This window comes from Falco cherrug, chromosome 2 (genome assembly GCF_023634085.1).
Source record: "Falco cherrug isolate bFalChe1 chromosome 2, bFalChe1.pri, whole genome shotgun sequence".
Taxonomy (NCBI): Eukaryota; Metazoa; Chordata; class Aves; order Falconiformes; family Falconidae; genus Falco; species Falco cherrug.
In genome coordinates, this window is record NC_073698.1 from 79,855,903 (window position 1) to 80,428,583 (window position 572,681).

At 44.7% G+C, this 572,681-nt stretch overlaps 13 protein-coding genes and 1 long non-coding RNA gene across 50 annotated transcripts; 6 read left to right on the plus strand and 8 right to left on the minus strand.

Annotated features, from left to right (window-relative positions):
• Nucleotides 1-218: 218 nt before the first annotated feature.
• TMPRSS3 (transmembrane serine protease 3) lies at nt 219-20,734 on the minus strand. Its single transcript, XM_005438516.3, has 13 exons — nt 20,547-20,734; nt 19,012-19,156; nt 16,989-17,099; nt 15,982-16,098; nt 14,067-14,190; nt 12,890-13,015; nt 12,113-12,156; nt 11,193-11,358; nt 9,568-9,737; nt 7,825-7,920; nt 6,532-6,674; nt 4,902-5,054; nt 219-3,410 (listed from the first exon to the last, which is right to left on the minus strand). The coding sequence occupies exons 1-13, from the start codon at nt 20,562-20,564 to the stop codon at nt 3,390-3,392; spliced, it is 1,434 nt and encodes a 477-aa protein (XP_005438573.1). The 5' UTR covers nt 20,565-20,734; the 3' UTR covers nt 219-3,389.
• Nucleotides 20,735-22,291: 1,557 nt separating this feature from the next.
• On the plus strand, nt 22,292-45,454 carry UBASH3A (ubiquitin associated and SH3 domain containing A). The gene is made up of 14 exons (XM_027804505.2): nt 22,292-22,468; nt 25,903-25,956; nt 27,568-27,754; nt 30,009-30,207; nt 30,845-31,014; nt 31,884-32,092; nt 32,900-33,026; nt 34,964-35,072; nt 36,545-36,667; nt 37,466-37,558; nt 38,629-38,773; nt 42,610-42,716; nt 43,235-43,341; nt 44,247-45,454. The coding sequence occupies exons 1-14, from the start codon at nt 22,356-22,358 to the stop codon at nt 44,382-44,384; spliced, it is 1,881 nt and encodes a 626-aa protein (XP_027660306.2). The 5' UTR covers nt 22,292-22,355; the 3' UTR covers nt 44,385-45,454.
• A 6,354-nt stretch (nt 45,455-51,808) lies between these two features.
• On the minus strand, nt 51,809-69,988 carry RSPH1 (radial spoke head component 1). Of its 3 annotated transcripts, none has more exons than XM_055701560.1 (10): nt 69,855-69,988; nt 59,692-62,493; nt 59,023-59,136; nt 58,796-58,901; nt 57,523-57,613; nt 57,151-57,286; nt 56,777-56,848; nt 54,626-54,824; nt 54,033-54,173; nt 51,809-52,198 (listed from the first exon to the last, which is right to left on the minus strand). In XM_055701560.1, the coding sequence occupies exons 2-10, from the start codon at nt 59,740-59,742 to the stop codon at nt 52,149-52,151; spliced, it is 960 nt and encodes a 319-aa protein (XP_055557535.1). In that variant the 5' UTR covers nt 59,743-62,493; nt 69,855-69,988; the 3' UTR covers nt 51,809-52,148. The 3 variants fall into 3 exon arrangements, with proteins under 3 accessions (XP_055557535.1, XP_055557534.1, XP_027660269.1); XM_055701559.1 differs by having other exon boundaries at nt 59,692-60,244; nt 62,401-69,979; XM_027804468.2 differs by lacking the exons at nt 59,692-62,493; nt 69,855-69,988 and having other exon boundaries at nt 51,812-52,198; nt 59,023-59,672.
• Nucleotides 69,989-70,226: 238 nt separating this feature from the next.
• Nucleotides 70,227-113,598, plus strand: SLC37A1 (solute carrier family 37 member 1). Of its 12 annotated transcripts, none has more exons than XM_055701553.1 (23): nt 70,227-70,484; nt 71,587-71,665; nt 74,535-74,601; nt 74,680-74,832; nt 76,437-76,518; nt 77,328-77,454; nt 79,284-79,362; nt 80,209-80,344; nt 81,861-81,937; nt 84,881-85,047; nt 85,797-85,834; nt 89,491-89,529; nt 91,556-91,639; nt 95,284-95,412; nt 98,727-98,817; nt 102,143-102,205; nt 103,904-103,989; nt 104,646-104,694; nt 105,525-105,598; nt 107,153-107,231; nt 107,807-107,904; nt 110,234-110,286; nt 110,914-113,598. In XM_055701553.1, the coding sequence occupies exons 4-23, from the start codon at nt 74,777-74,779 to the stop codon at nt 110,927-110,929; spliced, it is 1,623 nt and encodes a 540-aa protein (XP_055557528.1). In that variant the 5' UTR covers nt 70,227-70,484; nt 71,587-71,665; nt 74,535-74,601; nt 74,680-74,776; the 3' UTR covers nt 110,930-113,598. The 12 variants fall into 12 exon arrangements, with proteins under 12 accessions (XP_055557528.1, XP_055557531.1, XP_055557524.1 ...); XM_055701556.1 differs by having other exon boundaries at nt 71,587-71,648; XM_055701549.1 differs by having other exon boundaries at nt 74,551-74,832.
• A 12,851-nt stretch (nt 113,599-126,449) lies between these two features.
• On the plus strand, nt 126,450-179,725 carry PDE9A (phosphodiesterase 9A). Of its 4 annotated transcripts, XM_005438512.3 has the most exons (18): nt 126,450-129,566; nt 141,893-141,963; nt 143,785-143,862; nt 144,830-144,873; nt 152,176-152,230; nt 153,063-153,133; nt 157,826-157,910; nt 161,892-161,973; nt 164,320-164,394; nt 167,485-167,571; nt 170,697-170,801; nt 171,946-172,028; nt 172,891-173,047; nt 174,221-174,334; nt 174,997-175,101; nt 176,562-176,690; nt 176,880-176,975; nt 178,671-179,725. In XM_005438512.3, exons 1-18 carry the CDS (start codon nt 129,498-129,500, stop codon nt 178,719-178,721), a joined length of 1,557 nt encoding a protein of 518 aa, XP_005438569.1. In that variant the 5' UTR covers nt 126,450-129,497; the 3' UTR covers nt 178,722-179,725. The 4 variants fall into 4 exon arrangements, with proteins under 4 accessions (XP_005438569.1, XP_055558999.1, XP_027660248.1 ...); XM_027804447.2 differs by lacking the exons at nt 126,450-129,566; nt 141,893-141,963; nt 143,785-143,862; nt 144,830-144,873 and adding an exon at nt 149,794-150,523 and having other exon boundaries at nt 178,671-179,718; XM_055703024.1 differs by lacking the exons at nt 126,450-129,566; nt 141,893-141,963; nt 143,785-143,862; nt 144,830-144,873; nt 153,063-153,133 and adding an exon at nt 149,793-150,523 and having other exon boundaries at nt 178,671-179,718.
• On the minus strand, nt 172,044-191,210 carry LOC114015685 (uncharacterized). The gene is made up of 3 exons (XR_003559743.2): nt 190,235-191,210; nt 174,649-174,787; nt 172,044-172,283 (listed from the first exon to the last, which is right to left on the minus strand). It is a non-coding gene; the product is annotated as an uncharacterized LOC114015685 (long non-coding RNA).
• Nucleotides 191,211-200,969: 9,759 nt separating this feature from the next.
• WDR4 (WD repeat domain 4) lies at nt 200,970-222,061 on the minus strand. Its single transcript, XM_055701263.1, has 11 exons — nt 221,890-222,061; nt 221,236-221,298; nt 220,356-220,502; nt 218,090-218,246; nt 217,397-217,509; nt 214,190-214,250; nt 212,755-212,853; nt 206,935-206,999; nt 205,212-205,395; nt 204,245-204,314; nt 200,970-201,776 (listed from the first exon to the last, which is right to left on the minus strand). The coding sequence occupies exons 1-11, from the start codon at nt 222,015-222,017 to the stop codon at nt 201,598-201,600; spliced, it is 1,266 nt and encodes a 421-aa protein (XP_055557238.1). The 5' UTR covers nt 222,018-222,061; the 3' UTR covers nt 200,970-201,597.
• Nucleotides 222,062-222,163: 102 nt separating this feature from the next.
• NDUFV3 (NADH:ubiquinone oxidoreductase subunit V3) lies at nt 222,164-232,361 on the plus strand. Of its 2 annotated transcripts, XM_055701261.1 has the most exons (4): nt 222,164-223,060; nt 223,426-223,516; nt 226,899-227,864; nt 232,092-232,361. In XM_055701261.1, the coding sequence occupies exons 1-4, from the start codon at nt 222,854-222,856 to the stop codon at nt 232,256-232,258; spliced, it is 1,431 nt and encodes a 476-aa protein (XP_055557236.1). In that variant the 5' UTR covers nt 222,164-222,853; the 3' UTR covers nt 232,259-232,361. The 2 variants fall into 2 exon arrangements, with proteins under 2 accessions (XP_055557236.1, XP_055557237.1); XM_055701262.1 differs by lacking the exon at nt 226,899-227,864 and having other exon boundaries at nt 222,177-223,060.
• Nucleotides 232,362-250,400: 18,039 nt separating this feature from the next.
• On the plus strand, nt 250,401-301,414 carry PKNOX1 (PBX/knotted 1 homeobox 1). Of its 4 annotated transcripts, XM_055701244.1 has the most exons (13): nt 250,416-250,547; nt 261,388-261,448; nt 261,996-262,078; nt 266,590-266,691; nt 269,343-269,470; nt 270,651-270,822; nt 282,121-282,291; nt 283,375-283,474; nt 284,532-284,629; nt 286,869-286,997; nt 288,009-288,085; nt 289,696-289,868; nt 290,855-301,414. In XM_055701244.1, exons 4-13 carry the CDS (start codon nt 266,641-266,643, stop codon nt 291,064-291,066), a joined length of 1,311 nt encoding a protein of 436 aa, XP_055557219.1. In that variant the 5' UTR covers nt 250,416-250,547; nt 261,388-261,448; nt 261,996-262,078; nt 266,590-266,640; the 3' UTR covers nt 291,067-301,414. The 4 variants fall into 4 exon arrangements, with proteins under 4 accessions (XP_055557218.1, XP_055557219.1, XP_005438568.1 ...); XM_055701243.1 differs by lacking the exon at nt 261,388-261,448 and having other exon boundaries at nt 250,401-250,547; XM_005438511.4 differs by lacking the exon at nt 250,416-250,547 and having other exon boundaries at nt 254,280-261,448.
• A 2,131-nt stretch (nt 301,415-303,545) lies between these two features.
• LOC129735415 (fibulin-2-like) lies at nt 303,546-306,920 on the minus strand. Its single transcript, XM_055702855.1, has 2 exons — nt 306,819-306,920; nt 303,546-305,103 (listed from the first exon to the last, which is right to left on the minus strand). The coding sequence occupies exon 2, from the start codon at nt 305,097-305,099 to the stop codon at nt 304,593-304,595; it is 507 nt and encodes a 168-aa protein (XP_055558830.1). The 5' UTR covers nt 305,100-305,103; nt 306,819-306,920; the 3' UTR covers nt 303,546-304,592.
• A 4,139-nt stretch (nt 306,921-311,059) lies between these two features.
• On the minus strand, nt 311,060-335,281 carry LOC102048888 (cystathionine beta-synthase-like). The gene is made up of 16 exons (XM_014279456.2): nt 335,270-335,281; nt 333,399-333,553; nt 329,411-329,517; nt 326,945-327,079; nt 325,433-325,512; nt 324,052-324,183; nt 322,718-322,787; nt 321,361-321,452; nt 320,124-320,249; nt 319,000-319,084; nt 317,262-317,367; nt 316,591-316,662; nt 315,218-315,352; nt 314,544-314,652; nt 313,722-313,806; nt 311,060-311,211 (listed from the first exon to the last, which is right to left on the minus strand). The coding sequence occupies exons 1-16, from the start codon at nt 335,279-335,281 to the stop codon at nt 311,114-311,116; spliced, it is 1,599 nt and encodes a 532-aa protein (XP_014134931.1). The 3' UTR covers nt 311,060-311,113.
• Nucleotides 335,282-344,568: 9,287 nt separating this feature from the next.
• Nucleotides 344,569-380,525, minus strand: LOC102052943 (cystathionine beta-synthase-like protein). Of its 10 annotated transcripts, XM_055702791.1 has the most exons (20): nt 379,545-380,525; nt 376,328-376,475; nt 375,263-375,330; nt 367,284-367,414; nt 366,020-366,228; nt 365,332-365,438; nt 364,287-364,421; nt 361,645-361,724; nt 360,230-360,364; nt 359,607-359,676; nt 357,932-358,023; nt 356,928-357,053; nt 356,203-356,287; nt 355,900-356,005; nt 355,001-355,078; nt 354,165-354,299; nt 353,169-353,277; nt 352,386-352,415; nt 350,358-350,442; nt 344,569-348,965 (listed from the first exon to the last, which is right to left on the minus strand). In XM_055702791.1, the coding sequence occupies exons 4-20, from the start codon at nt 367,323-367,325 to the stop codon at nt 348,856-348,858; spliced, it is 1,734 nt and encodes a 577-aa protein (XP_055558766.1). In that variant the 5' UTR covers nt 367,326-367,414; nt 375,263-375,330; nt 376,328-376,475; nt 379,545-380,525; the 3' UTR covers nt 344,569-348,855. The 10 variants fall into 10 exon arrangements, 9 of the variants coding, with proteins under 9 accessions (XP_055558766.1, XP_055558767.1, XP_055558765.1 ...); XM_055702792.1 differs by lacking the exon at nt 375,263-375,330; XM_055702790.1 differs by lacking the exons at nt 375,263-375,330; nt 376,328-376,475; nt 379,545-380,525 and adding an exon at nt 373,818-373,956.
• Nucleotides 380,526-384,099: 3,574 nt separating this feature from the next.
• On the minus strand, nt 384,100-399,128 carry U2AF1 (U2 small nuclear RNA auxiliary factor 1). 8 transcript variants are annotated; one of them, XM_055702796.1, is made up of 11 exons: nt 398,969-399,117; nt 397,618-398,151; nt 396,452-396,539; nt 396,160-396,216; nt 394,190-394,220; nt 393,532-393,598; nt 389,236-389,285; nt 388,542-388,640; nt 387,227-387,360; nt 386,816-386,908; nt 384,100-384,352 (listed from the first exon to the last, which is right to left on the minus strand). In XM_055702796.1, the coding sequence occupies exons 3-11, from the start codon at nt 396,496-396,498 to the stop codon at nt 384,217-384,219; spliced, it is 714 nt and encodes a 237-aa protein (XP_055558771.1). In that variant the 5' UTR covers nt 396,499-396,539; nt 397,618-398,151; nt 398,969-399,117; the 3' UTR covers nt 384,100-384,216. The 8 variants fall into 8 exon arrangements, with proteins under 8 accessions (XP_055558771.1, XP_055558774.1, XP_055558772.1 ...); XM_055702799.1 differs by lacking the exons at nt 393,532-393,598; nt 394,190-394,220; nt 396,160-396,216 and adding an exon at nt 392,663-392,729 and having other exon boundaries at nt 398,969-399,113; XM_055702797.1 differs by lacking the exons at nt 393,532-393,598; nt 394,190-394,220; nt 396,160-396,216; nt 397,618-398,151 and adding an exon at nt 392,663-392,729 and having other exon boundaries at nt 398,969-399,128.
• Nucleotides 399,129-428,827: 29,699 nt separating this feature from the next.
• On the plus strand, nt 428,828-431,481 carry CRYAA (crystallin alpha A). Its single transcript, XM_005438506.3, has 3 exons — nt 428,828-429,041; nt 429,990-430,112; nt 431,194-431,481. The coding sequence occupies exons 1-3, from the start codon at nt 428,853-428,855 to the stop codon at nt 431,401-431,403; spliced, it is 522 nt and encodes a 173-aa protein (XP_005438563.1). The 5' UTR covers nt 428,828-428,852; the 3' UTR covers nt 431,404-431,481.
• The last annotated feature ends 141,200 nt before the right edge of the window (nt 431,482-572,681 follow it).

A 572,681-nucleotide genomic window follows, 5' to 3' on the forward strand; every position in this document is an offset into this window, starting at 1 on the left:
ATTTGTTGAAGAAAAGAAATATGATCTGCCTATCTTAAAATGGTACTACACTAACAGAGATACTGGAAAGTGTGTACTGTTCAGGGATCAACCAAGTCTGTCAGCAAAACCAGCACGATTTACAATGCAGCACTTAGAACATAAGATCTCAGTCTGCTTTGTTTGAACGTTGAAGACAGTCAAAAAATTGGACAAGGTAGATCTGTTGAGGGTTTTTTTAAGTTTAATGTACAGTTCTTGAATTTGCATTTACAGACCTATATGAATTTTGCCTGTGAGACAGTCCCTACGAGCAGAGCTGCGTGGCATCCCCACCTCTGCGCAGTGATTGCTTCCTGGTGCAGGACGCATTAACATATCAGCAACATGCCACCTCTCAGAAAACACTCTGGCTTTCTCAGACACCAAATTTAAACTTTTTTTTTTTATGCTTATCTCTGTATCTTTGCAGAAATCACCTTCTTATTTGTACATCTCAAGTGGAAAAAAATGAATTTCAGATTGGCCAAAGGAGAGTTTATCCATCTGATGCTTTTCAGAGTGTCTGGGGAAACTGCATATTGAGTAAGTCACATCTGATTCATTCAAACTTATTTGTCTCAGTTTCCAGACTTAACTATCGTGATAACAGGAACAGGTGACGAACAGCAAAGGACTTTTTCTTCACATGCTGGACATCTCTTGTGAAGTTATACATTGGATTCGTTTTCTGAGAGTCTGTTACATGTTGATGCGAGTTTTCTCCACAAGCTGTGCATACAAGCAGGTTGTATTTCTAAGGGATACTATGGCTGTAACATAATCCTTTGTTAAAGCAACCATTATTGACTAGCGATCTGAGTTCACAGGCTAGAAGCTGTTTCATCAGCCTTTTTAATAATGCAGTAGATATGCACTCCTCTGTATAAAGATCTTAAATTCTTCCAAGGTGTTTATCATGAAACGCCTAATCAGGATTAGCTAAACTAGAGCTGCCTTCAGCCCCACCTAGTTTGGTGGGCCTCTGTACGTGCATATGGAGTGTAGCCAATTATTTTCCTTGAATAGAGAGAAGAAAATCCAAGGAAAAGGAAAAGCTTGGTAACCTGTCATATAGACTCTTTGAAAAGCTTCTTTACTGTCTACCAGTTCATTCCAGCTGTAATACTGAGTACCAGTAAAGACCAGCTCATCAATTCCACCTCTCTGAATAAAGCAAAAAAGCAATGCTCATTCTGTACAAAAACCTTCCCACAGCAAATTTCTCAAAACCTCATGTACCTTCACCTGAGTTAACACAAAGAAATCTGCTAATATTGTACTTAGATTTCCTTTAAAACTCCTGGCATGCATATTAATGGCATAAGTTGAGGGAGGAAAATCCAGCTTTAGAGAGTGACTCTTGTATTCTGCCTGTACCTAAGACACCACAGCAAGAGGCATAAAAGAAATCAGAAGAAAGATTTGACTGAGCTAGGTCTGCCCATAAGTGACTGTCATTGACCTGGGGGTCAAAGTGACTTCTTGTTGGGAAGACTTTGCTAGCTTTCTACATTTTACATCAAATTTGTCTTTAATATAAAGGCAGACAACAATGGATACTTATTGTACAGTCTTTTTATGAAAATAGGAGTTCAAAAGGAAATTTCATGGATCCTTTCTGAAATACCAAATAACTCCATAAGCTCAGAGAGCAGTGCTCTCATCTCCAGACTGCTGATAATACTAAAACATGAGCCATGCTGGGGATGTGAAAATGTTATGATAACAAACAGTGAACATTAGAACTCTTCTGAAATTGTCCTAGTTACACAAGGGTTCAACATACTTTGTTTTAATTTTGTCAAGGTTCTGTCAAGTTGAAATTTTCCATTTCATTTCAGCTTTCGTGTCATCTTTGCAATAATCCTTCCCTCTTCTTTTTAACAACATGATATTTTTGGAAGTGCTGTTTCCACTGCACTGCAGTTTCTTTAGCTAGGGTGAAAGGTATTGATGCAATGTCCTCTGAGATCAAAGTTTGTGTCCACAGAGCAACGTGGAGGTTGACAGTTCATGCAGGTTTGCTGTCCTGCTGTCCAGGTTTTGACCCGACACATTGCAGCGAGAATGCAATTCCAGTTCCACTAGCGCTTTCTTGTGGCAGTGGTAGATAACAGTGGTGATGCAGATACTGATGTAGAAGCATACAGACTGCATCCAGAACCATATTTCAAGCAGATCAGCAGCACTTGATCAGATTATAAGATCAATTTGGGCTGATATCAAAAAGTTCTGACAATATTATCCATTATTCACCCTACCTAGTTCCTGGCAATCAATCTAAAAGAAACAACTTTCATTCCAGGATTTTTAATAAGGGCAAGTGCAAAATGATCAGGTGTTTTCCAACCTAACAACACAAGGCTGTTATGTTAAAATGGCTTGTAAAACAGGAAACCACAGCGGCACCTCAGATGTTTTGCCCCTTGCCTGGCTGGCATCTGTTCATCAACACCACTGATGCCACTAATAGATGCAAAGAGGGCAGATTCTGTATTGCCCTGTCTGCAGAGAAAGGGAGGGAAAACAGGGAAGGTGACTGAGCACGAGTGCCTTGGTGAACTGCACTACATGATGTGAGCTTGGGGATATTCAATGGCTGTTGCGCCGCATGGTGCATCATAGATACAGCAATGATTTTGACTCTCTAGCTTATTGAAAGGCAGTAAAGAAGCTCCTTTTCGCTTTCAGACTGTTCAGTAATCTCAGAATTTTTCAGTAAAGTTACAACCTGTGTGTAGCTCATTTCAGAGCTATTTACCACAAGAACAGACCTAAGAATTCAGTTTTTAAGGACTTTGTTCACAGCCACACGATTTGAATCCAGAGATTTTTCCTAACAAGAATTGAACATACTTGCCAAATGCTTGCCAAAATTGCCAACTGCTTGCTTCCTGCCTGCTTTATGACTTCAAAGCAAGCTGCTTCTGGTGGTGCAACAGAGCATGGACTTTATATATGAATACTTTCAGGAAAAAAGTCTTTTTGTCTCTGGTTCTTGGAAGGTAAGTACTAAAATATTAGCTAGCAACCTGATCTGAAGTTGCTTTAGTCTTTTACTCATGGTGCCTGCAAAACTTCATTGTGATAGCTTCCCACGTTATCAGTCTTAGCACTTTTTCTACACATGTAGCTGACAGTAAATACACATGCCCATCATCCTGCACCCAGCTGCCTCTTCCATCCAAAAGAGGCTAAATGTGCAACAGTTTTCAGTAAGTACAGTTACCAATACCAATAGGAAATAGTAAAAAGTAGTCTGTGAAGGTACAAAGCTCAGAGCAGGTGTCCGGAAGAGTGTGGTGGGTCCTTCTATGGGGCCAAAGCATGATGTGGGTTTTCAGAAGCCCAGCACGCTGCCATTCTCCTCAGGTCTGCAGTTCTTCTCTCTGGGAAGCAAAACCAGTTATGCATCTATTCAAATGCTCATGTTGCTGCCTACTGAACTCTGAAAGGGTTCAATACAATCAGAACTCTGATTTTTTTTCTCCCTCTTGTACTAGGGTCGCCAAAGGAATCGCAGGGCTGCTGAAGCCAGTTCTGCCAGCTGAAGTTCTTCAGAATATCAGACCACCTCAACAAAAGAGCTGTGGTCCTATTCCCATTGTGTGCACTGTGAACTTGAGCAAATGCCATCAGCTTCTCTCAGCACTCCACTGGTTCTCAGCCTTGCATGAGCTGATACAGGCATGTAAGACTCATCAAGGAATATGGTTACAGGGGATGGAGGAATACGTTAGTAACAGTGGTAGATACTGCATGCATGGAACACATGTATGCAGGGAGATGAGTACGCTTTGAAATGGGTTATTTTGTTTCCTCTTGGTTTTTCCCTTGCTGTTTTTTTGGGTTTTTTTGTTTGGGTTTGTTTTTTTTTTCCCCCAGGGGTGGGAACCTTTTATTTCTATTCAGATTTAATAGTTGAAGTATTAATACTTCTCATACAGTAATGTATGTAGGTCACTGGTACTCCCCCTAGTGCTATAAACTTTTTGCTTCCTCCCTAGTGGGAGAGCTGGCCAAAATGGAGGCAGCAGAAATTCTGTTCACAATGTTCAAGAAACATCTTGGGAAAGGACATCGACTAATTTTCACCACGTAGTGGAAAGCAATAAAAAACTTTTCTTTGCACTCACAGGAGACAACCTTTAGCAAAACATTTGTATCCTCCTGAAAGTCTTTACCCTTCTGCAGGGACACCAGTGAGCCAGTGGGACAGCCTGGGGTCTCTAAAATGTCTCTAGATGGCTCTGCTTAGGCAACAAACCCCTGCCTGGGAGTCCGCCTGAAACACAACGACTCGCTCTGCTCAGCTGACTGAACCCAGCACCTCCCTGGCAGCACTGGAGGGGTGCCGGCAGCAGAGGGCCTGGCCTCTGGAGAACGAGTGGGCCATTGTCGGTCAGGTGAAGGTGGCTGCAGCATCCCCCCACCTCCTTGCCTCCGCTCTCCTCTCCTTCAAGCCAATGCTGTCTCCCCCCGTCACCAATTTCTTTGGCCCCCTCAGCTTCCACTCTCCAGGCTTTTTTGTAGCAGCCTCATGGCTTCAGGTAAAGTCCCCTAGCATCTCTTCCCTTGCTCCCCATCTCCTTACTCAGCCCTTTCACACCTCCCTGCTCCCTGCTCTGTGCCTCCAGGCCCCCTCCCCAGTCACTCCCATGCTCCTCTCCCCTCTCTACCCCTGCTCCAGTGCCCCCTGCATCTCTCTAAGACCCCTGCACTCTGCTCTGCCCGCAGACCTGCACTGGTCCCCAGACATGTCCTTGGGTCAAATGTGTTCATATGACATGACTCAGCTGTGACAAATATGAGCTAAACCCTGCGTGGCACAGGTGGAGCAAAGCAACAACCCGAGATGGAGAGACAGGGCAAAACCAGACCTCCATCTGTTCATGGATCCAGTCCAGGAAGGAGGTGGTTCGGCTGTAGACGCCTGGCTTGTTCTTTTCTGCACAGCCCACTCCAAAGCTGGTGGTCCCCACCAACTTCCAGATGCTCATATCTTCACATGCTAAAGGGCCCCCACTATCTCCCTGGAGGACAAAGAATTAAAACAAATGTCAGCGCCCCAGAAAAGGAGGCGAACATCTATTTAGGGGGGCAGGGAGAAAGGCATAGTCCAGTAATTCAGCATCTCCTGTTTCTGCTCTCTTTTGGGTCTGGGAAAAGCATATGCTATGGCAGAAGTTGGAGGCTTCTTGGAGGCATGTATTGGTCATATTTTTCTTTCCCCAGGTAGCAGCACAGTACAACAGAAGCAACTTTGAAGCCCGCTATTAAACAACATTTAGGTGCTGGGGAGTGTGCCTGTCCTGCAGGCAGGGCATCGCTAACCTGCAGTCTCCATGCCGTTGTCTTGGTCTCTCCCCACTGCTCCTGGCTGCTGAGCTGAGCTGAGCCAAGCCCAGGGTCACAACAAGAAGCTTGTACCCCACCCTCTTTCCTGCCTGCTCCTGCCTGCAGTCTCGCACACTGCTTTTCTGCCCCTTCCCAGACACTTTGCTAAGCAGATTTGAGACTCAGCTGACTCACATCAAAGTACTGGAAACTCTCAATTTAATTTGCTGGGGCAGTTCCCTGCCCTATGAGCATCAGAGGGAGCACAATGAAAAAAGGGGGAATTTGGAACAAGCCTCTGCCTTTGGTGAGTAGGGCTCGTTTTGTCACTTGGAGCAGTATGCTGAGCATGCTGCCTTTGGGCAGCTCTCCCAGGCATACTGACATACTGGGTACATTGCTGAGTACATGTGCAAACAGGGGCTTAAATGAAGATCTGTGTAACTAATGCCTTTGCTTTGTCTTGTCCCATGCATAATAGGGACTAAGCAAACATGAAGCTCCTCCTCAGCCCTTGCTCCATTACTAGCTAGGTGAGTTCACATCAGTGCGTTTGTGGATGAGACCTTGCACAAAGTGGGCACCATCATGACTCTGGGAGTGATTTTGAATCATCACCACTGCACATTGCAAAGGATCCTCTGATCCATCACTGCTATGAACCCCTCTCCCCCAGAGTCATTACCAGTCCTCTGAGTTACTCAGACACCTCTCCCTTTCTTTCTTCCCCTGCCTCACTCTACTGTCTCCAAAATCACATGCTTCTGCTTCTTTCTTGATATATGCTTTGCCTGCTTTTCACCATAAAGTTTCTACACCTTGCAAGTCTCCAGAGCTGCTCACCGTGCAGTGCCATTCAGTGCAGTGCAGAGGCCACAGCCAGGGCAAAGAAAGGATGGCACTGTGCTCTAGCACATGCAAGAAATTTAAAAATGACTTAAGTAAATTTGGCTTCAGAAATAGTAGATATGGTCCACAGAAGAAATATAAGAAGGGAATTGTAGCATATGAATGCATACACAGTCAGTGATCGATACTCATGGTAAACAGGAAATGGCACAAACCCAAATGTTTGCCCAAGAAAAGCCTGGGAGTGCCTTCTGATAACTTATTACTCATGTTTTTCCATTGCTGCTGTTAATGAGCACAGCTGAAGTTTGGAAACTTCCATACCTGGCAGGTGTCTACCCCTCCCTTTAGGAAACCAGCACAAAGCATTGAAGAAGTTATGATTCCACCGTAGACATCCCTGTGATTGCAAATTGCATTAGAAATCAGAGGAACACCTGCATAATTCATGGTGTCAGATGTATCACCTGTTAAAAAAACAACCAACAACAACCAAAAAAAAAAGAAGAAAAAAAACTCTACATCCTTGAAACTAATTTCTAATTATAAACATAAAATGTTTCAGTATGTGAAGAATCGGCAAGCAAGGGCAAAAGAAATACAGTTAAAATGACAATAAAGTAAAGCAACTGTCTCATCGCTTCTGGAATCCAGTAACTGGTATCTCTGTAGAGCTCTGGATTATCACAGTATATATATAGTATAAAGCTGTACATTATACGTTTCTACTTCAAACTAGACAATTAATGACACTAATGAACTTAAAACTAGTAGGACACTATCTTCAATACTAGTGCCAAAATTTGTTTCTAATTTATTGCCTGTTCTGTTAGTCAACACATGATCTGCAAAGATCTGATTTATTTTATAAATATTTATTTTATCTTATTTGGAATCTGAATGGATCATTTCTACAAATGGGAGTATGTGCACAGTCCATTGTCAATATATAGCTGACACTTTATGCAGTAAATCTTACTTTCATTTTTTCCCCACCTTTTGCTAAAACTAGCTGTAGGTCAGATAACATGCTGTTCTTGTTCTTTGAACAAGAACATGTTGAGTGAGATGAAGGAAGAATAATTAAAAACAATGACATGACAATTCAAGCATTTTGTCATGAAAGTGATTCAGTATATATTATTGATTAACACGACCTGTGAGTAATGGTAAATATATATATATATAAATGACCTTTTCTTTGTGACATTATTCACAGATGCAATTTCTACATCATCCAACCTGACTGAAAATGCATACATGCTTTCTCTGGAAAAATGGAGGATTGATTCTTGCAATCATGCTGTGCTTTCTACGCTCAAAGTCATAAAGGACACAGCCTGTTTAACTGAGGCTGAGTACAACATTGTGAACAGTGTTGCTGTCTACATGTCATTTTCAGCCTTTTCACAGGGTGTACCTATCCATTCCTTGTGAAGCGGGTTTGTATAGCACTTTTGCAGTTCAGAGTGAGCATAATACTTAGGAATATGTCTTCTTTCCTCCCCAAGATATTCCAGAAAATTTAATGTTGAACAATGCTCCAGCCAAATCCTGTATTTCCTGTATGTGAGATGTTTTCATGTAGTGTAATCAACAGGAGACCAGTTTAAATACCTCCTTCTACAGTTGCTCCCCATCCTGATATCCAACACATTTTCCCTGCTGGGAAGTGTTCGCCAAAGTTAGGCAGACAAATTGGCTCTATGTGACCTATTAAAAAAAAAAAAAGACAAACAAACCAAAAATAAAAGAGAGGGAAGAAAGAATCACTTTTCAAATTTAGCAAAAAATGGTATGCCTCAGTAAAGCCTGAGGACTTGTCTTGCAGTGGACTTGTTCTGAACACGACCCAGTCCCCACATAAATAGCCTGGCAGGTCTGCAGGTCTTTTGCCTTGTGGCAAATACCTTGGGTTTGAAACGGTACCTACACTAGGGCTCGTTAGTTTCAAGTGTGAAGCAACAGAAGGAGGTGTTGGCAGGTCAATGAATTGAAGAATGAGCAACAAGCAATGCACCGCATATGCAGCTGATGGGCAGATCAGAGGCCCCACAACACCCTGCCTGGGCAAAGAAACGGCACAACTGTATGGCACCTCCTAACAGATGGTGTGGAATGGCATGTACAAAGAGCCGTGTGTGCACATCCCTGCGCTCTTCTGAAAGGGCAACAAGAGGTCTGGGCTGCTTTTTGCTTCCAACCCACTGGCTCATAGACTTTCAGTGCCTTTGCGCTCTGGGGCACTGAATACCGTGCAATACGGTCAGTGTTTGATGCTTGCAGGGACAAACCGTGACGTGTCAAGATGAGCTGGCACTGAGCAAAGGGAGGGAAGATGCAAGGTATTACTGGGTAATTCCTAGCAGTTCAGTTCTCCACAGTGCAATGACCCCAGCTCAAAGCATCAAGCCCCCAGCCTGGAACCTCCAAGGCCCCTGGGCTGCCCCAGCCTCCCAGGCATAGCAGGTGTCTCGCTCAGGGATGGAGCCATTACTGTTCTTGACAACCTCCCAAACTTATCCCTGAGCAAAAGAAAACAGCTCTAGCTGAGACATAAAACAAAGCAAGACCAAGCTTAATGCTAATTCAAAGTGGAAGTTTGAAGTGTTTCAAGAGAATTTATTTAGGAACTGACAATCTAGATTCACAGAGAGCACCAGCTCCCCCTTGCAAAGAGCTCACAGTCATTAGAAGGTATTGGCAGGTGGTCATTTAAATTCATACTATTATACGCCATTTCAATTCACTAACTGTGTCAGCTGTAGGTAGCATTCTGCTGAGAAAATAAAAGTCATTTTCATTTAAAAGCATAATTATATTTTAATTACCTTTTCTTCTCTTTGAAATTTAAGCTTGATTTTCAGCTTTGGACACTGCTGGATCTCCCCCATACCCACAGAAAGGGCACAATAAAAATCTCTGTGACCTCCAAGTAAAATGAGGTGGGGTATTTATTTTAGATAGGGAAAATATTTAGAAATGATAATGTTAATGTTTGCCTATTATTAAATTCTTTCAGTAAGTGAATGGACTGGGAATACTTTGCAGAGCCCTACGACCAAATTGTTGTTCTCTGTGCTCGGGTATAGAGTACAGAGGAGTTCCTGATACTGAGGCTGAGGGGTTTCTGCTGATGCGGTCTGAACAGGCATCACTGCCTTGCCATCACAACTGCAGACTGGCTACATCTGTGCTGCACATCTCTCATTGCTTTTAGAGGCAGTGGGGATCCACTCGACAGTTCTAGGTCAGGCGTAGGGTGCCAACAGAAATTTCCCTGTCTGTACTAGGAAAGACCCTTCCCACTTTTAGCTAGAAAGATGAGAAAGTCAATTGAAAGCTAACAGAAAGATTTACCATTGAGAGCAAGTGGTGCTGCCAGTTTCATCAGTGCTATATCATTTCCCATTGTCTTGGGTTTGTAATTTCGATGGTATATAATTTTTTCCACTGAATATGGGTGAACCTGGGTGTCTTGATGAGTCACAAAACCAACCTGCACACTCCACGAGCTCGGCAAGTAAAGGCTGAAACGAAGAGGTAGGAGAGAGTGAAAAATCTTAAAGAAAAATCTCAGGTTTTCTAGTTGTCCTCTGAGCTTATGAGCCTTGTAAGGCTCCACAGGCAAATGCCTACAGTCTGCTGTACTTGCTTACCTATGTTAATATTGGCTATGTTTTGCATCTATTGCAAAAAATGTAGAATGAGTGACTGATCTTAGTAACACACTGGGTCACTTGTATTTTACCTCTGTAGTTTTCTACAAATATACGAGTTTTGCACTGGCCTACCTGTCTGTCCTCCTGGGTGACCCCACAGCAGTCAGTGCTGCTGCTTGGCACCCTTGTGCTCAGCCATCTGGCTAGATCAGCAGCACTTATGGAAGGTGCTTCTGCCCCCAGTTCATAAGCAGCCACATCTTTCAGCCTGCGGCACATGAGCAGCTCCTCTTCTGGCCTCACCCCACAGGGCTAGCAATGGGCTGGCAGCAGTGCTGGGAAAAGGCTTCAGACATGTGGGTTGTGTTGCCAGCTCCCATCCTGCATCAGCCTTTGAACACACCACAGCCAACTGGGTTGTGGGGATGGAGCTAAGGACAAAAGTCCTAAAATGCTTAATTCCCCGAGTAATTGTTTTTGTGGCAAGACTGGAATCTGCATAGGATCTAGGGGTGGGATTCATCTGTCCCATCTCTTCTTGCTACTGGGTATAAAAGCATCCTACAGGACTTGCTCAGAAGCAGGCGGGTATTGTGGGTGCCTAGAAGTGGTCAGAAAAATCCCATTTTAGCTGTCTAAATGTCTTTGGTGAAAGTGAGCTCGAGTTTGTAAGAGTGAGAAGAGCTGTCCTGCACTATTGGCCATAAACAGACAACTCATTATAAATAAGAGAGAAGGCTGTGTTTATAACAACGCAAAGGATAGGAGTGGAAATAACTGTTTTAGCATCTACTTACAACTCAAAGACTGCTTCAACAGCATAAAAAGGAACAGTATGTGGTAAAGGGCACTAAGCACGGCACAATTCACTACCTACCACAACTGGAAAAGGATTAGTGTAATTTATTTTGGAGCTCCAAATTACCAGAGCAGCCAAGCCCAAATTCCTCCTGAGCTGTTAACTCACACACAATGTACAGAAATTGCAGATTGGGATACCTAAAATCTGGTGCTTAAATATTTTAAGCTGCTTTCCCAGGAAGCTGGGAGTGCCCAGGTTATCTGAAAACTGGGGGCCCTGATTTGGATCACTTCTTGGGGAGACTTTTTTTTCAGTAAAGACTTGCACTCATGCAAGGAGAGAGAGAGATGGCTTAAATGTTATTGAGCAAGCCCATGAAATAAGGATAACCCGATCTCTCCTTCAGTTCATTTTGAAGAGAAATCACAGTGCATTAGCCCTCCACTGCAGTGGCCCCCCATACAGACCCGCTGCAAGCAGGGCCAGTGGGACACCCCGAGCAAGATGACTTAGGGACTTACTCGTAGACGCAGTGGGCAGCTGTGATGATCCAGCGTGGGGTGATGACGGACCCTCCGCAGAGGTGGTGTCCGTGAAACTGCAGGCTGACCTGCCAGGGCCATTGCCGGGGGGAGGATGCATTGCCCCCCACAATCCGTGGTCCATAGCTGGCCCGTGTCCCGCACGCTGCCAGAAAGCAAAGGTTACAGTCCACGGAGGAAACATCTTCATGTGTTTGGTCACCTTCAGCCCCTCTGCTCCCAGACTTGCTGAGGCTGGGAGGTCTCTGCAGCAGAACCAACCCCATCCCCATGGCCCACATCTGGGGCTGCTCCCAGAGGTTTCTCCTCCTCCCTGCCATCCCTGCAGCATCGTGCCTGGCAGCCTGTATGGGGGCTGCAAGGTTCACGTTTTCTCCCCTGCAGATGTAGTGCTCAGCTGAGCTGTAAACTCCACCATTCCGCCCTTCTTAAACATACAGGGTCCCAGGGGCCCACATAGGCAACCTGAAGCATCTCCTATCCCCAGTGATTATTTTGATGCTGGTTTTTGACCTTTTCATATCCCAATCTGAAAACTAGCTGATACGGAGAGGTGTGGGGTGAAAGCTCAAATGTTAAGACAGAATTTCCTATTCACCGCTGAGATGGCAGAGTTGGAATTACACTATCAGTCCATGGGTTCAACTCCCGATCCTTAAACATCTACTTCCTACTACATTCTCACCAAAACGCTCCTGATACCTGATGTTCCCAGTCTGCCCTTTCAGCCTATGCTCACTTTCTGAAATATTTTAATCTTTATATAATAAATATTGTTTTTCTTTTGTGTGATAAACCGGTGTTATAGTATGCCCTGAGTACACAATTTCACTCAACTCTTGCCATGCAGTGGATGAAGGACAGTTTCTGATTTTATTTTCGTTTTTCTTGATTCTTACCCAAACACTTTAAGATGATCACATTCCCAGAAGTACATTCCTCTCTAAGACAAAAAGACAGTGCAGTATTAGCTTCAATTCACAAATACTGGGACATTTTTCAGTATTGTGTCATCTTCCTGTACAGCTATGTGCACATAAATATAAGTAACTCACATACTGAAATAGGTACAAAGTCAGGTACTCATCCAATCTACTCAGGGCATTTAGCTGAAATACTTAAGTTAGGAGCTTAAATACCATCAGGAGCCCGCAGACCATATGCTGCCCTGCTGAAGAGCGGTTCACTCTTCGGCAAGGGGAGGCTTATCAGTGATTTTCAACATGTGATCTGTAGTCTCCTTGGATCCATAGCTTGCTTCTCAGTGAAAGGTAACTAAGAAAAACAAGCAATTGTCAGGAGGAAGAAATGGACCATAAAGGGTTCATAAACCCACTGGGAAATATCTGGGAATCTGTAAACTGAAACAAACCGCTTCACAGTGGGAAAAGATAAGCGCCTGGTGCCTATCCATTTGCAAAAAAAGGAATCACGGGACAAACAGGCTTTTCAAATAGCTCATTTTAAAGCCTTTGTTGACTTTAATGGGCCTTGGATCAGGCTCTTAATTTGTACTCCAGCAAGACTGCTACTGAACCTTGGTTTATGACACATAACACCATCAACCACTTATGAAGTACTACATGCCTGAAAAACAGGCAACAGTCTTAGACCGTTACTAATTCTCCTTCTATTGATTGCTTGCTTTCTGTCAGGATGAGCACGCTGAGGCATACCTGAGGTTTGTTGCATTGTGCAGGGATGTCACTTGATCAGCTGATAACCAGTGGCTGAGGGATACAAAATGTCTTTGAAACTGTTTTTCAACTGCAGCCACGGGCAGGTAACCTGAACTCACGTAACTGCAAATAAACCATAAACACAGCTTCCTCAGACAGCATTTCAGTAATCTGTTTAAATAATTCAGTGGTTCTGCTAATGAAAACCCACTGTAGCAACCACAATAATTGAATTCTGATACTTGATAAAGCAATCCTATCCTCCCCAAGTAATGCTTCTTATCACGTGCATGTATTTTTGCCATAATCATGCATGGAAGTCACACATGCTGAAAGGAATTTAACTGGCAGAGAAAGCAAATTTTAATTCTAGTATTCCAATAAAGCTTTTATTGTAACTGGTTGGCACATTTCCTGAAGTACTAACAAGCTCATTGTATCCTTTTTCTAGAGTTATGTTTTGAAGCAGGGAGGATGAATAATTTGTAATTTTTTCTTTTCTTTTTTTTATTGAACAATTGAGATGTATTTTGTACTAAAGGCCACAAGAATTTCTTCAAAAGAAGCTTTATACTGTTAACTATAAAGCGCAGAAATCAGAATGATGCCATTGTAAGAAATAACATAGCATCATTGCAAGCCACAACTTCAAATTCTTTCTTAATTGTGTGAAAGTTTGTGAAACAAATGGTCCTTTTTCAGGAAGGGGATCAATCCAGTAAGAACCACCTTACTAGGTTATTCTCTAATTGTGAGGTGGTTCTTAACTCATAACAGATGTCATCACATGTATTATATATACAATTTTCCTACAGATAAAGTAAAAGAAATGAGAATAAAAAACATCTGAGCATTTTTCATATGTTTACAGCCTTTCTGACAGGCTGTAAGCTACTAGAGAGACGAGTAGGATTCAGGCACCTGCACCCCATAGGGAAGATTTAACCAAACCACTGTATTTGGCCATCACTGAGGATTCATAACAGTGCACAAGTATTCAGGACTATTTCCCACATCATCCCAAATCTCCTGAACCATATAATTCACAAAGGTGTATTGATAAGTCTTTCTTTCTTTTAAAGCACAGACTAATACAAGGTTTCTTTAGAAAGACTGAAAACTTCAGAGTTTGTTCAAAATGCCAAATAAAGTTTCTTCCATTTTGTGTTCATACCTTGAGAAACCCAGGTGTTTGCAGGTAGTATTTCCATACTCTTCTTTCCAGTCATCAGAGCAGACCGTTCGCCAGGACCCAGAAGTGAACACCTGCAGCACTGCTTTCTTGCCACTCAACCTGACTTTGAGATCCAGAAGAACAACATGAGTTGTGAAGAACTATTGGGTACACAACAGGTGCACAACAGTGTCCATGCAGCATGTGGATAAATGTGGCATACACATTTCTTGGCTCACTGAGTTTTTACTGCTTGACTTTTTCATTACTTCGATGCTTTGACAGATTTTTTTCTGTGCTTCCCCCTCCCCCTCCCCGCCCCCCCCCCCCCCCCCCCTTAAGGAAGGGAACCAAGGCACACCAAGCTAAAAGAGCCAGGAGGAAAAAGTCCGTGCTCATGGGAATGGATGGGGGATGCTAGCTCCATCTGTATTAAAGAAGGCTGCCTTGCCCTCCGACAAGCCAAAGCAAGTTTTGCTCATTGCAGTGAGTTGGAGCTTCAGATGCTTGGCACCAAGGAAACCTACAATCAAGAAAACTGATGAAAGGTGGTTGGCACCTCCTACACTGCACAGTGCAATCAGAGAGGTGGGTGCACTTGCATGCAGACATCTCCAAGCTTCCATAGAGTTTCCTATCTGCTTCCCTTTTCTGAAATGGGGCTGGCATGTCTGGGCTGATGAGCATGTAAAGACTGGGGAGAAGAGGGGTGCACAGGTCAGGAGCTCAGGTCCCAAGGATTCCTTCCCTGTGCCAGCCAGGCTTTGCTCAGCACAGCCCTTCCCCTGCAAGCTGGGTGGCCCCTGGCCAAGAGACCGATGGAGAAATACTGCAGGAGGCCCAGGTACAGAGCCACCACCCACCACCCTTTGTCCTGCATGTCGCCATGTCCTCCTCACCCCTGTGCCCCACACCACAGCTGCTGCCAGCGTGCAGAGCCCTGGATGAGCAGGAGGCACCTGGACCTGGAAAACGGCACATCTACATGGTCTGCCCAGAGAGAAGGGAGGTCACTGCTGGACAGGGATTTCCTACAGGCCCATAGGCCAGTGTTATGGCAGCACAGAGGCAGACAAGAAAAGCAGACATATTGCCCACAAGCTCCACAGAGGCCTGAAGACTCCCTGGGGAAAACACACAAAAGGTTGAAAGCATTGTGCAGGGTTAGCTGGGGCCAAAAGCTCATTCCTCATATGGCACAGATGGAGACTTGTGCTGCCTCCTTACCTGTAGGTACAGGAGTCAGAATTACAAGTGCACTGATCTAAAAATCAGTTACTTTGTTTACTAATACTAGTACAGTCCTTTCCCTCCAGTGGCTGCAAACACTATAGTCATCTTCGATAGCACAGGACAGGAAGGGACCATTTAAAACGTCCCTGTGATGCCTGAAACCATTACAGAGAGAAACTCAGACATGGGGCCATACATTCTATACACGAAGCAGCAGACTCCACAATACTCAATGCACAAAAGGCAGTGCTGATCTCTCCTGTTCCCACATCCCTTAAGATAATATTAGGCTTTTGCAATCTTCAGAACCAACACAGTGCAACTGTGTGCTGGTGAATACAGAGAGTGCTGTATACACACACTTTAACGCAGTGATGGTGTATGTTGCAGGCAGAGGAAACGCTAGCAGTCATAAAGCATCTAGACTTCTAATGGAGAAACATGCCCAATACGGCAGTAACAATATTCAGCAGTCATCACATTTGTCCTAAGAGCAGTTTAATTTCTCACAAGCTGTAAATCAATACCTCAGAGAGATTGCCCCTCTGAAGTGGTGATTTAGATAATACATTAGTCTCGATCTTTCTTGTCTCACCCGAAGTCTTTACAGCATGCATTTCTTGATAACGTGCCAGATGCTACAGGAGGAGGTAGGAGGGATTTATAATCAAATTTAAATTACCACATCCGTACTCATCCTCCCCTTCTTTACAGTTGAAGACACCGTTGCACCTGGCTGATTTCTGGATACACTTAAAGGATGATCGGCAGCGAAACTTCCCAATGCAGTTGTATTGGACTAACAAGAATGAGAGAAAACAGGGTGATGAAAACACACTTTGATATTAAATTAACACTTCTGACTTCCATTATCTGGCCAGATTTCTCTCTTACTAAGGAAAAGAAAACTCCTGTACTCTAGGAACTTTTGAAATGCAACCTGGAGGTTGCTACTCGGTGCTGCTAAACTCATCCATTAGTAATGACTCGTAGGATTGGCCAGCCTTGCTGTCTGTGCTGACTCCTTCTCAGCTCCCTCTACCAAATTAATGTTTCACTCCAGGACAAGTTTCTGCCTGGTGCCTCAGCCCAGCAGCAGCAAAGCAAGTAGACCCTTGCAAAATATGGTCAGTGCGCTCTCTTCCTGAGGGGATGCCTCAACCTCCCACAAGCTTATCCCTGTTGCAGGTGTGGAGGTACTGCTCTAGCATCAACATATTTGGCACCTAGACCTGGACAGGTCACACTTCCCAGTCACAACTAAACTCATTCTGCCTTTTCTTTTCCTTTGCAGAAATTGTTCATGATAGGGGAAAGTTCTTTAATTCTCTGACAACTAACTTAAAGTGAATTACAGGACAAAAATAGGGTGTGCACTACCTGAAGCCTCCCTCAGTTTCTAAACTCTTAGCTCACCACCCGAGAGGAATCGGTGAAGTTTTACTGGAGAAAGGTTTCATGGAGCTGCAGGTTCCCACGTTGTAAATATTACACCAATCCTCTTATGAGTGCCAGATCTGTTTTATCCCTACATGTAAATAAAATTTAAAGCCATCACATCAACAAGATTTTTTATTTCATCAAACAAGCCGCAGCAGTAGTTTAATTCCATTCTAAGTAAAAGGCTCATGAAAAATTAAGCATTTGAATGGTTAAGCGAGAACTTAATGAATAACTAATTGTACTCACCACCCAGGCCAATGGCAACTGCTAGGATTACTGCAAGGAATAAGCCACAGATATATGGGAAGTATTTTAGAGAGAGAAGAACATGGCACACAGAAGGTGGTTCGATATCTCCTAGAAACCAAACAGAGAGGATAGCTTCTGTGAAGTTAAATCAGCTTGAGTTTGCAATGAAAAAGATTTATCTAACATTAAACTAGATGGCAGTATATACATTTCATGAGCTGACCTGACCCGGAGGGGTTCAGATCCCTTGACTCAGGGGCTGAGAACACTCCAAGTGCTTTGGGGCTGGCTGATGCTCTCAGACATCCCTTCAGCATTTGCCCCACAAGTGGTCTGAGTCACATTCTTACAAAGCACCTGGTGTGGCCTCAATGCAATGAAGGATATGAGCTCTACATTTTATTTTCATGGGTTACATCACACTGTGAGCTTTAGAAGTATACAAACACCTTTCCTGAAAACATGAGTCCCAGAATAAAAATTAAATTCAGACCTGGTTTGTTTGTGTAATCAAACCTGTGTGCAGGATACAGGTATAATCTTTGAGGACTTCAGAACACTCAAATGGACTAATAAATTCTTTCAGTGGAAGTACAGAAGAATAAGCTAGTTTGAGTCTCCTCCATATGACCGTTCCTATCTGTGATGCCTCCTGACTCTTGCCGGTACCAAGCCCACAGTCCCTGTGCTCCCTCCAGCTGTTAGCACCAGCTGGATGCTGCTCTGAGTGATGAGCCTGGGACAACAAAAATCCTGGGATGAGGCCAGAGGCCACATAGCTCTGTCTCATGCACCAGGGAGCTAAGTCACATGCACAGTGCATTCCGGCACAGTTGGGGTAGCAAAGGCATGGAAACAGAGCCTAAAGATTTGAACAGGAGCAGGGATATTAGAGAAAGGCAGGACTAGCTAGTAAATAGGTGTTCAAGACAAAAAGGAGGAAAGTGACTGGTCCTTTTGGACTTGGAAGTAAGGTTAACTGAAAGTGATAGAAAGCTAAATTTGCAAAAAACAGGACCCCCAAACTGGTACTGGAAAACAGCGATCTGTTCCAAATTTTGCTATAAAGACAAGGAGAGGTCTGAGCAATGGCTCAAGGCTGAGCATTGAGTTCTCAATGAAAAAATACGATTCTGAAGTTAAAATATTCATCATTAGTAATTGCTGAATATATTTCATGAACTGGACTAGTCCTGCGAACAAGCCACCTCCATAGCTGACCCCAACATAGTGGTATTGTCAACAGTTCACTTGTTTCATACGTATTCTGATATACAAAGAGCAAACTATGAGAAAATGGCATACACAGCTCGGTCTTGGGTACACACTGGAACTGACAGAATCTTGTCTTCAATTTTAATTCATGCTGCTCTTCACTCTCATCATTCTTTAAGCTTTGAATTTGAGATTGCCAGACACTTATAATCAGTCAAGAATGAGGAGTGTCTCCCAGGGCTTATAGACTCATAAGAAAATCCCAGCCTACACAGACTGTCAGCAACAGCTGAGTAGCTGGTTTTGGCAATGGAGTATAGACCAGAAAATAGACAGCTGTAGTAGCTAATGGACTAGAAAATTAAATTGCTCTATCTTCATCCTTGATGCTCAGCCTGCCTCTGTTGAAGCTATTTTTGCCATGAAACCTATGGGAAACAGCAAACGTGCATGCTATCCCTCCAAGGCTGTATTGTATATTTGGTTTTTTAGTGGACCAAATGCCAGGTTGGTAAAATTTCAAGTAAGCCATTCAAAAACGTGTCTGGGAAGTGTGAGCAAATATTTGCTATGTGGCTGAAGTGTGTGAATAATCTGGCTATGAAAAATGCTTACATATGCAAGCCAGCCAAGGTGTCACCACCTCTTAATATGCTGGCAAACCTCATGGCTGGGGAGTAAGGTTGTGTTTCTTCTCCAGGTGATTCCTTTCTCTGACTGAGTGGGCAAGCATAATTTTGCAGGGCTAAAGACCTACATTATCCATTTACATTACAAAGATCAAAAAGCTCTGCAGTGTCCCTACCAGATCCATCTGCAGTGGGGTCCACTTTTGCTTGTGGTATGCAAAAAAATCTTTTGAAGGAAAACTCAATTTCTGACACTGGTGGTTCGTCGTCTGTAACAGAGATGATTTCAAGACTTCCAGTAGTGGGACTTGTCTCTTGTACCTGTCTCAACAGGAGAAAAAAAAGAAGAAAAAAAGAAGATAATCACCTTGCAAAATGTTATCATAGAATCATAGAATAGTTTGGGTTGGAAGGGACCTTTAAAGGTCATTCTAGTCTAACCCTCCCTGCAATGAGCCCCATCCAACCTGACTTTGAATGTTTCCAGGGATGGGGCATCTGCTACATCTCTGGGCGACCTGTTCCAGTGTTTCACCACCCTCACTTAAAAAATGTCTTTCTTATACCTAGTCTAAATCTACCCCCTTTTAGTTTAAAGCCATTACCCCTCATCCTATTGCAACAGGCCCTATTTAGAAAGTCTGTCCCCATCTTTCTTATAAGCCCCCTTTAAGCGTTGAAGGGCCGCAATTAGGTCTCTGCAGAGCCCTCTCTTCTCCAGGCTGAACAACCCCAACTCTCTCAGCCTGTCCTCATAGCAGAGGTGCTCCAGCCCTGGAATCATTTTTGTGGCCCAACTCTGGACCTACTCCAACAGGTTCATGTCTTTCCTGTGCTGAGGACTCCAGAGCTGGACACAGTGCATTATGTATCTAATGTTCATGAGAGGAGCTCTTGTAATAAACTTACCAGCAAACTAGTGAAGTTAATTTTTGTTTAAATTTGTCTAAGCACCATAGCTACTTTTAATAACTCACACTGGGGGTGTGAATCCATCCCCTGTTCTTTAATTGCAATAGGAAACAAGAGAAAGACTAAACAGTGTATGACATCCACACAGCACCTGACAGGATCCTCATGCAGGGGCCACTGAATTTTACTTCATAAAACCTTTGATCGCTTTCTACACAGTGAAAAAGAATCAAAATGGGCTATGCTAGAATTCAAGGTTAATAGATTTGAAATGCTAATTTCTGACTCCAGTTCTGCACACTGGCACTGGCAAAAGGAATCAGACATTTGAACTCACAGGGGTGTGAAATAGGTCCAGGTTTGTTAAAGACAGTGGAGCTGGTAAGCTGTAGAAGTGGTGGGTTTGTAAAGTCAGTCCCAGAAAATGCTTACAATGACACATCTTAGGTGAAGAATACATGTTTTGTCTACGACACTATATCTTTAAGTCACCTGGAATATCTTTTCATTTTTCATCAAACAACTGCAATAGGGTTTCTACTCCTTCATTTGATAAAAATTTAACATACATTTCAATGAACATAAATTAAATTTTACATAGAATCTGCTAGCTTTAAGGCAGAGAAAAGGACAACTTACTGTGCATGATTTTTAAATATTAAAAAAAAAAAGCCTTCTAACTGGTGCATAAGTTGTCCACCAGGAAACAAAACAGCATTGTGAAGTACACTACACAAAAGCTAAACACTGATGTGGCATTTATTTAGAGGATATCACATGCTCCCAAAGTTTCACTCACCTCTTCCTGAGAAGTCATAGTTAAAAGCAAAACTATTTTCCTTCTTCATTATCAAAAGAAACCAAAAAGAAATTCTGAGGTTGCTAAGCCAGTCTGCTCTGGAAAGGTTTTCACTGAGCTGCCCGTTCAGTCATCTGTCGCATGCGGCATTACGGCAGCATCCCGTGTAACTCAACCTGGTGAGGGTATCAGGTAGCCCCTGATGGCATGGCTACGGAAAGGGGAAGATAAAAATTCAGCACGCTTTTTAATTAGCCTAAGAGCATCAGGTAATATTGTAGCATTTGCAAACCTTTCTGTAACCTCCCAGCAAAGGAGCAGCACAAATTGCACAGCCTCATGCTTGCTCGTCTTTTATCAAAACTCGTGCAGCTGAGGAGTCTGCAGGCAGCTGTGGGTGGTGGAAGGCAGAAGCCCCAGGTGCTTCATCTCTTTGGCACACAAGGCCCACAGGCTCACCTTGTCTTCATTCACTTGATTTAGCCTTCACTGTGTGCTTGCAGCAAAGAGCATGCTTAAAGACCCATGTTATAGTTATGGATAACTTTTATAATTCAATATTGCACAATATTTTGGAAGTGCTTCTAAAGCAGTATCTCTTCTTTCTGAAGTATCAACTTATTCATACTCTGGGATTTAGAAAATTAAAATATATGCTTAGCTTCATAAAATGCTCAAGAGTAGTAAGAATTTGGCTTGGCTTTTTTTTACTAAGAAGAGAGAAAGAGGACAGAGGGGAGGCTGTAGGGAACAAGGAGAAGGAGAGATGAAGCAAAAAACCATAGCAGTGTAAGTGAAACAAGGCTCCTGAAAGGCCAGGGAAGAAATGAAGGTTTTCCCTGACAAAATCCATGTTCCTGGAACATGGCTGTGATGAGGGAAGCTGTTCAGTTCCTCTGCTGTGCATAATGGAAACTGGCACTTCCAGAGGAGAGGACGCCACATCATGATCCTGTTAACTGTTCACATCTAGTCCATGACATCAAGAGTTCATGATCTCTTATGACACTCCTTCAGCAGCCTTCCATGGAAATGGGGAACACAGGGGAACACCTTCAGTGAGGACAGCCCAGAGCAGAGAATATTGTCTCCATTTTGTCTGCTCTGTCCATGCTGGAAACCCTGGGGACTAGCTAGTGCAGCTCTGCAAAGGCTCCCATGGTGGGACTGGCACCACCAGAAAGGACAGGCTTGTCCCTGGTGCCACCCTGAGCTGCTCCAAGCCCAGCCTCAGGGCATGATGTCTAGATGGCACATTGGATTTGGCCTTGCACAGCTCATCACCTTAGGCTGAGAAGACCAAAGCAGGATCTATGTATGATAGGGTCAGGAGGACAGGAAAATCAAGCCAAACAAGGAAAGCATTTGGCCTACAAACTAACTTCTTACATGCTGCAGGACATCCCTGTCGCCTCTCTCACACTGCAATAGCAACCCAGGTAGATTTCTCAGCTTTCAGAAGACAATTTAAAGTGAAAGGATAAAAGACCCCATCTCAGACCCTTCAGCAAGTCCACCCTGACTATGGTGTTTACCTTTGGACTACTAGTCTTGTTCTTCTGGGGTGGATGGGAAAGCCTGTAGGTACCTTTTGCTTTTTTAGCCACCTTAAAACAAAAATTCAGAGGTGTAGATGCTACAAAAACAGGATGTCAGCTTTTGTCAGAAAAGATCACAAGAGGTTTGAGGTTTTTTATTTTAGCTGCCTCTTTCTCTCTCATTTTCTTACTCCCTCCCTCCCTCGCACCCTCCTCCCACCTCCCACTTTCTGTCAGCACTGAGCACACAGTCAGGGGAACAGCAGAGGAGATGGCGGTGGCTGAGACACAGCTGTATGCAAAGGTGTCCAACAAGCACAGGAGCAAAAGCACCTCTGCGCTCCTCGAGTCTCTCCTTGCCAAAGGATTCCCAGCTCATATCGCGTGAGTAATGTGTTCAGCTGCCTTTGCACAGTAAGAAGTATTCAAGATATAAGAGGTATTTCTCACCAGATCCTGGCAGCAGCAGCTTGCTGTTTTTTATAAAGAGAGCATGCTGCTTCCTGGGAGCGATGTCCCTGCAGGGATCAGACCTATCTTGCTTTGAATTTCTTATAGAGCAGTGTGTGTTGCTCACATTGCAAAAACAACCTGCCCTGTATCCATTTTTATAAATACTGTGTATATCTGAAGACACATGCCCTCGCGTGTCTTCAGATTGAGAGGCTTCACAATGTGTTAAGAAATTGACGTCCATAGTTTGTTCCTGGGATTTAGCCTCTTTCCACTTTTTCTGCCTATCACTGTTACTCTAAGGGAGTTAAATGTGGATGTAACTTCTTTCCAAAGATTTTTTCAGGCTTGGCAAAGATCTCCTGCTGGATTTTGCCACTGGAAACTGTTTTAAGAGAGCAAGCTTTCCTTAACAGGATACCACATAAGTCTGTCAATTATTCTTCCTTTCTTGAATCAGGATCTTGTTCCAAAAGCATGTCCTACCTGGAAAACATAATATTAAAGAATGAGGCACTATTCTTGGCAACCTCAGTGGATTAGAGATTAACTGGTGGCAACTAACCAAGTTAATAAGAAAGAAATGTGGTGGTCACTCCTCCCCCAAACATTGCTCTGGTTGGACAGGGAAACTTTGGGGAGGATTTTCCAACATCTGAAGGGCAAGTATGGACACTTAGTTCAAACTACTCAAAAAATATTTTTTTTATTTAAATGTCAAAGAACCTCCCCTACAAATATTTTAGAAAGTAGAGCAATATCTCTCCCTTTTGACTAAAACTTGAGCAAGTTGAAAAGGCTTCATTTGTAAGTGCTGTGTTACTTTTTTAGGAACAGCTGTGTTTAGAGGATCAACTTTAGACACAATGGGCACAGCTTACAAGGAAACTGTGGGTTCCTTGTTCCCAGTTATGCACTGTAGAATTTTAGCTGTGCAGCTGAAAACCTGGCTCATCATTTCTCTAGTAATACTATAAGTTAGGTCACCCCAAAGTGATGTCTAGTTTTCAATTTTTTTGTCCTGCATTTGATGTTCTTCAAATCCACTTTGAAACACTTTCTGCTATTAATGAGATGGCTTTGTGCTTCCCAGGTCAAAATCAAGAAGCAGTGGCAGAAGTACTATGCAAACCAGCATAAAATGATAAAATGTCCAGAAGCACTTTATGTTTTAATCTATTTGCTTTCATTGACTTTAAGACCTTCAAAATTTTGACTGTGTTTTTATAAAACCTTTTAGCTGTTTCTGTAGTTTCTGGATTGAACTGTACATGAAAGCACTGAAAAGTTGTTATTTTCAGATGTCCTGGCCTAAGAAAAATGAGGCTGGGTGGAAATATTACAAAATCTTTCATAATGTAGGACCAGCATGCCAAAGCAACATTTCCCCAACAAAAGAAAACCACGTATGTGAGGATCAAGACCAGCATCAGATCAATAAAATGGGCCTCCCCAGTGCTTTCACAGAACTGAACAGTGTCAGCAGTTTCTGCTTTAGGGAAGAGCCAGTTTATTCTCACTGTAAAGACACTGTTTTTAATAAAGATTTTCAATGGTTGATTCCTAGTCTTTATCTGAGAGAAACTGGTATATGCAGAATTTATTCTGTGCATTATCTTTCAGTATTCACTTTCAATCTTTGAAGCTCAGGATTTCTAGTCACAGCCTAATGCTCTCCTGACCCTAAGGGCTCTACAAACCCTGCTGGGAAGCATCCTACAGCCAATGCATATGACAAAACCAAAGGTGGGAACAGGCACAGAAAGGAGCACAAGGGAGCAAAAGACAGTACTTAGCAGCGTGACAGTCCATGGTTTCAGGTCTCTCTTGTCTTACTACATTTATGATTTTACAGGCCCTGTGGTAAGCAAAAGCTGAAGTCAAGCTCTGTTTGCCCAGAGCTTCTTTCCAAGTGGGAGAGGCAGCATGGCATGAAGCAGTAAAACACTCACTTTGAGGTGTAACAAGTGGTTAACAAAGTCTGGCATCATTAGCTGAGCAGTGGCAGGCACTGACATTTCAACAGGATATGGCAGGAAGGGCTGCATGGGGAGAATGACAAAAACACAGGTTGTTCGTGTTTGATGTGATGGAGAAGGGGAAGCCAGCAGAGGCATGGAAAGAAAATGTGTAGTATTCAGTCACAGAGGACACAGGCTAGTTTTAGACCAGCTAGTTCATGGGTTTGCATTGATTTGGCCATGGTAGTTGATTTACTTTACAAAGAAGAAAGGTAGAAGATAAAGCTTGAGTAGAAAGACTCACGTTAGCCCTCATCCATGTTAAGCCCCTACTAAAGAGCCAGACATGGTTGCACGTACACATTTAAATGTTTTTAACTAGCCCATGTGTAGGTTTTGCATTAGAGAGAAGACAGAAGGCTAGGAGAAAGCACCAAGGATGAACCTGAGTCCTCCTCTTAATGCTGTCATTGCACTGCTGGTGCATGCTCGGGTGTCACAGGGATGGAGGGAGGATAAAAATGTGAGAAGACTAAATGAATCAATGCCCTCAGGACCCAGTGTCCAGGAAGGATGGCCTCATGAGAGAAAGAAAGAGGTGAACAAATGCCAAGTAATTTAGCAGGTTCTCCTCCATGTCCACTGTCTCTATTACCCCTTCATTTCTCTTCTGAGAAGTTTGTAGGTGGATGACAGGGATGGAAATGGGGTTCATGCATGCAGGTGCTATTTAAACACTGGAGTCCTTCACCCATCACCTAGCATTTAGCCACAGAGACTTATTCATGTGAAGTACATAGTTGGCATTTTCACAGCTCTAGTGAGAAAAGGAAATGTTAATCAAATCCGATCCCAGAGAATGACAGTTGCATTAACAGAGAGAAACATGAGATATTGTCTCTCTTCTTGGACTGAACTGGTGGCTTAGGTGTGGCTCTCTGCTAGCCTATGGGAGATCCTCAATCCACATTTTCAAACTCCAATATAAGTTTGTTTTGCTTTGTTTACATGTATGGGCTTGGGCCTGGCATCTTGAACCAAAACATTACCCCACGAACCGAGCAAACCCTGCTCTTTCAGTGGGTGGATGTATGGTTTACCCAACCCTAAGGAAATCCATATAGCCAGCTGGGCTGTTAAGGAAACACCTACAGAACACAAAAAGAAGACATCCAGTGGGGAGAACAAGTTACCAGTCCTGAAAGAAAGAACTAAAGACTTGCAGTGGAAAAAAATATCTGGAGGGCTTCAAGAACGTTAATATTTGCCAGGAATAACCTAGTTGTTAAAGGTTCTGTCACTGCTGGAAAATAAGACTCAATGACCACAGCAAGCCTGTTCTTTACTTTCTAGGAGTTTTCTTTCTGTTAGTCTGAGGAATCCATTTTGTGGTTTTTTTTCTAGGCAAAAAGCCTTGGCTGCTACTGGACAAAAGACAATAGAAGATGCTGCAAAATGGTAAGTACCTGTGATTTCTAAGGAGTATTTTATTAAACCTGCCTAAAAATCCTTGTTTCTGTGCTGATTCTGTCACTCAGTTTTGAAGATAGCTACCATAAAAACTCCTGCATCTGAGTTAATTTTTTTTCATTTCAGTTCACACTGAGAAAGAAATAATTGCATTTTTATTTATTCTGGCAAGCGAGGCAATTAGCAGAAGGTCCAGGGTAAATCAGAAAGGCTGGGGAGGAAAGGGCAGTCTTGGGGGCAGAAGCAGCTACTTTCACCACAGTGATGTTAGTCAGTTCATGGGACCTGCTGTTTGGGGCAGACCCTTCTCCTCAGTTTCAAGCCTCCTGATTTTTATGGCCATGGCCACCAAGATCTGGTCACTGCCTCTGCAAGGGATTCTCAAACCCTGAGCCAGGATGGTGAGCACATACCAAGGCATGTCCAGGAAGGTGCTCGGAGGCACCCATGGGGTAAATGTCCTCCCTGCCTTGGCACAGCAGTCACACCTCATGGTGTGCACCCACGGGCAATGGGCACAGGGCCCGAGGGGGGAACCTGGACTCTCCTTCCCAGAGGAAAGGAGGAAGGAAGTGGAAATATCTGTAACCCATGGCTGCAGTTACAAACATGCAGTAACAACATGGGGTTGAACAGCAGTGGCTGAAGGCAAACAGTCCACCTTCTTCCCTTGAGAAAGACTCATTATAAAATAAGCTGAAAGGCTGATGGTCAGACGGAGGTACAATTAGAATCAAAATTACTTCTTAGTCTTGATCCCTGTATCAAGACTCTCACACAGCATTCATGTTATTCATGTGCTGATAATTGATTTCTTTGTTTAATCCACCTTCAAATTAAAACCCGTCTTTTCTTGCACTTTCTTCTCTTTTTGGGTGTTTTGGGTGGGGTTTTTTTTGTTTGTTTGATTGATTGGTTTTTTCTTTTTTATTGTTTTGTGAAAAGCCAGAGGAGGCATTTCAGAATGGCATGTTCTTCCCAAATAATTTTTTTTGCCAGGGATGCTACCACACTTTCCAAGAATCCAACTCCCAATCCAACAGCTGCAAAGTCAAACATACAGCACGTGAAGAAGAAGAAGGTGAAGGATATCATCATATGGGATACAAGTTTCTGACCTGTGCTTGTGCATTTCCTGATTTGCCTTACTTGGTTTTATTAGGTCTGAATCAAAAGGCTAGCTCATTCTAGGTATTTTTTTAATCTTCAGTTAGTTTTCATTTTGTCATTCTTCAACATTTTCTACCCATTGATTCTCTTTCTTCCCCCAATCCTCTGTTTCCAGTCATGAAAAAGGAAAAATAACTCCAAAAAACCTAAAAAAATATTTTTTGCTGACTTTCATTTTCAGACATTGGAAGAAGTGAAGGCACATAATAAAATGTAAAGTACACAAAAAATAAGCAGGAAAAAAAATCTCCATTCCCCATTAGTTAGTACTTTAGAGAGGAAATTTGTAAGGAGCTTTTATTTTAGCTTTTCATTTGTAAGAAAATAACAATCTTGTATTTCCTTGTTTTGGTCTCTACTATGGATGCCTTCAGCCACAAGACTAAGTGGTGCACACACTTAGTCTCTGTGATATGCTCTTGATTTCAGGTTGCACTCCCACTGCAACGATCCCTCTTTGGATGACCCGATCCCTCAGGAGTATGCTCTTTACTTGTGTCCCACTGGCCATTTGCATAACCACCTGCAAGAGTTTTGGAAGGAGAGCAAGCGCCAGTGTGGGAAAAACAGAGCCCATGAGATTTTTCCACACGTCACTCTCTGCGATTTCTTCACGGTAAGAAATAAAAGATGTGCAAGGCTCAGATATCAATTACTGGTGAAACTGGGCCACCTGCCATTGTCTTACACCAGAACTTCTCCTTGGTGATCAAACTGACACGACCCAGGTCCACACATACTTAATATTTGAGCATTCAGCCCCTGCATAGGCACTGGAGGCTTTCTTCCCACCACCCACTTTAGCTACCCAACTTGGGCCTTTGCATACCTAAAAATTGGATGCTGGGGACAGTGGGATGCTTCGAGGTAGCTGAGTGACACATGTCCAGCATCCATCCAGCAGGAATCACTGCTCCCCACAAGCAGCTATTGGCAGGCTTCAGAGATCGTGGCCATTTCTGCATTGATCTAGGGTGTTAAACCTTCCTGGCCAGGGCAGCAGTGGCTGCCTTCAGCCAGCTGTGCGCTGGTGACAGAGCTATCATAGGATATGGTCAACCTTGGTATCACCCCTATGGGAATCTCAAGGAAACCCCTGCCTTCCCCAGAGAGCCCCAGCCAGTAGGTCACCACTATGGTGGTATGTCCCAGTCTTTACATTTTCTATTGAATCTTGGATGTTGTGAAAAAGAGAGAAGGGGAATGCACAGGGATTCAAGGAGCAAGGAAAGCCGAACTGGTGTCCGGCAATGCCATTGAGTCACTTTGTCAATAATTTAATATTGAAGTTAGGCTCCTGAGCTGGACTCCTGGTGGGCTGTGTTCTGGTTCTAGAGATGTTACTGCCCTCCTAGGTGACCTTCTGAATGTTGGGTAACCCTCTAGAGAACTTCCCAGCTGAGCTGCTTCTCCTGCATAGATGCCACTACCAGCAAAGACCACCAAAGAGCCACTGATCTGGAAAAACTCTGGACCCACCTGGAATCCAGTTTTCCATGTTGATGGTGCAGCACATGAACATGCTGCCGCTGAAATGCACTGAAACAGACGTGAGCTACAGCAGCTGGACAAAAATTACTCTGTTAATCATACTTCTATGCTAAACCATGCCACTAAGTATAAACAGTGAAAATAAGAGTGTTTTGTTGCAAAATATTGAATGGTACCCTGTGGCTATTAATCACAATTATACAGAACAGAAAGTCATTTATTGGTAATGAATGCCATGCTCTTGGAAGGTGCCAAGTTATAAAGACCTGCCCCGGGAAGAGACAACTGAATGGGAACCCTCACATTGCACATCTCAGCCCCATTTCAGGTACCATATTTCTAGTGATAAATGCACCCTCTGGTGCTCTTTGCTGTTCCTTGGCTGGCAGCAAGACTTGACCTGGCTGCCCCCCCGGCAGAAAGCCAGACTCACTGACCTGGCTCCCACCTCCTTCTCCTGACCTGGCCCTCTCCTGTTTCCTGACTCCCCACACCTTTTGCAGCTGCTGGACCTGTCAGCCCTGGAGGAGCCTGCTGTACGGCACTTGCCCTGGTGCAGGATCCCACCTCCAGCCCAGCCCAGCCCAGTCTGCCCAGTGTCCCCTTGGTGCATCCATCCTCCCTGTGGCTTGAGAAATGCTTGAGAGAGAAAGACTGTCTAAGAAGAAGAAGGAGGAGGAGCTCCTTTCTTCTCTTTTGCTCTTCCCCTTCAGCAACTTGGCCCAGTATAAAGGCTGAAAGGAGCAAATAGCTCTGTGGAAGAGAACAAGGCAGGGCAGAAATGGAGCATCAATAATGTTCCTGTCTTTGGCTGAATGGCACAAATTCCATCTTTGTCTCTTCACTTCTTAAATTGCTTAATTGTCACTCTTTTGTGGAAGCATGGCTCTGTTCAATCCTTTAATTTGCTGTGATTAGAGCATTAAGGATCATAATGACAAAGATGCCTTATGAATTTCGCTGGGTATGTTGCTCATCATCTGAGATCTTGAACTTTTACCAGGAGCAATTTCAGCTAAGGACTGTAGGATAATAAGAACACAGATTCTTACTTAGAAGAGGAAAATCATGATCCCTGCCTCGTTTCAGATAGGTTACTGCACACCTGTCAGATGGTAAAATCTTTTGGCTCTTTCCCACCCAGAGTAGATAACACCTCCTGGTAGAATGCTCCATCTCCTCGTACAGCACCAGGATACTGTGCAGATCGGACTGCCCAACAGTACAGATTTTAATACCAGGAGTCCCAGACAAGTTAGCAGGTCTTTCTCAGGAATTCTAATGCCCGCACTGTTTTCTAGTGCTGCTGTGTAACACAGGCTATGGTAGTGGCTGTTGAGCCGGTGGGTAAAGCCTGCTCCTCCTCTGTTTTCTTTCAGTGTGAAGACCAGAAAGTGGAATTATTGTATGACATCTTAAAGCGAGTTGGTAACAGCTTTTTACAGCGCTTTCCACCAGCCATTTCCCTTTCACTACATTCATCCACCAGCTACCTTGGCTTCTTCATTGGTGACAGCCATGCAAATATCCTCAAAGAATTTGCTCTGGCATTCTCGTCAGAGGCTTCAGCCCTGGCAGGTAGGACCAACATCAGGGAAGATGGGTAGGCTGTAGCACAAATGCTTAGGCATGCTACTGAAAACATTTCCTGTGTCTCCAGGGAAGCTTAGCTGATGTTTTACTGCCAGAAAGCACCCTTTCCTCCTACAGGTTTGAAAACAATGTGGCTAGGGGAGCATGTTTTAGACTTCAAAGAGACAGTGCTTTTGTCTAGAAGCTGAAATGGTTGACTGTGTAACTTTATAGGCCATCGATCAGAATATCCAAGATGGGCAAGGATATAATATTCCCTATTCCCAGACGTCCATTCCCACCATCCTATGGCCCAACTGCATCCCTGAGAAATATGCCCTAATTCCCACTCCAGTGACAGCGAAGGAAAACTGCATCACCAGTAGAGACTGAAGGGACACAGCCCCAGCATAGCTTCATCTGGCAGAACTAAGTTCAATACATCTCAGACTGGGAGAGGAGTTCAAGCTCTGCTCATTTTTTTCTGGCATGATCAAAACCATGACATTCTGCAAAACTATCATCTACTCTGGTACTAATTACTATGAGTTTTTCCTGCATCATGCAAAACATGTAGGATAAAGCAAGAAGAGCTTTAAATTACCTTTTCTTCTATGTTGTGATATGATTGTTTCATTCCTAGATTGCCATGTGAAGCCCTGCCAAAAGCAGCTCCACCTTACCTTGGCTCACAAGTTTTATCCTCACCATCAGAAGACTTTGGAACAACTGGCCAAATGCATTAACCCAGGGGAGACCTGCCAGTGGGTAGCTGCTCTCTACTCACGGGACATGCGTTTTGTGCATTACCAGGTACTGTCATCAGATTTATTTCTTGAACCCATGGTGAGACTTTTTGCTAGTCATCTTGCCTTTTATTTCCTGAAGAAAATCAGTGCATGCACAGTACAGTGTTTCAAAAAGCATTGTTGTTTCAAGCACCTCTTTCGGTTGAAAAACTGTTCTCATCAATCAGTAGAAGATACCTTTATGGATGGCTGTTTGACCTGCATGTCAGCAAGGTGTAATTCCAAACTTCAGCAGAAAAAAATCTTACCATGACTTGAGAAAATAAAAGAGACAGGAAATAATGATGCTTGAATATTTGCTAAGAGTTGTCAGATCACAGCTTTGCAGTAAAGTTCCATTATGTAAAATTAGTTTTCTTGATTGTCCCAGCCATGATGAAAACTGTCCAGGTTAAATATCAGTGAGCAGGGCACAGTTCTTGCTGATGATTAACAGACTCTTACTTAAACCAGTAAACACTTTCGCAGTTCTCATTTCCAAATTTAAATTATGGAATGATCAACATCTTTTAGCCAGTTCAGTATATCACTTTGTCACAAGTCTCATATTGGATTTTGGTCACACGCAGGAGAGCTGCAAGTAAGCACAAAAATAGCTGATAGCACTTCTGCCACGTTTGCTTTCAAGTAAGCCTGTACTAGTTACAGGAAAAAAGTATTTTTATGAAAACCAAGTGCCTATTTTTACACATACTGCAAATGCGGTAGCGTCTTCCTTTTTCTCTGCCGAAGTGCCACTAAACAGCACATCACAGACTGGAAAATAGTACTGGTCACTGTGTTCAGTAGTTGAAGAAGCATCCCCTGAACTGTCATGTCATGTCCACAGTGGACTCTGGGCAGCAGCCTGACCTTGCTGTGTGTTCCCCCCAGACACTGAGAGCCCTATTCCAGTACAAGCCCCAGAACATTGATGAACTCATGATCAATGCCGGGGACTTTATCTATGTTGACCCGACGCAGCAGTCTGACGTGAGTGAAGGCTGGGTGATCGGGACCTCACATCGGACTGGCTGCAGGGGTTTTCTTCCCGAAAACTACACTGAGAGGGCCAATGAGTCGGACACGTGGGTTAAGCACAGGTGAGTTGGGGTTTCATGGGCGTTGCTTTGTATCAGTCACTTTTTCTGCTGCGGAGCTATGGCAGTGTTCCTCCTTGTGTGAGCTGTGGGCTGCCAGCCGGGAGCCGAGGCATGGGCAGAGGAGAGGATCCTGTGTGTCTGGGTGGAATGCTGAGACTTCTGAAAGAAAAGAGATAGGGGACATACCCACAGACACCCAGAGTTCATTAGTTCAGCTGCTCAAGGGATGACCCCTGTTTGCTCTTGAACAACCTAGACATCCTAATGAATTTTAAAAGACCACGCTCTGCTGGGCAGGCTGAGCCTTCAGCCTGGCTCACTGCTTTCTTCTTCTTTCAAGAGCCTCCAAAGTGAACTTAAAATGAAACCACACAAAGGTTACTCCACCACCTTGAGCCCACCCTCATCTTGTTGATTTACCCTGTATCAGCAGGCATCTGCCTGGCTTCCTGCACTTTGCTCTGCAGCTGACAGCACAGCTGATGCTACTTGTAGATTAGAGCTGATTTTTCTAAGAAGGGAGGTGTAGGGGCACTTGCTGAGTTTTCAGAGGCAGACAGGAGGCAACCAACTAGTATTTCCTGCTTGAACATGCCATCAGTTCATAGTATTTCAAACTTAGTTTTACTGGGCATATTTTAACTCAAGAGCAAAGTGATGAAGTGGATTGCAAGCGTGCAAAAAATCCCTGAATGGAATATGAATCCTGACTTGCATGTGCCTGTAGACAAAATCATGACTTAAAATCCCTTTTATTTTGTGTGTCCATCTGTCTGTGTGTGTGTATTGCTTCTGCTCTGTCTATAGGGAATATGTTTTTGCAACAGCTTCGAGATTCCTCACCCAAACTGAAAGTGAACCTAATGTGAAGCTGAATGGAGAAGTCCATAATCCTAGTACATCAAGGAGTGTAAGCAATGTACTTTCTCTTCAGGTAACAGGGTTTTTTTTCCGTTTCTTATCATTGCCATGTGCTTGTGTAGATATATTGTTACCTAAAAGCATTTAGTAAATTTAATAGTATCTTCCTTTTTCTCCCTCACATTTTTATGCTATGTTGTAATGCACATATATATTCTACACACATGCTCGTATCGTATGGTATAATATCTCATAAATATTTTGTAATGTATATGATGTACATTACTCTTGCTTTCTTTCATAAAACCCTTTTCGTTCCTGTCATAACAGCACAACGTATGAGCTCTCTGCTTGGGTTTCTCTGTGCAAAACCTTACTGGGCAAGCTGTGCAGAGATACGGTAACATGTCTGACAAGTGACGCAGAGGCACAACTTCCTCTGACTTTCATATGGGTTCACAGCAGAGTAACTAGAGCAGAATTAGGCTTGTTGTTCATTGTTACTTTATGCCCGGATTCTGTGGATGTCACCTTGGTGGTTTACGTGGTCCCATGTCTTAGCACATTTAAATGGTTCATCTTCTTTTGTATTTTTAGATACATAGCTAATGCAACTAACTGCATAGAAATGCAGCAAGAGAACAGCTCACTTGAAAGGTTGGCAGCACTGATGGGATTACATTTTTGTCCCAGTTTCAAAATCAACACGTATCATTTTTTTACCAGGTTTTCCACTAGTATTCTGTTAGGACTGGCCAGACAAATGACTTAGTTTTTTCTACCTATGGCACGTTTGCACGTGCATTGCCTTATTGGCTTTGACTGTCAGGGATGCCAAGACAGTCCTTTCTGGCACACTGACATGCTGCAGAAACGCCTTTGGGCTTGCTGGCCCCACAGCCTCTCTTCTTGCTGTGCTGGGAGATAACCCCAGGTTCATTTGTATTAACATCAGAGAAACATGAGGGCACCTTGAGGGAACTTCCACCCTGGGGCCTCCCAGGATGCTGCGTGTGTGATTGTAAGACAGAAACTTCTGTCAAAGCCACACATTCTTCCACTGGCTCTTTATTGCTCTTGTCTAGCTCAGTTCTGTGGCAGAGACACTAAGTGGCCTGAAGAAAATGTTTTGCAGATGTGCAGGTCTCCAGTCTAGAGCTTCCCCAGCCTCTGGATTCCTCCAAAGCAGAAGAGCAAGACCACGAAACCTTAGTCTTAAACTCTGATCTTGTGGCAGTTGATTCATGTTTCATGGCAGAAATGCTACAGCGTTTAGTAGAATACATGAATACAAATCTCATACCACTTCTGAAGAATTCCCTTCTCTGCTGCTGCAGATACACATCGCTAACCTCAGGGTTGCCACAGTAATGTTGCAATGGGTTACTGCTGAAAAAATTTTAAAGTCTTTAACCTGTTCCTCCTTATCTTCTCATCTGTATTTAACGTGCATTGTATACTAAGCCCAAACTACTTCAAACTTATTTATAATTCCGTGCAGTCTGAATAAAAATGTGGCCTCTGATTTGGGTTCACTTTTGACTCAGCCATATAGCTATGAAAATGTTGAAGTAGTGTTTTCATTAGGAAAAGAAGAACAAGCTTGGTGTTAGTCTTGGTGTAGGAAAGAACATTACCATTTAAATTTTAGCTAGTTTCCCTCCTCTGTTTATATCAACCATATGATATACCTTAAAATTATAATTCTTTCCCACGCTGGAATTAAAAGATCCGTTATCAACATTACCTTTCACTAGCGTAAACGCAGAATTAAAATCTAATCTGTAGCCCATGAAGGTCAGAGATCTCTTTCCTATGTCTTCAGTTGAAAGCCAGTCAGGCTTCCTGTTGTCCTGAAGACAGATATCTATTACAGCAGCTTTTTTTCCCACTCTGTGCTTGTTATAAACCTCCCAGGCACTGTTCCTTCCTCCATCAGGCAGCATCCAGGAATCGAAACTTCTCATGCAGGTTACACTTAATATCATAATGAAACCCCTTTTTACACAGCTGTCTCAGAATGCCACTCTGCGAAGAGGCGTGCTGGTGATGCGCCACGGGGAAGGAGTTGATCAAGTCTTTGGCAAATCTTGGCTTCAGCAGTGCTTGACTGCAGATGGTAAGTAAGATAATGGGAGGATCTTAGCAAATCAGAACCAAAACCAATTAACCCCAGTAATGCGTACAAGAAAATCCATTTCCTATGTGTAAATGTAAACACTGACACAAAAGAGTGAGTAACGTAGCCAGTCAGATGCAGCACTGCTTAGACCTGCATATAACTAGCTCGCAATGGTCTAAAGTCCTCCTTGTTTATGTTGGATAAACGCTGTGGAACAGGCAAAGATCTTGTCATACTGATGGATGTGTGTCTCGCTGACAGATGTACAAAACACAAGATCTCTACTGCTCGTTACACAAGGTGGTGGTGGTTGTCAGACCCCTCCACGTTTCTGTGCTTGAGTCAGAATCATGGTCTGTTCATCAGTCACAGTATGTCACCAGTCAAACCTGGGGAAGAGCAGCAAGAGCAATCCATGGAGAAAATGAGATGTCAGCACTGAGCTAAATTAAAAGCTGAATTTGTTGGCCCTCTCTCTCAAAAAAAGGATGTTTTCAGGTGAAGAAAACAGACCCAGAAGAGGGAAATATGTGTCAGGAGGAAGGAGGGCAACAAGAAGATGGGAGTTCAGAAGGGAGCGCTTTATGCTGAAAGTCTCCTTTGTTACGCTGGAGATCTCCTATATTAAGTGTGCTAAATTCACACTGGATGATGAGGGTGGTACCTTCTGGCTGCATAACCTATTCATTGCTTTCATTTTTCTTCAGTGGAAATGTTTTTTGTTATTTTGGCAATGGTAAAAGAATATCCATAAGGAGTAGATTTTTGTTTCATGTGAGCCCCACAAAGCTGAATTTGCACACTTTCCTGCCCTCTCTCCCCCACGTTTGCTCGTTCAGAGCTTGCAGAAAAGGTGCTGTTTTATTAGGACAGGTGATTTCCCAAGCCAGTGTTGTGACTTTAAAATGTGATCTCTTTAAGATAATAGCAGTCACTGCAGATTTTTTTCATCAGAGAGACACTGACTGTGTCTGCAGTACTGAAGTGATCCTGTAGGCAGATTTTTTTCATCAGAGAGACACTGACTGTGTCTGCAGTACTGAAGTGATCCTGTAGGCATCTGAGTTCAGGCAGTGCCCCGCAATCCCCCGAACTGCTTAGTTATTCGCTGTCTCCTTGGCGTGGTCTCAGCTGATGGCGGTGCCCCTTTGCCCAGGTGGCTTCCAGGTGAGGTTTGCGGAGAGCACAGATCACTGTCCATCCCCAGTGGACAGACAGTGTGGGTGTCTCAGGTGGAGCGAAGAGAGACTGGCTCCTTGGGCAGGTGCCCTGCTTCATCACTTGCCCTCATGGCCAGAGAACGAGATTTGACCTGTTCCATTTGCCAGCCAAGATGCTGCTCTGAGCTGAGTTTTCAGAACCGGCCATCCAACCATTCAGTTGAAGTGAAGTCATTATAACAAAATGCCATCTGTGTGTTCAGCTGCTGCTTCCCTTGTGCTGTGGCAAAATGTCCAACCTCATTTCAGGAAAATACTACAGAGCAGATCTGAACTTCCCTTCCACCCTGCCGAAGCGGAAAGATAGTGTGAAGCAGTTTGAAAATGATCCTCCTATATCTTGCTGTGGTATTTTCCAGTCAAGGCTTATAGGTAAGCTGGATAATATACTACTGCAAATTTAAGGGTTTGGGAAGCAAGCTTTCATCATCTGCAAAAGCTCATACTGGTTTTGCAGTAGAAAAACTTTTTAGCAGCACTCATTGTGGTAACACCTCTATGGGCAACCACTGCAAGATCTTCTTAAACAGAAAAACAGAGAGCATGGCTGGTTGCTCATCTTTGGGACCCATTCTGCCAGTTCCTGGCAAAGAAAGTTGAAAAAAATAAGCTGCAACACTACCCATGCCCTGCTGCTTGTCTGCAGATTAGTGTCGTATGCAGTTGTTGCTGAATGGGCAGTGAGGAGCGAAGGGGCTGGCCAGAGGAAACAGCTTCATGGTCAGCAGTGTGGTCACCTCATCACAGGTACCTGGCAGCTGAGCTGTATGGGTTAGTCTGACTCATTTCATTCACCAAACGACGTCGTTTCTGCTCCCTGAGCAAGCGTGCCTGACTGTGACAGTGCAAGGCTGGTGCGAATGCTTGTGTCTGATGATTCAGGTAGGTGGAGACGGCCAAACGCCTAATTGCTGTTTGCAGATTTGGAGTGAATCTTCTATAATTATCTCTCCAACACTCATTTTAAACTTCCTATTGCCACCAGAGTGAGCTTTTTAGTGAACTCAGTCAGCCAACAGTGTGAAAAAACGAATAGAAAGGAACTGTCAATGTATCCCATGTCAATGAAACTGAAAAGCTCCAAGCTGTTTTTTGCAGAAAGTATTTCGTACTAGTTTCTCACCTGTCATGATTGATAAAAGAGTAACTCATTTTGCTGTTCCCATCCAGGGGAAGCTCTGCTGGACCAGGAGGTGACAGTCAGCTACGTGTACTCATCACCCTCTCTCCGCTGCATACAGACAGCTCAACACGTACTGCAGGGTAAGGCAGCAAAACCGACCAGGTGCTTTTGCCACAGTGAAAACATCTTTGTGAAACTTCTGTGAAGTCTCTGAGATGAGCAATTAAAATGTACGACTTTGTGGTTATTTGTTGCTATATTTAAGCAGGGAAGACAAGATGGTTTTGTCTAGTTGGTAATACAGGCAGTAATAAACCTACTGCCACATGTATGGTCTGCAGAGTGCGATCCCACTAACTCTAGTAGGCACTAGTTAAAATGGAATCTGATGTTGTATGAAACAGAGACGTTTCACATCCAGTTGAATTCAAGATTAGTAGCTGCTCATCACCACTGCCACCTTTACCAGAAAACATTCTGAGCCAAAAAGCAGATGTTTCCAGTGCTCCAAAGGATAGGTATGTGAATCAGGGAAGACAACTTTCTCCTGAAAGCATTTGCCTTTGCAAGCCAAACTATTGTAATTCCTTCATATTGCAGAAAATCTTTCCTTTTTCTCCCTCTCCCTTTCTTTTTTTTTTTTCCCCTCTCCTGTCTGCTCGGACAGGTCTGTCATAGGCTCACAGTTCATTACCATGTTTACCTCAGAATTACGATGGGAGTGCATTTCTTCTGGGAACTAGTGACACTCAGTAATCTCTCTTGAGAATTATCAACAAAATAATGTATCTCTTGACAAGATAATTCCATTTCTAACTCTGTAGGGCAATATATTGCCCCACCGAGGACCACTGAGAAAAATGTTATATAAAAATGGTAAAAACTTTTCCTGTCTAAAGTTTACTCAGACTGCAACATTACTGAGGTCTTTTCTTCTGTCCCTTGCAGATCATCACAAGAGAGCTCCAGAAATAATAATAATGATGGTGATAATAATAAAAGTGATGTAATAATTTGTAGTGCCTTAGTATTAATCAGACAAGAATATAATGGTGGCTTCATTTAATCAACATGATCCTCTTTTGCTTGACAATAAGTTATTTATTTTCATTAATGAAAGCATTACAGCAAACAAGGCAAAATGTATAGCCTGAATGTAACACTTTGAATGTACTTTTCTCTCCTTAAGAAATATTCCTTGTTCTTGCAGGGCTTAAATTAGATCAAAAAATCAAAATCAGGGTGGAACCAGGACTGTTTGAATGGACTAAGTGGGAAACAAGCAAAGTAATTCCTAACTTCATGACTGTGACAGAACTGGCAGAGGCATCTTACAGAATAGATACAAATTACAGGTAATTGCTCCATATCTAGCTGTTGAAGTTTTGGTGGGGTTTTTTTTCCCCAAAGTATCTCCTCACCTTTTTAAATGTCATAAACCATTACAAACATTGCAAAAATGGGGTGATTCTGATCAAAGTCAAGCCTGCATGATCTGTTCCGAAAATATGTTATGTTGTCAGCTGTCTTGTGACAGGAGTCAACTTTGCTGCTCTGACACAGAGACACATGTGCACGCTTGGCAGTATGTGCCTATATAGCACATGGGTGCACCTGCACATGCACAAACATCTGATACTTGTGCGCAGGACCAGCCATGCTTTGGTGCTGTCTTCATCTGCTGGCTCCGACCCACGATTTGTCATGCATGAGCATAGTTGTGTTACAGCCATTTGTTTTTTACTTTTGGCTCATGTGAAGCACAGTTTAGAAATGGGAAGAATAACCTGTCCGGTAAATGACGTGCTGGTTTTCAGCGATGAAAAGTTGTGGCTTCAGAGAAGTCAGTGAGCCCTTTGTTGAGGGTCTGCAGGGCAGCAGCAAGAGGTCTGCCTGGCGTCAGGGGGTGAGCACAGGCTGGGAGATGGCAAGGAGCACAGCTCCACACTGAAATGTCACGGGTTTGTGTCGCTGAAACAACAGCTACAAGAGGAAGGGAAAGTGAGGGGCCACCCCTGTGCACCCCAGGACAGAGCCACGCAGGGTCTGGGAAGAGAGAGGTGAGCCTGACACGCACCAGCTGCCCTTCTGGTTTTGGAGGCAGGCAGGGTGACAGCCTTTTACTATCATTGATGTTCATGATAAATTTGGTCAGGGATGCGGGAGGGGGTTTGTTTTGAACTGCTTAAAGTTCTATGCTCAGCAAGGACTTTTTGGGGCCCTCATAACTTGGGGAGGGGTGTGTGGGGTGTGTGATGCCCTTTCTGAGCACTTGCAAACCACAGCAGGGCAGGAAATCAGCCTCCCATTCAATCTAGCTCCTCATCTTGCTCACAAGCCAGGCTGCTCTGTGTTCACAGTGCACAGCCAGATCCAGGATATTACTCAGCTAATAAAAGTGCGTATCTCTGGGGTTTCCCATATATACAAGAAAGGGGGAAAGGAAACTGTTCACGTCTCAATGCATTTCTTACAGCCAAGCAAGTGTCTTCATTTGAAATTGTATGAAGGAATGAAATCCTTCATTTTCTTGGATCATAGTGCTTTCTGCTGTGTTTTCCCACCAACAAACTGTTTTTCCTAGGTGTTTTGGTACAAAATCACTTGCCTAAAAAAAAAAAAAAAAAGTGTGCAAATGCAGAGCAGTGGGAAGTACAAAGAGGAAGCTCTGAAGCAATGGTAACTACTGGATTTAGACCCCTCACAGGTCAATCAGGTCCAGGCAAAAATAGGGTGGATGAGCTATAAACTTGCACATATGATGCCAGTTTCTTCCTGTTGCATGCAGGGTTCAAAATCCTTAGGTCCCAGGGACTGATTTTTACCATACTGACCCACTGCAAATGACAACCTTCAACTAGGTTAAGTCCCTGATCATTGCCTGCCATCAGTGGACCTGACCCAAATTCTCCTGTTGCCAGTGCCACTAAGAGGTAATGTGAGTGGTGCTGAAACATTTGCTGCCCATGCATTGTGTGCTGAGATGAAATCACCTTGAGGTTAGCTGCAACCACTTGCAGACATCTAAGAGCTGGGTGCCTAGGCTGTGATTCTTTGCTGGCAGCCTTGTCATTGGTGGAAAGAAGGGGCTCCCAAGACTGATTTTCCCATCTTAGATAGACTACGTCTGACATTTAAGATAGCATGAATTGCCTTCTGAAGGGGTTTACTTGTCTCCGTTGACCTAGCCAGACACTTGAGTAGTAGGCAGCTACATCTGGGTGAGATTAACTCTGCCTCTCCCTCCTTTCACGCTTTCACAGAAGCAGAGTTGGTATGTGCTCCCTGTCCCAAAGCAGGATACACTCTGCCTTTCCCATTCCTGCTGCTAAAAACTGGCAGCCATGTGTAAGCCACTTATTTCTTTCCTCTTCATCCTCTGCATGGAGGACAGACCCTTCTTCACAACAACTTTTTTCAGACTGCTATCGTGTCCTTCTTCAGTCTCCCCTGAGCTGAACTCCTCCCATCCTCCCTCGCTGGCTGTGCTTTCTGGACCCCTGCTCGCGGCTCCTTTCTGGATTTTTCGCTTGTTGGTCCTCAGCTCACTTGCCCTGTAGCACTCACACCTGGACACAGCACTCCCACCAAGACCTTGGCCTGGGCTGAGCACTCCTGTTGCTACTTAGCCTGGAAACCACCTGGGCCAGTGCTGGGGATGCTTAGTTCTGCTGCAGGATGGCTGGTTAGTAAAAGGGTCAATACTGAAGAGACTGAGGTACCAACAGGACAGTGCATTAAAAAAAATTTGCAGCTCTGCCAAAAAGCAGACTAGTTTTGAATACCCCAGTCTAGACTTGTCCAACCTAGCCAGGACTAATTTGAGCTATGATTAACGATCCACCGTGAGCCTTTCACACGGTTTTACCACCTGTTTTCTACTTCTGCCCTTTGTGCTGACATAATGCACTGAAGACTCACCTGTGAAAGTACACTGTGATACCATACCTTACTACAATTTATTAATCTAATCTCATCCTGCCTATTCACTGAACAATGAGACAATCAAATCAGGGCAAGGGGGGGGCAGTTACTTGAAGAAAATAAATTAAGACCGTGTATTGTATCACAACACATGGCTAACTATTTGCCAGCTATAGCAGTAAACGCTTCCCATCCCCAGAGATTAAGAGGATCACATAAAAAATAGAAAGTGAGTTTGGGGAGGTTTTAATCTGTTGCCAAGAAGGCCTGATTCAAGCATCAGCTAAGAGGGTTGGTATCAAAGACAGGAGCCTGCTGAGAGGCAGCAAATTACTATGGTCCCTGCTGCCTGTTTTGCCTGTCCCACAGCTCTAGGAAAGTTGTTAGGGTCTCCCACCATCAGAAATCTGGTGTTCCCAGCTGCCCACACTTGGCACCACGAGCCCCCGCACATGAGGGCTCTGCAGGTTCTTCCCCACTGCTACTGGGCTGGGGCAGCCCCCAGTCCCCTTCCCACGGCTGGACTGAGCTGGTGTCCTGGAAGCTGCTGCAGAGCCTTGGGATGGGTTTGAGCAGGGTGCATGGCGTCCCTCAACCCAGGCCCTACTGGTCTTGTGGGGCTGCCCGGGTTTGCAGCAGTTTGAAGGTCTGGCTCTTACTGCTTCAGGAAAATACTTATTCAGCTCCTGAAGAGCCCTAGTATATAAAAGCAGAAGAATGCCTGGACTCTGTGGAAGTGCTCAGATACTTAGGATTGGTGTATTGCGATTGCCTCGTCTGTTGTAGATTTTGATTTGCTTTGTTAAAGACCCTATCAATGAGATGCCAGATCTTGAGAGCATTCAAATCATCAGTGTCTCACATTGGTTTGAACTTGGTGAGAACTGCAGAGCTGGGCAGCTCTGCAAATCTGCAATCCATAGCTGGGCAGCGGTCCCTGCTGACAGAATTGCTTAAAGCTTAAGCTTTTCTTAGGCATGAATCCTACTTTAAATAATCTCCACTGTAAACTACAAGTTTTATTAAAGCATGGTTTTCCCTGCATCTGGTGCTTTATGAGCTATGAGATTTAGCCATAAGATTTAATGGCAATGACTGTGGGGGAAGCTAATGCTCCATGCAAGCTGAGGTAGCAGTATGTCAGCCAAGCCAGTAAATAAAGCTATATCCCTTTAATGAAGTGCCTTTTCTCTGGTGTAGTCATTCAGTGGTGCCAAGTGTCTCAGTTTTTATCTAGATTAACATATATTTGTGATTTTATTGCCAGGGGTAACTTCCCACTCTCTTCTCTGGTGCCGTCGGAAAGTTACGAAGAATTTGTAAGCAGAAGCTCTGCGGTTATAAAACAGATCATCGCTGCCTGCACCAGCAAAGGTAGAAGTTTCAGATCTTTGTGTGTCCTGTCAGACACTTTCAGTAACAGCAACTGGCAGAGATTTGCCAACAGAAACACATTTAACGGAAGTTGTTGGTACTGCACAGAGCTTAAGTTAGACTCTTAGTCCTTGTCCTGGGCTATGCTAAATTAAAATACATGCAATTTATGGGATAGAAATGAAAAAGCAAAATTAAATAGGAGACAGTAGAGTACTAAAATGCAAGAGTACACTCTTTGCTTGGTCTTTGTACATTGGGATGTAGCTCAGCATAAGACAATTTACTTTTCTGGGAAGCTTTTTTTTCTCTTTTCCTAGCAAATGCTTTCTCTCACTAGCTGGCACACGTACAACACACCAGATTTTTTCTGACCAGCACAATACACACTTCCACATTATCAAAGAGGTCTGCAAAAATGAACAGCACCAAAAGAGCCTTATACCCATCTGCTGATGGGTAACCTGACATTGCTGCAGCTCCCTTACTAATTTTCTTTGCTTTTTCTGGTGTGTCAGGTATCATCCTCATTGTGGGCCATGGTTCTTCCTTAGTATCTTTCATCCGACCTCTGATAGGGCTTCCCACCAGAGACAGCAGTGACTTTGCCCAGGTGGTACGAAAGGTAAGGGGTTTTTTATCAGCAGGAAGCTTTCTTTTTGTTTTATTATACTTTTAGTGAGGAGCCTGCTTACACAGCAAGATATGCATGTAACTGCGTGCCAATACCAATGACATTAGCTTTCTCATTACAAATGGCATGGTCTCATGTAGTTTTAGCAAAGCACTGGAGGTCAAGAGAAGGATTTTCTCCTGTCGAACAGTATGTGACTAGCAGCTAAGCCTTTGGAGAAGGTTTCTGTCCAGCTCCCCTGGAAAGTCAATGCCAGGTGACACCTACAGACAAGACAAACCTCTCTACCTGAGGCTAGCCTCCTTCCTTTAGAAACATGGCTAAGAGCCTTTCCTCCCCTCCCCATGGTGGTGTGAGTGTAACCTGCAGCTACATCCAGTGAGTCGCTCCTTAACAAGCGGTGTGGGTTTTGAGTCACTGTAAATTCACAACTTCGGTGCTCAGCCACAGAATGAAGTGGAGAAGGGTTTTCTTGCCAGCTTCACAAGTGGGGCTTGTGTTTGAGATTAGGTCACCATGGGGGTTTTGGCTTACTTTGTTGGTGTATTATCACCAGTGGCAGAATTCTTCACCCCCGTTTTCCTTACCATCTGATCTGGTATGACTGACCAGAAAATTCAGCCTTTAGATATATTTTTACTACCACTGTCAATGCGTAAGAAGGAGCGAACGTATTTTGATCATCAAATCCAAGTATGAATGTGGGGTGGTGACACAAGTTCAGCTTTCACCCCACAGGCCTCCAGTCTGTTTTTAGTTCATTTCAGAAGTGGTAAAATGTTCCAGTCTCTCTTTCCAGAACAGTCTCAGGGTGTGCTCTCTTCTGTAGCAAAGCCCTCTCTTCCGTGTCAAAGCAATGACCCTGCTAATAATACTACTGGTAACTTCTTTCCTAGATCCCTTCGCTGGGCATGTGTTTCTGCGAAGAGCTGAAAGAGGAGAACAAATGGCAGATGGTCAACCCACCAGTGAAGACGTTAACTCATGGAGCAAATGCAGCATTTAACTGGAGAAATGGTATCGTGGAAGATTAGAAGGCCGGCTCTGCCTTTGCCGTTGTCAAAAATGAGCCCAAGACAGGTTATGGTTCAGCACAGTCCAGTGATTCATTCAGAAGATTTACAGAGGATGTAAATCAAAACCTCTGAGTTGTCAAAGCACAGAAAAACTCTTCTGAGTTTGGTACCTGAATTTTGTTTTTATTTCAGTGGCTGAGAAGAAGTAATCTAGGAACGGGCATGCGAGTAAGAAATAACTCTTCTGGTGGTGAAGAACCTTCTACCCTTTCCTGAGAGTAACAATGTTTGATAAATACAGAACTACCTGATTACAAATGCCACTGCTAAAGGCACTAAAGTAGACACTGTGGCATTTTCAAAGACCAAAATGTATCCAGTAAGAATTGGTTTTTTTCATGCACTTGAATATTTTCAGACAAGCAGTGAAACTGGGAGTGAAAAAAGGTCATCTCTTACCCAAAGAGGAGACCAGCTCCACCTAAAGCCACTGGGTTTCCTGTTCACTCTGTCAGTTCTGTGAGATCAAATACCACATTAACTATTTATTTACCTCTTCTGCAAAGGGAATCCTTTTTCTATCACAACAGCTCCCCATTCAGTGATTCTCGAGTGACCTATATTGCAAAGGGGACTAAATGGTTCCTTTTTGAAGAAAACTGAACTGATTGCTTTACTGTTACTGGGGCAAAGAAAGATGTCCTGTGTTACTGTACTGGTGACAAAACCATGATGTAAGCAACTCTAACTGCTGAACACTTCCTGAGATGGCACTCACAGGACAACAGCTTTGCTTTGTGCAGTTCTGTGCTGAATTCTACAAATGGTGACATATCTATTAGGTGGGTCACCCAAAAGGTCTCTGTAGCTCTTCCCTTGGTGATTTGTTTGATTAAGGGAATGTAGCCCTGACATTTCATGCATAAATACGAACATGCCTTCCCAGTCTGTTTTCCTTTCTAATTTTCCTTTCTAGTTATTCTCTCAGATAACCACCTCCTGGAAAAGACAAGTGTTTCTTTCAGTGAAAAGAAAAAATGGAGGTTTCTCTTTCTTTCTTAGCGTGACTAAAAACGTTTTCATTTTCACTTTTCATCTCTCTGCGCTTTCTTGACGCATCTCTGCATGCATGCAGTACAGCCCAGCCGACATTCAGGCTTTGGGGCTGAGAGGTGTCTGACAAGCACCCTTATCTGTGCATGTGGAAACTTTGTATCTCAGTCTTGCACCCAAAATGATTCATTTTGACTTCCCAGCTCTGGTGAACTCTTGCTTTTCTGACAAGAGCTGTAATTTTAAAGTGAAAATCAAATGCCCCAGGGCCAAGACAGCAGCACTTTAGCTAGCAAGAGATGCAAGGAAGGGTGTAGGACTGCATTGCTGGTTGCAGGTTGAGCGCATGAGATGGGTGGCTACAGATGCAGCACTGGAAAAAAGACAAAACCCCCAGGTGTCATCACAGCCTCTTCTTGCTCTGGGGGAGAAGGATGCTGCTACAGCACTGAGAAGGCTGTGGCTTGGTTACTTCTCCACAGCTTGCCCCAGCACACACGTGTCAGCTGAGAGGGGCAGGTGTGGTGAGGGACAATTTTGCACTGAGCCCCAAAGGCAGTGGGCAAGTCTCCTCTGTGGTCTTCAGGGAGGGCTGCGAGTCAGAGGTCTAGCTGAGAAAAGGCCTTATGATACAAGAAAATGAGCATGCAGGGGAAGAGCAAGGTGATGAGGGAGGGAGCAAGATCTCTGCCTTGCAATCAGCCAAGCTAACAGCAGCCAGCAAGGGTCTCCCATCACACCGCCTGCTCCCTTAGGTTGGGCTCAGCCCCAGATGCAGGGGCAAGCCCAACCTTCTGTGGGTGAAAAGCAGCCCCTTTGGGCACTGCTTCCTCACCAAGGAACCTGTCCAAGTGGGAAGGGAGGGGCAAATGGGGACAGTGGAGCAATGAGGGTGGCATGGGGCGAGGACCTGGCCCTGGCACCTGACACCTCCAGTCACTCCCAGGAGGTTCAAGCTCAATGTCCACAGAGAAGTCAGCTCCCACCTCACAGTGCACCCATGGGGCTTTCCTCTCTATGAAAGCTGATGCTTTTGGTGTGATTTGCTCTGATTTCATCAAGCAATTTCAAGCCACAGGACAGGTGTCATCTGAGAAGCTGTCACTCCAGACTGAAACCTGCATGTGAGAGATGGTCCCAGCTCTGACCAGGGCCTGGGGTTGTGTGGCACCAGGATTGTGTAAGTGTTGGTGTGTCTTTCTGGGTTGAGCTTTTGCTAGGGATAAAGCCTCTGGATAGAGACCTGGCTCTGTTTTAACATCTGGTAGCCGCTGTACTTGATATGGTCCATGCTACCATTGTCCCTCACCTCTGAAAAGCCACCTTCTGAGACAGCTTTTGCAGGCTGTGTCCCAGGCTTCAGCCTACCTGCTTTCGGCTTTTTATGTTCCTCCAGCATTGGGTCTGATCCCTCCTTTCTGTGTAAGAAGAAACACAGGCAAGTCGTTGAGATTGCCTTTCTTCTCCAGTGGGGCACGTGTGTGTGCAATGCATAAGGGGAGGTCTCGACCTTGGTGGCCCAGGCACAGAGGCTGGTTCAAGTGAAACAAAACCCCAGATGAAAATAAGGATGGGTGGGAGTGACAATGATGCTCCAGGTTTACACGGGAAGGGAAAATGCCTGCTGCTCAAATGATACTCCATGAGAGCAGGGCATGGTGGCACACTGCCTGCCTGGGGATGGAGCCAGAGGCAGGTGAGACCTGTGCTCTCCTTGTTACACAACGTACCTGCCTGTGCGGTATGGAGTTGGCACTGACAAGGAAGAGAAAAAGGAAACTCCCTTCAGGAACAGGAGTCTTCAAAGCCACTTAAAAGATTGGTCATTTTTAAAGAATTAGTGACATAAATTTTCAAGTGCTTTAATGAGAAACTTTCCTCTACCTTTTTACATATAATGTGGAATATTAGAAATATAGAAAAAAAATTGTAGGCAATTTTTTTCTGTAATTATTTTATAAATTAATCCTAGATTGTGCCACAAATACCAGTTTGGGTTAAGAATCTGGGCCTTATTTTAAAACACCAAAATAAAATACCAAATTATATCTCTTCTTTCACCCAATGACATCAGAATTCTTGTCAGGATGGGTCTGTTGTGAAAAGTAACCTGCAAGAACAGCATCATCTCCTTTCTTTGAACAGCTTTCCTATGCTGCTGCCACTGTGTACAACACAGCAACGAAATACTTCTCATTGCTTTTCAATCCTTTTGCTATGCAGAAATCAGGTTACTAAAATCCAGTTTATGGCACTGCAATCCTGTTATTATGCATCAAGTTCCTATCTCAAACTAGTGCATGCAGGCTGCTCTAGAGGCAGTGCCAAGAGAAGAGAAGGACACAGCTGGGCAAAGTGCCTCTCTGTCTGGTAGGGTCTTTCTTACAGGAAAGGACCAAGGCATGGAGGAAGGATGCAACCAATTCACCCTATCTTGGCATCTAATCAAATGTCCAAAGAGCATGAACAACACTATTTGCAAAATAAATATACTTAACAGGCAGATTGCTAAGATGCTTGGACCAAAATCACACTACGCTTTCCCCCACCCCAATAAAGATGTGTTCCAATGAATTTTACTGCAGTGAATGCAATTAATTAAACTTCAGAGCATGTGGGAAAGAGCGTTTGGGGGATTTAAATGTTTGTCTTATGATGGTTTCTAATCCAGACACCACAGTGCTAAGCAGGTGAGGACAAATGCTTAGTCGCAAAATACTGTCTGTAACTTATAAAGACTTCTCTGCTTCTACTGTCCAAATCAATTGAACAGAAACAACAGGTAACAGAAATATGAAGTCATTCAAACCGTACCTCAGCCTTAATATTGAAAGGGCAAGGGCAAGCTCTTTTATTCACAAGGACCCTGCATTTGGCTTTCCTGGGACCCCATGCGAGCACAGATTCACCTCTAAAGAACACTTTAGAAGATCAGAGCTGAAATTGTACCTTTAACATACAAGGGTTATTACTTGCAAAATCCAACGCTTAGGAAAGAGAGAGAATTACTGATGTGGTGCGTTCATAATACGAAACTGATCACTGAACATGGGTGAAATGAAGAAAATTCCCTTGGAAGCTTCAAAGTTGTTTTTCTAGTAAGCAAAAGAAATAGGAAATTATTTTCTTGATTTTTTGTGACTTCAAAAAATAGCTGTTGCTTTACTCCATTGCAATTTTCTTTAATGGTATCTATTTCATTATAAAATTATGTACTTTAATAAATGTTTCTAGTACTACCTAGAGAATCTGAATGGGTTTTTTATATCTTAAAAACTGAAAATATAAATTCTTTTGGTAAAGACCTACAGTGAAGTTAATATATGGTGACACCTTGTGGGAAAATACAACTTCAGATTTACATGACTAAATAAGATTCGGTGTGATTGAGGGATGGGGAGGAGGAGCAGCATTTTTTTGAACAAGAATGCTCCTTCCATACGCTTTGGAAGGATAGTAACATTGAAATCTCCATTTGTGACTACTTTTAGGCAGAACTGCTTGGATAGAGACTTGGATCCCATTCTTCTGAAAAGCAAGATTAAAAAAAATCCTATGGCTGTTTTGTTCCTTATTTTTCTAAATCTTTTTCCTTGTGTCAGCATTGAAGTTGGTGCAAGGCGAATGTGCAATTCTGCTGACTCAGAAGCATAGTTATTTCTATTCACTTTACACAATTTTAAATCATCAGGCAGAGATTAAAGCAGTCGAGTAGATTTTTGTCTGTCTCCTGAGAGGTTTGTTATTGCAGTGCTCTGAAACAAAAGGAAATTTTTAAAAAGACTGTATGCAGCTGTTTATTGTGAGTTTAGAAGAATGTGTGAGTCTGGTCTTGACCTTTTAGTGCTTTCTTTAAAGGGTGATTAAAAATTAAAATGTTCATTACTCTTCAAACTTTAGAAAAGCACAAAAGCTTTGAACAAATGAAAGATTGTACTATGGGGAACATGAAGGATTTAGTGAATCATTGGGGTTTGCGGTCCATTTTTTTGTGGAGATCACAGTGTCTGGAGAACACTTCAGGTGTCTTGATTCTAACACCCAGTTAGAAGAAAAACTTGGAGAAAAACTGTGCAAAGCTTCCAAATAGGATCTCCCTGAGCTTCCTGGGTTCTCAGTGAGGATACCCAGGAGGCAGTGTCACCTACCTCTACAGATGCAAAGAACAAAACCAAACCCATATTGTTAAAAGCATTCAACACAATCCACCTGAAAGTGCCTCCTTAATGGAACCACTTGCGTAATTAAGTGTTTTGAAAACCAGGACCTAAACTTGTAGCATTTCAGTATTCTGATGCTGCTTGGGCCTAGGAATGAGGAGCAGAGAGAGATGCTACTAATACATGTATGCTTTCTAATTCACAACAGGAATTTCTATTGCAAATCTGTTTATGAAAATTGATTAATCCAATTTTGACAGAACACATTTAAAATATAATGGCCTTATTTCTGTCTTTTAAAGCTCAATTGTCCCTAAATTTGTCTGATCCTAAGATATCATTTCCCAGGTGTTCTGCCAGGTTTCTCTTGCCAACTGTGGGCTAGAAAGCTGAATAAATAATACACAGATTGGAAAAATGCCATGTGCAATGTAACCTATTATCTAAAACAAATGTATTCAAAAAAATCTTGCCCAAGCATCAATTTTTATAAAAAATACCAAGCTAGATGTACTCAAGAAATAGGGTTTTGTGGTCCCACAGAACTTGGGTCAGAAAGTTGCTAATTTACTAAACGCTGTGATGTTTAGTTTAAAATCACTGTACTTGAGGATGGTTCAGAAACTGCTCCAGTACATGACAGTAACTGTGCTACTTAAAAGCCTCTTAAGAGTAAATTGTGGATATACCTCTGCCGGTGAAAACCTCTGTGATTGTGTGGGTTGACAAATGACTCACCAACATTTGCTCACCTTCAGGAATGGAACCAAGCTGTGTATTCTGAGCAGAAAAATAAGGTGTAAACCTCTTTTATGGCTTTGTTTCCCACCTCATGTACACAATAAAGCTTCAGATTCTGCAGTTCTCTGTGTTCTTCTGCAGGACTGAAATGCAGAGACACCTGCATCTGCGCTGTAGTTCCTTGCTTCATTTGCCCACATGGCTCAGCAGCACTTCATGCAAAGACCTGTGTCCATGCCACACCTGGAGAGATGCTCTCAGCACAGAGCAACATTGATGTTTTTCACCTTAAGTGCTAATGGTGTCTGTTAGCTCAGACACAGCACTGTGCCAATGTGGCTACAGCTTTGGGACCCCAAGCCTGTGAAGGACTCTGCTGGGTGAAGAGTTAGCACAGGAATGTGAGTTGGTGCAGGGTTGTGAGCGCTGCATGACTTTACAGAGTCTAGTCATGTCTTCTTATGTCTCTTACAGAAGCAGATTACAGATAACCTTTTTGCTGGGCTTACAGGCTGAACAAGGCATGTCACCAAAGACCCTTTCAAGGAATATCACCTTTTGGGATACTGTGCTGGTTTTGGCTGGGATGGAGTTAATTTTCTTCATAGTATCTTGTACTAAACTGTCTTTCTTCATTACTGAAGAGTTAAGAGGCAGAAGGATGAGAGGGGCTTAACACACCTTTGTGCAATAAGTTTTGGCAGGGGGTCCTTCCTCTCCAAGATAGGAATGAAGGAACTACTATTAACTAGTTTCCAAATTATCCTTAAGGTATTTCTGGAAAATACAGTGAAATGTCTCCTCCAACTAAAGCACTGGTGGTAAGCCAATTTCTAAGGGAGCACTTTGTAATACATTAGAGACTTCCAGACCTTTTTCCTTGATTGTACTCCAGACAGGATGCATTTTTTTACAGGTATACCACTGGAGGTCACTCACGTACTAATAAACAGTACAGTGCTGCAGGGGAAAAGGTAATCTAAATCATCCAAGAATTAATTCAGCTTGACCTGAAGATTACTTTAAAAAGGCAATGAGTTGAGAAATACGTTGTCCAGGTATTTCTCAAATTTACAATATAATATATTAAAACTAGCAAGTAAACTAATCATTTTTAGTTGTTTATAAAAAGACAAAGCCCCCAACATTAGCAAGCCAAGTATGCTTTGATCTAGCTACAGCAATAACAGAAATGCAGTAGTTTGCCAAAGCAAGCAAAAAGAGGAAAAGATAACCACCTCTAAAAATGTTCACTGAAGTCACACCAGTGTGATAAGAAACTGTGAACAAAATGACATGTAAGATAGGAGGGGAAAGACTGCATAGGAATTTTCTCACTATGACATTTTTGATAGGAGAAAAATTGCACAGAAGGAATAATAAACTCTATTTATTTAATGTGGCTCGTTTCCTTATCTGTTTCAGCAATATCAGTACAACATCTCTTACCCCTACCGGGCCAAAACCAGTTATTTTGCTTCAAAAGCAAATTCTACCTGCTGGCACCTCTCTACCTCATGCTCCAGGCCTGTAAATTTGTTACAGATCTGCTTCCTCACCCTGATCAGTAGAGAGTCTCCTCTGAACAACTTCAGGAAGGCTATATGGTAAATAAGAAACATGTGACTGAGCTGCAACACACACACACATACACGTGATACTGCACACGCTTGAGATCATAAAAGTTGCAGAGATATATATTCCAGACAGAACAGTGACAGAAATGTTTATTCAAAGCATCTTAACTCAGCCTTTTATGAACAAAACTAATGCAGGTTTACCATAATAAAAGGCTTACTCTTGGCTCTTTGTCTTTAGTTCTGTCCAATTACTCTGCTTCCTTTGATTCATCTTCCTTATCCTCTAAACCAGTAGTTCCTACGGAGGCAAAGGAAAGACAGGGTGTAGGGATGCATTTTATTATAAAATACTGGAAACATAATTCTAGGACTATTCTGTCTACCTCAGTCCTTCTTCCCTACTGCCTTTCACTGCCAATACTTGAATTTCATTGTCATACATTGTTTGTCAGCTGCCAGACAGACTCAGTACACACAGTCTGCCAGCCGGCCCATATGTAACTCTGGAATAGCCAAAGAATGTCTCCTACTTAGACAGTATCATAAGAAATGTGGAACAAGGAGAATGGAATTCCTCTGTGGAAAAAAATGACAGTAATAGGACAAAGAATATAAGGCTGCATGAAAACAGATTTTGTTACATCTGCTCTTTACAGTATGCATATTTTCTTCAAATCATTTCCTCTTACTATAACTTAATCTTACTAAACATAAAGACAAAAGGAAAATATGTTGCCTAATTAATAAAGGATGTAGACCTATGATGAAAAATGTATAATGGATGATATTATACATCTCTTTGATTCTAGAAATAAAGAGCTGGAAGGAACTTTGAGAACATTTATCCCATTTCTGTTTTCATGCATTGGTATCTGCATCTATGCTGTCTCTGACAAATACTTGGGTCCATTTGTTCTTTAAAAAAACACAACAAACATTTAAAAACCCACAAAAAACAATGGGGATACCAGAACTGCTTCATTGTGGTAGGCCAGAAAATTTACTAGAATCAAGTTCAGCCAAAATAGTTATTTGAGTCCAAGAGACTTTGAGACAAACCAGGCTCAATGAACTTTTGCCAAATCCAAAGCAGAGGTATGCAGGAAACCTGCTGAGATTTCTGCTGAATCTGACCCCAAAAAAAAAACCCAAAAAAAACCCCACAGGGACCTTTTAAGAAGTCAGTCCTACACAGCAGATCAATCAGCTATCTGGCTAGTCTGTCCTGAAGCAGGAAAGCACCTTCAGAGGTGATGGGTAAAAAATGAGAGCAAATAAACTATAAAAATTCCAAGGGCTGACCGAAATGTTTAGTGTATACCTCCAGGCATTTTCACATGTCTTAATAGTCTTTCTGATCCCTGTGGATAGTGCTTTGCTTTGACTTATTGTAAAATGGACTGACTACAAATGGATAAATTTATGTTATATTTTCGTACCTCAAATATGTAAAAGTTAACAATAAATATAAACACCACAGTTGGGTGGAGGCCTATAGGCTAAATATGAGTAAACAAAGCAATAAAAGACACAACCTTTTGTTGCTTCTTAGTAATTTTGTATTTAAAACAAGCTTCTGAACTGCCTGAAAGAAAATGTGAGCATCTGAATTCCAAATCTCTTTGGTTTGTAGGAGAAACAAATCAGCCAGAGACTGTTCAAACCATAATGCATAACAACATCTAAAATTTGTTTCTTCAGATTTGTTTTGCCTGCTTTCTAACTTCAGTTGAGAGAATAAGAATACACAATTCCATTCATGACAGAAAAGTGGATTGCTGAAAACCTCATGAATTTTGCAGTTTCTCTCTCATTTTTGTATTAAAAAAAAAGTTGGTAAATGCAATCACTTATAAAGTCAGCTGTGCAAGTGCTGTCAACTGTACATGCATAGATAATGCTGCACAGGATTGTCACTTCTCATTTGTACTGTTACAGTATATAAACTTGACTACTTAAAAGCAGTTTACATCTTTAGAGGACTGCCCCCCTCATGAAAGGTCTAGGTTCCCATGGTCTCTTCACCTTGATAATGGACCTCTCAGCAGCAGCATCTCTTCAGCTGATTGAAATACATAATTTCAAACCCTGATTGTTAATTGAAGAATGAGCATCTGTGCCCCATTCCTCACCGTGATCCTCCTGATCTTTGTTTTCTTCTTCTCTGCTTCCCTCATCTTCCTCTCCTGCATACTTTACTGGGCTAAAAACTTCCCTGGATGCTTCATGAAGGGAAGGCTCATCATCACTACCCTCAGCAGACCCATCAGTGACTGAAATACAAGAAATTAGAAATGGCAAAGCAAATTAATTTTACAAAATTGCACTCAGCCATTGTTTTCATGCAGTAGCTAATAACTCCTACTGAGGTCTGTAGTCTTTACTCACATGAGAAATCCCACAAAATCTTCTGTGACTGTTTATAATTAAGTGTATAACAAGCCATGATACAGACTAAAATGATTTACAGGCTTCCCATGACAGTTTTATCTCATTATGCTGTGTGAGATAAAACAGACAGATATATATATATTGTGCAGTTCATGAACAGACTTGGAAGTTCCTAACATTCAATATGTGGTAAATTATAGGGGAAAGAAAACAAACAAACAAACAAACGATAAAAAAACCCAAAACGCTAATACCACTTGATATTAAACCTGAAGAACACAGTTTTGGAGGATAGTCCAAGCACGGAGTTTCCAGCTGTTCTAGCAGAACAAACCTGTAGTTGCTGGCATTTTCTCCTCTTCAGTTACTGCTGCTGCTGCTCTTTCTTCCACTGCCTCTGCTTCTGCTGCTACCACTAAGGAGGTTTTTCTGGGAAAAGGTGTGTTTTCCCCTTGAGGAGTTAATTTGGTAATTTCTGATGCTTTCCATTTTGGTGTGACAAGTAATGAGGGTTCCTCCTCTTCTCCTTTATCCTAGAAGAAACTCATGAAATCCAACATCTCATCTTACAGGCTATTAAGGGAGTAACTAAGATTTCCTCCAGTTGCACCAGGGGAGGTTTAAACTGGATATTAGGAAAAATTTCTTCACCAAAAGGGTTGTCAAGCACTGGAACAGGCTGCCCAGGTAAGTTGTTGAGTCACCATCCCTGGAGGTTTTTAAAAGACCTGTAGATGTGCCACCTGGGGACATGGTTCTGTGGTGGACTTGGCAGTGCTAGATTAATGGTTGGACTCCGTGTTCTTTTCCAGCCTAAATGATTCTATGATTCTATGATCGTTTTTTGTACTAAAACCTTTATCTGGCCTCAAAATGGCAATGACATGGCCTTTTAAAGTATTTACAGGTGGAAGAACTTCAGCAGCCACAAATTTTGAAAGAGAACTACACTTTGAACCTTGATGAAGTCAGTTGACTATTACTAATGATCAATGCTTGCCAGCTTGTTTTATTTAAGCTAATTTTTTTTCTCTTTCTTAAACAGAATGGCTGTGAGGGGCCTATTAACTACATCTCCTCCTCTGTGCCTACCTACAGTATAACAGAGGTGGATAAGACCTGATGCTCTGTCCAGTAGATGCTATGCTGTCTATGTTACACAGGAACAGAGTGGCAAAACAGCTCTTTCTGCCTCAGTCTTTGCTTAGGGAAGACCTTGGAAAGGATCTAGGAAGCAGTAAGATTCTGCACAAAGCGTATGTTTTTGAAATTTGAAGATTATTATTTTATTTTTAAAATCATGCTTTATTTTATCCAAATATGAAGGAGCCTTAGTAATGGAATCATCACCTGTATTGCAAGCTACTTTCTTTTAATTTTTTTTAAATGGGCCTTGTTCTGCAATTACTTCAATTAAAGCAAAGAGGCAAAATTTAATCTTACTTTAGTGAGACAAAGCACTGTCCATTGCTTTGCACAGTCACTACAGCATTCACATGAGAAGAAATTACTGTTTCTGAGAGTAACGATTTTCAGAAGCTGAGTGCTTGGGTTCCTAAGTTCATGTTTAAACTCCTACATCAATGGCCTAATATTCCAAAATCAGCACATCTAACAATTCCCAACTGAACTGAGGATACTAGATACACACTGCTTTGGATACTCATATGAATCTGACAATTTGAGGATATCTTGCTTTTATCCAAGAAAGCAAAACAGTCCCCATGTTTTGCAAATCTCTATCACTAATGATAGGAATTTTTTTCAATTATGGTTTTGTCCTTGTCTTAAGAAACAATTGCTGCATTGGAGAACTGAGTGTGTAATGGGAACTAATGTGTCAGACGACAGAAGTAGCAAACTCTAAGCTAAAATTTAGCATATTTTCTTGAAAACAAAACAATAACATTAAGATATATTACTTATTTCTATAGCTGTTTTGCACCATATTAATCAGAAATGTTTTAAAACATTCATGCATAAAGGAGAAGGAAAAGCAGGCTCTGATCACAGCGGCTCCCTATAGTTATTAGGAGCTGTGGCTATTAAGCTCCTAACAGGACCAGAACAACAATGGGACATATTTCCAAAACATGAATCTTCTGGAAATTACCATTTGTACACATAGCATCAAGCAATCCAGAAATATAAGAAGAAATACTTTTCATTGTTTTCTAGTCTTCAGAACAAAGTAGAATACAGGTTAAATATATAATTACATCTACATTATTCTGTGGTTTGAAACTTTTGCAAGTAGTGCAAAAATCACACCTTGTACTTGTCAAAGCTCACACAGTAGAGAAGCTAAAGAAAAAAGCAAAATGAAACCTCATTAATTCTTAAGCAGCATGAGTTTCTACCCTTTTTTGACTGGTTAGATCTACTTTAACATCAGTGTCTGTAAGGCATTTTATAGATTACTCAACAAAAGATTTGATTTACTGAGTTCTCTGATATTCAGTATAATTCGCACTATTTCTTTTACCTGTTCTGCTTCTATGTATTCACCATGCTGTTCACACCCAATATCAAAGACATATTTGCCATGACCTAAAGGCTGCACAAAGATAGGAAGAAGTCAGCAGAACTATAAAGTTAGTAAATTCTAAGCATATAAATGTAAAATACACTTTACTACAAAATTCGTACTATAGTGAATAACAGCATAGTTTGAAAGCAAAGTTGCAGAGAAACTTGGCATTGTGACCTACAGACACAGACACATATGTTACACTTATGGTACAAGAAATACTGCAAAAGATCAAGAGCCTAGCTTCTTATTTTAAGTGGAAACAGATCAAATTAAGACAATTTCATGCTTACTGTTCAGATGAATAGAGAGCTTTTCAGCACACTTACATTTCCATTCAAAAACTTGCCCTTAAATCTATGGTTTAGGTGGATAAGTTCAGCTTCTCCTTCCTGGTTTCCATTTACCCAACCACCAACATACTTAGATCCTGTGTCTTTATAGACATATGTACCTTGCCCATGCCTAAGGAGAAAATAATAATTTTGCTTTCTATTACTGAATATTAAGAATTCAGGATGTGTTATACTTAAGGTATTAAAACTGTATTATTTAAGTAGCTGAAATGGCTCAAGTTGGACTAAATTGCCAAGGTCATCCAGTAGCACTTGATTTACTGCAGTCAGCTGTGCCTTGAGAATAAACTTTACATTTTAATGCCATTGGGTGACTTGAAACATAACTGTAAGAATGAAACAAACCTATTGTTGTTAAACCATTCTCCAATATAGGTGTCTCCATTTGCATACATATACTTTCCGTAGCCGTGTCTCTGATCATTCACCCAGTCTCCTTTAATAAAAATGCGATAAAAACAGAGTGAGATGTGGTTTGTTTCATTGTGTGATATAGTGGTCAGCTTGTAAAGTTATCATACGTGAATTATTAGGGAAGGAAAAGAAAACTATGACACCACTGTGATTCCTTACACCATTCCTTATTCTAAACCCTTGCTCTTTTTTCCCTTCTCCGTCACTTTCCACATATATTTATGCAGCTGCTTGACCACTCTTTCATTTTGTCCATCACAGTCTGTCTTCATTATCACTTTCCATTATCATTATGAACACAAGAAGCCATGTAACATCCTGCTCCTGTCTTTAAATTTGGTCATGTATGGCAGTGCCATTAGGTAATGTGACATTTCCACTCAAATAAAAAGAGGCACTACTTTAGTTTCACACATTTGCTAAAACTTTCCTGTTTGTCAGGAGCAATATATACTCAAAAGGATGCTAGATTGAGTGTCTTAACTACTTTTCTATTCAAACTTAAAAGAAATTAAAAAAATAATTTAAATGACACATGCATATGCTCCCATAAGGCACGATTGGGCTGCTCTTGTTGCTTTCTTTTTCAAGCCCTCACAATGCAAATATTCTTTCTTGTCTAGAATTTCCCTATTCCAGGGAAATGTTGTCCATGGAAACCTAACTGATATTCAGAATCCTTCAGGTACTCTTCTGGAAGAGGGGAAATAGTGTGACTTTCAATTTCTTCAAACTTCAGAGGCATCCCACTCCCTGAGTAAGTGCTCTAATCAGTAGACAATGTTTTAAGAATAGACCTAATAAAGTCCTGAAATATTTTATCCTGAACACATCTGTGGTTCTAATCTTTATTCAGAAATAAGTAACTATACTGTCTTCTACTGATTGCACTGATTTGTAAAAGATATTTAATATTTTTCAGAACTTGGAACACCCTACTTGAGACAAGGACATGACAAGAAGAATAAACTGCTACTAAATACTACATTCCGCACAATAATCAACATAAATTCCCACAAGTAAAACACATACTTCTTAGACCTTGCAGTAAAAAAACCAAAAAACAAACAAACCAATTTCATAGCAAATTCATCTTCTTAAAATAATACATTCTCCAGTTCACTATCATCTCCTTTCATTTGGGGTTGGGGGGGAAGTCTCATTTCAGTTATAGAAATCCTTGGAACTCTCTTCAGTGTGTTACCTTCGTATTTGGATCCATCTGGATAAAAAAAAGTTCCCTGGCCATGCTTTTTGTTTTGAAGATATCCTCCAGTGTAGCAAGCACCATTTCTAAATCTGTAGGTCCCCTGAAATGTATTGGGTATAGATAAAATATTTGTCAGTTCTCACTCTTGTTTCAGTACAGTGCCCAAACTAACAGAACTGCTGAAACATAAGCACGACGGCTGCCTTCTGTCATTGTCTTACCTGTCCACTTCTGAGACCATGTTCATATTCTCCATCATATGTATCACCATTGGGGAGACGTGCTTTTCCATGTCCATGTCGCTCACCTTCTGAATTGCGTTCACCATCATACTCCTGATCAAGTGTGGAAAAAAATTGTTTAAGAGGCCTAGACCTGACTGACTCTAACCTCATTAGAGAGAGGAAACAGGTGTTTGCTCAAGAAGCTCCGGTGTGGCTTGAATCAGAGACTGCAGGAGCACCTGGCCAACAGATGTACTGCTTATGCAGACATTTTCACCAGATCCTGGCACCCAGAGGCTTTCCTCCCGCCCTGACACACCGCTGGGCAGTACGGGTGACTTGTCATCCGCTGGAGAAAGTCAGGAAGGCCCCAACCGAAACGGCACAGCCCCGCTTGCGAGAGGCTGGTGCCCAGGGAAGCAGCGCCCCGGGAGCTCCCCGGGCTGGGCACGGCCGGCACACAGTACCCGAGCCCCCGTGGCCGGTCACGTTGGCTCTTCCCTTCCCCGCTGGCGCTCCCCCCGGCCGCCCGAGGTGCCCGTGGCGGTGGGCCGCTGCCTGCCCCGCTCCCCCCCTCGCCCTCGGCGGCGGATGCTCCCAGCGGGGACGGGGCAGGGCCGCCCCCGCCCGTGCTGCTCAGCGGCCCCCCAGACCGCCCCGGCGGACCCCCAGATCGGCCTCGGCCTCCTCGGTCAGCTCCGAGCTCAGGTCCGACATGACCGCGACGTCGCCGTCACCGCGGCAACCGAGGCGCGCGGGGGAGGGCGGGGTCCGCCGCCGCCGTGGCTGCCATGGCAACAGCCGCCGGGGCGCGCGCTGCTGTCCCGGGTGCTGAGAGCAACGGGCCGGCCCCGCCCCTCTCCGCGGTGGCGGGGCGGGAGGGGCGCGCGGGGCCGCCGTCTGGCCGCTGAGGAGAAGCGGCGGCGGCCGGCGGGAGCGGGGAGCTGCCCCCTCCCCAGGCGGGCTACCGGGCTGCCGAGCTGCCGGGTGGCTCTCGGCGCCGAAGGCCCGGGAGGGGTGCGGCAGCCGCCAGGAGACTGACGTGTTAATAAGCGCTCGGGGTGCGGGACGCCACCTTTCCCAGTCACTGGTCTCCCTCCTGCGGCTTGTGCTTAGCTTTTCCCACCCTCACGGTCGTGGAACAGGCTGGTGACGTTTGAGATGTGACCTCAGAGCCCTCAGTCTTCAGAGAGCTCCCAGTAGAGCTGGCTGGTTTGGCCTGTAAACAACGTCTTAGATTTAAAAACCATTCCTGCATTCTTTCTTTTCTGTCACGTTTAATGATGTTCAAAAATTCCTGTTCATGGATCTTATCTTTTTGTTTCACATCTTACGTTTTCAGCCTGATGATAACTCTCATTCATCTGCTCAACAGACCAGACGTGTTCCCCACACACAGCCTGGAGAATCCCACTGGAAATTCAATACACTCCCTAAATTCCAGCCAGAAAGCCTTCGGCATTCAGCTCGAGCCACTGAAATCCCACAGGATTTCCACAGCTGGCTTGGTGCACACCCGATGGCACGGTTGGAAACAGAGGACCCACATGTGCTCAAGAGGCATCACAGAAGCACGTTTGGGCTGCCACTGGCATGCCTGGGGCACTGGCATACCATTAGCAGTCAGGCCCTGCATTTCAGGGCACTCTGAAGAGATTTCTTTCTTTTCTATATGCAAAGAGCATCTGAATGGTCTGTATGGGTAATTCAGGGGTCAGCACACAGGGAGGGAAATGCTCTGGCACTAATCACTTCTGGAGCTTAGGCACTGGAAGTCACCAAACCGCTGTGTGATCTGGCCTGGAAATTCCCATGTTTCTGCATAAACGAATGGACTGTGCGTTAATTTCTCCTGTTATTTTTTCTAAATTGCACCAAACTGTGGTGGTGGCCGTTCTAACAGTGTTACTAGTGAGATATTAGAATGATGAGTCAGTCAGGTTTTTACATCATTTAAGCATCTTCTGCTTTCACACATACAACTGCTTTAATGTCACTTTTTTTTTTCTTCTCCTTTTAGTTACAATAATTCTCAATGACCTTAATATGTAGGGAATCCTCTGTATTCTGACTTTTCTCCAAACACCTCTACTCAGTTAGCCTCAGCAGTGATCTACATAACTCAGATGGCAGGTTCAGTTACCTCAGCCAGGCAAGAGCCTCCTGAACTAATATGGTTACAGCTAAATCAATGCAGGGGAGCATGAGGAGAGCTCTCCTTTCTCAAAAGGCCAAGAGGAGTAGAAGGGAGTAGCTCACAAGGAAAAAGAGGAGGTAAAGTACATCATAGACACCCTCAGTCCATTAATATGTATCAATAATACCCCAAATGGAAAAGACCTGCTTTATATTTTTTGTTGCATTAATGTTTCATATATGAGCTGCAGTACTCAAAACCAATCTCTCTTTAAAAAGATCTTATTTGCCTTGATACGAGGTAGTGCTTTCTTACTTTCTACAGAGGAAAAAGCCCTAAAAATCTACCTTGGCTAAGGGAGTTGATGATGATTGCATTACAGCTCATGCTCCCCTCCTGCAGATGTTGAGGGTGGGTTGTCTTGCTGAATGTGAATGGTACTTCACTCCTCTGCACAGCAGCAGCTTCACAGCGCTTGCAGGAGCTTGGCAGGACTTGGGGCCTGTCAGTGATACAGGAGGCAGGCAGATCACCTCACTATCACTTTGCAAAATAATTGAATGGCCAAGGTTTCACAAGGGGAGCCATGTGAGGATATGGGTGGTGAAAAGCAGTCGGCTAACTAAGCACAGGGAAGAGGAGGTGATGCTTCTGAGATAGGCAGCAAAAGGAGTGGCAAGTGGCTGGAAAACATGGAGGTCACTTTAGACTGTAGGTCAAAGCTTTACCACCCAAACCACAGGAAAAACAGGGTCATCTCTATACAAAGATATACTACATATTCAGGTAATTTTCTTAGTTTTCATAGGTAGGAATCTAAGTAGTCAGTATTTAGATAATAAATACATAGTATTTATTTATTAAGATGTGTCACTTATGTGGCATATGTGCCTTTTTGTTTTCAGTTGGGCAAAGATGAAAAAGGAAGAGAACTATTGCTAAATACCACCGCTTTCTTAAGTCACAGGAACCATTTGGGCTTCTGAGTTAATACCCAGTTACTAATTAGGAGTGCTTTCCATTTGGAACATTTAAAACCACTGAAATTAAACTTTGTTAGCTGGCAGAGCATTAAGAAGCTATGCATTTATTAACTCAAAACTGTATGGTTATCCCCACATAGATGTGTTATCTGCACAACCCCAGCATTTGACTAGGGAAGCCTAATTTGCATAATGACTGTTCTGTTAAGTTAATAAGTAACTGCAGAGTATGTAACTACTGCTTTGATTGCTTACCTTCTGCAGAACAGGATATGAGTGTTATCTGAAGCACAGTCCGTGCATTTCCTCCTTTCTCACTCCTGATGATGCCTCAGTTTCTTCTTTCACCTAAGGATGGCTGAATTATTTTATCTATGGTAAGGTAATGTCTCTATAAAACTGGTTACTTAGTCTGAGTGGCATATTAATTCTAAGCAGACATTGCAGCTTAGAGTTGTAAGGGAGAATATGTTTGGGATGCATTAGAGGTGCACCCTGTTAAACTCCATGACAAAAATAACTGGCTATTCTTTTGGCTTCAAATTTGATGTAGCCCAGAGAACAGCTGTGGCACAAACAGGAAGCAGTGACAAGCCGTTGGAGACACTCCCCCTAATGATCTTTAACTGCTCTTGCTCGATGTATTGTTTCAAAGTCCTAAAGGAGGAAAGGGTCTGAAGGAGGAAGAGTTCACTTTTCTTGGGAAACAGCCAAGAACGATTTCTTCATAAGATTTACACTGCTCTGAACCTAGAAGTGGCAGATTGCACAAACCTCTGTATGTCAGGATCACATTGTTTGACCTAAATGAGGGAAGCATCATTTAAAGTTTTATATACCCAGTTACAGTCTTGTGAGGACAACTACAGCTTATACAGATGCATATAATTAATGACAAGGAGCATATGTTTTGTAGGTTCTGGTCTTCCAGTTGCATTTGGGTTTGTTTCAATGTCAGATTAAAGTTAAGATTTAAGTATGTTATTATTGAAAGAAAGGTTGCTATCATCCTCATTTTCTTGTTCTTTTTCCTTTTCCGTCAAAGGACCAACATAATAACATAAATATTCTTAAGGTCACTCTGATCTTGCATATAAACTTCATTCAGCAAGAGGCCTGAGAGAGTCAGTGGATGTGCTGATCATCTGCTCTGCTCTTACTGCTGGCTCAGCTGGCAGCTGCTGGCACCGACTGTCATTCACCCTGGCAGGAGAGGGCAGCAGCTGCTGCAGCTGCAAGCTACCCTGGAGAAGCTCCTGGTTTGCCATTTGAGCAGAAGTCCTGGAGGGACAGAAAACTTCAGAGAAACCCAAAGCTGTTGCTGCTAGAGGTGTCTACAAACAGAGGCAGACAGTGATACAGCAAAGAAAAAGACTGCTAGGCACAGGACCCTGTAAGTTTACTCCTGCAGGAAAGGACAGCCCTGGACAGCCCTTTATCCTGCTTTGCAGGTCCTCACTTTGAATTTAGCCAGAGTGCTCCTCCATAGGGAGGAATGGCCAAAAGGCACTTTTAAGGCCTGCTACACTCCTGGCTCTCTTTGGACTTTACCTTGTGTTAGGAAATGGGAGACTTTTGGCAGTGCAGAGGTTTTGCAAGAAAAATGCTGTGCCAGGCCTGGCCTTGGGGGCTCCTTCCAGCACTGATTAAGCTTTGAAAACACACGTTGCACAGTGAACATTAGAAACAACAGTACTATTTGTTTGCCTTTATATTGCAATCAGTCTCTTGCTTCAAAGGGGTGATAAAAATACAGCAGGGTGCACACATCACCACTGATGTGGTAAAGGCAGCATGCTTCTTAATTGATGCAGGGTGCACTCCAGCATTCCTGCCCTCTAGGAGCCCCCTGCTCTATGCCCCTGTTCTACCATGCATCCTTCTTCCAGGGGCAATGCCCCTGTGAACCAGCTTCTCTCCACCCTGCCAGAAATGTGGCTCTAGGGAGCCGCCTTTTCAAATTAAAAAATTAACAAATTCAGAATTAATAGGAAGAGTGAAGGTAATTTGCCTGATTCGCAGTGTGGTTTCCTCACTTCACATACTGTTCAGTGATTACTGACAGCACTTTGTGAGGGCCAGTCCTTGGGCACTCAAGTCAGTTTGAGTTTTGCTCTGGGCTAAATTAGAGATGCAAATGACCATTTATGGCTTTTGGTAGGGCAGACCCGGGCAAGATTATGTCTTTTGACAGGAATTTAAAGAACAGGAATCTGTAGGGAAATATTTTGTTATCTCTTAGAAGACAGTCATTTACATCTTTCTCCTTATAAAAGCTAAAACCACAGTCTAGAGTACTCCATGGTCAGTATCAGATACTAGCAAAGTGTAAACTGGAGTTCTCAGGAAAAAACATGAAACCAGCTCTCTTCCTCCTGAAACTTGAATAGAAACCAGGGTGATTTCACCAGCCTTTTGGAAGAAAACTGGGATTAGGAATTAAAGTAATATCTAAAAGAGACTTCTTATTTGGGAATAAACATTTCAGGCCTTTTTATTATTCTGCAATATATACTACCAGACACACTTTTAAGAATTCAAAATATTTTTTTAGCTCATGGGAGCAAACCGTGGACAAAGTGGAATTTACTGTCACTAACTTCCATATATTGGGGTATTTTTCCTCCAGTTCAGAATGAAAACAGATTCTAAAATGTCAAAACCCTTTGCAAAATGGGAACTTCTCTCCACACAGCTCTTTTTAAGCCCTTTACAGGCAAAATGAAAGCTGTTCAGTATGTTTGTATACTGAGTAAAGAAAGCCTCTTTTTGTGCTCATAACCAAGCCAGGAAAACAAGTAAATGACCTTTCTAGGCATCCAGTTTACGCTGCCTCCTCCAAGTACAATTAACATTGGGATATCCTGAAGGTGGGATGATTAGAAAAGAAATGTTTGTATGAAAGCCATTCTTGAAATACCAATAATACTTTTTTGCATCTTGGCTAAATATAAAGTTTCAGTTCCCTCCTGCAAAATATCCAAGGGAAAGTGTTCTGCTGTATTTATACCCTGCCTCCCATTTCTCTGACCTAACTGCTCATTTTGAAGTACAGAGTGCATTCCGTTCTTCAGAAATAAGGGAAAATTGTCAAGTATTTTCTTTTACCTAAGGGATCTCCCGTTCCACTAAAGTGCTTGGTCACTTCTATTCCATTTAGGAAATTGTTGCTAATGTCTCTTCTCAAGACTTACAACAGTCAGCGTTACTACTGCTAACAAGAAAGCAGTTGATATTCATGAGATAAAAAAATACTTTATAGTCAGTATAAGAATAAAGCAGTGTTAATACTACATTTTTCTCTACTTTCCTCTGGAAATGGGTTTTGTTTCATTAAAAGAACAAAACCTCAAACCTAAGCTTACTTATTTAGTCATAGCTGTGACATACAGCTTAAGAAGTCCAGTCCTTTTGTCCATACTATCTGAAATCCTTAGCTGGTAACTCAGAATGGATTCAATAGAGAAGGAAATGACTGAGGTAGATGGGACTAATTTGCTGCCTCCCCATTCCTGTCAGCTTGAATACCTTTAAAGGTACTTCATCTTCTTAGACATGACTTGCAAGGCAACTGCTTTAGTATAAGCTTTCTGTTCTGGTCTACTGTGTTTTACCACGGTATTTGTAACTGTTCAGGTATTTGATTTCTATTAAAATAATGCCTTAGTCCTCCTTTCTCGTTTAACTGCCCTCCAGTGATCAAGTCCACAAACATGGAGAAATTAAATCGATTGGTAGTCTACTCGCTTGTTTCCATCTGTTTAATCCTCAGCAATTGTTTCTGTAGCCATTTCTTCACTTCCACTCAGCTCTCCAGGAAATTTAAGAAAAGTAGAAATAAGGGCAAAGTAACAAGAGAAAGTCTCCCATTTTCTGCTGGAAGCAGAATTAAATTATTCAAGATAAGTTCCTCAAAATAGATGTTCTTCTTTTGTAATGAAAAATTATCTATATATTGTTTTACAGATTCCGTTTAAAATAATACAGCTTGGTGTTTGTTTGGTTTTTTTTTAATTCTGCACTCTCAGTACATTCTTGTTCATTTTTCTGTGAACAGGTGGCTGAAGGTATGAGAATTGATCTAAGTCTCCACCCAGGGAACCTCCATCCTACCTAAAGGGGCCACTGATTGCTGTAGCAACAGGTCACGTGCAGCAGCTCTGCCCAGGACTCCTTCCAGCAGATCCTACCCCAACAGACACCCCTGCTGCCACAACTGCTTTTTTATAGATCTTTCCTTAGACGGTGGGAGGTGATTTAACAGTCCCACTGCCCACCCCTCTGGAAAACCCTGGGGTGAGTCAGAGTAGCATACGGTCAGCACCACTGATCTCATTTTTCTGGATGGAACCAGAGACCTGCTAAGCAACACACAGGGCTCAAATAAATGCCATTATTCCTAAATGTCCCCTGCAGTCATAGCAGTATCTATCTTTATGTAGGAGGCCTGGAGGGAGTTTTACTGCCCCTCCCTCTCAATGTTCCACTTGCTATAGGAATTTTTCTTCATAAGTAGCCTTTAGTACTCAGGTACCATCCTGGTCTGGCTGGGGAAAAGGCTGTGCTGGCACAGTGGTCTTGTCCATTGGTTTCTTCCTAAAGCTACTCACTGGTGATTCTCACTAGCTTCCTGGCAAGCTAGATGCGATGAAAGTAGCAGTCTGGAAACTATGCAGTCACATTAATGTGGCTCTGTGCCGACTCCAAAATTTCTCAACAGGCAGGATAGCTGTCTCAGCTAGATAGCTTCCAGACCACAGCTGGCTTACCTCCAGCCATTTCTAAGTGCGGCCACTGCTATACCTGTCTACTTCCATATATACAGGCATAGCTTTTGAAGTCTCTTTCTATTTTGGCTCTTTTGGACATTTTTTTTTTTGTCTGCCAAGGCTTGATGGCAGGTCATATTTGGATTGCTGCCAGTGTTAATGTGAATTGCTTATACAATATCCCAGCTGCTCTGTTGGGAAAACAAAGCATGTAAAACTAATAATGGCAACTAAAAGCTGTGATTATATCAGTCTTGAGAATCCTGCTACTTGTGTGGAATAAAGCCTAAGTAAATATCGATTTTTATATAGTAAAATACTATTTAACAACCCAGTATTATATAAAGAAGTTATGAACTTTTCTGATCCCCTAAGACATAGAGATCACTCAGTGGCAAAACAGATTAGCCTTTTCCATCTGTGCAATTATGAATACTAAAATATACTTGTGCAATCTACTGGAAAGAAAATGAATACATTAATCAGCTAAAGGTTACCATAGTCTGCATTCAGACCTCTGTGCAACCAGCATCACCTGTTCAGCAAAGGAAAGACTATGCTGACATCCACTAACTTCAGTATGTTTTGCTACTTCAGGACTTAAGAGCACTAACCACTCTTGTTCAGCAGACATAAAATTTAACTGTCAACCAGGAAATTAGGGTACCTTTTCTGAGAGAAGCACCAGGAGAGGCATGCTAAGCATCTGTCAACTCATACATCTTTACTTCTGTTTGGTTTTGCAGACAAGAACATGCCCTTTTCTATTTCCTCTAGTGTGAACATTGCTAGAGGCTTAGGAAGCCAAACCACTGCCACGCTTGCTACTCAATACAGCCATTTACTGGACTGTATCTTTCATTTGTACTTCCTTCTGCAAAGGAACTGGCAAAATGACTTTTTTATTTTTTTCTGTGAGGCTCTAGATCGAATATGTTATTTAAAATGTGTTTGTGTGTGTGTGTTCTGTGTTTTTTTAACCATTTATTCCTGGCTGTAGACCTCCTTTTATCTCCGAGGAACCTCTGGCCCTCCTTTGATACTCTATACCAGCAGGCTGTTTTGCAACCAACAGCACAAGCTCATGCTGCCACTTCCCTCTGCATTTGTACTTACTTGACAGCTTCTGGCAACTGTAGTAGCTGCTGGTGACCAGCACCGGCATAGCAGAGAGAGCAGCTGCTCAGCTGCCAAGTGTGACAGCCAGCAGGTTTCCATGATGTTAGAGGAATGGGTTATGAGGGACGTTTATTTTAATGGGAGATGCAGTTTCTACTTTTAAGTATGAAAAAATATCAGAGATTTCTGCGGCTGTTTAGGTCACGCTTTTTGCAAGTCGCTTGTAACTGAAGATAGAAGGATACTCAAGCAAGTTTAAATTATTAAAGGAACTTAAAAAGGGCCAAGCTGACATCCATTTTAAAAATATCAGGATCCCACATGATGATGATAGTCGTTGTGATAATTTGGGATGGCTAATCATATATACAAACAAATGCACTGTGGTGGGTCTGACCTTTTCTGTTGTAAAGAGACAAATCTTCATTTTTCTGTGTTCGTGCCAGTCAGAAAAGACAGTGCCTGGGTGCCTCCCTGTGCTGGTACAAAAGTGCAGCAACATGATTCATGCAATTCACTGTTTTTGGAGGAGCATTCCCTGACTAGTTTTACCTCTGCTAAATGGTTGTTACAGCAGAAAAGATAAATATCAACATACAGAGATGCTTCATTCTGGCTGTAACTCCACCATCTATATCTGATGTTACCATGTGCTTTTCCACCCCAGAGAACTAATGCCCTCTTGGTAAAACAAGGGCACTTCCACAACTTGCCTGCTCAGAAGAACAAAGGAGGCTAGAAGTATTTCCTCCTCCAGTTCACACACCATCATCATACAGGGGACAGGACATGCGGAGAGCTAAAGCAGTGCTGGGACATGCATGTTTGTGCTCCACCTCCAAATGTTAAGAGCCCTCCAAGAGTTAACTAAGCCCTGTTGCCCAGGGCATCAGCCATTTCAGCTGAGCTGCTGAGGGTTTGGGGCAGATGATTTTTCTTTTGGATTCATAAAAGACATGGAGCTGTACTGTCAAAAAGCAACTATGCACTGTCCTTTCCCTGAGACACTGGATGACTGTCGGTTGTCTTATACTGCAACATGGTTCTGTAAAAGCTGTGCTAACGTGAGACCTTCTGATGCCAAGCAGTGGCTTTTGCTTTTATCTGTGAACCAAAACAGTCTCCTTAAAAGGTAAGATAGATGAAAATCAAAAGCAGTGTATTAGCTTTTCAAGTAGGAGCTTTCTAGCATTTGGGGACGTGTTATGAAGACTTTTTTAACCTCTGACAAACTGCTTGCAAATCTCAGCTAGAAGGATGTGAGCCTGAGCAGGAATCAACAACTGCCAGTGACAAGTTTAAAAGCAGCAGGTTGTGTAACACCCATCTGCATTTGCAATGGTCCAGGTGTAGCACCGAGACCCTGGTTCTGCAAACATTGTCATAAGGGAGGAGGGCTTGTTTATTGACTGGGAGAAAGTGAAGGAAAGGTGCCAGTGGGATGGCAGAGCCAAGCTAACCAATGTGTCTGCAGCGTTTGAAATATGGGGCCTAAGTAATATCACACTGGGAGTCAAAATTTCTTTTATTGGTATTACCAGGGCAGGCAGTGCAGGATGAGAGGGAAGAAACAAAATAAAACTGAACATTTTAGTGAGCATCTTAAGTGGGTTTCTTGTGCCAGGCAGGTGATACTTTACAAGGCATAAACAGTTATACAGAGAAATCAAAACCTGCACAAGGTGACTGTAGGCAGCTGTTCAGTTTGGATGAACTAACCAGCGCAGGGTTATCTGCACTGGTGAGGTGGTCGCTATAAAGAAATACAGCTGCAGCTGCAAGTACACGTTTATATAAATAACTAAGTTTTGAAATACGTACGGTTGCTGCAAACGGAAACGCCCTGCTGGGATGAGGGAACCAGAGGCAAAAGCAGAGGGCGTCGGGCCGCCGCTCCGGAGCGCCCGGGGTGGGAGAGGCCGCCGGGGTGACAGGTGGGTCGGCGGGGATGGCGGGCGGCACCGGCCCACGGAGCGGCTCCGCTCCCCGCGGCGGGCCGGGGCCAGGCCGAGGACTCGCCACCGCCCCCTCAGCCCCGCGGCGGCCGAGGCCCGGGGAACCGCGGGAGGCCGGGAGAGGGCAGCGGTTCCCCCCGGAGGCTTCGCCCACCGTCACAGAGGCGGCCCGCAGCCTCCGCGGGGCGCGCTGCCGGCACGGCCCGGCCCACGGCGCAGCTCTAGGCAGCCGCCGGCCCGGCCCGGCCCGCCGCCGCCGGGGTGCCCGGCTGCCCGCCGAGCCGCCCGGAACCCCGCCGTGGCGTGGCGCAGCCCGCCCCGCCGCCGCGGGGCGCCCTCCTCATCCACGGCACGGTGGGGAGGGGCCCAGGCAGACCGGTCCCGCCGCGCAGCTCCCGCGGCCGGGCGGCGACCCGCAGCCGCGCCCGGCCGCTCGGCTCGGCTCGGCGCAGGCCAGGCAGGAAGAAGGAAGCACCGGCGGCAGCGGCGGCAGCGGGTAGGCTCGGCGGGCGGGGGGCGGCCGTGCACCTGCCGTGCTCGCGGCGGGGGCGGGGCGGGGGCGTCGCCGCCGCTTCCCGCCTGTGCGGCGGCGGCCCCTTCCGCCGCGGGGCTGCTCGGGAGCGGTGGCCGGGCGGGGGGTGCGGCGGGCGCGGCGGCCCCGGCTCCCCGCCGGTAGGCGCTGGGAAGGCGGCTGCGGTGCGGCCGGGGCTCGGGCGGTCACCTCCCCGGCCGCCGCCGCCTTCGGCTCTCCGCTTGTTTTGCTTCACCTTTTGTCTTGCTTTCCTCCTTTGATTTCTTCATGGTCTTGGGTTGCTACGAGACCCCCTTCCTCCGCCCCCGCCGGCGGGGTCAGGCCCCGGGCCCGGGGGCGTTGTTCTGGGGGCGCCCCTGCGTGTCGCGGGCAGCGCCGGGGGTTGCGCGGCTGCCGCTGGGCGGCTGTAACCCGGGGGCAGGGGCCGGCCCGCGGCTGGCGCTGAGGTGCCTGAACCCTCCCCGTGGGGGGCGAGCGGCTCCTGAGGCCACCGGCACCTGGTAGCGCTGGGGAAGGCCCGCCAGGGGAGGCGTGTGCTTGTCGTGAGAGTGTGCTGCCCTCGGCCCAGGCTCGGCTCTGAAGGAGCTGGGTGGCAGCCCGGGCTGCGGCTGGGCCACCCGTCCCGTGTGGCGGCGGCTCCCGGCGCGGCGCGGCTGGCGGCGCAGGGTCCCGGGACGCTGCCGCGGGTTCGCTGTGCGTTCGCAAGGACTCTCCCCCCCTGTTGTTGAGCCAGGAATATGGCCGTTTAAGGTCCAAAGCTGATGGATTTGGCAGTTTATGGCTCAGGTGCAGAGCTGCTGGGCATTCGAGCACAGTATGCATTTGATCTGCGTGTGTCTAAAGGCCATTTCGAGTCCTTAAGGGCATCCTGATGAGCAGCACTTGCATTACCCGCTGTCTCTGCATACGCAGAATTAATGTCTGCCCTCCAGGGGGACCGTGCGTGATGGGGCAGGGGCCAGGCAGCCTCGCGCTGTCTCTCCAGCGTGCAGCACAGCTGAGCCAGGCTTCGCAGTATTTGCAGTGGTAAAGGCCAGTCACAAATTACTGTATTTTACTGAAACAGGGAGGGAGCTGTATTTCAGCCAGTGCAGCGGGAGCCTGAAGAAGCAATACAAAGTTTGGAAGGTATATATGGATTCAGAGTAAGTACCAGGATATTGCTTTATACGTTGTAGCACAACAAGGAGGAAGCAAAGTATTTGTTTTCACTGTCAGGTAAGATAGTTGCCAAAAATGAAAGAACATAAGACCAGTTCAAGTGATTGAGTTGGAGTTTGATCTTGGGCTTCAATAATAAAATGGAAATATAAAGGATGTGTTTATAAATTACCGTTTGTGTGTGGCAGCCTGTTAATGTCATTTCTGAAGAATAGCTTAGTTTTAAAATCTGGTTTAATCTGCAGCAGGATGTGATCTTTATAATCTGCTACCACAAGTTTTATTGCCACAAGTTTCTTTGCTTTTCTGGAAGGAGTTTTGTTTGTTTATTAAAGGCACGTGAATGTCAGAGGAACTTACACATATATGGGGACAGAGGCAATGTTGACAAGTAAATGAGACCTCTGGTTGCTGTCTGCAGTAGAGAAAATTAAATCAGCCCCTGAAATAGAATTAGGGTGCAGTTCTCTAAGCACTGCTGCTAGTCCAGTCATCTTTGCTGGGGTATTGTGGCTTTGTGACTCTGGATTTATGTCAAGGATACACTGTTAAAGAGGTGCTGTGAATATGATCAGTGGGGCATGTGCAATTAGCATTGAAATCTCTTGTAAGATGGGTGAAGTCCTTTTCTGTTTATATTAAAGCTGTTAAATAGTAACCTGTTAAGCAATTACTTTACTATGATGACAATTGCCTTGTCCCATTATATTTTAAGGGAACTGTTTAAAGAGGTTTATGACCTCGGATTTTTGCTGGCCTCTCGGTTTTTTCCCAGTAGATTTTTCTGTCCTCTCACTTAGTGTGATCAGTTAAATAACAGTTTCAGTGTTTGGGATAACTGTGAGAGAGGGGAAACGGGGTTTGGGATCACCCTGAAATAGGTCTGTTACTGGTGGAAGAAAAATTCACTCCTACTCTGTGCTGCTTGTGCCCACCTCTCTTCTTACCTTTCTTCTCCCACTGGAGAAGCTATCCACAGCTCATTTCAGCCGAACACAAAATTACTGACAAGCAGTTGTTGATTTGAAATTAAGAGTTCAGCTGGCCTAACTAGCTAGTCATGGCTGTAAGGGGCAGTCCTGCTTGTAGTCCCTGCCTTTATGTTCCTGCTGCTTTGGATTCGTCCTGCCTAGCAGCTTTTTGGTCACAGAGTGAGTTAATGTTCTATTTTCTTATGGATCAAGCACTTGAACTATAGCAGTATGACTGCAAGGTCTGACACAGAGGGAGGCAGGGACCTGCCGCTGGGAGTGGGAGAGGGGAGGAGAGTGTAGGGTTGCACTTCCTTTAACCTGCAACCCCATGATTATGGGTTTTGCTGATTAATTGCGCCAACAGTTATCTGATTTAGGGCAGGGGGAGGTGGAATGTGCCGAACGAGATTAGCAAGTCAATTCACTTTTAGGGGAGGGAGGTGTCAAGCTGAACCAGGATGCTGTGAAAAAAATAAAGGTATGACAAAAATGTGTTAGCATAAAGGAGCAGACTTGATGTTTTGGTGGGATACCCTGTTACGTGAAGAGGTGGTAGTTTTCCTTCCATTCCTGGGGAAAAAGCTTACGTGGGTAGTGAAGCTTTCAAGTTCTGGCTTTGACGCAGCAGGTTCTGTTTGGTATTGTCATTCAGCTGGCTGAGGAGTAGTAGTTTTGATTTCTGTAGTAAGATGAGGCAATAAACATGAGGGAGGCTCACACCTTTGCCTACCCGGTGGCAGCCTCTAAAATTCCCAGGTTAAGACAAACCCTTGGTCTTGGCAGGTATGTTTTCTTCAGAAGTGATTTTGCTTTAGCTCACCTCCTGCTGTTTACCAGGAGAGCTAGTCCTGAATGCTACCAGCTTCCATCAGGAGCGTTGCAGCAGCTGGTGCTAGTGCTAAGCCCAGTAGCTGGGCTCTGGGGAGGGTAGGGGTTATGGTGCAGACAGTGGTGTGTTATTTGTCAGGCTGCTGGGGTGTCTCTAGTGTTAGCATGCAGGGAGGCTGGGTTTGCACGCATGAGTTGCAGTCACACCTCTTGCCTGGAGTGGCTTTTCTCATTTTACTCAACCATTGGCTCAGATTTGCTGCGAAGTAACAATGCAGCTAGTTCCTGTTGCAGTACCTGTAATAAAGGGTACCGTGTGTCTTTATCTGTTAAGGGGCTTCCGCCCAAATTTGAACAAACAGGAGGGACTCTACAAGATTTTAAACCAAAGTGGATTGATGCTGCCACAGTCTCTCTTCCCTGAATGTCTTGTAGGTGCATGAGCCTGCCTTCTCCCTTGTGCTGGATGAGCAGGTGTAGGGAGCTCAAGTGGTGAAAAAGCTTTTTTTCTTTTCTAAGTTTTCTGATCATGTGGTGCTTTATGCAGTAGTGATACTGGGACAGGGAAGTTGGGCTGGAAAAGGGCGTGCTGGCCAAGTCTTGCTGGCAGTATTGTTAAGCAGCACCTACTCTCTAGCTGGAAGAGTCTCTGGGCTGAAAACGCTACAGTAATTTTTTTAACAAATTTCAACCTCATGAATGTTTCAGATGTGTTAAGATGTCTTTGTAAGCTGGGGGATTGCCTATTTGTAGTCTTTCAGGGACAAAAGCAGAGTGTTTTGATGTCAGTCAGCTGGCTTTGGATCATGTTCTAAGTGCATCTTTCCCTTGTGTCCCCACTCTTTATACTATGCTGACTTCTCAAAATAGAGTATATGTAATCAAATTGAGAAAAGGCTGCAATTTATATTGGCTTAAGATTCTCCATTACATTTTTGATGTCTAGAAGATTAGTTGTGGTAATTACTTGTCTCTGAAATAGATAATTGCTGATTCAAATGTTATGATTAGAAAATATTACACTAACTCAATAAGAATATTTACTTGTCAGCTTCTCTTATTTGAAGATCAGCAGTTAACAAAGGCAGAGTGAAGAATTCGCCACGTCACAACTGAAGGTATATAAAAAAAAAGGTACAGGGAGATCTACTCAGCAGCATATCTTCCACATTCGTTAACAGCCTATCATCACACAGCTTTGGGAGGATCTTTGTTACACATTCTGGAGAACAGTTAATGTTGTCATAAGTACATAATTGTGTCGCCTAAAATTTGATACCAGCTGTAGAGTAGATGGCTCAGCTTCCTCCGGGCATTCGCTTCATCACTTCATTTTCACGAGATCAGTGGTAAGTCTTGAAGTATGGTGGTGATCTTTGTTTTGGACAATGTGAGTTTGTGCTCTGTTTTTACTTTTTTGTTTTTTAATATATACAGCAAGTAAATGTAGCCAGTTGTATAATAAATAAATATTGCTGACACCTAAAAAGTGAGATACTTTGTTAGGGGAACACAGACCCTTGCAAGTCAGGTGTGCTAGAGAATAAAACCTTTTGTCCTTTTCTTTGTGAGATATATATTTGAAGGGATATATTTCAGATTTTAATTTACAAACTCTTTAGGTGGGAGGGGTGCTTGAGGTTAGCTTTCTTAACCAGAAGTATGTTTTCTCCCCCATAATTTGATGTGTAATACAGACTTGCAGCATGACAGTTCTAGTTCTTGCTACTGTAGTATTTAAAAAACTAAATCCCAAAACAAACCCAAAACCTCTGCTTTAGGAAAACCAATTCAGGAAGTTGAATGAGATGGAATACTGAGTCAGTTGTGTGTGGATAATAAAATAACAAATGAAAGACCAAGCACTTCCCATTTGAGCAATTTTATCATATGGTTTCTCTAGTAGAGCAGCAAGGACAAAGTAATTTAAGTTTTATCACTGGTGAGGCGTTTTCAGTTACCTAAGTGAATAAGTCAACTCACAGGATATTTTTTTTTAATGTCTCTGTGAATATACCAGAACTATAAAACAAGACCCTTGTTAGTAAAAGTTTATAAGGCAGAAAATTATTGAAAAAGGTTAATGAAAAATTAGAGACCATAGTAGGCTGTGTGACATCAGATCTTTATACGTATATATGTACTTTTATTTACAGATGTTTAATTTTAAGATCAGGCTAGAAGGAAGTGGTAGATACACTTTGCATATTGTTAAAAGCACAATCTGAAATGTGCTGTAGTGGAAAATGGACTAGATCAGATTGTTATCTTTGTTTAACGCTTGCAGTGACAGGGAGATTGAGATGCCCTTTTAATTCAGATGAACTGCAGAGAAAGATCCAAGGATCTCAGGGGAAAATTCCTTCCTAGTCCCAAAGCTGGTTAATTACATTCATGTGCTTTAGCTGACAGTATGCACAGTCAGTGTCTGTCTCCCTGTCCATCTCTAGAAATGGCTGATTTCTGTTGCTACCAGCAAAAGTAAAGCAACATCCTAAAAGCAGTAAGGAAAGAAAAAACCCATAGTAGCCAAACTGGCAATTCACAGAGCCATCATTTATGTCCTAATTGTACCAGAAAACTGGATGAGACAGTGAAATGTGAAATCTCATTATCAGTATGTTTAATGTTGAACTGCCTTTAAAATAGCCCCCAAAGGAAGATTGTAAACAAGGCAGATCAGCTCCGTGGACACCAGAGTACTGCATGCTGTCCTGCCTATATCTGGGTGTTACCAAACTCCCTTCCAAAGACAGATCTGAGCAGATTTTGCAAAACAACGTAACTGCTAGGGTAGTTCTACAGACTGTTAGAGAACATGAAAAAAAAAGTTGGGTTTCACTATTCCAAGATTACCAATGACTTCTGTAATGTTTTTATGTAACTTAGTGCTAAAATTAAATCTGAATAAAATAATTTTCAAATACTGTTGTTTGGTTTTTTTATATTGTAGGTATAGAGCCTTCATTTTCTCTCTCACTTTCTTCTTGTATGCCAGCTTCCATTTATCAAGGAAACCTATTAGTATAGTTAAGGTAAGCAAGGTTGCATCCTTGTTAAACATCCTTCTGTTCCTGTCAAACACGGAAGTAGTTGCGGTTTTTTGGTATTTCCTTTTGTGAAAGGCAGTGTTAAACTTTAACTTGGAATGGTTCAAAAGCTGAAAAACTGATAAAGCTAGTACATAGTGACGTTTACTTGATAAACTTCGGTGAGACCACACCTAGAATATTGCATATACCTCTAATCTTTGGGTTTAAGACTTGAAACAGCCATGCCTACACATAATTCATGTGAATTTATCTAATTAATTATAGATTTTAGGAGTTTACAGATTTACACTCATATGTTTGAGAAAAATTGCTTGTAACTGATAAAATTCTACTGGCATTTGCAAGACTGTTCGAGTATTGTTGAGCATTATAGTCATAGTTGTCTGTACACTTGGGACTCTGTTTCCAGTGAAGCTGGTGGCAAAATATTATCTAATCCTAGATTTGTTAATCTTCAACCTATATAATTTGTCAAACACAAATTAAATTCTTGAGGTCTGTATTGTATATTGATAAATAACAATGGGCAAAGTAGCTTGGCGTTAGTGAAGACTTTTGAAATTCTGCATCATTAGAAGCACCAGTTCACTATAGCATGTGGTTTTGACCCACATAATTACATTTTCGTGTAATGGTGGTTTCGCCAAGCAATTAATAATGGATAAGAATTCTACTGATTTCAGTGAGTTTGACACAGGTTTATGTAAAGCAAGAATTGTTAAACTTGTTGCTGTATGGAGTTTAACAATCAGAAGTGAATTTTCCATTTTCAAATTTCCTTTCTGTATCAGGGAGAGCTACATAAGCATTGCGCTGCTTCACATGAAGTTGAACACGATTCTTACAAAGAATATGCTGCGCAGATTCAGCCTGTCAAAAAGCCATCTAATGTATCTCAGTGTGGTTGGGAGCCATTTGGTAAGAGATTATATGCCTCTTGCTATTTCTTCCTCGTGTGTGGAGGGATTCAGGAGGTGAGGAGATATGTATGGGAGGCGTGTTTTGTTTTCCGTGTTCTCACTGATTTTTCCAAAGAAAGTTAAGTTGTGACTAACTGTATGATGTCTTTTCTACTTAGTCACTGACATTATTTTACGTGTTACAGCTATGAGATGGTTTTAAGAGATCAGTTTTCAGTCAGAAAATGGAATTTGTCTTTAGAATGTCTATTAAGGAAAAAACAGTGAAGAATTAAATAAGTCATAATTTTCTGCTGGTTTAATTCAAGGTTCAGCAACCATTTAAATGAAGTTACTTGGTGTTTATCTAAACTGGAACTTTTCAGAGTCCTTACCTACCAGAAAAAATACTTTTCTTGCTTTTTGGGTGACTATTGCAGAATAGAGCTGACAACTTACTGAATAGCTTATGAACCTGGCCTTTCACTTACATAGAAAAAAATATTTGCCTACTTACAATTAAATTTAAATTTAACTGTATTTGAATTTAATAGAGATTTTTGAATCATTCCTTGATGCTTTTGTCACTACCAAGAACATCAGCAAAGTAGAATAGTCCATTCTGTCAGTGTGCCGTTCCACTCTGGTCTATCTAGCCACCCATTCTAATTATTATTTAATTAGCAATTAAAAAAAAGTTCTACTCTGTTCAAAGGTAATTAAAGGCCTGAGCTCTGGGTTTTCTGTGGACGAAATTCTGTGTATTAACTGCATGCTGCAAGGTAATCGGTCTACTGAAATTTAGTCCAACAGGTTTCCAAATGTATCAGGATGCAGTTAAGCTTCGTTTCTGTTTCTCGTCCCTGGACCAAGGGGAAACGGTTTGCTTGTCTAAAACACTAGTTAGCTTTCTTAATGGAGACTTCTGAGCTCCAGTGTCCTCCTTTTTCCATGAATACACTGCACAGGTTGTTGCAAAGCTACCCCTTTGGAATGGCACTCTAGACTTGTTCTTTCAGCTCTGTTTTTCAGGCGACATAGCTGGCAAGCTGGGAGTAACACTGGAAGAAGGAATGCTTTCATAACTGTGACTTTATTCTCAAAGTCAATGGGAATTGTGGCTCCTTGCAAATACACAAACTGTCTTTCTTCGTATGAGCTCAGGTCCCTTGAGACTAAACTTGGTGTTTCTATCCGGGTGGAGTCCCTGCTCCCTCCATCCTGACTGCAAGTCCTATTTAGCTGTGATTATGGTAATTTGCTGTACAGAGCAGAATCCTGTTTTTTCATTAAACAAGACTTCTATCTCTATGCCTTATGAGTAGTTAGTTGGAAAATGAAATTCAAAAGGCTGCAACCATTTAAAAAAGATATATTAAGTTGATTCCTTAAAAGCCTATATGATGATGGGTTTTTTTAGCCATTTCAACAGTTAGGACCTCACACTTTTGCAACACATCTTTCCACTTCTAATAAAAAGACCGTTAAAGTTTGGGTCTTCTTTTCTCTAAGGACCTATAAGAAAAGGCTATTTTTTATTAATTATTAAATTTAACAACAAAAAGTTGCTAATAACTGATGTTCTTTCAAATGATATTTTAAATAAGGTAGACTTTCAAATGGGTCTACGAAGATTTTACTAATATGTTACAGGCAGAAGAGTCAGTTGTAGTGGTTGTTGTTTTGATTAAATAAAATATTTTGCAAAATGCATGCTTGTGTCTAAAAGTGCCTATTGAAAATTAAATGTCAGTGTACCTTCACTAACATTTTTCTTGTCATATGCAAAAATGGTTGGGAAGTTATTGGTACCTTTAACTGATAATTTGTTTTGAAAATTATTCTTAGATAAGAACAACTACAAACAGTTACTGGGAGCACTGGATTACTCATTTTTGTGTGCATATGCAGTTGGAATGTATTTAAGGTAAACTGCGCTCTTGGAAACCTGCTTTGTCTTTTCCTGTTAATTTGTGGAGCTGCACTGCTTCTAAGATAATGTCCTTTCCTACTGCAGTTTCTGGTGAAGAGAGTAAGAACTTGGTTATTGAGGAAAAAACATCATCATCCTGAGTCCCCAGTGGTACCCTTCCTGTTGGTGTATAGAAAGCTTCTTAGCTGCACTCATCCTGACTGCTTTGTGCAAGAATGCTTTCTGACTTGCAATCTAGTCAGTCTTTTCTTCATATGGAATGTGAAGGAATATATTCTGCAAGTTGGATGATAAAGTTTGAGGACAGATATATTCCAGAAGTAGACTAAAGTGATTGTCCTGGCTTTCCCTATAGTCAAAGGACAGAAGCAGACACCTCCTAAAAAAAATAATACCAAACCAATCTTAAAATGCACAATATTAGCTGCTCTTTGGAGATGCTTCTTTTTACTGACTAAAACCAGAACCTTCATAACTAGAATCATTAGCAAGGGACACAAGTCTCACTTTAAATGGCTGGAGACTTGTCCCACCTTATGGATCATTTAGAAAATGACTCTGTAAGTAAATGACTTCCAATGCACTTCAGGTGAGTATCTCCCTGGAAGATAGCTGTGCAGATGTTGGCATTTGGCAATTAGTGAACATGAAATGTTTGCTGGTTTTTTTCTGTTGAGTGCTAAAAATTGCTCATTTGCTGCTGTGAAGAACAACAGCGTTTACCAGTATAAGTTTCTCCTCAGCCAGAAGTAAACACAAAATATTCTTTATTTGTGAAGGCTGGGGTATGATGTAATTTTTAATTACTGCTTTTCTTTTTATTTTCTTCCACGTTCCAAGTGGAATAATAGGAGAACGGCTACCTATCCGGTACTATCTGACAGTTGGGATGCTTGCTAGCGGACTCTTCACTGCGATGTTTGGATTGGGTTATTTCTATAATATACATAATCTGTGGTTTTACATAATGGCCCAGGTAGGCATGATGTTATTTAGATACTCTTGAATTTCTGTGGTGCTGTTTAGTGTTTTATTGGAGTTTTTCAGTTGTGAACAGTGATTAGTGGTTGGATGGGAGGCTGTAAATGCTGGCATACATTGTTGTTGATGACAGGCAGAAATGATAGAGTGGATAGCCCCAGGCTTATTTTTGAAAAATGTTCTTTCTAGTGGAAGAAATCTTTGAAAGCAAATTAAAGTGTTTCAGTCTGTGTCAAGTCAGTGATCAAATCCTTGCAAGCTTAAATGTGGGCAAGTTTTAAAACAAATTATTTACTTTTGTCAGTCTGCCAAGACCTGAGTGATGCATCCTGACTTTCTCTGCAGGAAAATTACATTTATACTGCTAACGATGAACAGTCTCCCACGTTGGTGTGGCTGAGAACAGGCAGCTTCTGTAACAAGATTCATTGTGTGGGATTTTTCAGAGCACTTGTAGATCTAATCAGGTGTCACAAGAATATTTACTGTTGACCTAAAATGGAATTTAGGTCAGAACCAAGATATTGTTAGCACTTCTGAGTCATTTTGGACAGGTCTGCACCTTGCACTGCTCCTTTGTGTTACTGCAGTAGCGCTTTCACTGCTGGCACATTTGATTGGCATTGTGCAACATGGCATGCAGTGATACTAACTTGGGTACTGCAAGCATTTATAACCATTTCACCACATCATCCACTTAACTATGTCACTGCTGCAGTGCTCTTGGCTTCTTACCTGTTTCTAAGACAGGAGCCGGCTCCTGTAGGGATAAGCTATCTATCTCTACCAGTGCTGCACTGCGTTGTGTGGTCAGTGGGTCCTGTAGTACTGAGGGTGGTCTCACGCCACAAGCCTGATTGGTTTTTGCTGGGTAGAGCGAGGTTGTTTCATTTTATGTTCAAATGCTCATTGTACATGTGAATTATTTTATTGTGATCTTTGTGTAAATATGTAGTTCTAGCTAGGGAGCGTTTTAGGAGTTGAGATGAGTTAGCATTGTGGTCCGTGCAACATGAAGGGTGAAATAGTTCTTACTTCAGCCTGAATACAATAAGTTAAGTTTCTCCTCTCAGTTTATTTACAGGTGTCTGTTAAGCATTTTAAAGTTAATGTTCAAACTTACCCAGTCTCCTAATTTTTTTTTCTGCTTTGTTTGATTGCAAACATGCTTTGCTGTATGTTCCAATATGCTTCTGTTTAAGTGTAGGCGGTTAATTTCTCTGTTCAGTTCAGTGCCATGTGATTTTGGTAAGCATGTGATTGAATTACAATCTTTTGTGGTTTAAGTCATAAAATAATTAGAGAGATGTAGGCAGAGGGAAGAATCTCCACAAAACATCATCAATTGTTTATTCTTGAAAAATAACGCTTTCAAAACCCCCTGCTCAATTTCTAGATTCAAAGCATTTGTGTAGGCTTCCTCTTCCCTATGCAGCACTTGGCAGGAATTGTGTAGGAACCTGATTTATTATAGGGTATGGTTATTTATTATTATTTTTATATACTTTCAGATAGCTAATGGGTTGGTGCAAACTACTGGCTGGCCGAGTGTCGTTACATGTATTGGCAACTGGTTTGGAAAAGGAAGGTAAATAATATGCAATCCAAAGTTTTGGAAGTACAAATCAATACATTCTGGGCTGTAATATGATATAGTCAATGTAAATATCTTTTTTTTTTTTTCTTCAGTATTTTTGGGGGGATGAAACAAGCAGTTAGGTAGATCTTTGAGACGAGTTCCATTTGTTACACTGATTAGTAGTTTATACATCGGTTTGAAATATTCTCCCTCATGTCAAAACAGTGTTCTGTGGTAGCTCTTTAGTGTGATGCTTAATTTTTCAGATGAAAAATTTCAGAATTGAATTAAGAATAATTCTTGCAAATGCTAACAATCTAAACCCACTTTTAATAAAGGCTGTTGTTATGCCATTTTAATATGGAATTTCCTTTGTTTTCATTTGTGTTTCAAAGCAGTTGTCTGGGTGTAACTCTAAAAGTATCTTTTTGTCTATTGTCTTTTTTCTAACACACACAAAAAAATTTAAAAATTTGAAAATGTAATTAAAAAAGAAAATACATCTGCCAACTGATTTAATCTTTCTCTTTGTCACTTTAAATCATCTTTTTTTTTTTTTTCCCCTTAATCCTGCATAGAGATCACTCATAACATTTATTTTGTCATACCATACAGGATTTTCCATGAATTTTGCAAGAGTTGCATGCTAAATCCATTTGCTTTAATAATGGTTGGTGCATGTAGCATATAGTAATGCTACTGTAGTGCCATCCATTCTAGATACATACCATTGAATGAACTTTATTGTCAATCAGTTCAAAAGAAGGACATATAAAAATTATGTATATGCTTTCTGTATAAAATCACAGGATAGCTAAGAAGTAATAGGCTCAAACTAGTTTTCCATAGTTGCTGCCACCTTTTAGGTGAATGTTGCAAAATGGAACATTCAGCAGCATTTCTGGCTGCTTATGGTGTATTTTACACTATGTAAAAAGCTGACTGGACAGCTGAGCCCAAGCAGTGGTGGTGAATGGAGTTTTGTCCAACTGGTGACTGGTCACACATGGTGTTCCCCTGGGCTCAGTACTGGGGGCTCGTCCTGTTTATTATCTTTATTGACAATCTGGATAAGGGGATCGAGTGCACCCTCAGTAAATTTGCAGACACCACCAAGTTGAGGGGGAGTGTTGGTCTGCTTGAGTGTATGAAGGCCCTGCAGGGGGATCTGGCCAGGCTAGACCAGTGGGCCAAGGCCAACTGTATGAGTTTCAACAGGGAGAAGTGCTGGGTCCTGCACTTGGGTCACAACAACCCCACGCAGTGCTACAGGCTTGGGGAAGAGTGGCTGGAAAGCTGCCCAAGTGGAAAAGGACCTGGGGATGTTGGTTGATGACCTGCTGAACGTGAGGCATCAGTGTGCTCAGGTGGCCAAAAAGGCCAACAGCATCCTGGCTTGTGTCTAAAAGTGTGGCCAGCAGGACAAGGGAAGTGATTGTCCCCCTGTACACAGCACTGGTGAGGCTGCACCTTGAATACTGTGTGCAGTTTTGGGCCCCTCACTGCAAGAGGGGCATTGAGGTGCTGGAACAGGTGCGGAGAAGGGTAGTGAAGCTGCTGAAGGGTCTGGAGCAGAAGCCTTGTGAGGATAATCTGAAGGAAATGGGCGTAGTTGAGCCTGGAGAGGAGAAGACTCAGGGGAGGACATTACTGGTCTCTACAACTATCTGAAAGGATGTTGTAGCAAGGTGGGTGTCAGTCTCCTCTCCCAAGTAACAAGCAACAGAATAAGAGGAGATGGCTTCAAGTTACACCAGGGGAGGTTTAGATTGGGTATTACAAAAAATTTCTTCACTGAAAGGGCTGTCAAGCATTGGAATGGGCTGCTCAGGGAGGTGGTGGAATCGCCATGCCTGGAGGTGGTTAAAAAATGCATAGATGTGTCACTTAGGGACATGGTTTAGTGGTGGACTTGGCAGTCCAGGGTTAATTGTTGGACTTGATAATCTAAAGGTCTTTTCCAAACTAAATGATTCTATGGTTCTATGCAGAGAATGATAACAGTCATACAATACTGAACAAAATTGGCAAGTGTGTGCAAAACAGATACGTTTATTCAGATTTTGCTTTGTGCAAAAGCAACAGCCTTTAGTTTTTAGGAGGCTGCATAGTGGACCGGTGGACAGGACTCTGGTTTGAATGTCAGTGATCCAGTTCTTGAAGGTTTTTTGCTACAAATTCTTTGAAACATGAACAGACCCTTTAGATCTTGTCTTCAGCCAAAGGAAGATTTGATTTAGTTCAAATTAGGTTGCTTCAGGTAAACCCCTGCTGAAGGCAAAGCAGTTTTCCTATGACTTACAAGGAAAAAACCCAAATCTGCTAATTGTCATGACTTCAGTAGGACTTTTGTGGTTTACAGTGGCTCAGCTGGAGCTATTCTGCAGCAGCTCTAATCTGGGATTTCCAGGAAGACAGCAGTTTGATGTAGCCTTCAGCAAAGCTTGTGCAGGTGTTACCTTCTACTAGTGCCTAGCAAATCCAGAATGTAATCAGAAAATACTGAATTTGCTCTACCTGTCCTGTACAGATTGTTTTCTTCTGCATGATAAGTCTCACATACCCTGAAAGCGTTACCTTATGGGTGCAGCATGTCTGCAGGAGGACTTGCATTCCCAGAAGTGTCAGACTTGGCATACACATACTACTCAATATCTGCATACTTCTTTTTATCGAACAAACTCTTACCTGGAAATAGGCAAGCCCTAGTGATACCATTAAATGCAGGATGAGTTCTGTCACACAGAGAGAAGTATTTAGAACATTTCTATTAATATTTAGGTGCCTTGAAATTGCCAGATGAAAGACTAGCATAAAAAGTTGTCATTTAAAGAACAGTAAATATTTCATGAACATCACAGGTGAACAGTCATTTTTGATACAGTTTTCTCAAGATAGTAATGCTTATAGTTGGAGTAGTAAGAAATGTTTGTGTGTTTGTTTTAAATGCAGGAGAGGTTTGATCATGGGAATCTGGAATTCACACACTTCAGTGGGAAATATCTTGGGATCCTTAATTGCTGCTTATTGGGTGTCTACATGCTGGGGTCTGTCCTTCGTGATGCCTGGTGTTATCATTGCTGTGATGGGGATTGTTTGTTTCCTGTTTCTTATTGAACGTAAGTGCTTTAATGAGATAGAACCATTATGGGTGAGATAGTTCATTATGGGTGAGGAACACCAGCTGTTTAAGCAAAATGACCCAGTGTGAAGTATATTCCTCAAGCTGTGCCAATAGTTAAAGAACTTCTTCCTAGAACACTAGATAGAGAAGAACCTGTGTATGTCTAAAGAGTTTATACACTCAGACTCTGGCATACCTGGGAGAGTAAAACTACAGAATTCAGCCCACTGCACTGTTGTTAGTTCCCTGTCTTTGTAAATTGTTCAAGTCTATCTTGGCCCACCTGGCTGCAGTGTATATGTCTGTGCTACTGTTCAACCCATGCTATTCATATTCAGTGCTATGAAATACAGAAGTCAGCTGATAGAGCAAGTTTTGTACTTTAAATTAGAAATAAAACAGGAATGCCCCATCTTGTCCCTGTGTAGACTCAGAAATATTAGGATAAATGCTTATTTTACTGTACCTGTCCCATCTCAGGAAGTAAAAAGTTCTGCAGATGTGACTAGAATGCTGTAGTGGGCTGGACTGCCAGAATAGCACTTAATGTGGCCATGGGATGGGAAGGGTACCATGGAGCACCCTTTCGTTTTTCTCTGAAGCTACAGTTACACATGTCTACCAGGACTACTTCTGTGTTAGTTGTTCTGTTGGTTTATTGTTGGTAAATTACACTACTGGTGTTTTAAATTATGTTCATTATGTTTGTTTTCACTATTAACTATGTGTGGTATTGTATTTCAGATCCTAAAGATGTAAGTTGCTCCTGCACACCATCCAGCGTAAGTGAATGCTTTTTCTATTTTGGTTTTTGCCTCCTAATACACATTTATTATGATCTGTGTGGCCCTTTCATGTCAGGCTGTTGTAACTGACCTTGTACTTGAGGGAAAGATTGGTCTTCTGTGCTTCACTGGTGGACTAGTAGCTTACTTTCTATCAAAGCAATGTGAATCAAGAGGTGAATGAGTTTGTTTTAACTAAAGTTTTGGAATAGTTGCTCTTACTACAGCAAATCAAGTAAAAACTTGTTCATCTTTTTTTTGAGTTTTCTTGCTTTCCTTCAGTCTTCCTGGGGATCTTCAGAGCATTTTGACTTATCTCCTGCCTGTTACCTTCCTTGCTTAGGTATGGTATAATGAGATAGCTGCAAACCATGTCCTGTGAATGGTGTCACTGTTTGAGAACCCTGTATTAGGCACTGCAGAAAGAGCGAACAGCCTTTTTGGTGATGTAGTGTCAACGAACCATTCATCTATGGGCTTGGGGATGGAAGGTGGGATGTTTCTTTTGATAGAGGGAAGGACAATAGGAGCACATGGCTAGGGAAGAGAGGAAGCATGGGACGGATATAAACCTGAGGTGAAGAGATTGTAACAAACAGTCAGTCTGTGATCGTGAGTTTAATCATGATATAATACGGCCTTTATTTAACCAAAACTGACATTAAAGAGCTGCGAAAAGGAGAGAGAAATAATCTGTGCTTAGAGGTATGGGTCACATGATGAATCAACACTTCAGTTTTTGTGGCATCGTAGAATAATTTAAGTTGAAAGGGGCGGGACCTCTGGACATTGTATGGTCCTACACTCTGTAGCAGGTCTAAGTTTGACAGAGAATCAAATTGCTTAGGGTTTGCCTGTCAAATTTTCAAGTCTTCAGGGATGGAGGTGCTGATTATACATAGATGATTTTTTTTAATATACAGTGAGTTTTTAGAATGCATGGATCACATTTTACTGGCATCAAGGCAGTGGATCTTGCTATTTTATCAAGTGAACTTCACTTTAGCTGTAAACATGCTATCACACACAAACTGTGGGACACTGCCTGGATCACAAGGGAAAATCTGACTTGACTCGAGTTTGAAAATCCATCAGCAGAGATTGACTGCTTAAGGCATTGTTGAAACAGGGTTGAAGTGTTTGTGTGTGCAAATGTCTAAGCTTTCTTTGAGCTGCTGAGCTTTGCATATATACTTCCTTGTGCCATTGTGGCAGCAAAACTCATAAATTTAAATTTTAAAATTGTTTCTATAAGGAAAGTTTTGTGTTATTTGTATAGAGTTGTTCAAACACTACTTTAAAAGTAGGTTAGAAGTCCTTAAGCTCAGGTATCAAGATGTTTGCCCAGCACTTCTGAAACAAAAATTCATAAGACATTTTATGTACTCAGAATTAAGTAAAGTAGAAAGCCATGTCAGTGGTAAAAAGATATGCCTTAGAAAGCTTTAGCTACTATGTGAGAAAATGATTCCATTTTTGCCTCATGTAGCTATGACCCAAAAGGAGGAAGGCAATCCAAACAGAAGGAGAGAAAAAGAAAAAGCAAGGAAAGGGAAAAAAATAAAGAACATTAGGAAGACTAGATGTGGATGTGTAGAACTTCTTGTAACAGAATGTCATTTGTAGCCCAGTTTTGTTTAGGAGTGTGTTTGCAGGTTCCTCTCTGTTTCGTGTTCTGTAAGACTCTGGTACCTGTTTGTCTCTAACCAAAACCTGGATCAGCATGTTGCTCTTGGCTCTTTCCCCTTTGGTTCCCATGGACCTGTGGGCAATCAGGTTCACCACATTTTCAACTAGTTCTGTGGAAGAGTAGTAGGATTTGGTTGGTCTTTAAGGTTTCCTGTATGTGAGGGCAAATCAGAGCTATTGCAGAAAGTGTCAGAGGGAAGGTCCCAAGGGAATCCCACATATATTTTCCAGTGCTAGGGGGTTATACCTGGAGATGTCTGCACATGTAGGTGTACATGAACTATAAATTTTAGTTGCAAGTCTCACAGGTAGATTGTATGGGGTTGATTGCTGTTTTTTTACCACCCACCCAATAGTTTCAGATAGATGGCTTCTTAAAATTTTAAATGCTCTCTTTTTCTTGAATAGTAACTGAAGACAGCTTTTCTGGTCTGTTTTATCTCTTCTTTACCAGTTAATGGATTTTTTTCTCCTCATATGAAGTATTCCTGATGAAGCTACTGAATGCTTTTAATGGTCTGTGGAATTCCTGTTCTAGTCTGTTATTGTGAGATAAGGTGTGCTTACAACGTGCTCTGTATTTTTCACTTAATCCTCTTTCATTTCTTAAAGGTAACTTCTGTCAAGTATGAGAATATTTTGACTCTTAGAGACTCCTAACAGGAGGTATTTTTTTCCCGTAGATTTTACTTAGTTCAGAAATGCTCCCATGAACATTTCAGCTGCTGTTTATAATACCTAGAGCATAATGTTTACAGAATTTGCTGTTAAGCTTTATGGAAGTAAAATGTTTGTTATTTGTTTCAAACACTTACTGGAAAGCATAACTAAAGAGTTCTGCACAGTATGTTGCTCATGTCTTTCAAGGAGCCAGTATGGAAAAATTTGACATTCAATATCTACTTGCCATGATATTGTTAACAAAAATTTAGTATTTTCGGAGCTGTTTTCCCCTTCCATTCAACACCCTTTCCCCCAGTCCAGAAAAAGGCTAGTATTTGGCCTAATCTTCTCTAGGGTACGAACAAGATCACTGCTCCAGGTGTAGTCTCGTTGTGTAGGGATGCATTTGACCTTCTCTTGCTCTGGAAATCTTGCTCTCCATGGCAAAAGGCATCACTTCTTAGTTCCCTATTCCATATACCCACATCTGCTTGTGGAAGGGAGAAGGTTTGTCTTGCAGGAGGTTTATAGACGGGCTTCCCACCCTCCTCAGATCAAGATTTGCCATTGTCTTGGGAAGCCATATGCCATTTGGGTTGCTCAAATACCTCTCTTCAGACCTGTGTGGTCTGCAAAGTACAATGGATTCTAAATCCTTAGTGAATAAGTCTCACAGCTGCTGTTCACTGTGGGGAGGGTGGTTTTAGAAGTTAAGGAAATTAGTAAGTTAAAAATAGAAGTTCAAGAAGATCTTCTACAAATGCAGATGTGGTACTGACAATGTTTGACTTTAAAGTAAAATGATTGCAAATCGAGGAAAGGTTTATAGACCTTTCATAACACAATAGACAATCATAACACAAGTAGACTGTGTTATTACCGGGAACAAAACATTTCAGCCATGTTGTACAAGGGGTGTAGAATTTGCCGGCAGGCATAAAATACTAGTTGTCTTTTTTTGCTCAGTCATTTCAATGACAACCTGAACAACCTGTGTGTGTTTTCAAATAATTAGAAATGTTTTTTCTAAGACACTAAAAAACCATACACGCTTGCTTTGCTCGTAAGGCTGTAGTAGGTCACTTTGGGCAGGTGTCTTGGTGCAGGCAGCTCTGCTAGCTGGTGCCAAAAGCCAAACCTCATCGTGGAAAAATGAGGCCAGTTAAATTTAAGCACGACTAAAATAAATGCTGAACGTGAGGGAAGGACTTAGGGTAGATTTATGTTAAGATTTATAGATCAGATTAATCTCTGTGTGCTATCACTATCTTGGATGAATGCAGTCTACTGTTTATTTGCAGCATGATCGTGAGCCCAGTATTTCTACAGAGTTTGTAGTGGTGAGTAATCTGATTTAAATGAGTTGTCCAGAAGCCCAGACAGAGGGAAAGATGCAGAGCCTTGAATGTGTAGGTTTTATTCTTTATTCACCAACTTCTTGGGCTGTGCTTCATTTTCTTGTTTTCACCTTGGCTCTGATTTATGAATCTGAAATTTTTTTCAAAACAAATATTTGAGTACAATAAAGTACTTGTAAATGCTAGCATTGGAGGCTTAATCTGTGACTTTCAAAAAGGCTATACCCATGACAAACACAAGTGAGAAGTCAGTGTGCTTTATTAAGCAATAGTGCACTTTCATGATGAAAGTTAGAGTAGATTTAAAGGTGTTTGTGAAATGTGATGATTTAGAACTGGTTTTATTGCTTCTCATCTTTTCTCCCTGTACCTTTTTTTGCTATAGCTAAACACGTTAGTTGCAGCATGTTCACACAGACCTGTCTTTATGTTCTAGGAACTTTCTGTAACCTGACTTTGCATTTCCAGGAAACTTGGTTCTGTTAAACTCCTGTGGCAAAGTGCTTGTGCACTTAAAAGATACCAGGCTGCAGTTTTTATCTTCAGAAAAGGAGAAAGAAGTCTAAGTATTAAATGTGCAGCCTCTCAGTCTAGTCCTTTTCCCCAGACATTTCCTCCTTACCACAGCAGATCTTATTTTTGACACTGAAATGGAAAAGTCTTTCGTTTTTTTCTCTGCTGAGCTGCTGAATAGAGATACAGATAATTTGTCTCTGCATAATGGATTTTCTTCCCCATAGGTTATCGTAAAACACTTTTTTGACAAGACCCTAATTTTCTGTAAGATAAAATTTAAAAATCTGTTTTATTAGACCCTGGGGCTTTCAGTGTTTTTTGTTTATTTTGGGGAATGCATGCCCAAGACTGCTTGTGCCTCAGCTCTGCACTGAGCAGCAGAAATACTTTAGTTTATCCTCAGAAGTTTTTTGCCTTCTTTAGAAGGATTTGGCTGATATATGGCAGTTTGTCTAAAGAATACTGCAATACATACCCTTGTATTTTCGTTGGGGAAGAATTACCTAGAGATTAATTTTGAATTAAAATGTTCAGTGAGGATGAACATTCTTTTTTTATTTGTGGTGGTGGGTTTGGGACGGGGGACGGGGGGCGGCGGTTTATTTGGGGCAAGGTTTGGGGGTTTTAGTTTTATTTTGTTTTCTTAATGTCGTGTCTGGAGTACAATTAGACACTTAAACATCTCATCCCTGAGGAGTGCATTGTGCCTCTTGTGGTATTAACAATAGTTTGTCGGTACCTAGCTGCAAACCTGCTTCAAAGCTGTATGTTTGATTTGGTGGACAAACCTTAATATCCTTGGTAAATCATTTTAGACAAAGATCTCACAATGATGTTTTCCAATGAATGCCATTTTGGATACACTAATGCACTCATAAGTACGTGTAAAAAGCAGGTCTGTCTGGGGCCTGAAGATACAGCTTGTCACCTCACTTTTTGTACTGGGCATGCTGGAGATGCTCAGACTCTTCATTAACCCTCCTGCTCACGAGAGCGTAGTCTATCTCTGGGTTAGAAGAATATAGTGAGAATAAGCTAAAGGGAAAAACTTTTATCTTAAAGAGACAGGGAAATGAAGAATCAAAGTTTTCCTGAAACAAATAAACATCTGTAGTTGCTATTAGGATTATCTGCTTATGAAAAAAATTGTTTGCAATGTCAGTGAAAGTTCAGTAAAGGAAAAAACAGCTAAAGATTTTAAGAATGGCATGACTGCTCTGAATTCAGTGTGCTGCTTCTATATAAAACCAGTGTGAAGTTAGCCTCCAAATAAATTTGTGACTGCGTGTTATGTATGTTGCCATAGGTCTGCATAAGAACTTTAGAAACCCAAAATACAGTCATTAAATTAAAGATGCTCCATTTGGGGTTATGTTATGTTTATGTTACAATACACAAAGACTTCTATTGCAGAGAAATGACCGACACTAACGTAATCCTTTAAAAAACAAGCAACAGAAGTATGGGGGTTTTTTTGTTTTGTGTTTTTCAGAGTTCTAAAACCTTTCTGAATGGTGCATCTCGATTCAGAGTCCAGATGACAACTTTAAATGCTAAGGAAACCAGCAAACCTCAGGTAAAATGTAACATATTATTGTAAAATTGTATAGAAAACTTCCTAAAGCTCACATGGAATAATTATAGTAGATTTGTTATTGGTAAAGATTGCTCTTCCTTTTATGGTGCTGAAATCTACTTCCATCTTCATGCACAAATGAAAAATTCAAATGAGGGAGCTAAGCAGTATCTAACATAAATACTGCAAACTGAGGTGAGTAGGAGAGCATGCTTACTCAGTTGGTCTTATCTTGTGATATTCATACAATTCCAGCAAAAGTAATGCACTGCGCAATATTTTAAAAATAGCCCATTTGAAGTCTTTAAACTACTCATATTGTGTTTGTCCTGACCTTGCAGTCTCCCTTCTCTTCCTTTTTAATGTAATAGGTGTATGTACTTACAAGAGTATACATGGAGATGGAGAGTTCTAAATATGAGCAGTTGTTCACAAAAATCTTGCTTAAAACTTGTAACTGTAAGTGCTGGTAATTCTCACTGGAAACTGAATTCTGGATTCGTTCATTTGTGAACAGAAAGACATTTTATCTTGTGATGGACATTAACTGAAAATATCCATTTGAAATTTTTTATTTGTATTCAGTATACTTGTCACGTCATATCCTGAGATGATAACGTCTTCTTTTTAACTTCTTTCAGACTTTTACAGGAAAATAGAAACTTCCTGTTCTTTTCAGCCTTTGCCTATAAAATAATAATCAGCATTCACAGGGTATAATAATCAATGTTGTTGAAGAGATTTTGACATTTTTGATAATTTAATATAGATATTTTGATTGAAATATTGATAATTTGATAAGAAAACTTTTAACTCTTTCTTTCGATCAGTCCAGCCTAAACCCCCTCAGAACTGAGTTTATTAATGTTCATTTTGAGCTGCCCAAGAGCATTCTCCGGCCCAGAAACCTTTTGGCAATATTGTTTCACAACCGGCTGGAAGATAAGGAGAGAAGATACAAGAATTATCAGCAGTTCTCTTTAGACAAGTCCTGAGGACAGCTAAAAATATAGTCAGCAAATTAGTAGCCAAAATTTCTCTCCTGGCTCTGCTAGTACCTCTACTGTCAGCCTGTGCAAAGAGTCTGCATAGCAAGTGGGCAAGGAAAATGGACCCCCTCTCACACTGGCTGGTGGTCCCTTGTGAGCAGGGAAGAGGCACAACACGGACAACAAAGCATGAGGGCACTTGCTGGTGATGCTGTCAGTGTTCTCCCCCTGCCTCCACCCTGCCAGCTGGCTTATATGTTTGTAATATGGAGTCCTAAAAAGGGTTAAAAAGAAATTAATAAAAAATTAAAAATCCTTGTCTGTCACTATCTGAGACCCCCTGATTTTCTGACAGTGACAGAAGATAATCTTTTTCCTGTCAAAGTGGGGTTGAGTATCTTTCCTTTTTACAGTGGTTTTGTTACAGTTGTGCTGAGCTGGTTATTGCAGTCAGCTTTTGTGCCTGTACAAACAGCAGATGTTTTGCATTTATGAGCTGGTCTCCAACCACACTGGAATGGCAGCTTTTACTGATTTTTTTTCCATGACCTCTTCAATGAATGTAAAAAGAAAGCAAATATTCAGGATATGCAGTGATTGAAAGCAGAATGTGGTTTTTGCTGTGTGACCTGAATACCTCTGTGTGTTCATTACTGCTTATGTAAGGTTGGCCTCTTAAAAATTACACAAAATTGAGGGATAATGAATCCCTCCCCAGAGATCAAGAGTGTGCCATATGCCTAATCACAGTGTGACAAGCTGGCAAGGCTGAACAATATTATTTCTGCCAAGCACAAACTGCTGTGTTTATTTATCATTCAGCTATGTGCAGCATAAAAATCCCATATTGTTGAGAAAAGTTTCCAGCATGAGTTGCTAAATAAGTTATTTGGACTTTGGTCACTTCCACTTCAATGTTTAACCCACTCTTCTTAAATAGGCCTAAAGCTAACTGTCTTAGAAATGAGCAGCATTACCTCAGACAATCCTGGTTAATTTTGCTGTGCAAATTGTGCAGGAGATACTCACTTAAGATGCACTGTTTAAGCCCTTCTTTTCCACCACCACCACCACCCCCTTTTTTTCTTAAAGTTTTAATAGCTGATGGTTTAAATTGTTACTGTTAAAATCATTGAAATCTGGAAGTTGCCCCAGTAATTCAGAAGATGAGTACTTAAGATGGAGTGACTCATGTGCCATAACATAGGTTTATGGTGCCATGTCAGACGTTTCTAGATGTTTTTCCTGTCTTCTAGTTGATGTTTCATCAGGGTGCAGGGTCTCCTGTAAATCCTGCATCCTATCTACCAATCCTGTACAAATATTTTGGATGCTGCATGGTAGTTTCTAAAATTATGCTAAATGTCTGGGCTCAGGTGCCCACATTATTCCCTAGTGTCTTCTCCTAAATGAAGGTTTTTAAGAACAGAATTTATTTAGAATCACTGAGTATAAAATAGCAGAAATTAATTTGTCCAGCACTTGATTTTTTTTTTCTTTCTTCCTCTGTCAGCTTACCAAATATTAATCAGAAAGTTTTCATCTTTGTAATAACTACTGGAAACAGAGTGGCCTGGTATAATATCCTTACTGACCTACAGACAAATATGTATTTGAGGCTTAATTCTTCACTAAGTCTTTATTCAAATGAATGCAAATTGGGAGAAAGACAACAGTATGTAAAATAGATCTATAGCTAGTAAAAGTATGCAGCTAAATAAGCTTCTCAGTGAGCAGGTGAAAGTGAGGATACATACATCCCATACTTTTTCCGAGTTGGAAAAGAAGTTCTGAGGACTATTTATACTTGAAATATTTTTTTCTGTGTACAGCTGTAAGATATAAATTTCCTGTTCTACTTGGAGAGTTCACTTCATTGTGGTTGATGGATAAAAATAGCAAGATATCCTCACAGCTAGACTTTGGTGGCATGTTTTTGTTAAGCAATAACTTGTTGCACAAGTATTCTTAGCAGCCAGTGGAATTATTAAATTCCTTCCTAGTGCTAAAAAAGAACTCAGAATTCACAATTTAGGTAGTATGGGTAAACTCCAGGCTTTTATCATTTGTGGATTGCAATGCTCAAATGCAACACATGAAAAAATAAGCGATTTCTTAACATAAAGCACTCAGTATCTATAATTCACTTGGAAAGATGGCCTGTATTTAAATCAGTGGATAAGGTGATGTTACAGTGTCTGAAAAAGGGACTTAATATTTGTGCAGAAAGAAGGTAATACACGCTTTCATACATAAATGTGTTGCAGTACTCAGTAGACTGTCAGTTTTAATTAGACTGCATTTATGTGGTGGGGTATGGGGAGACTGGAAATTGTTTTATTGCATTGAATTGTACTCTAATACGTGGTTTTTGCAACTTGAAATTGTTCTGCAATAGAACAGAAACTGATTCCATAACAGAGTTTATGCACTCAGGCATAAGCAACCAGGCATGCTTCACCTGATATTCTGTATATGCTCTCTACTCTATATACTCTGTATATCCAAATCAAGAGATTTTTAAAGGCTTTAACTTTCTGTGATAAAATGGATACAGTGTCTAAAAAATATTTTGGAATTATTTGATTCCTTGATATGTGTTTTGATGCATTATTCCTTTCTTTTTTTGTATGGTCTTGCTGGGGGAAATTTCAGGATCCAGAGATGCAGCATTTACTTGACAGTGAAAATTGCAGCGTGTCACTGAACTCCAGCACTGTGGTCACTGGGGAAGGTAGACATGGGACATCAGCCATCAGCTTCCTTGGGGCCTTGCGAATACCAGTGAGTACACGTGCTATTCTTGCCTGTTCCTTTAAGAATTAAATTTTGCCTTAGAATTCGTATTTCCCATGAAGTTCTAGATGTGGGAACAGTGACTTTTCATTTGTGGATGCTGAAATTGTAAGGGGCCAGCTGTATCAGGCCTCACGGACTTGTGAGCATTCAGCTGACGGGATGGGATTCACCCCAGAGTGCTGAAGGAGCCAGCAGACGTTATGGCAGGACCCTTCTCTATCATCTGCCAAAGGTCTTGGGAGTCTGGGGAGGTCTGGGCTGACTGGAAGCTCGGTGACGGTATTCCAATGTACAGAAAGGGCAGGGGGGGAGACCCAGGGAACTGCTAGTCCAACCCCAGTTCCTGGAAAAATTATGGAGATTATACTCAGTACTGTTGAAAGACGTTTAAAGAATAATGCCATCATCGGGCACAGTCAGCATGGGGGCAGCATGGGATCACCAAGGGAAAGAAAATCCCACTGAACTGATTTGATATCCTTCTGTGATAAGGTCACCCAGGTGGTGGGTGTAGTTTTTCTGGATTTTAGTAAGGCTTTTGACACTGTTCCTCACAGCATCCTTCTGGACAAGTTGTCCAGCTGTGGGATGAGCGGGTTCACGGTGCGCTGGGTGAAGAACTGGCTGAAGAGCAGAGCTCACAGGGTTGTAGTGAATGGGGCTACACCTGGCTGATGGATGGTCACCAGCGCCGTTCCTCAGGGCTCAGTTCTACAGCCTGTCCTGACCAATATATTCATCAGGGATCTGGCTGCAGGAGTTGAATGCACCATCAGCATCTTTGCTGACGATACCAAGCTGGGAGGTGCCATTGACTCTCTTGAGGGACGAGAGGCCTTGCAGAGGGATCTAGATAGATGGGAGCACTGGGCTGTGGTTAATGGGATGAAATTTAACAAGGCCAAATGCCGGATTCTGCACCTAAGACAGTAACGCTGGGCACAAATACAAGGTGGGAGGGAGGGGCTGGGGGCAGCCCCGCAGGGAGGGATCTGGGGGTGCTGGTCAGCAGCAGGCGCAGGGTGAGCCAGCAGCGTGCCCCGGCACCAGGAGGGCAAACGGCACCCCGGGGTGCCCTAAACACGGCATAACCAGCCGGTCAGGGAGGCGATTATCCCTGCGTTCAGTGCTGGAGCGGCCTGACCTGGAGCACTGTGGGCACTTCTGGGCCCCACCGTTATGAAGGATGTGAAGGTCCTTGAATTCATCCAGAGGAGAGCAACAAAACTGGTGGAAGGGCTGGGCGGAATGTCCCGTGAGGGGTGGCTGAAGACTGTGGCCATGTCTAGTTTGAAGAAGAGGAGGCTGAGGGGCAACCTCATTGCTCTCTGCAGCTTCCTGAGGAGGGGAAGTGGAGAGGGAGGTGATGAGCTCTTCTCCTGGGGATCCAGTGATAGCCAGTATGGGAATGGTTCAAAGCTGCACCAGGGGAGGTTTAGACTGGACATTAGGAAGCGTTTCATATGAAGACAGGCTGAGGGAGTTGAGGTTGTTCAGCCTGGAGAAGAGAAGGCTCTGGGGAGATCTTATAGCACCTTGCAGTGCCTAAAGGGGCCTACAAGAAAGATGGAGAGGGACTTTCTACGAGGGCATGTAGTGATAGGACAAGGGGTAATGGTTTTAAAATGAAAGAGGGTAGCTTTAGATTAGATATTAGGAAGAAATTCTTTACTGTGAGGGTGGTGAGAGATGAACAGGTTGCCCCGAAAAGTTGTGGATGCTCCATCCCTGGAAGTGTTCAAGGCCAAATTGGATGGGGCTTTGAGCAACCTGGTCTAGTGGAAGGTGTCCCTGCCTGTGGCAGGCAGGTTGGGACTAGATGATTTATAAGATCCCTTCCAACCCAAACCATTCTATGATTTCTTTTCCAAGAGGGTGATCAAACACTGGAACAGGCTTGCTAGAAAAGTGGTTGGTGCCCCAAGCTGATCAGTGTTTAAGAGGTGTTTGGACAATGCTCTTGACAACATGTTTTAACTTTTGGTCAGGCAGTTGGACTAGATGATTGTTGTGAGTCCATTCCAACTGAAATAGTCTATTCTGAAGTCTATTATAAATGTTTACTGGTCTTAGTTAATGGCACATGAGTATTAAGGATGGAATAGCAGACTGAATCTATAAGCATTTCTCTGCATCAGAACTTCCTTCCATGGCTTCCCTTTTTACACTCCTCAACACTGTTTTTAAAAGCTTGAATTTTAAAATATCTTGTATGGTTTATATTGAGAAGTTTCAGAGAACCCAAACATTTGGACTGCTGGTAAAAGGAAAGGAAGTTTCCTTTATTAAGGAACTATCATTCTTGATCGTCCTCTTGGCTTGAAGCCTAGAAGCCTCCATGGGATGCGCAGGTAGAATTATAAGCAAATCAATTTGGACCAGGTATAAAGGTAGGGGAGGAAATCCCCAGCACTCAGTCACTGTATTCCTGCATCTTCTCATCTTGTCCAGTCTGGTCCTGTGTCTCAACTGTTTTTACGGTGGCGAAGTGGAAGTAATGGGTAGAAAACTTGCTGCTGATGCCACCTGGAATCTCTGTAACTCTCTGGTATTTTTCCTGCCTCTTGTTGGGAAGAGTCACAACTGTATGTGAAGTAGAGCCAGCTGTGTATGTGTGTGGTCCACGCAGATAACTGCAGTACTCTATACCAGGGACCTAAGAAAGCCAATTTCAAACAAAAAGATACCAGTTGGTGAGGGGAATGAAGGTAGGTTAATTTGGCAGTTTAGTTGCAGATCCGTGCAGTGAGTATACTTTCCATGTACCCAACAGGAAAGAGGGTGGAACAAATTAGTATTTTAGATAGGCATATGCCCTGTCTGTAGTGTGCTTTTACCACCTACTCATTTGAACTGTCGTACTGGTTTGCTGGCTTTTTGTAAAGAGTTAAACGATAAGGGAGAAACCTTAGACCTATCTGAAGGAAGGATATAAAGAACACAAAAATATGCTAATTTCTCTGCAATGCATTCCAACCCTGCTACAATGCTATATAAAAAGTCTTTACATGAGGAAAATAAGTAATGCAGGTGTCCCAAACAGTATCAAATCCTTCCTGTTCATTTTAGTGTTCTCTCTGCAGTCAGTTCAGTACAATTAAGAGAAGAGATAACACGTAAGTGAAATAGCAGTCTGCTTTGATTTTAAGCTTTGTGCTCTTAGGGGAAGAATGCTTCTTGGGAATTCTTGAGAGAAAAAGAAAAGCCTAAATGCTTCTTAGAAACCATTTTCAGAATGGTCTTTGAAAGCAAGTAGCAGCCTCTGTCAAGATACTAACTTATTTTCATGATTCTTGCAGGGAGTCATCGAGTTCTCCCTTTGTCTTCTGTTTGCAAAGCTGGTGAGCTATACTTTCCTCTTCTGGCTTCCCCTCTATATCACAAATGTAGGTAAGTGTCACAGTAAAAGGATACAGAGTTATGACTGCAAAATGTCTGGAAATACGAGCTTGAAATAAATAAGAAAATGAACATTACAGTTTCTGAAGTAGGCTGTCTTTACTACAGTAGCAGGAGAGTTATAAGTCACCAACTAACATTTCTCAGTTCTGTGAACTCAGTATTATGAGAAGGCATTTTCAAAACAGAAAGAATCTGGCTTATCTTCAACAATTCCAAGCATAAATGCTGTCTTTGGCTCTTGCAAACCGATCAAAAAGGTTTACTTTCTAAAAATGGTTTTACATGATTGAAGTGCTTTATTAAAACCTCTAAATTAGCTTTATCTGTTCAGTACTGCTGTTTTGTTTTTTGTACTGTAGAGTGCAGAGAAAGGAGTTCTCCCTAGCCAGAGAAATTCACGTTCTTGTGAGTCATGATGTGACCTTTAAATCCTCAGCTAACAAAAAAGCTGTGCCACGACAGCTGGACAAGTATGACAGTAATAACCAGAAGAGAGAGACAAGTTGAACACCTTATGGAAACACATAAAGCTGCAAATCCTATAGTTAAAGGCTATTGTGTGTGGACTGCAAATAACCAGTGCTCCTGCAGGACTGAGTACCTTGCAAGCAGTGGGCTTTTGATAGAAAGGTTGATGGTATTTACAGCAGTACTGCTATCTGTGCTGTGGCAGATGCTGGTGAGGTTATGGTAGTGCCACTGACATCACTGGTTTAGCACATGTTGTTCTTTCCAATATATTTCAGAGACTTTAAAAAAAAAATCACAGGGGTTTAGAAATTCAGCTCCTTTTTAAGCTTCACACTTAACACAATAGGACTGGGTTGCCCATCTCCCTGATGTACTTTTGGAAATCTGACCCCATAGCGTACCAGTAACTATGTTAGACTGAATATAAGTATGTGCAAACAGTGGTCCTCACTGCCCTTGGCAGACAGTGGAATTAAAGAAATCACTGTCTCTTTGTAGTCATCCTGAACTACACAGTGCCTGTTGTGCCGAGCAGGGTGGCCAGATGTAATTTAATGATTAATATTACTGGTCATGTGATGGAGGCCTCCAGGATGAGGCTCTACAAGTGATCCAAGTGTACCCTAACCATGCTTTCAGAGCAGAGAGCCTCACTGGGATTTGTTAACTGTTTATGAATCATATGTTTATGGGAATGTTGTTTGGCCAAATTTTAACATAGTTACAGTCCAAGCGTTAGCACTGTTCATGGTCACCAACACAAGTAAGCTAGTTGGTGATGTCAAGATTGGAGGTAGCCTGGACTGCAGTGATTATGCACTGGTGGAGTTCACAGTCCTGAGGGATATGGGTCAGGCGAACAGTAGAGTCAGGACCCTGAATTTTAGGAAAGCAAACTTCCAGCTGTTCAAGGAGTTAGTTAATAGGATCCCCAGGGAAGTGGCCCTCAGGGACAAGGGAGCAGAACAGACCTGGCTGATCTTTAAGGACACTTTCCCCTAAGTGCAAGAGCTCTTGATCCCCAGGTGTAAGAAATCAGGAAAAGAAGGGAAGAGACTGGCATGGATAAGTCAAGACCTGCTGATCAAACTAAAGGGCAAGAAGTCAATGTGCAGGCAGTGGAAGTGAGGACAAGTATCTTGGGAAGAATACAGGGACACTGCCCAGTTATGTAGGGATGGGGTCAGGAAGGCCAAGGTGCAGCTGGAGCTGAACTTGGCCAGGGACGCAAAGAATAATAAGAAGGGCTTCTATAGGTATGTCAGCTAGAAAAGGAAAGTCAAAGAAAGCATACCCCTCCCTGATGCACATGACTGGCAAATTATAACAACAGACAGGGAGGAGGCTGAGGTACTCAACAGCTTTTTTGCCTCACTCTTTGCTTGGCAGCCTTTCTTCCAACACCTCTCAAGCAGATGGACCACAAGGCAGGGAGTAGGGGAGCGAAGTCCCTCCCACTGTGAAAGAAGATCAGGTTCATGACCACCTGAAGAACCTGAACATAAATGTCTATGGGACCTGATGAGATGCATCCCAGAGTCCTGGGGGAACTGGCTGATGTAGCTGCCAAGCCAGTCTTCATGATATTTGAAAAGTCATGGCAGTCAGGCGAAACCCCTCATGACTTAAAAAAAGGGAAATGTTGGCACCCATTTTTAAAAATGGTAGAAAGGAGGATGCTGACAACTACCAATCAGTCAGCCCTCACCTCTGTGCCTGGGAAGATCATGGAACAGATCCTCATAGAAGTTGTACTAGGGCACATGGAGGACAGGGAGGTGCTAAGAGACAGCACATGGCTTCACCAAGGGTAAATCTTGCCTGACCAACCTAGTGGCCTTCTATGAACCTCATGAGGTGCAACAAGGCCAAGTGCAAGGTCTTGCATCTGAGTTGGGACAACCTCCAGTATCAATACAGGCTGGAGAATGAATGGATTGAGAGCAGCCCTGCAGAGAAAGACATGGAGGTACTGGTGGATGAAAAGCTGGACATGAGCCGGCAATGTGCACTTGCAGAGCCAACCGTGTCCTGGGCTGCATCAAAAGAAGCGTGGCCAGCAGGTCGAGGGAGATGATTCTGCCTCTCTGCTCTGTGCTGCTGAGACCCCACCTGGAATACTGTGTCCAGCTCAGGGGTCCTCAGCACAGAAAAGACATGGACCTGGTGGAGCAGGTCCAGAGGAGGGCCACAAAGACCTTTCCTATGAAGAAAGGCTGAGAGACTTGGGGTTGTTCAGTTGGAGAAGACTCTGGGAAGACCTTATTGCGGCCTTTCAGTACTTAAAGGGGGCTTATAAGAAAGATGAGGACAAACTTTTTAATAGGGCATGTTACAATAGGACGAGGGCTAATGGTTTTAAATTAGGAGGGTAGATTTAAACTAGATACAAGGAAGATGTTTTTTACAATAAGGGTTGGTGAAGCACTGGAGCAGGTTGCCCAGAGAGGTGGTAGATGTCCCATCCCTTGAAACGTTCAAGGTCAGATTGGACAGGGCTCTGAGCAACCTGATCTACTTGAAGACCTCCCTGCTCATTGCAGGGAGGGTTGGACTAAATACCTTTAAAGGTCCCTTCTGACCCCAGGCCATTCTGTGATTAACTGTTAAAGTGGTAAAATGTGTCTTGCCGTTAGTGTAATTGCATTCAAAGACTAAATCCTTGGATATCCAGTCATGATAGGTTCTTACTTGTCTTACACAATGACACCTTATGGTAGCTTATTCCTGTAAATAAACAATACTGCCATAAGATGCCTTTACCCAAACATGACAAGACCGTGATGAGATTTATATGTTTTATAGTCTGGAAATGTGTCAAATGTCTTACTTGTCTCACTAGAGCATCTTGATGCCAAAAGAGCTGGGGACCTATCTACACTGTTTGATGTGGGTGGAATCTTCGGTAAGTTTTATTATTAATATTTCATCATTAATCACACCAGTTTAGGAAAAACTGTGGTAAACGCAGCTTACGTATATTATTAATCCTTGTGCCTTGCGTCCACTGAAGGAGAGTGGCAGTAAAGGTACTAAGTTGAGAGTTGGGTTGGACATTGGAAACCTAGCAGAATATCTTCAGATACAACAAATCACAGAGCCAATTATATTGTCCAGTACAGACTTGTAAGAGCCAAATATAATGGAATCTTTTAGCTCCATCAGCTCTGGCCCACGAGTCTTGGTCACTCCACCTATCAAAATATCTTCCTTTTGTCACTGTAACATAACAGAAGTATCTCAGCTTGCACAGGTGTGTATTTTTTGGTGGGCACAGAGGTGAATGGCCACCGGTATTTTCAGTTTGTTTTTTTTCCCTGATGCCTCATATAACTGTATGTGATAAAATTGTAAGATTGTAATAATAGCAAGGGTGAGACTATTCCTTTGTAATTTGTGAGGTAACCACTGAAAAATTACTTTTTTATGCCAGTGTAGACACTATCGCTCACAAAAAACCAAGCATCGTCATCTTGATGCCTGGCTGATTCATGACACACCTCCACACCCATGCCCTCTCCACCTCCCCCAGTTCCTTTATGAAAGTAAGCCTTGTATAAGTCTATTGGAAGATGATAGAGAAGTTTCACTGGATCAAGAGCTATGTAGACCCTGGTAGTTCAAGATGCAGCTGTCAAGGTGTCTTGTAGTTACTGTTCTAGTCTTGTGCTGGGTGTGACTTCTGCCATTTCTCACTGTTTATTTCATCCCAGATAGCTAGAAGCCAGAGTCAGTAGTACCTTAGAGATGTGGGTGACTTCTTGCAGCAGCATCTTATTTCACTGTGAATACAAACTTTTAATGTGTCAGTGCTGCTCAGACCTTTGGCATTTGCACTTAAATCCAAGTGGGATGTGAGCACTTTGGAGATGGGCAGCTGGGAAGGGAGAAGGAGGCCCAGCAATATTTAGGAATCTGGAGAATCCAGAGAACTTCCTTTCCTTCTCCCTGTACCAAGTTCCATTTGTATCATTTTGCAGCTCCTTCCCTCAGGCCTTCCCACCCCTTCCTGCCACACACTGCGTTTAGTACTTTTGTGTACAGTCATTGCAAACACAAGAAGTAGGACAAATTAAAGAGGCTGGAGTGAAAACCTAATATTTCGTTTGCCCCAAGATCTAGAATTTCTCATTAGCCCTGGTTTCAGTGTGACATGGATAGAGTTTACTGTTGCATGTGAGCAGTTGAGACCAGTGAGTAGCTGGGCACAGCTGGATTCCAGAATGCCAGCAGTGAGGCCATGTGGCACCTGGAAGAGAGGCTTTTTGCATTCAAAATCAGCAGAACGATGATTTCTAAGTATTTCTGCCATCTCCAGTCTGCCCCCACTCCTGTCATCTTCAGTATTTGGTTGAAATAAACAACGAGGAAGAACGACTGTCTGCTGGTGTTAACTTCTAAGTCAAAGCTGTTTGGGTTAATAAGTATATTGCTAAGTGCAATTACGTTGTCAGTCTTGTGCTCTGTGCTCCTGTATATAACTGTACATTAAAAGTCGTGTCATATTGTTTTAATCTGGGTTGGGTTCCATAAAGTATAACTAATGCCTTTTGTGTAAAAGATATGCAGAGTGTTTTCCTCAAACACCTGTGGTGTCTTTCAGGTGGAGTTTTGGCAGGCCTGATTTCAGACAGGCTGGAGAAGAGGGCATCAACCTGTGGAATGATGTTACTGCTTGCAGCACCCACAGTAAGAGTTTGCCTCTGTTACAGCTGTGGCTGAGACTTTGACAGCATTGCTTGGGAGGTTCTGCAGACAGCATCTCCTAACTTGGATCTAAAGAGTTCAGGCCAGGTTGAAAGCTGACGTGGGAAGTTCAGCATGTGGGCAAGTATAGACATTAGGGACTGCCTTTACTAAACAAGCAAACAAGTCTAACGTGCTGCTTGTTCTAGGATGTTATTATACGGAAAGTTTCACTCTCTTGTAAAATTTGACGTTCAGTTCTTAGCCAGAATTTTAGCTGCTCAAAGGCTAAAATGTGCTATAACTGTGGGAAGACTGGCAGTTGTACATATGAGATGCATTTTTCTTTGATTCTTCTGTGAACAGTATTCTATGCTATGTTAAAATTGGTGATTTGAGAGTTTAAAATTGAGTGGTCTCATGACACAGCCTTTTCTTCTGAAAGGACATACTGGGGAATGGGAGCATACCTGTTATCTCCCTCCTGTGTCCAATCAAACAATCATTCTGCTGTGGTCTTAAAAGGGTTTAGTAAAACCTGGAACTACTTTTCACGTAATACCAACTTAAGATATTTTGTAGTTAACATGGGAAAAATTGGGAACCTAGGATTAGTCCATACGTTGGTATTCAGCATGTTTGTTTTTTCGTCTTTACAGTTGTACCTGTTCTCTGCAGTCAGTAAAATGGGTCTTGAGGCTACTGTAGGTGAGTATTTTTAAATTATTTTCTGCCTGCCGTTCTGTGAACTTTTCGTTTATGATCCCCTGATTCTCTCTCCTTTTTCTATTTTTATTTTATTTTTTCCCTTAGAGGAGGAAGTATACAATCAAATTCTGTAGACTTTGTCTTGCAGGCTTTTTGCAGGGTAAGGAAGGGGGGGGCTAGGAAATGAGTGAAGAGTGGTATGAGAACAGTGATTTAATTAATACCTTTAGTCTTCTTTCTGGAGCTTGTTGTGTCAGCACAGGCTTTATTATCTTCCCTATGCCAGATGTCAGATGTGTTTAAATAATACGTGTAGGACTTATGACAGCAATGTTAACTTTACTTGTATAGGCTGAATTCACTCGTGGCTTTATATCTGTTATCTCAAAACAGAAGCGGAAACACAAGTGATGACAGTAGTGTCTCACCTACCTAAAGGCCTTGTTAGGTTTTAGAGTCCTCTGGTGCTTGCTGCTGTCTAAGCAGAGGAGGAGTTTATGGGTGGATCCTGTGAGCATCCCCTGCTCTTAGGGTCGGTTTGGTCAGATTTTCCCCTTTCTCTGACCTACCAGGATCAATAAAGGCCCTGGGAAGTGCCTTTCGACTCAGTCCCATCTCCTGATGTATTTGAGAATTCACATCGTGGAGTAAGCAGTGAAGAGAGCTAGGAATGTATGTTGCTTTTCCTCCTTTCCCAATTCTGTAATAGGGTCAGGGGAGTGAAGGAGGGGTTAAATCATTTGAGAGCCATAGGCTATGATGTCTCCCGTTTTTAAGGTTAACGGTCTTTTAGGCAACTCATATTTTCCATTTTTGTCATCTTACAACAGTGATGCTGCTTATCAGTGGTGCCCTAGTGAATGGCCCCTACGCTTTGATCACCACTGCTGTCTCTGCTGACTTGGTGAGTTTGGTTTCCCCTCTGCTTCCAGTGTAGCAGCCTTGGTCTCCAGCCAGAGCCCTTTGATTCTTGCAGGGTCATCAGTGAAGTGGCTGCATTGTCCCAAAGCAGAGGGATAAGGAGCTGGGTAGGCAGTGCTGAACTCAGCCATTAAGGTTGTTTTAGAGTTCATGTATTAGTATGAATGAGTGTCGTGCTTGTGAGAGGCTTCTAAATTATTCTTGCCTACTAACAAGACAGACCAAATCTTGTAGATGACAGCCCAAAGTGAATGTGAGGGTCGCATGCAAAGCCAGGTCTCTGTACAAGGTGCCTTCTCCCCTTTTATACTTTGCATCTTTAAATGAGGGGAAAAGCTTTATCTGTGTAAGAGGTGAGCTGGAGACTTAATTCCCTCAGTGCAGAAAGCTGTACCTGGCACATGCCTTTACTTTTACTCATGCTACCCTCTGCCCTTTCTTGTACAGTTACTCTGGTTGCCAGCACTTCCAGCTCGATTGGGTCAGTCAAGTCACAAATGCCATGTGAAAACATTGACCCTGGTACCTTTCATTAGGTGGGCTTTGGAAGATTGTTTTCAAAGAAACTGATTCCTTAAGTCACCAAGCAAGAGGCAAAAGTCCTCTAACAACAAATGCACTAAATAAAATGAGTAGGACAGAAGTCTCCAAATGTCCTCTGGAGCCCTGTCCTTGGCCTGGAGGTCTTGGCAAGACAAAGGCAGCCACTATGCATTGCCATTTTATCCTTAGCCTTGTTGAAGGGGCTGCTCGCTAGAAAGTGGAGCCTGCCATTGTAAGATCTCTACCTGGCCTTTGGGAAGAGGGTTGAAACTGCCAGCCAGTTCCTCAAATGTCAACAATCAAATATCTGCCACAAGCAAATGCAAATCGCTGATTAGCTGACTGGATTTTCCTTGGTGTACTGGAGATGAAGGACTGTCTCTTATTAGCAGTTCTCTGAACTATTCAGTTTCTCTGTCTTTTTACTAAGTCATTCCCTTTATCAGTCGTTTTGTTCTGAAGACCTGGCTTCTAAAATTGGAACTGAATAGCTTCTTTTGGCTCAAGGACGCAAGAAAGCTTAGGAATTCTCTGAATGTTTAGCATTTCAGTATATATTCATAGTTCTGGTATTCTAGTATTCCTGTCATAGCAGTGATCTCCCCCGTCCCGTCCCCCCTCCCCGCCAATGGGAGTGCGTCTGTTTGTTCTGCAGAGCTGTGTTAGAAGGGGGAAGGGTGGCTGTGAAAACAGCCTTGCAGCATAAACGCAGAGCTGAAGTGCCATCCTTGTTGCTTGAATCCACAGTGTGCAGAACGGAAAGCTTCTTGGCTCCTGTCGTTTAAATAACATAATTTAATAAAGGAGAATGCTATAGGCAACAGGTTGATGTAGTAGAAGGCTTCTTTAAGTGGTGATAAAAGGGTCTGAGCTAGGATATTTAAGGCATCTTCACAATGTACATCTAATGTGGAGGGGTGTGAGCTAGATGATATCATGAGGACTTCTTCGGAGTTCAGCTCAGCGCAGGTCTAAGCAGTCTTTGTCACTTTAGGGTACCCATAAAAGCCTGAAAGGGAATGCAAGAGCCTTGTCCACAGTGACAGCGATCATCGATGGAACAGGATCTGTAGGTAAGCCAGAGCTTTAAGGCAGCCTGCCTTAGCTGTGGTAGGTTAAAACAAAGGATCTTTGAGAAACTCAGCTCTCTCCAGTTCACGTTTTGCCAGGACTCAGTACAGCTTTGGCAGTGGGGAGCAGAGCAAACTTAGCCTTAAGCATCTCTAGTGGTCCCACACCTGAGGGGAGGGAGGAAGGAGGAGGGTGGTAGACTGATACTGGGCACAAACAGCAAAAATAGATGCTGTTGGGCTGTTTCTGAGATCAGGGATATTTTATTCATGTCCTCTGCACTGGTACGTGCAGCCAGGGAAAACTAAGTGGGATTCAGCTGAATACTGGATGGGCGTTTTGTTGAGCCAAAGGCAGGCATTTCTCAAACTTCTAGTCTTCAGCTTCCCCTGTGATAGGTTTCCTACTGGCTTGCAGCTGTACCAGTAATGTTTTGGACTTTCTGGGACCTTTTAATACATAAGTGAATACTAAGCTAACTAGGTGGAGAAATTGAGATTCTTACTGGGAATAACGGTCTTCCAGCATAGTAAATCTTATGTTGCGTTATTCTGACAATATCAATGTTATATTTTAGGTGCGGCTTTGGGGCCTCTCTTAGCTGGTCTTATTTCCCCATCTGGTTGGAACAACGTGTTTTACATGCTTATGGTGGCAGATGGATGTGCCTTGCTAGTAAGTCTAAAACTACTAATTAGTTGCTGTGTATTTCCTTTGTGCTAAACTACCTTAAAATGCAAATTTCCTTTTGCAATTTCTATACTCCATCTTATAAGAAACTTCCAATTGTGTAGGAAATTTTCAATTAAAGAGCAAATCTGCAAATTTTGAAATTCTCATCTAATTTTAATCAAAAGTGCAGATTAGTTCTGATGCACTTCAATTCTTGAGCAAATACACATCTGTTAATTGCTGTCTGAGCAGATTACAGCACACAATTGTAAGTAAACCTTCATATATAGACCTAGAAGATGCCTTCCACTCACGGAAGTATTACTCCTGTTTTCTTTAAAGCTGTTTTAGCAAAGTGGTAACAGATGTTTTACTACATTGTTTTATCACCAAAATCACCACAATAATGAAGCTGTTGAAAGTTAATACAATGCATTCTCCAGACGGGCTCTAAAACTGCTGTACGAGGTTAGACGTACAACTGGCGTCCTAACTTTTGACAGTAACAGGAGCAGATATTTAGGGAAATGGAGTGCAACACACACGTGGTGACTTGGTACAAAGCACATGCATTTTCCTTTTTTCTTGTGTCTGAGATCCTGCATGATTGATAGGAAGATCTGAAAGGGTTGTTTGGGTTTTTTTAAATTCTGAGTCGCTCTGCTTTGCTTTTAAAGACCAAGGAAGACACAAGATGAGGCAAGGGGAGTCTTGCTGTACTTTGAAGTCAGTCTCGCTGTACCCATCTGTAGGTTAGCCTGTAGGTTACATTTTTGAGATTGCCACAGATTTCCCTGGCAGGCATCTGTACCAGCTTTGATCTCCAGCAGAGCAGAATGCTGCTATGATTATCTCAGAGATGTCCTGAAGCGTCACCTGCATATCCTCTCCTTTTGAAGTCCGGGGTGGAAGTACCCATGAAAGGGCAAGGTGACTGTGGAACACTTCAGAAATACTCCTTCCTCCGTGCTGGCTGTGCCCAGACAAAGCCCTGTGCATGGTATTGCATGGAGCTCTGTGCTCCTGCAGAGGAGCTAATGCTGAGTGCGTCAGACCACTCTTTCCTGGCACAAGAAAAGCAGAAAATCTTGCTTTGGGTTACTATTGAGGCTTTTTTCCTAAATTCAAGTTAAATCCAAAATTTTAAAGTAATTTTTTCCACATTTAAGATGTGAAATCTCTGGAAGTTAAGTAAATAAATTAGGTAAGTAAATAAATTAGGTAAGTTAATAGCTGGAAGTATGTTGCCACTGGTAGTCAGCAGCTCTATAAATCCTGATTTGTGCTGTTTTCAGTATTAGATTTTCCATGCTGCAGTGAGGTTTGGGAGATTGTCAGTTTTCCCAAGTAGACTTAAAGCCCTGCTGCTTTTCTTTTATGGTTCTTTATTAAAACCAATTGAAAAAATCCCACGTTTCTTTGCAGTTCCAGTTAAAGTGCCTTTGTAAAGCTCTGTTGTTGAGAGGGTTGACTTTGTGCTGTTGTAATAAATGCTGGGTTTTGTAATTCTTGTACTGCGAAGAACAGGAAGAGCAGAACAGCATATAGATGCCTGTGTTCAAATATTATTTCTTCAAAGATATGTGGAGGGGCTTTAGTCTCTTATGTGGTATTCGGTTCTGTCATTCTTGGCTATTCCCATACCTCTGAAATGTTAGGTTTAACTTCATAAAACACCAATACTTAAGATAGTAAAGAAACTTCTATTTATAACAGTGAGACTCTGAGGATAAGGAAACCTGTAACAGTGAGGAACCCTGGAAGTTCTAATTCTGTCTTTAATGTACATGGGAATAATCAGATTTTATTTGTAAAATCGCTTTCCTGGGTACTCTTAGTACCTTTTAAAGTGCTTTTAAAAGTCCTGATCCTGCAACAGGCAAATAAACATGGCTGACTTAAATTTGTCTTGCCTAATTGTGCGATTAAAGCTTTTCACACATACAGTTGTTTTACAGAATAGCAGCTAAAATATTTTTACTCCATAATTTCCTTCTGCCATGTTTTCTTGAAGTCTTGGGTTCCCTCTGCTGGTTTCTTTATACATCTGCTGGTAAAGTAACTGGAAAGCCATTCTGGTTTTCATGAAGAAATTGATCTCAGTTGCAAAAAGGAAATTATTTTCCTCTTACCTATTCATTGTGAAAACACCTCTTCCAAACATTGACAGAGCATCTGTAAATCTTTTAATTTTTTTTGTTTTAAACTGAGTTCAGCTTTACAGGGTCATGTTTCAAATAAGGAACTCTTTGAATAACAGTGAACATCTTACCCTGAAACTTAACTTGTTTATCTGTATAGATATTAATACAGACACTGTGACTTTTTACAGTTCTTACTCCGTCTTATTCAGAAGGAGCTTCGGTGTAATGCAGATCATACCCTGTAAGTGTTACGCCTGGCTGTTGTTCTTTAATAACAGTTTAAAAACATTTACTAAGCCTTTGCCCCATAATACCTAGGTGTAGACTGAATGTGTTAACAGTTTCTGTATGTCCATTTCTGTTTGTTTTAATTTAGTTTCAAAAGAGTAATTCAGTTTGATGTTTTCAAATCATGAACATGTTTTTAGAACGTCTTATTTAGAAAAGTATCTGAAAACACACCTCTGCCATGGTCTCTTGGTTATGGTTTGTTTTTTTCCCAAATATGTAACTTTCCTGGGTTTCATCAGGGAGCATGCAGGTGGGGAGTAAGAAGCTACTCGATTGCTTGCTCTGTGTTTATTAATAGTTTCAAATTTAACTTTTCCAAAAGGTCTCCTTAAAGAACAGGGTGACTCTGAATTTACAATGGTTTGAATTGAGGAAAAAAAATAAAAAGCCACTGAATCAATGAAGTTATACTGGCATATGCAAAATCTAAATTAAGCCCCTTGGTTGTAGTTTTGGAGAAGTAAAGTGGACAGAGAATAGAAAAACACGTGGCAAGGGGTAGATCCTGCATTTTGAAGTTAGTGGCTGTTATGCCTTCCACCTCAACTTTTCCTGCCTGGTTGCTGTTCTTTCCCAGGTTTAAAGAACACTGAGATACGAAACGAGATTTGGAATAAGGATTGCATCAGTCAGATCTCTTCCCTGAAAAACAAACTTCATGGAATGCGTTATTCTGCATTTAAGAGATTGTTTGGTGAAGAACTTTACAGGTTTGCTGGAAGCAATGTGACAAATGTGGCTGGTAAACCCCTGAAGCTCTTATTTTTGCACATGAATAAGTACCTCAGGATGGCAACTATTCATCAGATGAAGAGACAGGAACTTTGGGAAGGTTTTAGCAGCACACCTCAACTGAGCCAAAGAGAAATACCAAGTGCCTTTTTATTTCTTTTGATAGAATGTTTTTAATTAAAATGCAGAACTGTGTATTTTCCAAAACCAAGTCAAAACTAGAGCAGAAGGAATTTGAAATTGTAACGGTCTAGCAGTGAAACGTCCCAGTGTCAGTGAGCAAAGTATGTATCCCGTATGTCATCTTGCACACATAGAGGGCATCACTTTAGAGAGGATGATACCAGCTGGTTATTAAGATGCACTGCTGTTAATATTTTGAAGCTGCTCAGACAATAATAACCTCACCGTACTATTAATTTGTAACTACAGTACTGCTTCGAATCCCGAGGACATCCAGCCTTTTGGTAGGTAATAAAATGGAACTTAGCGTTGCGGTGTACTGTGGTTAGCAGTTTTCACAGACTCTCTGGATGGATGTTAATCCTCAGTTAGGATTGTGCAAAAAGGAGTCCTAAGCATCACGCAGTTGTGCTGCTCCACTGGGCTGCGTTGAAATGAGAGGTGGTTCCTTTGGGGTGGCAGGGAACTGTGAGCACTTTAGCACTACAGGATTGAACAGATGAGCTGCTTTAGTGCCCGTGGCCACAGTGATCTCTGCTGGGTACTCCCAGATTTCAGTGCTGACATGGGCATGTGGAAATCATTCTCAGATCAGGGCCTTAATAATTAGAAATTTCTTTCAAGTGGCTCTGAATTTCAGATTTGGAGCCAAAATATCAGAAAAGAAAAATGACCTAGGTAGTATGTTTTAAGAGAACATTTCAGTAACTAGAGTTACGCAGCAAATTAGATGGTTTAATATCTTCAAAACATATCATTTCTTTGTACAGCTATCTTCTTTGCAAAACAGATGTTTCTGTGATTTTTCTTTTTCAAGATGTACAGACTAAAAAGGATTTTTGTTTTTGTATGAGATGTTTATACTTAGATCACGAAGGCTAGATAAATTCAGCTGTGTATTATTCTTAACTGTATTTATTAAAGTTCTAGGCATATGTCTTGTTCTGAACTGTTTGTGAAACGATGCAGTAGCCTTTACACTTGACAAACAAAACAGCACGCTCTAAAATAGTCCTGTAACACATGGAGAAATGTCTCATCAGCTGCTGGTGTTGTGTTCCATGTGCTGGCACAACACTTGGCGATCACAGAACAGCCCTGGAAATTCAGTCTTTGAGTTTTTACTTCACTGGTTTAATTCAGCACGTGCTTTATGCTTGTCTTGACCAGTGTAAGACAGTGTTCATTTTTAACTGTTCTGCTGAACAGAGATACAAGGAAGACCTCAGTCCCACAAAGGCTTAAGGAAGGTGCCAAGTCCTTGCAAGTGAATGCCCTATGTAGGCCCTGACCCTGCAGTTACCTAGATGAATAGCGAACTTCACACGTTTTTGAGTGAAACTGTTGAGACCAGTGGGGATACTCAACACGTGAATTAATACATCTGTGCTGCATTTGGGCTTTAGGCTGTAGTTAAATGGGACAGAATTCTGCAGTGATGTTACTTGAAAGGACATCCAGTGGCATGGCACACTGCCCCTCGCTCGCCCAGACTGACTCGGGGGGACTGCTAGCCAGACCAGGGGACTGATCAAGCCTCTGATGGGGGAAAAATAACATTGCAGCCCCAGAACATCTGTACTGGCACAACTTCAATGGCTGTGTGAGGAGAGGGGGAGGAAGGGATGGATGGATGGATGGAGGACTACTTTAGCTGAAGATGCCAATCCCTTCCCCCCAAAAAGCTGTGTAGATCTATATACTAGTTTATAGAAACAACTTGAACTGCTGCACTCAGATTTTGAGAGGCTGTTCCCTATGGGCTGAAGTCTTCGGTTAAAATGCTTTCAGTTGTATTTAGTAGTAACAAATTGTAAAGATTTAATTGTGTTTTGGGTTTTACATGTTTTACTTGTTGGGGCCGCTGCTGTTATTTATTTATTTATTTTAATAGCTTTTGCACTTCATTGACTTGGATATGGGATGGCAACAATGTTGGAGGTGCTGGGCTGAGTCCTTCCTTCCACTGATTGTATGCCGGAGTTAGGACTCAGTGTGCTATTAAAAAAAAAAAAAATTTAGTCTCCTTCCTTGCTAATGTGCAGCTTTTCAGTTCTTCCCAGCTATGAATTTGTTGGACAAAAAGATAAAAGATTTGTTTTTCTTAACAACCCTAAAGGTCCCCCAAGTTGTGAATAAACTGTGTGTTGTTAGTATCGGGTGTCAATATCCATTAATCTGGAAATGAGCAAAAGTGACAAAATTTTGTATGTAGAAATGTGAGTGACCAGTAGATAAAGCCAAATTTAAATAGGACTGGAGGGTTGGTTTGTTGATTTTTAATGCTGGTTATTGTGAATTTTATCCATTTACCGTCCTGTGGTGAATAAAATAGATCCTACTTTAATATGAGAAATGTTGATTACTTCATCTTTTACATCTCCATGAAGAAATGCTCCATTTATTGGTTGGAAGGATAGGCGTCCCTGCTGGAACAGCACTACTGTCTCTTGTGAAGGTGATGAAAATGCTTCATTAGGAGAACAAATGAGAACCTTTTGTTTTGAAAACAGTGCCCTTTTCAACTTCAACATGTAATTTTTTTTGATTTTGTGGGATTGTGGGTTGTACAACACCAGTATTTCCAGTCAGCTGCATCAGATGGGTATATTCTGCTTACTTATTTTGGCCTAGTAGGGCAGGAGGGCACTCACCGGAGTCAGGGACTAAGTCCAGCTCCTACATCATAGTTTTAAAATTACTTCTTTTTGTTGCCTGCTTTGCCTGCTCTTCAACTTATATGGAATTGAAATTGAAAAGCTTCATCTTTTCTCTCTAGCTCTAATCATCTTGAACATTTATTCTTGACTTCATTCTGCTATGGTGTTTGATGTAGTTTGTGTGCCTCTACCAGAGATACGATGTCCAAATGACTGATGCGCTGTGGAAAAGCTGTTTGGAAAGGAAAACAAAAAGATGTTTGAGGGTCTTGAGGGCAGAATTTCTGATCAAAATGTGCCCAAAGTGCCTCTCAGGAACAGGCAAATATAGCTGGGGCATCTTATAAAAGAAGGGAGACTTGAATCCAAGTTTCTGTTCTGCCTGATTTGGAGCAGGTGCTTGTACCCTCATGAGCACCCTGGCTGTTGCCGAACACGCTGCTGTGGAGGTTTGTCCCCATTGTGTGTAGGAAAACTTTAGGGGTGGGAAAAAGATGAATAAGTAGCAGGGAGGGTGGTGTCGTGTTCCAGGTTGCTTTGAGACTTCTTTTGCCTGTAAGTTAAACTGCTAACCTACTCCGTGCACTGATAGACCTACTCCTGTATGTTTTGCCAGGTATGAAATTCCTGAAGGGATTCTGCCATCCGCTTTGGGAGGTTATTACATGTGTTTCTGGCATAATATCCATAGAATACCAGTGGGAATCCTCCATATATGTTTGTGCCAACGTCACGCTGCCTCAGACTTTGGTTGACCTCATCATGTTTACACTTGGGAATTTGTTTGGTTGCTGCTGGTAGTTTTCTGTAGTGACTAATGTGTGAGGTTGTTTATATGAGAAATGCTGCTCAAAATTAGGTAGGTGTAAGATGGTAAAAATGAATCGGAGGATATTTAGAGCTGTTGGAATCTACTGATCTTCATATGGAATTAATTTGAGGAAGATTGCTTGCAATCCCATCAAATGATGAGGCCCAAAATTGGTAACAGTGGTGCTCTTCGGTCTGAATGAAGTTTTATGGCCTGCATATTATATAGGAGGTTTGATTATTTCATGATTTGTCCCAACCTCAGTTTATCTGACACAATGTTCTGATTGCTGACCCATGTCACTCTCACTGTACAGGAAGTCTGTTTTGGGGTTTTTTTGTGCTCTGCTGAACTAGCCATGCGACGGTACAGACTCTTCCTCCTGCCCTCCTCTGTGGAAGGACTGTAGGCAGTTCACCGGGAGGTTTGCATCTGTGTGCTCAGGGGCTTTGGTAACCTTCAACTACATTTTCTGCTATGCTGAGTTAAAAACCTGACTGTCATCCTTAAAGCAGGGAAAGGGGAAAGAGAGGATTTAGCCTCATGCTTCAGCCTCATGTCCATTGACCTTAACATTGTGTTATGTGTCTCACTGACTCAGTTTATTAAACTCAATTGCTATAAAATTTTGGTTTTCCCTTCTTTTGGTTAGTTTCTAGTGTGAAATAGGGAGAGAATTAGTTAACGTAACCAGCTGATGCTTGGGATTAATTTTTATTTTTACCTCTGTATTTCTGTACTGATAAAGTATACCAGTTACCCTTCTGCTGCAGGGAAACTTTTGCAGCTCTGTAAACTGTGAATACAAGAGCCAGACTCTTTAGGCCTATTTCAGGGAGCCTGCTCACGTCCTGCATCAGGAGACCAGCTGTCAAAAATGTGTTGAAAGTCTTTTTTGATACTGTACTTACCTGGAGGATTTTAAGGATGTTTTCTTCACCTTGTGATGATGCTGGGGGTAGGGTTTCTCTCTCTCCTTCTCTTATAAAAGCAGCTGACAAATGCTTAGCCACGTTTCCACAGTTCTCTCTTTGGTCCAGTTGTTTGTTTTGGGCAGAGGAGGACATTAAACTGACTTCAGGTGTTCTGCCCTGCCACCTAAGTATAAACATTAGAAGGCTGTTAAAAGGCTAATGCGGCAGGTAATGTTTCTCACTTTGATGGGACTGCAAAAAGATTTCCTTCCTGGTGATTGATTACAGTCTTCACTCCAGGCTTTTCCAGCCGTTCAGCAATGGAAGACAATTAAGAACTCTTTTCATGAATGTTTGACTTCACATCGTAAGGGACTGTCTTTCTGGTTGAGAGTTGACGTATGTATTCTGTGCCATACAATAAGGGTATGTACACACATCCATGGAATAGCTTATTTTGTGGCTACTAAGTAACTGTCCAGATGTAAATAAATACAAATGAGTCTGTCTTACACACACACACACAGAGGTATATCTGCATGTCAGTGAGGTTGCAAAAAAAAAAAAAAAAAAAGAAAAAAAAAAAAAAAACCAACCAAACAAACAGACAAACCAAAGGGAAGTAAAGCATAAGTCATCAGAAGGCTGCATTCAAAAGCTTGAACAGACTTCATCTAAAAATGAGCAAGGGCCTTTGCGTATGAAAAGTTTGCTACAGATTAAAACAGGGAAGTTTTGGAAATGAGAGGAGGATATCAAGTGATGACACAGAATTCGAATGCAGGGTGTCATTGGGGTGCTATAGAGATGTGAACATGGGATGGAGTAATGGTAAAAATGCGAAGAAGACAACGTGCAAAAGTCTGGGTTGACTGAAAAACTACAGAGGGAAGTGGAAGTCTGGTGTTGGGATTTAAAAAAAAAAAGACAAAAGCAAAAAAGCAACGGAAGGCAGGGAGCAGCCACCTCACCCCAAAGGTACTATGTGCTGAGCAGCGTTTGCAGACAGGGATGAGGCGGCTGCTCTCCCCCCTCTGCCTCCGGTGGATACCAGGCTTGGGCTCGGTAGAGCCCAGGAGCCCCAAGGGACACATCCCAAGGGCAGAGGGCTGCTGTGACTGGATGTGGAGCTGCTGGGTTACTTCCCACATACTATTTAGCCATATGTAACCTGTAAGATGCCTAGATGCTTCAGCCTGAACCTTTCTCATTTTTCAACTGCCAGTGCGTTCATTTGAAGTTTGGCACTTCAGTGCTCACATCTGTAATTGTTACAGGAGAAAAAAACCCCAAAAAGTTGGTTGCTGTGCTTGTAAGAAATGCCTGTGAGGGTTGGGTTGATGGGTCTCAGGGCTTCTGCAGGTCCCTGCAGAGCTGTCATAGGACTCGCATCCAGTAGCTTTCCGTTGATTTTTCACTTTTTGGCATCAGCATGCTCCTTTGCTGGTGTGACGGCAGGTTGGACACGGGGTTGGATGAGCAGCTAGTGGAAAACTTGAGTGGGGTTGAAATATGTGGGGATGTCCTTCCCCAGCAAGGTGCAGGCCTGTCCACGTGGGGTCACTTCATGTTACTTCCATCATCTCCAGGTTACTGCAGTTACTTGAATCTGGGCTTGGGGCTAGAGGTAGTACTTCAAAAATAAACGTCTTGGAACCTGGATTACTCTGATATTTACATTTATTTACCATCATACTAACCAATTCTCCTGCTCTAATCACATTAATAATATGATTTTAAAAATATAGCAGAGATATTTGAACTGGAATTCTCATTTCTCATTTTTCCTCACCCCTAGAGGTCACTTTATTTCATAAACCTGGCCCCGAGCTTGTAATGTTTCTCCCACTATCGCAGGACAACGATTTCATATATGTTAGAAAATGTGCTCTTTGTGGCCTCCCATCTATGAGTTAATTACTCTTGTTTGTGCCACATAAAGATTCACAGAAGGCAAAGCCTTGGTGAGGTGGTATTGGATAGATGAACTGCAGCAGAGCTGTGTGAGGTAAGTTGGAGGTAAATTGCTTAAACTTTCCTAACTGTGAGTACTTTTGCAATTGTACTCATAGGCTACAGTGAAGGTGTAATCCTTTTCAGCCTTTATGCCTGGGAATTAATTCCCCTGTCACTGGTGTAGCTCAAGAGCAAGTGTTTGGAGAAGCCCAGAATTTTATTTAAGCCCTTGACATCCTTGGGCACTGAAGTTCTTTTTAGTCTTATCTGGTACCTTAATCCTTAACAGGTGGCCTGAATTTTTTAGGTTTTTCAGAAACCAGCAGCAGCTTCTTGCATTGAGGCCACAACTGAAAGCAGCAGCCTGAGTTCATATGCTAAATCAAGAAGGATACAGATGCACCTGTATATATATGTCTCTCTGTGTGTATGCATATATATATATATATATATACACATGCACGCACATGAGTTGCAGCACGAATTGAAATCAAGCTGAAAGGGATGGATTTCACTGCCTGATAGGTACAGGGAGTCTAGTTCAAAAGAGAAGCAACAAAATTTTGTGATGCGCAGGGTAGTCAGTATAGGCAGCCCATCGCAGTCGAGTGACGTACAGGCAAAACTTCTTGGGAGATGTGCGTTTCTTCTGAATCTTCTGCTAAACACAGTGATGTTTTTTCTACTGCAGAGGAGGGAGTATTGTATTTGAGTCTGAGTCACCCAATTTCACCACAGGCCATGTAAGACTTCAGCTTAATAAGTACAGAAGGTTCTGAAACTATTCCTAAATCGCTCTGGTCATCTGGTAGGAAACAGCTGTGTGTTGTGTCATTTGGTGGCAGAATCTGCAGGTTTGGTTTTATACCGACAGGTGTGAAAACGGGGTTCGATTTAGCCATCCCTGTTAGAAGTCTTTATAAAGCTCCCTCTCCCTTTTCTGCTGCCTGCAGCTTTGCAGTGATGTGTAAGGAAGAATGCATGTTAACAAAGAACAGAAGAGGTCACAAAAATGTATCAAAAGCATATCCTCTCTCCCAAATAGAAGGAGCTGAAATGGTATGCAGGGTCACCCGTGCTGGAGGGACCATCAACCCATCCACGCGTGCATGCATTCAGCTCAGAGCCAGCTCTTTACTTTCCTCTTGGCCACATTAGGGGTTTGGAAGTGAGAACGCTTGCTCACTTGCTTGGCACTGAGGGAAATCCTCTTCCATGGCAGGTCTGCATGTCTGCTGGCAAAACAGTGCCATTGCTGAAAGCAGAGGGAAAGAGAAGCTTTATGGTTTCCTTGCTCTGATTCTTACATCAGCAGTTCTCAAACCAGCCCGGACAGGCAGAACTGGGCTGACTGGCAGATCTAGAGTGCAGGTGGAAGCCTGAGAATGTGCGTTTCAGCACAGATACGTGTATTAGAGCTCCGTTAGGCTGACTAACTTCCCATGTGCTTCACTGTCAGGCAAATCGTGAGACTCTAAACTTACCCCAGACTTCAGCAAATCTTTTTTTTTTTTTTTTTTGAGGAGGATGAAATCCCGTTCCAGCAAAGCACCTAGAAATGGTGAATGGATGAAATCACCTGAACATCTGAAACAGAACTAACATATTTAGTTCTCAGAACGGTTCTCACTGTCATTTGAAATGAGACCTCTTGGTAGAAAGGTTACGGATGATGTAAGTCATACAGTAACCGGGAAAACAAAGCTCCTATATTTGCCAGCTTGAAAACCTCTAATGAAATAATGCATCTGCCAAAGCAGCATCTAAATGTCATTTGTGTGTCATCAGAAAGGAAATGTTATTCCTAACTGCAGACTGGTTCCTATACACGATGTTTTCAGCCTTCCCAGACCCATAAAAACAGTTAAAATGGGTGATCTGGTACATTCACCTTATGCATCCCTGTAAACGTCAGGATCTGCCTTCTATGTTTTTTTGCTGTCTCTGTTTTTCACACAAAGTTGAAATTGTTCACATAAATGGGTTCTGCTGAGAGCAGCAAACAAACCTCCAATAAACTGTCTTGCTAGCCTTATTTTTTGGGCCAAAAAATGGATCTAGTAAGCACTTGGGTGCTGCGTGACTTTCCAGCAAGTATAGTATTCTGTGGCATGAGTCTGTTTTCAGGCACGTTTGTCCAAGCAATTACTTGTGAATGACAGTTTGACTAACCTAGAATGAAATCCTGGATTGTTTCGGAGTGTGTGGCCTTTGCTGAGCTCTGCCCATACAGGTATCTGGGCTGTCTGTAGCAGCTAATGCTCCAGGGGGACGCGCTGGCTGATGGAGGCTCAGCCAGGATGCCAAGGGCAGGATGTTTTCACAAAGTGATCCACAATCACATCATCGCTTTTGATGCAATCGCATCAAAAGAAACATGGAGCAGATGCACCTAGAGAACAGTAGCGGCAGCACTGGGGAGAAGCTGGACTCCAAAGGCATGAAAAGAGTGTGTGGCTCCTCTCAGGTAGTGGTGGGATATATTAATCTTGTCGGAGGTTTGGGTATCCTCATGGAGGACTCCATGGAAGTTCCTACAAATAATATTCAGTAATGCAGGAGCAGCTAGTAATGGTGATGTTTCGCTTATAGTGACGTGATGCTCTAGCACACTAGCAATATTTAATCCATGGTAGCCACCACACATGTTGGGGTGGGGTGGGCATGTTCATAATGCATGCTACACCTTAAAGATCTGTGGACACTCACACATATGTGTTTGTGCACACAGGCATGCGCACGTGGCCCAGGCACACCTCCGAACAGCGGCTCTTCAGCTGCAGGCGCAGTTCTTGAAATGAAACTCCAGTCTCAGTCACTCACTCTGGGAACATGGTGTGACTGGTTACAGAAGGGGAGAGGGATGTGTAGGAGACAAATAGACCAAAAGCACTATTAAGAGAAGCAAAGCGATGCGTTGCCTTTGGCCTTCTCCCTAGCAAGCGTGAGGGCCAAGCACTCATACGCTCCAAAGCAAGCAGGGTGCAGCGTCTCTACAGGAATCCTGTTCTGTTGGTGATTCTGGCTCTTGGCTTTTCTGCTGGTTGTGGGCGCCATTCCTTGGGCAGAGGGAAAGTGGAGAGCTGGTTGCACTGCTGGCAGGAGAGCTGGATGGCAAACGGCAGGGAGACCGTGTCCCTCAGATGAAATGGGGCAAGGGGAAGAGTGTGGAGCCCCTTCAGCTGTGGCAGGTGAAGACACTGGAGCAAATAGCAGGGAGTAGAGCACTGGTCAGAGGAGGTCATGATGGAAGAGCAGCAGGAGACACGAAAAAAAAAAATAGTATAAAAGTGCAGGGAAAAGAGAAGAGCTGGGCACAACATTGTACTTTTTTTAGTGGAGGGCTGCTGGGCTTTTACTTTGTTTCTGTATGTTCTTGATCTTCTCAGTTTCTTGTCTGAAAACTTTTGCTGCCTACAGAAAGGTTTTAGACAGTAGCTAAGACCCAACAGTCCATCTTCATGAAATGCTTGGGCAGAGGGACAGATCCAAGGAGGGGAAAACCTTTATGTCCAGGTTGTGTGAAAGCAGCTGAAGGTAGGAGGATCAGGGTTTTAAACCAAAAAACTAAATGCAAGTGAATCCGGTGAAATCAATTTGAAGAAGGAAAAAGAAGGAAGAAAGGAGGAAGAGGAGGGTGAAAGACTAGGAAGGAGAGATGGCTTTAGCTGTGCTGGGCTGTGACAGGGTAGGATCTGGCCACTAATAAAGCTCCTCTGGAAGAAGCTTCTTGCTAAAAGCCGGCTGGGACCCCATGGGGACAGCCATGAGCGTTGTCCCTGGTGGTGGTCCCTGAGCTCTCTCCTCAGTTTTGAGGTTAAATACATGCTATAGAGCTAGTCTCAACATGGTGATGTTGGGTCCTTCCCTGTGCAGGACCTAAGAAGGGGATCACTGGATTGGGCTTGTTTTCTTTACCTCTTGGTAAAGATACCTCCAAGTATCTTGGACTTTAATGTTCACATCTCAAAACCAATGTTGCTGGTCTCAGGGCTCACCTAGGGCCACCTCTGAGGAAGGGAGGGGAGGTATAGCCTGTGGCCCAGCACCATGGTGAAAGCTTGGGCTGTGCAGGGCAGAAGCAAATGGAGGATGGAAAAAGAGTAGTTGAAAATATTTACAAAAAGAATTAAAAAATCAGCTTTTGTGCGAAGCACTCTGTCCCTTCCAAAGCTACTTCCATTTTGTTGTCTGTAATACTTCAGTACTGCCATTTCTCCTGACCACACTATTAATTCATGAAATTTACTGTTTGCGTGGGGAGTGGAATAGTCTTGGTGCATGAAAATCTCAGTTCAACTTTGTTCCTTAGTGAAAGTTTCTGGCTTTCAAAGTCATAGAGGAAAGCTCACGTACATGACCTGGATGGGAAGTCAGGTTCAGAAAATAGGAGACAAGTAAAAAGAGCCACAAATATGTTACTTGAAAGCAGACACTAATGATTTCTCATCCAGTCTTTTGAGTTTCTTTGGTCATGACCTATGATTTTTAGAAATGGTGATAACTGTAATGGAGAGGTGTGTGATGGGTGATTGTCTGGGTAACGCTCCTGGAGAAAAGCATCACTCAACATAGTTTTAGAAACTGTAAGAATTGTTAAAAATTTCCCCATTTCATGCAGCCTTCAGTGTTCTGGTGGAGCAGATCAGGCACTTTCAGTGCTACCTGAGGCTTTTGTCATCCTTTTCACACCGAGTCTGTGATCCTGTTCTGGCTTCTCACCCTAAAAGCTGAGACTCTCTAATCTCTTTTATTGAGAAAATGTGGTTCTGCCCGTTAATGGGAACAGCACTGAGTCATCTGTGCAAACAGAATAAATATGCGAAAATACATACATTATAGAAAAATGTTATATATTGGAGAAATTATCTAGCTATTTATGAAGATCAGTATTTTAAAAATCATGTTAAAATTGAAGGTCTGATTTTTTTATGTACTGCAAAGAACTGTGCAAAGTCCCTTTATTCTGACACACACCTACAGGAATTCACATAGCTAGCTCTGATTTTTATGGGACTCAGGTGTGATGCAGTTGAGGTACAGTCTCCCACCCAGGGTCTGAACTTTGCCACTGCACCTAGCTTGCTGAAAAGCAGCCCCAAGTAGTGAAACATTTGTAGCTGTTCCTGCTGATGTGATGGGTGGCTTGGTGGTGTAAGGAGGGGGTGATGGTCGGGACGCATGCAGACAAGGAGGCACCCAGGGATGAATCACAGATGCAGCAGTGATTGCCTCCTGCCCTGCCCATGTCAGGTCTTTAGCCCAGACACAAAAGCACAGGGACACCCTGTCCCCTAGGCCCCACTTCTCCTGAACAAGTGATGTGTGCTAGACTGGCACAGCTATTAGCACCCCTTCATTAATCTTTGGGTTGCCAAGACTTTAGGGTGTCTGAGGTCCGCTTGTCAGGAAGATGGAAATAGCTGATTTACAGTGAGTCACTGAGCAGCTCGGAGCTGCTCAGATGGCAGTCTCCCAAAACAGGCATCTGAAGTAACTTCGTCTTCCTGCACCACATAAAATGCCAGGCAGTTTTCTTCAAGTTGAGCCATATATTGCTTCCCCCCCGCCCCCTGGTTTAGGAGCATGGGCTGCAGCCCCCGCTCAGGCTTTCCTGCCAAAAGCACGAGCCAGCCTTGTCCAGTAGAGGGAATTGACTTTTCCACTTCTTGGCTATCATCCCTCTGAATGATCTAGCGGGTGACTCCAGCCACAGTTAGTTTCATTTATTTTTTTCTCATCAGCTCTTGAAAGTTCCAGTTGGGTCTGCTAATTTCTTCCATAAGCTTAGGAAAACAGAGCTTTTACAGCTGGGCTTTCCCAGAAGCTCTGTGCTAGGGATCCGGCAGGCTGACTGCATGCGTTGTTAGCAGCTAGTTAGGGTCCATATGTACAGGGCTGTATGGCATGCTTCACGTCATATACAGCAGTGCCTAGGGTGAGGCTGCAGGGCACTCGGGTGCTCTTGGCTCCATCCTGATACTTTAAATGAAGGCCTAGGAACAGGTAGCTGGATTGAGGAGGGGAGGGGCGTGAGAAATGAAGGGAACGGGTGGAAAATGGAAAGCAGAGAGGCAAGGGAGCCTGAAAATCAAGCAGAGAGGCTGCAATGGAAGAGAGTGCAGCTAAGGCGCTCTGTAGGCAGCTGGCAGCACACCACCGTGTGGCATGGCAATGCCTGAGGTCCTGCTCACTCCTGGCAGGGAGAAGGGGTCACCTGAGGAGGTGATGCAAAGTGCTTTTAGCAAAATCAGCATGTAGGGTTGTCTGCCACTGCGTTGCAAGGCCTCTGCTAAGGACCTGATATTAGCATTGCAATGAAAAGAAACACTTGTGGGGGCTGGGCTTCCTCCATGCCCAGCAGGGAAAAGTAATGGGTTTCACCACTGGGACACCTTCAGGAAATCAACCTGGGGTCCTGCCAGGCATTGTGAGTGCTTTACAAAACAGATTATTAAACAAATAGCTAATATAGAGCTGGAGAAAAATGTTTTTTTCCTCAACAGACAGAAGAGGAAAGCCAAGAAACAGCAGATGCTGTAATGGATACAGGCTTTCATGAAGTGGTAGGATTGCCCATGGCTTCAGGCTGCTCTTCTTCTCCAAGCCAGTACTGCGCAGATGGACAGGTATTTGTGTTAACAGCGTTTGCTGCTTTCACTTTCCCAAGATTTGAGCCTATTAACTGGTACGTGTGAGTGTTGAGAGACAAGCAAGAACTACTGGTCTCAGAAATTTAATAACAATTGTAAACAGAATAAAGGCAGTATATCACCGAGGTGGCCAGCATTGTTGGATCAAAGAGCAAGAGTGGTTCCTGAGTGAGTAATACTATGTCTCCAGTCCGCAAGGCTCTATATCTGCACCCTACTGCCCTGGACCAGCCATGCCAGGAGATGCCGCAGCTCCCTTCCAGCCCACGTTCCTGGGGGTTTGCCATGGAAACAGGGATGTGGGTGATTACAGCTGCACTGCATGGATTGGGGACGGGCTGGGGTGAGCAGCAGACCCAGAAATGGGGCTGGAGCCAAGAGAAAGGTGGAGAGCTGTGCCACTGCTTGGTGAAGAGCCAAACGCGAACTTTCAGGGCTCGTATAGACAAATTGTCTGAAGGTCCCAGGATTAGTAATCAGTCATTCTGTAATTAGCATTAAATATGATTATTTCCAGGTTTGGTCCTGTGGAAATCTGGCAGTGTATAAAAGAAATATGTAGAGAAGTGAGCTAAAATTTCCATATACAGTAAGCCATAGGCTTTCCATAAGCTTATGGAAAGGAGCGAGAGCTGGACTGGAAAGGTTAGTTATACCCTGCCACAGGTGTGACGGAGGAGCGTACACTGGCAAAGCCAGTTAACAGCGTAATCGCCATGAAAAGTTAATTCCTGCATACCCTCGACCCTGACTCAAGGGTTTGTGGGGGAGAAAAATCTAGAAGCAAGAGTGGCAAAACACCAGAGATGGTGAAAGGAGGGAGAGAAGACTGAGCAAAGTAGGAAGGGGAAGAGGAGCCGGGGGAGCAAAGGGGAAAGCTTCCCGGCTCCGGGGGTAATCAGGCATTTCAGTAGGTTTGAGGGAAATGGCGTGGAGAGGTAAAGCAGTAAAAGGAAGCCCTGTGGGAACGTGGAAACAGGCAGACACGTGCAAGAGACCTACAGCTGAAGGAGGGGACCTGCAAGAGAAGGGGTTAGTGGGCAGAGGAAGCAGCTGGGAGTAGGTAAGAAAAAAGGTTGATTTTTAAAAATTATTATTCTCTGCTTTTTCTTCTAGGCAAACTGTGTTCAAAATGTATCACTGTCCTTAAAATACTTGTCTTGAGTCGTGCTCCAGGTGTGCATTAGGCGATTCTCAGGCCAGGCTGCACCTTCCAGTCCCAGTGGCCCAGGGGGCATCTCCAAATACAACCTTAGACCCTAACCACCCCCTCCAGGGGCACATTGGTACTTTCTGTGCTTTGCAGAAACCCCAAGGTTTTCCCTTGCCACCTCAACCACAGGCACCTCCCCCTGCCCTTCAGGTGGGGTGACCTGTTTGGTGTGGGGTCCGGCCCCAGCAACCTCCCCGGGGGTGCAGGGCAGAGGCAGGCACCCTGGCAGGGCATGGAGAGGTCTTTCTCCATCACGGTGGGCAAGGAGAGCCAAAGAGCAGCAGGGAGAGAGGGTTCAGCAATGGCATGTGAAAATGCGTTTCTCTGAGGAAAACTGAACAGGAAATCTTCCACTGAAAGGATTAACTTATCTGGCTTTTTTTTTCCCCATCTAAATCCCTTTGGAGATTACCACCCTGCACTCCCCTGGTTTGGATGTGCAGCTACCCACAGCAGGTTGCAAAGGGTAGTTTATTTCTTGAGTGCTGCAGGAAAACCTAGGTTTTAGAGAGGCTGGGGGTCGTGCTGTGGTGGGCGCCATGGTGTGAGCACAGTGACTTCAGGACGGGGGAAGTGAGCCCTGGAAACCCTGTCCCATGGGTGTCTGTAGGTGACTGGCATTGATGGGGGTGCTTGGGAGAAGCTATAGATTTTGGGAAACTATTTCAAAAGGATGTTGTTACCTCAAGACATGTCTGATGGGCAGATCCTTGGGGGGACCACGCAGGCTGGCAGTCTGCAGTGCTGCCCTCACCTTATCCTCAATGGCTCACCACCTCGGTCCCATATGCGTAGACATAACTGGAGGCAGGGGGACAGAGGGGACAGTGCCAGTCCACCCCAGGCCTGCATGAAAAGTGGTTTGGGCAGTGCTTTTCATCCCTAAAGCTTTCCAGCCACCCTTTAGACAGGGTTTGCAACAGGGGAGCAGATCTCAACAAAGACAGCATGGATGTTTTGTGTCTCAACAGCAGTGATGAGTCCAAGTGCGAACCGTGTGTGATCTGAATATCCTCCAGTTACACCTTGGAAATGCTAATAAAGCTACATCTGAACCGTGTACATGGAGCAGATGCCAGGATCGGGAGACAGAAGCACCTTTTTTACTCCTTGGGAGCACCCACTGGGCTAAGTGACATCTGGCTGGGGTGCTACCAGATCGTTGGGCCAAAGGCTCAACCCCCGCACATCTACTTTTAAGGGTTGTGTGTACAAAGTGGTGTGTGTTAACTTCAGTAAACAGCTTAGCAGAAAAGGCAAAGCAGAGCTGTGCAACACTTGATGTGCCACCTGTGGTTTGGGGGTAATAGCCTAGTGCTGCCCTTAGCTGGTCAAAATGCTCCTTCAAGGCAAACAACGGAGAAACGTCATCTGGAGCTGTGTTGCCAGGATTTGGCCCAGCTGATGAACTGTTGAAGGGTTTGGGAAGATAGAATAATTCTTCTAAGTAATTTTTGCCCCATGTTGCACAGTGTAGAATAAAATAAGGAGATTCAGGAGGGTTAAACCAGCTAAAGGAAGGCAGCAATCTCACGGAGCTGCACATCCTCTTTAAATACCATCTGTTGTCAACTTTCAGTCATGGGCCTGTGCTGTGCCTTAGATTGCATCAGGTTTTTCCCATAATTTCTGAGAGGTCAGCTTTTGTAGATTCACTTCTACATGAAAAGTTCTTGAAAAGTGCAGTAGTCAGCAATTTTACAGCAAAGCTGTAAAAAAATTATTTTTTTCCAACAAGAATTAATGTAATTAAGGGGGAGTGGGATGCGTGCTGGAGCTTAAGAAACACAATTTAAATCCACAGGGACAATGGGTATGTAAGAGGGTGAAGAGGCAGGAACAGGTTTATTGCCTGGATTTTGGAGCCTGTCTTTTTGCGGGCTGGAGAAGCTGGTCACTTTTTTAAATAGAAATCAAAGGGTGAATGCTCACCGGTGTGAGATTTGGGTCACTAGATGTCTCAATGATGTGCAATCAAATCCCTCAATGCACCAGTGACCTTGTCTGACCACTTCTGGGGCAGGTTGTCACGGGGGAAGATCTCAGCTTCCTCCTCTACAAAACCAAACACCCCATGCGCATCTCCCAGTGTGAGTGCTCTTGGTGCCTCTTTCCAAATGACTGCAGTTTTGTTGCCATGGCCATCTTCCTCAGATACCTGCCATTTGTCAGTGGGGTTAAGGCAATGCTTAGCAGAGCAGGGTATGAGATGATCAGTCACAGAAGCCCTAACTGATGTACAGAAGCAGTGGGGATGATGTGGCAGGGCTGTTGCAGTGGGAGAGGCTGCTCCCACCTCAGAATAGCCATGGACATAGCCTATGGGAGAGCCTCAGGGATTAGCCTCCAGCATAGCTCACAGGATAGCCTATGGGATAGACTGCAAAATAGCCTAGAAGATAGCCTAGGGGCTGGGCTCCAGGGCAGTTTACAGGATAGACTGTAAGACAGCCTAGAGGACAGCCCACAGGATAGCCCTACAGTGGCAAGGACTCTCTCCTGGAGCATTTCAAGTGCCTGCTCCAAGCTGTTAGAGAGGAAAGATTTGAAGCAGAGGCTTGCACCTCCCCGAAGAGTCGCCTTGCTGCTGGCTCTGAGGGCATTAGGAGTACCACTGGCTTTGGTCTGAAAGGCCAGCCTGGCTCTAGCTCCCAGGCTGGCTCCAAGACCTGCTCAGCCCTGCCAGCTCTTACGAATCCACTTCGCACAGCGAACAAGCCCTGCCCGTGTGTTGCAGGGGGCAGCTGAGGCTGCGCATTGAGCCGTAGCCCGCAGGGCCACATTGGCTTCCTCTGCAAGTCAGTTGCATCTCTCTCAAGTTGCAGCAAGGCCCTGGGGGTGGGCAGGGAAGGCAGCACTAACGCTGCTGCTGCAACTCCAGCTGTCCCAGACTGCAGCGCAAAAGAGGCCAGGCAATGTTTTTGCAGCTCCTCCATCAGAAGCCTCAGAAAACACCAAGAACTAACACTCACAGGACGAGCTGTTTCCAGCCACTGCATGCTTGCAGCCCATCAGCCAGCCTCTCCCCCGTGAAGGCAGAGGAGCCGCTGCCTCCAAAGCTCTCTCCCCTCCATGACCAGCATCACCCTTCTCCGCCACTGCTCCAGCTCCTCACAGGCGCAGGCACTGCAGCACAGCACAGACACAAAGCAGATGGCATTTGGCATCCGCTCAGGGAATCGACTGTCGAATGCTCGTCTCCCTCCTGGTTTTTGGCTGTGACTTCCCACGGGAGATGCCTTTGCCAGGACACTTCACATTCCCTTAAATAACAAATTCCTTCACTCCAGGTGTGGCACGGGTGGTGCTGGGTGAGAGTGTGGGCTTCACACTTTCTTCGTGCTTCTGGAGCTTACAGGGTGAAAAAAGCTACTGCTTTTTCTTTCCATCCTTGTAATGATAAGAGGAGGGATGCGGCAATTAAGCTGCTGAGTTTGGGCTGAGACAGCTGGAGCCCTGGCCAGCTCAGAGCAAAGCTGGGAGCCTGTCACACGACCCACAGGGTGCAGGTAGCTCACCAAAACGGTCGGCACTAATTAATAACTACGGTCCTATTTCAGCATAAAAACGAATGACATCTCTCACCACCCTGATGAAGGAGGGTTTTTTCCCCCCTCCCTAGCCCCCCCGGGGGATAAGTGCCACTTGGTCTGGTGCATACCAGGAGCTGGTCAGCCCCAGGGTCAGAGCTGCAATGTGGATGCCCAGCAGCTCTCAGCCCTAAAGCCGAGAGGGGTTGTTGCTATGGGAATTGAGAGGGCACTTGCAGACAGCATCTGGAGCCTGTGTCTTTCCCTGTCTGAGGCAGCTGGATTTGGAGGGAAGCAAAACTAAAAGGAGGTGGCAGAGAGAGACAGAGGCACAGCAAAATGCATGCATGTTAGAGGAGGGACCTTCCCAGAATGAGAGTACAGTGGGATACAGAAGAGCGGGGACACCAAACTGGCAGGCAGCGGTGGCTCAGCTTGGTAGGATAAACCTTATTTTCTGCTCTGTTTGACACTGGAAAAAAGTCTAGTGAAAGCCCAACTGTAGCAAGATGGGATCTGCCTCTTCAACTTACCGGCCCAAGTGTATTTATTTGGATATTGATGGAAGAATTCAAAAGGTACTTTTGCTGTTTTTCACAAAGTAGCATCTCCAGACGTAGCAGCAACTGAGGGCTGTTTGCTGCACGACGTATTTCTGTAACGCAAGTTAGATGCATGTTTGCATTCAGCGCAGTTGCACGCTTCAAATCTCTTTTTAAGGGGAAGGGGGGGATCTTGAGCGCCTTCTGCTTTGTACATGGATGTTTGCTTAAAGGGGAAAGGGGAAGCTGGCAGCAGGGGAGGGCTGGGTGCTGCCAGCTTTTGCTGCTGGTGTGGGGATCCTTGGTTTAGCAGCTGTGCAGGCTGCCTCTCCCAGAGTAGCGTCGCAATGTGTTTACAAAGTTTTGCCTGGGGAGAGGTTCTCACCAAGCAGTGGGAGCCAGAAAGCATGGCGTGCCGAGTTATGTGGAGATTTTCTGCCAGGGGTTTTAGCAATGGGCATTTTGCTACTGCCAAGCTGAACGGCAGGCAGGTGCCTGACTGCTGTGCGATGGGGTGTGCCGCTGCATCGCCAGGGGGCTGGGAGGTCCCCACCACCTTTGCTAAGTTGTTCATAAATGATGATAAATGTTAATTAAAAGTTTCAGTTCCATTAGCCTGCCTTGTTTGCTGAACCACGGTTCACAGCACAGGGAAAACTGCAGGAGAAATATATTCTGGCTGAAGGGAGAGCTCGCATGCTGTTGAGCTGACAGCTTTTAAACAGAAACAATGCCGCTGCATTTTTGTAATTTTTTTTTCTTTTTGTCAGCAATTCTTTGGCTACAAACCAAGTGCCTTTTTTGTAATTAAGAATTGCTGCAAGGCTCAAGAGCAAGTAAACTCTGACTTGCAAAATACAAATCTCTCTTGTCTTCTTGCTCTAAATTTTCATTTCACCTAGCCTCACCTTTTGTTTCTCCTTTAAAAAGAAACAGCAAAGAAACCCTTTCCCTTCCCTCCCCTTTGCTGTATGAGTGACTGCAGTAACGAGGTAAAGGGAGAGCTGATACAGTCCCGTCCCACCACGCATGCCTCTGTTGCCTGCTGTCCCCTCTGCCACTGCCCTGGAGACCCACCGTGACCGTCAAAGTCATATCCTCGGGAACAAGACCTTGGAGAATCCAAATCTGCACCAGGAGCAGGCTGCTCCTCTTCATCCATCTCAGGGCTTAGATGTGACAAAGGTCCCTCCGCTGCCGCGGGCTCCTCTGTACTGGTGGGAGGGAGCGTGCTGGCTCTGCCGAGCTGAAGGTGCCGCTTCTCTTTTGCCAGGGCTTAATGAGTTAGTTGCCTGATGGCCCCCAGAAGCAAGGCTTGTACAGAGCTCCTCGGCATCTTTGCAGTTCAGTATGAAAATGTTTTGGTATTTTGAAAGGGTGGTGAGTGTTTCCATAGATGTTGGGAAAGCACATTGTCTGTCATCTGTGCTGGTTTAAAAAAGAAAAAAAAAGCGTTTCTCAGAACCAGTCTCTGGAGAGTACTTTTGACACTAAGAACGCAGAAGAGGCACAATCGCAGACCAAGCAAACGCAAACTCAGGCGGATTAAGGGGGGGTTTGTTCTCTAAATGTTATCTGTTTCTTTTTGTCAGATGTGAAATTCCATCTGTGCAATGTTTGGAAGGATTCCATTCCTGCAGTAAAAATGCCATGTAAATGGGGTTCATCCAGGGGTAAGCAGGGCATATCTCAGATTCTCATGCCTCCTCAGTAACAACGTCATTACAAAGAAAAAAAAAAAAGCCACCCTCACAACCCTTAATCTTCTAAGGAATGCAGTACTGGAGGCTTCTACAGTGAATTCATTAAATCAATGCTAAGCTACTCATCAACCCAGTAACGAGGTAGGAGCTTCATTATAACAGCACTTGTTTGAAAGGGCTCAGCTCCAACTTGCAACTGGCTTGCTGGACATGCCAGCGCTGTGCAATAGAACCGGGCATCCTCTGGTAGTGCTAGCTGTGATAGCAACTATTCATAGGTAATTTTGGGTTTCCACGGCCTCATCCTGAATTTTTACCGGTGCAGCTGTAGGGCATGCTACTGACTTTGGGAGAAGTTGTTTCACCTCAGCACTGGGGTAAATGAAGGGACAGAGCAGGCTCAGAGAGCTGCATGCCACCTCCCCTGGGAGCCTGCACATTGCAGATGAGCACTTGACAGGAGTGTTGAATTAAGCTAAGTAGGTTTGTGTGTTGGCAGGTCCAGAGGGGCACAGCGAGGGAGGCCATCACTGAAGGAAAATTTGCTGGCTTGGAAACCCTTCACAATAGTCACTGAAATAATGGAGGCACCATCAGCAGGGGTTGAATGAACGTCTAAACCCAAGGCCAGCAGGTCCCAGAGGAAAGGCTGAAGTCCATACCTGCAAGGCTGGTGCCATGAACAACCAAAAGTCCCATAGCCTCCTGTGAGAGGGCAGTGGGAGGCTGGGAGCTGAGGGGAGCCCAGCCCAGTGCAGCTGTACATTGCTCCAACGTGATGCTGGGGAAGCCTCGCCCTCGCCTCCATAAATTACTCAGCTCCTGCCCTTTCTCCTCATCCCCATCCTGCCTGCAGCCTCAAAAGCTTCTGGTCGTTTGTCACAGTTTGATAAACTGACCTTTCGTAGACATGGGCAGGCACAAAACTATCTTCACCAAAGCTGACTGAGCATCTCCCTATGCTGGGACACAAGATGACCCACCCCAGCCCAGCACACACCAACCACGGTACCTCCACAGGCACCTGAGCTCAGGATCACCAAAGGGTGGGTTTTGTGTCCACCAGGGGAAGGCTTTGGGTTGCTGGTAGCTGTGTCCCAACCAAGGGCAGGGGATGGGGGTGTCCCATGGGGTGGCCGCCTGCTGAGCTGGTGGAGGTAGAGCTGAACACAAAGCAGGAGATGGAGGGGATGGCTGTGCTGGGGCGGCAGCAGAGGGAGGATCAAAGGCTCTGCAGTGTTCCAGCCGTGCACCAAACCATGACTCTGCACAAACTAGCTTCAAAGAGGTCACTTGTTCTTGGAGCTGACTGAAAAATGAAATTACAGCATAACGCACTTCCTATCCAGTGCCTGTGCAAAGGGGATGCACATGCAGGGGAAACAAGAGCTGCTCTGTTTGTTCATTTTTAAAGGATCCTTTCACCCAGAGACACGCAGCAGTTCATTTCCCACTTGCCTGGACACATGCCTCCCTCTGCACTTCGGCTTAGCACACCTGTGAAACACAGCCGTGTCCCACCCCTGCCACAGCTTGCTCTGCTGCCAGGCAAAGGAGAAAAAGGTGCGATGGGGGAAGCCGTGGCCCCGTTTGATGTAGGAGAAGGGGATCTTGCAGTGCCACTGTGGACAGGGATTTCTCATTGTTCCTGGAGTGCCACTAGATGAGACCAAGCACCCAAAACCCCCAACCTGCCGGCAGGAAGGGAGGTTTGCTCTGCCAAACCTGAGCTGGATCTGGAGTCTTATTTTCCTTCTTAATATTATTAACCCTTTGGCTGCATTTTTAAGAAAAAATCCTACTGAGTCTGTTTCAAATTAAAAATCCACCAGCAAGAAAATATTCCCCAGCTTGTGCCTGATCTTTTTCCATGAAGAAACTACTGGGGAACATTTTCTTTTGACCTTTGAGATTTAAATGGTAGCAAAACCAAACCAGCCAGTGGCCCTATTCCCAGGTGGGTGGCTTCATGGCTCTCATTTCCAAATGTCACAGGGTAGTGGCTTTGAGAGTTCCTCTGAGAAAAATACTTAATTCAAGAGGATTTCTGTTTCCAGTGTCTTAATCAACATCATATTTGTAACATGGATGGAAAGTCAGAGGGGTATAGGACCTCAACTAACTGGAAAAAAAGAAAAGGACCGCCACCTTTGTCAAGAAGTCTATGAAATCATTCAGGGTGGTATTTTCTTCCTCTTCAGAAAGCAACTAAAGAGTTTTGGAGTAATTTTGCTGGTTTTCTGAGTCATTCTGGATGCCAAACAGATAAATGACCTTCGTTATTTTCTCAAAGAAATGTATTGAGTTCAACCTTTCTGACTGCTGTACTGACCTGTGGAGCAGGACACTGAGCCATCCATAGCCACTGTTCCTCTTGGTCCAAGGTCCGCAATGAACAGAACAACATTAAGATTGCATTTTGGTGCTGTGGTTATTGCACTGAAACGTCAGCGCACCGGAATAATTTCTGTCATGTGAACTTCTCTTTTTAATTAGAACAACAGCAACTGTGGTATAAATGCCTAGACTCTAGCAAAACCAACAGATTTTTCCAGAGCGCATCGTGCTATTTTTAACACACCAAACTGGATTCAGTTTACAAAACACAGCAGAAAAATAATGGCATGATGATTGGTTCAAGGCGATTAGATGTTTTTGCATGCCGGTAACTCTTGGCACAGCAGGGCAAGCATGCTCTGCGGTGCTTATGGACCCCATCCCCTGTCTGTTTGGAATGAGGATTTAGGACAACACCCTTTCAGCTGCCAAGTGTCAGAGGGGTGTGCAGAGTGGGTGCTCATGGGCTGTGGGGGCATGGACACCTCTGGGGGCTGCTCTGCCTGGCTGGCGTTCACAGGTTCTTCCCATGCATGCACAAGCTGATGCCAAAACCCATTTTAGCACTGTGAGGTGTAAGTATGTTTTTGTGGGATCAAGGCCATTTTCTTACCGCTGGCAGATCTCTGTGGGTGAGGGAGGGTGCAAGGTCACACAGCCTGAGTCTGGCCGCTGGTCTTAGCTAACCCTGGCTTTCCAATTTTAGCTGGCCCCAGTGAATTCAAGGCAGCTGCTAGATGTTCTTGTAAAGCAGCAAGAAATGAACAGCAGGTTCCTAAAACTCCATCACATTACAGCACATAAACATTTTAAAGAGTCAAAATGGCTTAAAACCATGGTTTTAAAAAAATGAAAGAAAGTGTCATATCAGAGGTCTCTCTCTCTCTCCTACTCCCCCTTCTCTTTCGTCCCCAGTGAGGGCTCCTCAGAGCATTTAGGGGACCAACCCATAGCCCCAGTACAGCTCTGTAATTCCAGCATAGCTCCATAATTCTTCTATGCCCCTCACCCAGAAAGGCTTGTTTGCTGCTGTTTATCATTCTGAAGTCACATGCAGTCTATTACAGTTGTTAGAGTTGCTGCTCACGTTAGCCAAGACAAAGTGTAACAGTCTCCTGCTAGCATTACCTATGAATGTGGACAAGCCAAACACAGCAACTCACGCGACTCATATACAATTCTTCTGGTTTACTACAAACAAGACAAAGCCATCTTGGTTTCAGCACCTTTCTAGCAAACTTATTTCTACAGCTTCAAATCAGCCTTTCACTGACCCCTCACCATACCTGCATTTCCTTACACCATTAACTAAGATTACCCTTCTAACAGTCCTATATTATCAAGCATGTTGTAATGTCAGACATTAACTGTGTGAGTAGTTTTGAAACAAGCAGCCTAGCTTCACTTGCATTTAGTGAGGACATTTGGTGCTAAAGCTTCCTTATTATTCAGTTTACAAAACATTTCAAGCCTAATGCATTAATGTGCTACAGGGTTAATTGTACTTAGCACTCCATTAGCAGCAAACATGTGCCCTTTTTGTGTTAAGAAAAGCCAGAGTATAGACATTTGTGTTATTGCTCAAAGGCTGAAATGTCTACTGCAGGAAACAATAAACTTTCAGCTCAGCCTCTCACAAACAGCCTTGGTTTATAACCTGGTTCCTGGTTATATTCCACCATTAATCATTAGTACTGAAAGACTGAATATTAGCAATATGTCCCTTAGTATAGTCAATAGGTTGCACAAGGCTCTCTTTAATGCAACCTCACTTCTTCTATGAGCCCAAAGGACTCTAAAAAGTAATGAGATCCTTCCTCGCTCATAGTGAAAGAGCCAGCCTCTGCCATGCTGTCTCTCTGAATGGATGTCCAAAACTGCCCTGGGGATCACACATATGAGTGAATCACAGATGTTTTATCTTTCCCAAAAAGAGAAAAATCTCTTTTCCTATAGCTTTCTGTTCAGGGATGTTATAGGGGTGGGAATTGCGACTTACCATATAGTGACGTGTCTCGCGATCTTGATACTTCAGCTCTGTCTGCAGCTCCTGTTTCTTATTTTAGGATAACATATATAATTAGGAAACTATAAGGATTCACCCCACTTAACCATTAACCGTAGCCATCTAAAAGTTAGTGATGAGTGCTCCAAGCTAGTCATGCAGTTTCCCCTGTAGTCAGTGGGGAGGTGGGTGCTATCTCCAGAGGATGATTCATCCCATCTTAAACTGGGTTTTGGAGACATGTGGGCTGATATATACCCTTTGGAAGTTGTCCTCTTTCTCTGCTGGCAAGAGAGGGAGTCTAGCAGAATGACATGCATGAGATGTTGAACTTGGAGATGGTTAAAGTTACTTCAGACAAATCCCACCTGTATATTTCACTTAGGTGTCCTGTTAAAATAAATGTTGTCACATCACTGCCCGAAGGTAAGTGTGGATCAGCAGGACCGCAGAGCTCCAGCTGCTGGAAGTAAAATAAAACATCGACCGCACTCCTCATCCTCTAACAGAAGAGATATTTAAAGAGTTTGGGGGAGCTTTCATTTTTGCTTGGACTCTCAGCTGAGGGCTTTCATGTTTTCTTCCCCACACATGCACATGCACACATGCACACATGCACACATGCACACATACATTTATTTCCTGTTCTTCTCTTAGGGAAGCCCCTACTACATCATGCAGTTGGCAAATCTAGCATACTATTTTTAATACAACCTAACATTCGAAGCTCAGATAAATGGGGTGGTTTTCAAAATATCAACTGTTAATTAGTGCAAGAAATAAAAAATAGATAGTTGGGATATAGTTGTGCTTATGCTATGCTTGTACCTGAATTCAAAGTATAAGAAACCTGGAAGATGTTTAGATATGGGATTTTAGGTAAGGCTGCTGTTAGATATTGGGATCTATGGTAGTTCGTTTATTGCTGTTTTTTAAGGAAGACTTATTTGCTTACACGTCTAGAAATATAAATTCTTTCCAGTGATTTCTACACAGTGGTATCTGAAAGTCCTGGATCTTGCTTCATACTAATATGGACAACAAAGACCACTGGAGAAACAGGGAAAATCACAATGAAAAAGTTCACATCAGCCTTCTGCCATAGCAATTCAGGAATCCTCCATGAAAGCTGCTCGTACAGAAGCAGCAACAATATTCACAGTCCATGCAAGATACATAACCGAGTTTTACCAGACTCTCTTCTGACACACTCTCTTCCAATCTCATTAGAAGCGATTATCATTTTAGGTTGTTTCCACTCCAGTTTCAGCCCTGACTGGACATTGATCACTGAGTTGAATGAAAGACATCACCAAGTGCTAGAAGTCTTGAACACAGCAGGTTGAGACGAGCAAAAGAAAGCAGGACTGGAAACTGAGGGTACACTGGCTTTGAAAATATTTTTGTATTATTTATTTAGGAATTTTACTAGGGTAAAAAAACCCCACAAATGTGAGTTAAATTCTTGGAAGAAAACCCAATTACCAACAGCAGATCAGAACAGGATAACATTCTGGATAGGGTTTGCAGTTTACAGAGAGGATTAACTGTTCTGAGGATCAAATATAGAACAGAAATTGAATTTGTAAGCTGTGTTTTTTACCCACCCTATCTGAAAGCAAAACATGATGTGACTAGTTGGAAACTGGTAGGTTGCGGAGTATGTGCTCAGTGGTCCCTTAGTAATACCTCCATCACAGTCCTTAATATTGAACTGTTCCTCTGAGTGGGGAAGCCAGTCAGAGTACCAGAGCTCCTAATCCCTACTCTTTCTGAGGGGTTTTGGAATCCTTGTCCTGGACCAGGGGTAGACACTATGGATTAAGAGACAATGCCTCCTTCTTTCAGAGGAAGATGTTTCAAAAAACTGCAGAACTGTCTCCAGGAAAGAAATCAGTCTCACAGAACCGATCTCTGGGCCAGGAACCAGCCATCCCCGTCAACTCATGCTGTCCTGCTTCACAGTCACTGAATGTTTCATCACAATATTATTTCCACTCCAAAAAGCTTCAGTTATTATTCATTCTGCTTTCCCCCGCTTTGTTTCATGTTATTTTCCAAGGCAGACAGAACCATTCCTCACTTAAATCAAATGGCTGCTTCTTGGTCTTGATGAAGACTCACTGAAACAATCAAGCAAAGCATTCAGAGAAGACTAGTTTTCCTCTCCTTTTTTTTTTCTACACATGGTAGAAGTTTGTTAACAGTGACAAAGACAGAAATATGAAATAATGTTAGTTCTCAAACAAGGGAAATTAATTGTTTGAAGATGCTGCATCACTTTTGAGGAATATATTATTTTTCTTCTGGCAAAAATCCAAGGGAAATGCAATTAACAGGATTTATATGTGGCTGATTTTCTTCGTGGCATTTAATTATCAGTCTGCAAGCTGAAGCAGAGGCCTCTGTTTCCCATGCAGTGCATCCCTACTGTAACTCTGCTTACATGTGATTTTGGCTCTGCCTTTGCTTTCAGAAATGACCCTGGCAACTGAGTGTCTTGTGTTGACCAATCTTGCAGGAAACTCTTGTACCATGAGACAATGTTGGAGTCCCTGTGTCCACTTTTTCTTGCAGGAGGTGTGTCAGAAGCTGAATCCCTGGCTTTTTTGGGCTGTGCTGACCTAGGTGATGAACTTTTTTGACACATATTATTGGGAAACCTGTCTGTGCCCTACACACACATGATCTTAGCCCACTACAACAGCTGTAGAAACTGCTGTGGTCTCCTGTCTTTGGCCTCTATTATGCTCCATAGCAAGGTCTCAGTTCTTTCCTAAGCAGTGGTATCTTCCAGTGCCAGGTATTAATGCAGGGAGTGAAGTGTTGTGGGACACATCGCAGCCACGGCTTGCCACCCAGGTGTAGGAACAGGGACCTAAGCAAGAGGATGACTGTGGGTCAGAGACAGCTGAAACAGGTTTGAAGGGAGATGAAGTCCCTCAGTGCTGTCTGTGGGTCTGGATCAGATCCACAAACAGTACCAGAAAAGTATCATCATGGAGACCACGCTGAACAGCAATGGTTTCAGGAGATCTGCCCAAGCAAGGACATCTTCACAGGGCTGGGTAAGATACGTGCTTCTGCAACTAGTGCCAACAGGGTTGCCTATCCTCAAAGCTGCAGGTCAACCATCTTCCCCGATCATCGGAGAAACCATGTGTCCCAGATGGTTGAACTATGGCTGCAAGCCAAGTGTCACTATATGGCCTTCAAGTTGCTAATGTCCCTGCAATGACAATGGACTTTAGGCAAATCGGATTCCTATACTGTGCTGGAGCCATCAATAGTATGCAGTACTGTCCTCCCATCTCTCCAAAATACATTCCAATTGTATTCCATCGGCAAAACTGACATCAACTTTATTGGGAATGTAAACCTGTGGACAGTAACAGGAACAATTGCATATTGCTGGGTAATGTCTGAAGCTAGCTGCTTTGGTTTGGAACAGAAGGAAGTTGGTCAGAAGAGCTCAGCAGGTCGCAATAGAAGAAAATTGTAGTAGCTTATGTGCTTTGATTAAAAAAATACAAACAGCTGAGGACAACCACCCTAAGTTGAGTATCAAAGTGCGGTGGGTGATTCACAAATCCACTTCTAGCAAACCTAAGTAAAAATGCCAAGTGTGGAAAGCTAAAAAGCATGTATGGAGATAACTCATGATCTAGCATCCACAGTCTTTATTTTGCTTCCCACTCTTGCACTATTACGTGGAGTAAAAAGCATTAAAATTCATCCTCAATGCATTGAAAGATCCTGCTGCTTTCTATGAGTCAGGCTGGCTTTCTTACCTTTAATGGTTTTTAATTTTATGGGTTTTTTATCTTTTCCTCTTTTATCTGTCCTGGTCAATCATAATTGATTTCCAGAATAAGAAACCTCAATACCTGAAATAGCACTCCTGGCACATCACAAGCCTTTACCTTCTGTTCAGCCACAATTAACATAATCTGCTCAGTTACTGTGTGCACCAGTTGTTGTACCCTCCAATGCCTGTCAGCCAATTTTAGCACTTATCACTCAGGTGATTCTGTGTTCTGCTAGGAGTGGGTTTTCAGTCCTATCTGTACTCAATCAACTATGTTTTATTGCTTTGATTGCTGCTGTATTTTAATAACCAAGGGCCAATCACTGGATAAAACAGGTTTTTAAGACCCACTTGGGTATTAATCCCACCCATTTCCCCAGTAACAATCACTACCTCAGTAATCAAGTGCCTTGATTGCCTGGTGTAATCTCATCCAGGTCAGAAAACAGCGAAGGTGAGTGTAAGCACACCTATCGGTCACAGCCACCTCTTGAGGTGACCAGTATCATTCTCTTCTCTACCACGAAACCCATGACATTCCACTCAAGAGTAAGAGGGCTTTGCTTCAGCATCAACTGGAGCTTTGGTGCATCTCACTCCAGGCACAAGGGGACTCAACCAGGCTGGTCAGGTCTTGCACATGCTGTCCCAAATCTCCTGATGCTTCAGGCTCGTGGTGACCTGAGCTGTGAGCAGGCATTAGCAACTCCTCACTGGCACAATGTCCTGCAGGCTGTCCCATGGCTTCCCCATCGCCAGCAGCAGAGGTCTGGGTTGGCGTCACATGACACCTCTGGGTGAGGAATTTCCCCTGGTGTCTGAAAGGCATCTCAGAAAAGGCACGTGTGTTACAGTAATGCTATTATGATTTAGGAACTCAAGCACTCAAAGGCCAAAGCTGCTGGAGTGAGGCTGCGGGCTTAATTAACTCCTGGCACCGACACTTTTGGAAGCATCTTTAATTAGATGATAAAATGTTATTTTTTCAAGTGTGGTCCTCATCTCGCTGAACACATGGGGCCTGCTTTGACCCGGCAAGGGTGGCAGCAGCCCCCACTGCCTGCAGCCCCCGCTGCCTGCAGCCCCTGCCTCCTCCTGGCAGCATGAGGCAAGACAGTGAAAACAAACCAGTGGAAAGCCACCCTGGGTGACACGTTCCTCATTTTCTGGGTCACCAGCCTTGAGGCTGATCTGTGGGCACGCACAAAACTCCTCTGTCCACAACAGGCTATACTTGAGAATATGGGATGCTAAGGGTGGTTGTGGGGGTTAGAAAATAGAGTTTCCAGCAAGGTACTTGAAAGGAGAGGAGACTTTTGACTTTGATCTCCCTGTGCCTCAGACCTTATCTGCAAAATACCTCTTTCTTGCTCCTCCTGAGTTCTAGCCATTAGGTCTCCACAAGTCCCTTTGGGCTGCCGAATCCTGAACCCAGAGGCTCTATGGCTATTTCTTGTGGTGTGCGAGGGAGCTGTGCTCCAGCACTGGCCAGGGAAACTGCCCCTCTCCACACCACCACCTCCCCCCATTCACCACAGTAAGCTGTCCCCCACAGCCAACAGCCACCCTGTTGACACCAGCAGCCCCCAGACAAATCAGACCCACTGCTCGCCATTGTTCCTGCCTTTGAGAAGATGAGCTAGACCTGACTGCAGTGAGGTATTTTATTTCCATGGCAGGTTCAAAGCTTCCACCCACAGTCAATCAAAGGCACACAGAGAGGTTTTCTGCCCTCCACTGTGGCTGCAGAAGAGCTTCTCAACCAGGGAGCACCATCACCCACACGTCCTGATGGACATAGGAGTCTTGAGGAAAATCACGGCATGGGATGGCAACATTGAAGGCTGTATCACAGTGGGATCAAGGGGATATTGCATTCCCAGATCCACTGCTCAGACAGTCTTCTCTGCATAGGAGAAGGCATGTGTGGAAAGGCAGTGGGTTGAAAAGCTGTTTGGGGGCCTGGGAAGGTAACTGGCAAATTTTGTAATTTTTCAAGCTCCAGGTTGTGACCTAACAATGGGAACCACACAGCCTGACAGCCTGCAGAAAATTTGGCCCAACCTGTGGGGCAAAAAACCCCTCTGTTCAGTTTGAAGCTGGCTTAAGTCCAAAAAGTAGTGCCCTTTTATACCATCCAAGGACCTCCCCAAATCTGGGCTGTTTTCTTCCTAAATCCGGGCTCTTACATCCTTAAATCTGCAGTTGTTATCATCCTGCAGCAATACGGCATTGTAAGAAACCTTTTGCTGTCAGTTCACATACGTTATTGCTCTACTTCTGAGCAGTACAATTAGGTCTCCAGAGCTTGCTTTCTTTATCAAAAAATACACAGGTATTAAACAGGAGTAGAGAAATATTCCAGCTCATAAGTCAAATCAGATAATTGAAATGGCCTTAAAATTAGCCTAGTTCATGCCTGAATAGAGTTCATATCTCACTGGGAACTAACTGTCCTTTTTCTTCTTTGTCTTTATTTTTCTCCCCCTTCTGCTGTTCGGTTTGGAAGGTGATCTTCAGCAAATACTGCAACTCCAAAGATATTATGGACCTCTTCTGCATTGCAACAGGGTTACCAAGGTAGGTCTCTTTTAATTTGTGACATTCGTTTCACTTTTGTTTCTTTACTTCTGGGGGAAATTTAAAGACAAGCCCCAAAAGACTAACTTAGCTGCTATTCAAGCTTTTCTCTCATTCCAGTCTACTGGAAGAAGAAATTGGGGCAATCCAGATAACACCAGCTGGAAAAGTGCATGAAGCTCTGTCAGGCATTGAGCCACCTCAGCGGCAGCTGTGCCTGAGGAACAGAGAGGAATAGGGTAGAACAGAAAAGAGATAGTCCAAAAAATACAAGCAAGTGCAGAAGACCAGCACTGAGTGCAGAAGGGTTGTGTACCAGTTATACATCAGCACTACATTTTTGCCCAGATCGAGTGAAACACAACCATATGTTTAGAACCTGTTTTTTAGGGAAAAATTTGGCCCAATGATTTGCCATTGGCGTTGGTGAAAGGCCATTTGGCATTGGTGAAAGGCTTTCTATTTAGATACAGTACAATCTAATCCCAGGTATAGGGTAGTTAAACATAAAATACCCCATTTTATGGAACATAAATATCCCCAAATCCATTGCCCAGGCCAAGTATTTTCTAATTTATGTTGCCTTGCAAAGTCCATGCATCTCTCCTGCTGCAATTTCCTGTAGGGTTTGTTTCTCTTACCTTCAACCCAGAAAGCAGCATCCAACTTAAATCTCTGTGTTGAGAGGGATCCAGGATCAGGTGTAGTTGTGTGCTGGGGTGGGAGAGGCTGGTGAATGGTGGAGGGTGGCATGGTGTAGCACCCAGCCACTTCTGCACCACCTGTCCAGGGCAATGGCATGCAGGGAGGGAAGCTCTGTCTAAAAGGGGCCATCTCCTCTCTGAATAGGAGCTCGGGCAACGCAGGCCAGATGCACAGCAGCATGCAATAAGCTATAGTCTTTACCTGTGTAAAAATAGGTTTACAAAAAGAAAAATCATAGGAAAAAATAAGCCAGTCCTTTGATTATGGGTTTATTGCATGACTCTAGCTCTGGGGATTGAATGATAAAAATGTCTATATTGACTCAGAATTTGCATAAGCTGCTGGACAGAATTAATGTCCTTTGCTGTTTATCCTAGCTATTTCTTCCCATTTGACATTAGAGAGGTTAATAACTCTCATTTGCTTATGATGTGAAATACTTCCACTCTATCACTGAGGAAACCTTGTTGAGCAGTTTTAATGACTCATGATTAGGGTGTTCACCGCATATTTGGCTTTTTTTTTTTTTTTTTTTTTTTTTTTTTTTTTTTTTCATCAGAAGACTTTCAAAGAACAATGCATTTCAACCAGGATTCTGGAGCCAAAGTAAACCTCCAAGGTTTAGATCTGAGCCTATGAGATCACACTTCTCACAATACTAAAAAAAAAAAGGCCCCATATTCAGCAAGACATTTTGTTTTGTTTGTTCTGGTAAAAGAGTAACTGAGTAAGTTCAAGACAGTCATATTACCAGTAGTTATTTGTGTAGTGGGAGTCAATACATAGCTGCTGAGTCAATGTATCATAAAACATAGCTTTTTAACAGAAATGATGAGTTGATGAGTCAACTGAATTCAGGGAGCAAAGTCTGCTCAGAGATCAAGGATGATCACACTTAATTTTTCCAGAAACATCTCTGGTAACTGAAGTGGGCGAACCATCAAGCTTCACCCTGTCCCGTGCTTTGACCCTTTCTGCACCCAGGTAAAAAGGATCTGAGACAATGTCAGGCCAGGCCAAGAGTGCTGCAGGAGATAAGATGGCTATGTACTGTGTGCACAGAATTTCAGCCAGCATTTCCAGGTCAAATAAACATCTTTGAAACATGCTTTTCAGGAACACAACAATCTCCCTTCTGACGGCAGACAATTGTATGGTATCCATTGACCCGACAATGCCTGCAAACTCAGAGAGGTAAGCTTTGCTGCAACCTGCTCTTTAAAAATAGGGTCAAGCCCAAGGGAAGGGGTGATGGTTGTGTGCAGATGCATTTCGTACGCAGTGGGAGGTGAGCAGCTCCCTGGAGGGAGGGAGATGACAGTAAGAATTGCTTGCTGGCTTATAACACTAATGCCTGCTGGTTTTGAAGATTTTAACTTGTTATTAAGGTAGAAGTAATTGTCTGAGGAAAAAATACTGCTTTTAGGTATTGAATGTAGAACATCTGTTCCCATCCCACCATGTTTGCTGGCAAGGCTCCCGGCTCCTTTGCTCCCTTACTCCTTTATTGCTCTGCTAGGACACAACCATGACATTACTTGCAAAGAGAAGTCAAAGGTTTTGATGAGGGTAGGTCTCTTCCATGCTAGCTTTGGCCCTTCTCACCTCCAAATGCCTTTTTCTTTCTCTCCTTAGTTTCCTGTTGCTTTTCCAACCTGGGGCTTTTAGTTTCACTCTGACTGCTTGTACTTACTCCTGCTGGTGTCATTTTCTTAATTGCATATTTCATCATTACTTATCACTGGCATTACTCTCATTGGCACCTGTGATGGAGCCCCAGCAGTTGGGAGGAACCTACTGCACAGGACGATGTGTCAACACAGGCCAAAAGATGATCCCCACCACTGGAGCTCCCTTCTGACCTACAAAATTTCCTCACCATCTCAGTCCACAAGCTATCAAGGCTTGCCAGGCAGGAGGCATTTTTACCATGTTTGTTGCATGACCATACAGCACAAGAAAGATCTCTCTGTCTCTAGCTCAGTTGTAAACTGGAGAGATGTGTGTTCATAAGAAGTACTCATTGCATATTTAAACTCACAGGTTTTAAGAGTGGTTAGAATATATTCAGATACTTATTCCAAATTCTCGGGGAGTTTAGATATGAAATACAAACTGCTTTCTGAGTGTTGCTAACATCAACCCTCTCTGACTCTTCCAGGTCGCCATACAAAGTGATACCTGTTGCCACTGGGCAACTCTCAGGTAAAACAACCCTTTTGAACTGAATTTGCTAAAGCTAAATTTGTGAACATTTGCACATGGAAATTATATGGCTATGATGCAAGGAAGAATGATGATAGTGTCATGATTGTAGCCACAGCAGAATAAGAAGTATTTGATCATAGTGTTCTGGAGGAAAGTTGAAGAAAAATCCCCAAAGTATTTGAGAATGAGGTGGAATGGCTGGGGTCCAGGGGACTTTCCCAGTGCTTAGCTGTGGTCTGACACAGCACCACTGATGTCCTGGGGAAAGCCCTAGATGGAGCAGTGTGATTTTTTCAGGCAATGTAGACAAAGTTTGAAAGACTGTCCTGCAGTGTTTTGTTTAACTTGTTCATCTCTCAGCAAAGCTCCACTGGAAAACTGAGCACAACATTTGAATTCCATGTTAGTTCCAAATGGCTGAGGAGAGAGCATAATTTCCGTTGTGGGCATGGTAGCTCTAAGTGTAATAAATATTTAAATATACCTGACAAGATTAAAGAAGGCTTGGATGGAAGAGCACATCTGGAACATGTTTCCCAGAACACAGCTGTTCTCCACAGAACACTGTTGTACTCCACAGGCAAGACTAAGCAGCACTTCTACCATTTCTCTTTGCCTGCCAGTGTCACAGTCAGGCCAGTAGCTCTCAGACACTGGAGAAGAGCATTTGCCTGGGGCAGGTCCTGTAGAGCATCTGGCTCACGGTCTCTCTCATCTGTGCAACCGTGTTATCTCCTGCTATTCTCTCCAAGGCAGACTGAGCAAGAGCCCTAGACTGTACGCTGTGGAGCTGTAGCGAAAGGCTGGCCACTGAGGCAAGGGCTGCAGGAGGATAGGGAATGTCAGCTGGGGACACAGTTTGGAGCACTAAAATGAGAAGATAGGTGAGACAAGGGGCAAGAGGTTAAGATTATCCTGGGAACAGAAAGAACAGGAGGGAGCCAGAAAGTCTGGGGCAGGAATAGAGGCTCTTGTGACAGGGGCAAGGCAGTTTTGCTGGTCCCACTGGTTTGTCTTCTTGCTAATGCTGATTGCAGGTCCCACCTCTTCTTATTGCTCAGGCTCCTGTATTACACAACAAAACATAGTGTCTCACAGCACTGCCTTTTTTTAGATGGGGAGACACAGGGAACCAAAGCTGCTCTCTGAGGCACCCACGACTGCTGCAGCAGAAACATCTGTAGGAACAGGGCACAGCAAGGCAGCGTAGGAGAATGATGGGGGGTGGGGGGGCTGGGGGGGGGCATGGAAAGGCCGCAGTGGGGAGCTTGTGCATGCAGAGAGCAAAGGCAAACAGAGCAAAAAGAACAAAGAAGCTAGGAAATGGGGAAGTGCTTTATCACAGTAAGATTTGTTACAAGCCATAAACAGGTCCTAGATCGGTGATTGCCACTGTTGCTGGAAGGAGGTAGTCAAAGCCAACTGCTAAGGGAAAAGAAGCTGCCTCCTAAACTATTTCCTTTTTGTAACAAACTCTGCTGGAACAGCATCACTGTTGTGCTCCAGAAGTACGCTATTTGCATTATCAGGTCAGAAAAGGTGGGGTCTTACCTGCTGCATGTGTCTCGGTGTACCAGCTACATGGGTAATCAATAGCCATTTGCCCCAAGATGGAGGAACAGGGCGAACAGGGCCAGCAAGGATCTGCTGGGCAAAGCCACTGTGTTATACCAGCTGGGAAGCCAATCAAAAGGCTTGCTAGAACATCTACCCTTTTTTTTACCTAACATGAAACTAACTGTATATTTTTATAAGACCATGTATGACTTTTCACACTTTCCCAGGGCCCTCGTTTTTCACCCCAGCTGACAGCACATGGCTTTTCTTTCTTCAGAGTGCAGCTCACGGTGTCAGCAAGGTCTCTCTTCCCTCCTTGAATTTTATGAAACAAGGATTTCCAAAGATCTAAGCTGAAAAGGGCAAGAAAAATTCTGGCTGTTAGTTGCCAAAGCAGAAGAGAGTCTGCTATGGAAAGAGGAGGGAAGTTGAATTGAGTGTGATGGAACTAATGTTCCTTGGTATCTGTTTCTCTTTTGCATGGGCTGTCATTAATCTTAAGCATTCCTGACATTTTGCTGAGAGTAGGAAGAATAAACAGAGTGGGAAATTGTTCCTCTTCATTAAAAGAAAAAAATCCACCTCTGTTCTACTCTTCACTTCTTAAGCAACTCTGCCTGCGTGGTTCTGCTTCCCAAAGCAACTTGTCCAAATACATGCCAAAAAAGGGGTCACCCTAATTTTCACAGCAGTGGGAGGTAATGCACCTCTTTTCAGCAGTCTCCCAGGCAGCTGGAAAAGAATGACGCATGTTTCAGTGGAACAAAGACTGTAAAAGGTGGGACTGGAAAATATGATCCTTTGGGAGGAAAATATAAGCAGTGGCTTTTATCCAGCAGAGGAGATATCCACTGGAGTTCTACTAAGAAGTCATTCTTTATTTCCTGGCCATAGTCATGGGAGAGGGCTGGAATTACAAAAATTATTATTCCAGTGAGCATCCGTTAGATGCAGCAGTGACTACCGTATCACCATGGGGTCAGCTGTCTGCAAGGCAAAGCAAGGGCTGAGCTGGCCAGCTCTGAGCCTGTGTGGCCATTGCATCACGTGCTGTCCCTCCTTCTGTGGCCCCAGAGTAGAAGGTACGTGGCTATCTGAGCAGAGCATCAAACCCCTGGTGCCAAACCCTTCCTTCTTTCTGGGGTGCTTAGACTCCCAAGGCTATCTTCTCCCTCCCAACAGCAGGAAGGCTCTGGTCTGCATCCTTGTGGTAGAACAGGTTCAAAACTCACAAATGGATGGCTGTGTTGTGGGTATAATTAGTAGGGTTCAAGCACTCTGCAATATTGCTGGAGATGCCAATTAAATGAACAAATCCTACTAGCAGCACACACTTGAGAAATAAAACTGAAGTCTGATAGTGCACAGAGTGGAGCTATCGTGGAGCTCAAGTGAGCCTGATCCACCACAGTCCTAAACAGGGCTGGAAACGTGCAGGGACTGTCCTACCGCTTCAGAGTTAGAGCAACAAAGCACACAGGTGGCTGAACGAGCCCTTAAAAATCTCACCAGGGATGTGACCTGAAACAGCATAAGATGTGCTGAGCTTAGTCCCAGTTTTCGCCACATCTCTGTCTCCAGTTTGTTCTGGTGGATCCTTCAACACAAGCATCCCCTCATCCCTGTAGAAATGGGCAAGGAAACCCGAAGACAGCAGTGCCCTGTTGGGACGGAGGCCAGCACGTGGAGAGACCTCACCACTTACCACTCCTTGCTCAGCAGCCTCAGCAGTGGGGAACCCTGCCAGCATGCATCGGAGCGTGCATCGGAGCGGCTTGGCCAGCCTAAGGCTATAGGCAGCATCTTCACCTCCCACTTCACTTGCTATTCAATTGTTTGCCTTTTCAGCTAACAACCCATCTAGCACTTGCATGGAGGAAAGCCCAGGGTCTCTCCCCATGGATATCGGCTTGTAGCAGGAAAGCTAGCTCAACCAACACCTGTGTAGCTGCCTGCTAGGAGGCTCACATCTGAACAGTGCTAACTGCGCCTTGCCCACCACTGAGCCCACCAATGACTGCACCAGCGAACTGTGGAGACAGCTTTCCCCCCCCCGAGTGATTAAATACACAAGATCTTGTGCAGATTGCTCTTAGTAAAGCGACAGAAGCTTGTCACTGTGTCTAAATCTTCTTATTCTGGGATATCTCTCCTCTCCTTTTGGAGGCATATTCACGCTTGCAGATCAAGCAAGTGTGAAGAGGCAGAGACTGTGAGAGAAAAAGCCCCCTCCCTCCTGCTGCTCCTTACATGCATCCCACATGGATGCATGCATCCGGACAGGGCCAACAGCTTCAGGATTACTCACCTGAGCAGGGGTTTGCATGCAACAGCCCGAATTAACCTGAGCTGTCAAGTGAATTTGGTGTTCGATATGACATGATTCACAGACGTGGGCTTGGGCTGGAAAACACACCCCTTCCTCAGGCTTTTGTCCACCTGGCTGTTTGGTTTTTTTTAATTCCTCTGACTGTCCTGATCCAAACAAACCACAGAGTGCAAAATACAGATAGAGGCCTGAGCCAGAGGCACAAGAACACGTGAGAAGGAGACCGTATGGCAGGAGTTCACCAGCCTGATGCTGGCAGGCAAAGGCAGATGCCCACATCCTCCCAGCCTCGATGGTCACAGCAGAAAAGATAGGGGGAAAACCATCCCACACTCACAACCCCATGCACTCTCTGCCTGCACCCTGCCAACGCTGGCAGGATGGCAAGGGGAGCCAGGGAGGGCGAGAGGGTGTAGGTGGCTCCCTGGCTGTGATTCTGGTGGGTAGGACAGGAGAGGAATAGTCACTGCTGAGCAGGGCGGTGTGAAGCAGAGGGTGCATGCCAGCAGCTTATAAGCCATCTGTGTCAGCGCACAGGTGACCTGAGCTGCCCCAGCATGTACCTAGTCTCTGTCTGGCAGGGAAGGTGTGTACACGCTCGCTGCCAGCCCTCTGATCCGGCCACAGTGGGAGTCACAGGAAAAAGTGCTGCTGCCATATTCCCCTGCACCTGCTTTCTGCCCAGCCCTGCTAGAGACAGGACTGCTGAGAGGGACAGCAAAATGGCTCCTTGCTCTGTGATGCCCCAGCCAAGTTCCCTGCTGAACTTGGCAGGGGCCAGCAGGCAAGGAGCTGAAGTCCCTGTGCCCACAGTGAGCACAGGAATGAGCCAAGGGAAGCCTGGGGAGGCCTGAGCTGCTCTGTCCTCTGCCCAGCATTACACTATTGCAGCATCTTCTGGAGGGAGTTTTTCTAATTTTCATTAGTCAGCTTCAAAATATCTTGCATATTGTGCAAAAACCTGTCTTGCTGAACACCTGCATTTGCAAACATTGCACATTCATGGTGCTGGCAGAGGGTGAGCTGAGAAGAGGGTTGCTGCTGGCTTTTGGGGTGCTGCAGGAAGGAGCTGGTGACCCTCAGCAACGTTCACAGATTGCAGCTGCCCATGCTACATGCACTAGGATTTCCTTTTCATAGAGGGAATTGCAGCAAAACAAATGAAGCAACTGAGGGAAAAGGTAGCTGCATGCACCTGGGGTATCAGCCCTGCCCAGAGGTATAAAAAAAAGCAGATAGACGGTAACGGAGTAAAAGAACACCTAGCCCTCCTGTTACACAAATGAGTGGATAAGTGAGACTAAATGATGTTGGAGTGTTATCTCATTTTCTTCAGAATCAGGGGTTAGCAGTGGTCTCCCCCTTGGAAAGGAACAGGACGAAGAAATGGATCTTTGTCTCTTTAAGATGAGACGAACTGCCACTCTTAGTCATATATCTTTACTGCACCCTAGGGTTATAAAAACATACATCTTCATTTTGAAAGTCTTTTATTACATCCATAAACATCAGATTGCAGCTGACTGTTCCCTGGATGAGAACGTCCTAGTACTCCAAGTGAGTTTTGACAGGGGGAGGGAATGAAAATAAGATTTTTTTTTTAATTTTTTTTTTACTGGAACAGTTTTTATAGGGAACTTGTCAGTCTCTGGCATGCTACAGCCACTGTCAGAGAGCTGAGCAGCACTGAAGTGAGAGGACACGGGTTTCTCTGCTTATTTTCACTGTTGGACTCAGGTACCATCCCAGGTGCTGTGCACGGTAAGCTTTCCTCCTGTCTTAAATAGGACGCAGCGTTTGCTTTGTTTCAGCGCTTGGATTTTCGAATGGGATTTGTGAGAAAACTGAAAAATGGGTCTCTGTGAAAAGAACTAATTTCTTCATTTGCTCTGCTAGCCTCTCTGCTGGGAGTTGGATCACAGAAAAAAAAAATGAAGAGGGAAATAGATCTGAGACTTTCAGAGCACAGAGTGCTTGTTCCAGTTTAAAGACACAGGGGTAACAGCCAAATTGTTTCGATCAGCAAAGTGAAAGCACTTGACAAGTATTTCTGACATCTTTAATACCTGAGGAATTGCAAATCTTTTCAACAGGTACAAGAGCTATTATTTAGAATTACTCTGTAAATGCCGGGCTGTATTTCTGTGTGATGTGTTTTGCCTGGGTGATTGCACTCGTGAGACATTGTGCTCCCTCAGGCAAGTGCAAAAAGTAGCTTCAGAAATGCCATTGGGGTATTTCTACATAGCATATAAATGGGTGTTCCATAATGTGCGGCATGTATATAAGAGTATGCAACATTTCTACTTCTGGAGCATGAGTAACCAAGAGTGCAACCACATTGCAAGCACAGTGCAGTTTAAATTAACTGGTGAGACAAAGTGGGAACAATCTCAAAACAGCAGCTCACAGCTCAGCAAAGGTGATTTATGCTTCCCATCTGTGTGAATACAGTGTGGACTGACTGAAAGATGGGAAAATATTGTTATTATACTTCTTCCTTCCTAAAGTGTACTGTCCCTCAAAATCTAGGTTCTTGTTTTAAGGATGCGTTTGCTTTTCCCTGTGTTAGTTATTGCAATCCTGTGATGGTCTTGGAAGGGGTTGGTGCTTCAGCAGGCTGACTCTCCTGAGCTGGCTGAAGCACCCGAGCACTGGAGTTGGCAGCAGGAGGCAGGGAGCTACTGGAGTGAGCGCTCCCAGTGCAGCCACTGCCACAGCGTCTCAGACATTGATGGGATCCTGACGGGATCCCTATGGTGGCTCTGTCCAAGTTATGTTCTCAAGGGAAGGGGGCTGGGAAGCTTATGCACTGCTGTGTCCATCCTGTGAACCAGGAAGGACTCATTCTGCAAGGACAGTCACTTTGAAATCTCACATTTGCCTGAAGTTTATGCATAGCAGTACAATCCTTATGAATTTGCACAAAAAAAAAATTGGTCTCCAGGATAATGTCCCAGTATACATCTGAAAAGAAAACTGGGTTATCTTGTGTTCATAAGCTGTTGCACTGCTCATAGGCACTCCGGCAGTGTGCTGACGGTGTAGAGGCAGTCCTTGTGAGCCAGATGTTTCAAAAGTGGATGGTGATTCTGGGAGTCCTACCCAAGAAGTGTGAAAGGGGTCATCTTTTCAGAGAGTGCTGCCTTAAAACAAGTACCTCTCAGAGACCTCACCAGCCCCCCTCTAAAAAAAATTTCTGAGAAACCTTGACTGTAATCTGCAGGCAGAGAAAGGCAGGTGATATGAGAAGTCATTCCTAAACACTATCACTGTTCAAAGGACCAGAACTACTTTTTGGCTAAATGCCTCGGCGACAGAGCTGGAAGTCTGGGGATGCCACTTTGCAGGGAGGCTGAGGATGTCTTTTTTGCTCTGTCATTTTCTGTTATGTCCCCCTCCTATTTTCTCAGAGAAAGAAGAATTGTTCCAGAATTTATTGGGACAGATTGCTGAGCAGTTCTCAAGGTAAGAAGCTGAACATCATTATTAATTTAAAATGCTATTTCTTTTATCACCCTAAAGTAATATTTTCACAGGAGGCAGAGGGGCATTTAAGATCTTCAAATCCCACTCTTCCTGACAAATTTACGCCTGGTACACAGCTTATTTCCTGCTGACAGCAATATGGTGGCTTGAACTAAATGTGATTTCAGTGATTATGTTTGATCTAAAAAGGAGATCAAGTTGTAAATATAAATGTTCTTATTGTGCTTCTGCCCTCTTAGGAAGCAAAAGAAATGTTTCTACATTGAGCAGTCAAATCATCCGGTTTGTTTCATTTTTCCCTTTATCACTCAAACATGTCTCTCCCCTGAGAGGATTTATCAACATCTGTATAGCTGCTTATTTTATTCCAGCTGGTTTCAATAAGACAGATCAATCCCGCCACAGCTTAGCAAATCACCAGCATAACTCTAAAGGAAGGGGGGCTTCAGAGTGTGCAGACACCAAGGTGCTGCTGTTAGGCAAGGCATTATCAATTTAACTTTGCTTCCCTGGGGGGTACAATAACAAGCCATTGCCAAGAGAGGGGGTGATGAAGTGTTGCAGAGCCACAGTACATTCCCAGGGTCACAACAAAATCATTAGTTGTTATTTTTTCTGAAAATTAAACGCGGGTGTATTTTCTGCCCAAATTTTAACATTTCCACAGGAAAATTTCTTTTCCTTATGGCAACCATGGTTGGACAGATCAATCCTTTGAAAAATATAGACGTTTCTAGCAAAAGTCCTTTGTACCAAATGGCAGGTACAGCACTAAATGTATAACATTAATACATGAGGGTTTTCTTTTCAGGGTTTTTAAAATCAATGAGCTGAAAACGGAAGTAGCTAATCACTTGGCAATGCTGGAGAAAAAGGTTGAATGTGAGTGTCCCTTTATTCGTATTGCAGTGGGAACCGGTGTCTCAGAAATTCCCCACCTTCTTGCCCTCATTGAACCCCTCTCTGTCCCACTCCTCACAGCCCCTCTGCTTTCTCTGATTGCTAGCAATGTGGCCAGCCTTGAGCCTGAGAGGCCACAGTCCGTCCCAGGGTGAGGCACGGGAAAGGTGGGAGCCTGTGGTGGCACCCACCGGCGGGTTGAGGCCGCGGAGGGACGCTCTGTGTTGCAGACACCCAGAGCTCCTCCCGGCCTCCCCGCTGAGGGGCCATCGAGCCCTCCGCTGAGCTTCGGGCCCAGGGCCACATCCTCCTGCTACCATGTCCCCACAGAAGAGGGTCTCCACCACACAGCTCCCTATCGCCCACCTCCAAGCCCCTCAGCCTGCCCTCCCATGCCCCCCGACCCATCCCCTGCCCCTCCTCAGCTCCCCTGCACCCAGCAGTGTCCCCCATGCCTCTGCACAGGCATTCCCCGCAAGACGCTGCCCTGGAGCACGCCCGGGGCCTAGCGCTCGCTGTTGCACTTTGTAGTTAATATCAGGAGGGTAACACAGCTGCCTTCATCCTGCTTTAAGTCAGATACTTGCACAGGTCAAACATGTTGCCTTGCAGAGAGGCTTTCTCCTTTCAGAAATGCATTTACTGTATGTTAAGCAGTCAGGTCAGTCCTCGTTGCTGACAGAGGCCCAGCACCAGCACTGGGACCTGACTGTGTTTCTTCTGCTCAACGCCATGTTGCCTGCCTCCCCCTGCTGGGAAAGGGCCGGGGGCCGGGGAAAGGCCTGTCCCCACAGCACATGTGGTGCCACGTGTGCGCTACCCATGGGACACTAACACGGCACCAAAACGTCCATAAACGGGCGGTGTAACGTGTGCCATGAGGCAGCCGGAGGGTACATCTTGTGGTCTCGCGAGGGGGTGATTGCTGGGCTGCGAACACGGGGCTTCACCCCTCTCTGGCCATATTGCCTGGCAGAGTTCTAGGCAGCATCGATTGCCTTGTTCAGTGTGTTAACAGCAATGCAACCATGTTCAGCTACTGTGCAACAGCAAAGTTAAGTTCATCTGGTCAAAAGCTCCTTTTCCATTGGGGGGGCGGGGGGGCGGAAATTTTTTTCCCCATGCAGCACCTGACTTGTTTTGTTGCTTTTCAGTATATGAGGCAGAACACAGGTCCCAGAAAGGCAGGGAAGGGGAATGAACAGGGCACTGTCACCCAGCACTGTTTTGACACCAAAGGTCACATCCTTGCTGATACGCAACATTTAAGTCAGGAGCACGCAGAGTCTTCCCCAGCACTACAGCTGCAGAAACCACTTTCTCACTAGAGCTGGCTGGAAAAAAAAAAGTTTCTGGTTCATGGAAGAATTTTTGTTGAAACTTCCCCTGACCAGAAGCTGCCTTGACCCTGCAGCTTCTCAATGAGACTGATGCCATCGTCAGCAGGGAGAGGAAAAATATCCTTATTCAAAGAGCAGCTGCAGGGGACCTTTTCTGTGAGGCCACCCCAGCCACAGGCTCCCAGTGCAGTGGGAGCCCTTTGGTCACACTCATGGAGGGGGCAACCTGCAGCGCACATACTCACAGCACAGATCTCTGCAAGGAGCCCAGGTAGCAATTCCTCCCTGTCTGCTTTTCCCAAGGCTCCGCTGATTTATGCTATGGACCAAAAGAAAAAAAAAAAAGGAAAGAAAGAAAAAAAGAAAAATTAGCTCAGTCATTCTGCCTTTTCTGTGAAACTTCTGACCAACTCCAGTCCTCAGGGCTAAGTGCCATGGACTAGAGCAAATGAGGCAAGCATTCCTGTGAGTCTTCCTATCCCCTTGGCAGCCCAGGCAAGCAGCTCTCCCAGCCAGCTAGGGGCTTCTTTTGGCCACCGACTCCCCTGATGACCCCTTGGGACCCCTGGCTGCACCCTGCATGCACACTGCCTTTCAGCACCAGCAGCCCTTGGCAGCGGAGGGAGATAATGAAGATTTGCACACCACTGCAGGAGAGGAATAGTTGTGCGCTTGCACTCTCCAGCACTTTATTGCTGCTTTAGGGAAGGCAGCCTACACAGAGGTGCTGTGCCGTGCAGGTGAACTGAATTCACTGGTCCCCAGACAAGGCTTCTTTCAGTAAGTGGGTCTCACCGCTGATGGAAATAGCAGCTGATGTAGCAATCTGCTGCTATTCTGCCTGAGCGCTTACGATCCCATCTCCAGCAGCCTCAGCCTGTGGGAAGGAGCTCCCTGGGTTGCCTGTCTCCAAGTGCACCCATCTGCTCAGAAATGGACTTCCAGAATTTGCAACAGAGCCAAATCTGCAACATTTTGAAATAATCCCACGCTTTCATGTTTAAAAAGCAAAACTGTGAGAGAAAGGGAGTGTCCAACCTTCCTACTCAAGCTGGACTCCCAGAGGTTGCTTTAAGAGCCATGTTTCAGTGCTGGATTCAGCCCAAGGATTTCTTTAGACAGCACAGGGTCTTTTCAGAAGGTATTTCTTGCTGCAGAATAATATAATGGGCTCTTAATCAGTGCACATGACAAGGCCATTTATCATTTGTGAGCCAAATGCGAAAAGAATTGTGCTTTTGTTTTGCCTTTTCTCCCACCTTCTTCGGAGATCCCTTTTCCACCACTTTGACATGCGATCTCCAGGATTTCTTCCCCAGAAGGGACGTGTGTGGGGATAAGTGCTCATGACAGCACTACATCTGCACCTCACATAAAATGTTCTCAGCTTCCTTCCCATTACTGTCTAGAGACTTCATCACAAAGATGTGTTTTCGAGGAGCCAAATCTTGTAACTGATTTTTAAATCCCATCTAAAGCTTGTGACTTCCCCTTGGAAAATGCATCTATGCAGGGCAAGCACTGGGAATGCTTTGTCCCATAGCTTGACTTACTCTGCTCGTGTTTTTACAGCAGCCCACATATCAATAAGGAAGCTGGCAAAAACCCTTTGCAATTTGTAAGCACCTCACATCTACCTTAAGAAAATAATTATGTAAATGCTGTGCTCCCCAGAGAGGTTTTGGAAGAAAACTAAAGAGATGCAATACAGAAAAATGCTCAGGGCTGCCATTTTGCACCAGAACTTCTCTTCTCTCTGCAGTTGCCTGCCCCACTACCACATCCATCTGATAACTCCGCTTGGCTCCCACTGCTTCAAATAGGCACCAGCCACCATTTAGATAGCCTGGCGAATGGGTTACCCATGAACTTCTCCTGGATGAATGCACTGGGGTGGTATATAGCAGCATGAGGCTTGCAGGTCAGCTGCAGCTGGTGAGTGGCAGTTGAATGGAGTACCCAAAAAAAGTGCAGCCAGATACCCAAAATGAAGATATTGAGCAAGCAAGACAGCATCTTGCCTGTATCATCACATTGTGATCACCCAAAGAAATTGCTTGTAGCAATGCTAGACAAAAAAACACTAATCTGGAAACAGGATATTTAAGTGAAGGGTATCCCTGTAATCAAGCATAAATCAAAAGCTTTTCCCTTTCCTCTCCTAATATATGGCATTTTGGACTCAGTTCATATATCTCTCTTTTTTCCCCCTTTCCCAGATCCAACAGCAATTTTTGTTTTTACGAACATAAAGAAAGCAAAACTGAGGTCTCTGCTTATTTACAGAGTTGTGCCCTCCAAGGCAGTTTTTTGTCACTTACATGCTACTACCCTCCAGATAAGTGTGATTTTGACTATTATTTTCTAAGAAAGTGACCGAATACTGATTGTATGATTGCACATTCCCTTGAGTTTCCTGAACCACAGCTTGTCCATGCAAACAATGAGTTCAGTAAACAAATGAGCTGTGAAATGATTGCATATGAATGACATGTACTTAATAAATGCTGCTGTATTATGTCCTTGAGCATGCTGGTAGTTCAACAAGAGGGAAAGAAAAGGGAGAATTTTCTCATACTTGCACTGCATTAGGTTCTCATAGCTACATGGAATGAAGTGCATTGCTGCATAAACAGGCAATCAAACTTTTTGCCTTGTGGGTCTCATAATTATGTACAGAAGGGAAATAAAGGATTTTTGTGCTGCATGCAGAAATAACCTTTGATTACAAAACTGATTGGCAAAAAGAAGTGACAGATATTCAATACCTAAAAAAAAACCCAAATCAATTGCGAGAGCAAAACTTTCAACATCTCTCTCCCTCTCCTGCATTCTCACTTTGGTTTTTCTGTACTTAACAATGACTCTCAGAGCTCCTTAATGCTCTGCATGAACTTAAAAATTAAAACCTTTTATCTTAATGGGAATTCTAATCCTACTGGGACATGTTTGCCTAGCTGCGCTTATCATCCCATCGTGGGAGGGTTTTTTCACTCAGGATTTCCTTTGATTTGTGTTCTACAGCAAAGAAGTGAAGGCACCAGAACAGCTGACTGCTGCTAACAATCGTGGAAAAGCTGAGACGTTATAGCCATTTTGTGAATTAAAATCCTGTAGCTATTATCTAAAATTGGCAACAGAGAATTCCTATGGGTTTTCAAGATATATTGCTTTGGCAGCACCTGCATATGTGAGAACCAGGGCAGAATGTAAGAGCTTGCTGGCTCACTGGATAACCCCACTGTTAAAGCCCTTTGAAATTTTGCACAATTGTGAAACAAGATCCTTCGACTTTTGCCATGGTAACCCTCCTGTTGTTTTCCTTTGTTGACAGTGGAAGGCCTGAAAGTCGTGGAGATTGAGAAATGCAAGAGCGACATTAAAAAGATGAGGGAGGAAATGGCAGCAAGAAGCAGCAGGTAAGTTCTGCTTTGGACCTAACCAAAGAAATAAGCATCTGGTTTCAAACCCTAATGCAACATTTCTGCAGAATTGTGTTACCTTCTGGGCTTAGAAGTAAAGGAGGAAGAAACTAATAACCATTAAGGACAGTGACTTTAATTTAACATTTGAAGATCTACAGCAATTCATCAGTTAAAATAGCTCAGGCCATGGGAATAGAGAAAAAGGTCTTGCAACAGAGAGCTATTTTTCACCATACAGAATGGGAATTCTTCATCCAGATTTACTGGGAGAGAGGGAATGGGAGAAGAACTTCTGCATAGAAGTTCTGCACAGTGTAGTGTTTTTTAGGAGCAAGTTATCACTCAAATCAGCTCCAATATATTCTGGGAAAATATAAAATAAATATGTAGCAGCTCTTCTAATTATGATCTCATGCTATTAAAAAAACATTCATTTCAAATTCAACAAGAAACTGGGAATTTACTTTCTAATTCAAGGGCTCACTGTGATTGTGAAGCTTGGTTTTGCTGTAATTAAAACACAGGAAAAAAATTGCATTTGGTATGGTATGCAGCCTAGGCTTGAAAGTCTGCCTCCTGTGTCACTGAAATACCCCATTAGTACAAAGAAATCATCACTGTGAGATTATGAATACTTCTGGGAAGGTTGCTGAAGGATATACAGCGTTGCTTAAAGTGCGGGTGAAGGGGATTTTTCTCAGCAAATGTAACTATGCTATCTTGACAGCCTCTCTCATTTTCTTCATTTGGGGTCAAATTCTCTGTCCTCTAATCAAAGCAATTACCTATTGAGGGCAGTGGGAGATTTGCTAAAAGAATTAGACTTTATAATAATTTGCTGTTATGAATTTTGCTACCCAGATATATCAGGTAGCTCAGCATTAATACATTCCTGTTAAGTCTAAGGCCAAACTCAGCTGTCATACCAGCATAAATGCAGAGTAACATTTTTAAACTCAGATCTGCTCCAGCTTTCTAGATTTATAACAGTAAAATGGATTGCAGTCTGCCCTGTGACTTGCAGCATTTCTTGTTCAGGTGTGTGAGGAAACCTTATGTGAGGAGCTCAGACTGGCAGCACATGTGTGCTGATTTGTGCTGAGTGTGATGTGAATAACGTGTGCCTATGCATGCGTCCTTACCTTTCCTCAACTGTTTCAGGGAGCTGGGAGAGCTGCATTTATAAGCATAGTGACACACAGGCAGATAGGGAATTAAAACCAAGAAAAGAAATTAATGACAGCTTCATGCTCACCCAGTTGCTGCCACACAGATGAGGAAGTACAAGACTGTCCCAGCAGCAGCTATGACTCATTCCTGTTCCAGATCTTGTCACCTTACAATCTCTATTTTGTATTATAAACAGCAACCTGTTAACAAGAAAAACAGGAATGGGCAGTGCTATGTCTGCCCAGTGCAGCCGTCTTCAGCTGAGGTGTAGTCTTCACCGCAGGCTTGTTATGAGATATGACAGCTGCCAAAAGCCAGAGTCCAGCATGGAGCAGGATGCTGGCAGGCTGTGGTGAAAGTGGGTGTGGTGCTCAGCAGCAGGTAGTGCTGACACCCAAGCTAGCTTGCTCTGAGCTCACACTGCATAGCTGCTTTCACTGAAGCAGGAGCCTAACTGTCTCTGCTCAGCATCACTTTGTGCCATATCAACGTGGCAGCTACTTGTCACAGCTCTTCTTGGTTGCCTTGAGCTGGGTCTTCCTCCTCTCAGTTGCACAAAACCTCCTTCTCCTTGCACAAAATTCTGCCCATGATTATCAGTAGCCTAAGGGCTTGGGTCTCAAAGCAGCAGCTAGATGTGTCTGGGTTCAGTGTCTAACTGGGCGTGGCTGCGGGTCACTTCTTTTTGCTGTAAGACCTCATGGGGAGCTGCTGAAGAATGAGCTGTGGCTCTCTATTCCCAAATGACCATGGCTCTGCAGGACCCATGCCACTAGCCCATGGTGACCTCAGCCTAGGGGTCCTTCATCCCAGAACGGCTCAGCAAGCTCTGTCCCATTGGCATGAGATATGTGCATGCTATGGGAGGAACAGAGACATCCCTGGGTAAGTGGAAATATATTTGCTCTTATTTAGACTTGTCATCCCTTGTGCAATGTCATTTGCTAGATAATGCATTACAGTTGCAATTAGGGATTGCATCTAATGTTAATTAATGTACATAAATATATGCGGTGCCTATATTCTTTCAATAATATCACAGTGTGCACAGCTGTATTCTTATACTTTTACATATTCTTACATTTGCTCTTGTATTAACAAATGTCAGAGTAAGGATTAACAGCTGGGTTTATAAAGTCATCACACAGTGAACTGTGCATCTCCCCTCTTCAGAAGAGCAAAGCAGCCCCACTTGCACCCCCTTAAATTGTGGGGGTTTTGCTAGTCTGCTTTTTGCACTCACCACTGACAGATGCTAATAATGTTATAGTGTAATTTAGAATCATGATCATTTGCAGATACAGTTTTACATTTGTAAAGGTCTGATGCATCCTGGCTCTGGTGTGTTCCCCAGTGTGGCAGGATGAAGGCTTCGATGTCTTACTGCAGCTGGGAATTAGAGAGAGTTGGCTGACCCTCAGCTAACCCTGGCAGCCAGCTCCAGTTAGGGCAAGGAATGCCCCAGTCCCACTAATTTTATCCTACTAATACCCCTCACAGTGCAGTTTTGAGGAAACAGCTTTAGAAATTATTATGACAGCTTTTCACCCACTGAGACTCTCCTTAAACAGGGCAGGAAAAGACAGCTGGTTGAAGCCAGCTGACCACCGTGAACTGTAAGATGACATAACTTTTGCAGGATTTAGACAATATCATCAGAAATGTTAGCAGACATCAATATTAAGAGGAGAAAAGACAAGACAGCTGGACCAATTCCCAATGGAGAAGAGAAGCACTAAAAAGAGATGCAATACAGAATATGCAAAATAATTCGAAAGGGACAAACAAAGTTAACGGAATACTTTGGTTGGTTTCTTGAGAGGGTTTTCTTTGAGCTTTATTTAGCAGGAGATTTGAAAAATGAGAAAGGATAATCCAAATGTTAGGACTACAGGGATAAATACAAAATGCTAGTAGATCAGTCTCACATGGGACTAATTAAAGTCCATACGACCAGCTACCTGGGAAACATGTGTTGAGTTAAAGTATCATGATTGCCATGGGTGACACCTCACAGCTCTTAGTTTTATTGTGCTCCCCATGGCTGTAAGGCAAGAAACTGCTCTCGTGCTACAGTGCAGCAGCTTAGATGTTCTGCAAAGGCTGTAAGGCTAGAGTGTACCTCCCAGCTTGGCTCTTCCACATGCAGAGGAAGGAGGAGCAGGTAATTGGCAGTGGGTGCTGGTGTTAATAACACGGCAAGTGTTAATTACCTGTAATTTCTGGCAGTGGCTCGCTTCCCCCTGGGAGCCTAGCAGACTGTGTCTGCTGAGCCTGTGCCTCACTGCTGTTGTCCCACCTGAAGGGCAGCAGACAAGACGGTCATGCCATCAAAATGGATGGTCATACCCAAGATTTTACAAGACCTAGAGCTGGGCTGCAGTGTCATGGGCTCAGTGGGTGCCTACACCAGCAAATAAGCACAGGTATGCCAGCGTCCATACTCAGCATCGCCCCTAGCAGGGCTCTGCCATCCTCAGACAGCAAGGTGCTTGCTGAAAGGAAAGTTACTTGGTTTAAGTAGAAGTGGTTGGGTATCCATGGATACATGCTTGAAGACAGATGCTTCTCACTTGAATTCAAATATATGGAGAAGGGGCAACATGGGCATTGCATGAGGGGAGAAAATCCAAAAGAGAATCACACTTTTAAAGCATTTGAGCAACACCACATTAGAAAGGGAGAGGCTGGGGCGTGGGGTAATTCTCTGAGTGATGCCTACTGAGAAACAAGAGTACTTCTGGCATTTTTCAAGACACTGTGTTTCTGTTCCCATAATGTTAAAAGCTGAATATTTCATTTCAGGACTAACTGTTCCTGCAAGTACAGCTTTTTGGATGAAAACAAGAGGCCGACTCCCCGGCGAGATGTACCATCCTACCCAAAGGTACCACACAATGCTTGCTCTTCCCAGAATCCTACTACACCCTTGCCATCTTGACAAGCTCTGGTTTACAATGCATGACTCCATAGCCTTCTTAGCCTAGTTATTCTACAGTCTAGGGCCTGATCCAAAATCCCTGGAAACTAATGGAAAAAGCTGTTGTTGCCAGTGGTGACTTAAAGTTGGATCCTCAGTAGTCTTTTAATACTTGAAAACTCATTAGTGTTTGAAATGTTAATGATCATTTTGCAATCACCAACATTTAACGCTCTTTTGTCTAGTTACATTTGTTTATTCTCCATGCTCATAGCAGACAATCAAAACTAGCCCGTAATGTTGTACTCTGATTGACAATAGTGTTGCTGTCTGTTTTCTCCTAATGGATTATTTTTTAATTTAAAAAGTAATTTATGGGTATGCTTCACCCAGGGAAACAAAGATAAAATGCGACATTGGATTCTCTGCAGAATGATTCATTGTCCCTGTGAAAATGAGTTAGTGTATTTGCTAGAGAAAACAGTAATGCTTGAAGAAAAATGTCTATTGGGCAAGTACAAGTGCAAATCCACATTGATGAATGAGGCTGAAACCATGAAGCACACAGGATCTTTGATCCTAGCATTGGCAGTCTTTACCCACAGGAGTTATTCAAAGCTACCAGGTTATGTCTGCTCAGTGCCCAGCTCACACCTTGACAAGACACCAGCTTACACATGTGCAAGTCATAGTTTAACAGTGAGCATTTGTTTGCACACATCAAAGCTGTCTCAGCCACTCTGAAGTTCACATGGTCCCATGTGATGCAGGTGTATGATATGGACGTGCATCTTTGCGTATTTGTCTTCACAGTCTTCCAGAACAATGAGTTGTAAGTTCTGCTGTTTATTCTGCTCTGCCTAGCAAAAGTGACCTCCAGGCCTCTGAGGCAGACATCATGATACTACATTTCTTTCCATTAACTTCTGAGCTAGAGGCTTGTTCTTCTGACACTAGAAAATGTTTTCACAAAACATATTGGTTCTAAAGCAGATTTTTGCACTTAATCAGTATATATGTCAAAACAAACTTTGATGTACTGCTATGATATTAGGATCTTGAATTAACAACAAGCGCTATGAAAAGTTGTACTGACTGACTGCAGAGTAAACTGGTAGTCTGTATTTCTGTATTATCCCTAGACCAAAGCCCATAAGAGTTTCGGTTTTAAGAGTTTGGGTCCGGCTTGACAAATCTGTGAAATTTGTTATCAGTTGTCAGGTGCCAGGTTTGTCCAATGTCAGTGAGGTTAGGAAGTGATGAGTACACTGAAAGAAGATATCATTTAAACACTGGTATCAAATAAAAAAATCTGTATTGCTAACACACAGTTTTCTTTCAGAAAGTCATATTAAATGTACGTTATATAAGCAAATGCAAAAATCATTGCTTCTTAAGGAGGAAAATTAATCTTCAGTGTTATTATTCCTTGGATCAAGTATCAACAATTTGATAGCTTAGAACATTCATTCACCTGTTCACTACAGTAAGCCCAGACTAATTAGAAACAGCCATGGTAAATGGACCAATTGAAGCTACAAGGGTTTTGTGTCCCAGAAAGTCTCTGATGAATAGAGTCTTGAAAAGATAAACCAGTACAGTCCAGATCTCCCCTGGTCTTTTAACCCCCCACATTCCTTTTTTAAATTTTGTATATAATTGGTAACTGGATGATGAGCTTGATTTTGTTTTAAGCCTCTGAACATAATGATAAAATAATCACTTGAGTCTTGCAGGCTGACAACCAATTTGAAAATGTGGGTGTTCTTGAAAAAATACTCAAAATGGGAGCATAAATCATCTGAAAGTAAATATATCATACCCACCAGCTAATTTAACACTGTTGGCATAGACACTTCACATCATCCAGATGTAACTGGCTCCACTGATTATCACTGATGTTCTGCAGGCAGCAGAACCAGTGCAGCCGGGGACAGATCTTTATATCTCTGTGCTGGATTTACTCACAGCCCTGTCCATAACACCTCTGCTCTCCTTCCTTTTCTCCCAAACCCTTCACCTCCTGGCTCCACAAGGATCTCCACCCATCAGTGACCTACCAGCTAGTGCTGTGGCAGGCAGCAAGCTGTCTGAGGGCTTTCTGGTGTGGCCATTCTGGTGTGACCATGAGCAGCTGGTGGGGATGGTGAGACGGGTTGGGCAGGCAGAGGAAGAGATCAGTTGCTCTCTCTTTGGGAAATATGGCTAAATCCCTCATGAATGGAACCCCGAGAGTCCCAAGGACATGCCAACAGTAGGTCCCTTGCCAGAGTGGGGGACCATTACTTACTCTGACTGCCTTTTTGTCTACAGTACATGCTGTCCCAGGAGACCATTGAAGCACTTCGGAAGCCAACCTTTGATGTCTGGCTGTGGGAGCCCAACGAAGTAAGGATGCCATGTTAGCTGAGTTTGCACTCTTTCTGAGAGCCAACAAGGCCGGAAGAGCCCTTTAAGATGGTCTGCAGGGTTTTTCCCCTTTTCTGCCCCTTACTGTCTATATTTTTTTAACTTTCATATCACACCAGAATACAGTACTTTTTCCTGACAGATGCCAGGTAGATTATACTGAATATTATATCCTGAGTTGTCTTTATTTTTTCTTTAATCTCTTCCTAGTAATGTCCCATAACAACCAGTGCACTATCATTACTGCCACATGAGTTCTCTTGTGCCGTTTTATCTGAACAAATCAATCCCTATGAAAGCGTATGCTTAAGCACACCATCAATAACTCCACTCAAATCAATAAAGCAGCGTGCTGCTGTGTGAAGCTGGACAGAGGTGCATGCATCGATTCACACCCTTTTAGGCAAGAGGTTTTCTGTAGTGTATTCTGAAGAAGTTGCAAAATTGCGTGCACAGCCTATTAGTGTTTTCTTATTGCTTCATTTTCTTATTTTTCTTATTGCTATTAGTATTATTCATTGTTCATCACTTGTATTGCAGAAGGTTCTGGAAGGCCCACATGTAAACCTCTGTAGAAACATGAAGGAAAAGGATGTTTCTGTAATGGCCAGCTTATAATGTAATGTGAAACTAGATTCAGCAAATATGAGCAAATCTCACCTAGGAAAAGTGTAAGGGAGGGTAGGACTAAACTAGGGGGTTTGTGTTGGATTTTCCCCAAGGGAAGGATTGGGTAGTTCTCGCAGCACCCCTTAGCAGCAATCACCTTAACTACCATCCCAATCAGATCTTGTGCATACAAGAGTCATTGTGGTTCAGCACCTATAGGTCAACATCACAAGGAAAAGTACCTCATACAACACCCGCAGGAACAGCATATTCCTTTCAGGATATTTCATCTGGCTGGTAGCATAACAGAAGGACTCTCTGGTGGCTTTAAGTCCAGCTCCCATTCACAGAGGCTGGCGGAGCTTCCCTTGTGCAGTCCATGCCAAGCTGAGCTTGGTGCTCTGCAGTTACTGCTCCCTCTCCAGCCCCTTTTCTCTCTACCATGGCCATACAACTGCTCAGGCAAAATGGCTTTCCCCCAGCTTTTGAACGCCTGTCAGGTCTTTACAGCAAGAGAAAATTATGACCTGCCAGGTGGACCATAACGCTGTTGGCTCACTGTTATTCTGACTATTAAGAAAGAATGGGGAGAGACAAAAACCATTATCCACGGATTCTTGTGTGCTGAGGCATAGTATTTTAGCACAGTAACTCATTCAGAGTACTAGGAAACCCTATATGGTGGCATGAATGAGGCTAACAAGAGGGTGTGGAGATTAGACATGCCCTGCAAGGAGGAGTGCTGCTCAGAAATAAGATACCACACAAGCTCTAGTGAGCCAAGCACCATATGGGTTTTATCTCACCCTTGTAGCTCTAGTTTATGTTTACAGAGAATATTTCAATTCTGTCAATGCTTGCTTAGCAATAAGCATTTGCCCACATGCTTAATGTGGGGCAGGCAGGTTATAAACGATATTCTTCTGTAAGCAAATTAACAATGTGCTCTGCATCATCTCAGTAAACAGAGATATGCCACAAACTTGTGTTCTCTTTCTCAAATGCTCCCTTGCTTTCAAGCCTTACAAGAGTCCAACATTCACATTTTTGCTCTTGACCAAGAAAGCTGAAAATGGAAACTGAGATTCTCATGTGTTCAGGGGCAGGAGCTTTGGGACTCAGAGTCACCCTGCCACTCACCCAAAGATCTCTTGGCAACAGCTGGAGGGAGACAGGCATTTCTGAGGATAATTCAGCCCTTTTGGATCAAGTTTATTGTCTCAGAAAGTCTTTTCTGAAAGTATTGTGACCTCAAGGGCCAGGAATAAGACAAAGCGGTCTACAGCAAAACGCTGTTCATGTGAGCACAACTCAGCTCAGACATTGTCCCTCAAGTCTTGCAGGAAAGTCTCTTTCTTCCTGTTCGGCTGACTCAAAACCAGCCCCTTTGTTACTGTACAAACTATGCATATTCTCTGGATAAATATAAAGTTTCATTAGATTAAATAATTTTTCTGGAGAGTTTTTAAGAGCCTAAATAACAGAAACCTAACTAAAAATGTCTCCAAGGCCATAGTTGTGACATTACATTCATCATGTTAAAACTCCTGGATCAGCCTACAGTCTAAAAACTACAGCTGCTAATATAATGCCTCCATTTCATCCCCTGCAGATTTTGCCTTCAGAAATGGAAATGCAGATACATAAACTCCTGAACTCCTGGAAGTCTGTCCATTTCTGACTGGTGGCAGCTGTTAAGTGCCCAAACACATCACATTATCAATATCTTTCTTTTCCAATATTTTCAAACCTGGAAGATTAACCGGGAGTAGTAGTGCTAAATTACCTGCATCCCTTCCTACTGCAGAGCAGACATTGTGTCAAAAGAGCAGCCTGTCTTTGCATTTCAGCTGTTAGGATTAATAGTTATAGTTTACAGGAGCGGATGGTCACAAACCTGCTGCAGTTTTGTAGAGTTGTTATCTTTTCGTTAAACAAGAAATATGAGCTAAGAGAGTGAAGTAAAGAAAGAAGATATTGACACATATCTAGAATAAATATTTCTCTAAGGTTCTTTTATTTTCTGCTGTCATTTTCTATACATCTAGGGCCTGATCCGTTTCTGTACAGCTAGGGCCTTTGGAGTCAGTGGTCAAACTCCCACTGATTTCACTGAGCATTAGAACATATCCCAGCTGAATTAGAAAAATGGCAATACTTTTTTGTGAGAAGGAATTGCTATGATATGCATGAATCACAATTACTAAAGAGAGCTGGTGTGATTCAAAGCCCTGCACAAAACCTATGAGGTCAACAGCGGTCTGTCTGCTTCAAAAAGCTTTCAGAACCTCTGTCTCCCCTCTTGCACTGCCTTTAATCATGCAATCTTTGAACATCTTTCATCTTAACAAGAGGGCTCTGCAATTATTCAATGCTTGCAAGGAGGAAATTCACTTTGCAATGTATCATAAAGTAAATTGATATTTACCAAACCAATAAACTATCTCTTCCGGGCTGCAGATGCTGAGCTGTTTGGAACATATGTACCATGATCTTGGATTGGTAAAAGACTTCAATATCAATCCTATCACGCTAAAAAGGTGGTTGGTAAGTATTTCAAATTATTGATATTAGCAGTTTTTCAAATTCAAAAATCAATAAATAAGACATTTAGTCAACTCGACTCACATGAGTAATCCCACTGAAGGCAGTCAATCTATACAAATTCTTAAAATTTAAGTATTTCAGCAAATGTTTACATTCTTGTGGTCAATGACTTTTTTTAAAACTGTTTTGCGTTTGTCTGCTGAGCTTTCTGTTACTGAAAGCAGCTCATTTCTGACGAATGCTCTTGGTACCTACTGGAAATGGAGACAAGACAGTGTCTTCAGATATGACCAAGAAAAAATCAGTATGTGCAATAATCATTAGAGGTACTAAGTCACAGGGACTAAAAGAGCAAGTCAGGAAAGAAAAGGACTTGCTGACAAACTAAACAGCATTTTTTGCTTCAGTCTTTAATGCTAAGAATGTTGCAGAGATGCAAGACTTCAGATAAAGATGAGATTATACCAAAATTAAGATGTCTAAAGAAGAAACATTGGAATATTTAAAAATCAGTAAGTTTTCAGGTCCAAAGGAGACCGTAAGAAAGCACTTGCTAAAAACTGAAGAATATATTTGCTTTCTCAGAAAAATCTATCACGTCCCTAGCGAACTGTAGAACAGTAAGTATTTTACCCATTGTTCAAAAAGGATCTAGGGGTAGCCTGAAGAATTACAGTTAGTAAAACTCACAACTCTACCTGAAAAAATGATTGAAACAATAATTAAAAACATCATGATGTGAAGTTCATTATACAGACGCTTCATACAATTCCTACAGTGAAGACTTAAATCTCATTAATTTCTTCTAATTACCTGAAGCATATGCACAGAATAGAGGGAACTGTTCTACATGATGGATGTAGACTCCCAAGAAAGGCCTGAACAAATTCCACAAATTCAGAAGGTGGCTAAAAAACACAAAGCAAAGCACTGGATTCATTGTATCATGAAGTACAGCAAGAGCAGAAAGCACCTGGGCACCAGTGTGCACAGGGGCAGTGACTGTCATTGCTTGGTGCACTGCTGTAGGGTGAATCTAACAAGTCATTGGACTGATCAGAGAATGGAATAAGGCATAAAATGGACCAATGTTATCATGTCACCATAGAAGGCATAAGGCTTACCTGAGATTTAGGTCTAGCACTGGTTAAACCTTTTTAGAAAAACAGTATGACTACATTAAAGGAGACACAAAAAGTAATCAAGACCTAGGAAATCTCTCCCCAAAGGCAGATGAAAAGCTCAGTAATGTTGACCTTAGAAAGCAGCTGAACAGGAGGGGTGGGATGAAACCCAATATAAACAAGGCTAGCACAGAGTAGATAAAACACAAAATTTCCTCCTCCTGTCTCACAGCCTGAAAACATGGGAAACAAGGTGATATGTCAACACACATCAACATGCCACCCACACACATTACTGCAGGCAGCTTCCTGTTAGCATGTATCTCCAAGTAATTATTTACCACCAGCATTTCAGACCACCTAGATCTGAACAAGGGGAGTTTATTATTCATTTTCTACAAAGGTAAGACAGGGTAAGATTTCTTTTCCTAAACTCTAGCTTCACAGAAAAACAGATGATTTAAAAAGAGCCCCAAGGACTCTGCTTCAAACTATGATACTTCCCCAGGCATGCTGTGGGCACCAGTTTGAACTTAAGCGGGTAAGAAAAAGCCACCTCATACGTATGCTTGCTTTCTTGCTCCCATATCCATTGGCTACAGAAATGTTCCAGAAAGGGGAGGAAAGGGTGACTAATACAACCCAGTCACTCCAGCCCTTTAGTGTTCTGAGCCAGGAGTTCCCTGGGATACGCTGGGCTCCAATGCTGGATGTATATGTTACATCCATGCAGTGTTGTACAGTGCCTGGGCATGGCCACGGTTTCCATGTAGAGGCTGTGAGATACTGCCCACCACCTGGAAGCCCTGCTGTCAACCATATAGTTCCATTAGTTATTCATTTTACAATAATGTAATACATTCCTGAAGTCTTGCTGCAGAATAATCTGAACAGCTTTTGCAATGAAGCCCCCAAATATTGAATAAGCATTGAAAATCCACAGTTGTCTTGACCTCGTCCAGAGCTTTGAGGCTTCCTAGAAATCAGGTCCCAGGCTGAAGGGTTTGATCCTGGTGGGGCTTGAGGTTTCTTTAAGTAAATCCACTATTTAGCTGGAGAAGGGGACACAAATTCTGTCCATGTCATTAATTCAGACTCAGTAATGTGTGTAAGGGCTCTCTAGGGTCCAGGCTACAAAGGATTCAGCAGAAGGGGTCCAGCAGTGCTGCTGATGCTTTGCTGTTTTGTGCAGGACAGGATACCCAAGGCTATCCAGTGCATTGGAAGAGTGACTGTGGCATGTGTTAACCCAGCTGTGCCAGCTTCACTCAGCTAGCCTGGCTGACAGGAGCAAGGACACATGGAAAGACAAGCTCTAGCTTGTATTTGTAATGAGGGCACACAGTCAGGATCTGTAGAAAGTTAAAACACACAAAAATCAGTTCCACGTGCCTATATGGCTAAATCTCTTCAATGCTGCCTAGAATAGGAAATCCACACAGGTATGCTAGTGTGTGTGCATTCACATCTTTACTTTGCCAGGAAACACATCCCAAAGTGCCACCTCTGAACATTTGCAAATGAAATAACAACTACAGTTCAGCCTGGAAGTTTTCAAAGCTGCAATTTGCATTCGGCGAGACAGGGGAATGAGGATGTACTTTGAGTTCTTTACACATCCCAAAGTCACCATTTAACCACATCACAGTCTGAAATACAAATTTAGGATTAGAGCACAGAGTCCTATCTCAAGATCGAGATGCACTTGCAGCTGTGCTGGGATGTTTACCCATCACTAGCTGGTATGAGAGAGAAATTGCTGTAAGCTTTACCTGCTGACAAATTCTTGAAATGCAGTGTTCTTCACCATTCCCCAGGTGGACAGGGAGTGTCAGAGGGCCTTGTGCTACCACTCTGTCCTAGCAGAAAATTATATTGGGCTCCATAGGACTCCTGTAGAGGTATACAGTGCTTCCAGGGAGGCTGGGAAGTGTACGTAATCATTTTTTTATGAGGAAAGAACTCTCTTGTCTCTGACTGTTTCATTCCCTCTCTCTGCAGCTGTGTATTCATGACAATTACAGAAACAACCCCTTTCATAATTTCCGGCACTGCTTCTGCGTGACCCAGATGATGTACAGCATGATCTCACTCTGCAGACTCCAGGTATGCCCCCACCTCAACAGTATCACTCAATTTCATTCATGGGGCACATGTTCGTCCACTAAGCACCATGACACCTGTGCCACTTTCCTTGCAACACAGGCCACCAGCTGGCTAGCAAGTGGTGAGCTTTGCAGTAGCTGCACTTGTTCAGTCCTTGGGGAGAGGAGGAGAGGTGTTGCATTTCCACCACTGGCTGCCCACTCAGCCATCCCATCCTAGACCCAAAAGCACCTACACAGCTTCCTGGGGTTGCTGGGAAGCTACCTTCACCTCCTGGGTATCTCAGATTTGTACATTGAAGCTCTTGTGACATTGATAGCATGAAACATCTATGAATCAGATCCAAAAGCCTACTGAATTATGGTCTGTGGATATAGTCTTCATCCGTGACACAAAATGTTCCCACAAGAGGTTTTCTCCAAATGTGTGCTTGCATCTGGGTCAGCTACTGCAAATAATACCTTGCATGTACTGTACGCAAGATTCACGTTTGACCTGTACTTTCTCCAAAACTAGAGACATAATTTGTTTTCATTGACTGGATGGATAACCTGTGTTTATATATTAATTTAATTTCTGTACAAACCAGATTTTATTCAGTTAAAAAAAACCCTTTTTACTCCATAGTTAAACATCTTGGTTACTGGCCTAAGTCTATTTTCTTGCCAGCAGGAGTATGAAGAAAAACTTGCTTGAATGGGAGTTCATCCTATTCAGAAGCTGTGAGAATGTAACACTTAATTTTTCTTACTCTTCATAACTTTAGTTAATGGAGAATGCAATGGCAACTAAGCTATCTTCCAGCCCTCCCTTAACTAATCAGGATGCTCAAATGACTTGTAAGAGACTGTACTAATATCTCAGTGCTTTTATATGATCTCTGCAGTGATACCAAGTTTCAAGCAAATTGCCTCCACCGAGCTGCTGTTATTTAATGCAACAAAAGCAAATCTGAGTCATTTTTACTGGAAGGGAAGACAGAATTCTCTTTCTTGACTGAAGTAAATTGATCTGTGGAAAAATACTTCATTTTTCTCAGATTTGCATTTCTCTAAAAAGTAAATGTGGATGTATTTTTTACTTCATTTATGGGGACAGGGGAAGTAGAAATTGTAATACTATGTTTATGTTTTGTATTTTACAGGAGAAATTTTCCCAAATTGACATCTTGATTCTCATGACTGCAGCAGTATGCCATGACTTGGACCATCCGGGCTATAACAATACGTAAGTCTCTCTTGATTCTATTCCCTTAAAATTTATTGGGAAGGTAATACCAGTTGGTATTTTTGGTAGATCAGGTTTTCCTTCTCACAGCTTGAGCTGGTCATGACCTTCCTCAAGCCCCTGATGTTCACTCGCACATGGGCCAAGGCAGAGTTTCATGCAGAAAACTCAGGTCTGGGTTGGGATTGCCAGCTGTCCTTGGCTCTGTAAGGAAAATGCTTTTCCAGATTTCTATTCCAACAGTTCCCCTCACTCCTGAGAAAACAAGGTAAAATGGTTTACAGCTGAGAGAGAGGGCATAAATTATTATAGCTTTATTGACTGAAATGGAGTAATTACACTAAAATGCGAAGGGTGATTTAACTTAAACATTATTTCATAATTATAAATAATGAAGTGCATATTATTCTATTTATTATCATGTAACGAAATTAGAATTGCTTACTGATGGACACTTGTGTGCATGTATGTGTGTGTGAAAAAGAGAGAGAGAATCTACTTTACTTGCAGACATTCATTAAATAACAGTAGAACCTAATTCTGACTTAGATTAGTGAGAATCTCTCCATTGACATTAGTGGGGGTTGACTGAAGGTCAGACAGTTCCTTCTGTGTTTGGTCTATGTCATTTTAAGCTACAGAAATGGTAAAATTAAAAAGAAAAACCTACAGGGGAATAGTGCCTGACATGATACTGAAGTAGTATCTATCTTCTCTAAAAATCTGATTTAGTATTAACAATCAAAAAACAAGCTGCAGCTAGCTGAATAAGTATTAAAAAAATGTAAATAAAAGTAAGGAGCACGGTTTAGAGCAGCTGGTGTGTGTCTGTAGGGGTTTTCATTGTTTTTCTTCACATCAGCTATCAGATAAATGCACGAACCGAGCTTGCAGTACGCTACAATGACATTTCCCCACTGGAGAACCACCACTGTGCTGTGGCTTTCCAGATCATTTCCCAGCCAGAATACAACATTTTCTCCAACGTCGACCAGGACCAATTCAAGCAGATAAGACAGGTATGAATGCTGTTCCCATCTGTGTCGTACAAACTGTTCCTGAAGATGTAAGCATGCACAGACTTCCCTGCCGTACAATGCAAGTGAATCATTCTCCCTAGAGGGTGGGCCTGAAAAAGCCCCTCGCACTGGAAGGATGCAAGAGGGATTCTTGGAAAATTTCCACAGCAGCACTCCCTGGCATGTCTTGCTGTGAAATAATGAGTGTTTCCTGATGATTAAAGCCTATGACATTTTGGGGGTATTATTGAAGGAGCCAATTTGCTTTAACTGGGAAATGATTAAGCTCTCATGACAGAAGTTTATACTTTAAAAAGAACATTGTATTAATTTTAAGAGGAACTTCAAAATGGAAAAAGATTTACAACAGCAGAGCACTTGTTGGAAGAGGCTTTGGTGGTCTGGGAGTCATCCCAGTTATCTCTGAGACAGTGAGCAATGCTACAATTCCCATTAGAGCACTAAGGGCCACAATTAGGTCTTAGTTCTCATGTTACACCTTCCTCACACACCAAATGAAAAAGCAGACCAGTGTAAGGCTCAGATACTGGTCTGGCTGGAGTTACTGATTCTGCCAGTGTATGGGAAGCAGGCATAAGTCCAAAATTGATAGATCTGTATGAAACCCCACAACTTTAAATTAACCACGTTTTCCCATCACAAACTCTGCCTAGCAGGAAGATACAGAGCTCCTAACACATTGGCTGCATCTGGGTATTTCAAAGCCCTTATTCCAAGGAGGACAAGCACAGAAGATATCTGTATCTACTGATCTCTGTCTCTTCCTAGGGCCACTAAGAGTCAGCAGCAAAACCCATAGTGCTTTCCAAGGAGCCAAAATTGGATCTTGGCAAACAGAGTGTGGCTTTTAATATCCTGTTGTACCGGGTTTTTTTTTTCATAATTAGTCAATCAGAAAGGAAAAACCTCAATGCCTCTGGAATATCACACCAGTGTTACAGATCAATCCGACCATGATCTTCATATACTGTGAACTCTTTATAATCCTCCTCCAGTCTGCTTGGTAGTTTCAAGTTACAAACTTCCCCTTTCAGTATTAACAGTGTAATGCATCTGAGGCTTTCTGTGTGTAAGAAAGACCCTACTTTGCTATGCAATAGTAGACTTTGTAAAGATTGTCAAATTAATATGTGACCATGTTTTCTTTGCTAGGGGATAATTACATTAATCCTGGCTACAGATATGGCAAGACATGCAGAAATACTGGACTCTTTCAAGGAAAAAATGGAAAATTTTGATTACTCAAATGAAGAACACATGACCTGTGTAAGGAAGTTTTGTGGATTATTATTTTTATGTCCATAGTGTGAAAGCTTGTAGATTAACATCTGTTTGTTTTGAAACCAAGATTCAATATGCATTATCAAAAAAAGAATCCTTCCTACATCCTCTGCCCCGCCAAAAAGAATTACGATTTGTAAATGCTCTCTATAAAATAGATTAGTCCAGCTTTAGAAATTTAGAAATAGAGTCCCATCAGGAAAAAAACTATATTTACTCTGTCAGGTTGAAATTGTTATTGCCCACTACTGTGGAGCAAATTATCCACAAGAGTACAGACTCTAGTTTCCTCTACTTACCAACCCAGTCATCTTTGATGTCCAGGGAAGTCTTTCCTCAGCTGTCTCTGAATGCTCCACAAACAACTTAATGGCTATTTGTGGCTGAACTTCTTCGTGCAGTAAATAAGCGTACATCCCGCAGCGACACATCCCAGTGCTGCAGACAGGGAAACCAAGGCAGAGAAGGAATAAGTGACTGAAAGAGTGGAAAAGAATCCAGGTCATTTAAGACCTCCAATTTAATCCTAAAATTGTCCTTTCTGTTTGAAAACATTGCCAACCACTCCATTGTAAAGACACAGGTTCTGGATAGCAGAAAAGATGCTGGTATTAAGACTGCAGTATTAAAGTATTATCATCTTTCAGCTGAAGATGGTACTGATAAAATGCTGTGACATCTCCAACGAAGTCCGCCCAATGGAAGTGGCAGAGCCCTGGGTAGATTGCTTACTAGAGGAATATTTTATGCAGGTAAGAATGAGGGAGAGATGCAATTGCACAAATTACTGATCTTCCTGAATTCCAACTCAGCTACAGGTGTCCCGCTATCTGACAGTGCAGTCTAGCCCTAGGATGGAAAGGCTTCTTTTACAGAAAGTCAGAGAAGGATGTCAGGAAGAGAAGCTGTTCAGAAAGCAAGTGAATGCAGCTGGCTACAATTTGCAGATCAAAGACCTGGAAATCCTAATGCTAGCAGACCGGAGCTTGTTCTTTGTAAAGCGGCTGCCTTGCAAGTTTGTTTGACGTATAAATGATTTTTTGAGCCAAAAGGGCAAGAGCAGTGGCAAGAGAAAATAGTTAAGCGAGTTATATAAAATATCACATGGGAATTCATTTAGATAATTTTCACTGCATGTGAATAGTCCCCTAAAGAGAAAACAGAAGACTTGCTGAGGTGTGTCAAGTCAGACTTTAAGCTCCACACACAATTTCTCCTCACTGGATTCCCAGATGAACACAGATTCTGACTGCTTAAAAAAGGATCCCTGGAAGAGCAGCCCTGTGTTGCCTCCAGCAGACAGGGTCCTGAGCAGTGTGTACACTGCAGCAGTAGGATTTCAACCAACATGTAGCTGCAGTGCTCTGAGGAGAAGATGCCAGAGCCTTCTGGTGTGTTTTGTCTATACTTTGATAAGCTGCGCACCAAGGAGGGCATCTCGCAAGAGACAGACATCTCAGATGATGTGTCAGAAAGGCTTCTAGCTCGCTACATCTCCAGCTTCTTACTCAAAATCACACTATCTGTGTGTCTAACTGTTTTGGCCATCCAGCAAAGGCACTATGTCCTGAAACACCCAATAATCAAGAGATAAAGTCTGCTACAGGATACCTTTTTTGCATGCATAGTCTGTGACCTCCTTGCACATGAACCCACATAGAAACAGTGAGTGGTCAAGTACATAGCTTGGTAAACTCTTACTAGTCAACAGAACTATTCTGCATTGACCTGGTTAGCCAGAATTAGTTTTAATCATTAGTAAAGAAGAAGTAGTTGTTTCTGGTTGAATACCCAAAAATCATCACCCTCTGGAGAATGGTAAGGAAATCAAATACCTATTCCTTCTTTTCCAAAGGGTTAAGAGACATTACCACCTTTCTGAATGCTCTGAAATATTTTACGTCACAAGTCCCATGAGTTTGCAAAGGTAATCAGATAGCCTCATTGCCCCATAAGCCTGGAGGTGAACACTTTCATGCCAGTGTTGTACAGAAGTAACTGATCAGAGTTTTCGTTATTCAGATGCTTGCTCTCAACAAAGCAGGATACATTGCCCCAAGGGAAGCATATTGTTATTCTGTGCTATCTTCAGACACTACTGAGATCTGTATCTGAAGGCTACTGCTCTTTAGCTAGTGATCTGCTTGGTACATTACTTTCCTCACAAGCTTCTAGCCAAGATTAATATTGGTTAACTCTGGATTTGTTCCAGAGTGACAGAGAAAAATCTGAGGGGCTTCCAGTGGCACCGTTCATGGACCGTGATAAAGTGACCAAGCCAACAGCACAGATTGGCTTCCTGAAGTTTATTCTCATCCCCATGTTCGAAACAGTAACAAAGGTAAGTCACCCAAGGCCAGAAGCCGAAGTGGGGGTGTGTAGAGCTTCAACATTTGCTCCAACAGGTGTTTAGTTAGCCAGGGAAATGAGGATGTACAGTTCACACCCTGTCTTTCACCCCATTTCTAGCACGTACAAGATAATGTATACAAAAGGAAGTATCAGTCTTTTTTCTCTTGTTTTCACTTAGCTATTCCCAGAGGTGGAGGAGGTGATGCTCCAACCCCTTTGGGAATCCAGGGACCACTACGAGGAATTAAAACAGATAGATGATGCTATGAAAGAGGTAAGTGCTAAAAATATCTCTTTGATAAAGTAAACGTTATGGTTGAATAAGTCAAACATTATAATTTAATAGCAGGTTAATTCTGAAATAGTAGGAATGCTTATGGCATAATCATTTTCACAAGAAACTTTCATTATACCTGGCTGGAGAGAAGTGTGTGCCACAAGCACTGAGTGTGCACAAGGCCATGCCCTTGCAGAGTCCACCAGGCACCACACAAGTACAACTGCAGGAAGGGAGCTGCTTGCAAGAGAGGGACCTCAAGACAAAACCCAGAGATAAGCTCCTAAGGGGAGTGCGTTAGCAAAGCATCTTCCTGGAGGAAGCTGCCTTTCCCCAGAAAGGAGTTAGCCCAGGCTAGATTGCGGCAAAATGTCCTGGGGTTGGACAGTTCAAGGCACTGCACCACCAATGCACAAGTTTATTTTCTGGGAAGAAACTTCCACTCATGTGTCTATCATCAATGATGTGTTTGAAATTTTATGAGGAATTACTCTCTCATACACAGCACCCAGTAAGATTAAACACACAACCAATGAAGCCATTTTAAGGCCCAGGCTGAGTGAGGACCTCCATTTACAGAGTGTCTGTCATTGCAAGGCTCTCTTGTGTCTCACAAGTCAGGCTTAGGGGAGGTGGGATATAAATGTGACCACATTTGTTGTCTCCAGCCGTTGTCTGCATTGCCTCAGGAAACTGGCAGGATGGACACCAAGGCCAGGCCCTGGGAGCAGGTGCGCTGTGTCTGCAGGGCGGCAGCCGGCATGCTGGCCCGGCTCCCGCAGCACCCTGCAGCCTGCGACACTGAGCCTGCATGCCTGCCTTGCATGCCTCTTTGAGCACTTCTTTTCCCTGCCAAGGACGGTGACAAAACCTGTCCAAATGGCATTACAGTTTAAGGGTTTTCTGACATGAACAAATAAATCGTGTAGACAGGATACTATCAGTCACTCTGTCATTAAAATAAACCGGGATGTGCCCTGAAGCATTAGTTGTGCTGATATTGTTTGATATGTGGGAAATGAAGGTTCAGTCACTTGATCATCCTTGGCTGGATGAGCGAAATGGTAGCTTTCTGGGGTAGCTTCCACCTCCTCCCAAGTGCTTTGGAGGAAAAGCCCATCAGCAGCAGAAATACTAAGGTTGGTTAATCAAAGAGCACATGCTCTGAGGGCACGAAGTTATAGAAGAAAAAAAAGTCTTTTTGGCATTCTTCAGTTTAGAGAGGAGCATTTCTTGAAGAAGGGAAGAAAAATTCAAATATGACTGCCAGACTTTCTGAGTCCTATTAATCTTTGAAATTGAGCTGAGGTTTTACTTCTGGTTTAAAGAAGCTGTCAAAACAGAAGTTTTATACAAACTGATGGAGATTTAATTATGGTGTATTGGCACAAGAGGTCTTAGGAAAATGGGAGCTGCCTGCATTCAGAAATATCCTGAAACAAGAGGAGTTAGTCAATAATCCAAGAGCCTAGCATGGCAAACGATGAGAAAGACTGAGTTCTGTTTACTTAGGACATACATTCAGGGCTGTTTGGATGAAACAGTGCCTGGGATATACCAAGCTGCTGCCTATTATTTCCCAACACATGTTGCACATGCCTTGTGGAGAGATGAGAGTTCAATTCACAGCAGCAGTGGAAAGGGGCACTGTGTGAGTCAGGGGTGTTAATCCTGCTTTGCTTTTCATTTTAGTTGCAGAAAAAGAAAAGTGAAAGTTTGACCACCAGCAGTACTGAAAAGTGAGACGAAAAAGTCTTTGAACAAAACGTAAGCCCTAAGGTTATTCTGTTTTTGAGAAATGCTGTATTTGCCAAACAGATGTGGTGGCTACATCAAAATCCAACTGGGACCATGTACATGGAAATGTGGCAGGTACGGATGCCCTGCCTGCCTCTCTGCCTGCCTGGGCACCTTGTCTGCAGCCTAAAGCCTGCTTACACAGATGCTGCCACCGTTGGGCACCATGGGCTCCCCATGCTCTGGCATGCCCACCACAGCCCCTCTAGCCGGGCTTCCCCTGCAGACATTGCACCGGTTGCAGCATGGCTCAAATCTTCAAATTTGCCTTTTGGTGACCACGCTGACTGCAGTCTGTAGAGGCAAAGTGGAGTTTTGCTAAGGAGCCTTTTCTGGAAAATGATCCACTGGCATCCAAAAACAAAATAAAAGAGTTGTTTTAGTCAAGATACTATATATATATGTGTGTACAGCAGTATGCTAATTACAGCATAGTTTAACAGATGCTTATATCCTGACAAGGGCCCTGGCATATATTTTTGTTTGCTTAGTAGGCCCTAATGACACATTTCTCTGTGTTATTCTCTGAATTTTATAGTGTTCACAGTACCTTCAGAGGTCCACATAGTGGATGCAATTTTATTTTTTTTCTACACTAGAAGAAATCATAAGAAACTTTAGTGAGTTTGCAGGTTTGCTTTGTGGCCTGGTACAGCTAGATGTCACAGGATCCTTCAGCACAAGCAAAGAAGGGAGCACAAAGCTGAAACCACTGTACAAACATTTTTTATCCTTGTGGAGGCAAAAAGCAACAACAAGAAAAATCTTCAAAGATGTACAGATTTTTTTTTTTTACTTTTAAACTGATCTGCTAAATAATATATTCTTCTACAGAATAAGGTGTTGCACTTGTTTTCTTTTGCGTCTGTGTTCGCGTGAGAACTGTCTCTGTTCCTAAAGACAAATGTTTGCATAATGAATACAAGGTAAGGGGCTGTAAAGGAGTGGGGAGGGTTTGTTCTCCTGAAGAGGAGAGGCTTTAGAAACATTTTTTTGTGTGTTATACTTGCATCATAAGAGCAACACCAAAAGAGCTTCGCTTCCAGTGATGACTTTGTAAAGTCTGGGAGCCAAGCTCTGCCCAGAGTTGCAGTCATGCAAACGAGCAGCAGACAATGCTGTGACTGACTCCTGCGCACTGTCTCACCAAAGAGGAGGCCAGAAGAAATCCCCCTTCATTGTGCCCATGAGAGGCAAGTCACAGCCAGGCTGCTCACCTGCTCCTGGTTTCTCCCACGGGGGAAGGGTTGCACTCGCTGGGGGTTTCAGCAGACAGGATCAGTTCCTACCACGGCATGGCTGCTGAGACCAGTGGTACGCATGCACCATGGCCTGCTGGCACCCCCCACACTGGCAGCCGTAGGCATACAGCCAGCAAAGTGTAATGCGTGCTGCTTTGGTTCTCCTTGGCTCAGTTCCTAAGGCTGCCCCATCAACTTTGCTAGGTGTGTTAGCAATAAGGGTAACACTAGTGCTATGCCTCTGTAAAATCCAAAGCCACATGTGCTGTCTTAGCTTGTTTTTCAGAAAGAGATGAGCAGGTGGGGGCCAGTCTTGCCCCTCATGACCCAGGACACACCTTAGGAAGCTTAGCCTCTCTGGCCAGTGTCTAGCACCAAGCTCACCTCTGAACAACAAACTCTGCCTCCTGCTATGGAAATTCGGATTTATTCTCCTGTTGTTTCTGTACATTAATTCCAAGCTTAGCTCTTGTCTCTCCCCCAGTGCCATTTCCCATGTTTGGTCACTTTCTTTTGCACAAAACTGTATTACTTCAGCTACTGTCCACTCTCTCAGGGAGATCAATATCACCTGAAACATCTATCCCTCTCACTATTCCTGATTGTGCATTTCCAGAGACCCAAGGCAGATTCACAGCTAATTCTCTCTGCTTGTGCCTCTTTCTGCTCAAGCTGCCTCCTCCTTTAAACAGCTTGGGGTTGGGGGTGGGATTAGGCTTTCTGCTCCAACTGGAAAAGGCTTTGATCCCTGGGTTTGAACAGTCCTGGGGGACCCCAAGGGAGATGGGAAGATCCAAGCACAGGGTCAGATCTGAGCTACACAGACATCTTCATGAATGGGTGAGCTAAACCCTAGTTTTGATTAACCTCAAACTTTCGATGCCTGAAATTTGGATCTGACTTACGTGGTTTGGGCCTTTTTTCTGTACTAAATCTTACAATTCAAAGTACATTGTGACCCGGATAGTTCTGCTGTGGAATTCTTCACTTCTTTTTCCCAAGTAAATCAAATTTACCATCTCCATTCAAGCGGATTTCTGTCACAAATCAGCTCCCAAAGCAGATGAGCTGTGCAGGAGCTATGAACAATTGCTTAGGATATGCCAAGTCCTGCACTGAGCTTGTTACATGAGATGAGAAAACCTGCTGTAGGAACCTGACTGCACCCTCCTTCCACTAAAACTGTTTAAGAGTTAGATCCTGATATGAAGTTTTCTTTCAGTTAGAAGGATTTTCTCTAATCATAAACCCTCATCTAACAAGTATTAATGCATGTGCTTAACTTCCACAAGCCTAGTCATGGACCCTGGTGTACAGTAGCTAATTGCATAGTACAGGCTCCTTAGCTTTCTCTAATTGAAGTTCATGGGAGTTGTTTGAGAATTCATGGTCCTTAGTGCTTGGTTTGGCTTGTTTTGGCTCCATCATTTTTAAGAGCAAGAAAACTGTTTACTGGAGAGAGATGATCAGAAGACATTGGTGAAATCCCACTGATTTTACTGGAGCTGCATCAGAAACATGGAGAAGGGAATGCAACTTGTCCTCAGGGCTGCACCAGTGATTGTCATGATGCTATAATGTGCTCTGGGGCTTATTGAAAGAACAGGCAACATCCAGACTGCTATTCACAGACAGCTGAAAAAAAGACCACATTCAATCACCACCAGCTATTGGTATAAACAGGAATACCACAGAATTTTTTAATCTCATTTGCCTTTGTAATATTCTATTTCTAAGAGACAATCCTCTGAACATATGTTTAACCAAGGGGAATGCAAGGCATTCTCTCATAATTCTAGTTTCTTATATTTTTTCCATAATATTTGCTGATGTGATTCATATGCAAATTAACAGATTTGACAGTCTTGGCAATCAGCCCATTAAAATGTCACACATTTCCAAGGTGACATTTTAAAACTACACTTAGTATGAAAATGAAGTTTGTTGAGGCAGCCAGACAGATGTCTCAAGTGTGATTTAATCTTTTCTCTCCCTAATCCAAGGAATAGGAGTGAATATTGTATCTCAGTGTTGTTTATGGTAGGTGCCTTACAAAGAACTGTCTGTGATCTGTTTCATGCAACTTTTCAGCATCACAACAGTGCCACATGCATCCCAGCCTTACATTGCTAATCCTTTACTTGTGACCAAAGATGAACATGAAACAGGCTGTAACTATTCCATGCCATTTAGCTTGTAAAACTAATGATGAGCCCTGGGATTTTACTTCTTTAAAAAAAAAACAAACAACTATGAGATCCCACAGCCCCATACTCACTTCATTTTTTAGGATGGCTTTCATAATCAGATCAAACTAAGGCTATAGTACAACTGCATGTCTTGAGAAGGAAACAGCTTTTTAAAAATGTGAATACCCCCACAGCAGCCAATTTGCAATGAAAATTTAGTGTGTGTTAAATACATAGGTTATGTAATGCCAAAGAAGTATCTGTGCATGGAAATTGTTAATCTCGGTGCTGCCTCTGAGCAGCAATAATAACAGCATCTGTTCCATGTGAGAGAGAAGCAGAGTGCTGGTGTGGAATATGAACCCATCAGGAGAAGTACTGTCAAGCAGTATTCAATTTTCCTGTTTAAGCAGTGGGTTTTTACTGCAAACTGCCCCTTCTCTCTGGAAACAACTGAAGAACAAGTCTCACCTTTGTGCCTGGTTTGTTGTGTTAAGAGCGTACACACATTGTATTCTCCTTGTCATATTGTTCTGTTCTGTTGTGAACGTTTCTGTGAGAAAGCAGACATGGTGGGGCAAATCACCTACCCTACTAATGCAAAATCTCCCCATATTTACCTCTTTCCCACACCATCATCTCCTTGATTTCCCTGTGGCAAGGCAGGGTATAAAACACAGCAACATCCTGTTAGAGACAAGGAGTACTCAAGCCCCAGCCTGCAGGAAGGATATATGTGAACGGACAGCCTGATGCGGGGTCATCCAGCTGCTGCTTTGACTCCCAGTATAAAAAAAAAAAACCAAACTACTTTCCAAGAGGTTGCTCTGGAATCAGGCACATCCCAGCTCCAGGCTGTGGCCCAGAGGACACCATGCAGGCCCTGCCCTCCCGAACCACCCTTCTGTATGCACAACCCTCTGCCATGCAGCACCCTTGCGACCAAGGTTGTTCAGTGCCAGCAAAGTGAAGCAAAGACTTATGAAGTATATTTAAAACAGCTTGGATTCTGCTTTTCTAGGCAACAGTCCAGTGGGCGAGCTCTCCTTTCTCTCAGCTCTGCAGGGGAGTGCCTAGGCAGACGTAAAGTTTGTACTATGAAAAACTGGTGCATTGGAGGCCTGTGTGTGGGTCCTATGATAGCACAAGAAACCAGTAAGTCTTAATAATAAACCTATATCTGCCACTGGCTTCAAATACCCTCTATTTGTCATCAGACCATGACAGCAAGTCATCAGGCCAGGGCTTCCCTCTCCTTTCAAACAGAGGGACCCACCTCTGTAAAGCACCTTGTGGTATTCGGATGTAAAATGCTCCTCACTGCAAGAACCAACAGTTACCATTTCCAGAAAATACGACTTCATGGAAAATTCTGGCTAAAATACTTATTAGATGTCCTCATAAATGAAGAAGCTCTAACCAACAAGTCAAACATCTCTTTCTTCATGATCATGTTGGAGTAGATCTGGCTCTTTGCTAGTGAGAAGTCATACTTTTTACTATCTCACACACACAAAAAAACCTTTCTGACTATTTTGGCACATAATCAGGAATTACAGGTGTACTCAGGCACATGCACATACACAAAATGGCTATCTGTAGACATTTTTGTATTACAGCTCTTGGCTTTTTTGCAAGACAAACTTAGAACCAGGAGGGTTTGGAAAGTGTAAACCACTCTTGTCAGAGCCAACATGTGCTATAATGTCTCTGAGGAAAAATCTCTGTTTTCCAAACTGTGTGGAAGCACATTTACTGCCTGGCTGACAGACCCGGCAGATCCTCTGCCCTAAAGGAAGCTCCAAGGTGACAGGGACTTGGAGCAGCTCTATGTGTTTCTAGATGAAAAGAGCTTGCTGTCAGCCTGCTGATGGTGTTCTGGGCTCAGGACAGCCGGGATGTGCTCCAGGTTGAAAAACACAACAAGAAAATCAACACAAAAACATACAAATCCTCCTCAAATCTGTGTGCCCAAGCCATGCCTTCTAGCATGCCCAGTTAATAGCTTCTCTGGTTAACCCCTGGAAGCCAGCTTGTCCTGCAGTACTTGTGCTACTGGAGAGCTGCCAGGCTTTGCAGCCACCCCACAGCACACAAGGATGCTCTAAAGCACTTGTAACTAACAGGCTCATGTATGAACAACTAAGCTATAAACCATTAGATACGCATGCATCTCAGTGGAAAGGCAGATCCAGAACTGCCCCTGGCCTGGCCTAAAGCAGGAGAGTATGGCAAGCCAGAGGGATAGGCAGCCAGCCCACCACATGGTATGGAGACATAACATCCCAGTGTAATTTTTCAGCCTCAGATATTATGGGATTTTTCTCAGGCTTTCCCAGACAGGTTTAATGTTTGGGTATGCATGGCTTGCTCCTGACATGGTGTCTCCAGCTGTTCGTGTGCTGCCTGACTGCCCCTGCTCCCCACATCCAAGAAGTGAAAATGTGCCCCCAACAAAGGACTGTTGGCAGTAGAATTGTTGGGCTCTGAGACTGTAGCTTTTGTGCCCAGCCATGACCACCTCCGTGGCCAGCATCGCCAGGGCTTCAACATAAATGCAAATGACGAGCAAAGTGATGGCCACACAAACGGGACATGGGCTCTGAGGCCCTCCTGCTCCTTCTAGCTTCGTATCAGGGAAGCTGGTTGAGGTTGTTCTTTTTCTTTTTGCGGGGGGGGGGGGGGGGGGGGGGGGGCGCAGGGCAGGGGCTGACTGGGTTTTTTTCTAGCACTTTTCCATCCTGCAGCACTTGGTCTGCTTTTCAAATCAACATGCTGGAAACATAGCAGCCATGTTTGCTTACCACGGCACTGAGTGCCTGGCGACCAGCCGAGCTTTCTGTCACACAAAAGCCGCCTTGTCAGGCCTTCACATCTGGGGCCATGTAAAATGGCATTGGAGGCTGAAATCCCCTCTTGTAGTTTAAATGTAAACGTTGCCTACAAGTGGGCCCGTGGCTCCAGAGGGCACGTGGTGATGCGCTGTGCAGGGTGGAGCGGCAGCCACCCAGAGAGCACAGGGACGGTGGCAGCGCAGCCCTCGCCATGGGCACCGAGCCCCTGGCAGACCGCAGGGAGCAGGCTGCTGGCCCTGGCCGAGGCCCTGAGCCACCATCAGCGCCAGGGCACCCCCACAGTCCCCAAAGGAGGAAGCGGTGGGGAAAGCGCGGGCAGCCTGCCTCCAGGCCGCCATGGGATTTTTTCGGCTGCTGACCCCGGCCTTCCCTCTCAGCCACGTCTGCCCCCCGCTGCCCCACCGTTTTGTGAATGAAGGGAAGGAGGGTGGCAGTGGGGAGAAGCCCTCTGCCAGCCTCCTCGTGGCTTTGGGAAAGATGTTACAGGTAGGACAGAACAGAAGAGAACAGAACAGAATAGACTATTTCAGTTGGAAGGGACCTACAACAATCATCTAGTCCAACTGCCTGACCACTTCAGGGCTGACCAAAAGTTAAAGCATGTTGTTCACCAAATGCCCCTTAAACACTGACAGGTTTGGGGCACTGACCACCTCTCCAGGAAGGTGCAAAGATTTTCCATTTTGATAAGCAAATTTCCCACCCTCAAAAATTTTTCCTGTACTAACTTGAAAGCTTGAAATCTCATTTAACTACAAAAGCTTCAGGTAAATGAAATGAACACTGACAGCAATGCTTATGTGTTCCTTCATTTTTGAGCTATTATTTCCCTTCCAAAAAACTTTATTAATGCAGGTGAAGTTATTCTTGAAACAAGCAAGCCCATAACGTCCCTATTAGAAATGTTTTCCACTATGTTTCCCTGCCCAGCTTTGAAACAACCTGCCCAATTTGACTTCAGCCCACAGGCAACACCATAACAGCTTGCAGCCATGGCCAGGAGCCCTCTTCTGCCTGCCTCGGGCTCCGGAGGCAGAGACACTGCAGGTCAGGCCAGGGGAGCTGCGCCTTGTGCACAAGAGGAGGCCGGTGCACCCCAGAAAGCAACGAAGAGCCTGGGGCAGGCACTGGTGTCCTCAAACCATGCTCACACTGGGAGTATGGCGCCTCCTTCCTCAGCGGCAGCTGTTCTACCACAACTTCCCAGTGCTGTCCAGGGCATCTGGACTTGCATGGTGCCTCCAGGGCTGGCCAGCAGGGTTTGGCTGCAAGGAGATAGCTGCTTATCTTGGGGAAGAGCTGAAGAAATATGTTCCTAAAGGTTATAGGATAACAAGTCTAAAACACTGCGTGCTTCAGAAAGTTCACCGGGGTGATGTGCCATAAATGACAATTTCATTTATTCCAGGCTGTATTTTTTTCCCTCATTCAAGACTTTGATCCTCCTCATCATGCTGGCTACTATGTGTGTTGCCAAGGGCAGAGCTCCTGCTGCAGTGACTCATCCCAGCTCCTTTGCTTGCAGAGGACATGCCACTCACTTTAGGAAAGGTGAGCCAAGGCTGCATCATCCAGAGCTGGTGGAAGCTGGCCATGCTTTGCTAGAGAATGGTGGCAAGTTTCACCTCCATCTGGAAGGCAGCCTGTGTCCAGGGAGAACCTGGTTTGTAGGACTTCAGTAGATAAAAAGTACAGGAATCTCCCCTTTATTTCTAGTGTTTCATTTTATCCTGCCAGCTGTTTAATTTATTCAGCCCATATGGTGATTTATTCATTAACCTGTGCCTCATGTTGCCATTTCCACCCATGCAGAAAGCATCAGCTGCTGCCAATCGCTACACAGTGCTAAGCACCTTCATGAGAGACTGGGCTATGTCAGGTCATCCAAATTCATCCACTGGCAAGTGCACTTAAAAAGCAGTGAAAATGCATTCCTATGCCTACACCTTATTTTATCTATGTATTTATTTAACTATTTTGACTAAGGAGAAAATTGTGAATACTAAGCTAGTGGCACCCACAGTTTTGAACTGCACTGAATTATAAACATTCACATAGCTTCCTTTAGGTGTTCTACAGAATCAAGTTTTAACATGTGTCTTTTGCAGGAAAATACATAAAATTAAATTCAAAAGGTTGCAAGCTGATTAATATTCAAAGTTTGTACCAGTTAGTACGGTAAAGCTCGCTCTTTCAAACATGAACTATGCAGAGTAAGTCAGGATGCTTACTTTTTTAAAAACTGAGATTAAATGCATTATTTCCAGTGTAATAACCTTATAGTACCTCTGAATTTATCTCTAGGACAAAGGTCTTTTCTCATCCCAGTTGTTAAAATTTAACTAGGAAGACAATAATCATCCTGAAAGACACATTGCACATGGAGGGGGGTTTGGTCGCGTGACTTACAAGAGGAACTCAAAGTTTGCAGAGAAAGAATAGTGTTTGCAGACTGTAAAAGAGAGTAACAGCCCCTGGGATACTCTTTCAGAAAAGAGGTGAATCCTGTGCTGCACTGCACAGGAAGATTTGTTCCCCATACGGTGGGGTCAAAATCAAAGCCCATTTGCCACATAGGGTTTGCCTAATTTTTTTAAATTTCTTTTTTGAGACCTGTCTTGTTTAGAACTCAGTAAAAAGTTAGTTTCACCACCGTAACTTATATCAGCATTCACCCCCTGAATGTGCATTTACACAGTGCAGTCTTCCCAAAGCTGTGGGCAGCTGCCTCCAACTAGTTGCCTGGAAAATCAGCTTCTCTGTAAACAAGCCAGATAATCAAGGGCAGATAAAAGTGCCTGGATTAGTCCTCTGTGCGTATGCACATGCTGCCTTTACTCTACTATCGCAACTGTTGCTGTATTTTTACCACCCAGTGACTGGCAGCATAGCCACAGGTGCTCTGTGCTGTGGTGCTCCCCATTCCTCCCTTGCCCAGAGGAGGAAGTACCACAGTGGGCATCAGAGGGTGATCTGCACCCAAACCCTTTCACCATTTCCCTCAGCGCACAGCAGGAGCCTTTTGGTCTGCAACAAGGGGAGTTCATGTTCCAATCTGCACTCCCAGCAAAGGCAGCCCTCTTAAAGCACCACAGCTGCATAGCTCACTTTTTTTGGGGTGGTAGACATGGCAAGGACCAAGGCACGATACCACTAGGGATGTCAACATGGCTGTGACCTTGCTGTCAACACTAACACATAGGGAAGCTGGCAGCTGCCAGGACAAGTTAGCCACTGCAGTAGGGCTGCAGCTATAGCAAAAAGGAAGAGCAAACCTGCAGCCCTCAAATCCCCATCTCACACCCCTAGCTTCACCCCCCACCTTCCTAGAGGGGGAAGGGATCCCAGGTTTGAGGCTGCAGATGTCTGCTCTGCCAGTGCTGCTAAAACCAGAGGGTATCAGGCTTAGGAAGGGCAGTGGAGTCTCTGCTGAGGACCTCCTGTTGCGTGGGGTCCACACAACACGCACCTCCCACAGAAGCGGAGGAAAGAACTGGCATTGCAAAGCCAGAGGGAGACAGGACATTGGTACCCCTTACCTGGGTTTTGCATGTAAAGAATAAAACTCAGGATTGTGCCGGCCCCAACTAAGGAACAAAGTGCCAGGCAACCAATGCAGAAAATAAGAAGCACTGGTCACCTGAACACAAGAGTTAAATGCCTTTGTGCTGTTGGTGTATTTTTAAAGTTGCAATACAGCATTTGACAAAGTAGGTTTGGCTGTTAGATTTGCATGCAAATTTGCATACTGGCCTCATTAGACAAAATTCCAATTAAACATTCATGCATGCAAGAATGGCAGATGGGCCAGCCTAACAGGTATACCATTTTACGCTACGTGACAGCTGTAGAGTTTACATCAGACATGATTATGCCCTCTTCTGCTCAATTAGGGGTTAATTAGCCTGCATCAACTCCATCCATCTCCCACACTGTCCAAATATGACACCTTTTATCTTCTCCAGTTTCTCATTTTTTCAGAATTACATTATCTACTCTACTCCATTAAGAACCCCTTTTTAGCCCATCTAAATGTATTCTCATGTACGTAAAAGCAGCATAATAACAAGGAAACATATAGAAACCTGACATTTCTTTTTATGTTGGTACTTACTGTTCAAAATGTCCTAGAAGAATATTAATTATGTCCGCCTTTCCACAGGTGAAAGGCACTGATCATTTGAAAGGACTCTCCATCTTCAGAAGCATGCTGCACCAAGCAGGCCGTTCCATTATCCTTTCACAAAACACATTGAAATCCCTTGTATGACACCCACTTCAGTCTCCTCACTTCCAACTGCACAAGCATTGTGTTAAAGAACTGCCAAAGGAGGATCAGAGAAGAAAATCATGCAGAACTTTTACATTTTCTGATCCTTAAGGATTTAGCAGGATGGGGAGGATAATAGCCACTATTCTCAGTGGTTACATGACGCTGGCAATAAACAACTTTTGTAACTATCAGATGTCTGTAAAAGCCCCTGATCACTACACACGCCTCTGCCAGGAATATGATTCTGTAAATAATGTGCATCAGCCACCCACAAGGTCCAGCTCTGAGTGGTCCCACAGGCGCAGCCACCAGAAAGACAAGGAAGCTGCATGGCCACTAAAACCAGAACAGTTAAAGATGGAGCCAATGCTTACCCCCCTAACGTTGAGACTACCATGATTTTTTTTCTAGTATTTTCTTCTTCAGTTGGCAATTTTACAGTAATCACAGATCCTAGTGAGGGTTTCCAGTGTGAATCATCCCAAACAGGTTTGGCTCAGTTGCAACCCTGACCTCAAATCTTAGACTATGTCTATCAAAACTAAACACTGTTTCTTTGTTCTAGCTCTAATAAGGACACTTCTACAGTGGTTATCTACATGAGTACGTCAAACAGTAACATTTCACTGGAAGCCTCTCAGTTTAAAATTCATCCAGCTTTCCCCGGGGACAACCATGTTCCACCAGGAAACATCTATAAGCATAAAATGAAAATGGGAGAAGTTGGAGTAGATGCCACTAATTCTCTGTTCACTTCTAATGTCACATGCTACTTTCTGCTGGAAGACTTCATACCACGGTAGCCCCGAATTGCTGGGCAGTCTGCAAATGTTAAGAGAAGCATAGTTTTTACCTCAGTGAGTTGACTGTATAATCTGAAATGGGACATAAATTAACTTACATGGTGTAATACACATCCTAGGATGAGCAAGCAGATGATCGAAGCACTCTGATGATGCTGAATGTTCTGCAGGGACAGCAAACTCCTCCCACCCTCATTCCTCATGTAGCTCCTACTCATTAACCTCTGTGTGAACACAGTGCTGATGCCATCTTTGGTCGCCAAGAGATCTGTGAGAGAAGTCAGGAAATTCATAGGGGTGCAAAACACTAATTACATTTCTCCAAAATGAAGTTGCCAGTGCAAACTCATCTGCATTTTTTCAGCTGAAGTTTCTTTCTTAACTTGTGACAGCGATGGTTACAGCATGTTTCTTCTGCTGTCGTTCAGGAAAGATTTGCTGAGTGCACCAGTCCAACACATGTCTGTGTATGCAGGGGCTGATGCAGCTCCTCTGCACCTGGACAGAAGCCTGTGAGATAACTCTGTACAGAGGTGATCTGTTTGCTTCTCAGAGGAGCTTGGCTGAAAGGTCAGATCTGGAAAGACTTTCCCTTCTTCCCCTAGATGTTGCTGAGCCTTGTGTTACTCCTGCATGTTCAGCTTATCTGTTGATTTTAAATTAGGATCATTTAGATATGCTTTCCTTCTGAATTACATCGTTTTATTGTAAGTTGATGGGCTGAATTGGGAACACTGTGCTCAGCTCAGCCAAGTGCAGAGAGCCCATTAAATTCACGGGGACAAAGCAAAGCACACTGGGGCAAAAACCAGGCTGCCTTTACCCTTCCCAGGAAAGACTTTTCCTGTAAAAGGGGGTGTACTTGACTAACCAGAGGCATGTGAGCTGGAAATCAGTGACTACTGCTGCCAGAGGAGCAGAGCAGAAATGTCATCGCAGGGCCAAGCTCACGCGCTTTACTGACTTACGCGTTTACTTACTTTACTTACTCCTGGGTGAGTAAGGGCTCGTTGAAGTACCACTGGCTGCAGGGGGGGGACAGCTGTGTCTCTCCCAAGAGGAGCTGGCTTTCCTCCTGCCAGGGCTAAAAAAAAAAAAGCAGTCGGTGCTCACAAAGACTAAATTCCCTTTGGTTTGAGGCCCTGAGGGACCTCATTCAGCCACACCAGACTGGGCTGAGTCTACATGATATGTAGCAGGCAGATAAGAGCTTTCTCTGTCCCGACAGGAGCCCTGGGTGTGGGTAGTGGCTGAGCAGCTTTAGATGGCACACTGCTGAGAACCGAATGGACCAGCTCAGGAGCAGCACTGCCAGTAAAGCCTGAGTGCAGACTGGCTTTTCTAGCATCTGCTTCTGCCGAAGTCCTCCACGGCTTAGAGGTGGCCAGGGTGGGATCAGCTCCCAGCCTCAGTGACACTATCTGCCTGCCTCCTCTCCCACAGCTCAGGAGCAGGAAGAGGGCAAAAGGAAGCTAGAAACACAGTCACAACACTTGCTTCTCTCTGTGTCCTCATGACAGCCAGCCACAGCCAGCACCCTCAACTTGTCAGCATGTCTTGGTGTATTTACCTTTGCCAGGCTTACTCCTGCAGGTCTGCTGTTATGAAGTGGAGCTGACCAGCAAGGGCAGTAGATAGCCTTCTCACCACCACCTGGCTCCCCAGGGCAGCAGAAAGGACTGAATATCTTAGCAAAATATCTTCCCAGTCCTAACATCTCCCACTCAGGAATAAAGTGGCAGCCGCACTTGCAGTGCTGCTCATTGCTTACCAGGAAGCATAATTTCCTGACCCTTTCTCCATCTCTTGCAAGTTTGATATGATCTATATTAAAAAAATACAGAAGTTGTTTTACTAGAAAATACATAAATTTTACTAGAAAATACCAACAGGCTTTGCACATTTTAATTGTCCTCAGGCAAGTAAAATCAGCTGGGTTCTTGAAGATAATTACAGAAAGAGCAAAGATGCACACAAGGTATGCAGGCCTGAGTGCCTGCAAAAGAAAGAGGTGGCATCTCACCTAGTTATGAAGGATGAGTGTGGGAATGGGGAGGTGACTGTACCTCCTGGAAAGCCCTACCAGGGGAGCAACTTCTCCATTTCTCATTAACTGAACTGTTTGGTGCAGGTGCATACCTTGCTCAACAAGACTTATTATGTCAGTGACATCTGCAGGGGGAGCCTGATGACACCTGTTGCTCCTGTCAGTGTGACACAAGCTGTCAGAGCAGAGTGGAGCTGGAGCACCAGGCGCTGTGCCAAAGCACAAGCGACATGCATGAAGGGGAATCCAGCAGAGGAGACACATCAGGCCAAAGGGAGAGCTGAAACCAGGGCTCTGATGGCTCACGCAGCCCTGCCTCCCTCAGCTGGCACACAAGCCTCCTTCCCACACCCAGTAGGTGAGGAGAGCAGGTCTCACTGTGCCGTGCATTCCTAGAAGGGGATGTAGCAAGAAGCCCAGCCACAGACCGAGTCCCCCAACCTCACCCTCTCTGCACCAGCATGGGGAAAGACAGGTGCCAGGGCAGGGTGGCACAAGGCACACAAGGGGCGAGGCAGGGCATTGCCTGCACGGTGCCAGTAAAGCCCCACATGAAGTCACAGGGCAGTAAGTGAACTGGGAACCTCCTAAGAATTACAGTAATTGTTATTAATTCATGCATAGACTTCCCCTATGCTATCTAGATAACACTGTTGGACTTCCCAGCAAGCACTAAAAAAAAAAAAAAAAAAAAAAAAAAAAAAAAGCAGCAAAGCAAATAGAGTGAAAAAACTTCTTGCTTTTTGATTTATTCAACCCATTTTCAGTGCCTTCCCAAACACACCCTTTGCTTACTAACAGGAAGCAAAATGGCAGCAGCAGCAGCTTTCCCGTGGTGGTACCTGGCACAGCCCAATGGAGCTGTTTTAGACAACTGTTGCCTAAGCTGCTGCATCTGACCAGCGAGCACTCTGAGTTTTAAGCCATTAACCTCTTACGCAGTGGAATCTCCAAGGCTGCACAGGTGGAAGAGTCAGGAGGATTCTTCCCTTTTTATTTTACTGTAGATCATGCCTGTGCTAGGTTACAAAACCAAAACCAGCTGAAACTTCCTCCTGGCTGTACCACGAAGAGTAGAGAAGGGACGGAGCCTTGTCTCATATGACTGGTTTTGACATAGTCATATGACAATTATCATATTTTGAAAACTTACATACCTGGCTTTACGCTTAACAGAGGCATCACTGGGGTCTTTTGTACTAATTTGGCTGTGGGGTTTTTGTTTGATTTTGGAGATTTTTTTGTGTGTTTTAAAGAAGTCAGTGGCAAGAGTGGGAAAACGCTGAAAACTCAGTCATGACATAATGACAAAAGTTCCTATGCCTTTGTATTAAAACAGGCAGGTAGTAACTACTCTTCTCTGAAGAAACTTACCTTAAGAAATTTCAGGAAAACAGAGAAGTACTGGTTGATTTTTTTATTGTTCTTACTAGAAGTTCTGCCTTGTTTGCAAAAATAATTTCTTGGTAAAGTATTCCAGAAACACAGTATATGCAAACGTTAAGACAGTGACTAATTATTACAATTATTATTTCCTTGAAGATAAGCCTTCACTCTCTAAGGCTGGTTTATTTGCTGAATACTGTTGGTCTTAGATATGATGATGAATTACTATTTCAGGTAAATCTAAATGTACATAGATAATAATATGAATTCTTCTGCAGACTATGAAATAAGGGGAAAAAAAATCAGATCAATGTTGCTTTTAATTTAAAATAACTGCTGTGTCTCATCCTACCTTTCTTAAGCTTTGGAACATCAGAAAGCAAAGGTAGCACTGCAATGAGAAATACTGCAATTATAAAAGGGGAAAACGTCAACAGAGAAATCCAAGATACCCAGCATTGCAGAAACTAAGTAGAATTTATATTCAGTGCTGCCATCTTGACGACATGCTGATGAGAAAATATAGTAACACAGTTCTTATTTAAAAGCACAAAACCCTGGTGGGTTGAAACACAGCAGTAAAGGCAGTTAATCAAAGCCACACGCCTGAACACTTGCACAAATGGAATGCTGAAATGGATGTTTTAGTTGGTGTTTTTCACATTGAATATTGTGTTTCATAATTGCCTTCCCCTGGTAGTCACTTCAGAAAGGATTAACAGCAGCGACAACAGCTACTTGCTTACACTGTACTCTCTTTTCCTTAGCACCAGGCATAGAAAACTCCAAAGTGCCATCACGTCCTGTCCCCTGGCCATCACACAGGGTTTAGGTTGTCCCCTTCTCTTCCCATGGTGGTCGAGCGAGGTGAGGGCCACAAGTACTGTTGTTCTCTTCCCACGTACAAATGAAGTTTAAGCCAAAGGATGACAGCAAGATACAATGCAGGTGATTGTCTCCTTACCTCATGTTAGAAGGCAGTTTGGGTCTCCTACAAATGGTTGGGGTTTTTTTTGTTTGTTGTGGGTTTTTATATATATAATTTTTTATTTATGTATATATATGACTAGGTCTGACAGTCCAAAATCAAAATTTCCTCTCCGGATGAGACTATTAAATTATTCTTTGTACCCCTATGGACAACATGCAGAAATACTATATCATGCATGTAAATGTAAATCTGACAAAAAGCTTTTTTTGTAAATCTATGTACAAAGCTTTTCCATCAAGAGCCTGAGCCTTGCTATTAATAGAAGCAGGGGGGCTCCACAGCTGTGTTAGCCATATTTGCTTCTACCTGTATTTGCTTTGTGCTGGTTCCATTCAGCGAGACCTGAATAGGCCGGAGAGTTGGGTGGAGAAGAACCTAATGAAGTTCAACAAAGGCAAGTGTAAGGTCTTACACGAGGGAGGAACAACCCCACGCATCAGCACAGGCCGGGGAAGGACCTGCTGGAAAGCAGCTCTGCAGAGATGGGCCTGGGAGCCCTGGTGGCCATGGCAAGTTGCCCATGAGCCAACAGTGTGTTCTTGGGGCCAAGGCCAGTGGGGCCCGGGGGTGCATTAGGAGAAGTGTGGCCAGTAGGTCAAGGGAGGTAATCCTCCCCTCTACTCTGTGCTGGTGAGGCCCCATCCAGAGTGCTGTGTCCAGTGCTGGGCTCCCCAGTTCAAGAGAAGCAGAGAACTGCTGGGGAGGATCCAGCGGAGGGCTGCAAAGGTGATTAAGGGACTGAAGCACCTCCCTTATGTGGAAAGGCTGAGAGAGCTGGGCCTGTTCAGCCTGGAGAAAACTGTGAGAGGATCTTATCAATGCCTACAAATATCTTAAGGGCAAGTGTCAGGAGGATGGGGCCAGGCTCTTTTCAGTGGTGCCCAGCGATGGACAAGGAGCAACGAGCACAAACTGAAACGCAAGACGTTCCATCTGAATATGAGGAAGAACTTCTTTACCTTGAGAGTGACAGAGCTCTGGAACAGGCTGTCTAGAGAGGTTGTGGAGTCTCCTTCTCTGGAGACACTGAAAACCAGCCTGGACGTGACTCTGCAACCTGATCTAGGAGAACCTGTTTAGCGGGGGTTGGACTAGATGATCTCCAGAGGACCTTTCCAACCCTGACCATTCTGTGATTCTCTGGAGTTAATACATCTACCTAGCTATAACGTACTGTTTGAATTAAAAGTTGAATTACACAACCAACCGTACTTAACTTCCACATCCAATGAATATCAGTCCCACTGACTCTTAATAAACTTACCAAAAGACTTAAGTCTGTAAGCACTGATTAGAAAATGGGGGGTAGCCACTCCCAGGTGTTCAGGTTATGCACACAGGAACATCCATCTTATGCATATGCAAACACATCCATTACCTCTATTAACAGAAAAGGGTGGGGGCAAAAATATAGTATTAAAAGAAATATATTGCTGATGTGCTTGAACACAAAGCATCAGGTCACACAACTCCTTCTTCACTACTGACAGCTGTGGTCCAGCTCCCTAAGGCACCCGTAGCCAGAGTAGCTCAATTTGGAGGTGAGCTCTGATAGATCTTAGCTGCTAATCCCTGTGGGACACAGTGGCCTTGCATCATAGGCTTGCCAAACGCCATGAGCTAAATGAGACTTGCACCACACCACCACTGGTGATTGCACACTTGTCTGCATGCTGGCCATGGCGTCCCCAGCGCATGCCACAAGTCACAACACTGCTGCTTGGGGACCTTGGCACCAAAACGGGGCTTGTGTTCAAAGGTGCCCAGGAGAACTGCCATTGCCACAGCCCCTGCTGGGGTGGTCGACTCAGCCTAAAACAAAGGGTGCAGAGCAAAAAGCCTGAGCATTCTTGTTTTGAGTGGCAGGGGTGGAGACAGTGCAACTGTGGGCTGCTGCCAGGCTGTGTCCTGGGCTCTGCTCCTCTGCTCAAAGCAGACAGGTGCCAGGTCAGTCGGCACTGACCCATGAGAGCTTACTACGCACACATGCATACAGATGTGCCCTCAACTGTGGCGTTCACGTCCAGGTCCCTACCTTATGCAGGGAAGTTTCACCTCCTTGCTGCTCCTTTGCCTTCCAGAGTCACGTTAGTTCCCAGGAGGTGTTTTTCCCCACAGAATTTCTACTCTGTCCTTGACCGGACTGAGGGAAGGCGATGCAGAAGGTCACCAAGTAAAAAAGTGCTGATGTGGGGTATCAAACAATGACCCACTTCAGAAGTGGAAGAGCCTTTACTTCTAGTTCTTGCACAACTTTCCAGAACCTTGCTGACAGGTACACAGTAACTTGTGCAAACACATTAGAAATCGAGATTTGTCAGCCTCTACAGCCATTCAGTTCTCTAGCCCTTTTTCTTTTCAGCCATCCACTTCGTCTACAAGTATTGACAAACCACGTCCAGCCTGTTTTTTCTCATTTGTGAACCACCACATTCGGCTGAGTTATCCTGGCCTCATTCACCACACATCACCAGGACTGATGGCAGCAGGGACATCCAGTAAGTTAAGCCTGTAGGGCTTTTCCTTTTCAGATCAAAGAACTTCATACAAAATATTTCAGCAAAAAGCAAAGCAAGCTGGAGCAAACTTTGGAGTGTATCGAAATTGGCAACAACTTCTGAGGGTAAAGCAACTGTACTGTACGGGGTTTTGGGGTAGGGTTTTTTTTTTGATAAAGAAAGGAACATTTTTGTTTACAGACACTTGAGGAGTAAATTTGCTTCTGAAGTTTTTTTAAAAATATAAGGACTGTTCTAAAAGATGCTGCTGAGCTGTATTTGATGACAATTCCTTCCTGCTGCAACAGACAAAAGGTCACTCTGTTAAACGTGTTGCTGAAAGGGTTTTAGTGAAATCCCAACAACAGGAGTAGGAAACATCTTTCAGTTTAAAATGCTAAGGAAAAGAAACTCATTACTGCTTCAACTTTTTCCTTACCTGCATTTTTAAAGGCTCCTTGGATTGTCAGTGCTCAGGAAAGAAGCAGGGAAGTCGCACAATCACTACAAAAGAAATCTAGCACACTGTAGGGTGAACTTTCATGGCCTACAAATACCCCTCGCAATGGTCTGAGGGTTCCCAGTTCTGCTGTAGAACTACACCTTAGTTGACCTATCCCCTTTTTGTTAGGCACATTTGCTTCAGTTCAAGTTCATAAAATAAACACAAGCAAGTGACGTAAGGTTTAACCACTAGAAATAGTAGAAATACCAGGGAGAGGAGTGCCATCTCACACGGTTGCACTGGTACTCACTCCTTTTATAAGTGATTTGAGGGTATCTAACCATTTTCCATTCAAGGTGTAGGCAACACCACAGCAGAGTTAGACCTTCCAGCAAACTTCCTTTCTCTGATCACTTTTCAGACCCCTTCAAAGCAGTCCACAGGCACACACAGGCTCACAACTTAAGCTCAGGAACTGCTGCATGCAGAAAAGGAAACATGAAAAGGAAGGAAAAACTTGCAGGAAAAAGCAAAAATGCCTGAATCGTCTGTCAGATTTTACATCTCACATCACTCCCACACACCTTGATCTGTCATGAGTTAAAGTGTTGGAAGAAATTTTGGTTTCTTCCAGGACAGCAGGCAGGGTGAGGATCACAAGAGCATCCCACCCACAGCCAGTGAAGTTCACTGCTGAGGTCCATCCTGTGCTGAGAAAGCAGCTGGGGAAGAGCATTCCTCAGGGATAGGAACTGCTGACATGGCAGTCTCTTATCCTTTAGACGCGTAACAATACAGACATTCATGCTGAAACTCCATGTAGGACATGTGACCAATGCACTGAGAGCAGTTACCTGTGTTGTCCTCAGAAGATTTTCCTCCCCTGTAATTGGTTTTATGCACAAGGACTCATAACGTTCAACATCAGAGCTGCTAAAAAGAAGGTAGGGCCAGGCAGAAACCTCTGTGGTGACCAGGAAGGTCACAGACAAGAGGTGACCTGTCCTGTCAGCCCCTCCAGAAATGCCTCACATGCCACAGGCTTCAGCCTCCCTGCATCCCTCCCATGCTAAGGTAAGAGCACCAGAGCAATTCTTGGGACCAGCCCTCATGAGGTCAGATCCAGCTAAAATAAAACACAAAAAAGACCTGCCTTTAGCACACACCACCACCTCAGAAACAGTATTACGTGACACGCAGAAGTGATCCAATAGACTCCTGTTCAAGAATGTTGCAGTTTGCTTTGTAGCAGCAGGCTTCATGCTGGGCAAAGAGAAGAATCATTTCTTCACCAACAATTAGCACAAAAACTAGTTGGAGCTTTTTCCTCCTGTACTGCTTAGTTCACAAGCAGCGTGAGCGCTGGCCTGTTTCTCATAAGATTGTACTGAATGACTGAACTCCTCACCCAAACAATCACAAAGCTATACCCTGTGGCTAGTGTCCTTAATTGCTTCCCCAACTGCTTTCCCTAGAGCCCCCTCTTAAATTAAATGAAGTACAACACTTTCATAGCCACCATCATACAGCAGGTATCTGTCTCCAAGTCACCATTCCTACCCAATAATATCAAGCATTTCAGCTAGTGATTTCTCATCCTTTCTCGAGGACCAAGACAAACACGCATCACCAGTGTCATACCAATGCATTTACTGTTCCAGATACAGTCAAAAGACTTTCACCTTACACCTGCAACTGTCCTTCAGAAGACTGATTATAGGGCTTCTTAATCCTAGCTTCTCGTCAGCATGGGATGTGAGGAAACTACCAGGAAATCCGCGTACCTGTTGCTGAGCTCCATTACTGACATTCAACATCTTCCACTAGAGAAGGGGAGCCTACGGTCAGCAAACCAAGCAGCTGGGCCTTGCCTGCATTTGAGCTCTGTTTAGGCCTTCTACCACATTCCCAACCTAAATACAGGAAAGCATTTGTTCCATTTGAGCTCTGTTTAGGCCTTCTACCACATTCCCAACCTAAATACAGGAAAGCATTTGTTCCATTTATGTGACATTACGTATGTACACATACACAATGATGCACTGCAGAAATAATTACTTCTAACACAGCACAGCTAAGGACAGATACCACCTTCCCAGAGCAGGGAGGGCACTGCACATATGAGAACATGATCCTCATCAGTCGACAGTACAAATAAGAAACTACCCAAGCCAGCTTGTCAGAAACAGCAAGGACTCCATGCAGCACAAGAGCCTTCAGGCACTCAGGGTGCTCAGCCAGCAGCCCTGTTCCAGGGGCGTGCCTCCACGCTAGGCCAGTTCTTTGCATGAGAGCCAGTGAGCCACTCCACCAGGCCGGCCTGGTGGTTCAGGCACTCTCCTGAAAGACAGAAAGACGTATCAGCTCAAAAGTGTTTCCTCCAGATTATGTAGTCAGGTCTCTCTTATCTCAGCAGGCTCTCTAATAAAAAGGTTATTGCCCTCGAGAGGGTAAAACTCCTTGCTGAAGCCCAAATATAGCCACCACCTTCTCCTTTGTTCAAGGCCCAGTGTAATCCAGGAGCACTCAACTGATTTGGTGATACCCAAACAAGATGCTTCAGATCCCCGGTATGTGGCTATTGGACAGAGGAGGCTGAATTGCTACACAAGATCATCATCTTTTTGGATGTGACACTGCGTTATTACATCATGCAACTGTACACCTAGTAGAAACTACTTCACATTTTATTCATGCCGAGGCAGCTCCGTCCAGAATGGAGACATTAACCAGAACAGACAATACCATTCTTGACAATTCACAAGTTTTGCCCAAAGAGACCTTTGCCAACCAAGGCAGAAGGTTCTTAAAAGGAATCACTGAAATAAGCTGGATCCAGGAGGTGAAAGACTGGCTCTGTACTAATGCACTCAACACTGTCCTTAAGGAGGCACTTCCAAACAGGACTACGAAAATCCACGTGACATCCTACAGCTCAAGAAAGATTCGTGGCCTCTGGGACACACAAGGACAAGACTGCAATTTTGAACAGATGTAAGCAGCAAGTTCTGCTTCACTGCTGGACACCTCATATTCTCAAAACAAGCTACAGCTCAACAATGTCTTACACATTAGCATAACTAAAACTTGAGTGCAAAATTTTTAAGTATCCAGGTACTCCAGAGAGGACAGCTATATAAAGAGACCTAGAGAATTATTCATGGTTCACAGGTTAATTCTGTAATGGATTGTACAGATTTCTACACCTGGTTTTACAAAGTACATTATATCCCATATAGACACAATGCCATCTGGTAGACGAATGCTTATCTTCTGCCCCACGATGAAGCAACAAGTGATCCCATAAGGCTCTTACTGGTAACTTTTGAAAAAAGATGTACTTCTTGGCTAAGCGCAACATGAAAGAGTTCTTGCTGAAGAAAGCAATTTTTCCTTATAGACCTCTCAATTTTTACAGAAACACTAGGATCATATTGCAATAAAAGGATCTTCCAGTAACACCAAGTTGACTGACACATTTTACTTTTACTTTCCAATGTATAAAATCTATTTTTGCGTTTCCTCTTACAGAAATGTGCCACAAGCAAGAAGCAATGGATTGAAAGCTAGGCACAATTCCTACCATATGAACTGAAGGTAAAGGGTTAAAACAAGGATGGCGAAATCTCAGCTAAAATGTTTTATATACAGCAAGGATTTTGTTACATTCCCTCTCCCATAGCCAGAACACTAAGCTAGTTATATTAACTAACAGACCTTTAAAACAAAAACAAAAGAAAAAAACCCAACACATCAACTTTAATCAGTGCACTTCCACCTGAAGAACAAAGCCTGAACATGGTAGGCAAAAAGGAAATTCCGTCTCGAGGAAAACACCATCTCCAATTTTCATATATCATGCATTAGAGATTCCTAGGACTGAACCGCTAATACTTGTATGCAGCTAGAAGCTTAGACATATTGTAAATGCATTATCTGCTGCAAGCAGGATATTGTCATGTCAGGCTACTTGAAAACCTGAATCTGAATAGATGTTTAAACCAGCCTTTTTCCATAATCCATTTTGCACTTAAAAGCAGTCCACAGTTGGATCAGTTCTTTTCAGCAAGGCAAAAGTTACAAGCTAGCAAATGTCATAGTGATGATTCTTCAGTCTTCATCTTTTTTGTTTGTCCATTCGAGCCGCGTTGCAGATCCTGCCTTTTCTTTTTCTGCTGCTGTAACCTTTCCTCCTTCCTCTGTAAGTAGGCAGCCATGTTATCAAATGAAGCCTTGTAGAGACTGCTGTAGTGGCTCTCTGCACCAACAAAACCTGCAATTGGGCAAAGCGAGAACACAAGACAAGTGTTAATTCCCTTGGGGGTCCCATCAGTTACTTCCTGTACTATAATTACAGACAGTGGAATTTCAACTAATTTCCTGTGGTCCTATTCACTTTATTAAATATCAGCATTTACACTGTGATTAGTGCTGGTTAGCATCTGTTTAGCCTTCACACAGCCATGCACAGTCTCCATTTTTAGGCTAAAAACATTCACAGACACAAGCACCTGACACTGAAGCAAAGAGAGCACGCAGCTCTCCTTACATGTTGGACACTTGCAGACTTCAAGGCTTCTGTTTTTAAAATGACTGCTGTCACGACTTCTTGTTAGACATCTTATTGGAGTTGTTCCCCAAGACCTGCAAAGGGTATGCCTAATTGTGACTGGTCTCCTAGAGTATTAACCTAAAAGAAGCTCAAAAGAAGTAGACTTCAAATAGCAATGTACTCATTTCTAAGTATTCACTCCAATGGTTTTAACTTTCTGTGAATTCTGCATAATGTTCATCACACCATCTCCAAGACTCCAAGCTTATACAACTACTATCCCAAAAAACCTGATCAGGTTGTTTCTGTAGAACAACACTAGCTGGCTAGGTCCACATTTCTAAAAATTGTTAAGAGTGATACCTGACAAAGCCAGTTACCTCTAGTTCTTTTTATATTCCTACTTTTCCTGCTATCAAAAATTCTTGATCTTAAAGGGCCGATTTGCTAGGGTTTGGTCCTGAAGTTAGTGTGCTACTCCACAGTAGTGTACATACAGCATCCTCTCGTTTCTTCCAGCAATTTTCCCTTGCTGGCACTGAGCAAAGCATACACGTTTACTTTCAAAGATCTTGCACTCACATAGTAAACAATTTATTGGCCTCTGGCCCTGGGAGAAATTGCATGCTGTCAGTTTGAATACCCATGATAGTCTCTGCTTTATTGGTCTGCACTAAATCTTGATCTATCTTTCTCTGGGATCAGTTACAAGCAGAATGTCAAACTGTTCAACGTGTATTTCAAGATTGACCTACATGTCTTAAAACCTACAGAATCATCAATCAGGTTAAACAAGTTTATAAAGGGACAGTAGGAAGAAATTAAGACTGGGTTTAAACAATGTAATGATCACCTTTTTTAAAAGGAGTAACTACCTTTTCAAGCACTAATTATGCACTGGAATAAGTGCTCATCAAGTGAGCCTCTCCTTACTAATTAACAATAATAGACCCTGTCATCTGAGCAGTTCTCCCTTCCCAGCTGCAGATGCAGCTGGCTACCACATATCACAGTAATTTGTTACAGTGGCTAATTAAGCTCAGAACCTCTTCCCTTGCCTACTCTTTTTACTTCTCTATTGTTCATTTTCACTCACACCTCGTACTTCTAATTATCTGCCTGGCCGTAACTATCAAGTCAGCAACATCTACATGCAAACACTCTCCCTTCCAAAGGAGTACCTGACTTCCTCTTTGATTTCAAAGACTGTACCAGCTTAATGACAATTTAATGAACAACTTAATCACAGCTACACTCTAAGCCATCCAATACTAGACACTAAGACGACTTTACATTAGACTGCAGATTCCTGCAACATTTCCATCTTTATGTATGGCCACCAAGAACAGACTAAAAGACCAATGGGGACTGTAACAACTTTTTTAAGGAAGGTTCCCAGTTTCCCAGCAAAGTACAGGAGAGAAATTTCAATTAATCAACTCTCAATACACAATGAGATATCCACTGGCATGTGCTGCAATCTTTCTCTGTCCTGCAGCCACCATAATTTCAGCTTCTAAGTAAAGTTGGGTGGTTTTTACATAAAAAAATCCTACAAGCATTGGGTGCTTCTGAACTAGTAAACCATGTACTACTTTTCTTTCAGAGACTAGAGGTGGGGCAGGAATCAAGAACAAAATGAACCAGCCCTGACAGCAAACAATTTCATCTGTGATACCATCCAGGGTCACACCCTCCAGCCACAGCAAACTCCACACAATCTACCTTGCCACGGTGGACCTGAATGGCCCATCTTTACAGCAAAGCTGCTCCTCCCATGGCTATTCCATTCTTACTGTCTCCACTATACTTCTGATAAGAGTATCACTGCCAGTTAAAGAGACTAAACAAACAAACAACAGTATTCAATATCACAGCAGTAAGACAGACTCTGGCAGCTCAATCATAGGGTGTTTAGATACATCCCTGTGATAAGGTGTCTAGTAAAACAGTTAGAATGGTATAATTCAGATCTAAATGCCTACATCATTTTGTGGTAACAGTATCCTGAACACACTTAATGTACTACACTAACTGCCATACCAGATGGAGTGACGAAACTGAGAAAACTGAAAGATGAAGCAACTTCAACAGCCAGCTGAACAGACCTGAACTCTAATTCTGCTCCTAGATTCATGCTTTAGTTATAAAAACTGCATTTCCTGGGCCTTTAGACCAAATTTCTCTACCTTCAAACACTGTCCAGTTGTCTTGAAGATATTTTGACATCTTCTGTAGTCCTTTGTCATCAGTTACAGCCTGGGAAGAGAAGGAATATTGTTTATTATTTCCAAAATATCATCTAATCTCATGCTTCATGGCACACAAAATTGCAACAGCTCTCAAATGAGTACAGTGAAAGGAGAGTAAGTGTAAGCCCCCCACAACCTCTTTTAGGCTCCTTTTTTCCAGGACTGCTATAGAACCCTGGCCTGAGATCACGTGTTCTGCTGGGGAAGCTTTGCAACTTGAAGGAAAAGAAAACAGATTCCCACTTACTAATCTGTGAGGAAAACAAATATCACAAGAAACACATAAGGGCCACAGAACATACTTGGAAATTTCATTTAAAAACACTTCACAGCTGTACCATAGTTAGCTGGGGACGTAAAAGGATAACAAGTGAGTTTCCAGTTGTTTAACAGGCTATTATAGAGAACTTGATAGCACATTACTCAAATTTGACTCCTGTTGTTCGTGGGGGAAAAAAAAAATCCCCTTAATGCTCCCAGAATGCCTCGTCCCCCAAAGGATCCTTCAGAGGCAGGCACAGCGAAGGCTGTGTGGAAAGCCTATCTGAGCAAACCAGAAAGGGATTTTGTTGTTTTGTGGGTTTTTTTTAAATAATCAAGTGTAGCACAGACAATGGTTTGAAGTACTGAGTGCAACAGCTGACAACCACTCTGCTTGATCCTGCTATGGCAGATGTCAGCTTTACGAGAGAAGAGACTGGTATTCATCATAAGCTCTCAGTAGCTTTGTGTTATACACAGGTGAGAAGCAGAATGAGATGTGTACCCATGCCTTCTATGCCATCTCAAGACACAAACAGAGAAATGTGCCATTTAGCTTTCATGGAACATAGTTTACTCATTTTTGCTATGGCCTCAAAGCAACACAAAACATTCAGGATGCTAGTGTAACAAAAGTATCTACCTTCCACTGATCATCACATGGTCTGTACAACTGAAGAGGAGCTTCACTGTCTTCCTGCAAAATCCAGAGATCTCCTGTTTCCTCAAATGCAATGTCCCAACCTTTATGTTTCAAAGAGATTTGCTGTCTGTAAACTAGCTGTTGGGCAATGGCATCAAGCTGAAAGATGTAGACTGTGGGAATACTTTTGAGAGGAAAAACTTAATTACCATTATTACCAAATCCACCTACAGCCATCACTTGCACAGCAAACTACAAACACCCACGCTAATTCCAAACAGAGCCAAAGCAAAGTCATTAGGAATTGCAAAAAATACTCTAGCGTTTCTAGTGCAGTTTGCTTACATGATCTGAGACAGAAGCTGTAAATATGTAACACATCAAACAGCTTTTCAAGTGTTATATGAAAGAAAAAGCAGTCAACGCTGCCCTTTCTTTAAAAGAAAAGGTAGCAAATGGAATTTCATAAGAATTACTAAATATTTATATAAGGAGTGTTGCATCATAGCACACTGGCCTACAAGGCTTCACTTGATGGAATACGTAGCCAAGCACCAGTCAAAATAAAACAGGAAGGGAATTACATACCAGGGAGGGGAGGAGGGAATAAGAGGGACAGGAAATCTTGACACGGCTGAAGAACGGGACTCTGGCACTGCACTCATCTCCACCTCTCCCATCAGGACTCACTCCTCTAGCAGCCACAGCCTCTACGTGCAGAGCTTCCTAACCTCCCTCAGACAGGTCCCCAGTGTGCCAGGCAGGACACCATGGCTCCCTCCCGAGTGGCCTACCAGGTCCACGTGACAGCACTGTTCAGAAATGCTAGGCTGTGGAGTTAGAAATAAAAGCCTGACGCAGAGCGCAGCATGGCCCCTGGGCTAAGTGACACAGGCACAGCCCTCAGCTGACATGGCTTCCCCCTCCAGGGCCACTCTGGATGCCCATGCAGAATGCATGACGGGGATCCTTGCTCTGGCCAAGAGCAAGTCCACTGAGGGGACAGATTACAGATTTCACTGTACAGGTAGCTCTGGCAATCTCTCCTTTTCCTGTTGGCAAGCTTTTGTCGGGAAGAACAGCTTCCTTAGCAGGCTTAAGGTGCTGTGGAAAGAGAGGGGAAGAGTGCTTGTCCATCCCCGTAAGACACTTCCTTGCCAGCTGGATTTGTAAAGCTTCTCAGTGCTTAGGCCCTTCAGCTCCTGAGCACTCTCTCCTTACACAAACACACCTATCTGAACCTCCAAAATCAACGTAGCCTCTCCACAGTTTTAAACTGAAGCAACGCTGGGGTTTTAAACAGAATGGCCAAACCCATCTACAGGAGCAGAATATGGTAACAGAAGTTTGGCCGTTCCATCACCACAGCACCTTGAACAAAACTGGACCTAAAACACATGGGCGTCACGCACAGCAATTTTGGGAGACATCCTGAGCACCAAGGAGGGCTCTCACACATCCTCGTCGTGTGTTTCCTCCTGTGATGGAAAGGCATCCTAAAGTCTGCAAAATTTAACTAAGCCAGGTAACCCTTGCACGCAGACCAAGCACAATAAGGACTCAGAGGCTCCCTGTGAGGCTGCAGGCATGCCTGGGACACTTGGAGATCCACAGTACCAAGTACTGCAGGCTAGGGGAAAGTTAGGACAGCCAGCAGGGAAAGCCGCTCTTGCCTTTGCAGGAGCCATGATGATTTTAGCCTTTTTTCCCCATTTACTCTTACCAGTCACATAGAATGGCAACATAACCACCTTGACAGCAGTAGGTTATTCTTGACACAGGGTATTTCTATTAAAAAAAGAAAAAGAAACATCCTTGTAAGTCAAGACCATTTATGGGCAGAAAATTCACATTCCATTTCACATCTCAGCCTTTAAAATACAGAAGATGTCTTAATTTACAGCAAGTTAAGCAACATAATTACCTTTAAACTGCGCCACTGTTTGCTGTTTTATGAAGTTTTCCGCACTTCTCCCTTCACAGCCATCCAGAGATCAAATGCAAAGGTTTTAGTGAACTACTCTTAATAGACAAACTAACAGATGAAGGAAAAGTACACCACCTTCAAACATTCTCTCCTGCGACGCTAATGGCAAAAACATCGACATTAAGCCCGCTCAGCCAGGATATCACACTAGCAGCTCAGAGATTATAAACACAAGCCATTAGCTGCTGTTGCTGTTATGTTTGTTAAAAAAAAAGAAGATAGTGAGGCACAGCTAATATCCTTGCTGTGATGCCTCTGTTTTCAACCTGCGTCTGGGTGAAGCCATACTGCTTAACAGAAAACATGCCTTGAAGAACAAGGCAAGACGGCCAGAGGCCATTTTCCTCATTAAGAAAAAAACCAAACAAAATCCTCGAACAAACTAAAAAAAAAAATTATAATCTCACACCCAACAGCAACAAAAAAACCCTACACAACATTCCCAATTTAGAAGACACATAGTTTTACCTGGGAGAGAATCAGAGAAATACCTTTGCTACACAAAACATACTACTTGAAATATATAAAAACTGATTTGAGGCTCCCTGAGTGGGAAGCGAGAGCTTGGGAGGAGCAGAGAAACTGCAATAAGATGCCCTAGGGTGCTTTTCCAAAAGTATCTGTTATGTAATGTGAAAGATGGAACTGCAAAGGCAAAAGGCTGGTTCTCAAGTATATTTTCTAAGTAGTTATAACACCAGCATTTCTGATTAATAAAAGCCTTCCTACTAGAGTTATCTCCTTTATGCCAGGGAAAATACATCTTCTTGACACCCTGCTGGCAGAATTCAGGTGCATCCTCAAGTCCTCTTTCCTTTTATCTACTTTCCAGCCTTCACCTCCTTCCCTGACATGACACTGGTCACTAGACAAACCATCTGGATCACCAGGTTCAGCTGAATTTGGGAGTAACCATGGGATTTTACCCTCTGAGCTACCAGCTGATGTATAGGCATTGTCAGGGTGCTTGTTTCTGAATTTTGCAATCAACATAGAAAAGCAAAACAAGCTGTACAGCTTCCAAACATTCAAGTCAGCAAGTTTAATACCAGAATTAACTATTTTGTCAGTGGTACATGATGCAACTACTTAAAGATAAACCAACAGTGGGAAAGATATTTAATAGTATAAATATATCTGAAAGCCAGGGTTACATAGTGCATCTCAAGCACATGAGAAAAAAAATTAAATCCGTTGTGTGATACAATCTCACGGAAGGAAGCAAGAACAACAGCATGCGCACACCTTTCACTCACGTATTCAGATGCCTGTATGCCAATATGAACAGAAGAGGAGCACTTTACAAAAAACATTATCAAAACGATGATGTGTTTCAGAGCTGTTGGGAACAGATGGGACTAATCTCTTGCTACTGTGCAGAAATACTAAGTTGTTAGTCCATATTTAGCATTGGGACCCAGGATCCCTGTTTCACACTGACATAAAAAATGCTTGCAGTTCCAAATACTGGGCAGGATGAGTGGGCTGAATCAGAAAGGTCCTCTGTAGCCAATACATCTAAATGTAGTTATTGCAGTATGGAGCCATTTATACCACAGCTTTAGAGTAGAACTGACAGCTCCTGTTGCAAACCACCAGTGGGTTCTTTAGACATTTAAAGGAACAAGCCAAGATATATAGAAATATATATATAGAAACCCCAAACCTGTGATATTTACTTCTAATAACAAAGCACTGCTTTTATGCCTGTCTCATGACAAACATGCAGGGCAAGTGCAGCGATGGGAAGTGCCCACCTACACAGGAGTGCTTTGTCAGAGAGACAAAGGGTTCTGTGAACTTGAAGTATGCAGCAGCTCTCCCCCACCCTCACTGTGGGAGGGAGGAGAAGGCTATTTTGATTTGAACCAAGTGTTATCCACAGCTGGACAGACCAAGAAAATGTATCTTCTTTGCAAGCTCTTTCCTTTACATGTGTAGGTAAATTAACAATCAGCAAAGTGATTACAAGACCTGGAGTAGTATCTTGTTCAAGGACAAGCCTATAAAATCAGTTAATTTAAAGACAAGCTACAGGAGCAGTCTGTGATAAACAGATGTTCAGTTGATACTCTCTGAACTTATTCAGCATTTATATGACACTGTTATCAGCCTGCCAACACCTTAAAATTAACTTTTGATGTCATCTGTGAGAAGAGGTGACCCTATGAAAAATTAATGTACTGGAGCAGTGGGGTACAGTTGTGCAATTCTTCTTCTGGACTTTAAACAAGCTTCTGCTGTCAAGAGGATCAGATGAGGCGGAAGCTTTGAAGCAGGAAAAATATTTATATAGCACTATGAAATTAGAGAATTACTCCCATTCTAGTGAAAAAATGAACTGAGGATCTGCAACCCATCAGCTGAAACCAATGCTATACTGCTCAAAAACATTGTTACATTCCCAAAACACATATTCATTATCTGCCAAGCAAAATAAGCCCATGTTTATGTGCTCACATGACCCATCATTACAGATAATTCCATTATCGTTATCCATTTTTCCATGCTTCAAGCTGTGTTTCAAGCTTCAGTGCATTCACAGTGGTTATCAATGATAAAAATGTAATGCAGAAGACAAGAAAACACACTTATCGATATCTGATCTTTGGTTGCTGGAGTCATCTGCAGACAGCTGCTAGTTACAACCGACGAAGTGCTGACTCAAGACATTGTTCCCTTAAATTCAGACTGTAAATGTTACAGTAGGTTTTGAAGGTGATCTTTGATACACCTGGATACATAGCATGACTAAATACTACCACCAAACAACACCTCTGGCATTTCTAGCACTATGATGCCAGCAAAACACAAATCTCCTCCTTTGGTCCTGCTGGCCATTGAGACTGTAACTGTTCTGAAAGAAGCACGTACTGACAGCTGTGTAGCATACAGCACAAAAGTGGCAATGCACTGTATTAAGGTTTAAATCTGTCATTTATCTGTCTGTAATCACTGAGACACTGCCTGATCACCATTCCAAGTGTATACAAACTCCAGAAGTCAACTGAGTCTTTGGCATCCCTCAAGCATTGTGCAAATTTAGTGTCACTGGAGACAGATTTTTAAAACCCCTGTAAGAGTGGGCAGTGAGCAGAATTTCACAGATTCAAGGAACAGGCCAGCCTGAGGCTTCCAAGACCACCATTAGGAGACACATACGGCAGTGGACAGAAGAACTGCAAAACACTGCAGGAATAGTTTATTAACTGTTGTGTTACATTTATTAACCCACAGTTTGTGGATTTTCCCTGTCATTGCTTGCTTACACCGAGGTAAAGAAGCTAAACTGACACTCCTCAGTGAATGGGCACCCCAACTTTCTGCTGAGAGACTCCATCAGCACAGAGTATCCTATGGAAGGGACTTTATCAGGTGTGTGAGGAGGCAAGGCAAGTATTACTGAACTATGTCCAAAAGCCTTCAAATACATTCTAAGAGAGTTGGAGATTATTTTTAAAATCAATTCCTGCTTGCAGCCACAAGGTTTTTTTCCTCTAACATTTGTTAGTTTATCCAATGCTATGTTCAAAGTTTATTATAGCTTCATTTTTTTAAAAAATAATAATAGTTTGTAAGCAATGAGGTTAGAATACAGTGTGAGACCAAGCCCCGTTAATTTATAGGCAAGCTATCTTTCTAAATGCTAAGCCAGTCTAAGCAAAAAGTAGCATTTTTAAAATTAATAATAGGATTCCTCACTTCACAGCTAGTTGCTTACTAGTCCTCAATGATCCAGTAAAGCTAGAAGGCAAACTATTTTAAAATAAAACCATTCTTCCCTCCAAAGGAAATGCCTTACAACATTGCTGTGGATGTGGATTTGATGGTTATCAAACCACACTGTTTCAACATTAGCTACTTTTGAACACAAAGAGAAAACACCTCAGCTATGAAACTCCCCAAGCCACTTATTTCCAGAAGACTATATGCAGTAATTTTACAGGTTTGCCTCAGTCTTAATTCTCCTTTCTTTACTCAAATCCTGCTGCACCCAGACTCTAAGAGGATGCCCGCTAGATGGGCTTGTTGCCTAACTTGCTACACCCCTTTTTTGCTTGTGAAAAAAAGAAACAGCAGTTAACAACTTCAAAGATTTCAAGTACTAGACTCAGTCTGAAATGAGCCAGGGACCTTGTGAATGTGTACCAGAGGTCTCTGGCTCAGGTGTACTTTCAAGTATACTTTCGAGTTCAGGTGCAGGTTAATGTATGGATACTACTCTGAATTCCAAACCCAAGATTTCCAGTATCTAAGCTTTGAATGCTATGATCCAAGTGGCTGCCATCCTGGGCTTACCTACAATGTTGCAAGTTATTACTCAACACAAAGAACAACTTACTGATGTCTTTCACACAGAAAAAAACTCAAGTTGTTGGGTCTGTACCTAGCAGCTTGGTCCTTCCATCAGTTATGCTCCCAGTTCAGTAACTGGGAATCCCACTAACAAAACAGGCCAGACGTATATGGACGTCAAAGAATCTCTGACGGATGCCCGTGAATGGCTCCCGACTGCTGGGAGAGGCCAAGCACAACACACTGACTAACCAAAACCACAACAAAACACAAGGGAAGGGGACTTTCCAATTTAATTTCAGTCTGGATACAAATTCTGCAGTGGATTTGCCTCAAGAGCCATGCACAGCTGCTGGCTTCCCAGTCACCTAACAACTGGGAGGCAGCTGTGGACTTCAGAGAAAGCAGTTTAAAGATTCACATGAAAAACACACCCAGCAGGATGGGTGGTTAAATGAACAACTCTTAAATGACTCAACAGATTAGCAGCCAGCTTAATATGACATACAAAGTAGGGACAAGAACAAGTGCTGTAACACTGCTATAAGGTCATATGTCAATTCATGTGACAAGAAAGAACAAAACCAGAGATCAAGTACAACCAGAACCACTGCTCACATCAGATTAGCATCCCGTTATCACAGCAGCACCCCAAACACACACATACGACAGCACTCATGTACAGGCTGCAAGCTAGGGAGAGCTGCTGAGGTATTCAGTTTTCATGTAGGACTTGGACATTTTAATTCTGGATACCGCCCAGCTTCAGACAACCCAAGCCCAGTGTTTTGACTCTGTGGGGTAGTACTATTGCAGGTGACTGCCTACAAATGTTACAACACTGCTCTTTGCTCAGATAAATTGCAACTGTAACACTTGAAATTCTAGGTATTTTATAAAAACAGGCGATTTTTTAGTTTTTTTCCAGTGTTACAAGGTATTTTCTGGCACCAAGACTCTCTGGCACCTGTGGTTTTGGTAACATTTTCACGTGAAGGCTTTCTCCAGTGTGCAGAACTTACATTTGGGAAGAATTACAAACAGTTTCTTTTGGTTACTGCTTGGCACATTTATAAATGCACACAAGAACCTTCTACCTTTCCTGAAATCCCAGGCTATTGTAACAGCAACTCACAGGCCTCACATAACTTCTGAACCCACCGACAGAAGGGAAGCACTCCCAACAAAATGCAAACACCACGTTTGGGAGTCACAAGGATCAGGAAGATAGCAAAAGCATTGACACACACACAGGAGTACCTGGTCGGGTTTGGTTGTCTCAGGCCCACAGATGCTACTTAGATGACAGCAGTACACTTCTTCTCCACTTTTGTACTCCCAAAGCCTCAAAGTCAAGTCCTGGACAGAGGGAAGCAGACACAAGTCTATTACTAACAGCACCTCAGGCAAAGAGAAGCCATTTGTGGCCTTCAGCTAAATCCTGTTTCCCTGGAGAGCTTCCCACAGAAGCTGCTAAACAGTCATTTAGTTAAGACCTCAAACTGCAGATAAAACATTTTAATTACAACAATTTTTCCTCTCCATTCTAAATTATTCAATCACACTAACTTTAGTTCTCCTTCTGAAGTGGAAATTGGGTAGCTGGAGGAGGACATTTCAAGCCTAATTTCAAATAGCACAGTAATACATGTGCTCAGCATTTTAATGGCTATTCTTTCAAGTTGCCCTTCTCCACTCCTACTCTTGTTATCACCCAAATTCTTGCTTGCTTTAGTAACCTCCCAGAAAGAAGCTAAACACTTCTCTGGAAAAGCAGAGTAATCCAAGAGCTAAGAATGAAGTACAGCCACATGCAGCACTAACACTAGAGTTGCTAAGTATTAAAGGAACAAGAGACAAGAGCCTTAGGGAAGGCAAGAGCAGCAGCTGAAACCAAACACTAAGGATTACTATGATCTTCACATCTTCACAGAAAACAATTGTTTCCTATGTAGTTTTGGTAGTCTGGGAAACAAAGAATATTGTTTCCCTTATTATAGACCAACTCCATCTACTCCCTTTGTACATGTCTGGCATGACAGCAGGATGCCATCAATTTCAGAAAAGGGCTGGGGGGAGGGAATGGACGGAACACTCACTTCTTCAGTCCTCATCCAAGCATTGCGAGGCACTGCACTGCAATCTCTACATAACATGCACTGGACATACTATGAGGACATACAGACAAGGACATAATCCAGAACAAGTCGCCCAGGGGAAAGCAAGTGGGAGGGTGTAGAAGGAACAATTTTCTCACATTAAAAGCTCTAAAAATATCTGTGATTCTAAGGCCATTCATTCTCAAAACACTCATTATCATGGCAGGCTAGCATAATACTCATTTGCTTCAAAGTTGTTTAACAGTCCAACGATTAAAGTTTGTCTGTGCTCCAAAGCAAGAATTAATGATGAAGAAATACTGAGGACTTTGTGATTTCTCCATCCCAAAGATCTTAATAAGCAGCTAGCCATGCTATAAACAGAGTAAATGGCTCTTAAGATTATCTAGGAATAGAATGGGTGAATACTGAAGAGAAAACTGAGAAAGGTGGGGGGGAGGGAGAGAGAGGGCATGCTGTAAACCGTGAGAGATGATGCTAAGTATTCCAAGGAACCTGAGGGAAACACAAGCAAACAATGGCTTTAAAATCTGTATTTTTGAGAAATACTTTTCTGAAGAAATTGCAATACGTACCCCAGAAGCTGATAACAGTAGGTCAGGACAGTTGGGTATTACAAGTATTTTGTTCACAAACCTAAAGGGAAAGTAGTGAGAAGTTGAACTCTCTTGCATGACACTGGTCTTTAAACACACACAGTAAGAGAAAACACCAATTTTAAAGGTAACTCTAAAATAAACAGATTCTCGACATCAAGCTAATTGGGAGGGAGAAAAAAAATATGTCTACAGTACTTCATATATGCTACACAAACTACCTTCTACTTAATGGGAAAAAAATATTTCCCCATCTGCACTCAAGGAATTCTATCGACTTTCTCCCGACTGCGAGCTTTGCCATTTAGACCAAGAAAATACCAATGGAGATAGATTTACTTGGGTAGCACACTGCCCTTTCTCAACTCATGACACACATTTAAAACATAAATCAACAGATGCTTTTGAAACACAGCAACAACAATGAATCAGCTTTCAGAGTACCACATCTCTCCCATCACAGCTGGAGACCATTCAAAAGCAATCTTTACAGATTTTTAAAACAAGAATGTGACAATTTACCACCAGTGTCTACATTCAGCCAGAAACCTTATTTTTCAGAAATATGTAATACTGCTGTGTCTACCGTGACTTGCCTTTGCTGAGTAACAGGGACCTGAACTTCTGGAATTCGTTAATTAACTTAATGCTCAGCAACTTAAAACACAGTGACCTGAGCAGAACATTACCTGAGTGGGACAGTCTTGCTTTAAAATGGGCATAATATTAAGGCCATTAAAAAAATAAAGAGGAAAAATAAATAGAAAGAAGAGATTTGGCCACTGTAATACAAACTTCCATGACAAAGCGGTAATGGCAGATCCAGCAAGAGTCACCACGCACCTCACTGAAAGAAGATCCAGGAGTGTGAAACAAGACAACAGTTACAGCTGCTTTATGTAAACCTTTGCTCATTCATTCCTAATTTAAATATTGCATTTTTAAATATATTTCAATTAATTTACACTAAGTGCCTTTCTACTCTGCAGCCCCTAATGAATTCTTTGTGCAGACAAAACAGCCCCCGTTTAGAAGAGTCTTTCTGACGATCAAATTCTATTCATTAGAAAGTACAACTGTGTACACAGTAGGTGGAAACATCAGACACGGCTCTGTAAATATGCTGTAGAAACTGGCCTGATCAAAGACTACTTAGATCTTTAACTTCAGTAGTCTCTTGCTTTTATACTATGCCAATTCTCCACAGATTAGACTACCAAATGATGTTTATTAAAATCAGACTGACACTCCAAATTAATCCATGTCCTAAACGCTCCATTGAAACACCTTGGTAGGCAAGTGTAGATAGGTTTGCTACCCATATCTCAAGTTCCCCAGTCAGAGAGTCTTTAACTCCTGTTTCTGATACAGTGAGTTGACTGCACCGCGTTGCATCATCTTATGGAAGAACATGCCTGGAAGAGTGTCATTAACCCCAAGTAACTCAGAGACAGACAGACAAGCAGAATTACGTGCATTCTCCACCCTACGCAGGGTCACATCTTCGCTGCTATCTTGTCACTGGGGACTTCAAAATGTAGCAGCAGCCACACAAAAAAAAAAAAACCAAACTTGCACAACCCCCCTACCCTACTCAAAAACCCTAACAACCAGCAACAACAAAAAAAAACTCCAAAAGTCCACAAAACCATGTGGAGATAGAAGGCAAAGTGAACAGACTTTGAAAATACCACAACTGATAGACATTTCCCTCTACATTTTGCTGCTTAAAAAGTCTTTTAAAAGTCTATTTGCCATCTGAATCTTCTTCGCGGTAAAATGACTGCTGAGAAGTAAAGGGAAAATACAGTCCCCTCCTGTAGGCCGAAAAGGAAGTCCAGATCAACTGGCTAGAAAAAAACCTTACTCCTATAGCAAAACAAGTACCTGTCTCCTAGCAAGTCAGAGCACATCTGAACCACATCCACACAGCTAGCAGGCTGATTTGCTGCCCTCTACTCTTCAGATCCCTGGGAATAGAAGGACCTTCACTTCAGGATGGAAGAGAAAGGAAAGGAAGGGAAAGGAAGGAACATCCTTCCTGTTTTTATGCAGAGCGAACCCTGAATTTTACTAGGCTTAGTAACACAGCAGCAGCACATTATCTTTCTACAGGGATATCCCCTACAATCCACCTTCCGCAGATCCTTCTACCTACCTAACTGTTCTTCCCCACAGCAATAGAACCAATCTCAAGAAAAACACCAAGTCCCTTTTCTCAGCTACCAGAAAGGCCAGGTAACTACATTAAGAAGCATGATTCCTTGAATCTATTTTATGCAGCCATTCTGCAGCCTCTAGTTCACTGCAGTCTAATGTCCAGGCAGAAAGAGTGTATCTTACTGATACAGCCAGGTTTCTTTTGTATTACCACAGAACCTCCAAGTCTGAGCTCTGCCTTGAGACGGCATTAGATTAACATCTGTCCATGCTAATCACTAAGACCTCCCTTCCTAAGACTAAGGGGGGCTCCATCTTGAACTAACAGTCTCCAGACTCTGCAGTCTCTTGTGGCCAGGAGGTCCAGGGAGGCAATTCTGCCCCTCTACTCTGGTGAGACCCCACCTGCAGTACTATGTCCAGCTTTGAGGTCCTCAGTACAGGAAAGGCATGGACTTGTTGGAGCAGGTCCAGAGTTGGGCCACAAAAATGATCAGAGGGCTGGAGCACCTCTGCTATAAGGACAGGCTGAGACAGCTGAGGTCATTCAGCCTGGAGAAGACTCTGGGGAGACCTTACTGCAGCCCTTCAATACTTAAAGGGGGCTTATTAGAAAGATGGGGACAGACTTTTAAATAGGGTCTGTTGCAATAGGACAAGGGGTAATGGTTTTAAACTAAAAGAGGGTAGATTCAGACTAGAAAGAAGAAAGAATTTTTTTTTATAGTGAGGGTGGTGAAACAGTGGAGCAGGTTGCCCAGAGAGGTGGTAGATGCCCCATCCCTGGCAACATTCAAGGTCAAGTTGGACAGGGCTCTGAGCAACCTAAACTAGTTTAAGATGTCCCTGCTCATTGCAAGAGGGTTGGACTATATGACTTTTAAAAGTCATTTCCAACTCAACACATTCTATGATTCTAATACAGACTTAGCCGTTAATCTACTATGACTAGAAGAGACAATCATTTCATCCACTGAGACACAGGGAAGAGCTGCACACAATAACTTTTGCACACAACGAACTTACTCTGTGTGTCCCAAACAGTAAGATACAATATTATAAGGAGCCTTTGCCAAGCTGACTCTGATCTTCTCATCTCTGTCTGCAGTTAGGATATACCGGTCATCAGGACTCAGTGCCTGTTGGTAAAGGGAGAGTTTAAGTGCCCGGCGGTTCAATGCTTGTTTTAATACAATTCTTTCTAACCAGGAGAAAAAAAGATAAGCAGTAAACTGTCTGCTGCTCCTGATTCTCAATGACAGGCGCAGCTATTAAGCCATGCTTTTCCACCAAAAACAGAAGCATACATCTTTATGACAGTAACTTTGGCTAAGACAAGTGACACTGACTACCAGGTCCAGTGAAATCCACTGAGCTCCAACACTACAGGCAAACGTCCCACTGAGTGTTAAAAAGAGAAACTTATCACATTGAAGAACCCAACCGACATGACAGACTAGGTGAATTCTCATATACATTCTATCACTAAGTCTTCTGTGACTGTAACATGAAGCCTTCTTAAACACACACACTTTCCCAATAGGTAACCCTTTGGTAAGCTTGTTTCCTTACCAAACTCTGCAGGAAGAAATCCCGACCACATATTGCATTTATATAAAAAACAGAAATCCCAAGCCTAGGACAAGAGCAACAATGAAAGACCCAAACACAAGCAGGAACGCAGGTTTGTACACTAACTACAAGGAGGCATGTACTTACAACATCCAACAGCAGAGACAAGTGACCTAGCTCAAGTTTTCCATCTGCTTGGGGTTCAGTTATTGAGTAAGAATAGACATCACCAGACTTGTCTGCAACCAGAATCTTATCTTCTGCAGCTGTAATAACCAGGGAAGTGCATCTCCTGTTCACAGACCTGAAAGAAAAACAGCACAATTTGAACAGCTCTGGATGGCAGCTTCAGCAAATCTGGATTCAGACCCGGTTAAACAGGCCAACAGACTGGACAAAAAGCTCTCAGACGCAGTATTCTTGAAATGGCAGTAATGAGAATAATGTTAAGGGAAGGTACGGGGCTGAAATAGCACTTTTGAGACCTATTAAAAGACTAAACTATGTAATAGCAAACACCTGGGGGGGGTGACAGAAAAAAAAGAGACCATTAAAGCTGCATGCCTGCATTTTGCTTAGGTGCTTTCTCAACTGAGCATTTTACCTAGGCAGCCTGCCAGTACTCTATAAAGAAAGCGAGCAGACTTTTTTGAACTCTCCATAATAAAAATACAAGTTAAACATGCAGAAAAGAGAAGACAAGGTAGGAGTTCTCCTAGTAAAAGCCCTTTGCAACAACACATCTGAAAACTGTGTGGAAACTACTCCTCCATTTACCACTTCTTACTGTAAAAGGAAGCCCTTACTTGTGAACCTCAAGGACTCTTCCTCCTCACAGCCAGAGTCAGAGCACCACAGTCTTAGGGTACCTTGTCCAGGCAAAGCCCTGAACTTGAATTCCGACTGTCCCTCATCATCTGCCAGTATCTTATAGTTCCAGTTGCTATTGCAGCAGGTAACAGTTTTCTTGCGCCTTTTCAGATAAATGTAAGGACCATATATGTGAGAAAACAAGTTTTAGGAAAGGTTTAACCACTTATTCTGGAAAATGCTTCTGCAACTTAACAGCTATTGTTACTGCTGTTATTCTTTTCTTTCCAAACCCCTCTATGTCCTGTGTGTTAACAAACGACTAGGGTCACCGGGGATCATAAGGAATGGACATTTCTATTCACCCGCTCTCAAATTTGGTGATCATCTGGAGGCAAAAGAACAATACACTGTATTTAGGGTAGGAATCAGAAAATCTAATATTTTTTAGTGGCTGTTTAAAGGAACACCGTAACAATGGAAAAATGTATAGAACAGAATGCCTACTAACACACTGCAGGCTCAGGCAGCAGAGTTTCAAAATAGGTTACCTTGCCAAGAAGAAAAAGTCTTGGTCCAAGTTCATTGTACTGCCTTTGATCTTACAACACAAAAAGTCAATAGTTCCCCTTGTCTGAAATGAGCTGACTACAAGAGACAGCACCACATGAAAACTTATATATAGCTTGCCACAGAACACCAGCGCAAGTTACATAGCTCAACTCTAGCATTCTTTTTTTCATGCAGAGGCCCTTTTGCCTGCATTCCCGGTTTCCTAATAGCAGGTAGTGACATTCCCAAAAAATCCAGCTGTGGTCCTAGCTGATCTTTTAGCAGAAAAATGAAATATCAAACAATTACCCCATGGCATATTATGGGCAAGACATACAGGGATGACAGAATGCAGAATGAACAGAATTCACCATTTCTGGTTTTGTTGGTGATTACTTACTCACGATAACATTGGTTAAAGGTCCATCATGTACCCTACACACACAGCCAGGCAGACAGAGACTCTATTTTGTTTTGCAACCAGGGCCTCAGCATTTGTCAGAGACCACCAGAAGCAGAGATGTCATATGCTGAGGTACTTTCTCAGGAAGTCCTTCATGGTACTCTTTTTTTTTTTTTTTTTTTTTTTTCCTCCTCTTTCTCCACAAACAGTAGTCACAAGCAGCAGCAGAAAACCTGTAACTGGAGGACCTCTGGTGGACAGCTACAGACTGTTTTCTCAAGAGGACCGTACAGCAGAACGGAAACAGTTGGCACCACCTCTAAAGATCTGCTTTTAAGAGAATTCACAAATTCCTCAAAACATCTTCTCCAAATCAAGAGAAGCAGACATTGCACTCGCTGAACTACTCAGTATTACTCTTGCAAGCCCAACCTTACCATTCACTAGGAGTAGTAAAGTTTCAGTTCTTAAGGACACAAATACTATCTTCTGGAATAAGAAAACAGATTATCCTTTCCTCAGCCAATGATATAAACAGGAAGCTTAGTGACAACAAATGGCAACATCCCAAGCACTACTATTTTATAGTTCTAAATGAATCAGCCATATCTCCATAACAAAGTGACACACAACATCCTGCTTCCTTACCTGATGCTAACACATTCCCAGGAAGGCTTCGTATGGAACAGAATCAGACGTTTGCTGTCATCTGTCAAGGCAAAATAATCTCCTGATGGGGAGAAGGCAAAAGCCAGGATGTCATCACTTCCTTTACCTGTAAGTTTTCCATCCTGCCTAATAGAGAGAAGGAAAACAACAGTTCACAACCTGAGAGTTCCTGAAATCCTTAAGAAAGATGGCTGTTCTCACACCACCAAGGGGGAGCATGAAGAACAAAGTACAACAATTTGTGTATTTGTGCTTAAAATGCTGAGCCAACTTGAACATTAATGCAAAGAGAAAAGCTAAGAAAAAGGAAACTGATATAAGGTCTAAGCCTGAATTTACCTGCTTAAAAAAAAAAAAAAACTACAAAAAAAACCAAAAAACGCTAGGGTTTGTGCTAGCAGATCCTGATATAAATTTAGGACAAAACAGAAAAATTAGCTACAGGTAAAGCAATGTCCAGTGGTAGAATATAAACTAAGAAAAATACTTTTTCAAGTTTTGAAATCTCATGACTTGGAGAACAGACCTGAAGGAGGAGTTATGTAACTGGTTTATATCTTTTTTTCTGTCTTAGATGACCTAATAAACAATGCAGCATTCTCTGTAGATGTCTTGACCAAGAAGAGTCATACAGAATCACTGACTGTACTACTGGTGTTTCTCTAAGAACTTGTACAGTCTCCTCTCTGGGATGAAACAGAAAGAAAAAAATACATACATATATATCCACTAGGGTTAGCAAAACCAAACTCGCCATCACCTGATCAAGAAATCATCCCATGTCTTTCTTTTATTACCGTCATTACCACATAACCTTCAGAGGAGATGCTCCCTCTAGGAAAACAGCAGATTTTCTCACCCTTTATTTCCTAAGGTTGTCTTCTCTACATTGCTGCAATCGTACACGAAGAGACCATCATCACTGTGAATAAAAACCAACAAACTAAAAACACTAGAACGACCATGAGCTTAACTACAAAGAGCTCAACTCCTTTGTAACATGCTATTTCGTGGTCACTTGCAGCACCGCCAATAGCTTGAGGCCCCCCCTGCCAAACGGGCTCCCAAAGCGCCACAGGAGCATCGCAAGTTTACACCTGCCAAACCAAATCGTCACCTGCTGGCAACGTAACCGTGACTTCTGCACATTTTACTCGTCAGACCCGCTGTGCTTGTCACTAGCACTTACCCCGCTGTTCACATAGCAGCGGCGCGCACCTGGTGGCGCGCGATCGTGCCAGAACACCGGCAGGACTAGAAAGCTGAAGAACGCCATTTCGGTAACGGCGGGTGCTGAAGGGGCGCCTGAAGGCTGCGCTCGGCCGCCACGGCGCTCCCGACAGGCGGGCACAGGCCGGGGCTGCTGCCGCTCCCGCCGCCCCCCGGCTGCCGGCCAGCAGCGGGGCAGCCTCTGCCGCTCGGATGGCCCCGGCCCCGCTCGCCCCGGCCCCGCTCGCCCCGGCCCCGCCGGCGAGACAGGCCCCACCCTACAGCCGCGCCGCCTAGCACTGACCCGGGCTCCTTGTACCGCGCCGCCAGGAGCCGCCCGCCGCCGCCGGCGACCATGAGCGCCCCGCGGAGCGCCAGGGCCGGCCCAGGCCCGGGCCCGGGGCTGCGCCCCCCGCCGCCGCCGCCCTCCATGCGTCAACTGCGCCACGTGCCGCCGCGGCGGGCGCAGGGCACGGGCGTCACGGCACGAGGCAATGACGTGTGGCCGTGCTGCGCCTGCGCAGCCGGGGGCGGCTCCGCGAGGCAGCGCCTGTCCCGCTGCGTGACACGGCGGGTGCACGGGAACACCCCCGGCCCCCGGGGGGCCCGCATGCCCCGCTGCGCTGGCCGCTCTCTCAGCGGGGCCGCTGAGGGCAGCGGGCGGGGCTCAGCGCAGCCCTCCGCCCCTGAGCGCGCAGCGGGGAGCCGGAGGGGCCGGGCGGCGGTGCGGATCCCCAGCCGGGGCGCAGCAGCAGCCTTCCTGTGCGCCTCGGGGTTTGGGTGATCCCGCCCGCCCGGGCCCTTGGCGGGGTTTGATGGGGCCGCGCTTCAGGCGGCAGCTGCGCTGTGTCCCGGTGGCGCGGCCTCAACAGAGAGCACGGCAGGATGAAGCCATTTCCAATAGCCGCGTTTCGCGTAATTGCTCCGTGTACAACTGCAGATAATGGACAATGTAAACGGCCGCTTTTAACTTGAAAGCAGCGATTCTATTTTAAAATACTTGGTGTTTTCTGCCTTAAGCGTTGGAAGTAACTGACAATGTTCTGGTCATGCCGCTCACGAGCCGGAAGGCTGCGTGTCTCCTCCATACCGCCCTGAGAATGCCCGACCTCATCTGATCTCGGAAGCTAAGCAGGATCGGGCCCGGTTAGTACCTGGATGGGAGACGGCTAGGGAGCGCCGGGTGCGTAGCCTTGGTTTAGTGGTGGACTTGGCAGTCCTGGGCTAACGGTTGGACTTGATGATCTCAAAGGTGTTTTTCAACCTAAATGATTCTACCGTTCTATACTCGACACTCCCACCGGGCCTCGCCAACGGCGTCCCCGCTGCGGCCACCGGCAGGGGCAAAGCCCCACGGCTCAGGCCCCGCCCACCGGGAGGGCCCGGAGCCGCCCCGGCGTTCGCGCACCGTCCGGGCTCACGTCAAGATGGCGGCTCCCTCGCTGCTGGGCTGCGGCCGGGTGGCGACCCGCAAGGTAAGGGGGAAGGTGGACGCCGGACGTGGGGAAAGGGGCAGGGGGTTGTTCCTCGGGCCCCCCTACCCCTGCGCGGTTGCTCGGCTCCCTCTCGGTGGCACGCACCCGGCCGGTGACCTTCCCCTTCCCGGGCCCGTGGCGCAGGTGCCGGTCGAGGGGCGGTGCGCATGCGCGGGCGGAACGGCGGCCCCGCCCACCGAGCGCCCCCCACCGAGGGGCCGGTGGCACCGGCGCGTGTGTGTCCTGGGCCCCGCCGGGGCCGGGGGGGGACGCGGTTCACCGGGCCGTTGCGGCGGGCGCGCGTCGCGCGTGGGCCGGCGATCGCTTGTGTCCCGCATCGTTCCTTCTTACACGGTGCCTTGCAGGTGTTGCGGCTGGAGGCCCGGGGGCTGCGAGGGGCGGCCCCCAGCGCGGCGCTCTGCACCAGGCCGGCGGGCTCCGGGACGCCGCCAACGCGTAAGATGCTCCTTTCGTCCTCAGCGGTGGTGGGGGGTAAATAAAAGCAAACGGGCATGTAGCTCCTCTTAGGAGAGCCTCCTTTCTTGGTGCTAACCACCTTCCCCTGCTGCCTGCCTGCCTGCCTGCCTGGGGAGCCTTCTGTGCCCTGAGTGTGGTACCCAGACCATAATAATCAGCGGGTTGGAGCCGGGAGTCCTGAACTGAAGTTCAGGTCCCTCTGTCATTAAATTGGCAAGAAAAGTTTAGAAATGCTCGTGGCCACAACTGCTACTTAAGCCAAGAAAGTAAAAGGTCACTCCCATGTAAACCAAGGATTTCTGTTCCAATGTACTGCATAGTAAGAAAACTAAAAGTAAAGGGCTGGTAGGAATGGGGCTGTGTGGGATATATTTACATTCGTAGGCCATGCTGTGAGCTTGATACTTCTTTCCTGTTCACCTTCACTTTAATGATAGCTGCTGTGATGTTTGACTAGACTTGAGAGCTATCATTACATTTGTCTTAATCTAAAGAAGCTTTGCAAATTGCCTGAAATGTGATGGAAATGAGTGTAGCAAGTTACTCTCTTAAACGAGGTGCAAAATCTGGTTTTGGACTTCGAATGTTCCCCTTTCTCTTTTGAAATGTTTGGGTTGTGAGGTCCAAAAGCATCTCATTCCACAGAAAGAAAGACTTGCAAGATCCAAATATCTACTCCAGGCAATAGTGTCGAGAAACTGCAGAAAACTGCCATGGCCCTGTTGTGTTAAATTTAGTTATAGTGCTTCTTGCCCCATAAGTTTGCAAGCAAGGCAATGCATGGACCTGGGTTTGGATGCTGCAGTGCATTCAACATTCAGAAGTATTTGAACCCCTTCTGTTCCTTACCAAAGTCAAAACATGAATACAAACTTCAGAGAGGGATATCTTGTTCAAAATGCTGTTTGTAAATAGGGGCTCACTGAATTCAGTGAGTACAGTTCCCACCCCCAATCAGAGAACCATGTGCTTAAACAGCAAAGCTCCGTGGGACCATACGTAGAATGATCAGACAGCTGTTGAAAAGATCACTGGAAGAATAATTGAATGTGGGCTTCTGGCTTCTAATGTTAGCTTCCTAAATGCAAAGGCATATAAAAGTTTTGTTGTTACATTAACAAAGCCTTACAATATTTTTGGGGCGTTATTTTAAGTGTATTTGAGATGTACTTTAGCATCAATTTCTAGATTCATTGTCCTGCAGCTCTGGTTTCAGAAGGTGTCAGGAGACCTTTTAGACCATCTCTTTCAGCCAGCTGCTTCCCCTGTAAATGGTTATGGTTAGTTAATGTATATAGGATGCAGCTGTCCTTTTCAGATTTTAGCTGGAACGGGGTGTGCAAAATTTCTTCGATAAAAGTCATGTTTACATACGAAGTCAGTGATGGGGAATAGACCTATAACTTCTGCGTGCCACCTTTCTGAGTGTGAACATGTTTTAAACATGTTCCAGTAATGATGCTGATGTTACCAGCATCAGTAAGAATGCATCTGGGAATAATATTCTTGTTACTGATTTGGATGTATTGTTCTTTTGGCAAAGTGATGCAAATACAGATCAGGTGGTACAAAGTTTGAGGTACCCTGATTAAAGTGTGTGTACCAGTTGTATTAGACTTTATGATTAAAAGCTGAAACATATCTTTTTCACATATCCAAATATTACTGTTTAAAGTATTTATCCAATAACACCTACTGTTAATGGTCAAGTTGAATGTAACGTGCCTTCCTGGTTCCTCAGGATGTCTTAACATTAATACTACTACAACTTTTGCTCAGCTTTCACTTGTCTGTCATCCCTTGGGGCATTCTTGTGTTAGTTTGGCCTTCCTGTACGCTGCTTTGAAGAACTCTTCGATCCTGAGCGGTTTCCTCATGTATTAGTTTCTACAGGCTACTCTTTGGCTGTGTCAGTCTGTGCAGGGAGTCAGGCTTATTTCAAAGGTGGCTGCCCATCCTCCTACTTCCCCCTGCCTTCCCTACCTGCCCTGCACCTTCTGTCTAGCAGAGACAAATAATGTGCCTGAAATTATTCAAAAGTATTACCTGTGTAGTAAACTGTTATTTTTTTCATTTGTACTGAAGAACTCTGTATTTCTTTGTTAAATATTTTGCTTTTAATTTCATGTGTCTGTCTCTTCTATGATGTTTTCACTTGGAAATTGCTAAAGACTTGCTTCTGTTCAGAACTCATTATACTAACTCTTTAGATTGTGCAAGGTATTACTGTAAAATACTAGTAAGGGGGAAAACTATCTAGTTTATGGTTTTGTAAAGTAGATCTGGGTTTCCAAATTGCAGATAAATCTATGCAATAGAGTGGAACTCTGTTGAATTATACAACTGGTTGGAAGCAGTGCAACTCATAATGGAGTTGCCTTTGCTATAGCAACTTTCAGTGATGCTGTATCTTCCTAATGTGCTTCCAGTCTTCTTTGTCCTCCTGTTTTCAGTAACCACAGCAGTATTTGCTGTTGATCAACCTCTCAAGGATATCATTAGCACAAGCATCCAAGGGGGTTTTGGCACTCTCTGAAAGGGCCTGAATGCTGCTGCTTTCTCTTCAACTGTTGGCTCCTTGTCTGGAGAATTTAGCTTAATGAAAGTATCCATGAGGGAGAGGAAATAAAGGCAGGGTAATATGAAGGTCTCCTAAAGCCTCTAAGACTTTACAAAGAGGTCTCAAACGAAAAAGGAAGTAGAGACAGTAAAGACTGGAGGAGGTGAGGTCTTGGGGAAGTAACATTAAACTGTATTAGATACAATTTAGTTGGTAGGTCACATGGACGCATGAATAAGTAATACTTTCATGTATGGCCTCAGGTATCTGTTATTCTGCTACTTTGTCTTTTGGGAGTCATCCCTCTCTATTGCTTTAAAGATAACTACTGCAAGAGGCTAGCTATTGCTATGTCTGTTCACTGTGTCTTCTGCTTCTCTGGCTTGTTCATAGACAAGTGTTACCTCTGTAACAGCATATTTGAAGAGCTTAGCTAACAAGCTGTCTTAATGTTCATCTGAGATAGGAAGGTGGCTGTCAACCACTTTTAGTGATGCAGAATTGAATCACGGAGAAAAATAGCTCTTGCAAGGACTCTGGAAAAACAAGGAGCAAAAGGCATTGTCTCATGACTTTCAGCATTGTGGCAGCAAAAATTGTTAAGTGCTAAGTAGAACTCTAGTTTCTTTAACTTAAAATGTCTTAAAACTTTCTGCTTTATAATGCCTGTATTTAGTATAATAACTTCTTTCAATTTGCTTTTTGTGCCAGATTATCTCAGAAAGTTAAAATTGACTAAGATTACTAATTAACAGCGGTGTCAAATATAATGATGATAATCCTCTTTATGCCATTTCCTAGATGTAGTGGCACCACAGGGAAGCACCAAACTGCTAGCCACCAAGGCACCAGCTGAATTTCCTAAAATGTTATCTTCTAGCGCTCTCCTTTTGTCTGCAAATAAAGGTGAGAGCATATCTAGTACTAACCTCGAGGAAGCTTCAGAACCTTCTGCTGAAGACATGAGGGTGTTCATGTCAAGAAAAACCGTGGTTGCATTTCCTCAGCGAGTTGTTTCTTCCCTTGAGGAGGAAAATGTCACTACATCAGCAACAGAAAGAGACTTGAGGAAAGAGTTAGTTGAGGAAGAAACTTCATCTTCATCCAGCTCAGATTCAGATTCTAGCTCAGATTCTGGGGAAGAAAATGATGATGATTCAGAAGCTGCCATTAAAACCAAAGTTGAGTTTCCTAGACGGGATTCCATCTTTTCTGAGAACATCGCAGTAAAGGCATCAATGCTAGCAAGAGAGAACTTGTCCCAAAAATCCCACCAAGAATATGTAGCTAAGAAGAAGACATGCAGAACAGAAACTGATGTGTCTCCTGTCAAGCAGGTCACGTTTTCTAAAAGATCAGTCAGCCATGAAAAGCCAAAATCCAAAGCAAGAGACCCCAAAGTAAAATCAACTCCAAAAGAAGCGGATCGGCAGAAGCTGGTCTTAGAACCACGCATGACTGAAAGACAAGACCTGACGGATGTCACTCATAAATCTGATTATTTGGAGGAAAAGTCCATTGGAACCCAGGTAGCAGCTATTCAGCTGAAAGCTTCATCAGTGACTCAGAAAGACAAAAAGCAAAAACTGGTATCCAGAAGAGAAGAAAAACAGGTGAAGGAGGCACAGGAGTCAGAAGCAGAGGTAGTAGCTGCTCCTAAACCAGAAAAGACTTCTGAAAGCACAATATTGGTGATGGGCACTACAGCCAAGGAGGAGACCATTCAGGAAGCAGGAGTCCAGGCTGGAGAAAGAAACACAATAGAGGGTACAACTTTAAATTGTTTGAACTGTATTGATTCATCTGGGCTAGGGCTGAACTTTTTTTAAAGTGTTTCCAAATCTACTCTGTTCATGATTCTCTGATCTTTATACTGAAGCTAACTGTGTAGCAGTGACTTTCTGGAGGATAAATTCTTGTTCATTGCTAATTGTTGTAAGTGCTCAGTAATACTCAGTTTCCAGTTATCCTGTGAAAGGAAGTGGTCTTCATTTCACTGTATTTATATTTTCATAAACCAGTTAATTATAAAATGAAAATGAGATTGTTTCCTCTATGATGAAAATCATGGAGTTTATATGACAAAAATTGCTTTCCCTCTTGTCTTTTCTCAGAAGGATTTTGTAGCTGCCTTTCTCCTGACCCAAATTTGGTGCCATCTGATTTTTGCTATAAATCCTGCTGTCTTTTTTTTTTTTTTTTTTTTTAAGTCTTGCAGTGTTTCAGATTTCAGTAGACTTTCAGAAATCATAGTATAATGTCAGAAACAGGTATTGATTCTGAGATTGGTGGGTTGTAAGCAAGTCATGTTGAAGTAGTAGAGCTGACCTTATAACTCAGTTTTTGTAGTGAATTGGAGAGGAGATAGCGATACATTTTTAGGAGAGAGCATCATGCATCATATAATCATCTCCCTAGCTATACTTCCATGTTTAACTTACCCTTTTTATTTACTACCAGTTCTGTTAACTTACCTACTGATCTCATTCCATGTATTTCGATAGCAAATGCCCCTCCATCCTGGTCGGTGGTGGCTTACCATTCTTGCCTTTCAACTTAGGCAGCATACCATTTTTAAGACCCCGTGCTTCTGGCTGCTTCTTTGAATGAAAGAGTTTGCCTACTTGGAAGTAAAAGCAACATAGTTGTAAAGCTGCTTGGGTATCATCCTTCAAGTGATATCCTGGCAGAAAAGGCCCTGGGGGTCCAGGTGGACAGCAAGCTGACCAGCAGTGTGCCCTTGCAGCAAAGACCACCAATGGTAACCTGGGCTGCGTTAGGAGGAGCATTGCCAGGAGGCTGAGAAAGGTGATCGTTCCCTGGTGAGATACAGCGGGAGTGCTGTGTTCGGTTTCAGGCTCCCCAATACAAGAGGGATGTGGAGCTACTGGAGATTGTCCAGCTGAGTGCCACTAAGATGGTGGTGAGACTGGAGTATCTCTCCTGTGAGGAAAGGCTGAGAGCACTAGGACTGTTTGGCCCAGAGAAGAGAAGGCTCAGGGAGATCTTATCAATGTGTATAAATAGTTGATGGGAAGGTGCAAAGACAGAGGTAAGACTTTTCAGTGGTACCCAGTGACAGGATAAGAGGCATTGGGTATGAACTGTAACGCAGGGTTTTGCCTGAACATCAAGAAACACCTTTTTGGGGTTTTTTTCTTTTTTTTTTACTGTGAGTGCTGGCAGAGGTTGCCCAGAGAGGTGGTGGAGTCCCCATCCTTGGAGACATTCAGAAGGTGTCTGGATGCGGTCCTGGGCAGCCTGCTCTAGCTGACCTTGCTTGAGTGTTTGAGGTTGGACCAGATGACATCCAGAGGTGTCTTCCAGCCTCAGCCATTCTGTGACTGTGAAGTGTCTAAGCAGGTTAAGCGACAAATAATAGATTTTGTACATGGGTTCCCAGGATACAGTGCTGAGTAAAAGACCAACCTTCTGTTTTAAGGGGTTAATTGGCTCATAATTTCATCAAAGAGCTGGAAGCTAAGCTTGCCTTCTTTCCTGACTAAAACTCAATGGTGAAATACAGCACTGTTTGCAAGTGACATCTTCAGTTACTTGTTCCTCCTTGCAGTCAGCAGTGGATTTCTTAAAAAAAAATAATTGGCAAGGGCTATTCCTATTTATCTACAGAGATGCTTTTCTCCTTATTCATCCATAGTGGAGTTCTAGATGCTAGAGGGGTGGTTTTTTTCCACATTGAAGCTGATATGAAGACCCAAAAAATCAGTTCAGTTAACTTTTTTAAGTATGAGAGGGAGGACTTAACTGTTAAAATGTTCTAATGATTCAAGGTGAAGATTATGACACATCAAAGATCTGTGAAGCAACCTCCTCCACTCTGATGCTGTAAATCCAGAATTAAGGTTAAGCCCATGTGACAAACTTCCTGCAGATCTGTATTGATGGGGCAACAGTACCACTGTGCCTCAGACCCATTGTTGTCATCACACAGCAAAAGCCTCCTAGGTAGGATGTGGTTTTGCTGTTGAGCTCCTCTGTGGAGATGGTAAGGCTGCAGCAGCAGGAAAGTTTCTGTTGGGTAGGTGCTAGAGGACTCTGATGCAGTGGCTGCAGGAGAGGTGGGGGTTAGTACAGGCAAGTTCACACCCTTTACTGCTGGTGTAATGTCTTTGGGTGCAGGGGGTACCAAAGAGTCAAATGTAGCTACACCGTGTTTAACAGCATCGCTGGTATATCCAGATGTATCTTGTTCTCTTTTCCTTTGGAGGCCTTTGAGAACAGCTACTGCTTTTCAGTGTTTAACGTTCACAGTTAACGATACCTTCTGTATTCTGTACTTCTGCTCCTGTGTTCTTTTGTTCATCTGCAAACTCTGCAGCAGGCACGCTGAAGATGTAAAAGCAACTTTTCCCATTACAAACCTGGACATTAAGGTGATGTCATCTGCTTTGTAGAGCAGGTATGCTAAGCAGTCAGCAAAACCTGCTGACTTTAACTGCTAAGCAGCAAAATAGTAGCATGTTAACTCAGAAATATACCTCTTATTCGTTTAGGAAGAACACCCTGTGAAATACTTGCTCTTTAAGAGAGAAAGCATAGATGAAGTCTTAAGTGTGAGGATGATGAACTCGGGGATAAATTTTTCCTTTGAGAAGCCAAGTACAGTGTATTTGGGCAGGAAAAACGAGGCTCCCATCTGCTTTTCTTCCTGAGCATCTGTCTCTTAATTTGGAACAACTGTCTGTTGCAGGTTGAATGTACGCTTGCCTACGCTTGCCTGTTCTTGGGGCTATTTGCAGCAAAGACCGCATCATCTGGTTTTTGTATCTGTCGTGTTGTCTGCTATGAGCTGTCTCATTTGGCACTGAGCAGTAGGCACAGGGATATTTTCATAGGTTGCGTGTGTTGTTTTGCTGGAACCATGGCTTACAACATTGCATTTGATAAGCAAGTCTTGCTGAATGTTACAGATACATGTTCTTAAACTGATAGTGTTACATTGCAATAATGGTGTCATAATTAAGGGGAAATTCTGGTGTTCAGTTGCCCGAGTCCTTGTATGTTTGTTGTAGATGATTGTATGGCAAAGAGCTTAATACGGTCTGACCTAAACCACTACATACAAATTTATATGATGAAGGTTTTTATTAGACTATGCTTATGTCTTTCCTATTGTTAAAACTCTGGGTATATGAGAATAAATTAACATTGGGAGTAAAGTTTTATTTCTTGCAATTTCCTTGGTTGTAAAATCAGCCTGTAACAGGAACCTTTTATGTAAATGTTACTGCCTAAATTTGCATAATATTCTAAAAGTGTAAGAATTAATGTTGGCTTTAATGTGAAGTAAGGAGTTCTGAATAACTTCATTAGGTTATTCTTTTAGGAAGAAGAGCTGATACAAAGTTTAGAAGATTATATTTAGAAGAAAGGAAATTTATATCAAAGGCTCTTGATATATTACTGTTCAGTATAACCACATTTGAAATTAAACCATGGAGATATCAATAATTCCATCACTTCTCCCCATGGAAAATAATTCAATCTGTAAAGTAGTTCTAATAGCTGTATCTCATGGTCTGACATGATCATAAATCATTTGTACTGCTTCTTTGCCTCTCCTGGCTTGCTAAGAATGTCACCTACTGTTCTGGCTGGTGTGAAAACCAAGGCAACTGTGAAAAAGCCAGGAAATGCAGACATATGTCTTCAAAACATAAATGACATGTTCTGCCCTATCCACCCCCAGTATTAGGTGGTAGCTTGGATTTTAAAACCTGTGCTGTATTAGATGACTCGTACTGATTCCTCTTCCCCTACTGCATACTAATGTGCTGCTTTAGGATCAGACAAGGTACCAGCAGAACTTAGTAAACTTACCCTTTTGTGATAGTTGCTGACTTTTTTTACTTTTTTTTTTAATGTTGGCTGGATGAGGGATCTAACAGTATATGAAGGCTGGCTCAGTAATTAAGAATAATGCCCTTTGATGTGGTATCCTTATAGTCAACAGTTACTGTTTTGTTTTCACAGAGACCACAGCAGCTGCTCAGCCTGCTCCAGAAGAATTCGATAATTCTACCTACAAGAACCTTCAGCATCATGAATATAACATTTATACCTTTGCTGATTCTGTTGCAGTTCTCTCAAAATTCAGGCAGCCTCAGCCATCTTCTGGAAGACCATCACCAAGACACTGAAAGAACCACATTTAAAACAAATGCCCAGACAGAACAAGTTGTTCTGTTTAGCGTTGTTGCTTCATCTGTAGTATAAATCAGATAATAAATGCATAATAAGTTATGCTTGTGCTTTTGAACGTTTCTTTTTAGCTCTTGGAGCCCCTCGCTTCTTGACTTATATGAATGAGCTGCAAATGAATCATCACAGAATAAAAACAGGTTTTCTGCCTTTCACTATATATTATTTGGTGATAGTGTAAAAAAAGTCCCGACTTCGCTCAGTGTCTCCAAACTTTGGAAACTGGCCATTCTTTCAGTACTGTTGTCAAAGAACGCAATAGCCCTTGTGCATGTGCCTGTTTAGCATGTGCCATGATTTTAATTATCACTGTAATTGCTGTGCAGGCTGTTCTCCTTGCAAACAAACATGTTCCCAGCTCTGAAGAGGTTATGTTTACTCTGGATTTGAAGTTAAAATCATTGGCTGGAAACAGCCTAAGACATATTTGTCTCCTGTGGCAAGAGTGTATGTTTTGTGTTAGTAGAGGAATGTAAGTTCATGTAATGTGACTGAAACATCTCAAAACCTCTGCTGTTGTAAAGGGAGAATGTACAACTTTATTTAATCTTCTGTTGGGGGTTCTAGCATCCAGGTTCTGCACTAACTGAAAGAATTTAAAATGCACTGAGTGGGCAGTTCCTAATGAACTACTACTTTGATTAAACTCCAAGTGAGAAAACTTATTTCTATGGGTAGAATCACTTGAATGTTATTCTTAAATGTGATTAAAATAGCATTATGGTGAAATCCGCTTGTACTAATTCAGTGAGACTATGTTTCAGTTAACTTCTGCTGTGGAAAAAAAAAGGGAAGATTGCTGTCCAGCTTTGCTCTTGTGCTACAGAAAATGTGAGAAATGAGGCACTTCTCAATATATGTTATCAGCAGTCACAGTTGGTCTCGGTAAATTTTGTGTTTCCATCCTATTAGTAACAGTCTTCTGCCCTCTGGGAAAACTGCCTTGATGACCACCAGCTGTTGTGGGTTTAGTTCCATTTTGGCTTCTTGTTCATTTGAGGGTTTTTTTGAGTTAATTGGTCTTTGAGCAGTTGTACTTGCAATAGCTCCAGCATTTTCCATCACCTGTCTGTATTCTTTCAAGCAACAGAATATGCAAGATCAAAGGGAAAACAGAGTCTGCTTTAGGAGTCTATCTGGATATTGGACGCAAATCCCTGGGTGCAATTAGTAGAACAGATATTTTATACTCTGACTTGGCAAAAATGTCGTAAGAAGGATCAAGAGGGCTACATCAATCTGCTGTGTAGAATTTGAAGTCAGAAACCCCTGGCAAGCAATTTTATTGTCCTGTAAAAACTAAGAAGTGACTAACTATGAAATTTAAAAATCAGCAAATGTCTAAGTCCATGTGCTTAGGAATAAAGTGCAGAAAGTCACTTTGAGACGCCAGTGGTGCCATGTACACTGGACTTGTAAAAGGGAAAGAATAAAAACATGAAAGAGTAAGGAAAAGGGTCTTCTTTATTAAGGGCCTGCCAGAGGGCCCCAGTAAAGCTGCTGTGTTTTCTTATGAACTGAGGCTCCATGTAGTAACCTGAACCCTGTAGCTTAGATCTGCATTGGTGCTGAACTATGTTCCTAACTATTTGTTTTGTGATTACAGAAGGCTGTAAATTGTCAGTATCTAAACAGTAAAAGCTAAAGATAACTATTGATATGCATATGTATTTACTAAATCTACCCACAGTAGCTGTGACTGTTAGCTCTTCGGAGCCAGACTCCTTCGTCTAAGGAGGCTTGTCGTTATAAATACTGACAGCTTAGGAGGAATGGGTTGAAACAAAAGTGTGTCTTGCTTTCAGTCAATTCCTACACGTTTCTAGCTGAGGAAGTTCTAATCTATGTTTGGGCTAGGCATTTTGCTACCCTTGTTTCACAATTACAGCAAAAATTAATGGTGAATGCCCTTCCTATCTCTGTAATCCTGGCTCAGTGGCTTCTGATGATCTTTCCTGCACCTCTAAAATCAAGTTGGAAGTCAAATAAATTTGTAACTCTTTTGGTATATATGGTGTGTATTGTATATTTGTTCTGTTTAGTGAACCAGTCTGCTTGGGGAGGGGCAGATAGTGTGAGGAAGGGCACCAAGACTTTTTCCTACTGCTGAGTTTTGCTGGGCTTCAATGAAAAAGGCTTCATGTTTTTGTACTTGGTTATTATCAGATATTATTGTGTTTGAGTCATATGCTAGCATTTAAATTTCAAGCAGGATGTGATACAATATGCTCAAATTCTGTGACGTTATAACTTTGGTTTGCTGTGCTAGGCACTTGTCAGATACAGTCAGGGACCTTGTTTTAAAGAATGTATAATCCAGGATATTAACATAACTCCTGGAAAACGTCAAATGTGAAAGAAATTAAGCCTCATCTTAGTTTTTGTGCAAACCAGCTCTTCAGAACCAGCATAAACTTCAGAAGTGGGGTTTTTGATGTGTTACGGTGAGTCCACACAAAAATTTGGAAAGTGGAATCCACCAACTTCTCATTAAAAAGATGAAGCAACTGCTTTCTTTGTCAAAGGGAGTGGCTTTCAAACTGTAGGTCTTAATTTTTTTTTAGTGTAGCAAACTGCTAATAAGATCGCTTTTCATAATTTTGTTCCGCTTAGATCCCTCACAAGTAACTTAGAAGCTGAGAACATCGTGGGCAGCAGTTGAAAACCCACTAATTCAAGGTCCAGAAGTAGTAATGCAAGCAGAGTTTGTGGTGATCACTGTAGTTATTACAAGCTCAGCATGTTTCTGGTCCTCCTGGTGCTTCCTTTGGCATCCAGTTGTAAGCGCTGCAATCTATAAGACTGTCTTCATGATTTATTTTAAATTTGGGAAATGAGACTTTTAACTGGATGCACTTACAGATCTTCCACAGTATGTCCCCAACTTTAAACTCTCAAAACACATTCAGTGCATCTCACTGTTTTCCTTTAAACTCATAAGCCGTAAAAACCTGCCCACCACAAGTACACCATCATCTAAGCTACTTGTGCAATTATGTTGAGTCTGCTCTTAATGTGTGTTGAAAGAATGGTGAGAAGTTTTAAGGCTACGTCAGCATAACGTGCAGTTCTTCCTTCAGCTACTCGGCAATGAGAACGTGACTGAGAACAGTCACCAGACTGTCCAAGTCTGCTGAAGATCCATAGAAGAGCAGGGCTTCTCAGCTTGATGCTGATCAGAATTCCACAGCTTACAAAGTGCTTTGGTGAGATTTTGAGATCTTGTGGCATTTGGGAGGAAGAGTAGGACAAGCTGGTGAGAGCAGCCACTTGTCTGTTCCAAACAGTTTTAGTACCTGGTGCATCCAATCAGTGACTACTGTGAGTGAGTGAGTGAGTGAGTAGAAAGCGTGCTCACAGCATTTTAACTCAGAATCATGCAAACTGAGGTTGGAAGGGAAGTTTTGAGGTGATCAGTCCTCTGCTTTCTAGCAGATGCAATTGTCTCAGGTTGTCCTGGACCTTGTCCAGCTGAGATTTGAATGTCTTCAAGGATGGAGATGCTACAGTCTCCCTGGTCACCTTCTCCAGCATTTGAACACCCTCGTGATTTAAAAAAAAACAAACAGCAACAAACAAAAACCACAGCAAGCAAAACCTTTACCTGTTACCTAATGGGAATTTTTGGTTTTCTGACACTTATCCTTACTACATGCTTCTGACAAGCCTGGCTTTGTCTTGTCTATACCCATCAAGGAAGTAGTTGAAGGTAGTAATAAGGTGCCCCTTACTCTCTCCTTCAGACCAGGTAACTTCTGTTCCTTCAGGCACATCTCGTGCAACGTGCTCCAGGCCCATTTGCATCTTTGTGTGGTCACAGTCCACCCTTAGCGTGTCCTACTCTATCCTGTAGTTGCGCAGGTTGCCTAAGTGGTCTCTGACCATCTTCCTCCCCACAGCTTATGCTTCATAACATGCTAAAGGGGAGGTTATGTTAATTTTCCTAACTTTTTGTGTGGATTCTCCTGTAGTGATTGGGAAGGGACCTGGGAGACTCCTGTTCGTCATGATGTTATGCAGGGACAGTAGTGTGGGGCAGGTTCAGGTCCTCACTGTCCTGCTGTAAAAACAAAAAATAATAATCTTGGAATTGTTCTCGACCCAAATATTTGCTATCTGCCTGTGATTTACAACCTTCCTACGCTTTACAGAGTTAGACAAAAGGAGCTAATACAATAAGGGTAATATAAGCACTTTAGTACAGGTCCTTTGAGCATTCAAGTGACTGAGTTTACGACCATGGTGTTCTTGTATTGTGGCTTTGTTTGTTTATGTGTTTCAATTTTATCCTTTGAGAGAAACTCCTCTAAACTCTGGATGATTTTAATTAAACTCTGAGGACTCTAAACAAAACATCCCGTCAAGTTTCCAGATCATCCTTCTCCTCTCATGTGGTTCTGTTTCGGAGTTACAAATACTTATTTATCTTTTCTATGATTCTATGGTTTTGGTGCTTATATATTATCCTTAAGTGTTCATCTCAGGATGATACCACTCCTAATCCAATCTGCACATATTTTTCAGCTCCCTTTTTTTTCTTTGCCTACACACATTCAATTACCTTTGGAAATTGACACTCACCTCTGAGAGTCTTAAGATACGTGGCAGCTCTGGGATAGAAAAGGCTGTGTTAATGCATAATTAGGGACATAAGTTTAAGCATGTGTGTTTATGATAATAAAACATCCCACAGACTTTGAATCAGCGTATGGAGTCAGTGGGTCAGCTCTCAAAATTTATTTTGGTCTCCCCTGCACTTTCAACAAACTTTTAACTGGAAAACAATTAACAGGAACATGGTTCTGTAAATCGTAGTATCACAGAATACAGCCTATATGCATGTTAACTTTTAATACAAAACCTATGCCATGTGTCTTAGTTAAAATTAATGCCTAAAATTCTTAGCAGTAGTCATCTTTATTTCTCCAGTCTGACATGTGGTTCAAATGGCAGTACCCCTTTCCAAATCTGAGTGTTTTATCAAGTCTGGATAGATAGTTCCTAGAGCAGTGAATATCCAGTTATGTAAAAAATGACCTAATTGAGATTATTTATGCTTCCTTTTTTTGTTGCTTGAGGTTTTGATTTGTTTTCTGTTTCTGTCTTACCTCTCTCCATGGTTATGAGGTGCTCTTGGTATTTTGTTTGGCACTTCGCACAGTGGAGATACGCTTGCTTTCTAAAATCTGTGACAGAATCTGTCTAGCACCGGAGAGGGAATATGCAAGCCACAACACACCTTGTACTAGGCAGGTGCTTATGTCTTGTATCAAAGAAGGGGGCAATAGTTACCTTTCCCTGGAGGCTTGGAAAGGGACTTGAAAGAACCACCTCTTCATGCTTTCATTTCTCATTTTCATGCGCTCCTTTTAAAAAAAGCACTCCTATGCTTAATTTAGTTTAAATTCATGCCAAGCTAGGCCATTCTAAACTGTACTGATGTTTCCCAAACTTTCCTGGGGTACCCCCAAAAGCGCCCTATATTCTAGTGTTTGAGGACTGGGGGAAATGTAAGGGGAGCTGGAAAGAAATTCAGGATACAGAAAACAGAAGGATAATGTCATAACTGAGAGCAAGGATGGTCCTTATGACTCAGGTGTTGGACTGGCTATGGATCAGTTGTGAGACCCCTGCCTGCCTGCATAACCTTTGGCAAGTCACATTAATTTCTTTGGTTCTCATCCTCACTTTATAGATGAGAAGTTAGTGGTCCCAACTTTCTCTTTGTACATCATGTCTATTTAGCAAGCAACTCAGAATAAAAACTAGGAAAAAATGGGAAAAAAATCTTCTTACATCTGTGTCAAGCATGCACATCATTTAGAAACTCTGAGCTAGCTGAGGTTCTCCCAGGAGGCGCAACGCTTATTAACAGCATGACAAAAATACACTTCAGATAGTCTGCACAGAAATGCCAGCGATTCTGAAATTGCATTCAGGCAGTGGCAAGGCCGTTTAGATACAAAAAAAGCTTTACAACTGTTCCAAATACTTACTAGTGGAAGACTGTTAACAGGCGGGAAAAAATGGGGAGGTGTCCAAAACCAGCAATCTACCCTGGTGAGAAATCCAGCTGCTGGGAAGCGGAATGGTGCTGGAATTCATACCAGGTTGTTGTCTCTGGACACCAGTCAATGGACTCCATCTTTTATATCACCCTCCCATTAGCCATAAGGATTCAGTGTTTTTCAACTCCTTTTCTCTTGATGGCTGGATATGGAGAAGGAGCTTTTTCTTTCAAGTCCTTGCTGAAGAACCCTTTCAAACCTGTTGCCCGGGGCGGGGGTGAACATCACTATTCTACCCCACTTCTGCCTCCTGGAGGTCGCCGTTGGGCAGCGAAAAATCGACCAGCCTACCCTTCCTCCAGCTGCTCAGCTCCTGCTGTTCGGTTGTTTAGTACTGGGCCCTGAGCTGCTTATCTTCAGTCTTCCTCCCCTCTAAATAACTTCAGGATTTACCTCCAGAACCAATGACCGCTTTCTTCTGTGCAGTCTTAGGAAACCAGCATGTTTGAAAATCTCAAGAAAGATACCTCGTTCCCCCCTTCACCTACACAAATTTGAGATTACGATAAAAAAAGAGAACTAAAGAAAGAAATAATTGGGAGTTCTTTTCCTTAATGTTAGTCGTACTTTTATGATTGTGTTTTTTGAGATTTTCCAAATAGCCTGGAGGAATGGGGAAGCTATTTTTTTGGACGTTAAGATTTCAGGTAACAACTACAAGATTCCAGCTGCTCGGGCCTCGGGCTTCATGATACTCACCAATTTATGTGTGCTAACGTTAAGAGATTTGGCAGCACTTCAAGCAAGCGAGTGAAAACGTGTTTATTCTAAGCTTCGCTCTTGCCCTTTGACTCAATAGCGGCTGTACAACTGGCCTGGCTGCTCAGCTCCGCTCTGCCGGAGCATGGGAAAAGTAGGAGCAGCAGCAAAGAGACAGCTGGCTAGCTGCTGACTTAGAAAGACATCATTGCGTCACGTCATACTTGGTAAGTTATCTTTGCAATCAGAAGGGCCAGGGTTTTCCCTTTTTTTTTTAGGCGGGAGGTAGGTGCTCCACAAGTTGACCACGGGGATTCATTCGGCCGTGTCGAGTAAAGCGTCCCCATTCATCAGCGGCAAGGTGGCTTTTCAGCCCTGAAATGTAATGCTTTTCTGACCCTTAAAAAAAAGATCTCTGCTGGACGCCTTTCGAGTCCCCTTTAAATGAACTGCTTGTAACCTTATTAGGATTTTCTTTTTCATTTTTAATATGTGGATTGCTTGAATGGAAATATTAAAGCCAGCACAAGCAATAAAGATGGATTGCCAGTAAAATAAACAGTTTGGCCTCTGACTGCACAGAGGAAGCAGATCAAGTCAAGAAAACATTTCCCAAAAATCACTTATTTAACTGTAAGACTATTCTGTTAGCTGCTTCTTATTTAAAACCTACACTATTTGTAGATTACTAATCCACACATTTAACTCTGTGTGGAAGTGCAAGTTAATTGACATTCTGCTTCCAAAGTGATACTGATATGAAGGGCATTAAACTGATACAGGAAACACAGAGTAAAAGTGAATGGGAAGCAACAGAGATGTGTTTCTGAGAATCCAAAAAGAGTTTGCAAATGATAGATAATGAACAAACATGAAATAATATTTACATGCATGCTAGTAAAATCCTGGATCTGGATGAATCTCATGGAAAAAATAAGATAGATTTCTGTCATACCAGACTTTCGCCTTGTCTCTTTAAAACTCTTATGGTGAAACTCATAGGGAGGTATGTCTTGCCCAGTTCGCATTTACTGTTGTAAAAGTATACATATGTAGAAGACTCATTGGTAAGGAATCACATATGGGACTCTATCCTTGAAGTCACTAAGCCGGTGAGTGTATTTTACACCTATTTATGTTGAGCGGGCTCAGCAGCTTGCATGAGGAATGTAATGTCCTGAAGGGCTGACTTCATAATTTGCGGCTGTGTATATATTTCCTTCATGAAACCACATTTATGTTTCTTTATTGTTGTTATTATTTTAAAGGTTTTTAACTACTCACAACTCCCGTTTCTTTTTCCATAAGCCTTGCTACCCTGTCTCCAGTATTCTGACTTTTTAGATTTAAAATCTTGGCTATGCTGTTGAGAGTCAGGTTGCCGGCTGGAGACATCTGGATGGGTTTGAGATCTGTGCGTATCATAACCAAATCTCTTAACTATGTTTTCAGTCCATGTTTTCATTCTTCCTCTGTATTTCTCATTGTTTTGTATACTCTCTATTTGTATGAGTGTATGCAGCCTCCTACGATTATATTAAAATGGTTTCCTTATGCATGGTATTAATTTTTATAGCTTTACATTCACTTTCTTTCTTTCTTTCTTTGCATCATCCCATTTCATGTCTAAATAGGTAGAATAAGTTAGGTAATATGTACACAGGGACTGCTCCACCATGGACTGGAGCTCTAAGTATCTATGTTAACACATACTGTAGCCAAAGAAGTTTACGGCATGCAGAGGGAAAAGGTTATTGTCAGTGTAACTGAATAAGTATTAGGGTTAATATATAATGTATAGGTCTATGTAATGGATAGTTTTTATTCATCATAAAATGTTCAAATGACTTGCAGATGTATGACTGCTGCAGCTGTTGCAGACCTTGTAATGGCATTAGGCTCTGACTCAGAAAGCAGCTCATTCGCCAAGAGATTCTGGCAGTGGCCACAGCTGTGATATTCCCATTGAAAAAAGTATTGTCAGCAGTGGAGGTGGTGATACAGAACTGAACTGGAGTATGAGAAAGGGGCAAGACTGTGTCTAGGTATGACAGGAAAATTGGGGTTCTGAAAGCTTTCATTTTTTGCATGTTTAACTGTATCAGTAGTGTCCTACTGCTACATGGTCTACTAGGGGAGCAGCTGGAATTTATAGTCACCACAGATTCTGGCTATGTTGTACTTATACACACATATAAGTACAACTTATACGTAAGTACTTATATACTATGCAGTTTATGTTGTACTAATTGGGGGAAAAACACAAAACACCAAACCTTTGCTAATGTAAAACTTTGCTCCTGAGTATTAAAAAGAAAAAGCAAGCTACGGGCCCTACAAGCAGATAGAGTTGAATCTCACTGTGCAAACGCACTCTGTGCACAAACTGTGCAGCATGGGAACTCGGCTGCTTGCTGCCTGTGGAGACTGTGCAATCAGGGAATATGCTTACTGAGCAGCCAAAGGAATGCCATCATCCTATGGATGCATGCAGTACTCTGAAACAGTACTGAGGAAGAAAAAAACAAATCCCCTGCATGTTTTGTGATTGTTTTCCTAGGTCTGATTAAAGTAAAGAAAATAATGAAGATTGACATCCAAAATAGGCACACATTTTACACATGGGATGTCATACCGAGATAAACATGCCGGGTTTGATATAGCTTTTTAATTCCTGTGTGACTGGAAAAGCAGAAGCATCATCATTTCTGGAAGAGAATTGGAAAAGGCAGTGCAAAACAAAAGCGCAATTTTGACAGGATTCGGTGATAATACTCAGAAAGTAGGATTAAGGGAAGCAGACCCTAGAGACAGCTGAACAGTAAATCTCTGAAACAGTGAGGGAGCATAACGAGCCACCTCACAACGAAGAGTGGATTTTGTTGCTGCCTTTTCTGATGCTTTAAACTACTTATGGAGTGTATAGGTTAGTTATGAAATGAACTGCAATGCTGACTCTTGCTTTATATGAACAGCTACAAAGCCATAAGCAGTATTGTTTCTGGCACTTTTTGAAGGGCCTCTGCTGATTCCAGTGTGTTCTTTCTGACCCCGTTCAATGCCATATTTATGAAAGTAAAGCTACCTAAACATACAGATTATTAGAAAAGAAATGCAATCTGCATGAACTTCACTTACTAGATTTAAAAAAAAGTAAGTTCCAACCCTTACTGATGTGACTTATGCTTTAAGTGGAGTAAAAGGGAATGTGTTGCTAATGGCTCTCTTCTCCGGGGCTCAGAATTCCTTGGATAAGAGAAAAAAAGCCAGCCAGCATGATTGTGTTGGCTGTTGGTTGGTGCTGTGAGCTGAGACCTAGGTCTGCCCTCTGCCTGGTAAGTGTGCTGCTCACTAGACCAGGGTTACTTGTTTAGTCTGGAGAAGACTTGGTCAGCAGACCAAGGTGTGCTGGAGACTTTACCAAGGTCCCATCAGTGGGAAGCAGTGTGTGACAGCAGTGGGCTGTTGAGGACACCAAGCAAGTCACCCAGCGTCAGGGGCTGCACTTCAGCTCCTTCCTAAGAGCATGATGTGATGTATGGGGCTTTCTGATTGATGCAGGATGCAATTCAGCTTGATAAACGGGGCATGAGAGCAATCAAGGCATGTTACAGGGAAAATTTTAGTTCCAATCTGGTTCTGGATCAAATGTGCTTAAATAATCCTAGAGAGCATCATTCCATCATTGTCTGTGCTGGTCAACAAATACTGTATGCAATGCGGTAGAATCTCAGTAATGGATGGGTGCAGCTCCCATCCCAGGAGACCCTATAGCAATGGTATGAGGCATGGGGTCTGCAGATCTGTGGGAATTCATACACCCCTTCTATGGGAGGAAGCTTAAGTCTCTCCCTGGGAATCTGCACTTGCTCTGGGAAATAAACAGAATGCTGCAAACTGAGAAGAGCTGAAAAGTCGCTGTCTTGCAGCTTCCAGGTTAGATGGTCCACCAAGGAGGTGGGTCTGTATCCTCAGGCATTGCAAAGCTTTGGGAACATTCCTCTCAGGATGTGCCAGTGTGGCACAATGCATCTCTATGATGCAGATCCCCAACCCAGGTCTGAGTGGGCCAGTCATTCTTGGAGGAAGGAGCAGACCTTGGCAGGGATACAAGCTCAGATCTCAGAAGCAGTATTGCTTTGCTAGCATAGCGTTCAGCCTCAAGCTAATTTGCCTAGACTCTCAGCCCACCAACTAACCTGGACACAGCATGAGGTTGGTATTACTTCTGCTGCTTCCAGATCCAAAGCTATTTCATGCAGAGCCAGTATAGGGATCTCTGTACCTTATTGCTCTGCAAGATGTTGACAGACCCTTTCTTTCCTAGAATGTTTTCTCATCAATAAATCTTAGAAAAAATATCCGGAAAGCCTCCTGTATCTCCACTTTCTTGTGAGGAAAGGCTGACTTAGGTAGTCTAACTCCAGGACAGGCTCACTGGCAGGCAAACGGGCATTACAGAATTGCAATCTGTAAATGGGTTCAAAGAAGGGACTAGAGGAATTAATGAAGAAGTCTGCCAGTGGCCATTGAATATGATGGTCTGATTCCAACTGCTGATTCAGAAATGTGCTACATTGTTGACCCCAGGAGGTCCTAAGATACACCAGAGGAAGGCTGACCCAGTAGTTTTCATGTTTCTTGCATTCTTTCACTAAGCAGTTACTACTAGTCACTGTTGGACTCAAGGTAGTTTGACCCACATGTACATGTGGAAGGAACGGATTGCTCTGCATTTAAGAACTGGTTGCCAGCTAGGTCCATCCAGGCTGTCGCGCATGCATGTGTTAGCTTCATACTCAGATGATAACAGCCCTTCATGGTGAGGAAGAGCCTGAAAGCGTTAATGGGAATGCAAACATCAACCATCAGCTGATACAGAGCCTGGTCCAGATGCCTGAGTGCTCCAAAGAGGAAGGGCTTCAGCTAGATGTGGTGGTAGGAATGTATGTCACATCTGGAATGATAGTGTGGATGTTGGCCTGGAGGATACGCTTCTAAGTACTGCAGTGTAGACCATCAGAGACAGGCTTGTCTACTTTCAGCCCAGGGGTGGGTGTGCATGGTAGTTTCCACAAATCCCAACTTGGCGGAGACGAGAAGGGGAATGTTTGTGGAACGCTTCTGCCCTTGGCATTTCCTATTTGCTTTTAGCTCAGTGCAGACGTCTGTGTGGAGCTCAGCTTTTCTCTTGCTTTGTGCTCGGAGCTCAGGTGCCTGGCTAGACAGTTGCATTAGGCAGCAAAGCACCTAATCCTTGCTGAAGGCCACCTAATCCTCTCAGCTTAATGGCCTTCTACTCCTTCAGATAGTCCCTTCTTTATTTTTGCTCTATTTACTCAGCAATTGAATTCTTTCCTCTTCCATCTGCAAAACAGTGTCGGGAGCAGGCTGGCTGGCCAGCCATTCTCATTCCCTGTTACCAACGCCTTTGGTTCTTCTAGGCTCCAAAATGCAGAAACCTATAAAAGCAGCTGGAAGCAAATGAGTAATGGAGAGGAAAGAAAAGTCTCTATGGACTGAAGAAAGTGCTCTGTAGACCAGTGTTTGAGAACCTCTCATTAATGCTTTCAGGTTATTCTTTCTGCATTTCACTTTGCCGAATCCAAATCCTGCTCAAGCCGGTGGGAATTGTTCCACTGAGTTCTGCGAGAGTTGGATCTAGCCTTGGTCTGGAAGGTAAAACTAGTCTCACTGGTTTTCTTTTATTTCATTTGTTTCACTTTCTCCTTCTCAACTCCCAGAATAACATGAATGCATTCCTAGTCCTCCATGGTGAGATTCATACAAAATTTTTATGTTTTTCGTAAAATAAAAATCAAGATATGTATTAGCAATTCCACTTCTGGTTTGTCCTTCTGACTTTGCTTTTCTGCCCCTCTGCCCTGTTTTTTGCCCTCTCTCCACGATGAGGTAAATAAAAATGTCTTTTTAATATAGCACATTTTTGAAGAAACTTTGCAGTCAAACAAAAAGATACCCTCAACTTTTGGCATCATTAAAAGCAGACAGTTTGCCTTCAGAAGGTAATCTGCTTATAGTATCTCAAGTGGAAAAAAGATGCCTTGGATTGTGAAAGATGTTTGTTCCATCACCATGGAACTCCTTGCACAGTTCCCAGGGCAAGGCATTGCACGTGGGGAGGTGACAGGATTTCTTCATCACAGCTCAATCTTCAGCTCTTAGGGGGAAGCTGTACTTTTCTGATAAGCTCTTTTTTGTAAAACAGCAGTTTGTTCAAATTACCATCTCTGATAGCAGAAAGGGAGCAATGTAGAGTATGGTACTACACAACATACAGGAGGGAACATTATCTTAGAGAGCTTTGGGGTTTTATCCTGCAGATTGCCCCAAATTCTTTCCAAGTAATGTGTTAAGATACTGGTAATGCAGTGACTCAACCATATAAACAGATGGAGTGAGTAGTATGCAGCCAGTGATTCAGCTAATGTACAGCTCTGGAAATTCAAATTTGATTTAACAAGAGGAGAAACGTTGAATAAGGCATTTATAATTTTTCCTTTTTTGAAGGAGGCTTTAAGGACGTTGGTTTTTCTACTGAACAGCGAGTGTGGAAAAACATAGGATGATAACAGCTCATCAAAAGGATGATCAAAAAGGCATCTTGATCCCCGCACAGAACCTCCTTGCAGCAGTACTGTACTGCAGTGCCAGCTCTTGGTCCAAGCCCAAGTCCTGCTGTGGGACATGAGCTCTTAATTTCTCCAGAGGGAGTGTTCCCAGATCTCCATGATCTAGTTTGAGCAAAGCTTGACATTTATTTAGACTGAGTTAACTCATTAATTTCAGCTTTAAAATCTTAAAAGCCATATCCATTATAAATTGTCACACATTTTTCCCAGGCTCCTCCTATACCACGTAATGTTGTGGCTGCAGATGTGGATGTGCTGTGCCTGCAAACAGGGAGCATAGAGGTTGCTTTTTGGAATGCTCTCCAAACAGCCAGAGGACAACTAAGTCATTGACGTGTCTTATTACATACTTTTTTCCCTTGGAGTGACGAAAGAAGAAACTGGTTTGCTGCAGAGGCCTCCCAGTGTTAAGAGATCAGCACTTAAAAACTCACCTGATTTTAATGAGAATCCGGGGAAAACCCTGCTCTGTTTAGATTATTCCAGTCTTATCACTGCAATTACACTCTTTATTCAGTAAGTTATGAGTGCAGATTACTGCCACCTGCGTGGAAGCCCATCCCTTCACCTCTATGTAAATATTTCCTTTGAAAGCTTACATATGAAAAAGTTGCAAAGCACACAATCAAGAGCTATGAAAAGTCTCCTTTTTCTGAAGAGGTAAAATGCATATGAATGTTATATTATGCACACAGTTGTAATATTTAGAACTTGGAAATTGCTAAAGGGTGTCAGAGTAAGCCTAATTCGTCTAGCAACGTATGTAAGATACAATTTTGCACTCTAATACATTTACACAATCCTGCTATCACTAAACTGCAATTGAAAGTGCATTTCAGAGTACAGATTTGGGAGAGTGTTTTTTTTTTCTCATTTGGTGAGACAGAACCTTCAGAGCTTAGTGTTTGCAAATATTTGGTCCAACTGTGAAGAATGCTGTTACATATCTGGGACTGTTCTCAGTAACCAAGTAAGGTCCTGACCCTACAAACATATCTGTGCATGCTTTAAGTAATAAAGCATTTTTATAAAAGCTTATTATAACCTAATAAGCTTTTTTAATACTTGCAATGTGAAGAGAGTATCAGAAGTCTGAGAATCTGAGGTTTGTGTTATTTGCAGCTACAAGCCTAAATATTACAGAACCTCACTTTTATGTACTTGTAATTAGCAATTGCAAAACATTAAAATGGCATTTCATTCACTTTGGCATGTAGCTTTTTGCTTTTTTAGAAAAAAAAGCAGCCCTCTCACCATTGCATTTAAATAAGTAACCCATACCAATGGAAGTTCATGGCTTAAAACTGCATCAGTTGCGTAATAATCCTTGTAAAAAGTGTAGTATGGAGAATTGCTGCCTTCTGTCCTATGTATTGGACCCTTGTCCATTTTCAGAACTGGTAAGCGACAACAGAGTTTGTTTGGACAACTAGAAACAAAGAAAGAAAAGGGTACCTACGTTTTCCATTTTTGTTTGGGTTTTTTTGTTTGTTGGGTTTTTTGTTTGCCTTTGAATCACTCATCTCAGTTACTTCATTCCTCTCCCCTGCTGCTCCTCTCTTTCCAGCTCCTTCTATTTTCCAAATGTTGCAGGCTTCTCCCAAAAGCCTTGTAATTTTTAGTGCTTTTCTTAAATCTTCATCTCCTGGAGTCATTGCAGCTGTGATATTTTAAAAATTAAGCTTAGCTTTCAAGCCTTAAGAGGCTGTATCAGAAAGAACTAAAGATAAAATGAAAAGCAGGCACCTCTCGGCAGTGGTTGGCAACAGTGAGTTTAGAGATGGGCAGCTGGAAGGCACAAGTTAGATCAAGCATGATTTATAGGTTACTTTCTTGTGGGAGCGAGGTTTATATGATCATGTCATGTAGGTACAGGTATATTCCGGAGCGTATCCATGTTGTTTAATAACATTTGAACCTAGCGACTTACTTCAGATAGGATTAAAGTTGTCAGAATAATTTAGTTCCTGTAACTTTCATGAAAATAAGGTGTGGAGCAGGAAAGATGTATCATGTCCTCCCTGAATGACAGAAAGTCTGCAGCAAGAGCTTTTAGGTAACATCTACTGACAAAAGAGAGAGCTTAAGTACCCCACAATTTTGGAAGAGATTTCCATTAAAGCTTTCACCTTAGAACTTAAAAGTTAACAAACCATGAGGCACAAAAGAGTGGGGAACCAGACTTTCTTAATTCTAGTGCTTGGGGAGTCACGTGCTTTAAGATCGAGGGAGTTAGAACATCTATTGATACCACAAAAAGTGTAAGAGGCTGAGAGGAGTAAAGGGTAGAGTAATCTTAATTACAAAGGAGACCCAAGAGATGGGATTACTGAGGTAAGGGGAAGACAGCAGACAAGGAATTTCTACACCTCTCATGTGAGGGCAGAGCTGGGGAAGAGAAAGTGGCAGACAGGAACGGAAGGAAAAGCAAAGGGAAGCAGGAGGAGAAAGGAAAATTCTGGCTGGGAAAGGCATCGAGAAAGGCTTTGAAGATCACTGGGAGAAGAGATTAAACAGAAACTAAACTAGTTTGAATTTAATCTCTACTTTCTCAGAAGAAATGGGTGAACTCCTATCCAAAGAAGTGCAGGCAAGGCAGAAGGAGAACAAAGGGTTTGCAGGGAGAATCAAATTTGAAGAAGAGGCAGGTTTGGGCATGGGAACCAGTTAATTTTAAGCACTGTTTAGTGAATGTGTCACTAATGAATGTGTCAGGGATAATGAGAGGTGAAACTTGCGGCAGAAGGCAGCAGCCTGGCCACAGGAACTCTGCTGGAGGTGGTGGTACACGATGCAAGAGCAGAAATAGAGAAAGAGGCTCTTCTGAATAAGACAAACTAAGAATTGTATTTTTTTTAAATCTTATTTATATAAGTCATTCACATGAACTTTGAGACCTGATTCACACATCTGAGCACTCTGGATTAGCTTAGCTCATTTTCTTTCCCGCTCTCTCTGCTAGGTGTATAAGTTCTTTCTCTGTTCACCAGCCTGACGGCCACATGGTTCTGACTGTACAGGGAAAAACGGCTCAAAAATGAACTCCTGTAAAGGCTCCAGGCGGTCTAGCGAGAGGATGAAACGACTGTTTTGTTAGCAGACAAGTGGTGGCAGTGTGCACAGAGTGACTAGATGCCTGAAGACCGAGAGCAACTGTGTTGTTGGCTGAGCAGGGTCTTGACACAGCAGTTAGGCTCAGAGGACTGTAGGCAGACCTGGCTTGCAGGAACATTAGAGTAGCTGTTTCTATTGCCAGACTATTAGCCAGATCTTCTTTAAGTGGCCTGGCCCAGGAAAGTGTTATATGAAACAAACTAGGTGGCTCGCTACTGTTAAACCAACAGGAACAGTGGCACTGACCTTGAAAAAATGTAGAGCATTCCCAGTTTACGGGGGTACAGGATAATCAAGGAGATTTCCAGCTGCTGTTCTGCAGAGGGACTACAAAACCTGAAACTAAACCTCCTTTGGTTTTGAGCTGAGCTTCCCCAAGATGAGATTTGCTCTGTGTGTATCAGCTTCTTCCCTTCCTTGATAACCTTTGCCCTCAAAGAGAGAGGTTGCTATGATCTTTCAGACATCTTAAGAATGAGGAGCAAGGCAGGGAGGACAGATCATCTCAGTGACTCGACTGAAAGGTACACATTCAAGCCCTTTTGCACAGCAGAGAACCTACAAGAGAGAAACTTTTGAAATATCCCACCAGCTAAAGGGCTAAGCCACAAGGCACATGTGTCTGAAACTGCATTTTGTCTACTCTCCTGCTCCTTACTTGAGAAGTTTAGGGCAACAGGGCATATTTAACGGTGGTAAAACATGAGGAAAGAGCTGCGCTAATGCTGTTTTCCAAGCAGAGAAACGAAGCAGAGTTTCAGGAAAAGACATTTGTACCCAGCACCTTTATTTCGGGTCACGGCAGGACCTCGGGGGGTCCTGGGGATATTTGGTGGCTGCAGTGTGGCGTCTGCCCTCACTCAGAGGCTTAGTGGGACCGGGCTTTGAAGAAAGACAGGAGCAGGTTTGGGGAAGGAAGCGTCACAGCATGGCCGAGGTCCTGCCGAGCAGTTTCAGCAGGCAGTTCCACCACACACGGCGGAAAAGAAAGAAGTTCCCCCGGAGTTTCTGGAACATGGGCCTGTACAGCCTTTGTGGAGTCCTCCAGTAAGACCCCCAGCTGCCTTCACCGAGTCTCTCTGATTCGGGGCTTCTCAGGGCCGAGGACAAGCCGGCCGAGGCAGGGGACTCCCACAGGCCCCCGCCCGGGCCGTGCCAGGCGGGCCAACACCCCCCAGCCCTGAGGCGGCCCCAGGGAAAGCAGCGGACCCCGGCTGAGGAGAAACGGCGGGAAACTGCCGGGGAGAGGGCGACCCCCTCCCCCCGTGGAGGAGTCACTTGGTATCTCCCTCCTGCCCCCCCCCCCCCCGCCACCGCGAGGAGGTGGTTTCATCTCCCCCCCACCCCGTTCGACAAGGGGAGGGGCGTGGCCGGGCTGGCTGGGGTTTCCCCGCCTCCTTCGTCCATATTCATGAGCGCGAGCCGGGAGGTGCCCGCGTAGGGAGGCGGTGCGCGGAAGCCCCGCCCCGCCGCCACAGCGGCGGGGCGGGGCTTCCGCGCGCCACCTCCCTACGCCGGCGCGTGCCCCGCCCCCCGCGGTGAATATTGATGAGGCGTGATGCGCGGCGTAGTGTCGTCTCGGGCGGCGCGGCCGGCGATTGGCCAGGTGCGTGTGTGCGCGGTGACGCGTGTCGCGGCGGTGCGGGTCCCGATTGCTGCAGCCGCTTGTCAGTGTGACGAAGATTGGCACCCAGGTAAGCGCTGTCACTCAAACCCGCTCCCAGCCAGCCAGCCAGCCATCCATCACGGCGCGCCCGCCGCCGCCGCCGCCGGCCGGGCCCAGGCGTACCACCAGACCGGGGGGGTGGTTGGGGAAGGAGCGGGGGGGGCGAGCCCGGCACGCGGAACAGCGGGGAGGGGGCACCCGCACTCCGCAACTCGCCCAGAGGGGGGTTAGGGGCGGTGGCGGACAGGCGCGGGGAGGGGAGGAGGGTGGGGGGGAGCGAGGAAAATTCTGGAACGGCCGCCGATGTAACCGTTGTCTCTTGTGGGCGCGCGCCGGCGGGGGCGCGCAGGCGCCGCGCGCGGGGAGGGGAGGGGAGGGAAGGGGCGAGAGGGAGCGCGGGCCGCTGCTCGGAGCCGCGCGGAGGAGACGCGGCGGCCGGAGGGGGGGGAGGCGGAGGAGGAGGAGGGAGAGGGGGCGCCGGGAGGAGGGGGGGGGAGGCGACGTGATACTTAAAGGGCCAGCGCCGCGCTGGCAGGCGTTCCTTGGGGGGGAAGGGGGGCAGGGCAAGGCTGAACGGAGCGCCCGGCAGGGGCTCTCCGGGGTCCCCCTCGCCCCCGCCTCCCCTCGCTGCCGTGCCAGGCCCCGTCGACCCGGCCCACCCCGAGCCAGCCCGAGGAGCCCTCGCCCGTGGCGGGGATCAGACCGCCGCGGCAGCTGCCTCCCCTCCGCACCTGCCCAGGCCCGGCCGGGTGCGGCCCCAGCCCCGGCGCCCGCGGCGTGGGGGGGGGGGAGGGGGCTGGCGGCGTCAGTTGGCCGCGCGCGGGCCCCGTGCCGGCGGGACGGGTGGTGACCCCCGGCCCCGGGGCCGCGGCGGTGGCGGCGCGTTCCGGCGGAGCCCGGCCCGGCCCCCGGGAGCGCGGGGGCTGGCGCGCCTTGGGCTGTGCCCCCCCGCCTCCCCTCCAGTTCATAGAAAGCAGATTCTGTCAGCGGCTGGCACTTGGGGCGGTGTGCGCCGCTCTGGCGTGAGGCGGTTTCTTCCTCTCTTTTTTGGTTTTTGTTTTGTTTTGGGTTTTTTTTTTTGTGATGTGACCTCATTGTCTCTTGGTTATGTGTAGAGGCTTCTTGACACCTAGACCGAGGCTTCCTGAGTGTTTACACAGCCGCAATTAGGAGCTGAAACTTGACATTGCCCAGAGGCCCTGCATATGATGTGTGTAAGCAATAATAAATCAAGTGCTGGTTTTATCCTGAAATATTGCCTCAATTAGCCACATGTCCCGGGTCTCCCTGGAGTAGTCGATGGCTTTCCCTCATTCCCACAACACCAGCTGTATGGCGCAGAGTTCATTGCTTAACAACATAAGTAGTTAACACGCCTGTGTGATACTTCTCTGTATAGCTTGTAACTACCTGTTTTTATTATTTCTTAAATATTTTCTGTTGTCCTAAATGGGAACATACAGTGTAACTTTAGAGACACAGTCACAGTATTCTTATTTTTTTTATTTGCTGCTGCAGTTTGTGACCCCTTTTTGTCAGTTACGTCTAACTAGATCACTAGTGTGGTTTTGGGAGGGAGAATGAGACTCTAGATCTGGTATGATGCCCTTATAGGTGAATTTTTATGCCACACAATGATTTAAGGTGGTTTTGGGGGTTTTTGTTTGTTTGTTTGTTTGTTCATTTTTTTGAGTGTGTTGGGGGTTTTTTTTTTGGTTTTGTCACATGCAGTTAAGAGCTATCCAGGCAAGATCAGTTTTTGTCCTTGCCCCGTGTTGGAATATGATGTGTGCGTTCCGTTAAATAGATCACAGGAATAGAGAGTGTGGACAATATGTTCTGATCTGTGGATAGTGGAAAACGCTTGAGCCAGCATCTTACGGAGGATAGCAGGAGCGTGTAGATCATTTTCAATGTATGCTAAATGTCTCATCATACTGTTATAAAAAAGCTAAAAGATTCTTTCTTAGTCTTTACAAAAATATGCATGTATCGTTGGTTCCTGATACTGTTCGTAATTTCATTCTAGAGCATGCGCTGGGCAAAGTTTCACCAGTGCAGATTGTTTGATTAGGGGAATTGTAACAACTGTAGCTTAAGAAATTTATGCACCTTGCTATTTTCTATACCATGGATACACTTACAGGTCCCTTTCCTCTGTGGGATATAAACTGTTTATGGTCTGCCTGTGCTATGGGGTTATATCCCTTTAGTTACATGTGTGCAGTCAAAGTAATTTAGCTTTTGCAGCTGGGTAAGCACTGAAGTCTTGTTTAAGAATGAGATCTGGTTAGTGCCTGTTAGCTGCATGTACCAATTTCATGGATTATACTGAACCAGGAAACAAACTGTTGTGATTGTATCAGGAATCTTCTGATGTATTTCCAGACTGTGTCACTGCTAGAGTAATCGAGCAACAGCAAATGCATTTTGAGTGCATTTTCTAAATTGCTCTGTAAAATAAAATTGCCAAATTATCCTTTTCTGAGTCTGTGTGTAGCCATATATAATCATTACACTTAAGTTTTCAAAAACTTGTGAGGGGAAAAAACTCAAAATATTTCACATTTATTCAGTGTGAAGAAACAGTCTCACACTTCTTGGTATGACATTATTTTTAATCTATCCAAAACAAATAATTAGGATTTTTTTTAAAATGTGTGTTTTATCTTCAGTTTATCTTACAAAGTGTATAGTATGTTTTTACTGTTGACTGTTGCCACTTTACGTATTTTCTTGTCATCTTAGGTTCAAAGTATCCATAGGAAAACTTCAGTGTAGGTTTCACTATATTTTCTTAATGTAAGCTTCAGTTAAGTAGTGAAAGGCATACCTGCATTTATTTCATTCGCAGGGTAAAGATAGGCAGCGTGGAGGCTATTGCGCTGCACTGAGACTTTGACGACTGATACTGTTCATTCTTATCGATCTCCCCAGTGATTCTGGGGCGTGCATTTTTTTTATCTGTGTATGTGTATTCTCTACTTAAAGTGAATACTAATACCTTTCTCATACCTGAAGTGGGTCTTATTATCATGTAGTACAAGTGCTTTGCTGGACTGGAATTTATGTCATTAACATTTCCTGTGTACTAATAGTAAAACAGAATTCTTAAGATTTTGTGTATGTTATTGTTACAGTTGGTTAGGTTTATTTCATATTTGGAAATTTCACTTTGGCGTGTAAAAAGTTTAAGTTACAGCCTTGATTTTTTTCGGATTGTCTTTTGGATATAAAATAACATTTTAAAACTAAATCCTTGCAGTCTTCCATTAGTGCAGCTGAAAGGAGTTCAGAATGGGTGCAATACGTGTGTTTATTCTGAAAACTTCAGTCTTATAAAATGGATGTGTCTTCTAGAAGCTGTACTTCCTTTTTCAGAATTTTGCTTTCCGAGTGTATTTTTCTCATACCTTTTCCTGTACTGTAAATGCAGTGCTGTAATAAAGTCGTCATAATTCTGATTCCTACCACAGCAAGTTTAGAAGTGTTTAGGAGCAATTCAGTTTCCTGGAAAAGAATAGCTCTCTTGATGTTTTTAAGCCATGTGCTAACAGCCAGGGGTGAACGATCCACAGAGCCACTACTGCGATAGTGGAGCTGCTTGTTCTAATGGCTGTGTTAATGTCCTGAGTGAAGAAAGATGTAGTCCAAACTGTATTTCAGAATATTATGTAGTGGTCTGGGAATCAAATGTTACCTCTGCAAAACTGGTACACATGTGAAAGCTTACAATAAAGCAGCTGAATATTTTATTTTGGTGTAAGTAAGACTGAATTGGGTTTTTTGGTGTGTAATTTGAAATGGTACAAACGTTACTTCTCTTTTGCAGCAGCTGGTTGCTTGACTCTCAGTGTTTAAAAGTGTCTGTAGGCTTACAAGTGAGTCTCAGGGTGGGGATGTGTATTTTACCACAGCTCAATATTGTACAAAATGTAAAACAACTTCTCTTCTAAGCGAGAGGATTCCAAGAGCAAGGAAAAAACCTGCTGGTAGAGTTCTTTTCTTTGCTTAACTTGGTGCCAGATGTTACTGAAGTATTGTAGCCAGACCATTGTTGCTCTCCCCGAGGTAATGGAATGCTGAAGTATTCACATTTGTTAGCAGGTTCTTCACTTTGCTCTGTAAGATTGTTCCATGTTGTAACTGTGGTACACAGGTATCATCACACGGAACTGGGTAGAAAATAAAAGTAGTGACACCGAGAATCTGGGAACACCAGTCTTTGTTTACAGAGCAGCATCTTTTTATGAAGTTGGTAAAGGGCAGTAACTTGGTTCCCCTGCCAGCAGCCTGAGGATACAAAGTCGTGTGTGTTACTGAAAGACAAAAAGGAAGTTGATGTTAGAAGTGGAAATAAAACTTAGATCTACTTGTCATCACATGCTTGCTTATCATCCTTCATATGAACACACTTGTTTATTTTTACTATAGCAGCTACTTCAGGCCATGATACTCTCATTTTTTCTACATAGGTGTGTAAAAGAGGTATTTGCTGTTAAATGGAAGGCCATTTCAGTGCTTAGTCAAACGGTGATTTTTGAAAATGGGAGCTAACTGACTGTGATAATCACATACTGCCCCTTAGCCTGCTATACCTGTGGATCTCTGTGATCTTCTGCAGCTAACAGTAAATTCAGGCAAAAAAAGTAGAATATGGTAGCTTACTGCTACTAAAAGAGGGATCCATTTTTTTCTTTTTAAACCACCAAATTCCAATTAATATTTTATTTGTGAGCTTTTGGAACTGGCTGTGTTTTTTCTTGAGGACAGGAAGTTAGGAAATGTGGCTATACTTCACATCCTGCTTAGCTATTTTTCAAATTACATAGAGAACAAAACAAAGGGAAAAGGATATTATAATACTTATTACTGAAAAATGAAAGCCAAGTCTTTAATACTTAAAGGAAACTGAGACGATTTTGAAATGGGAATTGGAGCTTTACACATGTTTAACATGCCTAGAGAACAGGGGAACAAAAATGTGTGTGCTGTTTTATGTTTTTATAACTAAAGATCTTGAACTCCAAGGTCAGTCTATGATCACTTAATTTATATGTGTTCTAGCCCATTTTTATGGGTTACAGGCCATGACAGTAGCAATGCCAGGAGCAAGGTGACCTGGTTATTCTATTTTTTGTTTGGAGATAGTGTTTTCAGTGGCTTATTTGTTACTCATACTGAAATTTGCCATGATGAATACGTTTGAGCAGGGTTATTCCGGAAACTTTAAGCTAAAATGACTTGGCATTTTGAAAACTACTTTAAGAGAAAGTAAATATGTTAATTTAAGGGGGGGAAGGGATATGCTTGTTAGTCTGCCTTATTTAAGAGCATACCAACGTTTCAGTTCTAGAATTTAGCATTGTAGAGCATAAGCATTCAGATGGAGCATACAGCTGTTCCTTGAGAAACTTCAACAAAACATAAAACTTTGGACAATCTGGTTCATGCATGGTAACTTGGCAAATATTTATTAACTAAATTACCTGAATAATCCATGTAACTTGGGTATCTTCCTGTCTGTCGGTCCTTGCATGTCACCTGACTGTGCAGTCATCATCTGGACCAAGTATTTAAGCATGATGCATCCCACTGCAGTAGGTGATGGGTAGATTTAATCCTGAATAGTCTTTCTTTATCTGTGCGTTTCCCCCAACCCCAGAATGCATAGGCAGCAGCTGTACTCATGGAGGGGTGAAGGCTGGTTGGTATTCGGGGAGAGGTGGGGAACAGAGATGGAAGTTTGGTGGCAATACAGGTCCAGGAACCTGAAAAGCAAAAATGACACATGGTCAGAAGTGGGGGGAAAAGAGAGGGCAAGAACTGAGAAGGAGGAGAAGCGGTACATGGGTGTGGAAGGAATAATAGGGAAGGGTAGTATGAGGCTGAAGAGCAGAAAGGACATGGATAGAAAAGAAAGGGAACATGAAGATCATTGGCGGGAGGAACAGAAGAGGCTAGAACATGTCTGACTTGCAAAAACTAGTTGAACTGATGGCTTCTGGTCCACCATTGCTAAAGAGTTGTCATGAAGCGGAGCAGGAAAGGAAGAATTCTTATTTAATCACCATTTTTAAAATAAAATTACAGTTCATTTTATGGCCTACACTTAGTAGCAAAGCGAAGATGTTCTTGTTTAACCAAATGTTACAGTCAAAAGAGGGAAGAAGATTATGGAAAAGTTACTGACCAGTTGGAACTGGATTTTCACAGAGGGTTGCAGGACCAGGATTTTCTGTCACTTTAGTGTATTCAGTGAGTCCAAGTTAACACTTGGTTCGTTGACAGGCTCATTATTTCTGAAATCATGAAGGACATAAAAATTAAATAATTGATGATGGAGCACCTTGATGAAGTGTTTTAAGGCTAAAACTGTGTAGAGGCATAAAAATGAAATAATTGCCAATGGAACACCTTAATCTTCATGAAGTGTTTAAATGCCAAAAATGTGTAGAGGGGATTTTCTTATGCATTCAACATCTTAAGTGCATTTTAAATGGAGTTACTAGTTAAAAAAACCGTCTTCATCCTTTAACTGTACTTCAGCAGCATTAGGAATTCAGTCTTTCATAGAAGGACTCATTAGAAACTTTTATGGTTTTCTAATAAAAATGTCAGAGAAGTTACGTGTGCTTACATAAACTGCTTGCTAACATTGTATTCAATAGCAATAAAGGCATACTGAGATTGGTGGTTATTCTGTGTCTTCTTTATGAAACTGCAAAGAATAAACACAAAACAAGATCAATTTCAGTCATAGTTTATTGGGTGCTGATTCAAATCATTAAAATAGGATTTCCTGTTGCTTTGGTTTAATTTGCCTAGAAGGATATGATAAAATGAGTGTCTCCAGTAGCAAGAGATTCACTACATACTTGCGTAGATATTCCACAGGCTTCAATGGCAAAGGAATGGAGTTGGGTTTAGCACATATGCAGACCTGTTTTTCATCCATGTGGGGAACACTGTCCTTGTTTGTTTGTTTCGGGGGGCTGGTTTGGGTGTTTTGGGGAGGGATTTGGTTTTTCTGGGGGTGTGTGTATGTTATTATTTTAAAATTGTGCTTTAAAAAGTTGTTAAATATCATTAAGTAGGAAAGTTGTACCAGAATTTGTTCCAGCTATGGAATTGCTGATACGTCCTCTGGTATGTAAGGTGGTTTTGGTAGTCTTTTCTAACGCAGTCCTCTTACCACCATAGCAGCCAGGCAGATACTACACTACCTTCTTGATCTTGGGTCTACAATGTTATGATGACAGCACTCTGGGTAAATACCGAGGGGGAAAAAAATACTTCTCTGTCCTGTGACAAGCAGATACGTGTGAGGATTCATGATGTGTATGCTAGGATTCACAAGTGAGAACCATACAAAGTCCTGTTTGCAGTGTTAAGAATACAGAAAAAATGTAAAAACTGAAGGAGTCTTCATTTCCTATGTGAATATTGGGGATGGATGAGGGAGTAATGGGAAATATTTTTGCTCCCTCATACCCTAATCCTTTGGGAGTCTTGGAGCAATTAAAGAAGGGAGGCTTTCTTTCCCTAAAGTTTATTTTCCTTTTACCAAAGTTTCTATTTAGTCCTCTTAATTCCTTACTTTATGGAGCTAATAAAGCAGGGTCAAATTACAGCGTGAAATGGGTAGGAGAAACTGAGATGCTGCAGGAATTATCTTGAATTTGAGAATCTCTTAATAGTTAGAAGAATGAAGTTTTCATTTGGCAGAATGTAGGAGAGCAACCTGAGGATTTCCTTCTGCAATGCCAAGAGCTACCTGGAGGCAAGATACCTAGCATACTGAGGCGACATTATTTTATGACTAGATTTGATAGGATTTCTCATCTTTCTCTTTCTTATTGTTAAGCACTTTGGTAAGTTGGTGATATGTGAACCATGTTTATGTGTGCTTCCCAAGAAATATGCTGCTGTAAACCCAAAGGGTGTATGCAGAATTAAGGAAATTAAGTTCTTTAGAAGACCCAGATGCCCTTAATTCTGCTTTTGTTGTTGTGCCTTGAGAAACTTAAATTATTTTATGCATCTTTAATATCCATTTTATCAGTTACTGCATATGCAATTTTAACTTGTGAAGCAGTATGGGGTTTTATAACACTTTTTTTCATATTTGGTATCTGCAAATGGGGCATTTTCCGGAACGACTTTGAAATACTGAAAACAGAGTTTACACAAAGAGTGAATTGCTAAAGTAATGCAAGTTGTTTCATGAGGTGGTTCGTCATATGTTATGCTGTGTGACATTGTGTGGTGGTGCTTGGAATATAGTCTCTGATATAAATACTTTGTATGGCTTGTTAAATTCCGAAATGAGGTTATATGAAAATAGGATGCTATGAACGATTAATGGGACAGCAAATCGGTAATGTTGGAGAGGTCTTGCTGAGTAAAGTCAGTGTTACATAGTATCTATGTTCAAAATCCTACAGGCAAAGAAAGGTGGATGATAGATTTTAGTGTAGCCCGTATTTCTGAAGAAATTTAATGGTGGATTCTAATTTATTTTTAGTTTTCAGTTTATTAAAGTATAATATGCATTTGTTTTTTAATGTAATCTCATATTTATCATGATTAATATAGAAATAACTTTATTGCACCACCAAACGATAAAGGGAAAAAAGTGACACAAAGTAAATCTCATTTTACTGCAGCTGAAAATTGGTTTCTTGGCTTTTTAGGGCTTGTCTCACAGGGAAATCAACAGCATAGCTGTTGTCTAATAACTGTTTAGCTGTATCTACGTAGCACAACTCCCTGAGGCTGGTATTATATTCCCGAATAGTAACATTGTTTTTCTAAAAGTATAATTTTCCAAATAATGACTATATTTTGTAAGTATGTAAGATAGAGGAAATGGAAGCCACCTTGCTGGTGAATGAAGAGTATGTTCTCATTGAGCAGTTTTAATAAACTTGTATGCATCAACTTCATATTGATTTGTTTGTCTTAATTTTACTGAGTGTCTCTTTGTAGGCAGGTTGATGGAGAGAGAACCGCTGCAGCAAAAGTAGAATGAATCCCTGATAGCGTGTTGTCATATGTACTATACATACTGCTTAATTATTGTTACTTAAATCTAGACAAATATATTTTGATCTCAATGTTGGCTAATATTTGCGTATGTGAATGTATGCACAGGTCTTTGTTTCTTACTAGCTGATGTGCAAAATGAGAGAATGACTGAAAAGAGAGTACTTCTACACTTGAATGAGCAAGGTCATATTTTCGTAGTAAAAAACTTCAATGGTGATATGCCTTTTAATTGACAAAGCAAGTTGCTCTTGGTTTTGGTTTCATAGTTAAGCATCTTTATTATGATAAATGACTTTAAAACTTGTCTGCAAGAGAAATAAAAGGAAAAAAATTGGCACTAGCAATTCCAAGTTTAGGCTCCATAGTGCCTTGATGTTGTCTCTGTCCTTTAACAGGTGTATCTGCTCCTTGTTCTTGCTCCCACATGTGAGAGGATATAACATGCAAGCTCAGATCTCTCATTTTCTTGTCTGGTGTGTTTTAGGCTGGACTCTAGTCTTCATTGCTGTCAAGTATCTCATGGAAGAAGGCAATATGACTGCAATGACCTCTGGCTTCTTCTCAGCCAAACCTTTTCCTCTGCAGCATCTTTCACCTGGGCTGGCATTTTTTTCAGTACCTCTTTCTTTCTGCCCTTGGTATCTCATATTCTGTCTAGAAACTTGCCTATTTCCAGAGTTTTAGCTGAAGACTTTGCAGGCAAGGGCTACTTCTTCATACATGAAATATTTTTGATTGACCAGTTCGGGCACAGTGGCACAATCTGTTCTTTGCTGCAGTTGTTTCTGATTGAAGGGAACAAGTTTTCTAGACCTGCAGTGGTGAAGTAGTCCTCCTTTATGGCTGAGCAAGAGACAAGGAACAGATAATCCCAATTTATCTGACCTCCATTCAGAAGATGTTACAGTGAGAAGTCCTCTTGCTGTAGTGAATAGTTCTCTATTTCAAAGTAGCCCAGTAAGTTGAGGTGGGTGAAAATGAATACCAAAAATATGGAAGGTAAATAGCGTGTGAAGAAGGGACTAAGAGGGTACTCTGTCTTCTCAGAACAGAATTGAGTTTCAAAAATGAGAGAAGCCCATTCTTTGGGGACATAAGTCTTTGACAGTTCAAGAGAAACTGGTAAGAACGTCTAATGTCATCTTCCGCTTGAGGCTTCAAGACCAGGCGTATCAGTTCGGACTGAAACCCCCTCTAGCTCAGTACTTAATCTCTAACCATGTCTGAAACTTATACTGCCTTATAACTCCTCAGAGTATCTTCTCCCTGCTCTTCTAGAGCCAGGTTTCATGAACCGAGGTGGCATCTATATTGACTAACCCTTAGCATCTTGGTTTTTTCTGTGAACTTGTCTGAAAAACATTATTTCTACAGTATGTGTGGATGAATTTTGCTTCTCAAAATCCAAATACCAACTTCATCTCACTTTCAAAAATGTTGGGAGTTACTTTCATTCCAGTTCTTATGCAGTTGGCAAAACTGGGTATGTAGTTCCCAGCCTTGTCTATGTGAGAAACAGAAATAATCTGAATCAAGATCGCATCTGTGTGTTTAGCCATTGTATCATTTCAGATGGCCTTTGGTGCAACATTAGTGTCTGGAACTTGCCCCGAGATAGTTTTGAAGGCTTTTTGATGCTTTTCAGCAGTTGTGTGTTCTAAACACATTTTCACAATCTTTGCTACTTTGCTTTCACAGTCATTACTACTCTTTTAAAATAGCTTTAATATATCAAACAGGTGCTATTAAATATAATTAAAGTAATTTTAAGTGGTAATTTTTTGAAAGCTTTTTAAAATTGCTGAATAATCTTGTAGGAGAACCTGTCTTCACAGAACATGTGATCCTAACAGTGGCTGGTGCCCTTTCCTATAGTCTGTATCATGTAGCAGATTACTTGATCGTACCCATAATTAGAATACATTCTATGGTAAACTCAAAGCATGATTATGCAGGAGTTAAACTTGAAGAAAGGTGAAAGCCTTTTTTTTGTTTTGTTTTTTGTTTCATGCTTAATTTTTACAACACTGCTGAGTTATTCCTATTTGCATTTTGTAGTTTTGTTTTTGGGATGTGTCTTGTCTAGTCTAAGCAGACAGACGCTGAGCCAGAGTGTAAAATACGAAGGTTGAACAGCAAGTGAGTTAGCAGTCCAAATGTAGTCTTCTGTTAAGACAAAGGTAATAATGGAGAATGAATGGAATAACATGCGAGAAAGTTGAAGTAATAGCATGGGATAGTGGGTATGATCAGAAATTATTAGAAATAAAAAAAAAAAATTGCAAAACATGAAAAACCTGTCAGTTTATTGAAACTTGGGGAGGGGACCACATAATAAAGCAAAACATCTTCTGTAATCATATTTAGTTTCAGGAAATATGTTCTCTGTTGTTGTCTCCTTCTGAATATTTCTCTTGGTTTTTAGGTTTCTGTCCCCTACATCGTACATCAGTGGGATCACTCTGCTGGAACAAAATAATGTCATCTTCAACCCATTGAAGGAAAGGGGTGAGCAGCTTTCTCATGGCCGGTATTTTACCTCCTTTAGAAAGCAGCGTGCCCTGGAAGCAAATATCATCATCTGTTTTGATGAAGAGTGAAGCCAGTTCTAGATGCTTTCTATGCATCAAACAGGCTTGCCGTTTTGTTTTTTGTTTCTTTTTAACTTTGTGTGTGAATGTAAGAATCTATATTGTATAGAGCAAGTGCCAGGACTGAAGTTAAATAATGAACAAATAGCCGTGCTGAATCTGCCAATCGTCGGTTTCTCTCTGAAGGACTTCAAAGGAACGTGTGTAGGGGAAAGTTAGAAGGAACGAACTTGTTAACAAGTCTGTTGGGTAGTTTCTTCACAACCCTGAGACAGTTAGTGGTTAGTTTATAGCCTGAAGCATAACTATTTATATCTCTTACAAACATCTGTTGTAGCTTGTATATGTTAAAAGTGATATTACTGAACTCCAACAGCTTACTTGCACCCTATGTTAACGTTACTGGGTGGTCCCTTTGCTCTTAATTATGAAAAAGTAGAGCAAGTGAGGAGTGATGTGTGTTAACTGATGACTTTGTGTACAAGTTTCAGCTCACCTTTAATCTATTCTCTTAGATGCTCCTTACCTTGCACAAAGTCTCCACATTTCTAATTATGATTACTCCTCTTAATTTAGCTTCCTTTCTACTCTACTTTTTACCTGCATACTTATTTTTATTAAAGGCTTGAGGTTTTTTTCCTTTTTGCTTTGTTTTACAGAATGCAATGCGTCTATGAATTCCCTTTCACCACAAATATCAATGGAGTTTCTGATTGCAGTTCATGCATCAGCTTCCACTTTACATGACCTTAAACATTTCCTTGGGTTTTCCTCACACTGTGTTTTCAAAATAAATAGAATGAGAGTTAATTCTGTTCTGCATGAAGCAGACTGGCTGACTCTCTCACCCCCAGCTTATTTTTGTTACTTGTAACTCTTTGAATGTAACACAAATGCACAGTTTTCCTTCTACTCTCAGTTTCTTTAACAAAGATTAATTGGCATTTTTAAAGCTAAGTTGTCCAAAAGTCATAGGTTCATATGCTTGTTTCAGATACCTTAGGTCATATAGTGTTGGGTATAGCTGTGCTGGTTAAAGATGGTCCTGCTGTGAGTTGATAATCACCACATATGAGCCAGAAATTACCATGCTAATAGGTCAACCGAGAGCTGGGATTGTATGAGTGCACAGCAGTGTACTTAAGACAAAGTCAGCTGGTTTACATCATAGCCACCTTTAACAGTGGGTTGAACTAGCCTAACTGACTTAATGTAAAAAGGATGAGAAATCATTTGCGTGTTCTGTGAGCTCAGTGGTAGAGCTGTGGAAGTAATTAGCTCTGGCAGGGTGGCAGTGGTAAACATCTGGGAGCGATACCAGCTTCATCTAGCATTGTTTGCAGAATGAACATCTGCTTAGGCTGTGTATCTGCTAACTAGAACTGGATGCTTTACCCTAAATTAGGTTATAAAAGCCAAATGTGTAAATACCTTTTCAGTTATTTTTCTTAAAGTTTAACATAGTTTGTTTCTTACCACTACTGTGTAATGAGGAGATGTTTCTCTTTAGTGAACCAAAGTAATTCCTCAGTTAATTGCCTCAATTTAAGTGTGTGATTAGCTCAATTTGTTCTTCTTGATTTGCAATAGTTGTCTTCACTAAATCTCATCAGTTGCTATCTTGCCTAATAGCTTAATCTTCTTCTACTGTAATTATAAGTCAGAGGGGAAGCTCTTACGGGAAATAAATGATACACCCATGTAGAATTCTTTCCAGCTGTTCCCCTGGGAGAGAATAGGGCAAAAGTCCTTCTTGATGAAATAATCTATGGATCTAGCTCAAAGCTGTGCACCTCTTTCTTCCTTAGTGGGGCCTGAGGGATTTAGATGTGGAATGGCTCTTCTTTATGGAAATCTGGAAGGAAGGGTTGGTCCAGCTTGTCCGATTCTTCAGAAATTCTTGCCATATCCTATTGTCTTTACCAGTTTACATGTGTTATCTCTGTTGCTTCCCTCTCCATGTTGTTCTTTGTGTCACTAATATGATCTTGCATCCTTGCTAACTGTAAAGCATTCTTCTTTTTATGTGACTGTTTTACCTCTTATTTCCTCACTTCTTGCTGAGAACTTCATCTTTATCCCACAGCTAAACAATTTATTTTAACAGCATTTTGTGAGGAACTTCTTCAGCCTCTAAAAGATTAAATAGTGTTTACTCTTTCTTTGTTAATCTGTTCAACTGTTATGCTTTTATTTTGAGGGTAGCCTGGTCTGTGCTTCGGATATCATGGTCAGAAATTAGATGCGTGTCTTTTGAGAAGGAAGAAAAGCAGCATTTTGTATGTGCCTGTTCACTCTAAATACTGAAAGACACTAATGCCCTCGCTGGTGTTTTAAAATGTGTCCCCTTAAAGTATTTTGAAAGATATCTCACTTTGTTATTGTAGTAAATGCTGTTTTAATTTTAACGTTAAATGATTCACAACTTTAAAAAAAAATAAATTAAAAACTAAGCACTCCTATTGGTGAGTGCATTATGTCGTTCCTTTTTTTTTTTATTTTGGTGGGGAAATCAATAATGTATTTGGGGTTTCAAAGAAAGAGATACTGATTTTATAAAGACAGCTAGACAAGCTAGAACCAGAAAATACATTCATTAAAGCTATTAGACAACCTCTAAATGCAGTTTTTACTCTTTTCCTCTGTAAATTGTATTCTTAAGAAAAATACACTTCATCATAGGAGTCCCCAAACTGTAGCATACCTTTTAGCTAGTATTCCACAAGCTACTTAAGATGATATGTGCATGTTGTCTACAAATAGAAGCTTGTTCAGCTCTGCAAGCACATGACCCAATGCCAGAACCAAGATCTGCTCTGTCTGCTCATATTTGTGGTTCCCAAGATGCTTTTGCGTGCATAAAATGGCACAGATTCCCTAAGAGTAACAGCTCCATTTAAGCACGAGTGAGTGAAAGTCAGTAACCTAGTTTGTAAGTGAAGTCATGCTTATGTCATCCTGGTGAACTACTTTGGTCTTTAAAACTGGAAAAAAAAATAAATAATGCAGTAATGTTTAGGAATTGTACTTTGAGTAGAACCTGATGCAAAGTAAGGCCTGAAGTTTGTCTCTATGCCTGAAGCTGTTAAGTAAACAATGAAGGGAATCTTGAAATGTATCCTGTTTTTCCTAAATTAGACATGTACTCGAGACTGTTATAATCTGTAGGGGAAAATATCCAGAAATGTAAAAATTGCTCTTCAAAATGGTCATATACTGTAGCAGTATGCAATGGTGAAGAGACGATTTAAAAATAGCTGAAAAAATGTGTAGTGGTTGAACACATTACAAAGAAAAAAGGCTCTGTTTCAGAACTTAAACCAATAAAAATTCTAAAACTTGGTTGTTTGATATTGACCTAAGTGGAAGAAAGCAGAAAAGCTGGAATTAATACCTGGATGTAATCTTTTTCAAGACTTGAGCTCTATCTTATTTTCTAATATTAGTATTTTTTATAGTCGTTAAAAATTAGGATTCCTATGCGTCAAGGAAAATTGAGTTTTGTGGTAGTTTTTAATGGTAATAGCTTAATGATTTGTGTGATTTCAGTTATAATGGCTGCTAATCTGACAAGAAAATGAAACATGAATTAGTAATTTGATGGAAAAACTATCTGGTGTTGATATTATGCTACTTTTTTTTTTTAAATCGCTGAATGTCTAACTTTAAAAAAAAAAATGCTGAACTCATCTGGGCACCAAGCTCCAGCTAATGCTTAGAGGGAATAACATACATAAATTTACTTGTATTATAAATCCAATTAACATTATTATTTCCCAAAGTATAGAACGTCTATGAAAATGAGACTTGTGAATTCTTAGGTTGCTTTTGAAACTATATATTCACATAGGCCTAGTTGTTTAACAGTTGCTAGATATTGTTCCATTCTTTGTTGAGCCTTAATGAGTTGGACTGTAGATTCCTGATGTCAGAAGTGATTTGAATATTTGGTTTCTAAAAGTAATTTCAGGCCATTACTTTACAATATGGGATTCATACTCATAAGAGATGAGGAATTCCTTAACAATTTTTACATTTGGGTCATTAGTTGTAAACTACTGTTATTTGAGTTATAGCAATGACTTTTCAAAACAGAAACATAAATCTTTGCTTGTTTCTAGATTTTATGTATTACCTTAGAATAAGTAGTGCAAAAATAAATGCTAAAGTTTATTTGAAGTTTATGCATGTTAAAGAACCTCAACTTCTTATGAAAAATTTAAATTTAAAATACAAAATGATACAATGATTTTTTTGCTGATGAAATCTGTTGTGTTTTCCAACTTTTTTTCTGAGAATACGTATGTAACTACCATTGTCAGTAAACTTGCTGATTTTTTTTTACAAGGGGAGGTATACATAAATCTTAATCTTTTACAACTGAATTCTAAGTGGTCACTTTTGTAACTGACTTTTTTTTTTTTTAAGAATATTTGTTCATACTTATGATGATTTGACATAATTAACGTTTTATTAACCATGATGGCAACACAGACATTAAGTATAGACAACTATCAAGATGGACAACAGGTGGGTGTGGTTTTCTTTCTCTACAAACTAAATACAGTTAGCAAGAGAAAAAAAGGTAGTGTTTTTTTTCCTTAAAGTCTGCTTTGTCATTGTTTAACTATCTGTTCTTGTTTGTAAACCAAAATCTTTAAAGTGATAAGCTGCTATTCTTTAATACTTAGATACTTATTAAAGACTTAGCATGACTTTGCTGAACTTGTGCAACAATGGTTAGGTAAGGGATTTTCTTCTGAATCTGCTCTAGGTGATTTGTGTGCTGTAATGTTCCTATTTTTAGGAAAGTCAAATGGATATCTGTAATATTTTGTGTATATGATGTGTCTGTGTTCTTATGTGCTTGCAGTTACAGTAGGCAGATGATGTTTATGCAGTCATAGACTTGCTGGTCTTGCTTAAGTGAAGGATAAATCAAGTTATCTAGAATTATATGCTACTTTGACAACATATAAGTTGATGCAATTATGCTGCAGGCTGAAAACTGGTTAAAACACTTGAATTAATTTTAACGAGTTTATTGATTAGAATTACTAATTTCAAAGCTGGTCAGTGGGATTCCAGTTTCTTATTTCTGTTAACAGCTAGAATAATGAAAAATACTGAGATATGTCTGGTCATGATGTTTCTTTTTTGTACAACAGGCTGTATATTGCAACAATTTGAATTGCTAAATTAAAATAAATTAACTGGAGACAAGTCATGCAGTGGCCTGTACTCTGAAGACACATTTTTACATTACTATGTGTCAGCCCTAAGCAGTAAAAACAAGTACTTCTGTCAGCAGATGGCAACAGTGGCGAACAGTCAGAAGAAAACCAGCAACTTTTCCCATCTCTTAGAAGATGTGTATCTGAATGCAATCTGGGATTATTGATTTTTGTTGTTGTTTGCTTCTTTTATTGCAAATCTTAATTTCTCTGTGTCCTCTTACCTACCTTAGATCTTTTACTATATACCCCCAGCAAATACATGCCATCCTATGACACATCAGTGAAAGTAATACATGTTTTTGTAAAGAACAGAGTGGGAGAGAGCCTTTTCTTTCTATTTTGTATTTTAACCTCTCGGTGACCAAGATAGGTCATTTGGCATCTTGTAGCTTTTGTAGTTTGGAAATGGCCCACAGAAAGTAGTTTGCAGTTTTAAGTGAGCTGTTTTCTCCTCCTAGTGAGATAGAGCCCTAACTGAACATGCTCTCTCCCTTCAGACTCTGCAGATGTGTAGCTCAACATTTATAATCAATTGTATGAGTCATCCTCTTTTTATTTTGCTCCGCCTTCTTGTCCTTAGCCACGGCGAGTCCATTAGTTGCATCTTTTCTGCAAACACTCTGTTTTAAAAATCATCTGTGCTTGCTGAGGAAGCTTTTGCAAGGCAGACTGCTCTGTTGGGTAGGATACGCTGGCATTTTCTCAGCTTCTGATTTTGCTTAGGAGATGGCCCGACAAGTAATAGAGCACAAACCTTTCAGTTATCCCAGACTTCTTGTTCAGAATAGTATAAATTAATTTGCTACTGTTGTGTGAAAATAGATTACATTCTCTCGGAGTCAGGTTCTCTACTAGTTTCTGGAAGCCAGCTTTCTTCTTGGAGGTTTTCTGTGAGTGATGTGATACGTACATCTCACAGGAAAAGAGGGCAGAGGATTGCATTCTGTACACTTCCTTTCTGGAGGTGTCAGTTCTGGCTGCCTGGTGATATCTAGAACAATGTCTGTCCTCTAGTCAAGATAGATGTCGTTAGGTTTAAAATAGAAAAGAAAGACTGCAGTAATTTCTTGTCTTCTTACAGATGGTTCCTAGTGGTCAAAGGAGAGAAGACAAAGAAGTTTGGGTTGGGGGGTGGAAACTGACTTTCACAGGTCAGGTTCCTTTAAGAAAAGAGATTTAGCTGGAGGTGATGGGACAACCACATTTGACACCTTCAAAGCACCTCAAAGGCATTACCAGCCACCTAGTGCAGTTTAGGAAGTGTTCAGTAGAAGCTGTGTCTCCTTGGTGTTTCTCCAGCAGTGGCAGGTTGTGAAACTGTGTTAAATGGATTTGTAGAAGCAGTTACTGCTCTTTTCTCCAATAGGTCAACATTCCTGAAATAATTGGTTATTACAATACATAAATTTGAGTGGTAAAGGTCAGGGGAGGTTATGCACCTGATAACTCAAAGATTGGAAGGACATAGAATATTTCAATGCTTTCTAAGAAAATGCATGTTTCAATGGGCAAGAAAAACTTCAGGATCCCTTTTGTTCAGTATCCCAATAAAATGTACAGTAAGAAATAAGAGAACTTATGACTAGAAACTTTCCTTTCTATTTTCATCCTAAAGGATTTTTCTGCAGACATCCCCATATTTTTTTTGGAGCAATGTACTGTAGCATATTCCAAAAATTCAGAGACAAAATGCTTTAAGAATTTACTAATATTTGTCATTCCCATTTTACAGCTGAGTGCTGAAACTTGAAGTGACCTTTACATTACCCATTAAAAAGTGTCAAGGATTAAAAAAGGGGTTTTGTAACTGCTCTGGCTTTTTGAGTAACTGCTACGTCATACCAACTTTCTGGCAATTTAGTAGCCCTTTCCATTGCTGTTTCATTGGAAAACAGTACGCTTATTTTACATCAAGCATACAGATTTACTTATCTTTTTCTACAGATGCAAGTAGTAACAGAGTTAAAAACTGAACAAGATCCCAGCTGCTCTGAAACTGATGCAGAAGGAGTGAGTCCTGCCCCTGTAGAATCTCAAACTCCAATGGATGCAGACAAACAAGCCATTTACAGGTAGTAATGGACTTGTGTTCTGTCTTTGAAGGGTAAAGAATAGAGGATTTTATATTTTTTTCATTAATAATAAGTAGCCTAAAATCAAATGATCTCTTGGCTAACTGTCTTAGTAGCTTGCAGGGATAGAATGAGATCAAATTAGTTTCACTGTTAGTCTTCAGCCAAGAAAAAAACACTTCCCTTTATTGTGGGATTCTTCAGTTTCAGCATAGTTTTAAAGAATGTTCTAAGCGGGACTGCCTTTAAAGCAGAAGTGAAATTTAGCAAGCTACTCAGACTGTTGAACTATGGTCACTATTTGTTATACTGCAGTTTTTATCTTTAATGTGAGATTTTATTTTTATTGTAATTAGGTTGATCTTTACTCCCTTTTCTTTAGGGATAACAATCTATTGCCCAGTAATTAGCTCAAACTGGATTAAATGTTGATGTATAAACATACTCATTTGAGGTTTTTCTAGTGTTAAGTGCTTTGCTGAGCAGTATGCTCAGTTTTTATGAGGTTAAGTGTTCTTTCACTTTAAGTGCTTTGTAAATACATAATTATTATGAGTTTGCAGGTAAAAAAACAAAAAACAAACAACCCAACCCAACCCCCAAAAAAACCCCAAACCAAACCCAAAAGGATGTATCCACTCATTTGCAGACTTGTGCTAACAAATTCATCTTCTGCTCTGAGCATGATTTCATAGGAGGCCTCTGAGTACAGTCTGGATACTATTCTCAGTTCTGTAAAGTTTTGTGATGTGTAAACATGACCCACATTGAAATAAAGTCTGATAAAAATAATTTATTCTTCATAATTTAGATCTGCATTCATCCTATTTGTAAATCCTAATCCTCATTCCTAATGCACTGTATTGATGTATCTCTTGCCACTCAATGACATTGAATGAAATACAAAGCCATAGCTTTGTAGATTGTGATTATTCTCTTTATTTAAATATGCATATTTAATGTTTTACTTGCCTCTAGGTTGTGTGGTAGATCAAAATGAAAACAACCCCAAACTTTCATCTTTTGCTGTAGCCAGTGGTGTTATATTCAGTCTCTTCCAAGATTTATCTCTTTCTTACATGAGCAACTGTTAACCTTACATTAGCTAGATGTTTTACTTTTCAGTGGTGTACAATGTGTAATACGTGAAAATATTTACTTATTTTAACTTTTATTCTAGGCACCCACTATTTCCCTTGTTAGCACTATTATTTGAAAAATGTGAACAATCTACACAAGGCTCAGAAGGCACAACTTCTGCCAGTTTTGATGTAGATATTGAAAATTTTGTAAGGAAGCAGGAGAAAGAAGGAAAACCCTTTTTCTGTGAAGATCCAGAAACTGATAATTTGGTAAGTATAAGCTGTTTCTTTTATTTCTGAAACAATCGTCACATTTGCCACCTCTAAATTCTGATCTCAACTGGTGCATATAGTTTCTCCTCACATTTTTCTTCCTATAAGAGATTCTTTTTTTATGTTAATGCTGAGAAACACTTTTTTTCTGACCCCTTTTTTGCCCTCTTATCTTTAAACTTACATTGAGCCCTTCACAGTTGTCTCCTATTCTAAACTGGCTGAGATCAGTGTATTAGAGATGAACAGAAACGTATGTTTGCCATAGCCAGGTTGACTGCAAATCAGTTTTGGAGTGTTAACTTAAAAATCAATTTATCCAAAACATGTATTCGATGTAAATCTTTTCCAACTGTGTTTTTTAATCAGGGTTCATCTACTTGGTGTGAGTGAAGGGCTGTTTTAAGACAAGCTTTAGAAACTCTTCAACATGTACAAATTTTTTCTTATGTGTCATTGTCTCCTTTAGGACTTTCTGAAAGTTCCTCCTGTGTCCCCCAGTGCTTCAGTCTCTCTTGAATCTCATCTATAGAGAATACCTCTCTTGGCATACTAGTATCTAATGCCTGCTTTCCTCTCTTTTGAGTCATGTTGCAACTAGATGTTATCATATTCAAGAGTGTTAGAATTATAGAGGTCGTGTTTTGTTTAACTCTTTTAAAAACCTGTTCCTTTAAGGGGACTGTGTAATAAAACAAGTCTTTTTCCTTGAGTTTACCTTGTAGAAGAAAAGGCTATTTAAAATATGGACGTTTACAAACAGAACTAAATTGATGAGAGATTGTGAACAACAGAAATGGTTATGTTTTAAAGCTGATAGCTAGAAAGACTTATGTGGGCAAACAGTATCCTTGTGGGAGGCTAAGATGATGTACCTGGCAAAAACTCTTAACCTAAACCAACACTTAAACAAGAAATAAGTCTGAGATGCTGTTTAGAATTGGCAGGAGTGTTGCAGTGAGCAGTGTGTTAGGAGGGGCACATACTACAGCAAAAAAGAGGTCAATTTTGCCTGCTTTTGCAATCAGACCAAATAGTCATTTTGTGTAACTTGATTTCTTTCTAAACACTTTATGACCAATCATTAGTGTACTTAAGTTCTGAGAAGATAGTATTTAAACAGTGTCATGAAAAATAAAGCTACAAGAGTCTGTATGTATAATTAGACCAGTGTGAGAGTAAAGAAGGTAGAAGACAGTCTGTTCTAGAATGAGACAAGCTTTTACAGTTTTAGCTAAAGAGGTGTAAAAAGTTACTTTCTTGGCTACTTGTTATATCCTTTTACCTGTAGGTTACAGTGACCAGGACAGAAGTATCTTAATACATTTATGTAAATATAAAGACATCTTAGATTAAATCTTCTTGAAGGATGGATCAAGTTAACATAATTCACTTTGAACTAATCCGCCTGCTTTCCAAAAGGTCTCTTACAGCTTTGGATATGGAGCTGTTTGTCTTACAGAAGATTTCATTTTCAGTTTGGAAACATTTTAAGGCTCAAAAAAGGGTTTTTGTGTTAGAAGGTGACCCAAAACAGTGCCCTTCAGAATGATGGAAAATCAGCTAAAGGAGGATGCGTAACATGATACATAATGATACTCTCAGTATTAGTGTAAAGATTCTCAGTTTATAAATGAAGAACTGAAGAACAGGTGTTGGGTACTTTGACCAAAGTTACAACTAGAACAGAGTTGAACCCCCAAAATCTCAATATCTTAATCATCATATTTGTGTGGGCAAATTTTGATGCAGCTCACCTGAGAAATATTTATTGATACAGACAGTGACTTGGTTTTCTAAGTAGAAAGAAGCATTGACATACCTACTAAAACAGTTCCATGAATAAGACCTGTAGAATGACTGTTGTTGCTGTAGAAATTAAAAATATACTACAAAAGAAGAAAAATAAAAGCAGGAGGGGAAAAAATGAACAATAATTACCTTCTTTAGTTACTGACCCAGTGTGAGCAGCAGTGGTGTGTGGGGTGCTTTGCTTTTTAAATATTTTTTTTTTATTTGAAATGTGAGTGGTGTAATAATACATTTATACTTGTAGCTCAATATAATGATTGTCTTACCTTTGTAAGCAGAGATATGTACTTCAGCACAGTTATAATGAGATGGTTTGTCTGTGAAAAGTTATGTTGGTTCTGTTGGGCTGCAGTAATCCTTGAAGACTGAGGGCCACTGGTACCATAATTTTAGATCTTTCTTGAACAGGAAAGCATTCGGGCAAATTTGGGGGGGAGTGTAATGTCAAGGGAAAAGGAGATAAATACTCTAAAGAGCTATTAGTTTCTGAGCAGGTCTAAATGCAGGCTAAAAACTGCAATTCATCATGGATGCTGATTTGCATATGTACAAAATCTTACACCTTTTGGTTGTTAAAGAATGAATTACACAAAGAATTCACCCAAAAACTTCCCAGCTTCAGGATCTTGTGGTTTGACCCAAGTACCTAGAAAGTTGACTACCAGGAGTGCTTATAATTTTTTAATTGCTTCTTTCTTTATCTCTTTAACTCTGTAATACGTTTGGGATTTTGTTACTGCTATCGAGTGACATCTCCAGAGTGCTGCTTGTGCATTAGCTGTGAATTTGAAGACACCAATAAATTTTTCCATGGCTCTTTCTTCAAAGACTTTTTTGAATATACTTGTCTCCAATGCTTTACTCAAAAAATGAGAGTTAGTTCTGTTCTGCATGAAGCAGGTCTGATGACTTGCTAAGCCTCAGATTAATTTCTTCATTTGTAACTCTGATTTCAATGAAAATACACTTTTCCCTTATAGTTCAACTCCCAGTCCTTTGTTTTCAGAAACATATCTGAAATCTAATCGTTGGAATGTTGTAGTTCTGATTCAGTGGTTGAGGAAGGAGCAATGGATGTGGTTTATCTTGACTTTAGTAAGGCTTTTGACATTGTCTACTATAATGTTCTTATAGAGAAACTGATAAAATATGGACTAGACAAATGAACAGTGAGATGGACTGAAAACTAGGTGAACTTCTGGGCTCAAAGGGTTGCAGTCAGCAGCATGAAGCCCAGCTGATGGCTACTCATAAGCAGTTTACTCCAGGGACTGATACTAGAACAAACACTGGTTTAACATCTTATTAATGACATTGACGATGGGACAGAGCAATAACCTCAGCAAGTTTGCAGATCTTGCTTAACTAGGAGTGAGTGGGTGATGACCATATCACTATGCCACTGTTGAGTTATTGTTGTATTTGGAGAAGCTGGCAAATGGGGATCTCATGGCGTTCAACAAAGGGAAATGCCATAGTCCTGTACCTTGGGAGGAATAACCTCATGCACTAGTACACTCCGGGGCCCAACCAGCTGGAAAGCAGGCTTGCAGAAAAGGATCTGGCAATCTCAGTGGAGTCAAGCCAAATACGAGACAGCAGTTCATCCTTGCAGCAAAGAAGTTCTACATACTTGGGCTGTGTTAGGAGGAACATTGTCACCAGGTCAAGGGGTGTGATCCTCTCCCTCTGCTTGGTACTGGTGAGACACATCTGGAATGCTGGGTATGGTTCTGAGCTTCCCACTACTAGACACCTACATACTGGAGTGAAGCCAGCAAAGGACCAAAAAGTTGATTAAGGCACTAGAGCATCTGTCATACGAAGAGAGGCTCAGCGAGCTGGGACTGCTTAGCCTGCAGCAGTGGTGGTTTGGGGCGGGGAGGATATTATCGATGTATCTAAATACCTAATGATGGAATAAAGAAGACAGACTCTCTGACTCTTCTCAGTGGTGTCCAGTGGAAGGGCAAGAGGAAGCAGATTTAAATTGAAACAGGGAAGTTCCATTAAAGCATAGGGACACCTCCCCGCCCACTCATTTTTACTGTAAGGGTGATTGAATACTGGAGCAGGTGGCCCAGAGAGGTTGTGGAGTCTCCATCCTTGGAGACAGTCAAAACCCAACTGGAAGTGGCCCTGAGTAACCTGCCCTAGTTGACCTTGCTTTGAGCAGGGAGGTTGGATTAAACAATCTCCAGAGGTCTCTTCCAACCTCAGCTATCCTAAGGTTTCTGTGAGCCTTCAGAGATCCATTTCCCAAAGATCCTGCATGCCTTGGCCTATTTAACATGCTTTTGGTTGTACACAAGCATTCCCTCAGGTCTAGCTTGCTTTGGTTGTAGATGGGTTTGCTGTGTTCAAATAGTCCTTCCTGCTGATTGACCTGTTTGTGACTTAAGTGGTGACAAAAGTCTTTTGGTTTATGTGGTATTCACTTTGTTGATGGCCTGCACAAATCTGGCTGATTTTGCTTGAGATGGATGAGGAAGTAACTGTTCATATCTTGTGTTCTGTGGCTACTGAGGTCAGTACTGTCTTAAACTAGAACCACACTGCAAAATCAAAAATCTTTGGCATTTGAACTCCTCTTCTGTAGTTGTATTGTTAGCTATGATTTTCTGTTACTGGATACCAAATGAAATCTGAGCATGACTTGTCCTCTGCCTGTCCTGAAGGCTGGGGACTCTGAACAGCTGACATTCTGACAGGCTATTCATTTTGTCAGGGGCAATAAGCAGAAGAGTTTCTGTCAAGTTGTGAAATAGCTACTATGGTTTTCATCTCTTCTTCAGCTTGAAATATTGGTGCTTGCACAGACAAGGCTGTAGCTGGGCATTTTTTCTGCCTTATGTCACATTAATCTGGAAAAAAATGTATATATTTAGAATCTCTTTTTAGTAGAGAGGGTTTCTAATATTGTGCACCCTTGTTATATCTTCTGTTCTTGCTGTCCCTCCCTTTTTAACTGCACAGTTAAATCCACCTTCACTTGAAAGGAGAAGCTAGTGAAGACTGCTAATTAGAACGAGCCAGAAGGGTGGAGTAGGTAGGCAGGACACCTACTTGCTTTTATCTGACCCCAGCAGAGTCGAACAAATAAGGTGTAAATGCTTGCTCCGTAGCAGTCATTCAACTTGAAGCCAGAGCTAAACTAAGATGAATGGCTCTATATAGTTCTATAATGTTCTAATTTCAAGTCCAATCTGAAAAGAGTGGCAGGCCTGCCAACAGTAAGGAAATTGGCCACTAATTCAGCTTTTTCTGGTTTTTTCCTTCTTTTGGAAGGGGCAGGTACAACTCAACTACACTGCACAGTGTATTTGACGGAGATTGAACTAATGGTTCCGAAACAGCAGAATATCATTTCAGGCTCTGTACTGCCTATAGGCTAATTAACTAGATAACAGAAATTGTCAAGATACTGATTGTAGGGCCTCTTAACAACCCTGGCAACGTTTCACATCCTGCACTCACTTGAAATGCCTTGAATATTCCAAAGGAAAAGTTTGGTTTTCATCCAGGGGACCATGGAATGTTAATCTGGGTGGCATAGGCATTAGATCGGTTTGACCAGAAAGGAAGTCGTTAAGAGCAATGTACTAACTTGAGTAGCTCTTAGTAAGCTGCAGTATACATTACCTTGTTACTTTGATACTGTGGTTCCCATTCTAAACTAGTTGGCGGTTTCCTGCATTAGTAGTATGAAGGATTTCAGCACAGGGAAATATAGGTAACATCCACCTTTTGAGGATATGTGTATCTTAAGCTGGCCTGTAAACCAAGTTTCAGTCCTTTTTTATTATCTAGGTGGAGGGATTCCACTCTTTCTAGTTAACTACTCCAGCAGTGCGAGTTGGTGGTTTTGAAGTGGCATGGCAGAGGGTTGTAGTCAACACAGAAATAGTGTCACTAGGCCTTCTGCTTTGGCGTTGCCTTTCCCAAGTCTGACTTTGTCAGGTGCATTGTCAAAACAGGGTGTTTGCAGTGAAATGGATGAGAACATTTCTGTAAATATTGATGGTTTCTGGATTGGGTGAGAACTTTGGTATTAGGCTTCAGCATATTTAGAAGAGTGAGAATTCCTCAAAAGAGATTGTAACAATTTGGAAACAGGGTAGAAAAACTGGCACTTCCCTATGGAAGGTTTTTTTCCTTAAAGTAATTTTTAAGGTACGCTGTGAAATGACCTGAATTAAGCATGTTTTTTATTTGATTTATTGTTATGTTCCTGATCTTTTTTTGTATGTGCATTCCTATAACAAAGTCAGCAAGTGTTTGTGTTCAAAACCTGTAGCACTAAAAAACCCACAAAATTGTGTTATGGCTTCCCTGATGATGTTGTCTCTTCCTGTAAGAGGTGTACAAGGTGCCTCTTTTCCTTCCAAGAAGAGCATATTGCAAAAGAACGCAAAGTTCAATTCTGAAATATGTTGAAAGAAAACTGAGAAGCTTCAGTGCTAGCTTCTGAGCAGATTTTATCAGCTCCTTCTGAGATGTAGGAAGTCTTGACATTCTGGGTATGTCTTTACTTTTAATGCAGAATCATCTTCCAGTTAGAAGAGGTAGCTGTCTTGGGACTGAAATTTTCCCAGGAGTTCCAGTCTATCCCTAATTAATACCTACAAACACAAAGTAGCTTTTCCGTGGTAGGTAATGTTTGCTCTTCAAGAACTATTGGCTGAAAACAGAACTATGAATTTTTTTCCTTCCAGTGTCACTGACTGACCATATAGGTTAGACTATTCAGGAAGGTAAAAAAAGAGAGGTACAGGTTTATGATTTTGTGCAGTATTTAGCTCTCGCAGATATGCATGGCACAGTATATTGTTGGAGCCAGAATTATTCTCTGTCTTGGAATGTCTTCTACAGGTCTATTCTATTCTTCAGCAGTTTTGTCTGTTCTGATTCTTGGTCCCTCACACTGTCTGTGTTTCCATTGTTCTTCTCTGAACTTGATGTAAGTGCTGATTAGCTGTAATAAGTGTTGCAGACCTTCCCTTTTCGAATCCTGATCCTTGCGGGAAGGAAGTGGAAGCTGAAGGTTGTGCACATTTTACTTGCTAGACTGAAAGTGTGCTTTCTTTCCCAGAGCTTTAACTTCCTCTCTTTTTTTTTTTTTTATTGTTACTTGTCATCCACTTTAGTCCTTCTGTCAAGCATCATTACCAGAAGAGGTGTGTTCACTGTTAAGAACCAGATCTTGGTGGTCTGCATTGCTAGCTGTAGGTTCTTAAATGCACATGCTTCTTTCTGGAAGTGCGCTCAGCTGTATCCACATAACATGGAGCATCATCTGTTGGAGCTCCTTACCCTTTGCCATCTCTATCTCATTTTCACAGATAAAACAAATCTTGAAATGAAGCAATGAACCAACTTCTCCTTGTTCTCCACTAGTATCTTTTTGTGCTTAGGACTTAACATGGACGTTTTCCTACATGTCTTAAGAAGTTTTTCAACATGGGTGTTTCCAGATAATTTTTAGAGTTTTCACAGATTATATTGTATCTTTACACATTCAGTACTTCATAAGTTGTGTTGCTTACTGTTAACCCAACGACTGCAGAAACATCATGTTGCTTCAGGATGGTTCCTACCTCTTGTATTGCTTCTGTTCAAAGTAAACTCTTCCCATATATGGGTGTGGCTTTTTAAATTTCTCCACAGTCATAGGGCCCTAGGATGATTCAGGTTGGATTACAAGCTCGAGGTCTGTAGTCCAATCCCTTGCACAAAGGAGGGTCAGCTGTGAAGTCAGAGCAGGTTACTTATGGCTTTATCAAGTCTAGAAACAATACAAAACAATGAGTGTTAAATACACTCTCACTTTTGTATTTGAACAGGACACTACCTTTTTTGAAGACCTCTGAGTTTTTTGTTTTGTTTGGGGTAAGGATTTTTGATTCGGTACCCTCTTCTCAAAGATGATCCTATTGAATTTTTAGTTGTATCAGGAAAGGTTGTGGTGGTGAAGCCTGCTGATTTCATTTGAATATTCTTGACTGGACAAGTCATGCTTTTGTGTTTCTGAAAAGTGTTCTTGCTATTGTAATATGAAGAACTGTCTTGTAAACCTCTAGTCATCCCTTTCCTAGCTGTGTCTCCTAGCTGGGAACTCAAAATAGGCGAGAGATTATCAAATCAAAATAAATGAAAGCAAAATACCCTCTCTCCCAGAGTTTGTGTTCTTTCCCTGGAGACCTAAATTTCCCCAGAAGGATTTGCTCAGTAGGGTAGGTGAGCTGTGAATGTATGTATTTTAACTATTCTTGCAAATGAGAAGTCATTTGAGTGCAAATATTACTGGTCAGTATATGAAGATTCTTTCCTGTATGTTGTGCACATATGTATTTGCTATATGCTTATGTTATGTGCCCTGAAATCTGTAAAAAATTGTGTGTATATGTTTCAGATGAACAAAGGTGAGCTGGGGATTATGACTAAGGTGGTGCATAGTGTGGTCTGTGCCCTTTGCACCACATGCTTGAGGCACTGAAAAGATGGGACGCAGGCACAATCTAAAGCATTTTTAGGGCTAAAGATGTCTCCAAATTTAATATATGATATTGTTATATATGAATAAGCTCTGGATAGCAGTTTTAGCAAGAACTGGAAATTTTCCAGTAATCTTTCTTTGCTTAATAGTTTACCATTATTTTTATTTACAACAGTTTCAGTAGTGTATGTATATCTCATGGTTACTCCTATCTTTGTACATACCTCTGAAGTGATGCTCCAGGCTTATTTCTACAGCTGAAAAGACTGAATCAATTGGGTTATAAAAAATCATTGTTCTGTGGCATATTCTACTCAGCAGCTCTAAAGAACAAAACCATGGTTGTAGATTTTTAAGGTGTGCCTTTTAAGAACATAGGAATGAAATATTACTGTTGCTGTGATCTGTCTGAAAACATTTCTCTGTATTACCTTTGTTCAACGTGATTTATTTTTCTCAGGAGTTCTTGATTTTTTTTAAAATATTTTTTTTATTTAGTTTCAAGGGAAACCTGAACTTCTGATAACAAATGTAAGTTTGGTCCACCCATGTTGCAAGAGAGCAGGAGCCATGTGGCCACAATTAGTGTAGTTGTAAATGAGTAAGTCCTGGTGACAGGCGTGGTGTATTTACAAAGTTTTGTTTCCCTTCGTAACAACAGTAGCCCAGATTCCTGTAAGAGTAGTGTGACTGTGTGTGGCTCTGCAGAAGCCTGCACAGTGTTACTAATTCTTGGTTTATAGTTAATTTTTACTTTAATTCAACTTCACTTCAAGTATCAACCATCAGTTTGAAACTAGATCTAAGCTGAAGAAAGGACTTCAATTTTTCTTCCAAACAAATGCTGATAAATAAATAAATAATATAAATATGAGTAATAGTTTAAGAAAAAAAAACCCTCCTGACGGAGCAAAACTAATCACAAATACAGTCAAATATTATGTGCCCAAAGTTATGTTACCTCAATTTTGGCTGAGTGTTTAAGGCACTCACCAACATAGGTGCTTTGCCACACATGAAGAATTTTGTAACTTAAACTTTTTTTTTTGTCTCTGAAACAGTGACAGAATATCTTTATACATAGATGACGTTTGTTCTGTGTTTAAAATCTAGTTAAATTTGCATAATTTAACTTGGTTGTGTTTAAAGGTACTTAAACATAGTTTAAACAGCAACCACTGCTGAGGGCTGTTTTATATACCTCAGTGCTGGGCCATTTCACTTATTTCAAAAGGCTTTTGGTGTCATAAGGTCAAAAGAGTTACCAGATACAAAGTCTACAGCTCAGATTTTTCTGCAGCTGTGCTTTTAAAGATACAGGTTGGGGTTGGTTTTCTTTTTAGCCCTGAGAAGGGATAAGATTTCTTCTTACCGCTTCATTTTTTTTCCTCTTACTTATTTTAACATACAATTGCCTGCATTAGGTGAGTGTCATTTGTGTGCAATACCTTCTACTGAAAAAGCAGGGCAAATGTCTGTCACAATGAAACCTAAAGTGGTGATGGTGGAGAAGGGAGCACACACCCAGAAGTTTGCCTGTGTTGATCTCCTTCAGGTGCTTTGAACAAAGACAACTTCAGCTCCCGGTTGGCTTCTTTAGTTAGAATAAGTGGATTACTTATCCTGTATAGTGTATATATATATATATAAGTAAGCTATCATTTCTGGTCATTGGATTCAGTGCTCTGGCCAGGTAAATGAGCCTTCATGTAGGACAATTTTTTCCAAATAATGCTAAAATCAAGCTCTGCACTATGTTTCAAAATTACAATTATTCAGTTTCATAAAAGGATATTTTTCTTGGAGATCTAGTATAGCAAGTAAATGGGGATGGCGCGCTGTATAAAAAGTAAGTTAACTAATTACTTTGCCAATATGTTATGTATATATTTGAATGTCCTGGAATTCCTACTGCTTGATGAAAATTTAGACCATCTCAATTTGGTTTCAGCTTTTGGTCTTCTGCCATGACCCTTACAATCACCTAAGCTATTTTTATGCAGTATGTAATACCGTTAGCTATCCAAGCTTACAAGTCTTTTCCTTGCAGTAAGCATGTTAAGTATTCTCATGACATACATATCTCCTGCACTTCAATTTTTGTTTAAACATGGATTTGTTACTGGGTTTAGTGCCCTGTATTTAATGGTTTATATTTCAGAAACAGTCTCCTCACCTGAAAGTTCTTACAAGATGTTACCCCAGAGTTTTTAATCTTTTGACTTAAAATTGCAGAGGAAGTTCAAAGCTCTCAGGCTGAAGTGTTTGGTTACTTTTAAGCTTTTTGAACAGCGTGACAAGTTTGGCACCTCTCTAATTCTAAGCTATTGTATTTTTGTTACAGGTGAGATGGCAGGCCACCTCCTGTACCTTTCAGCCTCCCTAGCAATCTGTGTGACAAATTTATGCTAAGTCTAGAAGGGTCTTCTCAATATATCTCTAATTCACCTGTACACTTTTGGTTTTCTTGGGTCAGGGTTAATGTGGAACTGAACCTGATGTTTCTGATACATAGCTCAAGATGACTATTGCTTACCAAGCATGTTGCAACCATTCTTTCCAAATAGTATGTGTGGATGGAATTACTTTCCTTCACATTTGGTCTTGCGTGGTGTATGGCCCAGATTTGCTTGATGGGGATAAAGATCACATGGACATACAGGCTCATCCTGTGCTCCATGTACACCTTAACTATTCGCTTTTTCCTCGTGTGTCACATGTGACAAAGATTATATTGTTGTTGTGTTTCATTTCACCTGTATGGTAGTTTACTTATGTAGTAGAAGGGTACAGGTTTGGTATGTAAACATGTTCCTTTCACATTTTGGGAGCATAATGGTCAGAGCTAGAAAACTCCAGTCAGCACTTAGTAACTCTGCTTTAGTTGGTCTTTGTTACTGGCAAGTAGTGTTTGTTTAAATCTCTCACTAAGTAGTCTTAAATTAAGTTACTTTGTTTCTAAATATTTTTTCCTCAACTCTCCGTAGATGGTAAAAGCAATCCAAGTTCTACGTATCCATCTGCTTGAGCTAGAAAAGGTTAATGAACTCTGCAAGGATTTCTGTAGTCGTTACATTGCCTGCCTGAAGACAAAAATGAACAGTGAAACTCTATTAAGTGGAGAACCTGGAAGTCCTTATTCACCTGTGCAATCTCAGGTATGTTTCAAACACAGTTAGGTTTTGCTTAGGAAGTTATAACTACAGTTCTATTAGTTTGCAAACAGAGTTTCTGCAGTTTCTTGTACTTTCTCAAAACTCGTTAAGAGTAGAAAGAGCTGTATTTTTGGTGCACACCTGTGTGCCACTGCCTGATGGGCAAATTTGTTGAAATGTGCTAGAACACATTTTGGTTTATATGTCGCTGACACCACCTAAATGCAATAGCCAGTTGTATTTGTTGTAGTAAATTGACAACAGTTAATTAACAACAGTTAGTATATTATGGTTGATGCTTCTGCTGTCCGAGTACCTACTAGATACCTAGTCTTAGGGTGTGGCCCTTGTCTGCGTTACTAATGTGTTTGATGGTATGTATTCTGAAAAGCCTCAATTACTTTTAAACTTCACTGTCTGGACTCCTTACTGAGGTTTTGGTATCTGGAAGTGTGGAAAGGAAAGTCTAATATTAGACAAAACCAACTTTTAAAAGATTATTTTTGCATGTCTGTTACAGTCTTCTGTAGAGACAGGAGGGACTGAATTTTGCATTTGGTAACGAGATTATTCGTACATACTAAGAAATTTATAAGAGTTTGCATGGTAGGGGTTGAGTAAGAACTATCCTGAGCAGATTAAAATATTCTGGGCATCTTGAATTCTTATGCTTAATACATTTTTTTTGAAATTGAAGGAATTAAGGTAATAACTAAAATTCTAAAGCTTTGAAGTTTGTAATAAGAGCATCAAGGGTATATTCAGTTTGTCCTTTTTGCCTTGTGACTTTGGAAACTGTTTCTCTTAGTTTTTATATACCTAGAATCATTTCTCTTCTAAAATTTCTCAAGGTAGTTTTACATCTTTTCTAACAGTTGCTTTCATGAGGGTTTTCAAAGGTGTAATGGTTGGTGATAATGAGAAACTTAATGTAGGTAATGATGAACCTCTAATGAAGTCTCTTTCTCTTTGAAAGTTAATCCTGTGATTGAATTACAAATGCATTTTTAGAGCCAAAATTACACAAGCATGCTTCATCTCCTTTAAAAAAAAATATGCAAGCAACTAATTGTTTTATTTTTCTAGCAAATTCCAAGTGCCATTGCAGGCACACTCAGTCCCCAAGGGATTATGGTGCCAGCATCAGCATTGCAGCAGGGAAATGTAACTATGGCAACAGTAGCAGGTATGACATAGTGAAGAAAAACTGGCACCTTGCTCTTCATTTCTGTTTCTTTTATGGCTGTTACAAAAAATACACAAATGCTTTAAAAATTTAACTCTAATACCTGCAAAGTTGTTATAATACAGTAAAGTGCCTTATTGGTTTCCGAATGTTTAATTTATATGTGTACCAAGTATGCATGTGTGAGCGGAGGTTACATATATATATATATATATATATAATACTATGAGATTTTTCTGTGCAACACTACTTTTTTTGAAAGACATTTCAGTGACTGAGGTGTTTTACTCTCCCCCCCCCCCCTTTTTTTTTTCTTTTTCTTCTTCAAAAAAAGGCTAGTTTGACATGTGTTACTTACAATACTGCACTTATTAGCTGTCTCATGCTCTATAGAATTTGGAAACTAGAGTCTGTGAAATCCTTGATGGTCCAAGTTGTTCTGCTATTGTAGGGAGATGACATTTGAAGTGAAATGTTTTATCTTCTAAACAAGGTTTTAAAACAAACAGGGGGAAAAAAAACCCTTGACTACAGATGCAACAAAGTGATGCAGTCTGCTCTTACGGCATGTACTTGCAGAGAGGCTGTCCTGAGACACAGCGTGTGCTTTGTGGCTTTGGTGCCCAGGATCCCCAGTGCATTCACTGAGATTGTCACCTTAGTTGACCTGAACATGTAGGTGTCACTCAGCTGACTGCCCTAACCACTCAACACACATGGGTGTGGTTTTGGTGTTGCAAGCCTGGTTGGCTGTAGTTAGCTCAGTTAAAACAAAATCATGAGTTATTTTATAGCCTGATAGTCATAGCATTTTCCTTTTGAAAATAGATTTAAAATGCCTAAAATACAGGGAAACATAATAAAATTTCATACAGATTTTTGTGGACAGAAAAAATTCTAGTGTAGCAAGGAGCACATCTTGCATGCTTACTAAAAAAGAATAGTTGATACATCATCAAAACTCTTGTATTGTCTGCAGTTCTGATGTATTTGTGTGTTTAAAGAGAATAATATGTGAAGGGCTTTTACTTACCTATGATCTTTGTTTTGTTTTAAGGGGGGACAGTGTATCAGCCAGTCACTGTGGTCACGCCACAAGGTCAAGTGGTGACACAAGCACTGTCACCTGGAACTATTCGGATCCAGAACTCTCAGGTTTGTTTCATGGGCTTCACAGAATAGTATTCTGGGTTCAAATAAATATCATTTTTTAAGAGTTTTGGTTTAAATTTAACACACTGTCAGTATAAGCTCTGTGTTCGTACACATAGTAACTAATGTAAAATTAATGGAAGCATTGCTATAGGAGTTACAAGTTGTATGATGTGGCATAAGGTCCCAGGTAGATTTTTCCATGCCACAACAGGTTATCATAGTCCCTACTTCTTAAATACAGTTTTTTACTGGTGGCAGAACAGTATAGGTACAGGGATTTTTAAAAAACAAAAGTCAATCAACCAAACAGAAACCAATTAAAAAACCCAAACCCAACAAACAAAAAAAACCCCCACCAAACCAAAAAAAGTCTGAATTATACAATTCAGTTTCAATTATTAAAACATTCCTAATTGTTGAACTAGATTTATGGCTAGATAGATTTACGATATTGCATTATGGTGCCACAATGCTGCTGTCAGAAACTTTACTTTTTATCATGATGGCAACCACTAGTACTGTGAAACCGTATATATTTCAGAATTTATGTATGTTGAGAAGCATTTTGCCACAAACCCTTCAAAATACCCAGCTGAGACTATGGGAGATCCTCACATTGGGCTCATTATACCCTCAAAGATAATAGCCAGCACCCTTTTTGGGGGAGGCTTGTAAAAGTTGCATTTGGAGAGCTCAAAGAAACAACTAAAGAAAAGGAACCATGAAAACTAGACCATCTTCAGTTACGGAAAACCTTGGCAAGTGGTAAATCAAATCATTTAGGAATCTGGGGTCAATTAAAAATGTGAATGAGGAGCTACCATCTCCACAGTATAAGATCTGTTGGTAATCACTGACTAACTGTCTTCTCTTCTTCCCCTTCTTCTGACTTCCAACTGAAAAAATATGCTTATTCTTACCTTCTTTTTATTTGCTGTAGCATATATGTACTTGCCCATACTCTTCTTTAGAATCCATGCAGTTCTGTCCTCAGATACCTTTCAGAAAGAAATGTGTAATGTTACTCTCCTAGACTGAAGTGGGTTTGAAGAAAAACGTGTTTTATAATTCTGACCAAAAAAAAGAAAATACTGAGTGGAAAATAACACCTGTAGTCTATAAACAAAAAAAGGACCTTCTATTTGTATTTGTGGCTACTCTTCATGTTAGTACGAATCTCCAAACCCACATCTGTATGGGCTTGGATTTGTATCCTTGTCACCCATAGGAAATCCTTCTTAGAATTCTTATTCCAGTGCTTTGGAATGCTGTGGAGGTAGGGGAAAAATGCTGGGGGCCAGCTGTTGAAAGTTCATTATAAAGCCTCCATATACAAGCAGATGATTTGAAATGTAAAACATTATTTTGAAAACAAAGGTATCCTCCAAATATGTATTTGTTGTAATTTGATAATCTCGTATGCAATTTATATGCTGTTTCTTCTTATTTCTGCATAAGCATGTAACAATGTATCCCCTAATGTTCAGATAACCCATGTGCAAATGATTTGATGTATCCACAGGCAGTGAAAAAGAAAGCAAAAGTGAGAAAGGAATATGAACCTTTAGGAAAATAGTAGGAGTGTTATGAAATGAATTAATGGTTCTAACATACGTATCTTCTTGCTCTTTGAGAATTTGGATCCATTTATTTAGCAGGATCCTTAGCGTCTTTGTTTACAGCTGTAGCATAATAATTAATTTTACTTTTGGTCCTTCGTTTAAGTCTTAAATCAGTACTGGTTTGCAGCTTCCATAGTTGTTTATGTTTGCACACAGTGAGTATATTCGGCGTTGTATTTTTCAATTGCTCTTCACATGTGCAAATGACTGCATAGGGTGGCAAGGCTATCAGATCCCTAGGGTAGTGTAGATGAGTACAGGGGATCATTAACCTGACATGTACTACATAAGTGGATTTTATTCTAAATTATAGTAAATCAGCATTTGGCTGTTGTCACAATATCACATATACAGCCTGATAACAGCTGTAATTCTTAAAACTGAAGTTACATAAAATGTGAAAACTATAGAAGTCTGATACAGCATTTTCCCTGGATAAAGACATTTTGGAATGCTATTGTAGGAGAACTGCTATTGTCTTTCCTAGCAAATAAAGTAGTTTTTTTTAATCAGCATGCCTCAAGCCTAATTTCTTTTCATTCCTTATTCATACATTGATACAGAATACTGCTATTACTATGTTAACTGCCTTATTTCTTCTAAAATTATATGTGCAGCTTCAGTTGCAATTAAACCAAGATCTAGGCATCTTGCATCAAGATGATGGCTCATCAAAAAATAAAAGAGGAGTTCTTCCCAAGCACGCTACAAATGTGATGAGATCTTGGCTTTTTCAGCACATAGGGGTAAGGACTGAACATGATCAGGAGTCACAGGTTTTTATGTAACTCTTTTATGTGATGTCTTATGATTTTGCTTCATGGAGAAGGTGAATTTATTCTGTTGTCATTTGTGTAATCTCAGTTTGGTTTTCCCTGAAGTAATTTGGAGTAGTTCCACAGTCTAATGTCAGTTGATCTTATTATTATTTTAATAAGTATGTTACATTTGTACCTCATGAGCTCTGTAAACGTTGTTCAAAGGGATCTTTCTTCATTTCATTGTGTTGAGAACTTAATGCTTTCAATACCTTCATTCATGGCGCAAGGAAGAATACTTCTATCTGTGTTCTGTGGGATATTCTGTAGAGGAGAATTTCAAATTTTCTGACTTTATCTTCTTTCTGACAATCCTTCTAATGTGTACCAAGTGTGATACTATCTTATTGTGCTTTCAGTAGAATGTCTTTCCTTTGCGTAAATACTTACCCTGAAAGGATAAATGGGTCTCAAGTTATATCGCGATGTTTAGCTGATTGGTACTTTTCACTTGCATCATTTGGCTGTTGTAAAATAGTTGTAGGGAGACTGCATGTATGCTTCTAATGTTGCATACACTCTCTTCATCTATTTAGTTCAGAGTAGCTTTATTTAACTAGAAAATGCTTGTCAGTATTCATACGACATTGCCTTCAGAGAACATAACTAATCAGACCTTATCATATGCCGTGTTGCCCAGGGATCACGCTGTTTAACAAAGACTGTCAGCCATGAGAGGCTTTTTCTTCTGAATTACACATCAGCAGTTTAATGATATCGTATAACTTTCCTGGATAAAAACAATTTTGTGTAGTAAAGCTCTCTTTGTTAAATTATTTTTATCTATAAAAGTTTGTGAGGTTTCTAAAGTTCATTTTTTAATGAGTCAGATGGTCTTAATCTAGCAGCTTTAATCAGTTGTAATAAAGGAATCCTTATTTTTGATGAGGAGTTGAAACGTTTATGCCTTTTTTTTTTTTGCTTTTTTGTCCTGTTTAGCATCCATATCCAACAGAGGATGAGAAGAAACAGATTGCAGCACAAACAAATCTGACACTACTCCAGGTTAACAACTGGTAAGAGCAAAAACTTACTTAATGTCTGTCTCCATGTGCTTACAAGGTAGAGAAATAGTTAGGAGTATAATTTGGACATCTGGAGTTGAACTTACTGGTCTGCATATGTTACAAAATACATATAAAACCACAAGAATTATGCACTGATACACAAGCATATTATTCTAATAGTAAGGTATAATAATACCTGTGCCATTTAGATTATATAAGGGCTCCAGAAAACTTTGCAGCATTAAGGAATTACATTCTGTTCTATTGCTGAAAGAGACGGAAGTACTCATGTGTCTCTTCTGCCAGTGAAGAAATTGAAGTTTAAAGGCATTTAGTGACCTGAAGCTCTGAAAAGTGTTCTCTGGTAATCATGGTTGCAAATGTTGTAAGAAGTTACCAACAGCAGATACTATTCTGCTTTTGTACCAAAGGATGCTGTCTTCTGAGTGTGATGTCCAAATGGAGAGTGTCAGTACCTTAACTACTCTAGTTCATGGTTCAACATGTTTTAGCATGTCTTGTCTTCACTAGAGGCTTAAGATAATACCCCTGCCCCGGGAGAGTAGAGGAGTGAGGATGCTGACATGCATCCTGTTCTGCTTGTGGTATCGGTTCCTAAAATTATCGCAGCTAAGTCCAACAGGGATCTTCCTCAGATGTCAAAGATGATGCTGGCTGCACAGCTGCAGAGGGGACCAGTGGGGAAATACTTAAGATAGTGGCAGTACACTGGTTCCAAAAAGTAGAACAGTATAACAATGCCTGTGTGATGCAGTACTAACAGAGCTCTGTGGTACTGGGATCCAACTAATGTCTCTGCAAAGCATTGCATTCCACCACGTGGACCTGCCAGCTACACCCTGCTTCCTTCCATTGCAGGTGGAGATGGGTCCTGGATGTGTTTGTCAGTTTAGCAAGGGGTGCTAACCTCAATCACAGCACCTTGCCACAGCTAGCTGTGTTGACGTTCAGTTAACTGGTGGCAGTTAATTAAGATGTAGTTTAAGTATTTTTTTGTTCACTAGCAGAAAGGGGAAGGGCAACAATTAGCATGCTAAAGTAAACAAGTGAAAATAGAGGAACCAAAAGGAATTGGGAAAGAGCTGAAAAATGTGTTTGCTATTGTCTCCTGGATCAGGAACCAGACGCTGGAAAGCCAGAGAGCCTATAAAATAAGTAATACGGGAGCTTAAGGAAGTAAGTGAAATTAGACCAAACAAACTAGGTTAGGCAGGGGCTAGGTTTTAGGTGAACCCTACTGAGAGGGGAGTATCAGCTTTCTGGACTGTGCTGTCAGCAAATTATGTGGTGCTTAGTTTTTAATAAGATCTTGAAATGTACATCTGTCATACTGTCTGGAGAATTTCTCCTTCTGAGGTGGGGGAAAAAGTGCTACTAGCAGCAAAATGATAGAAGTACTTTCTTGGCTAGTTTGCCAAAATCAAAGAATGCCAGTGTTCCAGGAGCGGTATTGCACGTTAATAAGTGTGTCAAACCAAGCTGGTAGGGAGAAGATTTTATATTATGAATTTTTTCTTCCCCACTGCGTGCTTTGTAAATCTGAGAGAGAATTTACAGCCAACTGGTCATAAGCATTTCTTGCCTTTGATTGTGTTCAGGTTTATCAATGCTAGAAGGCGAATTCTTCAGCCAATGCTGGATTCCAGTTGTTCTGAAACTCCAAAAACGAAGAAGAAAACAGCTCAGAACCGACCAGTTCAGAGGTTCTGGCCTGACTCCATTGCCTCAGGAGTTGCTCAGCAGCAATCTAATGAGCTTACAATGTCAGATGGTAAGGAGAGCCCACTAAACCACAGATAAAAAAGTTAATTCCTCTGCAACAGGGAAATGAAGGGTTTGATGCCTTTGGAGGGAGGAGAACTTCTTGGTATTTCAGTATAGATTTTAAATCTGGAAAAATATAACAGAAATGTATCAATTTTTCCCTCTAATTTTTTCCTGTGTTTGCGGGGGTAGGGGGGGGTATTTTATTGGAATTTATGTTGGGAGACTGTTTTATTTCAAAAGTTAGGAAACCACAGAGAAAAGGTTAGATGTACAACTAAGTTCTCTCAGTATGTGTATGCATGTCAGTAGCGTTCCATTTGATTGGCAATATTGGACTGAAGTTTCAGTTTTCTGACTCCCCATTCTGTTCACATTCCTTTCACTATTGTTAGAGAGACTGAGCATCTGCAATTCTATGTATGCCTCATGTTTCAACTTGAACATTGAGAAGCAGAGAAATGTTACAGAGCTGCTAAAGACTTTGGCGCAACTTCCTTAGCATCAGGTCAAACAAATAGACTCAATTTAAGAAAGATAAATAATTCCTTTAATCTCAAAACCATCCTTTCTGTCCTGCTGCCTGCTGCTTTATTCCTTTGCAGTTTGTATGAACTTGTCACTCAGTCTCCACTGGATTTGACAACAGCTTTATCCATTTAAGTCACCTTGAATCTCAGTGAACACTCCCTTTTTTTTTTTTCTGCAATGGATTAAGCTGAAATACTTTGCAGAAACGGTCCTGTGATGACTTGATTGGAGAATTGCTCTAATGGGTGTTCATGACACAGCTAAGTTTAAGATTCCTGGCCAACTTAATTTTGTCATTTTCTGATATTTAAGTGTTTGCCAACCTATATAGCTTTTATTTTAATTTAGTTCTCTAAGCTTTCTTCCTGTCGATTAGAAGTAAATTCTCTTATATATAAAAATGTATAACTTAAAATTAGAAACCAAGGAAGATGCTAAAATACTATGATTGTGCTTCTCCAGGTGCTGTTGTAACAATTACAGCTCCAGTCAACATGAATGTAGACAGTCTCCAGTCTTTGTCATCTGATGGTGCTACTTTGGCTGTTCAGCAAGTTATGATGGCAGGGCAAAGTGAGGATGAGTCTGTAGACAGCGGTGAAGATGATGGAGGAGATCTCTCAACAACGAATATCAGTGGGCTGGTCTTGGATAACAGCGATTCTCTGCAGTAGGAAGCAAGAGAGTGTGACAATGTTTAGGAAAAAGAATGGACTGACTGACTGACTTTTTATAGTTTGCACAGCAAACATTTTACACAAGTTTTATTTCTAATATGTTTTATATGTAGATATAGAAGGGTGCACTTTTTTGTATTTCATAGTAAGCTTAAAGAGTGTTTTTGCAGGTGCAGCAACTTCTTTCAAATGTGTTTTTTAATTTCTTTTCCTTATTTCAGAAAATTATATCTAGTAATATAAAAGACCACATGGGCACCCATTTGTTCTATGAATTGGAAGTGCTGCAATTTCTAAAGAATTACACAGTTTCATTTAGTGCTGTTATTTAACAGCTTTTGATGGGGAGGTGATGTAAATTTAAAGCATGTGACACTAGTGTGTGAAACTTGATCGTTAAGTTAGATGCATATATTTGAAAGATGCTTCTGCACCTTAAAAACTGCTAGTCTGAGGTGGACAGCAACACACATAAAAAGAAAATGTTAATGTGTGATTAAGTAGCGAATGTATGGCAATTTAAATAAGTTTAGTTTCTCTCATAGTCCGTGAGCCTGTTTATCATTTGCTATAAAAACTCCTATTTTTACCTTGCCGGGGTTATTGGATAAAAAATATTTTTATAAATTCACTAGGAATTGGGATGACGACTGTATTAAGCAGGAGGGGGAAAAAAAAAAAAAGAATTTCCAGAGGGGAAAAAAAATAAATGTTTAGTATTCCTATTTGGAAGGTCTGAAAACTGACCAAATTTAATAAACAAGCCTACACTAGCATTCTATGATTCTCAGCTATCCCACAGTGATATACTATATTTGATAATAGCATAAGAAGGGCCCACTGTTTGATGGGATTTTGATATTGTCAAACATTGATTTATAATATGTGTAAACTACTATTCAATTTACATTAACTCTGTATCTAGACTTGTATCTGAAGATATTTGCTAAATGAATATTCAGGTAAGTAAATTCAAATACCCACAACTTTTCCAGTTGTTAGAGAAATTTAACAGTTTATAGTTTGTACAGCTGAACCTGAAAAATGAAGAGTTGCCTACTATACAGTCATGAATTCTGCTATCACTTTGCTATTTTATTGCATTTGAAATACTTTCCCCTAATACAAAAAGAAATATAACTTCAGGATTTATATAAAATTTCTTCAAATCTGAACGTCACTACCAGAGTATACAGCAGGCTTTATTAGAGTAGAAAATCAGTGTGTGTCATTTAAAAACTAGGAGCTAGTGATGAAAACACTTCTTTTTTTTTGTTTTGTTTTGTGATAACAGGTTTTTTTTTTGTTGGGTTTTTTTTTTTTACCCCAAGAGTTTGGAATCTGTGTTTGTCTATCTATGAACAGTTACTTTTGGAACTTTCTGTTTCCCATCATTAACTACAAGTAAGACTCCAAGAGTTTCGTGGTATGATCAACATCCTCTTTTCCCCCTGTCCATTTGTCACAATGTTGGGCTAGATCAAAGCCAGAACTTCCTTCTGATTTAGACTGAATCTAGTTGCATTTCTAATGTGACTGGGAAGAAGATGTTAGCTTTTAGAATCTTTAGACGTTGTATTTGAAGAAAGCCCTTTGACAGATGCAAATATTTAATTGAATACTTAATTTCTGCTTAGGTCCCGTTGATTTCAGTAGGATTAATGCATGTACTTTTTGACATGCTTAAATGGTTGGATTGTCTTCCAAAGCAAGTGTAAGTTGGTATGAAGAAAAACTTCAGAAATAAATGTCAGTAGCATTGGTATACATACATGGAGAATAATACTAGCTTTCAGCGACTAGTAGGTATTCTGAAAAATTGGCATTGGGTTTTACTCAACACAAGTGGTGTTTCTGCTATGGCTTTCGCTTATTCCTGGCTGAGGATCCTGCTTCTTAGTTCAAATGCTGTAATGATCCACTCCAGCTGGAGTGGTAATTTCTAAAGAATTTGTTTTCTTCTAACTTACCTGTTTTGCCACTAATGTGCCATGTTTGTTAAAGAGCATAGTAAATCAATAATGACAGATTGAATTTGGCAGGCTTTGACATAGCATAACTATCTCGAAGGTTATTGTCAAATTCACTTTGACCCCAAAATATTTTAAAAGGCAAATGTCATGTACAAATGATGCTCCTTTCGAAACATTCAACGCACTGTCTCCTATAAAAGATACCTGAGATGACTAGAACAGAGACAGATTCTGTATTTTTCTTCTTAGTTGTTTTGGTTTTGATTTAACTCCCTAAGTGCTTTATCACCCCCCTCAGCCTCCATTATATAGTAGGTTATATTGGTTGATCTGGGGGATTTATTCAGCTAGTCTTGTTCGTGTTTAATAGTACGTTAATCTTGTACATGACTCTGTGCAACCTGCTCTAGGAGAACCTGCTTTAGCAGGGGGTTGGACTAGATGATCTCCAGAGGTACCTTCCAACCCCGACCATTCTGTGATTCTAGCATGTAGGCAGGTAATAGTCTGCTTCTCAGTGTGTACAGGCCTGTGAACAAATGTATGCTTTTCAAAATCAACATACACTGGAAGAACAGGCCATTTCTCACTATCTCCTTTCCCTCCCTTGACCAGTTGCTGCTGCCTCAGATGTGGCAGCAGAGCCTTCCCCAGCCTGCGTTGAGCTGGTCGTGGAAGCAGCTTAGCCAGCAGAGCTGTTGGGGTAGCAAGTGGCCAGCAGTGAAGGGAAGGGTGGTCTGGAGGTAATGTGGCAATGGACACTTGCCCGCACTTCAAAACTGAGAACTGAGATCCTAAAAAAGAGAGAGGGTATTAAAATAATATCTATACAGCTGGGCTGGAAAGAAGGTTCAGGAATATGTAGTTTATGTGCCACTTGGAACTCAATTGGAAACAACCAGGCGTCAGGGTTTGCCAACTTCTGAAAGTTTATTTTTCAGAAAAAAACTTTTATCTGGTTAGCTGCTTTTTTATTCCCCCACCTTACATGCAGCAGCAGTTTTATTCTTCTGAATCATTTGTGACTTTGCCTTCAGCAAGTTTATTAGTACCTGGCAAGTGAAGTTGACCAAATTTACTGTGAAAGGGGGAATATGGAATAGTTGTACTGTCAGATTAGAAACATAAACCGGTAGGGATTCAAATTCCTAAAACTGAAAAGGGTTTACCAGTGTAACAAAGGTATTGTTTAATATATGGAACTCAAACCTTGTCTTTTAATTCAGTGAGAATTCTGTAGTGAGTATGAACTGCACAGACGGGCTTGTTTGTTCCACGATTTTTAAAAAAAGAAGAAAAAAAAAAAAAGTAGCATCCTTAATTTTTTGCTGTCTAAGAAAGATTGCTGGTTTAAGAAAGATTGCTGGTTTAAGCAAAGCATCACTATTCAGGAAAGGTACATGTTTACATTAGTTAAAAAGACTTTGTAGGGGACCTAACTTTAAACCCATGTATAATTCCTCCCTTACCCCTAATTAAAGTCATATTCATATGCAATAGAATTAATTTGTTTTTTAAATCGGTGTAATTCTTCTGCAGTTATGATCATTGAAACTTTTAATTTTTCTTCCATGTAATCAAGTTCATTAACCCAAAATGGGGTTCTCAGTCCAATTTTTTCCAAGATTTCTGTAACAGGCAAGAGAAGTTCCTGTTATTCTTTAACTTTAGAAACACTGCATTTTAGTAGAACAGTTCTGAGTCAATGAGGATATATTTTTAAATGACTGTTCCAAAGAAATGATCACATTGGAAAACATTTAGAATTGGCAGGCATGGCTCTGGCTCTGCAGAGGGTTTCCTAGATCTGGATGTTGGGTCAAAGTGGAGTCCTGCTGACCTCAGGGAAACTCCTTAAGGCTGCACCTCAGGCTGCATTTACCTGTAAGAGAATTGGTTCCTTGTTCTGGTGCCTGATCACTGTTAGGAACTTCTTAGAGAGCACTCCAGCTTCCTCTTGCCTGCATACCTAGGTTTTCTTTCAGTGGAAACCAGGGTACGGACAAAGGGTTTAGAAGGGCAGGAATTCATGTTGACCTGGTGTTCACCATGTACCGTTTTGATGTTCAGAATACAGCCAGGAGGCAGACCTACACTGAGGAATTAAGAGTTCCCAGTCCCTGTGTTTTAAAAGTAGCTTCAGGTATATGGATGTTCTAGTGGAGTGTGGCCACAAAGACTTAATGCATGAATAATGTATTTATTTGTTTCTGAAATAATTAGAAGGCAGTTCAGCTTCCTGACTTGATGAACTTGACAGCCCAGAGGATGCAGCAAAGCCTTTTCAAAGGATGATAGTTTCATAAAACCGTTAGGCTTGTAGCACTTAAACAAAAAACCAGAACACCCTGGTATTTTGAAAAATTGGAACACATGCATCTAATTGTAATTAAAGTCAGTTTAAGATTTCTTTTCTGAAGTTGAGTTGTCTTGGGAGAAAAAAAATGAGTATTTGTCTATGCAAGACACAACTGTCAAAAATGTGTGAATTACCCATTTTTAGGTGCTGTGTTGTTACTGTCTTTCTGACTTCTGTTACTTTGATTAGTCTTTTAAACCTTTCAGCCTTATATTCAGCTTACTTTTTAGAGCTGAAGAGGCAAAATGTAGTTTTGAAATCCTGTTGGAAATGTAACTAACCTTCATTCCCTCATGAAAATCTCGCATGTTAAACAATTAAGTGAAATGTTTTGGTTTCCTAATAATAAATTCAGACTCTCGCCACCTCCTAAAAACAGTACATATCCATGAAAATGCACGTTTAATTGTAGTGTGCGAACAGTCAAATCATCAGCCTTGTGCTGGATACGCTTTGCTCTTTACTGTTCAGCGTAGCTGAAGAGTAAAGCAGGTTCATTTTGCCAAACTCAAACTCAGTGTGGATTCCTTCCCACCCCAGCCCTTGGCTTGCTAAGCTCCTTCAAATGGGTTTTGGGTTGTTTGGGTTTTAAGTCCTAAACTAACTTCATCATCCAGTGTAAAGTGTAATGAAATTGGCACTAATGTGCTTTTAAGTGATTGCCCAAATCATGTTGTTTGTTCATTCTTGTCACCTGGAAATATAAAATCTGTTCCTTTTCTGTGACTTAGTTCTTTAGGACCTGCTGAGTGATCACAGCTGGTTTTGCCAGAGAAAAGCAAGGTGCGAGAAAGCAGTGAAATGCCTTACCAACCTTGCAGGCTACTATAAAGATACTTACTTCATGTTAATAGAATCCAGTGCTTTCAGGTTGTGGCAGAAATGGCTCGTAAATCTTTCATGGGTTAGCAACACTCGGTCTGTACAACTGGGAATCTTTAAAATGTGAACCCTAGAACTTTTTCTTCCTTGGTTGTTAAGGGATCTTGAAGCAACTGATCTATCAAAGGAGACATTAAAAATGAGAATATGCTTCATGGATGATGTATTTTTACACTACTGTTCCCTATGAACAGAAAAAGCACATTTGTAAAGCAAAGCATTTGCATTACTTTTTAGCAGTATTGTTTGGCTGAAAGACACAAAAAAATGTGTTTTCAAGAAATCTTGAGCACAGTTTCAAACTAGTTAACCAGTTCTTGGCCAAGGACAATCCTTGGCCATGTTACTTGTTTGGGTTTCCTTGTTTATGCAAATGAAAAAAAAATGTTTACTAGTCCTTACCAGTATGGGGATTTTTATTACTCTTTTGTAACGCAGGAGCAGTTTCAATGAAAGAAAGAATTAGCACATAAATAGTCCATAATGTGTGTGACTTTGGGTTTGGTTTGGGGTTTTTGGGTTTTTTTTTTGTTGTTGTTTCAAAATTGTTAATTAAAATTATATGGACATCAAACTTTCAGTAATGGTTCCAAGCATATATGGCAGCGACTTAACTTGAAAAGACTTCCTCTGTGTAAGTCCCATGTGTGAACTTGTTTAGCCAGATAGATTGTAATGCATTTCCAAAATTACCATGTTCTCCTAGATCAGAAATCTTCAGGAAATGAACAGCCTTTTTATTACAAGATAGCAGTTCCTCTAGGAAGAAGCTCCAAACTCATCCAGTGCATGTGAGTCTTCCTCACAAAGATGTAGACAGTCATGGGGGCTCTGAAGAGAAGTGCTACTTCTGCTTAGCACCGAAGGGTAATTTATTCCTACTCTTGCTTCCCCAGCATCTGGCATGGTGACATCCAAGTGTGATTCCCAAACAAAACAGCCCAGAGCCCAGTACACCTGGCTGAAGGGGTTGTGTGTGACTGTCCTGGCTAGAGCTGGTACAGCCTCCTGGTGCCTTGCCTTGCTTGGCAGACATGTCCCCTTGAGTAACAGCTGGGTGGGTGTCATGGTGGGGTGTCGGTACCTTCCTTTAAATTTCATGGGCTATGTCAAAACTGTTCAGGTTACCAGGTCTCTGTCAGCTTTCAGACTGACTGTGTGACAGAGTTCCGCTTACCCTGAAGAACATGCAGTTCTAAGCATAATTGACCATTTTCTCAGAAAACTACCTTTTTATAGCTATTTACTTACTCCAGAACTGTCCCCAAGAGTTTTGGATCGTACGTTGGTTTTAAAGGGTTAATCTGTGCTTAGCCGAGTAGTTTGTGTTCTAGACACAGGAGTATTTCGAAGAGCGCCTGAGAGCAGCTCAAGTAACTCCTGGTGGTATCATTGGAAATACTAACTCCACTGCTGGCAGGAAGCAATTTTTTTTCCTTAATCTGAAGAGAAGAAAAAATGAACCAACCAATCTGTAAAGCAGATTATTTCACCTAAATTATGTCAAATATAGTGTATTCCTAGTCAGTTTGTTTCAGATTCCCCTGAAAGATGAATTCCATGTTCAGGAAAGCATTACAGGAATTGGAAGCACAGTCATAAGTAAATGATGGTTTACTTTTGTGGAGCACCTGTTTACAAAACAGTAATCATTTAGTATGCAGTTCAGGGCTTTTTCTAAATACCCCACACTGTAGAAAACGAGAGCAATATCCTCAGTGCTAAAATGAGGGGAAAAACCATAAGCAGTGTAAAATGAGGATTCTGCAAAAAATAACAGATAAGGCTGGGACACATACTGCATACTGTATTATTTATTTAAAATCCATGTTTAAATTCATGCAAGTCTAGAGTCTGCAAGGTATGCAGGATTAAGCCTGTGGTGTATTTTAAAAACAAAACAACAAACCACACTCTAGATACCCTACTAAAACCTGAAAGCTGTGTCACCTTTGTAGGTCGGGTTTGGTTTGTCTTCCTGATGCAGCTAAGATGTGATCTAGACCTTGCGAAGTAACAGGGGAAGATCTATGGATATTTATCTTCTCTGCTCGTCTTTGGGCTTTTGTGTCACTACTAGCACAAGTCAGAAGATTAGGCCGTTGGACCTGCTCCTGACAATTGTTCCTAGCTTTTTCTTGAGGTGATCACTGAATCCTAAATATAAACTGATGCATATACTAAATGTGAATTCGATAATAAAATTTAATTTAGAGACCTTTTGTTAAGAACCAGGCATTTTTAAACTAAGATTTTTAACAGTCATAAAAATAGGCAGTACTTAAGAAACCAGTGATTGATTTAAATGCTGTTTTTGCTGTACCCCTGCCCCCCTGCATCCTTTCACTATGAGCTACAAACTGCAGAGACTCCTCAATCTCTTAACGTTCATCGCATTATGTTTCCTATGGATTTCTGCAGAGCTCAGGTTATAACCTTATTTGGTCTTTAGAATTTAGACCACTTTCAGCAGAGGCTTGCACACAGTAAAGACAAGGGAACTGACTTACCTGTGCAATTGCATAAGCAGAATAATTACTGCACAGGTACTGATTGTTTTTTTTCCTAAGATACTTGGGAGTATGCATGGCTCCATGGGTGAGATTCAGATCAAGGCCAGGAAGGAGAAAGAGTATTTCTGTTGCTGGTATCTGACTGTATTTTTATATTGAAACAAGGTGATTTTTTTTTATTTGGTTGGGGTTTTTTACACAGAGGAGGACTGCTTTGTGCAGCTGATTCCGATTAACTTTGTTAACTCAGTACTATAGCTGGATTGAGATCCCTGAAAATTTTAAGAAGCATCATCAAATGAAACTCAGAATTGCAAAACTGCCAAGATTCTGAGGAACGGGGTTGGCAGTTGTTAGATAATACCTGTGCTGCCTTTTCAACTTGTCAGGTAGTGGGGGAAACAACAGCCCTGTCTCACCTGTAAATGCAGTGACACTTTAAGCAGCTACAGAAATAATAACTTTCCTCTAAGATGCTCCATTCTGCTTTCAAACAACTGTTCCAGTATTCCTGACTTTTTTTTTTTTTTTTTTTTTTTTTCTTTCTGTCCTCCTTCCTTTATTTGAAAGCTGACAACAGTTAATCCTTGATTACATACCCTGGACTTTTTCTGTGTTTCTTGAACTTTTAACTGTGAGTAGTGTTGAATAATGACTCTGTAAATCCTTCGCAAGATTCAAATCCAGCTTGGCTGGAAAAAGCCCAACAACCTTACAGAACAGAGTTGTGGATCCCGCTCTGAATGCGGTATTGGAATGGTAACTAAAAATAAGCTGTCCTTAGCGTAGATGCACAATGTTAAAGCTAAATCACTTTAGGCCTAAAACAATTTGTACATTATTTTCCCGAATGAATGTGTGTCATTTTTGTCACGTACATGTTTTTTTATAATGTTTGTGGTTGCTCCAGTAAAAGGTCTTAGGCACAGAAATGCATATTTTAATACTCTGTGTCACAAAGTATGCACATTGGGAAACATGCAAACCCCCTCCCTAGTAAATCATGCAAATCCTTAATTTAAAGAAATTACACTTAATAAATGGTCAGAAAAATCCATTTCTGTTTAAAATTTTAGAAGGAAAATATATACTGCATCAATTGTGCATATATTGAGTTTGTCCTGAAACTCCTGACCAGTAAATCCTCCTCCTTATGCAGCCCCTTGCTTGCTGTTCCGTGGTTTTGACTAAGAGAACTGAAGTGTCAGCCTCTCTGCTTTTCCCAGAGGACATCTGTTTTAAATGTCAAATCTACTTCCCCCCCGCCCCGGGAAGAAGGAAAGGCTGCTGTTTGTAACACAGAGAACATCTAACAATCGGGACTTTTAATGTCATGCAATATTGTTTGCAATTTCTTCTAAAATACCTCTGGGATTTTTCACTGTGATATTGAACCAAAGGGATATGGGAAGGAGTGTGATTTAAGAAATCTGCTTTAGCTCAATGTCCTGGTGTAGGTCAGCTTCTACTTTATAATATTTTTCTTTTTATGTTGACCCAGTCACATTTGTGTGTGTGAGTTTAGTTCTCATCCTCGTGCTGTTTGCTGGTTAGTAAGTTGCATCATTAGCACGACAGCAGGCATGTCAGGCCCACTGTACAGGCTTAAAATTTCTAAGGAACACATTTGAAATGTGTTAAATAGTGTTAAATGTTACCTCTCTTCCTGCCCTCAGATTTTTAAAAAAAGTATTTCTGAAGGGGTGTAGTCAGTCCGTTACCAACCAGTTTAGTTAAATTAGGGGATCCTCTGGGAAACCTCTGTCATGTTGCTGTCATCCTGATCAGCAATCACAAGTGCAGAACCTGCCACAGCATCAGGATTTCTAATAATTTAAGAGCATAATGCCTAGACAAAAAGGCAGCCATCCCCCTACACCCAGGCTTTGCAGATGCAGGCTGGGGGAGCAGAGCAGCAGCTTCCACCCAGAAGGAGTTCACTTCTGACAGGTTGTCAGGAAAAGCAGAAGGACTTGGCCAGACACTTTGACTTCTTGGTACTGGGTATAGTCGTGCTGAAAGGTCACCTCCTAATGGGCTTTCACCTGTGAATATTTTACCATAATATTTTACAGCCTCATGAGGCAGGAACTGAGAGGGTGTGTTGAAAAGGACTGATGCCCAAAACATGGTTCTCTTTAAATCAATGATTAAATCATTAATAAAATGAAGAAAGGCCCTATTGGTTCCACAAATAACTGAGCAGCAGTAATGATCTTTTACAAAGTTATGAGACACTGAAGAACACACACCCCCACCCCCAAACTTTATTGTGCTATATGTAAAATTCGTTCTTTTTAGGAGTTGCAAATTTCAGTTGACTCAATTTTCAGGGCTGGTTTAGGGATGCACAAGCATTTGTGTGCTGCTTTGCACTTAAGAAACACATTTGGCTCCTTACCTGCAAATACCTTCCTGGCTGTGATGTGAAGTAACAGTGACCATGCAAATGAGTAGTTGTAAAACTACACCTGACAGACCATGAGGAAAATCTGACCTGGAAAAACAGAAATAAAAATACCAGCAATACTCTGTCCAAAATGTAGACAAGCACATGGGTGATTAATATTGGAGAATCCAGAACAACAGCCATTCAAATAAAGCATGCTAAAACCCAAGATGTTAAATGAATAAATTCTGACAACTGAGTGGTGCCTCATCTTTGAACAGGGTTGGGTTTTTTTCTTCCTGTGCTGGTGCTGTTTATGGAAAAAGTAGCAAAATGCAGCAGCTTATTTCAACGTGATGAAATACAGACAGAGATCCTGTGAGGCTTCCAGGCAGAGAGGCTAGAGATGCAAGCCATCCTCAAATCAGAGATGGTGGCAGAGCAAAGAAGCTGTTCACCACCTCCAGAAGGTGGCTTGCAAAGGAACCGGTACAGACTCTTTGCACAGATGATTTGAAGAATAATGTCTCGTTGTTCCTGTGCTGGCCCTGTATAAAGAGCATTCACACAAAACCAATATTCAGGGATTGCTGTCTTGTTCTGTCCTGTTCAAAGGTTATCAGTCACACAAGACAGGGAAGCAGTGTGACAGATAAGATGGGTGACAAAGGATAAACAACCCCAGCAGACCACCACCCTCCCCAGGCGGCAAGGAGTCTGTCCAAATCACTGGTGACTTCCCAACAATTGTTGTGCTTGCAAAACCCATCACTACGCGGGCTAACCCGTTCTGATTTCCTTAAATGCTTGGCAGGCACAAAAGAGAACTAACCCCATGGACTGAAATACACCTTGCAAGCATGTACAGGATGTGAATTCATTCAGCTATTTGTAAATACCTGGACAGCATGTAATTAAAAACCTGTAATGGGAAGAATTTGTTACGCTGCTGGCTTCAACACCAGCATGGGATGTCTGGTGACTGGTCTGGAAGGTGACAATTTCAAGAACTAAGTTTTTCCAACCAAATGGAGAAGAGCAGAGGGGGAAGGGGTGCTGGGTAAAGCCCCCTTCCCCATGACAGGAACATGTCCTGTGGGAATGAGCAGGGACGCGTGTGAGGCCAGGGTCTGGTGTGGCTCGGCTTGTGCTGGAGCTGGGGAGTCCTCGCTGGTGGCTGGACCCGGAGCACAGGCAGGCGTGGGCACCCTCGCTGGCTGGGGAGGGCAGTTTCTGGCCCCCTCCTTATGGAATCGGCAGCGGCAGAGGTGTGCGTTCACCGTCGCACGCTCAGTGTTCGCTTGCACCCGCAGTCACCGCCTGCCTTCTCTCGTACCACCTACCTCAGAAAACCAGGGGAGAGTAAGAGGTGTCGTTCCCTAACCTTGTCAGTTGTCACCCAGCGACATTTCTCAGCCCTGAGCTGCAGAGATTGCTGGTGGCCCGCAGGTGACTTGACGCGGTGCCGCCTGCAGCTTTGGATGCCAGGTGGGAAGGGAGTGCACGGTAGTGTTGCGGGGCCGTGCCACATGCCAGGCCATGCCACATGTCGGTGGCATCGAGTGCTCCACCTCACCCGGGCCGGCCCTCCACTGCGCTGCGGTTTTCTGCACATTGTGCAGGCAAGAGGCAAAACTGCGGAGCGCTTGGGCTCTGCCGGTGGCGGTGGCCGCAAGGGTCGGCCCATCCCCGCAGGGGAGCTTGCCAGGTGTGGGTCAGGTGCCTGGGGAGGGACGTTTTCCCTGTTGAAGGTGCCCTTCTCCTCTCCTGCTTCCCTGTCCCTGCAGCAGCTGATGCAGGATCAGAGCAGGAAGGCATCCCGGCTGCCCTGGCTCCACGCAGAGCACATCCCCTTGTGTCCCCAGCACACTCCCTTCATGTGCTCTCAGTCTGCCCGCTGCAAGGCCCCAGACCAGTGCAGCATTGTTAATCCCCGACAGCCCTCCAGCCATGGGAAAAGTCCAGGTTGGGGGTCCCATCCCACAGGCACCAGCTAAGGGCCATGGGTGGAGTGGCCGTGTCGAGGGGGACAGTGCAGTCACTCGGATGCCCTTAAGCCCCAGGCCCAGCTGCGAGGTGCAGTGTTTCTTCAGACGTGCTGAGGTCGCACATCTCTGGCCGAGGCTCAGCAGAGCCCTGGGCAGGGTCAGCCTCTGACAGCCCCATTTGACAGGGCCCCTTGTTTCATCTTGAAAGGCAAATTCACCTGCTTCCTCCAAGCGTTTGCTAACCCTTCACCTGAGTCTCATCCACTCACTGTTGTTTTGCAGTCAAACAGCATCAGAGAGAGCAGTAGAGAGGAATGTGAAAACATCGGGGGGGGGGGGGGGGGTGGGGGGCGGTGGGGCGCACTTTTAATGTTTCCAGGTATACCTGAGGCCACGGTGGCTGGAGAAAGGCTTGTCTGGCCCCTGGCCCAAGTAACACCGGATAACACATGAGGAAAGTATATGGATACTTATCAGTAAAGTTTTCAAATGCTTTTTGGTAAAATTGATTTTATTCAACCCCTTGAAAGAACGCAACTAACACTTGTTAGCATCTCAGCCTGATGAAGCTCGGTTTTTTTATTAAAGTATCCCTGCATATATATATATGTGTCTCTGTATATCTATATACATCAAAGTGTTCAGAAGACACAGCTCTGCTGTATCCTCTGTCTGTCTCCAGCAGTGGTAAGAGGAGAGCACAAGTGAGGGGACAGTCACTGACACACAGTTTGGGGTATTCCTGCGGAACTGGCACTGACAGGGGTCATCCCTGGGCAACTGCTCCATCCAGGTGGCTGTGAAGCACTGACCCTTGGCTGCCAACATCCTCACATGGGTCTTCAAAGCTTTGCTTTAGAGGATGGAGGCACGAGAGGGGTTTGTCTTCTAAGAACACGGCCATGTGCTAACCCACCTACTCTTCCCACGTAAGAAAAGCCTGGAGAGGGGGATGTCAGCCAATCTTCTCATTTGTGTCCCGCCGCTTTCAACTTGATGGCATTACAGGAAGCAAAAACCTGGCTCCTGGGAGGAAGTTTATCCAGCGAGCTTATATAAAGAGACTATTAAACATAAATACATACAAAAGCACAGTCATCTTACAAATAAATAAGTAACTACATTTGTTCCAGTTACATGCTAGCAGCAGTCAGTCTAAACTCTCACAGTCCACTGCCATGGAACAAACCTTGCAACAAAGAAAGCTCACCCGCGACACACACTTTGCCCTGGCGTATAAATGACAGACAATGCAGCATCTCTCTAGCACTCTGCGGCACGGCCATAATAATTGCCAAGTTCTCTAGGACAGATTGAAGCGCTTAATGCTTTCAGCGAGAATGCCCCACGGTGCAGAAAGCCTTCTGCTGCCAGAGAGGCTCCCCTGTCCTCTGCCTTTGACTGGCGGAGGGGAGACGTTCACTCCTTGCTCTCATGGTCTCTGCACTGCAGCTGGCCCCCCTTGGTGGGGCAGGTGCAAATCTGGCCCCCCCGGGTGGTGATGGTGCCGGCAGGCACTGCCATCTCCTCCTCATCATAGCAGACACAGCGAGGGCAGCCATCGGCCACAGGGCTGCCCACAGCCTGGCAGGTGGGGGGCAGGCGGGGGCACAGTGGGGTGCAGGTGATGTCCCCGCTGGGGTGGCAGGTGCACAGCTTGCGGGCGAAGTCGATGTAGAAGGAGCGGCCAGTGGGGACATGGCCACTGGCAAAGCCTTGCATCTCGCAATCGCTCTCCAGGTAGGGGGGGCAGGTGCAGGGTGGGGGGCAGGGGGGGCAGCAGCCCCCAGCTGTGGTGGTGGCCAGCTCTTCCACATCCCTCTCAGGGCACAGCGTGCAAGTCCTGGGGTCGCACATGGGTTTTGGAGCCACGCCGCAGAGAAGGAGGCAGACGAGCAAGAGGTGAAAAGCACCAGCAAGAGCCATGATTCTGGGGAGAGAAAGAGGGAGATGGGTGCAGGCATCACACTTGGCACAGGCATACCAAAACCCAAAGTCTGGACCCACCCCACCCCCACCCGCACCGACCTGAGGTTTGAAGCGAGGGGGATACAGCCGCCACTCCCTGACATGCTTTGGTTTGTAGCTTTGTAGTTTGTGGCTTTGGTTATCTGCGGATTCCTGGGACTAGGATGGTTTGCTCTAAAACATAAAATCTTGTGCCTGAACAGTCATCCTGGCTTGACCAAGGTGTCCTCCACCCACCGGCTGTTCAGATGGCTGCAACATGGGCACTGAGTCAGCAAAGTCCACATTGCAGCACACACCGAGCTTTGGCACAGCTGCCCTGGCTGGCAAACGGTACTTGTTCACCCCTATATAGATGCTAAAGTTTACGTTTCAGTGACTAAATGCTCCTGGCAGGCATTTGGCCACAGACACATGAAGGGCTCAGAGAAGCACTGTCTGCTTTGGTGGCTCACCCTGTGGCTATTACTGCAGTTGGGACCCTGCTCCTCCACAGACTGGGTCTGGGTGTCCTGCCTCTCCCAGCTGCCTCAGTCCCTCACGGGAAGCCAAGCGGGTCACCTCAGGCTTGTTTCAGCTTGTGAAGCTTTTGCTTCATAAGCAAGATGCTTCTGATGTTGGGCACTCCTGTGTGACTCTGCTCTTTGCCTCCTTCAGTTTTTTTTGGCCAGCCCTTTTTTAAGTGGAGAGTTGTTCATGGACATGAAATCCCCTCCCCGTGCCTGCTCTCTCCTCCACTTACACCTCCTAGGAGGCACAGCACTGCCTGGCAGCCTACGCTGACTCCCCTCTTTGTTTTATGGCTAAGGACCCTTTTTTTAGACTTCCACCTTTTCAAGACCCAACATTTTCCCTAAATGGTGTATTTGTTAACCCCGATTTCCTACTCCTGCAGACATGCAACTACTTGCAATTACTTCTTAACGCTTCTTTTAAACAAGAATATTTCCAAATTGCATAACTATAAAGAAAAAGCTTGAAAGCATGAACTCCATCCATCTTCAATTTGAAGAACTATGGACTTTAAAGCTTTCCTCTTTTTAAAGCAAACTCTTTGTTTGTTGAGAGTTCCTGGTAGCTGCTTGATTCATCCTTGTTGTAAGTTACTGTTCTGCCCCTTTGTTTCATTCACACATTTTAATCTACCATTACTTTACCACCGTTCCCAGCAGACTGGTCGCTGTGCCGAGCAGCACGGAGCCCAGACCCGCTCCTGGTGGAAAGCCTGTGCCGTGCGAGGATGCCCCTTCCACAGCCCCCCGAGAGCTCCCTCCCGGCTGCCCCAGCTTCAGCTGCCGGGTCCCTCTGGGCTTCGCACACAGACAGAGCAGGGCACCACTGCCAGGCACCATTAAGTCAAAGGTTTTGCACACCTGAACCTCTGTCCAGCCCTGGTGGCCCCACTCACCGCCGAAACCCCTGACCCCCACCTAGCAATGAAATCAGGCTTCTTCAGCAGAGCCCATTTCCAGCAAAGCCACAACGTGGAGTTTGATGTTTAGCAGCTGCAGTGGCAACAGCCTCCTGCTTGCGCCAGGCCACTTGTCCTAGTGAAATGTTCGCCCTCGCCCTTAGCTCTGGAGAACCAGGCTGCAGGCTGGCCACGGCGCTCCCCTTCTGCCCCACGCCAGGTCCCGGCCGTGGCCGCGGCTCGAGGCGCAGCACAGCGCTGGTTACCTGCAGGGTGGCCGGGCAGCTGGGGTGGGTGCTGGGGTGGGTGCTGGGGTGCGGAGCAGGACCCGGCGCGGCAACTCCGGTCTTCGGTCTTCACCCTACAGACTGCCCGAGCCCTCTATTTATCTACTGCTGGTGGTGCGGTGCGGCTCCACCAGATGAAACACTGGCGGGGGGGGGTGGGGGTGGGGGTGGGGGGGTAGGAGGTGGAGGGGGTGGAGGGGGTGGAGGCGGGGAAGCCTCCCTAACACAAAAGGTGGCTGGGCAGGGCCAGCAAGATGCTTATCTTGCTAGGGTTGTTGCATTGGTCTGTCTGACCGCAGACTAATCCGGCATCTCCCAGCCGTCTGCAGGTCTGGCATCTCCCCACACACCCTTCTTTGCAGACTTCAGCCAGGGTTTCTGAAGTATCAGGTTCTCCCTGAGCTCTGCAGACTCAGGGGGACATGGAAGCTAGTGTCCAGAAGGAAAACAAGATTAGATAAAAGCTCTAGCACAGTAGCACAGGTGGAAGGACAGCCAGCTCTGGGGTAGTGCACCCCACAGTGCTCCCCCTCAGGATCCAGAGGCTGGCATGGACCTTCTCAGAGCACACATTTTATCCTTGTCTCCATGCAGCTTCCCAGGGCAGGGCAGCCCTCACACACCGCTTGACACACACCGTTTGAAGCACTTTGGGCCCTGCATGGCTGTTCTCCTCTGGATTAAGCTGCAGGGAGCCAAGGCCAATGTATCTTAGCGGGGGAGCTAAATGTGAGCATAACCCCTGTGCCCTGACTGTCGTGGGCAGCCCGAGCTCCCCTGGGGCCATTTGCTCCCTGGTATGATAATGTCTTAGCCTGAAGTACTAATTGAGCTTGTTGGAAATGTGCCCCTCAGTCTTGCAGAGCAATGGGATGAAGAGCAAAGACATCTTGCAGCAGATGGGACTGTGGGGAGCAGCAAGAGTTTTGGAAACATGCACTCCCCCATATACGCGCGCACACACGCGTACCCCTCAGAGCAGGGGGTGTTTGGGAGAAGAGCGTGGGTTGATGCTGCAGGACTGGGCTCCATCTCCTGCACCAGAGCTGGGCACTGCTGCCCGGCCCTTGGCCTCCTCCTGTGGCACCACCCCCCCCCCGCCCCCTCCCCCCCAGCTCCTTAAGCCTGAAAATCCCCGTTCCTCTAGTAGGTATGTGGGAGCCCCGTACCCCACAGAGCCCAAGAGCACTGAGTTGGGTGGCCGCCTCTCCCTGGACACATGAAATACTGATATGGCCTTGGTATAGCCTGGGTAGCACCAGCTGTCCCTCCTGCCACCCCGAATGCCCAACTCAGGGGTGCCAGTGGGGCAGTGCTCTGTCCTGCTGAGTGCTGCAGGCTGCATTTGCATCCTCAGGGTCACAGCTTATGGCAAACTACAGCAGATACCATTCTGACATCCCTGGCCAGGGCAATGCCACCACCATCAGATGTGCCTGCTGGAGGCAGCCCCCAGGGTCAGGGGCTGGAGGGCCTTGGGAGTGCACCCCGGTGAGCCTGGCTCCAGCCCAGGTGGTGCAACCCTGAAATGTCCAGAGCTCACACTCAACTTTATTAGTTGCCAGTTCATAGATAACATACAGAATCTATTGTAAATATTCATAGTTAATATTCAGCAGTTACTTCACCCCTGCTGGGATGCAGCTGCCTGTCCCGTAGCCTGCCTGCAGCTAGCAGCCACTGCCCCACATGCTGCTGCTGCTGCTGCTGCTGCTGCTGCTGCTGCTGCTGCTGCTGCTGCTGCTGCTGGGAGCACTGGGGTTTGGGCTGAGCCGTAGGGGCCACGCAGACTGCAAAGAGGTTGAGAGCGGCAGAAGCCTGGGCTGTCATTACATGCTGCTGGCCTGTCTGTCATCTGGGGTTTCAGCTGGCTGTTTTTTGAGAGCTGCTGGATTTTGCCCACCCGGGTAAAAGCACAGCCCCACACACTACATGCTCAGCACGCCGGGCAGCAGCCTGCTCTGCAAGCAAACATTCAGCTCAGATGCATCAAATACCGTATTTGTTCCTGTTCAAACTCACAGTAATGGAACATCTTTTGCATAAACATATGCCGTTTCTGAGAGTCCAGCCCATTAGCATGGCTAGTCCCCCACAGTCTTGGGTACTTCCAGACCACTGAGAGAGCTGTCTTAGGCTCTGGTTTGCACACACACGCACATGCAGCAGCAGCAGCCTGGAGCGCTCATTCCAGCTGCAAAGCTCTCCGGTGTGACCCCAGGCACCCTAAAGCTTCCCTAACCCCCTGGGAGAGACCTGCTGTGCATGCAGGGACTTATTTCCGTGTGCACTTAAAGCAGCCTGTTCTGGGGCAGGGTGGCAGCAGTCTCCAGGCGCAGGCAGGTCACCCTCTTTGAAGGTGCCCACGTGTCTGGAGCAGCCCACGGACCTGTGTCACACCTAACCTTAAAACTCATGAGCCGCCTTCGGGGCAAGAGCTATCAGATTGGGGTGCTTGCTTAGGAGGTGGGGGATCTGGGAGCTGGAGAGGAGCATCCCAACCCCCAGTGACGGGGAGGTCCCTGTGGAGAGATGTGCCCTTGACTGTCGGGTGTAGGCAAATCTTCTCTATCAGTCAGGTCTACTGCATATTACAATCAGGGTTGTCAGGAAGGGTCTGGCATGTCCTGGGCTTCAAAGTGGTCCAGATTCAGACTCAGTTCTGGTCTTCATGGGGCACTTCAAGACTTCTTCATGTGAGTTTGGAATACCTGCGGGGACTAATATCCTTCAGTTTGCAACAGAGTTGCTAAAAGAAATACAATATAATGAGGTTGAGCTAATCGGTTTTTACGTTTTGTGGGCAAATGTGATTATTACTCAAGCAAAAACTTGCAGGTGGTCTGATACAGCTTGTGTCACTCAGGAAACAAAAGACAGCAGAGACACTCTTCCTGAAAATAAATACTTCAGCATTCTATAACCTAGTAACAGTCTCATACAAACTAGATTAGATGGAAAGTACGGACTAGCCACTTAACAGCAAGCCAAAACTGAGATTGGTTGTTGCAACCTTGGAGCAGCTCCTGAGACTTAAGGAAAGACTGCAAAGCTCTTCACATCCTTTGAGAGCAACTCCCCCAAACCAGGTCTCAATGGCACTTCAGTTTGGTCCCACAGGCTGCCTTTCACATTTGCTTTCATTTATGTTTTTACGCAGCCATGGCAAATTGCTCTTCTGACCTTCATTATCACTCCTGAGACATAATACCCTGACAGCAAAATTAAGATCAACCCTGCCTTCCCCTCAGCCCCTCCATAATGAGCTCTCAGGATGCATATTCATGAGATGACTGTTCCAGGGTGCAGGGATGAAGCCATATCCCCTTTCCCAGTCACCATGTTGCGAGAATGAGTCTTCACTTCTTGAACGGGTTTGGTTCATTGTCGCCTCCTGTGGGACTGTGGGTGAGGCACCTGGTGCCACCAGCTCCCCCAGAGATGAGGAAGGTGCTTCCCAAAGGCCAGTTGCCACTGCAGGAGCGGTCATCCCACACCGGCTCAGCACCTCGTTTCCCTGCCCATCACAGCCCTCAGCTGTCCCTTCCCATCCCTCCTACCCAGCTCCCCACCTTTTGCACACTGGGGCGCTGCATCCCACCCATTCCCTGCTCCTCATCACTCCCCCAGGGTCCTGCCTCTCCTGCTGCCTCTCTGGCCCCCAGAGCCAGAGGTGAGGAGGAGGGTCTCCTGAACTTGGGGCCTCCAAAACCCACCGTGTGTAAATGAGGGGTGAACTGGGGCAGGCACGTGCAGCTGTGACGTAGCTTGTCCCTAGCCCTGCTTCTCTCAGGGCAGAGTCAGGCTCTGGCCCTGGTGGGACCAGAGAGGCTCATGGCACCTGCAACACCAGCAGTGCGTAGGAACTACTGCTAGCAAGCACACCAACCCTGCCCCTGCTAAAATCTGAGCAATAACATCCCTCCCCCACGCATGCACACACGCAGACACACACAGAGAGACACAGACACAGACACACGCAGACACACAGACACACACTCTCTCTCTCTCTCTCTCCCTCTCCAGCCCTGGGAAGCTCCACATAACCACCACATATGGCTATTAAACGCAATTTCTTTAGTTATCTTCTCTTTAGTGATATTCTGGGTGGCATATAGCAGACAAATGGTTATTACATTACAATTTTCACCTAGTCATTTTGAGAAACTATCAGCTGGATGAGCCCAGAAGGTGCCCTGGGCCGGAGGGCTGGAGCTGGGGGCAGCTGCCTGTGCCGGGGGGTGGGGGGAGGTGGGTGCAGCCAAGCTACTGCGCTACTTCTTGTCATTTCTGCTGACAAAGTTGAGGAGGTCCATCGCTGTGACCACACCAAACACCATCTGCTTCATGAAGGAACTGCCATTTCCATTGACTGTAAGCACAGAAAATGCCAGTTTAGTGGGGGGAAAAAAAAAAGAATACACAGACCACCCCCCACCAGCTGTGCAGAGGTTGCTGTTGGTTTATTAAAAGAAAACCTTAACGGGGACAGCAGCTGGCTCCACTCTGCCTCAACAGAAATGACTGATGCAGCCTTGGGTGTGTTGCTGGGATCACATAAGGGAGGTTTTAGCTGCAAAAATTGCACATTTACCAGAGCAGGAAACTTAATTTCCCAGTTGTTTTCATCAAATCTCTGTTCCAGTCCTGCTTCTATCACCACAAAATTTTTCAGGCCAAACTAATGAGACTCTTTAAGAGCAGCAGCGAGACCCTTTCTACTCTGTTCTTATCCTACACCATCATTAATAAAACAGCATTGCAACAATTGCTTTAACTATCTGATAAATGTTTTCTTAAATAAAAGTAAAACTAGCCACCAGAGTCCAAACACGAGATAAAATGCAAGCTCCAGAGGTATGGGAAGAAAACTACAAATAAGTGGGTAACTGTGACAGTGTTAAGACAGCAGCTCTGGAAAAGAAAATGAGTGTTGTGTGAACAACAGAGCAAGAAGCACTGCATACAGCTGGCTGATAGTTTTTGGTGGGTATCATTTAATTTGAGCCTCCTATTTATTTTATATTGAAATGTGACACAAAACAGATTTTCATTATTTTATGGCAGCATGGCTGAGAAAGGGAATTCTGCCTAGCATTATTTTTGTAAGACAATTGGAAATGGACATCAAAGGCAGTTTTGAATGACAGACTTTTGTCTGCGACATTTTGTGGGAACGTGGCTGGGCTTGCAAGCCAGCTTTAGAGTTGATGGAGCTTCAGGGCAGCAGGCCACGGAGATACAAGCAGAGGGGCTGGGCTGTTTACACACGGTGGATTTCAGACACCCCGAGTTCAGCAGGCAGCCCTTTGATGGCAGTCAATACAGCGCAATATTGTATGCTGCTTACCATAGGAATGCTTTGCATGTTCAATGCATAATCCCATACAATCAGTATAATTACACCCTTCAGCTCTAATTTAGAAGAACTAAGCATGGGTCTTCTGACTGCTTTTTTTTTTAGTGTTGCTAACATCTTAAACAAAGCAACTCCCTCAAGATAAGGCCAAATTTGTACCTCTAGAAGTTCTACAGTATAATGGTACTGGAAAGGTGTGTTAGGTCAGATTTGCAGAACAGTGTCTGCCACCATACCTGTTTTGGTCAGAGGAGCAACAAGGCGTGATCCCTGCTGCCATGGATGTGTCAGCAACCCTCATGCTAATGCGGTCCTACGGCATGTGACTGTGACTCTATTGGGTCGGTTTGCTTCACAGAGGAGGGGGTGGCCGTACAGTGGTTTGAGAATAAGTCAAAGCTGCTGGTACGGCTGCTTTATTGGACTAGCCTAACGGTGCTCCCGAATTGGCAGAGCATTCATATACCCAGTCGGGGTCCGGGTAAGGCTCAAACACAGATGCCCCATGCTGCGTGCATCAGTGAGCATTGTGCCTCCCGACTCATGCCCCTGCCACAAGGCTTGCTTAGGATCCCACACATTTGTTCTCAGCTTTCTCAACTTACCCTGGGCCTCCAGGGTAGGTGTCTGATAGCACCCAGCAGGAAAGATCCCTTAGCATATCAATTTACCCAGACCCCTTGGGGCACACAGGCATAAGGACAGCTCTTGGCTGCACCTCCAGGGGTGGCGGGTGGGAATAGGGGCATTCAGAGGAGATGGCGCAGCCTCTGGGCATGCACAGCAGGTCTTTAAGCAGTCAGATAAAGACTGTGTTGTCTGTTCCCTTACATTTTCATGCCTGAATTCCACCTAGGCATGATGTAATGTGCCCAAATGCTCCTTTCGACCTTGCCCTTGGGATACTAAGTCTATGAAGGTCCCAAACTTCCCCCTTGTTTCCTCTGTTGCCCACAACCAGCAAGGCACTGATTTGAATTCAAAGTCAAGAGATTAAACAAGTATTGGAGGCCTGAGCCTACAGCTGCACAGCAAAGGAACTGCACCCCAAGCTGCTTCCAGTCCACCTCAGCTGTCAGAGGGGACGAGATGAATTCCCACAATGAAAACATTCCCATCCCCAAAGGTGGGTTTCCACGGGAAACTATAAGGTGAGGGGAAGGGATGGAGCTGATGGGTGCTTCAGCATCACCCCTGCATGGGGGGACAGCACAGATCCCATGGCCATGATCTGGGAAGTACTCCTGCAGGACACACATCCAGAAGTGTGCTGGTCCCCGGCTCCTGGGGCTAAGGCTTCCTCCCTCTCCCCTCATCCCTGTGGTGTCAGGAAAGGAAGCGGGTGAAAAGCCAGCAGTTCCTGGGCTTTGCAGGGCCACGGGGCAGAAATCCTTCCTGCAAAGGCTCAGGGGCTGCGCGTGTGGGGCAGCTGCACTGATACCTGTCAAGCTCAGTTTGAGAATTTCCCTTTCCACTCTCAAACATTTGTACAAAGCCTGTACAGTGCTTCTGCAGATACCTACACTGCATTTGCTCGTGTACAACGATAGCAAAATGATCATTCTCCAGGATGCAGGAAAGCTTTCCAAGGCTGTCCTCCAGGCCAATCTAAACAGGATAAAAAGAGAGATTTTATGTTTCACTTCACATTTAGAGGACAGTGGTGCGAAGCCTGACTCCTGCCTCTGACTGTAGCAGCGAGCGGGCAGAGTGGCACCCGACTGGACCATGATCAGGTGTGCCTCACTCATCCGTGCTATTTCTGGAGAGATGGGAGGGGATGCAGGCAGCCTGAAAACCCAGCTTTGCTGTAGCTGAAATACAGCACTGTCTGCCTCCAGCCCAAAGGGCCTCCAGGGGCCAACAGGAGGTGATGGCTCCAGCTCCCCTAAAACACCATTCATTTACCTCACTCCATCTCTGGACAGGCACCCCTCCCCTGCGCGCCCACAGGACCTGCTCAGTGTCCTGGCAGTCCATGCCTGTTGCCCCAGCCCTGCTGAGCACTGGCAATGGCTGGGCTCTGATTTCAGAGGGTGTCGGTTCCCCAGCTGGATGAAATCCTCTGGCAATGTAAGATTGGGAGTGGACGGTCACACACTTTGCTCCTGGCAGGAAAACTCCCACCTCTGAACGCCACAGGCTCAGCAGCATTTTTGCAGGTGCCTGTCCTTATTCTCATTTCCATGACGTCACCATCACCTTCCCACCTCTCTCTCCCTTCACCTCTGTCTTTTCATTGACCTCTTCTCCCAGCTGTTGTCACACCTCAGGGTGGTGGTGCACCTCTCCCCCTCTCCCCATCCCTGGACAGTGGTTGTCACCAGCCACAGCCTTAGTGGTACCTTTGAGAACTGGTCATAGATGACCTTCGTAACAGGGTCTGAGAACTGTGCGTTTCCAGCCAGCACTGAGGTGAGGGTGTTGCTGAGGGTCACCATTCCCAAAATAAGTCTGTAAGGGAACAGGGAGTTTTCCAAAAGGTCAGACCTAAGCTAGGGCACATGTTTTATGTAGGGGCTGAACTGCTCCCCTTGAAGTCAGTGACTAAATTGCTGCTGCCATCAGCAGGAGGCACCAGATTTCTCCTCATCTGAGCAGGACAGGAAGATCATTGTCCTGACCAAACTGTTGGTTTGACAGTAGTTAAAGTCTGGCATTGTAGTCCAGGGCTCAGCAGCCGGGAGAAAGAAAAGCTGTGGGGTCTCCAGCTGCTTATTTGTATGGGTTTCCCACCCAGGCTTCACCTTTCCTCTGACCTCCTCTTGCCTGTGCACTGATCCAACCTCTGCTGAGTCTGATGGGCACTGGATTTGTCTTTCACTTTAACTAGCTCATTTACAGGGAGTTTTCTTAATGAATATTCACAAGGAAGCAGATGATATCTTAAAAATATGCGTTGCAGATTCCAATGCAAGAGCCCTGTTAATGGATCAGTAAACGGGACTTTCTCTTTAGCTTCATCATAGCTGCTTTGTCTATGTGAATGGCCATCTCTGTAATGAGTAAAAATAGTTACCCTGATTCAGCAACAACAGGAGCTTGGTCATATCCCTTCTCCTGGAGGATCTCGATTGCCTTTTGACAGCTGACTTCTGGGAGGAGAATGAGAGGGGCTGAGAGATTCAGTTTCTGCACCTTGATGTTCCACCACCTGTTGAAAGACAAATGTCAGCACTAAGCTGTTAACTTGCCGTGCTCAGGGAGGCAAGGCCAGGAGGGATGAGATCAACCACGCAGAGATATTCCGCCTGCCTGCAAAGCTCACCCCACTCCTGTCCCCAAAGCAGTAATGCTACAAGTCCATCATGGCCAGGTCTTGTTGAAGCCAAGCTCTTTCCCTACACCCAGTGTTCATGCAACTCCAGCAGTGGGACTGAGGCCAGAAGCTGGCAAGGTGCTGAGCTGTCCTGAATCCAAGCAAGTTGCTGAGGGCTTCATTTTGCAAGCCTGTGAGTGGGGCGGCCTACCAGTTCTGCCTCTTTGGTTTGCATCCTTGCTTCTCAAAATGCAGCATTTGCAGCCTCTCCAGGAAACGGCCTGGCAGAGATGCTCATGTGACTTATGAGGGACAAGCTATGCTTGTTTGCTGGGGACGATGGGCAATTCCCAACTCATCTCAGCCCTTCGTCCTTGCAGAAAAGGCAGGGCAACGCTACAGGCTGGAAGGGCCAAGAGCAATTCTAGCTGGGAACAAGAGGCCTTGGAAATGAAGTTTTTAGGAAATATTTTGGAATAACCATTGGTTATATTAACCCAAAGGACCAGTGACATCAGTAATACATGCTGTCTTTAAGGTGAGACTAGGTGCTTTCTAAACAACTGGCATTTGCCCAGCCACGTGTCAACTGGCATCAGCAGTTTCCCTGCCTTGAAGGGACTCTTCCCATGGCATCCAAAAGATAGCTGAGTTGGTCATCTTTCCTGGCCCGCAGCTCTGGAAAATGAAAATCTACTGTTCCCTGTCCCTGGAAAGACCTCCAGACCTGTTTGAATGGGTGTTTGCTACATGAGGGACCCATCTCCCCACTGTCCTGATGTTCCTTTGCACATCAGCTGTGGAGTAGAGAGAGGAGGTTGTGAGTGGAGCTAGGTGTCCACCTTATCTGTTCTTCTCTGCAGGGTTTAGGTGGCCTGGACAGTAACTGCTATGTGGGAGCAGACTGGCAACTTTAGGATGGAGACTTGTCCTTTATAGACTTTGATTGGAGAACGGAGATACCTAACCACTCAAAAGAGAGGAGCTGCTATTGCAGCCTCCCCAGAGGAATCTGGACTTAATGGTGTTTTTTCTAAATACTAAAAGATCATACTTTCCTTTGAAGATAATAATTTCCAGACGCAGAAAGCTGATCCCCTTAGCACAGTTTATACCAGTGGAAGTTGTCTTACCAAGGCTTGTGCTCCTGGACGTCATTCAGGAAACCATTTTTTGTCATCCACTTATCATTCAAAAATTTGGACCTAGAAATCACCAACAAAGAGCGAGTCTGTGAGCCTTCCAGAAGAAGTCGTGCTTTGTTTCATGTACTAGACCACAGCACTGCCCTGGGGCTCCCATGATTTTTGCAGCTGGCTGCTCTTAGCCCCTTTTAAGGTCAATGGGAGCTGCGGGTGCTCAGTAACTCTTAGAAGCATGCCAGCTATTTGCCTTCCTAATTTTAGGCATGCAAGTTCAAAAACTGTAGCTTGACTGATTCCTGCTCCGTGCAGCAAGTCAGTGACAAGAGGAAATAAAACCCAAGTGTCCCAACACCCAGCCCTTGATGTTTGCCATAGTGGTATGAGATTTCTCCCTTTTGTTTTGGTTTGTTTTTTTTTTTTTTATTCTTGTAAGCTGCTCAAGGGAGGCTCCCAGCTCTGGGCTCAGTCTGGGCACCATGGTACCAGAATTATCAGGGTGGTTCTCCAGCAGCCCACATCACCTGGGCTCAGCAGTGCTAAGCTCATGCCACTAAAAGACCCCATGGCCTCGACCCAGGCCATATGCAGAGAGTGAGGGGGAGGGCTATGGGAGCTCCTGTCATGATGCTGGAAAGCAGGCGAGGAAGCGAGAAACTCACATGTAGTTCCTGACAGAGTCGGGCAGGATGACGACACAACGCTGACCTTCCTTCAGGTCCTTGGCAGCCCGCACGGCGACCGACATGGCACTGCCCGAGCTGCCACCTGGGTGGATACGAAGAAGAGATAGAAAAGCGTTGGGGCTGCCCAGGGTGTAGGGCCACGGTCCTGACGTGTGGGGCACAGTGCTGCCCTGGCTAACGGCACAGGGGTGCCCAGGCAAAGCTGTAGCAGAGGTGGCACCTTGTACACCAGGGCAGCTCAAGACACTGGGAGAGGGAGGACAATCAGCTCCTCTGCCTTGTAGGCTTTAGGGTCAGGAAGATGCAGGGACTGAAGGGACGTGCTCATATGGTGGCTCTTGGTGACGGGCCTTTGAGGCGGCGTAAGAGTGACCTTATGAACTTCATGAACCACTTCTTGTGGTGGCTCTGCAGACTGGCTAAGTGCCATTCAATACAGGGACATTCATACCACTGCTGCCCATGCCGCACCCTTCCTCTGGGTGAGGAGAAGACCATGCCAAACCTGGAGCTTCTGGCTGACATATTTGACAATAAAAGATTGGCTTTAAATGCATTGTAAAGACTGAAAAAAACATAAACATTACATTCATGCTTGGAATACCAGGCCAACGTGATGCGAAGACTTAAACACTCCCTGTGTCTGTGTGCACGCATGTGGTTTGCTGCACGTAGGGAAAGCAGGTCCCTGCTTTACAGAGGCAATTCTTCCACCAGTAGTTTGAGTACTGGAAGTCAAACACATTCCACTATCTGTGTGCCAATTACACACTGCATTCAAGGCAGCACGTATTTTACAGCAGGTTAATTAGCACCAGGTCACATTTTTCAAACAAATGAGGAAAGGCCCTGAAAAATGCAGTTCAGGGAACATGAAGCTATTCACGAATCATAGTTGAGTTCAGCAAGTGCTTTCTGTTGAAACACAGTGACGCTGTGCCTGCGAGGTTAAATCAATGTTTAAGCATTTCATTACAAATGACCAGATCTTTTTCAAAACTCCTTCGATGTGAGTGCTCAGGACTTTTATCAGCTGTAACCACAAGCCTACATATTGTCTGTCTGGTCCTGGATGCAAACCTATAGCTATCTGCCTGGTGGCAGGGAAGGCTGAAAAAGTGCTGATGCTCTATAGAGGTTCTTAGGGTACAGGCAGGGCTTGTCTGAGGGCACCTGTTCATTTTGGAAAGTTGGTGGGATCACTTACAGCTTGTTGTCACAGGGAGAAATACCCAGTAAGAACACCTTACACTTTCTTGACTTTCAAACCTTCCTGGTCCAAACCTGGCACTTCTAGTGTGGCAACCGTTTAACAACAGAGTATAGCTTCACAGTGTTGTTAGCAGAATGACAGTTTTAGCCCACCCGTCCTGCCGTGAGTCCCATTAATCCTCTCTTTAGCCTGTGTAACACTACACTGCCAAGAAGAGGTCTTCGGCCTGAAGATCCAGTTCCATGTGCAAAAGTGCTCCAGTAAGAGGAGAGTTATTGCTTCTATAATTATTGTGGCCGATGAGTCAGATCCCAGACCACACGTCTACTGCCACACCTCTGAAGTCTACAGTGACCTACACACCAGCCTGAGGTTCGGCTACCCAGCCCTGTTAACTTAGCAGACACAAAATGCAGAGAGCACCTACCCTGAAGTGTTTTGATCCCAAAAAGATGAGGTTCAGAAAGTTTAAGAGAAGCAACTGTTGTCATTGGTACTTACCACACAACAATCCCTCCTCTCTGATCAGCCTGCGAGACATGAGGAACGAGTCTCTGTCATTGCATTTATACCACTGATCAACCACCTGAAGAGAAAGCAGGAAGGTAGGTTCTTGGCGATGTTATTTCAGGCTGTCCCGACCCTCTGAGGCATGCTGTGGTGCTGACGCCTATCACATCTGGCAGCTTTGAGCTGCTTTCCACACTTGTTGAAAGCAAATATATTTCTCAGGGCATCCTTGGTCTGGAGGATGTCTCCTTGCTTGCAGGCACCCACTCTAGCTTTTCCAGCCAGCGCTCTTTCCTTGGAGAGTTAGGGATGTCTGACAGGTCCAGAGTCAGGATGAGGAGAGGGAATGGTGTTCATGATGTTCCGGGCTAAGCTACATCAATGGTCAAGATTTTGCCAGACAAAATCAGATCCAACTACAGAAAGAGTTTGGGGTTATTACAGGCCACAGCTCTAAAGCCACATGCCAACAGCAGAGGTGCAGTTAACATCTGAAAGCAAAATGAGTCTGGGGTCTGAGATTGTGGGGAACCTTTCTAACAATGAGGCCAGGGGAAACAGGCAGCTTGAATTAGGGCTTTAAAGCTCTGTGCCTGGTGGCAAGTGATACAATGAGAAGAAATTTGTCAAGAAGCGGTATGAGGTTCATTGTCTTATGCAGCTTGCATCTTGTCTTCCAGCCCATAAATGGCACAAGGTTTCTATTGTGTGCATGTGGTGCCTGCGGCAGCGAAGGCTTGGGAAATGCTAGCGTGATGAAGAGCAGCCTCAGCACTGACCGCTTCTGTCTTCTGTGTTAGCACAGTGAAAAAGGTGCGCTCCGAGTGTTGGTGAGGCTGAGCTGAGGAGGCTGGTACTCTGACATACTCCTTGCTTGCCCCTGTATTTGCCTTCTCCTTTTAGATCAGCCATACCCAGATCTACTCGGAGAGATGCTTTACTGCCAGTGTCCCAGTCCCCCCCCTCCAACAAGCTTATTCTGCACTAGCAAGGTTTACAAGTAGCCTTAGGGCTGGGCCACAGCCGGGTGCCAGAGCTGGTACCTCTGAACCTGGGAGTAGGCTGTATGCGAAGCTAAAGATGAGAGAGAGGCCACTCACCACACAGCTACTTACTGATCTGTCGAGGACAGTAGGGATGAAGTCATGCCCAATGCCCTCCACTTCGATGGTTGTGGTGTTTGTCCTATTCATCTCACTGGGCAGAGCGACGATGGAGCCATCGGGATCTACACCGATGATCTTTGATGGAAGGAATTTTTGTTAAACCACAAAGGGAGTTCAGAAATAGTCAAATATACAAGTCAAAGCAAAAATTACCCACACCCTTATCACCAATGTTTTTCTTCCCGTGATACTCATTGATATTCCTATCCACTGGCAGTATGGAGAGCTTCCAGGATAAAAGGGTACGGCTCCCCATTGGTTTTTCAGATAGATCCTAGGTAGTGCTCAGCTGCCGAAGAAGTGACCGGTGGCTTAAAATGTTATCACTCTCAAGGTGTTTGTCCGTGCCTCTTTGTCATCTGCTACTTCCAAACCTCAGCCCTTAGGACAGCGTGAGTGCTCCTTAATCCGCTCCAGTGCAAAGCCAGCCAGCTAGCTCAAACCTGTGGAAACTGGTGGCTACAGGCAAACTTTTGAATCTAGTTCTGCTGGCTGACAGTGACACCTCCCTGGTTGCTTATAACTTTATGTCTGGGCTGAGATTGCTTCCCTCAGCACACAGCTTAAGAAGGGGTGGTGAAACTGCCCCAGACAAAGCTTCAGCAGTCAGTGAGGTAATCCAATGCCCAGGTCCACACCATCTCGATTTGTGTTTGGTGGATCAGGGATCACTCGCACACTGGCTACACCAGAGAAGTGGTAACTGTCAAGTCTCCAGTCTGCCTCGAAGCACAAGCTCTGCAGAATGAGCATCTATGACTGGTGTCAACCATGAAGCATGGAGGTTCTTGCGACAGCAGATGAGGAGCACTTGCACAGTCTGCACTCTTCCCTTCAGAGCTGCCAGAGTGGAAACTTTCAGCAGGTGGATTAACTGGGAGCAGTAATGCTGTCACCTGGGCCAGCCACTTCTGCAGTGGATATCAGCAAAGACCACCAGGCAGGTGGGATCGTTAATGGGGCTGTGGAGCCTTTGACTTCTAAGGAGCTCAGATGGATCTAGGTCAAGCTGAGCGTAACACCAAATTGCTTCCAACAAAAGCCAAGCTTGCTGTGAAAAAACAAATAGGTGGAGACAACAACTGCTAGCTCAGGTGAGCCATGGGGTTAGGATTGATCAAAAGCACAGGCAGGAGAACCCAGGGGGACCATGGCTCCCAGTGGGCAGCCCTGCCTCCCAGCTTACCTTGCATTCTGGGCATTTCTCCTTCAGCTTCCTGGCCACGCCAGTGACAGTGCCTCCTGTGCCAGAACCAATCACCACCATGTGGACCTTGCCTGCAGGTCAGGGAAGAGAGAAGCTTGCAGGGACCCGGCATGGCCTCCAGCACAGTCTCCCCTTTATTCAGGGCCCCCGTGTCCCTCAGCCGCTAGAACCCCATGTGCAGGAAGGACAGGCAGAGGTTCTGCTAGCGGCCAAAGCATGGTCCTGCGGAGAAGCTCAGATAAGCTTGCAGGATCTGACCACAGTTAATCCTGCCTCAGCACAGAGGGCTGAAGATGGCCTGCAAATCTTCCACTGGTGTCCATGATTTTCACATCTTTAGCATCTACTGGCGTAAGGGGGAGGGAGTATCTCAGCACTTCCAGCCTTTTCGAACCACGCCACACTAAAGCGAACACACATGTGAATAGCAGCACCTATTAACAGGCACGAGTTTTCAGCTAGTGTTAACATTCACAGTGGAGAGATGGCAGAGCTCTGCCCCGGCACCTGTGCCGGTCAGATGTAGCCCCACTGGCAGCAACAAAATTATACTGATTTAGGACTGGTAGGAACAGAATCAGTCAGGCCTTCAGAGCCTTATGCTGCAACTGCATTGGGAAAAGGGGACTTGTAATTCACAGCTGGCAGCCAGTAGGAGCAAGTCTAAACACACTAGTGGAGGGAACACTGGGACTCTTTTGCTCCTGTTGCTACCCGACTGCTTTAGTGTTATGATAACTGTTCTCCAGTTAAAACCCCCAAGTCTTGTTTACATTTTGCAGTGCTCTCAGTACTGGCAACAGATTTCACTTCTATCAGCACAGACGTGGACTGGGATAGTCCTTTATCCTCCCCCAGCCATCACATCAAATGTCATTAGTCTGTGAAGTTTCAGTCTATTCTGATTTGCAAATGAGTGTGCTGGATCAGACACAGCCTGCCAGGCCCTGATGGATTTATATTCCCCCGTGAGGTCTCTTGGGCAATCTTGTGTTCTCAGCTGACAGGCTGCAGAAATGTTGTAGCCACCAAGAGACCTCATTCTTCCTCCTTGGGTAAAAACTGAATTTGTTAAGCCTCTGGTGTCCTCCCTCAGGCTTTTGAAATGGGAGGCTATAGCAGGGAAGCCCTGCAGGCTCAGGTGTGTCTGGAGTGGATTATGAGAGGTTGTAACACTCCGCGTGTCAACATTATTAAGGGTACCTTCACCTACAGAAGCCTTTTTGGTTGTTTTTCTAGACATTTAGGTCAATAAATGATGTCCAATGAGCCTCTGAGAGAGAGCTGTAGCCCTCTGCACATCCTCAGCACGTAGAAGCAACAGCGCAGACAGTACCTTCACACTGCTCCAGGATCTCCTCAGCTGTGGTGTCGTAATGAGCCAGGGGGTTGCTTGGATTTCGGTACTGTTTATTTCAACAGAGAACAGCATGAGTTACTGTGTGAAGCATAGGACAAATACCAAACTAGCAATAGCTCCCGATGAGCTTTACCCAAAGCATGCAACTTCCCCCTCCTCTCGCTGGCAAGGGGTGGACTGCAACCCAGCCAGGCCAGGTCACAGGTATTCCTCCTGGTTGTCACTTCGAGACAGATTTCCAAGGACATTTGGGATTTGACCACACTGGAAGATTAAATGTGCCCACAAACACTTGCTACCTGTCACTAGGTATCAATTCAGTATGAGAATGGTGCGGCTGTCCCATACACTGCATTGCCAGGTTTTGTGGGATGTGGTTATTTTGTTAAAGCCCTAGCTGCCAGAGGGAAGAAAGCTACTTGGTATTTTAGCTATTGCTTAGCTAGAAGCATTTTGACCTTTACTGTTGCATTGGAAAAGTTGAAAACACCACCTCACAATACTCCCAAAACCAAAAAAAATCCCTTCTCAAAAGCCGTATTAGAAAACTTTTTTCAAGTATCCTATCTATTCCCATTTTTGAGAGCTGTTTTGTCACTTAGGGGCATTTGTAGCTGGCAGTGCAGCAAGTCAGGTGGCTGGGAACTGTGGGCCAGAGCAGTTGTCCTACCTGTGCAGAGGGATTTACCACAGAAGGTACACAAGCACAGCACTGAAATGTGTGCAGCCCCATATTCACACCCATGGACCAGGCTGCTTCTGAAAAGCATATTCAGACACTGAGCTCCCGTTTTCTTAAAAGGAAGGAACTTCACTGACTTTTCTGCACTACTGGGGCTGCCTACCTGCCATGGGGATGCCTTCCTGCAGCAGGGTGAGACCCAGGGAGGAGGTGCCCTCCTGCACAAGACCCGGTGCTGCAAGAACCACTGGTGTGAAACAGCAGTGTTTGCCTTTTACAGAATAAGGCTTGTTTGTGAGGCAGGACAGAGGTTGCTAGCCAGGCATAAAAAAAATGATTTTTTTTCAGGTCAAAGTTAAATCTGAAGCAATTTGAGTTTTGAATTGTGCAAGAAAACCCAGCCTCACCCACATCCAGCTTTGGCAGAAACATTACAGGTTTGGAAGTGACCCTTATTTTGTTTCTGCCACTCCGTGCCTGACAGAAGAGTGCTTAAGTTTCAAACATCATAAAACACTGACAAAACCTGTCTCCGTCTCCAGTTTAAACAAAGCCCCCAAAGATTCACTCGGAGCACATGCCACAAACTGTGTTTGGAAAGAGAGTCAGTGGAGGATTGGCATTTTACCTGGTCCAGGATGTGAGAGTTTGGGATTTCACTTTTCAGCTTCCAGGCAACACGAATGTTAGACTCTGGGGCATCAAAACGAGTGCATGGGGTCCTCACAATTTCAACACCCAGCGCCTTCAGAATATCGACCTTTGGGAGGGAAGAAAGTAGATGTAACACAACCAATCCCACACAGAGATGGTAATCCAAACCTGCAGGCACAAGGCAGCGTCAGATGCCAGAGGAGCTTTGCATGCAGGAGACATTTGGCATTTGGAGATACAATGTCTGATTCTCAGTTATACTATCTCTGACATTGTCCTGGCACCCAGGGCCTCCTGCCTGAAGCTGACACACAGACTCAAACCTGGCCACGTGCCCTGTCCTACTCAGAGGGCAGGCTGGGGACACAGCAGAGGTTAACACTGTGCTGCTCCTTGGTGCACGGAGAAAGGGGCACAGGGGACTGTAGGGAGGAGCAGCATCTCCTGTGTGCTATGGTCTGAGCCCCTGCGTGCAAGGAGGAGGTCTTAAAGCTGTCTTTGCCCTATGTCCCTTCTCTCCCCTCACCAAGCACAGGGAAGGAGCAACTGCAAATCATCCCCAGAGTATTAATCTGCTGGGAGATGCGGCTGTCAGGGGGAGAGAGGGTCAAAAGAGAAGGGTGGGTGAGTGTTGGGGTGCCTGGAGATGAAGCCCATGGCAGCTGGAGGTGGCATCTGATCCAGACTGAGCTTAAGTGAGATTTAGATTGAAATGAGGGTGGCGCTTTGGAGAAGGGCTCAGCTCTGAGCCAAGTCAGGGTCCAGGTCTGGCTTTACTGGCATGAGTTCAGCTGAACAGCTTGTGAGGCTTCTGGCTCCCCAAGGTGGAGATTTCTGCCATCTCCAGGATAGCAGTTTCATCTGGTCATCAGCTGTCGTGCAAGCGACTTGACTCCACCATCTCAAGAAAGCGGCTCAGACAACTATAAGTGTCTCCAGGTTAAAGACAACTGCAGAGACACAGAGACACCAAATGACATGTGAAATGTCAGAGGGGAAGTTAGCAGGACCAGCAGCTGAGCCCTGGCACCTGCCTGCCTCCTCTCTGCTCCATCCAGCCCTTGCCCTCACAGACAGCAGGTATTGCTCCATTTCTCTGCACCCGTGCACCATGTTTGGCTAACATGTGAGCCCAGCTGCACTGCTGACGCTAGATGATCAGCCAGGCCATCACAGTGTGCTTTTTTTCATCAAGAGGAAGTCTTCTGAACAACTGCAAAGCTATGTCTGTGTGCTTGGCAAGGCTCATTACCCTTTAAAGGAGGGGGCACTCCATCTCTAGAAAGGGAAAGTCAGAGAGAGACAAGGAAGGAGATGTTCCCCGGCTGTGGGGCAATACCGTACAGAGCACTGACCTTCTCCATGCTCATTTTCTCCGGCAAGACAATGATGCAGCGGTAACCTTTCACTGCAGCTACCAGTGCCAGCCCGATTCCTAGGCGGTGAGGAGGAAAGGGAATTGGTTGACAACAGCATTTGGCAAGGCCAACCGACGTGGGTTGTTTCCTACATTCCACTCTCCTGCCAGCGAACATAACCTAGAAATGTTCACCGATGAGCTATAGGTGAGGGTATCCTCCGCAAGCCTCTTGGGATGTGCCAAGAGCGTGGGAGGATGCACTAACAGGCGAGCCAAGCTGAAGTTTCCCTCTTGCTTGCAGGAGTCTGTTAGCGTGGCACAGAGCAAATGGCAAGGCTGGGGAGTGCTTTCTTCCCCTCACTGAGGCTCAGACCTCTTCCTTTGTTTTCCAAAACAGGAGAGAGGTGATTTTGCTCAGGAGTGCCTTCCCCTCCCCCTCAAATGCTCGCAGCTGGGGGGATGTACACACGAAGCTGCACATGTCACCCTGTGGTGAGCAAGTGAAGGGGACCTCTGCTCCAGTTTCACTGGGGATGATGGATGGAGCCAGCTGCTCCCCAGCTAGACAGGGAAGGTGAGGCTGGAGCAGCATGTCCCCTCAAGTGGCTGTAGGGAGCGTGGTGCTGCCCAGCTGCCCCGGGTGGGCAGGGAGCCAGCACAAGCCACCTGGGGAACAGCCCTGGGGGCACACAGGTCTCCTCGCTCCAGTGTCTGGGGGAGGTGGGGGTGGGGGTGGCCAGGGCAAGAGGGGCTGTCTTTGGAGTTCCTGCAGCAACAAGCCAGTAAGGAGCAAAATTCCTAGAGATGAGTCCTGTTCTTCATGACTAGTGGGGGGGAGGCAGGGAGCACAGCGAGGGACACGGCCTCAACTCCATCCAGAGTGCCTTGACAGCCTCCGATGGGCCTTTTTGCAGGAAATCATGCTATGCACACATCCCTGCTGGGGCAGGGGCGCTGGTGAAGGGAGCAGCAAACAGACGTGGAAACTTGCTTCCGTGGTCCTGTGCAGGCTGCAAAATAGGGGGGGAGGCTTCTCTGTTGTCCCTCCTCATCTCATACCCCATACTAGACATACATTGTCTAGTGCTTGAGCAGGATGACAAGGAAAAAAAATAGATTATTTATCTTCTAGCCCGTCAGGGAAACTGTCTCTGGGAACCTCTGAATATTCAAGAGCTTTCCAGCCTGAAAACACCTGGGGTTGCCCCAGCTCCTCCAGCTGAAGCTGTTTGTCTTGCCACAAGGTAACCTGCTGGGCATGCCTGTGCAGGCATGGGACCCTTGCAGACCCTTGGGAATTTCAGCAATGAGGCACTTCAGCACCCCAGGATGCCCATGGCCACTATGAGGGGAGCCAAAGGGAGGATGGAGCCAGAGCCGCAGGGCCCCAAGCTGGCCTTGTAATTCCAAGTGCAAGAGCTCTTTGAATCCCTGCCCCTCCTGCAGCCCCTCAGAAATGCCACCCTGCCCAGTACCCAGGCAGAGAGAGCATCCCTGTACTTCCCACCTGTATTCCCTGAAGTGGGTTCAATCAGTGTGTCTCCCGGTTTTATAATCCCAGCTCTCTCTGCATCTTCCACCATCCTCAGGCTGATGCGGTCCTTCACACTGCCCCCCGCATTGAAGTACTCACATTTTGCCACTGGAAATTAAAAGGGGAACCTCTGTCAGGGACGAGCTGCACCCCGGGGGAGCATCAGCTCCTTGCTCCCCCCAGCCGTTGCTGCAGTTATTTGAGGACACACATTCCTGCCCTGCAGGATGGTCCTTTGTTTCAGGGCAGCCCATTCACCATCTGCTTACAGGGTGCCACCACTCGTCATGGTATTACCCATCATCATACCTGCCCATAGTCCATCTTTCCCCCATGTTTCGTCTACCTGCAGCACCCTGGAGGCAGCGGGCAGGCCTGGTAAATCCCGGGTGGGTTTAAAATCAACTGGACATACAGTGATTGCTAGGTGGAAGGTCCCACACCGGTATGATACACCTTGCTGCCCTGCTTTGAGGACTCTTCTCTGAGCAAGGCACTGTCAGGTTAACAGCAAGGTCTCAGCCTTTCCTGGGGCATGGCAGTTATTGGTAGGTAGCTAAAGAGGTGCCCTTCTGTAGGGATGATCTGTAGTCCTGGGTGGGGTGCCATAAAGAAAAACTGCAAGGCACACCTCGGCTCCTAACCAGGCCCTCCACACCGCTAACACCCGGGGCAGGACTCCTCTTACCAAGGTTTTGATGAGCAGCTACACCTGAACTGACGGTACTGAGCTCTGTTTTATGGGCAATAGGGAGAAATTACTAGTTTCAGGGTGTCTGTCGCTTAATTCTAGCAAAGACAGCTACTTGAAGCTAAGAAATCAACCCAGTACATGAGCAGCCAGAACAGGGAAAAAAATCTTGTGCTCATCATTACATTCTGTAATGGGAAGTGCCAAAACTTCAGCTACACAGAGATCCCTGGAGGCAAAGAGATTAGAAAGTAATCACATCTAACCGCAACTGCTTCCTTGATGCAGCAGCGCTGCAAGCGTTTGAATATTTGCTTGGTAAGAGGCTCTGTGCTGATCTGCAGCTCAGAGAGGGCCCTGCAGCTGCTGCCTGCCCTGCTCTCCTTCCCCTCCTGCACCATGGGAGGGAGACACCATCCCAGCAAACAGGGTCTCTTCGGCTTCCCCGCAGCTGTTTGCACCAAACCCTCCCATGCCCCTAAGGTGCCTGCCCCAGCAAGACGTCCTCCAAGGGACAGCCTGCTTCAGAGGTGGACCAGACATTGCAGACCTGTCCTCCTGCTTCTGCCACCTCTGTTCCACTGTCCCCTACGGTCCCCCGAGGTCTCGTTCAGGGAAGTGAGAAGCGGTGCAATGCAAGAGGTTGCAGGGTTAGGGGCCCAAAGATCCCAGATCCCACAAAGGGATCTGGTTGAAGCGCCCGGGGGAGGCTGGCTGCCGTGTGGATCCCCAGCTGCCAAACAGGACCACCAAGTCCCTCCTCCCTACCCAGCTATGCGACACTCGTGAATCTTACTGCCTCTGAGACACCCGTCTTCCTGCCTATTTTGGCTGAAATTAATTAATAGGGTTAAAAGTTATAGGAAAGGAGACTGAAAAGTCCATATGCACAGAGGCAGCTTCATCTTGTCATTCTCGTGTCTGTGGGGAACCAGGCTAAACCCAGCCCTTACACAAGACAGCACTAACGCTGCGCTAACACTCCCTTGGAGGAGGACTTGGGTCCTGCTGGAAAACCTGGCCCTGCAGCCAGCGCCTTGGCCTGGCTTTTTAGCACCAGGGCCCAACACACATGTCTTTAATAAACCCAGCTGTCTGCAACCCTCGCTGCTCTAACCGGGGCTGTGTTTTGGGAAGGTCCTCAAGGGAAGTTGTCTGTTCCCCCCGGGACAGTGGTGCAGCAGACAGCAGTCCCTGGCCCAGCTCCAGCTGACCTGGCAGAGACGATGCCACGGCAGAGCAGAGTCCCCTCATGTGGGAGCTCTGCCTGGCATCTAGGGGCCACGGTGGTGTGTCCCTCCTGCAGCCTGAACTGCTCCCTCTGCCCGGGCAGGCTTTGGGAAGGGTCCTGCCATCCTCTTTGCCCTGTCCCAGACACCATGTTTCGGGAAGACTGGGCCAGTCTCTCCTGTGCATGCCGCATGCTACCACGGGTGCTGCAGCATCCCTGCTCATCACCCATCCCTAAATTTAGCCCAGCTCTGCTCTGAGTTTATGCTGCAGTTATCTGGGAGGAGAGATGCCTCCACTACCATTAGCCCCCTGCTCATTGCAGCTTGAAACCACCTGTTTGGCCTGACAAATGACTGTCGTGTAACCCAATGAGTGGGAGCATTCAGCATGGGCTACATCTGGCCCTCCCCATCTGTGATTGCTCTCCACAAATCCTCTTCTGAAGCTCCCCTCCAACACCGCCCCTCACCCTCACCTCATGGTATGGAAAAACCTGGTGGAAAGGGGACACTCACAGAGCTCACACTTGAGCCCATAGGACTTCCCAATCTTGTTGACTCGGACCATTGGGGTGCAGCCAATTTTCTTCAGGATGTTGGGCAAGATCTTCGTTTCTTCTGGCCTGAAATAATGCAAGGGGAAAAAAAGACAAAGTCACATCAAAGCAACTGTTGTGCAAAACGGACCAAGATAAAATGAGTGAGGTTTCAGCAACTTTAGAAAGGCCACCAAGAGACACCCCAACTCCAAGAGAAAAACTCCCTATGAACAATTAACAGCAACAGGAGCTAGTTATGGTTTTCTATCACTCTTACAATGACTTACTAATTCTTTTGCATAAAAAATAATGTAATTAATTTTCAGGGCTGTTCTGAAATATCTTGCTCTCCAAGACCCTAGGCAAGGCCTGTAACTGAGTGAAGTGAGAAGAACTGACAAGCCTCGGGATGTTATGTAGTGGGTGAGAAAACCAGAAGGCCGTGCACAACACAAGGCTCCTCCTCTTTCCTCTGTCCTACCCAGCACCACCTCCACTTTTCACATTTTCAGCTATCTCTGGGCCAACCGCTGCTTGCCTGGCCAAGATTCTCACACTTGCAAGGATGGCTCCAAGCAATCAGAAAAGCTCAAGCCACAGAGGACTCTGGAGGTTTTTTTGCAAATAATTAAACTGAGGTCTTGGATCAGTGCAATTCAGCCTCCTGGTTTTGCTAGTCTCTGGCAGACTCTGGCAGAAGCCAAGAACCAAGTCACAGAAATTGCAACCAGAATGAAAAAGACTTGCTCATCCAACACACAAGCAAACGCATCTGGCCATGCAGCCAGGGAACTCATGTCCTTGAACTTTTTAGAAGACAGAAGGAAAAGATCGATAAGGGTTATGTTTATTGGGGCCACAAATGCCTTGCATTGACAGCCAGCATGTCTCTCTCTGAGTGGGGTGACAAAGCCACACTCCCTCAATACTCAGCTCTCCTTTGCACAGCTCTCACTTACTATCATCCTTCGAACCTTGAACCCAAGTTATCCTTGTCTGCTACCACAGCCAGGCAGATGGCTGTCTGCTGACAGAAAGTTCATATGGTACAGTGATGACACACTGATTTACTTAGAGAGAGAGACACACACACACCTCCCCCTGGGTTTTGCAAGCATGATATAAACACTTGTTGCTTTGCAAGGGTACAGGGATAGTGGTTTAGTGTAGGTCTTTACTACCAAAAGCAGCCAGCCTCCTTACATCTCAAGCTCAGAAATGATGGAGCTTTATACGCATGCTGTTCCCTCTCCCTCCCTGGGAAGTGTTACCGTGCACACCACAAGCTCTGTTGAGTGCTGGTAAATGTGAGGCAATAACTCAATGAATGAGCTTTCTGCACAGCTGCAGCCATTTTCCATCTGCTCTAAAAGCCACCAAAATGCCCAGGGATTTCAGTGGGGCTGAGCCATGGCACAAGGAGGCTGCAGCTGCAGCTGAGGCATTTAACTAGAGCCTGGCTTTCAAGTGAGCAACCTGCATATTACATCTAGATTGCAGAAAGTCAGCTCAGGAGAAGCAAGCAAGGCCATTTATTTACCTGCAGCTCATAATTGTGGTAAATGAGATGCTACCATGCCCTTTGAACCTCAGCAGGGCATGATGTGGTGTGGTGAGGTGCTGCGCAGCCCCGGGGTCTGCAGCGGTGGACCCTGGCAAGGGGAAGGGTGAGGCAGCCTGTGCTGCCCTGAATGCTGGGACGAGCCTTGCTGGGAGGGCAAAGGTGGGAACCAGAAACCAGACTGCTCTTTTGCATTGCTACCAGCTAGCATCCCCTAAAAAGAAGAGCCTTTCTCTCACTCTGGGGCAAATTTTCTGCAGTTCCTATCAAATTCCTTACCTAATCACTACCATATTTTACTACAAAAACAATAGTAATATGGTCAGCCTCCATCCCCGGCTGGTGCCTGTGCCTGAGGGCAGCAGGTCTGTGGGGAATACAAGGTTTTGTGCAAAATGCCTTTGGTGCTCCTAAAGGATGTGGTGGGGACACTAGTCCTACAGCTGCTGGTGTCAGTTCAAGATGGCAGTAGACAAGGATGTTTGCTCTCCAGGATTCCTGTTTTTACTCATGGTATGTTATTCTGTAAGATGTCCAGGGGAAAACCAGTCCTCGCAAACCAAGTGATTCTTGCTGAGGTTATGGTGGGTCACAATTGGCTCAAGGGATATCAGAACTAGTCTACCTCTGTATCTTTGGAAAGATTTAAATAGTTAATATTCTTAATTAAAATAACACCTTGTTTTCTCCCTCTGCCCCCATCCTCTGCTTCTACCCCCAAAACCCAATCAAGGTTTCACATGAGAATCTCAGAAAGTCCAGAGATTTTTGCTTCGTTGGCTGCCAACTGTGGTTTACCCAGAACAAGGAAACCAACAAGCCCTTCCATGCACTGCTGCAAAGTCAGAGAAACTCTGTGATGTTTCCCAGTGTACTTTCTTCACTGCTGTACAGTGCGTTATGTTTCAATCCCAGTCCCAGCGATGTTGCATAGGCCCCTTCAGCCAGACCCCCTCGCCAGGGAGCTGCCTTGTGCCCAGGTCTGGGGCTGCCCCAATGCCCCCCTCAGCTGCCCATCTGGCTGCAGGGTAGGATGGGTCCTGGCACTTGCTCTGCCTTGCTGCCCTGTGGCACCCTGATGCTAAACTGCTAAAAAACAATAGTAACCTGCTCAGCAATAACTGAGAAAAAACCCGGAACAGTTTGACTGAATAGAGCTGACCCTCTCCTTGGGCGCTCGCTGCAGGGATTGCACTGGGTGGACACCTGGATGCACATTTGGTGGATCAGCTCTGAGGCTGTGGAGACCACTCCTCCTTCCTTCATGGGTCAGGCCCAGAGGCAGTTCTGGGCTTCACACATGCCAGCTGGTGGCTGTGCTCTGGCCATGTCCTGCCTGGCATGCCATCTGAAGCTCCCTCAGCCACTCCTGGTTAGCAGGCGTCCACGCAGAGCAGTGCTGCACCTCCTGTGGGTTCCACTGCCTCACATGCCAAGCTGAGTTCACATTTTACATCTTTGGCACAGCCTGGGCTTGGCCTCAGTTCCCCTGATATTTATAGGACAGCCTCACCTTTAATAGCTTGCCTGGGTCTGGTTTGCTGGGCCGTTAAAGCACCTCCTGTTGAGTCTAGTCTGGGAACTTTAGCAGCTTACCTGACCCTGGGAGGACACCCATGGCTGTGAGGACAGGAACGACTCGCAGCAACCACTTCGCTTTGCACTGAGCTCTTGGGCAGCTTATAGAGAGGGGCCAGCCTCTGTGTGAGCCATTTTCTGCTTATTTAAAAGCCCAGGCACTGGTAATCTCTTTTCATTAAGGTCTCTTACCCATTGGTAAAGACGTTGTTAGTACTTTGAAATGTCCTTACGCACAGCTTCCAACTGCTTGAATGAACAAGGGCAGCCAAGCTGCAGCCCTTCGACTGGTGACCACACGGCTCTCACTGACTGTGCTGTACAATGGGATGGGTGCAACAACTCTGGGATGTATGCAAGCATTCCGCTACAGGCAGGAGAGCCATTGCTGCATCTCTGCGAGTGCCTAGCTGTTGGGAGTGCCTTCACTTCTGCTGTGCAGCACCACATCTCATGGAGTCCCTTTTGCAGAAGTGTACAAGTCCCTCGTTGAAATGTACCTCTGAAATATGTTCACCTTAATTCTTCTAAAACAAGATGCCCCAAACTAGCAGATGCTTATAAATCTGTGCTGGAAAACACAGAGCTGAGTCTTGAGCCAGCTACATCTTTCTGCAAGATTAAAGGGAGTGAGAAAGTTCTTCCTGGAAAGGAGATACTAGATGAGTGTTGCCTTCTGGAAGATAAACCGTCATTAACATAACGTATTGTCTAACTACTGACTTCTGGTCATAACCATCCTGTATGTAACAATAGTCCCTCATCTTCAGAAAAAGATACCGAGCTGTCTGCACTCTGAAATAACCAGCATGAAAGAATTACTTACAAGGGCATACAGGAGTGTGGAGACTTGGTGGCAGGCGTTGCAGCTGTCCACGTGCACTTACTGGGCAAGTTGGGAAGAATCCATGTGCTGTCAGCTTTGCTTTCCTGACTTCCCACACAACTGCCATTCACAAGCAGGCACGTCTTGGTCAGCTCCTGTGTCGTGGAAACAGAGACTCAGCCTCCTGGTAGGAAAAGCGGGCAGGCAGGCATCTGGGCAATGATTGTCAAAGGCAAGAAAGGACGTTTGTGTGTGAAAGCAGGGCAGCCAGCCTGCATGGGGCACCCCTACCAGCATGTCAAAAATTCTGTTCTAACAGAAAGAGCATAAAATTGCTCTTTCAGAGTGGTACGCTAGACCACGTACATGGTAAACCATCATCTGGCCACCACCTCTGGTAAATCTTCCCCTGCTCTAATGTACATTGAAGCATCCCCTCCACTAGAAAATTTGGTGCGCTGTATTTAATTGTTTGGTCAAGAGCAGTATTTTCCACCCTAGCAGTGAAGAAACTGCAGATGAGTCTGCCCAGCAATAAGTTGAGAATATTTGTACAGTGGTAGTGGGCCTTAAAGGGCCAGAGGATACCTCTACTCTGGCATTCAAGTGTATTAAAAATGAAAAAAAAAATTGATAAAAACAAAACATCAGGGAAAGGCAGCAAAGGTGCTCAGAGGTACAGAGCAAGTTCCACAGTAAAACAGCTTAAATGGAGGAAAATTCATCAGACTGGAAATGAGACAGATAGATGGCTGGTGGTGAGAGCGGGCTGTAAATCCTGGGGGATCTGGCAAAGGTGACTGACACACACTTTGTATCTCAGCATCAAATAGTATGGCAAAATGAAATTATCAGGAACAACTGTAGGAGCAGAGCAGGAAAAAGTGGAACCAGAAAAGGGTTAAACAGGTCTTCAATGGTTGAGTTCATTAGTGGCTTTCAAACACACTGGCCCTAATGGTACCTATGCTCTGTGAACATGGCAATGTGCTGAGCTGGTTTCTCTGTATTGCTGGTGCATATACAGAGAAAAAGAGGAGTCTGGTTTTATAGTCTCTTCTTGGCATCTGCTACTGACCAACAGCAGAAACGAGGGTTACATGGAGCTTTGGTGTCACCCTCTCTGCAATTCACCAGCCACCCTTTGGCACCAAGGAAACCAGCTGCATGGACAAAAGACACATGATTTTGGTAAACGGAAGTTTCCTTTCTGGCTTGTTCACAGAATTAATTTGCTTCAATTTGGACTTTGTGGAATTAAAGGGACCTTGCAGCTAAGTAGAGTCGTGGTTGGAGACCTGTGTCTGTCTTTGGTTGGTGAAGAAAGTTGATGTTAACCTGCTTGTTGTAGCATAGCCTGCCCTACCTTCCTGCACTACTGCAGTGGTGTGTTCTGCAATTACAGCAAGTGTGATGCTCTCATTAACGTTACCGTACTAGAAATTCTCAAGGGCACGGTGTTGGACCGTCCTTCTACATTTAAGTTCAAAGACATAATTTTGAAATTTGACAGAACCAAACCAGTGACACAAATGCAGAGGGCTGCCTGCAGAAGGGCAGGGGATGTGGGAAGCCCACTCTAGCTACTGCCCCGGGGTGGGAATCCAGGCCGATGACCGATGACCGGAGGAGGCTGGAGCCGACATGCGCAGCACAGATAGCGGCGGCCGACGTGTCTGCAGAGCACCACCTTCATCCCAGGCCATACAGCCACCGCTCCACCTCCCCAGACACCGGGCTGCCGGCAGCGCCTGCGAAGCCCAGCTGACTCACAGCGGCCAGGCAAGCAGCCAGCACACTGTTATGGCTGGGTCCTGATAATCTAATTAATTTGTGGCTCAACATGTGAGCCCAATGGCAACCTTAATTACCATTTCTGCCATCCTCCTGCTTGCTTGTTCGTTTCACCCACTCGTTGGGAGCTTCTCTGAAGCAGCGCGGCAGGACTACCTGAGATCAGCGCCGTGCTTCCCTGGTGCTTTCCCCACTAGCCGGGAGGATGGGGCTGCGGTTTGCTCCCTGAAACACAAAAATACACCACACCATTATTCTAGCAACGGCAGAGTGCTGAAATAGCCCGTGGTGTGCAGCCAAGCTTTCTTCTCAGCCAGAGGCCCTAGGGCACCTCTGAAGATGGAGGTCAACAGCCTTGTGTCGCTGCCTGGCCCTGTGACCGAGGCTTGAGGCAGCAGGGCAGGCAGGGGACAGCGAGCTGCCCCCGCATCAGGCACTGAGCTGCCTTTTCCTCCTCCGGAGACACCAACCCCAGCCTCACAAATCAGCGAGAGACCACGAGGGTGCAGGGCGGTCATGCCAACATGGCTCCAGCCCTGCAGTTGACAAAAACTCTCCTGGCAGACTTTGCCTCCCAGTGCTCTTGCCCATCACCGCCAAATCTGTTGCTTCTTGGAAGGGATTAAAGGAAAAAAAAATAAATTCATTTCCTTGCAAGCCAGGATTTGTGTTGGCCTTGAGTGTATCTTCCCAAGCAAATCCCTGTTTACCTAATGAATTAACTGGGAAGGAGCAAAAGTCACTTGTGGATAAAGAAGAGATAAGCCACAGCATATCAGAGGCAATTAGCATGCTTTCACAACTGAGGTCACCGTTTAGTAACCAAAATGCTGGCAAACTAGATTTTACGAGGTTTTTTTTTTTTTTTTTCCTTTTTTTCTGGTGATCCCCATCTCAACCATTTTGTGGTGGGGTGGAGAGAGAGGAGAGGGCTGAAATTATTAGGGCTGCTTTTGCCAGTCTTTTCCCTCTTTGCTGGCACGTGGCTCCCTGCCTGGTGGGTGCCAGCCCCGAGAGAGGCCGGCATTGGCTGCAGGGCCCCATGCAAGCCCCCTCTCGCCCCCAGCCCCTGCTGCATGGGCAGGCTGCCTGTGCCCAGTCTTTCCCTGTGGAGGCAGCTTGGCAGAGCTGCAGGAATCGATGGAGAGGGGCCGGTGCCACTGGCCAACCTCCAGGCGGGGGTTTGCACCCCCACTTTAGGGCAGAGGGCCCAGAGCCACTTCACATTTCAGTTAAGCAGAGGGGGAACCCACACCACGTGTCTGGCTGCAGGGACAGCCACCTGCCAAGACCTGGGTGAAGGTGGATGACCTCCCCAGGGGCTCAGGAGCAGCCTGATGCCCTCAGGCACCCACCTGGGAACAGCAGGCTCCAAGCACCTCCCTTGCCACCACTGAGAAGTGCCACAGCCCCAGCATCACCCCTGCCAGGAGCAGCCAACCCTGCCTGAAAGCCAAGGGTGGGAGGCAGTGTGTGCCATGCTGAGGTGGCTGGTACAGGAGGACTTCATGGAAGGAAGAGCATTACTGGCTTTCCACCTTCTCAAATACGGTTGCATTCTGCTCATTGTGTTCAGTTCCCTTAACATCTGATACAAAAAAATGGCAAGAATGGGGTTTTCACTTGTTCACTCATTTAAATGGATACAGGTTTATTTTCTAGATGCCCAGAGAACAAAGAAACAAGATCTGGCCCTTGACTAGGTCAACATCTACATTCATCTCTGCTGGAGGATTTTTCATGTACCTCCTCAAGGGTTGGTTAAGTCTTGGCATGGTGCCTGCAGAACTGCACAGATGTCCCTCTGGTTATGAATCACTAAAATCTCTGCATCACTATGCCCATGGTCTGGATTCATATTTAAATTAAGGTATGTCTAAACCACAGTAGTTCTGAAGGTAACCTTAAAAATCACCTGAAGTATAGGAACCCCAATAGTGTCTACGTGAGGGGGCAGATGACCTGAAATAGTACCAAAGGCTGGGAGGAATCTGACCTTCCCATATCTTTCAGAAGCCTTGACACGACACCCGCAAGCTGCTCCCCTGCTGACAGTCTGAGCGGTCACATCCCTTGAACACACAGGCTGGATGGGAAGTGCGGGCAGAAAGGGACATGGGGCCACTGTGGACAGTCTGACTGCAGCCAAAGATGGCTGGGAGGAGCAATGTCCAGTGCAAACTTCTCCCCGTGCTGCCTCCAGTGCAGTTTTAAGTCACCTTATATCACAAAATGAAGACACATCCTCTTTTAGTTACCAAACCCCTTACCTTGTGCCGGGACTGCTCCCCAAGCCCTGCCTGAAGCTGCAACTATCATCTGATCAGCTGGTGAATACACCTGACCTATTGCAGGTGTCCTGCAACGGTCCCGCTACTCTCTTCTAAACAGAGAAGCTCGAGACGGCACAAGGCCAGACAAAGGATAAATGGCAATATCCTCTGGAGCTGGCAGGCAAGCCAAGAGACCGGGCATGCTAACATGCAGTTCTGCAGCTGCTGCCACTTACAGAAAACATATGACAAAGATCATAGGCCAACATTTATAGAGTACTTTGCAGGTAGATTACCGTTATTAGGTTATCAGACTGCACTGATAGGGAAGGGAAGAAGATCAAGACGCTCATTAAGTAGACCGAGAGAAAAGAAGATTAATTCAGCAGGGCAGAGTTACATGTGAACTTGCCAGTTCAAAGCAAAGTGCCATTTTTTTTGCTTTATTTAAAAAAAAATGGTATTTCTGTCACTAAACAAGACAAATGCAGTATCAGTTTAACAGAATCACAGAGTGACCCAGGCTGGAAGCGGCCTCGGGAGGTCCCCAGTCCAGCCTCTTGCTCAAAGCTGGGTCAGCACTATGTTCAGCCTGGGCTGCTCAGGGCTTTGTCCTCCTGGGTCTTGAAAGCCTCCAAGGATGGAGAATGCACAAGCTCTCCAGACAACCCGCTCCACCGCCCAGCTGACCTCGTAGCATAAAGCCAGAGCCTCCCCAGTTTTTGGATTTATTCAGATCCTGCCAAAAGTGCAGACACTCCCCAGATCAGAGTCAGCCTTTGAACAGGCTGAGCAGCAGACACTACCAGATTCCTCCTCTTTTCAAGCCTCTCCACGACAACAAAGTTACCTGGTTAGCAGGCATGGCTCCCATGCAGTCTGCCATTAGAAAAGCAGCACGTTTGGTAATAGATAAGCCATACTTACCACCTTCAGCTTTTCAGCTGGGTGCCTTGGCTTGTACTCCAGTGCTGAGCTTTATATGTACCTGGTGGCAGGGGACACCAATGAGCAGCAGCAAGCGCTCCGTGGAGGGACGCTGATTGGGTCCTGCCCCACACCTAATTATGCCCAGCACCTGATTGCTCTCCAAGCATAAATGAGTGGGGTATAAAAAAAGATAAGCAATTTATTGTTCGCTTTAATTCATACTTTCTTCACAAGTGCTCTCGACCCATCCCCCAGCAATTTTGTGGTGATTTTAGAATTTTGTTTCTGATCTGATTCTGTGTCTCTTACTTAACCCGCTACTTAAACCCGCTGGTCTGTGACAGCATGTGCCTTGCTGAATCAGGCAAAAGCAATGAGAGAAATGACATATTTTGTTAGGTGCTGTCTGATATGGACTCTCAGTGTCCTCTGGGAACCTAAGGTTAGTCTCCGTATCGCATCCAGCCCTAAACCCCTTTCTCATGATGGCTCCAGCTCCTCATGCAGCTGCTTTACTATCAAATCAGCCGAGAGCAGTGAACAGCTTCTGCTTTATGGTGATTCTCATTCCCAAACACCAGCTGGGCAATTAGCAAATTATCTGGGTGCAGATTTACTGGAAGAGGAAGAGCCCACGGGAATTTTGGTCTCTCCTTTCCCTGCTCCTTCACACAGCCAGGGCAGTGCACAGAGATGCCTGGCCCAGGCTGGGGCTGTGCTCCCCCAAAACACGGTCGGCAAAGGAGACTTCATCTCTATTCAGATGATCAGGGGAGAATAAGGCTGATTGGAGCGCTTATTTTGGAATTAAATCTTTCAAAGATCTGACTGGTGTAGGTATTAGCACAGGAATTACATTACCTTTGGTCTTTTTGCAATAAATGAACTCTCTGGAAAACATTGCCAGAGGTAATCCATCGTAGAAAAATCTTGCGGGCTATCTGATGTGACGCAGAGCATGCAGGTCTTTTGTAAAGAGGCTGCAAATAACCCTAACCACAGCAAGAATTGTGTTTTCTGGGCATTGCAGTTACAGAGTAACCCAGCCACCCATTTCCGGCTGCCTCCTAAAGCAGCATGTGCTCGAAGTGAAGCCACATTAAAAAATGAGATTCTTCCCTTTCAGTGAGCAAACTGGAAGAAAGGAGGATTTTTTCCAACCTAAAAGGAAACTGAGATTTAGATGGGTCTTGGAGAGACAGAAGATAATTTTGAAATAAAATAATTTGCTTAGAGATATTTTTATCTTTTTTTTAAATGAAATATGTTCTTCAGGAAAGTTCTAAAGGTTAAGTTTGGGGCCATTGAAAAAAAATCCTCCCCCCCATGTCCCCTTTTTTAGGGCAAGGTAAAAGCTGTTAGCTATACCTGATCAGAATGCTTAAGTAATTTGCCCACCACAGCTGTGCCCAGAGCTGCTGTGCCCAGAGCTGCTATGCTGTCTGACTGTTCGGCACCGCCAGCCGTACAGGCATGCACACAACTGGGATTGCCCCCGGCAGGTGAGGGTGGCAGGCATTTTGCCCTGGGATTTCCTGCTTTGCCTGTGCTAGGTTCAGAGCAGAGGAGGAGCTGGGCTGCGGCAGGCTGGCTGGAGTCTGCACTGCCGTCCTTGCTGTGCTTCCACTCCACACAGATGCACCAGGCACATCACGGCCTGTGCACGTAACAAAACCACGTCCCATGGGTACCTAATCCTACCTTGCCATTCTGCAGTGCTTGTGTTTAAGGTTACGAAGTTGAGAATGACACGCGAGCACATCGCACAGCTGTTTATCCCACAGCAGGCTTGCACTGCCCTGTCCTTCATCTGAACAGTTACGGTGCAGCTTTTACCCTGCAGGTCCCGCTGACTGAACGGCAGCGTCCTCAGGCCAGGCAGCAACAACCGGAGCGAACCGGCCAGCCGGCCATAAAAACTGAGAGGTACAGGGAGTGACAGAGGTGGCCAAGAACACTGGGATGGCTCCTTGCTCTCACAAGGTGTGACAGGAGAGTTCGTGCCCATGCGCAGGGAGAGTGCCTCTGCTTTTACAGCACCGTTGAAAAGCCTCTTTGCAGAGGTAGTTTCATGGTTCTCACCTCAGCGGGGTCAGACGGGACACAGCACTCGGCTTTTACTTCTGGGCTCTTGGGAGGAGAGCTCTTTCGTGACCACAGAGCCACCCCCGCAGTGAATTTTTCTCCTAGAGGAGACAATCCGGTTTTAACATGTTCCTGATTCCGCTGTACCGAGTGGGAAGAAATCCACATTTTTCTCTCCCATGTAATGTAATGTAATAATCAAAATGGCTTTCTCAAAGCAGTTGAAGCTCCATAGTAGGGCTTGATAGGATGTCAGGAGAAGAAGAGTTAGCAGTGTGCTGGGAAGGCCCAGCAGGTAATTCAGGGCAGAACAGGCTTCCCTTGGCTCTTGACTTATCATCAGCTGCCAGAGAAAGCCATTTTCCTGTGAGTTTAACATGGCTGTAAAACTACTACCGGTCAAGCTGAGTGGGACTGTGAGTTGGAATACCAGTGATAATACCCACTATCTGAATTGTGTGGGTAAACTGGGAAAAAAGGTGGATGCTACTTGCTGTTAAACATATTTTGCACCTGTTCAATACACTTGGTGTAAAAGCCTTATTTTATTGCAGAACTATTCCCGCTGAAACACGGCATGTGCCCTCTGTCCAAAATACAGATTTTATGCAGCCCTCCTCGCCATAATTTAAGTCTTACCAAGAACAGATGAAGAATGTAATTGCTCATGGCTAGACCCCATTGACCCTTCTGAGCAGCGCTGCGTTTCGTGACTAGCCCCACCTCAGCAGGGAAGCATACAACAGAGCGAGGTACTTGGTGTAAGGTGCACTAGCCCAAGCCTGTCACAGTCCAAGGCAGAAATGGGTCAGAAAAGTTGTATTTTTGTCACTGCGTTGAAGAAGCCATTCACACGCAGGAGTGTGAACCATTGAGTGAAGAAGCCATTCACACGCATTCACATTTCAGGAGAGGTCAGAATTTGCCCATGCAACCCACAGATGTTTTCAACGCATCCGATGTGCTTCCTTTGATGGTGTATCTGCTGCTGGTGGCTGTAGGGAGAGCTACGCTCCAGAGACAGGCAGGGGAAGAGCAGACCCGCTAGCTTTTGTTAGGAGGACACTGGAAGGAACCCAAGGCACAAGCAGCTCCAAACACGCTGGGTTTCCCACCCTTCACGGGTCAGACATGCTGTGCTTGCCCCATGGGCCCATATCCTGATATGGATATGGGATATGGACCCATATCCTGATGGGTCCAAAAGGCAGAGGTCTCACTGTGACTCAGCACATTGCCTTCACTCCCGTTTCCCCATGGACACAAAGTGTCTGTTACATACCACACCACGCAGGGAATGCAGGGGCGGTTTGTGCATGCGGGCCACTCGCCCTGTTTCTTTGGGCACACAAATCCAGCTGGTTACCACTAGAAGAGGCAGCGACTTTTCAAAGCCTGAGAGTTGGCAGGTGTGAAAGAAGAAGGTGCATTTGTTTGAAGAAGCTATAGCATATTTTTAGCTACCGAAAGAAAATGCAACCTGCAGTGTAAACAGCACTTGGCTTTTCCCCTAAATAGAGGTAGATTTTTTTCTCAAAACTAAGGCAAGGGTGCACAGGTGGTGGCCGGGGAGTTGCCTGTTCTTCTTACTGCTACACCACAGGTCAGGTCCTCCAGGCTCTCCCCTCGCTCACCGCCTTCCAGCACTGCAGCCACCAGGTGACTCCCGGCATTTGGCACCTAACAAAGCAGTGGGTGCACACAACCATGATGATGTGGCTCCCCATCGTTCCCCTGACCTTGAGGAAGGCATGGGGGTGGTTCAGCTTTGCAGGAGCCGCTGTTCGATGCGGCAGCCATGCCCAGCTCAGCAACATTTGCCTGCAGTCCTCCTTTCCACCCCCCTTCAGCCATCCCTCTCATGCATTGCCCTCTCCATTACAGACACCTAGAAAAACAAACCAGAAAACTGGTTTCAGTGGTGAGGTAATGTGGCGTGGTGGGAAAGCTGCAGTTCAGCTGGATGTGGCCTGCAGTGCAGTTCACTAGGCAGAGCTGGGGCAGCGCTGAGGCCAACCTGGGGCCCTGGCAGGCAAGACAGCAGTGTAGCTGGCTGGGTGCAAGGCTGGGCACAGGCACGGCTGCAGCACAGCTTCGGCAGGGGCTGAGGGAGAGGGCCCGGGCTCTGCAGGACCCACATGCACACAGAGTACACGTCCCTGCCGTATGCATTTAACCCCACAGCAAGCGGGGCCAGCACCCTGGTGCAGGCTGGGCTCCTTGTGCCTTGGCAGGGGCTGTGCCTCCACGTGCCCATGCACAGCCACTTCCCTCTCCAAAGCTCTGTCTCCAATAAACACATAAAGAATGCCTTCCAGAATATTTCACAAGAAAACCTCAAACGCATCTGCCTTTAACTTGGGAGTGGCAAAAGGTAGCAGCGCTTCCACCAGCACCACAAGTGAGGCTTGGTGTGGTTTTCTTTTTTCCCCCCAAAGGGCATTTATTGCTCTTGTAAGGTAGCTTTCTGGACTGAAGTCCTCTGTTTATCTCCAGAGCCAGTACAGCAGATTGTACCCAGTAATTTTCCCTGTATTGGTGACCCACGAGGATGAACACCTCCACCACTGGGGCCAGTTCAGTCCTAGCAGTTCCATCAGGCAGCCCCTTGGCTGTCAGGAAAGGTCTTGCTTCCTTCTGCAAAAATGGGACGTGCGCAGCACCTGCACACAGCACTGAAAGCCTGGGGGCTGCTGCTAACGGGACGCCCCTGGGGCACGCCAAGGAGCCCTCAATTTTTCTCTCAATAGCTGCACTGGCTAAACCCACTCCTGATCGACCTGGCTAGGGTATTTTTTAACTGGTCCTGCTCCTTGATTGGGACAGTGGCTGCAGCCCGGTGGCAGAGGCAGCAGCACAGAGCAGGGGCCGCAGCTGGGGCAGGCATGCCCTCAGCCTGCTCACAGGTGGAACTTGATCCTGCACGCTGCCGCTGCCCTCCGTGCCTGGTAGGTTAGACTTTGGCCTTTCTGCTGGAAGGCTCTTTCCCTGCAAGGGTAAGCCTAGGAGCAACATCAGCCTGCTGCGTGTCAGACTGCAGTATCAGGAACGCTTTTGCCTCCAAGTAGAACACCAAAAGGTAAGTGACAATTGATTGGCAATTGCTGCTGGCAACATTTCAACTATAACATGAAGAAGTGGTTTAAGGCAAAGCAAGCTTAGCATATTGTCTGCCTGCTGTGTCAGTCAGCCCACACTGCTGGAGAGCAAACTGGATCAGAAGAAAAATAAAGCTGAGGACAGAGCACTCTGCGTGCGTGAGGAGGTAGATGAACACCTTGGATGCAGGAGAGTGAGCAAGCAAGGAGTTCCTGCCATGCGTCCACAGGACTAGCTCCAGCACCCAAGGCAGGCAGAGGAAGCCCCCCTGCACCCCTCTACCCACTGGCCTTTCCCCATGTTTCTGAGATGGCCACTCACTGGAATGTTGTTCCAACAGGGTCCTAAGCTATTTAGACAGGGCTGAGCAAGGAGTGACTGCGTAAAAAAAACGGAGACAAAAAAAAAATAAAATCAAAGGATGAGGGGTTTACACACTTGCCTAGCAGATATAAACCACCTTCACTGTGGTTTAACTTGAGCAGTTGACCAAGATGCTGAGTGACAACACAAACACATAGCTCTGAAATAACACAGCCAGCCCCTTTGGTTTCTCCCAGCCACTCCTTATCCACTGAACACCACCCATGCGCCTCATGATACTGCCTTCCCACAGAAACACAGCCTGGCCTGTTCCCCTTGCATTAATGCAGAAGCATCTGTCCAACTGTCCACACGGGCACCTGTTGCTGTAGGAACTTCAACAGAGGCATCCGAGCCCCAGCTCTACATCCCTCCTCTCCTACCCTGTACAGAAACACCAGGGCTGTACTAGAGCCAGGCATGAGCAGCAGATGGTGGGCTGGCTCATCAACAGCTGCCATACCAGCAGCTCTGGAGACAGAAGAGCTGCAGTGTCTTGCAGTCCACACATTGAAAGAGAGAGGTCTTCTGCAGCCAACAGGAATTTCTCACAGGCTACAGTCTAATACACTTTCAATTTTTCAAATTTTGTCAATTTCAACAGCCGTTAAAAAACACCCGGGTCATTTTGCAATCAAACAGCTTTTATTCAGCTCTTTATATTGTACATTTGTGAACATTTGTGCAACAAATACAGCACATAGTATTGATTTTCCCCAGCTCCATAAAGCATAAGAAGTCTTCCCTTCGTCTTACTGCGTAGTGTGTTGACACTACGCAGTAAGAAAGGCTGTTGGATGACAGTGGCAATGCTAGGCAACTCCTGACAGTGAGCACGTTGTGTGAAATTCATAGCAGCAAACAGAAGTTTTCAGAAACCATTTAGCAACAAGCTTAGTGGGCAGATGAGACTGGTCTGGCTGCTTAGAGGAACCTCAGCTAGACAGAGTTCCGGAGTCAGCCACAACTTGTGCGAGAGGTGGGAAATAACACTGGACGGGATGACTTCAAAATGATCCTTAAGTTATTACTGGATTAACTGCTTGCAAAACATTATACACATTTTATTGGATAATTGTCTTCAGGTGCAAAAATTAGTATTTTTGCAGACCCAACATTAGAGCAAAAAGACTGATATTCTCTTACAGCAACAAACAAATACAGCATAAATTGTTGATATAAATACCCATGTGCAAAATAGTTTTCAGGCTTAGTCAGCACTTACGTAATGAGCACAGGTAAACAGAAGATGCAGGCACTTGTTCAGAAAAAAACCCAGTTTCATTCAAGCTCTGGACTTGAACTTCAGGTTTAAAGACCAAACAAACTACAATGTCTTCTTGGTCCTCACAGTATTTGGAACAGAGAGACGAGTCCAGCATTATACAGCCCTACTGCTACTAAATAGGGCCAGGCTAGTAACATTCTCACACACACAAAAAAGCATTACACTCACAAGCTTTGAATCAGAGGAACTTTAAACCTGCAGGATTCCCTGCCCCCTTCTTCTGCTGCCTTCATCCCTACTATGGGAAAGAGCTCTGGAAAGTTTTTCAGCGATTCAGCAACTCCATTTATTTACCCAATTCCTCTGGTCAAACAGGGTTGCTACTGTAGAAAAGAGAGCATCTGGTGGTCACCATTTCCTCCTTGTGCCAGTGCAGAACAGGAGACAGCTCCTGCTCTTAAACTGCACAGGAAGGGTGGCACAGGTGGATTTCTTTGGATATTTTTCTCCTTATTTGGATCGCTTTAGATTCACGTTCCCTCTTCCCTACCAGCTCTAACCACTCCTTCTTTCATAGCCACCAACACCGCCTGTTTCCATGACACTACAGAGATTAACATATGACCAGTAAACTGAAAAAAAACCCCAACCTGAAATCTTTACACTTTTCTCTATGCCACAGGTAAACCTACCCACTAATCTGCTGCCCCAACTAACTTCTCTCCTGTACTGCTGTTCTGAAAAGAAGTTTGGAAACCTCCTACGCTCCTCATACTTCTTCCTGAATGCAGTTAGGCTGGAGCCTAATTGAATGAAGCCTCATATAAGGCTTTTACATGCACAAAAAGAAAACTGAAAAAACCCAACTACTTAAGCACCCCTCTCCCTACCACTGTCAGCAAGGGTCAGATGGAAAATGGGGAAGAAAAAAAAAAGAAATCAGATAAAAGTACATTTTCGAAATCAACAGTAATGCCAAAATTTAGCAGCAGTGATGGCTATGATTGCAGCAAACACTTCAGTTTGTAGCATCTAGTGAAGTACACATTTTAGAAGTGTGGGCATTAAAGGAGGCAGTGAAAATATAAGAAATCAAAGAAGTCTCTCTCAGCCTTCCCCGTAAACTAAGAATAGATATGAAAATACATCTGACAACAGTATTTGAAATAATTCAGAAAGGAGTTCAGAAGCTCGGCTGAAATACTGATGTCTCAAGAGGTACAACTGACTGTTCACACTCTGCACTAAGAAACGTCAAGGATGTTAGAAGTGGTAAGATCAAAGATTGTGCCTTTAACTGTGCAAAGTTATTTATGACCCTTTGGGAAGTAGCTCAAGAATATGGTTTGAAAGATGAGTTATTAGGCTCTGCCAAGCAGCAACAAACCTAAGACAGAGCTGTTCAGCCTAGAACAGCTAATACAGATTTGAAGACAGTGTCTTTAACACAGATACGTGCATCTGATACACTAGCTCAGCTTTCCACTAGTCAGAGCACTCAAGCTGGGGTTGCTACTACAGCAAGGGGCAACAATAAGAAAGGAAGCACTGCACATCATAAGGGTAACAAAAAAAAATATTTAAAAATTCAACCATCCTTTAGAACAAGAGTTGCACATTTTTAGGCTTTATAGTAGTTTATTCCAGAGACTTAGGGAAAGTTGTCTTGGATCTTAAAGAACTATACGAACTTAATGGTTAAACCATAGCTTAATGTAAGCAGGGGTCACATTACTTCAGTAATAGCCCTAATCTGAAGGGACAGCCAATGTCTGAAGAAATAAACCAAACAAGGGCAGAATAAACTTAGCATTCACCAGCATGGCATTAAAGAGTTAATAAAAAGCCTCAGACTGATTTTTGATACTAGAACAAAGTTCTTCACATTCACAAGTCTAAGGTGAGAGAGAAGCAGCTAGAAAACAAATGGGGCTGTCACACTGCTGGCTGGCAGGCAGGCATGATCTCTGCTGTCATTCCTTTGTCTTCTGAGCTCTTACACTGACATGGGACAGGACAGCTTCCACCACTGCTCTCCTCTGAGCATGCATTTCCAAAACGTACAGCAAATCCCACTGCCATGGGGAGGCCAACAAGGCAGAAAGAAATCTATACACAGGAAGTAGTAATTCTGATTTTTAAATAACCCCTTTGTTTTCTCTTAGCTTGCAACTCCCTTCAGCTTTTCTTTTTTTCTAAAAACAAAACAAAACCCAAGAACACTAACAAAACAAGTCAAAGCCAACAACTTTGCTATCCTACCAGCAACAGCCCCAGCCCAAATAGTATTTTTCTACTTCATTGGAGAGACAAGCTAAGAAAAAATGTCACTCTTGCCGATCAAAAACTATTCTTGGCAAAAGGCCAGTCAGAAGACAGTTAGAGCAGTCTTTTATAAAAAAAGATGAAGAACAACTATTTTTCTCCTGTAGCTATATTCTCATTCCACTCATCATTACCACCAACAGCAGCCAGTAGCATGAGCACAGCAGTGTACAGATGAGGCCGCTAGTGCCAACAGTGCCACGGCTATGCAAGTCGAACATTACTAAGAATCCACAGCTACAGATGTGGTGAAAAGCTGTAGCTGCACACACCTACTGCACATTACTCTTACCTTCCCTTGAAAGTACCAGTCCACACCTTGTTGCCAGTTACTTCTAAACTTGGCTACAGTGAATTCAGTTAACAGTAGGGTTTTTCTCCTGGACTAAGATGCTATAGTGTAAGCAGCATGAACAGGATTTGAAAGAGTTTACAGCTCTTCACAGCTCACCTTTGGCTCTTCTAAAACAGGCATAAAAAGAAGCATTTTAAGATTAGTAAGAGGGTGGGGAGGTAAAGGGAAGGTACTAGATGAAAGAGCATGATTTTCAAAAACCTTCAGGCAAAGAGCTTGATCTCACCTTTTAATCTTTTCACTTGTGCTTAGTTATCAGGGTACAATTGGAAAAAAAGGAAATTAGGTCTGTCTTCACAGCAAAAGCTGGTGCACTGCATAAAACAAAGTCACTAATTTGCGTTTGTTACTTCACTGTCAGACTTCCACTTAAGTCAGTTTTTCCTCAGAGCAGCTGGCTGAAATAAGCCTCAACTCCAACTGTCAGGATTTCCTCTCATTCTACTCTGATGCCACCCCAAAAGGCAAACCCCCTTTCTTCTCTTCATGCCCCTGTCCCACTTTTGTCTCCAAACAAATATTAGCTAACTTAACACCCTTGCATGGGAAACAAAAAAAAAAAACACAAACCCAAACAAAAAAACCAAAAAATCCAAAAACTTTCCAGAACTCTTTTGGGTCTCCACTTCAGTAACTCTGTTTCAGATTCATAAAATCTGTTGAAATAAAATGTTTTGGAAATCTAGACCTTGGACATAACAAGCAATGAACATACCAGTTAATTTAGGCAGTATTTTTCACACATACATATATATATAGTTAAAAAAATAAATTGTCTTGATAAGAAATATTGTGTAACCTGATTAAGAAACAAGTCCCCAGAAGCTGTGCAGTACAGCAAAATGCATTGGTTGTATAGCTGACACCAGGATAGCTAACTGCTTATTTTCAGAATTTTAAAAATAAACAACCTTAAAGACAGACCAATCTATCTAAGCAATGAACCTGATTCTTTGTTGGAGACTGCAAAGTGTTGTTGAATAGGCTCCACTTTGTTACTTGATTTTAGTTGGACTTTCTTTCCCGTTCTCGTGCAGTCACGAAGTTAAGCAGGTCGATGGCTGTAACGATGCCGAATACCATTTGCCGCTTACTGGAGGAACCATCAGTGTGATCTACGCAGAAACAAAGAGGGCATTCTGGCTTTAGGCGGCTCAGAGACACACCATCCCACTTGGTTTTAACGGCAGTGCTTGTAAGGCAGATGCCAAGCCATTCCAGCTCCATGTGTCAGGGCCTGTTGGCGGAGCTGGTTATCCCCACTGACCCTTGTACATTGAGGGGGAACCCAAACAGCATCTTGACCAGTAGTCACACAGGAAGTGGCAAGGACTTTAATTTCTGAAAAGCTCCTCAATAAGAGGTATATATAAACTCAAACATTATGGAAGGAAGGATAAGGGTCCATCAGATTTGTTTGGGGTTTTTTTACATGAAGATTCAAACCAAATCCTGTTACAAAGCGCATGTTCCTTATGCATTAGTTTCTGTGGCTCTACTTGAAACAGCTGCAAATTGCTATCACCCCATCTGAACCAGGGGCCACTAGAGGACAACATGTGACACTACCATCTTCCTACATCGCTGTCAAATACAGAGTTAGTATAAAACCCACAATTGAACATTTTCTCATTTATATCAAAAACACTTATTAACTATGTAATCATTGCTGCACTGAGAGCACAGATTCAAGTGATTTTTCATTGTGAGTATAAGCCTTTGACCTGGGAACCAAGAGGCCAAGTGACCTCTGACCCTTTATCTATGGTCTAAGTTCCCTGTTCCTAAAGCCTGGCTGTACTGAGATGTTTAGCCTACCTATACACTCAGTTTGTTCAGCCAGCTAGATTGTCCTGGACTTTTCATTTACCCAATCTTTGTTCCATTGCAAGCTTCCAGTGAGAGTCTATGTTTATATAGTTAGTCATCACAGACTCAAGAGCACATCCCTATGGAGATTATCAGGAACAAGCCCCAATTTGACAACTATTCTTCATTTACTTATAATTGAGATAGCTGTGAGATAAATTTATTTGGTGAGTCTTAATATTGCCTTTAGTCTAGTCTCTCAGTGTTCGTGATTTTGCAAGTTGCTTGCTATAAGGAAGATAAAACAAGGGGGAAAAAAAAAAGTATTACTCATGTATAACAGTGATATCCCCTAGCTCTGAAGATTTGTTCAGTCATTTCCAGTTCATAAAGAAGGCAGTGTAAAGGGTTGAGAAGAAAGAAAAGTAGAGTTTGGAGGAAAAACACGAAGTGAGTGGGAGTAATTTAAACAAAATGAACAGGAAAAAGAAACATTAAGCTGTCTTGAGACAGTGATGTCAGTGTTGACATCTAGATCTTACTAAGCTTTACAAAGTCATAATAAAGGCTTTGCTTTAGAAAGGCAAAAAAATTAAGTGCAGTTAACCCGAGAGGCTCACTTTAATGGAATCTGATTACTGCTACTAACAAAGCCACCCAAAGATTACCTTTTGTAAGGCACACTACATCATACTCACACTGAATTTGTTCATGAACCACTAGAGCAAAGTGGTCTATTTCCAGGATATGAGAGAGTTTCCCCAAGTTGTCTTTCAGGTTAATCTGAGGAAAGAGTTACAAAACTTAAATAAACACAGTCCTTTATATGTTTAGTGGTCAATAATCCCCACATACTTCATGCAGTATTAAAACCAGTATATCAGCATTTATATACTGCTCCCATCTGAAGCATTGTAAAACACTAACAAATCAAGGCCAACTGCAGAGTTTTCTTTCTAATTTCCAACAAAACAGAACCAAAAAAAAATAATGAAGCACTACATGAAGTTATTCATTCTGTAAACATAATGAATACACTGAAAAATGTGAATAATTGAAGAAGGTCAAGTGTTCCATGTGTCTAACAAGAAGTTACCATGAAAGTCATTATACTTTGTGATTTTACTCTAGCAAGACTGGGAAAAAGTGTACGAATCAGGCTGCAAATCACTGTGGAAGTGAATACAATCTGCAAGGGCAGCAGGGGAACAGAATAGCCCAAACAAGCCAAAAAAAAAAAACCAAAAGTGAAGATTGCTCAGCTAATGCTGTATTCAGGTGCATATCAAGGAACTGAGATTAAGAATTAATTTTTAGTGAAGTTCAACTTTGCTATGACTAAACAAGAAAGCACCCTGTGTTGACTCCCCAGAAAGAATAAAGATCCTTGTGAAACACTTAGCTAATCACCTGCTGGAACCATCTGAAAGAATGCATAAAACTGTTCTTCCTACATGCTTTAACATATTGAGCAGCAGCAACAGGTCCATCACCTAGGTGACTCTCCCCAGGTAACAGCAGCACCCACCATCTGACAGTTTCATTAAAGGGGATTAAATGAATTTACAGGAAAGCAGAGTCTTGCACTGCAGGTTAAAAAAGCCTTTATCCTGCAGTGAGCTCAGCTTGTGACTGAGAAATAAATGAATAAATGCCACAGCATAACAGTTGGGCTGCACTGGAACACAGAGCTCTCATCTCCATACTGTGAATTACAAGAGATCAAAAGTATTCCCAGCAGCCTGTGTTTAAGGGACCAGCAGGCTACAGTGCCTACTGAAGCATCAATCTTTAAACCTGTGAGCCAGGCAAGGGGTGGGGGGAAATCTGGACCTACTGCCACATCGAGTCAGCGATCAGTCACTACCACTGACAAGCAGTTTTGTGCAAATGTACGTGCAAAGCCTAACTTTTGAACCTAAGTTCAAAGCTCACTGAAGGGGTAGAGCCCCTTGCCATCTGATTGTGTACAACCCATGGACTTGTTAGGCTAAAGATAACCAGGACAAGCAGCCCACAGGCAGCACTGGGACAACTGTGAAGACATAAACATGTTTTGAAACGCTTAATAGAAATTTAACAGAACTCCCATGGAGTTTTCACCTGTCTCACTACTGCTCGTTCAAGCCCCCTAAAAATTTTGCCCATGAGTTTTCCCACATTCAGGTTGGGATTTTTTTTAAACCTATTAAGGCAATTAGCCTATGCACAAGTTGCTACACCACACATGACTGTGCCTACTTGACTGGCACTAAGGGCAAATGACATGACACCGCTCAGATAATCAGTTTTCCCAATTTCACCAGAAAACAAGCCAAATAAGCTTTAACTGAAGTGGTAAGTGCAGCAAAATCCACCATACTTCTGAGCTTATATGCATTTACCTGTGTTTCTCTGTTAAATCATCAATTCAAATGGAAAATAACCAATGAATGATGCTTTTAGTTAGCATGTTAGCAACACCAGCACTTTTGTGTCACTCCCATCCTCCACCAAGAAAAAGTCAGAACTAAAGACAAAAAAAATGGTTAAGCTGTTCTTTACTGAAGAAACATGAGAAACTTAAAGCTGCCCATGGAAAAAAGCCACAACCTCTAAAGCACAGAGAATTAGCTACTACCACTAACACCAGCGTAGCTACAGAAACGATTGCACACCACCAGCCCCAGAAACTCTTAAGGTGTCTAAGTGAGGGAGAACATGAACTAAGCAGTTTTGTTACGCACCACATTTCCACCTGATGCTCGATTATCTGTCTGGGAAGGAAAAAGTATATTTACATGTGTCCATAAAGAACTAGCATCCTTTCCCAACCTCAAAGACTTGGTAGTTTGTAGATCAAACGGAAGCATTACATATACTTCTAGAATACACCCCCTCATCTACTATAAGACAGTATTGAAACTAAAAGTCTGATGAAAACTAGGTCAACCATTCCATGTTTTCTTGCAAGAGAAGCAAAGCAACAGCAACAACACTCATTTTAGAAAAGCGCCCATACAGCTGGGAAGTTGTGGTATCTTGGCATGCTACATTGAATGGACAAATAAAAGTGGCTAACATCAAAATTCACCTATCTTGAGAACATCAGCTTTCAGCAGCCATCCTCTTATATCAGCAAGGCCTCTCATACAAAAAGCAAACAGTTGCTTGTTTTTAGCAGATATAGAAATTATTTATTTGAAAGAGCTGCTTCAACATGTCCTTGTTTCTTCCCCTGGTTAGTTACATTGCCCAGATTTGTGCCAGGGTTTTGAGGGAAGGAGGAAATGACAAGTATACTAGAAGAAAGCCCACTGAAGTAACAGAACAGCACAATATAGAGCCACAACACAAACCTGGGAGCTATTCAGTGACCTAAGACAGTTTAGAGCATGCCTGTGCTCAGTAACGGCTGCTCTGTACAGTCCCAGGCAAACCTTACCCAACCTGATGCCACTGTAGTATTAGTACACCTACAGCAGTACTTTAAACCAGAGAACTAGGAGTTGTAGAATACACCTGCTTACCTGTTTAAATTGCTTGTAGATTACTTTTCTGACTTCATCAGAAGGCTGAACTTTTCCAGCAAGCAGTGAAGAAAGCATATTACCCAGGGTAACCATGCCCAAAATCACCCTGAGGAGGGAGAGAAGATAGGACTAAACACCACAAAAGACTCTCAGCCAGCCTGGAAAAGTCAGTTCAACTGCTTCATGGTATAAAGCCCCATAATTGATGGTATACTTAGATTCTGTGTCTCTGCAGGAAACAGAATCCAGTTTCCAGAACTTCTGGAGACTCACACAGAAGTTAAGAGGTGCTGTGTGTGCCTGGCCCTTCTAAGCATCAGGCTCTTCGTATCTCTAGTCCTGGCAACTGGAGAGCTTCTTGCTATCTCAAAGAGCTTTTAAAGCACTTCATTGCTTTATGCCCTCACCTGTCCTTTTGAAAAGCGTGACATGCTCACCTCAGTTTTGCTCATTCCCTTTCTCCCTACAAGGATTGGCAAAAATTAATCCCGAGTTAGCACTGTAACTGCAGAGTAACTGAGCAACTCTTCATTATCTAGCCTGTCCTACAGGGGACCTACAGGGTAATAAAGCATACCAGCTTGCTGGGGACACCCTGTTCATAGGGGTTACTACAACACTGCACTATAATGCAGTGTTCTGAAGAAACTGGGTGAAAGCTGTGATGCAGATGGGTTTGGGGTTTTTTGTTTGAAATAATGAATTTTTGCTTTAAGTTAAACAACAAAATTATCCTGCAGAGACTCATTGAGTAAGTGTATCATAATAATCATTAGAAGCCGAATATGTGAGGGGTGGGACAGTCCTGGCATGACAACATACTAAGTCCAGCATTGGTGTTTCAATATAACATTTCTGAACTGTATTATAACTGCAGAAAGATGAGCGAGAGGATATTACACTTCTAGTAAGCATTTAGAAGACATCCCTTGGGACCTGGTGAGGGAAGTGATACATATGGATGAATAGTGATATATACATATGTGGACATACCCAGATTCATCAACAACTGGTACCTGGTCGAATCCCTTCTCCCGGAGAATTTCAACAGTTTTTGCACAGGTAACAGTTGGAAGCACAGTCAGGGGAGCAGAGAGGCTTAGTTCCTGAACGCTGATGTTCCACCACCTGGGGGTGAAATGAAAAGCAAACCCATGCAAGTCTTACAGAGAGAACAGAACCAGTTGTTCAGGTACAGTGGCCTTCAACACTACAGGAATGACAAAAGGCTGCAAGGAAGAGTCAGGGTTCAGAGTCAGTAAAGCTTCAAGGCTTTCGAGCTTTCTCTCTAGTATCAGAAAGTTACTGAAGTGCAAGAAGGCTTTAAGTCCAAAACTCTTTTCCTTATTTCACCTACTTTCTAGGATTACAGATATTTAGTGAAGAGTACTAACCTCCCCGATTTCATTGCTTGTATCTTACACAGAAAATTTTGTGCTCCTAAAGAGCCAGCCATATTTACAGTCATTACAAGTAGCAATTTTGGGAAGATCCCTTCCACCTATGTAGACTTGCAGCGCTTGCACTCAAGAACTCTGATCTCAGAAAGGTTCTCTGCATACTACCTTCTCATTTCAGAAACAACCCTTTTCATTAAAAAAAAAGAAAATTCCATCATTAAATATCAAGTTTTCTTCTGCTGCCATGCAAGCTGAAGGACAAACTAACTTAAGTAGATTGGATGAACAGCTGCAATTATACATCAACACAAAAGCATGAAAAATTAGCTAAATCAAAGTACTGTAAATTGAAGTGATCTTTAAATTAGCAGCTGCCATAAAGACAATTGAATAGACTCACGAAAATCCAAATGGATCTGACATGCTTACCAAGGCTTTTTGACAAGGTCATCATCTTCTTTCATGAACCCTTTCTGAATCATCCATTTGTCGCTCAAGAACTTGGACCTGGAAAGCATCAGGAAATGAAAAGTTTGTTAGCAGGCTGAACATCTGAAAGCAAACTTAACAGCACAGGGGCAACTGTTTACAGCTCACTACCACTATTGAAAGTATACTGCCATTTGCCACCCAAGCCTTACCAGCCAGGGACACTGAGAAGAAATATTCACAGGACGAAAAAAGAACCCCATAGAAAACAAAGTTTCAACTACATCAGTCCCTTGCAATATGATAGCGACACAGCCTGGAATGGAGGAGTGCCAACCTGTACTCAGGCAAGGTCTGTCTGCAGTTTCTAGTTGTCATGTATTGTGTTGCACAACAAGTCAGGAAAACATAGCTGAAAACACCATGGCTTGGGATATGTTTTAGTGTGGCTGGAGGGCAACAACTTCTCAGCACAGCTCAAAGGCCTCAGGCTTCCACCTGTAAACTCACCCCAACACTGACTGCTGCTACAGTAGTGCTGTGTTCTGCTGCGGACAAATGCAGAGGGAGCAGACAGCCTTACAGGGACCCCTCCAGGAATGGGATACCAATGGTCCCCAACAAAACAGTGAAAGTAAGTCTTCTCCTGTGAAAGACGCTAACCAGTGACGGTTATATACTGAAGTCTGACACAAGGAGGAGCTCAGCATTCAGAGAGCTGAGCTCCTTTCTACTCCATGTCAGACCCTTTCTAGATACCTCAGAAGCTGTGCTCCAAACACATCTTGCTTTGGTAACTGGGTGCTACAACAAATATGTATTCAACTTGCCACTGCTGTAAAGGAGGTTTGAGGGACTGCCTCACCCTTTTCCCGGAGAGAAAACAAGCAGATTCTTACATGTAGTTCCTGATAGAGTCAGGGAGGATAACAACACAGCGCTGACCTTCCTTCAGTTCTTTGGCTGCCTTCAGAGCTACAGACATGGCACTGCCTGAGCTGCCACCTGCCAAAATGCAGATCAGAGGCAAGACTGTGAAACTGTAAGTGAAATAAGAATGAAATAGGGAAGGAGAGACTGTAGAGGAGCCCAGGCTGAGGAAGACAGCTCCTGAAGTGGAAGGAGGTCTCCCTGACCTGCATATGGCTTCAGTCTCCCACATATTATTGAGAGAAACCCACAGGATTCACATCTGCTCTTACCACACAGCAGTCCTTCCTCTCGGATCAGCATGCGTGCTAAAGCAAATGACTCCTCATCATTGCTCTTGTACCACTGGTCAACTGCCTGGAAAGGGGCAGGAAGACAGAAAGAAGGGTCTATTTAAATGAATCGGGCTAGAGAAGCTACACAACTAGTGTGAATTCAACCTCTGCGGTAACAGCTGCCCTGCTGTGCCATGTGCCTGGGTTTCTATACTCCAAATGCCAAGTGGGCTTTTTTTTTGCCAAGATAAGACGATCACATTAGCACAGCAGGCTCCTTATTGAAACCTTGGTGTAAGAACAGGCTGTTGTGAGACTACAACAGAGGGCATCAGTGTCCTCCCCTCTTGGATGGCTTCCTAGGGACACAGGTTCTGCTCAGGACATAGTCATACCGCTTTTGGCCAGGATGGGTTGGGGTGCTTTGTTGGGTTTGAATTTTGGTTTGTTTTGTGGGACCCCACTAATCAACCAGAGTACTGTGCTCTAGGAGAAAGTTCCTTCTTCACAGCATTTTGACCTAGCATTGTAAAACAAATGTAGTCAGTGCAGGAGCCTTCCAAGGACTGCTTTTGCTGATGGAAAGAACAGGAACAGTTCTGTCTGCTAGCCTTCCCCTTCCAGCTCAAAGAAATACTTCCCCAAGTTTTTCTTCCACCTTTCACCTCACTTCTGCATTGCAACAGAGGGCAAAGAGCAGTAAACCAAGAAGTGTGACTTACAGATCTATCCAGCACTGTGGGGACAAAATCATATCCAATTCCTTCCACTTCATACATTGTTTTGTCAGTCTTGTTCAGTTCTTCCGGCATAGCAAGGATGGAGCCTTCAGGATCAACACCTATAATCTGGAGAAGCAGTTTCCACTTTGGCTACCACAACACACTGCTTTTGAGAACACAGCTATTTATTCATGAGTGCTGGCCTTATTACAGCTGTTAGTGTCACACTGGCTGCACATACAGCCAAGCTAACAGCAAGCTAGCCTCCTATTCACTTCTTCCTGGCAACATTCAACTCCCCTGTGAGCGAACTCCCCTTTGCTGCTCTGGGCCTCTTGGCAACCCATTCTGTCTCTTCAGGCTGCAGACACTAGGTGAGGGGCACCCCCCGTCCTATATGGGTTTTGCTTGGTTTAAACAGAACACAGGGTTTCCCCTTTCTGTGAGGCAAGATCGTCCTCATTCACGTGACAGGCATCATTACAGCCAACACATTTTGTACCAAGTGTAAGCAGCTAAGTTTTATTTTGTTTACCCCTCCCTGACTACATAGGAAAATATTCACAATTGAAACATGATACCAGCTTCTGTGAGGAAATATAACACAGCACACTGGTAGGCACACAGGTTGGTGTGTGCAGAGAGAATTTTCACGGAGTAAAACCTCAGCAGCTCCAAAAAACAAAAATCAGTGAAAGCACAGTCAGAGAGGAAACACAAGGCTGCAGTACACATCAGAGAAAGAAGTTTCTCAGACATCCCTTGAAGGGACTTGAGGGCCAGTTTTCATTTGCTGAGCCAAACCTGAACTCTGGTCACCAATGGGAGCAAAGCACGATGGCTTCAGTCTGAAAACCTTTGCTGCTCAGAACTACCTTCTAACTGAGAACATCCAAGAGCTTCCCATAGAGAAACAGGACAGGCTTGCAAGGAATGGGATGTGCCAAGTGGAGCAGTTTGAGGTTCACCCTGCTAAAGAGAAATGCTTTAGGCTTGCCACTTACTTTGCAACCTGGACACTTTTCCTTTAGCTTTCTGGAGATGCCGGTGATAGTACCTCCAGTGCCAGCTGCAGCCACCAGCATGTCTATTTTTCCTGTTTAAGGGTAAGGGATAGAAGGAAGCTGTGAAATCTCCCCCCTAAAGATGGATTAAAAACCCACTTACACTTAAGTATGGCCTTCCTTCAACAAAAAGGCTGGAAGTGGCAGAAAAGGGTAAGATTAGGCTCTTCACTTCCCAAGAGCTGTTACAAGACTTACCTTGAGACCACCTTGCTCAATCCTCATTTACTTCAACAATGGTTTTGAAATGTCTATCCAGCAGCCTGGCAAGGCACCAATTTGTGGTACTTTGGACACAGCTGGAGGCTGCCCATATTGCTGACACCTGCAGTTTCCTGTTACAGACTAATTCATTCTCTAACTTAAAATGAGCAGCCAATTATATTAGTTAATTTACTAAATGAATGCCAAGAGCATGGGATAGGCATCCATTGAGAAAACTGTTAGCACAGCTACTCTCTCATTTTCATGTGAAAAAGACTGTTTTGGGTCACAAGCACTCAGAGTGAGTGCAGGTGCGATAGTTCATCCTTCTGTCACCACTTACAGTTTCCCTGGTGCATCCATCTGACAGCATTGTTAATTAAAAAGATTTTTAAAAGGTCACTGATTCACAAAAGCAAATGCTTACCAGTCAAAAGAATAGCTAACACCTCACCAAGCAGGGGTAACTGAATAGTGCCTGGCCTATAAGACAAAGTAAATACAAACAAGAAGCCTGAAGCTAGAACTCATCTAGATTCTCAGCTTACAGGATGGCAGCTTGTTAAAGTATTCTTATTTTAACTCAAACCTAAATAAAGTTTCCCACAGAAAGACGAGCCAAATCCTGTGAACAGCTAGAGTTACTTTTGCAGGGGGAGGAGGAGGGGAACCCTTCACCTTACCTCAATAAGAAGGAATTCAATAGCTGATTTTCCTATTAGAGGGTCCCACTACAAACTTCTGTTTTAATAAGGCAGGTCAGTAGTTTCTTGACTTCCTCCTACCACCAGTGGCAAATGCCTTAGGCTGCCACATCCCACTGAATGCCTCCAACGGCTCTGAAGCCAGCTCCAGCTGGGTGAGTTAGCCCAGCTAAAACTCTCTGCTGCCACAGCTCAGCCACTTCTGGTACTCCAACTCAGCTGCCTACAGCTAATATTGAAGCAAACCCTGCAGAGTGAAAACGTCTTACTAGTGACAATTGCAACACGGAGCAGTCTGTACTCCTGAGGACTCCTGAGTGAAGAAGCTGCCAGTGTATTGGAGTATTTGTTCTGAGAATGTAATAATACCTAGTTCTATACTTGTGATCAGAGAAAAGTGACCCTATTCTTCCATGCCACTTACCTATGTCTTTTTTTTAAAAAAGCTAACAAGCATCACTGCTTTTTCCATCTGATCAAAAGCAGAGAAGTCTAAAAACTAAAGCATCCTTCTTTAATGGAAAAAAAACCCATTACTACAACTACTGAAATAAGGTAATTCTCTAATGACACACAGCGTACGTATGGGATTTGCTGCATCAAAATCCATGCGTTTCTCATTTACCTCAGGCCCCATTCTCAAAGTACTAAAATAAGAGACTACCAGGGACTCACTGAAGGGGGGGTTAGCAGTAGAGCAAACTTACCGTCACATTGCTGCAGGATCTCCTCAGCTGTGGTGTCATAGTGCGTCAGGGGGTTGCTGGCATTACGGTACTATATTGAGACAGAACAGCCATTAAGTAGACCAGAAAGACAAAATTCACATTGTAAGGCATTTCAAGAACATGACAAACATTCTCCAAGCCCCACGACAGCTACATATGCTCTTTTCAGACTGTTTCCTTATCTATTACGTGGACCTAGGCAGAACGCCCAACAGAAGATAAATCAGGTCACTTAGGAAGGTTGTAAGAGTAGTTCTAAGGCGTCATCACCCTCCAATGCCAAAAATCAGTCCCGTCTGTGGGACAGTTTCTTTTAGGGACATGACCCTTGTACTCAGTCTTCCACCCAGGAGTGCCAACTCAGTGGAAAAAGCCACCCACGTGCTGCAGTTGCTGCAAACAGGCTCGTTGCTGCCGTCTAGTGACTACAAAAACTTGCTACCCTACAGCAGGTGATCACTCAACTACAGTTCCACACCTGGGACAACTTTTCCTCCAGAGACACATATAGGGTGTTGAACAGTCAATCAAAGACACTAAGGAACAAGGCTGCAGTACCTCTTCTCATGCTATGCCTGCACCTCTGACACCTTGGCTCTTACCTGGTCTAATATGTGTGCATTGGGGATTTCATTTTTCAGTCTCCATGCTACTCCCACATGAGATTCAGGAGAATCAAATCTGGCAGTAGTTGGTGTCCTCACGATCTCAGCACCCAGAGCTCTCAGAACATCCACCTGCAGCAAATAAAGTTGGTCACAAAACCCCAAAACGCACTGCCAGCACAGAGACTTCATTGGGATGCAGGGAAATTAAAAAGTCTTCCCTTTTACCTGGTCTGCAATAGCCTCCTTGGTGGTTCTCCAAAACCCCAGCCTCACATCACTGACCCAAATCCCTAATGACATGTGGTCTTAACTGAGTTTTACTTGGGAGCTAGATTCAAATTCCAGTTTCTATTCTAGGCTTCCAGGGACTATTACTACACTAAGAAACCCCATTCAGGCAAAACACCATCTCTTCTCCCACCAGTCACGTATGTTCTGTGCTCCAACAGTGCTATAGAGCACTGTTTTATGTTTAAGTGCAAATTATGTATGTTTACCACCTCCTGTGGACACAGGCAGCAAAAGAGATCCACCGAGGCCCTATGCACCATTCAACTGCTACAAGGGCAAGAAAGTTTGACACTGAGCTAAGGCAAAGCCTGTCTTCAAAGGGGAGGGGGAGGCCTTTGGTGCTGTGTGGCACATGGCAATGGCCATGCAGTTCCTCTTCCTCCACAAGAGGCAACAGCAAACAACGGGTATAGGCCTTCAGAGGACATGGGTTTATTTGTGCCACTGCCTTTCAGCTGGAACACTGAAGAGTTTGAACTGGAGTAAGCAGTTTTGCTGACAGCAATTTGTTGCCTTTGTGAAACAAAGAGGGGATCTCTTCTTTTGGCTGGAGGTACGGCACCACAGGGCAGGGCTTGCTCTAGACCTAGATGTTTTGTGCTTTCCACAGTGAAGGTAAGTGGATATTACCCAGGTGGCTTTTCCTTCTCCTGTGTTGTGGTGACACAACTCAGATCCTTGCCAGTACTCCCCAGCGTAACTCAAGCAGCTCAGCAGGCTCCCTCACAGCCTTGCTCAGCCCAGTGCAGAACAGGATATTCAAAGCTTCAGCTTCGCCTTCCTTTGTCCTCCTCTGCTCAGTGAGGGACAGGCAGTCACTTCAATATGCTAGTTGAATCTCAAGTTCCCTTGACACTTGTATTTAAAACAGTTATGACAGTTTTCCAAGTGAATGCTGTGGGGATGGGCCTTGAAGACCTCTTCTGCCCATGTCTAGCCAGCCCAAATTTCTCTGGGCACTGGCAACAGCCCCTCAGCACAGATCTGCCTGGCCAATGACTTGGAGACCAAGAGCCTACCACCTTCATTCCTAAAGCCACAGCACTCATCTGCACCAGGAGCTCTGCAAGTGTGAACATGCTCATTTGTAAATTCTGGAAAATAAAAGCAGATCTGACCTTCTCCATGCTCATTTTCTCTGGCATCACGATGATACAGCGGTAACCCTTCACTGCTGCAGCCAAGGCCAACCCAATTCCTGGAAGCAAGCAAAGGCATGTAGAGCATACAGTGAGCAGCAACAAAGAACAAAACCCACAATGCTAGCTTTGGCATGCCTTGGCTTTAATCAGCTTTTCACCAGAGGCTTCAGTAGAGTGTCTCTAAAGGGGTGGCAAAGGGAACATTTCTGGCTACTGGGGAGAACTGCATTTACAGATGCTGCCAGTTCTTCGAGAATCACAGCTAACAAAGTTTAGCCAAGGGTGGGGAAACATAGCATGTGCCAACTGCTACCTTTACCACATGCACATCACCTTCCTCCTGTCCCACCCGCTTCATTTTAAAAGTAGTAATTTGGGAAAGGAACAAGACTACAGCAATCATTTTGATACTGTCAGAAGAGCTTTACATCCTCTGTTGACTCATTTCTGCATTAAAGCCCTACTTTGTAATATGCTGAAACTAAGCCCTTTCTAAAAAGGCTTATTTTAGATGATGTTTGCGATTGAGGTTCTAATGCACTATGTCACCTTGCTACCACAGTGAAATACCTTGACTGTTAGAGAGACACCTCATTTCTACATTAAAAATCTGTACCTCCAGCCCAGTTTCTGCCTTCCAGCTCATCACTGTCTGCCCGCCTGAGGAGTTAAGCTCAGAAGTGCCTTCCCTATAGAAGAGAAGCTTTCACCTATTATCAATCACTTCTCTGCTGGATAAGCTAAACAGATCAAGTTAGTGCCTGAGGTCAGACTGCATGGCAGCTCCCCTGCTGTTTTGGGTACCAGGCACAGTACCAGCACATGCCCATAACAATGCCTCACAAGCAGTTTACCCTATACAGAGACTTGCTTGTTCAAAGCTGGCTGTTTCTACATGGTGCTGGATTGTGTAGGGGTAGGAAAAAAAAATTTGAAAAAAATATCTTTAACTGTTTCTGTAAGAAAAGCATAGCTCATACCTCAGGTAATTCAAGTAGTATTTAAGCATTGGGGGGGGCAACAAAAACTTTTCCCAGTACTACCGATAAACAGGATGCCCAACTAAAATAATATTAAATAAAAAAAAGATGACAAAGGCCTCACTAAGGCCAAAGGCTGAAGGGAAGCCATCCAGCACTCTCCCTTATGGTCTGTGATAAAGAAAGCATTTTGAGACTTGAACTCTTAACACTTTGTACTTACTGCTACTAACCTGGAAACACAAACATCAAAACAAGGTGTTTGCTGAGGGAGAAGCGGGATGCAGAGAGGACAAAAATGTAACACATTAGCTCTCACATTTAACACACTCAGCAATTCTCTCAGGTTACTGTCTGCCCTGGTCTTTGCTTTTACGTGGAGAAAGACATCTTTCTGAAGTAATTGTCCCGTATCTCCTTCGGTTCTGCCTTCTTTATCTTTCGGATTCTGTGGCAAGGAGGATCATTTATCAGATGCTGACCCAGAAAGCAGGATGTCATAGTATGACTTCATATAGTGGAGGAATGCAATACATAGGTGTTTTCCACTACATGCCATTGCTCACACAAGAGGCATAGCCACAGTCACAAGGGCTTCAGTTGCCCCCACACACACAGAGCAGCTGCTGAGCAAACGGCAACAGATAAAACTTCCCAGTTTTCTGCTGAAAGCAGGGGAACTGGTCACAGATCACCTTATAATCCCAGCCCCTCCATTAAACAAGGCTAGACGGGATCAGAAGAACAGAAGATCTGCCTGGCCTGCATCTATCACACGGCAACAGCAGATAAATGCCCAGGAAAGAGTTAAAGAACAGGACAAGACATCTCTGCAGAATACTCAGGCAGCAGAGTAGCTTCTAGCTCAGCTCAGGAACCTCCTCAGAGGTGGCAGTATATTTTATATTTAGCTAGCTCAAGGGGGAGCATTCCAGGTATGTTTACTCCCCACCAGTAGAGCAGCTTAACAGAAGTACGACAGCTCTGACAGAGGAGCCCAGAGTCAACTCCAGTCTGCTCAGATCATCAGGTGCTCTGCCCTGGCCCCTGACTAGCAGGACTGTTCCTTTCTTCAGCCCTTCAAGGAAGAGATGCTGGCTGAAATGGAGTCTGTCAAAAATCTAGGTGTGCAAAGGCTATGTCAGCAGAGTGCTGTAGGGATGCAGCTCATCTCCCATCTCAACTGCACCAACATGGGAAAGGCTGTTTCTCAAACCAGGCCCACCTCACCTGACAGAGGGACCATAGGACTTCCCAAACAGAAGGGGAAGATCCAGATTCACACCAGTCTTCTGGGGCTTTCCCCCCACCCCAATAATTTCAGTCAGACTTTAATTCCTGAATAGGACCTAAAGATCCTAGTGAAACTGGCCTAACACTTCTCCTCTTTTAAAGCAAAGAGCCCCTGCAAATTTAGCAGACCCCCTCCCCAGCTGTTCTGGTTGGCATAGGACACTGTAGAATTGTTCCTTGCGTGAGGCAGAAGAGGCACTGCTCCCTAAACCATGCGGGCAGGAAGAGATCCCCTTTCTTCCTTGCACAGGCAGCCTCCATGCTCCAGTCTCAAGACTGCCTCTTCCAGGAAAACCACCACAGCATTTTCCTCCCACACTTTGCTAGGGTCTTCCCATCCCCTACCTGTGTTGCCAGAGGTTGGCTCTATGATTGTGTCCCCAGGCTTCAAGATCCCAGCCTTCTCAGCATCCTCTACCATCCTCAGGCTGATGCGGTCCTTCACACTGCCTCCAGCATTGAAGAACTCACATTTTGCCACTGCAAACAAAGAAACCAAGCAGTGTTCTTAAAGAGCAGTCATTTGCCAAACAGGCTGCTAGCGTATCTGCAAGAGCAACTCTATTAAAGTGTCTTCCCAATTCACCTCCCTATTTTACAACACCAGAAATGGGTATTCAGCTCACAACAATCTCCACTATTACAGATCACAATAACATAGCAACAGAAGCCATACTCTATCCATCTCCTCAAAATGTTACCTCTCCCTCCATCTTTCCTCTTCATTAAAGCCCAGTCATTCAGATAAAAAGCCCCAGGACTCTTCCAGTGCAAGAGCATGGGGGGAAAGAATTTACCAACATGTCTTGCCTCTTCCCTGCTACATTCTCCAGCCAAAGAGTTTCTGATCAAACTGGAAGTTTCTCCCCCTTGTTCAGCCTATGCTTTTATTTCAGTACTCCCAGCATTAATCCCTTCAGTGGTGTTAAAACATCAACTTTCAGGACTCTGATCAGAGCCTCCAGATATCTCCAGTATGGTTGGGTTTAAAACAAAATTCACCGATTACAATTAATCATTTTCAGTGGTCTCTAGTGGTAACTGCGGATCTGCATTTTACACACACCGATGAATACCCTGAATGTGAGAAGCAGTCAAAAAAATTATGTAAAAGTTTTAAAAATATTTTCTATGAAAAAAGTTTTACTTTTTCTACAAAAACAGAAGTGGCAGGAAATATGCTCAGGAAGTAAAAATTGAAAGATGTTTTAGATGACTAAATTCTAAAAAACTGGAAATCTGCTAAAGAAAGAGAGGAACTTTTCCTCACCATTTTCTGCAGGGCACCTGCACTCCTACAACCAGGTTACATGATACTACTAACCAGGACTACCCAAGTTTCTGAAACAGTGTTTTCTTATTTCAATTTTCTTCCTGCAGCAGTACTCACAGAGTTCACACTTCAGCCCATACTGCTTCCCAATCTTGTTGATTCGCACCAAAGGTGTATTGCCAACTTTATCCAGGATGCTTGGCAGGATTTTCAGAGGCTCTGGCCTGGTACACATACAAACAAAGTCAATGTATTGACAGAAGGGGCCACAGGCAGGTCATACAAAAGTAACACAGTACTTCTGATGCTTTTTAATTCAATCAGCTTTCTCCGTCCCCTTTATCAGGCTAAAATATTTTAAAGTAATCAGGCTAAAAGAATGCACATCAGATACAAATTCACAAAACATCAAGTCCTTGATCCAAAACAAGGATTAATCAGATATCAACCCAAAGACTGAGGCAAGAATTAAGTGTTCTGCACTTCCTTCTGACGTGAAGTAGCTTAGCACTGCTCAAAGTCAGCTATTTTGCAAGCAAAAAGCATTAATAGCGTAATCTTTCATCTAGTCAGGGAACTGCTTGCCAGGTTACATGAACTTAGTTGCACCAAAAATGTGAAACTACATGGCTGGAAGGCCCCCGCATGTTTAATCTGGATTCTTAGCTTTGCTTATGCGTGGAAACTAAGAACCGTCAGCACATCTACAGCATCAATTTAGATTGGTCATCTTTTGTTAAATCTACATGGCTCTGAGGAAACCGGGATTAGTACTGTACTTAATCAGCAAATAAAAAATACTTACAGAGTGGTATGACGATGAGGGGAGGCAGAGAGGGGTTTCCCAAGCTTCCATGTGCATCTGCTAGGTGTATCAGGACGGATCCACTCCCTTTCCTTTTCATTACCCTTGCAGTTCTCATTGTCCACCCCACCAGGGAGAAAATATTTGCCAGGTGCATGAGGGCATGAGTTCATATCTGGTTTCTGGGAAGGAAGTGTAGGCATTCCATCCTTGGGAGAGGGGGAAGGAAAAGAAAAAAAGGAAAAAAGGTGGCAGGGAGAGACAATGTGCTTTGCATGCCCCTCTAACAGGATCAGACCATCTTTTGACACTCAAGTTCTGCACTGCATCAGCCATTCGTGTCACTGCTCCCCGGTAAAACAGCTAAAAACCATGTTACTAATAAAGAGCCCTTATTCTCTTATGGAGAATAAGGGACAGAGACATGTTGGTGAAGGGATAAATAGATATGTGTGTCTATTTCCAGTCTAGAGTTTCAGCACACAGTTTTTCTGAGGGAAGATGAACACCAACTACCTTGGTGGCAATTTTCAGGAAAGCAGTATTGCCCATAAGCTAAAAGCTGCAATCGCGACAAGTAGCTTTTAACACCCAAGAACAGGTTCTGCCACTGACTACAAGAGACCCAGGTATTACAAGAGAAAGCATAGCCTCTCTCTGTTAAATGAATCCCATCCTCAAATGTCCCAGTCTTGTTTTTCCCTTTATATGAAAAAGGTCACAACACATGGATGTTTTAACAGTCAGTTGATGTTTCCGTAGCACTGTGAAGATGGGAAAGCAGTTCAACATAATTTTGATTTGCTAAATCCTTATCACCAAGGTAAGAACCTTGCATTGCAATGCTGAGTGCAAAGACTCAATACAGTGCCCTACACAAAGATAATTTAAAACATACTGAAGCATGTGCTTATTATAACTAGCCTCCATAAATATAAAGAATACAGGGCTAGTCTTATGGGAGACACCCACACACCCCCAAAAAACTTCTCTCTGAAATGAAACCTCCCCATTCCAAGCAGAACAACAGAGTAAGACTACTTGCTGGCTAATTAGGAAATGGTACCAAAAGACTCTGCATTACTACTTGTGGTCATGATGGAGAATTCTTCCAGAAAGGCCACTGGTTTCAATAGCACCTACCTCTACAGCATTTCAGAAAAAAAAAAAAAAAAAAAATAGAAATCCCCCCAAAAGCAGATAGGGCTCTCCCAAATTCTCGTGACAGAAAGAAGGAAATTGGTCCCCAAAGACCAATGAGTACCTTAGACACAGAAACAGGCCCTTCTAATATCAATTTCTCCATGCTCTTTGGTGAAGGTGACAGCACAGTAGACTGGACTTTCTTCAGGAGACCAGGTACTATGGGTCACGAGACTGGGACAGCCTTCAAAGCTGCAGATTGTGCAAGTTAGGAAAAAAAACAAAAACAAAAACAAAACTATCAGGAAACAGTCTCTTGTAGGGGCAAAACACAAATCCCATGATCACAGGTAAAAAAAGAAGCTGCAAAACAAAGTGAAGATGACTTGTATAAACAGGATTAAAACCAAAAATAATAACACGGCAGAGATATTGTGCAAGATCAATGGAAGGTCTCCTGAATCTGTTCTTCCCTCCACAACTCAGATCCAATAAAGCAAGCAGAAAACATCTCTATTGTGCTGTCTGTAAATCTGTAAGCTTGAAAGCCACACAAAGTAGTATGAAATACTCAGTTTTTCACAGGATATATACTTCTAGAGACACTGAGATGAAAGGGCTTCGTGGTGCCATCACCAAAAGACCCTGCACACAACTTGGAAAAAGGCTTTATACAGGAACATTTGCAGAAGCCTCTTGACCCTTGAGGAGACAAAAATCTCAAGTTCCAGCCCAAACTGAATTAGTGTTGCATACACAACTATAGTGATGCTTGATATGCAGCAAACACTTCAACCACAAGGAAGCAACGAAGCCGTCTAGGAGACTTTTTGTTTCAGAAATTAATGAGTATAAAACTGAAACCATAGTTCTTTTCTCCTACTCCAGCCAGTTGTTCATAGAGCCTGCCTGCTTCCTTCCCACTTGAGACAAAAGTCTGGGTTGGTTGGGTTTCCCCCCCCCCCCAGTATTTGTTTTTCTCATCACCGTTTTGTAGCAAGATTCAGCTCATTCCACTACTGAGTTGTGCTAGGCCCAGAAAGGGTCCCTGGCCTCATCCTCCTCCTTCTGACAAATGCACACAGAACAGATACAGCTTAGTTCAGGCAGAATTAATGGTCTGGTGACACACTGGAAGAAAATCTGAATCACAGGATCAGTGAACTTTAACATTTGATCCTGCAGGTTAACATGCACCACAAACCACTACTGCCTTGCACACAGCAAGCAATTCTTTTCTTGCATGCTGTTTCAAAGAAAACACCTAATGCATTTAAACTGCCTTCCTTTAGGAAAAAAAGCCTCTGAAAGCACCAGCCGTCCAGACTAAGGCTTAAAATAATTCTCCTTCTGGATATAAAGACTTCCATGCCACCAAAATGATATGACTCTACTTTATTTAGGTTAATACATGCAAAAGAGCCAAGATGGACTACATCCCATCCTAGACTAATGACCAGGACTAGACTGAGAGACAGCAGTCCAAGAAAGATAACATTCCATAAACATATACAATCTAACACCAACTAGTTTTTGTTACTAGAAATTAGCATACTTCCAGTTCCAGAGTGAAACCCAGCCTTTATTTTTATTTCTGGAAGGTGCCATTCAGAGTATCAGCACTTTTTAAAAAAACAAAAACTGAAGAAGTTTCAAGGTTTCCCATAAGCCACATCCACATGCTCCTTCAGACAGCTGGCAGGCAATACTGGACATAGACACCAACTGCCTCTGCTCACAGGTAACTGACAATATTTACAATGTCCATCTAATACGAGTACCTTGCTGCCAAAAGATTAAACCATTTCAGCATGCAGGAAGAAAGCAGCAAGGGGCTATAGACAGGAAACAGGTTTTGTTCATCTGCTAGGCTCTCATAAAACAGGAGTGCAAAAGCTTTAAATCATCAATTCTCAGTGTTCTTCAAGAAGGTGCTAAAATTGAGGAGAAAGGGAGAAAAATTTTTGGCAATAAGTTTCAGAGGTTAAAAAAAATAAGTACTTGTTCTTTGTATTAACAGCAGGAAAGAAATTAATGTGGCTCTCTGAAAGCTGCTTTTTGGAAGATTCCCTCTAAATTGGGCAAGACAATCTCACTTCCTCCACTGTAAGGCAAAAGAAATCTACCAATGCACTTACAGCAACACCCATCACCTCTTGAACTAGAAACAGCAGAAACTGAGGAAAAGCTGTACTTATTGCCTTCAATTAAGCTGTGAGGTTCTCATGTGTTTAGAATGGCAATACTCTGCTGTTTGATCAAGTCTTCGATAACAGGGCTAGAACTCTGAACAAAAACAAGGAGAGAGAAAGAAAAAAAGCTAAATCACAAGCACTGCCAACAAAAATCCTGTTGCCAAATACTAACCTTAAGCAACATCTCTCATTGGAAGGAACACAAGCTCCAGTTCAATAAGTCCCTTCAAATCATTTTATTAGGCATTATTTTACATAACCCCATACCCACCCAGCCTAAAGTAAATAGATATGCATATATACAGTCAATTTCTAATCATGCTAGTAGTAGAGAATCAGTCCCAGCTATGGTCAACCTAATATCTTAGCGTTTTGAAGAAGGACAAAATCCTAGGATGGACTTGGTTGTCCTCCAATGGCAATTCTTACTACACACTCAACAGAGACATAAAAGCAGCTGTGATGTCTTACAGTTATACCTAAGAAACAGGTCAAGGGCCTACAAGTGACTTGTCACGTTCAGAACCAACAGAAACACCTCAGATCTACAAGCTCCTTCAGTGATACCGATTATCTTCCTGACACACCACCCAGAACATCCAACCAATGCTTACAGCCCTAGATCATGCATCTTCAGCAAAATAGGGGGCAGAGGTGGTCAGTTTAGGACACCCCCATGATCCCACCTACAAGCCCAAATCAGGCCTCAGGAAGCTGGTGCATCTTTCTACTGGCAAGATCTCTGGGGAACAAAGGAAAGGGGGCGAGCAGAAAATGACCAAAACAGAGGATGACAGCAACTTCTTTGCCAACCTGACCCCATTCTCAAGTCTTTCTTCTAGGAATGCAGGCTAGGGAGACAGGACAGGAGAATGGCAACTCTGCTTCTCTAACTGCAACTGAACATTGCTCTGAAGAGTCTGAGGGAGATAAGTAATAGGAAGAGTTGCCCATCTTCAAGAAAGGAATTCTGGTAGCTTGAATGTATGTTTGCTGTAAAAGGAAACGCTCCCGTAACTAGCTGGGGTTGTGGGTAGAGTCTAACTAGAAAAGCCTAACTTCTGTCATACTTGCAGAGCACGAGGCAGAAAATTCAGAAACAATTTACAAGTCACTTAAACCTAAGACACAAAGGGGACTGGGACACAGACAGAGGTATGAGATCCAGAAAGCCTCACAGGCAAGGCTCACATCTCTAGATCAACCTCCACAGGGAACCCAAGACCTAAACTATTTCTCAACTCCTACAGAACAGGATTGAAGGCCAGGGAGTGAAATTAATCCCCAGACAGCCTGAGCTGAACTCACTCCATAGATATGTTAGAAGCTACAGTTTCTAAGGCCGTTTACAGTATGTGTCAGCACTCATGTAGATATTTAAAGAGTATCATGCATGCAAGAATCTAATTAACTTGAGTCTTGTCTGAAGCAGAAATGAAGCTAAAAGGCAGGTGTGAGGTGGATCAGAGAGAGATGCCCCAAGGGCTGACTACTCAGCAAGAGCTGAGATACAGGATACCATTATGCTGCAGCCCGAGAATGGAAAATTTTGATGTTAATCAGGTACTCTACTCTGTGAACAAGTAAACTACCACAAACCAGCTGTCCTGCTCACTCCGAGTATACACAGGGTCTTAGAGAGCTTTAGGATCTTTACAGGTTACCAGATGCAGCAGTACCCATCCAGTCTTTGGAAGCTGTTTGGAAACACCACGGCTGTAAGTGATTCAGGAGACAGACAGCCATCTGGGTTTGGGGTAGGTGTGTGTCCCCTTGCTACTTCTTCAATAGCAGACAGCCACCACTCCTGTATCAGGAGACATCAAATGACCTGAAGTAACTGGAATATGAGTTAACAATACTGTGGCTCTAGCAAGAGATCCTTTAAGAAAGGAAAGTCTTATTTCCATTTTCTTCTGCAGAAGAGATGAGCACATGCGCATCCCCTCAATGATCACTTGTTCTTTCAAGGCCAGACTGGCATACTCATAACCTTCCCGATAGGAAATGGGTAGTTTTTTAATGCCCCCATCTTTGTAACATTGCAATGATATTAAAACTTCAACAGCAAAGCAGATCAGCCAGTGAAAACATGAAAGTGTTCAGTCTGCCTTCCACCCACAGAAGGGAAGCTGTGCGTGCAGCCCTACGGCAGCTGTCTTCCGACATCTCCATTTCCTGAGTTCACTCCAGCCCTGTCTGGACTCACCTAGTAAGTCTTCTGACCAAGTGCTGATGTCTTCAAGGAGCTCAACAGCATAAAAGAAAAGACTGGAGAATGCCCTATCTGCATTTTTACCTGCTGCAGTCAGAAGCTTTCATTACCTCTTTCCCTGCTGCTAGTTCCCTCTCCTTAGTGCACAAAGATGGACCAACACTACAGCCTTAACAATGCTCTTGATCTGCCAAACCCACCAAGTACAGGGAGAGCAACATTACAGGTACAGTAAGAGAGGCTCAGAGATTAAGCAAATTGCCCAGCATGACAAAAAGAGGGAGTTAAGAGCTCTGCTCTCAGTTTCTGACCAGGTCTGTAGAACAGGGAGAAGCACAGCTCCCCTTCCCCAGTATCATACAATCATAGAATCATTTAGGTTGGAAAAGACCTTTAAAATGACCCAAGTCCAACTGTTAATGCAGCACTGCCAAGTCCACCACTACACCATGCCCTTAAGTGCCACATCTACATGTCTTTTTAATACCTCCAGGGATGGTGACTCAATCACTTCCTTGGGCAGCCTGTTCTGGTGCTTGACAACCTTATGGTGCCACCCTGAAAGGCATCACATCTTTTGTTTGACCACGGATCTCTTATAAAGGCTGGCAGAGAACCCCTGGTCACCACTGCCTGGGCAGGAAGACAGCTTTTTGGCTGATGCGTGTTTTGTGAGAAAGACCAGCTGCCACCCACTTTCGGGACACCAATAGAGCTTTTGGCAGGCATCCACAGTGCAACCGTGATCATGGTACATCCTGATGTCTACCTAGTTCCTATGGATCTCATATACAGACAGCATGACACCTGCCAATAGCCACAGGCCAGCCCATCCCAGCCATCCTGGCAGCCTGCTATGCTGCCAGTGCTAGATTAGTGATGTACTTGAACCAGCAAGCAAGCTCCAGGATACACCCCCCCCCCCGTGATTCTGGCTACCAACCACAATTTTTAGAAGTACTGGTCTGGCTTCACGAAAGCAGGCTGGTTAACTCCCATGCAGAGTATCATAATAGGATGCTAAAGAGCCACCAACTACTATAGAAAAGGATGACTTGTCCAAACAATCCAAGCACTGGGCCTAACCTAGCACCTAAACTGTAATTCATCAGTAGTGATCTCACTACAGCCATTCTCCTGCCAAGAAATAGCAGGTTCTGCACAGGTCTCAGTTTCTTAGAGGAAAGTGTCCTTTCCTCTCAGACATAAAATCCCCAGATTTCACCTATCTCCATACTCAAGTTTTCCTTCTTTTCTGCAGCACAAGTTTAGCAGGACACAGAGCTCTCATGCCTCAAATCAGTAAACAGACTCATTGAAAGGGTAAACAGTCTAAGCAACTTTGCTGGAACAGGGCCCTGCACTCCAGAAACCTCCATGGTCAAAGGCTTCAGGATTAGAGAGATACGCAGACTCCAGACAATCAAACAGGAACAGAAGAACAGCTTGTCTTTCAAGTAGTGTGCCAGCAGCATTGCTAGCACTGAAGTAACTCTGTCAGGTTTTAGTCAAGTTCAGACCCTTCCCAAGAGGGGAAGGGCAACGTATGAAATAAAACATAAGAAAAGAAGCTTCTCAGTACACTGCGTTAGCCATACTTGCCGAAAAACACTAGCAAGAGAGCACGAGAACAACGGATGGCGTGCCAAGAACGGCTACAGAGCCGGTGCCATACCCAGAGAGAAAAACAAAAGGCACAACCTCATCTTGCAAGCCTGTGTAAAAAGCGGAAAGCCCGTCTCCCTTCCTCCGGTTCCCTGCTCAGAGAGGGCTCCTCACTGGCACCCTCCGGCCCGCCCACAGCATCCCCAGCAGCCGGCACACACACACACCCCCCCCCCCCCCGCCCGCCGGCACCAGGGCTGGCTCCCGGCCTCCACTCGCCCAGCACAGCCCGAAGCTGCCCGTCCTCTTCTACCGTCTTAATTACTACGAGAAAATCGAAGCCCGACGGCGCAGCACAAACGTTAGCCCACCAGCCCTCCATCCCTCCCCGCCGGCCAGGGCCACAGCGCGAGAGGCGCCCCTGAGGCAGCCCCCACCCCCCACAACCACCACAACGACCGTTTAACGGCCGACCCCGCTGAGGCGACGCGCGGCGCGTTCCCCCCCCCGCCAGGAGTGTGAAAAGGGCGGGCACGGCTACCCCCGGCCCTCCTCCCCCACCCCACGGCCGCGGATGATGCAACGGGCGGCAAGAGGCACGCAGCCGCCGGCCCCGCCGCTACGGCGGCCGCCACCTCACCCACGCGAGCCGGGCGCTGCCGACGACACCGGACGCACCACGCAAGACGCGGGCAGGGAGCGGCGCGGCGGCGGTTAAGAACAGCCCGCGAGCCGCGTGGCCCCGCCCCCGCCCCATCCGCCCTCCCGAGGGGCGGGAGCGGGGGCGCGCGCGGCGATTGGGCGCCACGGGGGCGGTGGCGAGTCAGAGGCTCGGGGGATACCGAAGGGAACGGGGAGAGCGCGGCGGCCGCAGCCGGGGAACGGCCCGGCGGGGCGGCCGCGCGGGCCCGGCGCTGCCCGGCCGGTGCTGTGAGGGAAAGCGACGGCCAAGGGCCGGCTTTCTCCACGTGGCCTGCGCGCAGCCCGGGGCGAGGCCTGTGTCGGGGCCGCGGGCCGGAGGGGGCGTGACCAGGCCCCGGCCTTCGGAGGCGACGTTTAGCGGTGCGCCAGCGGGCACCGCCCGGGGGGATGCGACGCACACAGGCGGCTAGTAGTAACGGCCAAGCGCTGCATGTGCGGCTAGCTGCTTGTCTAATTTGGGGGGAAAAAAATAACAAAAAAACCCACCCACCGCATCAGAGAGGGCTGCTGTGAGGCAGTTTCGCGGCTGGGCCTGCAGCCAGGCGCTCCCTGGCACCTGGAACCCCTGGAAAGGCTTCGGGTTGTGCTGTGTCAGGGCAGCCGGCCTCATGGCATGGCGGGCTGCCCTGGCTTGCCCGGATAGACATGGGGGCGGGGGGTGAGGGAGAGGGCCCAGGCATCTCTCGGTCTGGTGTCAAAGCCTGGCAGTACCCAGCCAGGGGCAGGGAGGGGCTGGTGAATCCCCCAGCTGGGAGCCACAGGCTGGAAATGGTGCTGCAGAAAGCAAGCACAAGCATCTCGCTGGAACTAACTCACACGGGTCATTTCAGTAGAAAAGCTGGGCCACAAGTCAGGAAATGGGTTTATCCCAAAAGGTGCCAAGTCCTAAGCATGACTCTGGAAAACACCTAAACACTTCACCTGTTTGAAGCTCCCAAGCTGCCTACAATTTGGCACTCACCTGTCCGCTGGTGCACTTGCTGGCTCAGAGGCAAGCTGTGTGCTGCTTGTGAGAAGCAGCCATCTCATGGGAGGCTGTGTCCTAGCCAGACTGGCTTTGTCTCCCTAAGTTCTTACGGCACCAGTGCAATGGGTAGTTATTTCGCTTTGATGTAATTATTACTCTTCTGATGGTGTCTGAGAACGTGACAATGAGATATTTGCCTGGGAAGTTTCTCAGTGCCACAATGTCTGCATCTGCACTGTTGTGAACGGAGCTTTATAATGTATAACACAGGGTGCAGGTGAATTTAATCTACTCAGTGCAAATTGTCTCATAATAATTCTTGACAACCACAAGGTGCTCCAGATTATTCAGAAAGTTAAAAAATAAAAGACCAATCCTTTCGTGAAAGTATGAGCTACTGGAAAGGCTTACCTTACCAGAATGAAACAGTCTCAAGAACATAGCTTATGGCTGGAGAAAGTCCAAGCAGCAATTTCTTCTGTATCTTTAAAAAATACCAATAAAGAGAAAAGCAATTCAAGGTAGCTTTATTTTAGAACATGATTCACCCTGAAGTGTTCCATGTGTTTTAGGTTTTAGGTAATCCAAGGAGTGGAGACAATGGTATGTCTCCATCTGTACATAGAGATACTATGTCGTATAGCTATTTAGAGGGTATTGCATACTGTATAAAAATAAAATATAAGGAACAGGATGTTTTAATCAAGTCGTAAAAAATACAGGAGAGACTTTACAACTGGATGTGACTGGTCTGAAGCTGAATGACTAGTCTTAGTTCCAAAGCCAAGGGTCTCTCTAGTACAAAAATGGACCATGACTAGAATGTGGAGTGAAATGTATGAAAAAACACAGGAAAAACAAACCAAGAGAAGAGCCAGGTATTTTATATTTGCCTTAAATAAATAGACACTGAGGCAGCTGTTTCATTACATATGCTAAAAATCCATAAAAATTACAGGGAAAAATTCATGTTGATGACAAATTACATTGCTTTTTCCCTGCCCCTTTCTGGACCAATGTAGATATAAACCTACTTTGAATCCCACATTGATATTCTCATTTTCCTAAGGAAAGATTTACTAGAAAATCCTGCTGTTAAACATGACAATAATTTACTTTAAATCACAGCTTGCCTCACTAATTATGTCTGAAATATGCATATAAAGTGAGGTTTGCACAAGTAACCATTAACCCCACTGGAAAAACATCAATTGGAAGAGCAGGTGGGATCAGATTCTAGCTTGCCTTTCGTGCAGCTAAATTACAGAATGGCATAAGAGGAATGCAGTGTGAAAATGGTGATGTTAATTACAGCTGGCTTTTGAAATGGGTATCAGAAAAACTGTAAGATACCAGGGCACACGTGAGGCCCAGCCGCAAAGCACAGTGAAACAAAAATACATGAATATTTGGAACAGGGTGCAAGTGTTTGAAAACTGCAGTCGTACCCAGAGAGGATAGATAAGGAGGCATAACCATACCTTTTGTGCCTTCCAGAAGGGACTGAGGGAAGAGGCACTGAGTCAGCTGTTCTGTCTGCAGAAGTGCCAGCCTTGCAGCAACCACTGCAACTTCAGGCAGATGGGTGTCAAGATATGAAATCGGCAGCACAGATGGATTTGCCAGATCCTGTAAAATGTAAAACAGATACCTCTGAGGAGACTTGTACGACCAAGTAGCAGCACTAGGCGTGTTGGAAACTATCCGAACATAATGTGTGAGGCTAATGAGAGGGATTGCACCACAGCTCTGCACTCGAAATTCAGTCTCCTTCACCATGGCAGCAGACAGGTGAAGGTAAACTGGCAACACTTGCATGAAAATGGCAGTTTTGATGTAAAGAAAAACCCCTGCCTTAAAAGATTTCCACAGCCACACCGACCCACACTGTGCCATTGGCATTAATTATTATTAAAATCGGTCATAGTGACTGGGAATGAATACACAAACCTCTTCTCCACCCCACGATTAGATCCATTATGGCCGAGCCCAGTCAGTGGGACACTGGGGCACTTAGATTGGTCTTCAACCCAGCCTTGTGAATAACTCCCATAAATCAGCACATCACTACCAATTGCATAAGTGGAGCCACTTCATCTATTTCCTGTGATCTGACAATGTTTAAGATTATTTTTCACCCAAGGAACAAGAGGAGTTGCAGTGAAGGTTGGTATACAATAAAAACTATTTGATCATTGTAGTGGCAATGTGACGCTGAGTGGAATATTAGCACAGAAATAAACAGCATGTTTAAGATCAGCAAGCAGAGAATGTTGTTTCTTGTATCCGTGATGACTAGACATGCTGAAGACTGAAAGGTCGAGGAGTGAGATCCCTTGGACAAGTGCAATCACTGATCAAAGGGAGGGAGAAAAAAAGTAAATGCTGTTGTAGGATCTCTGAAGCAGGAACATCAGGTGGAGGAGGCTTTTTGTGTGCAACTAATGAAGTTGCCCAAAGAACCAATGGTGCTTTGGTGGCAGCCAGAGCCCTTTTGGGAAGGGAGAGCACAAGGCTATGGCACAAGCTCCCAAGGCAGAAAAAGCAGCCCAAGAAGAGCCACTCCATATTTTAATTGCATGGCAGAGACTGCAAACAATTTGGAGGACAGAATCATAGTTCAGAATGATCTTTGACAGACTGGAGAAATAAGGAAGTAAAATAGGAAGCTGGTCAATAAGGACATGCAAAATTTTACAGCCAGGCAGGCGCAGTTCACTGGTCGAGTAGCCACTACCTGGACAGTAGTTGTGTAGAGTGGAAGGTATGACTATAGTGCCGTGCAAACTCAGTGTGAGTCAACAAGGCCCTGCTGTTGTGAAAAAAGCAAACATCGTACAGGGTCATGCAAACAGGAATACAGCCTGCAGGACACATGGCACTCTTGGCACTGGTGCACTTTTTTGAGGTACCACATCCCATCTGGAATGCTGTATTTCAAAAAAGATGTGGCCCACGTGGGACATGGCCTGAGTAATACAAGAAGGTGTAGAGAGAAACATGGCCCAGGAGTAAAGACTGAAAGAAGTGGAGTTTTTTGGAGAAGAGAAAACTGAAAAAAGGCAGAACTCTCTTCATTTAGCTGAAGGGCAGTGAAGAAGGGGATAAACCATTTTTCATGTTCCTTTAGAGAAGGAGAAAGTGGAAAAGGTCAAAGTTACAGCAATGAGGATTTAGGCTAAACATCTACACCACAATATTGCTCAGGCTGGAAGGGACCTTGGGACATCTGCAGCCCAGTCTCCTGCTCAAAGCAGCGTTCACCTAGAGGTCAGCCCAGGTTGCTCAGGCCTTGTCCAGTCAGGTCTCCAGGAAGGCCTCCCAGGAGACAGACTGTGCAGCTAGTCCAGTGCCTGACTATCCTCAAAGGGAAAATGTTTTCCCTAGACCCAGCTGGAACTTCACCTCTTTCAGTTTATGACCTGAGTAAAGATCCTGACTTTTCCTCTTGCTGACCTCCCTGTAGGCACAGGGAGGTGTCTATTAGATTCCCCCAAAGTCACCCCTCTCCCAGGCTAAGCAAGCCCTCCTCACCTGGCTTGTCCTCACAGGGCCACCACTCCAGCCCCTGACTGTCTTGGAGGCCCTCTCCCCCACCCTGAGCTCACTTCCAACTTCCCAATGTCTTTTCCATACTGGGGGCCCAGAACAATAGCCAGTATTGGATGTGATCTAATGGGTGCCAAGTAGAGGAGGATAATCACTTCCCTCAGTGTGTTCATTGTCCCTGCTCATCCCACCAAGGATGCAGTTGGCCCTCTTTGCTCCCAGGATAATCGTGGCCTCATGTCCAACATGCTGCCCACCATGACTCCCAGGGCCTTACCTGCAGAGCTACTCCCCTACCTCGCAGTCCCCAGCCCATGCCCTGCCAAGGGTTGGTCCACCCAAGAAGTAGGACTTTGTCCTTGCTGAATTTCATGATGTTCCTTCTGGCCCATCTCTCCAGCTTGTCCAGGTCATTGTGGATGACTATCTCACCCTCTTGTGTGTCAGGTGCACCACCCCAGTTTAGCATCATCCACAAACTTGAGGAGGACACACACGTTTTCTCCTCTAAGTCATGGATAAAAATATTAAAACAGGACAGATACCAGCACAGACCCATATGGTACTCCCAGCTGGTCTCCAGGGAGGGTATGAACCGTCTGCCCTCTTAAGCCCAGTGGTCACTGCCCTCTTAAGCCCAGTGATGCAGGCAGTTTTTCTTCCATCTGACAAGCCACCTATGCAGACTGTAATAACCCAGCTTGGATACCAGGGTGGAGTGAGAGACTGTCAGAAATCTTGCTTGAGTCATCTACTAGTACTACAAGGAGGATGTAATCTGCTCCCTCTTCACTACAGAGCTATTCCCTTTGCTGAAGATATTTTTTCCTGTAAGGTGTTACAGCTAACACCACACATGTTTAAGAATCACAGAATTCTCCCAAAGACCATAGGCTTGCCTCCTTGGAGGCAGATCAAGAAGGGCAATTAAATGTCTCTGTTGTGGTCAACATGGTCACATGAAAGGATCAAAAATAATGAGTCAAACCCCTCTGAAATGACAAGACTAGCCCAGGCATTAATGAGACTATTACTTGGTCAGATTTTGGCCTCTCTTAGACTTTGGAATTTCCCTCGCCCATCCCCAGTCCCGCAATGCAACAATTAATGTTGCATGCAATCCCAAAATCAGTAAGGCAATCTGCTCACTTTCCACTTGTGCTTTATCCAGAAATCAGTTCTTTGTGTCCTGCCTCAGAGTTCCTTTATCAAGTCTCTTCCTCCTACTGCTCCAGGACTTGCCTCCACAACACAAGAAGCAGTAGAGGAAGCATCCTTTGTGATCACTAGAGAGGAAAGAAATGATGGAAGATGCAGGACTGTCTTGATCCGTGAAGCTTTCTCTCATCTTTCCCTTGACATGAGCAGTATTAGCTCTCAAGGGAAATGGGTGGGTAGAAAAGGGAGGAGCGGTTGCTCCCGCTGGCTCTTCCCAAAAGCTCTCAGCCCAGGAGGCAGACTGGTGCACAGGCAGCTCCCTCCCTCCCTCTGCCTGGCAGGAATCCCAGACAGCTCCAGGAAGAAAGATCTGAAACACGTCCAATGTTCAGCTGCATAGGTAGCAAGACTTGAAATCAAGCCAGGTGCTGGCAAAAGCACAGCAGGCCCAAGCCTGGTAGACTATAGGCTTCCCTGTGAAAAACAGAGGCAGGAAAACCAGCTTGATCGCTGTCTGCTACCTTTCTCCCAACTTATCTTGCAGCTCACTGAAACCAGAGCAGAAACTATTTCCCACCACCACCCCCCTCCAGACCTAACCAACATGCAATTTTGGAAACCAAGAGCTGGAAGTGGCCTACAGCACACTGATTTCACAGTGCTCAGGAAAAAAAAGTGCTGTACATACCTTTGTCAAAAATGCATGGGTTTGTCCCAAATGGAACACCTGAATCGTATTAATTTTCTCTTCCTAGCGGGAACAACTTGTATAGCTCTGAATATTTTTAAGGTACTGGATCAAATGGGCAACCATACTCACGCAAGCTGCTACAGGGCTCCGGCTCACCCGAGAAGTTGCTGCCCCCTGCCTCACTTGCATCCCACCATTTCATCAGGAGTTACCGCCTTTCTGCTCTGCTGATGTATGAATGCAAGCAACTTGCCTTTGGTCCTGTCAAAACAATCTGTCAGAAAGCAAACACCAACACTGAAATTATGAAAAAGTAGTGAACCTGGTGGCTATCAGAGCACTGCTAAGCAGCAGGCATTTGCATCTCTAACAGATACATGCAAACTGGGAAGGGGAAGGGTGTGCTTATGTTGAAATGAAGCCACTAGCTACTGGAGCTGGTCTGTTGGCAGCAGGTCTGGTTTCTTACATTCCATTATTCAACCCGATTCCACAAATCCAATTTACAGTTGAAACTTTAGATCAATTAAATTAACACTTTTTTTTGGCAGTAACCTCCAGCAGGAGAACAGGAGCCTCCTGAAGTGGTTCTGCCACTGCCGCTGACATACTACAGGGACTGTGGTATAGGTTCTTCTTGCTGAAGGTTATAATTTTATAAGGAATAAAACGTGAAATGCATTAACAGGGGATTAGATGTTTGTGACTGATAAGCACATCGCTGACAAGAAAGGACTGTCCACAGGGTTCAGGAGACACGCTCCATTTTCCATTCATGTGGATTTAACAAAATGAGTATCGCAAAAAGTAAAATAATTTGGAGACATTTGTGAAAAAAGTTACATTGGCTGATTGGATGATTTCAGAAATACCTGTGCATAGTTTTAGAATGAATCATGGGGTGGTGGGGTTTTTTTAGTTGAAGACTTACTCCACCAGCTCTACATATACAGAAGGCAAGGAATCACTCCCAAAATAGCTCAAGACAAGAGCTAAGAATTTGAAATTCGCAGTCTACATCCTCATTAGTCATTTAGAAAAACAGCATCCAATCTAAAGGAAAGGGATAATTTTTGTCAGATTCTTATAAAAAAAGGCTTTATTTTGAACAAGTTTTCTCCATTTGGTTTTACAGTCTCAACATACATCATATTAATGGACAAGCAGCATTTTCACAGAATAAGAGCCTAATACAAAGAAGAGGAAGCCACTTGGGATTAACAGTTTCAACCAAATTGACTCAGACTTCAGAAAATACTGTATGCTGTCACTTATTTGAGGTAAAGGAATTCCATAAATTAAGATCCACTGTTTAACAGAAGAGTCAACGATGAAATATTTGTGAGAAGTAGGTACCTTGGGGAGGAGGGGAAAAAAACCTCAAACCTTACTCTTAAGACATTGTGAGCAACAGAAGGGGGAGGTAGGATTTTTCACGTGGTTTGTATCAGTCACCCAATACAGTTGACTACCATGTTTAAATGTTCAACCAAGTTTGTACAGTTTAATTTCAAATTTGATGAATTTTACTGCTAGTATACAGTCTTAAAAGGTGGACCTAACTGAAGATATGTCATGAGCTTAGTTTATATGCTGAATGCTGTCACTAAGTAATCATTACACAATCAGGTAACGATCAATGCACGAGTTTTTTTCCTTCAATGATCCAGTAAAATCCATTACTTTCAGTGCCCATTATGACATATTCCAGTTACATGGTTAATTTTTGTGCAGCTGTGCAATCAGACCACAAGATGATGCATGTGGTGGAATTCAAGGGTGCTTTCTTAAGAAAAATTGCACTGGGGGGAGGGGGGAAATCAACATTCTGCTATGTGTTCACACAAAATTATACCTGCAGTTTAAGAGGCTTTAGATAAAACAGATGAAAGCTATTACAGGGACACATTTATACTAGTTTAAAACTGACTTGTTTATGGAACGTATCAGTTTGTGTCATTAATCTGTGTAAAAATGATCTTAAACCTTTTAAAACAGCATCCACATTGTACTAGATCCCTTTTTTAAAAAAATAAACGGGAAGACTAGCCTCACCTTTTTTGATCTAGAGCTTGAAATTAGCTCACTAACAATCCTAAATCTCACTGAAGAGGAAATGGAACTGGATTAATACCCTGTAAACTGCAAGAACTAAATAATCAATGTTAAATTCCTAATGCCTAGCAGAAATACCACAGGTTTCAATTCAGCCATTTATTGCCACGCACTGCTCAATTTCTTCCAGTGAAAAGAAAGCATACTTTGATTTATGTACTTGCAACAAAACCTAAGCAGTGAAGCCATCTTCACATAGAGTGATGCATTTTTTCAAAAAGCTTACTGGCAAAGTTCCACAGTCTGGTTGGCTAAACCATCCAGTGCCATTAAATTGGTGCAAGAATTTAGTTGTAAGAAGCAAAGCAGACTCATTTAGAAAAGCTAATTTTTCAGTGCTGTTTGCCCACTCCAAGTTCCAGTGAGCAAAATGGTTTTACACTTATTTTGGAGGCAGAGAAGCTGGTTTGTTAATCTAGGTATGTAATGCTTCCATATTCTTTTATTTCTTTTTTTTTTTTTTTTTTAATAATAGAGATTTAAATAATCACATTTATCATTTAGCAAGTTACCCGACTTGGAACTAAAAAAGCAATAGTGAATTCTCTCCCCCATTGGAAAGCTATATAGTATTATGTAGCTCACATACATGAAGTTGTATCTTGCAGAAATACAACCACTGACCAAAATTTCTTACAGCTACACTTTAAATAAAAGCAGACATGAATGAAGTTAAACTGCAAGTCAGCCATTGTACAAATTGCCTCTCAAGATGTTCTAGCAATGCTTCAATTAGAGCTTTAACTCCTTAAGGGATGCACAACCTACGATACATAGCTATCGTGCAATTAACTCAGACAAAAAAATATAGTTTATGAAGAAACTGCCATCTATCCATGAGCTTTTATTGCACAACAGACTATCAAAAAGCAAGTAAAGGTGGGAAAAAAAATATTTTCCACTAGCATCTGATTAGTTTCCTATGACCTTGAACACTAACAAAATGCTTTTCAATAAATGACAGCTAAGATAACATGGGGTAGAGGGTAGGAAATCAGTCTGTTAAGAAATTTGGTCCTTGTATTTAGGACCTTGCACTTCCTTCAATAGATCCTATGTATCATGTTGCACGGGGCATAAGGTTTCTTTAAAAAACTCACTTGCCTATTATGAATTGCAATAAAAATACTACTTTTTTTCCACACTGCAATAGGCAACTTTCTTTCCAGCCAAAGACAAGGAATTTAGTCAACAATCATAAAAAAAATATTGAACTATCAACTCTGGCACAGCCAGGAGTAGCAATTCAACTACTCCAGAGTGCTTAGAAAAAAGGCTTTAGATTTTACACCAAGAAATTGGATTTATTGTAAATGCCACAGTCACATTGATAGACAGAGCACAGACTTCTGGTAACAAACAAACATACATTTTTGTAACTAAGCGTTTCTACTTGGTAAATAAATGCATTTTGCACAGCCTTCCTTTTAAATGTGCCTAAACTAACCTAAATAAGCAGACAGCATAGCAGAAAAGGGAAACTTATGTGAGTAACTGTTTCTTAAGCAGTATATTATTTTTACTATGTATATAATATTTTATATTATATACACACACATTTTCATCAACAGTTCAAATTATACCCGAATAAAAGAAAAAAACCAAAAACAAAACCAAAACTGGCGCTCCTCCAATACATTTACCAGCTTTCCCTCAGGCATAGTTAATCCAGGTATTTGTCAAGGTAGAGGAATGACAGTTAAAAAGACTCCCCCCACAAGAAACAAGTTACACAAAGAATACTGTATCACTACAAATTTTTTATTCAGAAGCCCATCTTTAAAAAAAATCTCATTATGAACTTGTTTGGTCAAACTACAACACTTTCTAGCAGACATACAGTAAAAATGGCATGGCTCAGAATCGACCAGATCTTTCACGATCTCTTGACCGCCTCCTATCACGTTCACGTCCTCCTCCTCCTCCACCACCTCCACGACCACGATCTCTGGATCTAGATCGACGTTCACGGGACCTCGACCTGGATCTATGCCTTCAAAGAAAGTTTGAACATTTTATTGTTTCATTACACTCCGCAATTTACTTGTAGTACCACACAGTGGAACTCTTAAGCACGTAAGTAATGAGGCAGAAGAAAGACAACGTGGCATTAGAAGGATTGGCAGATTGGTACTCAGGCTGCAAAACCATGTATTTACAAACTGAACAAACTCAGTACTGGGGAGTCAACACATGCTGTTAAAAGGCTCCACTATTCGCTGCCAGTCACCCATTAGAACAGATGTGCAAAACTCAAGGAAAGGCATGTAGAGGAACCAAATGCACTGTTACACAGCTGTTAAAGAAGCAAGAGAAGGGGACACCTGCTTTTGCAATTATGACTAGCTCTTAACAACACACAGCAAAATCCTACAGCTGTTTGTAAGTCCACTCCTATTAAATCAACTGCATTAATTCGTAATTGCAACTCAGTTATCTTTCTTTTCTATTTTTTTTTCCTATCTCTCCCCCCTTCCAGAAGCCATCAGCATTTGTAAATAATCTTCCCTGCCACTGAGGTCAATGACTTAAATTCGGGAAGAAAGCTAAAACCACCGAGAACGTACTGCTAACACAGCTACTATGCATTTACTGCTTATACGGCACTTGCCAAGGAAAAGAGTGGTTTGAACGTTTTTAAGCATTTTAGAAAAGTCAATTCTATAAAACAGGTAAACAGTACAGTTTTAAATAGGTGTAGAAATTACAAGAGAGCTAAAAAGCTCACGGAAACAAATGCCACAAGTCTTAAGTTTGCAGAATACTGTTCCACGGCAAGATGTCTTGGGGTTGGAGTGTGTGTGGCAACAAATTTTACTGTAACAAGAGACACATACGTAACTCTTGCATACCACTGAGCTGTCCAGAATTACTAGATTAACCTATTGCTCAAAAATTCTGGTTTACCCTCCTTTTTTCTACTCAAAAGACTACGATGTATTTCATTCTGTGTAGAAATACTTTCAGCTCAGTCTAGTTTATACAATCTACTTGTAAAACCCCACTGACATGAGAACTGAATATCATTTTTTTTTATACCAAGCCCTACTGCTAACCTGTGACAGCTTTAGCTGCACGAAGAGTTTAAACAGGGCCAATAAACACAGAATGGATGGAGGATTCAGCTATTTTATTTGTGTTACCACAGACTGAAATTGGACTATGAGTAAAACAATCATAGTCCAAAGCCAAACACACAAGTCTGATCTTTCTTGCAGTAAAAGGTAGTAACTTTTAATTAGCGTTACTAAGTCAGATATCCAGATTCAGATTCATAAAAATGATGAAAAGGCTAATACAAGAGCATACTTTGTCTTTTTCATAAATCATTCAGACATCTTAAAAGCTTACATTTAAGTTTAAATTAATATTAATTGGGATATCTTAGGAAAGTATTTAGGCACAAATACATGTGCCTAAGCAACACAATCTGTATTTTCCCAAGTTCAGTTCATCCTCACAAATTCTAAGACACTGCCAATTAGAGACATTTGTAGGAAAAACATGTTCATAATCTCAGGCTCCTTCTGTGATGGGAAGAAACCTACAAAATTATGCTCTATATAAAAGGAAGCTCAAAAATGTTATATGCCTAGCCTGAATAGCAAGGTCCTAAAAGCAAGCAGATTGAATCCAGCTCAAAGTGGCCCATCCACAAGACAGGTATCACAGTAACAACGATATACGCCCTTCTACAAGGTACCTTAATAAATGTAAAAAAAATACATAATAAAATGTATTTATCACAATCTTTTTTTGCCATTAAGCAAAATTACTATTCCTTTGCCCTAGTAAGAATTCCTATCAAGGGTCACATTGTGAGGCTAGTGTTAATAAAAAGTGAGCTCAATACAGTGACTGCCTGTTACTAAGGAATGAATACAGGCTAGAAAAATCAGCTATTAACTGTTAAAAACAAATAAGGTTGGGTCTTGAATATAATCTACAGATACGCTTGATTGTGCATAATATGCTGGAAGTGGCCAATCTGATCCTGCCAAAATGCCCAATAGCCAAGTACCCTGCTTCTAAAAGAGGCCATAAGCAAATACATTTAGAAGAGAATAAAATAGAGAAGAGGCGTAAAGCAGTACTTCTCCCACATAATGGCCACCTGTAACAGTTTGCAGCTTGGAGATCTGAACCACAGGTAGGTCCTATGCACTTAGTAACTCAGTGAATATTCTTCTTGAACCCTGCCTTCTCTTAAAGCCACATCAACTTTCAGCATACACAGCGCTGCACAGCAAGAATCACTGTAACTTTTTTTTTAAACAAAGACCTATTCCTTTGTTCTAAACTGGCCAACTCCTAGCTTTACTTGATGCCTTTTCATTGGTGTGTCAGAACTGCATTAGAAAAAACAAGAGGACTTTGGTTTAAAGATTTGCCTTCAGAATTTTCACCAATTAATCCTCAATTTCCCTGTTTCAATTTTACTTAAAAGCAAACTTACTTTTTACGACGACGTCCATACAACTCACGCCTTAACTCTCGAGAAATGGGCTTCAAATGCATAAAGTTGCAGAAACCTCCTCGTGTACACTCTCTGCAACAGAATTAAAGACGCACAGTTAAAATTCTGAGCTCTACACTCTGTCCTAAGCCCTAGTGAACCTCTAGCCATCTAAAAGTTAACCACCTCCAACATTAAAACCAGTATACTGGTACTGACTCATTTCTAGATCAAAATCCTAAATAGATGGCAAAAGTAGAGAGGGTCACTGCAGGCCCTCCATATTAACATTACCTGAAGTGGTTTTCTTCTCACACTAAGCTACACATAAAAGCCACACCTAAGCAATCACCCGGTCTGTGCAAACATGTCAAAGATACTGTCATAGGCAAAGAGGAAGCCACTTTTTACCCCATTTCATATTGACGGCAACAGGCCTCTCTGAAGTCAGTCACAGGTGAAAGCTCAGCATGAATGGGCTGTCCATTAAACCAGCGATTGTTCAGGTCAATCACAGCCTTTTCCGCATCTTCTTCACGGCGAAACTAAAAGCAAAATTAACATTTTCTCATGTTACAGAGAAGCAACAGAAGGAGATTGAAGATTCCCATCAAATCAGTTGTGTGGCATCTGAGGCTTAGACTCATAATCAAGCTAGAAGCTACTTCAGAGTTCCTAGGACAGTCTATCAAAGCAAGGAAAAAAGTGCCAGCTTTTCATTAATCAAGACTCTGAGCTAATCAAAACATTGCTATTTTCTCTTCAGAGAAAGACCTATTTGGTCTTCCAGGTCAGAAAGTTAGTCAATAGAAGATACTGTGTTTTCTTAGTACAGCTGTAAAAGAATGCTTAAGAGTACTTTCTAGAACACTAATGGCTCCAGATTAAGGATTTTTTCAAACATTTGAAAGAAATCTGCAGGAGAACTGAAGCTCTCACTCATTTAGATTAGAATTCACAAAAAACTGATCCTGTTTTATGATGAATGTAAAACTTAAATTTGAAATTCCTTTTCACAGCCAACAACTTGAAAATTTTTAAAAACAACTTTTATTTCTGATTATGACATTACAGTTGAGAATTTTAGTGTAAAAAATATACTTTCCAGTTAAGGGAATGTAGAGGAAAAATATTCATATTCTCTCACATCACAACACTGTGTACACGCAACAAAATTTCTGCAGGTGACAACTCTGTACTCGTTATTCAAGAGATACCAATGACTTAAGAGCTAAACCTAAGTGTTCCAGTTTGTACCTTACACCATCCAGCTAATGCTAGAAGTAACTTGGTTACAAGATGTTCTGTTTAGCTGTGAAGTTAGAAAATAAATGCACCTAATGAAAATAAACACACCTGTTGCAAATAAACCTCTACTCATAACGATGTGTTTAAAAGCAATTGTGATGGGAAGGCAGATCCCAAATTAATCCTGGTAAACAAAAGAGTCCAGGAGTGCTGACTGTGTTTATAAGACTGTACAAACCCAAAGTGCTAATCTTTTAAAAAACGACACAGACTTTGACTATCAAGAAAGCTTATATTCTCTTAAAATTTCTTTCAGACTCCATTCACATTCTCACTTTCTACTTTGTATTATGAAGTTTGATATAAGTTTATATCCTGAAGAGCTACTCTTGCAAAAATCTACAAGCATAGTAGCTTTTGAAGTTACAAATCAACAAACACCATCCCTACTGTTTATACAAACATGTGTCTATCCTACCTTTACATATACATTTCCAACTAGATGATCTCCAAGGTTATCACAAACGTTCATCTCCTCAACTTCACCGTATTTTTCTTCCATTTCTGTGAAGACCTCCTAAGCACAAAGCAACCAAATAAAAGTTTGCAGCACGTTAGTTATAAGTACAAGTACTGCATTTAGCTGTAAGCACAAAAGAAGGCTTTCCTTAAAAAAAGGAAAACAAAAGCCCTTTTACAGTTTTGATTTTAAGATTAGTACTTGCTTGGCCTGTACTGTGTCCATCTGCAAGGACAGCACTAACAGGATACCATAAAAAGCTATGGGAAACATACAGTATTATAGAATACATAGAATACATAAGATGCACTGAAAACACTACAAGTAAGCCTTGATGCTATAGTTTCACTTAATTTGCTTCTATACAAGTAATAAAGTGTATTTTAAATTTACAGAAAAGAAGATAATTATGGAATCAAAATGCTACATCACTTAGGTTGTTGATTTAAGCCTATTATAAACAGTAAAGTTAAAGCTGAACTAACCACAGGTTATACCAGAAAATATTTAGCACTGAAAGTTTTTAGTTTTAGATGAACACCTGAGGAAAAAAGCGCTTTTCTCTGAATCCATCTAATTGTGCTATATACTGAATCCACTTAACTCATATGAGCTGACAAATCCATGAACACTTTAATGCATTTTTACATACCTCAAAGAATTCATCATAATGTTCCTGCATCTCAACATCGCTCACAGCACCTGTAAAAAAAATAATCAAGAGTCATGTCGATTAGAGCCTACAAATAAGGAAGAAAAGATTTTGATCATACTAAAAAATAATCTAGAGAGGCCACCTGGAGCGTAAAAGACACCATATAGCATGGAGCTAACTAATAGGAATATTAAAAATAAGTATGTGTGAAGAGCTTTGAATCCCCAAAGTATATGTCAAAACGTTATATTGACATGATCAAATCAAAGCAAGTTTTAATCAGAGCCAAACTTGTATGAGACAAATTTAAAGGAAGGGGGAAGGAATTACTTTGAAATATCACTTAAATTTAATGTACAGTCCCACCCTACATCTACTAAAACTTTTACCTAAACAGAAGGCAAGTGCTTTGTTACATTTTCATTATTTTAAAGCATGATTACAATTTAGTGTTCCTCTTCCTACAGGCAGAATTTAATTTTTACAGGTCCACCTCTCCAGCATATACACTAAAATTTGAAAGTTCACAACGTAGCATAGCTCAGAATTATTCTTTTTTAAAAATTTTCTCGAAATAGTTATTAAAATGACAGTTTTCTCAGTGCCCTCGAAGAAGGGTACCATAATGCTTTGCAATAGAGAGCAAATTTCTAGCTTAATTTTGAGTATCACTTCATTTTTTATGTAGTCCTGCAGAACGCTTTTAGTGCAAGACAAGCCAGCCTTATTTTCAGGTTGGATCATTTTCATGCTCCAAGTTGGACTCTACAAATGAGCGCTGCTTGCCTGCTGCTATAAAAAACAACGTTAAGTTTGGTTGATTTTTCAAAGCATTGAGAATATAAAAAAGAATTTCATTTATTTCTTCCAGTCTACAGCATTTTTAAACTACATTAAGCTGTATACATTAAAGCCTAATGCATCAGCTCTTTAGCAGTTAGAGTGGTTTATTAAGATCAAGCAGAAGAGTTTTAAAATAAACCCTGCATTTTACACTAGAAAAATATTCTAGCCTTCAAATTACAAACACTACTGTTTTAGTTCACAGAATGTGAAAGACCAGAAACTGAGCCAACAAAGCTGAGTTTATTCACTTCAGGCTGCTATGAAAAAAGACACTCTTTGGGCTCAGCCATTTTTGGCTAGTATTACCATTTGGATGAACTTTTAAGTTTTTCTTCAAAGGCTCTATACACTTTCTGGAACTATCATTACTTTTCTTCCACCCAGCTCACCTCCTGAAGAAGGCTAAGGGGCTTACATATATTATAACTTACATTATAATATTATAAATATAATATAATTTATATTATAGTTAGGCTAACAATGCTTCTGCATTTGAAACATGTTTGCTTTTAAGAACTTTCTTCCCCATGGTCATATAGCAAATTAAGGAATATCAAACATTAAACCGGTATTTCTAGACAGTTTAATACTTAACTGTATTCCCACAGTTCTGCCAACAACACTGATAACAGCTTACTACCTAAGGATATTTTTTTTTTTAAAAAAAGATTAGACAGGGGCTCAGTGAGCCACACTGGAATAACTACTTTTTACCAGATGGACAAGTGCTAAAAACTTATAAGGAGATTCCATTGTCAAATCAGATCACAAGTAACAGTTAATGACTACTTGATTGTCCTTCTAAAGTGGGAAACATACATATGCATACACTTTACAAGCATTCATATTTCAGGGCTACTGGTATCTGAACCTTGAGAAGCCCATTTACTAATTAAAATACTCAATAAAACTAGTGCTGTTCAAAACTAAGGTTAATCCTCTACGACGGCAATAGAAAGGAAGACAGTTAAGCAACAACAACAAAAGCATTAAATAGCTACCCAAGTTACCCATTTAAAATACATGCAGTACTTAAGTAGGGACAAGTATCAAAAAACCAGGGAGCCAGGAGTTTCAGCAAACCTACTGATAACAGAGCTCCAGCTCTACCGCAGCAGGTACAGTTAGGCTCTGTTAAATAGCTACCCACTTGTCAAGGCAAACTAGAGTTGGATACCAGCATTTAGAACACTACAGAATCTGTTCCACTCTTGCAGCTGTACAATCTAAACAGCTCCACAGACCAAACTGCTGTAACTCTGTGCAAATTAGTTACCAGCGCATTGAGAATTTAGGGACAGAGCAGAAATACCCAACAGCAAATTTTTTTGGTTTACTGAAACAGTGTTAACTACCAAGCATCTGCAACAAGAAAGCCTACAAACCAATAGATCCATTTAAGCATCCAGACAAACTTACACAGCTCATTATGTATCTAGCTTGATTGTGTGACAAAACTCTCAAGTTACTTAATTGGGCCATTATTACTTTTAGAAGCAAAAAAGACAATGTTGACTTTTAAGTTAGTGGCTGATTTCACAAAGCATGTCTAATCAAATGCTGGTAACTAATCTGAACTAGTCTATAATCCAACAGTCAAAAAAAAGGAACAGCCAGACAAAGCTTTATTACCACACAGTCAATATCCACTTCAACAAGAAATATTAGTGAGAAAATAACACCGATCCTTTTTGGTTCTAGAACTTTTTTTTTTTTTAAATTGTATTCTAATATTGATGATTCAATCATATTGATATATCAGTAATCGCCGATCATCAATCCTGGTCATTTAACTTCTGCCAGTCTCACAGTAGGTGTGTTTTCTTATGCCCATTCCTACCTCATGAGGAGTCATTAAATTAGTTCATGACCATACCCAAATGCCTTCCCCCTCTCAAAGTACTTTTAAAAATGTGTTTTCCTATGTAAGTATGCAACTTGGTTTTGGAATTTGAATTTTCAAAGCATGGAAAGAATTTTAGGCATGCATCTGTCCAAAAAAGGACAGCTGCCAGAACGGAAAAGTTTGTCAGTGTATTCTTCCAATGTACACTCTAAATGGAAGCTGCATTAACCTAGGACAAATTTCTGCATGCAAAATGAAAAGTTTCCAATTCAAGTTCTCTTAAAATTTACAGAGCAGGAGATTTGTTCTGGATGAAGTCAATGTGTCATTATCCTGCTCTTTTAGACAGCGGACCCTAACTGATAGCACAAAACATACAGAAAAGCATTCCTAGGATGCAGGCAACTGGCAGGGAGAAAGGCAGAGGGAAGACAGCAGTGCAACCAAGACTGCTTTACAGGGGAAGTACAATTTCAACTCTTTTTGATTTGATAGATGGTATTCAGATTCCCCTCATAGTTTTGGGAGTAGGGAGGAAGGTGAGTGGGACAAAAAAAGGGATTTCTTTTTGTTTGGGGTTGGGTTTTTTTTGTGTGTGTGTTTGTTTTGGACACATTTAATGAAACGTGGTCAGTTTGATCTGTTAAACTAAAATGGTAGACCAGCTTAAGTCGACACTGAGCTCTGACAATCAAGCCCAGGGAACCAGTGAAGGAACTTGTATGAACTTACAGCGCAAACCGTCAGCAGACTGGGAAGAGTTTTGAGGGTTACGGTAAATGTTCAAGAGGGCAATGGTCTGAAATACAAAACGCAACAACTTTATATTATGGAAAATAATTTTAACAAGAAACCGGTTTCCTTTAGGGTCGCTTTAGCCGAGTCTGTGCTGAAAGAGAGGTGGTTATTCTCTCCCAAGAAGGAGAACTTAGCTGGTGACCTTTCTGAATCAACCTAACACTGTAAAGTAATAGAGATCTCATGATACTGCATTATTGTATTTTTATTTATTTTACTCACCAATATTACTATAGAGGGGTTTCACATGATTTCAGGCAGATGTGTTAACAGATGGCATCCAAACACAGTATTCAAATTACAAGCATAATAATTTGTTTGAATTTGGTTTTACCAAATGTTTTTTTAGTAGCAAAATCCCAGGAAAGGAAGTAATACAATAATTACAGCATGACATGAAATCTCCATTTTCCTAAAAAAGTTAAGATGAAAGAAAACCCAGTTTTGGGAAACTTACCGTGTATCACATATATACCTATTCTTATTGTTATTTTTTTGTTAAATCAAGAATTTGAGAAATGTCTGCAGTTTAACCCTTTAAGAATGCAGTGTTACTGAGCAATCAAGTTCCACTTTGCAGTGCCAAAGAGAACCTGCATCAGTCCAATTTATGCAGTCAATTTGCATTCTGAATTGCACACATTTGACAAGTTCTTGATCTATGCGCAAGAAGAGTTCCGTCACTTGTCCTGTTTGCAACAGCTTTATGTCAGCAGCTCAGAAGCCAACATTATTTTCTCATAATTAGGAGTGGGCTCTTTAACACCATTCTTTAAAAAAATTTCTCCAACTGTGGGACTTACAGTGTGAGCCGTCAGCCGTCTGTGCACTGTTTTGGGGGTTACGATAGATGTTTTGAATCAAGATGGTCTGCGGGGAAAAAAAATAAAAAGGGGAATTCTACTGGCTGCTGTGCATATAATAGACAATTGCAAAGAGACAACTTGTTTGCAAACAGCTAAAAGTAATATCTTATTTTTAAGACTTTCTTTTGTATTTGCAGAGTATCTTCCAAAATTGCATCCAGACCATCATATTATGAAAACAGTTTTAATTAACCACCAAGAAAGAGCTGCATTTGTCTCAACAGCTATCCTCAAAATGGGAGTTGTCAGGCACGGTAACCTAAAACATCAAACTACACGATATTATGGAGATGCCTAGCGTTCAAGACCAGATTCATTATTTAAGTCTAGGGAGGTGGGGTGGGGGGGAAAAAAAGTTGTGCACAGCATATAATACATAATGTCACAGAGTCTAAAATGTTACACCAGACAGTAAGGTTTAGGCAAGAGCTATGTCTCATTTTGTGCATCAGGAATTTCTTGGTGGAATTTCTGTTTAAATAATATAATAGCATCATAGGTTCACATGTTTCCGATCCTTCAAATAAGGACAATATCCTTTTAGCCCTTCTGCTTTTTACTTGAAGAATTAGCCCAGGCAGACTTGAAACCTTACATTTGTACCGTTCTTCTTAAAATCAAGTTGTCTGAAAAAACAAACCATGTTTAAGTTAGTAAACTAATATTACAAAAAAATTCCAAACGTCCATATCACTGTAAGCAGCTCAAAAATTGAAATCTGATTACTTAAAATACAAGCTCAATGTTAGTTAGTATGAATCGCAATCCCCAAATAATTTTAGCTTACACATTATTATTAGTCACAGTAAGAATTCAGAGTTTAAAGAAGTCACAGGATCAGCAATGTCATACCTACATATGCTGCCCACTTAACGTGTAAAAAAAAAAACCACAACTGTAACATCACATTTAAAAATCACACACTTGTTTTATAATGGATATGGTAATACCAACCAAGGCTTTGTGCTTCCATGGCCCAGGTTTAAAATAACTATGTTTTAGCCTACAATTGGAGAGAGCCAGAAACATGCATATAGTTACAGTGTTTCTGCTGATTTGCGGTAATTTGATCACCCTGGATTGCACGACCTTTCCTAACACAGCTCTTCCATAAAGTAGCTGTACCAGCAATAGCACACAAGATAAAAATATTGTGCTAGTTACTTCCCATTAGGATGATATCTGCTCTATTTTCTATCACAGCTGATTATCAATCTGCATACAAATAGTTTTCTGTAGCAAACCCTACACATCTGCCAGGCATGTCAGAGAAGTTACAATGCAGCACGTCTACCAGGTGCAATGCTACAGCAGCCCCAGACACAACCAGATGAATCTGATAGGCCCTGCTGACCTGCTTCAGCAGGCTTTGCTAATCACGGTTTCTAATGCAAAGCTACAGGCTGCACTGACAGAGGAAGCCATTGCTGCACACCAAGTTTTTTTTGTAAAACAAAGCAAACAAAAAAGTAGAGGTTTATTGTTTTGGTGGTTTTTTTCTTTTTTTTTCTTTTTTATTTTTTTTAAAGACAGCTACTGTGAAGTTGTTCGATTTAGAAATATTTTCTAGTAGCCAACGACCTAAATTCAGGTCTCTAGGTAACCAAGTACATTTCAGCATGCTCTCCATGTAGGTCAGTAACACGGCAGTAGTTTTGAAAATGAATGATATTATTTTTGAGATACAATATTTACATTAAAAATTATTATATTCCCAGAGGCAGAAAACTTTTTATAGATGAAGTACCAGGAGTGGTTCCTATTGCTCAGTAACCTAGACAGTCCTCCCTAGAGCTCCCCCTGCCCACTCACACACTTGCAAAGTTTAACTTCACAAGAACCATCACTGAACTCCAGTCACGTGGCTAGTACTTCCCTCCCTAATTCTCCCCAAACCAACACCAGCCCACCATACTCATCAATTCTGCTCCAAGTCAGCTAAAATGAACCTGCAGAGGACTCCACCGCTACGTGAACTTTACCTTTGTGAGTAAAAGTGCTGATAATGCAAGAACTTTCATGGGCAGTACTTATCCTATACAGTACTCCCAAAGAGATCTGTTTACCTGTATACCTTGACAATCAGCAGTGATAGAAAGAGGCAAAGCGTACAATTTTCCAGGACTTTAATTTCTAAAACCTATAAAGGTCATAATAATAATAAACCGATCACCCACTGGATCTTTTCTTTTTTTCTCTCCTCTCTTTCTGGCAGACATACACACATCATGTCTCTAACAATATTCACATAGCCAAAGATTAAATATCTGTCAAGTCATCTGACATATATATACACCCTCAGCAACCAGGCAAGTTGTTTTCAAGAAAGTCTTTCACATTCAAAGGAAGTACGCAAGTTACTCTTGAAACTTAAGAGCCTGGGTCAGAGAGCAAATGTAATGACAGAGGAGTCACTTGTATTTATTAATTAGTTTTCTTCTATTATATGCATGAAAGACTTAAGTTCACACCTTTGAGACAGGTGGAACATGCTGCCATTGTCTGTGATTAAAAAAAACCTGGGATCGTTTAAGTGCCTAAACACCACTGAGAAGGCACACTCACCTGAAAGTTAGCACTGGTTGGTCTCTACTACAGGCAAGCTTACAACAGCATCGCTTCCTGCAGCCATTAAGGGTGACAGGAGATAATTAGAAATGCTGGGAGAAGTAAATGGAATACCCCCAAAAAGAAAAAACCCATATAAACTGGGGCCAAAAGTGAACTAGTTAATCTGGAGCTCGGTAATTATTCACTTGTATCTGAGAATCTATTGTAATTATTCACTTGTATCTGAGAATTTTAAAGAAGCTAAAATATACTTCTACAAGAAAGAGAAAACAAAAGGAAAACAAACCTGGCTAAATGTTGGTTTGTTGTGCAACCGAGAACATCTGTCTCCATGACGACAAGCTCCAATTTTGAAATAAAATGAACAGTTGACTCTGCAAGTAAAAAAACCCAAGCAGTTACATATTGGCAGAGAAAACATTAATATGCAATTCCTATAAAACATATACCCTAAATGCCTTTATCTTGATGTGGAAAAGTAACATGGGGAAAAAATCAAAACAGTATTACAACAAACCTGTTTATATTCATTCCTCTTTACCCCTAATTTACAGTAAGTAACCTAATCACTTTCACCCACTACTCACACCCAAAGTGCATTCATGACACCACCACGGACAGAAGCGATCACTACCGTTTTACCCTTCTGGTTCTCCATTCATTCTAGCCTTTATATGAGTTTCACTGGGTCATGGGAAATAGTGTGAGAAACAGTCTGAAAAGCTACACCATGAGCTATATGGTTGTGTCTTAGTTCATGCAACTACCTAGTTTCGGCAACATAACCTGGCTTTAAAGCTGACACAATTGCACCTACGTAATGTTTATTAACCACCTGTTTAAAGTTATACTGTAAGGATAACTCAGACTGCTGCCAACACAGTACTTTAAAAAATTCAGGTAAGATAAAAACCACGTTACAGAGAGAATACACATAAGCAAATCAAATTCATTTATTTAAGCCATTTCCATGAATGTAATTAATAATTTAAAAAGAAGCATTTATTTTTTTCTTTAAACCACAAGCTTTTCTTAAATCATCATCTCGTGTCACCTTTGAAACTGTGCTGGTTTAAAAATGCCAGTAAGATTCTCACACAGAAGTGTAATTCACATGGAACGATGAAATAAAACCATAAGGAGTTTAGTTACCTTTACTGGGAAAACAATGCAAAATTCTGACGGGCAACAAAACTATTATGGGCTATATATGGGTAAGTGAAATGTAAGAATTCTCCTGGAAGAAAGATTATTATTCCCATGCTCATAGTTAACAACAATTCTTTCCATAATCCTTTGTAACCAACGTCAACTCATAGAAGGGAGAAATATTAAAGTACTAAAGCACATCCGATCACTAGCAAAAAACCCCACATTCTAATGTAAAACTGTAACACGCTTACTCTTCATCATGTTTTTGGAAATATATACTTAGCATTACAATATACTTACTGTATTTTTTGAACTTTGCCCTGAAACAAAAAAAATACCTAACTAAAATTTCCAATAGCGCCTCCAACTTCACACTTTCTGGAGAGTTCTGCTTGCTTTTTCAATAGAAAATAAGGCCAGTACAAAAATTTCACGCCTGCTCTATTGGCATATACTAGTACTATTAAATTGCAATGCATCACATCAGGAAGGACGCTACAGTAACAGAGCTCAAGAGAGGCTGCCGATATTGTTTTTCTGACAGATGAGCGAATTGGAACTGGCATGTAGCGCTACAAAGTAGAAGGAAAACAGAAGCCTCACGGCCAGGGGATGACAAGAGTAATTTAGTCCAGCAGCACATCGATGCCCCCTTTCATTTTTACGAGTGGAAAAACACGCTGGTTTGGTCAGGCCGACGGTGACCAAATTTTCGTTAGGAGGGCTTTGTAAGTACGCTTCCAACAACCAAACTAGAGGCGTTCCCGACGCGTGGAAGGCTGCAGGCAGAAGCCTGAGGATCAGGATGCAGCAGTCGGGCAAATCCTCCGCACCCTGGGGAGGGGGGAGAAATAACCAGTCGCTGTCCTTGCAGCAGAGCGGAAGCGCCGGGGCTGCTGCGAGGCGCAGGGACGCGAACAAAAGGGGAAGCAGAGGCCCTCCATGGCAGGCGGCGGCGGGAAGCTCGGCACCCGGCGGCCCGGCCGCTCCCGGCCGCCGCCAGAACGGCGCTGCCGCCGGGGGGAGGGCGGACGGGGACGGCCACGCGCCACGAGGCGCCGGCACACCCGCGGGGCGGGGGGAGTCCCCGAGGAGCGCAGTCCCGGCCCGGGGCGGGGGGGGTGGGGGGGGGCGGGGGAGGGGAAGCGCATGGGCGGGGCCGGCGGCGCGGGCACGCGCAGGCCCCACGCGGCGAGAGGCGCGCGCGCCCCCTCCCTGTCCCTGGCGGCGCGCGCACGCGCGCTCCAGCGAAGGGGGGGAGGGGAACAGGGCCGCAGCCGCGGGCCTGGGGGAGGCGGGGTGGGGGTGGGGGTGAGGGAGCGCGCCCGCCTCGCTTCCTCTTCCCTCCGCGGCCGCGCGCCGCCACGTTCCAGCGCGCGGCGGGGGAGGGGATCTCCCGGGCGCGCGCTCCGGCCCCGGGGGTGCCGCAGGCCCCTAAGGCGTGAGTGGAAGAAACGGGCCGGGTCCCCCCGCGGGGGAGGGAGGAAGGGCTGACCGCCACGGCCGGGACAGGCCACCCGGGCGGGCGCCGCGCGTCCCCGCGCCCCCGCGCCCCGCGGAACCCGCTACCGGCCTCCGGCCTCCCTCGAGCTCCCCCCCCAGGGCGCCGAGGTCGCGGGAGCGGCACGGGAAGGGGGGATGGGCCACTCACTTGTCTTTCTCTGTTCCGAAGATGGAGGCCAGATACTCCGCCATCTCCCACCGCCCGCCCGCCCGCCGGACAGCCCGGCGCCGATCGCGGACGTCACAGCCGCCGCGCCGGAAACACTTCTACCGAGCCCAGCGGGCGGGGGTGGGGGGCACGGCCCTGTGCGCCTGCGCGCGGCGCCGCCGGCCCCTCATTGGGGGAGCGGCGTGGGCCTCTGCCCCTCGCCCCCTCCGGCAGGGCGGGCCGGGCGCGCGGGGCCCGCTCGCGCCACGCGGTGCCGCGACTGCTGCGCATGCGCAGGGCCCGCCGCAGTGGCGGCGGGGCGGGCTCGAACGCGGCACGAGCCCCGGGCCCGGCCCCCGGGCGCGAGCGCTGCCTCGGCCGGGGTCGGGGGCGGAGCGGTGCCCCTCGCCCTCCGCGGCCGCCCGCCGGCGGCTGAGCGGCCTGCGGCGGGACGGGGGCTGCCCTGGGGGCCGCAGGCCTCGGCAGCGGCTGGCGTGTGGCTCGTCAGGAGCGTCGCGTCAGGCGTAACGCACGTTGTGCTGCCAGCGGCTCAGCTGGGGGGGTTGCTGAAGCGTGCTGTGCCTCCGTGTGTGCCCAGGTGGCCTGTTCACCCACACCCATCCCGTTCTGCAGTGTGGTGTGGCCATCGAGGTGTTGTACCCCAACTTCTGAGCCAGTCTGAGCGCCGCCAGAGTTAGCTCAGAGCGGAAGAAAGGCGGCTTAAGCAGTGGCTTGAGGGAATTGAGAAGCCTCTGACTGTTACTGAAGCACGTGGCCAAAGGCTGTGACAACTGAAGAGGTGGCAGTCTGAGAAAAAAAATAATGATCGAACATGGGGAGGAAGGGCTTGCCGGGGCACTGCGTTAAGAGAAGTTTGTATGACACTAGAGGAGATAAGGATCCTGCTTAGAAGCTAGAGTCTTCCTGCAATTAGTCATCAGTATAAAGGATGCTGACAAGAAACCTGAATTAGACCTCTGTTACCATGTTTTCAAGTGCTGGAATAAAACTAATTCCTCAAAGGCAGGATGGTGCAGGTTTTGAATGAGTTTAAATAAAAGCTGGATAAGCTGCAAAGAAAAACGTACATTTTAATTAAAAGCAGAGTGGAGGGTAGGACTGAATTGTTTCTCATTGTTTTGGGAATTATGGGCCAAAACCTGTAAATTTGAACAAAGTAAACTAAAATTTTTGAAATGGAATAGTAATGCATGGAGAAGACTATGCTGCTACATAGCCAGATCAACATTTGCAACAAAAAAAGGTATTCCAGTCTGAAAACAATGGCAGGAAAGCTAACTTACTCATTTTGTTGATGCAGAAAACAAGATGAACACTTGGTGTACTACAAGTAACATTTGTCTCTTAGATGTTTTGGAATTCCCTGAAACATTTACAGACATGCTTTATTTCACATAATGTTCACAGCCCCAGCTGTAGTCTATAGGACTGTTTGCAAGCACAAGTACTTGCTGTGTTGTGCCCTAACACAATACAGCTGAAACTTAACAGCAAGTCCAGTTCTGAGGAAGTAAGCTGAATGTTTATTTTTCTGTCAGATTCCAAGAGATTTTTAAAATGCATGTGTTTTAAGAATGGAATGATAATTTTAGTAACGTTTCACTACTTTTGACAATAGTTATACCCAATGAAGGGAGTCTAGCTGCTTTCTATGATACCCTGGGATTCCTCGGTTGGTCTGAGCTGATTAAAAGGTGCTGTGACCTGTCACAGGACAAGGACAGTCCTCTTGGCACGGCTGTATGTCCTGCCATGTTCTTTCCATATGTATTCTGCTCTCCACTGCTCCTTACTGAGATGACAAAAACTTTCCGCTAGAACTTCTGCCACATACAGACAGATTAACTTCACTCCTTCTTCCTGCACTCCCTGACTTCACTTCAAATTCACAACTGTGATCCAGGTGTTAGAAGCAAAAATTCCTGGCAAAGTCATAAGGTCTTGTTACCACAGAACAGGTGCTGCTGCTTAGCTTTGCCTTGCATCGTATGTGTTGTGTTAGAGGATGCACTTTCTTTGCCCCAGTTGCTCACTGATTGTCTGCCTCCCACTTAGACTTACCACTGTGGTTTAAACTCAGTAAACCAGCAGAAGCCAAACCCTGCGAATAAAAGTGATTTGCTGCTCATCTCGTGAACTCAACTGGCTCACTGAGCAGTTCGATGAGTCCCAGAGCTAGCATAAGGGAAGATCAGGACTGCTGTAGCTTGGAGCAAGGCTGATGAAGGAATGGGACAGCCCCTTTCAATAGCAGCATGCTGCTGGATCAGCTCAGTCACCTGGTGGGAACTTGCTGTGAGTCTTGACCTAGCCCAAGTCATCAAGGGAATGAACAGCTGCGCTGAAGTCTGCTGGTCTTGGGATTCATGGTTCACAGACAATAGGTTGACCTGGAGATGCTATTAGAAAATTATCAGAAAACCAAAACAGTTGCCTCCATGTTGGAAATACACCTTTGTACGTGCCAAGCAGAAATATTATGTTGCCTCCAGTGGAAGTAGATGCCTAAACTCGCTAGGAGTACAAGCTGAAAGAGAAAATTGCATGTAGCTCTGCTTTGTGGCTTCTGTAATCATTACGGTGCTGGTAATGGTTGGCTGGGTAAAAAGTGCTTGACTAACAATATCTTTTCTCAGTTTTGTGAGACAGTAGTCCTAGGACCAGGTCTACACCTTACAGGTCATAGAACTACTGAAAAATAAACCCACTCATATTTTGCTTTTCATTTTCTATGCAGTTTTCTGTACTGGGGGGGGGGGGGGCTTACACTGAGGACAGTGGAGTCCATCCCCACCAGAACTTTATAATCCTCTGCCTGGCTGTGCATGTGCCGACAAGACTGTCACCTCAGCACACCAGAGCAGGAGGGTGCTGAGCCTGCAGGGTACCTGCAGTGTGTCGGGGGAGGGATCTCTGTGCTTTGCATAGTAATAGCAGCCAGTCTTTTCACACATTTTTCCTTCCAGGTATCTAGGAATGAATGGAGAAATGAAACAAAACATCTTTGTGTGTGTGAGTTCATGAGGCGTCAATGAGCTTGTAATTAATCCAGCATCAAAGAGGGGTTAGCAGATTGTGACTGATTATCTGAGAAGTGGGATATCTTCCCCTTGTGTCAATGTAACCAAACCATTGTTGGAAGAAAGAGATGCTGCAGTGCATCTGCCTAAGGGAAGGGCAGCAGGGTGGACAGAGCCTACAGACCCTGGAGACAGCATCCTGTGGACATGTCACGGTGAGGATAAAAGGCTCCTTCTCAGCTTCCTTACATACAGGGCCAAGCTCAGAAGAAAGAAGGGACCTGGGACAGAAACTAGGGACTGTGAGAAGAGAGGGAAGAAGACCCATTGAAATTAATCTTGACAACACAGTTAGAAAAGCGGGAGGGAAGACGGGAACCAGCAAAGTAAAGGAAACATGAAGGAAAGGTCTCCAGAGAAAAGCAGGAATCAAAGACAGAGTTCCATGTAACTAATTATTACTGCATATTTTATTTTTCCCAAATCTAGTTGAGGACACTTGCAGGACTCAAGAGTGAGAAACACAGCCTGGATGCACTCCTGGGCTTTACACACGCTCTGCCACTACAGGTTACTCCTCCACCCCAACTTGCTTAGATCTATTGGGTCAAGTACTGCCACAAACCCTCTTCTATTTTGGTCTGCCTCTTAAGCCCAGTGTCATCACTGGATACCAGCTAACACATGGTGAGGAGAAAATGGTGCCACCCAGATCTGGTTTGGTGATAAAGAGGTGAGAGAAAAAATAAGGTGGTAGGGAAGCAGCAAGTTTTAAGAGAGGCAGAGCAAGGAGGAAAGGGGAAGAAAAATTGGTTCTGAAACAAAAGACAGCAATGCTTGGATATGGAAAAAAGAGATTAAAACAAACAGAAACATCCTGGGGGTCAGTACATAAAGTGCTTAATGCATTCAATGGAAAATAGCACTCTCTTGTTTGCTTGTGTTAATTAAAGAAGTACTTGGAGTTCCAGGCCAGTGCACAGGTCTTGGTTTCTCAGGTTAAAGGTTTCTCAGGTATTTTGCTAACAGTGCGTGTGTAGGAATAATTAGTAACCCACAGCCTGCAAGCCCTTTGAACAATTTTACCAGCTCTCTGCTTGACACATCTTGGAACAAGACACAACTGTGAGGAAAGAGAACCAATTTAAGATGTAACATCAAAATATTAATCAGAAAAGGCAACTCATGTACATGAACAGAGCTGCAGCTAGTAATCTCATCTAATCTACTTCCATGCCTATATTTCACTAATCACCATGGTTATGTAAGCAGGTCTTATCAAAGATCCTTAATTATAGCAACCCCAGTGAACTGCTACACAGTACAGCAGAGAAAGGCGAGGTCTTCATAGCCGTATTCTCCATATGGGTCTGGGGGAGGAGTGCGTCTGTGTGAACTGGCTTTGGCTTTGGTGCATCTGTTGGGGTGACATACACAGGCATGAAGGACCCTGCCCCTGAGTGCGTGGGGACAGACTCTCTCAGGCCTCCAGGTCACTCACAGTTGAGCGCTAATCACCATCAGTGATGTGAGGGCACTGCTTTGATGCTGTGAGTGAAGGTAACTTTAAGTAGTCTGATATGAGGGGCAGTCAGTGGGGTAGGGTGAGTGGCAAGAGGAGAGGAAATGCTGAGTTGAGGAACGATATTAGAGAAGCAACGGTGCAGGGACTACAGAGCATGATGAGAGATTTGGGTCTTATGGAAGCTTTTCCTTGGAGCATTTTTGAAACCCAACTCCTTATTAGAAGCACTGCTGATTTGTTAGCTATTGCTATTAGGGAATGTCTTACAATTGAAAAACAGGAAAATTAATAAAGCTGTAGGACTTTTAAGTTCAACACATTATTTGATGTTGTGTTTAGCACTTTGGTCCAGCAAGCTGCTGTGCTGTCTGGGGTCAAGACCCTAATTATGCTGGTTCTTTAGTATAAAGGGCCCTCTCTCCCTGCCCAGAGGAGCTTACAAGCTAGACAAAAATGCCACCCTCCTTCCTTTACAGAGGAGGTATAGAATTCAGGTGATTTTCCAAACAGCAAGATGGACAGGAGATGTTCAGGAGTCAGGATAAGAATTTAGGAACAGCCTTGGAGGTCCAGATGGAGGGTCCACCAAGGTCAGGCTCACAGGGAGGGAGGTTTTACATCCAGCCCCTCCATCTCCAAAGGGTGCTGTGAAGGCATTCTCCACACTCACGCTGCACTCACTCTGTCTCCTCACTCACACACAGAGGGGCAAGACCTCTTAGATGGCAGTGAGGGTGAAGTACCCTGGCAAGGGGCACAGACCTGGCCCCACGGGCTAGGGGCAAAGGGGGGAACATTCTGCACACAGCGGTGAGCACCGGTGTGTTTGTGGCCGCCCTCATTCATCCAAGAGGGAGACCTCAGCACACAAGTACATCCAGTGCCCAAGGCTGCAGCCTCACCTCTGGCTCCTCCAGAGTGATGTACCCCACCGTTTACACTCTCCTTATCTGCATGCAAACCACTTGGTTTCTCCCTGTTTTCTTTCCCCATAGCCCTCTAGCCCCACCCCCCCTCCCCCCACCCCCCACCCTCGCTAGGCGGGGATTCATGGTTTTTTCAGGTGTCCTAGCCTGACCCTGAAGAGAAGTCAATAGAGACAGTAGCAGTACTGACCTGGCAGGAGAGCTCTACGGCCAGGAGGGTGGTTTTTCCAGGGTGAGCCTTATCCCTTGTGCTCTCGCTGCACTGGCTCCCATGCTTTCCCCAAGAAAAAGGAGTAGAGAAACTTTTATCTTCCACTTTCAGTGCCTGCCCCTGTAAGTGTAATCCTGGCTCACACCTCTTTTCCCAACTTTGTGAAGTGCTGCCCCAGGGATGTCCCTGATCCACTCGCCCCTTTCACACACTCCAAGGGCCAAAAGGATTGACTAGAAAGTAATCAAAATCCACCTGACAAGCAAATCCAGCTGCCCCTTTGAGGGAAATTCCTCTCTGTGCTTTCCTGGGCAGTTTGGATGGAGCATTTTGTAGGAGAAGCTGATCTCTTTGGAGTACTCTTGGAAAACCTCTCCAGGTATTGCTTGCTCGATGCCCTAAGTACTTTGCAGCAGTCAGAGGACTGGGAGGACAGCAAGGCAGTGAAAGCAGAGTTTGGTGGAAACCTTGGCAAATTTGGAGGGAGCCCAGCCAGTCATGCTGCTGTGGTCTGTGGTGGGGAGCCCACCACAACAGTTGGCTGATCTGGCCTTGGCTGGAGCACTGGGGGCCCTACCAGCTGCCTGGCTGTTGGAAGCAGTCCATTGAGGTGACGCACTTGGGTGTGCAGCACGAGCTTGCCGATAAGGCCTTGGGGACTGATGTGTACATGTTCAGAGGCTGCTTCCAGCTCAGTGCGGGTGCCTGTGCTGCCAGCAGCAGCAGAGAAACGTCTGCTGGTCCCCCTGCCAGTAGCTGTTGCAGCGTGGTGTCTGGTGCACACTCTTCTGTGGCTGCATGGTTATCAGGAGGGATAAGTCAGTCTGCTTTGAAAATGGTCAGAATCCCTTCCCCGTCTGGAGGAGGACGTGCTGCCTTCTGGCGGGAGAGAGCAGATCACTAGGCAGTGTGTCTGCCCAGTGAAGGAAAAGGCATATCCAGGAGAAAGAGGAAGAGCAGGGTATGCATATATGAGCTGCCCTGTCTCCCCAGGTACATTCCCAGCACCAACTTTTTTTCAGCTCAAGGGACCTCCTGAGCCTTTAGGGGGTCAGTTTAGCACCCGTTACTATGTCTGTCCTCCAAGGACTTGTCTAGGGCCTCTTGAGCCTATGCAAGTTCCTTGCATACGCTGTCCTCTGGAAAGCAGCTTGCAGATCTGCTATCCCCATTGCATCATTTTGTTTGTTTTCAGCCTGGCTCCAGCTGGCTTCGTTTGATTATGGTTTCCTGATACAGCAGGAGCTTAGCTAACATTAGCTCAGCCACAGTGTGAGGGGCAGGTTTCCCTCCACCCCTCCCAGTGCTTGTTTTGTCATTGCATCTCTCATACTTGCCTAACTGCATGGTGAGCGGATTGAACTTGCTCAAATGGCTGGGTTAATAAGCTGAATCATTTTATCTTGCAGTCAGAATTTGCAAGGGGAAATGAGGCTGCACTGCACAGATGGGAGCGCAAGGTGGGAGGAGGGAAGGACAGCAGGAAGGATAGGGTAGAAGGAAGAAGACAGCGTGTAAGGCTTCTCCCTTTCTGTAGCAGCAAAGTTGTTCAGCTCATGTCTGTCATGGGACTGTACCCACACAGTGGAGCTTTTTTATCAGCAAACACTAGACCTAAAAATAGCAGGTATTTCTGCTAGTGAACTAGAGCAGGAATATCAGAGCAAGCTGTTGTAGGTGTGAGGGGGGGAACCTCCTGCACATTCCCTTTGCTATCTGCAGCTCAACTCTGCTCACGGCTCCACATTCACAAAAAAAGGAGTGTGCCTGATTTACCCTGAAATACATTTATGGAAGATGTTTTGTTTAGGAAAAGAGACCAGTCATAACAGCCTGCAGAAAGGCAAAGCACTGTACACCTACAACAAGCTTCATGCTGCTTCCTTGAGTCAGACAAACCTCCCACAAAATCCAGTGGGAGTTGGGAGTTCTCCTGGGCCACACGTGGGTAAGAAGTGCAGGTGAACAGGCTGTTCCCATTACCCTGTGGTACATGTCCTCATGGGTGCTCTAGGGCTTTTCTGCGCCACCGTGCCCTGTGGTCTAGTAAAGAAGCAGACTGATGTGTGGTGATGGACACCTCCTGACAGCAGACGAGATGTTCTCCGTTTGCTTTCTGTGACACGCCTCCCGTCCCCGTCCCCCCCAAAAAAATAAAAAAAATCCTCTGAGTTCAAAGGGCCTGGGGATGACCTGGTGAAAGCAAGCCACGGCTCTAGGTGATGGATGCAGAAGCTCCTGCGAGCCTTCATTTGCTTTGCTGGGGCTCCCTCCGGTGGCCTTCAGCTAGAAGAGCTCACCCCACCCGGCGCCGCAGACCCTCGGCAGAGGTTGAGCTGGATGTAATCCAGGGCAGCGTTTCCCACGAAGACCCTGCGGACGGCATGGCTCGGGATGGGCGTCGAGGGGCCGGCAGAGCATGTCACTTGGCCCAGCGCAGGTTGGCGAGTGACCCCTGCGCGCCAGATGCAGGAGAGTTGCTTCAACCAGGTGGTGGGCCCCTCCTGCAAGACCCAGCAGCCTGGGCAGGAGACCCAGGCAGCCCCAGCACTACCACAATAAGCATGCAGGTTGTTGGAAGGAGGGTTCGCTGGAGTCAAGAAGACGCTCAATATGAGTTATGCATCTTGCTCAACTTTATTAAGTTTCTAACACTACTTATATAGAACCGATACACATGCATATTCGTAAAGCAGAAATATAGTTGGTTAGTAGTCTCTAAACGCGCACGGTTCTCACACCCCTAATTATCATGACTAAAATAAGCACTCTATCCATGTAGCTAATTGTGTTGCTGTGCTTCAGCCTTGTAGTTTGTTACTCCCTGTTTTCCCATACCGGTCCCTATGTTTCTTGGCCCTGCACCTGCTTTCCCAGCAGCTGTATCTTGTTACAGCCACAGCCTGTTGGCACAACATAATTACTTGGTCTCAGGATTCAAGAATAGCTCAAGGCTACCTTTCTTGTTAACTTCAGCACAGCAACTTCAGTACAATTCTAATTGCAGGCCTATTCTAATACCAGGCCTGGATTGTGCAGATCTTCAGAGATTCTAAGGCCATGCTTCTGCAGCCATTCTTCTACAATTCCCCCTTTTTCTTTTGCACAAGCCGGGCCTGATTGGTTATGTTAAAAACTACTCTCTTTAAACAAGAAAAAACACAGCTAAAAACTAAAAGCATTACAATAATGATTATAACAAAGCGTATTCCTTCCATCAATAATGTCTTTAACCAACCTGTTATGCCCAATCCTCTCAACCATTCATCAAAGGGTTTATCATCAACAAGAATATATGCTTCATGTTTCCCTGCAGTTGTGACAGCTTCTTGTGGATAGATATGGAATGATCGGAAAGGTCCACACAACACATCCCTTCAAAATCCTCACAACCGTGTCCATGTGCTAATAACAAAAAAACTACTGCAGCTCTATTTTATAATGTAGCATGCCTAACACTATCTACGTCAAGTGATAACGAACTTAAAATCTGTGATGTAAGATTAAATTGCTTCTCTCCCCAACACGCTAACCTTCGTATATTCTTAGCGTTTAATGCAGTCATTGCTCCTGGCATAAATATGGAGGCTAAGACATTTGTTGTTACAGACTGCAGATCGACTCGGTCATTACATGTTTCATCAAAGGTGCGCAGTGCCCTCCGTGATCTATGAAATTGTGGAGTCACTTTCAATAAGTCTTTCATACGTGGAGCAAAGTTAAACGCCCTAAATAACATGGTCCACCGACAGGATTCAATGGAGTCCCTGGCCATGCTCTATCTCCACCTATCAAAAAGACTCCTGGTGGCAACTGATAGCCCCCTGATACATTTACATGTAAGCCTCCAGCTTTCAGTTCACCCCAATTAGGTGAACGGGTTAAATTTTGAAACTTTGTATCAAACTCCGATTCACCTTGTCGTGCTAGCCACAATCGCCACGGTTCACCAAACCAAATTACTCCAGTGCCATTTACAGGTTGAAGTGGTGGTACCGTGTCCTTGCATACTGGCATTCCCATTGCAGTCATGTTAATGTATTTAACGGGCATAAGGCTACCTAATAGGTCTAACTCCTGCAATGGCAAATGATATGGTCGCTTCAAATTCTCAATAACCGTTTTCTGCCACACTGCATTACGCATAGAAGGCCAAACAAATTGCCCATTCGGACTCATACATGTACCATTCTGATTGGAAGTCAGATCCACTGTTTTAACACTTCAAAAAAACATCAAAATTTGTTTCATTCTCTTGCAGGGGAATACCAATTAAACAAGTTCTAAAGGGGTTGTCTGCTTGCTGCAAACATAAACAAAAGTCTGTTACCCCCGTGATATTTGCCCATGTCACCCATATGTTTGTTCTAGGCAAGATGTCAAAAATACTTTGGCCAATGGGTAAAAAATTCATCAAGACCGTAAACCAAGTCCACCAGTTAAACATGTTTAGTCCTACAATTTCTACCTTTTTTTTTTTTCTTGTCATTCCACCCCACAAATCTGTGCTTTCACTGATTCTGATGATGTATACTGTCTCCAATCAGCATGGTATTACACTAGTCGTATGCTTTCTCTTGTTTCATGCCCAGTTACTAATCAAACACATACTCTTTACACCATTTACATTTAAGCTTTGGCTTACAGAACCGTTTTACCCCACAAAGCATACATTGGCACAATACCCACGGGTTAGATCCCTTACAACATAGACAGTTTATTCCATCTGCTCGCTCTGAGTCTTCTCTTCTGTCTTCTGATCTTGACATACAGGTCACACAAACTTGCTAGGGACCCATATAGATCCTTTATCTGTGGAGATACAAAAATAACCTCTACTGATAAATAACACTGGATTAGGTCCTTCCCATACACCTGAAGCCATATTTTTATACAGAACATTCAAAGCAGGAACTGTAGTTGTTTGGTTCCCTCGTGCTGTTTGGTGATGTATAACAACAGGTGGTCCCTCTCTATCCTCCGTAAGGGAGAGATAGTTTAAGGTAAACAACACCTTAGTCAACCGTTCAGTTACATCTATGTCCTGCGATACGTTCTGTCTCTGAAGATAATCCTTCAGGGTAGGGTTTGCCCTTTCAACAACTGCTTTCAGTTCTAAGGTTTGAAGGTTGTCCCGTGGTTCACCAGTGATCACTTGTTTCTGCCATTGATTATCGGATTGCCAAACACACGCAGCCTTCTTCATCTTTCGTCCTGCATCTGCAAACACCGTTGGCCCTTCAGCTGGTCTTTTTGAGCGTAACGGTCTTGCAATCCACTGATAATGTTCTAACATCTTCCAGAGAGGTCCTTTTGTCCAGTTGTTGTGTACAACACCTGTATAACCCATCAAGGCTTCCTGTATGGCTGTTGAATGTCTCAGAAGCCATTCATAATCATCACCACGGACTGGAATACTGATATCTGCTGGTTCAGTCCCATCAATTTCAACAATCCTGTGTCTTCCTTTTCTCACCAAGGCCGCTACTGCTTCAGGGTGACTTAAAATACGATGTCTGGGTTGCAATGACAAAAACAACCACTCTAAAATGATCTCCGTATTTCCCCCCTTTTTCTTTTGCCATTGCAAAATAAGGGCAAAAGGTGAAGTGGCAACATTACAAACCAAAAGAAGATAACGGATGATTTGGCATTCGGTGACCACACCAGCCAGTCTGAATCTTGCGGGATACAACTTTCAGGGCTGCCCGCTGTTCTGGTGAACAAGTTCAAGGACTGTTGGCTTCGGTGCCATGCAACCAGGATCGGAATGGTTGCAAATCATCATTAGTGAGTCTCTTTGTGTGTCATCAGGGTGTAAGGGAATCGTGAAAAAGACAGAACAGTCTTTCAAGTCTATCACAACAATTTGCCAAATCTGAGGGATCATCATAAAAGGTGGAAGAGCAGGTTGCAACACTCCCATTGCTAAAAACTGATCATTAATCTTCCATAAATCATGTCCCAATTATGTGCATCAAGATTATTAATCAGTACTAGACAAGCTGACGAGCTTGGTCACCTGCCATTCTCCCTCCAAAATGGCATCACGAATAACACCAGACCAACACTGTAGAATTGGATCTTTTCTTGAGTTCAGCATTGGTGGGGTAGTTGGGCTAACTGGAGGAATTACAGGTATTGAAGTAGTAGGCAGGTTCATTTTAACTCGCTTTTCCAGGTTTCTTAATTTATCTATTACCTCCTGTAAGGATTTCTCTGTATTGTTATCACAAGGTTTCTCCCCGCCTTCTTCCTCAAACCTGTCCGATGATGTTTCAGGATGAGGAGGAACTTTTGGTTTGTCCGCTGTCTTATCTAAAAGCTCCGGCACTGTCGAACACGCAGGGGCGGACATACCCTTCATAGGACGAGTATGCCCAACTCCGAAAAGTAGAAGGCTTAGGTGAATCACCCTTCTGCTCCACTGGCTTTTCTACACATCTCTCCCCAAGCTTCTATGGCTGCCGCCGCTACTTTTTTATTTTTTTTTTTTCCCCGCTTTCATAATTTCCAGAGTGTTAACTATCGACCGCCACCCCAGAGGCAATTTCCCACTTCTCTCCATTCCGCAATACTAAACAATAACGCGGGCTCAGGGATCTTATCCTTTTTTCGTGCCCAGCGAACTAAGGTCTCCACTTCTGTCTCTTTAACGCCCTCCCCTCTCTTAAGGAGGATGCCAGTTAACAGTTTAATTGCCGCGTCTAATTCCATCGCGGTCTTCTCAGAGCTCTCCCCTTTCACAGAAAGGATATCAGCGTGGAGAAGCCCTGCCGCGATTTACTCGTCATGGCCTTCTGTAGTGCCCCCCCCCTCCTCTCACAGAGAGGAATTTAGCATAGAGTCCTGCTGCAATTTACTCTACGCGGTCTTACCACCGGCAGGGGTGCGATCTGCAGCTCCACACCGAACTCTGGACTCCCCTTTTCGCCAGCAGCTGGGGGGATCCGTGGCGGTGGGTGGGCGGGCGAGTGGGGGGAGCCGCGGGGCACGGCACGGCACGGCACGGCACGCTGGCGGGGCGTGGGGAACTGTGCTGGTGTAAGAAGCAATCTGGCTAGCGAGGTACAGTCACTGGTTGTCATGATTTCAGAGTCAAACAGATAAGTCAACAAGTGTTTGGTTCAGATTGTAATCCATATCATGTAACGGCTTGTCGCAGCTGCTGCATAAATTTCCAATCAAAAGGTTTCCACAGAGCGGCTGCTGAACCAGCAGGTAAAGCAGTAGTCCGCACTGGACAAGCAACAGCAGAAGCAGCTTCCCACTCTCCCTCCAATATAGCGTCTCTTACAACCCCAGACCAACGACTTTCGGGAGCGGCAGGGTGGAGGATAACACCTTCCTGGGTCAGGATCTGAACATCACGACCAGCAGTAGGCAGATGGCATTCAGTCAATTGCTGCTGCAAGCAGTTTAGGGTCTGGTCGGAGGGTTTGGTTCGGAGACGGGGGATCGGGGCAGGTGCAGGTGGGGTGGGTTCATTTTCTTTATCAGACTCTGCATTCTCATTCAGAGGCGCACTCGGACCCGCCGTAGTACCCTCATCCTCATCTAACAGGGGGGGCGGCTCTCGGTAGCTGTCAGGGCGGCGTGGAGCACCCGTTGCGGTGGCACCCTCCGGCGGGTGTAATAGCTCTGTCGCAGATTTTTTAATGGGAACAATTATGCCTTTTGCAGATGGAGCGCCGAGACCAAATAATTGGGTAGACTGCGACTCGGTTTCCTGACCGAGGAGGTCTGAGGCATCCATAGCCATTTTTTTCTCCGCAACCAGGGATCGTAAATGGTTTATGACCTCCCGGCAGGCAGTCCCCAAGTCCTTGGCCGACTTGCTACCACTAAGGATCGCATCGCAAAGGGAATCCCCGACCTCTCGCCACTCAGTTACACTAAACAGCAATTGCGGGTCTTTTAAGTGTCTGTTTTCAGCCACCCACCTACAGAGCTCATGGAGCTTCTTAGTGCTCACGCTAGCCTCTCGCTTAGCAAGAATATCAGTTAATAGCGTGAGTGCCGCTTCTCTTTCCATCATCGAGGAAAAAATGGTCTTACCGGTGCAGGTCCGCGCACAACGTCAATGACGGATTCAGATGCCTTTACTCCTTACGGACGCCTTCCTGCTCGAACTCTTCACAGCGACTCTCAATTTTGCAAAGCCCACCATTGCGATGCAAAGGCAGAGTTTTTCCAGCAATTACCAGCTTTCCCGTCGTTCGGGCGCCAATTGTTGGAAGAAGGGTTCGCCAGAGTCAGGAAGACACTCAATATGAGTTATGCATCTTGCTCAACTTTATTAAGTTTCTAACACTACTTATATAGAACCGATACACATGCATATTCGTAAAGCAGAAATATAGTTGGTTAGTAGTCTCTAAACGCGCACGGTTCTCACACCCCTAATTATCATGACTAAAATAAGCACTCTATCCATGTAGCTAATTGTGTTGCTGTGCTTCAGCCTTGTAGTTTGTTACTCCCTATTTTCCCATACCGGTCCCTATGTTTCTTGGCCCTGCACCTGCTTTCCCAGCAGCTGTATCTTGTTACAGCCACAGCCTGTTGGCACAACATAATTACTTGGTCTCAGGATTCAAGAATAGCTCAAGGCTACCTTTCTTGTTAACTTCAGCACAGTTCTGATTACAGGCCTATTCTAATACCAGGCCGGGATTGTGCAGATCTTCAGAGATTCTAAGGCCATGCTTCTGCAGCCATTCTTCTACAGCAGGTCACTCCTTTGGAGTCTGCTTCTCCCTCTCCTGCAGCATGGCCTCTCCCCAGTGTGGCTGCAATGCTGGTGCTGCTGCCCTGTCCCCACCTGGGACACTGAGCGGCTGGGAGCCCCCAGCAATGTGTGGCACACGGCAGAGGTTCCCTTCCCTTCCCTTCCCTTCCCTTCCCTTCCCTTCCCTTCCCTTCCCTTCCCTTCCCTTCCCTTCCCTTCCCTTCCCTTCCCTTCCCTTCCCTTCCCTTCCCTTCCCTTCCCTTCCCTTCCCTTCCCTTCCCTTCCCTTCCCTTCCCTTCCCTTCCCTTCCCTTCCCTTCCCTTCCCTTCCCTTCCCTTCCCTTCCCCCTTACCTTACCTTACCGTCCCAGCTCTGCTGATGTGTGAAACAAGGTGCCAAGGGCTGTGTCGCCTGCATTCACCTGAGTACATAGTTGCAGGGTGATGGCAGGGGAGCCTGATGTATCATTTGGGAGGCGTGGAGATCTTGGGGGAACAGAAAGATGCCTGTGAGGGGACTCAAATGTGGGATCCACTTTGGGAGAGAGAGGGGTAATTTGGGAAAGGCTGCCTGATGTTACAACGGCATGGGAGGACTTAGGAAAATGTTACTGGACCAGCTTGACTTGTGAGGTGACATCTCTGGGGAAGCTGTTGGTGCAGAGAGAGGCGCAGGACATTGCAGGGAGGCCTTGAGAAGGGCTGCAGATATGACACCTGAGGAGCTCATGGGAGAAAAACAGGAGCCCCTTGCCTTGTGCAGTGTGCCTGGCCAAAAGAGGCTGTGGTGTGTGAGCTCTGCTTGCCCAGCTCCCTGCAGAGTCTTGCGGCAGCAGGCAGCCCCCCCAGAGGCCAGTGGACTGCAATGAGCCTGCTTGCAACCCCTCTTGCCTCCCCAGGGGGCCAGAGCTGGGCAAGGGAGGCTGTGGGTTTGCCATGAGGTTTTGCTCAGCTCCCAGGGGTTTGCTTTGCCCTACACAGCTGCACTGTCCGGGTATCCATGCTGTGGTGTGCCCATCCTGCCTTCACACAAATTGTTGCCTGATGTGAGCCAGAGGTGGAAGCCAACCCTGGTCAGTCTGTCCCTGTCTGAAGTGAATGTGTGGGTATGTCATGTGGAAGGCAGACAAGCCTGCATGTGGGGCTGTGTTTGTGGCCTTCATCAGAGAGCCCTAATTACTATAGGTGAAGAGGCACAGGAGGAGAAACACCCTGCAAAAGCAATTGCAGTAGAAACCTGCCAGCCAGCAGGTTCAGAGATGCAGTGTGAAGTGAAGCCCGAGCCCAAACTATCATTTCTCCACTGCCACCATCACCCTTCAGAGGCCAGGTAAGCTGCCACGGGTCTGATGACCTGTGCTGAAATTGGGCTCTGCTTTTTGCATCATATAGGTGCCTTGGAAAATTTTACACAAAGCCAAGCTGCTTATTTTCAAAGCAAAGAAGCTCTAATCCTGTGAAAATATTATTTTCCGATTATGACTTGCAGAATGGCTGATGCAGATCTAATCGATCTGTTTAATCAGTCCTGTGAAAGCACAAGCATCAAAGCTGCTGGCTTTGATGCAGCTGAAGAGCTGTGTTGCCTCGTGTGAATTCTTCTCATTGTTGTTTTAGCCCTTAAGTTCAGGGCAGTAACTGCAACAGCAGACTTCTCTGCTACCACCTGACTAAGGAACCAATGAGGTTTAGAAAAAAAGGTCAGTATTGTTAATGCAAAGCTATATGCTCTTAAAGAATTTCCCTGGAGCTTAGCAAGAAATAGATGTTCACAACATCCAGCAGAACTGGATTTTTTCAGGCCAGGATCGATAGTATTTACAGTGCTACTTTTAGCACTGTAAAGTGGCTTTAGCTGAAAAAACACTAGCTCAGTTGCACTGGGGGTATACATCTGCTGCAGGAAAGCTATGTAACACTGGATAGCTGTTGGAAGGTCCTTTGGCTGTAGCACAACCAGAATCATGGAAAGGACCCACCTTCTCTTCTTGGATTAGCAAAAGACAAAGGGAGCTTCCCAGGAGGCCAGGTTTAGAGTTAATTTTCAGAGCTGAGTGATACTGAATGCTGGAGTAATACTAGACAACTATTTTCCCATAATATTAAAATCTATTTAAAACAACCACAGCAAGAACATCAGTTTTTGCTAACTTTGTTGGTACGGGCTAGTAAAGAGAGCTGGGAGGTGACAGTGTCATGACCTCTGCTAGGACAGGGCAGCTGAAGCTATGGTATAGCTCAGTAGCTCCTCAACTGGCACGAGGCTACTCAGGCATTTAGCTGATCTTAAATTAAAGAGGCTTCCCTATCCCTTCACTGATGCTGCTGAAAAGTTTTTTACCAGTGCACCTCCTGTCACCTGGAACAGCTTCCCTGCAGTCCCTGGCATTTGTTAGGCTCAGATGTATGCTGCTACTTTCAGTTCTCTAGCCCGTATTGCCTCTTGTCCTGAAGAGCTAAAAGCCTCCCTGTGGACCTGGCAGAGGAGCCCGGGCAGCTGCTGGCGGTGGACTGGCAGCTGCAAAGGGACCTTGGGTGTCCCTCACCTCAGCCACCCATGCCTTGCTCCCCCCAGCTTCCAATCTGCCCATACCCTCCAGCCTGATCTCAGAGAGACTGCAGAGGTGGGCCAGGAGCACACTGCAGCCCTCAGGAGACTTTACAGCCATGGTGTTGCAGTCTCAATGAGCTGGTCTCACAGGCCCCAGTGATTTTCTGCGTCTCACCTGCTACAAAAAAGACCTGAATTATATTCCTTTACTCTGCTTAAGAAAACAAGAGAAAAAAATCACTGTTCATGCTTGAAGATGTCCCTAGATTGGAGGGAGCCTACAGCAAGGGGCTCACAGGCTCCACCTGACTCCTTGGCTCTGCCTGGGACCCCTCTGTGGGCCTGATGCACCTCTAGGGAAGAGGTTATTATCCAGAGGTTGAAAGTGGTTGGCTGTAACCCAACCTGACGTGGGACATTTGAAATTATTTGGCTGAAAATATATGAAATATATGAAAATATATGAAAATATAATGGCTGAATTGTTGGCCCAAGAAGTGCACACACTTGCTACAGTTTTTGAAATAACAGTGTGAAAAAAGTTATTTATTTTGAAGCAAATGGCATTTGTGGTGTGTAATCAGGGTGTTCACCACCTTGAAGTGGATGTTGAGGGAGGCATCTCCATGAGATGAAGACGGATTACTGGTCTACCTTTGTAACAGTCATTTAAATGGACCACTGCCATCTTTGCAGTGCCCGAAAGGCAGCAGATACCCATCCAAGCCCATCTCTGTGCACTTTTTCATGCATGCTCTCTCTGCCCTTTGTCTCTCTCAACGAATCAGCAGCTACAATGAGCACCCTAAGGCAAGATACATGGCACTTTAATCAGCATGCCAATGCCTACAAAAGAGCCTGCTTGTGTTTTTCCCCCTATAAAGTGCTTTCCTAAGCAGTTGTCTTCACTGGAATGTCATGGGAATTTTGCTGCACTGTGTTTCTAGACCAGAAATGGTTTTAAAGTCACAGCTGTAAAAAATGTCCTGTTAGCAGTGCTTGCTTATTGAGCAGGTATATTGATGCAGGCTCAATAACAGCTGCTACTGACTTCTACGTTCTACTAAATAGCTGGATTAGCAAGGTCAAATCATACAGCTGTCATTCTTCACTCTGTTTTGATGTGGTAGATATTGAGCACTCCTACAGTCCAGCTAAAGCTGGGGAAGAAAATAGAAATTGCTTCTCAGTTCATCTTTCCTGGTGATTCCCCATCCTCAGTCTATCACTAACCGCGACAAGTCAAGCACAGAGTGCCATCTCCAGCATGTGTCACTGGGTGGGGGTGGAGCAGACTTGCAAATATAGGTCTCTTATTAGGGGTTTTTCTGATTATGGTATGCCAGTCCCTCTTCCAGCACCGAGTCCCTGGCGCATTGCCCAAAAGTGCACTCCTTGCCTGTAGACAGTAGAAGTCTGTGCAGCAATGAAGAGCTGATACAGCCCCCTTCATGCAAAGGCACGATGCTGGATACAGCACGGGGCATGTGTGCTGCTTCTGGGCTAGCGGAGGACTTGGTGCAAAGGTCAGGAGATGCCACATGAGAGGCCAGGAGAACAGGAGCCTCCCTGGCCATGGATGCAGCAGCTGTGCCTGGAGAGCTGAGGAGGGCTCAAGCTACACACTTCAGCTCTGGATTTTATACAACGTAGGGCCTTTATACTGAGGGCCACATAACATGGCCTTGCTCTGGCGTCAAGCTTCCCTTTGCAGTTGGAAGGGTTTCTCTTTGGCTGTTTGGGCCAGGGAAATACACTCAGCTTGAGAAGTAGGTATGCAGAGGCAAGTGCTTACCTCCAAAGACTACTGTTATCTGGAAGATAGCAAGCTAAAGAGGTGTGAAACTAGGCAGCAGCAGCTGTGAAGCCTCAGCAGTTTCCTTTGCACCTTCTTTTGTCTGGCTGGTAACACCACTTCCCTCCTCTTGCCTATCTGTGTAGGCCAGATATTAGTTGAATATGACACACTGCCTAGGGGCTGCTTGGGAAAATCTAGTTTTCTGTGGCCCAGAATGAGCTGGAGAAAACTTTGAAAATGAACTTTAAAAATCAGATCCTGGTTTAAGGGTGAAAATGAAAGCTAATCTCATTTGAAAATGAGCATCTCTGTCTGTTGTTAGAGCAAGCTGATGGGATGGATGAGATTCCTGACTCAGGTAATCTTGTAGGCAGTTTGGGTGTTGGTACTTTTCAGAGGTTCAAAAAAGTCTTTTACATGTGGCTGGGAACAGTAACAATGACCCTGTTCAACCCCTTCCAGAGTTGCTCAAATTTTCAGACCCTAGAGCACGTTTTTGCCAAAGTGCTTTGTAAAGGAAAAGCCAACCTTGCAGTGTGGCAACCTATGGGAATAGATGTTAAATGGATGTAGGCACATTGTGATCTCAACTGAAGACTGCACATTGCTTCAGATATGCTGTGAAGACACTGGAAAAATTGCCAGCGCTATAGTTTATGGAGATGAAAAGCACTTGCCAACTACAGCAAGCCACAGAGCGGCCACGTCAAAACCCTTGCAGTAACATTCACTGAAGAAGGGCAGTTTTTTTCAGGGCAAAGTCTCTTCTGCTTTGTATGAAGACATTTATTACATGGTGTTACAAGGCCTGCACTTTTACTTAACATGGCCTGAAATTCTTGGGCTCTGGGAATCCCAAAGAGGAGGAGCAGTTTTCAGGAAAGCTGTCCTCATTTTCTCATATATATATGCCAATCTTTTTTCATGCCTTTATTGATTACAGCAGGTAGTCTCTTTTCTGATTGTTTACTTCTTCAACCAAGCTGGGTCCTTGCAGGTCAAGATAATCCAGCCCCCTGGATCAGGGCAGGGGGGTTGAAACGAAGTGGCGCAACCGCAGCAGCGCGCAGTGGCTGAAGGACTGGCCTGTTCACAGCTGCAGCCTCTTGAAACTCTTGTCTTCAGGAAAAAGAAATGCCCACATTCCAGAAGAAGTAGTGCAAGGGAGGAGGAGCAGAGTGCACAGGGACTGGCATGATGGCTGGTGTAGTGGTATGGGTTGGAAGAACAGGGGGAAGGGTGCTATGTGCCAGGCTCTTGGAAACACTTTTCACTGAAGGGAACATCCCTTTGCCTTCTGCGGATACTTTCTTTACACCCATTCGGGGGTGGGGGTGGAGGGGAGCACAGTGGGCCGTAAGCAGGTCCAGTCCTATAGCCAATGTGGTTGTGCGTGGTTCCCCATTTTCCCTTTCCAGGGTAATTAGTGCTGATATCTGCATGTCTCTTTGCAGGTAAGGCCCTCCCAGCTGGGAAGTATGGCCCATCCTAGACAGGAGCAAGCTGATGGAGCCCCCAGGACCACATTTTGTCACCACAGAGATTTAGTGTCTGCCTCTTGCTCTTATCCCTCTTATCCTCAGGTCATCCCTGGGCTGGGAGCAAGCTTCCAACCATAGGCTGGGACACTGAAAGAGGAATGGCCACAATAGGGCTGTAAAAGCACTCAGATCCTCATGCCCTTCAGAGGATGATGGCCTGCTTTTTGCTGAGGTGTTGTGAAGAGCAAGCAGCTCTTTGGAAGTAACAACTTTTTTAGGTACCCTGGAACAGGACTGTAAAGCAACACAGATCCAGAGGAAGACTGAACATCATTGACAGAAGGTTGTAATCACTCAGCAGCACAGGAATACACAGAGGTATCCTGATGAATAAAACTGGGGAGTCAGAGAGGAAAGCTGGACAAGACTTCAGAGTGAGAAGGAAAGGTTGGATGCACTCAGTCAGCAGCAAAACAGCACGTAGCACTGGAAGAGGCACTTTTCAGGTAGCTCAGAGAAGTTAGAAAGCATTCCTCTTGTCATGCAGTAGGTGGGGAAAGAACACCAAGTGTTGGGCAGCATTACTTAGTGCTATTTTCTATTTCTTCATCTGCCCGAATGCTATCAGAAGCCTCCAGAACTGCTCTCCTACATCCACAGCTGCTCATAAAGGGCATTATTAAACATTTATGGCTGAGAGCACCCTCACTGGGTCACAGAAAAGCTCCTCTGTGATCTACAGGTCATTGTGTCACCCTTGTAAGTGAGAAATGTTATGCAAGGACTTCTGTGTTTGCATGCTGTGAGTTTAGATTTGAGGCCCTGCATTTAAAAATTATTGCTCTAAATTTCCCTCCTATTATTGCAGCCACAGCTGCAGCTCCCCTTCTCTGCACCGCTCTTCCCAGCTGTAACATGCAAAATTCTGCATTTCTTTTACTCAACAGCTGCAGCAAGGATTTTTCTGTTTGCTTGTTTTCCCTCACTGTATTCGGTCCCCTAGCTATGAACTTTTGGCAAAATATGAAGAGAAAAAGAAGAAAGGGAAAAGAGGCGTTGTTTTAGGCTGGAGATGCTGTGACAGATCTTTGTCATTTAACCTTAATTATACACAGCAGAGCCACTGTTGTCAGTGTTGCATCAACTATCTGAAGTCTTACCCCATCTGCTGCACCTGAGCTTAACACGTCGCTATGGGCTAAAGTCTGGGAAATGCGATGCTCTTCAGCTTGATTATCCCTTAGTTTGTGGTCTTCTCCCCAAGTGTGTGCTCTAGTCCCCAGCCTGTGTGCTCTATTTACCTTGCAAGATAAGAGACATCAAGGGGATGGCTGGCTCACACTGCCTCCTTCCCCTCCTCTGGTGATGCAACGCAGCCATAAACCTGCCGTGCGTAACAGCAGAGAAGAACTGCTGAGAGCAGGCCCTGGCGTTGTTAGTGCGTACACACAGTGACGCACGCAGAGCCAGTCTCAGCATTTTGTTCGCCAGCCTATTGCGCTAATCTTTTTGCCGCTAACCTCCACCACCCTCATACTAATGCTCATCCTCACATGAGTGCACATAAACCCAGCAAGAGGATTTGGGAGCAGCTTAGACAAATGGTTTATTAGGGTCTTTCTCTGCCAAGTGATGTTTTTTCCTAAGGTTCCCATCACCAAGCTACTGTAAAAATAAATTCTCCAAGTCACCAGACAGCTGCCACCGTAACAGACTCATCTGGCATCCAGGCATAAGGGACGGGGACCATTATCCCATCAAGAGCTAGCTTTTTTTCTCTCAGTGAGGCTGCTGGATGAACAGAGTGGATCCTTTTGAGCCAGATGAAAGCTGTGATTATTTTGTGTTTCTCCTCAGCACAGGGAGATTTGTAGGTCCTGTGGTGCTGCACAGGTACTTCTGAGCCCAGTGGAGGTTCAGAGAGGTTCACCCCCGTGGTTGCCAGTTGAAGGACGGGCTCCCTGCAGTAGGATCTGGATGCTGTTTGTGTTGTGCAGTTGCGGTAGGCTATCTAGGTTAAATTTAAATAACCTAATTGTACAGGTAGCCTGTGTACACACAGTACCTGTTGGAGAATTGTGCTTGTTTCAGCCTCTGCAGTACCAACAGGTCCCTCAATGCCTCTTACTCTCTAAACTGAATCGATAATGTGACTTGTCTGCCCAAACCCCCTTTCATCAGTGTCCCTTTTACATCTGATACTGCCTTCTTGTCCTGTCAACCTCCTGTCTTCTCCATGAGCCAACCTCCACGGTCGCTCTAACACCAACAAACAACTCAATTCCCAGTGCCGTGTTACACCTGAGCACTAAACAACTACTGCAGCATCACCTGCAATTAGGCACTTTTCTGAGCTTTCCTGGGTGGTTTAACAATTCATGCAATGACATCTGCCTTCAGTGTCTAGTGTTTTCTCCCCAAGCCCTGCTCAGACAGCGAGAGGCAGACTCAAACCAGGACTGTGTACTTCACTGCAGAATTACCAAGTGGCTGCAGGGTTTGTAAATGCCCTTTACAGAGCTGCTTGTCCTGATCAGACCACCTTCCTTCCATGAGATCATCTTTTCTCTGCTGTTTTCTTCCAGTGCTCCTACAGACCTCCTCCTCCTGCCTCTCCTTCCCCGCTACATCAGCACCGCTCGTTCAGTTTCCCTCTTTCCCTGGACCAGCTGATAAAGCCACTTTTCTTCCTGGCTAACCCCTCTTGCAATCACTTTTCCCCTCTCCAGACACTGCCCCTAGTCTTGTCTGCTCCCCAAGCCTTCCACATTGCCTGTTTGCCAAGTGAATATCCACGGTAGAGCATTCCCCGTGATACCCCTGCTCCTCCCGCTGTTCCATACCTTCCCAGTGCAGAGGCTGGGTATCAGTCCTCTGGAGAAAAAAAAAAAATCTACAGGGTCATTCTGCTATAGGCTCTGTAGGATGATCTGCCCAATGCAGGAATGCTCATGTTGGCCATGCAGAAATAACTCACATCTAAACTGTCAAGAGTAAAAAATTGTATATAGTCAAAGAACCATATAGCAAGATTTTATTTTATTTTTTTAAAAAAGGTCTCAATCTGAAGATATCTCTTATTTATTTATTTATTTATTTATTTGGTAGAAGTTCATACCAAAAAGCAATGGACATAATTTCTCCTTTTCTCTGAAAAGTAGTCAAGGTTTTAATTCCTCAAACTGTTATAGCGCTTAGCATAATTATTTGTTTTAGATGAGTAAATATCATGTCACAAAACAACTCTACCCTCTCAAATTCTCTGGTCTGAAAAAAATGGGTGTAAATTCCAGAGCAAAGGGAATATTTTATACTGCAGGAAGAGGGGCCAATGGAAAGCCCATGGAGATGAGATCTGATTGCAAAGTAGCGGGACTCTCAGCAGCAAGCTCTGTGGAGTTGCGAGAGAAGGGGTTTTATTCACAGAAAAGGCTAGGGGAGTGAAAAGGGCTCAAATTGCACCTCTGCCTTTCTGGGTGAGAGGTTATTTTACTTGTTCCCAGTCACCATGATGATACCTACCTCCTCTGGAAAGTGCTCTGAGATCTACAGATGGGGAGAAGCATCATTGCTGTAAATTTCCAAACCTGCTCCTCTTCTAGTTCTCCCGCTCTCCAGGCGTGCTAGATGCTCTCCTCACATCTCCCACTCTCTGGGTGTGCTGCTGCAGACTGGGAAGCAGAGAGCATCTCTCATTCCCTATGCAAATCCATTGATGAATACATAAAATGCATTGTGCTGCTAAAACTTGCTGAGCTTGTTTGAAAAAATGCCAAGGATTAACAGCACGTAAATTCACCATTGATTTGACAACAATGATGTTATGTGCCCTAAACACTGATGGGATTTGTTCAGTGTTTAGGATGTGGGCTCTGAGGTGGAAAAAAGGGATTGCTAGTAATTTTTTAAGCCTCTTTGGCTGCACCAAGGCAGACTGTTGGTATTATATAAATACTTTAGATAAAATAAATATCAGTGTTTGTATGAGGAGAGTGGATATTTAACTTTTCCAGTATACAGCTGAATAATAAATCTGACTGTGGATCGCTATAAGCCAAGAAATAAAAATTGCCCCATCCCTCTAAAACAGGGAGGAAGGAGATGTTGGAGTGGAAAAAGAATCCCAAAGGCCAGCAGTAGAACAGAGGGGTGTGCCTTAAAAGCAATGGGACACAGAGTTATAAAATAAAATTAGGTAGAAAACATCACCTCCACAACTTGTTCTGTCTGTGATTGCTCTCTCCCTGCCTCTGGTGTTCTGCAACATTACAACCACGGTCCCTGTGAGACAAAAAACTGTTGTGACCAAAAGTGGGGGCCACTTGGGACAAAACTTGTGGTACAGGGATTGACCATTCATTAAGCAAGAGTTGCAGAGGCGAGGGAAGAGACTGTGTGATGACTTACACCAGGAAAGGCTCGGTCCCTCACTCTCTAAGCCAGGCTGTTGGGAGTTGCATTGGCTCACCTGCTCCCAGCTGGGCAGGTGATGGCTGTTTGGGAGGCACGGGAATTTGCATAATTCTGTAGGGGCATGCTGACCTCTCTTTAAAAGAAAAGCAAACCAAGTTGGTGTGGGTTGTTGGGTTTTTTTTTTGATACACTTGCTGTAAGTTAGGCTCCCAGATCTATATTTAAACTTGTTAATACATGGCCTGATTTTCAAAGGTGCTCAGCACGTATCAACCCTCCCACTAACAGGCTTCCTTCTTGCTATGAACTATCCTCAAAGAGGGGTTTTCAAGTGTTTTCTTTGCTTTTAACAAGAAACACTTATTCATCTAATAAAAAAAATATAACATCTGCCTTCTTTCATGTCAGCCCTCCCACAGCGTTAGCCCTGCAGCCCCAGCCACAGTTAAGCCTGGTGTGCAAATGGCGCTGGTCCTCACCTCCCATGCATGATAAACTTTAGCAAGATATCAACAGCATTCAAAATCGGCAGAAATCACTACTTCAGTGCTTCCTGTGATGTTCGGTGGGCGTTGAGTGCAGAACAAAATGCTTCTAGCTGCAGTTATAATCAGTTGCTCCTTCCGCCATCAGAATCCCAGACATGGTGGAAAGGTTTGGAGCTCCTGGCCATGGCACTGCCCTGGGTGGTTTTGCTGTTTGAGGAACAGATAATGAGTCTTCTGAAGAAAGGACTCTGCCCTTAAAAGGAAAGAAATAAGTGCTCTGTGTTCATTTCTCGGGAGAGCTTTTAGTAAGTGCTTAGCAGCTCAGGAGCCAAAACTGATAATGCTGGCTCCCCAGTGAGCCTGCCCCTTTAGCTTGACTGCTTGCGTACTGTGTCGACTTCTTTCGTCCTTTCCAAAGCTAGGTCTGTGTGAGATTAGGAAAAGCAGGGTCGTTTTTTCTCCCTCACCAGTTTCCTCACACACGTTACTTACTATTTTCCACTACAGCAAGGCTGATAGGAAGAAAACTTGCAACAAAATCATGTTATTACCTGTCCTGGCTCTGTGCGACTGTCATAAACTTTTTGTACCTCATAGAAATGTCCCTTAAATGAAGCCTTAGTCTGATTAGCATGCTGCAATAATTTTATTATTAAATTTTTTAATTGGAATTGTTGGAAGTTGGAAGAGGTTATTCCTTCCCTTATATTTGCACTAAATAGTTTACATCTAAATGCTGAGGACCATCTAAATGAGTACAGTTGTACCTTTTTGGGTTGACGGGTCTAGTGGAAAGAAAAAGCACCAGAACTCATTCCTGTTTTCTGTAAGAACTCTCCGAAGAGTTGCACCCTCTGCCCATTAACAGAGACCACCTGGCTCCACAGACATGCAGACCAGAGCAGAGAGGCTGCCTTTCTTGGCTCTCCTGGGGCTGCGACACAGTAATCCCACTTACAATAGCCGTTCAGAATCCTATACTAACAGTTACACCTGACCACTGGAACACTTGCTTTTCTCTTTACATTGGGCTTGTACATAGCTTGGCAGGGGGGTTGGAAACAGTGCTGGACTCGCCTGGAAATTGGCAGGTGAGAGTCATTCCTGTGAACAGAGTAGCAGCTAAGTACAAGCAAGGGCTGTGCTTGATCACTGGTGCCCGCTTGACTCGGAAATATGGTCTAGGATTTATGCAGCTTGTTCTGTGTGACATCCTTCACTAAATGTCTCATGTGCTGGCAATTGTGCATGACAGTTTAGGAAAGGGGCTCTTTCAAAGGTAAGCTAGAGAGCAGATCCTACTGGAAGGCCTTTTGGGTTGGACTTGCATTCTAAATTTGCAGTGAGGCACTGGGAAAACCTGCCTGGATTCATTGCTTATGGGTGTGCTCGTGAGCATGTGCGCTAATTTTTCTTCCTTTTGTAGGAACACCAACATATCTCACTGCTTTTGCCCAGTAGGTGATAATGATGCCCAAATGTTGTGCATCCAGTGAGAAGTCTGGTCCCCTGAACTGGTGCAAAATGATTGCTTTCTCCTCTCATACTGATATCCCACTGTATGGGATTCATCTCACCAGCTCTGCTTGTCCAGAAGGAGGTTAGAATTAGAATCGCCTCCCTTAAGGCAGCAGTTCAGGCTCCCTCCTTAGTCAGTCAAGGTGTAGGTACTGCTGAAAGGGGTCTCATTTCACCTTTCCTACCCACCTACATCATAACGTGAGCCATCTGGAGGCATCTGTCTCCCCCCACTGACTGGACAGGGAGTCTGGACAACTCATTTGGACTGGACAGCTAAATTTTAGACTGTTGGAAATCAGATGTGATGACTCTCAGGAGACTGTTTGTTGCCCAGACGCATGCAGGCAGTGTGAAGTCTGTATCAGAAAAAAACCTTCTGTAAATAGAATTTACATTTCAGTGAAATATTTTGCCCATAAAAGACAAAAATTTCTGTCACAGATAAAATGGTTATGATTAATTTTAGGGAGAGCCATGAAAATGTGAGTCCAGAGGAAACTAAAGTATAAAACCATAAAGTCAGCTGCCACTTTTCAAGTATTTGAATGTGTGTAACTATACATTATTTTAGATTAATTTCAGGTGAAGGCATATCAGATGAAGGCATATTTGTTGTTTTTCTCTCAGCAGCCCATTCCCATCATCCCACTGAACATACAGGGTGCTCTGATCACATGTTGAACACAGACATGCTCGGATCTGGGAGCAAGCTTCAGGCTGTGGGTAGATAATGGATTTTGTTGGGCTTCCCTGTGAGAGAAGTGGTGGGTGTGTGGGCAAGCGTCTGCTTACCTGGTGCCTAAGAGCATCTATGTGCTGCTGGTCAGTGTAGCTGAGAGAGGTATGACCCACCTGGGATCTTTTCTTCCTCCTCACCCCAATAACCCACCCCCATTCCTGCACAGGGAACACGTTGGAGGTCAGGGCTCAAGGATTTGGCAGTTTCTTAAAGACTGAAAGATGCCCAGAGAGGTGCCTGCCATTGTGTGCATTGCTCCCTGTGCTCCTGGCATAACCCTTGGCTTGGGAAACAGAAAGGGGATGTTCCCAACACACTGCAGGGATTGCATCCACCCCTCATGCATGGCTGGGGCCCAAACGGTATGTCAGACCCCCAAATCTGTCTCGCACTCTGTGTCAGGGCACAGTTCCCATCTGCTCCTCTACCAGCCAAATAGTTTGCCTTATGTGCTCCAGTGAGTGGCTTGGGATTTGAACCTCTTCTTGTATCTCTCCTTTTGTTCTCCATGTGTCAGGTCACTGCTGCCATCTGGTTAAATACAGGTTAGCAGGTCTCTGGTACTGGGTGGCTGAAGAGACATTTTCTTCTGTCCTGGGGCAAAGACCCAAATTTCATAGAGCTCTTGAAAAAATATCTTTGAGTTCTTTATGACTTTTGTTTGCTTCCCCTTCATTTTCTCAAGCAGAGATGACAGATTTGGGAAAAATGACAGATTTAGGACAGTAGGACTGAGTTAGGGGTTAGATCTGTTGTGCTTTTTCCCTCCACGTCTTCAGGAGGGATTGATCTCATTTTGGCAGCTGGTTTTAAAAAAGCCTTCGTGCTGGAGAGCCATGGCCAGACCACAGGGCCTTTTATTGCTGGAATTAGATGAGGTTGAACCTAAACTCCTGTCTGTCTTCTTTGTGGTCTCTACTGCCTTTCTGGGTGTTTTTCTGCTCAACCTTTTGCTTTCCATGAAGGAAAGTCTCTGTAATGGTTCCCTTTTTTCCTTCCCTGCCTCCATGCAGTGTGGGGAGGAGTCATGTGTGGGAGTCAAGGCCAAGGATTTTCCAAGACCACGTAGCACCTAGATGCCAGGTGATGTTCAGCTGAATGTTAGTTTGCCTCAGTGCTTTTCTTTTTCCCTCTGGCCTGGCCTGATCCCATTTCTCCCAAAGCATGGATGCCAGAATCTCAGCCACCCTCGGTTTATTTAATCCCTGGCACCATGAGAGGATAATTCAGCCCCTCAGCTCTGAAGTGCCTTTTGGAGGTGCCCTCTCCTCTCTCTCCCTCACTCTGCTGACTGCAGAAGGTGCTGAGATGCGCAAGACTCCTGATGTAGGTGCTTCTGCTGGCCAGAAGGCCCCTAGAAAGCAGTCCATGCATCACTGGCTCCAGTGGAACTGGGGTTTTGGCTGTCACCGCAGCCTCGTGCCGAGCCTTGCTGTGGAGCTGGGCAGCCTCACTGCCCTTTTGCCGCCCAGTGCCCTCAGGTCCCTAGCAGAGTTTGCTGTCCACGTGCCCCTTCCCCAGTCTGTCCAGGCCGGCAGATGACCCCTAAAAAGTGGCTTTAAGTCAAACAGAAATGCAAAACAGCTGTAACCATAAATGCATGTTATGCAGGATCTGTGTCATGACACCGGGAAATAAATGAATCTCCCATAACACGCCTAAATCAAAACAGGGACACGCTCAAGAGCAGCTTTGGGACTGCTGTTACAGTCAGTGATCAAACTTATTTTTCCTTCTTTCTTTTGGCAAAGTATTTGTTTGTTAAAAACATTTGTTTTGTCAAACCCATGTTCATGCTCTGCATCATGCGTTAGTCCTGCTTCCCTGTCAGTCCCACCAGGATCCCTGTGCCCGGGGTGTCAGGCCCCTCTCAAGTGGTGGAGACACTTTACAGCATGTCACAAAAAAGGCATCCCTTTCTTCAACCTGAATCAAACTCTTTTTTCCTCACTTGGAAGAAGGCTGTTTCATTTATTTGGAAGAGATTTTGTGTCTCTGTTTCAAGGAGAGGCAGAAACAGAAGCAAATTATCAAAAAGACAAGGGCGGGTTACAAAGACCCACAGAGCAGACCTCCTTCACAGGCATCCTTGAGATGCTCAGTGGGGTGTCCTGTTGAGCCATCTTGACCCCGTTGAAGATCTGCCAGTACCACTGGGCACCCTGTGCCTCACAGCCTGCAGCCTGGCATTGTCCCTCTGGGAGATCTGGCACCAATTCCAAACAGACTGTCATTTCCAGGTCAGTCTCCGCATTTCTGCTGACCACGTTGCCTCCATCATGAGATCATGTCTTTCCAGAGAAATCCCGCTAATGCCTTCATTCTGCGAGACCAGTATATATAGGGGGAGCTTCCCTGGGGCTGCACTGCGCAGTCCAGCCAAGGCATCGCTGTCTTCCCAGCGACTGCACTGTCCCCACTGCTCTCCCCTTGCAGCCACAGGTCGCAGCAGCAGCAAGCATGGACATTACCATCCAGCACCCCTGGTTCAAGCGTGCTCTGGGACCCCTCATTCCAAGCCGTTTGTTTGACCAGTTTTTTGGAGAGGGTCTCCTTGAGTATGATCTCCTGCCTTTGTTCTCTTCCACTATCAGCCCCTACTACAGGCAGTCCCTCTTCCGCAGCGTGCTGGAGTCGGGCATTTCAGAGGTAAGGGACCTTTGGCTTCCTTTCTTATCCTTCCTCTCCCTCCTTACACCTCCACCTGCTCCTCCCCACCCACAGCTCGCTGGTGGGGGCTGGTGGCTGTAGCCCCATGCTGGGGTGCAAGGAGGACCTCCAACCCACTGCTGAGCACAGCCCGTCTGCCTCTTCTTGAGCATGGAGGGAAACCCTCACTAAGGAGGAGGCTTCCCTTTGAGAAACTGAAACCATTCTGGCTCCTGACGGTTGTTGCTGACACGTAAAAGGCTGCCTTTGCTGCCCTTGCACCCGCTGGCCATATGGCAAGGGAAGAGCTAGGGCTGCTCTTGGAGCCAGAGCCTGAGAGGGCAGCTCGGCGTGGGAGAGGACCCCGGTGAGCGGGAGCTTCCTCTGGCCCCCTTTCTGCCTCGGGAGCTTGGTGGGTTTTGCAAGTCCACACTGGAAGACCCAGGAGCAGTTCTGTGAAGGCAGTGTGTAGGAAGAGTGCATAGCCATGGGGGCTGTGGTCCAAATTCAGGGACCGGTGTTTTCTCGAGCCCTCTCTTAGTGGCTTCCTCCCAGAGCTGAGACCACAAAAAAACCCCATAAATTGCTGAAAGGACAAAACGTGTGCTGTCAGAGAATATCATACTGGTTTCCATCCCCTCTGGCTGCTGAGTATAAATGCCCGGTGCATCTGGCAGATTGCTGAGTGCAAAGGGGTCCCCAGCACAAAAGTGGCGGTGAGAAGTGATGCCTCAGAGAAATAGCAATGGTGCAGACATCTGCCGTGGTCTCCCGGTGTCCCTGGGTCCCTGTGACTGGGAAGAAGACCCCAGCTGAGGCCCATAGTCACAGAAGGAGAAACTGTGCCACTGCTAGGCCACCCCGTCTCCGGCTTTTAAGCTGCCTTGACGCTGGTGCTGCCTCCACGCTTAGAGCTTGGGTCTTACTGTCTAACAATGCTTGTTTCAGGTGAGGTCTGACCGGGACAAGTTTACAATCATGCTGGATGTAAAACACTTCTCTCCCGAAGACCTGAGTGTGAAGATTATCGATGACTTTGTGGAAATCCATGGCAAGCACAGTGAAAGACAGGTAAGTGGAAGTGATGGTGAAGCAACTGAGGAGTCGAGCTCTATTTTCTTTCTTTCCAATGGTCCTCATCTGAAGGAAAAAAAAAAAAAGAATATATCAGAAGAAGGGGTTATTTATCGATTGTCATTATTGGCATGGCCTGTTCCCATAGAGCCTCAACCTGCTATCTGACAATGAGCTAATCCACTCGTCTTTTGCTTATTTTCAATCATCATTTTCCATAACCATCAGATGACGATGTCCATTGTTCACTAATAACACTGGACCAGACAAAGAACATCATCTGGCGCTGCCGAAGCATGGCTGAGTTTTCATAAGCCAGAATTGTTAGTGAAAACAGAGTTTTCATATGCTGATCTGGGAGAGAAAAGCAAGAGCAAACAAAACAAAAGAAAACCAACTGAGTGCCTTAGGCTTGGAAACTTTTAACGCGTATGTCATGGAAATATCTGTGGGGGTCAAAAAGTGAATTATACCAGCAGGGGTTTAATTCTTCTCATACACTTTTTTGGCCAGACAAAGCTCTAGCCTGGAAGCAGTATGTATTTTTTAATATAGCTATTTTATCCAGAGGAAGAAAGCAGCCGTTTTCATGGCTGACTTAAAAAAAAATAATTGTGTTTTTCATTCTTTTGGCCAAAAAATAAGGGGGCCAGGTTTGTGTACTTTGGCTGACACTGCATCGCTGCCTAGTAAGGGAATACATGGGTGCACACACACACATTGCTTATACCTTCACAGAACCCCAGACTTTCCAAGCATCCTTTGAAACTGGAAGCTGAGGCAGGGCACCCATCCAAATCAGTTCCCAATGTATAATACAGCCAAAATCACACCCTGCTGCTCTGCTTAGCTCTTGCAGCCTCAGGGGCATTGTGGGGGGACACCTGCCCCTACAGATCTGTAAAATAGAATAAAAAAGCAGAGATGCACCTGGCCATACTGGCAGCACAGTGTCACGATAAGCCAGGGGGAATGTCGACCCCACTCCAACGGATCCGGGGGATCACGTGGAGGGAGGCATAGCGTGGTGCCAGGGGAGTTCTGACGGGCCTTCTCCCCTTTCCCCACTGCCTCTCAGGACGACCACGGCTACATCTCCCGTGAATTTCACCGCCGGTACCGTCTGCCTGCCAATGTGGACCAGGCTGCCATCACCTGCTCCCTATCCAATGACGGCATGCTGACCTTCTCAGGCCCCAAGGTCCCCTCCAACATGGACGCCGGCCACAGCGAGCGGCCCATCCCTGTGTCCCGGGAGGAGAAGCCCACCTCTGCGCCTTCCTCCTAAGCCCGCCTGCTGCTGCAGTATGTGGGCTGCCACCGTCTGCAGGTCTCATTCCCAGAGCCATTGCATAGATATCACTGAATATCTAGAGGGGTTTATTTTGTTGGTTCCCCCCCCTCCCCACCCTTTGTTTCTCTTTTTTTCCCTTTTCCCTTGGATGGGACGAAGGGGCTGGGTGAGCAGCTGGTGGACTCTGAAGCTTAAACCTGTGAGCTGTGCTGTGGGGATGGCATGGATGGCACATGCTGCCATGCCGTTGTACTTGCTGAAAGTGTCTTTGCCTGGTGCTGTAGTCCATAGCCACCATCAGGCAGGAGGGAGTGCACAAGTAACACTGGCTCCTAGTGCACCAAGTCTTGAGGCCAGGCTTGGAGCAGGGGAAAAGCCCTGCAGACTTGCTCTACCCCACTCCGAGTTAAACTGGTTACTCTTAAAAAAAAGCAACAGGGCCAAGCCCCACGCCTGAGACCCTGCATATGTGTGATGAATGTGCCACGAATTTCTTGCAACCTAGGAGAAATAACAATATCTTACCTTCGGGGGTTGCAACATATATTTTTTTTCAGCAAAGTGTTTAAGTGTCTCTGTTCACACCACTACCCTGTCATTTCCCTTAGGGACAACTGACACAAGGACAAGCACGTCTTTCCACTGTCTTAGTAGGCCCTTGGGGGAGAGAAGGGGGCTCACCGCTGTGCAGAGGCTTCACATCCCCAGCCAGCTCTCCCCAGCCTGTGTGTAACACACCGTCTCCCTTGCTCTCGCTGTAATTGTAGGGTAGCTCCACCTCTTCCACTGATATCTGGCACTCAACCTGAGAATGTGGTCAGTGGCGGTCAATAAAGAGATATAGGAAACACGCAATTGGCTTTGGGGGTTTCATTTGTTCCTTTCTAAAGCTTTTGAAGTTGGAAGATTAGCGCGGTGCATCTCACCGCCTGGAGGACACAGTTTCCACCGCTGGAAGTACATCTTGTGATGATGATTTGTCCTTTCTGTCACGTTCCTGTTATCCTTCATGCAAGCAAAACAAAAGGATCGAAAAAGAACAAAATTCAACAGCCCAACTACCACGCCATTTCTTAAGCTTGTTGCGTCAGTAACGACAGCGATGCAGACCTCATTTGTGTGATACGATGTGAAGGATTTAATCTGAAATGAATGATTAAAGCTGTTTGATGGCAGGGTGGGTAGGGCGTAGGTACTAGCTGTCCCTGCAGCTGCCACACATGAAATCCATGTCTTCCAAGCCTGTGTAGATGTGAGCACTCAAGACTGAAGGTTTCAGCACTCATGCTTAACTCAAGTAGTTTTCCACACAGATGGAAATCCAGGGTGTTTAGCAAAAGGATAGCGTCACTGATAACCCCACATCCCCATAATTAACCCCATAGGTAAAATCAGCTTGGACAGTGAGTGCTTTTCCTCTTGGTAGAGATCTTCATATCCAAGACCTGCAGTTGTGAGTTGGAGCTTCTGAGGTCCACCTTGGGTCTTAAGTAGAGAAGCTCTCTGCTTCCCCAGAAGCAGACTTAAGTTTGTCTCAATCAACATGTCTCTGGATGCTCCCAGGTCATGCCTACAAAACAAGGCAGGGTGACAACAAAACAAGCGCATCCTTCCCAGGAAAGAGCACAGATCTGTGCCCTCATTGTGGGGTGAGGACAGTGGGAGAAAGAGTGTTTGCTCTGCCAAAAAGATAAGTGCATATCCCTTTGCTGCTGATTAGCTGTGAAAAAGTGAAAAAATATATGCAGGGTTTTTTTTTTCTCATGGCATGGGTTTAAATATTAATATGAACCATAAACACAGAAGCTCTAGGCCTATTTAAAATTAAAAAGCACTTTCTTCAGCCACATCTAGTCCAAACCCCAGGGAGGCTTGGCAGTTAGGAGCAAGGACATGGCCCCTTATCTGGAGAAAGCATGTGCCCCAGGGCTCAGCCCTGTCCCCAGCCTGACCCCCCTGTGGCCAGGGGGGCTGGGAGTTACTGGGACCAACATCGCAGGGTCTGCAAAGGAGCCTGTGGGTACAGGGCGGCTGGGGGAGAGCCAGGGAGATGGGCAAGGCTGCAGGAGGGGAGGAGTGCTGCAGAAGCAGGGGTGAGAGGGAAAGGAAGGAAATTACTCTCTGGTAATTAGAAAGCAAGGAATCCCCTCGGCGCCTGACACTATTTTAAACCTATTTTGTACTGAGATTAATTATTGGGCAATCCCAAAGCTTTCTACCAAAAAATGTGCAGCCTGTTGCATTTTCATCTCCAGGGGAAAGGAGTGAATGAGCGTGTTTGGGGAAAGGGCAATTCCGTACCAGGAGGGAGCTGTTACTACAGGCATGGAAAGGGCATTTTGACAGAGGCTGTCTCTTGCTGTTTTGCCTGGCGCTAACAGGCCCCTGGCCTCTGCCCCTTTCCCCTTGGAGGCATCTCTTCGCTGGAGCCTAGTCGCCTCCCCACCATGTGCTGACATCTCTCCTGACACAAACTTGGCAAAGCCAGGAGGAAAAAAAAACCCCAAACCCAGCCCCAAACATTCAGCCCCCGTTCAAACCTCTTAGAGATTTGAAAACAGGGAAACAGATTTTGAGCGTGATCTATGTGAAGATGTTACCTGCAGGTGTTGGAGCAGTGTGTGTTTCTGTCTGTCCCATGAAATGACAGGTGAAGCATTTTTGGGCCCCTTTTCCTGTCTGGATGGCAGAAAGTGAAAGTTTTAATGATAGAAAATCAGGGCAAGTTTGGGGTAAGCCAGGAGCCATGCTGAGGGGGCAGCAGCTCTTGCAGCAGCTTTGGTGCTGCAATGCAGCAGGTGCCGAAGGACCCCACAGCCCCTTGCTTCTGGGGCAAATTCTCGGGACACCAGACCTTGACAGTCTTGCTGCCCTGAGAAGGGCTGATTTTAAAAGTCCTTTGCAATCCATCAGCTAATTAAAAACATAAGCTGCTGCTAAAAGCCTCTGCGTGAGGACACTCCGGGCAGCTGGTGGTGTTTTGTGTGTGAGAGGGAACGTGTTGCTGAAGGCTTCCCTGCCTGTCCCCGGGCCCAGAGACACCCCGGCCCCGGGGGTTTTGTCCACTTGCAAAAGAGCTTAAGCATGGGCAATCACCCACCCTGCTTATCAGTGTCTGTGTGTCACTCAAAATATTTCACATTTTTCACCCTGAAGTCTTCCTAGTCACATTGCTCTGGGATACTCCTCCTCTTCTGTGCGCTTGGCTCTGCAAAAATTGTTTCCCTTTGCTGAGGTTAATTTTCATTTAAAGAAAGCCTTGTCATTCATAGCCTGTGATCACAGTTTCAAGAAGGAGCTCTTCACCACAGCTTTCCGCAAAATTCACCTGTTAATAAGGTCCTGTTAACATTCTTCAAGGATTAAAAAATTTTCTTGGATGTCTTTTGGTTAGCAACTCGGTCGATTTTATCGTGGAGAGAGGTCCCTGCCCACAGGGCACTGATGGTACTTCCAGCATCTGGGCAGTTTGTGACCAGGGGGTTTTGCTCAGGCTGACTATTCACCCTTCTTGCACTGTGTTCTTATTACCTGCTGTCTGTTTTCACTCAGAGTGCTAACCTTGCTTGCCTACAGCAAAGCAGAAATTACTTTAGCTTCCCCTCTGGGGAAATTGTTAAAGGGTTCTGAGGGGGATGCATCAGATGGTGGTCCAGGGACATGCATCCTTCTGAGGCACTACAAGTCCCAGTGACTGTGGTGGTGGCAGCAACATGGGGGATACCATCAGCTCCTGGTGCTGTACCTGCCCCCTCCTGTCCTCAGCACTGCACTGCTTGGGCAGGGTATGTCACCTCTGCTGGGATCCCATTTCCTCCAAGAAAAAGCTGGGAGCAAAGTCTGGCAGGATCTGACCTGCAGGCCACCAGCCGGGAAGCTGTCCCTGAGCATCTTGGGCCAGGGATGTCCCCTTGTCAACTCGTGGCAGGTGGATAAAGAGGACCCTCCTCATCCTTTTCAGGAAAAGGCACACGGAGTTCACACAGCCCTTGCTGCAAGGGCTCCGGCAATCAGCACATGCCACGTTCCCCTCTCTCACCCCCAGTTTATCCATTAGTTTTGGACTTTTGTCCCCTGGCTTCTGGCAGAAGGACAGCCCGCCCGAAAGAGGGGGAGGAATTTCCCAGCAAAGCCATGTCCCCATAGGGCCTTTCCTGCCCTCTGGCACACCAAAGGACTCCCTTCCCCCGCAGCTGAGTTTTGGCATCTCCCCAGGGAGATGGGAACCCAGGGCACAAGGCAAGCAGGCACATGGACCCAATGCGGATTGCACAACTCCAGCATTTCTTGTCTTCTGATGAATTTGCAAGTTAGCCAGCATTACAAAAAGATTGGGAGTAGTCTGAAAGTTTATTAGCAAATCCCCCTTTTTTTTTCTTAAAGCAAATTCTGTTACGTGCAACCACTATAACCCCTCATCTCCTTGGCATCATCATCATCATCAAGATCTGGGCTCTGTCACAGAGGTCTCTTATGATCTCAGGCTAAAAAAAGCAGTAACTGCTCCTGTTGGCAACAAAAAGGGCTCCAAACACATCCAACCCCCCCCCCCCCCCCATTCTCTCAAAAGTGTGTAGCACTGGTACAGTGGGCACACCTCTGCAGTTTATCACCGCTGTGTCAGGCGCATAGATTTGGGAGACAGAGGAGACTGCGATGACATGGGCTCTGCTCCCCCATAACCCAGAATTTGTGTCCCTGGTGTGACCTCTTGTCAGGACTGGCTTGGAAAACCACCAGCTCGCATGAGAAGAGCAGGTAACTGCCACGTCCCTCACTTCCCATCCTGATCCAGCTGTGGGGCTTCTCCCAGGGGAAGCGCAGTCGGGTTTGTACACAGCCCACACAGCAGGGCTGGAGCTGGGTTACGTGGCTGGCACTTAGCTTGTAATTAACTAGCACTTTTAAGGACAAATGTGAGGCTGGGATATGGCACAGATGTTTGTGGTATATCTCAGAGCGCAGCACAAGTGGGGTAAAAATGAAATCTCAGTCAGAGGCTGAGGCAAGATGATGGAGTGATGTAAGTTGACCAAAACTCAGAGGACTTGTCTCTGTCTCAAAGGCCATCCTCCAGCTACCTTGCAGAGATCTACCACGTGCCATCAGGGCCTCAGCAGAGGTCCTGGTGGCTGGGCAGGGTCTCGGCAAAACCTGGTGCTGCTGGGGAATCCCTGCCAGCCGCCACGCGTCGCCCCGTGGCTCTGCCTGACGCCCTGCTCAGCTTGCCCTTTTGCAGCCCACATTCGCCCGGATCACTGCGGGGATGGGGTGCCAGCAGTGCCGGGGAGCCTGTAAATCGGGGCAGTGCCACTGCGGGAGGGGGCAGGCTGGGGGCCACACACCACCCACCAGTTCAAGGCCACTGGGAGAACCATTGGCCACTTCCTACAGATGTCTGGCATGCCTGGTGGGGTGGCTGCCACCTCCAGTGTGCTGTGGAGCACACAGCTATAGGAGATGTATCTCCTTGGCCGGGCAGGCGCAGAAATTGAGGGAGGCTTTAGCACAGGAGCAATTTGAGATCTGACACAAAGGAGCAGTGCTTCCTGCTGTGCCCATTCCTTGCTCTCAAACCACAGCGTGCAACGAGGTGGTCTGCCCAAACTGCAGTGACAGTAATGATGCGATCCGTGGGCTAGTGCATGTCAGGCGGCTGCTTTGGGGCCATGGGAGAGACACAGCTAGCCCCGGGGCACAGGCAGAGGCTGATCTGCAAGGCCCTGGGGACAAGCGCAGGGACTTTGTCCTCCTTGCAAAGCACTCATTGCTTCGAGTGTGCTGCCATATCTTGCTGGGGCTATTTTGGGATGGTTACTCAGCCTGTGTAAGGGCCCAGAGGCAGGGAGGCTGTGGGTGTGGGGTAGGTTCAGCACGAGACCTCTTGAGGGGCTCATGCACAGCATGCCATTGCCTGGGGTGGACTGGTATGTCCCAGGGGAGCCAGTGGCCCAGCTGGCAGTTGGCTCCCTGTTGGGAAAAAGGGAATTTCATGCTTTCCTTGCAGTGCTTTCCCTGGGAGGAGTTCATAGCTGATCCATCATTTTATTAGGGTCTCATCAGGGAAAAAAACATGCAGCTTAATTCGGAGTCTCTGCTCTGCCTTTAAGGACGTCAATGTAGTAATCTAAACACATATGTATATCAGCATACACAAAACTTTGCATACCTACCATAACATTTGCACACAGACCGTTTTATGTCCTTGACACTTCGAAGGCTGTGCTCAGAGGTGCCGTACCAAAGGGTTTGCGCATACTCATCCAACCATCCCTGCTCGCTTTCAAAAAACCGGCGCTGGCCTCGCATCTCGGCCCTTCCTCGGCGGGCTGATGCTCTCCCTCCCTCTCGGTACCGGGCCCCGCTCCGCGCCCCGGCGCGCCGGGAGGTGGCAGCAGCCCCTCGGCTGTGGGACCGAACGTGTCCCCCCCCCCCGGGAGCACCCAGACGAACGGTCACGCTCGGTGTTCTGCTGAGCGTCCCCTGCATGTTCCTCCAGAGATTTTTTTTTTTTTCTTTTTCTCTCCCCCCCTATCCCAGCAGTAATTATTTCGATTTTCTTTTTCCTTTCTTCTTTGACAATGAGCTCAAAAGGAAGCAAAGCAGCACCGTTGTCCACGCTGTCTCGGTTTTCCACCCACTCAAGCTGATGTCAGCCCCTCACCACAGGACTTAATGCACCACTGTCTGCCCTCCAAATTGCTAATTGCAACGCGGGTTGGGTTTTTTTTTTCGTTTGGTTTTTTTTTGTTGTTGTTGGTTTTTTTTGAGAAGTTGCTTAGAGCCAAAGTCCTGCTGCCACCTTTAACAGTCCTTTTCCTCCCTGTGCCGAGCCATGCCAGCGCCTGGAGGATGGGGTGGCCCTGCCACCGAGCCACCAGTGTGGAAACAAGGGGGAGCCAAGGGGAAAAATGCCCCCCAAAGTGTTTTGCTCTTCCCCCCAAACATTTTGGAGGCCATCGGGGGTCCCTGGTCAAAAGGGTCCCTTTCAGTCCACCCTTGTCCCTTGCATGAGCCTGGGATGCCTGGCTGAGGTCTCACACCAGAGCGGCGTTTGGCACTGATGGTGTTTATGTTGAGATAACTCACTAGGCGTCTGTCGCCAGAGCTCAGAGCTGGGCTATAAAGACCTTCGAAAGAAGCCTGCTTCATAGTTTTCTCTGCTGAGTAAGGAAGGTCTGGGGTTTAATTTCCTGCTTTTTTTGTTGTTGTTTGTTTTTACTTAAGGAGAAATATTTGGGATGGCTAGCCTTGTCTTCGCTGGTTTTGCTGGAAGGCTCCTTGGGTGTTTCAGAGGATTTGTATGTTGAACTCTCTCTCACTGTAAACAAAGCGTGTCAAATCCTTCCCAAAGATGCTGATTTTCCAAAGCAGTCATTAAGAGCCTGACCTTTCTTCTGCAATAATTTATGAACTACTTCCAAATGGTCCACAAAACAGTAATGCAAAATGCCTGACTTATTTATGTGCTTCAGCAGGCCATAGGGGTAAGAAAAGCTATACATAGCTTTGTTTCAGTCTCTGGATATGTCATTATTTCCTTTGCGAGGTTCACGACTCCAGAATATATGACCCTGTCCAGGGGACTGAAACCAGGAAGCCCAACAAGCTGATGCAGCCTCTGTAGCATTTTGGCTTCCCCTGATGATTTCTGCTTCTCAATGTTTTCCAGCATCAGCTCAAAGTTTCACCTGAATTTAATGCAAAACAAATACCCTGTCACATCAACACAGAGAAAGTGGAATACAATGAACTTAATTAACAATGGCAGGTTGATTCAGTGGAGCCTGGGAAAGGACTTTGTAAAGGAAAGCGATGGTTCACAATTTTTTGTTAGGCGGTAGTTTATCTAGCAGTACACGCCAGAGATGACTTGTAAGCCTGCCAGACTGGCTTTTGTCTTCCAGGCACTACTAATTCCCTGTCATTTTAACTTATTAAGAAAGTGAGCATGGAGTAAGAAAAGTATAGATTGGGATGCATGGAAGACCCAAACAAGAAATGGTACTGATGAGTGAACCGGTGAAGTTAGCTGTAACAAAGATTTCGATCTTCCTCGGAAACAGCAGCTCAGCCACACTCTGGCTTCTTCCCTGGGGAGCAGGCTGGTAACTCAGAGGAAAAGTCTCTGGCTAAAGTACTAAGTATAGATCAACTCATTTATGGTTCAGTAACACAAACTTTTTAAAAAAACAGAACCACAACACAGGCTATATACGCATTTTTCATCTGGTTCCTCCTTTGATAGGATAAAGTGCAGGAGCCACCCCAGCATCTGAAATACTTGTAAATGGTCTCCAGCAGAGTACAGCAGAAATCAGAGGCAAGTTGCAGAAGGTAGCTTGACCATGCAACTTGCATATTTAGATCATTAACCAAGCAGCTGAAAATTTAACTGAGAGATTAAAAAATCCAAAACCCCCAAACCAAAACATAAAACCAAGACAGCCGAGTCTGAAGGCATTTTACCTGTAAATTTAGGAGTAAGACCGCGTGAATGGAAGGAAAACTCCATATCCATAGCATTTGTGGTTTCGTTTGTACTGGCCTTTCATCACCAGCCCTTGCAGGAGAGGTTTGTATGCAGGGATGCTTTGGCAAGAGGGAGTCAATCTGAGCTGAGCAGTTACTGTGGCAAAACCCCCTCTCCCTGTGACCCCCACAGCACTCAGGGCACCAAGGAGTTACTCACCATGTGTTTACAGCACAGACTAAACTCCCCCAATAAATTAGATGTGAACTCACGTTTCTCTAGTTTTTGAGGTGAAATGCTCTCTTTACCTTGGAAGAGAACCAGACTCCAAGATCTCCAGCATATTTTGCTGTAGCTGCAATGTCTCAGGATACAGCCAGGTCAAAGGGTTGTAGACAGAGGGAATATTTTTCATTATATCTGCTAGCAGAGCTGGAAAAATTACAGGAGGTTTTGGGCGCTATAGCCGATCAATAAGCCAGTGAAGGCTTTGAGAGATGAGTCTTGACCACGGTTGTTACAGTGGATTAGGCATTACCCGTTTCCACTGTTGCACCCTCTGGTCTGCAGCACTTGCCTCTGCAGAGGGCAGAGTGGCACGTGGAGGGACAGCCAGAGCAGTGAGATTTGCCAGGCTATCTGCCAAATTTTTCCTGTGCAATGCCTACACTTCAGCTCTTCCATGGTTTCAGAAGCACTGTCGTCACTCAGGTAACACAAGGTAAACTCCACCAGTAAAGGGGAGCAGAATTCGAAGGCGGTGCACCAGTAGCAAAAATCTGGTTGAATATCTTCTTCTTTGATAAGCTCACTTCTCTGACAAATCTTAAGGAAAGAGAAGATGTAAGTCTGGAGAATACAGAAGGGAAAAAAACACTGCTATGATACACTTAAACTGCGTTATTTCTTATCATAAGATAAGCATGAAAATTAGGTGTCATTTTTCATATTAAAAAGTGCCTTGTAGATGTACAGTATACAGGTGCTGGAGAGGAAATTCTTCTTGTACATGGGGTTGCTTTAAACCTGAGTGCTCTGGGTACAGAAACTGCATGAAGTGCTTCTGCTCAGGTGGCTCTGGGCAGAGAGATTAGAGGAGTTCAGGCAGCTGCAAGGCAGGGGCGAGCTGGGGAGAGGGGATTATTGAGCCCCTTGACAGCAGGGACCAAAGCTTAAGCGCGACAAGATTTAAGAAGCCAGTGGAGGGGTGGAAGAGGAGTTGCATGAACAAGAACATGGGAAGTGCAGGGGCTCCTGGCAGCTGCGTTTTCTTTTACAGGGCCAATCTGCGAGTTAGCTCTTGCCAAGGGCACCCAGTGTCCAGGAAGGTACCAGAGATGGGAAACAGTGATTTGGTTACCAGGACCCAGGAGGATATTAAGGAAAAAGACCAGCTGCGCTGAAGTTCCTCCGATTACCTTCATTAGCACCAACAGCAGCTGGCAATGCTTGCAGGGGTTTGCTGTGCCTACATGAGCCAGGCACATCTGTGCCCGGAGGATGGCTTTCATGGTGTTTTGGACCTGGTGGGTGAGTGCCCCGGGTGAAAGTGTGGGTGTTGTTACTCCCGTTACAGTTAGCCTTTTGGCAGCATCTGCTCACACAAGGTGGGAAAAATTCAGACGTGTCCTGATGAGGAGAAAAAGTTCCCAGAGAAAGTCCCTGTGGCCAGCAATTCAGACGCTCCCTGGGAAAACCCCAAACTATCCCTAGCGTGAGGTGGTGGTGAAGACGCCTCAGGGGAGAAGGCAAAGTTGTGCATCGGTGGAAACCCCCCTACCCACCCCAAGGGAAGGGCCCAGGGCCTGACTTTGGGCTGGGTTTGCACGTGAGGGTACAGTGATGCTACCTGGGGCATCTCTGGGGCATTAGCTGGGCTCCGCTAGAAAGAGCACAACGAGAGGGAACAACAGCCACTTTTTTATTATTATGTGCTGTGTGCTCCATAGCAAAGCACCAACTTCACCTGCTCCAGAGACGCTCAGAGGGTTTTTTTACTGGGTTCCCTTTGAACCTTTCTACTGGCCAGTGTCTTCCCCCTAAGGGACACTGCCTTATGATCCGCTCACCAGTCCCTGGTACTGCCCTGCACCCAGACCGGTGCAGCCTTTCTGACTCCAGCTCTCACTCTGCCTCCGCATCACCTCCCTTCTTGCAGCCAGCTCCCAGCTGCTCTCCAGCAGCTCACTCCTCCTCACCTGGTGGTATTAATTCCTGATGTCGCACCCCTGGGGCGACTGCTCCACAGGATGAATTCAACAGCAGTGCTTTCAAAAAACCAGAGCCTTTCCTTCTGAGCTGGGAAGGAAAGATGGCAAGCAATGAACAGACACATCTGCTGTGTATAATGGAAGGCACTAATCTGTATGTTGTACACATGCAGTGGGGAGGCTACAGAAGTCACAGAAATAGCATGAATGTACCTACATGTGTATGCAATACATTTCCATTCTGCATTGGTGGCCATCAGGGTTGCATCTCCAGGGGAAACCCATGGTCTTGCCTCCCTCTGGCCCGCCAAGGGCTCACATTCTGCCCGGCCATGATTGCTTTGTGCCTATGCAGCAGATCACTTATAAATCACTGCCAGGTCCAGGAGGCAAGGCTAGCTTTAGCCATGTATTTGTCCTTCTGCAGAGCCCTGCCCAGCCCTAGTTTCTCCAGGCATTCCTTGCAATGCCTTTGCAGGTCCCCTGAGCACCTCTGTCAGACCAGAGCTCACACAAAAAGCCTGCCTGCAAGTGCAGCCAGGGCTCCAGCTCTCTGCACATGGGGTTAACACGGTACCCGTGGTGGGACCACCCTGCCAGGACAGAGGCACACACTGATGGGGTGGAGGAGTACAGAAGCGATGCAAAATAGGAGGATGGTGAATAGCAGCAGGCCTCGTGTTAATCCAAACTGAGTCAAGGCAAGAAAACAGACCTGCAGACAGTGTGGTTTATTAAAGGCTCCAATATAGAAGAAATTCTTTCAGGTTGCAAATAGAAACTAAGAAACATGTCCCCTCTAGGAAGAAGAGTGATACGGTGGTCTTTTAGAGGGCCATTTTGATATGCCTGTCAGATTAAAATCTTGCTTGTTGTTGGCCATTAACCATACAAGGCATCCAGCTCTTCCTTTTCCTTGCATCTTAGAGACAGTATCTCTCCGTCAAACCAATAAGGAGTTTTCCCCCCCGTTTCTTTCCTCTCTCCAAGTCACTGGGCTCAGCGGGTTCTCAGGATGCATCCCTGCCGACTGTGGAAGAACAACAAAGCCGTATTGTATTTCAGCTGAGGAAAGAGCAAAGACTGCACCTACACCAAGTGCCAGACTGCTGACATTCATCAAGCTATCACTTTACCCTTGTTTGTGTGGACGTAGTGACACTACCACGCCGGGAGGACTGTGGGAACCAGCAGGCATGGGCAATTCAGCTAAGCCTTGCAAATGCCAGAGCCTCTGTTCAGAGTTCCCCCTTTTCAGCTAAAATCCACTGCTGAAAATAACCCTCCCTTCCAAAGGGTGGCCCTGTTTGAGTACTTGGTGTGCCCATGGTGCATGACAAGGGGGTTATTTATTGCCAGCATGCTGAGAATAGGAGTTTACAGGAAGAGGGAGGGTGGCAACGCCTATTCCTGAGCAAGCCGGGACTTTTTAACACCTGTTACTGAGGTAACCGTTGCATACATGTGCAGCAGAGATGTCCGGAGTCATCAAGGTCTTTTGTAACACTTGCAAGCAGCATCCTTCCCAAGCCTGCAAACTCACTGTCTGCCACCGACACACTGGCTGGCATTTAGTGCTCCCCTTGGACCCTGACTGTACATTTATTCTGCTTGCAGTCCGTTCTTGCTTGCAACAAAGCTCCCCCATGCTTAGAGGAGGCCATCAGTAACATGAAATTTCCCTTGCTTGTCCTTTAAGAATCAAAGCCAGAGGCAAAACCCAGGAGTTAGTTGCATGTCAATAGGGCAGGCAAACTGGAGGTTGCCAAGATGCTGACCTGTCCTACTGGTGCACTAAGGAATGTTGGTGGGGAAGTGACCACCTGGGTCACCCCATCCAGTCCCCTGCTGTTACAAGCAACCACATAAAAGCCTGTCCTGCCCAGCACAATTCACAAAACATTTTCTTCCCATGCCACAATGTACCCTAGACCACGAAGCACTTTCTGACCATCCTTCAGCCAGCTTAGATCGATATGGCAAAAGATCAAAAGCCACAAACTCTGCTGCACTACAGGGGGATGACAGGCAAACTTAAGGGCCTTGCCAGCATCCCAGCATCTTGGCAGGAGAGGGATGCTTGTGAGATGAGAACGCAGCGAGGAGTCTGCAGAGGAAGAATCCTGGGAAACTTGCTTTCAGCTTGCTTACTCTTTTAGGAAGTCTGTAGGAAGTGTGGAGAAGCTCGGACTGCATGTGCAATACACAGCTGAGAAAGGGCTTGGGGTCAGGTTGTGAATGGGAAGCCCTGCCACCCATCCAATTCCCAACGCTATTGCTTGCTTTTCTTTAAGCTGCAGGGATAGGATTCAGCTCACCTAACTTCAGAGGCCTGTCTACAGAGCAGACATCTCAGTCTGAGCTCATTGTCCTTTTCTCCCTGGGTAAACAATGGAAAGAAACAGACTCCATGGGCACATGCCATCTAATTCATCTCCGTCAGAGAGGTATTGCTGTCAGAATGAGCTGTGTCCATTGGCTGAGCAAGCTCAGAAGAAGACATATAATTTTAAGTCTACGTCTAAGCAGATGAATCTTATTCAAAACACCCGCCTTGTGCTTGGGAAGAACTGAGTTTAGAAGACCTGCTAGAGGACTGGGCTGGAGCATACTTTGCTGAACCCCTTGAACCCTTCCTGTGGATTGAGGGAGAGCTGGGCTCTCCCTTTCATCCCTTAGCATCCTGGAGCTCAGCCGAAAAGTGTATCCAAACATAGCCTCATGTGGAGCCCATGTGACGGTAGACAAAGTTGTGATAGAAATGTAGAGACTGCTATGAAAGGAGAATGAATGGGAATATAGGTATGCAAAACTCCAAAAGGAGTAACTGACAGGAGGGGGACAGGAGGGATGGCAGCTGTTGGCACCACCTGGGCTAGCAGGTCTTTGAGAAGTTCATCTAGGCGCAGCTTCCCAGAACACCCAGATAAGGAGACAAAGGACTTAGCAGACAAAATCCTGATGACTCACTGAGAGGTGTGGCAGGATGGAGAGACTCATCGTTGTCAGCTCTGAGTAAGTAAAAAACAGCATATCTGAACCTGGACAGTGTCACTCAGGAGACTTAGTGGGGACTGGGTAGCCAGTGTTCTTGGTCCCCTGTACCAGCATGAAGAATCCTGGCCAGATCAGGAGGATACACACTTCTCAGTGCTCAGGGTTATGTGGGTATGACAGTATGAGGGAGTGACATTTTGTTTTAAAATAAATCGTTCTTCTTCTTTTATCAGGTCTGGTATTGAACTTTGATGCATTTTTATTCATATTGCAGCACTATTTCCTACAGCAGAGAAACAAGTCTGGACTTGGAAATGGTGTGGGACACATTCTTCTGGTCTTGAAAGGGTCTCAAAGCAACCTGGTGGATTTGGACTTATAATGCCTCTTTTGTTAGCTCTATCGAGTCTAAGGTTACCCTGCAGTTTCCAAGTGAAAGGCATTGGCTCAGGTTTGCTTGAGACTTGGCCTTGGCTTGACTGAAAGATCTGTGAACCTCCACAAACCATCAGTTTTGACTCACTCATTTTATAGGCTTATGATGAAGTACAAGATATTCACTGCTGCATTGATGTGCATGCTCATGTATGCCAGCACAGTTGTTGCAAGAGTGGATTTCCAATGCTTGGGCTGTTGTGGAAGTATTGTGCAGCCCATTTGTCTGTGATGCCCGTCCCTATGGAGAGCCTGGCTCTGAGTTTCCAGTTTTTACTTGAATCTCTTTTTCCTTGAGAGTTTAAAGCACAAATTTCCATAGGAAAGTTGCCTCCCTTCTTTGATCTGAAGCTGGCTCAACTTTTTCTATGGGATGACCTGGACACAAACCCACAGTTTCCCAAGGTAGAAAAGAGAGGGGAACTGTAGGAAACTGGATTAGACCAACTACAGTTCTCTTCAAGGAAGCAAAGAGCAGATTGGAAGCTGAGGGCAATGCAGCTGAACACACAGCTGGGACCCTGTGTCCATGGAGAATTTGTTCAGGGGAGGATGGGAGACATTTGTACTTTTGAGGGGAGCTCTGGATCCTGCCACCACAGGACAACTCAGAGTAACTCGTGCGTTTGCAGTCAATGCCAGGGCACAGGAATTAGTTTCTCCCAGGGGATATACTTAACCAGCATGTCCTTGACCAGGAGTGCTCATTTTCAAAGTCCTGCTGAAGGGCATCCTGTAAAGGTTTCAGATGCTCTTGGCTTATTGATATTGCCAGGGTCTCTGCAAGATGGGATGAACAAGCCGGTGTAATTTATGCTCAGTATGTACTCCATGGCTGAAGTTTCTGTTTCAGTGGTCTATTAAAATCCTGCCCAATTAGTTGCACACCTTTATTATTAACAGTGTTGCCATATTTTAAACAGCATTCTCCATATGGGGTTATAAGAAACCTCTAAGTTTCTGAGTATTCCCCAAGCGTTTCTCAATTTTTTAACACACATGCACTTTAAAAGTGGAGAAAAGAGGCCCAGAGTGATCAGACCTAGACTGGCTGCACCACTTAGGCATTCAGTTCAACACAACCTTTATGTGCAAAGACCAGGCACAAAGACGGGTTTGCAAAAATCTTATCAAACAAAACCTCAAAGCAGTAGGATTAGTTTCCAGACTTTGTTCTTGCTTGTTCACCTCACCTGCCACATGGTGCAAGGATCAAAGACTTTTGATATATCTCAGTCATACCTGGAAACAGGCTTAAAGGGTGGTGAGTCTTGGTTCTTGTAAAGCCTGAAAACCAGAGGGCTCTTTGATCAGGGCTCTTTTCACCCAACTGCTGGCAAGATCCAGGAGGAGGCAGGTGGACTCTTTGGCCCACTTGCAGGTGTGGTGAGGAACATTGTGTCTTCGTGCCTCCCACAGAGGCCAGAAAGACCTCTTGAGACGTTGCATTAATTCCCTCAAATGGCTTTGGCAGACAGGGGTCGAATGACTTAAAATGAGGTGCCTCTAAATAAATGAGGCAGGATGCCATCCCTACAGAGCTGCATTTAAATGGTGGGCAGCCCAAATGTGGCGAAGAACCAACACGTAAGTGGGGAAAGAGACATGTGCGTTAGACTGGTTTAAAGGAGCACAATCTAGGCTTAATATATCTTTGTACACACATGGGAAGAATCTGTATCGCTGTTAAAATAGGAATTGCTGCTTTGTCAAGACATTATCACATTGGCTCTGGAGAGGTGAGGTGCATGCTGTAATAGACTTGGGAGGTTTATTCCGTGGCTTGCAGATGAGGGACTACTGACACAAACCTAGAATTGGTACCTCTTTTAGAAAATTGCCATTATGAGAAGACTCATCAGAGATAATATTCTCATTCCCTTTCTGGCAGCAGTCTGCTAACTAAAATAAACAGTAGGATGCTTTTCAGTGATAGGAGGAGATCTATTCCTGTTTTGCAATCTAAAGGGGTAAAATAGATTCATTTTTCGAAGCAGCACAGGTAATTTATCTGCATTGTGGCTTTAGCATAGGCAAGATTGTATTTAGCGTGTTTCCACAGCACAGCCTTAGGTCTTGATGGGAGTCTTTGAGTGGACAGGCTGAAGCTTTTGTTTCAGTTTTGAGCCATGGTCTGCAAGAGTCCCCAAGTTTCAGGTCTACTTACTAACCCTGGCGTCCCTTAGCCTTACCAAAGGGTTGGCGCATAAAGGTTAAGTAAGCCTGAGATGAGAATCATATAAGTCTGGGCCAAGTTCAAAAAAACTCCCTGGTTCTTAGGAAAGCAATATTACCTTGGGTCAAGCCAGGCAAAAGGTCCATAACTGTTTCTGACCGAGACAAAGTGAACTGCGAGGGATGTGTGCCAAGTCACAATGCCCGTTGCCTGTGTTTTGTACAGCTTTGGTTGCTGCAGTCCATCTCAAAATGAGAATGTTTACTTCTCAATGGTGTAACTCAGCTTTGCCAATGGGATTTTGGAGAGACTTTAGAGGACTAAAGCTTCTTCCTTGGCCAGCAATCCCTTCAGCCTGGCTTTGGCCCAGGACAACTCTTTTCTTGTCCCAGTTAGAAAATTGCTTTGCCCTAAGGGGAGAGATGCTTTCATTGCTTTCCTTGGGCTGCGGTGCCCTGAGAGCGCAGGTAATGAGATAACATTGTGTTCACATTAAAAAAATGCCCCTAACTCCTGGTGCTGCAAATTTGTGACAACTCACCAGCGAGCATGTGCTCTTTGGAAAAGAAAACAGCGCTGACCCTGGCTCCGGAGCAGGAGCCCAGCTCCTGTCACCAGCCATTGAAAGCTGGGAGTAGCTAGCACTTCTTGAGTTGCCCATGCAAGCAGGACTTGGGTCCCTGGGGACCCACCACCGGCTGTTTCCACCCCTGGTCATCCAGGCTTGGCACTGCTGAGGTCTGCCAGTGTGGCCAGGGGTGGCTGCCTGTTGAATACCACCTCCTTGCCTGGGAAGGGCAGCAGTATGTGGTCACGGGTGAGTACTGAGCAAACCACGTTGCTGTCATTTTGTGTTTGACATGGGTCACTTAATCCAGGTGTTTATGGGCACAAATATCACATGGGACAGCCTGGAGGTTCCTCTGGCTCAAGGTCATGGGCAAGGTCAGCTCAGTTAAGGTCAGTGAGTTTAAGCACACCAAAAGCAGGGCTTGCCTTTTCTCTGAAGGACCGAAGTTGCAGCAAGACAATTCTTGGAGAAGCAAGGCAGCCCCTGCTCGCCACGCTCTCTCATGCCTGTTGAACTGGGTGACAGTAGGTCTGGCTGAAGCAACCAAGAAAAAATATTTCCAGCTTAAAAACACCTGTGCTCAGAAATATGCAGGCTCCTTATTCCCCACCAAAATCAAAGCAGGAAAAATACGTGCATCTGGGGCTTCCCAACTGAAATGTTTGGAGCCTCACCCCACCCTAAGCACATGTACAATTGCAAGTGGAGGCTGGTAGCTCCCAGTATAAAGGCAAGGATGCCTTACACCGTGAGCCGCCTGGCTCTGGAGGTGCTGTGTGGGCTCAGTGCTTGCACGCTGCTGGAGTGGGGCTGGAGCCCCAAGCCCCAGGACGCTGCCACGTCTTCTGCCTACCCTTTGCTAAGACAAGACTTTCAAGATAATGTGGGGAAGAAGTTTTGGCCAGGTGGAGGTAAAAGTCCTCGGGATTTTTCTTCCTTGAGAGAGAGATTCCTCTTAAATGTGTTCCTACCCAGGATCCTTTTCTTTGTTTAAAGAAGGTATTTGAAACAAATGAGGGTTCCTGCTTTGCTTCATCTAGCTGACAGATCTCATCCTCTCTCATCCTCCCCAGGGAACCATGCTGGCCCTCCTGTAGTGAGCTTGGCTGTGGCCTCCTTCCCAGCCGTGCTTTTAACTGGGGCCACAACTCGCTGGAAGCCTTTATAAGGATTCCCATGAAGAATAAATCAAAACAACAGAACTGAACTGAAAATTAATTGCTTTTCCATCTGCTGAAAGTTAAAAAACCCTCAGCATCCCCTTTCATTAATCAGTCTGTTTTCTATCTGCTTTGACTCTCACCTGGTTTATTTAAAAATAAAATACAGGCAAGTGTTTTGATTATCTATTGTTGGGAAACTATTAATTCAAGGAAATGTTTGCAGTGGAAGGAAATTTAAGTCAAGTAAGATTTAATCTTGGAATAGTGCTGGGAGCCGTGGGAGCATCTGCAGGGCTGGCGGCGCAGGACATGATGGCCATGACACCCTCCTCTGCTTCTGGGGTGAGCTACACCCTGGTCCAACATGCCACAGGAGGTGACGGGAGGGGAATGAGTTGCCTGTGAAATACCCAGTTATCCCTGCTCACCATCGAGCCAGAAATCCGGTGGGAAAAGTTCCCTTTCTGGCTGATTTGGGGTTGTTGCTCAGGTCCAAAAGAGAACAAGGAGTGACCCGCTGCTCCACAACTTTATACAGGGTAGAAGCATTTTCTGATTTGCAAAGCGGTTTTATCATGAGCCGTGTTTCCCCAGTGGGGGTCTGAAAGCAACTGATTCTTCAGATTTTCTCTGCTAATGTCTGATATATGGTGCTAGTAGATCCAGATGGCAAATACGGCAGTGCAAGGTAGGATCGGAGTCCAGGGTTTTGATCCACCTCAACAGTATTATAATGACAGAGGTCATTTGGTTAACTCAAGCCTGAGCCAGATGCCACCACAGTCATCAATGGTCAAGCATATTCATATCCACACAACAGGACCATCTTCAAAATTCATGCCCATGTCTTGAGACAGGCCCCTCCCTCCCAACAACCGGAGTCCTAGCTCTGTAGCGCCTGGGGTGACAAAAAGCAGAGAGAAGTTATCCTCAAATGCTTTCTCAACTCGTAATCTGGCATAGATGGATTAAAATAATAGTGACAGTAACTATAAATAATGGTGTAAACAACAACAACGATAATAGACATGAGGGGGAAAATCCTATCTCTTTAACCTGATAAAGGCAGTTTCTGCCTAGAGCAATCTGAAGTCTTGCTTATGGAAAACTACTGCAAGGTATCTGTTAGTTTAAGTGCTCCAACACCAACAGGAACCGAGTGAGAAAAGCAAGCAGGAGAGCAAGGCAGAGCAGGAGCTGATGTGACAGCAAAGATTGAACTGATTTTAATTTACCTAGACAGTCCTGACATCCTTGCCTGTCCAAAGGATGCTGTTACTAATGGGTTGGGTGGCGCACTGCAGCAGGTCCTGAACGTGGGCTCTCAGCCTAGGGAAGCAGCATGCATCCCTCCCCTGGGAGAAACTCCACGTCCACCCCAGAACGTGGGTCATGCATCTGCGGGGCTGAACAGCTCAGCGGGGTAAATGGGAAGGGGGAGTGGAATGAGGTGGAGGACAAGAAGGGACCAGGTGCTCCCAGGCTGGAGGAAGCTGAGGAACATTGCTGGCCTGCCCACCCTCACGTGCTAGAAGCTCCTTTAAGACCTGTATGGTGCAGGTTAGAGTTTTAAGGAGGTAAGCAACAATGGCTATGGGGCCCAGGAGAAACATGCATCTGCAGGACTGCAGATGCCAAACTCCGAGTGGTAACTTTCCCTGCTCTTCTGTCACTGGCCCTATTCATCTGTGTGCTCTCCAAAGGCAGGAGGAGACAAGGACCAGCACACCCTCTATTCCTCCTGGAAACATCTCCTTTCCTGAGCACAGCCCTGGGGGAGATGCTCAGCCTGAGTTGAGGTGCAGGTACCCTCTGTTCAAAGGTTTTCAGAAAAAGCAAATGCCACAGCCTTCCTACTAGCCTGTTTTACTCACTCAGGTTCCCTCCTTCCCCACTCTCCCAGCTATAATTAGTGCTGAGCACAGACACGGGAAGACACTCCAAAAAAATTCTGCAATCCAAAAATCTCTACCTGGGCTGATTGCTCAAGTTGCCTTATTAGCATCACACCTGCTTTAAGCACCAACGCTGCCAAATTAGATGGAAAAACATGCAAATGCTGTGTAGCTTTCTGGCAGATTAGCATGTTAGCTGCACAAAGGTGAAGATTACTTGGAAGGGGAGAAGTACTAACATCATTTGGTTAATTATTGAAGCAAGCAAATTAGGAGAAAGGATGACTAAAAAAAATGTGTAAGTATCAATCCAATCATATAGGCTAACTGCCATAAGGATGACACAAAAAGTAGCTCTTCTGTATGGCCACTGGTATCAGTGAGGAGGCTACTTACATCCCAGCTGGCTAATGAGACTGTTTTAGTTTTCTGCTTTAATATACAGAAGGGAAGCTTTGGCTGTTCCTGGTGGAAAGGGGGACATGAGATTCCAGGGATAGGCACAAAAATGGTGTTAAGAGAAAACTGACAGCATCAGCAATGTGAATAGTGGGACATGCCACATCTACGCTTGCCTGTGTGACCACAAAGTTTAGCCCTTTGAGTATGTATTCTAAACATATAAAGATGGGTAAAAATTTTAGGTACTCATAGAAATAAGCCTGTTTCATAAAGTGCACATAGAAGGAGGCTGTGCAGGCAGCCTTCACCCTGCCTACCTTCAGAGTAGTCGGTTTTGCAATCTAAACAACATTTTTTTCATTGTTATTTGACTGAAAATTCCCAAGGTTTCTATTGCTCTTTTTTTCCTTAAGGTAAAGTTACAGCTTGTTAGAAGGAGCACCAGGGGGAGAAGAGAAACAGCAACTTTTGAGCAGTGGCTGTCTCAGCGAAACCCGACAAGGCTTGCTGCAGCACTGGGGATCTCCTGCTACTCTCCCAAACGAATGGCACACCAAGCCCCATTGGCTTTCAGGGTGCCCCATCCCTCTGGGACCAGCATCCTTCAGCTCTCCAGCCTCTGAGGGCATCTCTTCTGTCCCCAGTGGCATCACGTGCCCCATAAATGCATAGGGCCATCTTCTCCCCCCCTGCTGCATCTTCAAAGGAGGCTCTCATCTGAAAACTTAGATACCCTTCTTAGAAAGCCACAGCTGGTTACCTTCAAACCATCTGATTACTTTAAACAAATGGAGACATTTAGTTCTGCTAGAAACTGAGCATTGCAGGGTCCTAGCCGTTTCCTCTGTTATCTTTCAGGGGCATCCCAATGAGCTTCTGCCTGGGGAGCTGGCTACACTGCCTTGCCCTGCGCCCTCCCCGTAGCTCCTGCTGCACGCCTCTGCTGAGACCACCAGAAATGGGAGAGTGAGTGTGCAAGAAGCAATGGGCATCGTTCCTTGAGGAAGTGCTTCCTGAGCTTACACGAGTTGAGAAATATATGTGCCTAACTTCTGGGGCCAAACATACGGACCTCCTTCTCCCTTCAAGAAGAATTTTGTCCTATCTGGAAGTGGAGGGTGCTGGCCAAAAGAACTACACAATATACTTACTTAGAAATGACTACCTGTCTGCTCCCTTTATTCGGGATGAAATGGTCTGACTTTTATCACCGAGTAATACTGCATTCTGCTGTCTGAAAATGCTCCCCTTTCTTTGGGATGGCCTCAATTTTCATGCCTGCTTGCTGGAGCCTTAAAAGCTTGTTTTCAGTTGCTTTTGCTTGCAAAGTGCAATTAGCACTTTGCACATATTTGATCAGGTGCTAATTTAACTCAGGGGACAATTTACCTTCCTAAATATGCGCTAATAGTTCTCTTCAAGAGAAAAAGAGAAAAAAAGGGGGGAGAGGGGAGGGGCAGAACAGAGAGAGCACCAGACAAATTATTTTTAACTGCATGAAAATGATGAGATTCATTTTCCTACTCATACCTGGCTGAGTCATGCAAATCATGAACAGGAGGATATGCAGCAAGGACAGCAGCAAGCAGCCTGGAGAAAGCCGGGCTGGAGGAGCACCCTGGGATCTGCACGTCCTCGGGTGGCTGCCCTCTCTGGGCAGAGCCCTGTGCCTCCCAAGCCCTTCCTTCCTTCCCCACTGCTGAGCACCCAGTGGGTTGGCCATGGCATGGGCTCGTGGGGCAGGTGTCACACTGCATGACCTAACCCCAAAATACAAAATTCTCTGGGGCATTTATACATGTTTCTTCTAACCGAGGGCATTCAATGGACATGCAAACTGTTGCACTGGGGCAACTGAAGGTCAACAATGTGCCCTTGGTTTGGACAAGTGGGACATAACAGCATCTCTTATATCAGCCTTGCCAGGGACGTGTTGTAACCAGCAATGCAGCCTCATCCTTTTCTCAAATGGCTTTATTTATTTATTTATTTTTACAAAAGCTGTGGTCAGGGCTTGGCAATTAGCTGCTGAACCCTTGGTGCCCAATATCTAGCACATGGAGGGACTTGCTTCTCACAGGTCTGCTGTAATTGGGAAAATAAACTCAAGTTTCTAAAAAAAGGGTTCTTGGAAGGAAGCCCTCCCAAATCTGAGGAGTGTGAACATCATCGGTCAATTTCAAAAGCTTTTGCCACTATTGTAACTCCCATTGCCGAGCACAGCAGAGCCCCTGCTGAGCTTGGGATTTATAGAAACTCCATAAAAAAGTCAAGGTCTTTTTTTCCATCCTCGTTTTGTATGACTTAGGTTGTAGCAATTCCATCACTGCCTCAAATGATTATTCAACAACTGAAAAATTTCCCTGCCAGAGATATTTCCAATCCAATAACATATTTCACATCACCTTTTGTTCTGTGCAGGATTAAAAAAAAAAAACCAAAAAAACCCCAAACCTTTATGAGCATTGAGATTGAGTTTAGCAGTTCCCCTTCCATTTTTCCCTCTGTGATGCCATCCTTCAGAAACTCTCCTTTACCCCTGCTAACCAATTTACTCTCTGTGGTGGGGGAGGGGGGAGTAATAAAACCTGCCAGATTATCACTGTAACGCAGGGCGAAAGGGCAACAGGATCTACATAATTCTCCTTGGAACAGCAAAATGCTTTCATTCCTGTGGTCCAGGGGCCATGTGGGATGCCAGCAAGTACGTGCTCTGGCGCTTAATGTTAGCAAACCAAAGAGAGAGCTTCACGGCGCCGATGGTGGTGCGATGCTCTCTCTTTGGTTTGCTAACATTAAAGTCGCTTTAGTCAAGGTTACCAGGGGGTCCGAATTTCTGTTGGGCCCTGGGCTGGGAAGACAGGCTCAAGGCTAGTAGTTTTCATGGGGTTTTCCTTCCTCTGATTTTAGTTTGGTATAGCTCAAGTATTCGTGGCTTCATAATTTTCTTGAAAATGGCGGGGTTATCTGGGGTAGGTGACAGGGACCGTATGCACAACATGGAGAGTGAAATGAAGAGTGATGCCAGGCAGGGAGATGCCTGTGGCAGTGCAGGGAGCATCCTGGGATCTGTGGGGAATGGTGAGCCCTGCCAGAGAGTGGGAAGTGTGGCGGGACCAGGTCACCTCTCACTGGGTGATGGCACCCTTTGGAGGCTGTGGGACTCTGCTCAGGTCGGAGTACCTCTGCAGTTGCCATTTCCGAGGGCAGCAGTGGAAAAGCGAGTGTATGCTCCTTTTGCGTAACTTCTAGCCATCCCACAAATGCATTCTTTTACATACTTTATCTAGCTTTCCATAACTATTTCCACATATTTTCCTTACTCTGTTCAAATTGCTTTTACACTGTGTCTAATACCCCACAGGTCCCTTCAATTCACAGCTGCTGTTATTTAGTGAAATGTTTTCCCTAGGTCAACAGACTTTCATTTCAGGGTAGATAATCCTCAGTATATCCCCTGCGGGAGGTAGGGTTCTGCTCTGCAACTGAGAGACTCTTTGTCAGGGTAATAAACTCAAAGCAGGATTTAGAAGAAATTACCTAGAAATGGAGTCCTTTGCTATAGCTTTTTATTCTTTCTTCAAGTTATGTTTTCCTAAAGGCTCTTCAAAAATAGGGATCAGGAATATGTATTATTTTTGCAGAACCAAACAAAGGCAGCAGACAGATTAGTCTGCTGGCCATGAAGGAAGGTTGGTAGAGAAGAATATACGTGCAAAGACCACCACAAAGACAAGGAAGGTTCTACCTTTAAGTAAAGGTGAAAGAGTTATGTTGGGAGTTTGTTGTCTTTCATATCAAAATGTGCACTTGAAAGCATGGTTTATTTGTCTGGTTTTTTAATTTCCACATGGCTTTCCTAGAAAAATAAAGTTCTCTACTATAGAATCACCATAGAAAAATATGATTCATTACCTTGCTTAGCTTGTGACAGCAATGGATTTGAGTTTGAGTGTCTTTCCTTAAAAGGCCATTCTTGGCTTAGTAGTACTGACCTCTAGTTTTCTTGTTGCTCTCTCGTTTCAAAGGCAGGCATTTTAAGCAACGACAAAGTGTCTGATTTCCGTCTTCCCCATTCACACACTCTCTTTAAAAAGTAAGGTAGTTCTCCTGGTCTCTTTTTCCCTTCTACACCATTATGGCACTTGCTAGTGTCTGGTTATCTCTTACAAAGAGAGCAAACCCAGTTCTTAGGCAAAATATGACCACTCAGCAAGGTCATTTCTGTTTGTGAAAATAGCTATGAATCAAGGAAGCTCTTCCCTGACAGTCAATCCAGAAATGCTGAGGCTCTGCAAAGATGAATGACCTTTGACTCTTATGGGTTTTGCTGCCTTCTGTTGACTGAACCCAGAACACAACATCCTTCTGAAAACCTCAGCAGTGCAAAGCTTTTAAGACCGCGCATTGTGGGCACTAAGCAGAATTTAATAATGGATTAACAAGTATTTTTACAGGCTCTGAGGACCATCATGATTTTGCGTGTCAGAGGCACATACAAAGCACAGAGGTGAAAGGAACTCCTGGGTCACTGATTCATGTCCCTGCGGCGGCACATAGCCAAGTTGTATAAGCCTATACATAAATTTACCATCTTGCAGCCTACAGATGCTGGGGGGCATGTGTGTGCACCTGTGTCTTACTGCCTCTCTTGCACTTTGGAAAATGTTCTAGGACCTCCTCAGTCTTCAAAACTAACTTCTAGCTTACATGTTTTTCTGATTATCTTAACTCGTTCACTTCAGAAAATAAGGCTGACACATGGAGATCTTTTTTTTCTTTGTATTCAGTGTGAAGATGTAGAAAAAGCCACGAGCTCAGGTCTTTCAGTCTCCTCCTGTGAGTAGGTTGCTGTAAAAGTCTGTTGTGTGCCGGTGCCAGAGTTGTCACTTCACTGGAAGACTGGCAGCAAGCCCTGTATGTTCCTGTTGAACTCTGAGAAGTGACTGGTACAACAGCATTGGCTGTTTTGCCTTCCTGTAATGGAAATGTCATTTTAGGATAGGCCTAAAAACATTTTAAGATCAGTTAATTTTGTGACAGATGGAGGTTAGCTTGATCCTGTGGATGACTGTCAGCTGACCCATGTATCTTCTTTTTTTACTACCATGTATCTACTTTTTTTACTGTTTTTCTGAAACAATTACTCTGAGCCCATGTGTAACTGAGATCAGTTTAATGCACCTGTAATTTCCCCGTTCTTGTCCCTGTCTTTACTATGCAAGCCATTATCCAGCATCTCTACAACATGTATTACACAAGCTATTCCCCAATGATCTCCGTCTACAGGCTGGTCAGTCTCACCTCAGTGCTCAGTAAGATCATGGAGCAGATTCTCCTGGAAACTATGCTAAGGCACATGCAAAATAAGGAGGCAATTGGTGACAGCCAACATGGTTTCATTAAGGGCAAATTGTGCCTGACAAATCTGGTGGTCTTCTACGAGGAGTTACAGCATTGATGGATGAGGGAAGAGCAACTGACGTCATCTTCCTGGACTTGTGCAAAGCTTTTGACACTGTCACATGTTATATCCTTGTCTCTAAACTGGAGAGACATGGATTTGACAGAGGGGCCACTTGGTGGATAAGGAATTGACTGGATGGTCACACTCAAAGAGTGGTGTTCAACGACTCGATGTCTGAGTGGAATATGGCAATGAGTGGTGTTCCTCAGGGTTCTGTACTGGGAATGGTGCAGTTCAACATCTTTGTTGGTGACATGGACAGTGAGATTGAATGCACCCTCAGCAAGTTTGTCAACGACACCAAGCTGAGTGGTGCGGGTGACACAGTGGAGGAAAGGGATGCCATCCAGAGGGACATTGACAGGCTTGAGAGGTGGGCCTGTGAGAACCTCATAAAATTCAGCAAAGCCAAATTCAAAGTTCTGCACCTGGGTCATGGCAACCCCCAGTAGCAATACAGTCTGGGTGGAGAATGGATTGAGAGCAGCCCTGTGGAGAAGGATTTGGGGGTGCTGGTGAATGCAAAGATCAGCATGGCTTAGCAATGTGTGCTTGCAGCCCAGAAACCCAATGGAATCCTGGGCTGCATCAGAAGAAGTGTGGCCAGCAGGTCGAGGGAGGTGATTCTTTCCCTCTACTCTGCTCTTGCGAGACCCCACCTGGAGCACTGTGGTCAGCTCTGGGAGCCCCAACATAAAAAAGACATGGACCTGATGGAACGACTCCAGAGGAGGGCCACAAAAATGATCAGAGGGCTGGAGCACCTCTCCTGTGAGGACAGGTTGAGAATGTTGGGGTTGTTCAGCCTGGAGAAAATAGGGCTTTGGGAAGACTTTATAGCAGCCTTTCAGTACTTAAAGAGGTCTTATAAGAAAGATGGAGACAGATTTTCTGGTAGGGGCTGTAGTGGTAGGACAAAAGGTAATGGTTTTGAACTAAAAGAGGGTAGATTTAGATTAAATATTAGGAAGAAATTCTTCACTACTAGTAGGGTAAGACACTGGAACAGGTTGCCCAGAGCAGCTGTGGATGCCACATCCCTGACAGTGTTCAAGGCCAGGCTGGATGGGGCTTTGAGCAACCTGGTCAAGTGGAAGGTGTCCCTGCCCATTGCAGGGAGGTTGGAACTAGATGTTATTTAAGGTCCCTTCCAACCCAAGCCATTATATGATGCCATGATTCTATGATCCATGTGATGCTGGTCTTTGATGAAGAACACCCCTTGCCTGGTGGGTTTCAGTTCTTTGCTGGAGTGCCTATGTGTTACTTTGATAGAGGGAGTCAGGCACGATGCTGTGCACTTGACATGCCATCGTTAACACACATATTCACTGGCAGCTGTGGTTTTTTAATGCTATATATAATTTCCCAGAAGTCAGGCGACACAAGCTGAAGTAAGTGTTTAACAATATTTATGTTTCATGCCCACCATCTGATTTGTCTTCCTGTCAGTCTTGCCTCTGCCAACATCATCTGAAGATAATTTTCCATTTCGGTGAGAAGCTAATCTGTGAAAAGGAAGGGAGGAGGAGACCGGGAGAACTGGAGTCTCTAGACGAGAGCTGTCTCAGTGAAAACGCAGGCAGTGATTTCTTACCTGTTATCATAATGAGAAAACGAAAGTCAATACAAAGCAGGGGAAAGTCAAATGTTGTGAGATTGCCTGCGTGTTTCTCAGTCAATAGCCAAACCTTTCACCTTTGATATTTCACCCGAGGCAATAGCTGTTTGGATGCTGCCTGCCGGCCTGCTCCAAGGCCAGGTATGAGTCAGAGCTGATGGCTGCCAAGACTTGGGCTTGGCAATGGGGCAGGAGGGGAGCAAGGGGGCGGGGGGGGAGCCTCACACCCTACTGAGCCCACCGCTCCCATGAGTTATTAGATAAAATTTATTAGATAAAAGGAACATTGTTATCTGCAAAATAAGGAGATTAAGTGAGAAAGAGACTGCTACTGGAACAAGATGAATCAAACCTCAAGAAAATTCATGGGATGGTCAAGAAAATTGTGGGTAACTATCCTGAGCACAGACATATTGCTGCCCTTGGCTGGTTGAAGTGGGGGGAGCAGCAAAGGGCTCCCTTAAACATTGTGCTACCTGGCACAGCCCTCTCCACCCTTGTGCCAGTGGTGTCATGAGCCCCAAAAGCAGTATCTGGAGTTGCATTCAGCTTTCACGAGGGTGATCAACTCCCTTCCTGAAGAGACATTGCGAAGGATTTCCCCATGGCCTCGTCCCCAGCTCCCAAAGAGTTTCCAAGAGCAAAGGGCCTCTTGTGAAAGTCCAGAACAACCTTGGCCTCATCTGGATCAACCTGTCAGGAGTTTCCCTGCTCTATTTGGGAAGCTGGACCCACAGTGAGCGTAGCTTTCACCACCAGGACTGGGGTACATTTAGGTGCTGGTTGTTCCCATTGATCATCCTCTTCTGCATGGTTCCCATATTCTACTGGCCAGTTTATCAGAACATGGGTGTTTCCAGCCACCTTTTTGCACAAACTTGTCTCAGACAGGAGACTTGACTTGTTCCTTACTTCACAGACACAGTGATCTTCCCAGCTGGCAAGGGAACAAGAGGAATGAACAAGACTGTGGCAGTGTCACTGGCAAGTGGGGACAGGCCACATGGAAAGTCATGTCAGAGGTGTGTAAGAAACAAGTCTAAACCCTGAGAGGCCTCAGCTGAACCTGATCCATTAAACTTCTTATTCTGGTGGTGCTGATATTCATTTATTCTGTGAGAGCTGCCTTAGCTCTTGAGTCTCGGTTCAGTTTGCTGCCAAAATACCAGTTCTTAGAGGAAATTTACTGTGCTCAAGACCACCACTGGTTGGAAGTCTCCACAGGTAAAATTGGTGTAGTTCCAAGCACGGTGTGTGGCCACCTTGACAGGAACATAGAGTATGTAGGGGAGCAGGGAGAGAAGTGCTTTTGTCCTTGCTCTCTCCCAGGACCTGGTGCTTGTCCTGCTGGGTCCCTGCTAGCAGCCCTCCAGGGGCAGGACACTGCTCTGAGAGAAAGGCTAGAGCCAGTCAGGTGGGGAGATGCTATGCACGGATTGGATTCCCTCAGCATGGCATTTTGTCCTTCCTGTCATGCTGCTACCAAGGCCCAAAACATTGGGCTACGGGGTACACCTCTGCCACGCTACTGCAAAACTGGATGTCAGGGCACCTTGAGGATGAAGGTGACTCCACACACACACACTCAGCAACATCACCCAACTTTCTTGTGGCATTGTGCAGCTCCTCTCTGCCCTGCTCATGAGGAGCATGAGAGCTTCTTGCCTTTGCTTTTGAAAGAGCAGCTCCCCATGCTTCTCTGGAGGCTGCCTGCAGTGCAGTGAAAACTATCTGTAGGGAAGTTTTAATGTTTGAATTTTTTTAAATGAAACAGTTTTTCAATCCCACGTCCTGCAAAGCCATCTGACTTAGTCATCCTGGGTTCCAAATGTGCATGGCTTACTGGGCGATGGCAGCCATCACACAAGTGCTATAAAATGAATTACACACTACAGCAGCCTCTGACATCTTTGGTCCTCCTGAGGCCAAAAGTGAGTGCCAGGTCCTTATGCTGAGATATTTCCCTTTCCAGCAGTACAAAGTTCCCAGGTCACACCTGCTGATACAACATGGGGTAAAGCCACACTGAAGTCAATGATAAAATTCCCACAGATTGTGGTGCAGACCTGGACCATACCAAGGAGTTTTGTTTATCCCTGCTGTTTATCTTACAGGTCTTGTCCTTTTGCATATGCACACATCCAGATATGGACACGCAGAGTATAAAATAGAGTTATTTTATTACCTGTTTATTTGATAACAGAAGAGGCTGACTCCAAATCAAGAATCCTTTATTTTCAGGTTCCTAGCTAGTTTTACTGGGGTGTGGGGTTCCTTACCTTTTGCCAGATACGCTGACACATGAGTTATCACTAACATTTCTGATAACAGATTACAGGCAGAAATATTTTCTTTACTCTCAGTCTGATAAATAAGGAGGGAGAAACTGCGTGCCTGTGAGGAGAAAATGAACAGCTGGGCATTTTTGCTCCATTGGGGCATGCAGAAAACTCATGTCTTCACTTTGTTCACTTTGGATGTGGCACTCAAAAAAAAGTGCAACTGTGCACATGGTGGGCAGGGTGCCAGTGGCCACATGTCACCTGCATTTCTAGGCTGCTGCCCCCGAGATCCCAGCACTTACATGGGCACAAGGCACCCAGTCCCTTGCCTAAATGCTCAAAAGTATGGAAAGTTTGGCCACAGAATTTCTCCTCACCCTCAGCAACTGTGCACGGAGCATACCAAGAGCACACAAACAGCTCTCAAACAGCTGCTTGCAGCCAATGGTAATGACCCACCGATACCAACAGCCAAGCATCAATCATGTGTGGCTGTCCTTGCGGTGACACAGAACCAGGGGTATTAATGCTGCAGCCAAGGCATTTCAATACACAGTTTTATATGGGCTTCATACCTCCCCTTTGGCTTATCATCAAAGAAACAGCACTCATTTTGTGCCTGACTGCTGCAAGTCCCCAGAGGATAACATTGTCCCAGCCAGCCAGGGAAAAACCTTACCATGTGCCCAGCCCTTGGAGGAAAGCCTGGGTAGGCAGCAAGTGAGTGGCGGTCAAGTGAGACGTCCACTAAAACCATTCAAGCCCTGATGGTGGAGTGGTGTCTCTCACTCCTCCAGCCAGCTGTCCAACGAGGCAGCAAGGAGATACTGCTAGCTCCAGTAGAAGAGGTGGGACGTGAGGCTTGGAAATACTTCTAAACGAGTTTTCTTCTGGTAATGATATCATGAAATAAATCAGGATGGAGCATCTCATTCTTGAATCACTGTGGAGCCCACCTGTGACATGACTCATGGCCTTGATGACTTATTTAGAATGACTGAACCCCATGAGGGGCCGGTGATTAAGCAGCCACCAGTGCTTGTGAAGTGCCCTGACTTGTCAGAGCCCCAAATATAGAAGGTTTTGGTCAGGCCAGAGGAAAGTTTTGATGAATAAAGATTTCCATGGGAGTCCACGCTCACCAACAGCAGGAAGAACAGTGATTTTTTGAAGTGATGCTCCCAGGCCAAATTGGGCCCTAATTTAGCTAGAAGGAAGATAATCTAAGCACTTGCAGCATGAGTGCTGATGTAAACACCCTCACCATCTGTTTCATTTGCACGCACGCACACACACACTCTCAGTTCATGGAATGCCAGTTCTCCCCTGATGCTTTTGCAAGTTGCACATCCCACTGCAATGGGAGAAGCAGAGCAGCTGGGGCCAGGGCTGTCCCAGGCACAGGTCCTGACTGCAGGTGTCCTGTGCCCGTGCTGCATCAGGTGCCAGGATGCCACCTGCTCTCTGCTTTCACTGGGGAAACCACGGTTTGATGAACTGGGGTGCGAGGCAGTGCTGGCTGCGTGCCCCCCATCCCTGCCCTGACCTCCAAGGGGGTTCTCAGACCCGCTCTCTGCCCTGGCCATCAGGGTTGAACTGGGGGGAGCCAGCGCAAGCAGGTGACACTCCCAGGTGGCTCTGGCCATTTCTGCAGTGCCAGATCCTGGCATGGCCAGGAGTCACGCTAGGATGTCCCAGCCCCAAGCCCTGCTCCAGCTCCAAGCCTCCACCAGCCCATGTGCTGGAGGGATTAAGATGCACTTCACACATATTTCAGCATGACTGCAGAAAGCGGTGTCCTTTAGCAAATGGTAAATAATTGACACTTTACTCTGCTGGCAGCCAGCATCTCCACAGGCAGCTGGGTTTGTCATTTTGCATCCCCTTGGTGGCTCTAATTTCAAATTTGCAGTAACATATGCCCCGAGAGCTGCCGGCCTTCTCCCAGCATCACAAATGCTTACTCCCTGCTGCCCTGCACTGTGATGGGTGAGGAGTGAGTGACATCTCCACTTCTGCCACAGGTCTTCTCTTGACCTCCTGTGGTGGCAGAACAGAACCTTTTTGTTCCTTCTCCTCTGTTTGTTTTTTGGTTTTTTTTTATATATTATTATTTAGACTGGGCAGCTGGGGACCAGGGTATTTCCAGCATGCTTATTTAGCTGCATGACTCCCATTAATGTAAATGACAATTGCACAGCTAAAACTGTGCAGATCCTGTTGAAGATTTACCCCCAGGGTTATCATTTTACAGAGATTTCCCCCTCCCCCTTGCAGAGCCTTTGCTGCAATCATTGCATGGAAAGAAAATTGGAAGTCTCTGCACAAGACAAATGAGCGGCTCGCTTAGGAAATGGAAATTTGCATCAGGCAAGTGTTATGGAGGGACAGGCAGTGACGGGAGGGAGGAGCCTGACTTCCCCTCTCCAGTCTCGCTGTACCATCCCAAGGTATATGACATTTGCTGAGATGCTGCAGATCCTTGTGCTGTGAAAGTATTAAAACAGGATTGGCAGAAGACTTTTTTTTTTTTAAACCTCATTTGCAAAACAAAATCTGCCTAAAAGATAAGCAGAACATTTATCATCCCTTTCCTTCTGACAACTCATGTTCCTGGTTTCAACAAGGGCTTTGGGTCACGTAGGACTCTCTCCCTCTGTAAGCCCGGAGATGGGGGCTGTGTCCCCATGTTGCTACCCAGCACAGCGTTAGCAGCCGCCATGCTTCTGCTGTGCTGCCACGCAGGACAGACGGGGACATCTGGGCAGCATTTCTGCCATGCTCTCCTTGATGATGGCCATGCCCCAGGAGCTCTCTCTCCAGCAGTGCTCGCTGGAGGAGTTATTTGTCCCTCTGACACCAGCCATAAATTTCAAGGCCAGAAGGAGCCATTACGGTTGGCTAGCATGACCCCTGATATAACACAGAGCATGATTTGTGCGTCAAGCCCAGGACTTTCTTTGGAGATCTAATAAATCTTTGGGAAAGGCAGTCAGTCCTGATTTAAAGGCTGCAGGCCATTGTGCCGTGTCCCTGGGTAAGCTGTTGAAGTTGTTAATTATCCTCACGGTGTGAATGCATGCCTTTATGCCTGATCTGAGCTGGCCTGCCCCGGCACTTGGGCACATGCGCACCCAGAGCATCGCACTGTGCCTCTTCTCGCCAGAGCGATGGATCCGCTGGGCACACAGCTCTTCCTGGGGGGATTGTCAGCTATGGTCGAGCCACCTCCTGACTTTCCTTCTGACAAGCCAAACAAATTTAATTTCTCTAGACTGATTGATCAGCTCACTTCTGAGAGGTGTAATGCAGCTACAAGGATTTTTTTTTTCCCATGCAGTGTGTCTCCTGCATCAGAATGTCTGAGTCTAACGTAAAGTGGAAGAGGGATCAGGAGCTTTGCCAGTCACCCTGTGCCAGCACTCATGTTCTCAGGTGGGTGCCCAAGCCCACCTGCAATTGTCTGTGAATTAAATGCACTCCCCACGGGCAGAAGAGAAGCATTCCCTCTGGTTAACTTTCTGGCCCAAGCAGGGAGAGCAGAGAGTATTTCTGAAAATCACAGCTGGGAGGGCAGGCCGTGAATGGGCAAAGGATAAAAGACCCTCTGGCAGATCGCTCTTTCCCAGATAAAACACATGAAAAAGGTTAAAGCCTCTTCGATGGCTGCATGAGCTAAATGACCCCCACCCTGGCTGCAGGGATGGGGCTCCTGCCCCAGAGGTGGGTGCTCATGGCCTGGGAAGGATCTGACACCCATCCTGTGCAGATTAACAGTGAAACCCAAGGCACCCTCCAGGCAACACAAGCTGGGACACAGAGAGCACGGCACATTCCCCTCTGTCCCTGGCAGGTCTGTATGGACTGGGGCACTTCATCTCTCATCTTGGGGAAGCTGTGTCACACGCTGATGCTGACGTCTGATGGCTTTGCAGGAGCATCTGCATAGCTTTGGTTTTGGTAGGCAGGGGGCTGGATCTCCCACACATCTTGCCTTCTGCTTGCCACCCCGAAGCTCCCCTAGGGCAAAAGGCACTGGCCGAGTTTTTGGTCCACCCTGTTACTGCCACCCAGTTCCTCTCCACCTTGCTGGCCAGAGCTCAGGATGAACAAAACAGGGTGTGCTGGGCTGGGGAGAGCCAGAGCCCAGATCAGCCTCTCCTCCTTGGCAGCTTTCCTTTGCTTAGGACATGAGGCAACAAAGTTTGTGTCCCTGCTCAGATGCGGGTCCAGACACCGGTGTCCCACATGTCAGGCAGAAGCTCTCAGCAGGGGACCATCAGCCTTTCTGAGAGAAGGCCAAAGCCTATCTGGACTAAAAAACCCCAGTATAGTCTCAATCAGTGAATACCCTTCACTGGAAAGCCGCAGACCTGGCAAGCTGGCATTTGCTGCATGCCATATCACAATTTCCAGGTTCTCCTGGTGTGAGCAAGGGGCCGGCTCTGAGATCCACAGCCCAGTCACCTCTGGGAAAGCAGAGTGACCCTGGCCCATTCCCCAAACCAGCCCACCCCAAGCTGTGCAAGTCCTTCTGCCATGGGAGGAGAGGAGCCGGCTACCAAGGAAGTTATTGCTTCCTCCAGCCAGGTTAGCGGGGCCAGAGCCTGTCAACAGTTTATTCAGAACCGCTCTCATTTCCTGAGCGAGGATCAAGGGGTTTGATTTTCTTTTGTTTGGCAGAAGATAAACTTCTGAAGAGAGTGTTACTTCAGTCTGCCAGGCTGATCTGCCAGGAGCCAGAGGAGTCTGCCTTGCACTGGGGAGGGCAGGAGGTGAACTTAAGTGGGGGATTCTCACAGGGCCGGTGCTTTAAAAGCAATCTAGAAACCAGAGTGAATTGGCTGCTAAATTTTAGATTGATGCTTCCACTCTTGAGGGAAAAAAACCAAATTCCTCTAAAAGGGTCAAAGATAGTGGAGTTAGTCTGCATCTTTTCACTGGAGGTCATCATTGCATCTTCCCAGCTGCCACAGGATGAAGTGCTGTGGGTACTTCAGCAGCTGATGCTTCATCACCCACACTTCAGGTTTAATGCTAGACAGAGGGTCTAAGAAGTTCTCCTGCCTCTTGTTCCTGTACTCCAGTCTGACCTGCCCCCTGCAGTGAGTCAACAAGGAAAAAAGATTGCCAGGGTGGGTACATCTTACAGTGGTGGGCTGTCACATCAGCAAGCACCCCTCAAAGAACGAGACATGGTAGGAGAGGGAAAGGATCAGTGAGGAATTTAACCAGATGCCTGGTCTCACTCCCCTGGAGAAAAAAGGCTTGGGGAACTGGAGGTCTGCTCAGGCAAGTCCCCAATGCCACTTGGTCCCTGAAAAGAGGGACTGGTGGCTTTGTCAGCCTGTGCAATGAGGATGGGCCTGAGGGTGGTAGGTCTCTGCAGAGGAGGTGTCAGTGCAGCCTGGGTCTGCAGTGCCTGGGGGATAGAGCATCTATACACACACCTTTGCTGTCGGGTATCGTGAGACAGGGTACAGAGAATAACTGCAGCAGGGCTGGGTGATCTGGGATGTGACAGTATGGAGGGAGGGAATCAGGTGGGAGATTATTTAGCATTACTTTTGGTCTTATGCCGCACTCTACAGCTGAAGTACTCAGAGCAGCACTGCTGCGTGCATACAGGAGGCTTCAGGGGCGCCCAATGCTCTTTCTGTCAAGCCCAGGTTTCCATACCTCTGCAGACAAAAAGAAGTGTACATCTTGGTGTGACTGAAAAGTCATTCTTTGTAGGGGCCTTAATGTTCTACAGCATAGAGACCCAAGGCATCCGTGAACCCATGATGTGCTTTCATGCCAAAAGCTCTATTTGCTGTTAACTCCAGAGAGTACCTAAGAGACAGGAGTAAAATGCAGTCCCCAGGAAAAAGGTGATCATCTCCTGCATGTTATTTCCTGCAATTACTCTCCATTTATTCTTCCTTCTGATGGCCCTCTTGTCACTGTCAGGCTAAAAAACTAAATCACGTATTTGTCGGAGGACAGATAAAGCTTTCTAAAATTCAATATGCATCACAGAAAAAGTCAACTGCTATTTTCAGTGCAATCACAAATCCCAGGATTTCTCCTATGCCGGTCCCCAGCATCCCCTCATGTTTGTCCTCCTGGTCTACTGTACAGGTCATCTTGACCATCAGGACACCCTTGGGGAAGGTGAGGTGCAGGAGGGAACTGAGGGAAGAAGATCCCCTCTCAGTACCTTCTACCCTTTGACATTAGTGCTATGGATGAAGCAAATGACAGAGGCAGGAGGAGCCTTTTTAAATTAAACAAAATGAACAAAAGAGGTAGCAAGTCCCAGCCCTAACAGTACAGTGAAGGTGAAAGGAAATCTCCTTCTTGGCCTAAGCCACCCTCTAAACATACTGCCACATGCAAGCCTGAAGGACGCTGTGACCCCTGTGGTGAAGACACCTGCTCTGTAACTATAGGTATTACCAACATCCTCTAGGGATGTCAGTGCCTATGCTGCAGCCTGGAGACCCTATACCTTTACACAAATCTTATTCTGATTCCTTTAGTATTCCAACCCTTTTTTCAGGTGGCCATTTCCCTTACCTGTACACGTGCCAAAGGTGCCAATGGCATCCCACACAGCATCAAAAATGGCCCTTGCTGCTCTCTGGCTTACCTGGATCCCATTCTGCCCCAAAAACTCCAACCCTGGTGATAGCACCATAGTTCTTGAGATGTTCCCCTTGCTACGGACCTGCTTGGGACCTCCAGCCACCACTGATCTTGAGAGGTGACCATTTTGCTTGCCTTGACACACATTGGCCTTCCCAACCCATTCACAGGGCATGCAGTGATGGGTAAAACTGTTCACTGTCCTTTTGGTCATGCCTTTTAGTCATTTTAATTACAAAGGGTGTGATAGGAACATCTACGGTTTTCAATTGACTTCAGTTGCACACCATGAAAATTTGTTTAGGTAAATTCTTGTTATGGCTTGATTTGTTGTCCACTTATATAACTAATGAGCTGGAGTAAGTGGATGGGCTGGTTTGGGGCTTTCTGGTCTGTGGGACAGCTGGCACAGGTAAGAGCTGTGTCTGTCCCAGTATTGCCTTTTTTTGAGCACGTTAGAGATCTGCACTGCCCTTCAAAGGAGGCATTTTGGTTCAATGGCTTTGTCTATCTTGGCTTCCTTTTCTTGCTTTGCTCTGGAGACTCTAAATTCTCAGGTCATGAGTGGGGCTTTCCAAGACAAGTCTGAAATAAACCATACCTTGTTTATTTGCCCCAAAGTACTGGCCATGATTCATCTGCAGATTTAATACCAGTGCCTAGCTGGATGCCCTTGTTTTATTGATTTCTATAGCTGTGCTTACAGATAATGAGTTTAAAAATCATGAGATCGGGCAGGTTCTCCCGGGTTGTTGTGTCACATCTTCTCCTGTCACACATAGTTATGTTATGCAACCCCCTTCATAGGCTTGCAATGCTCCAGCTAAAACTAGGCAGCGCTTTGCTCCTAGGATTCCTGCAGGAAAGCTTTTGCAGAATTTTGTTCCTCCAGCAGTCATTAATTCTGTCATTTCTTGTCTGAACATAGTCAGGAATAGTTTAGAGGCATTTGCTCTATGGCTAGCATTATCCTCAAGCTTAAATAACTCATCTTCCTTCTTAGAGGACAAGTTGGAAAAAGAAGTGGCTATGGAAAGTGGCCACATCCCCATGCAGCCCCCCAAGATGCAAGGAGCTGCCAGGGTCCATCAGGGTGCAGGGCAGAGGGTTGAGCTGGCACAAGGAGATATCCCCAGCAGCTCAGTCATGGTCCCAAGCACTGCTGAGGTCTCAGCAGGTCCTCATCCCCTGGCACTGCTCTCTCCAGGCCCTTCTGGAAATACTCTGATGGTGCCTCTGTTTGCCTTTTCTTAGCCCTGAGATGCTCGTGGCTCAGAGCCATCTCATGCCTGAGTGATCTCTCTCTGCTTTGTGGATAAGCTGCCAGCATATAGCAGAAATTCTTGTTCCTAGTGTCCAAGTACACGACAGTGCATTTTTTACTGCTAAATTGCATCCCATTTGTCTCAGTCTCATCCTTAAGGGCACCCAGCTCCTCCTACATAATATTCCAACCCTTATCAGCACTAGCAGGGACTCCTAACTTCATGTCATTCCTGCTTTCTCTGCTAGGGTCATTTAAAGAAAATATGGATTAAGATAGCATCCAAGACAGCTCCTCGATGAACTTTACCAGGAACCGGCTGCCAGATTTTAATTCCCCGTTCAGCACAGCCTGTTTTCTACCCATTGGCTGATTCTTGACCCAGACTAAATCTCTTTCAGGACACCACATCTTAACGAGCACATTCCTGCCTGGCAATAGTGAATCAGGCAGACCTGCTCTCCCCTTTGTCCTGACTCAAGCAAGTCAGGCACAGACTGTGGCTGGGAAACCTGTCCCCTCCTTTGTTCCATTTATCATGTACCGTCTTGTATTTCTCCATCTTTCCTGCAGAGTTTGTCCCAACACCTTTCTCCTGCAGAGACCAGATGACTACCTGCATGGCTACCCCCACTACATTCCCCAGTCCCTTCTCCTTCCTTGTTCCCAGCCATGATGTTGACTCTTCTCCCATCCCCTCCCACACTCACTGGCTTGGTGGTTTCATGAAAAGCCATAGCTATCAACCTTACAATTGCAAGTGGTGGTCCCTTCCACATACCAGGCTGGAAATATCCTTGCCCCCTTGACCTGATGGGCTCTTTATTTCCACTTCCTTGCTGGCTTATCAATCCCAGGCATTTGCACCCATTTCCCTTTGCCCCATGCTGTCCCCGATGGCTGCTGCTGACAAGCGGTTCATGTTGGGGTGACAAAGTATTTAGTTCAGGTTGGGCTGATGCCTAGAGTACTTGAGCTAAGCCACATATTTTCATGTGTTTCCACCTGCCAGGTTCTCCTTTACTGCTCTCCCTTTTGCTCCCTGTTGGTCCCCTCTGCATTTTTAATACTGCTGCTGTTAAAGTTTTATATGCTTGGGCTGCCATTTTTATGGGTGTAATATTCTTACAGTTCAGAATGTTTTTGCAATATTATGTTTATTTTTTCCTACACTCAGAACTCCTTCAGGTGGCACAATGGAGGTAGCTTTAAAACTTTAAGCAAGGGAAAAAAATCTGCCTTCCTTCTCCTCCCCATTTTGGAGCTCTGAAACTTTTTTATGACAGAGCGTGCTTGTGAATTTGAGTGCAAAGAAAGCAGGGAAACAGAGGAAAAGCAATAGATGACTAATATTGCTGGGAAATGAACTCTGTACCACTCATTTCATCTGTTCTGGCCCTCCTGAACTTGTTTTGGAGTTACTTAAAGCCAGTTGCTCTTTCTTGTTGCGTTGTGGGAAGCTGAGAGGCACCAGCTTTTCCAAGCTCCGAGCTGGATGTGTCCTGCAGTCACCAAGGTGACTGCCACTTGCAGCCTGGGAAAAATCAACTGTGCCAAGTATGGTGCACAAACTCTACAGCAAAAGAGGTGGGTGCTGGCAGGGGTGAGTGGATAGGGGTCCTAAAGGTTGTGCTTCAAGCTCCATCTGCCCCCATAAAACATCCACCCAGGGATGACGCTGGGTGGAGAAACAGATTGGCTGTGGTGGGACAGGCAGCCAGGTCACCTGCTTGAGAAAAGGATCGTGTGAGATGTCTTTAAAAACCCCATCTTTTGGCTTTTTTGGCCCATCACATTGCTCCCAGGCTGAGTGTGATTTAAAAAATAAAAAGAAGCGCCGTGGTGAATGTTTTTGCTGTTATGGATTAGATCTCCTAATATATGTTTTCTTTGCAGAGTAGATCACACATCAGTCATCCGGATGCACAGGGCCCCAGGAACCGACCAGAATTTGTGGGCTGCAGGGGAACACCCCTGAGGTGCACAAGGAGTGCCATTAGATAGAATAAATATATGGCAATCTCTTTCTACCCATTTTGTAGGAAGCAATCACAGAGCTTTTGTAGTGTATGGGTAAGTACACCTGTGCTCACTCACCCAACAAATCCTTTTTTCACCGTTGAGGCAGCTCAAATCCTATGCTTTAAAGGGCCCCTACATTATGAAAGTCCATTTTTCTTGTCCTGCACCATTTCCAGCCAGCCTGAGGTGCCCAGCTTTCAAATAATTTCAGTACTGGTTTCTCTCTAGAATGCTAGCACAGCTTCTTAAACTACCTTACTAGTAACTGCCAGGTTAGCTTGCAGCAGATCTGGGTGATGATGAGTGGTGCTATTCCAGAAAATGAGACACAGTGAGTTACATGACTGGCACAAGGTCATGCAGAAGGACTGTAGCAGAGCAGCACTTGCCCACACACTAATTCTGAGCTTTTGCCTAGTCAACATAACAAAATGCAATCAGCCACTGCCTAAACATTTACCTCTGGGCAGATTTTTGTACCCTTAGGATTGGCTGACATTCCTGCAAAGCACCAGTCCTATGGCTCTTTGCAGTTCTGCATACTCTTGGCAGGAGATGGGTTAAAACTAAGTAGAACAGATTGCTCGGTTAGAAAGATGGGAAAGACAGTTTCTGTGACTTCCAATTTTCAGTAGTGTCTACTTCACTTTCACTTGAGGGACTTACCTCAGCAATTAAACCTTCACTTAGCCACTGCATGGCACCACAACACATACTTCCCACACTGCCTTCATGTGAATACACCCTTCAGAGCCTCTTACAAAACACAGCACGAGCTGGTGTTGTTTGCTACCATAAAACACTAGCAAAGCTACTTTTTAAGCACCATTTTTCCATGATGCAATATGCATCTAGCTTACAGATGTTTGCTGCATGTGTGTTAACAGGAGCAAACTACTGTGTACAGGCAGATAGAAAAAGGTCTTGTGTTTGCCTTAAGCAGGATGCCAGCCAGCCTGGTGCTTTGGCACGTGTCTGTGTGCTCTCTGAAGAGGCAAAACATCTCTCTGGACTGGCACAGATGGGGTGGGATTGAGAGCAGGGCCATGACCTCATGACCACATGTCTCCACAGCCTTACCTACTTGTGGACAAGGAGCGGTGATGCATTCAGGGGATGCTCCTAGTTCCCCTGCAGAGATCAGATTTACATGAATGCAAGGCTGAGATGAATAGAAGGAGTCTTTGTTTCTCTACAGTCATAGATCTGGTGGGAACAACTTGCTTTTGATCTGGTTCACCTGAAAAGCTCCACGTCTCTCTTCTTGGTGCTTTGACAGCTAGTAGTGCTCGGAACACGGAGGGTCCATGGCTTCCTGGGGGCTGTGCAGCCCTTGAGCTTGTGATGGACACCTCTGAGCTCCCCACAGACTTATGGCTATGGCTTGAGCTATCCTTGATTCCCAGGGCTTTTTTCTCCCTCCCAGGGCACCTTTTGATCTGATTGAGGGAAAAAAGCCCATTTCATTAGGAGAAAACTTGATGAGTAGCTTCATACATTTTCAGCCAATTAGCACTGGTTAAAACGAATCATCAGAAAACCAGACATGGATTTGAAGCCTACATAGGCACATTTACAACAGCCAATACTCTATAAATACAGCTACAGCTTCCATACACATGGTGGTAGTAATACAGGTTGTGCACAGTATTTAGTAGAAAGTGGTTACTTGTTACACTGGTGTGTACTGCAGATGCTTGTGCAAAAGCTTTGTGCCTCCTAAGTAGCTGGAGGAAGATCATGAAGCCTTGAAAATGTTCCCGGGCTCCTTTGGGCTGGTGTCCTGCCTCAGGTCTCATTCTGTCCATCTTGCCAGAGATATCCGGTGACTGAATCCCACTTGCTCATGCAATTCACATCTGGAGGAGGTGATCTCCAGCTGTGCCAGTGGGGTACCTTTTAGCGCAAGTGTGTCCCACCTCAGACATCTCCATGACCCTCAGTTCTGGCATCCAGTCATCAGGTGGACTGGGGCAGCTGCTCCGTTCCCACCAGCGACAGCAAGAGCAGTCAGAGCTACCTCTCACAGACAGGACAAGCTGGCATCCTTCCCCTGATGGTGACCAGCTCCAGTGGTGCAGATTTGCTGCTTTCTCTATGTCCAGCCCCTTGTGCCTTTCCAGAAGAAACTGGGGCAGGAGGCTTCTGCTTTGTATCTGTAAGTGGCTTCCACCTTGGCAGAGGATGAGACATGGTCTGATTTCCTATTTATCTGAGCCCAGATGTGTTTTCTCAGTTGCATGATGTTGGACAGGAAAGTGCTGTTGCACATCTGTAGCCCAGGAGTCAAGCTGTGAAAGGGTCAGCCACAGGGCTGGAAGTCATGGCATGGATGCAGACCTTGCTTGCATGGTCACCTGTAAGGGCCAGGGGATGAGGTGCGCCTTGCCTCTGGCTATGGGGTTGGACACCCTTGCTTTGGAGCTCAGCACAGGAGGACTTCATGGCCAAGGACTCCCCCTTTCCTTGGCTCTTCCTGCCTGCCCCATGGGAAGCATCGGAGGGCCCTCCTGGCCTACCACCAAGCAGGAATGCCATGGGCCAAAGCTGGAAAACTAACTTTTTCCTCCTCCAACCCTGAGCAGGTGCAGCCCACCCCATGTAACATGAGCGGGATTATTACTGGATTAGATCAAGGGTCTAACCCTGAACCCCTGGCCCTGAGTGGGCTCCTGGGGCTTTTACCAGGGCTTTGCTCTGGCTTTCCTCACCCTTGATGTCTCATGGCTTTGAGCCAGAGGCTGCTCCACAGCCTCAGGCAGCAGTCAGCATCCCCAGCAGCACATAGCCAGCTGGAGGTGAGTGACTTGCAGCTGATGGCTCCGGCTCCTTACGCAAGCTCTCGGCCACAATATTTCTCTCCTTTATAAGAGCAGGATGATGCTCTGGAGGACAGCTCTGCTTATCTAAAGCAGGATTGGAGCAGGACAGCCTGTGGTCTGGCCGCGCCTCAGCTGCCCTTGGGAACCTCATGAGGATCCTGCCAGGGGCTGATAAATGCCAACAAAAGGATGTCAAGCACGAGCAGTTGCTCCCAGTTTTGTTTATTCCTCTGATTTCTAGAGGCACACAAAGAGTCCGCACGCAATCTGCACAGAGTGCTCTTTATAAAAATAAATAAAAAGGCCCTTGCTGTTCAAAAGCAGCTTCCCTCCAGGTCTATTTTAGCCCATCGCCTTAGCAGCAGCTCCTTCAGAAGCCAGGACTCTGCCGATGAGAGTTAGTCACTTTTGTCCCTCAGCAGGCGTCTCGGTAATTTTCCCCAGCCGGTTACGTCAGTGAAGCCCTGCACCAGCAGCGCTCCCTGATTATGCAAGCTACGTTCGCAGATATGCTTGGGGTTGGTCTTTTTAACCTTTATTCACCAGCTCATCGCAGGGAGAGCTGTAATAAAAGCTTTGCTGATAAAGCCCAGTATTGTATTGACAAAAGAAAAGCATGGCATTGGTAATAGATTATATTTGTGAGAAATTGAAAGAAAAAACAAAGAAGCCGATTGCAGCCTATATAGGCACAGCTGAATCTGTAACAGTACTGTCTCTTGAAAAGAAAGACACTTTTTTAGTTCATCCAGGCAAAAGCAGGGACAAAGATTTTATCTGGGGTTTCAGTTTATTAGCCAGATGCTTTACAGTCATGGGTTTTGCAAGGCTGAGCTCTCTCTCCACTCCCAGTGAGGCACCCTAGAGCTTGCTCACAGATGGTGCAGGAACTCCTAAATTACAAGATAGGAGCCTTAGACTTGATTTTTTTTTTTAACCCCCACGTCCTTTTTTTTAAATATCTATGTTAGTTTTATTTTTGTAAACAGCACTGGAAGGGGGAAGATGTAAGCAATTTTCTTCACCGGGGGCTCCTGGAAGTGTTTTTATTCACTCAGCTCCAACATCTCAGTTGTTCAAGCCTGTTCTTAATTCTACAGAAGCATGGCATGGTTTGCATTGGAAAGGACCTTCAAAGATCATCTAGTCCAATCCCCCCCTTCTATGGGCAGGGACATCTTTCATTAGATAATAGGGCATCCACAACTTCTCTGGGCAACTTGTACCCAGCTGATAGAACAGCAGGGGACTGGGATAAAGTCACTTGCCTGGGTCTCCAGATGAAAAAAATCCCCCTTTGACCCTCCTGCCTTGCTGGATGCCAGATCTTCCCTCCTGGTCCTTGGCAAATGCTGGGGAAAGGCTTGGGCCTGACGATCCTTCTGCAGGGATCCTCCTACAGACCCCTGCTGGTGATGGGATCTGCATCCCTCCCCATCCCAGTGCTCTTGTCTGAGGTGTCTCCTACGCCTGCAGCACTGAAGTGCAGGAACAGTTGTGATGCCCTCTCCTCTTTCCTCTTTGCCCCAACATGTCAAAGGATGGGCATGGAGCAGGGGACTGACACATCAAAAACTGGTGCAGTGGGAGGTGTTTTGCTGTGTAGCCCTACCCTAAGTCTGGTTCAAAACGGATCGGTTCATACAGCATGATTCTGCTGACTGTTCCATTCCGGATCAGGCACTAAATCTGACTATTAAAAGAAGTAATTGACTGACTGGTTGGGTTTTTTTAGGGTTGTAAGTATAGAAACTCCCTGCCTGTCAGAGAAAGGTGTAGCAGAGCTGTGTTTGGAGCTAGATCATGTCAGTCATTACAGCAAAGTTTGCAATCGGTGCTCCATGCACCATGTGCTATTGTTTGCCCATGGACAGCAGGATTGCTAAGGTAATGCTAGAAAAAGAAAAAAAACCCAACCCAACACTTACCATCTCCAGCTGTGAGCATCACAGCAGAGTAAATGTTAATATCCATATAACTGAGCTCAAGAGGCTCCTGTTAGCCACGGTGCTCTTGTTGGAGTGATGGGGAGCTGAGCTCGACAGATAAAACTGGTCCACATTTTTCAAATCGTTTATAGGTCCTGAAACCCTGCAGGCCTGGGTTGAAAGAAATTGGCAGTAGATTTGTGCTCCACTGGGCAAATATCCTGCCATGGAAAAATCCAAGCACTTTCTTTTTGACATTTTAAACAAATCTGCTTACTGTTGGGACATTTCAAAATTTCTCCAACCTCACTAAAAAGGAGAAAGAAGAGAAAGTGAAAGATAGAAGTGAAACATTTAATGTAGATTGAATTAAATGTCTTAAGCGACTCAAAGTCATCAGGGTTTTTCATTCGCCAAACTAGGAAGGCAGTCCTTTGCATTCATCTGCAACGACACTGTCTTTCCCTTCTTTGGCTCGGCCAGCAAAGTCCAGCAGCAACACAGCCTGGGACTGTGTGCCCTGAGGGGAGAATATGGAAATAGCAGACTTTGCCAGTATATGCCAGCAAGTCTTGAAACTGCAAGATTTTGAATATGTTATCTGAACCAGTGCTCAGTGCATGGGGAAAAAAACAAAACGATGCAGGGAAAGGGTAGGATGTGCTATAAAGTTTGAGAATTACATGTGTGGTCAAACTGAGGTAAAAGCTGGCTGCTGGTGAGAGGGTCATAGTCTGCCCTGTGCCTCTGAGAAGCTGTTTAGGTCAAATCCCTCTTCTCTTTCTCCCCATGTCACCTGCCTATGGTCCCATCTCTGTCCCCCCACCAGCCTGTAACCTCCCTCCCAGACAGCAGGACAGTAGATAAAGCTGGAAGCTTAAACTGTTCATGCCAAGCCAGTGATTAGCAGGCAGCCTGCCAAGGTTTACAAGAGGGATGAGGACAGCTTACTCTGCAAGCCAACAAGAAGCCACCAAGCCTTGCAGGAAGGATCAGGCCAGAGCTAACATGCCACAGGCTCTGCAACATGCTTAGCCTTTGCTCTGGTGAGCTGGTCGGTATCACACCAGCTCTGTCCATCCACCCCATAGGAGTCTTGGTGGGAAAGGAGGATCCAGGAGAGCTTACTCCTGCCTGAAATCCTGCCAGCACCACAGCAAGACCTAAATGCAGGAGTAATGTGAGACTGGGGGAGTGTGTCTGGGGCTCCAGTCTGCTTCTGAGATGCTCTTCTTGCATGCACAGCGCCTGTCCCAGGGAGCAGCGCTCTCAGGAAAGCTCGCCTTGACCAGGTCCCACACTGGCCCCAAATAATTTTCCTCTTTTGCCACATGATCCCATGTTTTGAGCCCTCTCAACTATTCAGTGTCAAAAGCATCAAGCACTAAATTGCTTTTGAGGTAGCATGTTCCCACGCAGCACTGTGAAATATTTAATATTAGGATGCTGTATTTGGGACAGACAGCATTTTTAACAAATGGGACGTGGTGAAACAGTGCTTTTTTGGCTCATGGAGCAAGCTGTCTGCAAGGAGGTTGATCAGGTACAAAGCAGTGAAAGAGATCTTTATGCCCTTTAACAAACTCCTTGAATTAATAACTAGCACTTACATCCAGTAGCAGACCCAATGTTATTGGGAGGATTAACAGTAGCCAGGCATTTTTCATTAAGCGTGGGGCTGCAAACGGCTCCTGTGGCACGGGTCTCATTACAGAGGATGTGTCTATCTATGTGGGGCTGAAGGCAACAAATAAAACCTGATGGACCTTAGCTCTGGCACCCAACACCTACAACATGGCAACATGGCTTGGCTGCAGACAAAAACAAACTTTTGGGGCCTTGCTACATCATGATGATGTCTCCCATGATTGCTTTGATCCACGTAGAGATCAATCCTGCTGACCCTGGGGTCTGCAATGTGTCACCGCTGGAGCATGAAATCTGAACGTCAATGTAAACTTTCCCCAAATACAGGCTTGGCACTAACTTAGTACTGCTATTGGTCTCCTTTCTAATGAGGACTTTGCCCATGCTTAGTAATGCAATTAGCATACAAGCTCTGTGGTTAATAAACCTGCTTACAGAGCCATGAGCAGCTGCTCTCAAGTGGGGGAGGTGGGGGGATGCATGGACACCAAGGTCCCCTCTGCTCCGTGTATTTCAGCTCACTAATGCCATCACCTCTCTTGCCTCTTCTACGGGGAGTGTTTCTGATGCAGACGCCACCGCCTTGGCCATGACGTGTGTCCTTCACAGAGCGGGAGGAGGAGGTGGGCTGGATGCCGCTGTCACGGAGGTGTAGGGGCACTTCCCGCCTGTCCCACGTGTACTGCAGCCGCTCGTGTGTGACACGCCGGACCCGGGACTTTGTATGTGGCCGCTCCGCAGCACTGCCAGCTGCCCTTCTAATAAGCACTAATTCAATTTTCGGCTTTGCTCCTTGATCCTTTCATGCCGCCTCCTGAGCTGCTTTGCACCGATGTCTGCTGATGTCAGCAGCTGCGGGACTGGGAGAAGGACTGGCTGGCGAGGGGGGGCAGGGGGCTTGCCTCCACGCCGGGGTCTGCTGGGTGGTCCTGGCTGGGGTGCGCAGGGTCCTGGGAGCCTCTGGAATGACAAGAGGGACGTTACGAGGGTGTACTGTGCAGCCATATCTGGGCATGGGATTAAAATTTTGTTGTCAGAGGTATGAGAAGTCGTCTGTCATGCTCCACAGGGAAGATCAGTGAGCTCAAACTCAGCATGAAATTCAGGAAGAAAATCTTATCACATGCCAAAAATTTGTTGCCACGTGCTCTAATCCTCCTGGAAGATGCTGAATAACAGAGCAGCCTGAAGGCGCCCTGCTTAGCTGCCTCAGTCCAGGTGCTGGAGAGCACACCTCTACAAACCTGGCTAATCTGACCCACTTTTAAGCTGTCACCGCCGAGCTGACCAGAGGCCTGATCCAGCACTTGCTGATGTCAGTGAAAACCTGATCCCGGTGGCTGCAGTGCTGGTCACATGCAGGTGGTGGGCATCCTTACCCCTTGCTCCGGGCCCTCCTCCCGCCTTGTCTGAGCTCCCACAGGGAGAAGCAGGAGGGAGGAAAGCTAGACAGACATGGATAGGAACAATAAAACCTCGGCAGACTAGTTTTGAGTGTACTCAAGAGCAAAGATAGCACCAGGAAGCCCAAGGACACAGCCCAGTACTGCCGAACCTCGGCATTCACCTGCCCCGGCTCGCACCGCTGCCAGGGCTCGGCATGCAGCCGGTGCTGCCCAAGGACGGCTGAGCGCTGCTCCAGCTCTGGGGCTGGCCATCCTCCTCCTCCTCCTCCTCTCACCCTGCCCACAGGGATTCCAGGGACCCACAAGTCCTGGAGTAGGACCGGAGCATTAGCTTAGACATATTAATTAATTAGTTAAGTAGTTAATTAATTCATTTGTTCACTCAGACATGAAGTGCCAAAGGTGTGCACCTGGAAACATGCAAACATTCTGCTCTTACGTGTGAATCCATAGCCAATGTTGAACATCTCCAGGCCCCACAGGTCTGGTGTTTCATGTGGCAGTAGGTGGAGGGCTTCTCAGTGACTGCTGCAGTGCTCTCAGACTTGTAGTCCCAGCTTTGATGGCAAAGCCTGAATGTAATGCCCCCCCACCTTGTCATCTGCTCTTCTCTCTCAGGGTTCACATGACTTGCAGCTGAACCCAGCCATACCACTGGCTCGTTCGTCACCCCTGCTGAGACTTGCCTGCTACAAACTGCTCTTTCTGTCACCAGTCAGAAGCAACCAAGTGACAGGGAAATGCAGTATTACAGAAGCCAGAAGCCTTCCACTGTGTACCATGTGCATGCCCAAATGCAGACTCTCAAGCACCTCTTGCTTCAGGACAGCAGCAGGCTACTGGTCAGCCTGGAGAACAGATAAGTCATTACTTAATGCCATGGACAGGCTAAGATCATCACAAAGCTTCACGGTGCTTGTGACAGAGCAAAGGCAACTGGCATTATAAATGATTTAAAACATTTAGAAAACATAAGAAACCAGTTGGGCTGGAGCAATTCGTAAAGCAAAGAGGTTGTGGTTAACCTCCCCAAAGCTGGGAAAAGGGGACACGTTGCCCTCACCTCACTTCTCAGCCCTACCCCAGTTGGCAGCTGTGGCATGCCACTGCAGAAAGGTAACATGGTCCCAGATAGAGCCCTGCCTTTTTGTGTGGATCCCGGGGTTTGTTGGAGGGCTAGAGATGCCTTCCTCATCTCCAGTGCCTCTCCTGCACAAAGACTACAGCTTTTGTACAAGGTAACTAAGAAGAAACTTTGCTTCTGTGTGTAATGAGGTGCAGTAAAAACATTTTGAATTAAGAGGCAAGAGGTAACACAAAGAAAAATCTCTGTGAATGAATCTTCACAGGCAAGAGAGAAAGAGAGCTTACCAAAAAGCCATGAAGCTCTAGCAGGATTTGAGCTTGCCATGCACCCAAAGGAGATGCTTAGCATTTACATCAGCACTGCCCTAATTATGCAAATTGCTCATTGGTTTGTGCACCAAGACACCAGCATTTTGTTTGCTTTGCTCCCAGCCCCCAGCCTGTGGGCCAGCGTTTTGCTCCTTTGTGCTGGGTGTGCAGTATGTCAGCCTGGGACAGCAGGTAGGTTTGCAGAGGCAACTCTTGAATTTCAGAGCTCCCTCTCCCACTGCATGAAAAAGCAGAGCTGGTTTCTAAAGCAAATGGGATGGGACATCTCAGGAAGGTGCTTGTGGTTAATAAATGCATGTCATAACGATTCCCAGCTGTCTCCTGTGTGCTGGGTACCAATGTGAACGTCCCCCAGTACAGTCAACCTGTACTCACAGGCTCACAGGGCAGAGGCATGCTCATCTTCTAACACTGTGTCCGTTCTCTTTCAGGCTGCAAGCAGTGGAAGGTGGTACAGAGACACTGACTCCATCATTCATCCTGTGCCACTGATAGCCTGGGAATTGCCTCACTGCTCGGTGACAGTCATCTTTGCCACAGCTACACATTTTGGTAGATCTGTTGGGAAAGCAGTTTCAGTGGACTGCTCAAGGAAGCAAACTTCCCACATCCATGGACAATACAACATAAGAAAAAATCATCATTTCTTTTCAAGATTCATTTGGGATATAGGAAATTCTACTAATTTCTACTCAGAGTAGTAGAAACTACTCAGAGCCAAGAGCAAAAAATCCTAACAGCTTCCCTCCTGCAAATATATCAAAGACAGCAATAGCACTAGCCATGTTAGATATATACAGCACCTTAACAGAAAAGAAAGGATTGGCTTTTTCTGTAACATGCTTTCAGCTTTTTGCCCTGACCATGCTCCTAGGGACATGCAGGGAAGCTTTTAAACGAGGAACACCCTTAAAGTCTGTCAAAACTGCTTGTAAAACCCCAGTGTGTGCTACAATTCGGTGACAAACTATGCCAGTTTCAACAATTTTTCACTGCAACCTGATCTCAGTAGTCTTCTTGGACTGGACCCTGCCTTCATAAATCCAACAGTAATACTCCAGTTGAATCCAGAGCCCATGGGCTAAGCCTCAGCAATTAGTGCTCACTGATTTATTCACATACATATTCACCACAAGGGTTCAGAACCCTCCGCAGACACTATGCAAATAACGTATAGTAATAAATGTAAATACCTCACTTGAATTTACAGCATCAATATTCATACTCCGAAAATTAAGACCTTCTTTGGTCTGTTGGCATATAGTTATTAACAGCCAGTAAAAAGGGCTGCAGCTGTATACAAACAAACATTTTCTTTTGTAGGAACCACAAAAAGTGCTGCTTCCTGACAGAAAACTGAGCTTTGACAAACCTGCAGGGAGCATGCTTTGTGTGCAAGTACAGAACTTCTGATCTCAAAGTATGTAATTATGTGGGAAAACCACCTTATTATTATTATTATTATTTGGTTTTGCATGTCTGAACTGTTTATTTTTAGATGAACCTTTTTTTCACGGAAAATTTGGCTTGAAAGTCAATAGGGCTGTATCTTCTTTGAAATCCCAGCTTTCAGGCTTTCTAGAGCGTCTGAGAGCTGTGGTCTCATGTGTCCACAACGAGGTGAGTACTCATCCCCAGCAAGGTGAGATGCTGCCCTAGATTTTCTGACAGAGTTGCTATTTCTTGTTGACAAGCTCACTGCCTGTTAAGCCTCCTGGACAAATCAGACAGTGTCACTGCTCCCTAGATGCTGTGAAACTCAGATCTCTTGGAAATGTGCATTTATGGGACTGAGGTATGGACAGTCCTCATAAAATGGCCCACGGACACTGCACTGCCAGACCACCTCATCTGCCACCACCACCAAGGGGGAAGGAAAGGAGAGCAACAGTGGTTGGAAAGCATTATTTTTTTTAGGAGGGAAAACATTTCATAAGAGCCAAGGTGCATCAGTTCCAGGACATGTGATGAGGCTAATTTCTGTCAAGTTTGTTTCCCTTCTCCTCTTTGACACCAAACAAGAAAACCAAAGGATTAACAATATTTATTTGATTACTACCGTAAAATGCAGAATGCCAGAACACTGCCTGGACCTGACACTGGCAGTTCAGCACCCCCAGGAACATGTGGCCTGCTAGCAGGGAATAAACTTTTACTAATCCCCCAGATTAACTGGGATGAGCCCTAGCGTCACCTTTGTTTGCTCAGTCTCCAGGCAATGGAGAGGCTTACTTTTTTCACAGCTTACTCTGGATTTTTAACCTAGTGGGCAGTCAGGATGGTCTGGCATGGTTTACCCTTAGTCAATCCATGCTGGCTGTTGCTAGCCACCTTCTTCTTCCTATGTCCAGAAACATGCTCCAAGAGGACTCCATGATTTTCCCAGGGACTGACATGAGGCTGACTGGGCTAAGGTCTCCTGGATTGTCCTTCTGGCCTTTTCTGAAGATGGGTACAATGTTTGCCTTTCTCCAATTGCTGGGGGTCTCCCCTCATCTCCACAACCTTTCAAACATGATAGAGAGTAGTCTTGCTAGGACAACAGCCACCTCCCTTGGCTACCTTGGGTAGAGCCTGGTGAGTCCTATGTGTGGGATGTTCTCTCAAGCCAAACTTGACTTTACCCTCATCCACTGCTTGTTGCTCTCCCCCTTCAACCCCTTCCCTAAGCACAGAGCCCTGGGAGAACTTGTTGATGAAGACAGAGGCAAAGGAGGCAATGAATGCCTCAGCCATACCTGCCCCTGTTGTCACTAAATCATCTGGCCCATTCAGCAGTGAGCCCTCATTTTCCTTATTCAGCCTTTTACTACTAATGTAGGGGTAGAGGCTCCTCTTGTTGCCCTTGACACCTTTTGCAAGGTGAACTTTAGGTGAGCTTTGTCTTTCCTAGCACTGCCCTACATACCTGGGCAGTGTTTCTATATCGCTTATTCATAGCCTACCCTTGTTTGCACCTCCTGTTACTGCCTTTTTGCATCGGAGGCCGGTGGTGAGTTCCCAGTTCATCAATTATCCATAGCTGTTGCTCTGCTGTGCACAGGGTGGACCCAACAGCTGCCTTTTAATAGAAGAGAGGAAGAGATGCATAACTTGCATAAATTAGCTTCTAAATTAAATTGTAGCCTCATAAAGTAGCACTGCAGCACATAGCTATCTTACAGCCTGGTGAAACCTAGCCAGAAAGCAAGCCAAGTGCTTTTTAGAATGGCACATGAAAAGGGCGCTGAAGGAGATGCAGGAAGATTTGTCCCCCTTTTTCATTTCTCTGTGCTCAGTGCTGCTCTTCTGCCCACCAGCTGAAGTCAGAGATGTCTGATAGGGAACACTGTAAGATGAGATGTAAAGGTGCGCTCCCAGCTAATTTACAGTAACAGGAAAAAAGCACATTACATCTGATTCAAAACGCTGACTCTGCCTGCCCTGCAGAGCCTCTTCAGCTATATAATTACAGATCAAATATCATGTTCATTCAGATCTTACTGGACCAATAGCCTACGGCCTCCCTTTGCAACTTCACTCCTACACCTGAGCCTAAAACAAGCTGATCAGTCCTTCTTCCGTGACCTGAAGCATTGAAGGGTCCTGAAGGAGGATCAAAGGCAGGGCATAACAGCTCAGAGGCAAGAGGATGACCAGCATCCAGGGATGAAAATCCATTTGTTAAAATGCCCTATTAAAAAAGCAATCAAACCCAAAGCAAACACTAAGCAAAAAGCAAGCAAACGACCCTTTCCCCTTAACCCTGAGCAACAACAATTTCAGATACTCCAGACTCTTCTCTGGCAGGTAGTTTCTCTAGCAGGACACAGTGCACACACATCACAGCTCTTGTTACAGCAACAAAAAGTCTCTCAGGCGATGTTATAATGTAGAGGAGTCTGAGCCTAGGACCTTTTTCTATTGCCCTTTATTCTGCAAGAAGATTACTTGTGGGAATAAAGCTGGGTGAGCGAAGAGGGAGGACTAGCTGCAAAAGCAACTTTGTGTAAATAGTGTTCCTGTACTTGCTGGCTGGGGGAAAATTTCTGTGCCAAAGTGTTTTGACCTCCAAGTAAAATGATACAGGTTTGGAAGGGAGTTGTTGAACCTGGCCAGTGAGTTGAGCCCAGGTACACAGGGAGAGGCACAACTGATGGGATCGGAGTAAGGTGGCTTGCTGGGGAAAAATCACAATGTGCCCTTGAAGCCAGCACGTCAGGTAAACCCCAACTATTTTAACATGCAGTAGAGTTTCTCTAAGAGAAAGTGAAGCCATTGCACGCAGGGCTCCCAAAAACCTGAAAGTGGAGGTGCTCCAGGCCTCTAGGAGGGGCCTTAGGGCTAAAGGACCCCCCTGGAGCCTGCCGGAGAGGCAGCTGGGGAAGAGCTCACTGGGAATTGGTGCATGTAAGAGACTTTCCTAGCACAAAATTAACCATGAATTTTGGCTCCAGTCCTCCATGGGAGCACATCAGCAGGTTCATGTGGGAGCTGAGTGTCCAGGGGTCTCCTCTGGTCACAGTCCTGATTTAGCAACGAGCCCCAGGGAATTCAGGTGTTGGGGAAGGCTTGCCAAGCCGCCGCAGCTTGGCTGAACACAGGGGCGAGGGAAGGTAAAGCTGAGAGGCCCTGCCACTGGCACTGGTCTGACCACCACAGTGTTTTCATGACATGACATGTTCAACAAAAAAAGCCTGTTAATCCTCATGCAAGACCTCTCTAAGAGTAATCCCCATCCCCATGCTGTAACACACCACCCCCAACTCTTGCCAGGACCATGCTCTACAGGGCCATGTTATGGAGCTCCAGGAAGTGAAACCAACAAAAAAAAAACCCACCCCAAAACCAAAACTGGTAAATGAAAGTGCCATCAGTCCTCTGATCTGGCTTGTGGTGCAGCCCCATAGGTGCCAGCAGGGCATCCCCTCGCAGAGGTGGGAGCACTGCAGCGCAGGGCCAGAGCAGTGAGCGAGCTCCTGGCATGTATTATTGCCACTGAACGCTTTGCCTTGCAAAACCACAGCCAGAGGGTATAATTTGGCCAGCTGCTCCTCCATTATAGGTGATAATGCAGGAGATGGAATGATCCCAGATTGCCTGTTGGAGCCCAGGGCAGGTTTGCCAAGCTGGCAGCAAGAGCCAAGCCTCCCTTCCTGCATGCTGCTTCTCCTCTGTGCAAGCTGAGCAGGTCTGGGAGCCAGGGAAACACCCCATCTCTGGGGGCCCTCTCCTGCCACGGTCCCTTCATGGGCAGCACCACTTTTGCCACAGAAAACTGCATGTTTGCTGGTCACCTTTTACAGCAAGCTAGTGCTTTAGAAATATTTTTCTTTTCACAAACGACTTGCAGAGTAGCATTCTGGCTTGGAGGATGACAGGCTGTATTAAAGGGACCCCAGCATCCCTTCAGTGTCTGGTTCTTACTTTCCCTCCAACGGTGTCACTCAATCCTGTTCAAAACATGGCTCAGGAGAGATTATGTGACGACAGACGTCATCACTGCTCACAATTGCGCATACTGCTTTGTGCTTTTTCCCCTCCTTTTTTTTTCTGCCAAGTTATCCTAAGAGAAGCAGTTTCTGACTGGTGGTGTGAAATGTTACCTTTATCACTTCTCCACAGCACCAGCAGTATTATAGGTTGCCAGTCTAAAAAAAGCAGCATTGTTTGACTGCGCAGAGCAAGCGTTGCAACAGCAGCACACAGGCTTGCCACATCAGGATCCAGAGGTGGAAAGGGCTCCATTAGGTGTTGATATGAATGCAGTGTGGTTTGCTCTGGACAACTCTTGCGAGGCTGAGCCTGTTCAGATGTTAAATGTATAAATATAGATCCACGCAAAGGCAATGCTGTTCAGCCAGGACCCACATGCACAACCCCCACCTAGGACATGAGCAGAAAAGTGGAGGGAGATCACTCAGTGCTGAAACATCACCAGTGACGCAGATCTCTAAGTGGGGCAGATGGAAAAGTGGTGTTAATGAGTTTACATGAGAAGCCTGGAAAAAAAGCCCATCCAGTGGTGAAGGTGAAGACAAAGCCAGGGGTTTTTTAGTATGCTGGGCTAGGGACTGAGCAATATGGTACAAGCCTTTCTTCCCTCCCTCCGATGTGAGCTTTTTTATTTCTTTGCTACAGATATGAAACAGATGGGGAGAAAGGGAGGACAGGTCCTGTTGGGGATTATTTAAAAGCAGCAACAACTGAAAAGTTTCCATAATGAAATTTGATTCTTGGGGGAAGCATGTGTGTTGACTATCTCAGGGCAATCAGCTGAGTGCATGGCACACTTGTTATCTCCACACAAGCCTCCCCTTTGCTGAAATGCCATTGAACAGAGGCGCAGAATTCCAGGAGCAACACAGAAGGCAGTATCTGGATTTATGGCTGACATATTTCACAGCTGTATGAGAAGTGCTAGTGGTTTCAAATGACTTCTCTGCAAAATGAAGCAAACTGGAGGCACTGATGTTAGTATCCCCATCTGTCATCTTAAAAAGACAGAGCTACTGCCCACCCATCTTCTTTTCAGCAATAGGCCACACTGAATATTGTCAAAAGCAATCATTTCCCCTGCTAAATCTTTCCTTTGGACTATAACATTTCTGTCTGTGAAGAATACGGGAGAGGCTAAATAAACCATATAACAATAAAGAGCCACAGAGTGGGAACTGTGACCATCACCTAGTTCACCCCTACCCTGCCCTGAAAGCAGGGCTATAGCCAACACGAGGTCAGCTCAGCCATGGCTACCGGCATCTTTAAACCTTCAAGGAGACTGACTTTCCTGGGCAGCTTGTTTGACTAAGCCACCAAATAAAAAAATGGATCAACCTGTTTAGTGGACCAGAAGGGTGTTCTGGGTCAAGGCAGAGATGATGCCATAACCACTGAAGAGTGGTGGGAAGTGTTTGGCTCATCAGGTCTTGTGAGAACTGTGTCACTTGGGTATCTCCAAGGTACAGGGAGGTCTGGTGCCTTCCAGGTCTGGTCAAAGTGCAGTGGCCCTGCAAGCAGCCTGGTCTCCATTGCAACTCCATGCTCTGGCTGTTCCCCATCTCCACACCCTGAGCAGCCAGGCTCAGTTTTGGAGAGATATCAAGGGTGATGTCTGGGGTCAGAAAGTGCAAGAGAGGCCATGCACTGAGCTGCAAATAAGGCAGCTCTGGTTTTGAGGGAGCAATGGTCAGGACAGATGTACAGGTCTTGAGGTTGCTGAGTGGGAATTCACAGCTCTGCAGAGGAAGGAACAGGCAGCATCTGTTCCAACGAACAACCCTGATGTTAGTGGGAAAGGGATGAAAAGAAGGAGGGCTGGAGGCAATACTAACTGCAGCCTGACATCAACCCACAGACCAAGTCCTGCTCCCAGGGAGGGAGCATGTCCCCTCAAGAAGAGAATTTCATCAGAGGAAGCCCATACCAGAATCTGCACCACCATGCTGCCTGTCCTTTCCAGACTGGACACAGCATGCAAAACACTGCAAAGTCACAGCTATGTCTTTGCAGACAGCAGTGTGTTATTGCAGAGCCCCCCCAGGCTGTCCCAGGCAATTCCAAAGGCTTTGCTGCTGCACCTGCCTGCCTGGACTTGCCTCAGCAATATAGCTTAGCCCCAGCTCGTGCATACCCACGAGGTGCTGCGGTTGATACAGATGTGACCCATCTGTAACAGTGCTGCCTAGTGATTTTTGCCATGCTGTGCATATACACAAGCACTCCTTGAAGCTGGGGAATATCTGCCCAAGGAATCTGGAAGATGCCTGCAGTTTTGTGTAAGCCCAGAAATGCCATCTGAAAAGCAAATGAAATCAGTGCCTTTCTGAAGGGGAGAGTGCTGACTCACCCAGTATTTTTTCCCCTGCGCTCTTCCCCTGCAGACTACCTAACAGCAGTTCCTTTCCATTCTTTGTGAGTGCTCTGGGGTCTCCTTCACCTCCTTTGCCAGTCTCCAGCTGCATGGGCGCATCGTTCCCCTTTCCACAGCACCCACATGCAAGCGCTGAGTGCTCATCAGTGACAGCGTAGCCCACATCCCAGGGATGGAGGTGGCCCAGTTAACTGGTGCCTCTGCACCCCGTTCAATGACTTATGGCAGGGCCTCTGATGCCTGCTTCCAGTGCCACCATTGCTGGGGAGATAAGGGGGACAAGCATCCTTTATGCTAAACCTGGACCATTTGAGTCTTGTAGACATACAGTTGAAGGTTGCTGCCTAGCCATGGACCCAAACACCACGTGGAACTCTGAGAGAGAGCCATTTCCAGTGATGTCTCTGAGGGATAAAGTTATCAGTTGACTGGAGGGGGGGGGGGGGGGGGGCGGGGGGAGGGGTGGAAGTCACAGTTTCACAGTTAAATTTCAAGAGATATTTGAGAGCAGACACTCTTAAGTAGGACTGGTGGCAAGTGCCCCAGTAAGAATCTCATTATGTCCAGTAAGTTACTCACTGAAAAGCTCCCAGAGCTCTTCTTATCTCTGGAGTGATACGCACAAGTGGTTTGATCTCTTGTAGAGCTTACAGAAGGATTCAGCTCTTTGTTTCAGATTAATTACCTTTCTGAAAAGAAAATTCGTATCAGAAGCCAGGGAAAAAGTAGACAGTAAATACCCAGTGAAAGTGGTGTAAAATTAGGGTAAAATCCTATCACACCACTGTTTGCAGTAGGAGGACTCTAGCTTTATACTGGCTGAAATCAAAGAAAAATTCTCTATCTCACCTTGCAGGGAAAGACCCCCTTCCAGCAGACATCTTGGCTGGATTAAAATTTTAACTAAGAACCTTTTCTGAGGAAGGAGAATAATAACTTCATAAATGTATGTACCTTACATCTGAAATCTCATTGGCTTTGAATTAGCCATGCATTTGCAAACCTTTTCAGTCTGACACTCTTTTGTGTGAGATTATTTATTTTATTCCTATTTCTAAGAAGCTTTGTGTAATAAGGTGTTAAGCTCAAGATAGTTTAAACTAATATTTGATTGTGGAAAAGGGTAATATCACTGAATAAGGTTAAAAGTGAGTGCTTATAAAATTAAAAATTGTTCCTGCTCTGCTTTGGCAGATTAGACCTGTGAAACTATAATAGGATTTCTCTCCCTCTTTCTCTTGGGCTTTAGCTTTTCCCTCAGAGGAGCAGAGACAGGCGACAGACAGCATACTCGGTCTAATGTCCAAACACTGGAGAAGTGTGCATGAGACTTGGGATCAAAAATCCCTCAGGATGGCTTCCTGCTTTGGCTGTAAAGAGCAAACAAGCGGGAGCCCCAGCTAAGCCCACTGACAGGCTTACAAACTGAAGCACTAGGGCCTGAGCGTCAAGGTACAGAGCATGCAGCTGTTGTGAGTACTGCAGCCTGCCCAAATGTGCCTGGTAAAGTGAATTACCATTTCCAAACGCACTGGTTGAGCACGAGCTGCGATGTAAATGAAAACTTGGATGAGTTATTCAGAGACCACGTTTTTGAGAGCCAGAGCCCCAGCTGGGAACAGAGGAGTGATTGTTCCCCCCAGGCACGATTACCTGCTCACCTCTCCTCTCCTCCTTAGGATCGGAAGCTGCCCAGCACACACCGCTGCAGGAGAGAGCTGCTCCTTCCGATTCCACCTCGGTTGCTGTGGCAGGGAAACAGACCCTGACCCCTGGCTGGTCCCCTGCACCATGCACAGCTGGCTGTGGGCACCCAGCAGCCCAGCTACAATGGACTCAGCCTGCCTCCATCCCAAAAAGCAGCCTCCCTATGCATCTGCTGTTCCCTTCTGTAACAGGGGAACAAGGTAAGAGAAGCAGGGAAGTGACAAGATATTATTATCCCTGCTTCAGCACCATATCAAAGCAAAGCAAGCCCTTTTCTTTGGAGAAGTGAACTCAGGTGCTTATTTTGTGAGACAACAGCATTTAGAGTTCAAACTGAATGGCGTGGAGTCTTGACAGTGTCTTTCTACAGTGTTATTTGCCTGCCCAGTACTAGTCAGTGGAAATAATCTAAGATGTCTAGTACTGCCCTGACCATGTTTTTTCTGAAGAAAATTAGTACATCAGATATAACTCCCAGTTTCAAAAGTGCCTGCAGCCATCAGTGAGAAGGCAGGCAGGCTGGCTGCCTTCCTGAAGCACCTTCCTCCTTAAAATACATGCCAGTGCTTTGCAGTGTTATTGTGTCTCCAGTGACAACTCCCAGTGACAGGGACAGCAGGGCAAGAGCAGCATGACATGGAGACCAGAGTGAGGTCCACGCATCCATGGCTGACCACCTCGCTTTCAGTGGACGGAGCAGGCAGCTCAAGCTGGTGCTGAGGGTTCAGCGGCAGCATCAGGGAGTAGCGCAGGAAAACAACCTTGCAGTGCAAGTCCTGAGTGGTGAATGCAGCGTGTTTGTATGGGAGATTTTATTGTTACGCAATGCTTCTGAAGTGGCGGGTAGCGTGATGGGACAGGTGATGCCGTGTCTCATATTAGCAAAGTCCAGGGGGAATGACCAGCATTAAAGTCTCCAGGTAATGCTCTGGTTTCTGCTTCCTCCCCAGCTCTCTGATTACTGAGATTTGGTAGAAAGACATGGAAGGCGTTTAAAGCAGCTGCTGGTCCTGGCTCCTTAACCTGCTCTAGAGTACCAGACCCCATGCCAGGCAAAGCAAGGAGTCGGATATTTTTCTGGATGCCAATGGGCAGGCAGGACTACCCAATGGACTCTGGAGACTGCCAGGCCTTGCTTCAGCTCAGCTTTCAGTACATGCCACCCATGATAACCAACATCTCCTGAAACCCTGGGAGGGTTAAAAAGAAGTCTGATCCCAAAAATCCTTCCTTTAGAAAGGAGTGACCTTAGTGAATAATGCCAATGGGAAGACGTGCAGGCAACATCAAGTAAAATGCTATAAAAATTATGATGGCTGAGAAGGGTCCAGAACAGGCAAGTGCTGAAGATAGTAAAGCAAACAAGAACATTTCAGGCACACAGGAAGCATGACGCTTGCCAGAGCTGAACTACAGGTCTGTAAATGAGCTGACAGGGCAATTTAAAAGGCTAAGGGACACTGTAGAGAAAAGGATCTCTTTGGGTTGTTGCAGATGATGTTTGGAGAGGTGTTTGCATGCCAGATATATGATTTTCAGGTTAAAAAAGACTAAGGCTTCATCAGGAACTGAGGTTCCAAAAGAAGGGTAACTGGCCCAAACTAATATATTGAATAACAAGTTGCAAGGACCCAAACTTTTAAAAGTGTCCTCCAGAAACTCGATACTGTGTTACATCTATAAATTGGACCTATGAAAAAATGATACATGGTTAAGTTTTTGCAAAGGGATAAATAAATGTAACAGCTAATCTGATAGCAAAATATGCAATCTCTCTTTAAAGTATGCTATTTTATCAGAGAACCAGAAAGTAAAATAATATCTTGCGCTCATCCATAGAAAGGACGCCAGTGTGACTACACAGCCTAGTGAATCTTAGTGCAGGCTCAGGAAAACTGGGTGAAAGTGTATTTAAAGTATAGTTATTAACAACTTATACTGGTTCAACACAAATGAACAGGCAGAGTTTCAGTGTGTCTGAATTTGTTCACCAGACGAACCATGAGTAGCTAAAGAAAAGTACATGACAAGGCCAAGCTGAATTTTAGAAGGCCCCTTCCTGAGATCCCAGGGAGAAAACCTTGGTATACCAAGGTAATGGTGAGGTGAAAGGTGGGTTAGTAACATGGACCAGAACCAGAGTGATGTGATGGGATGCGTGGCAAAGGCACAAGGTTTAATGGGATCACCAGTATGGAGGGGCACTGACATCTGAGGAGGAGGCAAAGGAAATTGATGGATTCAGTTGACTAGTAAACTCCATCCCAAACTACTAGGAAAGCAGGCACTTGAGATTATCCGCCTGGCAGCTAGTTTGGGATGATTCTGTGCAAGCAAGCAGGGGCCACAAGGCTGGATAACAGCTGAGGCTGCACATTTCAAAGATGGTGCAGGAGGAGAGAAATTAATCCAGGAAATAATTGATCTGTTAGATTAACCTCAGGAGTATGACAGGCATTTCACTAATTTTGAAGGGAGGAATAATGAAAGATGTAGAGTCTAATAGGAAATGGTATAAAATGCAACAAGGAGGTTACCAAATATAGATCTGACCTGACTAAGTCAATGTATTTTTTGATTAAAATAGCTGAGGTTCCAGAAAAGAAAACACGATGAATTTCATTTGTCTGGCCCCCTCTCTGGTAATTAGTGGAGGAGTGGGTTAGTAAGAATTATGAGGGTAAGGAGTAGGCCAAGGATGAGATGCCTACAGATTGTACTTAAAGGCCTCTCCATTAGCAATTATAGTTTTACACTCAAATGAAGACCTTCCATCCACTTCCATGTGGATGCTCGTCTCGGTGGGAATCAGATGTGCTGCTTTGCATCTGGCTGTGTGGCCACCCATCTCTTGCAAACTCGTAGCCTGTCATGTCCCTGGCTGTGGCATCAGGGACCTCTGCAACCACCTCATCCAACCTCCTACAACCTTTGGTCCACAGGAGGGATCACTTTGCAGACACGTTATCACTGGGTAAGAAAATATCCGATGGCTAATTAAAATTTCCTATATATAAATAAATCCACACCAACTCCTCTTGTTCCAATGGTTATTAATTAATCTCACCATTACCGTGGCAGGGCTTCAGTTGCTGCCTTTTCACCAGATGCCTGCAAAATGCAACCTTTGCTCTGCCACCAAGGGGAAAGGTGAGCTTTTACCTGCCAGGCAAACCTGTGCCGTGCCATTGGCGTTGGGGCTCTCACCCGCTGCTGTGGGGAGAAGCACTTGCTGGGGGCTGGCAGCTGGCTGGGCTTGGCAGTAGGACATCAGGCTGAAGTGAGAACTGCCAGCACCCAGGCTGAGAAATTGGTCTGGCATCAAATGGGTCAGCAGCTCTCCATGCCTGGCTAGGCGCTTCCTCTGACATCCTCTCCTCTCCCCTTCCTCTCCAACAGGTTTCCCTGCGCACATGAGTAGCAGCCGTCGTTCCACCCTGCCTTGGGATTGATTATTTCTCTCTGGCCTCAGCTATTAATGACGCACATCGATTCAAATGCCGCTGCTTTTTACTTCTCTCTCTCTCTCTCTCTCTTTTCCCCTATTCCCCCTATTTTTATGACGCACGAAGTCAAGGTTGTCATTATTCTATATTTGCATGGATTAAGCTGCCTTCATCATCTATTAGATTCCAAGTGATAAGAGCGCACATACAGGCTCCCTCGTTATGTATGCTGCCTCTGCCCGCTGTCCCTGATTACTGCTGGCCCATATTCTAGCTCTGGGAGCCAAACGGCTGTCTCATGCAGAAATGCCTCAAAAATGATTTTTTTTAAGATGTTCTTTTCAGAAGAGGAGATGTGTTTTCTTCCACGTTTGTCTGTCTTGGCTGTATCTTTCTGTGTTGCCAAACTGTTCAGACTTCCTCTCAATTTGTCACGTTTTCCTTTTTGGCCGTTTATAGTAAAATAGTTATATGTGAGGTGAAACAACCTGATCTATCTGTTGATTTCCTCCTTTTATTTGCATGCCTAACATCTCAGATACCTGGGGCGGCGTGGGGGGGATGGTTGTCATTCCCAAGTCTTTTACAGTAATTCATGTCCTATCTTCCCACTTAAAAATACTTCTTGTTATTTACTCTGCTTGTTGGTTTAAAGTAAGATCAAAAAAGGGGAAAAAAATAGACTACCCTGAAAGAGGAGTTAGAGAGATCGAGAAACCAAGGAAAACAGAGAGAGATTATTGATTGAAAAGGTTTTCCTCCCCTTCCCTTAGCTCCTGGGGTGCCATGGATTTGTCCACATTAGAGAAGCTGCTGTGTATGAACACAGTTGTATAGCCAGTAACCAGCAAACCTGGCAATATTCATGAAGTTTGTAACAGCCACGGTTTGACTGACCAGTCAAAAAGCTATCTGATAACTGAGGTGAGAGGATGACTTACCAGAAAAACGTTCTCAGCCGTGCCACAAGGGACACAGCCCGTTATCGGGCTCATGCGTGCCTGGGGAAGGCAGGAGAGGCTGGAGCCCACCAAAGATACCCACAGGGTATGTTTTCCCTGCCTCCTCACCAGTTTTGAGGTGAAGCTGCCTGGCTGGGTGTAGTGTTGCCTGGTGGGCTGGAAATCCAGTAGGGAGTTCGCAAGACCTCAGTATCAAACAGAGGTTGCTAGTGGTTTTCTCATCAAATCCTGGTCTGCTGTTGCTTCCATTTATGGGTATTTTATGCATGCAACTAAATGATGGCTTTGAAGTTGATAATAAAACAGCTTCCCCTTTCCTTTGCTGCACGTACAAATCAGTAAATGCCAATCCACTGAATTTCATCAGCCAGCCAATGCCACTCAGACCTGGAGGAAAACAGCAAGTGGCAGGTAGCAAAAGTCTGGGGCTAACAAGCAAAGGGGGTGAAAATATTTCCTTTATACTCCCTGAGTCTGGTGTCTGCACACAACTGTGCTGCCTTCTGCCCTGGGCTGCCCTGGGCTGTCTCAGTCCTCTGGGGCAGAACTCACCCTCAGGGAGGTCCAAGGACCACAAAAGAGTCCAAAGAGCCACAAAAGGGGGGTAGAGCATCTGCTGTCTGGGGGGAGTGGGGGGGGTGAGGGTGGTGTCAGGGGCAGGGACTTTATTTATCCAGCTGGGGGTGGGAAGGAGTATAAAAGCATATTCACAATGTAGAGTGAACTAGCAATGCACTGTTTTGCTAGACCTGGAGGGGAGGCGAGAGCAGTTCAGGCACAGCAACGTGCTAGCATGAGGATGTTCTGCCTGGAAGTTGCCGTGTATTATGTTTCTGGAATGAACGAATTACTCCCTGAAAAAAAGGGCACTTTGGGTTAAACGAAACCCTTTTCAAGTTTAAACCAAAGAAGTGCAGAGTTTCTCTGCTAAAACAATCCAGAAGGAAAAAAAAATAAATCAGAGCTACAAGACCTCAAAGCATTTCTGGGTACTTTCAAAATTAAACATCTGACTTCTCATTTTCCAGTCACGTTTTGTTCATCAAATGTGATTAAACCATGACTTAAAGGTTATTAAGACATAAATAAAACCCCTAAAACGGCTTCCCCAACCAAAGCCTTTCTTTGCCTGAGAAAGTGGGAGCAGGCAGCTCAGTCCCTGTCACAGCTGTACCCACATATACCTAGTGACTGCAGGTGAGAGCCAAAGAGGCTGTCTTTGCTTTTTGGGGTGTCAGGCAGGCACAGATAGGCTCACCCTGCCGACACCCTGAGCTTTCCTTTCTCTGTTTGGGGTTTAGGCACTGTACTATAGTTACTGCAGCCTGCTGACTAGGGCCAGCTCATGTGTGTGCAGTCAGTACACAGACATCCCCACTGAGCCAGGAAGAATGTGCATCTTCCCCCAGTTCCCACAGCACTGCCTCTGTCATTCGTAAAAATATCTGTACCCCATGGGGATAAAATCCCCTAGGAAAAGGCAAATGGACTTGAGCACTCTGGGATAACGAGGTCTCTGTGTCAGGGACAACAAGATGGAAATGACCTTGGAGCATTTCAAGATCCCTATTCTGCTGACACTGCAAACCTGAGGGGATTGAAAGGGCACCAGGACTGATGGATAGTGAGGAAATAAGGATGGAGGGAAAGCATTCAAGGTTTCAGCTGCAGAAAGCACTGGGCTGAGCAGGATGTTTTTCCCCGTGCTCCCTGAAAAACACTTGTCCTTTGAAGCAGGTCTTTGGACGTGAGGAGTCCCTTGCAGCCCCACTCCACCCCATCCCAGGCCCCCCTTGCAGCCCTGTCCCTCCCTGCAGGCAGCTGGGGGAAAATCTGTGACTGTCGCTTCTAACGGCACCTGAGGAGCAGTTAATGGAAATATGTTTTGCATGGAGCAAGCACTACGGGACCCAGTCTCTATGTCTGACATGCTGCAGCAATTACATATGTTGTCATTTTTAAGTGTTACAAATGGCTCAAAGCGTGGCTAAGAGTTTTGCCATGTAATTCATGACATGAAGTAGCCAAGTCCCTGCATTTCTGAGGGAAGGCAGCCACTCGGGGTGGAGAGCACTGCTCAGGCATCAGAGAAGTGCTGTGTAGCTCTTCCTGATCCTCCCAAGAGCTGGACTCATGACATGTAGAAATAGTGGAAGCCCAGCTTCCAAAACAGCAGTGGGTGGCACCAAGCATCCTCCTAGCACCCATGTTTTCCTTGCAGGCTCATGCAGTTCAGGCCAATGCACAGCTGCAGCAGATGGGCCCCTGGCTGCCAATGGAAAGGGGCTGGGAGCAAATGAGCCCTATGGTTTGTGGCTCTGCCACCCACTGCAGACAAAGGATTTGGAAATAGCATACAGGTGCCTTGCAAAGAGGCTGGAGCCTGCACTGCTAAGAAGGTGGCAAAGCAACAGGGTAAGACAAAAGGTGATACCAGTATGGACAGCAGACTGGGAAGGTGCTGCTCTACCAGAAGGGTGAAGCAGTGATCCTCTTCCATGTGTGGGCTGCCGTACCACAGCAAGCAGCAATCCTTTCTGCAGGTGGTCATGCAGGGACAGGAGGCAGGCAGGCGGGCTCTTCTCCTGGGCTGGTGTGGTTTTGGGGTACACAGCAGGTCGAGTGCAGGAGAGACCCAGGGCTGAGACCTGCCTCAGCTGGGACCAGTACAAGGACCAGTACAAGACCTTGTGCAGCCTGTGGGTCTCACCCAGGGCACAGGTCCCCATTGCTCTCCTGCTCCTTGCAGCAGTCATCAGCTTACAGCTAAGCCATACACAGCAGCATTGCCCTTGCTGGTGGTGCTGGCTCCCACCCTGTGTTGCTCCCCTGCCAGTGAAGAGCTTTTGGGCAGGTGCTCACATGCACTCCACTGCCTCCACACCATGGGGCTTCCTGCACAGAGAAGCTGTTTCCTTGTCCTCTCCTTGCTGCTGGCTGTGGAGCCCTCCTTGACAAAGTCCCTTCCCTCCTCTTCTTCCTAAAACACAGTGCCCGGGTGTTTCTGTAGCTCTCCCATTCCCCATCCTTTCACGTCCCTGTTCCCACCAGTGCTAGAGAGGGACACAAACTCATCTTGTTTTGAGCTGCCATTTTTGCTGCATCTCCCTGCAAAGCCTCTCTCTCATTTGTTTCTCCACAAGAGGGGGGTGAAAGGGAAGATATCTGTGACTGGAAACAGCTTTGAATCAAAATGGTTTGCCAGATCTCCATACCAGTGCAACAGCAGAGAGCTGGCTGGACAGGCTGGAACTGGCAGGACCTAATACAGATAAAACACACACCTGACTTCAGCATAAAAACTCTTCTAGAAACTTTAGAAAGACAACCAAAATGCATTTGGCATTTTTTTTTTTTTAAATTTGGCTCTCATTTCTAGAGAGGACCAAAAATCTGAAAAGCATTTGCTGAATGCAAATGCTGATATTCTGGGGTCTGAAAGTTTCCTAAAAGATAAAAAACTAGACAGCAAATCAATCTGGAATATAGTAGCCAAACTCACATCAATTTCTTGTATATTGAATTCAGTGGGACCAAGACTTTTCTCTCTTACTGTAAAACTTTCTTCTGCTTTTAGGTCTAGAAACGGGTGCCCTATATGGGCCAGCAGGTAAAACACCAGTAGCCTGTGATGCTACTTCAGCTCCTGCCAGCTGAGCGGTCCCCAGGGTGCGATGCCTGGTGGGAAGGAGGGAGGGAGGGAGGAGAGGGGCTGTGAGGACCTCCTCACTGTTTCCGCTGCATCCAGTGCCATGTTTTAATGCTGGGGATTAACACAGGGCTGTGACCAGCAGGAGTGCTTTTGCATATTGGTGACTGCCTGGGTGAAGCGCTGCATGGACTCTGTGCTGCTGCTGAGGACGGTGGGCAATTAGATTGTGGCTTATCAGAAGTAAAAGTCAGTTTCCAGATAAGCAGAGTGTAGCATGTGGATTACAGTTGTCAGTTAATTAAAGAGGCCAGGGTTTATGCTGCGGATAGGGCTGTGTTTAGTGAAGTAATACTAAAAGAGATAGCGCACCGTTCTGATGAGCCGGGAGGAGGATAGCATGGTGCAGGGTGTAGAGATGCTGAGTTAATTACCAAAACTAATTACACAATGTCTGAGGGCTCCAGGCCAGGCTCCAAGTCTGTGCATTGTGGAGCAGACACTGAGGGGCAGACCTTGGATTCGGGGCAGATCTTCTTCCTGTTCGGGTGTTGATCAGGCTCGCTGCAAGCAGTGATGGAGCAACTAACACAGACCTGAAAGCTTGGCACGGCACCTTCTCTAACCCTAGAGAAAGCAATGGCTTGGTGAATTGACAGGCCTTCCAAGTGGAGATAACACATTTTATTTGCAACCTAATTGTCCTTTGTATCTTTTTAATGAGCAGGAAATTTCTGCCACAACAGGCAGCTAGCTCTGGGGCAGAGCTGGCAGCGTGCCTGCCTGGCAGGGGTAGCAGACCTCTGGAGTGGACAGCCACATGCACCATCTCCGTGGAGAACAAGAAAGACAAACAGCAATATTTTATCCACCTGGTGTAGAAAGAAACCCTTGGGGAGCCCTGATTTGCACTGGATGGCAACCTCAGTTCACACATCAGAGCTGTTCAGCATTTCGTTGTAGTTTTGCATTCTTTAAATGAGAGATCTGTGTGAGGCACACCAAAAAAGGCAGACACCACTTTGAACAGCTCACATTTGAAGGCAGGATCTCCTGACTCATCCACACACATTGTACCTAGGTGTACTTTAAATCTCATGGCATTTCTTGCACAAAACCAGCATATTCCTCAGTTGCACCCATGGGCAGGCAGTGCAATTAATTTTAAAATTAATAAATAAAAACAGATTCCCAATTCTCACTGCTCCTAGATGGCAGTGGATGATCCAAAATGAGGTTAAGTTTCTTTCCAGTGTTCTTTTACAGCAGATTTCTCACAGCAGGGCAACAGCTCAGGCAAACGACAGTGCACAGCAGTACCCTCCAGGATGAGTCACAGCAGCTCTGGCTCTGAAGGAGGTGTAACTCTGTGCTGGGAGTAAAAGAGGTTGTAAACTTCAGAGAGTGAGAGTGGAGGATTTAAATAAAGGTCAAGTCAGATAAAATTCACCTTCCTTTCAATTAGATCATGAAAGACTCAAGCACCCTGCCAAGTGTCCCTTGGCTTGCTCCCCTTGCTCTTCTCTAGAACTGAGAGCTCTTCCAAGCCGCCCTACAGCCCATGGAGTAATACATTACTTCTGAGACTGGCTGTAGGGAAAAGCCAAGATGGAATTAATGAACATAAAAAAAATTGTTTATTTTGAGCTAAGTATCAAAGAATAATTTAAGTTGGAAAGGTCTTCTGGAGGTCATCTGGTCCCAGTCCCACAGAGCAGAGCCAGCTTTCTCAGTTAGATCAAGCTGCTCAGGGCCTCGTTCTCCTCATTTGTGACTGTCTCCAAGGATGAAGATCTCCCAGCCTTTTCGGACAGCCTCTCCCTGTGATGAGCCACTCTCAGGTAACTGGAATTTTCCCTCATGCATCTTGTGCCCGTTGTCCCCCACTGCTGTGGACATTCAGAAAGGGCCTGGCTCCATCCTCGGCACAAGTCCACACCAGGGGCCCTTGTTACCACCAGATCCCCCAGATCCTTTCCTGTAAAATTGTTTTCCTCACCATTGGGCCCACCCTGCTGCGTGGGACTCACCCATCCTGCCTGCAGGAGTTTGTACTTGGCTTCAGGGAGCCTCACGATGGTCCTGGAAGCACCTGTCCGCAGCCTGCCCAGGTGGCTCTGAGGAGCAGCCCTGGCCTTCGGTGTCCCACCACCCCTCCATTGTATCTTGGCCTCACACCTGTTGAGGTGCCTTCTGCCCTGCTGCCCACGGTGGGTGATGAGGAGGCCCATATTGACCCCAGCCTCTAGCTGATTCCCAGGAAGACATGACCCCTGGAGGACGTCAAAGCCCTCCTGGTGCCGGTTGTGCCACCACAGCCCTCCCTGTGCTTGTGTAGGGGTCTGCAGAGTATCTCTCCTCCTGGGTAGCTCTCCAGCTGGGGCTGCACAGCGCATGGCAAACCAAGCCTTTAGCAGGGCCTGGCTGGTATTTCTCCTGCGCTTGCACTGCAAAGATCTCAGTGCCTGTTACGAGCGTTACAGTGAAACCAGTCTGAGGGTGAAAGCTTCAAGAGGCTGCCTGCCTAGTCCTCCTGGCTGGAACACTCCTGAAGACAGAAAATTAACTCTGTGCCTCCAGAGAGATTTTAAATGTATCGCCAAGACTAAAGACTAACCCCAGAAACTCCAGTCTTATATCAAATGTAGACAGATATGTGGTACTGATGTTGATCTGTCTGGGGGGAAAATGGAGTAGGAAATGGATACTAAACTTTTCCAGCTCCACTTCCCTGTCATTTAATGTTCTTTTTCTGTGTCCTTTACTGTACATTTCAACATATCTCTATTGCAAACTGAGACCAGTAACTGCCTGTGAGGGCACTGAAAGGCTAACAGGGGGAGCACAGCAGTAGCAGAGAATTGTACTGCTGCTGTGGGGAGATTATAGATTTATGAGGCCCTTTTGAAATATTAATCAATCAGGACAATCACTCTTCCTCACTCAGGTAGACATTATGATTTTAATTTCAAAACCAGAGGAAGCTAGGAAACATAGAACTTCTAAAAAATTATTCACCAAGACAGGGGAAGACCTGGTAAAGCTGGGAAGGGGGTTTGGCTCTCAGCTCCCAGGCATTGCCTGGACTGGTTGGGATTGCCCACCTCCACGCAGAGCAGAAAGGGGCAATGTAAGTCAGCATGAACACAGAGGAAAGGTCTGAGCAAACTCTCCCGTGGTGGTCAGCGGAAAATTTTCTCCTTTGTTATTTGCTACATAGGCTTATTCTTTAAATGGACTGTGTTCATGAATGTTGTGCAATGGGAGTTACAACAATTCTAAGGGGAAGTGGGAGAAGGAACAGCCGGTATTACAGAGATTTCAACCTGCCTGGGAGACCATTAAACAACCTGAAGAAACAGTCCACATAAAGAAAGGTAAAAGATTACCATAAATGGCTATGGGAGGAGTAGGAAGCGAGTAATTATTTTTTATGTCTGGTTACTACTGTAAAGAAGAGTGAAAGAGAAAATATTGAAATCAAACTGAGTTTGCTTTTCCAGTCACATACAAAAAATGAAAAAAATAATTTGGAGTCGTTGCAAAATGCTTCACTGCATCCAAATTAGGATATTTCATTTGTGGAATGATGTCACCCTTTTTAACCCTTTAAAAGGTGGCCTACTTTTGAACAAATATTAACACACAAAAAATTCTTCAATCTGTGTTTTCCAGCATGTTTGTTGTATTCTCCCCAAAATGTAATTCTCAGCTCTACTCAACAAAGGCCTGGGGAGTGGGGCGAAAACATCATTTTGTGGATATTTGACACAACCAGTTTTTAACACCCTGTGTCAAGTGCCCAAAACTGAAGCTGCTGAAGGAAGAGAGAACATAGTAGGTCGTGCTTCAGAGCCATGAAGTCATGGGGCTCATTTCCAAGATGCACTGTGCTCTAGCAGGTCTCTGAAGCATGTACTGAGAAACTTTATGTGAACTTAATAATACTGCAGTGATTTAGTTGGAGACAGAGTAAGGAGAGGAAATGCCTGTGTCACTGTCCACTTTCAGTACGGATGAGTGTGCCAGAGACTCCTTCCAGTCCAAGTTTTATCTTGACAGATGTCTAAAATATGCAAGAGCTAAACTTAGCTTCCCCCATGCGGTATGGTAATTTATGGGAGTTCAGGTTTCTTGGATTAGTATGCAGCAACAAATAATGCAGTGAAACAGCAAGTACTTTGGGGCTGGGGGCCTCAGGGACAGAAGTGGTTAAGATGTGTAAGGCATGAGAAAATAAACAACTTTTATTTTTGTTTTCTGTTGCAAAAGGGGAAAAAATGGCAGTTAGAAATTGTTAATATTGATATGTCAATGAGATTAACAAAGGAAAACCAGCCACGTCACTGGCACTTGGGCAATCAAACTGGGGAAAGCTTGAAAGAAAAAGTCCCTGGGGAAAGGTAGGTGGAAGGATGGGAAAAGTGGGAGAGTGGGATTTGTGTGTGCTTATCCTCAGGCCCATCTCCTGTCCATCCAGATGCACTGGGACAGGAGAGTCCCCTGTCTGTGACTTGGCAGGGAGTCTGGAAAGGATGTATTTAATTTTGTTACAACTCTTTCCCCTCCTCCCCCCCAGATGCTACAGGCTCTGTGTACTACTCTGTGTACTGTTTTCTCAGAGTTGCATTTTTTGTTAGTTGGCTAAACTGTTGCAGTTGCTAAAAACCAGTCAATAACAGATGGGGGAAAGAGTCCCCAATAAAACAAAGAAAGAAACTATAGGGAAATGTCAAAAAACAACAGACAGAAAGCACAAATGCGTTCCCAACCTGTCACAGCATGGGAGAGACCTCCTGGCACAAGACCTGCCTTCAGCATCCTCACCATCCCTGTGCACCTCTTTCTGCTTGGTGGCCAGTTGTGACCCCCAAGATCTACCTCGAGCTGAGTCTAAAACCCAGGGTGACTCCCTGGGGTGACGTGATTACCCACAAAGTGTGGAGGAGGAGCGTGCAAGGCATGCGAGAGGATTACGTCACCAGCCTCTGAAGAGCAAGGGCACCAGCAGTCATGCTGCTGCTGTTCTGCAGTAGGAGGTATCCAGTACATGCATTTGCATCTCAGCCATGGCTACTGTCCAACATAATGTAATGGTCTCCTTTGTTTCAGTTTCCAGATCATAATGGACCTTAGACTAATAAATGAAGAAAAATGAAAACACATTAGCAAAAATGGATGCAGAATGAAAATCCTGAAAAATAGCTTTATGGGGATAAACTGAATCCCAGAGTCCCTCGATGTCTTTGATACCACCCTGCAGCATGATGGGGAAGAAGTGATGTAGCTGTGCCTGCAGGTTTGTTTGCTTCAAAAGCTTCTATGCGTTATTAGTCGCTCATTTGTGAGACTGGCATGTTAACTGACACAGAACCAAAACACCCTGCCTCGCTGCTCTTTTCCTCCAAGGAATGGAAAAGTGACTGGATGCCTGGAGCCAGGCACAGCTGGTGTCTAGTTTCTTTTTTCCCCAGCTCTTTGGCCTGATGAACTTGGGTTAGGTCACCTAACATATCTCACATTTTCCTGGTGTGCTTTGGCAAGACTGTCAGACTCAGCTGGCACAGGATAGAAACCAAGAAGGTGCAGGGAACCTGCCCCAAGAAGCCAGGCTCTCCAGACACAGTCACAAGAGAAGGACCTATGAAGGAAAACAAGTAAGTGTTTAGATCAGAAACTACAGTTTTACCCCAAAGCATGCCCCAGCAGCACATGCAGTCAGCCAGTTCCAGGCGCTTGCACCCTGCCCATTTGGAGAGGGACCGTCCTCTGCATCAGGGACTTGGTTTCCCTTTGCACTTGCCCCTCTGTGCAGCTCCAGCTCCATTCCCAGCCACACAAGGGCTGAGGTTCACCTGGGGCTTTTCTTCTCTGGCCCTCCCACGGAGGACCCACTCCTCGCCTGCTTCTGAAAATGCTGTTTTGTAAACAGTAACCTCAGCAGCTGCTTTTCCACTGCTCTTTGAACCAGTGTAGCACTGGCAGGAAAGAAGACAGTGGTGGTTAATCTATCCAGAATTATTCTGGCACTCCACGGTTGCTGGTATGGTTAAAACAGAGGCTGCTGCTCCTTCACAGTTATACCAGTGTAAAAGTCCTTCCAACAAACACTGCTCATTTCTGCTTAGGAAAGAATAACCTACCAGCAGGTAGCAACTTTCTTTATGCTTGTGGTGTTTGGATTTTCATTGAGACAGTGACCCCTGCAGAAAGCCCACCTGAACCATTTTAGCTCACAGGCTTCAAAGGCTAATGGTAACTCTGGCAAGCTGCACAGCGAGCTTTTTGAGGATAATCTGCTGGTGACACACAGACCTTTGCTCACCTCTGGCACTCTCTGAAGTCACTGTCCTTTTGTGGTGATGGTGGTACTGTGCACCCCCCCTCAGAGAGCTGAGGGGTGAGAAGGCTGTGGGCAGTCTCTGAGCATCAGTGTGGTTGAGCAAAGTGATGAATGAAGCCTTTGATAAAACTTGGGTTGTGGGTAGGTGCAGGCAAGGGGTGGGTTTGAGAAAGGTGGGGAGCAGCTCCATGGGGAAAGGGAGGAAGGTCCCGCTGCAGAGGACAGGTAGTTGCCGGGGCAGTGAAGTATTAACTTGTGCAAACCTATGCCACCATCTCCCTTAACTCGGGCACGCAAAATTTCTGGGGGAAGATCCCACCGTGCAGGGAGGGCTCACCTCTGCTGTTTGTCACTACTAACTGAGAAAACACGCTTGTCCCATATAGGACAGTACATAAAAGTGACAGTCCCTGTAGACCTGACACCACTGTAGAGGGAGGCTGCTCTCTTGCCCACTTGGCTTGGAGCAGCCACCCCCCCGTCCCACCAGCCCCAGGGTGGCACGCAGGAGGATGCGCTCGCTCTCTGCCCCGCTCCCAGGCCAGCGGGCTTTTCCTTACAGAGTTAACCAGGATTTTTAAAGTTCCAAACAGACAAATTGCTTTTGGAAGACAAGCGCGGTAGTTGGTTGTCAGTGACTAATCGTTGCCTGATTACAGAGTAGCGGTTGCACAGGTATGAATCAGAACCTGCAATTGTCAGCCCGCCACCTGAAACCTCCCCCAAAACAGGGGCTTTTTCTTTTCCGGTTTGATAAAGTCAAGCCATTGTGTATCAGTGACAGTTCGCTCCTTACATTCATTGAAAGAAAATATAATTACGGTACATTCAGGGGAAGGAAAAAAGGATCAATATACAGAAAAAGAAATAATTATATACAAATGCACAACCCCTGTGAAGAGAGACGTTTGGGAAATTTCAGGGAGGAGGGGAAGAACAGGCCATTTCTTTTTCATAAATCTGTCTCTGATATCAGCATCTACAAATGTGCTTCTATCATGGAGCAAAACTGTCTCCAGATGAAGCCCCTTAAAAGGGGGTGCCTTTCTCCCTGGTCCAGGGATCCACCAAGGAGCATGAAGTCACCAGGGGCTTCAGAGCATCTTCTCTTCCTCCACAGGGCAGTTTCACTGCCCCTTCCTTATTCTTGGCACTGTGCTGGAAGGGCAGAGGGTGCCAACCCAGCACTTCCTTGACAGCACGTATCCAATTGTCCGAAGACAGTGGGCTCTGGCTTCCTGCTGGGGCTGCAGGGCACGGGAAGAGTGGCCTCCAGCAGTCACCCCACAGAGCGGCTCGGTGACTGCCTGGCACCCATCCAGGGAAACCAAACCCAGCCCTGGCCACCGCAGGCACTGACAGGCAAAGCTCAGGTTCTGCCTACCCTGGGAGGGGGGCCCAGAGGGAAGCAGGGCGCCGGCCCCCAGGGAGCAAAAGTCACCTCCCCATCCAGCCAGCTCCTGCCTCCACTTTGGGAGCTGGGGAAGCTGGCACAGGAGGCAAACAGGAGCGGTAATGGCTTGGTCTTTTGGGGGATGTTGCCCCCCTAAAAGGGGGAGAGGAATAGTCAGCGTCGTCTAGTTTCCCATGTAGATACAGAGAAAGTGATACTCCAAAGAGGCCTAAAATGTATCTCGTGAGTAGGTAGAGCCGGATATTTGAGCACTAACTGGACTTCTTTAGGACTTCTGCAAATGCACAGAGAAGAGACAGCCAGTGGGGATGTTTACTGTAAAATGTATTTTAGGAACACTTTCCCAATTGGACATTAACTATGAAAGCTAAAATGAATGTGATAGCTCCCTGCTTTATATTTTTAAATCACACAAACTGTTCTCCACTTGGAAGAAATAAAGCCATTGTGTATCCTCATTTGCAGGTCTTTGCGCTTGCCATCCTGGAATTACCATGCAGGAGCTCTGCAATAGCTAATGAAATGTTAATCCCCCAGTACTCAGCACATATGTACACAATGAATGTTTGCACATAGATGTGACTCTGTCACCTGAAAGTAGCAACACTCAGCTCCTATGCTCACCGTAGGTGTTAGTCAGTGCTATGACTTATTGCCTTGGGCCATTATATGGTGTCCATACTCCAGATCCAAGTTGTGTGACTTGTAAATTGACAGACTTGGGGATCAGACAAGTTGGTGCTTTGTCACGCAGCCTCATGTGCCCTCAGCATATGGTGCTTCATAATGTACTGCTAATATTCCCACCAAAATCCATATGTAGTTCCTCTCTCTGTCTCGGAGTGACCAGCCCCATAGCTAGCACTTCAATACTTTCCCTGCCGACAAGCAAGAGGAGAATTTTATAGTTGAGTTTAAACTGGTGGTTTTTTTACTTCATGGAAGTTCTTGTTTTGTGCAAGTTGGTTCCTTCTTCCTATACTTAGGGCCTTGATAACATTTTTTTCATGTGTGGAGGCCTAAAACTTTAGGGCTTTAAAACTACATTTGGTATCTTAAAATAAGTAAACTGTTTTTCTTAATACCTCAGTCCTGGGGAACTTCTGTTGAAGCTGTCGGATGTATGTCCAAAATTCAGATAATTTATTAGGCAATGGAGCTAATGAAGGCTGGCTTCCAGTGGCTCTTGTCTCACACCTCCTTGCCTCACACCTCCTGCCAAAATAATCACAGTTCACCCTTAGCCCTACCTCTCATCTAAGTCTCTGTCCTTAGCACAGCATACTTGGCCAAAGGCAGGTGTGTTTTTTCAGAGCAACATATGCATGGGCTGATTGGTGAGATCTGGGTGCCAAACAGCACATACACCAGCATCACCTACATTGCTTCACTTTGCCAGTGGCCCCACTTTGAGGACCTCTCTTGTCCACACAGCTACAGACCTTCCTAAAGCATGTAGGACCTTCATTCCTTCATTCCCGGCACTTCTGCCAGCTTTGACTGAAGTTGGTTGATGAGTTAAAGTAGGGACGGAGACAGTCTGGTCAGTATAACCCTTTTTTTCTTTGGAAACTCGTCAAAATCCTGGCACTTGTTGATGTAAACTGGGCTCAGCTTCTGCCATGCAAGAGCACAAAGAAACATGGGAGCCAGCTGTCACTCATCAGCTGGAGTATGACAGGAGATGTCACTTAGTCCCCTTGGTAGCCCAAGAAGATTACACAATTTTTTACAAAAATTAACATCCAAGCAGGCACATGTGAACGCAATGTTAATGATGGCAGAAGTTCTAGCAAACTCCTCGCTGAAACAAGGTGAGCAATAAGTCCAGACTAATGGCAGAAGCCTCTGCTTCTTCACTGATGCAGAGTTTATTCTCTCCTGAAGATCTCACGCTGTTTAGTTCAGTGTGTGTTTCTTGTCTATCCCCTCTCCCTTATAGGGCAGTTCAGTGATGTGAGCAGAAATCAGAGATCAATGGACTTCACCTCATTTTTTCACATCTGAAAACAAATCTGAAACAAAGTTTCCTGGAGCAGTTCCCTCTCCTTATCAGTCCACAGGAGCCAGACAGCTTCGAAATACAGGACAGTGCACGCTGTCATAGAGGCATCATGAGTGGGGAACTTAAACCTCGCTTGGTTCAGAAGATGCAGAATTGCAGACTGAAAGAGGTGTGCAACTCTGAAAATGTCCTTAAAACAATAACTTCCAAATCAGGCAGCAATAATATGTTTTCCCACTCTAGGGCCTCTGAGGAGTTATTAAATGCAATTTTCCAGAGTCATTCAAATGTCAACTCATTACAGCCTGTGCAAATAGGAAGGCAGACCATGGGATTTGGGTTTTTGTTATAACTATTTTTATATTAAATCTATAAAGTGTGTGAAGGAGCAGTAAGTCCTGATACTCACTCTTTTTGTTTTCTTTTTTTTCCCCCCCTGTAGCTGCCCAACCTCTTTTTGAAAAGGATCATTCAAAAGCAGCCAAATAATAAAGGCTGGATGAAGACATTCCGATCCCTCCTTATCCACTTAAAAATACAGTGTTTCAAAGGCAATTCTGGAGTGCATCTTTTGGCAGCTATAACTGGAGCCACGGTCGAAACCTTGCAGTGGGTCAGCCTGATGGATGGCCTCTTACATCAGTGAGCCAGCTGTCCCCATTACGAGTGGGGATCATCTGAGCAGCCCAAGGAGACTTTAAAGGAACATATATCATATAAAGGAAAAAAGGTATCTTGCTTGTACAGCTCTTTGCAGCAGCAGGTCTCAGAAGGCCTGCAGAGAAGAAGTCATTTTTATTAGGCATGGAGAAGTGGAGACCCCTCCAGTCCAGAAGGGCTTGCTGAAAGTCCCCCCATGGTCTGAGCAACAGAGCTTGGGACTAAGGCACTCAAATTCCGATTTGGTGCTAGCCTTGTTTTATCATCAATATCCTCCTCCTCCTTGACCCTCCTCATCCTCCTTCTGCCCATTCCCTGTGGAGTCACAATAATTAACTGAAGACATGAACTTGCATTTATTTCTCCCTTTTCCACAGCCACTTATTTTCCAAGCATTTTTGAGTGGTGATTCTGCCAGCTGGCAGCAAATGTCCTTTTGATGAGTTTGTTGGACCGCCAGGGCTGTGGAGACACCTCCAGCATCCTCAGCTCTCCCTCCCTGTCCTTTCTCTTCGTGTGCTGTTCCCCACCGAGCCATCCATGTGTGCACCACCTCCACTACCGGAGCTACTGCTGGCTTTTCTCTCCCAGATACTCCAGGGCTAGCTCCACTTCTACATGCCCCCCACACGAGACCACCACAAGGTCTCATGCAGTCTCACCACCTTTACTGAAATTCCAGGCAGCAGCCAACATCAGTCTATTCCAGGGGGCAAAAGGGCATTTTGTTTTATTTGTAAGGCTTTCACCACCTTGAAAACAGATGAGCAGATTTCATATAGAATGGTAAAACCTGATTTCGCTGCTGAGGGAGAACAAGCAACTGGAACTTTTCAGTTGAAAAGTAAACCACTGAGGAAGTCCTTACTGAACAAAAATGGCCTTGACTGGAAACAAATGCCTAAGTTCTTGCAAGTCCAAAGGACTTGAAGGAGTCCCTGGGGGTTTGAATTCCTCAGTTTCTCAGAAGTCCTTGGTTTTTAAAAAAAGTACAGTAGCAGATAAATGGGATTAGGGACTTTAAGAACAGATTTACAAACCTTTCCAGGACTACCCAGGCTGTGCCCACTAGATGGTTCCTAGAAAATTAGTCTCCCTTAAGATATCCCGGCTGGGTACAGACTTAAAATTTAATTTTCTTTAATAACAATCCCACAGAGTAATTGTTTGCACATGCATGGACATGCTGAGATGGATGTGGTTATTTGGCTCATTTAATTGTCTTTGTGCCAGGGATCTGGCAAGAGGACCTGCTGTGTCAAGCGGTGTCTAATCTCCCATAAAACATAACACTCCTGGCACAAACACTCAAGCTCACAAGCTTTAAGCACCCTTCCTTGCCAGTTGTACAAGCATCGTGTGATCTTCCGCATGCTTGCAAAAAAAGCCTGTGAGTTGTCTGACCAGCTCTGTCCTACCAGCACCTGCCCTGCCACCCTGCATGGACCTCAAGCAACACTGACAGAGCTTGGCAATGCAAGCGTGGGGCTCCTTGCATCTGGCGGCTTTCTCCAAACTCCATTCATTGTGTTTTTTAAGTGTGGATCTCAGGTTTCACTGGTTTAAAAAATAAATAAATAATGGATTGGGATAGAAAGTCTTTCTGATGGCAGAGAAAAGCTTGAAAATAATGATGCTGTAATATCTGAAGGCAAATAAAATCAACTCAGAAATACGTACTTCTAAAAGTTCATAACTTGTGACTCATGATTCTGGGGGTCAGATTTGTGCTTAAAAGCTCTTTGAGAGTGTTGAAGTCTATGTGCCCAAATAACGCATCACTTGACCTTGCTGCTGTCTTGTAGGGTTGTAACTGACCATGCAGATACAGCCTAGTGCCTACTTTTGTGCTATCGCTTCTTCTCTTCCCAGCCTTAAGAAGAGCTCTGTGAGAAGGGGGAGTTTCACCATCTCTAAAACATGCAGGAAAAAAGCTAAAAGATGTAGTTTGAAGACCAATTTGTGCTGATTTAAGTCTGAAATGCTGCAGAAAAATGTGGCCTTGCCTTCAGGCACCTGATCTCATTGAAAACCAATGTTTGCTGGGGAGATGAGGACTGGTTTTCTAAAACAGGTTGCTGGGCTGGTTTTCTGCCTAGGCTTGCCAAAGGCTGGGTGAGTGCTATTGCTGGCACGATGGACAGAAAAGCAGCATGTGGCTGGAAAGGTGGACAGAGCTGCTCTTTTTTCCAGCAGCGGGGACTGTGATGCTGCAGGGATGGTCAACCAGCTTCAACGGCTGGTTGCAGCCACAGGCAGAGAAGTCAGCTTTGGTGTCCAGACCCCAAGAACAGCCCCTAAACCACAGGCCATCACTCTCATCAACCTGGGACATGAGCACAGGTCAGAGGGAAAAGCAGCCTTTGTGCCTTCTCTCCCGATTTCTCCAAGTTCCAAGCTAAGTAATTAGAAATAAATAAATGAATTAATTAATATCTCGAGGCTCTTCTGTTCTTAGCTATGTAAACAATAAAATGCTGCATCTTTCCCCACTGATGAGCATTTAAATGTTCTGTCCCCTAGCTGCAGCCTGCTAATAGGGATCATGAGGCCCGACTGTGCTGCCAAGAAGAAAGCTCCAGCATTGCTTTTCCAAATCTCCATAGGCGCCTGATCTGTGTGCAAATGCTTTCTGGATTGTTTTTTAATGTTCTGTTTTGTTAGGTTTTGCACTTCCAGATCATAATCCTGCCGACCAGATGACCACATGTTGGCCCTTAAAGGCAGGAGGGTCATCAGCAGGAGATCTGGATGCTCTTCCATTGCCCCCTACCAAATTGGGTTGGGAGGGAGCTAAACAGTCTTCCTGATCTAGCTTTGTGAGTTAGGTTTTTTCAGGTTTTCATTTACAAGCCAGAATGAATTAACATATTTTTCTCTCCTTTTATGTGGCTGGTGCTAATTATTCTATTAGTTGCAAGAACAAACCAAATTTGTGATTATTAATGTCAGTAGAAATCTCAGTGTGCTCACAGACATACTTGGGAGGTTTTATGCTATTTTTTAAGGTAAGAAGCAAGTGACTACAGCAGCGATTATGACTATCATTTTAATCTTTCACACAGCTGGAGAGTTCATTGTCCACAGCTGTGGTCTCATTCTCCTCTTTCGCTGCTGAAAGTTCTTCCAGTTCAGTACGTTTCAGTGGGAACTGGGACAATGAGTTCATGTCTCTCCAAAGGTTAAGATGTCCAGTGTTTCTTTTATGTACGCAGTATTGTTACTCTGATTTCACAATCAGTCAGACACAAAAATGTTAGGTAGCTTGCCAGGGGAAGAAAGGGAATAGAAAGGAGGACAAGAAACCCAGGTAATTTAAAAAAGATTAAACAAGGAAATACGCAAGATGAAGGACAATATATCACTAAGTGTATTCAAAAAAGCAGGGAATGGCCAGTTGTTAAATGTCACCTGTAGTTCTCACATATGAGTTATACCTAAGCTCTGTCCTCATCTGTAAATAGAGGCAAAAGACAAAAATCTTAAATTCATATACATCCTTTCTATACAGTCAGGACCTGACTTATCCCAGTGAAGTTTAGCCAGTGGGCAAAGATGCCCAACGCACATGTCTAAAGGGTGAAAGTTTATAGTATGGCTGAAGCCATGGCAGGGACTCACTGAAGCAGTAAGGATGGGTCAGCTGCCTTCTGTGTCCTGTCCCGCTGCCCTTGCCCATCTCATCCCAACTCACATTCAAATGAACCCAGAGGAGAAGACACAGTTGCCGTTGGTTTCATGAGCTGAACTGGTTCTCCAAGGGGTCAAGCCAGTGCCAGCGCTGATGTACGAGGAGGAGGTTGGGAGGGTGCAGGTGTGGGCAGGGGATGGTGCTGGCAAGGTGCTGTCCCTCTGCAGGTGCAGCTGCATTGAGCTGATGCATCAGCGGGGCTGCATCACCCACCCTTGCTCTAGTGTCAGCAATGAAGGAGGACACAGACACCCCCAGAGGGCATTCGGCCCACCTCTGTTCCCTCCTGTGAGTGCCTGTGCCTTTTCTCCACTGCTCTTATAAGGCAGACCAAGTGACCTCCAGCACTAGCTCTGGCACTACAGTGGAGGGCCTGGAGAGATGCTGGCTCAGTCTGTTCACAGCAAGAGCACCCTGTTGCAGTACAACCTCAAGTGATAGCAGGCACGCTTCAGTAATCTGAAAATCAACCACTTCTTCCACAATGAGACATTTGCAATGCAATTAGGCACAAACAGACCATCAGAAGCGGACATGGGCAATTCAGTCTGACTACCCTCATATGCACTCTGGAATCAGTTACCTTGTGTCTGTATCAAAGATGTTGAAATAGAGGTTCTTAAGGGGAAAAAGGTTGCATCAACTCAACTTCGTGTCCTAAACTGATATACATCCTGTCTGCCTAGACGAGACTGAAGGATCTCCCATGACTTATGCCTGTGCTGAGAGGGAGAACGTGCTGCATGCAGGTTTGTCTTTGGTGCAATGACATGCCAAATGTGGCAATATAACCACTCTACTTACTGAGGAGCTGCCCCGCCCCCCCCCCCCCCCTTAATACGAAACCTTGGTTCACAATCTCCATGAAGTTGTTTCAAGTCCCTCTAACTGAAGCCTGGTGCAGGCATGAAGTGCTGCACATGCATTGGAGATGCCTGCGTGAACATGTCTGGATAACACAGAAAAAGCTGATGCCAAGAGCCATCCAGTTTCAGATTCCCAGACTTCCCTACTCGTAACTCCAGAGAAAAACAAAGGGAGGAGAAAGAAAAGGTAAAGAGAAGGAGGGCTCTTTATTAGCAGCGTTAACTTTCACAATGATTTTATCACAGAACAGAAACCACACGGCGGTCATTAGGTGGCTGTGAGTTAAGACAATTTTGGGCTCAACCTTCAGCTAATTAAGTTCTTGGAAAACCACAACTGCAGGAAGGCAGACATTTGTTAAACAGATTATGTTTTTCTTTGGTCATGTATTTTTGATACTTGTCATCTCCATTTCCACCTAAGACACTCACCTTTTCTTTTCCATTTCTCAGCATATGGACCATTCAGATACACAACAGATCTTACCAGCAAAAAGCCTCCACCAAGCAGGGTACAATGACCATTAGGCCCTTTGTAAATAATTTAAGATTTTTCTTCAGGAATGCTATCCTGTTACTTGTACATGGAAGGTATTTTTCAAAGAGAGTGAATCTCTGTGGCTGCTGGTGGCTCCTGCTGTGCTGAGGATGGTACACGGCACCTCACAGACAAACACCCAGCCATCACGGAGGAAAGCTGGGCTCAGCACAGAACAGACCCCAGGGACTGGCCAGGACAGGTTTTCCCCGACCAGCAGCCCAGCATGTCTCCAGCCTCCACGTGCTGCCTCCCACAACACCCAGGACACATGGGTATTTGCCGTGCGGGTGCACAACCCCCCCCGGCTTGTGAAGTGAAGCTGCTGCAAGGTCTGCTGGTGCCCAGCCAGCAAAGCTTAGCTGGACACTAAGGTCCAAGTGGTCCCTTCCCTTTTTGGCAGAGAACAGTGAAACTCTTGGCTTGCAGCCTGAAGGCCAGTGCTGGCCCAGCTTAGGGCCACAAGTTCAGAACACCTTCCAAGTGTCTGTGTGTGCCATGGGGTGCCCGTGCTGGGCAGGTAAAAGGCAGCACAGGTGGGGGCACCTCCAGCACCTCCAAAATACACGTGCAGCTCTGCACCACTGCAAACAGACTGCTCCTGAAAGCAGAACTATATACAAGCATCACACAAATGTTTAAGTTAGCAGTCTCTTGCTACCTGAGCTGGAGATCCGGTCTAGTGCTTGGGTGGAAAACCACGTGCCTATAACACCACGACTCTCATGGGTTGTTTTCTGAGGTCTTTGTTCATCATGTACAACTTGAGGAGCTCTGCATTTCAGCAGCAGCAGCAGCAGCAGTAGCAGACCAAATCTCAAGGGGCTATTGCCTCCCAAGGTCTATTAACATACTGCAAAACCCTTTTGCCACAGCTGATATGGTTGAGATGCAACTAACATCTGATGCCAGCAGCTGTTCAGAGGAGTTTCAGAAGATGTGTTTCCTCTCCCTAACAGGAAAAAGAAAAAGGTTTCTGTTAGATTGCTGAGAAAAGCCTTCCCCGGCCAGCTGCACCCTGCAGAGCTCTGTTTGGTACACATAATTATCTGCTTTGTAATGCATATTTACTGCAAATGCCACGGTGTGCTCTGTTTATAAAATACCTGCGAAAGGCCACACCCGAGCACACCTGTGTGCAGCCATGCCGAGCGCCTGCTAGGAGGTGACTGCTGTGCCGGCTGCCCTGTGGCTCCCCCGGGCCCCTGACCTATTTTGGCAGTGATAAGCCATTCCTCCATTATTACTGCTGTTTCACAGGCGCCAAAACATAACAGTGGATGGTCCCATGCTGGCGAGGAGCTGCAGCAGAGCAGCTTTGCATAATGACGGCAGAAGGTGCACATACGGAAAGGATAATTGGTGATGGGAGTCAACACAACCAAAGCAGGTGACACCCTCAAAGCCCACGGTGAGCACAGCAAGGACAGACATGATGGGTATCTGGCTCTGCAGTGTCTTAGGTTTTGCTGGGTACTGCTTACGGCCAGCACAAGACCTAACACATAGTCATCTGTATGCAAAACTGAGGCTGGGTTTAGGAGAAACAAAGGAAGCAGCTGTGCAGTGCAGCAGGCTGTCTAAGTGGTAAAACCCCAGATGGTGAGGGGAGAGGGGTCTCGTGCATGCACTGCACACCAGCAGGCGGGGTTGGCAAGGAGGAAGAGGTAGGTGGATTTTGCTTGCCCCTCCAAGAAACGGCGGGTGCCCTGCACAACATACCCCTTACACAGCACAAGGGAAAGACAGGACAGCGAGGGCATGTGTGGCTTTTTTTAACCTGGGTTTGAATGCTTAGTGTGCAAACCATGTTGCTGCCACAGCTTCAGCAAGAGCAGCTTGCCAAGCCATACCCCTGAAATTTGGTTCACCTGCACCCTTTTCCTGCATAGCCATCTGAGGCACAGAAAGGGTTAAATTAGCAGGAGATTTGGGACATTTTGTCTATCTATCTGCAAGTGGATCGAGAGGGTGTTCTTCCAGGGTAAGAAGGTCCGTGAAGTGCCCTGAGGAGTTCAGTAGGGGCTCTGAGCACAAGCTGCGGGGTACCTGGGCCCCTCCCCCTCAGATGACACTGCTGCTCACATCCAGACCAAGTCTGGTGATGTTTAGATCTAGAATTTGGGTTCAGTCCCATCTCCGGTTCATCCATGTGTGCCCTGTTGCACAGACGTGGCGGCGAGCCAAAGGCCTGGAGCACGCGCTGCTCTGGGAGCACGTGGCCTTAATTTCCTGATGCAGGGGTTGCTCTGGGGGGGGGGGGGCTTTTGTACTGGGGTCCTGCATCTGGCACTAAGACAAATGATGCTGTGTGCTTTACAGACCCTGATAGACAAAGCAGGAGTATTTATGTGTTTCTGAGGCAACAGCTGGGTAACCAGCAGCCTCTGGAAAATGCCCTTCTGGTACTTAACTACCTTGCTGCTCATCTCTTTGTGACATGGACACAGTCCTTAGGCACCCTTAGGATACTCTCCCAGCAGAGGCAGCGGCAGCTCAAACCATTTGCCAAGCCTCTGCGACACACTCCGCTTTATCTGCTCCATACAGTACTTTCTTTACGAAAAGGTACATGAGGCCAAGAAGTTTTTCGTGCTCCACATGGCAGATAGCAATGATCAGGCCACATGAGTGAAACTGTTTGCATCCAGCTGAGGTAGATTAGTAAAGGCTTGTGCAAATAAAGGGTCACCAGGCTTGGCTGGATGGGGACAAGGCTGCCAGTCTCTTTGCAAGTCTCTATCAGTGCAGCCCCATTCAAACCTGATGATAGATGGTGTGGGCTCATGGTATATTCACAGAATGTTGTATGAGTTTGATACATGTGATTTGTATCATTACGAGTTTGTTAGCAATTGTATTCCTGCCTAGATGGGCGAGATAAAGGAGTGGTTTCTGCCGAAACTCCAGGCGGCAAAGAATAATTAATGCAGATCTTCAGCACCGAAACACCACGGGCAGCAGCCGCTGGGAAACTGCAGGCCTCCATCCCAGATGGGCAGAGTCCCATCTCACTCACTTAAAGTCCCTGTCAGATGAGAGACCTGAAGCTATATAGCACTGGGGCTGAGCAAGATCTGTCACCCTGGGAGCGACAGGCACTGGGCTGTGGCCAGCAGATGGGCTCCAAAAGGGGCTGCACAAGAGGCCTGAGCTGCCTGGTCCCCAGGGATGTGACAGCCTGGGGAAGGTTGTCTTTTAAACGCAGGCAGAAGAGGTACAGCACAGTCCCTGGGGGGACATGAAGCCAGGCTCCCCAAACGGCCAGTACTTCTTAAGAATATAGATCCAAAGGGAGGTAGCACATGCGGAATATTTGGAAAACATTCATACTGCCTTGAAGGGTACAATGTAACAAGTCATTTTTTAGATTGTCACTTAAAAATTGGATTTCATTTTATGTCATTTAAAAACTGTATTTCTTCTACAGTGAGTAAGCAGGCATGACTTACCAGGACAAGCGAGTCCAAACTCCTGTCATTAAGATCTTACAGAAACAGTCAAAGTTTAAAACAAATGAATGAAGTCAAATACATGCACTCACTACTCGCAAATCCCCTAAAATATCATGCATATTTCTTTTTCTCAACTCTGTTTTTCCTTTGAATGCTTTCTCTTTCCAGCAGTAACCCATCTTGTTTGTTAGCTTATTAGTATTTTTTTCTGAGCAAAACCAGTTTGCTAGGATTTCTTTGTCTTCATTACAGAGGGGGTGTATGTAATGTAGAAAAGCTGTGGTAGTGTAAAATGGTAGAAAAGTATACTCTTAAAAGTAGGTTCTTTAGCTGATTATTTTAATGAGGGGTATTATTTTTAAAGGGTGGAAGACTGTCCATAGGCTTCAGCTTATGCCCAACTATTTAGTCATAAGTTTTAAAAAGAGAACACCAACCACTCACCTTGCTTGATTTTTTCTCACTTTTTAAAATAATCTGTTTAAAATATTTGACAATAGCTGATTCTGGAGGAAATAATGAATGCATTTAGCATGACATACAGTTGCAGCTTTAAGCAAGAAACAGCTATCGACAAATCTTTGCACACATCTGTAATCCATTTTACTACATTTCATGTGAACAAAACCCAAATAACAAAAAAACTCAAAAAAACCCCAACCACCCCAAAAAAGCCATTCACCCAGAGCAGGATTGCAAAGTCTTTAGCTACACCGGGGAAGGGCTAATAGTTCATCCATCTGAGCTGTTCAAGCCACAACTGCGACTGCCTTTTCCAAACTTCAGTGTTCTGAAAAGAGGTCTAGACCGAGGAGAGAAAACCAGGTTAACGCAACAAGGATTTTCTCAAATTTGATCTGTTCCTGTCCCTTAGCATGAATTACTAAGAGAAGCCAGTAGCAATGGAGGCACGAGAGTGCTTGGCATCCCCCAGCCATCTGGGAGAGAGGAGCACCAACACCTCCTGTTTCCCAGCCCTGTTTCACCTTGCTGGACCATGCTGCTCCCCTAATAAGGGGGTAGCTACAATATTTGGCAGGACACTGACCCCCAGGAAGGACTGGTGTGCTCTTGGCAGCTGATCTAGGGGTGCAGAGCCATCAGCCAAGACATGCTAGCACCTGTTCTGATAGACACCACAGTGCTGGGAGTGGGAGCTGCAAGTAGAAGCAAGACATCCTTGCCATACTGGAGGTAATGAACAAGACAAACATGGTCTTCACAGGGATCTGCCAAGGCAGGTGCTATGCTCCCAAGGATGACAAAGAAGATATGAAGCAAGGCAGGAGCAGAAGGAGACATGGACTGCCAGCAAGGGGGAGGCTGGAAGATGCAGACCTCCAGCAATAGATGGTTCCTCCTTTGTGGATGGCAAAAGTGACTGTGGTGACCAGATTGATCCCAGGAGACATGAGTGTGCAGGGCTGCTAACCGAAGTACAGTTCTACCAGTGGGTCTGAAAGCACCAGGGCATTCTTGCAAAACACAGCAGGCACTTCATATGTCAGGAGATGTTGTTTGGTTGCAGTCTGGGGGAACTTCAAGGTGCTAGATAAGCTGCATCACAGCACTCCCTCTTCTTCCTGCCTCTTCTCCCTCCAAAATGGCATAAAACACCTCAAGCAGAGAATATAAAGGCACCGAGGACTCTAGACTGCTCTTTCTGCCTGCGTCAGCCCTCCCAGGCACCATTTGGTTTTTAAGCAGCTCAGATCCTGACCTGAACTGGTAAGTTTTGAAATCTTTTTCCTGTTGCTGCTTCCCTTTGGGAGGCATGCAGAGCACAACTCATTAAGCTAGCACCAGTTTCCATGGACAAGCCATCTGCTGGGGAATCATCATGCCCGTGTCCCGTTCTTTCTGCTCAGGGGGAGACAGGCTTCCCTCTGCCTTTATCGTTTCACTTGGCTTCAGTCAACAGGAGTGTCGGCTTTACAACAGGCTTCATGGCTTGGGCCATGCTGGGCCAGATGGCAGACACCCCCTAACTCCGTTTTCATTTCCAAGTTACTTTTGACCATTCTCAGAAATGCAGCAGAGAACAAGCCTTGCTATGGGGCTGTGGGGCAATCTCCTTTCCACTCTTTGTCAGTTGGGTAGCAAAGGCATTTCTAGCTGATGCTTTTTAGGTACCACCATGTCCTGGTTTCAGCTGGGATAGAATTAATTTTCTTCTCAGTAGCTGGTACAGTGCTGTGTTTTGGATTTAGTATGAGAATAACGTTGATTACACACTGATGTTTTAGTTCTTGCTAAGTAGTGCTTACTCTAAATCAAGGACTTTTCAAGTTTCCCGTGCTCAGTGAGGAGGTGCACAAGAAGCTGGGAGGGAGCAGAACCAGGACAGCTGACCCGAACTAGCCAAAGGGATATTCCATACCCTAGAATGTCATGCTTAGTATATAAACTGGGGGAAGTTGTCTGGGGGCCACCAGTCACTGCTGGGGGACTGGCTGGGCATCACTCAGCAGGTGGTGAGCAATTGTATTGTGCATCACTTCCCCCGCCCCGCCCCCCCTTTTTTTTCCCACTTGGGCTTAATTTCTCTCTCTCTCCTTTTCATTACAGTTGTTGCTGCTGTTGTTGTTATTATTTAACTTATATTTTACTTTATTTTAATTATTAAATTGTTCTAATTTCAAACCATGAGTTTGAAATTAGATTCTCCTTTTTCTGATTCTCCTTGCCATCCCACCAGGGGGTGTGTGTGTGGTGTGTGTGTTGGGGAGTGAGCGAGCAAGCGAGCAGCTGCGTGGTACCTAGTTGTCAGCTGAGGTTAAACCACAACACACCAAGACGTTGTTCTTAGGATTGAGAAATTCATCTGAGTGTCCTTGTTTCTTCAGTTTCCTGAGAATGAGAAAGTTCTGTCTTCTTCCCATGTGGGAAGGCATGGTGGGGACTGGGATTTCTCTCTGACCTGTGAACACCTACAGTTCACACATCCCCGTCTATGTTAATCATTCTTTGCAAGAAAGTGGAGTGAAATGTACGTTTTAAGCTCCACACACCCAGTCTACTCTGATTTTTCTTAAGAGTATGGTGAGCTGTGTCAACATTTTGGCTTAGGTTCACCCATCGGCTCTCCAAATGTTCTGAATTCTTGATGCTGCCACCAGTGGTTTCACTTGAATGCCTTCTCCTCAAGAAAATATTTGACCAAGAGCTATTGCCATGACTGAGAAATGCAAAATATGCAGGGGCATCTGAGCTGGACAAGGCTGTTGTGGGTATCTTGGGAAGGTTTGCTCCCAGCCTCAGTGGTGCTGACCTCAGTGATGAGCAGCTGCACATGCCTTTGCCCTGCTGGGAGACCTGAAGTGGCATAAGGGAGTGCTGGGGAGGCTGTCGACGCTGCTTACTGGTGGCAGAAACACCTTACAGCAATTTTTCTTGCAGAGAAACCCATGTGTCTGGTTCCTGGCAGCTCTAACGCAAACGTGGCCACCTTCTGCAAGGCTGGGACCTGGGCAAGACCTTGGGGCACCAGGGAGCCCAGGTTCGTGTGTGGCTCCAGTCTGCCTTGGAGAAAGCAGGGTATGTTGAAGCTGAGGAAAAATGCATCTTCCTTTTCCCTGCATTCCCACATGTTTTTCTTGCGGCAGAGAGGGCTGGGTGAATAATCCTGATTTGCCACACTGGAATCACTCATCTCTTGAGCAAAACGGAAGATGGGAGCAGGGTGCTCTTTCAGTCCCTGTATTGCCACCAGGAAAGTCAACTTTTCTTCTTCTTCCTCTCCCCCCTAGCCCATATCATGCTACCACCACATGGGAGAAAAGCATCACTTCTTACAAACCCTCCATCAGGTAAAGCACCTGCTTCAAGGAAATCTCTGGTCACTTTCATTGGCTTAATGTAGTGAGTGCTGGGGAGCTCAGAGGCAGCATTGTGCTCCCCTACCATGGCTCTCCCCGCACTGAGCAAGGCTGCCAAGGTGCTCGCAGGATAAGGCAGGTCCAGCACCCAGTGATGATCATTTCTGTTCTCTCCACCTTGTCCCGACACTTGGGGCTATTCAAAATCCATGCTACCCGATGCAGTTTCTGCACATTCACTAGAGAAACACTGCTTCCAAGTCTCTCCTCCTCCAGGAATGAATGCAGCACTTGACCTTAATCCAAAAGTAAGGTGTTACAAAGGAGGCTTAAAAGGAGTGGAAGGGATGATATGGAAGCCTTCAATAACAAAAAGTTGAGAATTATAATAGTTGGATATTTCCAAACTTGAAAATTTCCATCTTATTTTACTGTGGTATGTTCCCTGTCACATCTCCATATAAAGGCTGAACTCCAGTTCCAGATTAATTGTCTCGCCATGCTTGTAAACTGAACTTAATCACAAACACAGTCCTGGAAGGAACACACAGCTTTAAATGAAACTTTTATTTGAAACAAAAACAAAAACCAGACCCAGAACTTCATCGCTACAGACAGAGTGATGATCCTGTATTACAGGCTTTAGGATTTCGGAGTTTTCATTTTGTTAGGGGAGTTCTTGTGTGACCAGGCACAAGACACTCATCTTAAAGCCTCAAACCCTGTGACATGGGATGCAGTTTGCCATGGGACATACAAACATGGGACAGACCTTTCTGTCTAGCAGGAGTGTTGTAGGGCAGGACACACCAATACCTTGAATAAGACCAGAGTCATGATGGTGATGGGTGCTGGAGAAGTGCAAAGTTTCTCACTCATGGCTTTCATTTTGTGCAATCAGATCTTTGCAAAAGGGCTGTATTGCAGCTGCAGGGTACAAATTCTTTATCTTGGTGATGATACTAAACTGGGAGGAGTGGCTGATACACCAGAAGTCTGTGCTGCTGTTCAGAGGGACCTGGACAGGCTGGAGAGTTTGGCAGAGAGGAATCTAATGAAGTTCAACAAAGGCAAGTGTAAGGTCCTGCACCTAAGGAGGAACAATCCCATGCAACAGTACAGGCTGGGAGCTGACCTGCTGGAAAGAAGGACCTGGAAGTCCTGGTGGACACAGCAAGTTGCCCATAAGCCAGCAGTGTGCCCTTGGGGCCAAGAAGGCCAATGGGATCCTGGGGTGCATTAGGAGGAGCATGGCCAACAGGTCGGTTATCCTCCCCTCTACTCTGTGCTGGTGAGGCCCCATCTGGAGTACTGTGTCCAGTTCTGGGCTCCCCAGTTGAAGAGAGACAGGGACTGGACTGGAGAGGGTCCAGTGGAGGGCTGCAAAGGCCATTAAGGGACTGGAACATCTCCCTTATGAAGAAAGGCTGAGAGAGCTGGGCCTCTAGATATACAAACACCTTAAAGGCACATGTCAAGAGGATGGGACCAGACTCTCTGGGCAACAGGCACAAACTGAAACACAGGCAGTTCCATTTGAATACGAGGAAGAACTTCTTTGAGGGTGACAGAGCACTGGAACAGGCTGCCCAGGGAGGTCGTAGAGTCTCTTTCCTTGGAGACATTCAAAACCCACCTGGATGTGATCCTGTGCAACCTGCTGTAGGTGAGCCTGCTTTAGCAGGGGGTTGGACTAGATGATCTCCAGAGGTCCCTTCCAACCCTGACCATTCTGTGATCCTGTGATTGTGTGACCTATAGCAATGGAGATTCACATAGGGTGAATACCTGCAGACTGCATCTACTTGGAGGCCAAGCGTACATGCTGAGGCTTGTGACCCCTGGCACAGCTATCTATGTTAAAACTAGACAGGTGTATCTTTAGCCTTGTGTCTCAGCGTAGCACAGACACAACCCAAAGGTTGCATACCCAGTGAGAAGTCTTTGTACAGGATACACTGCATAAAGCATGGGGAATTAGCTCAGTGTGAAAAGAGAGAGTGAAATGAATACCAAATTTTCAATGTATATGTGCATGTGTATCCATATAATAAAGTGACAATACAACAAGAAGGGGTCACCATAATGTTCTCTCACGCTCTTTGGGAAATAAGTGACCTTTCAGCAGGCAGCTTTATACTAGCTGATTTCTTAGGTATGCAAGTTATCTAAAAACAGTTGCTCCCTAATCTGCTCTCATCAGCTCCAGGTTATGGGAGTTCATAAATCCATGTACATTTGACGCTAATGGAAAATCTGCATCGTGACTCCCTGGGGTGACCCAAGTGTGTGACAGTAACAAGTGAGCTATGCATTGCTTCGTTTGCCCACAAAAATACAAATTAAGAGGAATAAAAGAGAGACAAAGGAAAGGGCTCGGTGAGATGGCAGCATTTATATTTGTTCTGCCTGAAGCAGCTTTCACTTCCCAGAAGCAGACTCTCCTTTCAAAGTCCCCGCCGACACCAACCACAGTTACTGGGGGACTCTCCTCATTTGTTGCAATGCTCTGGCTGAGCAAGAAAGTGCAATTTCGGACAGCTGGAATTGCAAAGACCTGAGGGGATGTGAAGTATTTGCTTTAATACGTCTAATTTATCATCTTCTCCCCCCCACTGCAAGAGAGGGAGAGAGATACTGAACAGATCAGTCCAGAAGCATAATGAAACACGGCAGATGAAGTGGGACATGGCGCAGTTCACTGTTCCCACAGACTGGCACATATGTGGAAACAAGCTGTTTCCAAGAACTCCAGTTTGGAAACTGTCTTCAGTCTTTTCCCAAACTCTGGCTTCAAATGGTTGGAGAGAAATGGAAGGAAATCAGGAACAGCATGGGGAAGGAAATCAGGGACAGCATGGAAAGGAGAGCTCTTTTGTTCTTCAAATTTGCAACTTCTACCACAGCTTTATGTTGGGAAGCACAAGAACAGGACATCCTTGTGACACCCAAGTTAACTGAAAACATGATCAATAGCAAGTTTTGCCAAGCAAGTGAGGTCCGCTGAGCAGAACCTGTGTGCTGCTTGGCTGTGCTTGTGCAGAAGGCTGTCTGTTATTTCTGGGGAGGAGGAGGAGAAAGTCTGTACAAAGTCCAAAAGGTCGCTGTGCCAGGTTAGTTTGTAAATGGTGAGACAGGACAGCTGGGATATGTCAATAAGCAGGCCAAGGAAGGAAAAAAAAAACCCACCACAAACAAAAATCTTTTTACAAAGTGTTCATACTCTGCACAACTATGGAACCATTTGGAAAAGCATCTCTAAGGGCTTCATAAACATCAGTCTCTCTCTCTAATGGGAGAAACATCTTTTAGGTTACTGGATGGAAAGCTGAGGGGAGGAGGTGAGTGATTACTGGATAGGGGGTACCAACAACAACTGTAATAGGAGTGGTAACATTGGTTCTGGAACTGAAGTAGCTGCTTTCACCCTGTACAGTGGCTAAGCCACTAAACCCCATCTTTCAGCCTGGCTCGGATGCTGCAGTGCAGAAAGGGTGGCTTGAGAGTGTCAGACCTTGGGCAGGTTACTGAAGAGGTGTGAGCCCTCCCCAGAGTGGGGTGACATTAGGTTAGGGACCTTTACAGCACATCAGGCAGTCACAGTGAACCTGTCTCGTATGTAGCTTTGGGCATCTGTCCCAACTTGTGCACAACCAGTGCCCCCCTCAGTGACAATTGCTTTGCTAAGGTGTTTCAGGCCCCAAAAGATGATGGTGTCTACAGTCTAGCTCAAATGCCCAGCCATCCAGTCCTGTGCAGGGGTGCTGAGGAACAGTTTTTTAATGTATAATGGACACAGATGTTTCCCATCTGCCAACTATGGCATAAGGAACAAGATTGCCCAGCTGAGGCCATCTGAAATGCTTCTCGCATGCCCCAGAGCCGTGCCCAGATACACAGCAGTGACTGGCAGCTCAGACTGAGCAAGAGGGTGTGATGGAAACTGTCAACAGGTATCAAGTGCCCCTGACATAAGACAGCAGGCTGAGAGGAAGTGACGGAGGGGTCAGAAAAACAGAAGTGGTGATGCAGTGGTAAGAAAACCAGCACCTAAGTCACTCAGACTTACTTATCAGGGTTTGGGGTTTGTTTTTGGTTTGGTTTTTTTTTTTTTTTTTTTTTTGGGGGGTGGGGGTTCATGGGTGCAAATCTTTCAAGCTAAAGCCTTGAACAAGTCAGAGCTAGTTCACGCACACGCACACACACACACACATATCCAGTGCAGAAATCACTCCTCTTAACACCCCAGTGTATGTTTAGACTAGTATTTTATTAGAAAGGGGGGAATGGAGAGACAGGGAGGGAAGTTAATGGCACCCTGGATGGAAGAGATCCCATTAAGACCCCCTGCTGTATAAAGTGTTGAAACTGCGCTGGGATGAGGGCTTCCTGAGCTGCTTCTATTAATACAACTGCACTTGAGAGAAAAATAAATGGGTTTTTGACTGGATGGTCTCAGAGGGCTGGATGGTCTCAGAGCAGAGCATTTCAAGCCTGTGTTAACAATAAGGACAGTATATGCTATCGGACTTATTATTCAGCCATCTGTGGCATAAATGGTTGCACACCCTTCTCACCCCAGTGTTGGGGTTAAGGAGAAGTTACTTCACTTCCTCCTGTGGACTGGGGTTGTTGAGTTGCCTTTGCCCCTCCCACACTTCTGCTGCTGTCTTTAACATCTTTTCAGTCAGCTACTGCCTTTTCCTTTGCTCACAACTCCTCTCCATTTTATTTTCTCCTTTATTGTGCTACTTCTCCTCCAGTACTTTTCACCTTAACGTTGGCACTGTTGCCACTGAACATTCAAGCAAAGCCGGTATTCATCTAAAAACATAAAATAAAATACATTTGGGGGGGTTTGTTGGCTCCCAGCAAAACGCTTAAAGTACCAGACAGTCTCTGGGAGGCAAGAAACCAGAAGAAAGATGGGGCATTTTCTTTGCAACATTTGGGATTTTGCAACAGTTCTCATGAATTGAATGCCAATTTTCTCCTACTGGTTCATGACCCAAGCATTGTAATGAAAACAATGGCTGTCACTGGTGCCAGTGTGTGTTCCTGGTCCATAACCTGAATGTCAAAGCAGCAGTTATGGGATAAAAGGCAAAATGGCACAGCTGACTGAAATTTCCTAAAGGGCAATAGGAAAAAGTATCAGAATAAACCATGACTTTCTTACTTAATTCAGAGAAACTGATCAGATCTATCACAGTTTAAAGGCTCTTACAGAGGGACAAGCAATATTTTCTTATTCTTGCTCTTTCCTTCCTTCCTTCCTTCCTTCCTTCCTTCCTCCCTCCCTCCCTCCCTCCCTTCCTTCTTCCTCCTTTCCTTTCTTCTCTGCTTATTTTATGTAACTAGTTTTCATTCCACAAGCATTTCAGTGAGCCATCTGCTCCCTTTGTGCTACCTTCCTCTGCTCCTCCAGATATGCCCTGATATGTGGCAGTACTCCCTCCCAAAGATAAAATTTCCTTCTTTGTGACAACATTGGTATCAGTGCATGCAAAAGAGGAAACGGCAGATTCGTGGATGACACCCTGATTTTTTCCTGTCTCATACCATTTCTCTAAGCACACAGGATTGCCTGACAAGAGATTAAAAGGGACCTCTGGTCTCCCCTGCCTAGTTGCTCTCCTCCTCTGAGCTGGTTGTTTCCATTCAGGCTCTGGAAGCAGAATCTGTCCCAGGAAAAGCCTTCTGAACAGTGAAACTGAGATGGGTAAAATGTGGGGAGGAAACTGCAGGGCATAACACATTTGAGAGTGCCATTGTTTTTCATTGCCAGGATATTAATCCTTATTTCACTCGTAAATTCTGATACACAACCAAAATTAGCTTAGCTTCTTGACATCATCACAGCCTGGCCAACTGAGCACCCCAAGAACATGAGATAAACAAGTTGAACAGACCCTGTGTTTAAAAAGGTCTCTTCTGTTCTTCAACCCCCAACCACAAAAAGCAGCCTGTACAGTGCTCAGTGAGATGTGAGACACAAGGAAGACAGTCCCTTCTGAGCCTGCGGCCTGTTTGCCCACAAAGCCTGGGCATGCATCTCCTCCTGGAAAGGACGTCATTCCCACATGGGGTCAGGGCCAACTGTTAGGTCAAGCTTAATGACATGCTGGCTTGCCAGCTTCTCTCTTTGCCGTTTCCTCCAGTGTGACAACTGGTTTTAAGTAAGTCGCCTTTCTTCTTCCTCCTTGTCCCTCACAGATGCCTGTCATCTCGGTAGCCTCATGCCACAATGGAGGGAGACATTTGCTGTATCTCTGCTGTTCAGGGAAAGCCCTTCCCACACTAAACTTCAGGTTGGGTCCAGACACCACGTCACAAGCCCTGTCCATGCTCAGCTGCCTCCCAGTCTTTCCCTCAAGCGATGCCTGCCTCTCTATACAATGCAGAAGGGTTCGGTGGCAATTTGGGGATAAGTGGTCAAAAAGAAATATGCTGTCACTCATTCAACGATGCCTGAAAATTAATTCAGCCATCATTTTTACTTCATCACAGCCCCCAGAAGAGTGCACAAAGTAGTAATCTCCAGAAAATGGGCTGGGCTTTGGGCAGAAAAGGGGTGAGAGGGCTGGTGTTGAGGGGTTACAGGGTGAGGAGAGGGTGTTTCTTGGCTAAGATTCTTCTGAAGATATTAAAGATAATTCCTTATACTGCAAAATCTTTCTATAGATTTTGTAAACTAGAGCCAGTTGCTTTAGTAAGGAAGGCAAGACTGTGTCATGGCTGACAACTCAATTAATTGCCACGGGTACTTAGTAAATCACAAATGTTTAGGTTTTTCTACAGCCAGTATTAATCGAAAGCATTTTTCCAGGTCTGTGGTGTACTGCAAGCTAAAAGAAGTTGTACTATGGGTGTGCTTTAGGATCTGTGGCTCATTTCAGTGCTTTCATAGATTTCTTTAACCTGTCCAAAATTGCAGGTTTCAAGTAACCTTTAGTATTTGAGCCAGACACCTCCAATTAACTCTGCTCCTTTAGCTGAACATACCAGGGAGGCCCAAGGCATTAAAATGAGTTGCATGAAGAAACCTACCCAGAATAAATATAATTACAACCTAAGTTTATTGTTCACAATGGTCTGACCTCCAGATGGTAACTCACACAATTAAAATGCTTTTATTTTTTCAAGAAAAGAGACAGGGAGAGGGGGAGGAGGGAGAAAGGAGAAGAAAAAGAAAAGCCACACACGAAGTGACTCTCTCAGTTTTCCTCTTGGGTCCAGCAACCCAGCCCTGCCACTTACTGCTGGGCTACTCATCCTCTTCTGGATTTGGCAGCTCACATTCCCTGTGAGAGACCCAGGCACCAGGGGCATGAAGTGGCATCAGCCTGAATGCTGACCCAGACGGGTGGCTGCTGGCTGGGGGCTGAAGCCCTGGGGAGCACTTGTGCTGCTCCAGTAGGACCTGGTCTTTGAGATAGCAGTTCCCATTCTGACTGCAGGCAGCCTAGCATGCCCAGCGCCTGCCTGGGTCGAGGACATGCTGTTCTTGCCTGCTGCTGGAGAGATAAAGGCTGCACTGGCCAAGGGCTTGGTGCTTTCTGCAGCTGGGCTGCTCCTTGCCCACATGGTGAGGGCGGCGGGCTGCGCTGGCAAGCGGGACACCTGCCTCTGGAGCCTTGGCTGCTGGGTCAAGCCTGCGGGGTCTTGAAAGGCAAAGGGTTTCGGTGGGTGCACAGCGAGGGGTGATATTGGAGGATGGCAGGGAGGGGGAGCCCTAGAAATTGCAGAGTTTTAGCATAAATGAGTTTCAAAGCTAGGCTGGGTTCATCTGGCTGTCTGTGCGTGCATACGACAGCTATGGATGGCTGGGCTGCGCCAGCCCTCCAGCTCAAAGGTAAAATTTAAAAGGGGAGAGTTGGAAAAAAACCCAAAACCCAGGCAACAGGATTTGCAAGAATGAAATGCTTAAGTAAAAACTGCACATTTTGTCACTTTGTCTCTGTACTATTCTGTCCTCTCTTTTGGTTAAATTGGGAACTGTTTATCATAGCAATACCCAGTACTGGCATCACAGCCTGGGATGGAAGTACAGCTTTTTCATTAGGTTTGTAAGTCAGCTGGTGGAAATGGCTAGAATAAAAAAAAAAATAGTATATATACAGTTTCCCTTTTCTTCTTTCTCTCAGGTATTGGACACTTTTGGTTGGGCAACACACAATGAACCCCTTTTCATTCACACTCTGTAAGGAAAAAATCCCACAGATGCACACTTCAGTATTCTGCCACTGTCTGAACCAAGGGCAGTGGCTCTTTTTTCTAACTTTCAGCAGAAACATAACTTGCAATGCAAGATGATGAAATTACGGTCATGCAGATGAAGGTCTTTGTATACCCACAGAACAGTTATATCACGAGGAAAGCTGCACCCATCAGAGAAGTATTAGCTTTTGCTCTAGACTGACCTGATTTGCAGGCTCTGCCCCCAGCAATGAGGGCCATTTCTATGTGCTCATTTATTTGCTGTGACAACTTTCAAGGGTACCACATGCATAATAATAGCTACTTTCTCCCTCCTATTGCTGGCAGATGTCCTGTGAGATTCTTGCCAGCAATACAGACCCAGAAGAAGGAGGAGAAGCCTGGAGAAGACACCTTTTTGGCTGTACATGAACCATACCTATCCTTTACCCCGTGGAAGGGGAATTGCATGTTTGCTAGTGCTTTCACTGATCAAAGCCCTGAGGTCAGTGCTGTGTGCACACAAATCCAGGCTGGAACAGGCTCAGGGAGGAGAAAATACCTCAAATTCTGTACTCTGCATGCCCCACGTAATTAGCTGTAGCTATGTGCCACCCAGGGTTTCTAGTAGAAGGACTCAAATCCCAACCTCCCATCACATCTGGGGGTGGCCCCACCACACACAGCAGCAAAGGAGCAGGGGAACAGGCCATAATGCCGGCTTGCTGGAGGGCTCAATAGTTTCTCTCCTGCCCCAGTGCTGTGCAGCACTGATGACTTTGCCTCCAGGGCTATGGCAGGGAAATGTCTGCTGGAGAAAGGTGTGCTGGGGCTGAAGCTTCTCTGCCTTCTCCTGTATGACCTCTCTCTTTTCCACACTCCTGGGAGGAACTGAAGCATGATGCACAGTCAAGACATAGCACTTACACCCACTTCCCTGCCACTTGCAATCCCCCCTCCCTCCATACCCAATCCCCTTTTCCAGCCCCTCAGTTTCTCATCCTTTCTCTTCCCAGCATGGCTGGTTGTTTCTAGTGGAAATACTAGAAATGTTTTGACTGAACCCAGAAGGGATACCCAGTGTGGGCAATTGCAGTCCAAACCGTTCACTTCTGGTGAGTTGAGATGTAGCTCAAATGAAGTCTGTGATGGAACGAGCCAAGGAAGCAGCCAGAGGCTAGACTCTGCCTGTTACGGGGAGGAGAGCTGAATTCTGCCAGCTGGGACTGATGGGAACAGACCACATATGGCATGCACCAGCTCCAGCACAGCAGACCGGAATAAAACCAGTGAGCACCGGAATGGGAGAGAGGGGAGGAAAGGGATTCTACCTTCTGAGATGCTCTCAGAGCTACTTGTAGTCCTTACAAACTGACAGGCATGAGCCACTAACTTTCAGAGAGCAAAGGAGAGGTCCCAATGCTCATGGCAGCTCTTTCAGCAAAGAAGAAAAAGATTTAGACTGTGTTGTGGGTTTCTCTCTCCCTCTGTCTTTCTTCTCCCCTGCTGCCCTTTTCCCTCCAAGGTTAAATATCTGCAGCTGCCAGTTCAGGTTGTGCAGGGTGCAATTTTGCTGCCTTGTGACCAGAGATGGCAAAACCCAATTGCCCAGTGTTCCTCAGCCCAAGGAGAGGGGAATAGAAGGATGATTCAGCAGAGAACAGGGCGCACACTGCCCAGCTCAGGGGATTGCTCTGCGCCAGGGAAACACATCCCACTTGCACTGCCCTGCTAGTAGAAACATCCTCCATGGAGGTGTTTGCAGAGGACACAACAAGCTCACAGCTACAGCGATGCTGATGAGGGTAGTGCTGTGAATCCTCCTGGGGAGGTACTCCGCTCCCCAGCTTTCCAGTGTGGCCACCTGCAAGACTTTCATGCACAGACCTGGATCTAAGCTGCAACAACAATGAACTCATAAGCTTCTTATTAAATAACACAAGACCTGCTGCTGATGGTGTCAATAGATGTATTTCTCCTCTGACACAGGTTCAAGGCTCAAGCTCTGGCACTTACCATCTTAGGCATACCAGCGCTAAGCAGTGTCACTTACCCTAGAAGACAAAAGATACCAATAGCTCCATAATAGCCCTTCAATGCCTGAAACAGCCCACAACTGCATTTAAAAGTGAAAAGCGTATGCTTGCATGCAACAGAATTGAGAAATGACCTATTTCTGGTCATCTTGTGTCCTTAAGAGAGAAATCGGGATCATGGAGGCAACTGTTTCAAAACTGCAGCACAAATTTTCACCAGTCTGAACATTTTTGAAATGTCAGAGGGAAAAAGGAGACAGACGAAATCCAAAGCCACTGAGGGAAAGTCAAAATGCTTGGTAGGAAGCTGTGGTTGTTGGCTCAGCAGTCCCGTAATGCCACATTATCTTCCCTGAGCCCACTCTTGTTTCAGGCGAGGAGCCTCGCACAGGAGCCTCTGTGCAGACGCTGACTCCGGCAACAGCGGTTTGCTGCCAAGCAGCAACTTTCCTCTTTCCAAACCCAAAACTCTCAGTTTGCTTACAGCAAAAAAGTAATACCCCAGCTCACCAAAGAACCCGACCATCCACAGGAGGTGAGAACAGTTGAACTTTGGGCTTCGTCTAGCCAGGGGAGGCATCAACTTTGTCCTTGAAAGCATCTGTCACTGCATGGAGTTGGGTGAAAAGCCAGCAGAAGCAGCAAGAAGGGAGAGCTATCCGAGGGAATTAGCTCAGACAAAACTGACTAAACTCACGCAGCCAAGGCTTACTGTTCGCTGGAGAGAATTTGGCAGGCCCACCTTGTTTTTTAACATTTTCTAGCGATTGTAAAAATAATCCTGTCATGCTCTGCAAAGGCAATCTCTGGAAGACTAGCAGATGAAGAGCGTAAGTTCTTGACTCAAAATTTGACAAGGAGATGTGCTGAGCCATACTTTTTGGCTGAGGGAGCACTGATTCATGAAGTTGGGAAAAGAAGGGAATGGCTCTGCAGCTAAAGCAATGGGAGCTGAGATGTGGCAGACAGACCTTGCTGGCAACTGTAGCTTGCACAGAACAGCACTGTCCCCTCACATCAGTGTGGACTAATATCTGGGCTGGACCCTCACAGTTGTTGTGCAGAAGGCTTGGTATGACAGAGCCCTGATCTCATTGGCACCTGTGAGCATAACCATGTTGCAAGCACACAGCCATCTTCTGAAATGCTGAGCACCCTCTGCCCTCCCTGGCCCTTCATGCCCTGAAGCGTTCTAACAATAGCTAGCAGGTTTGCATCTGACGGGTATAGATGCGTATATTGAGACCAGGGTAGGTATGTGCATATATATACAAATATATGCATATATATATATGAATTAAGCCATTTTATTCAGACTCCTCAAAATGCATGTCCAGGCTTACCACGGTTTTCCCTGGGCATGACAGCAGCAATGGGCTCCCTGCCGGGCCCGATGAGTGGGGCAGCCCTGCCCCACCACCCTGCTCCCCCAGGGATGGGCCAGGGTATTTATGAGGGGCTTTTCAGTGTAAAACCATGGTGGAGTGCCATCTGCTGGGCACGTCCAGGGCTCTCCTGGCACAGGAGAGGAAGAAAACGAAGAGGAACACCAGAGAAACAGGCTGTGTCTGCGCTGGGACGTTAAACTTCCCTGAGACCCTTCCCCAGCCAGCTGGCAGGGAGCAGCCCACAGCCAGGCTGGTTCACCCTGCAACTCAGCATGGTCTCTGCAAAATGCCCATTGGAAATGGTCACTGGCTCCCACCCCCTCCCAAACCACCCAGGAGAGTTTCTGGGGAGAAGTCCAGCAGTTCCAGTCCAAAAGCATGCCAGGCACCATCCTGACAGTGAGGATGTACCAGCAGCAGAGATGCTGCAGCAGCACCCATTGCCTAGGGATATCCCTTGGTACTAATCAATTTGTTTGCATAGATATCGTCTTTGTTTGATATGCATGTGATGGACCAGGCCAGTGCCAGGGAGGAGGGGGATGAGCAGGTTTTGTATCTTGCAACCTTAAACTGTCTTGCACAGCAGCTTTGAATCACATCTGGAGGTATCTGCTTCTGGCCATCAGCTACTCGGGGAGCTTGCCCCGCAAAATGTACAGGCACCCCATCTGACCGCCTAAAGTAGGCTGTGTGAACCCCTCATGCTTAAAATCTCTAAAGGGAAAATCACCTCCTCTTGAGCCATTCCTCCCTGCTGCATCTTCTCTGATTCATCACAGATGGTGGCAGTTATTGAAACCTGAATCACAGTTGCATTATGTTAACCCACCTCTGATTACAGCACGAAGGAGGAATACAAAAGGGGGAGGAGAAGAATAAGGGGAGAGCAGGAGGCAATCTGCAAATTAAAGGCAAATCGCAAGGTTGGTTTAAGCTGTTGCGTAAATGGGGATGGCTCAGGTTTCCACCATGCTAAGAAACATGAAAAGAGACATACCACAGTGTCAAAGACCAAGGATCTTCAGGATAACAGCTATTAAGATCTCTACTTTTTGTCCTATTAGAGATCCAACAGCCTCATGCATTTCTGTACAGCCGCAGCATGTTTCTGTCCCACCACCAAGGATCCTGGGAACCAATGGAAAAATATAAGGGGACAAACTTTGTCAAGGGCTCTCAGAAAATGGTTATAAAAGGACTGAATCTAAATCCATAAATGCTTTGCCAGCATGCAGTAACTACTAATTCTAGTTTCCTCCATGAAATACGTCAAAAGTAAGCTTTGTCTCCATCAATCAATCGCCTCCCAAAAGTAGGAAAGAGACATGGACGGGAAGGAATGGTTAAACCGAACAAGCAAAAAGTAACACGTCCATCAAAACAAGCACATACTTTCCTGACTGTAGGGTTTTATTCATGTCCTTCCAGCCCACTCCAAACACAAACTTATCACCCTTGGCTTTTTGTGCCAAATCAATAACAGCTTGTGCGGGGATTGTGGAATGCTGCATCTGAAAGCCTCTCAAACACTTTGCTGAAGTAAAGGACTGATAATAATTAATAGCTGCCAAGGACATTCAGCCTCGTTGAGTGGTTGTTAGCATGGTTTCCCCCTGAACACAGTTTAGACTGAGACTTTTCAATTTTCCTGGACAGTGTCTGGAGGCCAGGAGATTTCTCTGCGGTTTTGTGCACAGTCCCCGGCAGAAGGTGAAGAGAACATACCATGAAGCGCGTGGACTGAAAACCTTGCTGACGTACTGGGTCTGCACCACTTCTAAAATCTTTTCCTGTGCAGCAGGGCTGTTGAGCTGCACTAGGAAGGCAGGGCTTTCCCACCCATAAGGACGTCTGGGCTTTGGGTAGGTGAAGTAGCTCTGGACAGGCTTTCAGGTCACAGGGGAGTATCAAGACAACTGTGTGCCAGAGGCTGAAGGATTCCTTCCAGATGCTTTCTGCCTCTTGCTCTCGTTATTCAACTGCTCTGATAGGGTTAGAAACCTTAGGAATTATGCCTGGATCGTAAGCTGCCTTTGTTTCACAGTCATTCTGGAGCTGATCCTAAAAATGATACTTCTGGGAGCAACAAGTCTAATAACATCACTCAACACAGTAGCTAAAGGAAGCAAGAGAGCTGAAAGGAAACGTTCAGCTCCTGGCTCTGCAGCTGACTTTTGTCAGCTCTTCTCAGAGAAGGGGAAGCAAGTTTCTGAAATCTCCCCATTTCTTTCTTTTTTCCTTTGGTCAGCTGGACCCAGGAGAGCTGCAGAGCCAGCAGGCACCAAGCACCTCAAAGGCAGCAGTCTTGCAGAAGGAGGGCAACCTGGTGCACAGCCAGGAAAACAAACGACCGTGGTTCTGAATGCCTCACAGGTAAATCAGGGTGCTGTAATGTTTCTCGACAGGCAGGTGTTTCCACTTCATCACTTCAGCTTCAGTTGCTACTTCTATTTTTCATCAGAAATGCTTGTGACAGCATGGGGGACACCTCAGCAGGGTGCAGTACAGAGCAACACTTCAGCATCTGCCATTTTCTTTGTGGTTTCCCCTCTAATAAGACACAGGTGCTCTTTTGAAGGTGCTGGTGCTTATGCTTGGGCAGCCCGAGCGTTGGCCTTCAAACAGGCTGCACACCTTGATTCTCCCAGAGATGTGTGGTCATCTCCAAGCTGTAGAATCAAGACATGGGATCAGACCAAGGTCTGGCTAAGTGTGACCAACGAGGAAACTATAATGGGAAATGCATGCCCAGTAGCCAGAGCATGCTGGCAGGGCGCAACAACTCTAGTCCCTGAATGAGTTACTGGGAGAGATAGCTGCTTATGGCAGGGACTAATCTAGTTCTTATTCCCAGCAGTCAGGGAGGCCAAAAATCCAGTCTAATCAAATGCAATTTAGTCCATTAGCAGACATCAGAGAAGCTACCTGCCTCGACAAAACCCAGTTATGTTTCTAATTAAGCAAGGATGGCTCACAGTCTCTGTTCCAGCCACTGTGGCTACATTCCCAAATTCCCACAACAAATTACCTACACTTCTCACTGTTAACAGAATTACCTATTTATCTAACATCGTCGGCCAAACGCTGGAGCACGTCCTCACACAGAAGTGTTATTGTAGCTGTCACCTGAGATTTGTTTGAGCCAGGGTTGTGGGTTTTGGTCCTTTGGCATAAGAGTCTGCTTACAGCCTGAAGGGCAGGAGTTTCTTTTTAAGGGCAAACAAAGAGAGGCCGGTGGGGGCTTAGGCTTCCCTCTCCTTGTATCTCTTTGCTCATCATGGTACCTGCACTTAGACTCTTTTTTGCTTCTAGTTGACTGGCAGAAGTGAAGGAAACCATATCCTCTCATGCAGGCCATCTTGCAAATTGGCTAAGGCAGCTATTTTATCCAGGGCTGCAAACGAAAGTTGCTTTACCTCAGCTGGATCATCCTGATTGTTTGTGCTATAACTGAAGCAGTAATACATAATACCCAGGCTGGTGTTAAACCACCTAGCCTGGGTATGAGCCACAGTGGAGCCGCAGCAACAGAGCGCTCATTGCCAAGCTCACTGGAGAGCCAGGTAGTACTCAGGTGGCTGCTCCCGCTGGGCTTCCTGCTGTTCAGGTCCCACCACACCGTGCTGTGGACCTGTCTTTGGTTTTCCTCACAAGCAAGTAGGACAGAAAGAACAGCCCATTTCTCCCCTGGCTGCTTTTTGAAACCCCTCCCATGGTTCCCATTCAGCCACTGCAGCAGTGGGTGATGGCTCCAGGAAAGTGGCATCTGACTGGTCTGACCTTCCCTCTCCTGCAGGCAGAAGTGGAGGGCAATTGGTCTGCAAGGGGGAGTGGAGGAAGAGTAAAAGGAGAGTAAATCCTGATCTGCTCAATCTCAGGTGGATAATGCTGTGAAACAGTAACATTACATTCCTGGGATGCCAAAACACAGGACAGCACCTCATCTACGGGAGACGTGGAGACAGTACTATTCCTTTCTGCTTAGTTTTAAAAATAAGCATGCTTGCCCTCTGCAGCAGTGACTGCAGGTCAGGGTTCACTTGCTTCGCGGCTGTCCAGTTTCACCCTTGCTGGCAGGCAGAGGGATAATCCTGCTGTCATCTGTGCTGCTGGCACTTCACCCCCTGCCGTCACAGAGCTCCCTGCCTGTCCAGGCATGCCCTGAGCTGCTGCACGATGGGGTCCTCAGGGCCACGGTGCCCCTTCCACCAGCACCCAGAGGAAAGAGGGGGGCAGATGCTTTCCCAGGACCCCTGCTTGATGCAGGGTCCCTAGGGTCCATGCAAAAAAGTGGCTTGTGAATTGAGAGGCAGCTATCTCCACCTTTGACTGCAGGGATGGCTGGATCGGAGTTGCCTGGGTGCAGGGCTAAGCCTAGCACCCTTGCTCCATGGCTCCTTGCAGAAGTCAAGGGGGGAACAACTGTCTGCTGTCTGCTGGGTCAAAGACAGACATGCAGGCAGCACAAGCTCATGGATCGGGAAGAGTCTTAGATGTATTCATCCTTGGCTAAGGCTTGGCATGGGTGCCTGTAAGAGAAAGCCACGTGTTGCTACAGCAGGTAGTGGAGCTGGCAGAACAGGTGATGGCCATCTTCCTCTGGGTCAGTCATACTGGCAGATGTCAGTCACTGCAGTGACAGGTACACCTGAAGGACTGAAGGAACTGAAATCCCAGCTAGAACACCACATACCAGCAGACCTGGGTTTCTGCAGCTCTCTGCAACAGGGAAAACGTGCCACCTATTCACAGCTTGGAAACCTGGAGGCACAAGGGATTTGGAGGGTCTGCAGGAGGTGGAGGGGGCTTGAGGAGGAAGGGACAGAGCAGCAGGGACATGGACCAGCTGAAAGAAATGAGGCAGAGCAGGCAGGGCTAGGTCCTGGCAGGGATGTGGCCTGGGGTTGGTGGAGGTGCTGGGCTGGAGGAGGCTGAGGATGCAGGAAGGAAGGATGGATAAGGACAGAGGAGACAGTGGATGAGGGGACAGAGTAGAAATGGTAAGCAGGGCACAGTGAGGGACTTCAGGCAAGGGCTGGGTCCTGGAGAGGGGGAAGGCTGGGTGCAGGGAAGGACAAAGACTGGGCAGGAGGTGAAAGAAGATGTGCAATGGGGAAAAGGAAAAGCACTGAGGAAAATAAGCCTTACCCTTACGAAGAATGTAACTGGGTTGGGATTTTTTCTGTTAAAACTTTTTTATTTTAATTGCAGCTATTCTCTTTTTCTCCTAGCTTGCTTTGCCCATTCTTTCCCTCCTGGTATTTGACCCTGTATTGGTAATTCCCCCTCAGTGTTTGCTAATTTTCTGTCTGTTGCTCTGCCAGTACAACTGTCGTCGCATGCATTGTGCTGTGTCCTCTGTGAAAGGAAGTACAGATAGCAAACAGTCTGCACATACAATACAAAGGCTGTTCTTACCTCTGCTTAGTCTCCCTGCCTCCAACTATCCTTTTGGTTCTTCTCTTCATCCTCTTCTGTTCCTCAGATCTTGATTTTTCCCCTGTGTTTCCTGCAGTCTGGCCTCTTGCCATCTTTGCTTCCCCACCTCAGGCTGAATCTATCCCTACTCCTGCCGTTGGTATCACTTCAAGCATTTCTCTCCCTTGCTCAGACCAGCCTTGCTGAGACAGCTGGAAGGGAGTGGTGTAACAAAAGAGGACTTGAAAAGCATCTACTGCAGATCTCTGTGGTCATGGCTAAGGTCAAAGAGCCAAACATTTATGGGTTGTGCGTGGGTGTTATGTAAACAACAGCAATTATTCATTGTCAAAACTTCGTAACTCAGCCAAAACTCTAACATTTTTGCTGCTCACAGAGGCTGCTACTTCTAAAGACTCACTTGCAGTCACACTTTAGCCTTCCTCTCCCAGCTGCAGAACTACGTTACTACTATTAAAGAAGTCACTGTCACAGTTATAGTGAACTTCCCACCTCACCCTCTTCTGTCAAGAGAGATGTGATCCTGCTGGGTATGGCCCCAAAAAACATATTCTCTTATTTTTGTGAATATGTGGATTTGTGAATTTTTCAGCTTGTTACAAAGCAGCAACAGTGTCCTGAAAGTGCGTGACCACAAAAGGGCATCACTTCTGGCCTGTTCAGTGCATTTGAAGGACTCCCACTAAAATGAAGGGAAGCACCTTCCCATTAACTCAGCAGGTTTTAGAGCCTCTTGCACTGAGGTGTGTCAGCCTCTATGTACTGCTCATGCTTTTGTTTACGAAATCTTGTATGGATGGGAAGTTGCATTCCTATAAAGGAAGAAGTGGCCAAATTGTATAAGTTGTTCCAGCAATGATACAAAGATGGCCTCATCTTCTTTTTGACTAGAGATTTGGAAATGGCATCGGCTCTCTGAAAGTCAATGAAACCTGGCAGTAGTTAGGTCAAAGCAGCAAGTACTTCAAAGGGTGACAGAAAGCCATCAGGACTTTAACATACATGAGATGGCTTCTGATGACCTTTCACTTGCCCTTTTAGAGGCCCCAGGTGTAAGGCAGAGGGTGGAGTTTCTTCGTTATACCTAGATCCCCAAGAAAATCCCTTAGTAATCCTCATCCTTACACCCCTGGCAAGAATGCTCCTCCATCCTCCTTCTGCCATCACATGCAGAGTAATCCTCCTTTTCCTGCGTCACCCGTCCAGTGATCCTTCTTACTCTGCAAGATCACATGCGTTGCATACAGCGAACTTGCTCTCACACTCACAAGGTGAGCACTGAGCTGGGAAGAAAAAACCCTCCCCTTCTCCTACATGTTGCAAAGAAAGCCTCCCTTTTTCCCCATTCCCCCCCCCAAGACCCAGGCGGTTCAGATCCCCTTTCTTCCCCCTTGACGCCACAAGACCACTCTTCTCTGAGCAGTACCAACTGCAAAGGTGGTGTTTATTGTTAGCTTCTGCCATCCGTTTCTCTTTGCTGTGATAACCTTTCCCACCCACCCTCCTGCTCCTCCAAGGCCGTGAGCAAGGCAACACCGTGCTGATGTTTTCTCTTCTGTCATAGCAGTGGGACATGCTGAAAGAACAGACTGGCACTAGGCTACCCTGCCAGCTCCCCTGTGTACTTATGCCCTTGCAGCACACAGAAAGCATTGTATTGCAAACCAGGGTGCTGCTTACTCACAAGGGAAGCCTGTGCTAGCTTGTAGTCTCAGGTAAAAAGAGATGCATTTTTTCAGTGTGAGAAACAGCGCGTGAAATGAAGAAAAAATGCCCTGTGAAATAGCCTCCCTTGGTACGTGCAATCCCAAAGTGTCAGGGTTTGCACACGCTCTTGCTGCAGTGTCACAAACCCCACTGCAGCCAGCACAAATCCTGAGCGCCCAAGGAAATAATTCTGTACATTAACCATGCAGCTGACCAGAGGAGAGTTAGTGGGCTCAAAAGCTGCTGGTTTCTAGATTACTGTCATCATGTGATTCCAATGGAGCAGCAAAATTGGGATGGAGATTATAAGATCCAAAAGCAACAGTGACTTGCCTACCTTTCCCTTCCTCTCCCCAACACCTGTACAAGAGCTTGGCTGTGCCTCTCCCAAGGCAGCCTCTCTCTTATTCGGTGGAGATGACTTAATCCAGAAAGGGTGATGAGAAGGAGAAAGATTTAAATCAAACCCGATTACTGGGGCTTGATAGGCTTCCCTGGCAAGCTGTTCTGGGACTGACCCAAAAGTTGTCAGCTCACTGCTGGCACCCTTGACGACACTGCTCGGATGGCTCAAAATGCAGCCATCCTCTCAAAACTCTTTTCAGCCTCACATATCAGACTCTTCTTACCCCTGGCAAGGGGCAGGAGTGTGCTGAGGGTCATCAGGAGGCTGAGCAGCATGTGGTTTTTAAGTAGCCCTTTGGCTATCAGTGGGCACACAGATGGAGAAACAGCCCTGTAAGCGCTTTGTCTGAGACTCTTGAAATGGCATGTTCTCGCTGTGGCTTTGGGAGTAATCCACCTAAGAAATTACTCTGGCGTGGCTGCGAGATAATCCTGCCAAGCCATTGCATGTGCTCAGCCACCATCCCCTAGATGCCAGGGCTGTGCCCGGGCCTCTCCCAGGCCACGTGAATGGCCCCTGATGGCCACGGGGACCTCAGGACAGGCACCAGGCAGGACCCAATCCACAGCTACTCCTCACCCTGGGGAGTGGAGAGGTGCATGCCAGCCCATGGCTGGGAACAGGGAGAAGGTGTCATCACATCAGTGGTGGTGGCCATTGCAGGCACCAGCCTTCCAGGCAGGTAGGTGCCTCCTGGCAGGGGTGGGAAGCAAGTCTCTAACTCTGGAGCTCACAAAGTTTATGGAAATTGTTGTAGAAGATGGTCATGACTGTAGCAGAGACCTGAACTCAGTGGCCATGGAGATCCCATCCAGTCTTATGTGGGGAAGGAGGGGAACAGATGACTACCACAGGCGAGTGGTAGAAGGACAAGCGCAGGGGAGTTGCAGCGTGCTGCAGCAGGAAAGCTTGCTGTCCTGGACCAAGCTATGGCAAGGTCAGCTAACACTGGCCAACACCTGAACCCCCCAGGGGGATGCAGGCCATTAAAAGTGGTGGAGAAACATTTCAGAAGCGAATCTGAAATGAGCCAAATGCATCCATTTTTTCCCTCAATTCAGTCATAAATGCAGCTATTAAAACAGATTGGTTTATAAATAATAATAATAAAAAAACCTGGACCAAAGCAGCATGAGTGGTTTATTTTTATTAAAAAATGGAGAGTAATAAAGTAAAGCTGTAATAATAATATGAAAACGTTGACTAATATCTGTGAAAAACTTGGAGAGCTGTAGAGGGAATGAGCTATTGTGTTTTGTGGCGGGTGGGGTGCTGGTGAAGTGTTTGTGGTTAGGACAAAGGCATTGAATTTTGCAAGCAGAGCTGATGAGTTTTAGGGTTTGCTTTCTGGAGACTCCCTGCACCAGTGAGGAAATTGCTCATGCTCGAGGAAGGCAGAATAGCCAGGCTTTTATTGAACTAGCCAGAGTCTTATTTGAGGGTCTTTTTCTCCTCTTTCTTTCTCCCCCTTCCACTACCTAGTGCCATTGGCAAAATATGCTTCTATATTGAGAAAGAAAAGAAGTGACAGACAAAGAGCTCCTTGGTTTTGAGCTGTATCAAACCTATTACTGCAAACCCAGCACCACCTGCCATTTTACCTTGCTGAGCTGGCTTTGTGGATGGGAGCTGGTGGGACCTGGCTGAGGAAAGGCTGCATCTGTAAAAAATTCAGTGAAGTAAAAGTTCAAAGGAAGAGAAGGGAATGGGAGATAAGAGAGCTTCGAATCTTCATTTAAAAAGGAAAGAAAATCTGATGAAGATGTGCTGGCTAACTCAAAACATATGAGCCTGAACATCAAAAGGTTTGTAATTCGTACACGTGCTGTAGATAATTATCAGTTTAACTCGATACTTCCTACAGCGACAGAGCTGACGTCAGACCGCTTCAGCAACTGACTTTCAAACCAGCCTCTGACATTGAGCGAGGGCCCCGCTGCTAACATGCTGTTCCTCCCCTCGCTCCTCATACTCCTGTGTACACATGCATGCTAGAAATTTGCTCAACCCCCCTGTTGGCTGCCCAGAGCCTGAGACCAGGTGAGTCTGAGAGAGGAGGTGAGTGGCTCCCAGGCAGCTCTGGATGTGTCCTGTTGCAGAAGCCCTCTGGTAGATCCCCTGTCCTGCAGCATGCTCCGCAAGGGACAATGAGATGAAACCTAATTTCAGTGAGAATCCTGAGCCTCTGTCAAAACATGGCCTAGAAAATAAATGTCAGGCTCTGCTTCCTCCAGTCCACTGCAGCCTGGGGATGGCTGCTAGCTGGCTCCTCCAGTGCTGCAAAAATCACTACTGTGCCGTAAACCAGCAAGGTACGCGAGGGAGCTGGTGGCACATTCCTGCCCTGGCTCTCCTCACCCTGCTTGGCCAAGGGCTGCCGGCACTGAGGCAGAGCTACTGGGGCAGTGCAGGCAAGGACAGGGTCGAGGTCACCAGGAGCCATGCACACAACCTGTCTGCCTCTCAGCCAGCTGCAGTTTCATGTCACAATTTGGCCGCGGGAGCTAATCTTGAAACTCTGCATATTTCCAAAGCCAGAAGGTTAGGGCAGAAGGCAGGTAATGAATCCCAGACCTTCCAAGAGAGCCGTGTAGCATGAACATAAGAATAATGTGACTTTAGGGAATGGCAAAGCAAAGCATTTTCCTTCCGTGTCCAAGAGACTTCTGTTCAGTACCAAAATCTCCCCAAGAGCTGAAATGACCTTCCGACTGCCTGTCCACAGGAGAGAGAGGCAGACAGAGACAGCGTGTAGGCAGAGGGGAGGTCATGTTTTTGTTAGAGGGAAAAAAAAAATTGAAAGCCTGCTGATGAAATAATCCTAATCCCTATGACTCTTTGTATGATGGAGCTGGGAATTTTCTCTCTCTCTCTACCCATGCATAGCCCCATGACAGTTTTCTTTCATGAAGACCTCCTCGCACTTCATCCAAGACCCCAAGACCACCTTCTCTACATTCTTTTTTAATTTAAGGATTTTATTGCTTTGAGGGAGGAGTGGGGAAGTGCAAACAATTACAGCTAAGTCCCCCACTGAGCACTCTGTCATTACCCCATCCTTGGGGAATATGCTTTTTTCTTTTACGTACTTAATAATTCATTTAATGGATAACCAACTCATGTGAAGCTTCAAGGTCTATAAAGAATGAAACTTAACCTGCAAGATGCTCTGGTGAGGCACATGTTTACAGTAAGCACAGCAATCCATCCAACTCCTTCTGAAGACTCCTGAAGAACAGCTTGAGGCCAATAAGATAGTCTGGACTTTTTGGGGGGCATGTGGAAAAATATACCTATAAATAATCCTTCCTGTCTGTGCCAAGTCTGAAATGCAGGCATCTAATAGCACGGAGAGCAAGCCAGCTCACTTTATAGTAAAGTGGATTCACACTCTGCTGAATATTAGACACACACCGACTGATTGACCTCCCCTGGAAGCTCAGTGCTGTCCCACTCAGCAATCAATTGCACCGCTCCAAACAGCACAAAGCATCATGTGTTTATTTCAGTAAAAGGAACTCCAGCTACAGAACTTAAACCTATTCCTACAATGGTGCTTTAATTACCAAAAAAAGGCTGACAATAAATTTACGTTTAATTAAGAGTAATGAATTATGCATGATTGTGTAGAACTTTCTGTGTAGCTAGCAGATGAGCATAGAGAAAGGTATGGTATATGTTGCAGGAATTTATCCTGACAGTACAGGGGAAAAGCCATTTTGTTTGCAATTGCAGACCATTTAGGAAAAAGGCCACTCCAGCTAGGCAGCAAAATGGGAAACTGGTCCTGCTGCACTCGTGCAGTTCTGCTACAGGCTCCATGTTGTGTGATGATGCGTGAGAACTGAGTCCAACTTCTCCCTGTCATGACAACGCAACAGTTGAAAATCACATCACTAGAAGTTTACCCCTTCCGAATGCATTAGGACTGTATACATAGGAAGAGTGATGGCAAAATATCTCCCATCCTCAGCAGGAATGCGGAAACACCAGCGTGACTGTTGGTGCTGCAGACTCCCATGATTTTGCCACATTTTGTCAGCTCATCTGTCACAAGTGTCACTCATCCCCACATAAAACCATAGCATCTGGGTAGGAAGAAAAGGGAGGAAGTTAGGTCTTCTGGATGCATAAAACAGTATGCAAATATGAGTATATGCCAACAGAGATCCTGAAAAACAAAACCACCTCTGGCCCTCCAATGGATGTCTGAACTGTGACTTTGGGGATTTTTTACATTGAGAGTTCTTACCATTAGGAATGGGCAACAGAGCATGGCTATGAAATTTTTTGAGATTTCACTACCAGTTCTGACTTTGAGAGCTTTGACCTTTGAAACAGTTTATGCTTCCAAGAAAAAAGATGTGAAAGGCAGGAAAAAAATTAGAGCCACTAAGGGAAAAAAAAAAGAAATGTGTTTGATTGGCACCATCCTTGTCCTTATGTCAAACTCTAATTTGACTGAGTTCCTTGACTTTCATATTTTAGCTGCTTGCTTTGGCATCACAATAGTAATTTCCTTCTTTAACTGCAGTGTGATCAGTGCTCCAGCCCTTCTCTGCATGTTACTGGAGACACCACCCTTTCATACCCTTGTCTGAAGGGAGGTATCACCTTGGGGAGCAAGGCAGTGGCACTTTGGCGTCACGGTAAGGAGCCACTGTGAACTTGGCATGGGTGAAAATCTGAGTTTTGCAGCAGCTGTCAAGGCTGGTGGGGAGCTGACAGGGTCTCAGGGCTGATCAAACAGAGCTGAGCTAAAGCCCACAGTTCTGCAAAGGATGGCATGGTATGAAGCGGGCCAGGGTGCAGCTCTCCTGTCTGACCATGAGAGCTCCTGGCCAGGGCCTTATGAATCCCAACAGCCTTCAGTTAAAGCAAGGGGCAAATTGTTAATGTTAGTAGGAGTCTCACAGGGACTATTTCTGAGCTGAATGACGATGTCTGGGTCAAGGACTGGCTATACAAGGCATCTTGTTCCTGCTGGAGCAGGTATCAGACTGTAGCTACAGCAACAAAGTATAGTAGATCTTTGTTTTATTTCCAGTGTTGCCAAAAGTGAATAATAGAAACATTTCCAGGAACAAACTGAGATTTAATAATAATAAAGCAATTCTACAAGCCTCTCACTGGCAGCCAGGAGGTGCGTTTGTTACCATATATTACCACTTCAGTCAACCGTGGATTTTGAGTATCTTGTTGATGAATATACATGATCACAAATTAAACCAGGCACAACAGCTTTACTCTCTTCTTTCACCCTGCTTTACAGAAATGGAAGATTTGATAGGTCCGGTTTTGGTCTGCCTTTGCATTGTCACTGATATTAATGGCATGTGTAACTTCTATTAGCCAAAGCCAACTAAACCCACACAAACAAATACTGTTGTATGGACGTTGGGGAAGTATTTTAAAATAAGTAAAAATATTGGTAAAAGCCAAAACTGAATGCTACTGACACTTTAACCTTTAATACAGTGAACTCAGCAAAAACAGAGCTCAGCACCACAGGACTCATCTGAGTTCTGATGGAATCTGATGCACCAGGAGCTCTTGCTTCTCCCCATCTAAAGGTACAGAACATAAAGCAGCTGTATCTTTCCAGACAAGGTGTTCTCAGTTAGCTGTATTATGGAAGACAGCTGTAGTATGGAAGCCAAGCATTTGGCTGCTGTTGCTCTCTTATGGCACGTTTAAAGTTAGAGCTGCATGTAATGGTAGTCATGCCCTACTGGAAAAAATTAATATTTTATTTTGATATGTTGCAAACATGCAAAAGATCCTTTGCCAACATCTCTGTCCTAAAGCTCTACGATCCAACTCCAACAAACGGGACATGAGTTCAGGAGTAAAGAGGTATGAATACATGATCATTTAATAAATTACTACAAAGGACGTCAGTGAACTTTGTTATTCATTTCCACATGCACCAGCTCATCAACAATTGTAATAGTTTTATTTGGGGATATTTTTTACTAAGCATACAGCGGTTATCTAGTTAAATTAAATGGCTACAAGAGACTATCAATTTACTTCACATAGGTCACTGAACAGCCACCAATAAAAATTAGTAGCTGTTGCTAACCTTATCTGAAGTCAAACTTGTGACCTTGAAACACAGCAATATAATACCATTACCAATCCCTGTAAACTAACCTGTTCCCTAGGTGGGACTCTGCCTTTATTTCTCCTTTCCTCCTTGACTTTTCCTTTTTTGTGTGTGTGCTCCTGGTGACATTGAAGGGTAATTTTATTGGTTCAGCCAACAGAAAGCACCTAATGTCCCTTTTGAATGATTGTTCTCACTGAAGCTGGGTATGAAAAAAACATGTGGAAAGAAACCTGCTGAAGTCTTCGATGATGGAAGTGGTGGGAGGTTTCAGCATCTCTTTGCTTCTCCACAGACCTCCAGGTGCTATGTTACTTTTTGATCTCAGTCAGAGTCTGCTGGGCTTTTGCCATGAAGAAAGCAAAAAACTACCCGCTTTCAGAGGCTGATGTTTTTGCTCTTCAGCTGAGCTCTCCAGCACCAGAGGGGGACGTTTGACTCACACTAAGTGTGCCCTTGCTTTTCACACAGCAAGGTCCATTTAGTTGCTGTAGCTGTGCTTGAAGCCAGTCATGGGGAAGATTTAAGCTCCTTCAGAGGCATGCAAAAGCCTTACAGTCCAGGCAGGCTTAGTCAAAGAGAGAGAAGACCATCTGTCTCCTTCTGTGCAATGCTAAGTGTGGAGGTAGCCTGCAAGAGTCTCAATAGTGGGACACTGTTCTCACGACCCATGACCTTCCCAAACCTTTTAATCCTGAAATGACAAATAAGATGCCCAGATGAACTGGGTTTTCAACCAAAAAAGATAGCATTTCCCCTCCACAAACGCACCCCTACACACATTGGGTGCTGGAAAATCACACGTTCTCTGGTTCAGTGGAGGGCCCAGCTGAGCCAAGTGCAGAGAACTGATAAAGGCAGGCCAAGATGCAGGTTTTGTACAGGACTCACGGTTTGGTTGTGTCAGGTGAGTACAAACCCAAATGGCAGGTTTTCCCCCAGGCTGGACAGGACATGTTAGTTTGGGCATAATGCTGCCTGCAGAGTCACACTGTTTCTAGGCTGGACATACCTTGCACTTGAATGACACAGTGTAAGTGAAACAAGTTTCAGTCTGCTTTTAGCTGCCCATGAAGCGCTGTCCTAAGAAACTCAAAGACACCAAAAGACAATGTGGATGCCCTATCACTGGAAGTATTCAAGGTCAGGCTGGATGGGGCTGACAGCAACCCAATTTAGAGAAAGATGTCCCTGCCTGTGGCAGGAGGGCTGGACTAGATAATTTTTAAAAGTCCACTTCAACCCAAAGCATTCTATGATTCTATGAATGAGTCATGCTTCCATGACTGGGGAAGGAGTACAAGAAGATAAACAGATAATAAGAGAATCTGGAAGAAGACAGAGATTTGTAATGGAGCCAGACAAAAAGATAACTGGGTTGACGTGAAAGGCATTTCAGATGTCTGGGTTTATTAAAAAGCAAGTACTCAGTGGAGAAGGTATGGCCAGAACAGTTGAAGAACTACAGGACATACTTTCAGCTACAGGGAAATTCTCAACTGAACAAAACTGAAAGTACCCAAATGTCTGAGATAGTTATACCTATGGCTGAGAGAGACTGAAAGAAAATATTTGAGAATTGACCCAAACTGTGGGGTTGGTACAAATACACTTATTGGTTGGGGCACATCCCACCCTCCCCACCCCCAAATCCTTCATGGAAGTATAAGCACAACCTAATATGCTCTGTAATCTTTTAAATGAAGCCATTTCCATGGGGAAACAAAGCTCATACCCATTTTTTGTGTGCTGTGTGCTACAGCAAGCTGGGAAGAAGTCCGAGGCATTTGACTTGCCACACATGCCACAGATATTAGATCACATCAGAGAAAGATTATAGTTAGAATAACAGAAGAAAATGAAACATAGATTTTCTCATAGATTTCTTATGAAAAAGCTGCATTTATTCCAGGATACAGTCTTAACTTTGCAGAGGCAGCCCCACCAGCAGCCCCAGTTAAGCAGGTGGCTCTCAGACCTGTTTCTGGCAGTTGTGGTGTGCCAGGCAGAGCCGTTCCCAACCAGCCACACCGGTGCAGGCAGCCTGCTGAGCACTTCTACTGTACGCATTTCAATGTTTTGGTTGAAAACAATTTTAGGGTAAGGAAGCTCTGCTGGAAAGGTTGATGGGGCCAGATACGGATCCTCATCTGACATCACAGAAAAGACCCAGGACTGGGTTGTTGCTGCATAAAACCCTGTTAGAGATGCCAAGATTTCAGGTCCTTCTGGGACCTTCAACACGGCCACCATACCCTCCCCCCCTCCACCCCCATCCTGGTGCAGGAGACCCATGGGGAGCTTTATGGTCCCTGCCAGCCGCTGGAGCTTTGCTTGCTGGGGAAGGAGCGATGCACAGACCCTGTGGAGGAGGAGAGCCCAGCACTCAGCCCTGCTGCTGGGCCCACCTCTGCCACAAGGTACAGCCCCACGCACCCGCAGCTGGCGAGCAGGGCCCAGAGACTGGTGCCCACCATGGTCACCTATCTCCTCCACCCTAGGCCCCATGAGCCTGGCACAGCTGGCATCGCACTTTGTGCTGGCCACATGCCATTGCCCCCACTGCCATTTTGTCCCCTGCTGGCTGGCACAGCTGGCTGGCACCTGGGTGCAACACTCACAAGGCAGGTTTCGTCCTGCTGGTGGGTGAGGTGCGAACACACTAAGCCTGTGGCTGAAACACCACCAGCTCTCTTCTTCCTGCTCCGAGCCCAGCAAGGAGAGCACGAAACTGGACGTGGGCAACTTGTCTTTTCCCAGGTCATCCTGGGTTTTTTCACCAGGTACCTCCTGCTACGTGGCCACAGGATGCTGGTCTCACCTGCCCCAGACCTGCCATCCCCCATCTCCCTCCATGTTCCCCTATATCCCCCCACATTCCTCCATGTCCCTCCGCATCCCTCCAAGTGCCTCCATGTCCCTCCACATTCCTAGGCTGTGACACCCTGGGAAAAAAAGGGAGCATTAAATCAACTGTTCTGCTGGGACAGGTGCAAAATGTATGTCTTTTATCTTTTCCTTTCTGCAGGGATTGGGGAGAAATGCCAGGAACAGCTAGTGCCACACAAACACAGGCTGTCCCTCTTGCCACTGGAGGCAGGGTACACTCCCTTCCTGCTGTTTCTTGAGCTTAGTCTGCGTCAGCTCCCCGGCAGGATCATTCCTTACAGATCCTGGCACTGAGACCTGTTCCCGTTCTGGGTCTCTAAATATTAATAATGCTGTGTACATGTACGTGCACCACAGTAATGACAAGGAGCTGGAAGGTGGAGTGCAGGGCACGCTGATGTGAAGTGATTAGCACGTTGGGAAAGAGAGCATAGGCTTAAACGACAGTGTGTCGGCTCATGGGAGACACAGCTCAGTCTGTGAAAATCAGATGCAAAATAACTGATTTAGGAAGAGACAACTGAACAGACGAGTGTGCAGTGAGGACAGACTGATCAGGCAGCACAGCCCCACTGCAATGCCCAGAGTCTGAGGAGAGACATCTGACAAGAGTTGCACTACACTGTGTACCCCATGTAGAGTGACTTAAGTAGTCATCCTAGTACTCATCAGCTTCTCCCTGTCCTCTTAAAGCACTGGACAAACTGGAAGTGAACCAACAAAGGAGGCAAGAAATCTGTGGAAAAGGAAAAGGAGCACAGGGGTGGTCACAGAGCTACTCCTCCAGGCTGCAAACGAAGCACTCAAGAAATGGTTGCCCACAGATGCAGGTCCTGCTATTCTCTGTCCATAGCCAGTAAAGTTAGTTACAGCAGGGACAGTGGGGATCCAGTGTGCAAGGAAAGGAAAGGCACTGCGTTACTTAACAGGATTACCCTCCACAGGGAAGGAGTTCATCAGCCAAACCCTGCTACAAGGCACACATTGGGGCTTCTGCTTCCTTCTCCCAGACACTGCTTCAGTTCCCTCCTGGTGCAACTTCACCAGTTTTGCCAGCCCTGCAGTGGCTGCAAAAAAGGCACAGTGGGTCTGGGAACCACAGCAGACATGAGGCAACATGAAGAGTAAGTGGAAAGACTGAAAGAAGCCACAACATTTATAAAATCCAAAATTATTCCTTCAAGGCGTCTTAGGGGTGGGATTTTTTTTTTTTCCTGCAAACTGAAGATGCCATTTATCAGTGGAAAGATGATGCAGGCTGGAGACCAGGAGCAGCTAAAACCCTGCCCTCCTGCTGGTGCACAAGGTGAAAATGCAGCTCTGACTCTTCAAGCAGTGTCGAAGGCACAGCTGGGTTCAATGTCACCACCCTGATCACAGAGGGTGTAAGAGCTCTTGACTAGTCTGATAGTAACTGTGAAACAAAAAACCTTTCCGATAGCTACCAGGGAGCTGAATGGATACTGTACCATCCCTCTCTCCTCCTTCCCACCCCCTACCCAGTTCCCCTCCATTTTTGTGCTAACATTTACAGGAAAGAAATTGCATTGTGTAACCTAGAGTTGCGCTCTGAATAAGAAGTGGAACATTTCAAGGAAATTCAAGGATGGAGGGACAGAGCAGAGAGAGCTCCTGAGATGCTCAGGAACTGAAAAATCAGAATTGCACGGTTTCTGGGAGCACCACAGTATGAACAGGACTACTGGGAAAGCCCAGCAGCCACCCACTGTCTCTGAGAGCTGCCTGCACACTGTAGGCCCCTGTAAGGGACTGATAAATATGAGCCTTTTCAATGCTGTGGGTCTCCTACTTTCCAGACAGTGGCTGGGGGAGTCCTCTCAGTCCAGGTGTAAAATCCACAGACAACCCAAGCCCAGCTCGGATTCCAGACTGGGAGAAAGGGTGCTGCCCCTCACCTGGTTGTCTCAGACTACACATCTTCAATACCAGACCCAAGCCCTGGAAGAAGTGGCAAGCATCAGCAGTGCGAGGGGTCTGAGCTCAAGGGAGGACTCCCAAGGCTCCTCCTAGGGACCCTGCTCCTTCAGTATTTCGCTGCTTAGCTGAGGTTGTTCAAGACTTCGGTGGTACAAGGTCTCTCCCTGCACCATTAAAACCCTCCCTGTGCCAAGTGCCTTCAGATCGCAGACTTTATCACCAGGCTTGAGGAGTTCCCATCAACTCCACAGCTTAAGTGCTGCAACAGGGGAGTTTGTCACCAGCCAGCCCAAGATCCCAGGCACACAGATTGGCAGCAGACCTACCACCCTGCCCAAAAGCTGGTATCATCCACATCCTTTGCCCTGTTGGTACATGCACTATCCAGACTGTCCTGACTGCAGTGTAGACGTCCTTTTAATCATGTTGGGGAAATTTTTCACCGCCACATCACTGTTTTCTTCTGAGGCATTTGAGCTCTCCTGCCTAATCCCCAGGGAAGTGTAGAATGAAAAGGGACAGAAGTCATGAGGGGAGCCTAAACACCTCTCATGTAAGAATGGAGGGGTAGATAAAATATCCCAATACTGAGATGGAAGAGAATGAAAAGAAGACAGAGAGAGGAACAAAGATGAGCACACAAAGCTGTCAGATGAGCAGAAACAAAGAGGCACCAGGTGTGGGATGGGAGAAGCAGGAAGCAAAAGTGGCTTTGGTGAGGGGAGCTGGCAGGACCCTCGAGAGCAGGGAGGAGCAGGCAGGTGGTGTACAAGAAGCTTGTGTGGGGAAGGCATCCCTGGTGTGGGTAGGCAGCTAGGTCTGCAACAAAGAGCGATACACATAGACTTGTCCAGGACACACACAGGCAAATAACAGCCAACAGAGAGGAGTGTCAGTGTAGAGAAGTCCCTCAGAGTTTTGCAGTTGAGCTCAAGAGGGACCAGAGCTGGATCTTCCTCATATCTTTGCAGGAATTTTCAGCCTTCCTTTAGGCTAGAGCCCCCTGTGCAGAGTAAATGGGGTGGGGGGTGGCTGTTGCTTTATTGCTTTAAACTAGGAGCAGTTCCAACAGTACAGAGTCTGGTGCAGACAACAGAAATGCAAGGTCTTACAAAGAGGGAGGGAGTTTGTTGGGACAGATGGAGGCACTTAAAGTCTTACAAGAGGTAACTGATGCATGCTGTTGGACTGAGACGGGGAGATGAGAAAGGCGTTGGTTCTGTGCTGCCTCCTGCAGTGAATCTACAAAAGGATATGGTGAAAAAGGCTCTGGAAACAGCTTCCGCCAGTAAGGTGGCAAATCCTAAGCGGGCCTTTCTGACAGGGTCACACAAGCTGTCCTTGCTCTTCTATGTCAGTATTGGAAGAAGCATTGCACAACCTTCTCCCCAGGCCTTGCTCCCCCACCCTGGCCTCTCTAAGCTGCCGGCGTGGCACACTGTCGGGGAGGCAGCTAGCCCAGCTCGTGAGCCCGGTACCATGCAGCACGGCACTTTCCAGTCAGACAAGCCCCAACCCGACAGTAGGCTGCTTTCACTTTGCAAATTACTCATGGCATTTCCTGTAAACACCATCAACATCACCTATGGACTCTGAGCAGAGAAACATAGTGACATTATAAAATGTCTCCTGAAAGGGTAGGCTGCCTCATTTTTTCCATTATTTCCCAGTTCCCGTGTTTGGGAGAGCTAGAAATTGGGGCAGGGAGTGAATTTTGGGGAAATCCAACGTTGCTTGAGAGGAGGACAGCCTTAGAACCTCAGAATGGTACTTTCCAAAGCTGTCTGAAGCCTTGGCGTGGAGCAGGTCTTTCCCTAGAAAACTTTGGGTGAAAAAAGATGAGGAGTGCTCTGACTGCTTGCCAGTTTCCCATCCAACTTCAATACTCACTGTGCCTGAGGATACCACAAGGACACCTGTGGTCTAATGTCAGGTGAGAGAGCAAGTGTGAAGAGGACATATAGGCAAACAGAGCTGCAATCTAAGTAAGACAGAACCAGTCTCACATACTCAAAAGTTCCTGATTTGGGCTTCCCCAAACTGTGACATTGGATTAAAGGGCAACTTAAGTTTTGTGCTTGGAAAAGGACAAGAAAATAGGCAAAGAAAGAAACCTCAGCCTACCTGGAGGTCTATTTGTCTTCTGATATCTTTGTCTTCAGGTTCACCGGGCAGGGACTTAACCATCTCCCTATGACCATGAGACCTAGAAACAGCATAAAAATTGGCATCTCCAATTCTCATGTGACCACAAACATGAAGGCATTTAGAAAGCAAAAAATATCACAAGATTCATCACATGAATGAGGAACCATCACCAAATCTACCACTAACACAAAGCAAAGCAGGCTGACAGTGTCACCTTACACTGGCATATACTAATGAATTCCTGTAAGAACGGGCTTCAAGGACTTTTTGAAGTCAAGCTTATTTTCCCCTTGTTTGTTTTACGCTGCCATTTGCCGACACCTCAGTCAGGATAAGGAAGGTCACCTTGCCAGGAGCTTTATAAAGACCCAGGTTATATTCCTCAGGGGCTCACAATCCAGCGTGTGATGGTGTCCAGTAAAGGAACTGGCAGGACTAAAGCAATAAGCCAAGAAGATCCATAAGGACTGGACCTAAATTCTTGCTTTGGTCTAGATAGAGAAAAAGACACAATAATAATCTGCATGATGCACTATCACAAAAATATGAAATAAAGTTAAATAGACACAGGCAACTGATGCAGCCTGGCAAGTTCCATGGATTTACTGGCGCTACACCAGAAGGATTGGTGCCATCTGGTCTGCAGCCATGCTGGAGGCTTTGATTAGATGAGGAGCAGTGATTGATGGATGAAAGTGCACAGATGCAGGGCAGGTGGAAGGGGCAAGAGAAGGGGAGACAGTGCAAGACAGAGCCAGCCAGGTGGCAGCATGTTGGAATTATCTTGAAATTAAATCTCCAAGGCTTAATTTTATTGCAGATTTTTGAGCCCACTTCCACCAAGTTCTGTCCTTTTCCAAGAACGGTCAAAACCCTTTTTCTGCTGCTTACAAGGCCTTCATGTCACAAGGGAGTGCGGTCTCTTACAAGAATCCCAACACTCTTCTTGAGATCAGAGCAATTTGAGACTGTCCCAGGAAAACTTTCTCATACTTTCTCTGCTCCTGCAGATTAACCTGGAAAAGGGGAAGAGACCTGTGGAAAGAAAAACTAGTTAGTCTGTGTTTCTGAACCTCCAAGAACCCGAATCTATTTTGACTCTGCAGGATCAAAATAGCTGTAACTAGGGAGGTTGGATTTTCAGCCCAAGCCTCCCCCTTCCCCTCCAAAACCACTCTGCTCCCACGCACAGAGTTTTGTGGAGGATGTTTCTTTGCTGCTTTCAGTGTCATCTGAAACCATTACCCCAAGTTACATATTGACCCACAGTGTTATGCCCAGTGAGCAGGAAAACTGGCAAACAGGCAGGCATTGTGCATGGCCTGCCAGGTACACCTTCTCAGCATGGTCAGCAGGTCTCTCAAACTCTCATGGAGAACTTTGCAAAGCCTTTTGCCTCATGGCAGCAAATCCTCCAGGGGAGCTGGCAAAGCAAGGGGCTGGATCATAGCAAGAACATAGCATCATCCAGCTAGTGAAGCAGAGAAGGGTTCCTCTGTCTTCCTCTCCTGAAAAGAGTGAGGATGTCCCAGATACCCCAACCTGCATGAAGAAGTTTGCTCAGCAGGTACCAGGACAAGCAGTTCTGCTTAAGGATGGAGTTCCAAAGCACCCATAACAAAACTCAGAGGAGTTTTGTGTCACCTACCATTGCAACAGAAGATGTCAGGATGAAGAGAAAGCTGGCTGCTCCCTAGAAGATGGGCAGCTGGGTGAAAGGGTGACCCCGGCATTGGCCATGTCCTCGATGACTGGCACCACCTGGGAGGATCCAAACATGACAGACAGACCTGCGTGGTCTTCTGAGAGCCCCCAACAGAGGGAGGGGATGAGCCAGGGCCAGGGTCCATCCAGGGGATCCAATCATGAGCTGAAGGAGATGAAACGCTGAGGACAGAGCTGGAGACAAGCTACCTACAGCACAGACCTCCAGGCCATTCAAGAGACAGGGCTGGAGACAGCCACAGCTAAATCACAGGTCAGGAAGCCCCAGGCCAAACTGAAATGGTGCTCCTGGGCCCAAGGCCAGGGGGTGAGGGGAGGCCCCAGGTGAGACTGGTCAGGGCCATTAAGGATTGTTAGGGCCCTCAGGGCTCTGACAGATGAAAATGCATTGTTAAGAAGAGTTCATCTTTAAAAACAAGTCCTCTCCCTTTCCTTAGCCTACATCCTGAAGGGCACCTGACATGAGCTGAAGCATCAGCTCCTTAACCCGTGTCTGCAGGCTTGCCTGTACGAGGCACGTCTGCGGAGTGGTCCTTCATGCAAAGTCTACCCTCATACCAGAGAAATCTTGTTTGTACAGCTGACGTACGTTCCTCAGAATCAGTAATAAACCCCTTAAAAACAACGTTAATGGAGGTCCAGAGTCCGAAGTTAGGAAATGCTATGATTAAAGCCACCTGTGCAGCCTTACGTCATGATCCTTGCGTGTCTGCATTGGGAAATAATCTCTAATTGCCTGCTCCACAATGGCCTACCTCATTCAGCACACAAGATGGGCAGCACACCGCTGTGTAATCTCTGGCCTGTTCTGTACCCACTGACATAGGGCCGCAGGCTTTGTGTGCTGCACACTGCTGCAGCCCTGCTCGGAAAATGATTATTTCACAGCTTTTTCCAAATTCCCCATCATTAACATATCAGCACATTTGCCATGGGGGCTCACCCAGCTTCACAAAATCCATTTGAAGGTGGAAAAGTCAGGCAAGAGAGGAAGCGAATTAATGTACCATTTTTGGTACTGAAACTGGGAGTGTGAAACTCTCAGGGCCCAAACCTTTCTAGTACTCAGTATTATACAGTGCTCAGTATCTTTAAGGACAGAAACCACTAAGTTCATCTAATTAAAAAACCCGCAGCATTTGTGGCAGTCAAATCCCAATGCTTCCACTTATAGACAAACTGAAGGAACTCTCGGTTTCAGTCACTTTTTTGCCATCGTAACAAGAGCTTTGCAGAATAGACTGCAAGAGTTCAGTCACTAAAACATCATCTTAGACATTTAAGATTCAGACCGGTTCCTTTAAGAGAAAAAATGCATTTATACTTCAAGATACACTGTAAGATACACTACAAGATATATGTATTTTGTGCATCCCCAGTACCAAGTTATACATTAAATTAGCCAGCACTTTTCAGAAAGCTGTCAACACAGCTTTCTTCTGTGTTGAAGAGTGTTATCCTCTCAAGGCAGTACGTGGTTTTCTATACGCTCTCTGCAAGTTTGACAACCTGAAGTTAGGAAGAAGAGTAAGAGGTCAGGAAGCATCTTTGTTCCAGCTGCATCATCTTCTCCCTCTTAGCTCCCTGGCTATCCTTTCTGGTGATGAGCTGAATTTCCTCATCATTCCAGCCACCCTTTCCCCAGCCAGAGCCATCAGCCTTGCAGTTGGCTTCACTCAGTCTTTCTAGCATCTAAGGTCTAACAGGCTCAGACAGCTGAGGACTAACAGCTCAATTCACTGTGCACAACACAACCCACACCAGGTGCCCTGCTCTGACAGGCACCAGCCTGCTTCCCCGTGCCCAAGCCCTGCCTCCATCCAGCTGGTGCCTGGTTCCTTCCTAGTCTTTGATTATGCTCTTCTTTTGACTCTTCAACTTGTTTAGCCTTGTAACCCCCCGGAGACAAGCCAACCTTTGTGTTACTGCTAGACCCTGCCACTCACGTGCCGCTGAAGATCCTGCAATACCAGTCTAAATCGCTGCTTCCTTGGATAACTCTTCTCACTGTACTCTACAGATTTGATCCTCATCTCTCCTCAGCCTTTTCTCTCAAAGTCTTGGGGGAAACCTCAGCTCTCTCCTAGTGATTCCATCTCCACTTCCCTGCCTAGACATCTGCTCCTCCATCCTTTCTTTGAGTCAGACCAGCCTTTCTGCCTTCCCTCCATGAACTCTGCTTCCTAATACCTGTACCCTTTCCTCCCCTGCTCGTGCTCCACTACCTAATCTCCCCAGGTTTCTCCCAGGCCTCACTCTGCTCTCTTTACAGCTTCCACCATCTTCTTGTCCAATTTCCCCTCTTCACCTGTCTGGCTTCCTCCTTATGTGCAATTCATGAGACGGTTCATAGCCTGGGTTTTCCATAGGAAGGGGGGAAAATCACATAGTATAACCCAGATGTATGTTCATTTATGATCTTACATACCACCCAGGCAGTGACACGATGTGCTGACGGTGTCTTTGAAATCATTCTCACACATTTCTGAAAAACTGGACACATGTACAAGATAGGACAGCAAAACCACCCGAACAGTTTACCACAAACTGAGTGCTCTTCCCTTTACTCAGCTATTCTTTTAGCTCAGGAAGGAAATACCACATCTGTATGTGCACAGGACAGGCTACAGGTAGGCGTTTTGTGGTTTTTGTTGTTCACAGGAGCAGGTAGATTTGCATTAAAGGCAGACACAAAGGTAAAATGAGCAGACAGATTAGGTACAACCATGTCAGGTGATGTAGAAATGTCCCTCTTTTTCCCCCACTTTATAAACAGTGACCCATTTAAATGGACATTTGACTAAAATATATAAAAATATCAGCAGTTCTTTGTCTTGGTAGTGTGAAGACAGAGTACAACCAGCTCCCACCCTCTCTAAAATGAGGGTGACCAGAGGTGAATGACTGAATAGCTGAAGAAGTTTCTTCACTGATTGTTATCAATCAGGCCAGCATCATTCAGCACAGCTAATTCCACCCACCACAGGTTTGTTTTGACAGCAAGATGATGCCATTCCTTGTTGTGGATGCACTGTTTAGGCATGTTACAGCATTGCCTAAGCTCAGCAGGAAAGAGAATAACATTGCTAAGGGCAGGTGATATCATTTCTGACTGAGAGCAAGGACATGTCTTTCCCAGCACCTGTGGGGAGTAGATACACTGGCAAAAAGCAGCAGGGAAAGGAGGAACGGCATGGTGGTCCTGATTCAGGAGTTCCCAAGCACATGCCCAATTTCAAGTTCATGAGTAGCCCTTGATTAAGGGTTAGTTCATGAGTAGTCCCCTTTGGTTCTTTGGTTAGGGCCAGGCACACAAGTGCCTCACTGAATCATGGCCATAATAATGGGTAAATACAATGGAAACCCTGTCCTAAAGCTCACCAGGTTCCCAAACAAGGTTTCAGCTGTCTGTTAGAGAGATGAGGATACGAAGGAGCAGACCAGCTGGCAAACAGCGCTATCTGTGATTTGTTTTTGTACAATGTCCTGATCTGTAACAGAATATAAATTCATATTCAACGTGTCAAAGAGACAAAATTCTCCAAGGCAAACAGCATTTTTTTCCAGCTGAAACATAGCTATTACATCAAAATTTGATCACCTGCTTCTTCAAAGCATGCCATGCAATCAAATGGCAACCAGTCACCCAGACTTGGTTTTTTTATACCACACCAGGGAGGGGAGGAAGGCAGACTTAGTCCCATAAGTATCACAGGGCAGAATTCATCTTGCGACCAAGAGTTTTTCCAAAACAATAGTAGATGAGAAGTCTTTTTAAAAAAAGGGAGAGGGCAGAGAGAGAAGGAGGCAATTCCTATTTCCTTTGAAAACAGCTGTGTTTGGGAACAGATAGGAAGCAAACACCTAAAGCAGACATTTACACCTGAGTTAGCTGCTTATGGAAAATGGGGAGAAGCAGGCATTTCTGCAACACAGTTTGTCTCATCCTCATGTAGACATCTAAAAGAGATCAGGTGACTCATGCCATGGGAACTCCTGCTTCTCCTCACTGATGATACAGGGAGCTCGGAGAAACTGGCACAAACAGAGCTGTCTGCAGATGCTTGCAGCTGGATGAGACACCCCATCTGCAGTGTCCCCAAATGGCTGGCAAAGACCTTTCGTAAGAGACTGAGTCACATTAGTTTGATTTAAAAAGATCATACAGAGAGAATTGTCTTCAGGGTCACCTTTTGCTGCATTCAGGCTTTCCTTGGAAAAATCTAGTGACACGGTTGACAGACCTGTGTCTCCTTGTTTTGAGAGGCCAGGCAGAATCACAAGCTCAGCTGGGAAAGGATGGAGACTCAATGGTGACAGTCACACAGATCCCCTCCTTCAGAAAGGAACGGAAAAAACCTTCATGCTTCAGAATTTGCTAACTGAGACTTCTAGCAGTCATTTAAGGGAATCCGTCCATGCTGCTGAATAACCTTTAAGGAGGAAAGCAATGGCTGGCTGAGCTTTCTGACATGCACCAGTAGGTCACTGAGAGAAAGCAGTGTGATTCACGAGCACAGTGAAACCCTGGCACTTTGGGGAACTCCTTTCACTACTACCTTTCATTTCTTAGGGTTTGGGTTTTTTTTTCATTTCTTAGCTTTTGAAAATGACCATCTGGGCTCTCCCTCCTCCTGCCTTCATTTCTAGGGACTTATTTCCCTGGTTCAAAATCCAGGCCAGCACCAAGAAGTCAGGGAGTGGGGTGCAGCAGCTGAAACCTCCATGCTGCTCGAAAAGAAATGCAGTGGCATGATCTAGACAGCTACCGTCATGCCATTTTCCTCATGTTACGATGTTGACTCTTTAAGAGGTCAGGCTCCAGCTGACAAGCCCTCTCCCAGGACCTTGGGAAGCACCCTTTGGGTGCACTTGAGGAGACACAAAAGAGGAAGGTCTTGTTGAACTGATCAGACCTGGCTCCACACCAGGCCGTGTGCTGGTTGTTTCCATGGAGAGCCTTTCAGGTGTCTGGACTCAACATTTACCAGAACTTGTATTATCCAGGACTTTTCCTCCCTATAATCTACTGCATCCTGGCCTTTGTGCATTTGATAATGCTGTTTATATACCTTAGCTAAATACCTTTAGTCAACAGAGTTCTCACCGGCCATGCAGGCATCATACCATTGAACTCTGGCAATTTCCAGCCTGCGCTGCAGCATCACTTCCTTTCTTTGGGTTTTCTAATGAAACATAACAGGTAGCTTTATATCAAGGCATGTGGCCACTTGGAGAGCACACCAAGATGTTCATATATAGACAAACTACAGAAAATGCCAGTCTGAAAGCCCCAGTGGTGGTGTGATTTACTTCAACTCACTGCAGAGAGACTGACAAAAGCTAAGGGACCAGATGTTCAAAGGGAGATCAAGCCTCAGTTGTACCCAGAAACTCTGAATTCATGCTGTCTCAGCCCTAAAAATTAGGAACTGGGTTTTCTAAAGCATTCTTCCTGCTTGCAGAAGTTCCCTCTTTGGCCATAGGTACAATAGCCCAAAGTTCTGCCCTTCTGTAGACACCTAAGTATGTTTTGATATCTACCGAAAGCCTCTGGCTCCTGAGGTGTCTTCATCTGTACTTAGGAGAATCCTCAACATTCTTCAGCCTAAAATATATTTAGCACGGAGGCATGCCTATGTGGACAAGTGGCTGTTGCTTTGACCTACTGCTCAGAGATAGGCTGCCTCCAAGTGAGATCAGTGCAGTGCTGACTTAGAGGCACTCGAAGGCAGCAGGTACATAGCAAACGGACATCGCTATCCAGGGGCACATGAGAGTAAGATTTCCTGCCTTTGGGAAGTGTACAGGCTGTTTATGAGCCTTGATCTACAGCAAGGATGGCTTTTAAAAGAAAGATAACCTTTCTAGTTTATCTGGGGCTTGTGTTTCTGTGTTGCTGTTGCTCTTGTTGCCATAACAAAAAAGAGCTCTCGGTCTTCTAATGTGTGCTGTCCTTGATGAGCTTTTTGCCAGAAAAATCCTGTGAAGTGAGTCCCACAGTCCTCAAGCCTTTCTATTTATTTTAATAGCAAGGAGTTTATCACAATTAGATGTCTATGTTTCTGTCTCCTTTATGATGTTGCTGTGCCTTCTTTTTAACAGGAGCAACTACTGCATTTTTTTTTTTTTAATAAAAGAATCAACATCAAGCATTTTGGAAGCAACATATTATATTACCTCTAGGTAGTCTCAAACCCTCCCACCTGTCAGATTTCTTTTCTTACAGGCCTTTGTAACACACAGTGCAACCTTGAGCCCGGTACCTCTGCTAATGACGCCAGTCTGGATCACACGTCTAAATTATCATGTTTGCCAGCAAGTATTCAAAGGTTATCCTTGAAAAATAAATCATAGGTTTGCAGAACTTAACTAACACAAACAGTTGTAAGCAAAAAGGTGGGAAAAGGCTGTATAAAGAAAGCTAAAAGTTTCACTTATTCTTTGGTAATTTTCGTTTTTCTGCAGGATTATTTATTTTGTACTTAGAGCATAAGACTTCCTATTTACCTTTTAAATGTGTAAATAAGCACTTTTCCCTAGTCTGATGACCAAGCAATTTTCCTGCAATGCTGTAAGCCAGAGGAATTGCTGGATGCTGAATATCAACATTCCATTTGTCCCAGATAAAACATTTTTCTTTTGGGGTACCAGTAAAACAAGCAAGCAAAAGAAGTGAAGAACTGGTTTTCTGGGATGCTTGAGGAGCAGGCACGTTCCATTATCTAACAGCTCAGTGGTCAGATCATTTGTCCAGGACACAGGAGATCTGATATTTTCCTTTTCTCCATGCAAAGGAGTCTGACCCCGCACCTTGTGTCCTTTAGATGACTGTCCTGAATGTATGAGATGACACTCAGGAGCAAAGGGAGCAAGAAGGGCAGAGCTCAGTTTCTCCTGCTGACGTTTCACTCTGCATGACAACTTAAAACCTCCACTTAATCAGAGATGAGCGCTCCCATCCCATCTACCACGCACATATCTGTCACAAGGCTAGAATTTCATCCCTGCCCCTCTGAATGGGGAAGTATGCTGTGCAAAGAAGGAGCCCCAGTTCAAGTCTGCTCTCCACCCAGCTCAGCCTCCAGACTTTCAGCAGGCAAGAGTTGCAAAGCTATGTGGGTTTTTACTCAAACTGCATGAGCCCCACACAGACTGGAGCCATGCATTTGGGCCTGAATTTGAGGGTGTAGATGTATGGTTTAGTACGGAGGTTTTGCCCTAATAGCGCATCACGTTGACACGGCTACACCTCTCCTGAACCTGGGGTTCCCCCAGAGACTTCCCACACAGCACTGCTAGATACTGCGTATGCCTACCCCCAGCTGGTGCAAAGTTGGCTCCCTAGAGGTGTAAATGAGAGCTCTGAAAAGTCCACATTTCTTAATAGCTAAGGCTAAAAAGAAAGGCAAATTTCATACCTTGTTTCCAACAATAGTTCATCTGCAGGTAAATCAGTTCAGAAGAATGAAAATGACAACCAAACCTAGCCAATTTTAAGGAGCTTCCATGAGGAGATCGGTCAACTAACTTAAAAAGGAAACCTGATTGTGTAGCACCTTTGTGCTTCCAGGCCCTGCTGCAGGACATCACTGTTCTTGGCACTTTCATTATCCGTTCAGCCTAGCCAGTGAGACCAAGGTGTATTTCCCTCTTACTGAGTTCTCCAGCCAACACACTAGACTGAAATAGTTTAAGTAAATCAGAGGTGTGCATCTAAGTTTGGGACACTCAGCAGAACAAACTGAGAAACTGAACTTTTGAGGCTCCCCACACACATCCAATGAAACCCAGCAGCGTAGCCTGTGCTGCTGGATGATGCATTAGTTGTTTTTGGCTTTCAATCCAATTTCACTGAATGTTTGTATTTTTACAGTATGTTTGTAAATATCCATGTAGCTGGTAAAAACGTATGCTTTGAAAAGCAGCAGAGGGTTATCTGGGCTTGTTGGGAAAGCTTTCCAAATGTTACTAGTCTTCATGAAGTCAGAAGAGGCAGAAACTGCGTTTCAAAGCCAGATTAGTCTGCCGGTTGCTAACAAGATATCAAATTATCCAGAGTAGGTTTCATGCACAGCTGTACTATAATTGCTGTCTCACATGCACTGTGATTTACAACAGATCCTAAGAAACAAGATAAAAGTCACTGGTGAGTCAAAGCCAAGTGTCTCACTGCACCATCTGCTCTGTGAACTGATATTTTTACCTGGCTTGAGAAAAACCTCACGTAGAAGATGGAAAGGATTGCCAGCAGTGCAATCTGAAGAAAAAAAACCCCAAACCTCACAAACTCCCAATGAAAATGCAGTGGGACCTGCTATGATCCTTTTTCTCCTTCTGTAGGACTGCACCAGAGCCGGAGAGCTTTATCTGAATGCCTAACGTGTGGCTGAGAGAACATAGCCCTCCGTGGTGCTGACTAAGACTCAGGCTCAGTAAAAAAAGAATGCTGTGACCCTTTCTTTGTTAAAGCTACACAGGGTCAGAAGGCAGTAGGACCGTGCTGGACCATTTAAAGTGGTCTGCTAATACACACCTGAAGTATATTACATAGCTGAAAATTTTTGCCCACTTAAGAATTTGAAGTGACCACACCCAGGAATGTCTTAATACTGTTGTAATTAGGGGTGGGACAACCGGTTCAGATAAAATAAAGAACAACTTGAAACTACACCCAAAACCCAAATGCTCCTCTCTCATCCTGTTCAGTCATTTCACCTTTAATCTTTTTTTTCTCCTCCACATACCCTTCCAGTTTTGAACAAAGAAGAAGCAGAAATACTGGCTATAGCATAGCAGGCTCATTTCATTTCAGTAACTGAATCCAGCGTATATTGCAAACCTCATGAAAAGTCAAGACCCTAAATCTCCAGCATGCTTTACACAAATGATCTGTGCTTTATAAAATCCCTCTCAGATACAAATTTCTTAGCGTACCTCCAGGTTTAAACAAAGAAACTTAATTACCATTCACTGATTGTATTTGTGAGCACCTTATGTTTGCAGTTTAAATGATCACACGTTTCTGATGACTGGCTACAACAGCCTGGAAAACACCTCTGCTCCCAGGTGCCTTCCATGTCCCACCTCCTCACACATACAGCTCACCACAGGACACAGGGTAGTCAGGCCAGCATCTTCTCTTGGTTTTGAAAGCCTTTCAGTGTCCTGAAAGGCTACTCTGTCTTGCTTCTGTGCTCAAGGTTAAACTGGTTGTTAGATGTAAAATAAGGAAAGCATGTCCCCCTGTCACCCTCTAGTCAGACTGGAGAGAGGGCAAGGCTCTTGTCCTTCCTTTTTCTGTAGCATGGAGCACCATCCACCTCCTAGGATCCCCTGGGGACTGAAGACTAGCTCTCCTTTTCCTACGTTTCTTGGAGCTCAGAGCGTTTTTGGCTCCTGGGCTGAGGTGCTTCCATCTGCTAGAGCATGAGTTTGTGGAGGAGAGATGTTAGGAGGGAAGGGCTGTTTAGCGGTCACCATGGCCAATAACTTCTTATACATCTGTACAAATCACGTCTAATCTTACCAGGTTACTCCCTGAGGCCTAGCCACAAAAGGAAAAGGAATCATGGCAGAAAAATTAAGAGTGTGTTAAGACATGACTAAGGGAGTCATATTTTTATGATTTATAAAGTAGTCCTGAAAGGTTGGGGTTTTTTTTTATTATTTCATTTATTAAAATTTTTGTTTGTTTTACCTTAATATTATCAGGAATGCCCTAGCTTCCTCTTCACATCTTGTTAGCGGTCTGCCTGGAAAAAAACCAGCTCCAGGGACACAGCTTGAGGCAAGCTCCCAAGGGCTTCAATGAACATCAGCAACAAAGGAGCTGAACCCTTACTACACAGGCTGAGGTTAGTTTGTCTTTTTGCCCCAGCTGTTCTGGTACTTGAGTTACATTATACTAACTGCAGTATAGTAAACTTTAGTCCGACTAAAAATTACTTTCCTTTCAGTTAGGTAGCATTTCTATAATGGCAAGTGTCCTCAGCTTCCTGCATTTCTTTCATGGTCTGTACTCTTTAAATAAACAAATAAAGTCGCAACAGCAAAACCCATGCAGGAAGCAAGCTGTTTACCAAGCTGTTAAAAACCCCACAGAAGAGTTTTACAGGTTTCAGGCACTAAGGGTATGGACCGCTGTGTCACAGGGATTCAAATAAGAGGGTTGTTAAATGGGGTGGGTGCAACAGCGTGGTCACTGACCCCAGCTCTGCACCCCCCACCTGGGTTAGCTCTGGCGAGCTTCAGCTGATACTCCAATTTTGAATGCAAAGAGCAGCCAGGAAACACAAATGGAGACCAGCCCATGGCAACACCATGTACTTACATTTCTAGCTCGTCCCCACACCACCCTGAAAGCCTTCATCCTCCAAGGCCTGAGAGCACCTGGCTTTCAGCAGGTGTAGCCAGGGAGTGCAGGCAGCTAGCCAGGAAACAGCTCGCATATAGCAAACCAACCCAGGCCATAAGCCTCTGCAGCCTTCGTGTGGCCCAGCAGCTGGCTGCAGGGGACGGGGGGATGGAGGAGCAGCGAGGAGGGCTCCCAGGTTTGCCAGGCACTGAATCAGCTCTTCCAACGAGTCCTGTGCTGCATGTAGTTACCAGGACTTTTTAATTTCCATCTCTTATTGCACATTCTTTTCCCCTTTAATTTTTCTTCCTCTCCCCCAGTCCTCCCCCACACGCTATGACCTTGGTGCAAAATGAACATGCTTAATCAAAAGGGAAAGAAAAACAAGTGCAGCCTTGTGCCACCACCTGTAAGCTGTCCTGAATATATTACCTGTACGGTGCCAGACAGTGACGTTCCCAGCCACTGTGAGTGAAGTACAAACACTACCTCACACCAATGGCATGTGCGTAGGAACAAAAAAACAACAACAGAATTCCTGTACACATTACTTCAGTCTTGCAGACTTTCTTTTTTTGATGTTATTTTGCCTTAACATGGGCATTAGAGGCACGCTCTTGATTTATTATATTATTTCTTCAGATCTGCATGCAGTTTGTTGGCTGGTTAAGCTGCTTTCTAAAGCTCTTAACACACTTTAAAACAGCTGAACAATACTGCAAAATTATAGGCAAGGCTTTTTGTTGGTTTAAAACCTAGGAAATATTAGAAGATGGCAAACACCCGGTCATCTCCTTGCCTTCCAGCTTCTGAGCCCTTGAGGTGCGCTATCAAATTGCTAAGCTTCCCCATCATGGTCACAAGGGCTGGAAAACTTGTTTAGCTTTTGTTTTAATCCTGCAGTTTCCCCCTTCTCATCTCAGCAGCTCGGTAGCAGAGCTGGCTGCTTGTTCTGTGAATGAATTGCATGAGAGTTTAAAACACAGGTAGTTTTTAATAGACCAACCAAAGTAGTAGTAGTAACATATTTGGCTTTGACGCCAGGTCTCAGGAAGATAATTTTCTCAACTTATCTAATCGAACATGTGCCTCATGCATGAAGGCAGCTACTGGTTTTGCAGAGACAGAGGTATTTAGCAGTAAGATGGAATTAAGAAACAGCTGAGTTCCAGCTCCTGCATCTTTATTTTCCTGCAGAACAGCAATCCCTCTACAGAAAGTTTCAGCTTTCTGTTATTCAAAAAGCTAGAGCTGCAGCGGGTAACTTTCCTGGGCTGCATTTAAGCTATTGATACTGCAGTAGCCGGTGCCTATCCCTGTTGCGAAACAGGCCACCACTTACAGCTGCAGAAAGGCTTCGAGTCACACCAAAGTTTGGACAGTCCTTTGTGCAGAGGGGCTACGGTGGAGTGGTCCACCCCATGCATCTGCTCTGTTCTCAGCATCCACAAGGGTTGCCTGGGAGGTGGCCAGCATCTCACTGGCAGCTAGCAGGTGGCTCCCATCTATGAAAAGGGCATGATTTATAGCCCAGACCACATCAGCCAGGGATGAGAGATTTGGTATTGCATTTCCATTCCTGGGGCACGCAGGCACCATACTTGCTACTGTTTAGTCTTGCCTCTTGAGGATGTCTGGTAGTTTCAGGTTCAGAGCGGTAATAAATTTAAAGGAAAAAAAGGCACACTTGAATTATAAAACCACCCGGGTTTTTGCTTCACAATTCTAGCTTTTTGTTTTTCAGCGTATTGGTCTTTCAGGGATTATATTTTGCCACGTCTCTGCTATTTCCCAAGCCGAGTTTTGGTCAATGAAACATTAGATCATAATGAAACTACAGCGGTTATATGCTCAGAAATGCAAGCAGCCTTTTTTACTGTGGTTTTGCTCTTATCCAATTTCAAAGATTCACTAGAAGACTTGTGAAACTAACCCACTCTGTGAATCAAAAGCTTGGTTTGAGCTCATAAACAGTGCCTGAGAAGGAAATCTGTCTGTCTTCTATGCTGAGTCAAGCTGTTAACCCACCCAAAACATATGTACAGGGAATTTATGAAGCACCCACTTCTTACCACGTCTTGCCTTGCTCCTGCAAGTCTAACACAGATACCAGTTTCCACCCCCTCTCCTCTCCACCTCCCATTTGTTTTTCTCTAACTCCTTTTCGCACCCCTGCTCTCGTGCAGAGGGGGAAATTCAGCTGCAAGACAGAGGCAGCCCAATGCCCACAGACTCCCCACGTTTAAGTGCTGGTCTTCTGCACAAATTCCTAGTTCCCTAGCCTCAGAATCCTCCCGATCTCTGTACGTAACCCACTGACTCAAGTCACTGCGATCAACCCGCTTCTCCCCAGTGCCTGGTGAGGGTGAGCCCACCACTCAGTTGCTCTCTCAGACTGGGACCCTCCACTCTGCCTGCAACAGCGTCAGCACCGTCCCCTGGGACTCCCACTGCAGCTGGTGCCCAACGGCAGGGGTGCAGAGCAGCAATGGGCTTTGTTGCCTGCAGTGTTGATCTGGCTGCTGCTGCCTCGGTGGGGGATGGGGTGGGGTGGGGAAAGGCAGTGGTAATCATAGCCGGTCAGCAAACCTCCACACTTTTTAGAATTGGATAGAAAATCCCCACTTTTTTGGCCCAAGTTATCACAACTGTGCAAAAGGGGCTTGTTGTTATCAGTCCTTTCCTGAAAGGTCAACATTCAGGGGGTGATTTTCTGTGTTTGACTGAAAACCCCCAAAACATAAAAAATATTTTAAAGATAGGACTTCATAGGGAAAAAAAGCACTTTTTTTTTTTTTTTTTTTTTTTTTTTTTTTTAGTTCCTTTGCATCAGATGAGCTCTGCATAGCATCACATAAGAATAATCAAGTCAGGTCTCGGGGTGAAATTATTTGCTGCAGGTAAGGTGAGGCCAGGCCTCCTATTTTATCTCCTGCTAAGTGGCACAGCACTCCCTACGTGTGCAGTGCAGTACTGTGAGCAGACCACCACAGCTGTGGTCCCAACTACTGATGAGGGCTTGAGCAGCTAGCAGTCAGAGCTGAGCAAAATATTTTTGGGACATGATAAATAATAAGAGTGGAGATGGGAGAGATAAGTATTAAAACATGTAAATAATACTTACTTAAATTTATGTTTGACAAAACAGATTTTAAAAAACAGTTGGCTGAAAAAAAATACAGGAAAGGCATTTATATTTTTAAAATTAGGCAATGTGTTAATTTTAAAATAGAGCTTTTGTTTCAAACTGTGTACGTGTTAAATAGGAAAGGTGTAGGGAAAAACCTTGCCCTGAAGATGAAACAGTCTTGGCCTGAGCTTGACTTTTGCTGACTCAGAACAAAGTAGTGTGTGTGGAGGAGTCATGTTGGAGGAAAATAGAGCAGCCCCCAAAACATTTCACACAGCATTTTGTTCTCGTTTTTTCTTTATTGGAGTTCAGCTACCCGATCAAGAATGTATTACTTACATGTTATTTATACATTTGTAATTAATGGGTATGAACATTACTAGTGACTTCTTGCATCATCAGCACCCCATGCTTTCATATTTAAAGTGTATCCAAGGTCTGGAATAAGTAGGCAAAGTGAAGTTGTTTGTTGTAGCAACAGCTCTTCCATTTTTGCCCAGAAAACTCCTCAAGGCCTCCAGACACTATATAAACTAGAGAAACCACTTCGGAGAAGTAGAACATGCTGATTCAGTCCATCTCCATACTACCACCACCCCCTCCCCTGCTAGAGAATGAAAGGGTGAAAATATCCCGTGGTTATATCACGAAAACACAAAGCACTACATTCAACATCTGAAATGTCCGTTCAATTAGGCTTGAAGGAAGGTAGCTTAGTATTCAAGGGTAATGAGAGTTATTTATAAGGAACTGTCAGTTATATAAATATTCCTGAGGTGTTACACAGACCATTCCCCATTAATCACTGGGTACTCATTCAGCTAACTGCTGCAACTACCCCGTGCTATGGTTCTAGCCATAGACGCATACATTCAGCTACCCGCCGGTTAATCCCATACGTGCATGCTAGCCTCAGCATTTCCTTTGTGCTTTTCCCTGCTGCTCCCATCACCTCATTGCTCGACACACCCTCAGACAGATTTGGTGACGACTGTGTTCCTGCTGCTGCACAGGTATTTCGCCTGTGCTTGTCCTTATGGGGAGAATCCAGCTGTGACTGAAATGTATGAAAGCCTCTGACAACGATGCTAATTTGTGTATACCCTTCATTACTTAATGTAAAACATAAAGCAGCTCATCTGCCTCTAAGAGGTTCCAGCTCCCCTTTCTTGCCCTGCACTGTGCCACACGTGAGCCTGGCATTCTGTGGGACTCCTCAGGCAAGGAGGGAGCTGATGCTTGACATTACTGTGAGAGTTGTAGGTTTGCCTGAAAAAGGAGAAGGCATTTCAAAACCTCCCCTTGTCACCCCAATATATACATTTTACAGAAAGTGCAGACCTGGGAAGGCGAGGGGACTGGCACGCAGCAGTTACCCAATTTTCAGACAAATTTCAGACAGCCAAAATCCTCATCCAGCAGTGACCCGTTTACCTTCAGGCAGAGAGGGAGATCTCGTCAGATACTGTGGTACATCTCGAGACATTTTTTTTTTCCCCTCTGAAAAGCAATCACAGCTTTAGTCAACCGGCCTGGGTGTTCAGAAGCCTTCTGTTGTGAAAGCTGCGTTCTCACCTGCTCCTCTTGCTGTGCTGGGTTTGCACATCGCAGCGCTTCTTTCTACCAGAAAAATCAGTAGTTTTTAGGAAATTTGTCACACCAAAGTAGGCCGATAATCTGTTCAGAACTTAGAAGGCGCTTGTTAAAGCTTTAAGAAAATAAATTTGTTTCAAAAAATCAAAAATATATTAATTAAAAATCAAAAAGCCTTGGGCAGCAAGTTCACCGGGCTGGTGAACAAGCACAGTTTTGTGAGGCCCTTTGTGTAAATATCATTTACCTTCATTTCTGTAAATGTCTATTCCTTTGTTCTTTTGTCACCTTGCCAAAGGATTTCTCCTGCTAAGGGAGCACTTACTTCTAGGTGAACAAATATGCTGCCAGAATTGTGGCAGTGGGGATTTACATGCCAGCAAGCTCTGCTTGGGGAAAAAGGGAGGGAGCACAGGGGGAAAACAAAGTAGCACACCCACTTTGGGAGAGGAATCATGGGAACAAGGAATAATTAACCCTTTAGACTCATTTTAGTAACAAACTAAAGTTTTCCATGGGAGAGAAGCAGAAGATTCAGGCTGCAGGCTGAGCAGGGTGGGTAGCTGGAGAGGAGGGCTGGTACACAGCCCGGCCAGCCCCAGGGACCCGGTGGCAGCTCCACCATCCTCCCTGTGAGCTGCTGTCTACAGCCCCAGCTCCCAAGGCTGCTTTCCAAAGCATCCCCAGCTCCTAAGGCTGCTTCCAAAGCATCCCCTGCATTCTCAACAGCACACTTGGACTCACTAAGCATAAACCCAAAACTTATAAGGAGAACAGGGTTCGTGGCAGCACCAATCGGACAGGAAGAATATGTTGTTCTGCTGCTGTCAACATCCTCATAGTTAGTTTTTAGTCCCTATTCCTTTATAACCTGAAAAGTAAATGATCTCTTTCATGGATGACTTGCAGCCAACTCATACCAAGGATATCTAGCATCCACCAAGCTCCAACAGAGCTCATGAGCTGAGAAACAGTTATTCAGCTATATAACAATTCATCTGATACCAATAAAGTACTGCTGTGTAGCTTGGGATTTAGCAACCAGGAATTTCATATGCTAGTGGTGTGTGTGTATAAGGGGAGTCATTTTCACTGTTTCAAGTGAAGCCCAATAAGCAGCAGAAGTTGGTTTCTGAGACAGTTTAGGTTGAACAGCTTTGCTGCAAATTCAGAGAAGAGACTGCTGGCCAGCAGGAAGTTTGAAATGTTGAAAATTTCATGGTTTTCAGCAGAAATACAAAAGTATCAGTAAAAAAAAATAAAAACCAGATCACTGTACCTGGAGACTTTACTCACCTACCTCAACTACTCAAAATACAAGCAAACTTCAGATGAGGGTTTACCTTGGCAGATCAGTCATTAATCTGAATTCTAATAAAGCTCTGCTGTCCCAGTCACTCAAATCTGTAAAGATGCTTGTTGATCTCCTCTCTGTAGGAATTCATGCTATCAGCTGACTGTAGTCATAAAAATGAAATTAAGAATGAAGCCTTGGGTATTTCTTTTAATTTGGCACGCAGAGAGGAGTACCCTAGAAAGAGTGGGCTGAAATCTGTCCTTCAACTTACACCACAGCAGAACTGCCTACCAAATTCCTCCACAGCAGCCCTGCTCTAGCTCTTCTGAGAGTCTGTGTGGATGATAATGGCTTCTCCAGGTGTCACCAGGAGCCTAATTTAACTAGTGGCACCTTTGTTCTTAACATATGCAAACTGACCTAAAGAAGAGAGGTTCTCATTTTATGCTGAGCCAGAAAAACAGCTACGTAAATACACCTCTATTTTCACTTCTTGCCCAAATGGTATCTACAGAACCATAATTTTCATATCAAAAGTCCCTTTTTTAGAAAAGAACTGAGCCATGAGAACACAGCATGTCTTCAAGCCACTTCCCTAGCTAGAGGACACTCACTTGGGGGTACATTCGTAAAGCATTTAGTTGCCTTTTTATGGTTTTGAACCCAGTTCTGAGATTTTCAGACACACTTCTCCATAGCTCCTTATCTTTTTACGCTCCCACAGTATCCTATTGCTAAAGCACAGTAGGTGCCATAACTGGGCAGCCATTCATATGCACAGCTACCCAAACTCCCTTGGATCCAAGCAGTTTGATAGCTCAGACCTGGCAAGAATCACCCGGTAACTGTTCTTCCACCTGCCTCATCTCATCCGGCAGCACCAGAGCCTAGTAGATGTGGCTCCACACTGACCACATCAGGGAGCAGCTTGAGATCCAAGGCCAGGTCCACCATCTGCCTGACCTAGGAGCAGCGGCCTACCAAAGAGGGAGGGTGTGTATCTTAGCAAAATGATGAAGGTTTCTTCCCAGTACTTTCCATAAACCAGATTATATTCAAAAACATACAGATATTCATTCTTTATGGGCATGCTAGCTTCATCACAGGTTGCTGCAAAGCTCTGAGGGGATCCTCTCCCATGTGAGGTCTGAGGATGCTCCCAGACATCACCTTCAAGAAGTTCCAGACATCCCCGTTGCAGGGTGTTCAAGAGCATCAGTTCCTTTCCATAGAGTTGCCCACCACACCTAAAGCAGGTCAGACATGTTGGTGCACAGAAAACGTTGCTTCTTTTAAACTGAAATTGGTTTCGTGGCCCATTCCAGACTTGTAGTATCAAAACAATTTTCTCCCCTTTTTTAATTTAATTGCCGTGTTTGTGCTGCAGGACAAAGAAGGCTGAGAAAAAACAGCTGGATTTTATCCTGGGCCTTTCATTCAGAGTAAGTTTTTCAACACAAAACAAACAAAAAAAGTCCACTTGAGTCTTGCTCTATGTAATATATACTACTCCTTCCTCCGGACAGTAAGCTCTTTGAGGCAAAGGCTGGTACGTTCTCTGTGTTTGGGCAGCACACGGCATATCTGAAGCTTACCATTTTTAAAATACAAAGAAATCCCAGGCACCTGAGGCAAGCAGCTGCTGTACATGGCCGCGTAAGTGCGGGCAACCGGC

What these genes read in the sequence shown, in the direction of transcription:
- UBASH3A (XM_027804505.2), top strand. Translation starts at nt 22,356, where the DNA reads ATGGCGGTGGCTGAGACACAGCTGTATGCAAAGGTGTCCAACAAGCAC. An exon ending in CTCTCTGCGATTTCTTCACG is followed by an intron (nt 27,755 to 30,008) that starts GTAAGAAATAAA and finishes GTTTTCTTTCAG; the next exon opens with TGTGAAGACCAGAAAGTGGA. An exon ending in GCAATGTACTTTCTCTTCAG is followed by an intron (nt 33,027 to 34,963) that starts GTAACAGGGTTT and finishes CTTTTTACACAG; the next exon opens with CTGTCTCAGAATGCCACTCT.
- WDR4 (XM_055701263.1), bottom strand. Translation starts at nt 222,017, where the DNA reads ATGGAGGGCGGCGGCGGCGGGGGGCGCAGCCCCGGGCCCGGGCCTGGG. An exon ending in ACAACCTTAGGAAATAAAGG is followed by an intron (nt 220,503 to 221,235) that starts GTGAGAAAATCT and finishes TCTCTCTATTAG; the next exon opens with GCAGGATGGAAAACTTACAG. An exon ending in TACTGTTATCAGCTTCTGGG is followed by an intron (nt 212,854 to 214,189) that starts GTACGTATTGCA and finishes CCCTCTGTCCAG; the next exon opens with GACTTGACTTTGAGGCTTTG.
- LOC102052943 (XM_055702788.1), bottom strand. Translation starts at nt 373,934, where the DNA reads ATGGGGCGGGGGCGGGGCCACGCGGCTCGCGGGCTGTTCTTAACCGCC. An exon ending in GCCAACCTCTGGCAACACAG is followed by an intron (nt 361,725 to 364,286) that starts GTAGGGGATGGG and finishes GCTTGCTTCCAG; the next exon opens with GAATTGGGTTGGCCTTGGCT. An exon ending in AGAAAATGAGCATGGAGAAG is followed by an intron (nt 360,365 to 361,644) that starts GTCAGATCTGCT and finishes TATTTGCTGCAG; the next exon opens with GTGGATGTTCTGAGAGCTCT.
- LOC102048888 (XM_014279456.2), bottom strand. An exon ending in TGGGCTCAAGTGTGAGCTCT is followed by an intron (nt 327,080 to 329,410) that starts GTGAGTGTCCCC and finishes TTTAATTTCCAG; the next exon opens with TGGCAAAATGTGAGTACTTC. An exon ending in GACTCTGTCAGGAACTACAT is followed by an intron (nt 316,663 to 317,261) that starts GTGAGTTTCTCG and finishes GGTGATTTCTAG; the next exon opens with GTCCAAATTTTTGAATGATA.
- NDUFV3 (XM_055701261.1), top strand. Translation starts at nt 222,854, where the DNA reads ATGATTCTACCGTTCTATACTCGACACTCCCACCGGGCCTCGCCAACG. An exon ending in GCCGGGTGGCGACCCGCAAG is followed by an intron (nt 223,061 to 223,425) that starts GTAAGGGGGAAG and finishes GGTGCCTTGCAG; the next exon opens with GTGTTGCGGCTGGAGGCCCG. An exon ending in AGAAAGAAACACAATAGAGG is followed by an intron (nt 227,865 to 232,091) that starts GTACAACTTTAA and finishes TTGTTTTCACAG; the next exon opens with AGACCACAGCAGCTGCTCAG.
- PKNOX1 (XM_055701243.1), top strand. Translation starts at nt 266,641, where the DNA reads ATGATGGCAACACAGACATTAAGTATAGACAACTATCAAGATGGACAA. An exon ending in CTACTCCAGGTTAACAACTG is followed by an intron (nt 288,086 to 289,695) that starts GTAAGAGCAAAA and finishes GATTGTGTTCAG; the next exon opens with GTTTATCAATGCTAGAAGGC. An exon ending in TGAGCTTACAATGTCAGATG is followed by an intron (nt 289,869 to 290,854) that starts GTAAGGAGAGCC and finishes GTGCTTCTCCAG; the next exon opens with GTGCTGTTGTAACAATTACA.
- SLC37A1 (XM_055701553.1), top strand. Translation starts at nt 74,777, where the DNA reads ATGGCTCAGCTTCCTCCGGGCATTCGCTTCATCACTTCATTTTCACGA. An exon ending in GTGTGGTTGGGAGCCATTTG is followed by an intron (nt 77,455 to 79,283) that starts GTAAGAGATTAT and finishes AATTATTCTTAG; the next exon opens with ATAAGAACAACTACAAACAG. An exon ending in TACTGCTTGCAGCACCCACA is followed by an intron (nt 103,990 to 104,645) that starts GTAAGAGTTTGC and finishes TCGTCTTTACAG; the next exon opens with TTGTACCTGTTCTCTGCAGT.
- TMPRSS3 (XM_005438516.3), bottom strand. An exon ending in GATCATCTTAAAGTGTTTGG is followed by an intron (nt 11,359 to 12,112) that starts GTAAGAATCAAG and finishes GCTTTCTGGCAG; the next exon opens with CGTGCGGGACACGGGCCAGC. An exon ending in AGCACCACTTGCTCTCAATG is followed by an intron (nt 7,921 to 9,567) that starts GTAAATCTTTCT and finishes TTTTTTTAATAG; the next exon opens with GTCACATAGAGCCAATTTGT.
- U2AF1 (XM_055702796.1), bottom strand. Translation starts at nt 396,498, where the DNA reads ATGGAGACAGATGTTCTCGGTTGCACAACAAACCAACATTTAGCCAG. An exon ending in TTAAGAAGAACGGTACAAAT is followed by an intron (nt 393,599 to 394,189) that starts GTAAGGTTTCAA and finishes TTTTCCCCGCAG; the next exon opens with ACCATCTTGATTCAAAACAT. An exon ending in TGCCGTCAATATGAAATGGG is followed by an intron (nt 386,909 to 387,226) that starts GTAAAAAGTGGC and finishes ATTCTGTTGCAG; the next exon opens with AGAGTGTACACGAGGAGGTT.
- PDE9A (XM_005438512.3), top strand. Translation starts at nt 129,498, where the DNA reads ATGGGATCTGCCTCTTCAACTTACCGGCCCAAGTGTATTTATTTGGAT. An exon ending in GCTGGAGAAAAAGGTTGAAT is followed by an intron (nt 153,134 to 157,825) that starts GTGAGTGTCCCT and finishes CTTTGTTGACAG; the next exon opens with TGGAAGGCCTGAAAGTCGTG. An exon ending in ATGTACCATCCTACCCAAAG is followed by an intron (nt 161,974 to 164,319) that starts GTACCACACAAT and finishes TTTTGTCTACAG; the next exon opens with TACATGCTGTCCCAGGAGAC.
- RSPH1 (XM_027804468.2), bottom strand. Translation starts at nt 59,196, where the DNA reads ATGAGGTTAGAGTCAGTCAGGTCTAGGCCTCTTAAACAATTTTTTTCC. An exon ending in AGATGGATCCAAATACGAAG is followed by an intron (nt 57,614 to 58,795) that starts GTAACACACTGA and finishes TTTTTATTAAAG; the next exon opens with GAGACTGGGTGAATGATCAG. An exon ending in AATACATAGAAGCAGAACAG is followed by an intron (nt 54,825 to 56,776) that starts GTAAAAGAAATA and finishes AGTTTCTTCTAG; the next exon opens with GATAAAGGAGAAGAGGAGGA.
- LOC129735415 (XM_055702855.1), bottom strand. Translation starts at nt 305,099, where the DNA reads ATGGCTCTTGCTGGTGCTTTTCACCTCTTGCTCGTCTGCCTCCTTCTC.
- CRYAA (XM_005438506.3), top strand. Translation starts at nt 428,853, where the DNA reads ATGGACATTACCATCCAGCACCCCTGGTTCAAGCGTGCTCTGGGACCC. An exon ending in TGGAGTCGGGCATTTCAGAG is followed by an intron (nt 429,042 to 429,989) that starts GTAAGGGACCTT and finishes TGCTTGTTTCAG; the next exon opens with GTGAGGTCTGACCGGGACAA. An exon ending in GCAAGCACAGTGAAAGACAG is followed by an intron (nt 430,113 to 431,193) that starts GTAAGTGGAAGT and finishes ACTGCCTCTCAG; the next exon opens with GACGACCACGGCTACATCTC.